Source organism: Mobula hypostoma, chromosome 1, assembly GCF_963921235.1.
Source record: "Mobula hypostoma chromosome 1, sMobHyp1.1, whole genome shotgun sequence".
Taxonomy (NCBI): Eukaryota; Metazoa; Chordata; class Chondrichthyes; order Myliobatiformes; family Myliobatidae; genus Mobula; species Mobula hypostoma.
In genome coordinates this window covers 170,480,038-171,056,753 of record NC_086097.1, presented here as the reverse complement: position 1 = coordinate 171,056,753, position 576,716 = coordinate 170,480,038, and the positions used below count along the sequence as shown (strand labels likewise).

Sequence of the window (576,716 nt, the reverse complement as noted above, 5' to 3'; positions counted from 1 at the left end):
TCTGTACACAAATGGTATACAAGCTTTTTGGAGACACAGATTTCAGTTACCTACCACTAACACTGTAAAACTAACTTCTCTGAGAACATAAACCTTCCAACTATAAATACATGAGTTATTTGATATGCTAAATGATATTATCCATCTGGTCTGCAAGCTTCCTTGAGCTAAACAACTTAGTCAACTTTTTCGTTTTGAAACAAGACAAATTAAATAGCCCATTATCTTATACCGCACCTCTCAAGCAATAATAAACTAGATGCAGTTACTTACTACAGAGTGTCTGGCTATATAAAAAGCTAGTTTGCAAAACTGCCCTATAGCACTTTGTTTTAACTTCAAACTGATCATTGCTTGCCATTTACATTTTAAGAACTGAAGACTGGCTCTCATTTATGACCAGAAGCTACACAGAGCAATATTGGCTGGAAGTTTACTTGCATCTGTTTAATCTTACAAGTGGCATCTGCTGTGTTCAGAAAACGAGTTTGGCAAAACATGAGAAGCCCCCCAGCCCAGGAAGTTAATATCCATCTCAGTGGCCAGCACTGCCAATCAGTAATATCCACTAGTTAATCAAAGAGTTTCATTAAAGCACCATTTTGTTTCTGGATCAGATTAGTGTTGGCTGCTATGGATATGCTTGTTGTCAATAGTCATACCTGCGGATCAATCTTATGGTGTAGATAATTTCCAGTGGATCTGATTACACTAATAAGGAAGTTTTATTGACAATCCAGCCACTGTCACACATTTGCTGATTCAGATCCGTGAAGAAAAGATTCACAAGGATGTTGTTGGGACTGGAAGGCTTGAGTTATAAGGAGAAACTGGATAGGCTGCTTTCCTTGAAGCTGGAAGGTGACCTTATAGAAGTTTACAAAATCATGTGGCATAGATGAGGTGGATGGTTGCAGTCCCTTTCCAAGGACAAGGAAGTCTGAAAGTAGAGGACATGGGTTTAAAGTAAAAGGAGAAAGATTTACCAGGTCCCCGAGCAGCACATTTTTTCACACTGGGGGTGGCGGGGGGAATGTCGAGGGTGGTGGGTATATGGAACAAGCTGGCAGAGCAACTGGTAGTAATGAACACAATTACAAAGTTCTAAAGACTTTTGAACATTTATGTTTAGAGCAGAGATACCTAATCTTTTTTTATGCCACAGACCCCAACCCCAACAGAGGTGTCCATGGACCGCAGGCTGAGAACTCCCCATTTAGAGGGATTAGTGTAAATGGGCTGAGCTCAGGGAGGAACGTTTTCCAGCATGGATGAGATGAGCCAAAGGGCCTGTTTCTGTGCTGTATAACTCTATGACTCTATGTTTCCATTGTAATCATATAGCTGATACTATACCTGGAATACTGTGTACACTTTCAGTCTCCCTCCCAACATAATCTGCTTGCCATAGAGTGAAGTTCATCAGACTAATCCTGGGATGGGAGTTGCAGTATGAGGAGAGTTTGAGTAGACTGGAATTGTGCCATCAAGAGTTTAGAAGAGCTATGATTGAAACATAAAATTACTCAGTGCAGGGAAGATATTTCCTCAACCAGACCGCTGTTCACAGTTTGAGAGCAAAGGCCAGGCAGTTTAGAACTGAGATAAAGAGAAATTCCTTCACTCGGAGGCTGGAGAAACTTTGGAATTCTTTACCTCAGATGGTTATGGAAGCACCATTCATCTTCATAAAAGACAGAGATGATTAGATTTCAAGGTGTTAAGGGAATTGAAGGATGTGGGGATAGAGCTGAGGTTGAATATCTGCCCTGAACCCAATGAATGGCAGAGAGCAGGTTCAAAGGTCTATATAGCTGACTCCTGCTTCTATTCCTCACGTACCTATAATAGCACTCAGAAGTTACAGTGAGCTCTGAAGTGTAACGTGACTATTATCGCAGGGTATATAACAACTAACATTTACCCAACACATATGATGAGGTTGAACATAAGAGGCTCACATGACCCACTGTACGAAAAATATTCTAAGATTTATTCTTGTTCTTTTCTGATTAATCATCAAGTAATATCCATAAACTGAGGAGACACTGTGCACATGTTAAAGGTTATAAGAGATTACATCATAAGAGTCAAATAAAGAATAAAATACAAAAGGAAAGAAAAATGATGAATAAGGTAATAAAAGAGAAAAAGTGATACTTACCAACCGATCACTAAGCCACTCCACACAATATACAGCCTGAGGGAGCTGCAAATGCCCAATAGCTTACTCTCCCTTTTTTTTCTTTCTCTCTCTCTCTCTCTCTCTCTCTCTCTTTTCATGATCTATCTCCAACCCTTAGCACTAGTCACGACCCTGCCTAAGAGAAGATTCACCACTTGCACAAAGAAATTGCCTTCAAAAATCTAACGTAACTTTTACCCCATTATTTTTCCACAAAAGCATGTTTTTCAACATTATCTACTCTTGAGGCTATAGACGGTACTCACACCAAGTTCTCAAAACAAATGCTGTGCAATGGTTTTCTTCTACTTCCTTAAAATATTGTCATTTTCCAGACAAACATTATTTTGTCTTACAAACTTCCGTATTGTGTTACACATTTTAACATATACCAAGGAGGAATCAAATTTAACTCTTTCTTTATGCCCACTTACATACAGTACATACATGTACTCCCAACACCACACTACAGGAAAGATTTAGATTGGTTACATGTACATCAAAACATACAGTGAAATGTGTTGTTTATGTTAACAACCAACACAGTCCAGTAATGTGCTGTGGACAACCCACAAGTGTCACCACAGTTCCAGTGCCGACATAGCATGTCCGCAATGTTCAGCAGAACAATGTGCAGCCAACATACAGCAAGGCAGACACAACAAAATAAACTTCTTCTTACCTACCACCCTGATCGGGGATCACCAGCCCTCGTCCTCTGGGTCGGTTGATCATGATTCTAGACTTCAAAGATCACAGGTCTTCATCCTCAGCACGTACTGACCTGACCTTCATTTTTGGGGATTGTTGGAAAATGACATCAGGTCTGACATATGATAGCATAGAATAGTCATAGTCATACTTTATTGATCCCGGGGGAAATTGGTTTTCGTTACAGTTGCGCCATAAATAATAAATAGTAATAAAACCATAAATAGTTAAATAGTAATATGTAAATTATGCCAGTAAATTATGAAATAAGTCCAGGACCAGCCTATTGGCTCAGGGTGTCTGACCTTCCAAGGGAGGAATTGTAAAGTTTGATGGCCACAGACAGGAATGACTTCCTATGACGCTCTGTGTTGCATCTCGATGGAATGAGTCTCTGGCTGAATGTACTCCTGTGCCCACCCAGTACATTATGTAGTGGATGGGAGACATTGTCCAAGGTGGCATGCAACTTAGACAGCATCCTCTTTTCAGACACCACCATGAGAGAGTCCAGTTCCATCCCCACAACATCACTGGCCTTCCGAATGAGTTTGTTGATTCTGTTGGTGTCTGCTACCCTCAGCCTGCTGCCCCAGCACACAACAGCAAACATGATCGCACTGGCCACCACAGACTCGTAGAACATCCTCAGCATCGTCCTCTCCCCTCTGGTTGTACAGCTCACATACTGCGTGAAGTTGGGCAGTGTTCTAGCCATGGTAACATGGTTGAAGTCACCCGAGATGGTAATGAGGGCACTCGAGTGCTGGGTTTGTAATATGGCTATGACGGTGTAAATGATGTTACACACCGACGTCGGGTTAGCAGAGGGAGGGATGTACACTACAACCACAATTGCAGGCGAGATTTCCCTTGGCAAATAATATGGCCAGAGTCCAACAGCAAAAAGTTCAATATCCAGGCTAGAAACGCGTTCCTTGACCGTAATATGCCCAGGATTGCACCATCTGTTGTTTACCAGAACCGCAAGCCCCCCTCCTTTACGCTTACCGCTCTCAGTGCAATTCCGGTCAGCTCGAACGGTCTGGAAGCCCTCTATGGGAACACTTTGATCGGGTATGTCCTCGTGCAGCCATGTTTCAGTAAAACACATGACACTGCTCTCCCGAAATGTTCTCTGACTCCTGACAAGCACCGTCAGTTCGACCATTTTATTCCCCAGCGATCTCACATTTCCCATGATGAGAGAGGGGATTGCTATGATTGGAAAGTTAGTTAAAAGAAGCATTTTCTTTAGAAAAATAAGAAAGCAGGGCAGAATTTAAACTGAAGTAAATACATTTATGAGGCTGAGAAAACCAGAAGGACCGATGTGAAAGCTATGATTAATAGAGTGCTAGGAAGCATTAAAGTGCTGCTACTTTCTGACTTTGCAAACGACTAGGCTCTCAGTGTACCTGTCACATTCATAAGCCACTCGTTAGGATTCTGGAGGGTATTGAAATTTGGTCTTCTCCAGAGTGGAATTTGATTATGTCAATTAGGCAATTGGTAGTTAGTTTCTTATTGTCACGTGTACCAAACTACAATGAAAAACATTGTTTGTGTATCTCCAGACAGATCAGAATCAGAATCAGCTTTATTATTCATTGACATACAGTATGTCACGAAATATGTTGTTTTGCAGTAGTCACATACATAATAAATATACCTGCATTGTATATTTTATTGTAATTTATAGTATCTTTTATGTATTGCACTGTATTAGTGTTCATGCATTCACTGACCATTCAGAAATCCGATGGCAGAGGAGAAAAAGCTGTCCCTGGCATATTGAGTATTTACCTCCTCCTTGATGGTAGTAACAAGAAGTGGGCGTATCCTGGCTGGTAAGGTTTCCTTAATGATGGATGCCACCTTTTTGAGGCATCACATTTTGAAGATATCCTCCATGGTGGGGAGGTTATTGCTCATGATGGAGCTGACTGAGTTTACAGCCCTCTGCAGCTTTTTCCAATCATGTGCCGTGGCCCCTCCACACCAGACAGTGATGCAACCAGTTCAAATGCTCTCCACAGTACATCTGCAGAAATTTGCAAGTCTTTGGTGACATACCTAATCTCCCCAAACCATTCATTCCATAAGTACATCGAGTTAGTACAATGGGAAAAATAATAGCAGAAAGCAGAATATGGTGTTACAGTCACAGAGAACGTGCAGCGCAGGCAGACAATAAGGTGCAAGGTAGAATGACAGCTCAAGAGTTCTTCTTTATCATATTATAAGAGATCTATTCAAGTCTTTAACAGCTGGATTGATAAAAGCTATTTTAGAGTTTGGTGGTACAGGTCCTCAACTTTTATATCCTTTATCCGATAGGAAGGGCAGAAGAGAGAATGGCGAGGATGGGAGAAATCCTTGATGACATTGACTGCTTTTCCAAATAAGTGGAAAGTGTAGACAGAGTTGATAAAGTCTGTCTATCGTGATGGACTGGGTCGTGTTCACAACTCTGCAGTTCCTTGCTGTCATGGACAGAGCAGTTGCCGTACAAAGCTGTTATGCATCTGGATAGGAAGCTTTCTGTGGTGCATCTGTAAACAAGCCTTTCCTCCATTAACTCCATCTACACCTCCCACTGCCTTGGCAGGACAGCTAGCATAATCCGTTCCCACACCGTTTATCAAATGTGACACCTCAGGAATCCCAATGGTCAATCCAGTTGTTCAGAAGACACACTTATCCATGAGGAATGCCATTGGCATTTGTTCAAATCTCATTAAGTGTGAAAATTAGTGCATTACAATAATTTCCCACTAAGTGTATCTTCATTTCCAACCGTCCTGCTTTCCGCAGGGATCACTCCCTCCACAATTCCCTGTCCATTCATCCCTCCCCTCTGATCTCCCTCCAGGCACTTATTCCTGCAAGCAGTCCCTGCCATACACATCCTCCCTCACATCCATTCAGGACCCCAAACAGTCTTGCCAAGTGGGGCAACAGTTCATCTGTGAATCTGCTGGGTTCGTCTATTGTGTCTGGTGCTCCCAATGCAGCTTCCTTTACAAGGGTGAGACTTGTTGTAAACTGGGCCACTGCTTCATCTAGTACCTCCGTTCCATCCACCAAAAGCGGAGCTTCCCAGTGGCCAAATATTTTAATTCTGATTCCCATTCCCATTTCGACATGTCGGTCCATAGCCACTTCTTGTGTCACAGTGAGGTCACCCTCAGGGCAGAGGAAAAACTCCTGTATTCCTTCTGAGTAGACTCCAACCTGATGGCATAAATACCGATTTCCCTTTCCAGTAAAAAAATCTCCCCTCCCATTCCCCAATTTGACCTTTTACCTCTTCTCACCTGCCTATCAACCCCCCCGCCCCCTACTTCCTTTACTCACACAGTCCATACCCCTCTCCTATCAAATTCCTTCTTAGCCCTTGACCTTTCCCACCCACCTAGTCTCACCTATCACCAACCAGCTAACCCCCTCCCCCCCCCACCTTTTTATTCTGGCGTCTTCTCCTTTCTCCTCAGTTCTAAAGAAGGATCTCAGCTATTTATTTATTTCTGAAGATGCTACCTAATCTGCTGAGTTCCTCCAGTATTTTGTGTGTGTTGCTTTGGATTTCCAGCATTTGTAGACTTTCTCTTGTTTATGACAATGCAAGCAGTTGCTGCTATGAATTAACAACACTGAGAAAGCTGGAATTTATTCTGTTGTAATCAGACTCTGCAATGGACCTCTCAGATGCTAAACTCTACTTCTTCATGATCTTCATTAGCACAGGTGCACCACAAGGCTGTGGGCTTAGCCCTCTGCTCTACTTGCTTATGCTTATGACTGTATGGCTAAGTATAGCTCCAATGCCATATTCAAGTTTGCTGACAACACCACTGACCCAGGCCAAATCAAAGGTGCTGATGAATCAGCGTATGGGAGGGAGATTGAAAATCTGGCTGACTGGTGCCATAACAACAACCTGTTACTCAATGTCAGCAAGACCAAAAAGCTGATTATTGACTTCAGGAGGAGAAACAATGAACCAATTCTCATCTGAGGATCAGAGGTGGAGAGGGTCAGCAAATTTAAATTCTTTGGTGTTATCTTTTCAGAAGACTTGATCTGGGCCCACCACGTAAATGAAATTGCAAAGAAACCACAACAGCATCTCTACTTTCTTAGGGATTTGTTACGATTCGACATAATATCTAAAATATTGACAAACTTCTATAGATATGTTGTGGGGTGTTCATTGACTGGCTGCTTCACAGCCTGGTATGGAAGCACCAAAGCCCTTGAGTGGAAAATCTTACCAAAACATGTGGATATGGCCAAGTCTATCACAGGTAAAGCCATCCCTACAATTGAGCACGTCAACACGAAGTGTTAGCGCAGGAAAGCAACATCCATCGTCAGGAATTCCCACCACCCAGTTGTGTTTTTGCTGTTGCCTTCAGAAAGAATGTACAAGACCCCCAGGACTCACGCCACCAGGTTCAGGAATAGTTATTACCCCTCAAACATCAGGCTCTTGAACCAAAGGAGACAACTTCACTCAAGCTTTACTTGCTCCATCATTGAAATGTTCCCACAGCCTGTGGACTCACTTTCGAGGACTCTCCATTTCATGTTCTTGACATTTGTTGCTTATTTATTTATTATTATTATTTAATTCTCCTTGCATTGGCACATTTTGTTGTCTTTCACACACTGGTTAAATGCCCCTGTTGATGTGGTGTTTCATTATTTCTGTTATGGTTGTTATTCTATTACGGATGTGAATCTCAGAGTTGTATATGGTGACATACAAGTATTTTGATAATAAATTTACTTTGAACTTTGCTTTCCTAATCTATCTTGTGGTGCCCTTGCACTTTCTCTGGAACTACAAAAGTATATTCTGCATTCTGTGTTTCTTTTGATATACTTCTGTATGGAATGATCTGTTCGGCTAGCAAACAAACAAGGCTTTTCACTGTACCTTCATACATGTGACAATAATAATTCAACTTCCAATTTATTGACCATCCAAACTGCCTCAAGAACTGAGTCGTTTGCTCTTCCATTTCAGAAGGCAGTTCAGTCAACCACAATGAAGTAGATTTATATAGAAGTTAAGGTTGGCAGATTTCCTTCCCTGAAGGATGTCATTGACCCCGATGGGTTTTTATTAAAATCTAGTCATTTCTCAGATACATTACCGATATGAATTATTTATTCCAAGTTTATAAAATTATAGAATTTAGATTCTACTCTTGTTACTGTGGGGTTTGAATTGATGACTCTGGATTCTTAATCTTACCATCTGGATTACTAGTTGAGAGGGCAAGATTTTCAAGGGAGCTGAGTGGCAACTTCTTCGTACTGAGAGTGACAAGCAAATGCCGTGAGCTGCCAGAGGAATTGGTTGAGGCAGGTATAATAATATCATTTAAGACGTACTTAGATAGGTGCATGCAGGGGTGGGATTTAGAGGGATATGGAAGTTGTGACTGAAGGGGTGAGAAATATGGTCAGCAAGGACTCACTGGACCATGCCCATGCTCCATTGCTCTGTTTATTTAGCACGTGTTACAGTGACCAGATATACCTGCCATGACCAACAAACCTCCCCTCTGACATTCGCTGCCTCCTCCCAGCACTCTGCACTTGTGAATTACTAAATTTAGTTTAATTTGGGGATGACCAACTCATAAAGTAAGGGACTCTGGATTCAATGCTATTTTCAGTAAGAGTTCAAGGAAAAGAGTCATCCAGGACAGAAACAGACTATTCAACCCATCATGTCTATGCCACCTATCAAGTCCCCATCTATACTAATCATGTGTATCAGCATTAGGTCTGTAGCACTCCAGCATTTATCTCACCAGCCAGCACCCACTCTAGTAGTACATTCCAGAGAATAGTCACTCTCAGAATGAAAAATCTCTTACATAAGCCTTACGCCCTCCGGTTTTAGAAGCCAAGTACGTTAATGTACTTCTTTCAGTCGCTGTTGTGTTTGGGAAGGATGAACAGAAAAAGTGCACTCATTATGGGGGCAACCTTGCTGCAATGGAGACATGCGGGACTGCAGATGCTGGAAGTATGGAGCAAAACCAAGTGAGCTGCTTGAGGAAATAAGTAAGTCAGTCAGCATCCGGCTCTCCCCATCTCCACTTTCCAGTTCTGATGAAAGGCCTTGACCAGAAGCATTGTCCAATTCCTTCTACATTTGCAGCAAGACCCAATGAGTTCCTCCAGCAGCTCGTTTTATTGCTACAACCTTCTCAGAAAAGTAGAAGAGGGAGAAGTTGTCACAGCACTAATAGACAGCACGGTAGTGGAGCAGTTAGCGTCACACTATTACAGCTCAGGCATCAGGGTTCAGAGTTCAATCCCAGCATTTACCGTAAGGAGTCTGTAGTCCTCCCCTTTAAATATGCAGGTTTTCTCTGGGTGCTCAGGATTTCTTCCCAGAGTCCAAAAATGTACCAGTTAGTTGATTTATTTGTCATTGTAAATTGTTCCATGATTAGGCTATGGTTAAATTGGGGGTTGCTGGCAGCGCAGGTTGAAGGCTTTAAGGACCAGTTCTGTACTGCATCTAAAAATAAAGAAAATAAATAACTAAGATCGCAAGTAGAAAACCTCACCCCCCCCCCTTGGAAGGGGAAATCTTCAATCATTGCCATGACAGAGCAGGTCATCACCTTTCAACAAAGGCTGTCAATCACTTCAATGCCCTGAAGTGAGCACCAGAGATGTCAGGGTTGCAGAGTAAATCTGTTGGAATCCAATCTCTTCAAAAATAAAACAAGATCACTTTCATTAGGCTGTCTTCTATTTGTAATACCTGCCAAAACTGGTCTAATGATATCTTCCAATGAAATATCCTCCTCTATCAATAACCTGGGTGTCACCATTGGCCTGAAATTCAACTACTCCAGCCACATGTTCTGTGCATTACAGAAAGGATGTGGAGGCTTTAATCAGGGTGCAAAAGTGTTTCACCAGGACACTGTCTGGATTAGAAAGGATTAACTGTACTCACAACACTTACAAAGTATCTGAACAAGCACCAGAATTGCTAAGGCATAGAAGATTGTGAACCAAGTGGTGGTAAATGGGATTAGTATACTGTAGATGGGTACTTAATGGTAGCATTATTATTTGTTGGCTGGAGCCCAAGTCTGCAAATCTCTGAGTCTACTGGGGAATTTAAAGCCCAGTGTCTGCAGGCCTGAGGGTGAAGCTGGAGGCATGTCCTGGTATTAAAGGACTGTGTATGTCCATAGGTGGGAGCAAAGAATGGGGCTTGTTTTTGCTATTGTTGTTTGCTTTTTTTTTTATGTTCTGTGTTGTTCTGCCGAATATTGTGGGTATGCTATTTTGGCGCTGGAATGCACCGGTTGCTTACGCAAATGATGCATTTCACTGTAGGTTTGAGGTACATGTGACAGATAGACTTGAATCTTGCATCCTGAATCTCGAGACAGGATGGGGCAGAGCTGTGTCCACAACTCCCTGCAGTGCCTTGCGGTCCTGGACGGGGCAGTTACCAAACTAAACCGTGGTGCATCTGGATAGGATGATTCATCCAGATAAATACTCCACTTTCCCTGCTGATTATGCCATGAACTCACATTGCTTACACAATGATATGAAAATAGACTATGAAATTTTGATCACATATTCTAAGGAGCTTAAGGTGGCAAAATATTACAGCCTGTTTTTCCAAGCTCTTTAGAATAACTTTGTTGAGAAGGATTACAAGGTTAAGCAGCCTGATTCAGGTCAGCATTTGCATTCACTTATATCAACAACACATTGATCTGATGATGAAGTCTCCAACTCCCACCAAGACATCTCCCACCCACCAACATCCTCCCCATATTTATTGCTGCATCTTAAGTAATGCCATCATAAACAGTTTGAAGGAGGAAACCATCATAATGTAAAGCAAGAAAATAATACCCTTCAAACCCTCTGCATAATTCCAAGCAGCTCTTACCAGCAAAGTATTTATTTCCTTCCTGAAAAACATCCTTCTTAACCAATAAAGAAATAAGGGTACAGAAGTCTTATTGTCACAACACAACTCATTGATGAGAGCTCAACGTGCTGCTTCATTTCACACAGGAATATGAAATAAAAACCAGGAAATGCTGGAAACTCAACAGTATCTGTGGAAAGGGACACAGAGTTAATATTTCACTAATAGACACCATCAAATGTTTCTGTTTTTATTGTTTAAGTTACTCTGTTTTTATGCAGCATCTTCAATTCTTTTGATTACGCTAGGCAAGAATATACTTGCTTTGAAGATTCTGTTGAAGACAGAGGCACAGGTTTAAATCTCGTTGTCTCACAGCTCTAGTCACATGGGTTCATTCCTAAACTCTGGTGCTGCAGATTTGTAGAGAATCCAGGTTTTTTTCTGTCACTGTGCAAGTCTCCCCTGATGCTCCAGTTTCCACCAGTAATTGGTGTGTCCTGAGGTCGAAATCCAGTGGTTAGGGGGTCCAGGGTTCGGAGGCCCGTGATCAGCAAGTCCTGTGGTCAATACTCAAAGACTGGTGAGTCCACTGGTTGCAGGCCTGATGTCTATGAGTCTGCGAGTCCAGCGTCAGAGCCAAGGACTGAAAGTTGGAGATCCAGAGTTGGTCTGTCATGGGGCTTATTTATTAAATTAAGTAAAAACTTACAGGACAGCATCCACTATTGAGGACCCTCACCATCCGGGATTTAACTTCTTCTCATTACTACCATCAGGAGCTTAAAGACCCACACTGAACAATTTAGGAGTACAAAGTACAAAGTACATTTATTATCAAAGTATGTATACTAGATTCACCTCCTTATAGGCAGCCACAAAACAAAGAAACTCAATGGAACCCATAAAAAAAGACCATCAAACTCCCAACTTGCAGAAGTACAAAGAAAGTAAGCAACTAACATTCAGAGCTGAAGTTCATGAAAGTGAGTCCACAGCCAGGAAGCCAGTCATCACTGCAGCCAGTCCAGAAGCCCATTAGTTGCAGGCCACAGGTTCAGTTCAGTGCAGAGATGAGTAAACTTTGCGGGGCAGGGAGCTGAACTGACCTATCCCTTGCTTATGACCCTGACTCCCTGAACATTTCAATCTGGCCTGGCGCTTAAACCATTCAAGTCTCTGGTTGTTCCTTGCTCTCAGACTCGGGCCTGGGCCTCAACACCTTAATTTGGCCCATATCCAATCATTCCAATTCAGCCTGGTACTTAAATCGGTCAAACCTCGGGTGTTTCCTCACTCTCAGGCCTGGGTCTGGGCCCCACCACCTTGACTCTGCTTCCCTCAGTTCTGTCATATTGAATTGCCTTCGTCCGCTCCAACGACAAACAAACATTGGCTTGTTCCCCACTCTCAGGCCCAGATCCCACCATTTCAATTCGTCCCGTCCTGCACCTTCAAGACTTCAGCAAAAATGCCGGGCCACACAGAGAGTTCAAAAGCTCAACTCCGAAAGGGAAGTTACAGGCTATTGATTGCAGTGACTGTTTACCAGAAAAAGTGTGATTAATGAAGTAGCTCATATAAAAGTTGCCGGTGAACGCAGCAGGCCAGGCAGCATCGCTAGGAAGAGGTACAGTCGACGTTTCAGGCCGAGACTCTTCGTCAGGACTAACTGAAGGAAAAGTTAGTAAGAGATTTGAAAGTGGGAGTTGGAGGGGGAGATCCAAAAAGATAGGAGAAGATAGGAGAAGACAGGAGGGGGAGGGATGGAGCGAAGAGCTGGACAGTTGATTGGCAAAAGGGATACGAGAGGATCATGGGACGGGAGGCCTAGGGAGAAAGGAAAGGGGGGGGGAACCAGAGGATGGGCAAGGCGTATAGTCAGAGGGAGAAAAAGGAGAGAGAGAAAAAGAATGTGTGTATATAAGTAAATAACGGATGGGGTATGAGGGGGAGGTGGGGCATTAGCAGAAGTTAGAGAAGTCAATGTTCATGCCATCAGTTTGGAGGCTACCCAGATGGAATATAAGGTGTTGTTCCTCCAACCTGAGTATGGCTTCATCTTTACAGTAGAGGAGGCCGTGGATAGACATATCAGAATGGGAATGGGACATGGAATTAAAATGTGTGGCCACTGGGAGATCCTGCTTTCTCTGGCGGACAGAGCGTAGGTGTTCAGCGAAACAATCTCCCAGTCTGTGTTGTGTCTCGCCAATATATAGAAGGCCACATCGGGAGCACTGGACGCGGTATATCACCCCAGCTGACTCACAGGTGAAGTGTCGCCTCTCCTGGAAGGACTGTCTGGGGCCCTGAATGGTGGTGAGGGAGGAACTGTAAGGGCATGTGTAGCACTTGTTCAGCTTACACGGATAAGTGCCAGGAGGGAGGTCGGTGGGGAGGGATGGGGGGGAACGAATGGACAAGGGAGTTATGTAGGGAGTGATCCCTGCAGAAAGCACCTCCCCCTTGTACCCCATCTGTTTATTTATATACACACATTCTTTTTCTCTTTCTCCTTCTTCTCCCTCTGTCCCTCTGACTATACCCCTTGCCCATCCTCTGGGCTCCCCCCCCCCCTTTTCCTTCTCCCTCGGCCTCCCGTCCCATGATCCTCTCATACCCCTTTTGCCAATCACCTGTCCAGCTCTTGGCTCCATCCCTCCCCCTCCTGTCTTCTCCTATCATTTCAGATCTCCCCCTCCCCCTCCCACTTTCAAATCTCTTACTACCTCTTCTTTCAGTTAGTCCTGACGAAGAGTCTTGGCCCAAAACGTCGACTGTACCTCTTCCTAGAGATGCTGCCTGGCCTGCTGCGTTCACCAGCAACTTTGATGTGTGTTGCTTGAAATTCCAGCATCTGCAGATTTCCTTATGTTTGCGTTAATGTAGTAGCTAGTAGTTTTGTTTATTTTGTTTGCTACCAGCAGAGTAGTCACTATGCTTCACCAGTGCCATCTTAAACCGAAAGCTTCTTCCCTTCCGCCATCAGATTTCTGAACAGTCCATGGACCGTGGACACTATTTCACTATTACATACTCTTTTGCGCTATTTATCTATCTCCCTGTCTGTTTGCTGATGTTGGAACTTATGTGAATTTTGATGTCTTGCGCTGTACTGCTGCCTCAAAACAAATCATTTCACAAAAAATGTCCATGATAATAAACTTGATTCTGATTACGTGGCTTTCATTCAAAGAGGTTCCTCAGAAACTTTCCACACTACAACATCGTTGCGATGATGGAGAAGCTAGTCAGATGATGCAACCTTGCTTTGTTCCAGATTCTTTAATAATAGTTTCCAGATCTTTTTCTCACAAGTGATTACCGTCTCTCTCTCTCTCTTATACTTCTGGCCAAACTGCTCTCTGCAAATCTACTCATTATTTCTGTAAATATTGTCCGCTAACTTTTAAATCTTAATTCTATGACCGTAATGCACTGATGTAATGAAATGTTCTGTATTGATGCCATGCAAAACAAAGCCTTTCATTGTTCCTCAGTACACGTGATAATAATAAACCAATTTACGAATTTATCAGTTTACATCCCCCTCTCTCTCTACCTACTTCTCTCTGTCTCCTTCCACTTCTCTTTCCCTCTTCATCTCAACCTACCTTTCCCTTTTTCTCTCTCCTTTCATCTCTCCCTACCTCCCTCTCTTTTTCCCTCTGTTTCCTCACTTCTCTATTTTGATATCCCTATCACAGTAAAAAGATTTGGACTTCACTCTTATCATTTGATATACCCCATCAGGTCGTCCCTCATCATCCTTCACTTCAAATTTAGCCTATCCAGTCTCTCTCCCTTCCCACTCCTTCTCCCATCCCCACCCCACTTGCTGCTCTCTGTTCTCCCCACTGCCACTCCCTTCACCCACTTTGCCACTCCATCTTCCCCCTTTCCGCTCCCTCTCCCTTTCCCATTTCCAGTGGGCAGCCCCCAGCAAATCCTTCGATGCTGTGCTTGTTAATGTAAGTGACCCATTTCACTGTACAGTATGTTTCAATCTGCATGTTATAAATAAATCTAAATCTAAAAATCTCTTCTACAGCCTACCTAGCCTACCATTTGCCTTCGTCAGCTCCCCCTCTACTTTGCTCCCACTTTCAGGTAACTGTTAGCTTGAATCCCACTGTCCCATTGTTCATCAATCCTCAGTGAAGATCCAGTTACTGGGAATGCCCTGAGCCTTTTTGACTTCCTCACCCTGCACTTAGGTCTTTTGTAGGACTATGTACATGTTGTCCCAAAAAACTTTCCTGAAATCACCTAACAAATTCAGCTCCATTGAAACCCCTTGGACTAAAGCAGCCCCTTTCAATACTAGGAAAGCTGCAATCTCACGCTACCTGTCTCTCGCTCTCTCAGTTGATCACACAGGTACCTTTGCTAATTTCATTTATTTAACAAAGAACAGACCATTTAACAAGTACCAGATGGCCATTAGCATCCAGTGAAACACGTAAAGCAAAAGGAAACTGCTCGAAAGTTAATGACCAAATTACAGAGTCCAGTCACAGCAGAAGCCATTTTCACTAATGGGTGCAAAGAAGAATTATGACCCACAGTGTTTACAGCTGTCTCAAAACCCTGCTCCAGATGTTTGAAGTTGTGCGACCAATTCTCGCTTGCTTGTTTAACAATTTAAGTTTTTCATTACACGTGTAATGCTTGAAATAAACATTCTTCTAAATAGAATGTAGTACTTTGATTACAAACTGTTAAGGAAATGGTCCGTGTATCTTTTCCAACACGAATATATTCATCTTTGGAAAATTCTCGATCATAATGTTGATCACTGCAGAGAAAAGCAAAGTGTGTCCTTCAACAGGCTGCAAAGGTTGGAGGGGGCAAATTATCCCAACGAGGAAATGTCATGCTAATTTTGTTTCTGAACTCATACCTAAGGCCGAGACACCTGAACAGATAATCCACTGCTTCAAAAACAAAGCAGGCAACATAATCAAAGGGATCACTTCTTCTTCAGCCATTTACTTCTTCTACCTATCAGTTCCCAGATTCTCACTTCATTCTCCCTCTCCCACCCACCTATCTGCACCCCCCCTCCAAGTTTCACCTATCAACTGTCAGCTTGTACTCCTTATTCTTGCCCTCCCCCACCTTCTTATTCTGGTTTCTTCCTCCTTTCATTTCAGTCCTGATGAAGGCTTTCAGCCCAAATCAACTATTTATGCCTTTCCATAGATGCTACCTGACCTGCTGAGTTCCTCCAGCACTTTATGTTTGTTGCTCTGTATTTCCAACATCTGCAGAATCTCTTGTGTTTATGAACATAATCAAGGACCTATCGCACTCTAGATACTCTCCCTTTTCCTCTCTTCTGTCAGGCAGCTTGGGAGTAAGTGTAGCCAGACTCAAGAACAGCTTCTATTGCGCTGTTCTAAGTCTCTTGAATGGAACTGCTCTATGATAAAGACGGACTCTTAATCCCTTTACCTACCTCACCATTGTGTCTTATTGTCTACCTGCAGTGCACTTCCTCTGTAACCGTTACACTATATTCTGCATTCTGTTACTGTTTTCCCTTTTGTCCTACCTCAATAACCTTATGTATGAAATCATCTGTATAGAAGGCATGCAAAACAAAATTTTTCATACAACAGTAATAAATCAATTATCAACTATGTGCAGGCAGTGTACTGTGTGTCTGTCTGTGTGCCCGTGTGTTTGTGTCTGTCTGTGTGCCCGCATGTGTGTGTGTCTGTGTGTTAGTTCAGCAAAACTGAACTAACAAAGCATTTATGGGAGCAATTTAAAGTCGCAATAAATGCTGGTCCAACTGATGAATAAACGACTAAATAAATATATGCAAAGCGAGTGTGGTTGGAATCTGGAACACACTGCCTTGGACTGGTAGTGGAAATGGGGACTCTCACATCCTTAAAGTGTTTAACCAAGTAGGGAAACAAATGAATGGAATCAGTGTGGATGGGTACTTGATGGTCAGCATCATCATGGAGGGCTGAAGGGTCTGATTGGGCACTGTATAATATAAAAATGTGTGATGTGAAATGTCTGTTTTGCTCTCTTTGGAAATGCCTGACATATATACAATATATAGAGCAATGATTCTTCCCTTGCAGTCTGCAGTGGAGATTATCAAGGCGGAAATGAGGACAAGGGCAAAATGCAAAATCCGTAAATGGACTGGACATATTTCCACAGGCAAGGATAGTGAGAAGCAGCACGTATGGCTGTGCGGCATATAGCAGTAATAATGGTATAATTCTTTTTAGTATCAGGCAACAATATTCAATCCTGGCATAAATTCTTCTGCTATAAAACTTTATTATGCTATAATTATGTGTTGATGGAAGACATGAACCCCCTTATACAGGCAGGAAATTTTCCAATCATTCCCATGCAGTCCTTGAGTTAATCTGTCAGGCCAAAAAGAATTAGTGAAAATTCAAGCAGGCTTAAATCTTCATCAACAGTAACCCAAGACAGCCTGTCATTTCTTTCTCCTTAGCAGTAGGGACTTCCTGAAGAAATAAATCATAAACCACACAGTATGTAAAGGTTTGTAGCTATCAGTCAGTCTGCTGTGTGTCGCCTGTGGCTGAGAGTTAAATGTCAAGGGTTAAATATCATTATCCCACACAGAGTTAATGCATTCGTTGGAATACAGAGGGAGTGCCGGGTTCCTTGAGGTCAGATTCAGAGTAGTTTGTTTTCACATACACCAGGATGCAATGAAATTCATTGCTGGTGTGGAGCTCATAGATTAAGCAGTAGACATGGGAATAATAAATACAACAATAAATACAGTGATGAGCACAAAACAGCAATATGGTGCAAAGATTGGGGTGCAGTCTGCCATAGTGTAAAAAGTGCTAAACTGACAATAATGGAATAAGAGAGAGAGATGGAATTAAGAGTCTGAGAATGTGATAGTACAAGTGAGAAGGGGGATAAGAAAGAAATATTAGGTTCAGGAATCTAATATCAGTGGGGAAGAAGCTGTTCTTAAGTGTGTTCATCCAGGCTTTCAAGCTGCTGCATCTTCTCCCAGAAGGTAGAAGAGAGAAAAGGAATGGCCAGGGTGACAGGCATCCTTGATATGTTGGAAGCTTTTTGTGTATTGGGGAGGAGGTGGGGAGAAAGGAGCTTGTTTTGCAGTTACTGTCTTGTTTTGTTTTGCTGCTGTTGATGCTTCTGTTGTGTCGCATTGTGGGCATGTTGCATTGGCAACTGAATAAGTGGCGACATTTGCAGGCTGCCCCCAGCACATCCTTGGGTGTGGTGGTTGTGAACACAAATGACACATTTCATTGTACGTTTCAATGTAAATGTGATGAGTAAATCTAAAGCCAGCTCTGTTAGTGAGCAGTGTTCGCCACTCGCTAGGTTCCATTGGTCTAGAGCAGAGTAGTTGTGTACCAGGTGTGATGCGACCCATCAGGATTTGTTCTATAGCACATCTGCAGAAGTTCAAGAGAATCCTAGTGGACAAGTCGAATCTTTTCAGACAATTACCTCATCCATACAGAGGGATTGGATCAGGTTGTTGGAGATATGAATGACTTGGAACTTGAAGGTATCAAAACTTAGAGCCTCATTTGCTTTCTCAGTTAGATAAAGTCAACCCTTGCAACAGACAATGTTCCCTAATGTTGTATCACCATTAATACCCCTAAACTAAAGCTTTTTCCTTGATCATCATAACGTTGCTTGCCAAGTTGAGTGCAGCTCCAACAACACTCATTAAGACTGACACAAACCCAGATAGAGAATCTGCATTCACCACCTTAAGCGTCCACTCCCCACAATGTGGCTGCAGTATACAGCACCTTCAATATATCATGTAGTTCCTCAGCCAGTCTCCTCCAGCACCATCTCCAAAACTGGTGACTTGTACCACCCAGAATGACAAAGACAGCCAGGGGAATTCAACACCATTAACTGAGGGGTCTAAATAACCTAACCCTTTTTTTTCCCCACTTAGTGGCCTCCTTATTAGGTACACCTTTACATCTGCTCAATAATACAAATATCTAATCAGCTAATATTGTGGCAGCAATTCAATGCATAAGAACACATAATACGAGGCAAGAGGTTCATTTGTTGCTCAGATCAAACATCAGAATGAGGAAGAAAAGAGATCTAAGTTACTTTGACTGCTGAATGATTGTTGGTGCCAGATGGGGTGTTTTGAGTATCTCAGAAGCTGCTGATCTCTTGGGATTGTCACACACAAACGAATCTAGAGCTTACAGAGAATGGTGCAAAAACAAAGGACATCCAGTGAATACCAGTTCTGTGGGTGAAAACACCTTGCTAATGAGAGAGATCAGAGCAAAATGTCCAGACTGGTTCAAGCTGAGAGGAAAGTGAGAGTAACCATATAACCACGCATTACAACAGTGGTGTGCAGAAGAGCATCGCTGAATACATAGCATGTTGAACCTTGAAGTGGATGGGCTGCAGCAGCAGAAAATTATGTACATTTTAAACACAAAATACTCTGCAGATGCTGGGGTCAAAACAACACTCACAACATGCTGGAGGAATTCAGCAGGTCGGGCAGCAGCCGTGGAAATGATCAGTCAACATTTTGGGCCGGAACCCTTCATCAGGACTGAAGAGGGAAGGGGCAGAGGCCCTATAAAGAAGGTGGGGGGAGGGTGGGAAGGAGAAGACTGGTAGGTGCCAGGTGAAAAACCAGTAAGGGGAAAGATAAAGGGGTGGGGGAGGGGATAGGCGGGAAAGATGAAGAAGGAATAGGGGAAAACACAATGGGTAGTAGGAGGAGGCTGAACCATGAGGGAGGTGATAGGCAGCTGGGGGATGGGGCAGAGTGAAACTGAGATGGGGAGGGAATTCAATGTTCATACTAAGGGGCTGGAGACTACCCAGATGGTATCTGAGGTGTTGCTCCTCCAACCATATATGTAACTTCATTGGACATGTGATTAGGAAAGAGGAGTTAGAATGCACGGTAATTATGGGAAAGATTGAAGAGAAGAAAGCAAGAGGAAGACAAATGATGATGGAGACAGCAGCCAGAGAACTGGAAATGAATACCAACGAATTGATCCACTTGACCCAAAACAGGAGTGTGGACCATAGCAGTCAAAGCTCAAACTGGGCATGTCACCCGATGATGATGACAACTCCAAAGCCGTATACAAATCTGCTGATAACACCTCTGCTGGCTGTTTCACAGGTGGTAATAAGTCAGTTTTTTGGAGTGATGTAGATCACCTGGCTGAGAGGTACCATAATAACAACCTTTCACTCAACATCAGTAGAACTGATGAGCTGATTGTTAACTTTAAGGGGAAGGATGCTGAACATATGTCTGTCAACATTGGGGTATCGGCAGTGGAGTGTCAGCAGTTTTAAATTCCTGGGCATTAACATATTGATGAGCCAACATGCTTCATAGCATTGACCATGGACTTCTGCAAACAGCTGTGGAGAAACATGTTTATTCTTTATTGCTGGACTGCTGAGTGTGTCAAGGTTTAAATCAATGAAACTGAAATTATAAAAACTCCATCTGCTTTGACACAAATTAAATATTAGAGCTCTTACATTGCAGGGAAATTAAACTTCTGAGCTTTGCACAAAGTCTGTGTACAATAGCAACGGAAGAGTCTGAGGGGCTTAGGAGAAGTCTTATAAGTTGTTCAGCTAATGCCCAGCACCTCTACTTTTGCAATTAGAGTTGGTTTATTATTGTCACACAAACTGAGATAGAGTGAAAAGCTTACTTGCATAGGGTTTCATATTGGACAATTCATTGTACGGTGCATGAGGTAGTCACATGTACTGAGGTACACTGAAAAACTTGTCTTGCGTACTGTTCATACGGGTCAATTAATTACATGCTGCATCGAGGCAGTACGAGCCAAAACAATACCAGGATGAAGAATAAAGTAGTGCAGAACAGCTACAGAGAAAATGAGGCACAGATAGAAAATAAAGTGCAAGATCATATGAGGTAAATTGTGAAGTCATGAGTCTATCCTATCATATGAGGGAATCATTCAACGGTGGAGTAGAAGTGGTCCTCGAGCCTGGTGGTATGTACTTTCAGGCTTTTGCATTGTCTGTCTGATGGGAAAGGGAAGAAAAGAGAATAACTATGAGTATTCATAGGTTCATGGACCCTTTAGAAATCTTATGGCCTGGGGGGAGAAAAGCTGTTCCTAAATCACTGAGCATGGTTAATTAGGCTCCTGTACCTCCACCCCGATTGTAGTAATGAGAAGAGGGCATGTACTAGATGGTGAAGGTCCTTAGTGATGGATAATGCCTTCCTGAGGCATTTTCATGCCTTCTGGAAAAGTTTGACACTGTAGGCAAAGGTTGGTTATTTGCTGAGGTAATTCTATTGCACCTGAGGCCCATGTCTTCAGATTCAAGTGGCTCAGGATTGCCTGTTTAAGAAATTCAAAGGGCCTTGAGTGGGAAATAGTGAGGTGGAGTTTAAAATTCATCATTAAGTGTAATGTGAAAGAGGCAAGAATGCATTGTAGATTAAATTCACACACAACCTGTGCATGCCAAACTTGCTGCAACCCCCACAATAGAATGGTACATTGGGGAACTATAAAAGAGGTGACTGATCTGATAGCTGAGGTAATCAGTTTAATCTCCTTGATCTCTGTCCCAAGAAAAGACATTGGCTTCCTTTTTTCCATGATGCTTCTGGCACATTTCTACTTATTTCACAGCTCTGTCACCCCACAATGAGCAGCAGTGTAATTTGAATGTGTTTTAATGAGGAAAATTTAGCTATTGCCTCTCCACTTCTGACAGCCACTTATCTATTTTGAGAATTTGATTTGTTTTTACATAATATTATACCAGGGCTGTCAATGGTCCAACACACATTTATGTGACAGTCATTGAAATTAAGATTGCAGGTAACAATTCCGCAATGGATAAGACTATTTGGATCTTATGCACTCAAGTGAAAGGGTGCTCGAAGATCCCTAGGAATTGTGAAAGGATACAAGTGCTGGTGAGTGGAGGACTAATTAACAAGGCTATGGGGCTGTGGAACTAAATTAGGTTCTAAGGGAGCTGGCACAATGCAATGGGTCAAGTGGGCTCAGTGTCAGAATCAGAATCAGGTTTATCCTGATGGTGCGTGTCCTTAATGATGACTGCCACCTACTTGAAGAATCTCTTCTTGAAGATGTCCTCAATGATAGGGAGGGGTGTACTTGTGATGGAGCCGAAATCTCTTTCATCCTTGTACATTAGAGTGTCTATACCAGGCTTTGATGCAACCTGGCAAGATACTCCCCACTGTACATATATAGAAATTTGTAAAAGTCTTTGGTGACATACTGAATCTCCTCTAACGCTGAACAAAATAGAGCCCCTGGCATACATTCCTTGTGATTGCGACAACATCTTCATAAGGTTCTATGTTCTGGACACAAGATTAGAAGATGTGGAAAATCCAACCCAAAGAACACCTGGAGAATAAAAACACATACATAAGGCTCCTTTTCACTGACTACAGTTCTGCTTTTAATACCATCATTCCAAATAAACTGATTCCTAAGCTCCGGAACCTGGGCCTTAGCACTCAGATCTGCAGCTGGATCTTCAACTTCCTCACAGACAGGACCCAGGCTGTAAAAATAGGGGACGAGCTCTCCTCTACAATCACTCTGAGCACCGGTGCCCCACAAGGCTGTGTACTTAGCCCTCTGCTGTACTCACTGTACACCCATGATTGTGTAGCCAAGTTTCCATCAAACTCAATATATAAGTTTGCTGATGACACAACAATTGTAGGCCGTATCTTGGGTAATGATGAGTTTGAGTACAGAGAGGAAATTAAGAACCTGGTGGCATAGTGCAAAGACAATAACCTATCCCTCAACGTCAGCAAGATGAAAGAACTGGTTGTTGATTTCAGAAGGAGTAGCGGACTGCACGACTCAATTTACATCAGTGGTGCGCAAGTGGAACAGGTCAAAAGCTTTAAGTTCCTCGGAGTCAATACCACAAATGACCTGACTTGGTCCAACCAAGCAGAGTCCACTACCAAGAAGACCCACCAGCGCCTTTACTTCCTGAGAAAGCTAAAGAAATTTGGCCTGTTCCCTAAAACCCTCACTTACTTTTATAGATGCACCGTAGAAAGCATTCTTCTAGGGTGCATCACAACCTGGTATGGAAGTTGTCCTGTCCAAGACTGGAAGAAGCTGCAGAAGATCATGAACACGGCGCAGCACATCACACAAACCAATCTTCCGTCCTTGGACTCACTTTAACACCGCACGCTGTCGGAGCAGTGCTGCCAGGATAATTAAGGACACGACCCACCCAGCCAACACACTTTTCGTTCCTCTTCCTTCGGGGAGAAGGCTCAGGAGCTTGAAGACTCGTACGGCCAGATTTTGGAACAGCTTCTTTCCAACTGTGCTAAGACAGATCCTGAACGGATCCTGACCTGGATCTGGGCCGTACCCTCCAAATATCCGGACCTGCCACTCGTTTTTTTTTTGCACTACCTTACTTTCCATTTTTATATTTTCTATTTATGATTTTTAATTTAAATTTTTAATATTCACTATTGATTTGTAATCCAGGGAGCGGGAAGCGCAGAATCAAATATCGCTGTGATGATTGTACGTTCTAGTATCAATTGTTTGGCGACAATAAAGTATGAAGTATAAGTATTCCTTGAAGTATCATAAAAGTTGTTATTTTGCTACTTAAAGAGATTTTAGGCCAGATGAGCAAAAAGCTTCTTAAGGAAATGTAAGTAATGGAAAGGTTTGGGGGGATTCCAAAGCTTAGAGTTCTGGTAGTTGAAATCATGACTGCCATTGATGATTAAGTTCATGATCAGAACTGGAGGTAAGAAAGACCTTAGTAGGTTGGTGTTGAAGAAAATTGCAGAAATAAAGGAGGAGCATCTTACCACAACTCCATCATGCCCCAATATGTCCACTCTGGCACCAGATGACTCTCCACTGGATCTCCAAGTTGCAGTGGGTTCTGTGGAGTGGAAACTCACTGAGCTTCTTTATTGGGCTCGAGCCCTTTATCGCCAGTTACCAAGCTCTCCCTTTTCTTCCAAGCTTGCTGAACTCTTTCTGCTTTTCAATTAAAGACCACACCCACTCTCATAGTTCTCTCCTCTCTCCCCTTCCGTCAGAAAAAAGCTTGAAAACTCACTGCCAGACTCAAAGACAGCTTCAATCCCACTGTTATAAAACTCTTGAATGGATTTCTTGCAAGATAAAGATGAACACTTGATCAGAGTCCATCTCATCACAGCCATTGCACCCATTGCCTGTCTGCATCGCACTTTATTTGCAATTGTAACACTATATTCTGCATTGCATTTTCCTTTTTACTGCCTTGAAGTATTTATGTACAGATCTTTGTCTGTAACTGTAACCCTATATTCTTCATTCTGTTATTGTTTTTTCATTTTGTACTACCTCAATGTACTGATGCTTGGAATGATCTGTCTGGATGGCATGCAAAATTTTCCCTGTATCTTGGTACATGTGACAATAATAAACTCATATCCAATTAAAAGTAGATTTGATGAAGGAGTGAAAGGGATTGATGGTGATTGTATCTCTATAGCTTAAGAAATCAAAGAATGCTAAGATTGCATTGAATGCAGTGTGTATATCATATACAGTAAATACTTTGATAATAAATGTACCTTGAATTTTGAACTGTCTGCATGAAAATACTTCCCTCATAAACCTCCTTTAAACTTTCTTCCTTTCATCTTCAAACTGAGGGATGAGGGAATTAAAAGTAACATTAGCAGATTTGCCGATGACACAAAGCTGGGTGGCAGTGTGAAATGTGAGGAGGATGTTATGAGAATGCAGGGTGACTTGGACAGGCTGGGTGAGTGGGCAGATGCATGGCAGATGCAGTTTAATGTGGATAAATGTGAGATTATCCACTTTGGTGGTAAGAACAGGAAGGCAGATTATTATCTAAATGGAGTCAAGCTAGGAAAAGGGAAAGTACAACGAGATCCAGGTGTTCTTGTACATCAGTCACTGAAAGCAAGCATGCAAGTACAGCAGGCAGTGAAGAAAGCTAATGGCATGCTGGCCTTCATAACAAGGGGAATTGAGTATAAGAGCAAAGAGGTCCTTCTGCAGCTGTACAGGGCCCTGGTGAGACCACACCTGGAGTACTGTGTGCAGTTTTGGTCTCCAAATTTGAGGAAGGACATTCTTGTTATTGAGGGAGTGCAGCGTAGGTTCACAGGGTTAATTCTCGGGATGGCAGGACTGACATATGTCGAAAGATTGGAGCGACTGGGCTTGTATACTCTGGAATTTAGAAGGCTGAGAGGGGATCTTATTGAAACATATAAGATTATTAAGGGATTGGACACGCTAGAGGCAGGAAGCATGTTCCCGCCGATGGGTGAGTCCAGAACCAGAGGCCACAGTTTAAGAATGAGGGGTGGGCCATTTAGAACGGAGTTGAGGAAAAACTTTTTCACCCAGAGAGTGGTGGATATATGGAATGCTCTGCCCCAGAAGGCTGTGGAGGCCAAGTCTCTGGATGCTTTCAAGAAAGAGATGGATAAAGCTCTTAAAGATAGCGGAATCAAAGGTTATGGGGATAAGGCAGGAACTGGATACTGATTGTGAATGATCAGCCATTATCACAGTGAATGGCGGTGCTGGCTCAAAGGGCCGAATGGCCTACTCCTGCACCTATTGTCTATTGTCTAAGCTATGCCTTCTAGTGACTGTGCCTCTCCTAACTCTACATACATCTATCAGGTTGCCCCCTCAGCCTCTAATGCTCCAGAGATAACATTTCAGACTCATCCAACCTCTCCTGATAGTTCTTAATCTTCTAATACAGGTCACATCCTGGTGCACCTCTTCTACATTCTTCAAAAGCCTTCCTGTAATCTGATGAGCAGAACTGGACACAATATTTCAACCAACGTTTTATACAGCTCCCTCTATGATGGATATTTGCTTCCTCGGCTGAGAATCTCTTGTTTTTATGACAAGATTAGCTTTCTAAACACAGCAGCTGCCATTAGTAAAGATCAACCAGTTGTAAGGTAAAATGTCAACTAATATTCATTGTTTAGTTTCTGGCCGTAAACGGGAGCCAGTTTACAGTTCTTAATGTAAATGGAAAACATTAATTAGCTTGAAGCTGTGAAAAAACACACCTTTGGTTTGCAAACAGATATATTGTCTATAGAAAACAGGATGATGGGTCACTGCACTGTCTTATTGCTGAAGAGGTGTAGTATAAGATAATGGAGTATTTAGTTGGGCTGGTTTCTAACGAGACAATGCTGGCAAATTTATTTAATTCAAGGCAGCTTACAGACCTGATGGAGACAATCAAGTAGCATATGAATAACTGATCTAGTAATACACTGGAAGGTTTATATACTCAGCGGATTTAGCTTCACAGCATTAATTGTGATACTTGGGATCTTTGCCTCCAAGAAGCTTTTAGACTGTTTCTGTAAAAAGGCATCTGGAAGCATATCACACATGTGAGGAGTCACCCAAGTGGCAAAGAAACTGCATAAATGAACAGAGCAATTCAGAGTTATTAGAAATGCTTAAAGAGCATCATGAAGCATGAAAGAAACATAGGGTGAACCAAAATCCATTCCTCTGTTTCATCTACAACTCAGAGGTATGTCTTTACATTTTATAGGAATTGTATCTGTGTTTTGGAAACTCTTTATTGTAGAAGTGGATTGTAATTTGGAAATGTTTAAGATAGAAATCCTCTGGGTTTTAAATGTGTTTTAAGAATGTTGTTTGGACTTGAACTTGTAAAACTGAAAATAAATAAAGTGCATTTTAAACTACTTTGATAGCTGGAAGTATCTTCTCCTTGGTAAAGAGGGAGGACCCACCACTCAGAGAGTAGGTACTGCTAGCTAATCTCACTGCGGAGAATAAACAGGAATGTAAATTTGCTTGTAAGATAACAAACTTGCTTGTAAGGTTACAGTATAACCTAACTTTTGTGAGGGTACTTGTCACTATTTAAATCAGATAGGACTTAAGGTCTTCATTTGAGGTTAGAACTTCACACATGACTATATTCTACACTGTCACAGTGCTGAAAGAACTCAACAAGTCAGGCAGCATCTATGGAGGGAAAACAGTTTTCAGGCCTGAAAAGTCGACTATTTGTTCATTTCCATAGATGCTGCCTGACTTGCTGAGATCCTCCAGCACATTGTGTGTGTTGCTCAAACTTCATAGCATCTGCAGAATTTTTTGTGTTTATATTCTACACTCGTTATTATCTTGATATACTTGCGTATGGCAAAGGTTTTTCACTATATCTTGGTGCATATGACAATAATAAACCAATTTATTAATTTAATGTACTCAGGAGATGTCAGGAGATTGCAGTCTCCTGGCACAATTTCCCATTCAATGGTAGGTGGATTCATCGTCCCCATTAGACTGTAATTACATCTGTAGAGTCCCACCACGATAACAACTTGTACTTTTGCATTTGATCATGTGGTCAAAATCTGGAATTAAATTTAAATTTATAGTGTTTTAACACCACAGTGAGGAATTGACCAGTTCACCACAACTAACTCTGAAGGACCAATTTTCTGATTAATTTTTACCTTTGTATGTGTCAGGAGCTATACTTGAGCATTGATTTCCCAAGAGGCGTTATCTGCTAAAGAATGACTTTTCTGCTAAAGAAAAGCTACTGTGCTTTTGGAGAATTTGTATTTCCACAGTCATGTTCTTATTTCGAGTAAAGCAGATTCTCCAGAATTCTCTGTAGGATTTATTCCAAGTATTGAATCTATCACACATGGAAACATCTTCCCTCTATCCATTGGTTCAACATGTTCTGTAATCTGAAGGATATCCAACAGATCAGCTCTCTGCCCTTGAACTGCAGGAGAGAGGAATTCTTTCTGATGATGATGTTTGATCATTTCTGCTCTCAGTTCCATTCCTCCCCTTTGAGGTTTTGCTGACAAAGAGTTCATCCAGAAATTGTTAGCATGCTTCAAGAGATTTTTACCTGTCCAATTTGGAGAATGAAATGTAGTAAGGAACATTCCATTAATGTGTGGAAAATAGATGGCAACAAAATCCACATCCAATGCATAAATAAAAAATTAAAATGTCAAATATAATATGACATCTCACATTAGGGGCATAAATTTAGAGTTATGAATGTCTGGGGAATACTTTATTTGGGACTAAAACATAAATTATGTAATTCCTTTCCAAATCATGGAATCTCCCTATATGCTAATATCTCCCTTTCTTTCCTTAAGACAAATGCAAACATTTTCAGTGAAGTTCAGATAAGCTTCTTCATGTTGCTGACATTATGAAGATAGATGGGGGGGGGCCGGTAGTGCTGAGGAAATGGAGAGGCTGCAAAGAGACTAGGAAGGATTGGAAGAATGGGCAGAGAAGTGGCAAATGAAGTACAATGTTGGAAAGTGTATGGTTATGCACTTTGGCAGAAAAAATAAACGGGCAGACTATTATTTAGATGGGAAAAGAATTCAAAGTTCTGAGATGCAGCGGGCCTTGGGAGTCCTCGTACAGGATACCCTTAAAGTTAACCTCCAGGTTGAGTCAGTAGTGAAGAAGGTGAATGCAATGTTGGCATTTATTTCTAGAGGAATAGAGTATAGGAGCAGGGATGTGATGTTGAGGCTCTATAAGGCGCTGGTGAGACCTCACTTGGAGTACCGTGGGCAGTTTTGGTCTCCTTATTTAGGAAAGGATGTGCTGACGTTGGAGAGGGTACAGAGAAGATTCACTAGAATGATTCCGGGAATGAGAGGGTTAACATATGAAGAACGTTTGTCTGCTCTTGGACTGTATTCCTTGGAGTTTAGAAGAATGAGGGGAGAACTCATAGAAACATTTCGAACGTTGAAAGGCATGGACAGAGTGGATGTGGCAAAGTTGTTTCCCATGATGGGGGAGTCTAGCATGAGAGGGCATGACTTAAGGATTGAAGGGCGCCCATTCAGAACAGAAATGCAAAGAAATTTTTTTAGTCAGAGGGTGGTGAATCTATGGAATTTGTTGCCACGGGCAGCAGTGGAGGCCCCAAGTCAATGGGCGTATTTAAGGCCGAGATTGATAGGTATCTGAGTAGCCAGGGCATCAAAGGTCATGGTGAGAAGGTTGGGGGAATGGGACTAAATAGGAGAATGGATCAGCTCATGATAAAATGGCAGAGCAGACTCAATGGGCCGAATGGCCTACTTCTGCTCCTTTGTCTTATGGTCTTACGTTTTTATTTTTCACCCCTCCTGCCTTTAACCTTTCTCAGTCCTCCTTTTCCACTCCTTTGTCCCCTATTTTCTCTGTCTGAAACAATGATCTCTAACCATTATGAAGTCTGATGAAGGGACGTCAACCTGTAGAACATTGGAAAGAGGAGGAGGAGTAAGACTTTGTCCATCATGCCTGTTCAATCACTTAGTGAGATCATGGTTGATCTTTTACTTCAGAACCAATTCCTTTGCACTGATTCTGATTTCTTTGATATCTCAGTGACTCCTCAACAGCATACTAAGCCACCAACCTTCCAAAGTTCTTTGTTATAAATAATTACAAAACTTCACAATTGTAATTATAACTGCATTTGGTTTATTATTGTCACATCTACCAAGATATAGTGAAAAGTTTTTTTTTCCAGCATGATTTCCTTAAGGGGAAAGCTTGCCTGACAAATCTGTTGGAATTTTTTTTTGAGGACGTAACAGGCAGGATAGACAAAGGAAAATCAGTGGCCATTCTTTACTTGGATTTTTAGAAGACCTTTGACAGAATACCACACGAGGCTGCTTAACAAGGTAAGTGTCCTCTCCATTCCCGCACTTCTTGGATCCGCACTTCCTTGCTATCTGCCCAAATCAATTGTTAATCCTGTCATCAGACACACTCTGAGAATATGGGCTCAGTTCAGAAAATATAATGGTCTTCTCTCTCTAGTCCTATTCTACATAATCATCTTTTTCAGCCTTCTATGCAGGATTTCACATTTCAAGACTGGCATAGAAAGGGCATTAGATGCTTTGAAGATCGCTTCGCAACATTTGAACAACTGTCTGTAAAGTTCAACCTACCCAACACTCATTTCTTCAGATACCTCTAAATTAGACATTTTATCAACCCTTTAATACCAAACTTTCCTGATGTACCCGATAAAAATGTTGTGGACTTGTTTCTTCATATGAATCCTTTGGGTAAAGGTTTAATATCCACTTTTCGAGATATGTTAGCGATTTTGAGGCAAGCCCCCTTTGACAAAATTAAAACTGCCTGGGAGCATGATTTAATTTTTTCTCTGTCCAATGAGATTTGGGATTCAATTCTCAAGTCAATTAATTCAACTTCTTTATGTGCTCGCCATCGCCCTTTACAGTTCAGGCTTCCCTTATTTATATGTACTGGGCTTGTCCTAGCTTGGAGAAATTCTGGAGAGATGTCTTTTTAACTTTATCCCATATACTTAATTGCTATTTGGAACCTAACCCTCTGATTGCTCTTTATGGCACCTGGGGAGAAGTTGGCTTGCATCTGAGTCTGACTGAACATCATACATTGCCTTTTGCGTCTCTTTTGGCCAGACATGCAGGCCTTCTTAGGTGGAGAGATGTTGCCCCAACTATTCATGCTCAATGGCTCAGAGACATTATGTCCTGCCTAGACCTTGAGAAGATTCTTTATTCACTTAATTTGGACATAAAGTTCCAAAAGGTGTGGGGACCTTTTCTTGAATATTTTCATAATTCCCATTTAGATTAAGGGTTTATCCCTCCTCTTTTTTTCTTTTACATTTAAATCCCTTACTTCCAGCTTCTTTCAGTTAAGACTTACTGTTTTTTTTATTGATGTGTAAACATATTATAGCTCAGGTAGTAGGCAACATACCGTTGTTTTATAAATACAGCCCTGTGGTGATAAAATTTCTGATCAACTTTTCTATATATGGTAAGGTTGGCTTGGAGTTGGGTAGTGGGAGTGTGGGGTGGTAACTAACTTTATACGATTCTGCTATGGGTGCTTTTCCTTAACTGTTATGAACTGTACAATTGATATGTTTGTTTTGCACTGTATAAACCTTTTTTTTTACTGTTTTTTTGTTGTATTATAGAAACTTATAAAAAAAATCAATAAAGTAAAACAAGTGTCATGGTCATACTTTATTGATCCCAGGGGAAGTTGTTTTTTGTTACAGTTGCACCATAAATAATTAAATATTAATAGAACCATAAGTAGTTAAATAGTAAATTATGCCAGGAAATAAGACCAGGACCAGTCTATTGGCTCAGGGTGTCTGACCCTCCAAAGGAGGAGTTATAAAGTTTGATGACCACAGGCAGGAATGGCTTTCTATGACGCTCTGTGTTACATCTCGGTGGAATGAGTCTCTAGCTGAATGTACTCCTGTGCCCACCCAGTACATTATGTAGTGGATGGGAGACATTGACCAAGATGGCATGCAACTTAGACAGCATCCTCTTTTCAGACACCACTATGAGAGAGTCCAGTTCCATCCCCACAACATCACTGGCCTTACGGATGAGTTTGTTGATCCTGTTGGTGTCTGCTACCCTCAGCCTGCTGCCCCAGCACACAACAGCAAACATGATAGCACTGGCCACCACAGACTCGTAGAACATCCTCAGCATCGTCCGGCAGATGTTAAAGGACCTCAGTCTCCTCAGAAAATAGAGATGGCTCTGACCCTTCTTGTAGACAGCCTCAGTGTTCTTTGACCAGTCCAGTTTATTGTCAATTCGTATCCCCAGGTATTTGTAATCCTCCACCATCTCCACACGGACCCCCTGGATGGAAACAGGGGTCACCGGTACCCTAGCTCTCCTCAGGTCTACTACCAGCTCCTTAGTCTTTTTCACATTAAGCTGCAGATAATTCTGCTCACACCATGTGATAGTTTCCCACTGTAGTCCTGTACTCAGCCTCATCTCTCTTGCTGATGCATCCAACTATGGCAGAGTCATCAGAAAACTTCTGAAAATGACAAGACTCTGTGCAGTAGTTGAACTCCGAGGTGTAAATGGTGAAGAGAAAGGGAGACAAGACAGTCCCCTGTGGAGCCCCAGTGTTGCTGATCACTCTGTCGGACAAACAGTGTTGCAAGCACACGTACTGTGGTCTGCTAATCAGGTAATCAAGAATCCATCACACCAGGAAAGCATCCACCTGCATCGCTGTCAGCTTCTCCCCCAGCAGAGCAGGGCAGATGGTGTTGAACGTACTGGAGAAGACAAAAAACATGACCCTCACAGTGCTCACTGGCTTGTCCAAGTGGGCGTAGACACGGTTCAGCAGGTAGACAATGGCATCCTCAACTCCTAGTTGGGGCTGGTAGGCGAACTGGAGAGGATCTAAGTGTGGCCTGACCATAGGCCGAAGCAGCTCCAGAACAAGTCTCTCCAGGGTCTTCATGATGTGGGAGGTCAATGCCACCGGTCTGTAGTCATTGAGGCCGCTGGGGCGCGGCGTCTTCGGCACAGGGACGAGGCAGGACGTTTTCCACAGTACAGGAACCCTCCGGAGCCTCAGGCTCAGGTTGAAGACATGGCGAAGTACTCCATATAGCTGAGGGGCACAGGGTTTGAGCACCCTGGTACTGACACCATCCAGACCTGCAGCCTTGCTTGGGTTGAGACGTTTCAGCTGTTTTCTCACCTGTTCAGCCGTGAAGCCCACCGTGGTGGTTTCGTGTGGGGAAAGGGTATAGTCATGAGAGTAGGGTGGGGGACTGTGAGGAGGGGTAGGAGGGGAGAGTGGAATATATGTTGATTGGGGGCCGACAACAGATGACTCATGTGGGGGATGGGCAGGGGTCACAATGTCAAATCTGTTAAAGAACAGGTTAAGTTCGTTGGCCCTGTCCACACTGCCTTCAGCTCCTCTGTTGCTAGTCTGCCGGAACTCAGTGATGGTCCTCATCCCCCTCCAGACCTCTCTCATGTTGTTCTGCTGGAGTTTCCACTCAAACTTCCTCCTGTACCTGTCTTTAGCCTCCCTGATCCTGGCTTTCAGGTCCCTCTGTATTGCCCTCAGCTCCTCCCTATTTCCATTTCTAAATGCCCTCTTTTTAGCATTCAGAATGTCCTTAATGTCCTTTGTTACCCATGGCTTGTTATTTGAATAACAAAGGACAGTTCTTGTTGGAACATTGCAGTCCACACAGAAGTTGATGTAATCAGTGATGCATTCTGTGAGCCCATCAATATCCTCTCCATGTGGCTCACAGAGTGCCTGCCAGTCTGTCACCTCAAACAACCCTGGAGCACCTCATAAGCCTCCTCCGACCATTTTCTCACTGTCCTCGAGGTTGCAGGTTTACTCTTCACCAGAAGCACGTAGCGTGCTGTATGCACCCTTAACGTTAGCGTACATCGAATCCAGAGTCCTCTCCCCTCTGGTTGTACAGCTCACATACTGCATGAAGTTGGGCAGTGTTCTAGCCATGGTAACCTGGTTGAAATCACCCGAGATGGTAATGAGGTCACTTAGGTGCTGAGTTTGTAATCTGGCTATGACAGTGTAAATGATGTTACACGCCGACGTCGGGTTGGCAGAGGGAGGGATGTACACAACAACCACAATTGCATGCAAGATTTCCCTTGGCAAATTATATGGCCGTAGTCCAACAGCAAAAAGTTCAATATCCGGGCTACAAACACATTCCTTGATCGTAATATGCCCAGGATTGCACCATCTGTTGTTTACCAGAACCGCAAGACCCCTCCTTTACTCTTACTGCTCTCAGCGCAATTCCGGTCAGCTTGAACGGTCGGAAGCCCTCTATAGAAACACTTTGATCGGGTATGTCCTCATGCAGCCACATTTCAGTAAAACACATGACACTGCTTTCCCGAAATGTTCTCTGACTCCTGACGAGTGCCGTCAATTCATCTATTTTATTACCCAGCAATCTCACATTGCCCACAATGAGAGGTGGCAGACAAGGCTTATAACTTCTCTTCTCCATTAGCCTCTGTTGTCTCAACCCAGAATAAAGGAAGCCTTTTCTGCTTGGATGTTGGTAACTAGTGGTGTTCCACAGGGGTCAGTGTTAGGACCTCTTCTTTTCCTGTTTCTATCACGATTTGGATGATGAAATTGATAACTCTGTGGCCAAGTTTGCAGACAATATGAAGATAGATGGAGAGTTAGGTAGTGTTGAGGAAGCAGATAGTCTGCAGTAGGACTTAGAGAGAATGGGCAAAGAAGTAACAGACAGAATGTAGTTTAGATAAGTGTATGCCCTGTACATTGGTATAAGGGTTAAAGGCATATACCATTTTCTAAATGGAGAGTAATTAAAAAAAAAATCAGAGGTGCAACAGGACTTAGGAATTCTTGGGCAAGACTCCCTAAATGTTAACTTGCAGGTTATCAGTTTTAAGGAAGGCAAATGCAATATTAGCATTCATTAGATGTTCAAATGTTTAGGCATTTCTAGAAATCCAGAATATAAAAACAAAGATATAATGTTATAAGGTAATGGTCGAGCTGCACTAGGAGTAATTGAGCAGTTCTAAGCCCCTTATCTAAGAGAAGATGTGCTGACATGGAAAGGGTCCAGAGGTGGTTCACAAAAACACAAGAATGATTCCAGGAATTAAAGGGTTAACATATGAGGAGCATTTGATGCCTCTGGACCTGTACTTGCTGGAGTTCAGAAGAATCAGGTGATGGACATCTCATTGAAACCTATTGAATACTGAAAAGTCTAGATAGAGTGGATGTGGAGAGGATGTATCTTATGGTGGGGGATTCTAGAACCAGAGGGCACAGCCTCCAAATAGGGAGGGATGTCCCTTTAGATGAGAAGGAATTTCTTTAGTTAGAGTGTGGTGAATCTGTGGAATTGATTCCTACGGACAGCTGTGGAGGCCAACTCACTGGGTGCACTATATTTAAAGTGGGGGTTGAAACGCTCTTGATCAGTCATGCAACAGAAGTTAAGGGGAGAAGGTGGGAGAATAAATCAACCGCAGTAGAATGGTGGAACTAACCCAATTGGTCAAATGGCCCAATTCTGCTCCTACGTCATATGGTCATTTGGATTTATGGTATTTATGTGCCAAACAGATAGATTATTCCAAACACAAGTACATCAAGGTAGTAAAAAGAAAAACAAAGCCACTCTCAGAGTGAAAAAAATTTGATCTCATCATTGTCCTGAATAGCCAACTCCTTATCTTGAGGCTGTGACTAGGGCTTCAATGCCTAACCAGAATCAGGGAAAATATGAGCTCTAAATCTAATCTATGAATTTACTAGAACTCTCTGCATTTCAGGGAGTTAACCTCCTCTAAACCAAAAGGCTGTAGGCCCATATGTCTCAATCTCACCTCATAGAAAGAAACTCACAATCACACCTCAAAGTCAAGTTCATTGACATCTTCAGGTACAATGGAAAACTTGCTTGCAGCATCACGGGCACATAGTAGCAGATAAACAGCATTCACAAGAAAAAAAGTCAATCATAAATTATACATGACTTTTACAGAGAGATAAGTAAAACACAAAAATGTCCATTTTAGTACACAATGATCAAAGGGTTGCTAAAGTACAGTGATTAGGCTTGTGCTGGTTGCTTCATGAACTGAATCGTTGAAGGAAAGTAGCTGATGGTGTGAACTTCAGGCATCTGTAGACTTGATGTTTTGACCTGCTCAGATCTCATATTTCAAACATTTGCAATTTTTGTGCAATAAATATGCAGTATATGAAGTATTATTCTTTGCTTAAATACAGTATTTTATTCTTTGTCGTATTTTAAACCAATCTATTGATCAGCTCTTTCTGTAGCTCCTGACCTAGGTCTGAATCAGGTGGTGTGATGCTTTGGGCTTATGCTGTTTGGAACCCTGCTGTGAAGATTTATTATACAATATGTTGAAAGTAATTTATCACTGCTAATGACCTTGGTAGTGATCCAAAGTTCTGGACAGGGAAACTTTTTTCCTCTAGTCAGTGCTGTTAAGATGCCGACAGGAACATCAGACATAATTGATCTTTTATACACTAGTCCAGCTGCAATCAGTGGAACCTGTCTGAGTGGACAGAGTCAGAGTGGTGTTCTGGAGGCTTTAGCTCTTCGAGGCTTCGGAGAAGAGAGGATTCAGTCAGAGAAATCAAGTTTTATTTTTCTTTCCCTTCTTTATATCTGCTCAGCTAGGATAGTAGAGATGCCAAACAAGAGAAAATCTACAGATGCTGGAAAACCTAGACAGACACACACAAAAAAAAAATGCTGGAGGAATTCAGCAGGTCAAGCAGAATCTATGGAACAGAGTATAGTCAATGTTGGGGGCCTGCTGAAGTGTCTTGGCCCGAAATGTCAACTGTATTCTTTTCCACAGACGTTGCGGGGCCTGCTGAGTTCCTTCAGCATTTTGTATGTGTTGCTAGTAGAGTTTTCAGGCAGAATAGATGAATACTCCTCTTGTGGGATGTGAGAAGAGAGGGAGACCTCCAGTGTCTCTGACAGCTACAACTGCAAAGTAGCTGCAACTTCTAATAATCCGCATTAGGGAGTTGGAGCTGGGACTGGAACTGGATGATCTTACGGGAGGATGATGGGGTGACAAACAGGGCATATAGGGAGATAGTTACACCCAAGGTGCAGGACAGAGGAAACTGGGTGATAGGAAGGGGAAAGGTGCTAACAAGCCTGTGCAAAGTACCCCTGCGGCCATCCCCCTCAACAACACTTTGGATGCTGTTGGGGTGGTGGGGGGGCGGGGGGCGGTGGGAGAAGCCCTAACAGAGGAAAGTCACAATGATCAGATCTCTGGCACTGACTCTGCCTCGGTGATTCAGAAGGGAAGGGCGGAGAAGTGGCATACTGTAGTGACAGGGGATTCGTTAGGTAGGGAAATGGGCAGGAGGTTCTGTGGGCGAGAACAAGATTCCCGGATGGCATGTTGGCTCCCAGAGCCAGCGTCCAGGATTTCTCAGATCAAGTCTTCAGTATTCTAAAGTGGGTGAGTGAACAGCCAGAAGCCATGGTCCATATAGGAACCAAGGAAATGGGTAGGACAAGTGACGAGGTTCTGCATAGGGAGGTCAGGGAGTTAGGTGTCAAGTTAAAGGGCAGGACCTCCAAGGTTGTGATCTCAGGATTGCTCCCTGTGAGGCCAGACTAGGAATATTATACAGTTTAATATGTGGCTAAGGAGTTGGTGTAGGAAGAAGAGCTTAAGAGTTTTGGATCATTGGGCTCTCTTCCAAGGAAGGTGGAACCTGCACAGAAGGGGCAGTTTTCACTTGAACTGGCAGAGGACAAATATTCTAGCAGGAAGGTTTGTTAATGCTGCATGTTGGGGTTTAAACTAGAGTTGCAGGGGGATGGGAAGCAGAGTGCCAGAACTGTTAGTGTAGAGGTTGTGAAGGTAGATGTTGGTAAGATTTCAGACAAAGTTAGGAGTCAAAAAGGCTGAGCATGGTGCGACTAGTGTCCTGAGCTGCATGTATTTCAATGAAAGAGGTATTGTAGGAAAGGCAGATAATAGTGCTGAAGATGAGGTGGCTGGTTGACAAACAGAGGCAACGTGTAGCAAGGAGAGGCTGTTGATAGAGCAAAATTGCAGTCAACAGGATGAGTTGCAACATAAAAGGCAGACAAAAATCAAAAAAGGAATACAGGACTGAAGGCATTGTATCTGAATGTGTGTAGTATACGGAATATGGAACTTCCAGCACAGTTACAAATTGGCAGGTATGATGCTATAGGCATCAGTGAATCATGGCTGAAAGCAGTTTGTAGCTGGGAACTTAATGTCCAAAGATACACTTTGTATTGAAAGGATAGGCAGGAAGGCAAAGGAGGTGGTGTTGCTCTGTTGGTAAAAAATGAAATCAGATCATTAGAAAGAGGTGACATAGGGTCGGACAATGTTCAAAGGTCAAATTTAATGTCAGAGAAATAGATACAATATACATCCTGACTTGCTTTTTCTTCGCAAACATCCACGAAAACAGAAGTGCCCCAAAGAATGAACGACAGTTAAACGTGAGAACCCCAAAGTCCACCCCCTGGGTCCCCCCTCCCGCACATAAACTGCAGCAAGCAACCATCCCCCTCTCCCTCCACCAGCAAAAAACAATCATTGTGGATAGAGCTAAGGAACTGCAAGGGTAAAAAGACCCTGAGGGGAGTTATATACAGACCACCCCCCTGGAAAAAAAAGTAAGTTTGTGGCCTACAAATTATAATGGAAGATAGAAAATGCGTGCCAAAAGGGCAATGTTACAATCCTCATAGTGAACTCCCTATGCAGAACCTCGGAACTCTGGCTGTTCACCCACCCACTTGAGAATGCTGAACACTCAATTCGAGATATCAGGACTCTGGCACCCGGGAGGCAACATACCAAATGGGAATCTCGTTCTTGCCCACAAAACCTCCTGTCCGTTCCCCTAACTAACAAACCCCCTATCACCGCAGCATACCTCTTCTCCTCCCCCCCCCGGCTTTTGAATTACAGAGCCTGACTCAATGCTAAACACACTACCAATGTAACTTTCCTCTGTTAGGACACCCTCCCCTCAAGAGTATCCAAAGTGATATACCCGTTATTGAGGTGGTTACAGAGGTACTCTGCACTGGCTCCTTAACCCCTTTTTCGTTCCTGACTGTCACCCAGTTTCCTTTTTCCTGCACCTTGGATGTAACTATCTCTCTACTTGTCCTATCTATCACCCCACCACCCTCCCGAATGATGTGAAGTTCATCCAGTTCTAGCTCCAACTCCCTAATGTGATTGGTTAGAAGCTGCAGCTGGATGCACTTCTCACAGTTGTAGTTTTCAGGGACACTGGAGGTCGCTTTCTGCCTTCCCACATCCCATAAGAGGAGTATTTAACTCTCTTGCCTTTCATTCCTATTGTCCTAACTGCATAGATATAATGAAGAGAACAAGAAAACTTGAGCCTTTCTTTCCTTTGCTTTCTCTGAGTGAAGCCTGTCTTCACTGAAGCCTCAAAGAGCTAAATCCTTAAGAATACCACTCTATGTCCACTCAGACGACAGCTTACCCCTGCCTTCCTTTAATTTGATTTTACTTATCAATCTCAAGTGGTGATCGGTCGCTTCTCAAAGCTCTATTATGCTGCCGCAACCCGTTCCTGCATTTTATCATTGGACAGTGAACCTGATTGAAGTCCCCTCCTCTCCAAACTCCCAATGTCCAGATTGGCCACTAGTTAAAGCTCTATTACAGCAAAAATTCTTGCATGAATACCCCAGTGGCTGATTGGCAGGAGGCAAAAAGTGGAAATAAAGGGAGCCTTTTGTGGTTGGCTGCTGGTGACAAGTGATTTTCCACAGATTCTCTGTTAGGACCAATTTATTTTTACATTTCATGTCAATGGTTTGGATGATAGAATTGATGGCTTTGTTACAAAGTTTGCAGACAATATGAAGATAGGTGGAGGCCAGGTACCTTTGAGGAAGTAGAGAGGGTACAGAATAATAGTCAGATTAGGAGAACTGGCAAAGAAATGGCAGGTGGAATACAGTGTCAGGAAGTGTATGGTCATGCACTTTGGTAGAAGAAATAAAAGGGTTGACTATTTTCTAAATTGAGAGAAAATACAAAAAACTGTGGTGCAAAGTTATTTGGGAATCCTCATGCAGGAAGGCAAATGCAATGTTAGCATTCATTTCAAGAGGACTAGAATATAAAAGGAAGGATGTAATGTTGGTGACAAGTGATACAAAGTGCTGGTGAGGCCTCATTGGAGTATTGAGAGCAGTTTTTGGCCCCTTATCTTACAAAAGATGTGCTGAAACTGGAGGGTGTTCAAAGGAGGTTCACGAAAATGATTCCAAGTTTGAATGGCCTGGCAAATGAAGAGTGTTTGATGGCTCTGGGCCTGTATTCACTTGAATTCAGAAGAATGAGGGGTGATCTCACTGAAACCACTTGAATGGTGAAAGGTATTGATAGAGTGGATGTGGACAGGATGTTTCCTCTGGTGGGAGAGTTAAGAGCAGAGGACACAGCCTTAGAATAGAGGGAAACTATATCTGACACACACACACCCGAATCTAATTCTACATGTAATGAATGAACAACTGAACGTTTACTCTAAAGCAGTTTAATCTTGTTTCCTGCTTTGAAATGATAAAAGAATTACAGAATGAAACAGGAGGCCATTCAACCCATCAAGTGTATTCTAGCTCAGGTTAAAGTCAATTCAGCTTGACTGACTCCCCACCACCTTCCTTAGCCCTGCATGCTCTTGCCTTTTGTATACTTATCCAGAACCTCTCTAAGCATCACAACAACACACGTCTCCAATGCACCCCAGGACAGCAACTATCCCATACCCAGTTATAATGGTGTACCAACAGTATGCGTTCCCTCATTTCAAAGGTGGACTTTTAGCCCAGCAACTTTATTCTATACCCTTTAGTTCTTTTACACTTACACCAAAGGGAAATGTTGCTGTGTACCCACTCGGTCTTCAAGCCCAAGATCAGGGATGTTTCTCATCCTGTCTTATCACACTCAACAAATGATACTAATTAATAACACAAGGAAACAGCCACTCAGCCCTTTGATCCTGCCCAGCTAACATTACTGAGCTGCTCCAGCCTTCTTCTCCCCTTCTCTGCCAGTTTCACATTCCCTTGATTTTTATAGAGTCATGGAGTTATACAGAGAAACAGACCCTGGGTAGAATGTTGACCAACTTGCCGAACTGAACCAGCCCTGTTGCTTGAGCTGAGCCCATAGCCCTGCAAGGTATAGTTTAACACAACATTGTGTATTGAGGATTCTGTTGCTACAGATTATTCTTCCATGCTTTATTATTTTATGTTCCAACAAAAAATCTGTTGGAGGAAATCAGGTCAAGCAACATTTGAGGGAGAAAAGGAACTGTCAAAGTTTTGGTCCAGACCTGTGAATCGGTCAGGGTAATTTATTGTATCTAGTGTCCCTGTGCAGCCACCTCTACATTTGTGACACCCAACGCAGATTGCAAGATTGCTTTGTCAGGCACCTTTGTTCTGTTTGTCTCCTGGTCGCTACCCATTCCCATTCTGACATGCCTGTCCATGACCTCCTCTACTGCCACAATGAGGCCGAACTCGGGTTGAAGGAGAAACATTTCATATTCCGTCTGAGTAGCCACCAACCCGATGTCATGAACATTGATTTTTTAACTTCAGAAGACTCCTTTTCTTCCCGCCATATTCCTTGCCCTCCACCTACTTTCTTATTCTGGCTTCTGCTCCCTTTCTTTCCAGTCTCAGCCAGAAATGTTGATGGTTTGATTCCCTCCATGGATGCTGACTGACTTGCCGAGTTCCTCAACCATTTAGTATGTGTTGCTCCGTTAAACTCTGCAGTCTCATGACTCTCGCTCTAAACTGTTCCTATCTATGTCCCTATCTCAGTGTCTTTTAAATGCTGTACTTAAACCATAACTTCCTCGGCAGCTCAGCTCCCATTCTCACCATCCTCTATGTGTAAATGTTGTTCCTCACATCCGCATTTGCCACTCAGGCCTTCCTTAAGTAAGAAAGGAAAGACTTAACTGCTTCCTCTGTAAAATAGCCCAATGATTTAGTTAAGATCTATCTGATCTTGTACCTTTTCAGTTTGTATTGCTCGACCTGGCAGCAGGATTTTGAATCAAAACAAATCAATGATTCCTTCTCCCTCACAGATGCTGCCTGATCTGTTGAGTTCCTCCAGCAGATTGTTTGTGGCTGCAGATTCCACCATCGGCAATTGCTTGTGCCTCCAATTTATACTGCCTCTCTTCATCCGAAGCATGTAGCAATTTTTCTTCAATATACTTCATCTGCCACATATCTACCTATTCCTCTGATCTGCCTATATCCTCATGAAATCCATAATTATGCTCCTCATAGAGACACACAAACACAGAAAATGGCAAAAATGAGCTTTTTGCAGCATAGTGCATAACTAGACAGTCAGACATATTGTACATTACCATAAACTTAAATTAACATAAATTAACTCAAGGTGTGCACACTAAGCAACAAAATAAACATAATAACAAGACTGAGAGAAGGAGAGAAAAATAATATAGTCTGAGGTAGTGTTAGGGTTTTTCCCAGTCGGTTTCAGAACCTGATAACAGTGGGAAGAAACTGCTGTTGTACCGTGAGGTATGGGTCTCCAGGTTCCTGTACCTCCTCCCTGATGGCAGCAAGGAGAAGACTGCATGGCCTGGATAGTGTGGGTCACTGATTATGAATAGCACAGAATGAAAAATTTGGAAGCTGGGTGAACAGGGTAGTGACTAAGTACTTGTTTGGGACTTCTGCTTTCAAGAATGAATAGCAATCATTTAAATCATCTTCACGGCCAAAGTACTTATGACAGAGTGGATTACCCTGTGTAGAACCAGACTGAATTTCATCCCACTGAAATTATTCAATTGAAATTAGTTCCTGTGCCTGAGGTTTGCAAGTGCAAATTAAGTTTGAAAGAAAAGTTGAAATATTGCTAATTGGAAGTAAATGTACTGTGAAATGATGCCTCTTGCAGTTTTAGATTTTGACAGCACCTCTGCCTACAAGTATGCAAAATGTTTGATGGATCAGTTTTCCTTTAATGATGTTGACTGTGCACCCTGTACAGGAACGCTACAGTCCTTTAGGAAGTGCAGCTGTGCTTGTTGTTCAATCAATACAGAAGCTTTGACTCTCTCTGTCAATAGACCATTCTGTTCCTTGCCCTCACATATGACAACAGTCATTGACAAGGCTAGCATTTATCACTCACCTCTTATAATCCCTTGACTTCGGAGGCTGCTTCAGAGGCAACCACTTTGGACTCACTTATACTGCTGACCAGGTAGGGGAGGCTGATTCCCTTCCATGACTTTGAGCCATTCTTGGGCTTCATTGATAACCCAGCTGTTTCTTTGTCAACATACTGACAAAAGTTTGCAAATGACGAAGTTAAAACACCCCCAGCTGGTGTGCTGAGATGGGAAGTACTGGGTGTTGAAGTTGATGACTGATTTTTAGTTTGGGTAGGATGAGAAGTTCTCCTGATAGTATCAGGAGTGAACAGACAGAGCTCAGGATAAAGAAGGGTTAGAACAGTACAGCAGTACAGCAGTGTGGGTCTTTTGATCCCCAAAGTTGTGCCGATCTTTCAACATACTCCACAATCGATTTAACCCTTCCCTCCTACACAGCCTATAACTCACCATTTCTTTCATCTATATGTCTAAAGTCCCTTTAATATCCTTACTGTATCTGCATCCACCACCATGCCCTGGAAGTGCATTCCAGACACTTACCACTCTCTGTATAAAAAACTTACCTCTGACATCTCCCCTAAAATGTCCTGCACTCAATAAAAGGCTGTCCTCTAGTATTAGCCTTTGCCACACTGTGTCTATGGGTATGAGGAAGAAAGAGAAAAGCAACAAATGATGAGGTCGAAATGGAGGCCATCAGTACTATTGATGGCAAACAAGAGAAAGTGAACTTGAAGGGATAGCAGGAAGTAGGAAAAGAATGGACTGTGGATTTCTCTGCAAACTGAATGAACTGACCAACTCCCTATTGTGCAGCCAGTAGATGCTTAGCCTTGTAGAACCAGTGAACCAGGATTACTTTGTTACTAGTCTCGTAATAAACCACAATGCCACCATATATCCCATTCACTCTTGTAACACAAGTTCTCACCTGTCACTGACTTTTCTCCCGAATTCCTCTTTGGAGATGGAAACATACAAAACATACAGCACAATACGGGCCCTTCGGCCCACGATGCTGTGCCGAACATGTCCTAACTTTAGAAATTACCTTGGGTTACCCATAGCCCTCTATTTTTCTAAGCTCTACGTACCTATCCAGGAGTCTCTTAAAAGACCCTATCATATCCGCCTCCACCACAGTCGCCGGCAGCCCATTCCACACACTCATCACTCTCTGCACAAAAAATTTACCACTGACATCTCCTCTGTACCTATTTCCAAGCAGCTTAAAACTGTGCCCCCTCATGTTAGCCATTTCAGCCCTGGGAAAAAGCCTCTGACTATCCACACGATCAATGCCTCTCATCATCTTGTACACCTCTATCAGGTCACCTCTCATCCTTCACTGCTCCAAGGAGAAAAGGCAGAGTTCACTCGACCTGTTCTCGTAAGGCATGCTCCCCAATCCAGGCAACATCCTTTTAAATCTCCTCTGCACCCTTTCTATGGTTTCCACATCCTTCCTGTAGTGAGATGACCAGAACTGAGCACAGTACTCCAAGTGGGGTCTGACCAGGGTCCTATATAGCTGTAACATTACCTCTCGGTTCTTAAACTGAATCCCACAGTTGATGAAGGCCAAGACACAGTATGCCTTCTTAACCAGTGTCAACCTGCACAACAGCTTTGAGTGTCCTATGGACACGGACCCAAAGATCCCACTGATCCTCCACACTGCCAAGAGACTTACCATTAATACCATACGCTGCCATCATATTTGACCTACCAAGATGAACCACCTCACACTTATCTGGGTTGAACTCCATCTGCCACTTCTTAGCCCAGTTTTGCATCCTATCAATGTTCCACTGTAACCTCTGACAGCCCTCCACACTATCCACAACACCTCCAACCTCTGTGTCATCAGCAAATTTACTAACCCATCCCTCCACTTCTTCATCTAGGTCATTTATAAAAATCACAAAGTGAAGGGGTCCCAGAACAGATCTCTGAGGTACACCACTGGTCACTGACCTCCATGCAGAATATGACCTGCCTACAACCACTTTTTGCCTTCTGTGGGCAAACCAAGTCTGGATCCACAAAGCAAGGTTCCTTGGATCCCATGCCTCCTTACTTTCTCAATAAGCCTTGCATGGGGTACCTTATCAAATACCTTGCTAAAATTCATATATACTACATCTACGGTTCTACCTTCATCAATATTTTTAGTCATATCCTTAAAAAATTCAATCAGGCTCGTAAGGCACAACATACCTTTGATAAAACCATGCTGACTATTGCTAATCATATTATACCTCTCCAAACATTCATAAATCCTTCCTCACAGGATCTTTTCCATCAACTTACCAACCACTGAAGTAAGACTCACTGGCCTATAATTTCCTGGGCTAACTCTACTCCCTTACTTGAATAAGGGAACAACATCTGCAACCCTCCAATCCTCCGGAACCGCTTTTGTCCCCATTGATGATGCAAAGATCATTACCAGAGGCTCAGCAATCTCCTCCCTTGCCTCCCATAGAAGCCTGGGTACATTTCGTCTGGTCCCAAATAGTTATCCAACTTGATGCTTTCCAAAAGCTCCAGCACATCCTCTTTCTTAATATCTATATGCTCAAGCTTTTCAATCTGCTGTAAGTCATCCCTACAATCGCCAGGATCCTTTTCCATAGTGAATAATGAAGCAAAGTATTCATTAAGTACCTCAGTCATCTCCTCTGGTTCCATACACACTTTTCCGCCATCACACTTGATTGGTCCTATTCTCTCATGTCTTATCCTCTTGCTCTTCACATACTTGTAGAATGCCTTGGGGTTTTCCTTAATCCTACTTGCCAAGGCCTTCTCATGGCCCCTTCTGGCTCTCCTAATTTCGTTCTTAAGCTTCTTCTTTATAATCTTATAGATCTCTATCATTACCTAGTTTTTTTGATCCTTTCGTAAACTTTTCTCTTCTTCTTGACTAGATTTTCAACAGCCTTTGTACACCATGGTTCTTGCACCCTACCATCCTTTCCTTGTCGCAGTGGAGTGTACCTATGCAGAATGCCACACTAATATCCCCTGAACACTTGACACATTTCTGCCATGTATTTCCCTGAGAATATCTTTTCCCAATTTATACTTCAAAGTTCCTACCTGGTAGCTTCACATTTCCCCTTATCCAATTAAACGCTTTCCCAACTTGTCTGTTCCTATCACTCTCCATTACTATGGTAAAAGAGATAGAATTGTGATCACTGTCTCCAAAATGCTCTCCCACTGAGAGACCTGACACCTCACCAGATTCATTTCCCAATACCAGATCAAGTTCAGCCTCTCCTCTTGTAGGCTTATCTACATATTGTGTCAGGAAACCTTCCTGAACACACCTAACAAACTCCACCCCATCTAAACCCCTTGCTCTAGGGAGATGCTAAACAATATTTGGGAAATTAAAATCTCCCACCATGACAACCCTATTATTATTACACCTTTCCAGAATCTGTCTCCCTCTCTGCTCCTTGATGCCCCTGTTACTATTGGATGGTCTATTAAAAAAAAAACACCCAGTAGAGTTATTGACCCCTTCCTGTTTCTAACTTCCACCCACAGAGACTCATTCAACAAACCCTCCATGACTTCCTCCTTTTCTACAGCCATGACACTATCTCTGATCAACAATGCCACACCCCACCTCTTTTGCATCCCTCCTTGACCTTTTTGAAATATCTAAAGCCTGGCACTCTATGTAACCATTCCTGCCCCTGAGCCATTCAAGTTTCTGTAATGGCCACAACATCATAGCTCCAAGTACTGATCCATGCTCTAAACTCATCCACTTTGCTCCTTGCATTAAAATACACACTTCAAACCATCAGTCTGAGCGCATCCCTTCTCTATCAGCTGCCTATCCTTCCTCTTGCACTGTCTCCAAGTTTTCTCTATTTGTGAGCCAACCGCCCCTTCCTCCATCCCACCCCCCAGCAATTCTAGTTTAAACTCTCCCCAATAGCCTCAGCAAACCTCCCTGCCAGGATATTGGTCCCCCTCAGATTCAAGTGCAACTCGTCCTTTTTGCACAGGTCACGCCTGCCCCAAAAGAGGTCCCAATGATCCAGAAATCTGAATCTCTGTCCCCTGCTCCAATCCCTCAGCCACATATTTACCCTCCACCTCACTCTATTCCTATACTCACTGTTGCGTGGCGCAGGCAGTAATCCCGAGATTACTACCTTTGAGGTCCTGCTTCTCAACTTCCTTCCTAACTCCCTGTAGTCTGTTTTCAGGACCTCTTCCCTTTTCCTACCTATGTCTTTGGTACCAATATGTACCACTTCAGGATATCATGGACGCGATCAGAATCATCCCAGACCCTCGCAACTGGGAGGCAATCTACCATCCATGTTTCTTTCCTGCATCCACAGAATCGCCTGTCTGACCCCCTAGCTATAGGGCACCCTATTAATGCTGCCTTCTTTCTTTCCCTACTCTTCTGAGCCACAAGGCCAGCCTCTGTTGCTTCCCCCAAGTAGACCATCTTCCCCAGCAGTACTCAAACAAGACTACTTATTGTTAAGGGGGACAGCCACAGGGCTGTCCCCTGGTATCTGTCTCCCGAGACACAGTTGTGACTACTTGCCTATAGCTCCTCTCTATCACCTCCTCACTTTCCCTGACCAGACGAAGGTCATCAAGCTGCATCTCCAGTTCCCCAACCCGGTCCCTAAGGAGCTGCAGCTCGACACACTTAGTGCAGATGTAGCCATCTGGGAGGCTGGGAGTCTCCTGGACATCCCACATCTGACACCCAGTACAGAACACCAGCCTCCCAGACATGCATCCTGTTTCTATTCTACACAAATAATGTATCTTGCCTCAACCCGTTCTCGATCCTACTCTGATTCCCTCTACTCTGTCACCCGCTCCTCTGATGCTTGCTCTATAAAGCTGTCCTCCTTTTAAACTCTTCCCACTGGTCTAACTCGCTGACATCCACGTGCTTGCGCAGTCGTGCCTCGATCATCTTAGACATTAGTGATCATCTTAGAGCTACCAAGATGAACAACACAGAAATGCCAACCTAGCTGCCTACCTGAGCTAAACTTCTTCGCCTACTCTAAACTTCCCTGTGAATATCTTTTAACATTGCAATTTTCCTACATTTATGACTTTGTTTTGAATATTCCTTTCCATTAAGCTATTCCACAATGGTTGAGGGCTCTATCACATTACCCAATAGTCTCTTTTCTTGAGGAATGAGCTTTAACTAGTTTCGCACTTTCCTATAACTTTCAGATCTCATTTCTAACAATATCCCATGAAACCTTGTTGAACTTTTCCCATAGTGCTCCAATTGTGAACTAGTTAGAATTTCACAATGCAGGAGAATATATAATCTTTTCTGTCCTAGCTCTGAGAACAATTCCTTCCCAATCTGCTTTCTATTCTCCTCACATTCCCATGAAATGTTACTTCGGGTGACCAATCATAGAATTAAAGATACTTTGGGTGGGTGACGAATAACATAAGTCCCACAGCTATCATTCAGTTATCCACATACAGTGGTCAATCAATCCTCATCAGATGAGCCAGTCCTCATCAGCAGATCAGAGGTACTGAGAGTCAGTAACTTTGAATTCCTCGGCATTATCATTTCAGAGGATCTACCCTGGGTCCAGCATACAAGTGCCATTATGAAGAACATACAGCAGCACCTCTGCTTCCTTAGACGCTTGTGAAGATTTGGCATGTCATCTAAAACTTTGGCAATCTTCTATAGATGCACAGTGGAAAGTTTACTGAATGGAGGCATCACAGCCTAGTATGGAAGTACCAGTGCCCTTGAGAAGTTTACTAAAAGTAAATGATACAGTCCAGTCCATCACAGGTAAAGCCCTCGTCACCGCTGAGCACATCTATAAGAAACACTGTCACAGGAAAGTAGCATTTATCATCAAGAACCCCAACCATTCAGGCCATGCACTCTTCTTGTTGCTGCCATCAGGAAGGAGCTACAGGGGCTTGAGGTCCCATATGACCAGATTCAGGAAGTTATTAGCCCTCAACCATAAGACTCCTAAATCAAAGTGAATAATTTTTACTCATCACAATACTGAACTGATTTCACAACCAATGGATTCACTTTGAAGGACTCAACAACTCACGTTCTCAATGCCTATCTGTCCATCTATCATTTTTTTGCTTATTCTTTTTGTACTTGTACAATCTGTTGCCTTTTGTACATTGGTTATTTGCCCATCTTTGTTGTGTGCAGTTTCTTATTGATTGGATGGTGTTTCTTTGTATTTACTGAGAAGGCCTGCACAAAAATTAATCTCAGAGTAGTCAATGGTGGCCAATGAAGTACATACTTTGATAATAAATTTACTTTAAACTTTGATCTTTGAATTTTGAATTAGCATGTCTTTGGGATGTAGGAGGAAACCAGAGGCACCCAAAAGAAGCACACACATTCATAGCGACAATAGGCAATCTCTACACAGAAAGCACCAGAAGTCAAGATTGAATATAGGTCACATGAGCAGTGAAGCAATGGCTCCACAGAGTCTACACAAGTTTAACATAACTTTGCCGATTTTTAGTTCTTTAGTTACATTCCACAATTAGGATAAACAAAACAGAAGCGTGTTTATAAAATCATGCATTGATAAGATGGGTTGTCATTGTTTTACGCAGGGTAAAGAGTCTAAAAGTATTGGACACACATTTAAAGTGAGAAGGGAAAGATTTAAGAGGGATCAAAGAGTTAAGACTTTCATACAGAGAGTGTTGGGATTATCAAATGAGCTACAAGATGCAGTGATAGAGACAGATACAATTACAATGTTTAAAAGAAGTTGGACAGTTACACGGATAGGAAGATTTTAGAGGGATATTCATCAAATATGGCCAAATAAGGCTCAGGTAGACATCTTGGCAGGCATTGACGAGTTGGGCTGAAGGGCCTGTTGTACCAAGCTATGAATCTTGGAGCATCTGAAAAACACTTACCCTCCTTCCACGAGAAGGATAAGAAGATCCGAGAGGATATTGCTGGACATGGAGTGTGTCTAGGTTGGTGTTGATTCCTGTGAGAAAAAGGTAGGCTGAAGTGAGAATTATTTGGGGTGACTAATAAGAAAATCTTAGCACAGCAAATGGAAATGAGCAGATTCCCTTAGCTGAGAGGACAACAGTTGGGAAAGTAGATATAAGTTAATTTGGTAGAAAGAGAGAGCAACGCTGAAGAACTTTGGTAGCGTCTGAAACTCTAGATTTTCACAAGAGACTACAGATGCTGGAATCTGGAGAAACAACCAGGAACTCAGCAGGTTGAACAGAATCTGTGAATTGTGACATTTCAGGTCAAAACTCTTCACGAGCAGGATTTTGATCTGGGAGAATCCACGATTCCTTTTTCCTCCGTAGATGCTGCACAACCTGCTGAATTCCTTCAGCAGATACTGAAGTTTGTTGCATGAAACTCACTGCCAGAAAATGGTGGGGGAAGAGAAAATCTCGTCACCATCAAAGAGCACCTGATCAATCACCTGGTGAGCCATCATCTCCACAAGTGCACACTAGGATCAGGAGTAACACCTCAAACCTGCCCTACTACGCTATATACACAAAATGTTGGAAGAATTCTGCAGGGCAGGCAACATCTATGGAAAAGAGTAAACAGTCAACATTTTGGGCCAAGGCTCTTCTTCAGGGCTGGATTAAAAAAAGAAAAGTCAGAGCAAGAGGCTGGGGAAAAGGGAGGAAAAGTAAAGTAAAGGTGGTAGGTGATAGGTGAAACTGGGAAAGGGGGAGGAGGTATGGCCCATGTCCTGCTTGCAAGGATAAGTACCAGGAGGGAAGTCAATGGGGAGGGACAAATGGACAAGGGAGTCATGTAGAGAGTGATCCCTGTGGAAAGTAGAAAGTGGGGGAGGGAAAGATGTGTTTTGTTGTGGGATCGCATTGGAGCTTGTATAAGCTGCAGAGGATTATGTGCTGGATGCAGAGGCTAGTAGGCTGGTAGGTGAGGTCAGGAGGAATCCTATCTTACGTGGGGTGGCGGGAGGATGGGGTGAGGGTGGATGTGCATGAAATGGAAGAGATGGGGGTGAGGGCAGTGTTGATATTGGAGGGAGGATAGCTCTTCTTTGAGTGAGGACACCTCATTAGTTCTGGAATAAAAAGCCTCATCCTGAAAGCAGATGCGGCAGAGACAGAAGAATTGAGAGACGGGGGTAGCGTTTTTTTAAAGTAACAGGGTGGGAAGATGTATTGTCCAGGTAGCTGTTAGAGTCAGTGGGTTTATCAAAAATAATAGTAGATACACTGTCTCGAGAGATAGAGACTGAGATTGAGTAAGGGGAGGGAGGTCAGAAATGGACCAAGTAGATTTGAGTGCAGGGTGGAAGTCAGAGGCAAAGTTGATGAAGCCAATGAGCTCGGCATTGGTGCAGGAAGCAGTGCCAAATCAGTCAGTGCCGTAGCATAGGAAAAGCTAGGAAGAGATACCGATGTAGGCTTGGAATATAGACTGTTCCATGTAGCTGACAAAGAGGAAGGCATCGCTGGGACCCATGTGAGTGCCCATGGCTACACCTTTGGTTTGAAGGAAATGGGAGGAACCAAAAGAAAAATTATTGAGAGTGCAAACCAGTTCCATCAGACAGAGGATAGTGGTGGCTGAACAAAACGGACTGGGTCTGTTGCCTACAACGAAGCAACGAGGCCCTCCTTTGAAGGATGAAGATTAACAGGGATTGGATGTCCATAGTGAAAATGAGACAATCGGGGCGTGGGACCTTGAAGTCATTGAAAAGATCTGAAGTGTGTGAAGTGTTACAGATGTAGGTAGGAAAGGACTGAACCAGGGGGATAAAACAGGGCCGAGGTAGGAAGATGTAAATTCAGTGGGGCAGAAACAAGCAGAAACAATGGGTCTGCCTGGACAGGTAAATTTGTATGTTATATGTTCATGGCTGGTTTACCTCAAGCCTCGGCTTGTCTTCTAAGCCAGTTTGCACAACTCTCGGTTCCACAATTTTTTGAAAAATTATCAAACCTTTTTTTAGATACTCCATTAATCTAGCTTTCGCCATCTTCCAATGCAGAGATTTCCGAAGATTTACCACTCACTTTGAAAAGATGCAGAATAATATGCTGAGAAGCATCCTTTTTTTTAAGCCAACACAGATACAATCACCTCAAAATCTTCAATAAATTCCTGTGATTCTACGACTCTGGACAGTGCTATCACTCTTTTCCAAAATATTCCAGTTGAAGAGGAAGAGGTGGTGAGAAATGCAGTACAGTAAAGGCTAAATTATACTTGTGCGTCAACTTGATGCCGTAACCTACGCACGTTGTGAGCATTTATACTTGTGCTTTGGTGTGTCTGCGTTGCTCTGCATACGCACACACCTGCCCATGCAAGGCTTCATGGTCTTGGTAGTCTTTCTTGGGCTAAACAAGTTTAAAGCGAGCGTCTTTTGTCATAAAAGCGAAATGTGTCCTCCATAATTTCAGAGGTCTGTAAAGCTTTATGGAAAGCATTGCAGCCAGAGTTCCTTCCCTGCCCTTCAGTCGCCCAATGGGAAGCTATTGCAGCGTAGGAGGAAATGCGATGCTACCAGGCAGACCAATCACAGTTGTTGCGGTCTGCGTTGCTGCGATGCGTAGTTACATTTTGGGAAAGGTGCGCGTCAGGCTACGGCGTAGGGATCCACGTAGGCTCTGCGTAGGGTTCGCGGCAATGCCGTACCTACGGCATTGAGTTGACACACAAGTATAAATCAGCCTTAAGAGTTATAAACAGGACTGATGGGATTTAGCCCAGATGTTTGAGCTATGAACCACTTTTGGGTTATATTCATTGCACCTGACTGGCTGACTCTGTTGTCCTTGTCTCTCCACCTTGTCTTTGTAAAAAAATTCCTCTCCACCTACTCTATTAGTCCCTTTCAAAATCCTAGAAGCAATTATACCTCTCAACCTAATATATTCTGTGGAATAGCAGCCGAGTGTATGTAATCTCTCCACATAATCTAATCCAATATTCTCCTTCAACCTTGGCTGATAAATGTTCACTGCTCAATCTAATATCTTGCCTCATCTTTTTAAGCCAATCCTTTACAAACAATTGCAAAACAATGTTTGGCAATGACTAGGTACTCGCAGACATCATTATCATTTTTTAGTGCCTGCAGTTTAAGATATTTCGATTTAAGGTTCATTTTATCACAGGTGGCAGCAAAAGGTTAAAATTTATGCTTGTATAAAACAAAGCTTAGCCATGTTAAGCTTATAGATTTACTCATTAATCAAAGAAACCACAAGTTTCCTGCTGCAGCCTTGGTTACGTCTTTCCCGAACTGCCTGCTCTTCATTATCCATGCAAGAGAGTTAGTAGTGTTCCTGGTGCAGTCAAGAGAACAGAAGGGTCACAGACTCAGTACTGGAACAACCATTCGACATTGAAACAAGGAGAAATTTCACAGGGTGAATCTTTGAACTGTCTACCCAAGATGGCTCTGGATGTGCAGTCTCTGAGTGCAGTCATCACAGGGATGGGGGTGGGGGGGAATGAGAAGACAGTAAAAGATTCAGGGATATAGAGTTAGTGACAAAAATCGTGCTGAGTTAAAAGATCAATCATGATCTAATTGAAAGGCAGATCTGCAAGTGGATTTGAATGGCCAACTCATTTCTTATATTCAACACTAATTATTTCTTGTCTTATTTCATTGTAGGATTTACAGAGGCATTTTGATCAGCTGTGAAAGTCAAAGATGGGCAAATGGAGTTTAATTTAGACAAGTAGAAAGTGATGCATTTTGGGGAGACAAATCAGGGTTGGTCATTCACAGTGAACAGTAGTGCTCTAGAATGGGGGGGACCTAGGACTTCGAGTACCTGCTTTCCTGAAAGTGGCGTCATTGGTGGTTTAAGGTAGTGAAGGCTTTTGGCATGCTGGTCTTTGTCAGACAATTGGGCTGTTATATCGCAGTTGTACAAGATGTTGGTGAGGCCATGTTATCAATATTGTATTCAGTTTTGGTCACTGTGCTGTAGGAAAGATGCCATTAAGCTGGAAAGAGCTTATCACATGCTGATTGTCACATGTACATGGAAACACACGGTAAATGTGCCATTTCATCAAATCAAATCAGCACGAGTTACCACATCTCCAGCACGCACAACTTACTAACCCTAAATGCAGGTCTTTAGAATGTAGGGGGAAACTGGAACAGCCATAGGAAATGAACATGGTCATGGAGAAAATGTACAAACTCCTCTCAGACAACGGCAGGACTTGAACCTCGATCTTATTCTTGGTGCTGGAGGGGAACATAGATAAATTCAATGCATAAGGTTGGCAAAATCAGGAACTGGAGGGCATAGGTTTAGGGTAAGAGGAGAGGTATTTAATCAAAACTTGAGAGACAGCTTTTTAACCCAGAGGCTGGTCTGTCTATGGAATGAGCTGTCAGAGGAGGTCATTGAGATGGGTATGAAAACAACATTCAAAAGGAACTTGGAGAGGTACACACTGTTGACAGGATAAAATTCTGGCAAATGGATTAGCTTAGTCTTGGTCATCATGAACCATTTGTATTGAAGGGCCTGTTCCCATGTTACATAACTCTATAAATCCAAAACAGGGGAGAAATCAAAGTCAAATATCCTACAGGGATGCAGATAATAGAAACCTGAAATAAACAGTTTCAGGCCAAGACCATTCATCAGGAACCATCATTTCCCCTCATAGATGCCGCTTGACCTGCTAAGCTTCTCCAGTATTTTGTGTGTGTTGCTCAAGATTTCCAGCATCTGGAGAAACATTTTGATCTCCTTTGATGACTGAGTTAATTATTAACCATCATTATTAATCCTGTTTGCCCAATGAAATCTTTTGTGTTTCTCCATTCAATAACTTCCTTCTAGAGCGACACATGAGACTGCAATGTTGTAATCTGGAGCAACAAACAATCTACATTTGTAAGAGGTTTTGTGTTGAAGCCCTGTCTAAGGTCCGATTGCTGTGTGACCTGCTGAATTGTTTCTATAAATTGTTTGACACCTTCTTCCCACTACTTCACAACATATGATTATTACCACACTGAAGGAGAGAATTCAATCCATCAACTCTCTATCAGCTTCTGATAGACCAAGCACATCAAACCCACTGTCCTGCTCCTTCTTCATAGATCTACATATTAGTACAGCAAAGTATGGACCTTTTGGCCCATGATGTTGTGCTGAACTTCTACCCTACTCGATTATTATAACACCTCCCTCCTCTATAGCCCATAACCCACCATTTTTCATTCATCCATGTGCAAATCTAATTGCCCCTTAACTGCCTCCAATGTACCAGCCTCTCATCACCAACAGCAGTGCATTCCAGGCACTTAGCACTGAGGTTAAAAAAAACTACCCCTGAAATTTCCTCTATTCTCTTTTAAAGGATACCCTCAGCTATTAAATATAACAGTGTTGGGAAAAAGGAGCTGGCTGCCCACTCTAATTATGCATCTTCTCATCTTATGCAGCTCTATCAAGTCACCTTTCCTTCAGTCCAAAGTGAAATATACTAGCTTAATCAACCTTTCCTCATAAACCATATTTTCTCTCAATTCTGGTTAAGCTGGCACTACCAAGCATGTGCAACAGCTTCCTGGTAGTCAAAAAGCTTAGAAATCTGACTAAAAACATCACTAAAAATCCCTTTCTAAGGTAAATTGTGTTAAATTATTGCCATAAACAATGAAGGGGCAAGCAATGGTGAGGAGAGTTCAGGGGATGAATCCAAAAGACCATAAGACATGGGAGCAGAATTAGGCCATTCAGCCAATTAAGTCCACTCTGCTATTTCATCATGGCTGATCCCAGATGCCATTCAACCCCATACACCTGCCCTATCACTATATCCCTTGATGCCCTGAGCAATCAGGAATCTATCAACTTCTGCTTTAAATATACTCACGGACTTAGCCTCCACCACAGTCTGTGGCAGAGCATTCCACAGATTCACCACTCTTTGGCTACAAAAATCCCTCCTTACTTTTTTCTAAAAGGTTGCCCCTCAATTTTGAGGCTGTGCCCTCTAGTTCTGGATACACCCACTGGAAGAACCATCTTCTCCACATCTACCTTATCTAGTCCTTTCAACATTTGATATGTATCAATGAGATCCTCACACATTCTTCTTAATTCCAGTGAGCCCAAAGCTGCCAGATGCCCCTAATATGTTAACCCCTTCATTCCCAGAATTGTCCCCTTGACCTCCTCTGGACTCTCTTCAATGACAATACATCCTTTCTGAGATACGGGGTCCAAACCTGTTGACAATACTCCACGTGCAGCCTGACTAGTGTCTTACAAAGCTTCAAGATTATCTCCTTATTTTTATATTATTCCCCTTGAAATAAATTCCAATATTGCATTTGCCTTCTTTACCACAGACTCAACCTGTGAATTAACCTTCTGGGAGTCTTGCACATAGATATCCAAGTTCCTCTGCACCTCTGATGTTTGAATTTTCTCCCCGTTTAGATAATAATCCACACTATTGTTCGTTGCAGTTGGATTTCCAATGTCCATGCAGTTGGCCCAGGAGCAAGGCTGAATCGCTCTGGAGAAGACACGAGGAGAAGTCAGCTCAGGCAGAGGAGATTCAATTTCGATGCTCATACAACTTCCTGGGTGCAAGGAGAAATCAGACCAGGCAGTGGCGATTCGATTTCAATCCTCGTTCTACTGGCCTGGGTGCAAGGTTGGACCGCTCTGGATGCTGAGCCAATTTGAAGAGCTTGAGAGCAGCTTCAGACTGCGAGACAAAATCTGGGTCCAGAGTGAGTTGCTGGGCAGCGTGGTCTAGGTCAGGGGCCCTTCACAGCAGTGGTTCCTGGGTCCTAGTGCAAGGTATCTTACGCTGTTTTGACAATTTAAATGCCAGTCCAGATCAGAGGTTGCTCTCTGCAACCTTCAGTCCTCTTTCCAGGGCACTGAGCCTTTCTCTGTTCCATGGTTGGGTCAGTTTAAACACTGGCCCAGACGGACTGAAAAGGCAGGGCATTGGTCAGGACAACAACCTATTATGCTCATTCTCTGTGATGGTTATCTCCACGATGCTGAGGCTATGAAGACAGCTCCAGCTGCTGTGCTCCATGCCAGCTAATGTGATGAACTGAACAATGAGGCTTTGGGCCTACTCTGGGCTGCTCTGGGTTTCAGATCTGAGGACTCAATTATTGTTCAGAATGCTTGAATTGTTCAATTCACTTCATCGCTTCAATTGTTTGCATGACTTTTTTAAAATTTTCTTGTGCATCAAGAGTTAGACTTATTTTTTTTCTTTAATTGGGTTCTTTCAGGTTTCATGCTTTGTGGCTACCTGTGAGCAAGCAAATCTCAGGGTTCTATGATTTATACATTCTTTGATAATAAATGTACTTGAATCTTCAAATACTTATCCACTTCTCTCTGAAGTACACACCATTGTTTCCACCCCTCCTAGAAGCAGTGAGTTCCACATCATAGCCACATGATGTAAAAATGTTTTCCTCATATCTGCTTGTATTTTTGGTCCAAAACTTTGAATTAAAACACCATGGTCCTTAAACCATAGGACATTCAGAACATCTTACCACTATGGACTCTCTTTAATCCTGACAATCTTATACACATCAGACTTCTTCCCAACCTCTCCTGTCTATCCATGAATCCCTCATTTCTGGAAGAACGTTAAAAAAAAAAACCATAAGACCAAAAGACACAAGAGCAGAATTAGGCCATTTATCCAATTGTACCTGCTCCGTCATTGCATCATAGCTGAAATTATTATCCTTCCCAACCTCATTCTCCTGCCTTCTCCCCATCATCTGATTAATCAAGGAACTATCCAAAAATCCTTAAAAATACCCATTGACTTTACCTGCACATCCATCTGTTGTAATGAATTCTATAGATTCATCTCCCTCTAATAAAGAAATTCCTCGTAACCCGCTCTAAATTGACGTCTCTCTGTTCTGAGGCTGTGCCCTCTGGTCCACATCCATTTTACCCAGATCTTTCAGTACTTGATAGGTTACAATGAGATATCCCTCCACCACTACCTCATTCTTCTAAACTCCTGAATACAGGCCCAGAACTATCAAATGCTCCTCATAGATCAACGCTTTCATTCCTGGAATTATTATATTGGACCTCCTTTGGAACCTCTCCAATGCCAGTATATCTTTTCTTAGATAAGGGGCCCAAAAGTATGGTCTGACCATTGTCTTATAAAGGCTCAGCATCACATCCTTGCTCTTGTATTCTCGACCTCTTGAAATGAATACCAACATTGCATTTGCCTTCCTCACCATCTGCAAGTTAATCTTTAGGGTATCCTGCACAAAGACTCCCAAACAACAGGAATTCTGCAGATGCTGGAAATTCATGCAACACACATCAAAGTTGCTGGTGAACGCAGCAGGCCAGGCAGCATCTGTAGGAAGAGGTGCCTGGTGCAGTCGACGTTTCAGGCCGAGACCCTTCGTCAGGACGTCGACTGCACCTCTTCCTACAGATGCTGCCTGACCTGCTGCGTTCACCAGCAACTTTGATGTGTGTTGCAAAGACTCCCAAGTTCCTTTTGTTTTGTATTTAATATTTCAGTAGTATTTGAGTAACATTGTAAATATATTGCTTAAATAAACATTCTTCTTCATTTAAATAAATCATTACGGGTTATATATAAAGATAAGTAAATTGGTCATGACCCTACCACATCATGCATATATACATACCTTACTTAAAGTAAAAATGAAACTAAAACAAGTTCTGGGCTCCAGTCTTTTTTCCTTTTAGAGTTACAAAACATAAGTGTCAATGAGAAATTTTTAAACTAAGTAGAGACAACTATCTTTCTGTTGAAGTGCATCAAGATGTTAAAGTTTTATAAAAGCACAGAACTTTCTTTTTCTTTGGAGTAGCATATTTTCTTCACGAAAGGGAAGATAAACAAGTTTAAAAGGCGTCAGAAAATTAAAAAATTCTCTGGTTCATAAACAATAAACACCAGGTGATAATAATGATTTTTAAAAAAGAGCAGAAATGGCTGGCTACATTGGACAAATTGACACGTTTGATTACACGACAAATAACTGGGATATGCTGACTGAGTTAATTAAGCAGCCTTATAAAGCAAATACAACAGCCAATGAGAAACAAGTACCAGTTTTGTTGAGGGCATTAGGGTTTAAAGGCATAAAGTTTGTTTCGATGTTTAACAGCTCCAACCAAATCAGCCGAAATGAGCTTTGTTGATATTATGGATATAATACAGGAACATTTAGAATTGAACCCATTTTGATTGTAGAATACTTTAGGTTTCATAAGTAGAAGCCAAAAGGAGAGTCCATTTCAGTACACGTGGCAAAATTGAAGAGATTGTCCGATTATTGCCAGTTAAGTGATGGGCTTAATGATGTACTGAGAGATCATTTAGTTTGTGGAGTCCTACAAGAAAGCATTCACAAATGACTCCTAACTGAAGCGCAACTTACATTTAAAAGAGCATTAGAAATTGATGTTTCAATGGAAACCACATGAAGAGATACAACTGAGTTATAGTTAGGAGTGAAAGTGAATGTGAACAAAATTGCAGAATCGGCTCTAGGCAGAAACCTGCCTGGCTGATAAACTTATGTTACTGTTGCGGCAGGGTCTAACATACACCAGTTTAATACAGATTTAAAGGAAAAACTTGCAGAAAATGCAACAAAGTAGGACACATACAAAGAGTACATCGGGCATACAAAAATAAATGAATTGCACAGAAAAGAGAAAAAGTTAAAAAGTGAAAATGCAGTTTCAGAAAGACTACTGATCTTTTTTGTTGATGAAAAATCTGATAATGATGAGAGTAACACAGGACTGGCTAGCCTTAAGATTTAAATATGAAAACTAACAATAGGCAAGCAATAGAGCTTATTCCAGAAGTAAATATCAAATTAATTAAAGTGGAATTGAACACTTGCTCAGCTGTTTCATTCCTTCCACAAAATGAATTTGAATGGCCTTCCAAATATTCTAAACTGAAGTCTGTAGACACCCAGCTAAGACCTTATACTGGCGAAAAGGTAAAGCCTATTGGAAAAATTGCCCCTGGGCAATACCAGTGGTCCCAGTAGCCAAGAAGAATGGATTTGTCAGGATTTGTTTTAAGGTTACCATCAACCCAGTACGAAAGGTAGATTGATACCCTCTGCCTGTCTTTTTCCTTTCAATTAGCTTTATGGTTTCGAGTTACAAAAAATAATACAATTGCACCTCTGATTTTTGACTTTTCTCCCAGTTTAGAAAATGGCCTTCACCTTTATTCCTTCTACCAAACTGTATGACCGTACATTTCTGCACACCTTACTCCATCTGCCACTTCTTTGCCCATTCTCACAATCTGTCCAAGTCTTTCTGCAGACCCGGCTTCCTCAATATTACTTGCCCGTCCATCTATTTTGTATCATCGACAAACGTAGCCACAAAGCCATCAATTCCATCACCAAATCATTGACATATAACATGAAAAGGAACAATCCCAATATCAAGGCCTACAGAACACCACTTGTCACCATCAGCCAACCAGAATAGGCCTCCTATATTCCAACTCTTTGCCTCCTGCCAATCAGCCAGTCTTCTATTCATACTAGTATCTCTCCTGTAATACCATGGGCTCTTAGCTTGTTAAGTAGCCTTATTAAAATTCAAAAAAAAAATCCACCAACTCTCCTTTGTCTTTCCTGCCTGTTAATTCCTCAAAGAATTCCAAGAAGTTTGTCAAGCAGACTTTGACATAAGAAACTTTGGCCTATTTTATCATTACTTTCAAGAACCCTGAAACCTCATCCTTAGTAATAGACTCCAACATGTTTCCAACCACTGGTCAGGTTAACTGGCCTATAATTTCCTTTCTTCTGCTTTCCTCCTTTCTTAAAGAGTGGGGTGAAATTTTCAATTTCCCAGTCCTCTGGAACCATTTCAGAGTCTAATGATTCTTAAAAGAGCATTTTACAGACACTGGGGTGTAGTCAATCTGATACAGGTAGCTTATCTACCTTCAGACCCTTCAGTTTCTTTAGCACCCTCTCCTTAGTGATAGCAACTACACTCACTTCTACCCCCTAACACTCTTGAATTGTTAGCAGACTGCTAGTGCCTTCCACAGAATCATATTCAGAATCAGGTTTAATATCATCGTCATATGCCATGATATTTGTTGTTTCGCAGCAGCAGAACATCACAACAGATAGTAATAAAAACTATAAATTACAACAAGTATATATAAAAATAACTTAAATATGTAATGCAAAATGAAAGGGGAAACATACTGGGGAAGTGCTCATGGGTTCATTGTCCATTCAAAAATCTGATGGCGGAGGGAATGAAGCTGTATCTAAACATTGAATGTCTTCTTGCTCCTCTACCTCTTCCTTGATGAGGTAGGATTTTGGTATTCTCTTCTCAATGAGGAGAGAATGGAGGTTCTTAATGATGGATGCCACCTTCTTGAGACATTGCCTTTTAATGGATTCCTGGATGCTGAAGAGGCTGGTGCCTATAATACAGCTGGCTGAATTTAGAAATCTGTTGCTTTCTTCTGATTCTGTGCGGTGGTCCCTCCATACCAGATGGTGGTGCATCCAATTAGAATGCTCCCCATGGTACCTCTGTCGAAATTTGCGAGTTTTTGGTGACACACCAATTCTCCTCAAGCTCCTAATGAAATATAGACACTGTTGTGCCTTTATTGGAATTGCATCAATATATTGGGATCAGGATAGATCCTCAGTGATGTCGACATCCAGGAACTTGAAGCTGCTCACCCTTCTTATCTCTTGAAGGAGGACTGTGAAGACTGACATAAAATACTTTTCAAGTTTGTCCACCATAACTACCTCCTCAGCGTCCTTTTCCAGCAGTCCAATATCCAGTCTTGCCTTTTTTTTTTTAAAAAAACTCATATCTGAAAAACTTTTGGTGTTCTCTTTGACATTTTTGGCTAGCTTACTTTCATATTTCATCTCTTTGCTCCTTATTGCTTTCTTATTTCTGGTGGTTTTTAAAAGCGTCCCAATCCTATAGACTCCCACTTACTTTACTATATTATATGCCCTCTTTTTACCTTTATGTTGTCTTTTGCTTTATGTTGTTTTCCACTTCTCTTATCACCCATGGTTGCCCTATCCTGCCTTTAGAATACTTATTCATCTTTTGAAATCATTTTTCCTGCGCCTTCCATATTTCCCCTAGAAACTCCACTCATTGCTGATTTGCCATCATCCCTGCTGGTTTTCCCTTCCAATCAACCTTGGCCGGCTCCTCTCTCATACCTCTCTAATTCCCTTTACTCTACTGTAATACTGATGCATTTGACTTTAGCTTCTCAAACTGCAGGGTGAATTCTATCATATTATGATCACTGCCTCCTAAGGGTTCATTTACCTTAAACTCTCTAATCCAAAATCAATTCAATCTGGAATTGCCATTTTCCTAGTGGATGCCACCACAAGCTGCTCTAAACAGCCACCTCGTAGGCATTCCACAAATTCCCTCTCTTTGGATCCAGCACCAACCTGATTTTCCCAATCTAATTGCATACTGAAATCCCCCTTGACTATTGTGGCATTGTCCTTATTACATCACTTTTTTTTATTTCCCATTGAAATTTGTATTCCACTTCCTGGCTGCTGGCTGGGGGTTTGCATACAACTCCGATCAGAGTCTTTTTATCCTTACTGTTTCTTAACTCTACCCATAAAGATTCTACATCTTTCAATCCTATGTCACCTTTTTCGAAGGATTTGATTTCCTTTTTTAAACTAGTGGAGCCTCCCCAACCCCTCTGTCTGTTCTTTCGATACAAGCTGTGCCCTTGATTATTCTTTGAAGCATTCAGGAATCTTTCTCATTCAATATCTGGGATCCATCCATCCTTCCTAGTCATATCAGTAATAGATCAAGGGAGATTGGGAGGAATTCAGAAGAAACATAAGCAAGGATATCATTGCCAAGCAGTTCCTCCTGTACCTTATCAATAACATGCTCTAGGATCTTACATTATCCATGAGTGCTTGGGAGAATTTAAGTACATCCTCTGAGAAATGAGAACAATGTGTGCTGGATTCAAGCTTTTAATTGGTCCCTCACATGCACTTTTTAAACCAGGGGCAAACCAGCCTTAGAAATGTTAGTGATAGTTTTCTCATTAAATTGGTTTGGCAACTGGGTGAAAGCTCAACAACAGGGGAAAACTATGTAATTACTGTTAATGCTGGAGCTCAACGTGAGTCATCAAGCCATAGAGAATGGAATTCACACTTTAGCATCAATTTCATGAGATTGGCCTGGATCCTGAATTCAATCTCTCAGTAAATAGTTGGCCAAACAAAACCCAGTGCTTTAAACATGACTAATAAGGGACCTTGATTTGAGTGAGTTTTAATAGCTTTCCCATGCTGAGTACAGAAAAATTGACAAGGGTGTGTAGGATGTGATTAAATGTTGCAGTTATGAGGAGAGACAGGATCAGCCGGCTTAGTTTTATTTAGAGTGGTGGAGAGTGTGTGTGTGTGTGTGTGTGTGTGTGTGTGTGTGTGTGTGTGTGTGTGTGTGTGTGGCGCGTGCGTTTGTGCGTGCAATCAAGATCACACACACAAAAAAGTTATAATAGTACCAATAGTGAAAAGCTCTTTTTCGAAACAGAGTGGTCTAGAACTTTGGGGTTTTGATGAGACGTGCAGAACATTTTTCGGAATCTGAAATACTTTATCTGAGTGGGTGTTGGAGGGAGGCAACTGTCACAACAGTATCAAAGTGCCAGGTGAATCACCAAAGCATAGAAGGCTATGGACCAAGTGCTGGTAAATTAGATCAGTATAATATGCAAAAACTCGACAACTCAATCTAAAAGCTACCCTGGAGCAGACTGTGGAAACGACCACGTACCAGTCATTTGCAAAATGAAAATAAAGATGAGAAAATTAAAGAAACCAAAAAGATCAGAATCACTGGATTATCAACAACTACAAAACAACCCTCATCTGAAAACAGAATACACAATCAAGGTGAAAAACTTTTCAATTGATGCAGGATAAAGGAGGCAAATCTTCCTGGGACATACTGAAGGAATCCATGGTTGTAGCTGCAAAAGAAACCATCCCACGAAAAGAACGGAAAAGTAAGAAGAAATGGATAACTGAAGATATAATACAATTGATGCAACAAAAACAGACAATCAAACTAAGAGACAGCGAAGAATACAAACATCTTGATAAGACAATAAAAAGAAAATGCAGAGAAGCTAAAGACAGATGGCTAAGTGAGAAATGCTCCAAGATAGAAATGCTACAAACCCATAACTCTGGAACAAAGTTGATGCACAATAAGATTAAAGAACTAACAGGGAAATTACCTTGCTCAGCAAGTGGATGCATCAAGGCAAAAGAACATTATGAACAAAGAGGAAATCCTAAACAGATAGACAGAATATATAAAAGAACTTTTTGAAGACCAAAGAGGAGAAAAACCGAACATGAAGAAGAATCTTGAAGGACCTAGCATTCTAAAATCAGAAATTCGAGCGGCCGTAAATAAAACAAAACATAACAGAACAACTGGTCCAGACAACATCGCTGTTGAAATGATACTGGCCTTAGAAGATTTTGGAATAGAGAAAATAACAGAAATAGCAAATGAAATCTATGATCATGGGGAGATACCTGATGATTTAAGTAAATCAGTGTTCGTCACACTTCCAAAGAAAGAGGGAGCAACAGAATGCGAGTTACATCGTACAATAAGCCTGATGAGCCACGTGACAAAAATTATTCTCAGAGTAATCGCGATGAGAACAAGACACTGTATAAAACCAGACATCAGTAAAGAACAATGCGGCTTTGTGGAAAACACTGGAACCAGAAATGCAATTTTCATGCTATGGATGATCTGTGAACGAGCCATCCAGGTACAAAAAGACATCTACCTATGTTTCATTGACTATACAAAAGCTTTTGACACTGTCAGACAGCAAGATCTTCTGGAAATGCTTCAAGATCTTGACATAGATGGGAAAGATATACGTTTCTTGAGAAACTTATACTGGAACCAGACAGCATCCATCAGAATAGAAGAAGTGGGTGAGTATGTGAATATCATGAGAGGAGTCAGGCAAGGTTGTGTCTTTTTGCCAGACTTATTCAACCTGTATAGTGAAAATATCTTAAGAAGTTTCAAAGACATCAAAGGATTCCCAATTGGAGGCCATAATATAAATAACATCAGATATGCTGATAACATCGTACTAATAGCTGACTCAGAAACAAAACTTCAAGAACTACTCACTATAGTGGCAGCAGAAAGTAATCGCAGAGGCCTCTTAATCAACACCAAGACGACAGAAAGCATGGTCATCTCCAGAAAGACAAACATCCCACAATGTTTGATCAAGATCAGAAATACAAACATCAAACAAGTCAACAAATTCAAATACCTTGGCAGCCTAACAAGTAATGGCAGGTGCGACACAGATATCAAATACAGAATAGCAATGGCGAAAGAAGTTTTCCAAAAAATGAAGACCATATTAACAGACAGAAAGATGAGCACATACACTAAAAACAGAATACTGCAGTGGTACATTTATTCTATCCTGACTTATGGAAGTGAATGCTGGATCATTTCTCCAGCAATGGAAAAGCGACTAGAAGCAACTGCATTATGGTTCTACAGGAGAATGTTAAAAATATCATGGACACACACACACACATCAAATGAAGAAGTTCTCAGAAGAGCCCAAGCAGTTCGATCACTCATAAAAGAAAGACAACTCAGATTCCTAGGACACGTCATGCGGAAAGATGAACTAGAAAAACTCATACTCTCTGGAAAGATTGAGGGGAGCAAACCTAGAGGAAGACTTTGGCTTATGTACATCAAAAGCATAGCCAGGTGGCTACACATCGAGGAAATGGAAGTCATCCAAAAAACGAAGGATAGGTCTATATGGAAATCCATTGTCACCAAAGTCCACATCGGATATGGTACTTGGTTAGCACTTGGTTAGCATATATGTGATGGGCTGAAGGACCTGTTTCTTCTACGTGACTCTGTGACTCTATAAAGAGCAATGATTTTTCATATTGTCTACCAAAATACATCAAGACACATTATTGATATACTCAGAAATATCTTCAACAAAGTGATTATTTGCAAGACAATACACATTCTATGTACATCTTGAGACCTGAAGATTGATTATTGCAGAATGTCAGTGACAGTCTCACACAACTGCAAAATAAGCACAACACATGACTGTCCAATCTGGGTCATATCTGGAATACACAGAAGTCATTGGATGAACACTGCTGTACCTCACTGTACTTGAGCACACAGCAATATGCTTCACTTGACTTACAAATTATTTCTTCCAATATGGTCATCCATTGAACTTCACCTAAAAGCTGGTGGTGGGGAGTCTGCTACTATCTTATATCAGGTGAGGTTGAACTCGTGCAATATCCCTGATCTATTTAACTGGAGGGTGACAAGATTCTGGGGAAGGATGTGGGAACTTATGTGTTTATTTATTTGCATTTTATCAAATGGCTTTAATCATTTCAATTACTGGAGTTAGAGATTTCTAGAGAGATACAATTTGGAAACAGGCCCCTCCCTTGCCCTCATAACCTGCCTATCACCTCTCTCTGGTTCTCCACCTACTTCCCTTTATTCCATGGTCCACTGTCATCTACTATCAGGTTCCTTCTTCTCAGCCCTTTAGCTCTTCTACATATCACCTCCCTCCTTCCACCGCCTTCTTATTCTGGCTTTCTTTTATCCCTTCCTTTCTAGCCCTGAAAGGTCTCAGCCTGAAACATCGACACTTCATTAGCCTCCATAGAAGCTACCTGACTTGTTGAGTTCCGCTGGCACTGAGTCCACATCACCATTAACCATCCATTTCTATTCATCATACATTATACACACACACACGCACACTTCCATGTTCGTAGAAGTGACAGTAACATTGGAAGTGCCTTGGGTTGGGAGCTTTATTATCTATGACTAGAAGTGCTAAACTGCCCTAGTTGAGTAAGGAATTCAGTTAAAACTGAACGCTGGAGGTGTCATCCCACCTATGTCAAGCAAAAGAAAATCTGCAGATGCTGGGAATCCAAAAAACCCACACAAAATGCTGGAAGAACTCAGCAAACCCACCTACATTGTGCGTTACCAAAGTGACCCATTTCAGACTTCATTCAGAAAGCAGAACATAGAAAAGGCCCTTCAGCCTGCAATGTAGTGCCAAACTAACTATACCAGTATCTAAGTATTTATCTAAACTAATCCCTTCTGCCTACACAATGTCCACCATCCCTCCATTCTCCACACAGTCATGTGTCTATCTTTAAAATACCCATTGTTGTATTTGCCTCCACTACCACACCAGGCACCCATCAGTCTGAGTGAAAAATTGCCCTGCACATCTGCTTTCAACTTTATCCCCGCTCACCTTAAATGAATCCCTCTAGAATTAATATAATATACAGGGGACATGGTAGCTTTGTGGTTAGCACAGGGTTTTACAGTGCCAGTGATTCAGGGCTTAATTACTGGCACTGCCTGTAAGGAGTTTGTGACCGTGTGGGTCTCCTCCATGTACTCCACTTTCCAGCCACATTCGAAAAGATGTACAGTTTAGGGTAGTAATTTCTGGATGTGCTCTGTTGGCTACACTTGCAGGCTGCCCCCAGCATATTCTTGGACTGTGTTGTTTATTGACCAAACAATATATTTCGTGGTTATGTTTCAATGTACATATGACAAATATACTTAATCTTCATCTTTATATTTGACATACTGGCTCTAGGAAAAAGATACCAGTTATCTACTCTTAGAAGTTTATAAGTCTCAAGGTGACATCTCTTTGAAACGGAGACATCGCTTTTTCCCTCAGTAGGGAGAGAGAGAACCTGTGGTATGTCAAATACTGGGTGAAAGCAGAGTCTTTGGAGCTCTGCAAGTCTGTGTCTTTGCTATTGCTTTCGCTGCATGCTTGAGAGCTTGGTGGTGGGTGCTGATGCTTTTTTTTTGCAGGTTGGGGGAGGGGATTCATTGATTGCTGCCGCTTATGCTCAGGAGGGAGGGGAGCTGGGGGGGTACTTTGGGGTTCTAACATTTAGCTGTTGTTCATTCGTTGGGGCACTCCTTTGTTTCTGTGGATGGTTGCGAAGAAAAAACATTTCAGGATGTATATTGTATGCATTTCTGACATTAAATGTGCCTTTGAAACCTTTGAAGTTGTATAATTTATACATTCTTTGATTATAAATTCAAAAATCAGATCTTCTCTCAGCCTCCACCACTTCAGAGAAAACAAGCCAAGTTTGTCCAACCCCTGTGTTTATAGTATATGCCCTCTAATCCAGGCAGCATCCTGGTAAACCTTTTCTGCACCATCTCCAAAGCCTTGACAGCTTTGCTATGATGAGATGATCGGAACTGAATGCAGTACTCCAGATGGGGACTAACTAGAGTTCTATTATAAGGCAACATTACATTCTTTACCCTTGAGCCCAGTGCTTCGTCTAATAAAAGCATGCAATGTTCATTCCGTAATATCTTATTAATATGTGCAGCCACTTTCACAGAGCCATGGACTTGCTCCTAAAGCACCATCAGCACATCAACACTATTAAGGCTTCTGCCTATAACCATCTTCTCTCACTTTATATTTGATCTCTCAAATCGCAACACCTCAAAGCTGGCTTTTCTTTAATTTGTTCACGGATTTATTTGCAACACATTGATCACATCACAGGCCTATCGATGTATTGTTCACCAGCATGGGTTTATTCTGCATCCTGGGCACATGGACAGGAGTTGGGTGCTGCCACTAGATGGGGAGTCACACTTTTCTCCTTCTTGTGCTACAACACAATTGAAACAGCAGTGGTTTCCTGAAAGGAAAATCCTGCCTGACTAAACTTCTGCAATTTTTTGAGGAAATTATTAGCAGGGTAGACAAAGGAGATGCAGTAGATGTGGTGTACTTGGATTTTCAGAAGTCCTTTGACAAGTGCTGCACATGAGGCTGCTTAGCGATGTAGGAGCCTATAGAATTACAGGGAAGTTACTAGCATGGTTGAAGCATTGGCTGATCGACAGAGATCCTATTCTGGCTGGCTGACAGTTACCAGTGGAGTTCCATAGGAGTCAGTGTTGGGACCGCTGCTTTTTACGATGTATGTCAATGATTTGGACTATGGGATTAATGGATTTGTGGCTAAATTTGCCAATGATACAAAGATAGGTGGAGGAGCGGGTGCTGTTGAGGAAACAGAGAGCCTGCAGAGAGACTTAGATAGTTTAGGAGAATGGGCAAAGAAGTGGCAAATGAAATACAATGTTGGAAAGTGTATGGTCATGCACTTTGGTGGAAGAAATAAACAGGCAGACTATTATTTAGATGGGGAGAGAATTCAAAATGTAGAGGTGCAAAAGGACTTGGTATTCCTTGTGCAGGATACCTTAAAGGTTAACCTCCAGTGGTGAAGAGGGTAAATACAATGTTGGCATTCATTTCTAAAGGTATAGAATACAAGAGCAGGGATGTGATGTTGAGGCTCTATAAACTGCTTGTGAGACCACACTTGGAGTATTGTGTACAGTTTGTGTGCAGAGAAATGTATACAATATACAACCAGAAATGATTTTTCTTCGCAACCATCCACGAAAACAGAGGAGTGCCCCAAAGAATGAACGACAGTTAAATGTTAGAATGCCAAAGTCCGCCCCCCCAGTTCTTCTTCCTCCTGTGCATAAGCGGCAGCAAGTGACAATCTCCCCTCCCCCAACTGGCAGAAAAAAAGCATTGGCACCCGCCACTGAGCACTCAAGCGTGAGCAAAGAAATAGCAAAGACACAGACTTACAGTTACCCTAAAGATTTCGCGTTTCACCCAGTATACGACATACCTCAGGCTCCCTCTCTCTCCCTAATAAGGGAGAAGGAAGTGTCTCCGTTTCACAGCGAGCAGGGAGACATAACAAACAACTCGCTGGTTTATGATGTTAAAAGTCTGTTATGTCGCTTTTTTCAAGCTCTGTGCCAGAAGATCTCAAAGATTTCGAGTTTCCAGGTACACAGCAGATATCCTCCCCCTCCCCACCAACTCCTCCGACGACACACCGGTCTCCTGCCATGACACCGACCCTCGATCCGCCCATCTGCCGAGGCCCAAGATCCTTGGCTTCCAAATCCAAGCCAGACTCTTAGGCCGAGCCCTTGATGTGCCAAACAACAACGGTCGGTTATAAAACCCTGAGAGTGGGTCCCATTCCTGCAAAGAACTGAAGTCATCATGTAACTCCAGGTCAGAGTCTTCCAAACAACCCTTAAAAGGAAAAAATAAAGATATTAAAGATGGAAATAGAGCTGTTACCAAAGATGTGAGCAAAGGAGTCGTCATTTAGCACCATCATTACTCCACTCCACCTCTTGCTTTATCTCTATCATCTGTAAATATGGCCGTAAAAACATTAATTCCGTCCTCCAAATCATCATCATATAACATAACAAGAAGCAGCCCTCATATTGGTTGTCACCAGCACCCAATCAGAATAAGCTCCCTTTACTCCCACTCTTTGCCTCCTGACAATCCGCCAATCTTCCATCCGTGCTAGTATCTTTGCTGTAATACCTGTGGGGAGAAGGTTTCCCCTGACTAGAAGGTCAACTTCAAAGGATCACTGGATTAAGTTTCAAGGTAGGAGATTTAGGCATGAGATGAAAGAATTTTTTCTTGATGAATGCGTGAAGTTTTTTTATGACAGGGTCTCCCATGGCCAAATTACTGAATACACGTATGGAGGACAAAGACACGGAAGGCATAACAGGGTTTACGTAGAGATTGGGAATATGGTACTGAGATAGGGAATACCATTAAATGTTCAACCAAATTCCAAATTCTGAATGGCATATTCCTAATTGTCTGTTTCTTTTCTCATTCATATTCCTAACGTTCTTATAACCAGAAAAAGCTCTGCAGAATTAGAGACATTATTTGAAAGTCTACTCACTGTTGAAAATGAACGCAAATGAGGTGATCAGAATTGAGAAATTTGCCCCCTGTTGTGTGTGCTAAAAGCAGAATACAGTGACGTACTTGCATTGAAGCTTACAGAGCCCGGAAATGAGGTTGACTAAGCAGAATTTATAATGTCGCATGCTTAGCATGTACAACACGGGATGAGTTTGAACCCCATCATTTTCTCTCTGCAGCCAGGGATTGAAGCCAAAATACACAGCTGATAAACAGTGGAGTTCCCGTAAACACCCATTCAACATCATCGCTGAGTCTAAACAGCTGAGAACAGTGAGGAAGGCAGCGTAAGCGCTGGGCTGTTTGATGAGACGCACAGGCAATAAACTTTAACTAAGTGCTAGACCAAACTCAATGTTTACAAGGCAGCTTCTGTGTCAACATTTCTCAATGGGAGACCTGAACAGCATGCAGATGCATATTAAAGGCCTTGTGATCATCTGCTGCCTCCATGCCAATGCCACCAGATGGCAAGGCACAATTGAGGCACAGTCGTTTTTGCTTCAGGATGGAATTGGTAAAAAATAAGTTGGATGTTTAACGTCAGGTTACCTGAGAACGTTGGTTCATGCTGCTTGGGTGAGCACTCTTCTGGAGAGAGACTGGGGTATTGCAATGAAAAGATTTAAGAGGCAGGAATCCTGAGTATCATAAAGGTTAGCTGAAAGCCAGAAGCAGACCCATTGTACCTAAAATGCTATCATCTCCTATGAGGCAAAACCAAGCGACATGTGTGATAACAAGGTTTCACTCCCAGATGAGCTCAATGCCTTTTATGCTCACTTTGACCAACAGATCATCTGTTATAAATGTGTATAAGATAATGAGAGGCATTGATTGTGTGGATAGTCAGAGGCTTTTTCCCCAGGGCTGAAATGTTTGCCATAAGAGGACACAGGTTTAAGATGCTGGGGAGTAGGTACGGAGGAGATGTCAGGGGTAAGGTTTGTTTTTTTTATTAAAAAAACACAGAGTGCTGAGTGCGTGGAATGGGCTGCCAGCAACAGTGGTAGAGGCAGATATGATAGGGTCTTTTAAGAGACTTTTGGATAGGTACATGGAGCTTAGAAAAATAGAGGGCTATGGTAAGCCTAGTAATTTCTAAAGATGCACAGTGCAAAATCTGACTGGTTGCATCATGGCATGGGTATGGAAGTAGTGCACATGAATGAAAAAGCCTACAAAAAGTAAGGGACACAGCATAGTCCATCACAGGGAAAACCCTCCCCGCTGTTGAACATATCCACTGTTAAACATAGGCTTCCACAAGAAAACAGGATCAAGGACCTCCACTATCCATCACCATCATTTTAAATTTTCTCAGCTCAAACTGCTAAAACCTGAAATGTGGGCATAGCCAAGCACATTCAGTTCTCAATTGCTAGGAGCTTTCAGACTATTCTAGTGGTGTTTGGTATTGTGGCTTTCTGGAGATTTACATAAATATTGTTGTGTAGGCCTAATTGTTTAATGCTATAGTGTAGTGACTTTAGGATGATACCAGTCATAGATATTACCATTGGGACAGTGTATACCCTGACCAAGTTACATAGTCTTTCAATTTCCTCTTTTAATTCAGCATATTTCTGATGTTTTTCACTTATTGATTTCTGTATGTAACGTCTGTTTGGAATTGCTATATCTTGCTTGTTTATCCTGTAATATTACATCCTGATGGTTATTATAGATTGTCCTATCCATAATAATTGATCTGTTCCAATATAATTTGTAAGGTTCTGACTCCAAAACTTAATCAGTCTTGATTTTACAGTAAGGAATGCTGTCTTTTATGAGTTGTAGTTTAAAGTTTTTGATGAATGATTTTTGCCACTTGATTATGCCTGTGTAGGTAATCAGATTCAGTTATATTGCTGCAAGATAGAAACACAAACAAAAAACCCACAATGCTGTGGCAAACATGTACTTACTTTAGAAATTACCTAGGGTACCCATAGCCCTCTATTTTTCTAAGCTCTATGTACCTATCCAAAAGTCTCTTAAAAGGCCGTATCATATCCGCCTCCACCACTGTTGCCGGCAGCCCTTTCCATGCACTCACCACTCTCTGTGTAAAAAAAAAACTTACCCCTGACATCTCCTCTGTACCTTCTTCCAAGCACCTTAAAATTATGCCCTCTCATGTTAGCCATTTCAGTCCTGGGAAAATGCCTCGGACTATCCACACGATCAATGCCTCTCATCATCTTCTACACCTCTATCAGTGCACCTCTCATCCTTTGCCACTCCAAGGAGAAAAGGCCGAGTTCACTTGACCTATTCTCATAAGGCATGCTCCCCAATCCAGGAGACAACCTTGTAAATCTCCTCTGCACCTTTTCTATGGCTTCCACATCCTTCCTGTAGTGAGGTGACCAGAACTGAGCACAGCACTCCAAGTGAGGTCTGACCAGGGCCCTATATATCTGTAACATTACTTCTCAGCTCATTAGCTCAATCCCACGATTGAAGGTCATGCACCATATGCTTTCTTAACCCAGAGTCAACCTGCGCAGCAGATTTGAGTGTCCTATGGACTCGGACCCCAAGATCACTCTGATCCTCCACACTGCCATGAGTCTTACCATTAATACTATATTCTGCCATCATATTTGACCTACCAAAATGAACCACTTCACACTTATCTGGGTTGAACTCCATCTGCCACTTCTCAGCTCAGTTTTGCATCATATCAATGTCCCAAGGTAACCTCTGACAACCCTCCCAATTATCCACAGCATCCCCAACCTTTGTGTCATCAGCAAATTTACTAACCCATCCCTCCACTTCTTCATCTAGGTCATTTATAAAAATCACCAAGTGAAGGGGTCCCAGAACAGATCCCTGAGGCACACCACTGGTCACTGACCTCCATGCAGAATATGACCTGTCTACAAGCAATTTTTGCCTTCTGTGGACAAGCCAACTCTGGATCAAAAAAGCAATGTCACCTTGGATTCCATGCCTCTTTACTTTCTCAATAAGCCTTGCATGGGGCACCTTATCAAATACCTTGCTGAAATCCATATGCACTACATCTACTGCTCTACCTTCATTAATGTGTTTAGTCCCATCCTCAAAAAATTCCATCAGGCTTGTAAAGCATGACCTGCCTTTGACAAAGCCATGTTGACTGTTTCTGATCATATTATGCCTCTACAAATATTCATAAATCCTGCCTCACAGGATCTTTTCCAACAATTTACCAACTACTGAAGGAAGACTCACTGGTCTATAATTTCCTGGGCTATCTCTACTCCCTTTCTTGAATAAGGGAACAACATCTGCAATCCTCCAATCCTCTGGAAACTCTCCCATCCCCATTGATGATGCAAGGATCATTGCCAGAGGCTCAGCAATCTTCTCCCTCACCTCCCACAGTAGCCTGAGGTACATACTGTTCGGTCCCTGAGACTTATCTCATTTATCCAAAAGCTCCAGCACATCCTCTTTCTTAATATCTACATGTTCAAGCTTTTCAATCTGCAGCAAATCGTCCCTACAATCGTCAAGATACTTTTCCATAGTGAATACTGAAGCAAAGTATTCATTAAGTACCTCTGCTATCTCCTCTGGTTCCATACACACTTTTCCACTGTCACACTTGATTGGTCCTATTCTCTCACGTCTTATCCTCTTGCTCTTCACATACTTGTAGAATACCTTGGGTTTTCTTTAATCCTACTCACCAAGGCCTTCTTTTGGCCCCTTCCGGCACTCCTAATTTCATTCTCAAGCTGTTTCCTGCTAGCCTTATAATCTTCTAAATCTCTATCATTACATAGTTTTTTGAACCTTTTGTAAGCTTTTCTTCTCTTCTTGACTAGATTTTCAACAGCCTTTGTACACCATGGTTCCTGTACTCTGCCATCCTTTCCCTGTTTCATTGGAATGTACCTATGCAGAACATCATGCAAATATCCCCTGAACATTTGCCACTTTTCTGCCATACATTTCCCTGAAAACATATATTCCCAATTTATGCTTCCAAGTTCCTGCCTAATAGCTTCATATTTCCCCTTACTCCAATTATGCGCTTTCCTAACTTATCTGTTCCTATCCCTCTCCAATGCTATGGAAGAGGAGATAGAATTGTGATCACTATCTCCAAAATGCTCTCCCACTGAGAGATCTGACAGTTGACCAGGTTCAAGATCCTGTTATGTGTTGGATTGTTTCTGGTTTCTCTTGGCATTTTCTGTTTTATCATCCTGAATTTGTTGGCTTTTCATTTTGTATTTTTGATCATTTGTTGTGTTAACCACCTGGTTCTGCATTGTCACAAGGAACCCCTCTGCTTCTGGGAAGAGGTACACATCACTAAACTTAAATGAAAGCACAACCCAGAAAGTGAAGAAATTATCACTATAGAAGGAAACGTTGGGCCAAGCAAACTAATTTCTCAATTTTTTAATTGTCCAACACTGAGCCAGGCATTCAACACTTCCTTGTCAACACCTAGTCTGTCCAGATCATGAAGATGTCTTCCACAGAAGATCATGCTCTTCCATTGTTTCACTTTTCCTTCTGTAGTGATAGTTTCTTCTTTATCAGAGTTGTGCTTTTATTTAAGTTTAAAGGAATTGCTCATGTCACGTGGAGTGTTGAATCCTGTCTTCATTGTTGAAAATGTATCCTTAGACGTTTTGTATGACTGTTGTGTAAATTTTTTAATGTCCGTTATTCCTCTTCCATCCCAAGTATTGTTAATCTAAGTGTGTTCGAGAGCACATAGTGTTGTCTAAAATTAATCATTTCAGTTCTTATTTTTCTTAAATTTTTCGGATTGGTTTCAGGTATTATGCCAAAAAATACTTTAAAAAAGGTATAGTGAGAGGGTTTATTGCCTTTGTTATATTTTTACCATTGGGATCTGTTTGGCAGATTTTCTTAAGCCGTGAAGTAAATTCTGTTGAAAGCTTTCCCTTTGTCACAGTATGATCTATTTTCTTTCTTTGTCAATATCCCAAATACTTGTGTTTCATATTCATCCATCGGTTGCATTGTATTCTGCCACTGTTTTATATTCTACTAGCTCTATTGCACCTCTCTTTATGTTTAATGTGCTGCACTTATTTAGTCCAAAGTTCATGTTTACAGCTTTAGAAAATAGTTCTAATATTTGAACTAATTGCTTTAGCTTCACTGATGAAAGAGCATATAATTTCAAATCATCCATGTATAGAAGGTGTGTCAAGGTATAATTCATTTGGTTGTTTCTGATTTGATACCCAATTTTCACCCAATTCAGTAAATTGGAGAACAGGTTTTTTGGTAGTCAATAAAACATGAAAGATTTCTGCTTTTCTGCCAGGCTTGGTTTAGAATTACAGAATCTATTACCAGTTGTTCTTTACATCCTTTCATACCCTTACAGCACCTTTTCTGCTCTTCTGTAAGTATATTATGGTTATCTAAGTGGTGATTAGTTGCAAGATGCATGATGTCACAATTTTATATATAATTCGTAAACAATAATAGGACGATACTTTGAAAGGCTATTTGTGGTTTCTCCTTTAGGTAAGATACAAGTTTTACATTCTCTTACCTACAGGAGAACTTTTTCAGGATTTTTAAGAAAATTATTGATATATTAATAGGTACAAATGAAAGTTAACAATTTTTAATACCAATAACTATTATTATCACTGCTGGTACTTTTCCAGTTGAGAGTACTTTTTTTATAACTGCTTTGATCATATCCATTGTAACTTCAGTGTTTGCATGTCTTCAGTTATGTAAGTGTATTCCTAATCCTCCATCTTGCTTCGTGATTGTGTGTCACCCTGTATAACCAGATATTAGACACAAAGGTAATTATCTGTGTTTGGTGTTATGTTCCTGTGTGTAGTTCTTCAAATGTTTCAAGTTTTCCTAAATATTGTGGTAATATAATATTGTTGGGAGTATTAACAAATTTTGCATATTTGATGATTATTTGTTTTTTTATTTGCACAGTTCATCTACTTTTGCACATTGGTTGATTGTCCACTTTTGTGTTTAGTTTTTCACTGATTCTATTCTGTTTCTTTGTAGCCACTCTCAATATCTGCAAGAGATGAAATACCAGACTAGTAATTTGGGATGTTTCTATGAGATCCCCCTTCATTCTCCTGAACTCCAGGGAATACAGCCCAAGAGTTGCCAGACATTCTTCATACCATAACCCTTTCATTCCTGCACACAATACTCCAAGTGTGGTTGTGTTTTTTGTGGATGGTTGCGGAAAAAAAGCATTTCAGGATGTATGTTGTATACATTTCTATGACATTAAATTGGACCTTTGAACCTCTGAAAGTGTGTGAAGGGGCAGGGATTGCTGAGGAAGCAGGGAGTCTGCAGAAAGACTTGGGAAAACGGGCAAAGAATGGGCAGATGGACTACGGTGTTGGGATGCGCATGGTCATGCACTTTGGTAGAAGGAACAAAGTCATAGACTATTTTTAAAATGGGAAGAAAATTCAAAAAATAGAGGTGCAGCATTACGTGAGTCCTCGTGCAGAATTCTCTGAAGGTTAACTTGCAGGTTGAGCTGGTGGCAAGGAATGTTAATATTGCATTTGCCTTTTTTTCCCAAGAGGACAAAAATACAAGAACAAAGATGTGATGCTAAGGCTTTACAAGGCATTGGCCAGAATGAACTTAGAGTATTATGAGCAATTTTAGGCATTTTACCTAAGTGAAGATGTGCCGGCTTTGGAGAGGGCCCAGAGGAATTTCGCGAGAAAGATTCCAGAATGAAACGGTTAATGTTTGAGGAGTATTTGATTGTCCTTGACCTGTACTCACTGGAGTTTGAGGAACGAGGAGGGAATCTTATTAAAACATAAGAAATATTGAAAGGCCTAGATAGAGTGGATGTGGAAAGGATGTTTCCCATTGTGGGTTTGACGGACCAGATCTGCACAAGTAATTTCTCCCTCCCGCCCCACTGACCCAGTAGCCCTGTAATTCTCATTATCCTTGTGTGGCAGTGCTGATATTAAGCTTATCGGGTGCACACACTTGGCTAACATGTAGCGTAAACACTTTTGTTGGTACTTGCACACTCCAGGACAGTGACATTCTGTAAAGCATCTGTCTTGTTGTTGCTTCCTGTTTCAGCGAGACTACCCGACTGATGGGTGGGGTGTCTTTAAAAAAAGATGCCCATTTGCGGTGGGACATGCTCTATGCTGGCTCAGTGAAGAGTTCATTTTGGGGGATGGGGAAGAGTGCTGGCTCCTGGAAAATGATTAGTTGTCGACTGATTTTGTTGCGCAATGTCATCGTAATCTCATTGTGATGAACGTATTTGTGGGCAGTTGTGATTGTGAAGAGGGATGTGAAATATTTTGTTTTGGTTTTTGTGTAATTTTCCAGGCTCATGGTAACAACTCCCCCCCGCATTCCAAAGAATGGACTACGCTTTTTCTCCAAGTAAGGAGGTCTTGACTTAAAGGCTCATTTTGGTGTAAATGAAGAGGGAGAAGGGGTATGGAAAGGTGAGGTGTTACTATTTCAGACTGATGTTTTGGAGCTGCAGTCCCAATGGTCTGATGATATATATCCTTTTTGTAATTTTTGTTATTCTGCCTTTTTTTTTTGCACTGTTTCTGAACATTTTCCACCTCAGTCACACAATAACTATCCTTGCATTGTGTGTGCTATTGCAGCCTGTTGTCTGATCTTTAAAGTCCGCACCTTCCTAAGTGCATGCGATCCACACCAAAACCCAATGGTGTGAAAGTGGGCGAGTCTAGAACCAGACAGCACAGCTTCAGAATAGAAGATCAGAGATGAGGAATTTCTTTAGCCAGAGGGTAGCGAATTTATGGAATTTATTGCCAAAGGTGGCTGCCAGAGGAAGTGACTTTTTGTGCAGTTACAAGAGTCACACCTTGGAATAATGATCAGTGAGACACAGAGAGCTCTGTATTTACTGATAAGTACCTTTATTGCCTAAACTAATATGTGAATTCATACACCAAATACCTTGTGTGCTCACCAGCCAAGTTTTCCTGACCTTCCACAAACAGTCAGAGATCAGAAAAGATATTACCAGTTAAGAAGGAGATTCAGCTGCAGGCCACATGCCCCTTGTGGTCCTATTTCAGTTCCTCATGTGTCTGTGGGGCACCTCAAACCTGCCATAGTTGGACTCCTACAGAGTTACCACCATTACGCATTTGGAGCTCCTGACTCCTAGGGCATTGCAGGAAAGATACTGGCATGGATAGAGGAATGGTTGACAGGCAGGAGGCAGTGAAGGGGAATACAGGGAGCTGTTTCAGGTTGCTGCCAGTGACTAGTGGTGTTCCTCAGGTCAGTATTGGGATGCTACTTTTCACATTGTTTGACAGTGATTTAGATAATGGAATTGATGGCTTTGTGGCAAAGATGATACGAAGATAGGTGGAGGGGTAGGTGGTCCTGAGGAAGCAATGCGATTGCAGGAAGAATTAGACAAATGGGAAGAATAGGTAAAAGAAAAGTGGCAGATGGAATATAGCGTTGGGAAATGTACGATCGTTCATTTTGGTAAAAGGAACAATGGAGCGGACTATTATCTAAATGAGGTGAAAGTTCAAACATCAGAGGTACAGAGGGACTTGGGAATCCTTGTGCAAGACTCCCAGAAGGTTAGAAGGCAAATGCAATGTTGGCATCATTTTGAGAGATTTTAACCAGTCTGAAAAAGAATCACTAGGCAATTACTATCGATAGATCACTTGCAATACTAGGCAGAGACTGAAGACTACAGCAGCAGTAGTGAGGACCAAAAAAGGTATGGACAAGAGAGGCACAGAAGAGCCTACAGGACTGGTGGACTAAACTGTATTCAGGGATTCATCTTCGAACCTGGATGAATATTCTGCAGTTGTTACCGACTTCATTAAAACCTATGTGGATGAGTGTGTGCCCACAAAGACTTACTGTACATTCCCAAACCAAAAGCCGTGGATGTACCAGGAGGTACATCGTCTGCTGAAGGATAGATCTTTGGCATTCAAGTCTGACGACTCAGGCCTTTTTCAGAAAACCAGGTATGATTTGCGAAGGGCTATTTCAAGGGTGAAGAGACAATTTCAAATGAGGTTGGAGGTGACATTGGATGTACAACAACTCTGGCAGGGTTTGCAAGACAGACATTACTTCCTACAAAATGAAACCCAATAGAATGAATGGCAGTGATGCTTCACTACCAGATGAACTCAATTCCTTCCATGCACACTTTGAAAGGGAAAATATAACTGCAGCTGTGAAGATTCCTGCTGCACCTGATGACCCTGTGATCTCTGACTCAGAAGCCTAGGCTGTTTTTAAAGAGAGTGAACCCTCGAAAGGTGGAAGGTCCCGATGGAGTACCTGGTAAGGCTCTGAAAACCTGTGCTGACCAACTGACAGGAATATTCAAGGACATTTTCAATCTCTCACTGCTACAGGTGGAAGTTCCCAACTGCTTCAAAAAAGGCAACAGTTATGCCAGTGCTAAAGAAGAATAACGTGAGCTGCCTTAATAACTATCACCCGGTAGCACTCCCATCTGCAGTGGTGGAATGCTTTGAGGCTGGTCATGACTAGACTGAATTCCTGCCTCAGCAAGGACCTGGACCCATTGCAAATTTCATATCACCACAATAGGTCAACAGCAGATGAAACCTCAATGGCTCCTCACATGGCTTTAGACCACCTTGACAACACAAACATCTATGCCAGGATGTTCACTGATTATAGCTCAGCATTTAATACCATCATTCCCACAATCCTAATTGAGAAGTTGCAGAATCTGAGCCTCTGTACCTCCCTCTACAATTGGATCAATGACTTCCTAACCAGAAGACCACAATCTGTGTGGATTGGTGATAACATATCCTCCTCACTGACGATCAACACTGGCGCACCTCAGGGGTGTGTGCTTAGCCCACTGCCCTACTCTCTATATACACATGACTGTGTGGCTAGGCATAGCTCAAATACCATCTATAAATTTGCTGACGATACAACAGTTGTTGGTAGAATCTCAGATGGTGATGAGGGGGCATATAGGAGCGAGATATGCCAACTAGTGGAGCGGTGTCACAGCAACAACATGGCACTCAACGTCAGTAAGACAAAAGAGCTGATTGTGGACTTACAGAAGGGTAAGATGAAGGAACACATACCAATCCTCAGAGGGATCAGAAGTGAACAGAGTGAGCATTTTCAAATTCCTGGCTGTCAAGATCTCTGAGTAGCTAACCTGGTCCCAACATATCGATGCAGTTATAAAGAAAGAGTGTGGCACATGGCCAAGTGGTTAAGGCATTGGACTAGTGCTCTGAAGGTCGTGAGTTCAAGCCCGAGCCGAGGCAGCATGTTGTGTACTTGAGCAAGGCACTTAACCACACACTACTTCAGTCCACCCAGCTGAAAATGGGTACCAGCAAAATGTTGGGGGTAACCTTGCGATAGACTGACGTCCTATCCAGTGGGGTGGAGAGTCTAGTACTCTCAGTCGCTTCACTCCACGGAAACCGGCATAAACACTGGCCTGATGAGCCTACAAGGCTTGGGACAGACTTCAACTTAACTAACTTTATAAAGAAGGTTAGACAGCGACTATAGTTCATTAGGAGTTTGAAGAGATTTGGTATGTCAACAAATACACTCAAAAACTTCTATATATGGATCCTGGAGAGAATTCTGACAGGCTGCATCACTGTCTGGCATGAGGGGGTGGGGAGGCTACTACACAGGACTGAAAGAAACTGCAGAGGGTTGTAAATTTAGTCAGCTCCATCTTGGGTACTAGTCTACAAAGTACCCAGGACATCTTTAAGGAGTAGTGTCTCAGAAAGGCAGTGTCCATTATTAAGGACCTCCAGTACCCAGGGCATGCCCTTTTCTCACTGTTACCATCAGGTAGGAGGTACAGAAGCTGAAGGCACACACTCAGTGATTCAGGAATAGTTTCTTCCCCTCTGCCAGCCAATTCCTAAATCAACATTGAACCCTTGGACACTACCTCACTTTTTTAATATATATTATTTCTGTTTTTGTACAATTTTTAATCTATTCAATATATGTGTACTGTAATTCATTTATTTTCTTCTATATTATGTATTACATTGAATTGCTGCTGCTAAGTTAACAAATTTCACGACACATTCAGATGATAATAAACCCGATTCTGATATCACAAGGGGAAGAGAATATAAAAACAAGGAGATAATGCTGAGAATTTATAAGACACTAGTCAGACCATACTTGGAGTATTATCAACAGTTTCGGGCCTCATATCTCAGAAGTGATGTATCATCATTGGAGAGTGTCCAGGAGGATGATTCTGGGAATGAAGGGGTTAACATATGTGGAGCATTTGATAGTTTTGGGCCTGTACTCACTGGAAATCAGAAGAATGCGGGGGGCGGGGGGGATCTCACTGAAACCTACCGAATGTTAAAAGGACTAGAAAGGGTGCATGTGGAGAGGATGTTTTCTATGGTGGGGGTATCCAGAACTAGAGGGCACAGCCTCAGAACTGGGGGGCAGCCTTTTAAAACAGAGGTAAAAAGGAATTTTTTTTAGCCAGAGTTATGAATCCATGGAATGCTCTGCCACAGACCACGTGTACAATTAAGGCAGAAGTTCATTATTTCCTGCTTGGTCAGGGCATCAAAGGATATAGCGAGAAGGCGATATGGGGTTGAATGGGATCTGGGATCAACCATGATGGAGCAGACTCAATGGGCTGAATAGCCCAATTCTGCTTGTATGTCTTATGGACTTTTATCAGTTGAACTAGTGAATCCCCAACCTTCTGGTCAAGATGGAGCCTGCATACAATGCTCCTTTGATTGACATCTTCTGGGTAGATCATAAAACCATTTTTCCCCACTTCTTTTATGTCTTTTACAATTGTTTCTCATCTTGAATGTGATTCTGGAAGTGCTGGAGCCTGTGTTTTGTTATTTGGAGATGGTTTGGGTGCTTTAGTGCTCTGCAGTCTGAGAGGAGGCAGATGCAGTGTGAACGCACCTCATGGTAGACAGGCTGCAGGACAAGGCGCAAGCTGATGTTTGGCTCTATTTCACCATCTAAAGTTCCCATTGTTCACCGATTAAAGTGATGAGGGAAATTGAAGCATCAAAGTGAGTGTGGAGGGCAAGTGCCGGTTGCCCATCTTTACCAGAGAGGGAAGAGCCTGCTGCTGTCCCAGGTTTTTCTGAGCTTTGGATGCAGTCTTTGGACTATAGACTCTATTTTTCAGGCTTGTAGGGAGGAGGTCAAACACCTAGAGAGCTGGTGCAGTGATATCAACTTGATGCTTAATGTCACCAAAACCAAGGAGATGATCGTCGATTTCAGACAGCCTCAGCCAGAGCACACACCTCTCAGTATCAGCGACTCCACAGTGGAGAGAGTGGAAATCATCAAGTTCCTTGGGGTGCAGACCTCAGACAATCTCACCTGGTCCAGGAACACCACTGGGATTGTGAAACGGGACCAGAGATTGCAGTTTCTAAGGAAGCTTAAACAAGCATCACTCCCCACTAACATCTTAACTACATTCTACAGAGGCGTGGTTGAGAGTGTGCTGACTTTTGCATCACAACCTGGTACTCCAGCTGCAGTGCTGTCGACAAAAAAGCCTTGCAGAGGGTGGTTAGGGGAGCAGAGAAGGTCATTGGGGTCTCCCTACCTTCTGTCCAAGACCTCTTTCAGAGTCGATGCCTCCAGAAGACACGGTACATCATTAAAGACCCCTCACACCCTCTCCATGAACTGTTTGTTCTTCTGCCATCAGGCAAACGTTACAGGAGCATCAAAACTAAAACCACAAGGCTACTAAACAGCTTCCTGCCACAGGCAGTCAGACTGCTAAATAGCTGCTCGACCTGACTCTGCTTTGGACACTTTTAACTTGCACTGGACACTTATAACTTGATTTTAACTGACATGTGGCTGTTGTGTTTTACTACTTATTGTTATGTTTATTATTTAGTGTTGCGTTAGTTATGTTATGATTGCACTGCTCCTGAGAAACGCTGTCTCATTCTGCCCTGCAGAGCTGATGTACGGTTAGAATGACAATAAAGTTTTTTGAATCTTTGAATCTTGAATCTTTATATATTCTGTGTTATTTCAGCCAACTTCTGTTTTTTTAATGCAGGGAGGAGAGAATTGGGGGTTGATATGCCTGATCTGTTTTGTTTGTTTTTCTTGTGTGCAGGAAGAAGGATTTGAGGGTCGATGTGCCTGATCTGTTTTATTCACTTTTATTTTGTGTGGGAGGAGGGAGGAGGGAGTTGATCTGCCCGATCCATTTTGCTCGTTTTTTTGTGCGGGAGGAGGGATTTGGGGGTTGATGTGGTTGATCTATTTTGCACAGTTCTTGTGTGGGAGGGGATATTTTGGGGTTGATGCACTTGTTTCATTCTTGTTCATGTTTTTTTTGCAGGGAGGTGGGATTTTTGGGGTTGATGATCGAGCTCCCTTTCTTTTTGTTCTTAGTTTCATTGCTACCCAGAGAACTGAGTTGTATACTTTGATAATAATCATTTGAACCATTAGCTCAAGTCACCTGTCCTACCTGGGTTACCTTCTTTTTGGTCCTAGTCCAAGGTTACAACTAACATTGTTTCATGGTTCTACTGTCCCCCCCACCCCCCACCCCAACCCAGCCTTGTCTACTTGTGTTGTTTCAACTTTGATTTATCCAAATCAATTAAACTAGGCAATCCAGACAGAGTCTAACAGGATTACAGGCAACACACATCAAAGTTGCTAGTGAACGCAGCAGGCCAGGCAGCATCTCTAGGAAGAGGTACAGTCGATGTTTCAGGCTGAGACCCTTCGTCAGGACTAGCAGGACTAAACCTGAGAATGGTCTCACATTTAGAATCTGTTCTCAAAACGGGTGGGGGGGGGTGGGAGAAACAAAGTCCATAAAAGAAAGTTCAGAATTCACAAAATGGGGGTGGTGGTGAAACAAAGACAACTGGTTTGAGTGCTTCCCTGACGTTGATTCATTCAAATCCACTAATTTATAGACTGTCATCCCTTCTGGCCAACAGCATTACTTTGACATACTAATGTATGGCATGATCCGCCTAAATGCCATGCAAACAAAAGCTTTCCACTAAATCTTTGTCCAAGAGACAATAATAAACTAATCAATTAGATATGTGTAATAGAATCCTCTTTCACAATTTCATGCCGACTCTGCCACATATCATGATTTTCTTTATTCGCTCTTACAATGAGACTAATAATAAATTCTGTTCTCTCTACTAACGTCAAGCTCTTCTTCTTTTCAACAACTACAGGGTTGCATATGTTACCTTCTAGTCTGTGGGGATCATTCTCAGTCCCAGGGAATTCAATAGATTAGAATCAATGCATCAACCATCTCAGTGACTGCCTCCTTTAAAACTCTAAGATGTAGGCCATCAGGTCCAGGGGAGCTGTCATCTTTTTGTCCCATTAATCTCTCCAGTGCTACATCCTTACTATTAATATCTTAAATTCCACCTTTTCATTGGACCCCTAATTCCCTATATAACACAAATGGAAATTTAAAAATAAAGGATCCTTTTCTTTTTTCTCCCTGGGTATAACGGCAGGGCCGATATTTAGTATCCATCCCTTGAATTGAGACATTTGCTGGTCTATTTCAGAGGGCAGTTGCAAGTCACCAGATATTCTTTGAGGCTTGCTGACTCTCCATCAAACTCCTATACAAGCCACATACCTTCACATATCTAAAGAGACATTTACAATCAATTGTTTTGTCCCTTGTTGGATCCCATATTCCCTCTATCAATTTCTTACTCCTTCATACAATTTTAAATTCCTCAAACTTAATGTTCACTTTGGCATTTGTAAGGCCAGTGATGTTGTGGGGATGGAACTTCATTTGTAAGGCCAGTGATGTTGTGGGGATGGAACTGGACTCTCTCACGGTGTTGTCTGAAAAAAGGATGCTTTCTAAGTTGCATGCCATCTTGGTCAATATCTCCCATCCACTACATAATGTACTGGGTGGACACAGGAGTACATTCAGCCAGAGACTCATTCCACTGAGATGCAGCACTGAGCGTCATAGGAAGTCATTCCTGCCTGTGGCCATCAAACTTTACAACTCCACCCTTGGAGGGTCAGACATCCAGAGCCAATAGGCTGGTCCTGGACTTATTTCCTGGCATAATTTACGAATTACTATTTAACTATTTATGGTTCTATTACTATTTATTACTTATGGAACAACTGTAACAAAAACCAGTTTCCCCAGGAATTAATAAAGTATGACTATGACTACATTACAAGCCTTTTCATTAATCCAATACAAACTTTAACTCATTTTAGCACAATTAAATTTATTTACCTGTGTGGTTTCTGTTCCTAAAGGGAATCTATACAAGATGCAAGATCTAAACTGTCTGTCTGTCTGTCTGTATCTTGTTTTACGGCGGTTGGCATCCAGCTTAATGGTGCATTACCGCCACCCTCTGCTCCAGAATGTGCACTAAACATACATTCTAAATCCCTTCACCCAATCGCGCGCACGCGCACACATATACATACATATACATTTTATATATACATATACATATATACATACACACGTATACATACATATACACGTATACACACATATACACACACATACATATACACACATATACATACACACACATACATACACATATACATATATACACATACATACACACACATATACACACACATATATACACACACACATACATATACACACACACACATACATATACACACACACACATACATACACATACATACATATACATACACATACATATACACATACATACACATATATACACACACATACACATACATATACACACATACACATATATACACACATATACATATATACACACACATACATACATATACACACACATATATACACACACACATACACGCACACACACATACACGCACACACGCACGCACACACACACATACGCACGCACACACATATACATATACACACACACATACATACATATACATACACATACATACACATACATACACATACATACACATACATACACATACACACACATACATACACATATATACACATACACACACATATATACACATACACACACATATATACACACACACACATACATATACACACACACACATACATATACACACACACACATACATATACATACACATACATATACATACACATACATATACATACACACACATATACACACACATACATATACATATATACACACACATACATATATACACACACATACACATATACACATATACATATATACACATATACATACACATATACATATATACACATATACATACACATACATATACATATATACACACACATACATATATACACACACATACACATATACACATATACATATATACACATATACATACACATATACATATATACACATATACATACACATATACATACACATATACATACACATACATATACATACACATACATATATATACATACACATACATATATACACATATACATATATATACACACACATACATATATACACATCTACATATATATACACATACATATATACACACGCACGCACACACGCACGCACACACGCACGCACACACGCACGCACACACATACACACACACATACACATATATACATACACATACATATATATACATACACATACACACACATATATACGCACGCACACACATATATACGCACGCACACACACACGCACGCACACACATACGCACGCACACACATACGCACGCACACACACGCACATATACATATATACACACACACACATATATATATACAAACCTACACCACCCTCCCATCTTTGACCATCCATCCTATTCCTGTTTATTCGTCATATTCTATAAAAAACCCCTGTACTCCTTAAAAACGCTAAAAATACCAGGACTTGTGCTCTCTCACCCATGCCCAGCAACCCTTTTAATGTGAATTCCTGCATCCCCAACTCCCTTAATTTATTTCTCATCATCTCTCTCTGTATCCCATATTTCCTGCAACTCAGAACTACATGTTCTACTGACTCCTCTTCCTGACATTCCTCACACAATCCTGTCTGGTGTTTCCCTATCATTTTCAATGTTTTGTTTAATGCACAATGCCCCAGCCTTAACCTAGTCCACACAATTTCCTCTCTTCTGTTTCCATTACCTACCCTAGTAACTGCAACACTCTTTTGTATTTGATATAAATGCCTCCCTTTCCCCTCCCTGTCCTATCTTTCTTGCCACATTCGGTTGACTTTTTCCTAGATTACACACTTAACCTCTGCTTTACTGATACTAATGTGCATTTCCACATTTTCTTTCTTTAACGCCCTCCTTGCCAACTCATCCACCCTCTCATACCCCTTCACCCCTACATGTGCTGGAACCCATAGAAATTTTACCTGACCTCCCTGATTTGCAATTATTGTAACTAACTGAAGGACTTCATAAAGTACATCTTGCTGACTGTTTGTGTGAAAAGACCTTAAACTTGCTAGAACTGAGGATGAATCTGAACATATCAATGCTTTGGCTTGTCTGGCTTTCTGCACCCATTGCAACGCAACCAACACTGCCAGCATCTCCACTGTAAACACCCCTAACTTATTAGATGTTCTTCTGCTGATTCCAATTTCTTTTGCTGGTATTACCACCCCAAACCCTGTCACTCCTGTTTCAGGTTCCTTTGCACCATCCGTATAAATGTGAGTATAATCACTATACTTTTCCATCACATGACGATCTGAACTGTCTCTTCAAGTCATTGATTTTCAATCATCATCAACATCACAGCTCATCCATGCCAAACAAGATGCCTGTCTCAGCTGGTCTACGCTGCCTGTGATTGGTACACATCCTTCCAACTCTTTCCTATCAGAATCAAGTTTATTATCATTAGCATGTCTCGTGGCATTTATTAACTTAGTGGCAGCAGTTTGATGCAATACATGGTAATATAGAAAAGAAAAATAAATAAATAAATAACCATAGGTACAGTGCCTAGAAAAAGTATTTACCCCCTTGGAAGTTTGTGTTTTACAACATTGAATCTCAGTGGATTTAATTTGGCTTTTATGACACTGATCAAGAGAAAACAACTTCTTCGTGTCAAAGTGAAAACAGATCTCAACAACGTGATCTAAATTAATTATAAATATAAAACACAAAATAATTGATTCCAAAATTACTCACCCCCTTCAAGTCAGTATTTAGTAGATACAACTTTGGCAGCAATTACAGCCTTGAGTCTGTGTGGATAGGTCTCTATCAGCTTTGCATATCTGGACACTGCATTATTCTCCATTCTTCTTCACAAAACTGCTCAGGATCTGTCAAATTCCACGACGATCGTGAGCGAACAGCCCTTTTCAAGTCCAACCACAAATTCTCCCTTGGATTGAGGTCTGGACTCTGACTTGGTCACTCCAGGACATTACCTTTGTTGTTTTTAAGCCATTCCTGTGTAGCTTTGTCTTGATGCTTGGGGTCAAATCTTCTCCCAAGTTGCAGTTTTCTTGCAAACTGCATCAGGTTTTTGTCCAGGCTTTCCCTGTATTTTACTGCATTTATTTTACCCTTTATCTTCACAAGCCTTCCAGGGCCTGCTGCAGTGAAGCATTCCCACACCACCTTGCTTCACGGTAGGGATAGTGAGTTTTTGATGATGTGCTGTGTTTGGCTTCTGCCAAACATAGCATTTAGTCTGATGGCCAAAAAGCTCAATTTTGGTTTAATCAGAACATAAAACCTTCTTCCAGCTGACTTCACAATCTCCCACATGCCTTCTAGCAAACTATAGCTGCGATTTCATGTGAGTGTTTTTTTTTCCAACAGTGGCTTTCTTTTTGCTGGTCACCCATAAAGTTGAAACTGGTGAAGCACCCGGGCAACAGTTCTTAGATGCACAGTCTCTCCCATCTCAGCCACTGAAGCTTGTAACTCTTCCAGAGTTGTCATAGGTCTTTTGGTGGCCTCCCTCACTAATCCCTTTCCTACACAGTCACTCAGTTTCTGAGGACGGCCTGCTCCAGGCAGACAACAGCTGTGCCATATTCTTTCTATTTCTTGATAATTGACCTAACTGCACTCCAAGGGACATTCTGTAACTAGAAAATTTTGTTGTATCCATCTCCTGCCTTGTGCTTTTCAAAAACTTTTTCATGGAGTTGCTTGGAGTGTTTGTTTGCTTGTCTTCATGGTGTAGTTTTTGCCAGGATACCAACTCACCAACAGTTAGCCCTTCCAGATCCAGGCTTATTTTTACCACAATCAATTAAATCACCTTGACTGCACACAGGTGATCTCCATTTAACCAATTATCTACTTCTAAAACCAATTGTCTGCTCCAGTGATGATTTGGCATGTCATATTAAAGCCGATGAATACTTATGCCATCAATTATTTTGTGTTTTATATTCGAAATTAATTTAGATCACTTTGTTGAGATTGTTATCACTTTGACACAAAAGAATCATTTTCTGTTGATCAGTGTAAAAAAAATGCCAAATTAAATCCACTGTGATTCAATGCTGCAACAATAAAACATAAAAACTTTCGGGGGGCGAGTACTTTTTATAGGAACTGTGTGTGCATATATATTGAATAGATTAAAAATATTTCTGTTTTTTGCACTAATATATATTAAAAAAGTGAGGTAGTGTTCATGGGTTCAATGTCCATTTAGGAACCGTATGGCAGAGGGGAAGAAGCTGTTCCTGAATCACTGAGTGTGCCTTCAGGCTTCTGTACCTCCTTCCTGACAGTAACAATGAGAAGAGGTCATGCCTTGGGTGATGAGAGTCCTTAATAAAGGATGCCACCTTCCTGAGGTACCACTCCTTGAAGATGTCTTGGGTACTGCGGAGGTTAGTACCCAAGATGGAACTGACTAATTTGATGACTTATCCACGTAGTTGTCCAAATGTCATTTAGATTTTGTTACTGTATCTCTCTCAACTACATCCTCTGGAAGCTTGTTTCATATATGCACCACCTTCTGTGTGTAAAATTTGCCCCTCAGGTTCCTGGTAAATTCCTCCTCTTTCACCTTAAACCTAATCGCTCTAGTTTTTGATCTCACAACTGTGGGGAAAAGATTCTGTTCATTCACGCATTCTCTGCTCCTCATGATCTTGAACAGCTCGATCAGATTATCTTTCTATCTCACACACTCCAAGGAGTAAAGTCCTAGCCTGCCCAACCTCTCCCTATAATTAGGTCCCTTCATATTTTTATTGACTGAAAGTTAAGTAGTTGTTTAAAGCTCCTTTCAAATACTTCCATTCCATCTGCTCAAACCAGAGCAATTTTTTTCATAATACTGAGTTGAACTTGCTGACATTGAAGAAAGAATCTGGCACTCTGAGGTTAACCATTTTTTTTCCCAGACTGGTAAATCACTTTGCTAATTTTTGTCAGGGAGAACATACCTTGGCCAGGAACTAATATATTTCCTGTTAATGTAACTTGCAAAAAAAAAGATTGATCTCCAAGTTGGATTATGTTTGCTCTCTGGAAGAATGTGGGCATTGAAATTGGATTCCTCCCAACAGAGTGTGATTAATTCCATGATCTGCCAACTACTATTGCACCAGTTTTCAGCAAGAGCAGTCACCTCTAGGTCTGAACATCTGAGAATAAGTTGTACTATTTAATTGTAATCAAAGCAGCTGTACCCTCCACTGTGGGTGCAATGTGTCTCATCTGCAATTGTTCACCTGCTTACATTTACTCACAGCTACCCACCCCATACCCACAACAGCCATAACCTACTGGATGAGGAGCAACAGATTTGTGAGAATCCCACCACTTGCATGTTCCCCATCAAGACTTATATCATCCAGACTTGGAAATATATCTCATAGCAAAAACCTGGCACTTGGCATCAGCAAGACCAAGGAGCTGATGTGGAATTCAGGAAGGGGGAGTCGAGAGAGCACATAACAACCCTTATTGAAGGGTCAGCTGTGGAAAGGGTGAGCAGTTTCAACTTCCTGGAGGTTGTCATCGCAGAGGATCTATCCTGGGCATAACATATTGATACAATCATGACAAAGGTATGCCTGTTGCTATACTTCATCAGGAGTTTGATGAGACTTGGTATCCCTGTAGCTCCTATATATCCCCTCTTCATTTTCCTATATGGGCCAAAGGACATTGAGCAGCAGATCCAGTTCCTTAACATAGTCTCTAAAGAGTCGCAGCTCTGTGCACTTTGTGCAGATGCAGTTATCAGGGAGACTGGAGGTCTCTCAAGTTTCCCACATGTCACACGAGGAACATACCACTAACTCTGGACCCATTCTCAGCTCACTAGCTATGTACTAAAAGATCCTCTGCCTGTGCTTGTCCAAGTCTATTCTTGCCCGAGTCTATTGATCCAAAATCAGACCACTGTAACAATGGTGAATCTAAGACCAGAGCACACAGCCTCAGATCAGAGGGATGTCCATTTAGAACATTGATTTCTTTAGCCACGTGGTAGTAAATCCGTGGAATTCATTGCCACAGGCGGCTCTGGAGGTCAAGTCATGGGGTATAATTAAAGTGGAGGTTGATAGGTTCTTGATTAGTGTGTGTGTCAAAGGTTAGGGGGAGAAGGTATGAGAATGAGGTTGAGAAGGATAATAAATCATGCATGATGGAATGGCGGAGCAGGGTTAATGGGCCAAGTGGCCTAATTCTGCTACTATGTCTTATGGTCTTATGGTCTAACCTGCTTGATTTTGTTGCAAACTAACAAAACGGATTGGGAAATTTCCAGAAAACTTGCGTTCAGTTTATATTGGATTTCCATGAGCATTTGAAGCTGACCCAGCCCACAAAACTGACCACTCTATTTCCTCAGGAGTGTAAAGAAATTCAGCATGTTTCCAATAAACCACTACAATTTTTAGAGACGCTCCATATTTGACTTAGTATGACAATTGTTCTACCTGAGACTGCAAGAAAGTGTAAAGAGTTGTGTACACCGCCCAGCACATCACAGGAAACTGCCTCCCCTCCTTGGTCTCTGTCTACGCTTCTTGCTGCCTCAGTAAAGTACCCAGCATTACCAGTGACCTGTTCCCACCCCAATCATTCTGACTTCTCCCTCTACCCATCAAGCAGAAGGTACAAAATCTTTGAAGCACTTATAACCAGGCTCAAGAACAGCTTCTACCAGATTGTTGTAAGAATACTGGGACCTGTTCTACAATAAGATGGACTACTGACATCATAATCTTACTCAAAATAGTCTTGCACCTTGTTATTTGTTCGCATCATACTTTCTCTGTAACTGCAACCCTATATTCTACCCTCTTACGTTGCTTAAACCACCTCAGTGTACTGATGTGATGAAATGACCTGCATGGACGATATGCAAAATAAAGTTTTACATTATATGTCAGAACATGTGACAGTAATAAACCAATTTATCAATTTACCATTTTTAACTTGAATACAGGAGTAAGAATGTTTTATCAAAGTTGTATAAGACTTTGGTGAGGCCAAATTAAGTTATCGTGCGCAGATCTGGTCATCTACCTCAGTAATAATATCAGTAAGTTTGAAAGAATGCAGAGAAAATTTACATTGATGTTGCAAGGACTTGAGGACCTGATTTATACCTGAGTTTTTTTTTCTTTGTTAAATGTCTTGTAAGTTTGTAAGACAATGCTGGACTCCAAGAACTTCGGATACTGCAGGTGTACCCCATCAGTGAGCTCCTCATTGATGGAGGTGCTGGACTGGGTGCAGACCATGATATTGCCTCTGTAGCAAGGCATTGAAGGCATCAAAGTTGGTGTGCAAAGGTAGTGTGCAGTGTATTTATCTTGGATATTTCTCATGCGATTGCAAGACCCTGTTGGACATTGATGATGTAATATGCTGCAGACCTGTTTCCCTTGTTTCATGGTGCGACAAACTGACTGGGAGCTGTGTGTCCTCTGCTGTTCTGAGGACTAGGCCACAAGCTGAGGGCTTGCCTGCTGCTGCAGACCAGGAGAGGAGATGCCAGATGCAGTGTAGCGTGGCATCCGTACTCAGTTGGTGGCTGGCCTCTCCAATCAGTGCTGCCCTCCAGTGTTCGATTGGTGGAATGACAGGCTGGATTGCATGCATATGTTTGTGCACTGCTGAGAAGTTGCAGGACATGTCGCTCAGGGACTTGAGCTATATATATATATATATATATATATGTTCTTTTTGCGTGACTTTTTTTTGCTCACTGTTTTGAATGTGCTGCGTTCGTTTCCAACCTCGGTTCCAGAGGAAGGCTCTTTTGTTCGGCTGTATTCATGTATGGTTGAAAGATAATTGAATTGAATTGAATTGACTTTATTACTTACATCCTTCATATAAATAAGGAGTAAAAATCTTTACGTTACATCTCCGTCTAAATATGCAATGTGCAATTTATAGTAATTTGTAATAAATAGTACGTACAATAGGACAGTCAATATAACATAGAAATACAATTGTACCAGCATGAATTATTCATTCTGATGGCCTGGTGGAAGAAACTGTCCCGGACCTTGTTGGCCCTGGCTCTTACGTTGCGGTACCGTTTCCCGGATGGTAGCAGCTGGAACAGTTTGTGGTTGGGGTGCCTCGGGTCCCCAATGATCCTTCCTTTTTACACACCCGTCTTTGTAAATGTCCTGAATAGTGGGAAGTTCACATCTACAGATGCACTGGGCTGCCTGCACCACTCTCTGCAGGGTCCTGCGATTGAGGGAAGTGCAGTTCCCATACCAGACAGTGATGCAGCCAGTCAGGCTGATCTCAGTTGATCTCCTGTAGAAAGTTCTTAGAATTTGGGGGTCCATACTAAACTTCTTCAACTATCTGAGGTGAAAGAGGTGCTCTTGTGCCTTTTTCTCCACACAGCCGGTGATTTTCATGCCAGGAAATTTCAAGCTGTTCACCCCAGATCCATTGATGTCAATAGGGGTTAGTCTGTCTCCATTCCTCTTGTAGTCCACAACCAGCTGCTTTGTTTCTGCGACGTTGAAGGAGAGGTAGTTTTCTTAACAATTTGAATTTGTATTTATAACAAAAAGATGAATAAGTTGGGACTATTTTCTATGGAACACAGGAGAACTGGGGAGGTCTTATAGGGATATGCAAAATATGGGGGAGGGTAACTGAATAATCAAGAACCACTCAAACAAAAAATTTAAATACATTCAATGACCCTTCATAGCTGTCCATGGCAATGAAAGCCATAGATTCATTTACCATCTTGCTAAAGAAATTTCTTCTTATCTCAGGATGTCCCTGTATTCTGAGGCTGTGCTCTCTAGCCCAAGACTCACCCACTATAGGAAACATCCATTCTGTCTAGGCCTTTCAATAATCAATAGGTTTCAATGAGAAACCCCTCATTCTTCTAAATTCTGGTGAATACTGGCCCATAGATGTCAAATGCTCCTAACAGGTTAACCCTTTTTTCTTGGAATCATTCTCATGAACTTCCTCTGGACCCTCTCCAATACCAGCACATCTTTTCTTAGATAAGAGGCCCAAAACTGCTCATAATACTCCAAGTGCAGTCTGACCAATGCCTTATTAAGCCTCAGCATCACAACCTTGCTCTTATACTCTAGTTCTCTTGAGACAAATGCTAATATTGCACTTGCTTTCCTTACCACTGACTCAAACTTCAAGTTAACATTTAAGGAATCCTGCACAAGGAGTCCTTACATAACTGCTTCAGCTCTGGGATGTTGGTGGGCTTCCTGGCATGAACAGCTTGCTTCAGGGCCTTCTACAACAATTCCATTGGATTAAGGTCAGGAGCTTGACTCAGCCATTCCAAAACACAAATTTTCTTTTTTTAAAAATCACTCTGTTGTTGATTCACTCTTGTCTTTTGGATCATTGTCTTGTTGCATCATCCAACTTCTATTAAGCTTCAGGTGATGGACTGCTACCCTGAGATTATCCTGTAAAAAGTCTTGATCAATCTTGAATTCATTGTTCCCTTAGTGATTGCAAGCTGCCCAGGCCCCGAGCCAGCAAACCCCATTCCATTTAAGGACCACCCTTTGGGTGACAAAGTAGCCCCTCAGGTTCTGACTAAATCTTTTCTCTTTCTCCTTAAATCTATGCCCTCTAGTTCTTGATTACACAACCCTGGGAAAAAGACTGTGCATATTCACCCTGTCTATGCACTGCCTCCATACAATCACTTCTCAGTCTCCTACGCTCCAACAAGCAAAATCCTAACCTGCTCAGCATTAGTCCATAATTCAGTCCCTCGAGTGCGGCCATCATTCTTGCAACTCTCCTTACACTCTTTCCAGTTTAATGGCATCTATCTTATAGCAGGGTAATCAAAACTGTACACTATATTCTAATAGTGACCTCCCCAATGTCTTGTACAAGGAGAACATTCAAACTCCACATGGACAGTAGCAGGAGTCAGGATTGAACATGAATCCCTGGAGTTGCAAAGCAGAAGCGGTGACTGTTGCACCATTTTGCTGCCCTGGTTGCTAGGCTAAGAGGGAAATAATTCCATTTAAAATGGAAAAGTTATGATAAAATTGGATTATTCATGGGCAGTGGGTTGTTCCTTTGGTGTTGAATGCTTATATCTTATTAATACATTTGTGCCTTAATCAAACTTTGCCTTTCTTCAACACATTAAGAAATATTTTAAATTAAAGCAATATTATTTTGCCTGTTAAGTGAGGTTCTGCTTTGAAACACTGCAGTCTCATCGATCTTGCCCTGCTGCAGAAGGTGCTTGCACAGGTCATAGCTAATGTTGTAATAATATAATATTATAATATCTTTCTGCTAGAATTGGCATGAGGGAGAAAGACTAGGAGTAAGAGTAGGCCCTTCAGCCTCTCAAGTCTGTTCCATTCTTCAGTAAGGACTGGGTTCATCCTATATCAAGTCCATAGATTGGGTGAAGCCATGCAAAACCAAGAACCAGAGGGGAAAGGTTTAAAAAAAATAGACCTAAGGGAAACTTTTGGATACTGAGGGTGGTCGTATAAAGTGAGCCCAACATATTGTTGCAATCATGAGAAAAACCCATCAGCGGCTATACTTTAACAAGAGATTGAGCAGGTTCAGTAGGTCACCCAAGACTCTAGCAAATTTCTATAGATGCATGATAGACAGCATTCTGACCAATTGCATCATCACCTGGTAGGGAGGCTGCAATGTACAGGAGCAAACTCTCTGGAGATAGATTATCAACTGACGTCTTTAATAAACCTACCAATTCCCATGGCTGTCTTGACTATACCCCTTCCCACCCTGCCTCCTGTAAAAATACTATTCTCTTTTCTCATTTCCTTTTTCTCTGCCTCATCTGTTCCCAGGATGATGCTTTCCTTTCCAGGACATCAGAGATGTTCTCTTTCTTCAAAGAATGTGGTTTCTATTCCTTCACCGTTGATGTTGCCCTCACCCACATCTCCTCCATTTCCTGAACATTCATGCGCACCTCAGCTTCCCGCTGCCTTAACAGTGATGGAGTTCCTCTTGTCCTTAGCCACCACTACAAAAGCCTCCACATCCAATACATTGTCCTCTGCAATTTCCGCGGCCTCCAAAGTGATCCTGTTACCAAACACATCTTTACTCCCCCCCTCTACTCCCCTGCCCCCGCTATCAGCAGGGATTGATCCCTCTGCGATTCCCTCGTCCACTCGTCCCTCCACAAACTTACCGCCTGGCACTTATCCCTGCAAGTGGCCAAAGCGCTGCATCTGCTTGTTTACCTCCTCCCTCCCCTCTATTCAGAGCCCCAAACAATCCTTCCAGATGAGGCAACACTTCACCTGCAAATCTGCCGGGGTTATCTATTGTATCTGGTGCTCTCAATGTGACTTCCTCTTCATTGGTAAGACCCGTTATAAATTGGGGGTCCGCTTTGTTTAGCACCTCTGTTCCATTCACCAAAAGCTGAGTTTTCCTCTGGCAAAACTCTTCAATTCTGATTTCCATTCCTGTTCCGACATGTCGGTACATGACCTCCTCATGTGCCACAGTGAAGCCATGCTCAGGGTGGAGGATCATCAGCTTATATTCCATCTGGGTAGCCTCCAATCTCTAGACATGAATACTGATTTCCCCTTCTGGTAAAATAGTCCCACCCCTCCCCTATTCTTCTATTCCCATTCTGGCCTCTTACCTCTTCTCATCTGCCTATCACTTCCCCTTCTCTTTCTCCTATAGTCCACTTTCCGCTCTTTTCAAATTCCTTTCCCTCCTGCCTGGCTTCACCTAACACTTTCTAGCTAACCTCCTTCTCCTCCCCCCCCCACCTTTTTTATTCTGGCATCTACCCACTTCCTTTCCAGTCCTGAAGTCGGGCCTCAGCTCGAAACATTGACTGCTTGTTCATTTCCTTTGATTCTGCCAGATCTGCTGAGATCCTCCAGCATTTTGGTATGCTTTGTTTTGCATTCCCAGCATGTGAAGAATTTCTTGTGTTTATTATTCTTAGCTTCTGGAACACATTCATTAACTATAGGGAGAAAGCTGGAAAAGGATATTGAATTTTGATGGTCATTAAAGAGCAGAGCATATTCAAGAGCCAAATGACCTAGGCCTACTCCTATTTCCTACTCCGAAGACCCTCACTGTCCAGGACATATACTCTTCTCATTACATTAGGAAGGGGGTTCGCCTGAAGATGCACACTCATTGTTTAAGGACAGCTTCTTCCCCTCTGCCATCAAATTTCTGAACCCATGAATACTACCTCATTTTTTATCTTTTGCATTATCTTTTTTTTTGTAACTTATAGCTTTTTTTTTGCAATTTTCTGTTGCCACAAGTTTTGTGATATGTCAATGATAATAAACCTGTTTCTGATTCAGTGTTTTCAATGTATCAAAATGAAGCCTTAATCTGCCTTTCTCCCTTCATGGTTGCTGGCTGACCAGTTTCCAAGCCTGATCAGCTCCATGACAGGAATCAATTCACAGGCATATCTTGCTCTACTTGGCCATCTCCACACCCTGTTTTGGATGATCACTTTAAACAGTTGGTTGTGGCTTCTGAAAGGTTGTGATGGAGAGGCTTGTCTCCTCTGGAGTGTTGTGGACATACTGTCAGTATCCTGTATTATTTAAAACTTTCTTTCTCTCCTCTTCTTAGTTTCTTCCCATTCCCTCAAGCAAAGGAATTTTTGTTTAAAATTGTGAAATGCAGTAACCTGACAGACCTGCTTTATTGGTCTTGTCTTCGACCTTGAACTTGTTTCTCGAGCTTGGCTGCTTGAACAGCTGGATGCATGATCCTGCCGAGCCAGAGTTGCTTCAGTCTGGTGTCTCAGCTTTCCTAATGTGACTATTCTACCCTTCGAGTTCATGCCAGCTCTCAGATCAATCCCCTTCCCTCTAACTTCTCTCTTACATCTTGACTGGTTGCATCATGATATAGGAAAATGAAAGCACAAGAAAGTAAGAATTTAGAGAGTAGTGCCCTCAGTAAAATATATTATGAGTGCTTCCCTCCCCACCATTGGTATTATCTGAGGGTGCAAGGCCTCAAGAAGACAGCATTCATCATCAAAGATTCCCACCATCTGGACCATGCCATCTGCCAATGGGCAGCAGGTAGAGGAGCCTGACTACCTCACACTATCCCAGGTTTAAGAACAGCTGCTTCCCTTCAACTACTCAGATATAGACAACCTAGACAACCCTGATTGCTATCTTCGTCTAGCAACATTATAACCACCTTGACCACTATGACACTGCAATGGACTTTTTTTTTGTTTGAATTGTGTTTTTTCCTGTATAATTTTGTATAATTTATATTTAACTTATATTTTTAATGTGCATGTTGTGTGTCTGCTTCTAAAATCAATCAGAGCAGAAGTCCTGTTCTGTGACCTGGTACTGATGTGATTTCACACTGATGTAGAAAGCTGGTGTAATTGCATTTGTCTTTGTGTGATAACCATAGGTTACAACTGTGATTTTGTGTTCACTAATGAAGCATTAGTTCCTTTGTAGATGGTGAAAGGAGACTGCTGGGATAATTTACAAACTATCCCAGTTTAACAATTTAGTAAAATTGGAAAACAAAACTTACATTTTATATCGAGCATTTGTTCTCCATTTAATAGGTAAAGAAGGATTTAATAAAGAGTTATTGCCGGAGGAACTCATTATGGCATCAATGCAAATATATTTTTCTCATAATTTAGTCCACCTCTGGTACTCCATTCCTGGTTCTTGTCTCTTCTCCCACTCGGTGAAACTTTCTAATCAGACTGAAGATGGAAACAATTTATACATCAAAAGGCACATATAGTATACTTGGAAGAATGGACAATGCTATTTGACATTGTGATGTGGCATGCTATCAATAACCACAAAAATCATGGATAGGTGTCTTTATCTTTTAAATATCTTTTTAGGTGTAATGGTGATTTTGCAGATGGAATTAAATTCGAACCATATTTTTTTTATTTTGCTTGTTCTTTTAACTCTGATCATAGTTCTATTGTTTCATTCTCTGAAATCTGCCTCTTGGTTTGTCTCCCTCTAACCTGCACTGCAGTGTGAAGCCTTCTGCAGTGAAGTGTCATATAAGGAAAAGATCAGACGCAACTTCACATTGATGTGCAAGGGTAGCTCTTCATCTGTTAGTAACAATTGGAAGCTCGAAGCTCCCTTAGCCAGTCGTGATATTCGCTTTCAGCTCATGTAACCGTCATAGAGATTCATTTATAGAATCAAAATGCCATAGAGATACAGCATGAAAACATTCCCTGCAGCCCAACTCATCATTGCTGACTAAGCTTGTCTCATTTATATACAGTTAGCCCACATCCCTGTAAACCTTTCCTATCCATGCACCTGTCTAACTGTCCATTAAGTGTTGAGCAACAAACAGACTGCTGGAGGATCTCAGTAGCTGGAGCAGCATCATGACGTGGAGGGAAACGGGTGGTCAGAGTTTCAGGTTGAAACCAGACTGATGATAGGTCCTGACGAAGGGTCTCGGCCTGAAACATCGACTGCACCTCTTCCTAGAGATGCTGCCTGGCCTGCTGCGTTCACCAACAACTTTGATGTGTGTTGCTTGAATTTCCAGTATCTGCAGAATTCCTGTTGTTTGATGATAGGTTCTCGTGTTCTTGTGTCTAGAAGAGTAGGGCATGGGTCCTAGTTACTCACAATGTTTATGAGTAATTTGACTGAAAGGTCCAAATATCAAATTTCTAAAGTTGCCAATAATACAAAGTTAAATGGGTCTGAGAGTAGGGAGGAATATGTAAAAAGGCTTCTAAGGAAATATGAAAACATTTTTTCTGTGAAAACTCGAATACAATGTGGAAAAATGTGTGGCCATACACTTTGGTGCATAAGCTAAAGAAGCAGAGTGTTTCTTTTTAAATTGGTGATATATCAGGAGATGTTGATGTTTTAAAGAGACCTCAGTGTCCTTGTATACAAGTGGTAATTAGTGGTGACGTCTATTTGGCTTCACCAGATCAGGCTATTGGTATAATGCACTCTGAGGAACTTAAAACTTTCAGCCGTCTCGATCTCAGCACCATTGATGTAAGTGGAAAATGCACCAACCCTTCCTGAAATCAATGACCAACTCTTGTTTTGCTAACAGTGAGGTTGTTGTTCAGGGTGGGCAGGTAGTGTTGAGGATGCAGGGAGTCTGCAGAAGGATAATGAGTAAAGAAATTGCAGTTAGAATATAGTGTGCAATTGTGTGGACATTTACTTTGGTAGGACGAATAAAGGCGTTAACTATTTTCTAAATGGGGAACAAATTCAGAAACCAGAGATGCAAAGGGACTTGGGAATCTTCGTGCAGGATTCCCTAAAGGTTAATTTGCTGATTTAGTCAGTGGTAAGGAAGGCAAATGCAAAGTTAAAAATATGAAAGCAGAGATGTAATGCTGAGGATTTATAAAACATTGGTCAGATCACACTTGGAAATTGTGAGCAGTTTTAAGAAAAGACGTGTTGGTATTGGAGAAGGTCCTGAGGAAGTTCATGAGAATGATCCCTGAAATGAAAGGGTTAACATATAAGGAGCATTTGACGGCTCCAGGCCTGTACTGACTGGAGATTAGAAGAATGAGGGTGGATCTCATTGAAACCTATCGATATCATAATGGCCTAAGAAGAATGGACATGGACAGGATGCTTCCTATAGTGGAGGAGTCTATGACTAGTGGGCACTGCCTCAAAATACAAGGACATCCCTTTAGAATGGAGATGAGGAGGAATTTCTTTAGCCAGAAGGGGTGAATCTGTGGAATTACTGGAGGCTGTGGAAGCCAAGTCATTGAGTTTATTTAAAGTAGAGGTTTATAGTTTCTTGATTAGTATGGGCATCCAAGTTTACGGGGAGAAGACAGGAGAATAGGGTTGAGATGGATAATAAACGAACCATGATGGAATTATGGAGTAGACTTGATGGGCTGAATGGCTTAATTCTGTCCTTACATCTTATGGTCTTATGGGTACCATGTTACTATCTCTCTCCTGTACTCAATTTCATTATTATTTGTGATTAGCCCACATATGGTGGTGTCACCCGTAAGCTTGTAGAAGGAGTTAAGCAGAATCTGGCCTCACAGTTGTGAATGTAGAAAGAGTAGAGTTGGGGCCTGTGAACACAGACTTATGGAGCATCAGTGCTGAGGATGATCATGATGCCTATCCTTACTAATTGCTTTCTATTGGTCAGGGGGTCCAGGACCCCATTGCAACGGGTGGTATTGAGGCTTAGGATTAGGAATTTGGAGATGAGTTTGCTTGGAATTATGGTACAGAAGGTAGAGCTGTAATCAAACAACATTAGTCTAATGTAAATGTCGTGACTTAATTTTATTTCAGACTCCTGGCACCTGCAGTGTTCCTTTTATTCAATCTATTTCCCCACATTTTGGTAGTGGATTCAAGATAGTAACAAACACTTATATTAAAAATCTTTCTCCATCTACCTTTACCAGGCTTTTCATTACCTTGGACAATGCTCTCATATTTCATTTTAACCCCATTCCTTCACAAAGAACAACCCCATCTGTATGATTTGTTGCCTAGCTCCTATTCGGGCAGCACAACACTTGCAGGTTTATTCAAGTGTCAAGAGTATGTAACCTGGTGACCATAGGATCTTATTCAGTATCGTTAAAAGTGTACTTAGGCATCCATCCGGGTAATGCTAGAATAGTTGTCTGTGCCTTTAAGGGAGACAGTGATGTCACGACAGACAGAGCGTAGGTGTTCAGCAAAACGGTCTCCCAGTCTGCGTCAGGTCTCGCCAATATAAAGAAGGCCACATCGGGAGCGCCAATATCCGCTCAGGGGATCTCCCATCCACTGCTACCAACATTATAGTTCCCACACCTCGCACTTCCCGTTTCTACCTCCTACCCAAGATCCACAAACCTGCCTGTCCTGGCAGACCTATTGTCTCAGCTTGCTCCTGCCTCACCAAACTCATTTCTGCAATAAACCAGGATCTCCCAGTGGCCACACATTTTAAGTCCACATCCCATTCCCATTCTGACATGTCTATCCACGGCCTCCTCTACTGTAAAGATGAAGCCACACTCAGGTTGGAGGAACAACACCTTATATTCCGTCTGGGTAGCCTCCAACCTGATGGCATGAACATTGACTTCTCTAACTTCCACTAATGCCCCATCTCCCCCTCATACCCCATCCGCTATTTGTTTTTATACATACATTCTTTCTCTTACTCTCCTTTTTCTCCCTCTGTCCCTCTGACTATACCCATTGCCCATCCTCTGGTTCCCCCCCTCCTTTTCCTTCTCCCTGGTCCTCCTGTCCCATGATCCTCTCATATCCCCTTTGCCAATCACCTGTCCAGCTCTTGGCTCCATCCCTCCCCCTCCTGTCTTCTCCTATCATTTTGGATCTCTCCCTCCCCCTCCCACTTTCAAATCTCTTACTAACTCTTCCTTCTGTTAGTCCTGACGAAGGTTCTCGGCCCGAAACATCAACTGTACCTCTTCCTAGAGATGCTGCCTGGCCTGCTGCGTTTACCAGCAACTTTTTGTGTTGCTTGAATTTCCAGTATCTGCAAAATTCCTCTTGTCTGGTTCTAAGTTTGATCGTTTTCTTTCGCGACCCTCTTCTGGCACTTAAACATCTAAAACAGAAAAGGAATTAAAACCTAAAAAAGTATTTGTTGTCCTGAGTGTGTACTTTTCCCCAGGCTACAAGTACATCTCTTAATTCTCTCATGTAACCTTTGCATCACTAAGTAAAATTCCCCTTCCCAGTTCTGATACATTGACCTGAAACATAACTGTATTGTTTCCCAAAGATGCTAACCGGCCTGCTGAGTGTTTCCAATATTTTCTGCTGTCATACTAAAGGAAACAGCCTTAACTTCCCTTCCCAGCCTTCTTCACCTTCCTCCCCCTCCACCTCCTTCTATCTGTTTCTCTTTTCTTTTCTGCCACCACCTTCCATCTATCCTTCCCTCTCCTATATCAGGCTCTATCTGCCCACCACTGTTCACCTTGTCCCAGTCCACAATCAGCCCTCCCACCCTCCTTTTTATACTGGACATCTCACATCTCCACTGCAGGATTTCAACCTGAAACATTAGTAATTCCATTTCCCCAACAGATGCTGCTTGACCTACTGCACACCTCCAACAGATTGTTGCAGGCTTGTCTTCCCATATATTCCTCCTCTTCTCACTCCTTTCATTTTTGAATCAGTAAATGACAGGATCAAAGGTCCTTTCATCCCAACTCATTCAGGCAGACCGTGATGCCCATTTGCACGAAGACTCTGGGGCAACAGCTAACAGTGAAAACTGACATCATGGAGGTGGCCTCCCCACAAACTACAGAGTGAGGTATTGTTTACAGCCAGCTTTCAATGGTAATGCTTATATCAGATGTTGCTTTGCTTGCAATGCTCTCTTCTTTGCCTGAGGCTTGAGCCTAAGGAGAAAGAGGGGACGAGTAATGTGGATAAGCTCCAACAGGTTCAATTTCAACAGTTAAGAGGTTTGGATAAATATATGGATGGGAGGGGTATGGAGAACTATGGTCCACATGCCGGTCGATGGGAATGGGCAGAATTATAGTTCATCATGGGCTGAAGGGCCTGTATCATAGTGTTTTATGACTCTATGATATTTTTATTGTTGTGGCTAGTGAGGATACAAAGATCACCACAAGTGTGCAGCCATCTCCTCTCTCGCTTCTGTAGCAACCTGGGGTATATCTTTATGCTTCTTTATCCTAATGTTTTTCAGGTTTCCAGAATTTGATAATGTCGACATGTTTCTGCATATTAGCTTGTTCTACACTGTGCTCACATTCATCAATGTCCCTCTCACTGGTGAATACTGAATTCTCCTACCTCCTCCAGCTGCAGGCATATGTTTCCTCTCTGATCGCTGTTCGATCCTATACTTACTCTGGTCATATTCCTATTCTTCATGATTATGGAGAATGCTTAGGGGTTTTCCTTAATCCTATTTGCCAAGGCCATCTCATGCCCCCTTCTAGCTCTCCAAAGTCCCTTAAGCAGGGATCAAATGGCCTACTTCTGCTCCTATATCTTATGATCTTATGGTCTTACAAACTCCTTCCTGGCTACCTTATAACTCTCGAAATCCCTGTCTGATCCTTGCTTCCAGAACTATAGCTGTGCTTCTTTCTTACATTTCACTAGATGTTCACGTTTCTTGTCAACCACGATCCTTCACTCCACCATCCTTTCCCTGTCTCAAAGGGACAAACCTATTCAGAACCCCATACAAGCTCCCTAAATAAACTTCACATTTCCGTTGTGCATTCCATTGAGTACATCTGTTCCCAATTTGTGCTCCCAAGTTCCTTCCTTATAGCATTGCCATTCACCCTTCATCAGTTAAGTACTTTGGCATGCAATCTGCTCCTGTCCCTGTGAAAGTCTATGGGAATAATCACGGAGTTGTGGTCACTGTCTCCAAAATGCTCACTCACCGAGATATCTGTCACCTGACCAGGTTCATTGTTAGTACTATATGCCGAATGGCCTCTCCTCTAGTCAGCCTATCCTCATGTTGTATCAGGAAGCCTTCCTGGACACACATAACAAATTCTGCCCCATCTAAACCTTTTGCACTAAGGAAGTGTAATAAGGAAGTTGAAGTCACCCATAACAACAACCCGGTTATTTTCACATCTCTCTAAAACCTGCCGCTTGATCTGCTCCTCAGTATCTTTGTTGCTGGGGACCTATAGAATACTCTGTTAGAGTGACTGCTCCATTCCTTTTTCTGACTTCTAGCCCCACTACTGACTCAGGAATTCACTACTGACCTTCACTCTCTGCAGCTGTTACATTATACAGTGCCACTCCCCAACCTCTTTTGCCTTTTAAAACATCTAAACCCTGGAACGTCCCACAGCCACTCCTGCATTAATACTGCCCTTGCCCTTACTTTTGCAGAACTTATTAACTGGGAGAAATCTCAGAGGAGTAGCAACACAGAGACAGGGAAAAATCCTCGTCTTATTGTGATCTGCCTTAATGACTATCACCAGTAGCACCCACATCTAAAAGTGATGAAATGCTTTGAGAGGTTGGTCATGGTTACACTAATTCCTGCTTCAGCAAGGAACTGGACCCACTGCAATTTGCCTATCACCACAATAGGTCAATGGCAGACACAATCTCAATGGCTCTTCACACGGCCTTAGACCACCTGGACAATACAAACATCTATGTCAGGATGCTGTTCATTTACTATAGCTCAGCATTTAACACCATCATTACCACAGTCCTGATTGGGAAGTTACAGAACCTAGGCCTTGGTATCTCCCTCTGCAATTGGATCCTCAACTTCCTAAATGGAAGACTGCAATCTGTGCGGATTTGTGATAATATCTCCACCTCGCTGATGATCAACACTGGTTCACCTCAGGGGTGTGTGCTTAGCCTACTGCTCTACTGTCTCTATACCCATGTGCGGCTAAGCATAGCTCAAATACCATCTATAAATTTGCTGATGATACAACCATTGTTGGTAGAATCTCAGATGAAGATGAGAGGGCATACAGGAGTGAGATAGACCAACTAGTGGAGTGGTGCTGCAGCAACATCCTTGCACTCAATGTCAGTAAGACAAAAGTGCTGATTGTGGACTTCAGGAAGGGTAAGATGAAGGAACACATACCAATCCTCATAGAGGGATCAGAAGTGGAGAGAGTGAGCAGTTTCAAGTTCCTGGGTGTCAAGATCTCTGAGGATCTAACCTGGTCCCAAAATATCGATGCATCTATAAAGAAGGCAAGACAGCAACTATACTTCATTAGGAGTTTGAAGAGATCTGGTATGTCAACAAAAACACTCAAAAACTTCTATAGATGAACCGTGGAGAGCATTCTGACAGGCTGCGTCACTGTCTGGTATGGGGGGACTACTGCACAGGATTGAAAGAAGCTGCAGAGGGTCGTAAATTTAGTCGGCTCCATCTTGGGTACTAGCCTACAAAGCACCCAGAACATCTTCACGGAGCGGTGTCTCAGAAAGGCAGTGTCCATTATTATGGACCCCTAGCACTCAGGGCATGCCCTTTTCTCACCGTTACCATCAGTTAGGAGGTACCAAAACCTGAAGGCACACACTCAGTGATTCAGGAACAACTTCTTCCCTTCTGCCATCGGATTCCAAAATGGATATTGATCCCGTAAAATTATTTCACTTTTTAAATATACATTATTTCTGCTTTTGCATGACTTCTAATCTATTCAATATACATATACTGTAATTGATTTACTTATTTATTTATTTTTACTTTTGTTTCCTTCTATATTCTGTATTGCATTGAACTGCTGCTGCTAAATTAACAAACTTCACAATACATGCCAATGATAATAAACCAGATTCTGACTCTGAATTATATATCTCTCTATGATTACATGAGTAGCAGTCCAGATACTTCTTAACTGACCTGCCTCAGCTCTGTCCTCTGGCAGCTCGTTCCCAATACCAGCTCTATTTTTTTTATGAAAGACTTACCGCTCAAGTTTCCAAATAAATCTTTTCCCTGTGCCCTTTAGTTTAGGCGCCCCTATTATCATTGGAACCATGCACTGGTTATCAACCCTGTCTGTGCACCACACAATTTTAATAGATCTCTATCTTACCACCTCTCAGCATCCTTTGCACCAGGGAAAATTGATCCATAGACTTAGTTTCAAAAACCTTTGCAACTCATATTCTCATTGATATGTTTATTGGCACAATATGCCTTCTTTTGCACAGTGTGGTTTGTCAGTCTTTGTTTATATATAGCTCTCTGAAAAATTTTGTTGCTGTAAATGCCTGCAAGAAAATGAGTCTCAAAGTAGTATATGGTAACATACTGTATACATACCTTGATAATAAATTCACTTTGAACTTTGAAATAGACCTGTACTATCCACCCTCTCCTGGTCACTCAAGACCTTAGGGGCTTCGTAATGATATTACAGTACCAGCAATCCAGGTTTGATTCCCACCGCTGCCTGTAAGCAGTTTGTACACTCTCCCTGTGACTGTGTGGGTTTTCTTCCTGTGCTCCAGTTTCCTCCCACATTCCAAAGACATACGGATTGGCCACATGGGTGTTATTGAGTGGCATGCGGTCTTGATGGGCCGGAGGGACCTGTATCTCCAAATAAAAAGACTTCCAATCTGGGTAACAACCTTGTGAACCTTTTCTGCACCTACTGTAGCTTAATCATGTCTTCCTCTTGTGTGGTGACCAGATCTGCACACAATGCTCCAAGTGCAGCCTACCAAATGTTTTGTAACATGGTTCCCAAATCTTATGCTCAGTGCCTCTGCCAATGAGGAAAATTATGCCATTTACCATTCACAATACTTTGTCTACCCGAGCTCCTATTTTCACGACACTAGATACTTCTTCCCCAAGTTCCCTCTGTTCAGTAACACTCATTATAAAGAGAGGTTGAGCAGGCTAGACTTTATTCATTGGAGCCGAAGAGAATAAGGGATGATCCGGCAAAGACATATGAAATCACGAGTGGCATGGCTAGGATGAACGTCCACAATCTTTTTACCAGGATTGGCATATCAAGAACTAAAAGGCATAGATTTAAGATGAGAGGTGAGAGATTTAAGAGGAACCTGAGGAGCAACCGTTTCACTTAGAGGGCGATTTGCACATGAAATGAACTTCCAGAGGAAGCAGTTGAAGCAGGTACACTAAAAATTTTAAGACACTTGGTCAAATACAGAAGGTTCAAAGGGATATGGGCCAAATGCAGGCAGATAAGACTAGTTCAGATGGGCATTTTGGTTGGCTTGGACCAGTTGAACTGAAGGCCCATTTCACTTAATTTCTGGAAATATCTGAATGGAAAGGCATGGAAATATTCTGCGGAAATTCATTTTGTTGATTTTTTTCCCTGTTCATAGCCTATGGACCTGACTAACAATTCTAGCACTGATCATACCTCCCTTACACTCTCTGAGGCAAGGTCCAGACTGCTCCATTGATCCTTAACTTTGTGCTTGACTTATGCCTCAATGCTACTTTCCTGAAAGATCCCAACAACCAATGTTGAAGTGCAAACCAGGCAAAAATCTTGTTTACCATTAGCTTTCTTGAAGAGGGCTTTAGAATTGTACCAGCAACTCACAAAGTTATGCACCAAATACTCAGGTGTTGAAGGTTCACCCTCAGGAATTGCTGAACATGTTCAGAAACCGTGGGACAAGAGGGTTGACCAAAAGGTGTTTTTTATTATGAGCTTTCTGATGGAAGCAGGTTTAATATTCAATCGGAAGCTCAACAGTTACTTAAAAATGAAGAGCTGGTATAGGCAAGATGGACCAAACAACCTCATTCCATGCTTTGAGAGTTCTATGGAGACACAAGAGACTTCAAAAAGCATCTGCAGAGGTGAAGGAACAGTCAATGTTTTGTGTCGAATCCCAGCATCAGGACAGAATTTAAGGTTGTATCCAGTTCTACCCATTCTTAAAGAGACATTCACAGGTAATCCAATTCCAGTTGTTGAACTTTTCCTCCCAGAGGGAAAAGCTGGGTGTGTGGAAATACTAAAGATAAAGACAAGGGAAAAACCTAATGGAATGGTATAAATTGAAATAAAGGCACACTGATGAACTAGGTACATAAACTATATTCATTTACATTATTTTATTGAAAACTATACAGGTATGACCAATTGTAATGACACTTTTTAATATCCTATTACAAAACCCATTTTTTTTATTATTCATATATCTACAAATGGAAGCAAATCTACTGAACCATGGAGTAATGATTGTCTACAAAACTGCACCAGAATTTTCTTCCCACAGATTATGACATACGATGAAGTTTCCAATTTTGACATTTAGAAACAATTTTTATTATTCTTCTTTTTGTTGGCCAAGCAGCTCACCAAGCATATCAGCCCAGTAAAAAACAATTCCTTGTAATTCTTAAGTGTCTAATGGAGATGAAAAATGTTCTGTTAATTTACTATAATTAAATTCCTTCATGCTTTATTTCATCCACACATTCCGGAGTTGAAGGGGGAAAAGAAACATTTATTCCCATAGAAATTTACTGCACAGAAGGAGGCTTTTCATCCCCTCATGCCTCTTCTAGCCAAGGAAAGAGTTATCCCACCAAACCCCATGCCTACAATGTCCCAGTGCCAAGGCTGGAATATGTAAGAGAAGGGTTTGAATCATTAATATAAATAGATCAATGCCTAACAAATCAAAAAGATAAACTCTCCTGTACAAATCAGAAGAGGTAATGTTTGCAACCCAGCACGGTGGCTATCCAACACATTCATATTGAGAAATTTCAAACACTGCGCTCATGAACTGGTTGCTTTGAATGGTTTCCATGGGAATTCAAATGATGCAGTTACCACCTAAAAAGAGGCAAAGCAAGACTCTTAAAAAATGGTTCCCTGTTACTTTTTCTTGTTTCTCCGACACTGTCCTGCAACTGACAAGAATACAAAATCAGTGCGATTGTTTAGCCAGTGTGATTAAGAGTTTGCACTGTCCTTCGGACTGCCGTACATGTCCGCCAGCTTTTTGAACCGGGGTCCCCAGTCAGTGAGGTAATCATAGTTCTGGTCTGATGCTGAACTAATGGACTCTAAGGAGCTCAGTGACTCTGCCACCGAGCCGTTCCCCTCAAAAGCGTAGGTCTGTAGCGAGTCATAAGGAGGGGCGCTGGGGTCAGTGTCTGCACTTTTCATCCTCTCCCAGATAAACTCCCCAAAGATGATGTTCTCAGGGGACATCTTGTGGGGCGGTTTTGAGAACAGCTGGATCTCTGGCGTCACGTCTCGTCGGGTTTTCACATCCTGAATGAAGTTGAGGTTCCTCAGAGCTGCCATGTCAAAGGCCTCTGTGTCCTCCTCACCCCCACCTTCATCATCGTAGCGGACGATATTCTCTCTGATGTCTTTCTCTTCATCGAATACCAATGATTCCTTCTTACGTCGGCGCAGAGTCACAATAAACAGAACGAGGACTGTGGGACAAAAGTGAAAATAAGTCACATTGTGCTGCATCAGGAGGCCGGTTCACCCTTTGAAACTATACCTTCTCTCCTCTATGGATTCTGTCTACATTTCTCGCTCAGAAAAGCAGACAGCATAATCAATTCTGTCTACCACCCACCACAGACATTCTTTCTTCTTCTCCTCCCATCGAGCAGAAGTTACAAAAGCCTGAAAGCATCTACCACCAGGCTCAAGGACAACTTCTACTGTACTGTTATAAGTCCATTGAATGGTTCCCTCGTGTAATAAGATGGATTTGACCTCACAATTTGCCTTATTATCATCTTGCACCTTATTGCCTAGCTGCACTGCATTCTCTCTGCCTGTGAAAGGGTTTTGGCCTGAAACATTGATATGCTTTTCTCCATAGATGCTGCCTGGCCTGCTGAGTTCCTCCAGCATTTTATGTGTGCTGCTCGGATTCCAGCATCTGCAGATTTTCTCTCGTGTGCACTTTCCCTGTGGCTGTTGCACTTTATTTTGTATTCTGTTATTATTTTTCCATGTACTACCTCAATGCACTGTGGACAGTATGGAAAACAAGATTTTCATTGTACTTCAGCAAATGTGATACTAATAAACCATTTACAATTCTAATTGAAGATGGGGTCTAATAGACTCATTGACATTATTCAGCACAGAAGCAGTGCCTTTGGCCCAATTTGTCCGTGATAAACAAGATGCCCAACTATGTTAATCCCATTTGACTGTGTTTGACACATATCCCACTAAACTTTCCTATCCCTGTCCAAATGTCTTTTAGACTTTACAATTGTACCTGCCTCTACCACTTTGTCTGAAAACATACTCCACATATCTACCACAACTTCTGTGAAAAACTTATTCATCAGATCCCCTTCCATTTTTTCCCCTCTCACCTTAAAACTGCAGCCTCTACTCTGGGATAAAGACTGTGATAGCTACCCTAACTATGCCTCTCATAATTTTATAGACCTCTACAGGTCACCTTTCGGCCTTCTTACTTTAGGGAAAATAATTCAGGTCTATCTAATCCCTTATTATAATTCAAGCTGTCCAATCCCGGGAACATCCACATGGACATCTTCTGCATCCCCTCTATAGAACAAAGAGCAGGTAACATTGAAAAGCAGAAAAGTTCAGCACAGGAACGACAAAGTAAAAATTATTATCAATGTACATATACAGTACATATGTATGTACACATGCATACAGTATGTACATACATACGTTGTCATAGACCGTGTTAAGTTTCATTTCCTTGCAGGCATTTACAGGAAAATAAAGAAATACAACAGAATCATGTAGAATCAGTTCAGAATTGTGGGGAGTGTAGTTATCCTCGCCCGTTCAGGAGCTTGATGGTTGTAGGGTAATTACTGTTCTTGAACCTGGTGGTGTGGGAGGAGGCTTCTGAACCTCTTGTCTGATGGCAGTAGCAAGAGAGCATGGTCTGGATGGTGGGGGTCCTTGATGAATGCAGTTTTCTTCTGGTAGCATTCCATGTAAACATGCTCAGTGGTGGGGAGGGCTTTATCCATGCTTTCTGCAGACTTCTCCATTCTTGGGCATTGGTATTCTCATACCAGGCCTTGGCATAACCAGTTTGGATACTCTCAACTGTGCATCTATAAAAGTTTGTTAGCGATTTTGATGACATATTCAATCTACATGAACTTCTAAGATAATAAAAGAGGTACTGTTGTGCCACCTTTCTGATAGCACTTGTATGCTGGTCCCAGGATATCCTAGTGCCATGGGATTTAAAGCTACTGATCCTCTCCACCTTTGATTTCCTGATGAGGACTGGCTCATGTACCTCTTTTCCTTCCCTCTGCAGCTCTTTGGTTTTGCTGACATTGGCTGAGAGGTAGCTGTTGTGGCATTCAAACAGATTTTCATTTCCCTCCTATATGCTGATTCATCACCACCTTTGTTTCAGCCAACAAAAATGGTGTTATCAGCAAACTTCAATATAGCAAAGGAGCTGTGCTTAGCCACAGGTATAAAGTGAGTAAATCAGGAGCAAAGCACACAGCCTTCTTGTGCCTCAGTGCTGATGGTGAACTTGGAAGAGATGTTGTTGCTAATCCATACTGACATGCCCTTTGACCCATGATGGTGTGTCAAACTAATTACGTCTCTAAATAAATACCTACCTAAACTAATCCCTTCTGCCTACACAATGCCTATATCCCACTATTCTTCGCACATTCATGTATCTATCTAAGAGCTAACCTCTGTCCTATTTACCTCTGCCACCATAATTCTAGGCTCCTAACACTCTCCATATAGAAAAAAATCATTTCCCGAGCATCGCATTTGAAATTATCCCTTCACCACAGATGTATTTCACCTTACCTTAATCATATCTTACTTATGGTGTGACAAACAGAACTACACATTGTACTCCAAGTCAAAGTTTTGTGCACCTGTAATGAGATGCCAGATTGCACCTTTGCTGAGAAATCAATTATAATGGATATGCCTTGAGTTAAAGTCACCAAATTTTGTTTTTTATCAGAATTTCAGCCATTTAACAACATCACAGCTTGTCTGATCCCTATAACCCTTGGTTCCTTCATAGAGTCATAGAAAAGTACAGCACAGGAACAAGTTCTGTGGCCCATCTAGTCCATGCTGAACCATTGAAACTGCCTATTTCTATTGATCTATACCAGGACTATATCCCTCCATACCTGTACCATCCATGTACCCATGCAAACTTCTCTTACAAGTTGAAATCAAGCTCATATACACCACTTGTGCTGGCACTTTGTTCCACATCCTACGACATCCTGAGTGAAGAAGTTTTCCCTCATGTTCCTCTTAAACTTGTCACCTTTCACCCTTAACCTATGACTTCTAGTTGTAGTCCCACCAAACCTCAGTGGAAAAAGCCCGCCTACATTTGCCCTATCTATACCCCTCATGATTTTATATATCTCTATCATATCTCTCCTCAGTCTTCTATGTTCCAAGAAATAATGTCCTAACCTAACCTTTCCTTATAACTCAGGTCCTCCAGTCCTGGCAACATCCTTGAAAATTTTCTCTGTATTCTTTCAACAATACTTATATCTTTCCTGTTGATAGGTGACCAAAACTGCACAAAATACTCCAAATTAGGCCCCATCAATGTCTTACACAACTTCACATAACATCCCATCTCCTGTACACAATACTTCGATTTATGAAGACCATGTACCAAAAGCTTTCCTTACAATCCTATTGACCTATGACACCACTTTAGATTAATTATTCCTGTGACCTGTATTCCCAGATCTCTTTGTTCTATAGCACTCTTCTGTGCCCTATTGTTCACGGTGTAAGACCTACCCGAGTCAGTTTTACGGAAGTGCATCTCATTGCACTTGTATGCATTAAATATCACCTGCCCTTTTTCAGCCCATTTTTTCAACTCGTCCAAAATCCCACTACAATCTCTAGTAGTCTTCCTCACTGTCCACTACACCTCCAATCTCGATGTCATCCGTAAATTTGCTGATCTAGTTAACCATATTATCATCCAGATCGTTGATATAGATGACGAACAGCAATAGACCCATCACCGATCCCTGTGACACTTCACTAGTCACAGGCCTCCAGACAATGAGGCAACAATTTACTACCACTCTCTGGCTTCTCCCACAAAGTCAATGTCTAATCCAATTTATTATCTCATTTAAATGCAGAGCGACTGAACCTTCTTGACCAGCCTTGCATGCAGGACCTTGTAAAATGCCTAATTAAATTCTACTGCCTTGCCTTTATCAATTTTCCTAGTAACTTCTTCAAAAAAGACATGACCTACCACACACATACAAAGCCAAGCTGACCATCCCTAATCAGTCACTGTCTATCCAAATACTTAGATATCTGATCCTTAGAATACCTTCCAATAACTTTCCCACTACTGATGTCAGACTTACCAGCCTATATTTCCTGAAATCTACCTCAACACACTCAGTGGCTCATCTTGAGGGTTTCAGATTGACACAATCTAGTTCCAAATCCCTTTCCTCAACAAAAATGAACCTTATCAAGTATGACTTCAGAAAGGGTGGGGGGCAGTGCACATGCTCCTTACTACGTCAATGGTGATGAGGTTGAGATGATTGAAAGCTTCAAGTTCCTAGGTGTAAGCATCACGAATAGCCTGTACTAGTCCAACCACATTGATATTATGGTCAAGAAAATCACCAATGTCTCTAATGACTGGAGGATAAAGAGATTCAGCAAGTCCCTGTCGGCCCTTACCAATTTTTATTGATGAACCATGGGAAGCATCCTATCTGGATGCATAACAGCTTAGTATGGCAGCTACTCCACACATGACTGAAAAAAACTGCAGAGTTGTGGATATAGCTGAGCACATCACAGAAACTAGCCTCTCCTCTCTGGTTTCTGTTGATGTTTCTCACTGCCTCAGTAAAGCAACCTGCATAATCAAAGGATTCACCCTCCCTGGACTTTCCCTCTTCTCCCCTCTCTTATCAGGCAGAAGATACAAAAGCCTGAGAGCACATACCACCAGGCTTAAGGTTACTTCCTATCCCACTGTTATCAGAATCTTGATTGGACATCTTATAAGGCAAGATGGAATCTCAGCCTCACAATCTACCTCATTATGATCTTGCATTTTTTCATTTTCCTGCACTACACTTTTCCAGTAGCTTTTGCACCTTATTCTGTACTGTTATTATTTTACCTTGTTCTATCTCAATACAGTGTGTAATGATTTGACCTCTATGAACAGACAAGCTTTTTACTGCATCTTGGTACATGTGACAATAATACACCAATACCAATACCAGTCTTAGTTCCAAAATGGTCAACTGGTTTGCCTCTCCGGCAGCAAGTTCATCACCTCTATCTCATCTCATCTCATTTGGAATCACAGTTCAGAGGTTCCAAATGGAAACTGGATATGTTTGGACATTGAGTGATTCTCTGTTAAAAGCACAACTGTAATTACCTTTCCACAACCAGTCTTTACTCCTTGCTGTGTGTAATGTGGAGGCACATAATTCACACACTTAGCATTCACAGGGCAGCACTAATGTAATCATATCGTGCCTCAGTAATTCAGAAATCTGCCTCACGGTGTAACAGAAATGGGAAAGGGATGTGAAGAACAGGAGCACCAATCTGTTTTAGTTGAACCCTGGCTGAGAAATTGATCATTATGAATGAGCTTTATGTAAAACTCATCTCAAGTTGTCCATACACAGCCTTCTTCACCATCCAATAAATCCATGGCTAGTCTGATCTTTATCATCAGTTCTGCTTTCCTGTCAGATGTCATAATCCTTGCTGCCCCTAATTTCCATCCATATACATATAATTCGATATGTTTCAACTTTTTTTTAATGGCTTTGTTTCCACAGTTCTCTGGGGTAAAGAATCCCAAACATTAATGATCTTCTGAGGGGAGATATTCTGAGGATATCCTTCCCCTTAACCCAGTTCTAAAATCCCTTATGTTTGGGACAGACCTGTGGAGGGAAATATTTGATGTTTCAGTTTGAGACTCTTCATCTGGACTGAAAGAGTTGAGGGAAGACTACCAGTATAGAGAGCTGAGAGGAAGTGTGAAGCAAGAGCTGATAGGTGTTATATGTCTCCAGGAGAGGAGGGGTGAAAGGCAGGAGTCATTATTTCCACTTTTCCCTCCCCACCTGACTGTACCCCACCAATCATCTCCTCCTCACCAACATCTACCAATCACTGGGCAGCTCTTGCTAACCCCTCTTTTCCTCACCTTTTTATACTAGCTATCCTCCCTCTATTCTTTCAGTCCAGATGAAGGGTCTCGATCCAAAATGTCACCTGTCCATTTCTCTCCACACTTGCTGCCCAACCTGCTGAGTTCCTCCATAATTTTTAATTTTGCTCCAGATTCCAGCATCTGCAGTCTCTTATGCCCCCTTATCTTTGTGTCAATATTTACCCTGTAATTCCTTTATTATGAAATATTTCACACTATTAATGAAAAAGCATGGAGAATAATAAATGGAATTAACATAGGATTAGAATAAACAGGTGGATGATATTTGGCACAGACTCACTGGACTAATGGAATTGTTCCTAAGCTGTAGCTCTCAATGACTTCTACCTACTCTGTGAAACCTTTCAAACTCAAGGGAATAAAGACCCAACTATTCCTCTTAAGGAAATGCTTCATTTCCAGAAATTAATCAAGCTAATCTTCTCCGCACTTTTCTAAAACTAGCTTGTCCTTCAAGGATGTTCCAAGCAATCTGATTTTCTAAACAGTGGAGCAGCAGAAATAACTGCACACACAGTGCCAGTTAAAAATTGCTGGCTGTGTCTTGCCCACTTCAAGTTGCTGGATCTCTACTAATAATGATAAATGCCATTAAAGTCAGCATTAATTATCCAGCAAGTGCTCCCAGTACTGACTGAGCTGGGACTTTATCTAACTTACAGTCTCCCCACAGACAAATGCTCTCACTCCAGATGTTTGCAACAACTTGCAGGACAATGACACATCAACTCAGCTATTTACCTACTTGTATAATTTATAGTTAATGTATGTTTTGATCCAAAATGTGTCACTAATGCTATGTGCCTGTGATGCTGCTGCAAGTACTTTCCCTATAGCTTCAACACTATTTTCTTCATCCACAAACACAAAATGCTAGAGGAACTCAGCAAATCCTGATGAAGGGACTTGGCCTGAAACGTCAACTGTTCATTCCCCTTCATAGATGCTGCCTTTCTTGCTGAGTTCCTCCGGTATTTGTGTGTGTTACTCAAGATTTCCAGATTCTGCAGAATCACTTATGTTTACTATATTCTGCATTCTGCTTTTCCTTGTAGTACCTCAATATATTTACGTATGGCATGATCTGATTGGATGGCATGCAGACGAAAAGGGTTTTCATTGTATCTGACAACACATGACAATAATAAAACCAGTTCCATTACCAATAGATCCACTTACCTAGCAGAGTTAGCACACAGGCCAGTATAGCAATGAAAGCTCCAGTGCTGAGGCCAGCAGGAAGGGCAAAGGCTTCAGCATTGCATGAGTGGGCCACGCCTTCATCGTCGCAACTGCAAACTCGCACGGTAAGAGTGTTGGTGCTGCTCAGTGCTGGAACACCGTTGTCCACAATCACAATAGGCAGGAAATAGACAGCCTGCTCATGTCGGCTGAAGCCAGCTCTCTTCGTCAAGATTACGGCAGTGTTATCTGCAGGTTATTGTCAATGGAGAACAATTGTTATTGACACAGAGTTGTGGACACAGCTCAACACAACATGGAAACCAGCCTCCCTTCTATGGACTCTGTCTATACTTCTCACTGCCTCTGTACAAAGCCAGCATACTCAAAGACCCCACACACCTCAATCATACTCCTTTCCCTCCTCTCCTATCTTACAGAAGATGCAAAAGCATGAAAGGATGTATCAACAAGTTCAAGGGCTGCTTCCACCACACTGTGTATAAGATTATTAATTAGTTCCCTAATACGATAAATTGAATGGTTGACCTTCACAATCTAGTTCGTTAAGAACTTGCTCTTTATTATTCACCTGCTTTCTCTACAGCTGTTCTACTTTATTCTGTTTTACCCTCTTCTACCTCGATGCAGTATGTAATGATTTGATCCATATGAACAGTATGCAAGACAAGATTTTCATTGTATCTTTGTTCATTTGACTATAATAAACCAATGCCAATTCCAATTTGGAATTCCAGTTCCAAATATAGTGGCATAGAATTTCACAGGGCAGAGATAAAAAGCACCCAAAACATTTGATCATATTCAGAGCTGGAGTGATCAGACAGGACACACTGAAACCTTTACAACCAATAAGGTGCTTCAGAAATGCAGTCAATCCCTAAGTAAAGATCCAAGAATTTCAGAACCTAAAAGCAAGAGTAGGTCACCAGATCTACCAGATCATCATTAGAACATAAAACCATAAGACATAGGAGCAGAATTAGCCAATACTGCCCATTGAGGCTGCTCCACCATTCCTTCATGGCTGATCCTGGATCCCACTCAAACTCTTACACCTGCCTTCTCACCACATCCTTTGATGCCCTGACCAATCAGGAAACAATCAACTTCCACCTTAGATATACCCACGGACTTGGCCTCCACTACAGTCTGTGGCAGAGCATTCCACAGACTCACCACTCTCTGGTTAAATAATCCTCCTTACCTCTGTTCTAGAAGGTCGCCCCTCAATTTTGAGCCTGTGCCCTCTAATTCTGGATACCCCCACCATAGGAAACATCCCCCCCATATCATCCCTATCTATTCCTGATGGACTAGGTTGACAGACCACAGCCTCAACTCATCTTCAATGCCAGTTCCCTATAACCTTCAATCCTCCTATCATTCAAAGATTTTTCTACCTTACCTTTAAATGCCTCTTATGAACTAGCTTCAATAACTCTCCTGGGTGATGATTCTAGAGGCTTTCCATTCTCTGCAAGAATAGATCTTTGAATGCTTCAGTTTTAATTGATCAGTGCCTTATCCTGAAACCTTGTCCCCTTGTCTGAAACTGTCTCACTAGTAAAAAAAATCTCATCTACTTTGCCATGGTCCTTTGGATCTTGTCTTTTTCATGAACAATATCTATCATATTTTTAAACTTCAAAGAATAAGAACCAACCTATTTAAGCTCTCTGAATATGTTGAATCTATGTTCTTCATTTAGAAGAGGGGTCATCTTATTGACATTAGTCATGCAGTACAAGCAGACTCTTGTCCCTGACTGTTCCGTGCCAATTAAGACGCCCCATCCAATGTAGTCTCATTTGCCAGTGTTTGGAAAACATCTCTCTTTTCCTGTCCATGTACTGTACCTGTCCACTGTTTATTATACATTGTTAGTGTATCAAACTCAACCACTTCCTCTGGTAGCTGATCCCACATAGATACCAGCCTTTGTGCCAAACAGCTGTCCCTTAAGTTCCTCTTAAATGTTTCCCCCCTTTACTTTCAACTTACACCCCAACTCTGGGAAAAAACATGTGAATTCACCTTATTTATGTCCTTCATGATTTTAGACATCTCTCTGTATGATTACTTCTCAGTCTCCAACTTTACAAGGAATAAAGTCCCAGTCTGCTTAACCTCTCCCTATAACTTAGTCCTTTGCATCCTGGCAACATCCTTGTAAATCTTTTCTGCACTCTTCCCAGTTTTACAACATTGTTTCTCTACTAGGATGATTGAAACTGAACGTTATACTCCAAGTGCAGCCTCACCAGCATCATGTATAACAAATAATATAAACTCTATTTATGTTCCACATGAAATTCCTCACGCTCAGCTGTACTGCATTTGGGGAGGCCGTTCAGCCCATCAATCTCTGGCCATTCAGCCTGTCAAGCCTCATCCTGTTGGCTTCTCATGAAGTGAGCTTCTTAAATGAATCTCTGTTCATCATCTCAATCTCTACCTATGGCATTGAATTTCACCTTCCACCCAGTCTCTGGAGAGGAATTGGTGACTGATTTTCCTGTTGGATGTTTCAGTGAATTCACTGATGGAGTTTTAGACAATAAGAAATATAAAAGTTTTTTTTTGTTCTGCACTTCAAAACTACTTTAATCGCTACAAGGGTATGATAACATATCTACTGCTAAACACTCATAAAGAACTCAGAGCTGTGTTTTCTGTTTTTACTTGTTCCAGATTCAAGCATCTGCAGTGTCTTCTGCAGGCAACAAATGTTTGGCTGAAGAGCCACCATTGCCACACTGGACCTTATGGGACTGAGTTGTGGAACATGGAACAAATAGGCCATCATGGAATTGCCGAATGGTCTAAAGAAAGAAGTGTGCCTGATCTTGTGATGTCACTGTTTCTGAATCCACTTTAAAAATAGTGAGCATTTTTCTTTTGGAGATTCAAGCTGAGTATGTAGCCAAAGACAAATCAATGAAGAGTCAGTTTGGGCTCAAATGGTGGAGTGATGTGTGTCCGTTTAATCATTCATACAAGCCTGATGTTCAGTTTGGTCAAGGAGCAACACTTTAATCTCCAGCCCCAAACAAGTATATTAAGGTGGATTTGAGACAATCTATTTAACCTGCCTGGATGTCACCAACTACTTACAAAACTTCAGCACCTAACTTTAAATCACAGTGTGTTCAAAAGTAAGATGTGAAAAGCATTACATAAATGCATCTCTTTCCTCATTTCTAATGGATACCTATTATGTGCCAGTCTCTGTCAGTAAGGTGTATTTTTGCTTAATCTCAGTGTCACAATACAATGAGCTGCTACATGTGATATATTCAACTGTTAACTACTTCTGTTTTCTTTCAACTGTATTCATTTTAAATGGACACCATAAAATTTGTCTTTGCATTCCCGTTCTCAATCCTGCCTTCCTCAGTAGCTCAGCACGCCCTTGAGTACAACACTGCTTAATTAGGAGGAGCACTCGTCATCATCCATCATTTCATGACACAAGGACGTGTTGTTCAGTGACACAGGTCTCCAGCATCTTCACTCTTTGATTGATCAGCTCCACAATGAAGAACATGTTTGCACTGAAAAGCCATTAACAAAGCAAAAAAACATTTTTGTCCTGCTGTCATATCAGAATGTAAAATGCATGACATTAGAAGGAGGTCACTCTCTTTTGGAGACTTTTCAACCTGATTTACAGAATCGTTTGCAGAGTTACCAGGAAATAAAATATCTTTTCATTCATTCAGTCGGTCTAATTTTTCGGTTTGGTTCAAAAGGGTCACCTTCAGTCAATCTCTTATCACACCATAACTTAGCAACTATATTGTTGAAGATGATAAGAACTGCAACAAAAAAAATCTGTACCTATGATATTGTATCTTCCACTGACTAAGGGAGATAAAGAAAGATCTGCATTTCTATGGCACCTCACACTTCCCTTTCTGGTCATTCCAGAGAGAAGTATTTTTGAAGTGCTTTTTCCCCTTTTATTGCAGTAAAGGGGAAATAACTTGACCAATTTGTTCACAACAAATTCCAACAAACCACAATATAATAATATGCGTCTTACTAATGGAGTCAGAAAGTCATATGGCATGGAAATGGCTTCTTTGGCTCAACTCATCCATGCCGATGGAAATGCCTACCTAAGCTAGTCCCACTTTGCCGTGTTTGGCCCATATCACTCTAAACTTTTCCTACCATGTACCTGGCAAGTTCATATTGATTGGCTGGGTCCATTTTCTTTGAAAGGAAGGCTGCAAAGAGATCTGACGGAATTATGCACAAAGAGCTCAGGACACAGTGGGGATAGTGGGAGACTTCTCCTATTGGTGGAGGGTCACAATTAGAAAATAATTGTATTACAACAGAACACTTCTTTTATGCAGTGTTGGGTTGGAATCTAGAATGCACTACCTGCAGATGTGATGGAGAGAAGTTCCACTGTGGTCTTAAAGAGGTAATTGGACATATACACTCAGTGACCTTTTTATTAGGTACAGGAGTGTAACTAGTAAAGTGGCCAGAGGAGTCGAACCAGGTCTGGTCTTCTACTGCTGTAGCCCATACACTCCAAAGTTTAACATTCTGTGCATTCAGAGAGGCTTTTCTGCACACCACTGTTGTATCGCATGATTACTTGAGTTGCTGTCACTTTTCTGTCATCTTGAACCAGTCTGGCCACTTCTGACTCTCGTTAATAAGGTGTATTTGCCCACAGAACTGCCACTCACTGGATGTCTTTGTTTAATTTTTCACACAATTCTCTGTAAATTCTAGTGACTGCTGTGCATGAAAATTCCAGGAGATCAGCAGTTTCTGAGATACTCAAACCACCCCGTTTGGCAGCAACAATCAAAGTCACTTAGAATCTATTTCTTCCCTATTCTGATGTTTGGTCTGAACAGCAACTGGAACACTTGACTATGTCTGCATTGAGTTCCTGCCACATGGATGGCTGATTAGATATTTGACAAACAGGTGTACAGGTGTACCTATTGAAGTGGCCACTCAGTGTATGTGCTGCTTAAACCTACCTCAGCAATGGAACACCATGGACCACCTCTTGCTCTATTATAGACCTGTCCCTGATTGTGGTTTTTTTCACTTATGGCTTGTTTCTTCACTGTCTAGTATAATTCACATATAATTTATATTCCGTGTGTTTTCTGAATCAACATGCCTGTAATGCTGCTGCTGGAAATTATTTTAATTATACATGCACCTCACTCTACTTGTGCTTTGATAATAAACTTGCTTTGACTTGATTTGACTCCTGTACCTAATCACTGCATTGTTATAATAGCTGCTGACGTCCCCTCCACAAACTCTCTCTACAACCTCTCATTATGGCACACCTTAAAGCCTACCCCTTTGGACCAACATTTTGCCAACTGTCTTGATATTTCCTTGCAAGATAAAAGAGCACAGTGAAATGGGGAAAAGGCTGGGAGCTGGATGCAACAAGTGATTCGCTCTACAAAAGAGCCAGCGTGGACACAATGGGCTGAATGGCATTCTTCTGGGCTATAATCATTCTGTGATTTTATGCCTGAGGAATAAATACTAAGATGGTTCCTTGCTCCGGATAATTGAGCCAAAGGATCATTGTCACTCATGCAGGATGATTCTTTGAATAAATGCCAGTGCCACTGACAATATGACATTCCCTCAGAATTCAGCTTGAACTTACTGCTCAGGTCCTGGGCTTCTGGTTCAGTGACAGGAGTTCTACCAAATTCAACTCAGGGAGCAGAAACTGCAGAAAGAGACCACCTTTTTTTGGGATTTGCAATAATTAAGACAGCAACATTTTTGGCCTGACAGCTAATCAATATATAAATTACAATGGAGACCAATTACTCTGTCATTAATATACAGCAGACAGGGTAGTCGTTAATCAAGAATCAGCGGTAAACATGTTAGAGAAAGGTCATAAACCATGAAATACACAGGCATTAATCTAGCAGTATATAAATAAATACCTCTGTTATCTTGCACCGTGAAGTTAAGGTTATTACCAGCCCCAGGAGCAAGGGAGAAATAAAAGTGGTGACCGCTGAGTGGTTTATCCCTGTCCACAGCACTGATCTTCTGTATTATCTGTAATTACAGTAAAAGATCAGAATTGATTTTGGACTTGAAACAATTCGACATACCAGGTCAAATTCAGAAGGTCAATATATCTTCGTTAGGCAAATGTACACTTCCAAAAACTTGTGAAGAGCCACGAATAATGTAAGATAAAGATGCTGGCTATCATAGAATGAGGAAACAGTCATTCAGCCTTTCCTCACACAATACGTACTGAGTCTTACAATTTACTAAGTACATCTCAATGGTTGAGAAATACAATTCCGACCATCTTCCATCCAGTCCTCACTCCTGCTATTCACTACTTCCTTTGTTGCAGTGACATCAATTATAATCATACAGTGGCTCATTACTGACAATATACTACCTTAATACTATACAGAATATGGAATTGATGGCATGGTGCCATTAATAGAAGACCCAAGGAAAGCTCTATCCCACTGTTATAAGCCTAGTGACCAATCACCTAATACAGATGATTCTTGACTTCACAATCTACTTCATCACGGCCTTGGCACCTTATTGCCTGCCTGCACTGCATTTTCTCAGTATTTCTAACATTTTATACAGCATTCTGTTATTGCTTACCTTGTATGACCTCAGTATGCTGTTGTAATGAAACAATCTGTACGGACTGACGAAGGGTCTCGGGCCAAAACGTCGACTGTACCTCTTCCTAGAGATGCTGCCTGGCCTCTGCATTCACCAGCAACTTTGATGTGTGTTGCTTGAATTTCCAGCATCTGCAGAATTCCTCATGTTTACTCATTATGTGAAGTGATTGCCCCTCAGAGTCTGATTAAGTCTTTCTCCTCTCACCTAAGTTCCCTCTAGTTTTTGATTCTGGAAAAAGTCACTGTTCATTCACCTTATTTATGCCCCTTATGATTTTATACATTCCTATAAGGTCACCTCACAGTCTCCTATGCTCCAAGGAATTAACTCCTAACCTGCCCAAACTCTCTCTGTACCTCAGCCCCTCACGACCTGCAGACATTATTGTAAATCTCCTTTGTACTTTTCACAGCGTAACAGCACTTTTCCTACAGCAAGATGACCAAACCTGCTCACAATACTCCTGGTGCAACCTCTCCTACATCTTGTACAATTCCAACCTATTATCACAACTTCAAGATTCAATGCCATGACTGTTGAAGACCAGCATAAAAAGGGCCTTCAGGAAATCTTTGATATGGCTTCGTCCTGTTCTTCAGCACTTTTTGCACACCCCTTGTTGTCCCCTCAGATTGGATAGCTTACCTAGCATTTCAAAGAGCATTGAGGAGCAGGTCATTTGGGTGGGTATGGAGGGGGGTCACATATTGGCCTACTAGGTTAAGTTGACTTATTCATTTCATTCCCTTAAGAACATGTTTTCCCAGCGGGTGGTTGGAATCTGGAACACATTGTCCGGGTGAGTGGTGGAGACAGGTAGTGTCACAACATACAAGAAGTATCTAGACAAGCACAAGTCACATAACAAGCACATGAAGGCACCAGACCAAATATGGATAGGCTTTGAGAGTCAGAATGGTGGGCTGAAAGGCTTGTTTCTATGAGGACATTAAGCCTGAAAACACATTCCACCAGGCTCAAGGACAGATTCTACCCTCTATAATGAGGCTATTAAGTGTTTCCTTAGTACAATAAGATGGGCACTTGATCTCACACCTTATTGCTTACCTGCACTGCACTCTCTCTGTAGCTGTTACACTTCATCCTATTATTGTTTTGCCTTGTTCTGCCTCAATGCATTGTGTAATGATTTAATCTGTATGAACAGTATGCAAGACAAGCTTTTCACTATATCTTGGAACGTATAATCAATAATAAACCAATACCAATTAGTGAGTCAGGTTTGTTTTAAGGGAATTTAACAGTCAATATAGTCATGAAGTTAAACACCATGGAAACAGGCCCTTTGGTTCAACTTGTCCATATTAACCACTCAGCTTGCTACTAGCACACACCCCTCTAAACTATTTGCTATCCATGTACCTGTCCAAGTACCTTTTAAATGTTTTTATTGTACCTGCCTCAACCATTTTCCTTATTCCATTTACTGATCACTTCCTGCACGGAAAAGTTGCACCCACGGGCAACTTTTAAATCTCCTTTTAAATTTAACTTTTAAATTTCCTATTAAATCTCTCTCTCTCCTCTCACCTGAAAACATCATCTCACAGTGGACTGATTATTCCTGTCCTGTGTCCTGGTCAGGAGATTCTATGAACTCCCGCTGGAAAGTTCATCACTGAAACCCCTGCACTGCGGTGGCAGTCTTAGTCTCTGTTTTGGTCTCAACTCCAGCGTTGATTCTAAACCTGACCTTCCTTTCAGTAGATTAGTTGGAAGTAGTTTGGAACTAATTAAAATTTATTCACAGAGATGGAGTGGGTATGAGTGACCCATAGATGAGTGATTTTATGAATGTACTGTTTCAACGGACAACCAATTTGATTGATGTGACAGCCCTATGCATAGGTTTATTTATTTATTCAGAAACTCCCACAGATTTACATTTGTTAGCCAGAACTATTATTTGGCATAATCAAAAAATCTGAGCTCTCGTCAATGAGATCAATTAGATTGTTACCATTTGGCAGACAGCTTCTATTTTGAGGTGCTGTGTTCTATTTGCATGTTGGAAATCAGACCCATTAATTATGAGTGTGTAATTCTTGAATAAAACTAAATCACTTTCAAACTTTGTGAGCATGACTTCTACAAAAATGAAAAAGGAAATCTTTGTTCCAAACAGAATCCCACTAAACCCATAATTAGGAGTAGTTTATCATATGGATTTTCAGGAGTAACTTGGGATGCAGAAACTGGGGATGCACTCCTCGGAATTAAGAAAGTGAAAAGGGAGATTCCATTCACATTTTTTATAGATCAGTGCGGCAGAGAGAGAGAGAACTATATTTCATTGCTGGTTTAAAAAATAGAGCCAAGTTGTTGAGGAAGTGAGAAAGCTGTCAGAGAATGGTGAGAAAATAGAATTCTCTTCCCCAAGCACCCATTGGTTCTCTCCTGGATGTTAATGTTAAATTGGTAAATCGGTAAACTGAAAAACTTTGTTATATATGCTATCTATACAGAGCATTTCATTATAACCGTGTGTGGAGGTAATGCAAGGGAAAACAACAGAACTACAAAGTAACAGAGTTCACCTGTGGACAACATCAATTCGCGGGACATGTCAATCAGGGACCTGGATGATAAATTCTTTTTGCTTGACTGTATGTTTGCTCGCTATCTGGAATGTGCTGTGTGTGCATTGTATATTTTGTAACTTGGCCCTAGAGGAAATAATCCAGCTGTATTCATGTGTGGTTGAATAGTAATTAAACTTGAACTTGAACTTAAAGTGTTACAGTTACAAAGAAAGTACAATGCAGGTAAACAATAAGGTGAGAAGGCCACAACATTGAGATCAAGAGTCCATCTTACTGAACTGTTCAATAGACTGCTCAGTAGAGAGAGAAGCGGTCCTTGAGCATGGTGATGTGTGCTTTTGGGCTTTTGCATCTTCTGCCCGTTTGTATTGACAGAAGAGAGAATGTCCAGGGTCGGGTAGGACCTTTGATTATATTGGCTGATTTATCGAAGTAGTGACAAGTATAATAACCCTTAGATTCAGAGATTTTAAGAAATCAAAGCTTTTAAGGAAGTGGGGAAAGGGTTACTTTAAGGAGTTTAGTCACAGGTCAGCCATGGAATGATGGAACAGGAATGATAGGTTAGGTAGCCTATCTCTTGTTATCCTTCTATGGGTTGCTGTACCAGGCTTTTGATCTACTTTCACAGTTCACATGATTTGCATTGGAACTTTCGGACGTTCTTTCATTTTACGACTGCTATGGTAAAAGTTCATCAAATCCAGGATCAGATCTACTGTTGGCGAGTACCTCACTGCACTTCAGGAAGCCTGTTGAGATTTCAGGTCGTGTTCAGAAGGGATGCACAGGAATGATCGCTGGAATGAAGGGATTTGAGGTGTTGGAAAAAGCTGAGCTTTTGTTTAGAACATAGAACAGAACAGCACAATACAGCCCCTTCAACCCACAATGTTGTGCCCACCTTTTAAGCTACTTCAAGATCAATCTAACATAGAAACATAGAAAATAGGTGCAGGAGTAGGCCATTCGGCCCTTCGAGCCTGCACCGCCATTCAGTATGATCATGGCTGATCATCCAACTCAGAACCCTATACCTGCCTTCTCCCCATACCCCCGATCCCTTTAGCCACAAGGGCCATATCTAACTCCCTCTTAAATATAGCCAATGAACTGGCCTCAGCTGTTTCCTGTGGCAGACAATTCCGCAGATTCACTGCTCTCTGTGTGAAGAAGTTTTTCCTCATCTCAGTCCTAAAAGGCTTCCCCTATATCCTCAAACTGTGATCCCTCGTTCTGGACTTCCCCAACATCGGGAACAGTCTTCCTACATCTAGCCTGTCCAATCCCTTTAGGATTTTATACGTTTCAATAAGATCCCCCCTCAATCTTCTAAATTCCAGAGAGTATAAGCCTAGTTGATCCAGTCTTTCATGGTATGAAAGTCCTGCCATCCCAGGAATCAATCTGGTGAAACTTCTTTGTACTCCCTCTATGGCAAGAATGTCTTTCCTCAGATTAGGGGACCAAAACTGCACACAATACTCCAGGTGTGGTCTCACCAAGGCCTTGTACAACTGCAGTAGTACCTCCCTGCTCCTGTACTCGAATCCTCTTGCAATGAATGCCAGCATACCATTCATCTTTTTCACTGCCTGCTGTACCTGCATGCCCACTTTCAATGACTGGTGTATAATGACACCCAGGTCTCGTTGCACCTTCCCTTTTCCTAATCGGCCACCATTCAGATAATAATCTGTTTTTGCTGTTCTTGCCACCAAAGTGGATAACCTCACATTTATCCACATTAAATTGCATCTGCCATGAATTTGCCTACTCACCTAACCTATCCAAGTCACCCTGCATTCTCTTAGCATCCTCCTCACAGCTAACACTGCCGCCTAGTTTCGTGTCATCCGCAAGCTTGGAGATGCTGCATTTAATTCCCTCATCTAAGTCATTAATATATATTGTAAACAACTGGGGTCCCAGCACTGAGCCTTGCGGTACCCCACTAGTCACTGCCTGCCATTCTGAAAAGGTCCCGTTTATTCCCACTCTTTGCTTCCTGTCTGCCAACCAATTCTCTATCCACATCAATACCATACCCCCAATACCGTGTGCTTTAAGTTTGCACACTAATCTCCTGTGTGGGACCTTGTCAAAAGCCTTTTGAAAATCCAAATATACCACATCCACTGGTTCTCCCCTATCCACTCTACTAGTTACATCCTCAAAAAATTCTGTGAGATTCGTCAGACATGATTTTCCTTTCACAAATCCATGCTGACTTTGTCCGATGATTTCACTGCTTTCCAAATGTGCTGTTATCACATCTTTGATCACTGACTTTAGCATTTTCCCCACCACTGATGTCAGGCTTACCAGTCTATAATTCCCTGGTTTCTCTCTCCCTCCTTTTTTAAAAAGTGGGGTTACATTAGCCACCCTCCAATCCTCAGGAACTAATCCAGAATCTAAAGAGTTTTGAAAAATTATCACTGATGCATCCACTATTTCTTGGGCTACTTCCTTAAGCACTCTGGGTTGCAGACCATCTGGCCCTGGGGATTTATCTGCTTTTAATCCCTTCAATTTACCTAACACCACTTCCCTACTAACATGTACTTCTCTCAGTTCCTCCATCTCACTAGACCCTCAGTCCCCTACTATTTCCGAAAGATTATTTATGTCCTCCTTAGTGAAGACAGAACCAAAGTAGTTATTCAATTGGTCTGCCATGTCCTTGTTCCCCATGATCAATTCACTTGTTTCTGACCGTAAGGGACCTACATTTGTCTTAACCAATCTTTTTCTTTTCACATATCTATAAAAGCTTCTAACCCTTCTATCCTACACTGCCCTCCATTTTTCTTTCATTCAAGGGCCTATCTAGGAGTTTTTTTAAATGTCTCTAACGTATCTTACTCTGTCAACATGCCTGACAATGTGTTCCATGCACTCTGTGTAAAATACCTACCTCTGACATCCCCCTATACTTTTCTCCAATCACCTTAAAATTATGCCCTCTCATATTAGTCATTTCTACTTCAGGAAAAAGTATCTGGCTATCCACTCTATTTATGCCTCTTATCATCTCATACACCTGTATGAAGTCACCTCTCATCCTCCTTTGCTCTGAAGAGAAAAGCCCTTAGCTCACTCAACCTATTCTCATAAAACATGTTCTCTAATCCAGGCTGCATTCTGGGAAATCTCCCCTGCACCCTCTCTAAAGATTCCACATTCTTCAGAACAGAACACCACTAGAGTTTTGTAGACGTGCAACATTACCTTGTAGCCCTTGAACTCAATTGCCCAACTAACGAAGGCCAACACATCATACATTTTCTGAACAACTCTATTAATTTATGCTGTAACTTTGAGGGATTTATGGACATGAACCCCAAGATCGCTCTATTCCTCCACATTGCTAAGAAACCTTGCTTTAAATTATTTATTTTTATTTATTACATACAAACAAAAATACAGCACATCCACAAAAACCACAATCATAACAAAATCAAATTAAATATTGAGCGGCAAAAGGGAGAAAAATATAAAGGCACAAGTAAACATACGTAGCAGAGGTGCACCGCACCACAAAACCTCAGTCCTCACCCCATGAGAAAGTCCAGTACAGGGCCCCATATCCTTTCAAAGATGACCCTTCTGTCCTCATTATATAGTCTCAGTCTCTCCAAATGTGAAGTATTTGCCAGTTCTCTCAGCCACAGATCGTACATAGGCACAGAGTCCATTTTCCACATTTGCAGGATTAACTTCTTAGCAATCACCATTCCAAATAATACAGCCATTTTTCATACATATTGGCTGAAGATAGGGAGCTTGTTACTCCCAGGATGGCTATGAGCGGGTCTGGTTCCCAGCGCTTCCCAAAAGCCTCAGAGAAACAGTGAAAAATATTTTCCCAGTATGCATAAAGCTTACAACATGACCAGAATGAACGTGACAAATTACTGTTCACAGATTTACATCTATTACAAACTGGTGAAACATCAGGGTAGAAACTGTGCAACTTTTTTTTGGAATAATGGAGTCTATGTATTGTTTCAAACTGTACAACTGTATTAGAATTACTAAAAAACACTTGTCAAAGCCCAAGGAAGCGGGTGATTTTGCCCTACCGAACGTTAAAATGTATTACTGGGCTGCCCACCTATCCATTCTCGCATGGTGGAAAAAAGGCCCACCCTCTACCTAAGACTCGTGCCCAGCGTGGTTACTCATAGAGTGAATGCTTTGTAAGAAGACTTCCTTACCAGCTCTCCTTAATAGCCCCACTGCAGTTTAATAAGTCACATTTTAGTGACAGCTTCGTGGTTGGCAACAATATAAGAATTTGGAAGCAGATACAACTACACATTAAAGCTCCAAAAACTTATATTGACACTCCGATTTGTGACAGTCATTCCTTTTTGCCTGGCCTGAATGATACTGTTTCTTTCTACCTCGAAACAGAGAGGCATCTGTAGTGTAGGTGACCTATATATTAATGGAAATTTGCCTCATTTGCGCAGTTACAAGCATTTTACAATATCCCTGCATCTAGTTTTTTTTAGATATTTACAAATTTGAGATTATGTTAGGAAATATATACCTAATTTAGTTTTAGACAAACATGAGCCCCAAACATGAGGCAATAAATAAATTTGATCCTGTTACTCGTAGTGCCGTATCCTATTTTTATCAGATCCTACATAATGGAGCTCAGGTGAATACTGCAGGTTTTAAACAGGCATGGGTGGATGAATTGGGTATAGAACTGACAGAGGAGGTCTGGGATGAGTGTTTAAAGAGTATACATGATTGTTCGGTCAATGTCACACACAGAAACCTTCCTTTAACTGTGTACTCTGTCTTCAGGTTCAACCTTCCAAAATGTTTCATTTCAGAGTTTTCCAAACTCAACTCCATCATCCCCTTCTCTGCCTAGCTCGGCATCATGTCAATGTCCTGTTGTATCCTGCAACAGCCTTCTACCTACCACAACACCACCTACCTGCGTGTCAACTGCAAATTTCCTAGCTCACTCTTCAACTTCTTCATTCAAGTAATTTATAAAAATCACAAAGAACAGGGGTCCCGGGACAGATCCCTGCACAACATCACTGGTCACCAACCCCTCGGCCGAATCTATATGCACCATCTCCCACTGCCCTCTGCTTTCTGTCAGCAAGCTATTTCTGGATCCTCACAGCGAAGTTACCCTGGACCCTGCCTCTTGATTTTCTGAATGAGCCTAATGGGGTACCTAATTAAATGCCTTAGTAAAATCCATATACACCACAGTCATTGCTCCACTTTCATCAATGTGCATTGTCACATCCTCAATGAATTCAATCAGCCTTGTAAGGCACCAACTGCCCTTCTCAAAGCCACACTGACTATTCCTAATTAGACTGTGCTTCTCCAAATACTTGCACATCTTGTTTCTCAGAATCCTCTCCAATATTTTTCCAACCACTACCAGAAGATTCAGTTCTATAATTCCCAGGATTATCCCTACTTCCTTTCATGAACAAAGACATAACATTTGCCTCCTTCAAATCTATTGGTACTACATCCAGTGAAGATGCAAAAATCATCACCAAAGATGCAGCAACCTCCTCCCTCACCTCCCGTAATATCACGAGGTATATCCAGCCCTGGGGACTTATCTATCCTGAAGTTTTTGAACATTAATACAGTTTCTTAACATCAACATCTTCCAGCAGATCAGCTTGTTTTATATAGTCCTTGCGTTCATTAAGGTCCATCTCAATGGTGAAAATCAAAGCAAAGTATTCATCAGGGACTTCCCCTATCACCTCTGACTACAAGTGCATGTTCCTTCTTTTTTCCTTGATCGCTCTGCCTTTACTCTGGTCATCCTCTTGTTCCTCATGTACATGTAGAATGCCTTGTTGTTTTCCTTAATCCTACTCACCAATATCTTCTTATGACCCCTTCTGGCTCTCCCACGTCCATTCTTAATCTCCTTCCTGGCTACCTTTTAACTCTCTAGAGCCCTGTCTGGTCCTTGCTTTCTAAATCCTAAGTATGCTTCTATTTCTTTTTGACTACCTATTTCCTCACCCTTCTACCCTTTCCTTGCCTCAAAGGGACATATTATCCAAAACCCCATGCAAGTGCTCCCTAAACAACCTGCACATTTCCTTTGTCCATTTCCCCTGAGTACATGCATTTCTAATTTTTGCTCCCAAATTCTGCTTATTATGTCAGGAATCCATCCTGGACACACCTAATAAGTTCCGCCCCATCTATGCATTTTGTACTAAGGAGGTGCCAAACAACATCAGGGAAATTGGTCACTCATGATAACAGCACATTTATTTTTGTACCTTTCCAATATCTACAGCTACAGCTCAAACTATGGTTCTCTGCAAGCGGTGGGTATTTGCAATGGCTATGTGGCCTGGCATTTTGGTATCTCTAGGAGTGGACTGGAAGACGTGCAGCTTCAGAGTGCGGCCCCCTAGACAGCTGGTTCCTTGCCGATGTCAATGACTGAAGTGTCGTGGGAGAGTGAAACATCGGGACAACAGTCAGTGTGTGCTGCTGTTGGAAGAAGACGCAGTTGTTTTTCTTCTTTTCTCTTTCTTTTCCCCCCCTCCCTCTCTCTCACGAAAGCCTGTCAGTCCTCTAGTCAAGGGGCTCAAAGAAGTAACGTTAAAGATTGAAACATTGGAACAGCGAGTTGCTGGTCTCTTGTTTTTGTTGTTGCTGGTGTGATCTCTCTCTCTCCCTTATTGGTGAGAGAGAGCCTGAGATACCAAAATGCTGGGTTATGGACTATAGTTTTTGATCGACTCTAGATCAAGGTCTCTTTCAGGGCTTTTGCTATTCCTTGCATGGGGGGGGCAGTGCTTTTGCTGTTGCATTGGGGGGAGGGGGGAGTCAATACTTTGGCAGCTGCTTGTGGGTGGGTAGGGAGGGGTTTTGGCATCTTAATGTCTGCAAAAGAGTAAGAATTTCAGGCTGTATATTGTATACGTTCTCTGATATTAAATTGAACCATTTGCTCTGCCTCCCGATCAGCACCTCAGAGACCCTGTTGCCACTGGGGGGGAATTTATAGAATACTCCTAATAGAGTGATTGCTTGCTTCCTATTTGTAACATCCATCCACAGTGATTCAATGAATGATGTCCCCCCTTCCTGCAGCTGTGAGACTGTCCTTGATTAGCAATGCTACTCTTCCACCTCCTTTACCTCCGTCCCTGACTCTTTTGAAACATACAAACCCCAGAACATCCAACAGCCATTCATGCCCTTGTGACGGTAAGGTCTCTACAATGCCCACAACACCGTAGTTCCATGTACTGATCAATGCTTTAATTTTATCACCCTTGTTCCTGATATTCCTTGTACTAAAAGTGACACATTTCAACCCATCCAACTGACTGCAATTATGCCTTATCTACACACTGCATCGAGGTGCATGGGGTGCATGAGAGGGGTAGCACCTCTAGATGGGGGGCTTGTCGCACTCCTTGGAGTGGCTCGTCATCTATTGGTCCCCACCAACGCCCAGCTCTCACCTGTGGCTCCTTGAAGCTGTTTGTATGCAACAGCAGCCACACCCCGGGCAATGGCTTCGACAGCCCGGCTAAAGCAGGTGAGGGTAGCCAACAGGTCTGAAACCCTTGGTGAGATAGGAATTTGCTCATCCCAGCATGCGAAGACTGCTTCGGTGGATCAGGCGGAGGAAACCCCGGGGATTCAACGGCTGAGAAGGCGTTGCAGCAGCGCACTGTGGAGTGCGTAGGGTGCGGCAGAGCACTTAAGAAGACGCGGCCATCCAATGCAGCCAAGGAAGTTGCCAGACATAACGATTCTTCATGCCACTGGATCCTGACTTCTGAGGCCAAGAGAGTGGGATCGTCTCTGTGCAAGGCTTTTCCACTTTAATATCTTTCACACACTGGTTACATTGTAAAAGGTCAGCTGGTGGTGCAGTGAGGTCAGCGCCAGGCTCGAGAACGGAGATTCCCAATTTCGATCCAGTGACTGACCGCCCCTGAGCGCGCTCTCCATCCGCGCCGGGTTGATGTCGAGCTCGGAACTCGGCCTCATTAAAAAAAGACACACCACCCTGCACAATGTAGTCTTCCTTGGACACACACTACATCTACCTTTACATCAACTACCCCATCTTCTAAACTATCACTCTGGTTCCCATACCCTTGCCAAATTAGCTTAAACCCTCCCCTATAGCTCTAGCAAACATGCCCACAAGGATTTTAGTCCCCCTTCAGTTCAGGTGTATCTTGTCCTTTTGTACTGGTCATACTGCCCTAGAAGAGGTCCCAATGATCCACAAATCTAAAACCTTGACCCTGGCACAACAGAGGAACTGAAGATCATGAAAAAATGATGAAGAATTTCGGTAAAATAAATTAAAAAAAAGCTGTTCCCATAGTGGAAGGGTCCATAACCAGAGGACAAAGATTTGAGTAAAAGATCTTACTTGTTTTCTACATTACAACAATGTCTGCACACCCAATATACTTAATTTGACCGTGAAATGCTTTGGAAGGTCTAAAGGTCACAAAAGACCTGATATTAAATCAGGTCTTACTTTCATTGCATAGGGAATATTAAATTAAGCTTATAATATTTATCTTCATTCCACATGTAGAGAATTGCTGTATAATGGATTTTCTGGGCATATAATGGAACTGTCATGATAACTAATTTTGAATGGTCTTTCATGGTCTATTTTCTAGATTTCTTTTATTCTAATTGCGATCACAGCAAATAAAAGCTTCCTGATTTCTTTTAAAGCTGCAAGTTCATCTTTCACTTGGCAAGTTAATTTTTAATTTGCTTCAAACGAATATTCCTTAATTTAAATTACTATCATATCCACAGAGCCCTATGATTTAATCTAATTATACCTCCTTGTGATCTTGCGAAGCAGTAAAGGATCCAGCAATCATTGAATGACAAGGATTGAAAGCTGCAGTGTTTTTCCACTGCCCCACATATTGACTGCAGACAAAAGCACAGATCATGGAAACCTTTCTGCCTTATTTTTTGGGGAACTGTGTGAGTTTTGCACACACACTTCTGATTCAGCCAATGCTGGTGCCATCACTGAGACACTCTTCCTGATAATGAGTCAATGAAGACAAGATTTCAAAGGATATTTCTGGGACTGGAGGAGTTGAAATATATAAGGAAAGTCTGGAAAGGCTAGCATTGTTTTCCCTGGAGTGAAGGTGGCTGAGGGGTGACCCCATACAAGTTTATGAAATCATAAGGGGCATAGACAAAATTTATTTTTACAGTCTTTTTCTCAATGGCGTAAAATTAAAGTGAGAAAGGAAAGATTTAAAGGGGATCTGAGGAGCAAGTTTCTCAGACAGAGGGAGGATGGTTGTTATATTGAACAGGCTGCCAGAGAAAGTTGTAGGGGTGGGTACATTACAAGATTTAGAAGACATTTAAACAGGTACATGAATAGGAAAGGTTGAGAGGGATTTGGGCAGAATGCAGGCAAATGGGATTTGCTCAGGTAGGAACTTGGTTGGCATGGACTAGTTGGGTTGAAGGTCCTATCTTCTGTGCTGTATAGCTTTCTGCCCCTCCTTACCATGAAATAAATTGAGTAGATATGTTTCAACTGGAAAGTATTTAATTATAAAACCAATTGGGAAGGAGGTTGATTTGTCCAGTAGACTAACTGCAGAAGTTTGAAAATATTATAGTGTAAAACTATGAGGACAGCTTGCTTCCAAGAAGCCAGTGATTAAAAGGTGATATAGTGGAGGTGTGCAAGATGATAGGTTATCAGCAATGCCCTTGTCTTGTAAAATGAATAGAAAATAAGGGATTCAAGGGCTGTGGTGCTCCGTACATTTTTGGACACTGACACAATTGGAAGCTTAAAGGGCCAATTGTTCTATTCTTTCCCCTTGTTCCTACAGTTGTGTCAAGTTGATCCACAGAAATTATTTCTTCTGGTGGGAGGAGACTGTAACAGAAAGGATAGAATCTAAAATTCTAAGGCACTCTGAGAATGGGTGTTGCAGGAGGCAGGATAATGGGAATCTAGAGGCTCTTCCCAGAGAACTTTGTGTTTAGGGACTAGCAGAGGACGTGAACTAACGGAGGAGTGACTCAGAGATGAGACTTCAGCAGAGAGGGTTAAGACGGCACCGATTTCAATGGATCAAACCACAGCCTGTGTAAACTGTAATCACATTCCATAAATACCTTGAAGCAGATTGGGCAGGTGATAGTCTCATGGGCAATGAAGCACAGCCCTGCTGCAGCTCCACAGCACTGCTCAGAGAGATCACCTCTCGGATCCCACTACAGCCATAAAGCCGTACGGCAGAGAAAAAGGCCTTTTGGCCAAAATGGTCCATGCTGACCAAGGTTCCTGTTCAATCTATTTCCATTTGCATGCATTTGGCTCATATGCCTTTAACTATTCCTATTCAAGTGCCTTTTAAATGTTGTTAATGTACCTGCCTCAACCACTTGCTCCGGCAGTTCATTCCATACACTAACCTCCCTCCAGTCCTCAGCTTCCTATTACTTCTCACCTCTTAACTTACAGTAAGCCTATGCCCTCCAGATCTCGATTCACCAATCCCAGGGAAGAGATTATATGCATTTACACTATTTATGCCCCTTATGATTTCAGACACTCTCTCAGATCACTCCATATTCTCTAATAAACGAATAAAGTCCCAGCCTGCTCAACGACTCTTCATAACTTCCTAGAGTCCTCACAACAACCTTGTAAATCTCTTCCACACTCTTTCCAGCTTAATGGCATCTATCTGATAGCAGGGTAAACAAAACTGAGCACAACACTTCAAATATTCAGCAAGTATTGTAGACCATTCGATGAGCATGGAAAGAGAAAAAACAGGTACTTTATTATTTATTATTTTATTCTATGTTATTATTTGTGTTTTAAGCTATTGTTAGTCTTTATTTTTTATGGATTTATTACTTAGTTATTTACTCTATGGTAATAGCTTTTAAAGAATTGTCTCTAAATGTTCTTGTATAATATGTTTAAGAACCGCTACATAGGAAAACTATTATAGCTTTTACCGCTGCATTGTTGAGGATGAGATTTAATCAGCAAGGCTGGTCCTCTACATCAGCTGATTATAGGGAGGAGAGATCAGAAATGGGGAAAGCCAGATCAGCTTCTTCTGCCAAAGAATATTATATGATTGGGAATGAATTTCCTTACCTTGCCATGGTTGGTATTTTCACAAACAAATGTTTCGTACTCCATTGGAAATTCAGGGACGTTGTCATTGACATCCACCAAGCTAATGTGAACCGATCCCCTTCCAACTTGTGCAGGATTCTCTGTTCAAAGGACAAGGAAAGATTAGTGTCTGGGAGTGTCACTGCTTGGTATGGCAACTAGTCTGCCCAAGACCACAGGGAAGTGCAGAAAATTGTGAATGCAGCCCAGTCTATTAAGAAAATCAGCTACCCCTCCATGGACTCTGTCTACACTTCCTATTGCCTCAAAAGAGCAGCTAACGTCATCGGAAACCCCACCCAGCTCAGACATGTTCTCTTCACCCTACTTCCATCAGGGAAGATACTGAATCTTGAAAACTCATTACACTAGGCTCAAAGACAGCTGCTCACCTGCTGTTATAAGACTCTTGCATGATGAAGATAAATTCGTGATCTTACAACTTACTTTGTTGTGGCTGTGGCACCTTCTGGTCTATTTACACGACATTTTCTCTATAACTGCCACACCATATCCTGCATCCTCATACTGCTTTTCCCTTGTACTACCTTGATGTACTGATGTTTTGAAATGATCTGTATGGATTGTGTGTCAAACAAAGCTTATTTTACTGTGTCTTGGTACGTGTGACAATCATAAACCAATACCATTACGTTGTTTTTAAATCAACACAGTTTTTATATCAGCTTGGAGGATGTCTTCATGTACAGGCCAGTCTGTTGTGTTGTAAGAAATATGCCAGGCAGATTACGCTCAATAAACTCCCACAAAACCTATTTGATAATACCAGGATAATTTGTGAGGGATAAATGTTGGCGGGGATATTGAGGAGAACTTCCTCAAACAAGTGCTATGCGACCCTTTGCATACAACTGAGAGATAAAATAGAGCATAGGCTTAACATCTCATCCAAAAGACTTCTGACAGTGCTTGACTCCCTCACTTCTGCATGTTATCCTGATTCTATCTGAGCAAGTGCCTGGAATAAGAATTGAACTCAGGACTACCTGCCTCAGAGATGAAAGCACTAATATCATTTACAGCTGAGAACACCAAGTGTTCAATAAGCTTTCATCTCTGTTACAGCTGTAAAGGCCAAATGTTCAAAAAGAAGCAGAACTCTAAAATATTACAATAAATTATAGAAAATCATTAAAAAAGTAAGAACATATGCGCAGAGCTGTGGACAACTCTGATTTTAAAGAATGTCAGCATAACAATAATTCAACACAACATACAATATCACAGATTTTCTGTTGTTTCTTGAATTGATTCAAGGCTGTTCTCCGGGCATTTCACTAGGCAATGACAAGGAGCTTGTAGATCTCTTGCGCCCGGATAGTGAAAAGCTTACAAAAAGCATTCTCACTAGTTCAATCCTGAACTCCAGTGCTCTCAATGTGCAGCTTGCACATTCTCCGGGGCGCCTAGGCACGACTCGAGTAGCAGCAGTACTCTCAATCGATACAATTAAATATTCCCATTTCAGCCTGAGACAGCTAAAAAGCACAACTGCTTCCAAGGTCAGTACAGTTAACAAAGATGTCTTAATGCGTTTAAATGAATTATCGCTGCTTAAAGCCAATGGGAAAAAACACTAATTGTGGTGGGAAGTGCCCCCAGAGGACACTTTGGAGGAGGCGCGTGTAGATCGGGATTACAAGTGTGTTTAAGGAAATGGGGTTTTAAACTCCCTATACCAATGATCTTACTGGCGAATGTGCAGTATTTGGTGGATAAAATCGATGATCTTAAAGCTAGGGTGCTGAATTAGAGGGACATTAGGACCGCGTGTGTCCTGTGTTTAATGGAATCCTGGTTAACCCCTTCCATACCGGATGCAACGATTCAGATCGACAGGTTTACTATACACCGTCAGGATAGATCTATAGAGTCTCTCAAAAGCAGAGGTGGAGGAATATGCCTCATGATCAACTCTTCTTGGTGCACAAATATATCAGTGCTGTCCCAATTCTGCTCACCAGACCTGGAATATCTAGCAGTAAAGTGCCGTCCTCTTTACCTACCACGGTAGTTCTCTGGGGTCATTTTGGTAGCAGTTTACATTCCACCTCAGGCCAATGTCAAACAGGCTTTAAGTGACTTGAGCAATGGGGTCAACATGCACGAAACAGCGCACCCTAACACCTTCACCATCGTTTTGGGAGATTTTAACCAGGCCAGTCAGAAAAAAAATCACTAAGCAATTACCATCAACAGATCACTTGCAATACCAGAGGAAATAACACACTGGACCATTGCTACACCACCATCAAGAATGCCTATCGTGCTTTTCCATGCCTTCACTACGGGAAGTCCAATCACCTGGCTGTACTTTTACTCCCTGAGTACAGGCAAAGACTGAAGACTGCGGCACCAGCAGTGAGGACCAAGAAGGTATGGACAAGGGAAGTACAGGAGTGCCTACAGGACTGCTTTGAATCTGTGGACTGAACTGTATTCAGGGATTCATCTTCAAACCTGGATGAGTATGCTGCATACTGACTTCTTTAAAACCTGTGTGGATGTGTGTCTGCCACAAAGACTTACTGTACATTCCCAAACCAAAAGCCATGGATGAACCAGGAGGTATGTCGTCTTCTGAAGGCTAGATCTGTGACATTCAAATCTGGCAACCCAGGCCTGTACCAGAAAACCAGATATGATTTTCAGAGGGTTATTTCAAGGGTGAGGAGACAATTTCAAACAGGGTTGTAGGTGACATCAGATGCATGGCAACTCTGGTAGGGTCTGCATGACTATCGCCCGGTAGCACTCACATCGACAGTGATTAAATGCTTTGAGAGTTTGTTCATGACTAGACCGAACACCTGCTTCAGCAAGGACCTGGACCTATTGCAATTTGCCTATTGCCACAATAGGTCAATGGCAGAGACAATCTCAATGGCTCTCCACACAGCTTTAGACCACTTGGACAACACGTCAGGACTGTTCAACAACTATAGCTCAGCATTTAATACCATCATTCCCACAATCCTGATTGAGAAGTTGCAGAATCTAGGCCTCTGTACCTCCTTGTGTAATTGGATCCTTGACTTCCAAACCGGAAGACCACAATCTGTGCGGATTGGTGATAACATATCCTCTTCGCTGACAAATTCAACACTGGCGCACCTCAGGGGTGTTTGCTTAGCCCACTGCTCTACTCTCTATATGCACATGACTGTGTGGCTAGGCATAGCTCAAATACCATCTACAAATTTGCTGATGAGACAACCATTGTTGGTAGAATCTCAGGTGGTGACGATAGGGCGTACAGGAGTGAGATATGCCAACTAGTGGAGTGGTGTTGCAGCAACAACCTGGCACTCAACGTCAGTAACACAAAAGAGCTGATTGTGGACTTCAGGAAGGGTAAGACGAAGGAGCACATGCCAATCCTCATAGAGGGATCAGAATTGAAGAGAGTGAGCAGTTTCAAGTTCCTGGGAGTCAAGATCTCTGAGGATCTAACCTGGTCCCAACATATCGATGTAGTTATAAAGAAGGCAAGACAGCAGCTATACTTTATTTGGAGTTTGAAGAGATTCGGCATGTCAATAAATACACTCAAAAACTTCTATAGTTGTACCATGGAGAGCATTCTGACAGAATGCATCACTGTCTGGTATGGAGGGGCTAATTGCACAAGACCGAAAGAAGCTGCAGAAGGTTGTAAATCTAGTCAGCTCCATCTTGGGCACTAACTTACAAAGTACCCAGGACATCTTCAGGGAGCGGTGTCTCAGAAAGGCAGCGTCCATTATTAAGGACATCCAGCACCCAGGGCATGCCCTTTTCTCACTGTTACCATCAGGTAGGAGGTACAGAAACCTGAAGACACACACTCAGCGATTCAGGTACAGCTTCTTCCCCTCTGCCATCCTATTCCTAAATGGACATTGAATCTTTGGACACTACCTCAATTTTTTTTAAATATACAGTATTTCTGTTTTTGCATGTTTTTTTAAAAATCTATTCAATATATGTAATTGATTTACATGTTTATTTATTATTATTTTTATTTAATTTATTATTTTTTTCTCTCTCTGCTAGATTATGCATTGAACTGCTGCTGCTAAGTTAACAAATGTCGGCGATAATAAACCTGATTCTGATTCTAACCATGAAGATTTTCTCTCTGTGCTGGCTTTCTCTCCCACATCCCAAGGGCATGCAGCTAAGTGGTAGAATCTGAGGGAGCTGAAGAGAATGTGGGGGGAATAAAAAATAGGATTAATGCTGGATTAGAATAAATGGGTAGTTATTAGTCATCCAGGTCTCACTGTTATCTTTTTTTCTTCTAATTTGCATGGCACTTTCTCTGTAACACCATATCCCATATTCCGTTATTGTTTTTCCCTTGTGCTACATCGAAGCACACAAGTTGCAAGATGATCTGCATGGATGATCTGTAAAACAAAGCTTTCACTGCACATATGACAACAATAGACCTACCAATAACCTGACTTGGCAGCACAAGAAGTATAAGTCTAGCCTGTAACCCTTTTAAACAAGGGTTCCTGAAATCTTTACTTATTTGTTATGCATTTGAGCCTCTGGACTTTGCTGCTAAGGGCCGCATTTATTGCCTGTTCGTAATCGCCCTCGAGAAAATGGTGAGCTGCCTTTTGTGCTGCTTCAGTCCTTCTGATGACGATACTGCTAAAGCCATGTTGGGGAGCAGAGATGGGCGAATAAGATGGGCTCTTGACCTTGCAATCTACCTTGTTATGATCTAGCACCTTATTGTCTACCTGCCCCACACTTTCACTAGCTGAATTCTGTTATTTTCGTTCCTTGTACTACCTAAATACACTGTGCAATGATCTGATCTGTATAAACAGTACGCAGGACAAGATTTTCACTGTATTTCAGAGCATGTTGCAATGATAAACCATTTCCAATTCTCAATGAAACACCGGTGCTATCTTTCCATGCATGATTCTGAGGAGAACATTCAGGTGGTGGTGCTCTCATGCACCCTCTGCCTTATCGACCTTCGTGGCACACGTTTTAGGTTAGGGAGGTGTTCTCAGGGTAGCCTGGGCCAGTAACTGGAGCACTTTTGCACTGACATTAATGCCGGCCTTCTCAGAGTAACCCCTGCCCACAAGCTGGGTCACTCATCTAGTTTCACCCAGAGTCATAGTTATACAGCAATCATAAGCACACTAACCTGCCTTCAATATCTGCAGCCACATCGACCACTGCCAGCTGAAGCTCATTCATCATTCCTCTAACGTGGCTGCAATTAGTTGAAATTACTTTAAATTCCACTTAAATGACTTCAAATTCAGTTTGTTGTGCTATCCTTGGTAGATACACCCTGGGGCCACACTCAAATGAAATTACAGGCCAGACTGCTCTTCCAACAAGAGCAATTACTTGAGCATACAGTATTTTTAGCTCAAAGTTGGTTTAACTCAGTTATTCCAGGAACCCATTACTGTGCTTCTGTCAATAATTGATTATGATCAGTGATCCCTTCCACTTTGCTGGTTCAGGGGACATTTTACACCCAGGGGTACAGTAAGGAGTTTGGGTGTAACATCAGCTCTTTATGACTTCCAGTGTTTCCAATACATTTGGTGTATCTCAGTTGTGACTCTTCCCAATAGCCTGTCCTGGTCTAACCACATTGATTCCACTCCCAAAAAAATCTGCCAATGCCTTTAATTCCTCAGGAGGCTAAAGAGATTTGTTCTGTCCTCATCAGTTCTCACTAATTTTTGTTCATTCACCATCTTAACAGATCCATTATGGCTGGTTATGACAACTGCTCTGCACATGTCCACAAGAAACTACAGAGTTGTGGACACAGCTCAGCACATCATGGGAACCAATATCCCTTACATGGACTGTCTAGACATTTTGATGTCTTGGTGAAGCAGTCAGCATAATCAAAGACCTCAACCGCCATCAGGCAGAAGACTGAAATACTGAAAGTATATACCACCAGGCTCAATGGCAGTTCTTCCTCACTGTTTTAAGGCTTTATGGTTCATTAGTGTAATAAAATGAACTCTTAACTTAATAATCTACCTCATTATCACCTTGCACTTTAATGTTTACCTGCACTGTACTTTCTCTGTAGTTGTTACACTTCATTCTGGACTCTGTTATTCCATTATCTTGTGCTACCTTAATGAACTGTATAATGATCTGATGTGCATGAACTGTATGCAAGACAAGCTTAGTGCCTATGACAATAGTAAAGCAATTCCAGTTCCCCACTGGATGTACCAAATCTCTGTTCCCCTTTCTGCAACAGGGACTCAAGGGATATATTGTAGGATCTGTGGTGCTGAGATCAAAGATTAGTCATGGTCTTATGAATGGCAGAGTAGGTTTGAGGGGCTGAATAGCCAATTCCTATTCTTTATACCCTGGCCTACATGTTCTTGTAACTTCTCTCTGCTTTAGTCCAGATAATATTCCAATCTTAGACTGGTCCACTACTGGTTAATTTTGACATCCACCAAAGCATAAAACATAGAACACTAGAGCATAGGAACAAGCCATTCTACCCACAATGTCTGTGCTGAACACGATGCCAAATTAAATTAATCCCTGACACAAGAAATTCTGCAGACACTGGAAATCTCAATCAACATGCACGAAATGCTGGAGGAACTCAGCAGGTCAGGCAGCATCTATAGGGGGTCTCGCCCCAAAATGCCTACCGTTTACTTCCCTCCATTGATGCTGCCTAAACTGCTGAGTTCCCCCAACATATTGTATGTGTAAATTAATTCTTCATATCCCTAAGTTCCCTGCATGTTTACGTTCCTCTATAATAGTCTCTTCTTAAAAGTTGCTATTGCATCCCTTGCCACAACTACAGAACCTACCATTCTCAGTTAACAAAAATGCCTCGTACATCTCCCTGATATTGTTTTTTTTTGCAGAAAGCGTATCAGCTTCCCTCTCACTCAACTGTGTTAATGACCTCTTCCAAATACTTCATCAGTGAAGTATTACTGTCTTTACATATCTTCTTTCTCCATGGTCAGTATACATAATTACCCACTCTGCACACTCATTTCTGGATCCCTCGCCACATTGCTGCTAGGAATAGTTTAAATGATGGCTACCTGTCCTAACGTTTAACCTTATGGTGAAAGTTAATTACCAAGTAGTGTTGATTGAAGATGGCAATGAAGAGGCAAATGGGAGCAAGGTAGACTGGCTGGCTGAGGAGTGTGCAACAACATCGTTGCACTCAGATCAGCAAGACCAGGGAATAGCTGGTGATCTTCAGGAGGGGGGGGTCAGGAGAACACACACATGACCTCACTGAGGGATCCTAAGTGGAATTAGTGAGCAGCTTCAGGTTCCTGGGCAACAACTCACAGGATCTATCCTGGGCCCACCACACAAATGAGATCATGAAGAAAGCACAGCACAGTTATACGTCATTAGGAGCTAGGAGATTTGGTATGTCACCAAAGACTCCAGCAAATTTCTGCAGATATTCTGTGCACAACATTGTGATTGGTTGCATCACCATCTGTATGGAGGCTTCAATACAGAGGTTTGAAAGAGGCTGCAGAGATTGTTGACACCGCCAGGCCCATCATAGGTGTGGCCCTCCCCACCACTGAGAATCTCTTCTAAAGGTGGTGCCTCAGGAAGATGGCACTCATCACTACTCGGGACATGCTCTATTCTCATTACTGCCCAGGAGGAGGTACAGACTAGGAACAGCTTCTTCCTCTCTACCATCAGATTTTTGACCAGTCCATGAATCTATGCATGTTACCTCAGTATTCCCCTTTCACATTATTTATTTACTAATTATTGTAACTTACAGCAATTGTTTTTGTTGAGCATGGTACTGCTGTCAGACAGTAATACATTTCATGACGTGCACTATGTTAAACCTGATTCTGATTGTGATTCTCACTGTCCTTTGACAATGTGCTGAGTTCAAGTGGGGGACAGAGGTCAACTGAAGATTATTACTACAAATAAACCTTGAGACCATAGTTGATTTGAGTTCATGATTGTACAAGGGGGGAATATTGAAGTGGTTTCCAGTTGCCTTCTTCAGTTGCAGCATCCATACTGGACGGGTAAACCTGGCCATTGATCAGCAGATTCCTCTGCCCAGCGTTTTTAGTTTTACAACCATAAATTCCAATTGTAGCATCTGCTTGTAAAACCATCCATCACCTGCAAATCATGGCTTCACGTGACCCTGATTGGGAGGCTAAACAGGTACTACACCTTGCCCAAGGGTGACCTGTAGGCTATCGGACAGAAGGAGCGCCTGACTCCTCCTTTTGCTGAGCAATTGCACAGCACCGACTCCTTAAACAAAAAGAAAACTGAGGTAATGGTACTATCAACTAAACCTGATATCCCAAACTGTAGGATTGTATTGGGAAATGAAATCCTGAAGCAAGTTCACAACTTCAAGTACCTTGGATCATGGGTAACATCTGATGGCAAATGCGAAACAGACATAAAAGCAAGAATAGCAATGGCAAGAACAGCATTTACAGAAATGAGAAACATCCTAACGAACAAGAAAATAGCAATTGACATCCGCCTTAGAACTCTCAGCTGCTACATTCTTCCTATATTGATGTATGGCTGCGAGTCATGGACCATCACAAATGCAATGGAAAAAAGAATCAACGCATCAGAGATGTGGCTCCTCAGAAGAATACTATGCATATCATATACGGACAGGATAACCACGAAGAAGTTCTACAGAGAAGGAAAACAAAACGTACATTACTTAAAAAAATCAGAAAACAGCAATGAAAATTCCTTGGACACATCATGCGAAGAGAGACATTAGAACATTTAGTTACAACTGGGAAGCTGGAAGGAAAAAGAAGCAGAGGCAGACAGAGAATGAAAATGATAGATGGAATAACATCATGGTTAGAAACAGGGGAGGCAACAACTACAATTCGGAGGGTCAGGGACCGTGATGGATGGAGAGACATGATCGCCCACGCTGAACGGCAAGGCACCTGAATGATTGAATGAAACCTTGAGATCAGAGCAGGGTGCAAAATTCATCATCTACTGCTCTGTTAAAAGAGAATTTTATAACATAGAGGGACTTATAAATGCAAGTAGTTGGTTCCCTAAAGGTGGCATCACAGGTAGAAAAGGTGGAAAAGAAGGATTTTAGCATACTGATCTTCATCAGTACGGCATGAAGTATCAAAGTTAGAATGGTACGTTGCAGTTATCCAAGACATTGGTCACATCACAGTTGGAATATGTAACTTTATGTAATATTGCCATAGGAAAAATGACATAAGACTGAAAAGAGTGCAGAGGAGATTTAAGAGAATGTCACCAGGACTCGAGGGACTGTGTTACAGAGAGAGCTTGAGCCGTTTGGCACTTTATTCATTGGAGTGTTGGAGACTGAGGGGTAAACTAGAGAACTAGAGGACATAGGTTCAGGGTGAGAGGGGAGAGATCTAATAGAAATCCTTGAGCCACCACAGGGAGTGTTCAGTGTATGGAACAAGCTGCCACAGAAAGTGGTTGAGGCAAGTACAAGATTCAAGATTCAAGATTTTTTAATGTCATTTCCAGTACACAATTTAAAGAAGAATGAAATAATTGTTACTCTGGCTCTGATGCAGCCCAAAAATAACACAATAAGATAAAGAATTCAATAATAATATAAAAAACACAATAAATACTTAGAAATGCGTAAGGTAACTTATATACATAGATTGATGGTATGTTTATAAAGTGACACCAGGCACTGGAGTATCCGTACTTAAGGTGACTGACAGGAAGTGATAAAGCAGTGATAGAGGAAGAGGTGTGGAGGGGTAGGTTACTGGGTGGAGGTGTTCATCAGCCTTAATCCTCGGGAAAAATAACTGTTTTTAAGTCTGCTGGTCCTGGTGTGGATATTATGTGGCCTCCTTCCTGATAGAAGTGGGTCAAGCGGTCCATATGTAGGGTGAGTGGGATCCTTCATGATGTTACAGGCCCTTTTCTAGCATCTTTCTGTTTATCTGTCCTTGGTGGTAGATAGGCTAGTGCCAGTGGTGCACTGGGCAGTTTTGACAACCATATGTAGAGCCCTCCTGCTCGCCGCGGTGCAGTTTCCACACTATGCACAGATGCCGCTTGTTAGGATGCTCTCTACTGCACATCTGTAGAGTGATGTGAGTATAGATGTGCAAAGGCCAGCTCTCTACTGCCTCCTCGTAAAGTAAAGGCATTGGTGAGCTTTCCTGGTTGTGCAGAAAGTGTTCTGGGACCATGAGAGGCTATTAACAACATTGAAAACACACTTGTTCAGGTATACAGATTTAGAGGGCTATGGGCCAAACACAGTCAGCTGGGACTAACTCAGATGGAAACTTGGTCAGTATGCACCAGTTAGGCTGAAGTACCTGACTCCATGCTCTCTGACTCTATATCTGTACAACCAAGCAATCTTATTAAATTAGATACCACTTCTGCAGGAATTACTCTATCACCCAGTGCTGCTTTCACCAATACATCATACTGGCTCTGCCTGAGGTTTACACAGGGTAACCTTATATGGTTGTAAGCTTCAGTACCTTGATGCTGTTGTAAGAATCCTTAAACATCTATTCATATTTTATCAGAAGCTAACTGAAACAGTCGTTAAGTATTGTCACTGAATTTATATTTCCAATCCACACTCGACTCCTTTGACTAGCTTCTTCCCAGCAGAACTAGCCTGTTCACACATTCAGCAATACACACAAAATGCTACAGGAACCCAGCAGGTCAGGCAGCTTTCGTTGAGGAAAATGAACAGTAGATCATTTGAGCTGAGCTAATTTGTCAGAGTTCAGGTCAATTAAATTCAGTCAGGACTCTGATCCTCATGATGGGTCTCAGCCTGACTGACCTGCTGAATTCATAGAAACATAGAATAACTACAGCACAATACAGGACCTTCAGCCCACAATGCTGTGCCGAACATGTACTTACTTTGGAAATTACCTAGGGTTACCTATAGCCCTCTATTTTTCTAAGCTCCATGTACCTATCCGGGAGTCTCTTAAAAGACCCTATTGTGTCTGCCTCCACCACAGCCCATTCCACGCACTCACCACTCTACGTAATAAATTTACCCCTGACATCTCCCCTGTACTTACTTCCAAGCATCTTAAAACAGGATTCCTTCAGCATTTTGTGTGTGCTGCTCAGGATTTACAGCATCTGCAGAATTTCTTGTGTCTCTGTTCACAGCCACTGCAATTGGCAGTGTTGCATTTGCCCATTACAGGGAAAGCAACACTGTAGTTATCCTAATCTTCTCACCTCTCACTATGGTACATCCTTGATTTGAATTTGCTTCATGTTAATGGCACCTAGCTTTCCCATGATAAAATTATGTGTGGTTGTGTCAATATACAAAGTGATATCTTAGGGATCATTAATCTTTAATTATGAAATTGTTGTGTATATTTATCACCAGTGGTGTATACAATGCATCAAATAGGTTCAGTGTTATGCATGAACCAAGAAGCTGTCTCTCACTTGCAAGAGCATGTGCTGATATAATAAATTTTCCAGCAAATAAAGTAATGGGTGCCTGTATGCAGCAGTTCATAGATAGCAATCGGACATGGACCAATATGTGGCAAATGGCATTCACACCACAGAAGTGCCAAGCAGGAAACATCTCCATAAAAAGAAAGAGACAAACCATTGATCATTGCCTTTCCATGTCACTACCACTGCTGAGTCCCCACAGTCACTGTTCACTAGTGCAATAAGATATACTATAGTACGACAAGATCATCTACCTTGTGATGATCTTGTACTTTACTGTTTACTTGCACTGCACTTTCTCAGTAGGTGTTATACTTTATTCTGAATTCTGCTATTGTTTCGCCTTTTTCTACCCCAATGCACTGTGTAATAATATGATCTGAATGCACAATATGCAAAACAAACTTTCCTCTGTATCTTTCTACCTGTGACAATAATAAACCAATACTAATACCAATACCATTGACCAGAAATGCAACTGAATGAGCCCCGTACATTGCACTGTTAAAAGAGCACATAAGAAGCAGGCTTTCTCACCTCCTACCATCTGACATTCCACAATCTATAAGGCAAAAAGTCAGGAGTGTGACGGAATACTCTCCATCACCTTAGATGAGTGCAGCTTCAACAATTCTCAAGAAACTCGACTCTCTCCCAGGCAAAGCCACCCACTTAACGAACACCTCATACACCAACCTAAACACGCAATCCCTCCACATAGTGTGAACCATCTACAAAACACACTGCGGTTACTCAGCACCTCCCAAGACCAAAGCATCTACTACCAAGAAGAGCAAGGGCAGCAGACACACAACAGGCAGGTTCCTTTCCAAGTGGTACACCATCCTGACTTGGTCATTCCTTCATCATCACTGAATCCAACTCCTGGAACACCCTACCCAACATTACTGTCAGAACATCTTCAGCAGAAGGAATGCAGCAATTCATTAAGATGGCTTATTGTGCTTTCAATAAACTGAAATAGATGAAAGAAAGATGGAGGGCTATCTTGAAGGGGAAGGTTAGGTTGATCATAGTCATAGTCATACTTTATTGATTCCAGGGGAAATTGGTTTTCATTACAGTTGCACCATAAATAATTAAACAGTAATAAAAACCATAAATAGTGAAATAGTAATATGTAAATTATGCCAGTAAATTATGAAATAAGTCCAGGACCAGCCTATTGGCTCAGGGTGTCTGACCCTCCAAGGGAAGAGTTGTAAAGTTTGATGGCCACAGGCAGGAATGTCTTCCTATGATGCTCTGTGTTGCATCTCGGTGGAATGAGTCTCTGGCTGAATGTACTCCTGTGCCCACCCAGTACATTATGTAGTGGATGGGAGACATTGTTCAAGATAGCACGCAACTTGGACAGCACCCTCTTTTCAGACACCACCGTCAGAGAGTCCAGTTCCATCCCCACAACATCACTAGCCTTACGAATGAGTTTGTTGATTCTGTTGGTGTCTGCTACCATCAGCCTGCTGCCCCAGCACACAACAGCAAACATGATAGCAATGGCCACCACAGACTCGTAGAACATCCTCAGCATCGTCCAGTAGGTGTTAAAGGACCTCAGTCTCCTCAGGAAATAGAGACGGCTCTGATCCTTCTTGTAGACAGCCGCAGTGTTCTTTGACCAGTCCAGTTTATTGTCAATTCATATCCCCAGGTACTTGTAATCCTCCACCATGTCCACACTGACCCCCTGGATGGAAACAGGGGTCACCGGTACCTTAGCTGTCCTCAGGTCTACCACCAGCTCCTTAGTCTTTCTCACACTAAGCTGTAGATAATTCTGCTGACACCATGTGACAAAGTTTCCTACCGTAGCCCTGTACTCAGCCTCATCTCCCTTGCTGATGCATCCGACTATGGCAGAGTCATCCGAAAACTTCTGAAGATGACAAGACTCTGTGTAGTAGTTGAAGTCCGAGGTGTAAATGGTGAAGAGAAAGGGAGACAAGACAGTCATAGTGTAGATTGAAAGGTGGGCACAGCTTTATAGGATGAAGGGCCTGTACTGTACTGTATTGTTCAATGTTCTATGTTCTGTGAAACAGTTATATGGTCTGGAACTAGCATTTCTTCCTCAAACTTTTTCATCGAGGTATTCCTGTGCATATTTGTGTCCGATGCACCATAGTGCACATCTCACTCTTGCCGCTGTGTAAATGTTTAAAGGGCTTCACAGTAGATCAAATGGAGATAATCAGCTTGGACAAATTGTAATCAGATATGACTTTCCATTAATTCTTAGCTCAGAAGCTGAGGCAGATTACATCATCCGATTATTTTCTTTATTGACAGGTTTATAACATATTCCTGATATTTCAATTTGCATTATTGGGGGTATGGTATTGATGTGGATATAGAATTGGTTGGCAGACAGGAAGCAAAGAGTGGAAATAAATGGGACCTTTTCAGAATGGCAGGCAGTGACTAGTGGGGTACCGCAAGGCTCAGTGCTGGGACCCCAGTTGTATACAATATATATTAATGACTTAGACGAGGGAATTAAATGCAGCATCTCCAAGTTTGCGGATGACACGAAGCTGGGTGGCAGTGTTAGCTAGGAGGAGGATGCTAAGAGGACGCAGGGTGACTTGGATAGGGTAGGTGGGTGGGCAAATTCATGGCAGATACAATTTAATGTGGATAAATGTGAGGTTATCCACTTTGGTGGCAAGAACAGGAAAACAGATTATCATCTGAATGGTGGCCGATTAGGAAAAGGGGAGGTGCAACGAGACCTGGGTGTCATTGTACACCAGTCATTGAAAGTGGGCATGCAGGTACAGCAGGCAGTGAAAAAGGCGAATGGTATGCTGGCATTTATAGCAAGAGGATTCAAGTACAGGAGCAGGGAGGTACTACTGCACTTGTACAAGGCCTTGGTGAGACCACACCTGGAGTACTGTGTGCAGTTTTGGTCCCCTAATCTGAGGAAAGACATTCTTGCCATAGAGGGAGTACAAAGAAGGTTCACCAGATTGATTCCTGGGATGGCAGGACTTTCATATGATGAAAGACTGGATCGACTAGGCTTATACTCTCTGGAATTTAGAAGATTGAGGGGGGATCTTATTGAAACGTATAAAATTCTAAAGGGATTGGACAGGCTAGATGTAGGAAGATTGTTCCCGATGTTGGGGAAGTCCAGAATGAGGGATCACAGTCTGAGGATAAAGGAGAAGCATTTTAGGACCGAGATGAGGAAAAACTTCTTCACACAAAGAGTTGTGAATCTGTGGAATTCTCTGCCACAGCAAACAGTTGAGGTCAGTTCATTGGCTATATTTAAGAGGGAGTTAGATATGGCTCTTGTGGCTAAAGAGATCAGGGGGTATGGAGAGAAGGCAGGTACAGGGTTCTGAGTTGGATGATCAGCCATGATCATACTGAATGGCGGTGCAGGCTCGAAAGGCCGAATGGCCTACTCCCGCACCTATTTTCTATGTTTCTATGTTTCTATTATAGCCATATTGAGCATCACGCTAAATGAGGCTGCTCCCTATAAGCCCTAACTCCTGACTGATGGTCATCCCACTATGAACGGCAAGATCTAGCCCCAAAGATCCTTAGACAGCAAGTTAAGCCACAGCCCCAGAGGCAATGACAAACAGAATAGTCAAAATAATTGGTAAAAACCTGTAACATTCACAAATAATCAAAAATAAAATAAAGCTGGTAATAATTAAACCCACTATTAAAAATTTAAACATGGTTAAAAATTTAAAAAATACATATTTGAAAATAATTAAAACATTTTTTAAAAAAACTAAGTTAATGATTTAATCCAAATCAATTAATTTTAAAAAGGTGTAAATTTGTGGGAAATTTGCATAATCCTCTTGATTAGAATGAATAGAATTACTGAATCTGTAACTGGTCCAGCCTGCCATGGGCTCAGTCAGAATATTTCCCACATCAGCCGCAGACTCCTTCACCCGTCACCCTCATCTAGTTCCATGCTCCATATTCCCTTCCAATCAGGTCCCACCACTTGCAGCCCTTCATCAGCATCACCTATCTCCTACCAGCCTATTTTGCTATTTCTACTCTCTCCTTCTCCCCTCCTCACCTGGATCCACTAATGCCTGCCAGCTCTTGCTCCACCACTTCCCCTCACCTCTTTATACAGGCTATTTTGCCTCCATCTTTCAGTCTAGATGAAGGATGTCAACCTAAAATATTGATTGTTCATTCCCCTCCATGGAGGCTACTCGACCCACTGATTTACAGAGTTGTATGGCACAGAAACAGGCCCTTCAGTATAACTGCTCCACCTTAACCATGATGCCCTATCCAAATTAATCCCAGTTGCCAGCATTTGGCCCATTACGTTTCACATTTGAAGGCAGGGTACAAGGTTAATGGTAGGATTCTTAGCAGTGGAGGAACAGAGGGATCTTGAGATCAAAGTTGCTGTGCAAGTTGATAGGATAGTTAAGAAGATGTATATGATGTGTTGGCCTTCATTACTGAGGGGATTAAGTCCAAGAGCACAAGGTAATCTTGCAGATCTATAAAACTGCACTTGGAGTATTGCGTTCAGTTCTGGTCGCCTTATCAAAGGAAGGAGTGGAAGAATTAGAGAGTGTGATGAGGAGATTTACCAGGATGCTGCCTGAATTAGAGAACATGTCTTATAAGGAAAGATTGAGTGAGCTTGAGCCTTTCTCTTTGGAGTGAGGGTGGATGAGAGGTGACTTGACAGAGATGTATAAGGTTATAAGAAACGCAAGTAGAGTGGCCAGTGAACACTTCATTTCCCAGGAGGCAATGGCATTCATTTAAGTGGAGGAGAGTTCAGAGGAGATATCAGAAGTAGTTTTTTTTTTACACAGAGAGATTTATGTGGCTGGAATGTACTTCTGGGAGTAGTGATAGAGCTGATGCACTAGGGACTTTTAAGAGACTCTTAGATAGGCACATGGATGAAAAAAAGGGAGGGTTATGGGCTATATAGGAGGGAAGAGTTGGATTGATTCTGGAAATGGCATCCAAAATATTGTGGGTCGAAGGGTCCATTCTGTGTTGTACTGTTCGATCTTCTATGTAAACCTTCCCAAATCATGTACCTGTCGAACCGGCTTCTAAAACTTATTACTGCAGCTGCCTCAACCACTTCCTCCGGCCACTGATTTTACAGAGATACAATCCTTTGTGTAAAAAACAATAACCCTCAATTACATATTCAGTCTTTCCACTCTCACCTTAAAACTATGCCTTCTAGTTCCTGATTCCCCAACCCTGGGAAAAAGATTAAGTGCATTCACCCTGTCTATGCTCTGTTGTTCATTCACCATCGTATATGTTGCCCCAGATTCCAGCATCTGTGGTCTCTTGTTTCTCCAGAATATCTCCTGTTGGAAAACTATAGGAAGTTCGGTCATAGGTGCCGGATTTTGTGAGGAGTGAAAAGTGGCAATGCAGTCACAGTGTCAGCAGCAGGCACATTCACACAAGTAATCCTCAGATTGTCCAGCTCCAACCCTGGGAATAAGAGGGTGAGTTATTGCAACAAACCTTAAAAACAAGAGAATGTAGGTGCTGGAATCTGGAGAAATAAACTATCTCCTGCCGGAACTCAGTGGGTCAGGCAACATCAACGGAGTGGAATTAACAGATGATGTTTCAGGCCAAGACCTTAATCAGGATTGAAAATGATGGTGAAGAAACCAGGAAAAGAAGGTGGGGGTAGGGTACAAGCTGGCAGGAGGTAGGTGAGACCATGTGAGGGGGAAGGTGGAGGGGTGGTTGAGGCAGGATGAAATAAGAAGTATGGAGGTTATGGAGGGAAGAGGTAAAGGGCCGAAGAAGAAGAAATCTAATATGAGAGGACAGTGGACCATAGAATTATGCCAATGAGGAGGGGAACCATAGGGAGTTGAGGAGAAGTGCAAGGGTGAGAGGGTAACCAGAATGGAGAACTGATAAAGAGAGAAGAGGGGAGGGGGGAGTAATTCCTGGAAGTTAGAGAGATTGAAGTTCATGCCTTGAAGTTGGAGGATATGTGAGGTGTTGCTCCCCCAACCTGAGTTTGGAATCATTGTGGTAGTGGAGGAGGCCATGGACTGACATGACAGTATATGACTAGGAAGTCGAATTGAATCTGGAGGGGTGAGGAAGTGGTTGACATGTTGGATAAAAATGCTGCATTGGGAACTTAAATTTGTCTTCATTGTTCATTAACCAAAGTACTTTCCATTCATAAAGCGGAAAATTGTCTGAGACTGTGGGCTGTAGGGAGGCTCATTGACCCAGCCAGTGAAGCTGCTGGCCCCTAAGCTCAGAGACCCAGGTTCAATCCCAACCTGTGGTGCCATCTGCATGTTCTCCCTTTGACCATGTGGGGTGCTCAATTTTCCTTCCACATCCCATAGAACAACCACTTTAAGTTGCATCTAATGTGTAGGTGAGTGGTAGTATCTGGGGGTGGTGGGTGGAGGGCGAGAGGAGAAGTTGATGGGAACTTGAGGAGAATTAAAAAGGAATAGTGTAGGGTTAGTGTAAGTGGGCTGTTGATAATAGGACATAGCCAGTGAGCTAAAGAAACAGTCTGTGCTCTATAACTCCACAACTTGGACAGGTAAAAAAGGTTCAAAGTCAGTGTTAAGTTTAGTGTCATAAGCACAAGTAAGTTCATGCATAGGTGCAATGAAAAGCTCACTTGCAGTAGCATTGCAGGCACATAGCATCAGATAAACAGTATTCATGAGGTTTCGAAAGACAAGGGACAAATGGTTCTTGCTCTGCAGACATCTTGGTTGGCACGCACAGAATGGGCTGAAGAGCCAGTTTCTGTGCTGTATGACTCTATTACTCTCTCAATGACTCTACCTCCATGGATTTGAGTACACACTTACTGAGGTATCACTGTGCTGTCACTAGTATGAAGCAACGAATCACTCCACATTTCTCCCTTCTCAGGGAGACAGGAAATATCCCACGGCATCGTTCCATGGATAAGCAGTCGTGTTCTCCCTAAGGACTTGAAGCATGAGGCTATTCTGCACCACAGCACCACCTTCCCGCCCCGATTCACTCAATATCTAAAATGCTTTCAAACTCTGCCCTAAGTGTACACAGCAACTGAGCCTCATACTTTAGGAAGAAAAATTCCAAAGATTAACTAGGTGAAAGAACAACTTTTCTCATCTCTGCCTTAAACATCCCATTCCTTTATTTTGAGACAGTGACCCCTGATTCAATATATCCTGGAAAAGGGAAACATCAACTTTGTACTTCCCTGTCATGCCCTATAACAATGTTGAATGTTTCAATGAGATCATGTCTTGCTCTTCTAAATTCAGGAGTGTAAAAGCCTCGTCTATTAAAACATAATCTCTCCTCAAATGACAAGCTTGCCATCTGAGAAATCAAAAACAACATACACAAAGTGCTGGATGGACTCAGCAGCGCCTATGGGGAGAAATTGTCAATGTTTTGGGCCAAGACCTTTCTTGAAGACTGGAAAGCAAGGGAGAAGAAGCCAGAGTAAGAAGGTGGGGTTGTAGGAAGAGGAAGCGATGGTGAGACCAGGTGAGGAGGAAGGTGGGCAAGTGGAAGGGGGGGAATAATGTGAGAAGCTGGGAGAGGATAGGTGAAAGAGGTAAAAGGGCTGAAGAGCGAGGAATCTGATAGCGGAAGATGATAGACCATGGAATAAAGGGAAGGAGGTGCAGACCAGAGGGAGGTGATGGGAAGGTCATGAGGGAAGGAGGGTAAGAGAAGGGATAAGAGGGCCACCAGAATGAAAATGGAATTCCAGTGGTATAATTAATCCTTAAATCCTAAATCCCCCAGTCTTGCTTTCTCCCTCACACACTTAGTATACAATTTTAAATTGTCCCTTAAAATCTATATGGTTAGCTGCAAAGCTCTTTGAGACATCCTATCACTATTAAAGCTGGGATCACAAGACTTCCTCTTCTTAAAGAATTTCTTGAAAACACTTACGACTCTCCATCGCCAACACTGTGATATTGTGTTCCTCATTGGTCTCCCTGTCCAGTGGTTTAGCAATGGTAATAACTCCTGTGTTAGCATCAATGTTAAAGTATCTTTCCAAGTCTGTGTTGCGATCTATGGAGTACCTAGATGAAAAAAAATTCAAGAAAGGACTATTAGTCTTGGATCATATACGTGTTTCAGTTTATTCAAATCCCTTTGGCTTACTAAACAGCATGCAGTCATTCCATCCATACAGAGGTATCTACGATCGGGTTTTGGGTGTAGACTGGATTGCCAACTTTTGTTGGAGGTGCCATCAAATGACCTTTATGTAGAGTGAATCGGCCACATATAATTACTCCTTGGGTCCTTAGTCCAAGCAATAAGCCTTGTTGGTTCAGCTTAAAAGGGAGCAGTAGAGGGGAATATTTGGATTATAATCTGAAGAGTGGTGATATTATAATATCCCACTGAAATCATTTTTGGAGTGGAGGGCGAAGGAGTAACTATGCGAATGAATTTGAAGTGAAAGGGATAATGCAGCTGATCATGACTATACATCGACTGATTGTAGCATAAACTCATAGAGCATAGAACAGCACTTGATGGGCTGAATGGGCTAATTCTGCTCCTATATCATATGGTCTTAGAGCACAGGAACAGACCCTTCTGTACATGATGTTGTGATAAATATGACGCCAAATTAGACTCATCCCTTCTACTTGCACATAATCCCATAACCAACCCCCATCCCCTTAGAGTCCTGTATCTACCTAAAAGCCCCTTTAATGTCACTATCATATCTGCTTAAACTAACACCCCTAGTAGAGCACGCCACCACTCTCTGCATAAAAAAACTTACCCAGCACAGCTCGTCTTAACTTTCCCTTTTTCACCTTAAAGCTATGCCCCTCTAGTTTTCAACATTTTGATCCTGGAGAAAAGGTCCAGATCAGCTACCCTGTAGGTACAGTACCATTCATAATTTTGTGAACCTCTGTCAGGTCTCCCTTCAACCCCCGATACTCCAGGGAAAACAACTCAGGATTGACCAACCTCTTCTTGTACTTGCACCCTCTAATACAGGCAGCATCTTGGTAAACCTCTCCTGTATCTCTGTATCCTTTCCAAAGCATCTCATAATTTTATAAACTTCTATCATATGCAAATACTCTTCAGAAAAATAATGGTTTTGTCACCCCATAATAAGTCATTTCCTTTTTATGAACATTGTATCTATTTCCTCTTGAGTCCTGAGTATGGCTATTCTCTTGGCTGTGGTAATAAGTAAAGCAGCTATTTGTTCTACATGGTGAATCCGTGACTTTGTGTAATTAATCACACAATCACACACAAGCTGGGCATGCTGTTATTATGAACATTTTGTTTCGGTGTCTGCCACATAAAATAAGTTTTTCTTGTCAGTTTTGTAGTGGTTTGCAGTTAGCTCCACTCTGAAATGGCCCAGTAAGCCATCCAGTTCAGGGGCCTGATTAGGAATGGGCAGTAAATTTCGATCCAGACAATGATGTCCAAATTTAATAAAAATAAAACTCTTGGTTACACAATTAGATTAGTATTGGCCACTGCTCAATTTCTCTTTTTTTCTCTGCCCCATCAGTTTTATAACTTATGGCCATAGTGGTTAATTTTCTTTATGTTTCCCCATTGATTTCTCTCTTGAAGTGGTACACTGGAGGTAGAATTATTGAATCTTAGAGCAGGGAAAGAGACCCTTCAGCCCATCAAGTATATGCCAACTTTCAAACATCCTTTCTCATTAATGCCACTTGGATCAGCTTTCCCCAGGTTCTACCACCTGCCTGCGCAAATGCCAATTTACAGTGGCCAATGAAGCTACCAAGCCACATGTCTTTGGGATGTGGGAGGAAATTAGAGCACCTGAAGGAAATCTACATAATCATGAGAGGACACATTGGTAAGGAAAATAAAGGGCACTTCTGGCCATTATGCTACAGGAAGGATATAACTGCACTGGAAAGGGTGCACATGAGATACCCCAGAAAGTTGACTGCATTGGAGGAATGGAATGGATGGACTTGTTTTCTCTGGAGAAGAGGAAGTGGAAGGAGGAAGTCATTTAGATTTAGATTTACATCTACATTTATTTATTAATCACATGTTCATTGAAACATACAACAAAATGCAGTGTTTCCATTAACAGCCAACAAAATCTGAGGTTGTGTTAGGGGCAGAATGCAGGTGTTGCCACGTATTCCAGCACCAATCAACATTGAGAGAGGGATAGATACCGTAGTAAGAATCTTTATTCCTTGGAAGGTGGTCCACATTTGGAATAAACTGCCAGAGGAAGTGGTTAAGGCAGCTACATTAACAACACTTAACATACTTGAACAGGTACACAGATAGGAAGAGTTTAGATGGATACAGGTCAAACATGGCAAGTGGGATTGGCTTAGTTGGGCATCTTGGTTGGCATGGAAAAGCTTATGTTTTGATACTACATGACCTTATAACTCATGGTTGAGGTGTCTGACACAAGAGGGTGTTGGCATGAGAACGAGGACGTTTAGAGGGGGTGTGATGGTTTTTATTCATATAGACAGTGGATTGGATCTGCAAGGCATTGTCTGAAGGGGAGGAGGAGATAGATACTCCCATAGTATTTAATAAGTATCTGGACAAGTACCCAAATTGCCAAGACTTAGAAGACTACAGACATAATGTAAATAAATGACAGCACTGGAGAGACTGTAAATACAGAAAATTTAGAAAAAACACACACACAAAATGCTGGAAGAACTCAGCAGGTAAGGCAGCATCTACGGAGGGGAATAAACAGTCAACTTTTCGGGCTGAGACTCTTCATCAGGACTGGAAAAGAAGGGGACAGAAGTTAGAGTAAGGAGGTGTGGGGAGGGGAAGGAGAGCAAGCAGGCGGGCGATAGGTGAGACCAAGTGAGGAGGAAGGTGGGTGAGTGGGGGAGGGGGTATGATGGAGGAGGATGTTTGAACGAGAGGGTGAGAGGAGGAAGCAAGAAGCTCGGAGGGGATAGATGAAAGAGGTAAAGGGCTGAAGATGAAGGAATCTATTAGGAGAGGACCATGGACCATGGAGTATACAACTGGATGACTCTAAGGAAATCTCTGCACAAATAGCAAACCGTGTCAGAATAAAACACAGGTCCCTGGAGCTGTGATGCTGTAGCACTAATCACCGTGGATCAGATAGTGAACAAGATCCGACTTGTACAATTAGTGAAAGCTGAACCGACACAGCTTTGTGGGCTGAAGGGCCTGTATTAGGCTGTAGGTTTTCTATGTTTCTATGTTTCTGTGTTTCTATGAACCTGATACAGGTGTTCAGGCAGTCATTGGTAGATCAGTTAGTCTAATGTTTCACATGAGCAATGGCTGGTGATGACTCATGGAACTGCCGTAGACGTGGATTAACTGCATTGCCAGTGGAGATATCATTTAGCTTTGACCTCAATGGACCTGTCTCTGAGATGCGGTGTACCAAACACTGATATTGCTAAAAGTAGAAGTACAGAAACGTGGAGCAGGAGGAGACTGCTTGTCCCTTCAAGCCTGCCCTGCAATTTATTTAATTAGATTTTTTTAATGACCACATGTACAGTGAAATGTGTCATTTATGGTAACATCCAACACAATCTGAGGATGTGCTGGGGGCACCATAGCATGCCCATAATGTTTAGCAGAACAACACACATACAACAAGCTACAACAGCGAAACAAACCCCCTTCCCAGCCTCCCACGCAAACAGACACAGGCCACCTCTGGGCCTCCAGCTTCCAGACTGTGGCCGCAGATCCGCAAACATCGGGCCTCTTATCTCAATTCTGCAATGTGATCATGACTGATCTATGCTGGCCTCAATCCTCTTCTGCACCAGTTTCCCAGAGCATTGAAATCTCTAAAGAGCTGAGGGTGCTTCTGTTTGTTAACATGTTGTCCCCTTTCTCCACGCCGATGAGTGTGAATGAGTCCATGTCCTCTAAGGATGTGTAGGGGTGTTCTTCCTCAGCATTTGGGCCATGTGTCCCTCAGTCAACCTCACTAAAGCAGTGGGCAATCACTGGTGCTTTCTGGCAGCTTGTTGTGCATTAACTGACTGGGATACTCCAGTAGGCAAAATAATTGGAGTATTCTGGGAACTTCCTGTGTGTGAATTGGATGGGGATTGTTCCCATGGCAACCACAAGGTTGTCCTGAGAGCTCGTTGTGCATACATCAGAGGAGATGGCCTAGTGATAAATCCACTGGAGTATTCTGGGAACTTCCTGTGTGTGAATTGGATGGGGAGTGTTCCCTTGGCAACCATAGGGGTGTCCCGAGAGCTTGTGCATACATCGAAGGGGATGATCCAGTGAGCAACACATTGGATTATTCCAGGATCTTGCTATGCATTAATTGGAGTGATACAGCTGTGGACAACCACCGGTGTGTTCTGACTATTGCAGTGCATGGACTGGGAGGAATGCTCCATTGTCTGTGGAGAGCTTTGGGCTTACCTTTGCACCTTTGCAAATTTTTCAGGGAGGAATGAAAGCAAAGGGCCGGTCCCTCCCTCCCAGGAACTGTGCGCACGTACCTTACAGGATTGTTGGCCTTGTCTGGGTCATGGGCAGAGACAGTGCCAATGGCCGTGCCCACCCTCGCTGCTTCGGACACCGACATTTTGTACAGCAGTGAGCTGAACTCAGGAGGCTCATCCACATCTTCAACCACGAGCTTCACTGTAGCTGTGTCGGCGAAGGGTCCCATTGCCTCAAACTGCGAGTCGACATGTGTATTGGTGACCTCAATCTTCAGGCTGTAACTTGACTTTTTTTCAAAATCCAGTTCCTGCGAATGATTGGAAATTATACATATGTTTATTTATTAACTCAGCATAATGTGGGCTTATTAAGAGAATGGCAACTACCCAGGGAACAAGGCACATCAGTGCTGATGTGTAAATCCCATCACATAATTAAATGGCAGAAACATTCACAAGGTGTTTGCAGTGTGCTTCTCTCCACATCCATCTGCGTTACACTTGCTCTTTGTGCTGATCTAACAACTCACCAAATGGATAAAATTCCAAATGAATTATTTATTTGTGATTTTAGACCATGCCAATAGTTATTTAATTATTTTCATGTTTCCTAAAAGGAGGACTATTTGCTTCATTAAATCTATCCCAGCTCTCAGAGAAATTCTATTAATCCCATTCCCCCTATTTATTTCCCAGTCATATGTTTTCTCCCTCCTCACACTGAGCCTCTCCATTCCCAAAGACTCTTTCCCCTCCCATCCTCTGTCTTTCCCCCTCTCTCCCCTTCTCTTTCCCACTTGCCATTTTGTCCACTCCCTCCCCCTCCCCTCCCTCCTTTTACCTTTCTCACCATTCCTCCCTTTCTCTCTCCTCCCCTTTTTTCTTTCCTCCTCCCTCTCATTCTCTCCTTCTCTCCATTTCTTTCTCCTTCTTCTCTCACCCTTTCCCCACTCTCTCTTCTCCTTCCTCTGCCCATAACTTCTACCCCTCTCACTCCCTCCTCTCTCCTCCCTCCCCCACCCAATGTCTCTTTCTCTAACTTCACCTTAACTTCCCTCCTACTCACCTACACTAAAGGATACTCAACATAGCAGCTAACTTTCTGACTCACGTGTATTTGGGAGGAAACCAGAGCACCTGGAAGCTGGCAGTGTCAAAGGTAGGATAAGCAAATTCCTCTCAGACAACATTAGAGGTCAGGATCAATTCCTGGTGTCTGGAACTGCAAGGCAGCAGCTCTACAGTACCTCAGACACACTGTGCTGCCCTAATTTGTTACTTCTGCTTTAGCTGTTACTAGGAGGCTGATCCCTTCTGAGGTTTTGTATCAGGTTCAGAGGGCTTTTGACAGGTTGGGTGTGGGAAAGGTGTTTCCTCTTGTGGGAGAATCTGGAAGCAAAGCTCTATTTAAAAATAAGAGCTGCAATTTGTCCTGTTCAAAGCTTGTGAGGCTTTGGTACTGTCTTCCTTAAAGGGTCTTGGAAGCAGTATTGAAATATTTTTTTAAAGATAGATTCATGCAGGCTTTTTCCCTGCAGGTTGGGTGACACTAGAACTAAATGTCACAGGTTTAGGGTGAAAGCTGAAATATTAAAGAGGATTTTGATGGAGACTTCTTCACTCAGAAGATGGAGTGAATGTACAACAGCTGCCTGGAAAGTGGTAGATGTGAGTTCAATTGTAACTTTAAGGAGAACTTTGAATAGGTGCATGGATGAAAGAGATATGGAGGGCTATGGTCCAGGTGGAGATGGGTGGGACTAGGCAGAAAACCAGGCCAGCACAGACTCTCCCTCTCCTGCTCCCACTCCCCAGCATGGACTAGATTGGCTGAAGGGAAGATTTCTGTGCTGTTCTGCTCTGTGACTCAATGCCTCTAGACAAATACCTGAAAAATAAGGGGATGAAAGATTATTGGGAACAGAGGGAACATGGAGTTGAAGATACAATCGTATTATCCCCATTCATACTGTGTACAGTATTGGAACAGGTCTCTGGGGCCCAGTGACCATTCTTTGAATCTTTGAAATCATATGTATGTTCAGACTTATGGCCACTTCTCAAAGAGTCATACAGCACAGAAACAGGCTCTTCGACCCAATTCACTGATGCCAATCTTTTTCTGCATCTCAACTAATCTCATGAAACCCCCTAGTTTCCTTGGCTGTGTAAGCCTAGGGAAGACGTCCACCAACCCCGCCAAACTCGTGAAATTGAGGCCCTCTCCCACCCCAAGCCTCGGTTTGTGTGGATGCTGAGTAATTTGTTACCCTGTTACAAATTAGTGCCACAAAACAACAGACAGTACACCATATATGATTAAAAGATTATTTTATGAATCTTAATTTGACTAAAGGGTTCATAAAGAAAAGAACAAAAAAAAGAAAAGGGCCCATTTTAATGAAACAGTCAAATATGCACAAGTGGGAGCTCAAAGTTTCTCCATAGTTATCGATCGTCAATCGATCTCACCCCTGGCTTCATCGAATCATGGTCCCGCTTCAGGTCGAATCCTACGACCTTTTCTCTCCTGCATCTTCCCTCTTTATATCCTCTCGAACCAAAACTCCAAGCCCAACCTTAGTGTACCTCACAAGAGAAACCTCCCTTTAATTCGACTATCCTAATTGGAAGGCACACAATTCTCCTCATCTCCTGTCTTCATCAATAACCTAAACAAGCTGAAAACAGAACAAATAGCTCTTACAGATCACTGAATGAAATACGTACAGCATAACAGTAAAAATATGAACCAGGACATTACATCATTGATCTGCATTCGGATTAGGATCAGAAAATTCCATACATTGCCTGTTTGTCTGAATGCATCTGTCATGACTGAGTATCACTGTGGACATTGTGCCACTGATATTGATATCAGGATTCAGTTATTAAGACCTCAATCTTTGCATGAATATGAAGGGAGGAGTGGCAATTGGACCATGGTCTTAGGAGGATGTTTGCCCCATTGTTGATACTGACACCAAGAAGCATATTTTCAGAATAAAGGGCTTCCCATGAAAGTTGGAAATGAGGAATTTCTTCTTAGAGAGAGTTTGTTCAGTCATTCAGGGAAAAGTCAGACAGAATTTTGGTCAAGAGTTTGGGGAATGAAGAAGGACAATGAAATTGAGGCCAAGATCAGGGCAGTTGTGATCTTACTGAAGGGTACCATGGGTTTGTTGGGCTGAATAGCCTCTTCCTACTCCTTTTATTTCTTACATTCAGATCTGGGATCCCTCAGTCCCACCTGCGACAAGAGATTTAGAGATTAGCTATATTTGTTATATATGCATTGCAACATTGAGTGAAATGTGTTGCTTGCTACATTGACCAACGCAGTCCAAAGATATGCTGGGGGCAACCCGCAGACCTTGCCATGCTTCCAGTGCCAACATAGCATGCCACAACTTACTATCCCGTACACCTTTGGAATTTGGGAGGAAACTGGAGCACCTGGCAAATACCTATGCGGTCATGGGGAGAACATATAAACTCCTTACAGACAGCACTGAAATTGAACCTGGGTCACTGGCACTGTAAATAGGCTTACACAGCCGTTATATGACGGTGCCACTCTTTCCTATCTGTTCAAGTCCAGGGCAAAGAGGTAGAGAGGCAAAGATATTGAGGGCAACATGGACAGAGAAAGAAAGAAATGTAGATAAATGAACAGTGTGCAGGGGACAGAGAGCGCAAGATAGTTCAGGGAAATGCACGGAGATAGAAAGTGAGAGATGAAGGAAATGGACAAATGGACAATTAACTTGTGTCATAAATGCACCTTATTATTTATTAATTTACTAGTGCTGATATTACTTTATGTGTTATATGTGTAAGTTTTATGTACGTACTCTGTTGTGTACCTTGATGCTTCCTTGTACATACAAGGGTGAGGCAGGGGTGTGTGCTAGCGCCAGTGCTCTTTAACATCTTCCTCTTGTGCATTACCAAGTTTCTCCACAACGGGATTGAAGACAGCAGCGGTGTGGCACTGGATGTCAGATTAGATAGCAACCTCTTTGACATCAGGAGGCTCCACGCAACCAAAAAACTCCGTAGAGAGCGGGTCCTGAAGCTGCAGTATGCGGACGGCTGTGCTCTTGTGGCCCATACTCCGGAGGATCTTCAGACTGTCCTTGCTGTGGTGGTGAGAGCGTACAGCAGGATGGAGCTGACTGTCAATACCACTAAGACAGAAGTAGTTTGCCAATTGAGTACCAGTGTCCCACCACTCTACCTGCCTTCACCGTTGGTGATGAAAAGCTGACGGTAGTGCCATCTTTCAAATATCTGGGAGCATTCTCTCTGAGGATAACGGCATTAACAATGACATAAAGAGCCGCATTAAACAGGCATCAGTTACCTTTGAGAGACTTCGGCATAGAGTCTTTCAGAACAGGAGCCTTCGTCCCTCCACAAAGGTCACCGTATACCAAGCGGTCTGTGTCACCACCCTCCTTTACAGCTGTGAAGCTTGGGTAACCTACAGCCATCACATCAAGTCCTTGGAGAGCTTCCACATAAGCTGCCTCCAGCGCATCCTGGGAATTACCTGGCGTGAGCGGGTGCCTCACACTGAAATACTTGTAAAGACCAACTGCAGGAGTATTGAGGCCATGATCACCCAGCGCCAGACGCAGTGGCTGGCGCACGTGATAAAGATGCCCCACGTCGGCTACCCCACAGAGTGTTATACGGCCAGCTGCATCATGGTCGACACTCAGCTGGAAGGCCAAAGAAGCGCTATAAGGATCAGATGAAGAATGCTTTAAGGAAGTGCAAGATCAGACCCGAGGACCCAGAGGATGTTGCTGCTGACCGTACCACTTGGCGACAGCTGTGTAGGGACGGTGTTGGTATTCTGGAGATGGAAAGAACAACCAGAAGACAGCAGAAGAGAGCCAGGAGAAATGCAGCCATGGTTGCCACCACGACCATCAGTACCACCACCACTACTACATATACATGTCCCACCTGCAATAGAGCTTGTGGGTCCAGGATAGGACTGTATAGTCATCAAAGATCTCACCGTTAAAGGAGTGGATGTTGTCATTGGATTTCGATGGACAACCGAAGAAGAAGAAGGTCTAGGGGAACATTGTTTTGTTGGTAGTATAAGTGTATGGTTGAATTGTAATAAACTGAACTTGAACTTGAGAATGATAAACAAAGAGAGATCAGGAAGTAATTCACTTATGGCACAAATAAATTGTCATCATAAGACACAAAACATTGGTCCAGACAAAAAGTCTTCAACCTGAAACAATAACTGTTTCTTTCTCCATGGATGCTGGCTCACATACTGAGTGTTTCCATCATCTCCAGCATCTGTTCTTTTTATTTCAGATTTCCAGAATCTACAGCTTCTTTTTCATTTATTGCAGAATAAACTAACTGTTCCAATCCCATTCATTCTCCATAAGATATTCTTCATAATCATCCCTAGTAACATAATCCTAGAGGTTTAATTTTGCAGACATGATATACATTTCCATCTGCTGGAACTAATAATAATGTTATTATTTGTAATTTTCCCTCCACTCTTCTACTTAGGTATCAATCAAAGTTGCCCAGGTGACAATTCCCCAATGCCTTTAGCCTCATCTTAACCAAGTTTCTAAGCTTATTGTACATCATCATTGGACACACATTTGTCTATTTCATTACACATATTCCATAAAGCCATGCAAGTAAGAAGGTAGCCCCAGAATTGCAGAAGCTTTTCTCTTTCATGGGGATTCATAGAGTCATAATATATTCACCCTGCCCTCAAGTTTACCTGGTCCATTTCCGACACCTCCCTCCCCTTTCTAGATCTTTCTGTCTCTGTCTCTGGAGACAGCTTATCCACTGATGTCTACTATAAGCTTACTGACTCTCACAGCTATCTGGACTATTCCTCTTCTCACCCTGTCTCTTGCAAAAACGCCATCCCCTTCTCGCAATTCCTCCGTCTCCACCGCATCTGCTCTCAGGATGAGGCTTTTCATTCTAGGACAAGGGAGATGTCTTCCTTTTTTAAAGAAAGGGGCTTCCCTTCCTCCACTATCAACTCTGCTCTTAAATGCATCTCCCCCATTTCACGTACATCTGCTCTCACTCCATCCTCCCACCACCCCACTAGGAATAGGGTTCCCCTGGTCCTCACCTACCACCCCACCAGCCTCCGGGTCCAACATATTATTCTCCGTAACTTCCGCCACCTCCAACGGGATCCCACCACTAAGCACATCTTTCCCTCCCCCATCTCTCTGCATTCCACAGGGATCGCTCCCTATACAACTCCCTTGTCCATTCGTCCCCCCCATCCCTCCCCACTGATCTCCCTCCTGGCACTTATCCATGTAAGTGGAACAAGTGCTACACATACCCTTACACTTCCTCCCTTACCACCATTCAGGGCCCCAAACAGTCCTTCCAGGTGAGGCATCACTTCACCTGTGAGTCGACTGGGGTGATATACTGCGTCCGGTGCTCTCGATGTGGCCTTTTATATATTGGCGAGACCCGACGCAGACTGGGAGACCACTTTGCTGAACATCTATGCTCTGTCCGCCAGAGAAAATAGGATCTCCCAGTGGCCACACATTTTAATTCCACATCCCATTCCCATTCTGACATGTCTATCCACGGCCTCCTCTACTGTAAAGATGAAGCCACACTCAGGTTGGAGGAACAACACCTTATATTCCGTCTGGGTAGCCTCCAACCTGATGGCATGAACATCGACTTCTCTAACTTCCGCTAAGGCCCCACCTCCCCCTCGTACCCCATCTGTTACTCATTTTTATGCACACATTCTTTCTCTCACTCTCCTTTTTCTCCCTCTGTCCCTCTGAATATACCCCTTGCCCATCCTCTGGGTCACCCCCCCCCCCTTGTCTTTCTTCCCGGACCTCCTGTCCCATGATCCTCTCGTATCCCCTTTTGCCTATCACCTGTCCAGCTCTCAGCTCTATCCCTCCCCCTCCTGTCTTCTCCTATCATATTGGATCTCCCCCTCCCCCTCCAACTTTCAAATCCCTTACTCACTCTTCCTTCAGTTAGTCCTGACGAAGGGTCTCGGCCTGAAACGTCGACTGCACCTCTTCCTACAGATGCTGCTTGGCCTTAGTGGTGGGATCCCGTTGGAGGTGGCGGAAGTTACGGAGAATAATATGTTGGGGGCTTTTCATTCCAGGACGAGGGAGATGTCCTTTTTAAAGAAAGGGGCTTCCCTTCCTCCACCATCAACTCTGCTCTCAAACGCATCTCCCCCATTTCACGCACATCTGCTCTCACTCCATCCTCCCGCCACCCCACTGGGAATAGGGTTCCCCTGGTCCTCACCTACCACCCCACCAGCCTCCGGGTCCACATATTGTTCTCCGTAACTTCCGCCGCCTCCAACGGGATCCCACCACTAAGCACATCTTTCCCTCCCCCCCTCTGCTTTCCGCAGGGATTGCTCCCTACACGACTCCCTTGTCCATTCGTCACCCCATCCCTCCCCATTAATCTCCCTCCTGGCACTTATCCTTGTAAGCGGAACAAGTGCTACACATGCCCTTACACTTCCTCCCTTAACACCATTCAGGGCCCCAGACAGTCCTTCCAGGTGAGGCAACACTTCACCTGTGAGTCGGCTGGGGTGATATACTGTGTCCGGTGCTCCCGATGTGGCCTTTTATATATTGGTGAGACCCAACGCAGACTGGGAGATCGTTTTGCTGAACATCTACGCTCTGTCCGCCAGAGAAAATAGGATCTCCCAGTGGCCACACATTTTAATTTCACATCCCATTCCTATTCTGACATGTCTATCCACGGCCTCCTCTACTGTAAAGATGAGGCCACACTCAGGTTGGAGGAACAACACCTTATATTCCATCTGGGTAGCCTCCAACCTGATGGCATGAACATTGCCTTCTCTAACTTCCACTAATGCCCCACATCCCCCTCGTATCCCATCCGTTATTTATATACACACATTCTTTCTCTCACTCTCCTTTTTCTCCCTCTGTCCCTCTGACTATACCCCTTGCCCATCCTTTGTGTTTCCCCCCGCCCTTTTCCTTCTCCCTGAGCCTCCTGTCCCATGATCCTCTCATATCCCCTTTGCCAATCACCTGTCCAGCTCTTGGCTCCATTCCTCCCCTTCCTGTCTTCTATCATTTTGGATCTCCCCCTCCCCCTCTCAAATGTCTTACTAGCTCTTCCTTCAGTTAGTCCTGACAAAGGGTCTCGGCCCGAAACGTCGACTGCACCTCTTCCTACAAATGCTGCTTGGCCTGCTGCGTTCACCAGCAACTTTGATGTATGTTGCTGGAATTTCCAGCATCTGCAGAACTCCTGTTGTTTACGTATAGAAACAGACCGTTTTGGCTTGACTGCTCAAATGCTGACAAAGATGCTAAAATGGTAAGTTGGTATATTGGTTTATGATTGCCATATATACTGAAGTGGAGTGAAAAACTATGTTTAACATGCTATCCATATAGATTAAGCTAGCCACATTTGACAATGTTTAAAATCATAGAGACACAGAACAATCATTCGGTCCATATCTCTCCAAACTCTGCCCTGCCATATACCTATCTAAGTGCACCTTAAGTGATACTATTGTATCTGCCTCAACCACTTCCTCCAGCAGTTCTTTCCATATAGTCAACACCTCTACATGAAAACGTTGCCTCTCAGGATCCCTTTCAATCTCTTCCCCCTCACCCTACATCAGTGCTCCTCAGTTTCTGATTCCCCTTCTTCAAGAAACAGACGTACCATCCACCTTAATTATGCCTCTCGTAATTTTAAACATTTCTATTAAGTCACCTCTCATTCTCTCATATTCCAAGGAAAAAGACCTCGCCTGACTAATCTCTCCCTATAACTGAAGCCCTTTAGTCCTGGCAACATCCTCATCAATCTCTGCCTTTTCTCCAGTTTAACCACATTTTTCCTACAGCTGGATGACTAAAGCTGTACACAGTAGTCCAAGTGCGGCCTCATCAACAACTTACACAGCTGCAACGTTGCATCCGAGCTTCAACACTCAATGCCCTGACTGATGAACGCCGGTGCACCAAACACAACAGATTCTGCAGATGCAGGAACTCCAGAGCAACACATACAAAATGCTGGCGGAACTCAGCAGTTCCGCAGCGTCTACGTAAATGAATAAACAATGAACGTTTTGGGTCGAGACCCAAGAAGCAATCTAATAGGAGAGGAGAATGGATCATGGGAGAAAGGGAAGAAGGACAGGACACCTTGGAGAGGTGATAGACAGGTGAGGAGAATAAGTAAGAGGCCAGAGTGGGTAATAGAAGAGCAAAGGGGAGGGAGAAAATTATCGGAAGGAGAAATCAATTTTCATACCATTAGGTTAGAGTCTACTTTGATGGAATATGAGGTGTTGAGATTGGGACATAGCCAACAAAAGACAGGCATGGCTGGAGCCCTTGTGGGTGCTCATGGCAACCCCTTGAGTTTGGATAAAGTGGGAGGAACCAAAGGAGAAATTGCTGAGGGTGAGGACCAGTTCTGCCAGTTAGAGAAGGCTCATGGTGGATGAGAACTGGTTGGGTCATTTGTTGAGAAATAAGCAGAGAGCCTTAAGGCCTTCTTGATGGGGAATAGAAGAGTATTGAGACAGGACATCCAGAGTGAAAATGAGGCAAACAGGGCCAGGGAATTAAAAGTTATTGAGGAGATCAAGAGCACGTGAAGTGTAATGGATCTAGATGGGAAGGGTCTGAAACAAAAAGGATAAAATGGAGACAAGTTCAGTGGGGCAGGAGCAGGCAAAATCAATGAGCCTACACATATTGTCAGATTTGTGGATCTTGGGTAGGAGGTAGAAACGAGCAGTGTACAAAACATCTCTTTTCACTATCCTATTTATTTCTGATGCCACTTCCAATGAATTACACATTTCTACTCCTAAGTCCTCAGTTCCATTGCACTCCATTCATAGTATAAACCCTACACTGGTTTAACTTTCCAAAATGCATCACCTCACACTTATCTGCATTGAAATCCATTTGTCACTCCAGTTGTAAGCTCCACTGCTTCGCTGGGCAGAGAATTCAACAGATTCATTACCCTGCGAAAGCAGTTTCTCCTCATCTCGATCCTAAATCTATTCCACTAAATTTTGAGGGTATGTCTCCAACTTCTAGTCTGAATTGCCAGTGGAAACAATTTTCCTGCCTCTATCTTATCTATCCCTTTTATGATTTTATATGTTTCCATAAAATCCTCACTTATTCTTCCAATAGATGAATTGAATAGATCCCTGAAATCTTTACCTACCAGAAAGTGATATTCTCTGTCAGGAGTGAGTGCTGAACTGTATTTTTTGTCTTATTACCACAGTAAATTGGTCTTGGGAAAATTGACAAAAGCAGAACAATTATACAGTTCTGAAGTATGCACCATGGAACCCAAATTTTGATCTCATTAAAAACCTCAACTTGGTTCCACCTTTACTTCGTCAGTTTGTGCTATCTAATCCCAGGTATAAAATGTACAGGTTTACTTCTCTATAGTGCCTCTGATGTCCCTTTCAATTTCTCCTAAAGATCAGATAGCCAATGAAGTATAGTTACTCTCTGAAATAAGAAGAGGAGTCGACATTCTGTGAAAATGTTGGGCATCACGATTTTCCATAACAGGAAGCCACATCATTCATGCAAGTGTCAAGAAATTCGAATTGAAAAGAAACAGTTTATTTAATTATCATTTTCACTTAAACTCCAGCAGAGCAGATTTATTCTGTATCTCAAATTTGTGAATTGTGTAAAGGCAAATTCACAAATGGACATAGCACGTAGTTTGCTATACTTTGCAAATAGCTAACTACTGTGTCAGAGAAACCTACACAGCCATTTTGTGCAGAGCAAGCTTCCACAGTCAATTGTCTGATAATCAGCTGATGCATTGGTGACAACTGACTTGAGGAATAAATGTTGGTCTGGAGATCAAGAATAACCGTTGTCTCTGCTTTTTACATCATCTTCCAGTTCATCCACTAAATTGGCAGCACATTTAGACACAGCATTCTGGGTGCTTTTCTTCTTCTCCTCTGTTCTTTTATGATTGTAAGCCACGACTGGATACTAAGAACATCAAGCACTGCAGGGCTATCCTGTCAGCAATTTGCTTAATAGTGATGGAGCTGGACTTTTTGCATACTATTGTTGTGTGGTTGATTGGACTTGTTGTGTATCATTGGGCTGAGACGGTGCAAGGTGTGAGTGGTTGATCTGGATGTTTTGATTGTAATCACAAGATGCTGTTGGACATTGGTAATATAGAACATTACAAGCCCGATTCAATGGTTTGTTGGCGATTTTGGTGGTGGGAGAGCTGCGTTGCCTCAGTTGTGGTGAGGACTAGACCTAGCCTGAAGCATCACGGTCACCTATGACAGTGCCCTGGGGTGGAGATGCTGAGACGGTGCTACCCACTGGTGTTCACTCATTGCTGCCCTGAGGTGTTTGGTCAGGGCTGCTCTCCAGTATTCACACAGTGCTGCCCTCCATTGTTCATTCGCTGCTGCCCAGTGTTGAGACTGTGGAAAAAAAAACATGCTGGACCAGGACAATTTATCACCTATCCAGTTATTCCACACAGGGATTTAGTGATACTGGTATTTTTTTCTTCATTGTGACTGTTTGTTTTCTGAAATTGTAACCATATGTGCTGTTTGTGCTATGCACTATCTGTAGTGTGCCGTGTGCTGTTGGTAATGTGTTTTGCACCTTGGCCCTAAAGGAACACTATTTTGTCTGGCTATATATATGTATGGTTCAATGATAATTAAACTGGAATGATAATTTGCCCAAGGCCTCTGGCATCATATATAATACAAAAAAAAATGACAGCACCAACACTGCAGAACACTATTGATCACAGATATCCGATCAGAGAAACACCCCTCCACTTCCATCTGTACATCCTACCACCAGGACTACTTTGTAACCATGGGTTGCTCATCCTCAGTCCCGTGTGTTAGTTCTTGCAATACATCCCATCTCTCATGCTCCCTCTCAATAAATATCCCAACACTGATATAATGCTTGTTCCCTGGCAATTTCTGCTGTGTGTCCTAAATAAGGGTACGACATTAACTACGGTGAATAAGTAAATGCTCTGGCTAATCTTCCAGTCAATAAAACTTGGATTATCCTCAGACAGAATGAGTTTCCTCTCAATCCTTTTGATCCAAAATTGGTATAAAAAATGCAAATTTATAGGAACATTAAATTAATTGCTCAAAGCTGATTTAATATTTATTTTCCCTCACAGTTGTCTAAAGTAATATGATGATTACAGATGATGTTTCCTCAAACTTTTAAAGTTGTATGTTCCACCTTCTATAGCCAGCAATGTGGTGATGATGCTGTTAGTGTGTTTTGTCTTTAGTGGCTTGGGGAATACTCCCAATGTTTGCATGGCTTTAAAATAACCTCGCACAGTTGGACTGACAATTAGCTCGCCTCGCTCCATCAACATCCTGCTGCAGCCCTTGTATTCACTTCAGCTACAAGTATTGCTCGCTGCATGTCAGTCAACACAAGGTCTAGATTCACACAGTCTGGCCATCTGGGCAACATCTTTTCCCTAGCAAAGAGTCCATCTGCTTCCCACAGTACTCTATGCTGTCGGATGATTAAAAAACACAGCTTCCTTTCTCCTAGCAGTCTGGATGTACCACAACACTGAGCAATCTTCACCAACTTCTGTACACCAGCTGCTCTCAAAGTCAAACCTGTTTTTGAAACACAAGTGTCGAGTGGATTTTAGTAATCTTCCCCTTTCTCCATCCCTGCCCCTTTCCAAACAATGTTCTTCTCCTAAAGTGTAGGATTTGGGCCAAGGATTAAGAGCCCTGTGGTAGAAATTTTCCAGGAAGTCATCAGTTGGCCAATGTCCATCTGCGACCTTTACCACGGATGGGAATTCAGCAAAGGGAAAGCGTGGCTATATCTGACCCTGCCTTCAGAATGGAAAATCATCCTCAGCTCCTTCTAATCTGTCACACAAAAATGTCGCCGCTTAAAAAGGAAACAATATAGGGAGGACAAAGGTTCAGGAAGGGAATTATAGATCCTATTATTCTCCAATGTCTCTATACTATTGACAGCCTCCATAGGAAGAATACAGCATCTATCATCAAGGATCCCCACCATCAGGGTCATGTCCTCTTCTTACTGCTACCATCAGGCAGGGGGCATACAAGTTGAAGACCCACGCCACCTGATTCAGAACAGCTTGTATCCTACAACCATCTGGTTCTTGAATCAACCTGAACAACCCTAGCCCTACCTCAGAAATTGAACCTTTTGGACCATTTATTGGACTGGCATAGACTATGGTAGATTGTAATTTGATTGTGTATACTTTGCAAAAAGGTCTTGTTTTTGTACAGACCTTTTATCTCTTTCCTTTAACTGTCCTGTATAATTTACATATAATTTATATTCTGAGTGTTGTCTGTGCCCGCATCCTTCTATATTGCTGCAAGCATGCTTTCATTGTATCTTTACCTCACCATTCATGTGCACGTGACAATAAACTCAATTTGATTTGACCTGACACTTGAACATAATTGTTCCACTGTTTATTGTGGCCTGGACCTCAAGCTCTGCAATTCCCTCCACAAACTCTCCTCCTTCTCTCATTAAGATGCATCTAAAAGACTACCAGTTTGGCCCAACTTTTGGCCAAATGCTCTGTTATCTCCTTAAATGGCTTGACAGCCACAATTATTGGGTAACACTACTGTGAAGCCAAGGATAGGGTGAAAGTTGCTGACATCATTTCTGCATGAAAGATCTTCAGAGCAGAAGAACGGCTTCACTCAAGGTGACGTTGAACAGTGCAACTAAAGTGCATGAGCAAACTATGACTCAACTGCAAAGCATCTTGCTGCAAAGGACAACAAATCAAACACAATAGAAGCCTTACTTGCCAAAAGCTTTCAGTATCTAATCCAAATATATGTGCTTCTTAATGTAGTCTGTGCTTTCATTAGGAAACGTTAGACATTAATCCTGTGTTCTGGAGGCCTTTAAAAGCTGCTTTGGCGACTAACGGTTTCAGAATTCATCTTTTATTTTCTTACTTGGCAGCACTTAAAGTTTGGCAAAATAAAAACCAATCAAGGGGATCAGCTTCAATTCTTCTGTCATCCAGCTTGACGCAAATAATACTTAATTTGACAGGACGTCCTTGTAAGGCAATTCTATTTGCCATTAATCTGTGAGCCCACTGCCTTCAGATGGATGTACCCATCCAACCCGCAACAACTCATTATTCCTGTGCACAAACCCTGACTGGGTGGCAAACCCAAATGAAAGTTGTTGCTGCAAAATGCAGTTCCCCGCTGGTACCTCACAACAGTGGGTTTTTATATATTAACGCATCTTGTTTTATTACTTATTCACAGGACATCACAGGGAAGACTAGCAGTTTGCTCACCCGCAAGTCCCTTCTGAACTGATATGAGAACAGATTATGCTCCAAAGCTTAGCGGGTTAAGCGGAATCTGTGCAAAGAGAAACAGTTAATGTTTCAGACCTGTAACCCTTTATCAGAATTAGGAGTACAAGGGCATGGTCCTTTGAAAGTAGTCTTTTAGCATGAGTAAAGAAACTGGGATGTCCTGCAGGCGTACAAGACATTGGTGAATTTGGAATATTGTATTCAGTTTTAGCTATCCTGACAAGAGAGAAGCAAGCTGCGGTCTCTGTCGAGATCGTGGCTCAGACTTCCTTATTTTTTCAGCTCATAGGAATGGTTTTGGAGACAGAAAGTGGAGATGGGGGTTAGGTTAGGGTTTAGGGACAGGGATGTGGAAGAAATAGTGGTCAGGCCTCCACTCGCACTCTTCATGGTAGCGTTCGTTGTCCATTCAGAAATCTGATGGCAGAAGGGAAAAAGCAGTAGAGTGTTTCTCTTCAGACTCGTTCACCTCCTCCTTGATGATAGCAATGAGAAGAGAGCATTTTCTGGGTGATAGGGGCCCTTGGTAGATGCTGCCTTCTTGAGGTATTGTTGTTTGAAGATGCCTCAAAAGGCCTTTTGTCCTAGTATGTCTACACTAAAGCTCAAGCACCTGTCTACACTGATCCCATTTACCAGTCCTTGGTCCTGCGACAAAAATATTTTGTTTTTAGATGCTCCTTAAAAGTTGTGAGGATATCTGCCTCCACCTACCTCCTCCAACCGCCCTCCCCGCAAGACAAGCAGTAATGTCAAGCATTAAAGTCCTCTGCGGAGTAAGTCTTCCTATTAAATAAACATCAAAATATAATAACTACTTCTGTATGAATTATAATTCATGCAGAAGTTTCAGAGAATAAAGGGTTTTATTTCTTTAAGAAGTGCTGTGTTTAAGTTGATGACCTTTGACTTTCATAAAGTAAAATATTACAGATGCTGGAAATCTGATATAAAAACAAAAAAATAGAATGGTACAGCACAGGAACAGGCCCCCTTCCTGAAATGAAAAAGCCCAAAATCTTTGAATTTTCTGGAAAATTCATCAGCCTGAAACCTTTACCCTGTTCCTCTCTTTACAAATGCTTCCTGGCTTGCCATTTCCAGCATTCTCTATTTTAATTAAAAATTGCATCATTATTTTCCCTCCTGGTCTGATGCCTTTGAGAATTTTTCGAAGTGACAGCTATTCAGATAGATGACATCACAGCTGTTTATTGGGTTAATTTATTGGGTTATTATTATTGTCACATGAACCAAGATACAGTGAAAAGATTGTCTTGCATACTTTTCACACAGATCAAATCACTACACAATGCATTGAAGTAGTACAAAGTAAAACAACAACGTAGGAAAATGTGCAACAGCTAGAGAGAAAGACAGTGTAGGTAAACTGTAAGATGCAAGATCATATTAAAGTAGACCGTGAAGTCTAGAGTTCACTTGATCGTACGAGAGAACCATTCAATAATCCTATAACAGTGGGGTAGAAACTCTCCGAGAGCTTAGTCGTATGCACTTTTAGGTATTTGTATCTTCTGCTGGATGGGAGGCAGGAGAAGAGTCTGGGGCAGGTGGAGACTTTGATTATGCTGGCTGCTTTACTGAGGCAGTGAGAAGTGTAGACATAAAGGGGATTCTATGGTTTCTTTGAAATGATTCATGATAGCAACATTTATAAGCATAGGGGAAATTCTTGCTATGTGATTGCTAGATCTAAATGCACAGCCTTCATTAAAATCAGTCCAAGATCCATTGACTTGCTGCTGACTGTAAATTCTGTATAATGTCAACATAGATGCGTGTCAAAGTCCTAGACTAGTTTCCAGGATACCTCAGCCTTTGAGGTGCTTAAGATTTCATGATAAACATTTCAAGTTATAATTGGATGATTTGATACAGTGTTTGGATGTGGGTTTATTGACGGAAAGGCAGGGTCAGACTGCCATCGACAATATGAGTTATTTATAGATTTATAGACAAACTGGAAATCAGCCAGTGTGCTGTGCTATAACTGATAAACCAGTGAGCAACAAAAGAGATAGTAACTATATGCGACAGTGCTGAAAATTAACGTGTAATCTGTCATCTAAAAACTTGTTAACTTGTTATAGACTTCATCGCTGCAGTGAGAAAAAAAATCTGATATTCCAAAAGCAAAACAGATGGTAAAGCACAAACATCTGTGTCTTTGAGCATGACAATGTCAAGCTTCAATTCCTCTGGACATGCCCAACTTAAAACTTCCCAAACAAACTTAGTCCTAGCCACAGATCACTTGACAGACAAAGGGAAAGGTGGTGGACTTGGCCAAATATAACACCAACACATCCCTCCCCACATCAACAGTATCTACAGGAGGCAATGCATCAAGAAGGCAACATCCATCTTCAAAGATAATCACCCATCTGGGCTATGCCATTTTCTCACAGCTACCATTGGGCAGGAGGTACAGAAGCCTGAAGTCCTACACCAGCAAGTTCAGGAGGCAACAGGCACAACCTTGATCACTACAGTTTAGCAAAACAATCACTACTTTGATCAGTTTGCACTAAAATGGTCTTTTATGTTCTATTGTGATCTTTCTTGTAATTTTGTGCATAATTTATGTTTTAATTATGAATGATTCCTGTGAATCACAAACAAGAGAAAATCTGCAGATGCTGGAAATCCAAGCAACACACATAAAATGCTGGAGGAACTCAGCAGGCCAGGCAGCATCTATGGAAAAACATACAGTTGATGTTTCGGCCTGAAACATCAACTGTACTTTTTTCCATAGTTGCTGCTGGCCTGCTGAGTTCCTCCAGCATTCTGTGTGTGATTCTTGTGATTGCTGCTTATCTGATGCTAAGTGCCTGTGATGTTTTTATTGTACTTGTGCATAGAGTACTCGTGCATATGAACATAAACTCAACTTTGAACTTGATCAAGACACATTGAAAGCATGCCTCAAGAAAATAGATTTAGTTAAGAACTAAGGTGAACAAGCCACCAACCAGTCTCAATAGTGTTGTGACTTCTGTTCACAACACCTCCTTCAAAGAGATCCATTTTGCCCTCAAAGAGGAATGGCATGAGTGAGAAGAGTAGGGAAAGAATCCACAGCTCCCACAGGACAGCGTCTGCAATTCCTCCCTTTAAATCGGGTCTCAATGATTAGATTACTGAGTCACACTGGACTCACTGGTGGACAAAGATGGGGAATATTTGCATCTCAAGGGCTTGCTGCCAAATTCAGGAACTACATTACCCTCAGGGAGGAGGTACAGGACCCTGAAGACCTACACAATGATTCAGAAACAGCTTCTTCCCCTCTGTCATCATACTTCTGAATGATACATAGACCCATGAACATTACATTGTAAACATAGAACATAGAACAATACAGCCCAGTCCAAGCCCTTTGGCCCACGCTGTTGAGCCAATCTTTAAACCTTTTCAATCAAAACCTTCCCTCCATAACCCTCCAGTTTCCTTTCATCCCAGTGTCTATGTAAGAGTCTCTTAAATGTCCCTAATGTGTCAGCTGTACCACCACCCCTAGCAGTGCATTCCACACATCCACCACTCTGTGTAAAAAAACCTGCATCTGACATCTCCCCTAAACATTCCTCCATTCACTTTAAAATATGCCTTCAAACATGTTCTAATATTAACCATTGCCGGCTTGGGGAAAAGGCACTGGCTGTCCACTTTGTCCACATCCTTTACAATCTAACACATGTTGATTAACTTGCTTCTCGTTATCCTTTGCTCCAAAGAGAAAAGCCCTAGCTTTCTCTTTTTATTTCATTTTTGCACTATTTACATTTTTGTAACTTATAGCAATTTTATGTCTTTGCCCTGCACCACTGCCATTCAACAACAAATTTCATATCATAAGACAGTGAAAATAAAATCGTAGACCATTTGGCCCATCAGTCAGATACCATAATATCATGGTGGATTTATTATCCCTCTCAACCCCATTCCCCTGTCTTCTCCCATAACCTTTGATGTCCTGACTAATCAAGAACCTATCAACCTCCACTTTAAATATCCCTCAATAGTTGGCCTGCGCAGCTGTCTGTGCAGTGAATTCCACAGATTCACCAACTTCAGGCCAAAGAAATTCCTCCTCATCTCTGTTCTAAATGGATATCCCTTTGTTCTGAGGCTGTTCCTATACTCCCCCACTGTAGGAAGCATCCACTCTGTCTAGGCCTTTCAATATTCAATCCATTTCAATGAGATCCCCACCTCATTCTTCTAAGATCCAGCAAATACAGGCCCAGAGCCAGCAAACACTCCTCATACAAAAACTCCTTTATTCCCAATCATTCCCGTGAACCTCCTCTGAATCCTCTCCAATATCAGCACATCCTTTCTTAGATAAGGGACTCAAAACTGCTCATAATACACCAAGTGCGATCTGACAATTGCCTTATAAAACCTCAGCATTATATCCTTGCTTTTGCATTCTAGTCCACCTGAAAGGATTGCTAACATCGCATTTGCCTTACTTACCACCAAATGAACCTGCAAATTAACCTTTAAGGAATCCTGCACGAGGACTCTTAAGTCCCTTTTTGCACCTCTGATTTTTGAATTTTCTCCCCTTTTAAAAAATAGTCCTTTAATCCTTACCAAAATGCACGATCATGCACTTGCCTACACTATATTCCATCTGCCACTTTGTTGCCCATTATCCTAATCTGTCTAAGTCCTTCTGCATATACCCTGCTTCCTCAAGACTACCCGCCCCCCCCCCACACCTATCATCATATCATCTGCACTCATGGTCACAAAGCCATCAATTCCTTCATTCAAATCATTGACATATAATGTGAAAAGAAGTGGTCCCAACACCAACCCCTGCAGAACACCACAAGTCACGGGCAGCCAACCAGAAAAGGCCCCTCTATTCCCACTCTTTGTCTTCTGCCAGTCAGCCCACCTTCTATCCATCTTTCCTGTAATACCGTAGGGTCTTATCTTGTTAAGCACCCTCATGTGCAACACCTTGTCAAAGGCCTTTTGAAAATCCAAGTAAACAACTTTCACTGACTTGCCTTTGTTTAACATGTCTGATATTTCCTCAATGAATTCCAACGGGTTTGTCAGGCAAAAATCCTCTTTAAATAAACCATGCCTATTTTGTCATGTGCCTTCAAGTACCCTGAAAGCCCATCCATAATAATGGACTCCAACATCTTCCCAACTACTGAAGTCAGGCTAATAGGCCTATAATTTCCTTTCTTCTGCCTCCCTCCCTTCTTAAAAAGTGGAGTGACATTTGCAATCTTCCAATCCTCTGAAACCATTCCTGAATCTAGTAATTCTTGAAAGATCATTACTAATGCCTCCATAATCTCTTCAGCTACCTCGTTCAGAACCCTGGGATGCAGTCCAAATGGTCCATGTGACTTATCAACCTTCAGACGTTTCAGCTCCCCAAGCACCTTTTCCTTAGTAATAGCAACAACACTCACTTCTGTCCCCTGACACTCTCGCATTCCTGGCATTCTGCCAGTGTCTTCCACGGTGAAGGCTGATGCAAAATACTTATTAAGTTCACCCACCATTTCCTTTGTTACCCATTGCAAATTCAATATCATTTTCCAGCTGCTCAATATCCACTCGCATCTCTCTTTTATTCTTTATATATATGAAAAAACCTTTTGTATCCTCTTTTATATTATTGGCTAGATTACTTTCATATTTCATCCTTAATAAATCTGGTTCTGCTTTTCAATCTCAGTTCACTCTCTAAAGGCATTCATTTTAATCAAAAAAACTTTTGTACTTGCATTTCAGTGAAGTATGGCCTGTTTGAACAGACTTACCTTCTGAAGAGTTATGATCCCTTCCTGAGTCTCCTTGTCAGTGGCAATCTGAAGGACGGAGTATCCATCACCATCAATGATTTTATATTCCATCTCAGCATTTGGGCCAATGTCATCATCGAGAGCTTTTATTTTGGCCACAGTGGAAGTCACAGGTAAAGACTCAGGCACGTTGTATTGATAAAACCCTGTGGGAAGACAGTTAGAACCATCATTCTCTTAAACACACTCTGCAGTACACCCTTGTGCTACTTGATCAACTTTTCGAAGACCTTTAAAGGGCTCTTTTGTCTTTCTTGTGATTAGGCTTCATCTGTGGCCAAATTCACTATTTCTCTCATAAAGTTTTGTTAAAAAGAAACATCCAGTCTTTGACTTAAAATTAGCAGATGATACAGTACTGGCCACTGCCTGTGGAATGGAGGAATGTTCCCTCGATTCACTCCTGAAACTCGGGCTCTACTATTACTCCCAACAACATTGATCTCTGCCCTTTGGGATCCCTTAATAATTCTGTAAACTTCTGAGAAGGCCTGCAAAGAGAAGGGGGAAGAGCTCAAAGCTTGGTGCCAGGTAAATAACCTCTTCCTCAATGTCAACAAGATAAGGAAGATGGTTATCAAATTTAGGTGAACTCACACCACTCACAATCCTCTTTTCATCCTTAACACAGCAGTGAAAACTGTGAGCAGTTTCAAACTCCTCGGAGTGTACATCTCAGATAAACTCTCATGGTCCTAGAATACATCCTAGACAATCAAGAAAGCTCACCAAAGTCCCTACTTTCTGAGTAGGCTGAAGAGAACAGGACAATGCAATCAATACTCACAATCTTCTACAGATGTGCAGAAGAGGGCATCCTAACATGCTGCATCACTGCATGGTACGAAAAATGCACTGCTTGTGTCTCTCATTTACTCTTTATATTGTATATCTGAAAAATTTTTTATATCCGTTTTAATATTATTGGCTAGCTTACCTTCATATTTCATCTTTTTCCTCCTTATGACTTTGTTAGCTGCTTCTGGCAGTTTTTAAAAGCTTCCCACCCTCAAACTTTCCACTAATTTTTGCTCTATTATATGCTTTTCTTTTATGTTGGTTTTGACTTCCCTTTTCAGCCACAGTCATGTTATCCTACTTTAGAGTACTTCTTTTTTGGGATGTATCTGTCCTGGATTTTCTGAGTTGCTCTGCCATCATCCCAACTCCTCTCTCATGCCTGTGTAATTCCCTTTATTCCACTGTAATACTGATACGTCTGACTTTAGCCTCACCCTCTCCATTTGCAGGGTGAATTATATCTTGCTATGATCACTGTCTCCTAAGGGTTCCTTCACCTTAAGCTTCTTAACCAAATCCAGTTCATTTCACAACACCCAATCCAGAATAGCTGATCCCCTAATGGGCTCAACCAAAGCTGCTCTGAAAAGCCATCTCATAGGCATTCTACAAATTCTCTCTCGGGGGATCCAAAATCAGCACCAACCTTGTTTTCTTGATCTACCTGCATATTGAAATTCCCCATGACATACATAACAGTGCCTGTTTGACATACACTTTCTATCTCCCCCACTCACCCCCTCACCTCCTTACACTTCCAACTTCATCCCTGCGCCATCAACCCTTCCCTTCACACACACTCTCCCCATACCTCCTATTAATCCCGACTCCCCCCTATCCTGAATACGTTCCCCCACCCTCCCACGCTATTCCCATACCCTCATACAGACTTTCTAGCCACGCACAACTTCCCCACTCCTCACACTCCCTACTCCCACTCTGTACCATTAACCCCCATTCTACACTCTCTATACCCTCCCACAAACCCTCCCTCACCCTCCCCACCCAAAATTCAAAGTTAAAAGTGAATTTATTATCAAAGTACAAATATATCATCATGTACTACCCTGAGATCCATTTGCAGGCATGCACAGTAAATACAAAGGAACACAATATAATCATTGAAAAACTGCACATGACAAAGATGGACAAATAACCAACGTGCAAAAAGCAGCAAATACTCCAAGTAAAAATAGAAACACAAAACACAAAATAATAACAATAAATAACTAAGTAATAAATATTGAGAACATTAGTTATAGAGTCCTTGAAAGTGCGTCCATTATGTGTGGAATCATTTCGGTATTGTGGTGAGTGAAGTTATACCCGTTTGTTCAAGAGCCTGATGGTTGAGGGGTAATAACTGTTCCTGAATCTGGTGATGTGGATCCTGAGGCTCCTCTACCTCCTTTCTGATGGCAGCAGTGAGAAGAGAGCATGGCCTGGGTGGTGGGGGTCTTTGTTTTCCTGTGTCGGTGCTCCAGGGTAGATGTACTCAATGGTGAGGAGAGTTTTACCCATGTCAGACTTGGCTGCATCCAGTACTTTCTGTAGGCTTTTCTTTTCAAGAGCTTTGGTGTTTCCATACCAGGCCATCAATGCAACCAGTCAACATAATTTCCACTGCTATAGAAGTTTTAAATGACATGCCAAGTCTTCACAAGCTTTTAAGAAAGTAGAGGCACTGTGGTGCTTTCTTTGTAATGGCACCGATGCTCACCCCACCCCACCCTTTGAACACCTTCCCCTTACCATTCACTGCCTTCCTACAACCTCCACCTGCTCTCGCAACTCTTCTCCACACCCTTCTCCCCCTCCCACCAACGACTGCCTCCCCACAACCTCCACATACACTTGTACCCCACTCCACACCCATTAAACACTCTCTCACTCACCCTGAACCCCCACCCACACCACTGACTGCCTTCCCACAACCCCTCTCAAACAGCCTCCCATGAGATGTGAAGACCATGAAACTGAGTCCAGACTGTGAATCCTCATTCACTGACTCACCCTCACCCCTCCACTCATCCACTCACCCTCTTGCCACTCCCTCCACACCACTCCCCAAGCTCTCCACGCCACTTCCCCACACCCACCCGACACACCCACATCCCCTCCTTACTCCCACCCCTACCCCATACCCATACTGTGCTCATCATGTCCCCACTCGCTCTCTTCAACAGCCCCTCACCATCTCCACAGCCTTCCCACAGTGACAGCGCATAGCTCTGTTCCATCCACCATGATTTTGACACCACGAGTCAAGAATGGTTACAGCAGAGGTCAAGGTCATTGATTTGTTCAGAGATTCATAGGCGGCATGTTTAGGAGAGCTAGCTGTGTCTGCTCCCATCACCTTTCCTTTGTACTGCTGAAGCTCAACGGATTTAGCCTTTATCTGTAGTCTATAATCTACGTTTGTAGGAGTCAATTATGTAATGCGGTGACCAGATCTGTACACTACTCAAGTTGTAACCTGATTAGAGTTGTCTTCACTTTTCCCACAACTCTAACAAGTTTACTTCTGAAATTTAATCCAATTCATTTTGCAAAGTTACTTTAGAATCTATCTCAACTTGTTTTTTTTAGGCAAGACTTCTGGAATAGCAACCCACAGTGTGAAAAAAATTCATCACCTTCAGTTGCTTTTGTGTCAATTACTTTAAATCTATCTATGTGGTTACATTACATTCTTGACAGTAAAAATTGTATCTCCTTATTTATTCTATTAAACCTCTTCCAATTTTTAAACTTTCTCTGCTCATAACTCTCTACAAGTCCTTGATGTCCTTCCAAAAGTAATCAGAAATGGATGTAATTTTCCTATTGTGGTCTAATGAGTTATTTTTTAATGCAATTTGAAGATAACTTCCCTGCTTTTGTATTTGTGCTTCTATTTATAAACCCAAAGATCCCATATGGTTTACTCTTTCAACAAATGCTGCCATTTTAAAGATTCGTGCAGAAGTGCACTAAAATCCCTCCAATCCTACGCACCTTTCAGATGGTGTCATTAACTATCACATTGTGCTCTACCTCCTGCCAAAGTGCATCAGCTAATATTTCTCTCTCTTCTAAACTTTATCAGCTATTTGTATGCACTTTGGAAAAGACGTTTCCACTGTACACACAGATTTCATATTTGCCATGATTAACAGATGTGCTTTAGCTTATGACTAGTGACTCTTTTTCCATTCTTTCAGCACCCCCATCCTTTTGGTTTAATATCCATCCATTGGGGTAAACCACATTGCAGGTACTGACAATGCATCATCAAATGCTCTACTCACCCCAACAGGAAAGGAATCTTTATTTCTGGATGCCTCCTAAATGTTGTTACTATCCCTAGCTTCAACATCTCTTCTGTCATTGCACCCTCGTGTATAAGACAAGAAACTAATATGTGTATGGAAGATTATTCCTGATACCAAATGGTCTTTGAAAAATTTTATCCCTCAGATCCCTTTTAAATCTCCCTTCTCTCACTCTAATGCTATATATTCTAGTTTTGGACACTCCTAACAAGGGAAACAGACACTCATGATATACCCTATCTATGTCTTTCATAATTTTACATGTCTCCACCAGATCACCTCTCAGCCTCCTTCACTCCAGGTGACTGAGACTGGTGACTGGAGATGAGGAGGAAGTAGATTTCCGATACAATGGAGGCACACTCGGATGCAGTGGATACTCCAGGTCCAATCAAAAGAACATTTATTCACCTTGTATGCCTTCCTTACAATTGCAAGTCACTGCTGGATACTAAGAACATTAAGTACCGCAAGACTATCCCATCAGGGAGTTGCTCGATAGCAATAGCGCTGGACTTACTTGTACCGTTGCTGAGTTGTCACTTAGACTTGTTGCACACCATTGTGCTGAGACGATGTGTGATCCAACAGATGGAGCAAGTGATTGTTTTGGGTGTTTTTATTGTGACTGCAAGACCCCATTGGATACTGGTAATGTAGAATACAGCACGTCTGGCTTACTGGTTCATTGGCAAGATCTATAGTGTGGGAGCTGCAGTGCTTCAATTGTAGCGAGGATTACGCCTAGGCTGTGGGGTCGCCTTGAATGCAGAACTTTGTTGCGGTCACCCAGAGGAGGAGAGCCGAGGCAGTGTGGGGAAGTGCATGGACCTCTGCTGGGTGTGCTGGAATCCGTACTGGGTTGGATGCTGGCCCTCCTGTCAGGTCTGTCCTTTAGTATTCCTATGGTGCTGTCTTCCAATATTCATTCAGTGCTGATCTCAATGGAAGAACAAACTGGTCCAGGATAATCTACAGTCATGCCTCTCAGGGGCTTGGGCAGTGTTATTTTTTTCTTTGTAGCTGAATGTTTTTCTGAAATTGTAACCATATGTTCTATTTGTGCTATGTGCTATGTGCTGTGTGCTGTTGGTAATATGTTTTGAACCTTGGCCCTGGAGAAAAGCTGTTTCGTTTAGCTAAATTCATGTATGGTTGCATGATAGTTAAAGTTGAACTTGAACTTGAACTAGAGAGTTATCCACCTCAACTAACTCTTTACTCATCCAAAAGAAAACAATCCTAGCTGGATAGTCTCACTCCATAACTATAATTCCCTTGAGCTTGTGAATGTCCTCTGCACCCCTTCAAAGCAATCATGTCCTTTCTGTACACAGTATGTTCTAACCCATGATAAAGGTAAAAGTTTACTGTGTGAGCAAATTTGGAAGAGAAATTTGCTTTGCAGAATCACTGTATGAGAAAGTCGTCTGTATAATTCACTTTTATTCCTTTAACTCAAATTGCCTTTTACCAATAAAGCTCAACATGTTATACAGTTTCACCTTTGTAAATCAAAGTGACTTCATTTTGATTTTGAGTCTGTTTATTTTCCTTTTCTTTCTTTTACACCTTTATCTTTTCAATCAATATTCCCAACAGCGTCTAAAATACACCAACATGCCAATCAGAGAGGGAATGTTTTGTCAGCTCTGCTCCCACGTATTGGAATCAGGCCGGGGCAGAACATGTGTTTTCATCCTGCTGTGAATCCAGGCCAAACTTCAGAGATTGCTGGGGTTATTTTAAATAATGAAATGGGGTAGGGGAGAAGAAATTTAGGGACCCATAGAGGGCAACTATCCCACCCACTGAGAGCCAATGGCATGTGAGGGCATCAGCCTCCAGTTCCATAAGGTCATAAGGACTTGCAAACCTTGGTAGGTGGATGACACTGCTCTGACTGCAGCAGCAGCTGCTGCCTTTGAGACTTGCTGCTGTTTATTCTGCTCTCCTCAGAGGCTCTCAGTTGGCCAAGAACTCAGGAAATTTGCTTGGCTGCTTTTGCACATGTTCTTATGCAGCTTCTGGTGGGAGAGGAGAAACAGAGGAAGTGTAAATGGGAGAGAGACTCCATGCATTCACATTCCTCCATCATATAGGCCCTGTCCAACTCTCTGTAAATTGTCCTTGTGCTGAGAACAGTGCAGTTGCTCCTCTCTCCATACCACCACGTAACTTTCCTCAACTTTCAATTAAACAGCACCAAGAATCAGAATCAGATTTAATATCACTGCCATATGTCGTGAAATGTGTTAACCTATTGTCAACAGTACAATGCAATACAGAGAAAAAAATAAAAAAAGATAAATCAATCAATTACTGTATATACATGTGTGTGTATATTAGCTAGTTGATTTAAAAATAGGGCGAAAAACAGAAAAAATGTGAGATAGTGTTCATGGGTATAATGTTCATTTGGAAATCAGATGGCTGAGGGGAAGAAGCTGCCCCTGAATTGTTGAGTGTGTGCCTTCGGCTTTTATACCTCCTTCCTGATGGTAACAATGAGAAAAGGGCATGTCCTGCACTCTTCTACCCACATCCTTGCCAGCCCATTAAAATTTCTCGAACATGCTCTTTCCCTAACGTCATTAGCTATTGGTCTAAACCCGTTTTGAGAATTTCCAAACACATTGAATTACAAAGAATATACAGCACAAAAATCAAGCACTTGGTCTAGCCAGTCTACACTGGGAAAGTAGAAATCAATGTAAAACTGCAGATGCTGGACCTCTGAAATAAATAGCAGTAAATGCTTGAAACATTCAACAGTCAGGCAGCATTGGTTAAAAAAGAAAAGAGATTTAAAATAGTTTCATTCAAGTTTCTTCATGAGAACTGGGAACTTATTTTCTTTTCTTCTCTCCCTGATCTGCTGGGTGTTTTCAGAAATTTCTGTTTTTATTTCAGTACACAATGCAATAATGATTTACTTATGCCTTCCATATCTAACTCCATCTATACTGCTGAGCTGGGAACATGATAGCATCCTTGAAAAACAGATCCTATATCCAGGATGACAATGATAAAAATTCCTCTTTGTCATTTTCTTGAATGACCAGTCCATAAAAATAAGTGATGCAGGAGCAAATTATACAGCTCCTCCAACCTGCTCCATCATTCAATGTTCATGACTGATACCTTGCCTCAGGTCAACATAATCAAAGACACCTCTCAACTCAGAAATCCTCTCTTCTCCTTACTCCCATAGGACAGAAGATACTAAAGTGTGAGGACACATACCACATGGTTTGTGTTCCCAAGCTTCTACCCTGCTGTTTTAAGGAGCTTGAATGAACCCTTTATACAATAAAGATGATCTCTTGATCTACCAGTCAAACTAGCCATGGCCTCTGCAACCTATTTATCTGCCTGCAATGCACTTTCTCTGTAACTATAACACTACATTCTGTTCAGAGGTCCTTCGGTGGCAAGTTTTGGAAAGCTCATTGTGTCTGTTCCCATCATCTTTATTATTGCTTTCCCCTTTGTACTGCCTTAATGCACTTATATATGCAGAGCCATGAATGGACGATGAACCCATGTCCATTACCTCACTATTTTTCCCTATATTTCTTATTGTAATTTATAGTGTTTATTTATTATGTATCACATTGTACTGCTGCTGCAAAACAACACATTTCACTATTTTCTAAATTTGGCGATCAGAGGTGTGAAGGGACTAAGGAGTCCTTGTGCAGGATTCCCTAAAAATTGACTTGTAGGTTGAGTTGGTGGTGGGGAAGGCTGATGCCATATTGCAAGGATGTGATGTTGAAGCATTGGTCAGACCACACACGGAGTATTGTGAGCAGCTTTGGGCCCCTAATCTGGGAAGAGATGTGCTGGCAATAGAGAGGATCCAGAGGAAGTTCATGGGAATGGTTCCGGGAATGAACGGGTTAACATGTGGGGAGTGCTTAATAGCTCTGGGTATGTGCTCACTGGTGTTTGGAGGAATGAAGCAGGATCTCATTGAAGCCTATCAAATATTGAAAGGCCTGGACAGAGCAGATGAGGAGAGGATGTTTTCTATAGTGGTTGAGTCTAGAACCAGAGGGCACAGTCTCATTACTATCATTAAGGAGGAAGTACAGGAGCCTGAAGATGCACACTGAACATTTTTGTAATAGCTTCCTCCCCCTTTCCATCAAACTTCTGAAAAGTCCATAATCCCATAAACACCAACTCACTATTCCTCTTTGCACTATTTAATTATTATATTTCTTATTGTAACTTATACTTTGTTATATCTTGCGCAGCACTGCTGCCACAAAACAACAAATTTTACAACATAAACAAAAGAAGTTCTGCAGATGCTGGAAATCCACAGCAACACACACAAAATGCTGGAGGAACTCAGCAAGTCAGGCAACATCAATGGAAATGAGCAAGTAATCGATGTTTCAGACAAAGACCCTTCTTTAGGATTGGAAATGAAGAAGGAATATGCCAGAATAAAAAAAGCTGGGGAGAGGGGAAGGAGGGTAGCTAGAGGGTAATCGGTCCAGCCAGGTGGGTGGGAAAGGGAAGGAATCTGATAGGAGAATGGACCATAGGAGAAAAGGAAAGAGGAGGGGCATCAGATGGAGATTATAGGCAGATGAGAAAAGATAAGAGGCTAGAGAGGGGAATAGAAGAAGAGGGGAGGGGAAGGGAAACATTTTTTTACTGGAAGGAGAAATCGATATTTATGCCATCAGGTTGGAGACTACCCAGATGCTCCTCCACCCTAAGCGTAGCTTCATCATGGTACAAGAGGAGGCCATGGACCAACAGAATTTGAATTAAAACGTTTGGCTTTTGGGAAGTTCCATTTTTGGAAGATGGAGCAGAGGTGCTTGACAAAGCAATCCCCCAATTTACGACGGGTCTCACCACTGTAGAGGAGGCCACAATGGGATCACCAAATACAATAGATGATCCCAGCAGATATGCAGGTGAAGTGTTGCCTTGCCTTGAATCGAGGCGAGGGAGAAGGTGCCTGGGGAGGTGTAGCACTTTGGTTGCTTGTAGGGATAGCTGCCGGGAGGGAGTTTAGTAGGGAGAGATGAAGGGACAAAGGAATCAGGAATGGAGCAATTCTTGTGGAAAGTGGAGAGAGGGAGGAAGGTAAAGAAATGTTTGGTGGTAGGATCTCCTTGGAGATGGCAGAGGATGCAAGTCTCATGGGTGGTAGGAAGGACAAGAGGAACTGTAAAGGCAGCAGGAAGGTAGGGTGAGCACAGATAGGGAAGTGGAGGAGATGCGGGTGAGGGCAGCAGCAGTGGTGAAGGATATGTTTCACAACATAATGTAAGTGATAATAAACTTGATGCTGATTCTGATTCTATGTGAGGAAACCTTTGACGTTTTGGGTCAAATACCTTGAAGTTGAGTCCCGCTGCAGGGTTTTAACCCAAAACGTCAACAATTCATTTCCTTTCACAGTTGCTGCTCGACCCGCTGTTCCTCAGCAAATTGCCTCTGGTCTCAGATTTCAGCATTTTCAGGTTCTTGTGTCACCATCCATGTCAGAGCCTCCTGATTGATGGTCACTCCATCCTCGACTCTCAATAAGCATCCCCTCCACAATCGAGATACAGAGACTGATGTGTGTACCATCTGTAAACTGCTCCAATAGCTCCTTCCAAAGTCCTGACCTTCACCAGGAAGAAGACAGAAGTATTAAGGATATGGGAAAACCTGCCCCTCTAAGTTCCTACCCCCATGAATGAGTCTTATGCCATCCTGATGGAAATATAATGCTGTTTCTTCATCCTCACTTGTTAAGTATACCCGCAAAAAAAGAATCTCAGGATTGTTTGTGGTGACGTGTATGTACTCTGATAATAAATTTGACTTTGAACTTTGAATCTGGTCTAAATCATGCTTGGCACAGACGATGAGGGCCATATGGTCTGATTCTGTGCTGGATAGTTCTAAATCCTGGAGCATTTTTTGGAAATGCCTTCACCGGAAGGACCACAGTGGCCCAAGAAGGCACCTCAACATCATCTTCCCAAGGGCAATTGTGGATGGATAATAAATGCTTGTCTTGTCAATGACATCCAGCTCATCAAAATAAACATAGAGAAAAGATGCGGAAATTAAACATCTGGATTACTTTATACCTTCTAATAGGTTGAGCTATGTGAAGCTGTTTCACTTAGTGTCAGCAAAACCTTTCATGTGAAATAACAAGTTTGCAACAATACCATATTGATGGCAGCTCATAATTAACATCCTAACAAAGACAGCAGGAGGTCATCTGACTTGTTGAGAATCAAAGCTACTGCTTTGTCTCTTTGGAGGATTCTGTACCACTTATTTCTCAGGGATTGAATCAATAGCACTCTTGAAGTTGGTTATTAGCAAGGAACTCAAATTTGTAGCATCATAGAGCAATATAACAGAAATACAGGCCCTTCAGTCCAATGAGTCTATGCCTACCACGGCGCCACCCTAACAGGTTACAATTCCCTGCATTCGGTCCATATCTCTCCAAGCTCTGCCCCTCCACGTACCTATCCATGCATCTTAAGTTAGATTGTTATACCTGCCTCAATCATTACCTCTAGCAGCTCATTCATATATTCACCACCCTCTGCTTGAGAAAGTTATCCCTCAGGCCCCTTTTAAATCTTTACCCTCTCATTCTAAACCTATGCACTCTAATTTTGGGCTATGCTACACTGGGGAGACGTTACGATCCACCTCATCTGTGCCTCTCATAATTTATAATACTTCTATTATGACACCTCTCCTCTCCTACGTTCCACGGAATGAAGACCTGGCCTAGCCAACCTTTCCCTGTAATTCAGATGTTCTAGCCCTGGCAACATCCACTTACATTGACTCAGTATTATTTTTAGTTCCTTTCTCGAACAGATCAACCAAAACTGTACACCAAAACTGTACACACCACTTCAAGGTTATGAAAGGTTTCTATGGTAGCATTGTGGTTAATTTATCTTACAGCAATTCAGAATCTTTCCATTGAAAAGAAGCTTAAATGCCTCTAACAGCCATGGCACCATCAGGATATTATAAAAGCCCACTAAAGCTACTGAAAGGAAATATGGTGTCGTTATCTGCCCAGATGAAAATGTGACAGCATATTCAGAACAAGGTAATTGGAATAACTCTGCTCCACAGTAGTTTTTAAACCCACATTTTGAGAAAAATTGAGTAAGGATAACAAAAAATGCAGGATTTACCAGAAAGGAATGAAATTCAAAAAAATGGCTGCTTGCAATCACTGAGAGGAATTGCCTGAACAAGCTCTGAGATTATGCCATAAACCATTAACTTTTTCTACACTTTTGCTAATTTTGGTTTGTATCAGCAGAGCTTGATAATGATCAGAAGCCAGAACTCATTTTAGTTCCAACCTATGTCATATATTATATCCATATTTGATGGAATGCAAGCCAAGTTTCTACTACCATTAGCCTTCCATTCTGCAGATGCTTGTATATGTATGTGTAGAGACGTGCTGTACATATAAATCAGGATAATAATACATTCATTTGTGTTACTTCACAGGGAGGAGACCTTTTGATTAATGTAACCACTACCAATCCATCCAAATGAAGATAGGGTTCTGGGTCTCAGAATGACATGAACATTAAATTATCCAGAAAGCATGTGCCCCCATGGATCTACGTGTTTGATGCTCGGTTGCTAAAACAGTCTTGCAAACTCCATACTAATTTTATTGAGTAGTTCATAAACTGTAAGAGGTTTATGGATTGTCATAGAGACTTAAAGAATTATAGAGCATGGGGAAACAGCCTTCAGCTCATTCCTTCATGCTGATCAAGATGTCCTTTTGATCAGGGCAAGGTTTTTGCAGAGGTGCCTGCAACAGGGTAATGGTGGAATAGATATGATTTTGACATGTAAAGTCTATTCTCCCCTCCCCCAATTGCCAATCACCCCTTCTCACCTGGATCTACCTATTGCCTGGTAGCTCATGCTACACACCTTCCTCTCAGCTTTCCATACCGATATCTTTTCCCCAAGGTTGTAATATCTACTACTAGAAGGAATGCAATTAAAGTGAGAGAGGGGAATGTCAAAGGAGAGTTGTTGGCATTTTTGTTTCGCAGAGTGGTGGGTGCCTGGAATATTCTGCCGGGGAGGTGGAGGAAGTAACGATGACAGAGGTGTTAAAGAAGCTCCTAGATGGGTATGTGAATATGCAGGAATGCAGGAATATGGACATTGTGTAGGCAGATGGGATTAGTTTAATTAGGCAGTTAATTACCCATTTAATTAGGTCAGCACAATATTGTGGTCTGAAGGGCCAGTTTCTGTGCTATACTGTTCTAAATTCTATGTTGTTCAGAAGAGCATTGGCACATTTTATCTTAATAAAGGTCATAAACAAATGCAGGTTAGGGATTGTCTTTTTTCAATCGTCTGTTGAAAGGTGATAAATCCCAAAAAATGTCTTTTCATTTCAATATTCATGACACAGGCTTTTGTTGAGAGCAAGTACATTCATTGTGACTTTTATAAGGTTCCTCTTTAAGGAGCTAAATCAACATAAATTTCGGGACAGCCTGTTTTCAAAGTGACAAACGATTCCACTTTTTAAACAAGCCCTCATCCCAACAAACCTCGACCCAGTTACTAAACCAGACTGCTCGTGGATTTGGAGTGGTCTACAGCTCTCAGCCAAGCTATTAATTCCATAATCTGTGCATTGCAGGCATGGCTGATTCAATGTGCACACCTCCACATACACTGTTTGCTGTTGTGTGCTGGGGCAGCAGGCTGAGGGTAGCAGACACCAACAGAATCAACAAACTCATTTGTAAGGCCAGTGACGTTGTAGGGATGGAACTGGACTCTCTCATGGTGGTGTCTGAAAAGAGGATGCTGTCTAAGTTGCATGCCATCTTGGTCAATGTCTCCCATCCACTACATAATGTACTGGGTGGGCACAGGAGTACATTCAGCCAGAGACTCATTCCACCGAGATGCAGCACTGAGCGTCATAGGAAGTCATTCCTGCCTGCGGCCATCAAACTTTACAACTCCTCCCTTGGAGGGTCAGACACCCTGAGCCAATTGGCTGGTCCTGGATTTATTTCATAATTTACTGGCATAATTTACATATTATTATTTAACTATTTATGGTTCTATTACTATTTATTATTTATGGTGCAACTGTAACGAAAACCAATTTCCCCCGGAATTAATAAAGTATGACTATGACCATGACTATGACTCACGCTCAGCCGACTTGACCAACTTGCTTTCTCCAAACAGTAGTCTGCTGGAGGAATGCAGGGGATCAATCAGCATCTGTGGGAGAGGGAGAAGACCTTTCAATGTCTGAGATCAAAAATGGCTGATCCTCCCCCTCAACATTTTCATGCTACCCATCCTCTGTATCCCCTCCCTCAGTTGCTTCCACTTGCACTTCGTCTGCCCAACACACTAATGCAGGGATCAAGAATGAAAATCATGGACACCTGGGATCTTTGGGCTTGTCCTGGGAGACTCTCTTGAACTTCTACAGATGGGTTGCATTTCAGACTGGTATGGCAACAGCTTTGCTCTGGACTGACAGAATTTGCTAAGAGTAGTGAACATCTCCCAGTCCATCACAAGCTCATCACTTCCTTCCATCCAGTCCATCTACACAGTGCATTGCTTCAGGAAAGCTAACTGTATCATCAAGGATACCTGCCTCCCCGACCATTCCCTTTTCTCTCTTCTACCTTTTGGGAGAAGATACAGGAGATGATCAGACTCAAAACAGCTTCTTCCCCACTGCTATCAATCATCTCTTTGATAAACCTTTCCAGAGGTGATGCAATATTTCTAGACTCTTAAATTTACCTCACTCTCTTGTTCCATTACTGTCACTTCATAATTTCTTTTTGATCCACTTCAGATAGCACCACGCTCACTCTATAATTCTATGTTGTGCTCATTGCTGTTTTTATTACTATCCTGTATTCAAGTTGGTGAGTTTTATGTGAGCAAGGAATTTCATTGCACCCTGGTGTATATGACAGCAATCTGAAATCTCTAATAGTTCTATTATCATCTACTTTACTAACATGACAAATTCTGCAGATGCTAGAAATCCAAGGCAAAACACACACAATACTGAAGGAATTCAACAGGTCAGGCAGCATCTATGGAAATGAATGGACAGTTGACATCTCGGCCTGAAATGTCGACTGTATTCATTTCCATAGATGCTGCATGACCTGCTGAAAACCTCCAGCATTTTGTGTGTTTCACCTTCCTTCCTTATCACATTTCAACACTTGTAGACTTTGTGTCCCTGCTTATTACCTTCCAGTCACCGCTACCACATTCACTCTTCCCTCCCCTCCGCATATGAGTTACCTCTAGTGTCGATGGGCATGTGACTGACAATAGGTTACAGGGATTTATGTGAAGGAACGGGAAAGTGGAGAATACTTTGAGAGCCAGCATGGACTAGATGGTTTAAATAGCATCCTTTTACTTCATACTGAAGAGAGAGCTAAGAGATGTATAAGCTATAAGGAGTTTAAGATCTATAAGAGAAGGTTGGAATAACGTGGGAAAGGCTAAGGGGAAGACCTGACAGAAGTTCATAAAGTGATGAGAGGCAGAGATAGGGTAGACAGTCAGAATCTTTTTCCCAGGGTGGAAAAGTCAAATATTAAGGGAGATGCATTTCAGGTGAGGGGGGAAAACAATTATATTAGAAGTGGTAGGTGCCTTTAATCAGGCTGCAGGGGTGGTGATGGAGTCAGGTATGATAGCGGTGTTTAAAAGGTTTTTAGACAGCAGAGAAGAAAGGGATCTGGGTCATGTATCAGAAGATTTAGATTAATTTAGCATCCTGCGTGGCACAGACATCTTGTGTCAAAGTATCCACTATGTTGAGTTGAATTAATTTAACCAGTAATTAAACCTAAAAACTAATATAATCTGTTATGCCTATACAATGTCTATATCTGTCCATCCTCTGATATTCATGTGCCTTTCCAGGAACCCCTATGGTCAGGCCACACTTGAAGTATTGTCAACAGTTGTGGGTCCTATATTTCAGAAAGGATGTGTTGTCATTGGAGAGGGTCTAGAAGAGGTTCACAAGGATGATTCCAGGAATGAAGGGGTTAATATATGAGAAGCATTAAGCAGCTTTGGGCCTGCACTGACTGAGAAGAATGCGGCGGGGAGGGGGTCTCATTGAAACCTACCGAATGTTGGAAAGGACTAGATAAAGTGGATGTGGAGAGGATGTTTCCTATGGTGGGGGTATCCAGAGTAGAGGGCACAGCCTCAGAAGAAAGGGGTGACCTTTTGGAACAGAGGTAAGGAAGAATTGTTTTAGCCAGAGAGTTGTGAATCTGTGGAATACTCTGCCACAGACTGTGGTGGAGGCCAAGTCTGTGGTTATATTCAAAGTGAAAGTTGATAGTTTCCTGATTAATCAGGGCATCAAAGGATATGGCGAGAAGGCAGATCTATGGGGTTCAGTGGGATCTATCATCAGCCATGATGAAGTGGTGCAACAGACTTGCTGGGCTGAATGACCTAATTCTGCTCCCATGTCCTTTGGTCTCATGGTCTTACGTCTCTAGCATATTTGTCACCACTAACACTAACACCCTTGTAGTACATTCTGTGCAGTATTGTTCCTGTGCTGTACTCCTCTATGTTCCGCTTCTCTTCATCTCAGACCTAAATATCCGCTCCTTACTCTAAAAAATTAACTCTCACGTTCTGGCCTAGACGACCCAGCTGATTAATCCCTCTTGGAATTCAAAATGCTTCAATGGCAATACCTCTCTTTCTTTTAAACTCCAGTAAGGTGAAGGCCAGACTAGTCAATTGCTTTTCTGAGGGTAATCCCAAAGGAACAGTAAGTGTACTTGCCTGAAGGCAAATCAAAGCTTCAAGGTATATAATCAGTTGTTTGAAATCCACCTTGTCCATTATTACCAATGTGAAAATGCTTGGTGCAGACGTCCCACTGGATGAATCTTTTTAGTTGAAACATTGCGTTTGAAGATGGTTAATGAATCTTCAGTTTGCGAGTTGGGGAGCAGTTAACGTTCAAACTCCTTGAGGCATATGGAACAGGAGAAATCTCTTTGGGTTGAATGGTTAATGCCGATGGGTGGTTTATGGCCAGCTTAGACATGGTAGGATGAAGGGCCTGTTGCTGTAATATATGACTTTATGATTGCGCCTGCTGCTGTTTTGCTTATTGTTTTACAGGATTAGGATGTCACTGGAAATGGTAGAATTACTGTCCATCCCCAGTGACCCCTGACTGAGGTGATGGCGTCAAATCATTTGGTGAATCCGGAGTCAAAGTCAGGCATAGAGGGCAAATTCCCTTCCCTGCAGAACATTAAGCAGTTGGGGTTGGACAACAACCTGGTGGTTTAGTAGCTTCTCTTGCTAGTTTTCGATTTTACAAATTCCAAATTCAGTCACAGTTATACAGCATAGAAGCAGACTCCTCAACCCCACCTATCCAAACAGACTCTGAGCTAATCCTATTCCCCTGCACTTGGCCCATGCCCCTCAAAGCATTTGTTATCCATTAACCTATTTAAGTTATTTTTCATTGTAATTGTTCCCATCTCTAGAATTTCTTGTTCCATATGCCAACACTCTAGTGTGAAAAATTTGCCTCTCAGGCCCCCTTTAAATTTTTCTGCTTGCTCCTTAAGCCTATGGTCTCCAGATTTAGGCTCCCCAACACTGGAAGAATCTGTTACAGTTTACCTTTTCAATGCCCATCATGAATTTATATGCTCCTCAGTAATATCTTTGTGAATAAACATGCATAATTCTGCAGATGCTGGAAATCCAAAGCAACACACACAAAATGCTGGAGGAGCTCAACAAGTCAGGCAGCATCGACGGAAATAAACAAACAGTCAATGCTTCGGGCCTAGAACCTTCTTTAGGACTGAAAAGAAAGGGGATAACAGCCAGAATTAAAAGCTGGAGGGAAGGTAAAGAGGATAACTAGAAGGTGATAGATGAAGCCAGGTGGGAGGGAAAGGGCAAGGACTGGAGAGAAAGGAATCTAATAGGAGAGGAGAGTGGACCATAGGAGAAAGGGAAGGAGGAGTGGCACAAGGGGGGAGGTGATAGGGAGGTGAGAAGAGGCAAGAGTGGGGAATATAAGAAGGGGGATTTTTTTTAACTGGAAGCAGAAATTGATATTCATGGCATCATTTGAAGTCTCCCCAGAAGGAATATGAGGAGTTGTTCCTCTGCCCTGAGGGCAGCCTCATCGTGGCACAAGCAGTGGCCATGGACCGACATGTTGAAAAGGGGATGGTAACCAGAATTAAAATATTTGGTTACTGGGAAGTTCCATTTTTGGCGGATGGAACAGAGGTGCTCAATGAAGCAGTCACCCAGCTTACAAAAAGTCTCAACAGTATAGAGGTGGCCAGCCGTATCTGGAGCACTGGACACAATAGACAGTCCCAGCAGATTCACCTGGAAGGACTGTTTGGGGTCCTGAATGGAGGTGAGGGAGGAGGGGAATGGGCTGGAGTAGCATATTGGCCGCTTGCAGAGATAAGTGCCAGGAGGGAGATTAGAGGGGAGGAGGGATGAATGGACAAGAGATCACAGAGGCAGCAATCCCTGTAGAAAGCAGGTGTGCTGGGTTGGAAGTAATATCCTTGAGAATATGTTCTGCTCAGTAATAATCTTCCTACAGATGGGCAAGTAGAAAGGCAAGTGATCTCCCTTCTTTTGATCACTGAAGATTATTATCTTCAGCAAAGACTCATCAGCAATTCCAAAATTGACCATCTCAGGAGAGGTCTATGGGTGGCTGGAAGACCTGCACATGAAATCAGTACAAGTATGGACAACAGAATCTCAAAGAAATACGTGTGTACTAGTAGCAGCAGTTTATATTATATAGTGGTTATATTTCATGAGTTTGAGGAGATTTAGTTTGTCATCTAAAACACTCCAAAACTTCTATAGATGTACCGTGGAGAGCATTCTGACAGGCTGCATCACTGTCTGGTATTGGGGGGGTATGGGCGGTGCGGTGCTACTGCACAGGATTGAAAGAAGCCACAGAATGATGGAAAATTGGTCAGCTCCATCATGGGTAATAGTCTGCATAGTATCCAAGACAGCTTCAAGGTGTGGTGCCTCAGAAAGGCAACGTCTATTATTAAGGACCCGCATCACCCAGGACATGCCCTTTTCTCACTGTTACCATCAGGAAGGAGGTACCAAAGCCAGAAGGCACACACTCAGTGACTCAGGAACAGCTTCGTCCCCTCTGCCTTTCCGATTACTAAATGGACATTGAACCCATGAACACTACCTCACTTTTTTATTATTTCTGTTTTGAGTTATTTTTAACTTACCTATTTAATAGACATATATCCTTACTGTAACTGATTGACATTTATATTTTTATATATTATTATGTATTACATCATACTACTGCCACAAAGTCAACAAATTTCATGTCATATGTCAGTGATATTAAACCTGATTCTAAATCTTCAGTACACCAAATCCGAATAACTCTCCCTGTAAAAAGTTGATTTCAATCATTTCCAATTATTATTTATTTATTCATGAATGTTCAGGATTTCTGTTGAAAGTGTTTACACATGCACCAAAGTAGCATTACATTGTGTAACTAGTAACTCTTTCTCCAGACTTGCAGAGCAGTATGAGACTGTATATATATGAAACAAACTAGAGAGTATAGGTTTAAGGTGAGTGGGGAAAGATTGAGGAACAACATTTTTAACACAAAGGGTGGCGTCTACGCTCAGTGACCACTTTATAGGGTATACCTTTACACCTGCTCACTAATGCAAATATCTAATTAGCCAATCGTGCAGCAGCAACTCAATGCATAAAACCATGCAGACATGGGTCAAGAGTTGGTTGTTCAGACCAAACATCAAAATGGGGAAGAAATTTGATCTAAGTGACCTTGATCGTGGAATAATTATTGGTGCCAGATGAGGTGGTTTGATTATCTCAGAAACTCCTGATCTCCGGGGATTTTCACACTCAACGGTCTCTAGAATTTACAGAGAATGGTGCAAAAAACAAAAAAAAAAATCCACTGAGTGGCAGTTCTGAAGGCAAAAATGCCTTGTTAATGAAAGATGTCAGAGAAGAATGGCAGACAGATTCAAGCTGACAGGAAAGTGACAGTAACTCAAATAACCATTCATTACAATAGTGGGCAGAATAGCAATTCTGAACGCACAATAAATCAAAACTTGAAGTGGATAGGCTACAGCAGCAGAATATATTGAGCATACACTCAGAAGCCATTTTATTTGGTACCTCCTGTACTTCCATGTGGAATCAGCTGCCACAGGAAGTAATTGAGGAACGTACAATAACAACTTCCAAAAGACAGTTGGACAGGTACATAGATAAGAAATATTTTTGAGGGATATGGACCAAGCGCTGGCAAACAGACTAGCCTGTATTGTGCATGCAACACACATAAAAGTTGCTGGTGAATGCAGCAGGCCAGGCAGCATCTCTAGGAAGAGGTGCAGTCGACGTTTCAGGCCGAGACCCTTCGTCAGGACTAACTGAAGGAAGGGTGAGTAAGGGATTTGAAAGTGGGAGGGGGAGGGGGAGATGCAAAATGATAGGAGAAGACAGGAGGGGGAGGGATGGAGCCAAGAGTTGGACAGGTGATAGGCAAAAGGGGATACAAGAGGATCATGGGAGAGGAGGTCCGGGAAGAAAGACAAGGAGGTGGGGGGGGGACCCAGAGGATGGGCAAGGGGTATATTCAGAGGGACAGAGGGAGAAAAAGGAGAGTGAGAGAAAGAATGTGTGTATAAAAATAAGTAACAGATGGGGTACGAGGGGGAGGTGGGGCATTAGCGGAAGTTAGAGAAGTCGATGTTCATACCATCAGGTTGGAGGCTACCCAGACGGAATATAATGTGTTGTTCCTCCAACCTGAGTGTGGCTTCATCTTTACAGTAGAGGAAGCCGTGGATAGACATATCAGAATGAGAATGGGATGTGGAATTAAAATGTGTGGCCACTGGGAGATCCTGCTTTCTCTGGCGGACAGAGCGTAGATGTTCAGCAAAGCGGTCTCCCAGTCTGCATCGGGTCTCGCCAATATATAAAAGGCCACATCGGGAGCACCGGACGCAGTATATCACCCCAGCCGACTCACAGGTGAAGTGTTGCCTCACTTGGAAGGACTGTTTGGGGCACTGAATGGTGGTAAGGGAGGAAGTGTAAGGGCATGTGTAGCACTTGTTCCGCTTACACGGATAAGTGCCAGGAGGGAGATCAGTGGGGAGGGATGGGGGGCACGAATGGACAAGGGAGTTGCGTAGGAAGCCATCCCTGCGGAATGCAGAGAGGGGGGGAGGGAAAGATGTGCTTAGTGGTGGGATCCCGTTGGAGGTGGCGGAAGTTACGGAGAATAATATGTTGGACCCGGAGGCTGGTGGGGTGGTAGGTGAGGACCAGGGGAACCCTATTCCTAGTGGGGTGGCGGGAGGATGGAGTGAGAGCAGATGTACGTGAAATGGGGGAGAAACGTGTAAGCGGAACAAGTGCTACACATGCCCTTACACTTACTCCCTTACCACCATTCAGGGCCCCAAACAGTCCTTCCAGGTGAGGCGACACTTCACCTGCGAGTCGGCTGGGGTGATATACTGCGTCCGGTGTTCCCGATGTGGCCTTTTATATATTGGCGAGACCCGACGCAGACTGGGAGACCGCTTTGCTAAACATCTACGCTCTGTCCGCCAGAGAAAGCAGGATATCCCAGTGGCCACACATTTTAATTCCACATCCCATTCCCATTCTGACATGTCTATCCACGGCCTCCTCTACTGTAAAGATGAAGCCACACTCAGGTTGGAGGAACAACACCTTATATTCCGTCTGGGTAGCCTCCAACCTGAGGGCATGAACATCGACTTCTCTAACTTCCGCTAATGCCCCACCTCCCCCTCGTACCCCATCTGTTACTTATTTTTATACACACATTCATTCTCTCATTCTCCTTTTTCTCCCTCTGTCCCTCTGAATATACCTCTTGCCCATCCTTTGGGTCCCCCCCCACCACCTCCTTGTCTTTCTTCCCGGACCTCCTGTCCCATGATTCTCTCGTATCCCTTTTGCCTATCACCTGTCCAGCTCTTGGCTCCATCCCTCCCCCTCCTGTCTTCTCCTATCATTTTGGATCTCCCCCTTCCCCTCCTACTTTCAAATCCCTTACTCACTCTTCCTTCAGTTAGTCCTGACGAAGGGTCTCGGCCTGAAACATCGACTGCACCTCTTGCTAGAGATGTTGCCTGGCCTGCTGCATTCACCAGCAACTTTTATGTGTGTTGCTTGAATTTCCAGCATCTGCAGAATTCCTGTTGTTTGCTGTATTGTGCACGGACCAGTTGGGCTGAAGGGCCTGCTTTCCATAATGTATAACTCTATGACACCAACCTTAGCCTGCCCATCACTGGCTTACTGATCTTAGGCTCCTCTTTTCTAACTGTTTCCCCATAAACCCTTCATTCCCATATATTTTAAAAATGTGTCAGAGCCTCAAAGGCATTCAAAGTTCTCAATAAATCCATAGAATGAATGAAAAGGCACCCATTGCAACAGACAAATAACAAAAGGCAACAAATGGTGCAAATACAAAACGAACAAACAAATAAATATATATATGTGTGTGTATGTGTGTGTGTGTGTATATATATATATATATGCAGTAAATATTGAGAACATGAGATGAAGAGCTCTTGAAAGTGAATCCATCCATCCAAAGTGAACTGTTCAGTGATGGTTGAGTGAAGTTACACCCTCTGGTTCTAAAGACTGATGATTGGGGGGTAATAACTGTTCCTGAGCCTAATAGTGTGGATCCTGAGGGTTCTGTACCTACTTCCAGATGGCAGCAGCAAGAAGAGAGCATGGGCTATATGGTGGGAGTCCACTAGCTCACTTTTTTTAGTACACAGTATTTCTGTTTTTGCACATTTTTAAAAATCTATTCAATATACATAATAGATTTACTTGTTTATTTATTATTATGTTTTATTTTATTTATTATTTTTTTTCTCTCTCTCTGCAATATTATGAATTACATTGAACTGCTGCTGCTATGTTAACAAACGTCACCTTACATGCCGGTGATAATAAACCTGATTCTGATTCTGATGATGCAACCAGTCAGAATACTCTCCACTACACATCTATACAAGTTTGCCAAACATTTAGATGTCATGTCGAATCTTTGCAAACTTCTTAAGAAGTAGAGGTGTGGCCATGATTTCTTCAAAGGTGCACTTACGTGCTGGGCTCAGGACAGATCCTCTGAAATGATAACATCAAGAAACTTAGAGTTGCTGACCCTCTCCTCCTCGCATCCTGAAATGATTTGATTTGGCCTATGCCAGTAGTGTCATCAGCAAACTGAAGTGTGGCATTGTGGCTGTGCTTAGCCTCATAGTCATAAGAGTAAAGTGGATAAAGCAAAAGAGCAGGGTGATTCACTCTCCACAATTCTCCTTTCTGAAAACTCGCAACCCACTTTGGAAAGTTCAAGTTCAAGCTTATTGTCATTTCAACCATATATGTACTCCACAAAATGAAACAACATTCCTCCAGACTAAGGTGCACAACACAGTATATACTGTATAGCTCCGACACAACACATTAAGTAATATTATCACTAATAAATTAACAAATAATAAGGTTCATTTATGACACAAATTAAAAAAGAAATAGTATAACACTAATTTAAAAACGAAACATGAGAAATTCTACAGATGCTGGAAATTCAAGCAACAAACATTAAAGTTGCTGGTGAACGCAGCAGGCCAGACAGCATCTCTAGGAAGAGGTACAGTCCACGTTTCGGGCCGAGACCCTTCGTCAGGACTAACTGAAGAAAGAGCTAGTAAGAGATTTGAAAGTGGGAGGGGCGGAGATCCAAAATGATAGGAGAAGATGGGGGGGGGAAGGGATGGAGCCAAGAGCTGGACAGGTGATTGGCAAAAGGAATATGAGAGGATCATGGGACAGGAGGCCCAGGGAGAAGGAAAGGGGGAAGGAGGGGAAACCCGCCAATAAGTAGGGTGCTGTTGTAGTCTGGCGTACTGACCTCTACCTTGCCTAGGCACAGCGACAACTCGCAGGTACCTCCTTTTATTTACCCCTCGATCGTGACCCCACTAAGGAACACCAGGCCATTATCTCCCACACCATCACCGACTTTATCCGCTCAGGGGATCTCCCATCCACTGCTACCAACCTTATAGTTCCCACACCTCGCACTTCCCGTTTCTACCCCCTACCCAAGATCCACAAACCTGCCTGTCCTGGCAGACCGATTGTCTCAGCTTGCTCCTGCCCCACCGAACTCGTTTCTGTATACATCGACACGGATTTATCCCCCCTTGTTCAATCTCTTCCTACCTATGTTCGTGACACTTCTCACGCTCTTAAACTTTTCGATGATTTTAAGTTCCCTGGCCCCCACCGCTTTATTTTCACCATGGATGTCCAGTCCTTATATACTTCCATCCCCCATCAGGAAGGTCTCAAAGCTCTCCACTTCTTTTTGGATTCCAGACCTAATCAGTTCCCCTCTACCACCACTCTGCTCCGTCTAGCGGAATTAGTCCTTACTCTTAATAATTTCTCCTTTGGCTCCTCCCACTTACTCCAAACTAAAGGTGTAGCTATGGGCACCCGTGTGGGTCCTAGCTATGCCTGTCTTTTTGTTGGCTTTGTGGAACAATCTATGTTCCAAACCTATCCTGGTATCTGTCCCCCACTTTTCCTTCGCTACATCGACGACTGCATTAGTGCTGCTTCCTGCACGCATGCTGAGCTCGTTGACTTCAACAACTTTGCCTCCAACTTTCACCCTGCCCTCAAGTTTACCTGGTCCATTTCCGACACCTTCCTCCCCTTTCTAGATCTTTCTGTCTCTGTCTCTGGAGACAGCTTATCTACTTTTGTCTACTATAAGCCTACTGACTCTCACAGCTATCTGGACTATTCCTCTTCTCACCCTGTCTCTTACAAAAATGCCATCCCCTTCTCCAATTCCTCCGTCTCTGCCGCATCTGCTCTCAGGATGAGGCTTTTCATTCCAGGACGAGGGAGATGTCCTCCTTTTTTAAAGAAAGGGGCTTCCCTTCCTCCACCATCAACTCTGCTCTCAAACGCATCTCCCCTATTTCACGCACATCTTGCTCTCACTCCATCCTCCCATCACCCCACCAGGAATAGGGTTCTTCTGGTCCTCACCTACCACCCCACCAGCCTCCGGGTCCAACATATTATTCTCCGTAACTTGCGCCACCTCCAACGGGATCCCACCGCTAAGCACATCCTTCCCTCCCCCCCCCCGCTTTCCGCAGGGATCGCTCCCTACGCGACTCTCTTGTCCATTCGTCCCCCCCATCCCTCCTCACTGATCTCCCTCCCGGCACTTACCCTTGTAAGCGGAACAAGTGCTACACATGCCCTTACACTTCCTCCCTTACCACCATTCAGGCCCCAGACAGTCCTTCCAGGTGAGGCGACACTTCACCTGTGAGTCGGCTGGGGTGATATACTGCGTCCAGTGCTCCCAATGTGGCCTTCTATATATTGGCAAGATCCGACGCAGGCTGGGAGACCGCTTTGTTGAACACCAACGCTCTGTCCGCCAGAGAAAGCAGGATCTCCCAGTGGCCACACATTTTAATTCCACATCCCATTCCCATTCTGATAGGTCTATCAGAATGGCCTCCTCTACTGTAAAGATGAAGCCACACTCAGGTTGGAGGAACAACACCTTATGTTCCGTCTGGGTAGCCTCCAACCTGATGGCATGAACATTGACTTCACTAACAACCGCTAATGCCCCACCTCCCCCTCGTACCCCATCCGTTATTTATTTATATACACACATTCTTTCTCTCACTCTCCTTTTTCTCCCTCTGTCCCTCTGAATATACCCCTTTCCTTCTCCCTGGGCCTCCTCTCCCATGATCCTCTTGTATCCCCTTTTGCCTATCACCTGTCCAGCTCTTGGCTCCATCCCTCCCCCTCCTGTCTTCTCCTATCATTTTGGATCTCCCCCTCCCCCTCCCACTTTCAAATCTCTTACAGCTCTTCCTTCAGTTAGTCCTGATGAAGGGTCTCAGCCCGAAACATCGACTGCACCTCTTCCTAGAGATGCTGCCTGGCCTGTTGCGTTCACCAGCAACTTTGATGTAGTATACTACTAATGGTGCTTTGTATCTGGTGAGACCTGGGTGGTGACAGGGAGTCCTGTAGTCTCATATCCTGGGGGATGAAGCTGTTTTCCGTCCTAACAGTCTTTGTCCTAATGCTATTGTACCTCCTTCTAAAGGTAGGCGGTCAGAAAGATTGTTGTACTGATGGGAGGACTATTGAAAATGTTAAGGACCCTGGATACACAGTGCTCCTGGTAAATATCTTGGATAATCATCCAGCGGTCCAGCAATGGTCAAGTGCCTTACAATTCCTGTACCAGTGATGCATCTAGTCAGAACTCTTTCAATGATGCTCCTGGAAAAATCAGTTAGAATGGGGGTGAGGGAGCTTTGCTCACTCCAATTTTCTGAAGGGCTAAAGATGAGCTGTGCTTTCCTGACCATATAGGTGGTGTTGAGGGACCAGGTGAGATTGTCCACTATGTACACTCTCAGAAACTTAGTGTTCCTAGCTCTCTCCATGTACGAGCTGCGTGAGTGCAGTGAGGAGGGGTCAGCCGACACCTTTCTGAAGTCCACAATCACCTCTTTCCTCTTGTCCATGTTGAGACTTAAGTTGTGTTCGCATCATTCTAACAACCACTCTATCTCCTCTCTGTATGCTGTCTCATTGTCGTTGTTGATTAGGCCAACCATTGTGTGTCATCATTGAATTTGAACTGAATCTAGCTGTCCAGTGATGTGTCAACAATGCGAACAGCAGCACAGCAGGCAGAGCATGCAGCCCTTGGGGCACATGCTCAGAGTGATGGAGCTAGAGATGTCGTTGCCAGCACGGACTGACTGTGGTCTTTCTGTCAAGTAGCCTGAGATCCAGTTACAGAGAAAGGTGCTGAGACAATGAGAACAGTTTGCCCACCAGCTCCTAGGAGATGATCAAATTAAATGCCAAGCAGAAGCTAATAAACAACATCCTAGCAGATGAGGCACCATTGTTTATGCGGGGACAGAAAAGAGTGAGAGTAGACGCTATAGCATCAATAGTGGGCCAATCTGAGCGACAAATGAAATGGAAAGACTACAATGTAGCAGGAAGATGTCACTTGTAATTTGTCTTAAATTGTTAATCCTGTATTCTGAACTGGTGATTCTGAATTCCTCCACTTTTACCTCTGTGTCTGCATTAAAGCTTTAGCTTCTTATAATTTTTGATCTGAACGACTTACTACGTTTTTCTCTCTCCACTGATGCCACCTGGCCAGTTGAGTGTTTCCAATGTTTTCTTCTTTGGCTGGGTTAGAACATAAAATATGGAAACTAGAACTGTACAGCATAGAAATGGCTCACCATGTCTGTGCTGACGGTGAAACCAAATGAAATGAAACCTATCTGCCTGCACAGGGTCCATATCCCTGCATTCACTGCATTTTCATGTATCTGTCTAAAAGCCTCTTAAACACCACTATCATGTCTGCTTTCACCAGTATCCCTGACAGTGCATTCCAGGTACTCACCACTCTCTATATCAAAAAAAACCTTACCCCACACATCTTTAAATTTTCCACCTCAAGGCAAGGTCATCTAGTATCTAACATTTCTACCCCAGAGAAAAGTCTCTGCCTTTCTATCTTTCTCATTATATCTCTGATAAACTTATAATCGTCTATGAGATTTATCTACCCTTCGCCTCCAATGCTCCAAAGAAAGCAAGCTAAGTTTATCCAACCTCCCATCAAAGCTAAGGATAGTATTCCACAACTTCCCTCCTCCATCTTTTCTTCTAACACCGTCTTTAATCATCTTCAGTTGTTAAGGACCGATTTGCTTCATCTGTGCAATATTGTTCTCAAATCACATTCTACGTATTTTGATTAGATGTTTGGAGCAGCTCATCATCATCTGTTAAATTAAAAAGTAACATTCTTACAGCCATAAAGTTGGCACAAGGCATATCAAGGAGATATGCAATCCAATTATTAATATAGAAAATCTTAGTGTTATCTTATGTTGTGCAAATCTGCAGCATTTGCAGAACTATTTCTTATCTTACTCGTGGTCAATGTCTGTGAGGAATTCCTGCTACCAGTGTCAATTGGTAACATTCATCAGTTTGCATGTTGGTTTAAAATCCCACTCTGAAGATTTAAACACAAAAACCCAGGCTGACACTCTAGCCCAGGAGTATAGGAGTGCTGCATTGTAATGAAATAATATAAATAATATTCACCACTGAATGAGCTGGCTCCTGACCTACTAGCTTCAGTGAAGCCCGGATATGCAGTAGGTTAGAATGTGGAAAAGGTGATTGTCTTTCAACAGCTATGGGGCAATGTAATCTCATGCACACTGTAAGATGCTATTTGTTAAACCTGGCTGAGCAGTAAATCTGATTAACTCATAAAAACTGAACACAATTATTTCTATTGGTTACTTAGCAGTTTACAAACAGAGGATCTATTGAACACATTCACCAAAACGTCATCACCTTCCACAATCACAATCTCTACATAAAAGAATGAGGAGAAGGAGTTGACTGTATAGCCCCTCCAGCCATAAAATGGAGCAACATCTGCTGAAAGAGTTCAGTGAGACATGCAGCAACTGTGGGAGGAAAGGAATGTTGACATTTCCTATTGAATCCCTACTTCGGGGCTGAGAGTGGAGAGAGGAGGTGGCCAGAATAAAGAGGGGATAGTAAGTGGTGAGACCGGAGACAGGCAAAGTCCTCCCCACCATTGAACACATTTACTTGGAGCGCCTCCACAAGAAAGAAGCATCCATTATCAAAGACTTCCAACATCCAGGCCATGCTCTCTTCTCTCCACTACCATCAGGTGGGTGATCCAGAAGCTTTAGCTCCCACACCACCAGGTTCAGGAACAGTTAATACCCTACAAACACCAGGCTCCTGAACTGGCTGTCCATTTCCCTCCACAGATGCTGCCTAATGCTCTGACTTCCATCATTCCTTTGTGTGTTGGTACAGAAGTAGATCTCTTCCCATTGTGGCCAGCACTCTCACACAGGTTTAATGCGTAGACCTTATCCCATCATTGGTGCAACAGCTCAATACAAACTTTGCTTAAAATTTTTAAGCTACTATTTGCAAATTTCAGATGAATTACACATTAGAAAAGTTAATCTGAGCATAACCTCCACTGCAACATATTAATGGTTAATAATTAAAATATGAAAGAAATTTTCCCTTCACTGACCAACCAAGTAAAATATCATGATGCGGTTCTGGGTGAGTAATCATCTGTAAAGGGCTAGATGTTTGCTTACTACGAGAGAAGCGTGGTGGGTTGTCATTGACATCACTGAGAGTAACAGTGATTGATGTTGTTCCGGACAAGCCTCCCATCTGTCCAACCATATCTTTCGCCTGGATAACCAGCAGGTAGCGATCCTTGGCCTCTCTGTCCATGTTGGGGAGAGCTGTTCTGATGATTCCTGAAAGACAGAGCCAGAAAGATCAATGATAGTTCTCCATATGTCTCAAACAAACTGAAATTAATTTCAGTGTGTGTTGGTTCTCTCTGGGGGTAAACTATACACAATCACGATCAAAAAAAAACCCAAATTTTACTGCAAACAACAGGAATTCTGCAGATGCTGGAAATTCAAGCAACACACATAAAAGTTGCTGGTGAACGCAGCAGGCCAGGCAGCATCTCTAGCAAGAGGTGCAGTCGACGTTTCAGGCCGAGACCCTTCGTCAGGACTAACTGAAGGAAGAGTGAGTAAGGGATTTGAAAGTTGGAGGGGGAGGGGGAGATCCAAAATGATAGGAGAAGACAGGAGGGGGAGGGATAGAGCTGAGAGCTGGACAGGTGATAGGCAAAAGGGGATACGAGAGGATCATGGGACAGGAGGTCCGGGAAGAAAGACAAGGGGGGGGGGGACCCAGAGGATGGGCAAGAGGTATATTCAGAGGGACAGAGGGAGAAAAAGGAGAGTGAGAGAAAGAATGTGTGCATAAAAATAAGTAACAGATGGGGTACGAGGGGGAGGTGGAGCCTTAGCGGAAGTTAGAGAAGTCGATGTTCATGCCATCAGGTTGGAGGCTACCCAGACGGAATATAAGGTGTTGTTCCTCCAACCTGAGTGTGGCTTCATCTTTACAGTAGAGGAAGCCGTGGATAGACATATCAGAATGAGAATGGGATGTGGAATTAAAATGTGTGGCCACTGGGAGATCCTGCTTTCTCTGGCGGACAGAGCGTAGATGTTCAGCAAAGCGGTCTCCCAGTCTGCGTCGGGTCTCACCAATATATAAAAGGCCACATCGGGAGCACCGGATGCAGTATATCACCCCAGTCGACTCACAGGTGAAGTGTTGCCTCACCTGGAAGGACTGTTTGGGGCCCTGAATGGTGGTAAGGGAGGAAGTGTAAGGGCATGTGTAGCACTTGTTCCGCTTACACGGATAAGTGCCAGGAGGGAGATCAGTGGGGAGGGATGGGGGGGGGACGAATGGACAAGGGAGTTGTGTAGGGAGCGATCCCTGCGGAATGCAGAGAGAGGGGGGGAGGGAAAGATGTGCTTAGTGGTGGGATCCCGTTGGAGGTGGTGGAAGTTACAGAGAATAATATGTTGGACCCGGAGGCTGGTGGGGTGGTAGGTGAGGACCAGGGGAACCCTATTCCTAGTGGGGTGGTGGGAGGATGGAGTGAGAGCAGATGTACGTGAAATGGGGGAGACGCGTTTAAGAGCAGAGTTGATAGTGGAGGAAGGGAAGCCCCTTTCTTTAAAAAAGGAAGACATCTCCCTCATCCTAGAAAGAAAAGCCTCATCCTGAGAGTAGATGCGGCGGAGACGGAGGAATTGCGAGAAGGGGATGGCGTTTTTGCAAGAGACAGGGTGAGAAGAGGAATAGTCCAGATAGCTGTGAGAGTCAGTAGGCTGATAGTAGACATCAGTGGATAAGTTGTCTCCAGAGACAGAGACAGAAAGATCTAGAAAGGGGAGGGAGGTGTCGGAAATGGACCAGGTAAACTTGAGGGCAGGGTGAAAGTTGGAGGCAAAGTTATTGAAGTCAACGAGCTCAGCATGCATGCAGGAAGCAGCACCAATGCAGTCGTCGATGTAGCGAAGGAAAAGTGGGGGACAGATACCAGAATAGGCATGGAACATAGATTGTTCCACAAACCCAACAAAAAGGCAGGCATAGCTAGGACCCATACGGGTGCCCATAGCTACACCTTTAGTTTGGAGGAAGTGGGAGGAGCAAAAGGAGAAATTATTAAGAGTAAGGACTAATTCCGCTAGACGGAGCAGAGTGGTGGTAGAGGGGAACTGATTAGGTCTGGAATCCAAAAAGAAGCGTAGAGCTTTGAGACCTTCCTGATGGGGGATGGAAGTATATAAGGACTGGACGTTCATGGTGAAAATAAAGCGGCAGGGGCCAGGGAACTTAAAATCATCGAAAAGTTTAAGAGCGTGAGAAGTGTCGCGAACATAGGTCGGAAGGGATTGAACAAGGGGTGATAAAACCATGTCTAGGTATGCAGAAATGAGTTCGGTGGGGCAGGAGCAAGCTGAGACAATCGGTCTGCCAGGACAGGCAGGTTTGTGGATCTTGGGTAGGAGGTAGAAACGGGACGTGCGGGGTGTGGGAACTATAAGGTTGGTAGCAGTGGATGGGAGATCCCCTGAGTGGATAAAGTCGGTGATGGTGTGGGAGACAATGGCCTGGTGCTCCTTAGTGGGGTCACAATCGAGGGGTAAATAAGAGGAGGTATCCGCGAGTTGTCGCTGTGCCTCGGCAAGGTAGAGGTCAGTACACCAGACTACAACAGCACCTCCCTTATCGGCGGGTTTAATAATAAGGTTAGGATTAGTGTGGAGGGAATGGAGAGCAGAGCATTCCGAAGGAGTGAGGTTGGAATGGGGACAAGGTGCGGTGAAGTTGAGACGGTTGATGTCCCGTCGGCAGTTAGCAATAAAAAGATCCAGAGCAGGCAGAAGACCAGAGCGGGGTGTCCATGAAGAAGAGGAGGGTTGAAGACGGGAGAAGGGGTCATCGGTGGGGGTGGAAGAGTCCTTGCCGAAGAAGTAGGCTCGGAGACGGAGACGGCGGAAGAAAAGTTCCGCATCATGGCGAACACGGAACTCGCTGAGGTGTGGGCAAAGGGGGGACAAAGGTGAGGCCCTTACTGAGAACAGAGTGTTCTGCCTTTGACAGTTGAAGGTCGGAGGGGATGGTAAAGACCTGGCACGGATGAGAGCTGGGATCAGAGGGGGGAGGGGTGTGGCTGGGTGGGCTTCCCTTCCTCCACTATCAACTCTGCTCTTAAATGCATCTCCCCCATTTCACGTACATCTGCTCTCACTCCATCCTCCCGCCACCCCACTAGGAATAGGGTTCCCCTGGTCCTCACCTACCACCCCACCAGCCTCTGGGTCCAACATATTATTCTCCATAACTTCCGCCACCTCCAACGGGATCCCACCACTAAGCACATCTTTCCCTCCCCCCATCTCTCTGCATTCTGCAGGGATCGCTCCCTACACAACTCCCTTGTCCATTCGTCCCCCCCATCCCTCCCCACTGATCTCCCTCCTGGCACTTATCCGTGTAAGCGGAACAAGTGCTACACATGCCCTTACACTTCCTCCCTAACCACCATTCTGGGCCCCAAACAGTCCTTCCAGGTGAGGCAACACTTCACCTGTGAGTCGACTGGGGTGACATACTGCGTCCGGTGCTCCCGATGTGGCCTTTTATATATTGGCGAGACCCGACGCAGACTGGGAGACCGCTTTGCTGAACATCTACGCTCTGTCCGCCAGAGAAAGCAGGATCTCCCAGTGGCCACACATTTTAATTCCACATCCCATTCCCATTCTGACATGTCTATCCACGGCTTCCTCTACTGTAAAGATGAAGCCACACTCAGGTTGGAGGAACAACACCTTATATTCCGTCTGGGTAGCCTGCAACCTGATGGCATGAACATCGACTTCTCTAACTTCCGCTAAGGCTATACCTCCCCCTCGTACCCCATCTGTTACTTGTTTTTATGCACACATTCTTTCTCTCACGCCCCTTTTTCTCCCTCTGTCCCTCTGAATATACCTCTTGCCCATCCTCTGGGTCCCCCGCCCCCCCCTTGTCTTTCTTCCCAGACCTCCTGTCCCATGATCCTCTCGTATCCCCTTTTGCCTATCACCTGTCCAGCTCTTGGCTCTATCCCTCCCCCTCCTGTCTTCTCCTATCATTTTGCATCTCCCCCTCCCCCTCCAGCTTTCAAATCCCTTACTCACTCTTCCTTCAGTTAGTCCTGACGAAGGGTCTCGGCCTGAAACGTCGACTGCACCTCTTCCTACAGATGCTGCCTGGCCTGCTGCGTTCACCAGCAACTTTGATGTGTGTTACCCAAATTTTACTGATTGTTTGAAGTTGTCAATCATGTTTATGTAATATTTTATGGAATCATAAATTCAAGAAATCTACTCAGCCTATATGCTTCTACTAGATAAAAAGCAATTCAAATAGTTCCCTGTTCTTTCTCCACGACTCTGTGCTGTGTAAAAGTCTTAAGGAACCTTAGATATTTTATATGGTATGGCCTCCATAGAGCCCCGATCTCAACATCATTAAGGCTGTCTGGGAATACCTGGTGAGACAAACACAAACAAGACAGCTAAAGTCTGCAGAAGAACTTTGGCAAGTTCTCAAAGATGCTTCAAACCACCTACCAGCCGATTTTCTAATAAAACTGGACGACAGTATACCTAAGAGAACTGATGGTTTTGAAGGCAAAGGGTGATCACTCCAAATATTGATTTGATTTAGTTCTTTACAATTTACTGCTCTTTACAGTATTTTTTTCATATTTAGAAACTTTACAATTTATTATTTTTGAAAGCATCTTCCCTTTGCAGATTGTTTTACATATGCCTAAGACTTTTGCACAGTACTGTAGTTATCCAATTTCCTTTCGAATATTTCTATGAAATTTTCTTTTCAGATCACAACAATATACCATGTTAAAAGGGATTTCATTTTGTCTGCTTCTAACTGTCTTAATCCTCTAATAAAATAGAAAATGTTGGAAACACACCGTACAATCTAAGGACAGAGACAGGGAGTAAGGCTCAATGACTACTTAGTGCTTTCTGAGCTTATTCTATGTGTACATCATTTGCAGTACTGTGGATTATCAATACAGACTGTCACAAGGTAACAGGCAGGTTCTACTCTTACAGAATAAACAAAACTCGATTTACTCAAACTGTTAATGATTCTCCTTTTGCCTCTTCCCCCAGCACCAATACCTTTTCCCTGCAGCTGCAGGTAGAATATGGCTGCTCCTGGGTAATTCCGACTTGACCAGTTTTAATAATAAGGATCAAGAGAATTCTGTTCTGTTCTGTTCTGTTTTTACCAACATCCATGAGTCAGTTTTGCCCATATGTCAGAAAATACACTGGACGTGGCAACCGCACCTTAATGATGGTGCAACTAATGTCATCAAAAGCACATAAGACCGATAAGAAAGAACGATTACTTAAAGTGGAGAGAAAGAGAAAACTAGTTCCACTGTTTATAGGAACAAATTTCTGTATGTACGTCAGATTTTTGAATATCATATCATGGAAGCTTATTCCTATGAATGTGTGGCCATAAATTGGGTGTTTATAACCCTGGAGCAGGCTGTATCTCAAATCAACTGTACGTTGCCTCGCCAAACTTTTTACTTCACTTGTGCATCTCCATTAAATGACCTTTTGTTTAGTTTTAAGAACACCACCTTCTCTGGTCACACCAGAAAGTCTCCTGTGCAATGACCCAAAGTCAACCATCCTAAAATGTGAAGCTCACAGTTAGCCAATAAACCCAGCTTATTTATAAAGCACGACCTCCTCAACTTTGTTATTAATGCCTCCACTTACAGAGTCAAGGTTTCCATGTGTTTTATTTAACTTAATCTTAGTGTAATTTAAAAAAAACTGAATATGTAATCTCAGCAGCAATACCAATCTTGGAACAAATGACTCCTGAAATTACTCTATCTGATATTACCATATAGAGACCCACTTCATTCTGATTCACTCAGCCCTCGATTTAAAGAGATTTAACCTGTGTAAAATGCACCTCTGTGTAAATTGGCAGTGGGAAGTGTTAGAAACAAACACAAATTAAGAAGCTGTACCATTATATCACTCAGCTGAACTTCTAGGCTATAAATAAGAATGTTAACAGCCAAAGTCAAATTGAAGTCTGTATAAAATATTGTTGTGAGAGTGACAGACTTCGTTTTATTGAGATGAATAATCTAAGTCAATTTAATGATGTGCTGAGCTTGACAATTCTGTGGTCAAAATAATTAGAAAGAGAATTAGTTATTCTAGAGTTTTGTTCGTAGACAAACTTAGTTAACACCACACATTTAATGATGATCACGGAGTGCTATGACTTTTGAAAGATTAAATGATAAAAAGAAATAACGTAGAGGACACAAATTCATTTTTCCTTTACTCCGTCACATTGTAATGTTCTGAATCTTATACAATTTAGCTGCAAAATCTTTAATAATCTCCAGTAATAAAAAAAAAATTTTCTCATGTTTCCTGGTGCAGATGGAGGGTAAAGAGATCAGAAAGATTGGAGCTGGCAATAGTTTACTATATTGCATTTTGGTTTTTGGTTCATTTCTAATGTGAGTTGGTAACCGAGGGAAGAGCTTACTCATTAGCAGCAGTAGGGGTGACCTACAATGTGATCTGCTCTACACTGTGAGATCAAACAAAATGCACAATGTGCAAGAATGACCTTGAATTTTGGGTCATGAGCCACTTTATTTCTCTCACCTATTCCTTCTCTATCTCTCGCTAATAAAGCCCACTGTTAGTTGAGGAATGGTATCTCATCTTCTGAAGAGCACTCCCAACTTAACTATGTCAGATATTGACTTGGAGACACAAGAGAGTGAAGGTACTGGAACACGGAATCTAAACAAACTGCTCGAGGAGCTCAGCAGATCAGGAGAGGGAAATAAACAATCAGCTTTTGAGATTGAGATCCCTCATCAGGACTGAAAGAACGAGGAGCGATTGTATAAAGCGGTGACAGGCAAAGGTTAAGCATGAGCTGGCAAGTGATGGATCCATCTGAGAGATGGTGACAGACAGTTGGAGGAGGGGAGAGTGGAAATAGCAACAGAGGCTGGGAGATGACAGTGGGAGGCTGCAGATAATGGAATCTGAAAGTAAAGTAACATGGAGCATGGAATTGAAAAAGGGAGGTGGGGATGACAGATGGGAACAGGAGGAGAAGGGGGCCCAGTGGAAGGAGTATGTGAATGATGGGCAGATGGAGTGGATGGAAGAGGAAGCTCACATGATAGGGGTTGGAGGGAGTGTGGTTGCACGTGTGCAGGAGGAATTGGGTAGATCAGGAGGAGAAGGAAAGACTCTAACAAACTTCTAAAGATGTTCTGTGGAGAGCATTCTGACTGGCTGCATCACTATGGAGGCACCAATGCTCAGGTTCAAAAGAGGCTGCAAAGTGTTGTAGATTCAGCCAGTCCCATCAAAGGCACAACCCTCCCCCCACCCCCACCCACAGCACCACCATCAATATCTCCAAAAGGCGGTGTTTCAAGAAGGCAGCATCCATCAATAATGACTTTGGTCACCTGGGATGTATTCTCTTCCCATTGCTACTCTCAGGGAGGAGATACTGGAGCCTGGAGATTCACATTGAACTTTTCAGGAATAGCTTCCTCCCCTCCACCATCAGATTTCTGAGTGGTGCATGAACCCATGAACACTACCTAGCTATTTGTCCTTCACTTCATTTATGTACCTATCTATCTACTCATGTATTTATTGACTGATTGCAACTTACAGTAATATTTTACAATATGTCTTGCACTGTACTGCTGCCACAGAACAACACATTTCAAAACATATGTCAATGATAATAAACTTAATTCTAATCTTGATTCTGAGAGAGAAAGGGACAAGGGGGAGGCAGGTTTACTGCTTTGATTACAATTCTTCCTGGTCTATCTTTTGTTTGAATGCCCTTTTTTCACTATGCACCATTTAATCCCCCCTGCCTTCCATACAATTACAGATGTTTGTGTTCCCCCTGTTCTGCTTGGGAATGTCAAAGGAGAAAACTAATTGAAAGAAAAACACAGAGCAGGAAGTAACGTGTATGCACCATTTTTACTTTAAGTGAGGCGTATACATATGATATACAGCTGTCCCCTGCTTTTCGAACGTTTGCTTTACGAAACCTCACTGTTATGAAAGACCTACATTAGTTACCTGTTTTCGCTAACAGAAGGTGTTTTCACTGTTACGAAAAAAGGCAGCGTGCGCCCCGAGCAGTCAAGCTCCTCCTCCGGAACTGCACTTTAGCCAGCATTGTTTAAACACATGCATGTGACCATCTGTGCTTTATGTCCATTTATTTTGAGCATCCGTTAGCAAGATGAGTTCTAAGGTATCGGAAAAGCCTAAAAGAGCTCGTAAGGGTGTTACACTTAGCCTAAAACTAGACATAATCGTGGTGAACGAAGTAAGGACAAAGTAAGTTTGGCTTGTGGAAGCTGACGAAGATGATGTTGAAGAGGTTTTGGCATCCCATGACCAAGAACTGATAGATGAAGAGCTGATGCAATTGGAAGAGGAAAGGATAACAATCAAAACCGAATGCAGTAGCGAACAGACTGAAAGTGAAGTCGTCCAGGAACGAACGTGAAGCAACTGCGTGAAATTTTCACTGCAATTGACAGCAATGATTGCAAAAAAATACGACTTTAATTTTGAAAGGATACGTAGGTTTAGGGCATATTTGCAGGATGGTTTGAGTGCTTACAAAGAACTGTATGATAGAAAAATGCACAAGGCTAAGCAGTCAAGCATACTATCGTTTTTCAAGCCTTCTACATCAGCCACAGCAGACAATGAACCTCGACTTTCGACATCGAGGCAGGCGAACATAGAAGAAGATGACCTGCGTGCCCTAATGGAAACATACGATGATAAGATGACTCCCCAGTGTCCCACCACCCCAACCTCCAGGCCGCGGAGCGATTCTTTGCCACGAAGAATGCAGCGGTACAGCGGTAGCCAGGATGCACCCAGCACATCTTTAAGAAAAAAAGCCAAAAAAAACAAGCTAGTTAATTACGTGTCGGGCGGCACCTAATTAATTAGCTTGTTTATTTCAGCTTTTTCCTTAAAGGTGTGCTGGGTGCGTCCTGGGTCCCGCTGCACCACTGGATTTTTCGCAGATCGGTCCACGGCCCAGAGGTTGGGGACCACTGCACCATCCCAACCTCCGACGACTCAGCCTAACACACCATCATCAGTGTGCTCGGTGCTGTCTTCCCGATTCCAGTAAGTGATTCTACACTGTACATACATTATTTCTACTTTATATAGGCTGTGTATTTGTGTTACTTGGTATAATTTGGCAGCTTCATAGCTTAAAGGTTACTGGAGAGAGTGTTACTGCCGAGAGCGCTTGCGTGAGATTTTCGCTACAGTGGACAGTGCGGCAATGATTGTAAAAAAGTATTTCTACTTTATATAGGCTATGTATTTATCATATCATTCCTGCTTTTACTACACATTACAGTTATTTTAGGTTTTATGTGTTATTTGGCATGATTTGGTAGGTTATTTTTTGGGTCTGCGAACGCTCACAAATCTTTCCCATATAAATAAATGGTAATTGCTTTTTCACTTTATGACATTCTGGCTTACAAACCATTTCAGGGGAACGTTCTACCTTCGGATGGCGGGGGAAACCTGTAGTGGCATTCTGACATATACCATTCACGTGTTTTAACATATAATCTGTAATGAATTATGTGAACACCAAGGAATGCTAATCAAACAATATATTTATAATATTACTAAAATATTACTGAAATATGAAATACACAACACTCCTCCTGTCTTCTTTCCTTTCTCTGTGAACCAAAAGTCATAGCAGTTTCCAGTCTTTATGTAAAATATTGATCTGAATCTCTGTACTCTTTACCTGTTTTGATATCCCAAAACAGTTTATGGTCATAGATCTATCTTCAATCAATGCACACAGGACATGTTTACTATAGGACGCCTATCCCTCCCTTAAAAAATATCCCATAGTAGATTTTCCGATAGATGTTTCATCCACAAGAGATGTTCCATTATTTACTAATGAGAGATGGAAGCCAAACTTTACGAAGAATTGTGGTTAGAGACAAGTTTCAGATCAGTAATTTTCTTCAATTTAAACATCAGATGACAACTCTTTTTCTGAGGTCTTCTAATTATAAACACTTTCCCAATTTTGATGTGTTATCTTCCATTCATTGTCAAGCTATACTCAGGCACCAATGGGCTCCTAATGATTCTGCTGAAGGGATAATGAACACTTGCAGTCAGTGGTAAAAAGTTTCCCTTTAAAAACTAGACATTGTGTTGATAAGATGATTAAAAATTAATTAGTGTGTTGGGCTCCAACAGTGTGTAGTCAGCAGGAGCAGTTAGCAAGTTCTACTTCACCTTCAACATAGACTAAACGCAAATTGTAATTTCTCAGCACCAATTGATAACCCGATTCCTGGGTCTCCATGACTCATTGGAGAGCTTTAACTTTTGTTTTACCCTGTCTTGTTGAGGGTTCCCACTAGAACTATGAGGTTTCATTATTATAAGTTTCACTTAAAAAGCAAGGAATGAGCATTTAACTCATTCGATCTCTCTTCTCGGTGCTGCTGCCTCATTCCAGTACTCTTAATTCCACTTTTACGTTATTTCAGTACTGCAACTCCACATTTCCGTTTGCATAACTTTAGTTTGAACTACAATCTTTATACCATTCTGTTGTTTTGCATTCACTTCTGTATTCATTGCTGTATACAACAGTGTAATTTATTGTTTTTTTTCTTTTGTGTTTGCGCATTGTTGTCTTTTGCACATTGGTTGTTTGTCAGCCCTGTTGGGTGCAGTCTTTCATTGATTCTATTTTGGTCCTTGGAATTACTGATTATGCCCACAAAATACCAAATCTCAGGATTGTATAAGTTGACATATATGTACTTTGATAATAAATTTACTTTGAATTTTGAACTATGTACCTGTCAAAGTAGCAGGATAGACAGATACTTTATTGATCCCAAAGGAAATTAGTGTCACAATAGCATTACAAGCGCACAATTATAAATATTAGAAGATAAGTAGGAAGAATAAAAAATAAGTTACCCCAAACAGTCTAACAGGAGGGATTTATTACTTCCCCGGCTATAGGTTGACTCATTATAGAGCCAAATTAGCCTAATAGCCTAAATGGCTTTTAAACACCATGATTGTATCCACATCTACCACTTACTCTCTAACTCTTTTTCCTACTTCCCATCTTTTGACTCCTTAAAATCCATGTCTTTGAATTCAAAGTTCAAAGTAAATTAATTATCAAAGTACATATATGTCACCATATACAACTCTGAGATTCATTTTCTTATGGGCATACTCAATAAATCAATAATAGAATAATAACCATAATGGAATCAATGAAAGACCGCACTAACTAGGACATTCAGCAAGTGTGCAAAAGATAATAGAATGTGCAAATACAAAGAGAAAGAATTAATAAATAAATAAGCTATAAATATTGAGAACATGAGATGAAAAGTCCTTGAAAGTGAATCCATAAGTTGTGATGGGGCAAGTGAAGCTGAGTGAAGTTAGCCCCTTTGGTTTAAGAAGCTGATGGTTGAGGGGTAATAACTGTTCCTGAACCCAGTGCTGAGAGTCCTGAGGCTCCTGTACTTCTTTCCAATTGCAGCAGCAAGAAGAAAGCATGTCCTAGGTAGTGGAGATCCCTGAAGATAGATGCTGCTTTCCTGACATGCTCAATGGTTGAGATGGATTTATCTGTGAAAGACTTGGCTGTATCCACTACTTTTTGTAGGATTTTCCATTCAAGGGCATTGGTGTTTCCATACCAGGCTCTGATGCAGCCAGTCAATATTCTCTCCACTACACATCTATAGAAGTTTGTCAAAGTCTTTGTTGTCATGCCGAATCTTTACAAATTTCTGAGGAAGTAGAAGCACCGCTGTACATTCTCGTAATTGCACCCACGTGCTGAGTCCAGGACAGGTTCTCTGAAATACTAACACCAAGGAATTTAAGGTTGCTGACTCTTCCACCTCTGTTCCCCCCGATGAGGACTGGCCCATGGACCTCTGGTTTCCTCCTCCTGAAGTCAATAATCAGCTTCTTGGTCTTGCTGACATTGAGAGAGAGGAAAGGTTAAAGGGGATATGAGCCAAACACAGGCAAATAGGACTCGGTCAGGGAACACTTTGTAATATTGTTCTCAATATTATTTCAATTATTTAATTATATATTATTGCATTTGCATGCTATGTCTTCTTTTGCACATTGGTTCTTTGTCCATTTTTATTCGTGTACAGTTTTTTCATTGATTCCACTATATTTCTTTGGCTCTACTGTGAGTGCCCACAAGAAAATGAATGTTCTATTCAAAGGGTTCAAAGGAAAATCTAAACAAGCCTGATGCATTTTGGAAACAAGTCCTGTGGACTGATGAAGTTAAAATGGAACTTTTTGGCCACAATGAGCAAAGGTATGTTTGGAGAAAAAAGGGTGCAGAATTTCATGAAAAGAACCCCTCTCCAACTGTTAAGCACACGGGGGTGGATCGATCATACTTTGGGCTTGAGTTGCAGCCAGTGGCACAGGGAACATTTCACTGGTAGAGGGAAGAATGAATTCAGTTAAATACCAGCAAATTCTGTAAGCAAACATCACACTGTCTGCAAAAAAGCCGAAGATGAAAAGAGGACGGCTTCTACAACAGGATAATGATCCTAAACACACCTCAAAATCCACAATGGACTACTTCAAGAGGCGCAAGCTGAAGGTTTTGCCATGGCCCTCACAGTCCCCCGACCTAAACATCATCGAAAATCTATGGATAGACCTCAAAAGAGCAGTGCATGCAAGACGGCCCAAGAATCTCACAGAACTAGAAGCCTTTTGCCAGGAAGAATGGGCGAAAACCCCCAAACAAGAATTGAAAGACTCATAGCTGGCTACAGAAAGCATTTACAAGCTGTGATACTTGCCAAAGGGGGTGTTACTAATTACTGACCATGCAGGGTGCCCAAACTTTTGCTTCGGGCCCGTTTCCATTTTCGTTATTTTGAAACTGTGAAAGATGGAAATAAAAAAGTTTTTTTGCTTAAAATATTAAAGAAATGTGTCATCTTTAACTTTATGCCTTTTGGAAATCAGTTCATCTTTTACTCGCTTAGCTATTCACAGTAACGGAAATTTTGACCAGGGGTGCCCAAACTTTTGCATGCCACTGCATGTACTCTGATAGTAAATTTGAACTTTAATCCTTGAATTTTTGTTGGGTCAAAGGACCATTTCTGTGCAAAACTCTAAGGTTTTTTCATTTTAATTTTAGGGACAGAATTCCAAACCTCAAGACTGCTTTACCTTGCCTGGATATTTTGATGTAATAGGCCAGCATTTCAGGACATAGGATTGGCCATTTAACCAGCAGAAGATATTTATTCACTCTAAGAGTGTTGAAATTCCCTTCTCCAGTTAAGTTTTGAATCACTTTCTCAGATTTTTTAATGTTAAGGGGAAAGAAAAGACTTTTACAGTATATCATGTTTTTCATAATGTCCCCATATGCTTTACAGTCAATAGGTGCATTACAGACTAATGGATGTGAAAATAATCAGATATCTGACTTAGCATTGTTTATTCTAGGGTTAATGTAGTCCTGAACAACTCATTGCAAAGCAGATCCATGGGTTCAGCCTGAGAGAACAGATGGGCTTCAGCAGAATGACAATACAGCGGTCCCTTGATGAAACATCAGCCTAAGGTGATGTTTCATAGAATTGCCTAGTGCAGTGACAGTACATCATGTACATCCTGATTCTGATGTCCATCTTCATTGCAAAATATCGTGACACAAAGAAAGCCGTGCAACCCACTGCAAGAGAACACGGCCCATTCAAAGCAACAGACATGAGATAAATCAAAGAATTTGGTTGTAAGTGGTGTGCCTTTCAAATGGGCTACTATGTCCTGGATGGTGTTAAGCTTCTTTAGTGCTGCTGAAGCTGCATTCAGCTGTGTTGTGTTAGATGCTTACTCAGCAGAGACAAGGAACCACTTGAGATGGGTGGCTGGTTCTCAGCTGTCAATTCAAATTTGATTATGGGTAAGCGGTACAGAGTGGATGGAAATGTCATCTGGGCTTGGAAATGCTTCTCACACAGAGAGATTGAGCAGTGGACCTTCTGGCCATCCAGTCCATACCAACCATCAACCACCCATTTACATTAATCCAATTTATGGCAATGTCTGGAATGGCATCTTCCTGTGCTTTCAGAGTTTAGGAATGTTTGACACTGTAGTCCAGGCTGACAAAGATATTCTTGTGTAAAAGCATGAGAACTGTACTGTAATATTACTTGATCAACATGCCTATATTCTACCACAAACCTACAATGCAGACAAATTACAGCTGCTAATTATAGAAGTTTAACCCAGCGCCATGATTTGACAGTGATATCTGCGTGTTAGGGATGGACTATTATGCCAAAATAATTAAACAAATGACAACCAATACAGTAAGTGACATAATTTTAAGGTGATTAGGAAATCATTGTGACACAAAGTCAACGAATCTCGGATGGCAGTCTCTGATCGCAAGTGCGGTTCCCCTTTAAAACAGCAGAACGGAGGATGCCATGTTGGTTTAAAAGTTTTTTTTTAAGGAGACAAGAGTTCTACGTTACCACTACTGACTACACTGTTGGTAAATGTAGTCTCTGTAAATAAAATTGATTATCTAAGTGCAAGATTGCTCTACCTGAGGGATATTAGGACCTGTTGTGTTTTTTTTTGCTTCACTGAGTTCAGGATACCCTCCGCCATTCTGGACGCAGTGATACAGCTCTCTGGATTCACAATTCACCGTCAAGACAGGACTGCTCCATCTTTCAAAGGCAGAAGATGTGGAGTATGCTTTATGATCAACTCTTCGTGGTGTACAAATATGGCAGTGCTGTCCCATTTCTGCTCACATGACCTGGAACACCTAGCAATCAAGTGTCCTCCATTTTATCTGCCACCTCAGGCCTGTGTAAAACAGACTCTAGATGAGCTAAGTGACATAATCAACAGGCATGAAACAGCACATCCTAATGCCTTCCCCGTCATTTTGGGGGATTTTAACCAGGCCATTTTGAAAAAGTCTCTAAATAATTATTTCCAAAATATCACTTGTGGATCCAAAGGAGCTAACACACGAGACCACTTTTAAACTACCATCAAAATTGCTTACCGTGCTATCCCACACCCACACTTTGGAAAGTCTGATCACCTATCTGTGTATAGGCAGAGACTGAAGACCACAGCACCAGTAGTAAGGACCAAGAAGGTACGGACAAGGGAGGTGCAGGAGTGCTTACAGGACTGCTATGAGTCAGTAGACTGACTGTACTCAGGGATTTATCTTTGAGTCTGAATGAGTACGCCACCGTTGTCACTGACGTCATTAAAATTTTGTGTGGATGAGTGTGTGTCTATGAGAACATGCATTACATACCCAAGTCAAAAGCCATGGATGAACAAGGAGTTTCGTACCCTGCTGAGGGCTAGCTATGTGGCATTCGAGTCTGGTGATCCAGGACTATACAAGAAGGCCAGGTACGACTTACAGAGGGCTATATCAAGAGCAAAAGAACAATTCCAAACAAGGTTAGAGGTGGAATCAGGCGCACATGAACTCTGGCAGGGTTTGGAGGCCATTACTTCCTACAAAGCAAAACCTATCATCAGGAGTGGCAGAGATGCTTCACTCCCAGGTGAACTTAATGCCTTTTATGCATGCTTTGAAAGGGAGAATAAAACTACAGCTATGAAGATCTCTGTCTCAGAGGCTGATGTCATTGTGTTTCAAGAGTATCAATGCTTACATGGCGACAGCCCACAATGAGCTAGGTGGGAGGGCTCTGAAAACCTGTGCCTAACAACTGGCAGGTGTATTCAAATTCATTTTCAATCTCTCATTGCTACAGCTGGAAGTTCCCATCTGCTTTAAAAGGGCAACAATTATATGAATGCACTCATATCTACGGTGAAGAAAAGCTTTGAGAGGCTGGTTATGGCTAGAATTAACTCAGCAAGGACCTGGACCCACTGCAATTTGCCTTTCACTACAGCAGATACAATCTCATTGTCTCTTCATGTGGCCTTGGATCACCTGGACAATACAAATAACAATGTCAGGATGTTATTTATTGACTCCAGCCCAGCGTTTAACATCATCATTTCTACAGGTCTGATCAAAAAAATTCCAAAACCTGGGCCTTTCTATCTCCCTCTGTAAATGGATCCTCGACTTCGTCACCAGGAGACCACAGTCTGTGTGCATCAGAAATAACATCTCCACCTCGTTGATAATCAACGTGTGCTTAGCCACTGCTCTGCTCTCTCTACACCCATGACTGTGTGGCTAGGCCCAGCTCAAGTGCCATCTATAAATTTGTTGACAGAAAGTCAGATGGTGATGAGAAGGCATACGGGAACGAGAAAGATCAGCCAGTTGACTGGAGTTTCCGCAATGACCTTGCACTCAACTTTAGCAAGACAAAAAATTGATTAAAAAAAGATGAAGGAACGCACCAGTCCTGATATACCTGTAGGGATCTGAAGTGGAAAGAGCGAGCAATTTCAAGTACCTGGGTGTCAGCATCACTGGGATCCATCATGGGCCCAACATATCGATGCAGTTACAAAGAAGGCATGGACAGCAGCTATATTTCACTTGGCGTTCAAGACTTGGTATATCACAAGATTCTACAGATGTACATGGACAGCATTCTAACTGGCTGCATTACCATCTGATATGGGTGGGTAGGGGGCACAGCATGGCTTCGAAATAAGCTGCAGAAAGTTGTAAATTCAGTCAGCTCCATCACAGGCAATAGCCTCCCCAGCTTCCAGGACATCTTCAAGGATCGATGCCTCAAAAAAGTGGCATCCATCATTAAGGGCCCCCATCACCCAGGGCATGCCTTGCTCTCATTGTTACCACCAGGGAGGAGGTACAGGAGCCTGAAAGCACACACTCAGGAACAACTTCTGCCATTAGATTTATGAATGGACATTGAACCCATCAGCACTACCTCATTACCTTTTTTTGCGCTACTTATTTTTTAAAAAACTGTAATTCAGGTTTTAATATTATGTATTGCAATGTACTACTGCCACATAACAACAAATTTCATGACATATGTGGTGATACTAAACCTGATTCTGATTCTGTCCGAATCCCTTCTGCCTGTACAAATTTATTTCCCTCCATTTTCTGCACGTTCATGTGCCAATCTAAGAGACTCAAGTCCTCTAGCTATCTTTCTTCACTACCATATCTGGCAGGGCAACTGAGGCACCCTCCACTCTCTGTGGAAAAAAAAACTTGCCCTGCATATCTCCTTTGAATTTACCCTCCCTCATGTTAAATGCGCGCTCCCTGCTATCAACGTTTTAATCCTGGGGAAAAGATATTTTCTGTCTACTATACCACAAGACCATAAGATAATAGGAGCAGAATTAGGCCATTTGGCCCAATGAGTCTGCTCCACCATTTCATTATAGCTGATTCAATTTTCCTCTCAGCCCCAATCTCCTGCCTTCTCCCCGTATTCCTTCATGCCCTGACTAGTCAAGAATCTATCAGCCGCTGCCTTAAATATACATAAGTACTTGGCTTCCACAGCTGCTTGTGGCAAAGAAATCCACAAATTCACCACCCTCTGGCTAAAGAAATTCCTCCTCATCTCCATTCAAAATGGATGCCCCTCTTTTCTGAGGTTGTGTCCTCTGGTCTTAGACTCTCCTACCACAGGAAACATCTTCTCCACATCCACTCTATCAAGGCCCTTCACCATTCAATAGGTTTCAATGAGGACACCCCTCATTCTTCTGAGTTCGAGTGAATTTAGGCCCAGAGCCATCAAACTATTCATTCCTGGAATCATTTTTGTGAACCTCCTTTGAACCATCTCTAGTTTCAGTACATCCTTTCTAAGATAAAGGACCCAAACCTACTCACAATACTCCAAGTGAAGCCCCACCAGTGCTTTATAAAGTCTCAATATTACACCCTTGTTTTTATATTGTGGCGAGCATTTGGTACATATTGACAGATGAGGAAGCTTGTTAAACTCAACAACTGTCTTTTTGTGGCAAACACAAAATAGACTGGGCACCAGGACCTGGAGAGTGAACCCACTATTTCCATACAGATGGGGTAGGCGACCATCACCCATCCCGGTTACAGTTAGGGCGACCCACAAGTGAATAACTGCATAACCCGAGCTAAAACGTAACAATAAATGAACTGGAACTTCCCACCACAATCCCACAAAAGCATTTTAACACAATAGCAATAAACAGTGTTGGTCATTAGAAATACAGGGGCAGGCTGTTGACCAGACCTCCCCACCTCCTGGAGCGTCATACTGCCCCCAACTGAGGGGTCAGCCATCCTTGGGAACCCCAGAGCCCATAACAAAGTCCAGAAGTCCTAGTGGGGGTCGACGCTGCTGCCTGGGGCACTGGGGTGTTCTGAAGCCCCTCCACGGGAGGCCTTGTTTGTGTGAGGCAAGGGACAGGGTGCCCCGAGTGTCATTTCCTCCCTTCAGCCTCGCTGGGTCAGTGCTGGCCAAGGGCTGACATGGTGCCAGCTGGTCCCAGTGCAACACAACGGCCTTCCGCTACCCAGGTAACTGCACCCGATATACCACACTGGAGATGCGGTCAAGCACCTCTCCTGGTCCCTGGGGGATAGTCCCTTCCTCCAGGAGGGGAAGCAGACCCATACTGGGGCCCCCACCATGCACTGCTGCATTGGTGCACTGGACTGGTAGCCCGGCCCCTTCTGGGATTTGCAAGTGTCGTGGAGGTGCATGGACAGCTCCACGTCCTGCCTGTACCCAGACCAGTAGAAGCATTCTCGCAGATTGCCCAACGTCTCTGCAACTCCGAAATGATCAGCTCTGTGGCACGGAGTCCCGGGGGGACCACCAGCTGCAGGAGATGTCTATCACTGTCGGACAACAGCAGCCCATTGCGCATCTCCAGTGTCCCCCCACTGCGAGTGTAGAGCTTTAGTCTCTGGATCCAGGACGGAAACCTCTGCCCACACGGCCATCGCCCCATGCTCAGCCATCCCCTCACCCACGCCAGCATGGATCACTCTCCTGCTCGCTGAACAGCTGCTGGTCCGTGGAGGGGAGGTCTACCTTGTCCCTGGCTGTCACTGTCACTTGCTCTTGGTTCCTCCGTATTGCGCTGGGCCCCTGAGGGGTGTGCTGCACTGCTGTGGCCGCTGTGAGACCGGTAGTGGTGGTTGCTGCCTCTGCTAGGTCCAGTTCCTGGAGCTGCCCTGCCAGAGAGGCATGGCTTCAGCGCCAAGGTAGAGTGTTGCCCCTGACACATCCGCACAGGGCTCCCCAGCAGGACCGCAGGACCAGGCCAATGATGCAGGACTCCCGGATGCCGGCGAGCCATAGCTCATGTTCCACTGTGATTTTCCTCACTGCCATGTGCAGCCACCTCTTCCCTCTCATTGCCACACAGTTGCCAGAGACCGTAGACAGCTGAGCCACTGTCGTTGTCCACCCAGACGGGGCTGCTCCTGGTCCGTGTTGGGGAGGGCACCCAGATGGATGGCAGTGGTGGTTGACCCCGTGTCCACCAACGCATGGCATCTGATGCCCTCCAGCATGCAGTCCATGTATAAGCCTTGCCGCCCCGGCAGCAGAGATTGTTTCGTGGCCTGCGGCGAGGTCGGCGCTGCGCTGGTCGGACCCGTCTCCTCTGCCTCGGTGATACAGGCCCGGGCTTGCGGCATGGGGGGGCGACGCTGGAACACCCTGGGAGCTAAAATTGCTTCTGCCCTCTCCACCTCAGCCAGCAGCTCATCCAGCGATGATGGTGATGTCAGGCAAACATGTTGCCAAAGGTGCTCCGCGTCAGCACCTTTACATGCGCCGGGGGTCCGAGGAGTTGAAATGCTCCTCGATTCTCTGTTTGTATATGTGTTTAGCCTGAAAGATTCCCCTCCTCAGGTTGGCCCCGGCTGAGCTGTAAGCCTCCTGGTCTCCAGACCTGAAAGCTGAATCTCAGGCTTTGAGCAGCAGGTGAACTTCTCTGTTCATCCATGGTTTCTGATTGAAGAAACCTTTTATTTGTTTTTGTGATGTCACTCTATCTACACACTTGTTGGTGTGCTCAAGGACAGAGTTGGTATATAAATCAACGTTAATCTGAGAGTCTGAGGTGGCGTGGGCAGCAAACGCGCTCCAGTCTGTGTGCTGGAATTGGTGCTGAAGAGCAGAGTCAGCACCCTCCAGCCAGATCTTAGTAGTCTTCATTGTGGGTTTCACACGCTTAATGACCGGGCTATACTTAGGAAGCAGAAACAATGAAAGATTGAAGTCCCCCATGACTATTTTGGCATGTATTTTCTATCTCCCATTGTAATTTGTAGGCAACGTCCTTACTACTGTTTGGGGGTCTGTATACAACTCCCATCAGTCTCGTTTTACCCTTGTAGTTCCTTAGTTCTATTGAGGATGATTCAACACCTTCCAACCCTATGTCACCTTTTTCTAATGATTGATTTCATTTTTTACAAATAGAGCAATGACGCCCCCTCATCATTCCTGCCTGTCCTTTCAATACAATGCATATCCTTGGACATTAAGCTCCTAGCTATAACCTTTCAGCCATGATTCAGTGATGCCTACAACATCATACTTGCCAATCTGCAACTGTACTGCAAGTTCATCTCCCTCATTCCGTGTACTGCACGTATTCAGATACAACACCTTCAGGCCTGTAATCGCCCTTTTCACTTTTGTGGCATCATGATCACCCTCTTGTTCCCTGACTTTGTCTGAGGTCTCAGCAACATCTGCCTCCACAACCTCTCCACTATCTGTTCTGGAACTCTGGTTACCATCCCCCTGCAACTCTAGTTTAAACCCCACCATACAGCATTAACAATCCTTCTCACTAGGATATTAGACCCCCTCCAGTTCAAGTGTAAATCATCCATTCTGTACAGGTCCCTGGAAGAGAGACCGACAATCCAACAATTTTATGCCTTCTACACCAACTCCTTAGCCACATGTTAAACTAGAATCTTCCTAGTTCTAGCCTCACTGCCACATGGCACAGGTATCAATCCTGAGATCACAACCCTGGAGGTCCTGCACTTTAACTTAGCACCAACTCCCTGAACCGCCTATGCAGAACCTCATCACGTCCTACCCATGTCATTGGTACCTACATGGACCTTGACTTCTGGCTGTACACCCTCCCACTTAAGAATGCTGATAACTCAATCCAAGTTATCCCAGATCCCGGCACCCAGGAGGCAACATACCATACCATCCAGGAATCTTGTTCTCACCCACAGAACCTCCTGTCCATTCCCCTAACTCACGAATCCCCTATCACCACAGCATGCCTCTTCTTCCCATATGAGTCACAGAAGCAGATTCAGTGCCAGAGACCCGACCACTGTGACTTTCTTCTGTGAGGTTATCCCACCTGAGTATCCAAAGTGATGTGCCTGTTGTTAAGGGATGTGGTCACTGGGGTACTCTGCACTGGCTCTTTAACCCCTTTCCCCTTCCTGACTGTCACCCTGTTTCCTGTGTCCTGCACCTTGTGTGTAACTACCCCTCTGTACTCTATGTCCTATCTATCACTCTTTCAGCCTCCCGAATGATCCTATTCAATCTATACCTCTCATAATTTTTAAAATCTCTATCAGGTCTCCTGTCAGCTTTAGCTGCTCCAGCGAAAATTCCCCAAGTTTGTCTGAACTCTTCTGGATTACAGCACGTGTTTTCCAATCCAGGCAGTATCCTGATAAACGTCTTCTGTCTGTTCAAGATGTGTATCTCATGCTTGGCTCAGTGTTGACTTTGGGCATACTGTTCTTCAATTTCCTCCAGGCCCAGTCTGATGTGGAAGGAATCATAAATCCTGGGGCTCAGGTTGAGTTGGAACTAGCCAGGTTTAGATTGGGTATTAATGTGGGAAACTCTCAAGAGGCCATTATGCCAACTGCTGCTCTCACCTGTGCCCCATTTCTGAATGAACACAGCCTCCGACCTGAATTATTGATTATCAGAGAAAGAGGGTGGAGACTGGGGAACCATTGTAAGTTTCAGCTGGTGTCTATAACTGAGCTTGAAGTGTGACAGGTGGAGAACAGCTCCAGATGAAATGTAATTCTTGTCACACAGCCAAGCTTATGTAGTAAAAGGATACATCAGATTACAGTCATAGGCTTTTACACTAGATATTCTTTGTCAACCTTCTGCAGAATCTGAAACTGTTATAAGACAGAAGGAGGCAATTCTGTCCAATGTGCCTGTGCTGGCTCTTCTAGTGAACATTCCAATGATGTGCATCCTACCTTTTCCTTCCTCAGACCTAGAAAAACACCCACTCCCACTGACACTCAAAATCCTCACAGGGGTCAACAGGGTGGATGCTGCCTATAAGGAGGCATTGTACAAGTTTGTTTTGTTTTCCTCTGGAGAAGCAAAAGCTGAGCAGAGACCAGATAAAGGTTCATAAAATTATGAGAGGCATGGATAGGGTAGACAGTTAAAATCTTTCCAAGGTCGAAATGTCAAATAGTCGAGTGTATGTCTTAAAGCAAAAGGAACAAAATTCAAGGGAAAAGTATGTTTTTTTTTAACAAATTGAGTAGTAGGTGCCTGGAACAGATACAATACAATGGTTATTGCTAGACTTGTGAAGTACAAGAAATGAAGGGATGTGGATCATGTACAGAACAAGGGATTAGTTTAATTTGGCATTATGTTTGGCACAGACATTGTGGATGAAGAGCCTGTTCCTATGCTGCACAATTCGATGTTCTGCACTTTTATCCCGGGTTGAAAGCTCAGAACCTGTGGTCACAACCTCAGATATAGGGATAGGTTGTTTCGGACAGAGATATTTCTTCACCCAGAGGATGGTGAATTTCTCTTCCCCAGAGGATTGTGGAGCCTCAGTCACCAAGTCCATTTGAAACAGATGGCAATAGCAATACAAGGGACTGGACATACTGCAATCTAGAGCAAAAAAAAATAAACTGGTGGAGGAAATCAGCAGGTCAGATATGAGGGGTGATTGATAAGTTTGTGGCCTAAGGTAGAAGGAGTCAATTTTAGAAAACCTAGCACATTTATTTTTCCTACATTTACACACTTTGTCCAGCAGTCCTGGATCCCTTCTTTGTAGAAGTCAACACCTTGGACCGCCAGAAGTGGTCCACAGCAGGGGTGATTGATAAGTTTGTGGCCTAAGGTAGAAGGAGATGAGTTATTAACTTCAAACTTTCTGCATTTTCACTCAAAGAGTTGAGCTGCATGTGCATGTAACAAGAGCTGTATAACTCATCTCCTTCTAGCTTAGCCCACGAACTTATCAATCACCCCTGCTGTGGACCACCTGGAGGTCCAAGACGCTCTCGTTACATGCACGTGCAGTTCAATTCTTTGAGTGATAATGCAGAAAGTTTGAAGTTAATAACTCATCTCCTTTTACTTTAGGCCACAAACTTATCAATCACCCCGGCTGTGGACCACTTCTACAAAGAAGGGATCCGTATGCTCCATGACCGCTGGACTAAGTGTGTACATGTAGGAGGGGACTATGTTGAAAAATAAATGAGCAAGGTTTTCTAAAATTGACTCTTTCTACCTTAGGCCACGAACTTATCAATCACCCCTCGTAGCTTTTGTGAAGGGAAATGGACAGTCAGTATTACAGGTCGAGACAGCATAATGCCATTAAGGGACAGGAGGGAAGATGTGCTGAATTTTATAAGACAATTGCCTTGCCTCTAACAGGTTCTTATGTTCAGTTCTATTTGCTAAACTGCAGAAAGGACATAAAGGCTTTAAAGAGAGTCCACATTGCAGGAAGGACATAAAGGCTTTAGAGAGAGCCCAGAAGAAAAATATGAGAAAGGTTCTCACACAAGGGACTAGGATAGATCAAACAAGCTGGACAGTATTCTTAGCAAATATAGAAGAATAGGGGAAATTTCATGGTAGCATATAATACATTGAGGGGCCTGGACAGAGATGGTGGTGGGGGTCTACTGAAAGGGTAAAGGACTACAGGAAAGAGATTCACTCTATCTAATGTAGAGAGAATGATACAGAGTTTTAGAATCACACAGCATGATAAAGGTCATCAATGAACTGGTCTATACTGACATAGATCCACATCTAAGCCAGCCCTATTTGCCCGTATTTAGCCCATTTCCCTCGAAACCTTCCCTATTGACGTATCTGTCCAGGTGCCTTTGAAATATTGGTAATAAACCTCCCCTACTCACTCACTCCATAATAAGTTCATTCCATTTACTGATCACTCTCTGGGTGAAAAATTTGCCCCTCAGGTTCCAATTAGGTCCTTCCCCTCTTACCTTAATCCATTAGTTCTTGATTCCCCAATCCTGGTAAAAAAAAACTGTGTACACTCACCCTCTTTACGATCCCCATAATTTTATACACCTCTTATAAGATTACCTCTGTTTCCTACAGCAGAGTGCTCAAATCTAAGTCACCAATGACTTGTACAAGTAACATGATATCCCTGTTCTTATATCCTGTGCCACCCTATTGAATTGTGTTACCACTTTCAGGAATCTATGGACTTGTAGCTCAGGAGTGGAACAGTATCATGGGTTGAGGGGCCTGTTCCTGTGCTCTATATTCAGAGCTCCTCCAGTCTCCTTGTGTTTTATTCCAGATTTCCAACATCTGCAGTCATTCATGAATAACTTTCCAGCAGAGAGTTCCACTTACTCCCACCTCCCCGAGTAAAGAAGATTTATTTTAATTCCTGACTGGATTTACCACTGGATGCTAGCAATGAATAACCAATCATCAAGTCCATGGTAAAATATCTGCAACTAGTACTGAGCACAGTGAAAAACAAGGCAGGACAAAGCAGGATACTTTGGCTGAGACAATATATCACAATTGAAGTTGCAATGTTTGTAAATTCCACTGATGGATAGCGAATGAGGTCACCTGTCTTTGGCTCCACCGAGAAGTATGGCTGTCCCTGCAGGATACTGTAGACCACCCTGGCACTGCTTCCATAGGTGGGGTCATCGGCATCAGTGGCTGTCACCTGTATCACTGAGGTTCCTGTTCAGGAATGGAGTGGATCACACATTAGTGAATTCAATACATAATCTTCATCAACTTTATTCCTCATGCACATTTACAGGTATTAGAAACTGTGATCAGTGGGCGTGACATGCAGGAAAAACAGCATTCAAACATTATAAAAGATAAAGAATTACATAAAAGTAACATTAGAGGTTAAAGTGCAGATATGGAATAAAATGTGCATAAATATTGCATAGATATCAGCACATACTGTACTTACAATGTAAACAGCATTATAACGGGTGCATTGAAATGTTAACAATGCAGTGCACTTAATGAAGTAATAGATAGAGAGGGAGGCGTAACTACAAACAAGACAAAATCTGCAGATGCTGGAAATCCGAGCAACACACACAAAATGCTGGAGGAACCCAGCAGGCTAGGCAGCGCCTATGGAAAAAAGTATAGTCCACATTTCGGGCCGAAACTTAGGGTTTCGGCCTGAAATGTCAACTGTACTTTTTTCCATAGATGCTGCCTGGCCTGCTGAGTTACTCCAGCAGCTTGTGTGTATGTTGGAGGGGATAACTACAATGGTTGATCAGATTAACTGCCTGAGGGAGGAAAGTTTTGAGATGGCATGAAGTTTTTGTTTTAAAGTTCCATTGTCAAAGATTTCCTTGTAACAGTAACATGCTAGCTATGGTTTGCAGGACGATTTGTAAAGCTAAGTTAGGCAGACACCTCACAGGTGAGATTCAATTTCCCCTAGAGTAAGAACATAGAACATAAAAGAGTACTGCAGAACAACAAGCTCTTCAACCCATGATGTTGTGCTGAGCATGATCTATGCTGCCTGCTAATGATCCTCTGCATGGTCATGTGCCTATTGAAAAGCCTCTTAAATATCACAACACTCATCAGTATAGCAATACTATAAGCACTTTGACTACTTTGCATTAAACTGGATTTTGATTTTTTTAATTATGTTCTTTCTTGTAGCAATTGTGCATAATTTATTTTTTCTCCTTGTGAATGCTGTTTTTCTGATGCTATGAGCCTGTGATGCTGCAGCAAATTTTTGTTGCATCTGTGCGTATGTGTACTTGTGCAATCAGCAATAAACTCAAGTTTGACTTTCATTTTGCTACACTACCACCCTGGGCAGTCTTTCCATGCTCTGTTTACAAAGAACTTGTGATGTATATTTCCTTTAAATTTTCCCCCTCACCCCTTAATGCTAAGCTCTGGGACATTTCAACCCTGGGAAAAAAGATACAGGCTAACTACCCTATCTATACTTTATAATACTATAAACTTATACATGGTCTCCCTTCAGAATCCAACACTCCAAACAAAACATTCCAAGTTTGCTCAATCTCTCCTTACAGTTAATATCCTTTAATTCAAGTAGCATCCTCCGTGATTAATCTCTCTGAACCCTCTCCAAAGTCTCCACATCATTCCTGTAGAACTGCACACAATACTACAAGTGCGGCTTAACCAAAGTTTTATACAAATGCAATATGATTTCCTGACGCTTGTACCTTAAGCCCCGACCACTCTCTACTTATGTTGCCACTTTCAGGGAGTGATAGATCCCTCTGTACATCAAGGATTTTAAGGGTCCTGTCATTAATTGTAGACTTTCCCCTTACATTTGGCCTCCTAAGGTGCAGCACCTCACAATTGCCCAGATTAAATTCAATCTGCCACTTCTTTGTAATTGATCTATGTCTTACCACATGCCTTGATAATGTTCTTTACTGTCTGCAACTTCAACTTCTGTATAGTCAGCAAACTTACCAACCAACCAATCTACTATTTCATCCAAATCACTTATAAGCAGATAGAGCTGCTGCCTCACAGCTGCAACGATCCAAGCTCAATTCTGACCTCCAGCGCTGTCTGTGTGGAGTTTCCATGTTTATCCCAGGGGCCACATGGATTTCCTCTGGGTGTTCTGGCTCTCTCCCATATTCCAAAGACATGAAGATTGATAGGTTAAGTTGCCACTGCAAATAGTCCCTAATAAATGGTGGGGAAGGGTACTCGATGGGGTATTGCTGGAGATTAATATATAGGACCGGGTACAATGGTCAGCACAGATTTGATGGGCTGATGGGACTGCTTCCATGTTGTGACAGCAGTCTAACGGAACAGTTTGTGAGGGACCTGTCACATAGCTTGGAAAAGTGCTACACATGTTCAAAGAGTGCTTAGTAAAGCATGTGGGACACTAGTCTCCATAACATTGTACTACAGTTGTGACTGGTAAATCGGTAAGCTTGTACTGAAGTAGAGTGAAAAACCTTGTTTTGCATGCTGTCCATATACATCATTTCATCACATCAGAACACTGAGGTAATAACAGAGTGCAGAATAAAATCTTACAGTTAGCAAGAAAGTGCCTTTGGGACAGACAGCAATGAGGTAGATGAACCTTTATAAAACGCAGGTTAGATAACAGCTAGAGTCCTGCTCCAAGTATGAGCCCATCACTTTAGGAAGGATTTATTGCAATCGTTCCAGGGAATTATGAGGAGTATACACAACCCTCTCATAAACAGTTGTTTTCCACTGAGGTTGGGTGGTACTAGGTCACAGGTTAAGGATGAAAGGTGGAATATTCAAGGGGAATCTAAAGGGGAACGTTTTTACTCAGGGGGTGATGTGAGTGCAAAACGAGCTGCCGGAGGAAGTCAGGGATACAGGTTCAATTTCAACAATTAAGGGAAATTTAGATAAGTACATTGCCAGGAGAGATATGGAGGAATATTGTCCAGGTTAGGGACAATGGGACTAGGCAGAATAACAGTTTGGCATGGACTAGATGGGCTGAAGGTCTTGTTTCTTTACTGTAGTGTTCTATGATTCTATGACCCTATGATGGGTAGATTTCATCTCCAAGGTTAGAGAAGCTGGGGGCATACAATGGGATAGTGGTAAACAAGATTATGCTGGAATTAGACAAATTAAACAGGGAGAAATCATATAAAACGTTGATTAGGCTACATATGGACCATTGTGGGCAGTCCTTGGCCTAACATTGCAGGAAGGATGTGGAGGCTTTGGAAACGGTGCAGAAGTTGTTTGCCAGGATACTTCTTGGGTTACAGGGTATGAGCTATAAGGAGAGGCTGAACTACCTTAAATTGCTTTCTCTCAAGCATTGGAGGCTGAGAGAAGACTTTATGGAAATTTATAAAATTATGAGAGGCATTGATTAGGTAGAGAGTCAGAACCTGTTTCCCAGGGTAGAATTGTAAACTACTAGACAGCATATATTTAGGACGAGAAAGGGAATGCTTAAAGGAGAGGTGGAGTGGCATGTCTTTTTTACACAGAGGGTGGTGGGTGCTTGGAATGGCTGTCAGGGGAGTGGTGCATACAGATACAATAGTGGAGTTTAAGAGGCAGTTGCATCCTGTATATTTGTGAATATGCAGGAAATGGATGAATATAGAACATGTGCAGGCAGAATTGATTCAGTTTAATTTAGCATCACAGTCGATGTAGAAACGGTGAGCCAAAGAACCTGGTCCTGTGTTGTATTGTTCTATGAATATATGGGAGTGCCACACCTATCACCTACAGTGCACTATTCCCCCAGAGCTGCAGTGTTCAGGTGCCTGCAGTGATACTGAGAGGTGAGCTGAGCCACGGGCACCACCTCAGGATATGTCCGATGTCAGGCAAACAGAAAATAAAAGATAAGCCATTGAACAAGTTACAAGTTAATAAATTAATAATTAATCTCAGCAGTTTAGCATCATTGTATTAACCTATCAATTATTTATACCAAAGATATTACAGCATGATTCAGTGATCATCAATCCTGCTCCATCGTGATGGAAACAAGGTTTAATATTCATGTTTCATAGAAGAAATATAAGTGGATATTTTATCAATTTTAATTTCAAATGAATAATTGCAATACCAAAAATGCTTTTAATCAATGTTACTGTTGGAATGGGTGCCTTTGCTTCTTACTCTTCTGGATTTTTCATGATGTTGAATGACTTTACTGCAAAGCTTTGAACTTTCTGAATAAGCAGCAGCACAAGTTAAAACAGACTGAAGATTTAATGCGAATCCTGCAAACTTTGAATATTTCATTGTGTCACAAGAAGAGTGCCTGGCTGGATAGACAGATGAAGGGCACTCAAGTGTATGCAGTAGATTATGAAGCTGCAGCTAATTGTCACCTGTATATGCCATTAATCCCATCCTGTCAATTAAAACCAAGGAAGAAAAGTTCTTAACCTCTTGGCTGTAAATTAGCTCTTAGAGTACTCTGTGCAGTTACTTAGAGTATAGTGTGATGCTACTTGGGCTCTGCACGTCGTTTCTTGGAGTATTATGTGCATTTACTTGGTGTTTTGTGTGGCATTACTTAGAGTGCTGTGAGAATTGTATCAGGAGGATGTCATTCAGCTGGAAAGGGTGCAGAAAAGATTCACAGGAGTAGTGGTAAAAATGACCAGGAGCTTTAATTATAAGCAGAGGTTGGATAGGCTGGGGCTGTTTTCCCTGGAGAGAAGCAGGCTGAGTACAGCCTTACAGAGGTTTATGAAATCCTGAGGAATATAGATAAGATGAATGTCCTCAGCCTTTGTCCTAGGAGCATAAACTGGGGGCATTAGTTTTAGGGTGAGAGAGGAAAGATTTAAAGGGGATCTGAGAGGCAGGTTTTCACACAGAGGGTGGTGGGAATATGGAACAAGGTGCCAGTGGAAGTGGTACAGATGGGCATAATTACAAAAACACAGATACGTGGATAAGAAAGGTTTAAAGAGAGATAGGTCACGACAGGCAAATGGGAGAAAATCTGCAGATGCTGAAAATCCAAAGCAACACGCAGAAAATGCTGGAGGAACTCAGCAGGTCTGGCAGCATCTTTGGAAAGTAATAAACAGTTGACATTTCGAGCTGAGACACTTCTTCAAGGCTAGCTCTGGAAGACACCTTGACTGGCATGGATGAGTGGGCCAAAGGGCCTGTTTCGCTGCTATAAACTCCATTACTCTAGAATGGATAAATGACATATAAACAATAATAAACTCCTAGTCAGAACACAGTGGCATCACTGGGAGTATTTTTTGAGAACTTGAGAGGACGTAACACTGGATGGAGTGAGATTATGCAAGCTGAAAATTTTAGAAATGGAAAGGTGGTTTAATCAGTTTCAAGTTCTTAACATAGCTGATAAATTAAGGTGGATAAAGAGAATTTTTTTTGGGTCAGTGATGTAGCCTATCATGAAGGAACCAGGTCTCTCTGGAGTGAGGTGCAGAAGTACTTTTGCATTTGGAAGCTGCTAGAAATTTGGAATGCTTTTCACAGCCAGCAATTGATGCCACATCAACTGGGAATTTTGAATTTGATGCAAGCACATTTGTGTTGACCAAATCTATTAGGGGAATGGGAATCAGAATCAGGTTTATTACCACTGACATATATTATGAAATTTGTTGTTCTGTGGCATCAGTATAGTGCAAGATATAAAAGTTAAATAAGTTACAATTTAAAAATAAATAGCACAGAAGAGGAATAGTGAAATTGTTCATGGACTGTTCAGAAATGTAGATTGATGGCAGGCATATGATTTTGGGTTATGTATTTCATTGACTGATGGAATAAACTTGCTGGACTGAATGAGCACACCTTAATCCCAATGATTTCCTACTGTTAGGTGATGCTGTTCATAAGGTTTGATAGGGAGTCTGTGTCCTGTTTGTTTAGGTCTGTGTCACTGTTGGAAGGACATGAGAAATGAGTAGAAGGTAAAAAGGCTGCATAGTGATATCTTCTCCCTGAACTTACCGACAGGAGACATTTCAGGGATGCTGGTTAAATATGGTCCATCCAGAAACCGTGGCTCATTGTCATTGATGTCTTGAATCTTGACGATAAACTCTGACAAGGGTTCAACGGGTTTGTTAGTCAACCGGTCAACAGCCTGTGCCCGTAGTGCGTAATAGGCCTGTTCTTCACGATCCAGTCGTTTGGTGGCATGGATATCTCCTGTGCTCTCGTCGATGATAAAGATGGAACCTGCTCCTTCTCCTGAAAGCACGTACTTGATGGAGCCATCTCCCCGATCAACATCAGAGTGAAGCTGGTGGGAAACAAATACAACATTTTTCAGGACACAGCAACATCACACCATTATGCAGACATGTTCTTCTGTCAGTAGACAATGTGGCCAAAAGTCTTGGATATTAGAACATGGATGCAATTACAAGGAAGGCATGCCAATATCTTTACTTTCTTAAGTGGTTAAGTAGTTAAGGAGGTTCAGTTGTCATCAAACACGCTAAAAGAATCCTACAGCTGTACTGTTGAAAGCATCTGTCTGGTTGCATCACGATTTGGTATGGCAATTTGAATACACAGAAATGTAAGAAGATGCAGAGTACTGGATAATTCACAGATACATTTCTCTTCACCATTAGTGACAACTGCAAGAAGCACTTCCTCAATAAGGCAATGTCCATCGACAAAGATCTCCACCATCCAGGCCATGCCATCTTCTTGCAGTTATTATCGAGCAGGACGTAAAGAAGCCTGAGGTTCCACACCACGAGGTTCAAGAACTGCTACTTCCCTTCAACCATTCAATTTTCTAAACAACCTGCACAACCCTAATCGCTACATAAGTATAGCAACACCATGATCACTTTGCCCTAAAAAGGGACTTCAATTTTTTTTTGTTCCAGTTGTGTTCTTTCTTATAAAATTTATGCATACTTTGTGTTTTTCTTGTGAATACTGTAGATCTCATATCCTGTGCCCATGATGTTACTATAAGTAAGTTTTACATTGCAACTGTGCATACATGTACTCATGCATATGACAATAAACTCAACCTTGACTTTGACAATACCATGTAAGATTTCTTAGATTTGGACGTATTCAAGGATTTCAATGAAAGTAACAGATTACGTACTGGTTCAAATTAAAACTTGGAAGTTTAATCCATTAATCCAGCAATCTTGGGGCTTGGTGGCTCCTGACTGACAGATTTTCTGGATTATTGGATGTTCCATCTTATTTTTGGAAGTTACACAGTAATTTCCCTGTGATCCCAGAAAGTTTAAACAGAGTGTGGGAAGCGGAGACCTGGTGACCTTAAAGGGTATGTGGGAAACAGGACCAAGTGAATTCAAAGGGAACATGGGAAATGGGACCACACTCCAGCTAAAGGGTAGCCATGAGACATAATATGGTGAGTTCAAAGGGAATGTGGAAAACAGGATCCTAGTGAAGTTAATAGGTATGTGTAAAACAAAATGCGATGAGCCAAATCGGGAACCATCATAATTTCTGTATAATCGGATAATGGGATATCAGAGTCTCATTATATGTCGTTTTTATGTGCTCAGAAGATCCCGCAGCATCTCACAGGCAGTTAAATACTATTGAGATGCAATGTACAAAATGTAGCAACCAACCCATGAACATCAAATCCTATGGAGAGCAATGTGCTAACTTTTCCTGTAATATTTGCTGAAGGCTTCCACGCTGGTCAGGACACAAAGAGAGCTCACTGCTCCTCTCTGAAGTGTCATTGAAAGGATCTATTGCTACCTCCCGTGAGAGCAGGAAGTATCTTGTCTCAGACTCACCACCCACTGATACAGCATCAATCCCTCATTATTGCTTTGGGAATTCACAACATCGAGTCGCGGGTATAAGACCTAACTATCCCCGTAAAGCTGACAAGGTTAAGTGTAAACTGCTCTTCACAAATGGGACTTCACAATGGGGCCAGATTTGAGAGTGACTTGCAAAGCTCTCAATTAGATTACTGTGAGGCAAGATTTACGAAACAGTTGATTTTGCCCTGTATTTTGATTTTATGCCTTCACATAACGATCAGTAACTTCAAAGATTACCCAGAGGGTTGATATTGTCTGGAACATCAAGTATCTCTTTCACTGATGTTCTTTTACTCAAAGGCATTGCAGTCAAAATTTTTAAACATATATTGAATAATATATAACTTTAATTCACCAACTATTCTCTTACCCTTCTATTATTGTTGACCTACACTGTACTTCAGAATCCAAATTAGAATCAGGTTTATTGTCACTGATATTTATCATGAAATGTGTTTTTCTGTGGCAGCAGTAAAGTGTGATACATTAAACAAATTGAAGAGGTTTTCAGATTTACTCAGAGAATGGTAGCTGTGTGGAACGAGCTTCCAGTAGAAATGGTAGAGGCAGGTTCAATCTTGTCATTTAAAAAACAATTGGACAGGTATATGGACAGGAAAGGAATAGAGGGTTATGGGCTGAGTGCAGGTAGATGGGACTAGGTGAGAGTAAGAGTTCGGCACGGACGAGTAGGGCCAAGATGGTCTGATTCCATGCTGTAATTGTTATATGTTATATGGTTATAGATAGCTTTCATGGCCTGGTTCATTGTCCGTTCAGAGATCTGACGATGGAAGGGAAGAAACTGTTCCAAAAATGTCCTAAAACATTCCTAAAATAATTAATTAATTAATTAATATTTCATAAGAGTAATAGTGAGCTATTGTTCACATGTTCATGACCATGCACTTCCCTACACTTCTTTGCCCTGTCTCCTAATCTATCCAAGTCAGTCCACAGTCTCACTGCTTCCTCAACACTACCTGTCTTTTCACTAGCTTCATATTGTCAGCATACTTGGTCACAAAGCCATCAATTTCATCATCCACATCATTCACATATAACGTGAAAAGAAGCGGTCCCAACACTGACCCTTGCAAAACACCACTAATCACCAGCAGCTAACCAGAAAAGGTCCCTTTTATTCCCACTCGCTGCCTCCTGCCAGTCAGCTGATCTTCTATCCATGCTAGTATCTTTCCTGTAATACCATCTGCTCATATTTTGTTTAGCAGCCTTAAAGTGTGGCATCCTGTTAAAGGCCTTCTGAAAATCCAATGAACAATATTCACTGATTCTCCTTTGTCTATCCTGCCTGTTATTTCTTCAAAGAATTTCAACAAATTTGGCTGTCAAGAATTTGCCTTAAGGAAACAATGCTGATTTCAGCCTATTTTGTCATATGCCTCAAAATACCCCGAAACATCATCCTTAATAATAGATTCCAGCATCTTACTAACCACTGTAGTCTGGCTGACTGGCCTATAATTCCCTGTCTTTTCCTCACTCCCTTATGGAGTGGAGTGACATTTGCAATTTTCCAGTCCTCTGGAACCATTCCAGAATCTAGTGATTCTTGAAAGCTCAATATTAATGCCTCTACAATTTTTTCAGCTACCTCTTTCAGAATCCTGCCGTGTAGACCATCTGGTCCAGGTGACTTATTTACCCTCAGACTTTTCAGCTTCCCAAGTACCTTCTTTTTAGTAATAGCAACTACACTTATTTCTGCGACTTGACACTCTTGATTTTCCAGCATTCTGCTGATGTCTTTCACAGTCAAGACTGACTTAAAATACTTATTGAGTCATCCACCATTTCTTTGTCCCCTATTACTGCCTCTCCAGCACCATTTCTAAAGGTCCAATGTCCATTCTCACCTCTCTTTTACTCTTTATATATCTAAAAAACTTTTGATATTTTTTTAAATTATTGGCTAATTTATCTTCATATTTCATCTTTTCTCTCCTTATTGTTTTTTTTAGTTGCCTTCAGTTGGTTTTTAAAAGCCTCGCAGTCCTCTAGCTACCAATTAATTTTTACTCTATTATATGCCCTTTCTTTTGCTTTTACGCTGACTTTAACTTCCCTTGTCAGCCATGGTTGTCTCATGCTGCATTTAGAATACTTCTTCTTTGGGATGTGTCCATCCTGAGCCTGAATTGATCCCAGAAACTCCAGCCATTACTGTCAGCCATCATCCAATCAACTTTGGCCAGCTCCTCCCTCATGCCTCCGATCTCTTTACTTTACTGTAATACTGATTCATCTTATTTTTTCTCATACTGCAGTGTGAATTCTATCATATTATGATCACCATTTCCTAAGGCTTTCTTTACCATAAACTCTAATCAAATTGAGTTCATTAAGTAAAACCCAGTCTAGAATTGCCTTTTCCTAAATGGACTGAAAACTACGCTGTCTCTAAAAAGACATCCAGGAGGCATTCTACAAATATCTTCTCTTGGGATCCAGCACGTAGCTGATTTTCCCGATCTACCTGGGTATTGAAGTCCCCATAATTACCATAGCATTGCCTTTTATACATCCTTTTTGTATACCCTGTTGTAATTTGTAGCCTACATCCAGGCTACTGTTGAGAATTCTTTATGTGACTTGTTTTACACTTGGAATTTCTTAATTCTACTCACAAAGATTCAACATATTCTGATCCTATGTCATCTCTTTCTAAGAATTTTAATTTTTACCAACAGAGCCACCCCACCCACTCTACCTACCTGCCTCTCCTTTCAATAGAAGGTGTATCCTTTGATATTAAGCTCCCAAGTATAATCTCCTTTCAGCCATGTCTCAGTGCTGCCCACAACGTCATAACTGTATATCTCTAACTGTGCTACAAGATCATCTATCTTATTCCATAAACTGCATGAATTTAACTATAAAATCTTTAGACCTGTATTCATCACCCTTTTCAATTTTACATCTATGTTATCAGAAATCAAATTTTCATACCTTTAAAAACTTTTTGGCTTTTTATTTATTCCGGAGACTTTTATATTCTCTCCTGCAGTCTCCTTCACTTCCCTTTATCCTCACTTTTCCAAACTGCTGAACTTTTGAACCTATTATTTAGTTTAAAGACACTCTTCATCCCATCCCACTAACTACATTTGCCCTGTCATCTGCCTGTCCTTTCTCATGGTCTCGCTACAAACTGCATCTACTTGTATACTAACTGCCCCATCCTCTATTGTATCAATCCATTTCCCATTACCCTGCCAAATTAGTTTATACTTTTCCCAACAATCTTAGCAAATCTGCCCATAAGGATATTGTCCCCCTCAGGTTCAGGTGTAACTCATCCTTTTTGCACAGGTCATACCTTCCCCAGAGGAGATTTCAATGATCCAGAAATCTGAAATCCTCCTCCCTGCATCAATTCCTCAGCCATGCATTCATCTGCCAAATTATCCTATCTTACCCTCACCGGTGCATGGCACAGGCAACAATCAAGAGATTACTACCCTTGAAGTCCTGTTTTTCGGCTTCCTACATGACTATTTATATTCTCTCTTCAAGGCCTCAACATGTACCACTCTATACGGCATATATATTCCTCACATCTAATCCCTCTCTTGTGAGTCCTGTGAGGTCTGAGGAGAAATACCTCCTAATCCATCTGGGTATCCTCCAACCTGATAGCATGGACATTGATTTCTCTGACCTCCGGGAACCAATCCCCTCTGTTTCCCCCTTCCCTGTACCCCCCATTCTGGCGGCCCTCTCACCTCTTTTCTTCTCCTCTCTATGCTCATGACCTCTGGGTCTTCACTTGCTTCCCTTGATTCTACTGTGCTATATCATTAGATGCCTCTTTCTTCAGCCATTTACCTCTTCCACCTATCAACTCGCAGCTTCTCACATCAGTCCACCCCCTCCCAAGCCACTCATCTTTCCCCTCACCTGGTCTCACCTATCATCTATGCCTTGTCCTCCTTTCCTTCCCTCTACCTTCTTATTTTGGCTTCTGTCTCCTTCCTTTCCATCCTGATGAAGGATCTCAACCTAAAATATTGTTTGTTTATGTCCTTCCATAAATGCTGCCTGACTTGCTGAGCTCCTCCAGCATTTTATGTGTATTACTCAAGTTTCCAGCATCTGCAAAATCTCGTGTCCTGTGACACACCTGCCCTTAAATTCACTTAGCTTTGGTTCATTAATGACACCTCGCTTCCCTTTCATGATCTGTCTACTGACATCTTTTATATACCTACTGATTCCCATGGCTATTTTGACTATACCTCTTCCCGCCCTGCCTCCTGTAAAAATGCTATTCCCTTTTCTCAGTTTCTTCACCTCCACTGTATCTAATCCCAGCATGAGGCTTTCATTTCCAGAACATTAGAAATACCCTCCTTCTTCAAAAAAAAAGGGGCTTCCGTTCCTCCACTATTAAAACTGTCCTCAACAACATCTCCTCCATTTCCCAGATATCCATGCTCACCCCATCCGCTGCCTTAACGGGGATAGGGTTCCACTTGTCCTCACCTACCACATGAGCCTTTGCATCCAACATATCATTCTCCACAACTTCTGCCATCTTCAGCGGGACCCTAGCACCAAACACATCTTTACCTGCCCCCATCCCACTCTCTGCTCTCCACTGTATCACTGCCTCCATGACTCCCTTGTCCATTCATCCCTCTCTACTAATCTCCCTCTTGGCATATATCCCTGCAAATGACAGAAGTGCTACACTTGCCCATTCACCTCCTCCCTCACCTCCATTCAGGGCTCCAAACAGTCTTTCCAGGTGAGGCAACACTTCACCTGTGAGTCTATTGACATCATCTACTATATTCGGTACTGCAGATACGGCCTCCTCTACATTAGTGAGATCTGATGTAAGTTGAGGGACAGGTTTGTCAAGTACCTCCACTCCATCCAAAAAAAGCAGAATATCCTGATGGCCAAACATTTTAATTTCTATCCCCATTCCATTTTCGACATGTCAGTCTCTGATGTCACTCCTCTTCAATCACGATGAGGCCACTCTTAGATTGGAGGAGTGACGGCTTATATTCCATCTAGGTAGGCTCCATCCTGATGCCACGAACTTTGATATCTCTTTCCAGTTAATTTTTTCCCCTCTCCCTTCCTTCTTCCACTCTGCCTCTTACCTCCTCACCTATTAATCCTCTCCCCTAGTGCCTCCCCTTTCTCCCATGGTCCACTCTCCTCTCCTATGAGAGTCCTTCTTTGTTTTTCACCTATCACCTCCCAGCTTCTTAGTTCATTGCCCCTCCCCCAACCAGACTTGACCTATCACCTTCTACAAACGTAGATTGTCTTCCTTCCTGTCCCCCTCACGTTCTTAAATCTGGCATTATCCCCCTTCCTTTCCAGTCCTGATGAAGGGTCTCAGCCTGAAATGTTGACAATCGATTCATTTCCATAGATGTTTCCTTGCCTGCCGAGTTCCTCCAGCATTTTGTGTGTGTGACACCTATTTATCACTCCAAACCTCATTCCAGTAACAAACCTGCCCCTCACACCTGAACTCACTCTGGTGACACATTCTGGTCCAAACTCACTACTTTGGGTGTGCATTCCACTCTTCTTGTCTTTGGAACAAGAGTGAAGTGTTGCCTAAGGCTAACCATGAATACACAGGACTGTACAGAATGAGTCAGAAGACAATCAGAACATAATGTGCTGGCTTAGAAATTGAATTTCACCATCTTTAAGTACACTCTTAGTAGTGTGATACTAAGACCTCCTGAGAACTTAAGAGTAAAGTACATTCAAAGCTGTGGCATTTGAGGCACAGAAATTATGCTAAGATGGGTGGCTCCCAAAAGCCACTGAACATGGAAGTTACAGCTGCCATGTCATTGTTATGCTGCTCACTCTAGCTGCAGCAAACAATTAGAAATTAATACAGTACTAAAAGCCTTGAATCTGAAGAGTGAAGACTCTTGCTATAATTACATAAACCCTAGAGTGACCACACCTGGATCTGACCTCCAAGGAGGGATATACTGGTACTGTCATGGAGTTACAGTGTAATGAAGCATCGAAACAGGCCCAGTTTGTCCACGTCAACCAAGATGCTTATTCTTGTTCTTGTTCTTATATGCAGCCGCAGAAAAGATCACCATGGAGGTAAGGGAAAACCTAGGTAGGGGTAAGCAGCAATCTCCAGCGTGTCATGACTGTCTCTGATTGAGGCCTATGCTGTGATTGCTCCACACCATTATAAAAACAAACTTGTCAAGCTGGTGAATATATTTATTTATTTATGTGTTTGTTTGTTTGTTTATTTATTCATTCATTCATTTATTAACATACAGAATGAATAGGTCCTTCTGGCCCTTTCAGCTGCACGGCCTACAACTCCTGATTTAATCCTAGCCTAATCATGGGAGAATTTAGAATGACCAATTAAGCTACTAACTGGTATGTCTTTGGACTGTGGGAGAAAACTGAGAACTCAGAGAAAACCCAAGCATTCCACGGGTAGGATGTACAGACTCCTTACAGATAATGTCAGAGATGAACTCGAACTCCAACGCCCCGAGCTGTAATAGTGTCACGCTAACTGCTACATTACCATGGATCTGGAACACAGGATATTTCTGCATATTCTATACATGGTACCGAGCAATAAGAGGCTGGGGTGAAAGATTGGTGTCATCTACGGGGCCCTGTAATTCATGTCTCTTCGCTGTGGGATCTGTTCTCTGTTAGGGTCAATAAACGATAGTCATAAGTTGCACCTACATCAGCCAATTTATATCTATGATCACAGATCTGGTTGTAGCACAGACGATGATCTAACATGGGAAAAAGAAACATATTTACCTGCAATCTGAGCATGGAAAAGCTCTAATTTCTAAACTACCATTCCTTGGGTATCAATATAAACTGTGGGCAGCAAACTCCTTCAGTGTTCCTTCTTGTAAATAATGTAATATTGACTAAAATGCCCACTCTACAGCAAAATCTCAAAGTCTCAACTTGCAAGCAGGTTAAACATTCCACCTCACAAATAGTAATGCACACAGAATGCCAAAGGAAAAATAAACAGTCTAAGTTTTAGACTGAGATCTTTCATCAGGACTATTGCAGGTCCTGATGAAGAGTCTCAGCTTGAAACACCGACTGGATAACTCCTCTCCATAGATACCACCTGATCTGCTGAGTTACTCTAGCACTTGGTGTATATTGCTCAATATTTCCAGCAACTGCAGAACTTCTTCCATCTCATAAATAAATCACTGCTTTCTTGATGTAAGTATCATGGGTCTTAATGCACTGATGAGTACAACCACAATCCTCCTCTCCAATCCCTACCACAATTTCTGTGTCCTGGCCACTCTTGACCTGACCAGCCTAGCCTTTTGGCAAAGTTGGTTTTACCTTTGACCTTGAAGTGAGCTTCAAGCTGCACCATCACTAAGACCACCTATTTCTACTGCCATAACTTCACCAAAACACTGTATCAAGGCATGATGAAAAACATTGTTTTGCATGCGATCATCTTATTTCATCTCATCTGTACAATGAGGTAATAACTGAGTGCAGGATAAAGTGTAACAGTTACAGAGAAAGTGCAGTGCAGGCAGACACTAAGGCACTAAGGCCATGATGGGATAGACTGTGTGATTAAGGATCAATTTTATCATACTAGGTGACCATTCAATAATGTCATAGCAAGATAAAAATTATCGTTGAGTCAGGTAGTTTGAGTTTTCAAGCTTTCTTATTTTCTGCCCAATGGGAGAGGAGGGGATGTGAGAATGTCCAGAGTAGGTGGAATCTCTAAATATGTTGGCTGCTTTGCAGTAATTTCACTATCTATAAGTTCCTGCATAATGGTGTGCTATTTGTTACACTACAGGTTAGCCATTTCCCACAGCCATACCAGGGACTAGGAACTTAAAAAATCACAAAAATGCAGATAGTGGAATCTGCAATTAAGCCAGCTAGAAACACAAAATAAGTCAAGCAGCATCTGTGATGAGAGAAACTTTCCTTTTTAGGTCTGCAACTCATTGCAAGACCTGGGAAAGTTAGATACTGGAAACCCATGTAAATCTCTCTCTTTCACATTTCTGACTTAAGGTCACAGACCTGAAAAATATCACAGATCCGTTTCTCCCTCCACAAATGCTGTCTGACCTGTTGAGTGTTTCCAGCATTTTCTGTTTTTGTCCTATGAAACTCAACACTGCTTCAGTCTTTCGCCAACATGCAGGAATAACATCTCAGAAACAGACAAATGTGAACCCTAATGACTGGAGGAATTAGCCTCAGAGAGAACTCAGTGGGTCAGGCATTATGTGTGAAGATAGTATGATAGTTAATGTTTTGGGTTGATGAGGAGAAATAGCCAGTAAAGAGAAATGAGGGGTACTGCACTGGCATACTATAGATCTGGGGTTCCCAACCCCAGATCCACAGACCCTTTGTTCTTTGTTTAATAGTATTGGCCCATGCCATAAAAAATGTTTTAAACACCTGCTATAGATGGATCCATAGACCTAATGGCTCTTCCTGTCAACATCAGTCTCATTTCTATGTCCAAGTGAATGACCCCTTCCTTAAGATTATGACCAACTGGTTCTACATACCGTTGCCAGGAAAAAAATTTAACTCCACCTCCAGCCAGTCAAGCCCTGTATGGAATTTATGTAAGATCAGCATTTTTTGACAAAACTCTGGAGCATTTGGGCTCAGTCTACTTTGTCCCTCCTCATATGACAACACCCCAATCTGCCAACCCTCTCTGAAACATCATCAAAAAAGCTTTACCGTTTGTTGAACATGATATGTTGATGCACCATAGAAAGAATTCTAAAAAGATGCATAACAGCTTGGTATAGCAACTACTCTACGCATGACCACAAGAAACTACAGAGAGCTGTGAACACAACTCAGCACATCACAGGAACCAGACTTCCCTCTATGGACTCTGTCTACATTTCTCACTGCCTCAGTAAAGCAGCCAGCATAATCAAAGACCCCATGCATCCCAAACATTCTCTCTTCTCCCCTTTCCTATCCTGCCAAAGGTACAAAAGCCTGAAGGCATGTATCACCAGGCTGAAAGGCAGCTTCCATTCCACTGTTACTGACTCTTGAATGGACCTCTTGTAGGATAAGATGGACTCTTAGCCTCACAGTCTAGCTCATTATGATCTTTCACTTTATCATTTAGCTGTCCTGCACTTTTTCAATAGCTCTTACACTTTATTCTGCATTGTCATTGTTGTAACTTGTTCTACTTCAATGTACAGTGTAATGATTTGATCTGCATAAATACTGTGCAAGACAAAGTTATCACTGTATCTTGGTATGTGACAATAAGAAACTAAAATCAATACCAAGTCCTGGCTGCCTTTCTCTAATTGATCCACACTTCATAGTCATAGTCACACTTTATTGATCCCGGGGGAAAAAGTGACTGCCAGTTCTAACTCTTTTTATCGTGTCTAGAATTTTCCCCAGTACAGTGTTTAAACTACTGGTCTGTAATGCATCATTGTTTGAACAAACATATATTCTTTGAACTTTCTTGCACTCGGATGCCACTCTTGAGACTAGATTTAAAGATAGCAGCCAGGCCCTCTGAATCTTCCTCCCTCCCTCCCTCCATGACTCAGGATGCAACTAATCTGGACCTGATAGTTTATCCATATGAAGCGCAGCATCTCTGTTACACCCTCCTTTATATCAATTCTCATCCCTTTACAGAATCTCAATTACACTCCCTTTGCTATGACTCCAGCCGCTTATTTTTCCCTGGTGAAGACTGATGTGAAGGACTGTCCTCCTCCTCTGTCTGTAGATTTCTTTGCTAGTCTCGGATTGGCCTCACCTTTCCCTTACAAGTCCTTCCCCATTCATATGCCTAAGAAGTAATTTCTGATTCCTTTTAATGCTTGATGCCAGCCTCCTCTTATATTCTCACTTTGTTCCCTTATTTATTTTTTTTCCCATCTTAACCTCTATAACCAGTCTGGCTCTCACTTTATTTTTCCTTTTTCAAAGGAGCTTTATTCAATGATTGCAGTATCCTATTAAGACAATACTACATTACCGACACAAGATACTGATGCAATCATGTGAAAGATACACCAACAGCTCTATTTCATTAGAAGTTTGAGGAAATTTGGTATGTCACCAGAGATTCTTGAAATTCCTGCGGGAAATTTTTACTATATGTTTTTTCTATTTTGTACAAGAGAAATACTACAAAATATTTTTAAAAAGCAGACGGTAAAGGATTTTGTAATTAGATCTGTTTTTATAATTATTCAGCTTTATGGAATTATATAATGCAGGTAAAAAATAGCTTGTCCAGTCCATTGAGCCCTCAAAGTTGTGCTTTCATTGGGTGATTAAGACGACGTGAGGTGTGTTGGCCTTCATTGGTCAGGGGATGGAGTTCAAGTGCTGCAAGATAATGTTGCAGCTCCATAAAACTCTGGTCAAGCCACATTTGGATTATTGTGTTTAGTTCTGTTTGCCTCATTATAGGATGTGAAAGCTTTAGAGAGGGTGCACTTGAGATTTACCAGGATGCTGACTGAATTAGAGAACATTTCTTATGAAGAAAGGTTGAACTAGGGCTTTTCTTTTTGGCGTGTAGGAGGATGTGGAGCAACTTGATAGGAGTGCGAAAGATTATAAGAGACATAGATAGAATGAACAGCCCACACCTTTTTCCCTGGGCAACAATGACTAATACCAGAGGTGAGTGGAGGAAAGTTTAAGGGAGATGTCAGCAGTAAATTTTCTATACAGAGAGTGGTAGTGCATGGAATGCACTGCCAGGGGAGGTGGTAGAGGCTGATACATTAGAGACATTTAGATAGGCACATAGAGAAAAATGGAAGGTTATGGGTTATGGGTTCTGTGGGAGGGGGGAGAGTGTTGGATTGATCTTGGAGTAGGTTAAAAGGTTGGTAAAACACTGTAGGCTGAAGAGCCTGTACTGTACTGTTCTATGTGAAGTCAACGGAGGTCTCTTTGAAGATGAGAAGGAAGAATTACTAACCCAAGAAAATCTAAAGCAAAGGGCACAAAATGCTGGAGGACCTCAGCAGGCCAGGCAGCATGTATGGAAAAGAGTATTGTTGACGTTTCGGACCAAGATCCTTCATGATGAAACTTCTCCAGCATTTTGTTTGTGTTGCTAGGGAGAATTACCGTTGGGCAATGCAGAAATGGCCAAGGCTTTGAATGACTATGTTGTGTCAGATTTCAGACTAGAGAACATATCTAACATGCCAAAGAGATATGTTATGGATATAATGAGATGTGATGACCTTGATATAATCACTATTGAGAAAGATGTAGTCCTGAGCAAAGTAGTTGGCCTAAAGATAAACAAGTCCTGATGAAATGCATCCCAGAGTAGTCAAAGAAATGACGGAAGTTACAGTGGAGGCATTTGTGAAAATATAACAAAATTCTCTAGAACCTGGCCAGGTCCTGGCAGAATGGAACACAGTGAATGTCACAATAAAAAATAATGTAGGCAGAAGGCAGCTAACTATAGGCCAGTTAGTTTAACATCTGTAGTCAGGAAAATGCTTGAAGCTATCATTAAGGAAGAAATAGCAAGACATCTGTATGGAGATGCTTACATCAGGCAGACCCAGCATGGATTCTGGAAAGCAGCTGTTGTCTGACAAACTTACCAGAGTTCTTTGAGGATATAATGAGTGCAGTGGATCAAGGAGAAAAGGTGAATGTTGCAAACTTGGTTTTACAGAAGGAATTTGACAAAGTGTCAAGCAAAAGATTTATCCATAAAAGATTAATGGAGTTAGGGGTAATGTATTAGCATGGATGGAGGATTGGTTAACCAATAGAAGACAGAGAGTTCAGACAAATTGATGTTTCTCTGGTTGGTAGTCAGTGGAGAGCAGAGTGTCGCATGTGTCAGAGCTGACCCTCAGCTGTTCGTAATATACATAAATGATTTGAAGAGGGACCAAGTGTGGCTTATCTGAGTTTGCTGATGACACAATTGAATAGAAAATCAAATTGAAAGGAGAAAAATAGACAATCAGTTTATTATCTAAATGGTGAAAGACTGCAGCATGCTTTTATGCGGAGGGACTTTGGAGTGTTTGTGCTTGATTCGTAGTACAATGGGTTATAAAGAAGGCAAATAAAATGTTGGGCTTCATTGTCAGAGTGACTGAATTTAAGAGTGAGGGTTTTACAGGATAAGGCTAGGGCCACATCTGCAATATTCATACAGTTCTGATCTCCTTACATAAGAAAAGATATACTAGCTTTGGAGGGAGTGGCAAGAAGGTTCACCAGGTTGTTTCAAAGATGAGGTGGTTAGCCCACAAGGAGAAAGTGAGTTGCTTGAGACTATACTTGCTGGAAGGGTCCTGACAAAGGGTTCTCGCCCGAAACGTCGACTGATCGTTTCCACGGATGCTGCCCAACCTGCTGAGTTCCTCCAGCGTGTTGTGAGTATACTTGCTGGAATTTGTTAGAAGGAGAGGGCATCTTATAAAAAACAACATTATGAAAGGAATAGTGAGTAAGGGATTTGAAAGTTGGAGGGGGAGGGGGAGATCCAAAATGATAGGAGAAGACAGGAGGGGGAGGGGTAGAGCCGAGAGCTGGACAGGTGATAGGCAAAAGGGGATACGAGAGGATCATGGGACAGGAGGTCTGGGAAGAAAGACAAGGGGGGGTGACCCAGAGGATGGGCAAGAGGTATATTCAGAGGGACAGAGGGAGAAAAAGGAGAGTGAGAGAAAGAAGAATGTGTGCATAAAAATGAGTAACAGATGGGGTACGAGGGGGAGGTGGGACCTTAGCGGAAGTTAGAGAAGTCAATGTTCATGCCATCAGGGTGGAGGCTACCCAGACGAAATATAAGGGTCTCGGCCTGAAAGGTCGACTGCACCTCTTCCTATAGATGCTGCTTGGCCTGCTGCATTCACCAGCAACTTTGATGTATGTTGCTTGAATTTCCAGCATCTGCATATTTCCTGTTGTTTATGAAAGGAATAGATAAGATAGAGGCAGGAAAGTTGTTTCTACTGGTAGGTTATTCTAGAGCTGGGGATATAACCTCAAGACCCTGATATGGAGGCTCCGATGTGCAAAATGGAAAGACATTTCATAGGGTATAGACTTAAACAGCTCCATGACAGGCACAAGCCTCCCACTACTGAGGATTACTTCAAGTGACAATGACTCAAAAAGGCAGCATCCATCATTAAGGACATTCACAACACCAGACTATCCTCTTCTCATTACTACCATCATAGACAAGGTACAAGAGACCAAAAACCCACACTCAACATTATAGGAACAGCATCTTCCCCTCTGTCATCAGATTTCTAAACAGTCCATGAACACATGAACACCACCTCACTGTTTCTCATTTGCTCTATATACTTATTTTTATAACTTATAGAAATATTTATAGCTTGCGCTGTATTAGTGCCATAAGGTAACAAATTTTATCTCAGGCCTCAATCCTTGGCATTAATTCCAGGTCATGCTGATCACCAAACACTAGGCCTCAAACTCCGGTCTCATCGATTTGCAAACCCAGAGTGTCATCAGAACTTGTTCCTCCTGCCCACATAGAAATCTGACTCAGGAAACTGCTGACATCTCGCTAACCCAAGTGGGCCCTTGCCCTCTCTGCCTGACCTACGTCTGACATCCAACAATGGATATCTCATGCCCACGTCACTGATCTTTGAACATGGTGTGGAGACATAGACTCCAGCCTTATCTCTAATTCTCCACTTCAATGTTCCTAAAAGTTAACCTGACCCGTAGCTTCCCTCTCTGTTCCCAAAACCATCCTTACGAACCTAAATAACACTGAAGTATAAAAAAATTAAACAATTAAAAAAAAACAATTTAATCCGAGCTGCAAATCAATGGAAGACGTACCTCGACACTATCTTAGACAGAGAGATATATATTTGTATATATATAAAAATGTTTATTCAAATGAACACCCCACCAGATCTGAAAGGCATCCAGTGAGCCCATGAATATGGACACTGTGTATTCTGTCCCCAGCAACATACAGGAATGGCCATAACCCTAGTAGAGGAGCAGGCACTTAGCCTGGGCAGAATCTTCAACTGCCCACCACCAGTCTGGCTGTCAGTGGTTTTAACTATCATATGTCCTTTTCTCTTATGCTAATTTACTCTCTACCTTCTGATCACAGAGTCATACAGAACAATAAAAGGACCTTAGGCCCATCGAGTCCAACCAACTAGCAGCCACTTACACTGATCCTACACTAATCCCAGTTCACTCTCTCCACATTCTGAGCTGTTACCCCGGATTCTCCTACTACAGGCAATTAACAGTAGGCAATTAACCTACTAATGTGCATATTTTTAGCACGTGGGAGAAAGCAGAAGGCACAAGGAAAACATGCAAACTCCACACTGTGTCAACACCCAAGGTTAGGATTGAACGTGGCTCTCTAGAGCTTTGAGATGGTGGCACTACAGCTGTGTTACCCAATGGTCATCTGTTTTATATTTCCCTATTCTTCTAAATCATGTACCTAGACTGTGTCTGAAACCTGCTCACTTTAAAAGCCTCCCACTGTTCAATTATTGTTTTATCTGCCAAGTTCTGGTTGAAAGTTTGTTTTTATCTCATTGAATTGGCTGCTCATTGTTTTTCACCTTGGGAGTCAATGCATCTAAATGCAAGAAGCTTATTAAAAAGGGTGCATCATAGAGTGAGTCATAACTGCATTATGAAGAATTATAGTGCTAAAGTATCTTGAACTATGAGTTTCACAGTTTGAGCAATGCTGACGTCACCAAAGTTCATGTGTGTTGAGACTTTCATGGTTAACATGTATTGGGGGAGTTCACCCCACAGCCCATTTAGAACAGAGATGAGGATGAATTCCTTTATCCAGTGGGTGGAGAAACCATGTAATTCATTGTCCTAGATTGCTGTCAAGGCCAACTAATTGGATATATTTAAAGCGAGTTTGATAGATTGCTTGATTCATAAAGGATTCGAAGGTAAAGGCAGGATGATAAGGTTGGAAGGGTAAGTAAATCTAACATGATTGAATGGTGGAGCACTCGTTGGGCTGATTGACCTATTTCTGCCCCTATGTCTCATGGTCTTGTACTCCCCTGTGATGAGTAGCAAAGACTGGAGCCACAGAACCAATGGGTGGCTCAACTTTACAGGGAGAAGGGAAGGGGATAAATGGTGCAGTAGGTAGAGGAGAAGCAGACATATATTCATATGGCTGCAGATGTGACTGCAGGATGTTATATTGCAAGAGTCAATGAAGGGTTGCAAGGCAGCTTAAAGAACAGGGCTGAAGAACCAAAAGCTATGGTGCATATTGAAGCCAAAGACAGAGTAGAGGAAGGGATGAAGGCCTGTGAGCAATGTTAGGAGGGAGACTAAAAAACAAAATCTCACAGGAACCAATCTCAGGATATGTCACACGTGATGAGTTCAAGAATAGGAGGACAGAGCAAATGGATGTGTGACTAGAGAGATCAGAGCACTTTCTGTGGCAGATTAGATCAGGCAGGTTCACCGATCAGACAGGTTCCTCCTTGGGTGGGACTAGGATCAATATCCATGCAGGGAGGGTTGGCTAGTGCTATCGAAGAGGGTTAAATGGAGACAAAAGAGAGTGCAGATGCTGGGTTTGAGCAACACACCAAAAGTTGGAGAAACCCAGCTGGTCAGGCAGTATCTGTGGAGGAAAGTAGACATTGCACGTTTTGAGTGGAGATTCTTCAAATGATGAGCCCTTACTCTGAGATCTGGTCCTCAGCTGCTGTGCTGTGAATTGGCTAAAGAATCAAAAAAGCACAAGAGTATAAAAAAAAAGGTGGATGATCTTGTTGCACTACTAGAGATAGTCAGATATGATGTTGTGGCCATCACTGAACCATGCCTGAAGGATGGTTGTAGTTGGGAGCCGAATGTCCACAGTTACACATTGTATTGGAGGGATAGGAAGGTAGGCAGAGGGGGTGGTGTAGCTCTGCTGGTAAAGAATGGCGTCAAATCAGTAGAAAGATGTGACATAGGATTGGGAGATTTTGAATCCTTGTGGGTTGAGGTGAAAAACTGCAAAGGTAAACGGACACCGATGGCAGTCGTATACAGGCCTTGAAACAGTAGTTGGGATGTGGACCACAGATTACAACAGGAAATAGAAAAGGTGTGCCAAAAGGACAATGTTATGACAGTCATGGGAGATTTTAACATGTGGTCGATTGGAATAATTAGGCTGGTAAACGATCTCAAGAGAATGAGTTTGATGAATGGCTATCAGATGGCTTTTTAGCGCAATTTGTCATTGAGCCTACTGGGGGATCAGCTATACTGGATTGGGTGTTATGTAATGAACTGGAGATGATTAGTAAGCTTAAGTTAAGAGAACCCTTAGGGGACAGTGATCACAATATGACTGAGTTCAACTTGAAATCTGATAGGGAGAAAGTAAAGTCTGATGTAGCAATATTTCAGTAGAGTAAAGGAAATTGCAGTGGTATGAGAGAGGAGTTGGCCAAAGTGAATTGGAAGGAGATGATGGCAGGGATGACAGCAGAGCAGCTAATGGCATTTGATTCTAGGAAAAATTATAAAGGTGTAGGATAGATGTATTCCAAAAACAAAGAAATGTTGAAGTCAATTTTTAAGGATGAGGTTATGGAGTACTTGGTGACACAGGACAAAGTCAGCATGGATTCCTTAAGGGAAAATCATGCCTGGTGAACCTGTTGGAATTCTTTGAGGAGATCACAAGTAGGAGGGATAAAGGGGATGTAGTGGATGTTGTATATTTGGACTTTCAGAAGGCCTTTGAAAAGGTGCCACACACGAGGCTGCTTACCAAGTTAAGAGCCCATGGTATTACAGGAAAGTTACTGCAAGGTTAGAGCATTGACTGATTGGTGGGGGGCAGTGGGTGGGAATAAAAGGATCTTTTTCTGGTTGGCCATCAGTGACTAGTAGTGTTCCACAGGGGATGGTGTTGGGACCACTTCTTTTCATGTTGTATATCAATAATTTAGATGATGGAATAGATGGCTTTGTTGCCAAGTTTGCAGATGATACAAAGATTGGTGGAGGAGCAGGTAATGTTGAGGAAACAGGTAGGCTGCAGAAGGGCTTAGACAGATTAGGAGAATGGGCAAGATAGTAGCAAATGAAACACAATATTGGAAAATGCATGTTCATGTACTTCGGTAGTAGAAATAAATGTGCAGACTATTTTCTAAATGGGGAGAAAATCCAAAAAACCTGAGATGCAAAGGGACTTGGGAGTTCTGTGCAGAACACCCTAAAAGTTAACTTGCAGGTAGGGATGGTGGCGAGGAAGGCAAATGCAATGTTAGCATTCATTTCAAGAGGACTAGAATACAAGAGCAGGGATGTATTGCTGAGGCTTCATAAGGTACTGGCGAGGCCTCACCTTGAGTATTGTGAACAGTTTTGGGCTTCTCATCTGAAAGAATGATGTACTCGCATTGGAGAAGGCTCAGAGGTGGTTCATAAGTATGATTCTGGGAAAAAAGAATTATCACGGGAGGAACGTTTGATAGATCTGGGTCTGTATTCGCTGGAATTTAAAAGGATAAAAGGGGATCTCATTGAAATCTTTCAAATGTTGAAAGATTAAGACAGACTAGATGCGGAAAGGATGTTTCTCATGGTGGAGGAGTCTAGGATACAGCCTAAGGATAGAGGGGCGTCCATTCAAAACAGCGATGTGGAGAAATTTCTTTAGCCAGAGGCTGGTGAATTTGTGGAATTTGTTACCACAGGTAGCTGTGGAGGCCAGATCGTTGGGTTAATATAAGGCAGAGTTTGATAGGTTCTTGATTGGACACAGCATCATATTACATCAAAGTCAAAGACAAGTTTACTGTCATCTGCACATATATATGTATGCAAAGGCACACTGGAAGACTTCTTGCAGCATAAACAGAATTCAAAATCTGAATCTGAATCAAGTTTGTTGTTAGTGATATTAGGTATGAAATTTGTTATTTTGTTACAGCGGTACAGTGTGGGCAAAACAGATTATTATAAGTTACAATAAAATAAATACATAAATACTCTGCAAAAGAGGAATAGTGTGGAAGTTTTCATGAAATCTGATGGCAGAAGGGAAGAAGCTGTTCCTTAAACATTGAATATGGGTCTTCAGGTTCCTGTACCTCATCCCTGATGGCAATAATGAGAAGAGGACTTCTTTGAGGAAATAACAGGTATGATCGACAAAGGAGATTCAGTTTAATTTACTTACTTGAATTTTCAGGCCTTTGACAAGATGCCACATATGAGTCTGTTAAACAAAAAAGAGTCCATGGTATTACAGGAAAGATACCAACATGGATAAAAGATCGGCTGAACAGCAAGAGGCAAAGATTGAGAAAAATGGCGCCTTTTCTGGTTGACTTCCAGTGACTCGTGGTGTTCCACAGGGGTCAGTTTTGGGGTCATTTCTCTTCACGTTACTCGTTAATTATTTGGATGATGGAACTGATGGTTTTGTGCCTGTGTTTGAGAATGATATAAAGTAGGTTGAGGGACAGGTAGTTTTAAGGAAGCAGGGAGTATGGAGAAGGACTCGGACAGATTAGGAGAATAGGAAAAGAGGGAGATGGAAAATGCAGTGTAGGGAAGTGTACGGTCATGCACTTCAGCAAAAGGAAAAAAAGTGAAGACTATTTTCTAAATGGGGAGAGCTTTCAGAACTCAGAGGTGCAAAGGGAGTTGGAAGTCCTCAGGCAGGATTCCGTAAAGATTAAGTTGCTGTTCACAACTTGCAGTGTTAGAGGGGCCAAGCTTTAGCTCAACGAGCTCAGGCGAGGACAGGTGCAGGGAAGAAATTAAGTTTGAGAAGGTAGAGGTATAACAAGTGTAAGCAAGATAATAGTTAAGTCAGTGGAATGCTCCTCCTGTGAGATGTGGGATTTCAGGGTACCTAACAGTCTCTCTGATGACTACATCAGCAGAAAGTACATTAACTTTAGCTCCTAACTGACAAGGTCAAGAAACTGAGCTGGACCTGAATGTATTCAGGATCTTCGGGAGGCTGAAAGCCTCATAACTGAGACTTTTACTGGGGTGGTCACTCCCTGAGTGCAGGCTTCAGGTAATAGATGGATGACTACCAGGAGAAATAAGGGGAACAAGCATTCAAAACGGGGCTCTCCTGTGGCTATTTCCCCCTCAGCAATACTGCTGGGGGAATGACCTGTCAGGACACAGCAGCAGCAGCCAGTCCAATGGCACTGCAGCTGTCTCTGAGGCTCAGCAGGGAAGGGAAAAGTCAGGCAGAGCGATCGTGATCAAAGACTCAATTGTTAGGAAGACAGGCAGCAGATTCTGTGGCCGCCAAAGTGAAGCCAGGATGGTGTGCTTTCTCCCAGGTACTAGGGTCCAAGATGTCTCAGAGAGGGTGCAGAAGATTCTCAAGAGAGAGGGTGAGTAGGCAGAGGTTGTGCTGCATATCGGCACCAATGTCTTAAGTAGAAAGCAGGAAATGGTCCAGCACAGAGAGTGTCGGGTGTTAGGGAAGAGGCTAAAGGACAGGACCTCAAAGGTAGTAATCTCTGGATTACTCCAAGTGCTATATGCTAATCAGGGCAGGAATAGGATGACAGTGTAGATGAATGAGGATCTAGTGCAGGAGGTAGGGTCTCACATTTCTGGATCATTGGGATCTCTTCTGGGGAAGGTATGACATGTACAAAAATGGCAGATTATACATGAACCCAAAGGGTCCAATATCATTGCTGGCGGAGGGATGGGAACTGGATGGATAGGGTTGAGGATGGGGCAGTTGGTATACAGTTGATGCATTGTGTAGTGAGTCTGCGAGGGAGGACAGGATTGCAGTCAGTGGGGTGATTTGAAGTGTATCATGCTGGCTAAATTGAAAAGGGTGATAAATACAAGACTGAAGGTGTTATATTTGAATGCACACAGAATACGGAATAAGGTAGATGATCTTACACTGCAGCTAGAGATTATCAAGTACGATGTCATGGGCATCACTGAGTTATGGCTGAATGAAGATCATAGTTAGGAGCTTAACATCCAAGAATATACATTGCATCGAAAGGACAGGCAGGTAGGCAGAGGGGGTGGGGTGGCTCTGTTGGTAAAAAATCAAATCAAATCCTTAGAAAGAGTAGAAAGAGTATCCGAAGGTGTAGATTTCTTGTCAGCAGAGTTAAGAAACTGCTAGGATAAAAAGCCCCAGATGGGAGTTTTATACAGGTCTCCGAACAGTATCCAGGATATAGGATATAAATTACAATGGGAAAAGGCATGTAATAAAGGCAATGTTACAGCAGTCAAGGGGGATTTCAATATGCAGGTTGATTAGAGAGATCAGGTTGGTACTGGATCCCAAGTGAGGGAATTTGTAGAATGTTTACGTGTTCGAGCAGCTTGTGGTTGAGCCCATGAGGGGAAAGTCAATACCGGATTGGGTGTTGTGTATTGAATCAAATTTGATTAGGGAGCTTAAGGTTTCTTTTAGGTAGATTATAGAATGATATGATAGAATTCACCCTGCAGTTTGAGAAGGAGAAGATAAATTCAGTTGTATCAGTATTACAGTGGAGTAACAGGAATGACAGAAGCATCAGAAAGTAGATGGTCAAAGTTGATCGGAAGGGGACTCCAGCAGGGATGACAGCAGAACAGCAAATGGCTGGAGTTTCTGGGGACTATTTGGAAGGCGCAGGATAGATACATCCAAAAGATGAAGTATTCCAAGGGGAAAAAGAGGTAACCATGGCTGACAAGAGAAGTGAAAGACAACATAAAAGCAAAAGAGGGGGCTATAATATTGCAAAAATTAGTGAGAACTTAGAGGATTGGGATGCTTTTGAAAACCATCAGAAGGCAATGAAAAATCATAAGGAGAGAAAAGATAAAATATGAAGGTAAACTAGCCAGTAATATAAAAATAACAAAATTTTTTCAGATATGTAAAGAGTAAAAGAGAGGTAAGAGTTGAATATCACACTGCTTGAAAATGATGCTGGAGAGGTAATAATGGAGGACTTTTCCTGTAAGATAGCAGTGTGTTTGGTCAAAGTGGCTTCACAGCATCAACAAAAGCTGCTCGTGTCCTGTTCAAATGTATTTCTAATGATCGCAGGATCTTGCTCTACATAAAGAACAAAGTACTGCAGGTCTACCCCATCAGCAAATTGCTCAATGGCGGAAAAATGAAGGAGCTGCGCATTGTGCTGCTGCCCGAGTTGAAGGAGGTTTACAGTCTAATAGCAAGTGACCATCTTGGTCACTCTTCTTGTGATGGCAAGACCCTTTTTGCACCTTGGCCCCAGAGTAATTCTGCCTTGATTGGCTGTATTCACGAAAATTCATGTATGGTTCAACATTTAGCATCAGTCTTCACTACAGAAGACACAAGCAGTATGCCAGAAATTTGAGAGTGTCAGAACGCAGAGGTGAGTGTCATTGTTATTACTAAGGAGAAGGTGTTTGGGAAGCTGAAAGGTCTGAAGGTAAGTAAGTCACCAAGACCTGATAGACTACATCCCAGGGTTCTAAATGAGGTACCTAAAGAGATTCTGAAGGCATGGGTAATGAACTTTCAAGAATCACTAGAATCTGGAATGGTTCAGGAGGACTGAGAAATAATGCCACTCTTTAAAAAGGGACGAAGGGTGAAAAAAATGAAATTATGTACCCTTTGACCTGATTTCAGTGGTTGGAAAGATGTTGGAGTCTATTATTAAGGATGAGGGTTTGGAGTACTTGAGGCACCTGATATATTAGTTCAAAGACAGCATGGTTTTCTGAGGGAGAGATCTTGCCAGACAAATCCATTGGAATTACTTGAGGAAATAACAGACAAGTTAGACAAAGAAGAATCAGTGGATGTCGTTTATTTGTTGCTATTACTAACGAGAAGGTGCTTGGGAAGCTGAAAGGTCTGAAGGTAGATGCTATAAGTCACCTGCCCAGATGGTCTACACCCCAGGGTTCTGAAAGAGGTAGTTGAAGAGATTGTGGATGCATTAGTAATGATCTTTCATGAATCTCTAGATTCTGGAATGGTTCTGGGGGACTAGAACATTGCAAAAGTCACTCCACTCTTCAAAAAGGGAGGGAGGCAGAATAAAGGAAATTATAGGCCAGTTAGCATGATTTCAATGGCTGGGAAGATGGACCCAATTGTTAAGGATGTGGTTTTGGGGTACTTGGAGGCACATGATAAAGTAGGCCAAAGTCAGCATGGTTTCTTTAAAGGGAAATCTTACCTAACAAATCTGTTGGAACTCTTTGAGGAAATAACAGTCAGGATAGATATAGGGGAGACAGTGGATGTTGTTTATTGGTTTTCACAAGGTTCTTGACAAGGTACTACGCACAAAGAAGCTTAACAGATAAGAGCCCATGGTATTACAGGAAAGACACTAGTATGGATAGACGATCAGCTGACTGGCAGGAAGCAAAGAGTGGGAATAAAGAGGGCCTATTCTGGTTACTTGTTGGTGACTAGTGGTTGGTATTAGGACTACTTCGTTTCATGTTAAATGTCAATGATTTTGATGACAGATTTGATGGCTTTGTCACCATGTTTGCAAACTATACAAAGATAGGTGGAGATGCAGGTAGTGCTGAGGAAGCAGGGAATCTGCAGAAGGATTTAGACAAATTGGGAGAATGGGCGAACATGTGGCAGACAGAATATAGAATAAGAAAGTCTATGTTCATGCACTTTGGTAGAAGGAATAAAGGCATGGACTATTTTCTAAATGGGGAGAAAAATCAAAAATCAGAGGTGCAAAGAGACTTGGGAGTCCTTCTGCAAGATCCCCTGAAGATTATCTTTCAAGTTGAGTCAGTAGTAAGGAGGCAAATGCAGTATGAGCATTTATTCATTCATTTCAGAGGACTAGAATATATAAACAAGGATGTTATGCTGAGGCTTAATAAAGCATTGATCAAACTCCACTTGGAGTATTGAGGGAAGTTTTGGGAACTTTAACGAAGAAAGTATGTGCTGGCATTGGTAGTATCTACATGTAGCACCAGCTCAGGAAGTCATGATCGATCATCATAAATCCCCACCGTGCTCTGTTTGCCATCTCCTTGTAATTACCATTGAGTAGGATACAGAATCACTTGGTTCTTAGCACTATACTAAGTTAGTGATTAGGATTATGCTGGTTGGTTCAATCACCTTGCACTAAATTGACATGTTTTTAATTCTAATCAGTTGTGTAAAATCTGTCATGGTTTTGCAACTACATATCAATTAAAATAAAAGCATGCACATGGTAGATGGCTTTAACTGGTGTATTCAAATTGGAGAGAGAGAGAGAGAGAGACAGAGACAGAGACAGAGAGAGAGAGAGAGAGAGAGAGAGAGAGAGACAGAGAGAGAGAGAGAGAGAGAGAGAAATGTGCAGACAACATTTCAATATGCATCTCCAGACAACAGATCATACATAGTGCTAAGGGGAATCATTACTCTAAAAGAAATAAATGCATGCATTACAAAATCACAAATAATTATGTGGAATTTATGTTTATTTTGTACTTTTTGTGTGTGAATGCTGCTTATCTGATGCTACGTGCCTGGGATGGTCTTGCAAGTAAGTTTTTCATTGCACCTGCCCATAAACTTGACTTTGTCTTTGGTCTCACAGCAGTTGCATTGATATAATAAAAAATAATCACATCCATTTATGACTATCATCCAAGACGTGGCAAATGTATTGTATATTTTGATAAAAATGCATTTAAATTTGGTGTTTTAACATACTCCTTTTGATACTGGCCTATGAATATACCGGCTGGCTAAATAAAACTTCTCTATACTTCCCTGTTCATCATTTAATCAAAATCTTGTTTCTGTGTCCTTTTGTCTTTGAACTGTCTGCTAGGAGGAACAACTTATCTCCATCTATTTTCCCTAAACCTATTAGAATTCCTTCCAATCTCTTCCCAACCTTTTTTGCTTTAAGGAGGACCACTGTAATATTTCCAGTCCAACGTTTAGCTTCAATTCCTTATCACTGGAACCATTCCAGAAAGTCCTTCCTGCACCTTCCTAGGGAGTTCCTCAAGATATTTGTAGAGTGGCAATAATTAGCTTCCTCTCCTTCCCAACCGTTTCTGAGCTGCAACTACTCCTTGTGGCCTCAGCAACACATATGGAACTTAAGAAGCCTGCAGCTCACCATCTATTGCTGTCACCATTTAGTTTCTGAGTGTCTCACATCGCCAGGCAGAGTCTATTTGACTATAAAAAGCCTCCTGAATAATCATTAATGTTCCACTACAATTTCCACACGGTGGAATATTTTCACTTTTAATTGTCAGGTTCAGCATGTTGAGCAATGCCCTTTATCTCACAAAATAATTGCAATGAGTTGAAGGGTCTGACAGCCACAATAAAGGAAAATTCACACAGATCAGGCGCTTTAACATCTTGAAGAATAGTTGTTGTGTTCTAATAGTTCGCAAGCCTCGAAAAAGAAAAGAATGCAGGGCTTCAAATGAGCGGAGGGCTGGGTTCTAAGCATTCCATCTGCACAGCAACACTTCCACTCATTTTTTTTTAACCCAGCATCAACCATGAGACTTTATGTACTGACAAGACTGCCTGCTGACTGTCATGGGTCTGGCTGAGGCCCTACTTTCAAATGTGAATCCATATTGAATTCCAGAGTGCAGTGATTTCAGAATGGAGTCAATTTAGCCTGATGGGAGAGGAATGCTGGAACCCATAGGCAGTGAGCTTCACTCCAGACCAGCATCCAAACCCATTCACAGTGCAGACAACTGGTGGGATCTCTGAGTGACCACCCTCTCTAAATGAAGATTCTCAAACTGAAACGTCTGTCATCTATTTCCCTCCACAGATGCTGCCTGATCTGCTGAGTTCCACATATTCGAGTACCTGGGGTCCCTTGTACCTACACAACATTCTGCCTGAGTTATTAGTGAGTGGTAACACAGTGGTTAGGTTGTTGGACAAACATTCTGAATTCTGAACAACTGTAACAGGCACACCAGGGCACTGGGGAAATTATTTAAGTTATGAAGTTTTACAGCACATATTCCAGGTAGAGTCTGACCAACATTTTGTAAAGTTGCAACATAACATCTCATTTTTTATATTCTGTTCCCAAACTATGTAGGCAAACATGCCATTTGCCTTAAACACCGCTCTGATGCCACTTTCAGGGAATCCTAACAACCCTCTATTCAGTAATATTCCTTAGTGCCCTATCATTTACTATGTACTGCGTATCTTGATCTTATTTGACTTTGGAAAGTGTACTGGACTTGTGAAAATTCAGTTCTATCAACAATATTCCACCCAATTTTCCACCTGATCAATATCCAGCTGTAGTCATAGCCAAGCTACCTCACTATGCACAAAATCACCAACTTACATGTTATCTACAAACTTACCAATCATCCCTCCTACATTCACATCTAAGTTGGGAATTTACATTGTAAATAATTAAGAGTGTCAACACTGATTCCTACCTTAAACCACTAATCACAGACTTCCAGTCAGAAAAGTAATTTTTCACCACTACCCTCTGCCACTTCTCACCAAGTCAGCTTTAGATCCAATTAGTCAGCTTACCTTGAAACTAATGTACCTTAACCTCCTGGACAAGTCTCCCACGTGGGACTTTGGCATAAGTCATACAATAATCCAGTTAGACAACATCTATTATTCTGCCTTTATCCAGCATCCTAGTTACCTCCATGGAAGACAGGATCTCCCCTGCAAAACCATGCCAACTATCTTTGTTGGCTTCTGCCTTTAAGAACGTACTGGGGAGGCATGGTAGTGTCGTGGTTTGCACAATGCTTTACAGTACCAGCAACCTAGGTTCAATTCTCACTGTTGCCTGTAAGGAGTCTGTAAATTCTTCTGTGACTGTGTGAGTTTTCCTTCAGGTGATCCAGTTTCCTCCCACATTCCAAAGATATTCTGGTTGGGAGGTTACTTGGTTATTATAAATTCCCATAATTAGGCTAGGGTTAAAATGGGGGTTGCTGGACAGGACGGTTCAAAGAGTTAAAACGGGGGTTGCTGGACAGCACAGCTCAAAGGGTTAAAACGGGGGTGGTTGGACAGCATGGTTCAAGGGGTTAAAACGGGGGTTGCTGGACAGCACGGCTCAAGGAGTTAAAATGGGGGTTGTTGGACAGCATGGTTCAAGGGGTTAAAATGGGGGTTGCTGGACAGCACGGCTCAAGGGGTTAAAACGGGGGTTGCTGGACAGCATGGTTCAAGGGGTTAAAATGGGGGTTGCTGGACAGCACGGCTCAAGGGGTTAAAATGGGGGTTGCTGGACAGCACGGCTCAAGGGGTTAAAACGGGGGTTGCTGGACAGCATGGTTTAAAGGGCCGGAAGGACCTGTTCAATGCTGTATCTCAAAATAAAAATTTTAAAAAATAAATTTTTCTTTGTATTTTCTCCAGTAATTTCCCTACCACTGATCATAAGACCATAAGCCAACAGAAAAGAATTGGGCTATTCAGCCCATCAAGTCTGCTCTGCCATTTCAACGTGGCTGATCTATTTCCTTCTCAACCCCATTCTCTTGCTTTCGCCCCCATAACGTTTCACACCCTGACTAATCAACAACCTATCAACCTGCTCCTTAAATACACCTGGCCTCCACAGCTGCCTGTGGCATCAGATTCTACAGGCTCACTACCCTGTGGCTGAAGAAATTCCTTCTCAGCTCTGTTCTAAATGGACGTCCCTCTTTTCTGAGGCTGCTCTCTCTGGTCCTAGACAACCCCACCATGGGAAGCATCCTCTCTTATGGCTCACCAGTCTAACTTGCCTGGCTTATCCCTGCTGCTCTACTTAAACAGGTGAACAACATTAGCTAACTTTCAGTCTTGTGGTACCTCACTTATACCTAATGAAGGTGGGGAGAAAGGACTCAGCTAGAATACGCTGCGTAAAGTCGATAGGCTTAATTACAAACCAATTGTTAGTTAGAAATATCTAATCACAGGGAACAAAGCCAAGATAAATTAGATTTAATCACAGAAGTTCCCTTTAATTAAAGTTCATTTTGAGTTGTCTATCGAATTTAGTCAAGACATCAACACTGGTAAGGCTCGACATGATTGTCAGCCATTGTTACTGTACAAATGATTAACATGCTTACCTGAAATTTCTCTCTCTTCTGGTTTCCTGGATGCCATAATCCATTTGAAATATGCTGGTTAACTTCTACATTAACATAATGAGTTGAGCCAATGTGATAAGATTCATACAATGACACTGCCAGGTATAATTTCCTGGTATTTGTTACTGCTTTTGTCCTTTATTTATTCTTGTTCACTAGTCCTCCAGATACAAAGACTCACTTTCTATTAGCCTTTTGATTATTTCCTGCACCTGTCCATGACACTTCAATAATTTATGTACTTGAATTTGTTTCCTTGGACTTCTACATTTTCATCACTTGGAAGCAATCTGTTCCAACACAGAATTACACAAGTATCGTTGCAAAGGGGCCATTTGGCCCACTGAGTCTGTGGGGGTTCCATGTTGAGTAATCCCAACAGTTGCATTCACATGCCATTTTCCAATTAACCCTGCATGCAACATTCCTGCCAAATTCTTCTTACAGCTGCGCAGACCAACCATTGCTCTGAGCTGGAAATTCTAACATGGTCTGAAAACTCCATGGCACTTTAAGTATGTTCTTCGTTATATGTATTTTGCGACATCAGGCGGTCTATTAGCTGTCGGCTTCCATACTGTTGTTTACTCTTACAACTTGTAACAGTGCTGTAACTTGAAACATTGACAATGTAAATATGGTGAAGCTCTAAATCAGGGTTCCCAACCATTTTTGTCATGGAGCCTTACCATTAAACCGAGGGGTCCGTGGACTCCAGGTTGGGAAGCCCTGTCCTAAAATGTTCCAAAGTGAAAGTTGTGGTATGTTTCTTATTCAGAAAATGTATGGATTATACTCATTAACATGATTAATTACAGGGTATTTCAAAATTGTATTAACACAGATTTTAAAATTTTATTAACATTATATAAAAGAAAATGCAAACGGCACAGAAACAAAGGCTATGTGTTCAGTTACTGCATAGCCGTGCACCCACACAACTTTGAGGAAACAGTGCCTGCATGCTACTTTCCCTTGTGCCTATCTAATTCCACTTAGAAAGTCCTGATCTACTTCTCTTTCCTGAAACTCAAAGGCAGCAAATTCTTGATCAAGACTACTCTCTCAGTAAAATAATATTTCTTCTCATCTCTCCCGAACCCTTTGTCCAACTCTTTAAGCCTGTCCCCTCCAGCTTAACCAAGTCTTGAAGGATTGATTGATAAGGAAAGCATCCCTCTTCTTACTCCCATCTAAACATGTCATGACATTGTAAATCAAATTTCTTCCCAAACCTTTTCTCGCACTAGGAAAAACTTGCCTTCACGAGTCTAATGTAACTGAAAACCTTAGTCCCTCGAACCATTCTGATAAGTCTTTTCTGCACCCACCCTGGGATCCACCCATTCTCCCAAGGCAGTGACCAGAAGTGGATGCAATGATCCTACTTTAGCCTAACTAATTGAAGGCTAAAGCAGATCACCCCACATTTATCCACATTGAAGTCCACCTAACACAGTTTTGCCCAATTGTATAATCCAAAAGTACCTATTTGGGATTAATGTTGTCTCTTTATCTGCTTACTTTTGTGTTATCAGCATGTTTGACTGTAGACTGTCTTCCCATGATCTAAGGTATACAATTGGTCACACTCCTTCAATTCAACTACCTCCTTTTATCCCTATTCCCTTCCTCCTGCTGATCAGGCTATTTCCTCAACAGATCAATAATTGGTTCTGAATTACAAACTTCAGCTACCAGTCCTTTGTCAATGTTGAATACCTTGTGAGAATCAATATCAATGGCTGTGCAATATGCTCTAGCTATCGATCCATGCCCATCTATCAAGTAGATTTAGCAATGATCTCCAATGTCAGTTTAGACAAGTAGATAAACAGCTGAAGGCAGTCAGCAGGGCAGGCAGCATCTGTGGAGGCAAAGAGGCAGCTAACGTAATGGGTGGGGATTCTGCATCAGGACTTTTTCCCTTTGCCTCCACAGATGATGTCGGACCTGCTGAATTCTTTTAGCAGCTTGGTCTTTGCTCTAGATCCTACTATCTGCAGTTTCTTGTGTCGCCAGATTGGAGAAGGACTATTGTCCCAGTGGAGCCATTTTAGTGTGTTCTTAGCTAAAGTGCAACTCCTGAGCGAGGTTCTACACCAGGGGCACTCGTATTCCTTTGACCTAGGAGTGGCAGGACTTTGAATGTTGCTAACAGCTGCTCTGAAGGTCACACTGGGCAGAGCTAGGATCTGGGACAAAGCATTTGAATGCAGAGAACGTCATGGAGGAGGAAAAATATAATAGTAAAGGACAGGACTACAGCCAGGAACAGACAGGGAAAGTTGTGCTAGAATATCAATTACCTCCGAGAAGTAAGAGGCTAGAATTTCCTAATGCTATGATTTTAGCACCAATAATATATCCTATCTAAAGCGCATCAATCCGGAAATACGGGTGAGAGTTGCTGCCTTTATCTTCACATGAGATTGGTGATCATTGAAATAGGATGGCACAACAGCCTGTTTAATGCATAGAGTTAGTGAGATATACAGCAAGGAGACAGGCCATTCAGCCTCCTGAGTCTATACTGACCATTATTTGCCCATTTACACTAATGCTACTTTAATCCCTATTTTCTTTTATTCTCTGTATATTCCTTAAGACCATTAGATATAGGAGCAGAGTAAGGCTATTCAAATCTACTCCACCAATCATGCCTGATTTTATTTTCTCAACTCAGTCCTCAGATTTTATCCCCATAACCCTTAACTCCCTTACCAATCATAAATCTATCAATCTCTGACTTAAATACACCCACTGACTTGTATTCTACAGCTCTCAGTGGCGGCAAATCCCACAGATGCACCAGTCTCTGACTGAAGAAATTCCTCCTTACCTCAGTTTAAAGGGGAGAACCTTTATTCGGAAACTGTGTCTCATATTCCCATTAACTCCCTCAGATTCTGTCTCTCCCTACCACACTAGGGACAATTTACGGAGGCCAATTAACCTAACAGCATTTTTGGAATGTGGAGGAAACCAGAGAACCTGAGAGAAACCACATGGATGCAGCAAGAATGTGCAAATCCCACATAGACACTACCCGAGGTCAGGATTGAACATGGGTGTCGTGAGGCAGCATGTCTCACGCAGTGTGGTCACTTTCATTATTTTTCTTCCAGTACATTTCTGTTAGATATAGTGTAGGATGTTTGACACATCAGTATTGAATATTATACAACTTCCAGAATGTATACTGACATCAGTGACCATTTTTAACTCATCATTCGGTTTAAATCCCGTAACAAAGAGAAGATGATGCTTGCACAGCATCTAGATCAGTCCTCGGCATTCCAAGGGTTTCACACCCAATGAATTACTTTTGAAAGGGAGACCAATCACAAGATTGGAATGTCAACTTTAAACAGCATTTGAACCAATGACACTTCCCAATTTTTTTAACTAGAAGGGTCAAGATGTAATACGACCAGTAACAGGCTATTCAGTTGAACAGGTCCAGACATTGCTTATGATTCACACTATCTTCATTAAACCTCAACAGTCTGTCTTCTTAACTTCTTCTTCCTTGATGTTCTTTCGCAACTCGCACTTGGTATGCCAACTGCTCTGCCTGTGAGTTGTGGACAGAGCTCAGCACATCATGGAAACTAGCTTCTGCTCCATGGACTTTGACTATACTTCTCACTGCCTTGGTAAAGTAGACAGCATGATCAAAGACCCCACCCACCCCAGACATTCTCTTTCCTCTCCTCTCCTGTGGAGTAGAAGATCATAAGCCTGAAAGCACTGACCGCCAGGCTCAAGGGCAGCTTAATATCTGCTCTTATAAGGCTATTGGGCAGTTGATTAATCCAACAAAATAGACTCTTGACATTATAACCTACCTCATGGCCTTTGCACCTTAATGTCTGCCTGCGCTGCCCTTTCTCTGCAAATTTATTCTGCATTCTGTCATTGGTTTCCCTTGTACTACTTCAATGTACTGATGTGATGAAATGGATGGCATGCAAAACAACATTTTTCACTGTACCTCAGGACATCGGAAAACAGTAAAACAATTTGCCAATTACCACTTAATTACGGCAATAATTAGAATCCCATCACTGGCTGGATATTTAATAAATAAATCTGGAATAACAGTTTGCTTTCAGTGATGGTGACTATGGAAGTATCAGTTCAGCTTCACTACAGCCCTGCAGGGAGAGAAATCTACTGTCCTTACAAAGCATGGCCAGTGCAGGACTCCAAAACCAATTCAACCCTGAACCGTCCAGCATGCCACACAGTTTAGTCGCTGGTTGGATAGGAATGGACAATAAATGATATCCTTACAGTGACATCCAATTCCTGTGAAATATTGAAAAAAGAACCTCTACCATTTATTCTGATGATTTTCTTCTGGCAATAGGTTTCACATTAAATAGGCCATTTCATTAACTGTTGGCACATAAATGCTAGTACGATTTAAAAAGCAAAGACATTCCTAACCTTTTGCCAAAGCTTTCTTCATCCTCAGTGCTGTCTATCACTACAAAAGCCAACTGATGCAGAGATGCCCACTCCAGTAGGTTCAATTCCAAAGCTGCCTGCCTCGTTGCTCACTTGTACGTGTACAATTGGCCATTCTGTCTTCTCTACTATAGCAAATACTTCAGTCATCTCAGAGAATTCAAAGAATCAAAACATGTATCCATATACAACTCTGAAATTTATATTTCTCCAGATAGTCACAAAACAAAGAAAGATCATGAAAGTCGTTCAGAGAGAAACATCAATGCCCACCCCCATCCCTGTACAAAAGAGAATGGCATCCCGATCCCCCAAAACCTCCCTTCACCTGCACAATATGGAGCAGGATCTCCAACCCCCTAAAAAAAACAACCCCTCCCCTGCACGAAGAAACTAACAGAACTTCAACTGTCAAACATCCTCCCCTTGACACCATATCCATTCAAATTCTCTCCTTCGCAACTCTACCTTTCTAATTACAGCTTCTCCCAGAAAGCTGACCCATTTGTTGATGTTCCCCAGCCTGAGTCATACAGCACAAAAACCGGCCCTTTGGCCCAACTGGTCCACGCTGATAAAGATTCCCATCTAACCCATCTCCATTTGGTTGTATTTGGTCCAGATAAACATCCTATCCATGTACCAGATGCATTAGGGACATTTAAGAGACTCTTAGATAGGTACATGGTTAAATGAAAAATAGAGGGATATGTGTGAGCAAAGGGTTATATAGATCTTGGAGTAAGTTAAAGGGTTGGTAGAACAACATGGGCTGAACAGCCTACACTTTGCAGAACTGTTCTATGCTTTATGTTCTATGTTGTTAATGAACCTGCCTCAACCACTCACCAGTCTCTGGTGAAAAAGCTGCCTCTCAGCTTTGTAATAATTCTCTCACCTCTCATCTTGAACATATACCCTCCTGTTCTTAATTCTGAAATCTGGAAAAAAAAAGTCTGTGTGCATTCATCCTTATCTATGCCCTGCATGACTTAATACACCTCTATAAAACCACCCCTTATTCTCCTATGCTACAACAAAAAGTCCCAACCTGCCTTCCGTAACTCAGTCCTTCAAGTCCCAGCAATATCCTTGTAATTCTCCTTTGCACTCTTTCCAGCTTAATGGTATCTCTCTTCTAGCAGGGGTGACCAAAACTGAACAGAGTGTTCCAAATGCACCCTCACCAACGCCTTGTACGACTGCAACATTACATCCTAAATTCTATAGTCAGTGCCCTGACTGGTAGCATGCCAAAAAGCTTCTTCACCACTCTGTCTACCAGTATCCAGTCCAAGGTTGAGAGAGAATGTCTGTGTCAAAAATCATCTTTGGTCACTCCCAGTTTGGCCTGGCAGTTTGGTATCACTCCCACCCACTGACATCCCATTTCATTAAATGAAATATTGCATACAACAGGCAACTGACTCAGGTGCGTGGCCATTTACTGCAGCAACTTATGTTGCTGACAACCACTCCTTTGTCAGCTCAAGAGTAACAGAGTGAAACATGCCCACCTCGAACAGCATTTTTACATATCCCAATCCATTAGCCTTCTAAGTATTTTGCAATGAAAGAGATACGACATTTTTTATCTGACAAGAACATAGAAGATAGAACACAACAGCACAGGAACAGGACCTTTGGCCCTCAAAAAGATTGTATCCCCTTCACCCTGGACGCACCCTCTTCTCATTGTTACCACGAGAAAGATGTATGGGAACCTAAAGACACACTCTCAACTGTTTAGGACAGCTTCTTCCACTCCAACATCAGATTTCTGAATGGATAATGAACCCATATATACCACCTCAATATTTCTTTCTTTTTATTTGCTCTCTTTTTGCACTATGTTGTATGGCTGTTGGATAGTTCAACATGCTTAAAGCGGACAGTTTTAAATAGCGTCACCTGCATCTGGTTGTGTTCAAAAAGCAATCATTTTTGTCAATGATATTTGGCAAGTTATAAGCAGTAAGACAATTCAGACCTACTTAGCTCATTATATTTTCAAGCATTCAGTCTTTAAGATGCCAGAAATGGCCTGGAGTGAAAAGGAAATGATTTCACTATCTCAACGAGTTAGAATCGAAGAAAAATTTGAAGGTATTGACAATCATCCTGAATGTTAAAATGAAAATGAAGATTTGAAGGATGCAGTCGTCAAAAACATTGTTTGAAGGCAGTTTATTACCTGCACTGGGCTGCAGATAATAGACGTATCTGCACACAGCTGCACTGATTTTGTTCATTTACAGTCAATCAAAAGAACACAGCAGCGTACACTGGATCAATTCTTCTGTCGATAACTGTTGGAACTAATACACAGTTTTATAGTTCCATAGTAGTTTTGGCAGTGTTCTAATTTGTTCTGTATTTCATTTAAATACATAATTTGTTACTCAATTAAATGGTAGTTTGTCTTTTTATATCTTTTTAACTACTTCCATGAAATCAGCTAATTGAGGCAGCCTCGGAATTGGGCCAAAATGTACTGGTCCCGATGTATCCCAATTAACCAGAATCCACTGTACATATTTCTTATTGCCATTTATAATTTTTTATTATTATGTATTGTAATGTACTGCTGCTGCAAAACAAATGTTGCGACATGCCGGTGATATTATACCTGATTCTGATAAACACATTCCAGACCATCGGTCTCACCATGTTCACTTGCTTGCTGCTGTCGGCCCTTCCTATCAGACCCACATCTCCTGTCCCATATCTTTCCATCAACACTTTCACTTGCTGGCCTGTTTCTCTGGTTCCCACTCCCTGCCTCACTAGTTTAAACTCTCCCAAATGGCACTAGCAGATTTCCCCATAAGGATATTGGTTCCCCTCCAAATTAGGCACTAACCATCCTTCTTGTACAGGTCCCAACTGCCCTGGGAGAGAGGATAATAATTCATGTAACTGAATACTGTATCTACCCTTTACATCAGCCATTACCTGTACTCATGGACTTGATGTTTAGAACATAGAATATAGAATAGTACAACACCAAATTGGCCCTTTGCGCTGTGCCAACATTTTAACCTACTCCTCAATCAGTCTAACCTTTCCTTCTAACAGAGCTATAAATTGGTGGTGGCATCCGTTAGTCTCGCGAGATCATGGATCTGCGCCTGGAAAGTCTCTGTGCCGACGCGGTGAGGTGACGCTGGAGTGTCCTCTCCAGGGTGCAGGCCTGGGCAAGGTTGTATGGAAGACAGGCAGTTGGCCATGCAGCAAGTCTCCCCTCTCCACGACACCGATGTTGTCCAAGGGAAGGACAAGGGCCAATACAGCTTGCACTAGTGTCATCGCAGGAGTTGCTAGAACGAGGTTGAAGGCAACGTCGGACTGCCTTAGGGTCTCCAGCTCCAGATTTGTCCTCAGGTTTACTCCTAAAGCCTTTCCCATGAGTGGGTATGGCCACAAGGCAGCAGAGGTTTGAAATCAGATTTTTCCCTCTCTTAGATGGACTGCCTTCCCAGGCTGACGAGCTCCATCTACCCGAAGCACTGGTTTTAAGGCGCCAGGACCCGCCTTCGCCCCTTCCCCTGTCAGTAGAAACAGTTCCACTGGGCTTAGAGGCTAAGTCACACGAGAAGGCCAAGAGTTGGACTTCGTTGTCAGAGGCTACTTGAAGCGCATGCCGTGAGGAGCACTTTTAAGTAGTGGGAACTTGTCCCCACTACCACTCCTCGGCTTGACAACCTTGAATAATCCTCTGTTTATCTTTCATCCACGTGCCTATCAGCTTCTACCACCATCCCCAGCAGTGCATTCCAAGCACTTAGCCACTCTCTATTTCGAAATGATGGCATGCAAAACAAAGTTTTTCACTGTAGCTTAGTACATTTGACAAAAATAAAACAATTGTGATTCCAATAACGAAGTGTATTTTTATAAACCATACATATCTGCAAATTAAACAAGATTGACACTTGTGCAGGTTGAACAGAATATAAAGGCAGCCCCTAAGTTATGTAAGGTTTCAGCTCTTGAAAACTCTCCATAAGCTGATTTCACTCTAAGTCAGAAACATCCATTATCTGCAACTACCCATATCACATCACTTGGCATACACTTGCTCATTGAATATTTACCTAATAATACCCATAATTAAGCTAATGGAATACATACTGCATCCAGACATTAATTAGTACAGTGAAACATGGCAAACGTCTATAGATGTGGAGTGAAGAGCATATTGACTGGCTGCACCTCAGCCTGGCATGGAAACACCAATCACCTTGAATGGAAAATCCTACAAAAAGTGCACACAGCCCAATTCATCACAGGTAGAGCCCTCCCCACCACTAAGTACATCTACATGGAGCGCTGTCACAGGAAAACAGCATCCATCATCACGGACCCCATCACCTAGGCCATGCTCTCTTCTCACTGCTGCCATCAGAAAAAGGTACAGGAGTCTCAGCCCCCACATCACTAGGTTCAGGAACATTTATTACTCCTCAACCGGCTTGCTCTTGAACCATTAGGGATAACTTGACTCAACTTCACTCACCCCATCACTGAACTGTTCCTACAACCTATAGACTCACCTTCAAGGATTCATCATCTCATGTTCTTGATATTTATTGCTTATTTATCTATTATTATTATTATTATTATTTGTGTGTTTTATTTTTGTATTTACACAGTTTGTTGTCTTTTGCACATTGGTTGTTTGTCCATCCTGTGGGGTGAGGTCTTTCATTGCTTCCATTATGTTTCTTGGATTTACTGAGAAAGAAAACAAATCTCAGGGTTGCATATGGTGACAAATATGTACTTTGATAATATATTTGCTTTGAACTTGGCACTTTGTGCTATTATAATTAATTTTATTTTTTCTCAGAATTAAGCTGGTAGAACCTGAAGCACAGTCATAGCAAAGCACACTCATTTCTCAACGGCTAGGAACTTTCAGACTATTTTAGTGGTGTTTAGTGGAGTTTTGTGGCTTTCTGAAGACTTACATGAATGTCACATGAATAATGCTCATGTGTAGTGACTTTGGGATGATATGAGTTATGGATATTACTATTGGAACATTGTATACCCTGTTCATGTTCCATAGTCTTTCAATTTCTTCTTTTAATTCAGCACATTTCTCGTGTTTTTCACGTATTGATTTCTGTGTGTTATGTGTGTTTGCAATGGTTTTATCTATTAAGAAAGTTGTTCTTGCTTGTTTATCCTGCAATATTCTATCCAGATGATTATTATGGATGGTCCAATTTGTAATAATGGATCAGTTGTAATATAATTTGTAGGGCTCTGACTCTAAAACTGGATCAGGCTTGTATTTATAGTAAGGAATGGTGTCTTTTATGAGTTTGTATTTTAAAGCAAGGTTTTGGTGAATGATGTTTGCCACTTGATTGTGCCTGTGTAAGTAATCAGATTGAGTTAAACTGCTGCAGGATCCCATAATGTGTTGGATTGTTTCTTGTTTCTCATGGAATTTCTGCATTTATCATCTTGAATTTGTTGGTCTTTTGTTGTGTATTTTCCATATTTTTTGTGTTAACCACCTGCTCTTGCATTGCTACAAGGAACCTTTCAATTTCTGTGAAGAGGTCTCCAACTCTGAGCCAGGTAGTTTGATGTTTCCTTGTTCACATCTAGTCTGCTCAGATCATGGGGATGTCATCCATGGAGGGTCATGCTCTTCCATTTGTTATCTTTTTCTTCTGTAGCGATAATCTCTTCATTTTTCTCGGTTGTGCTTTCATTTAAGTTTTGTAGCGTATACTTCTTATCAGAATTGTATATGCTGGCATGGAGTGCTGAAACCTGTTTTCATTGCTGGAAGTATGTCCTTCGAAGTTTTCTCTGACTGTGGTGTAAATTTTTAATGCCTGTTATTTCTCTTCATCCTCTGTCCCAGGTAGTATTAATCTAAGTGTGTTCAAGTGTGCATAGTGTTTTCTAAAATTTGACATTTCCATTCTTATTGTTGTAAATTTTCCAGATCTGTTTTGGGCCAAGATATTATGCCGAAAGAATATATTAATATTGGTATAGCGAGAGGGTTTATTGTTTTTGTTATATTTTTACTATTGAGGTCTGTTTGGCAGATTTTCTTAAACCTTGAAGTAAATTCTGTCATAAGTTTTCCCTTTATTGCGCTATGATCTATTTTCTTTGCTTGTTAATTTCCCAGGTACTTACATGTTTCATGTTCATCCTTTAATTGTATTGTATCCTGCTGCTCTGGTTTATATTCTACTAGCTCTATTGCACTTTTCTTTATGTTTAATGTTCTTCACTTATCCAGTCCAAAGTTTCAAAAAATAGTTCCATACCAGGCCATGATGCAATCAGGCAATATACTCTCTAGCACACATTTATAGAAATTTGTAATGTTTCACTGTCCTAATTAATGATTAGGATGCAGTATATATTCCTCTTCATTTCCTGCATCTGCACAATTAGTTTGATTGTGAACACTATTATTACATGAACATTGATTTCTTCAACTACCTGTAATTTTTTTTACTGTAAGGTTAGTAAAAGGGACTTCACTCACCTGGCATTACCTATCGTCTTCTAGCTAGTCCCCTTTTCCCTCCCTCCCCCCCCCACCTTTTTACTCTGGTATCTTCCCCCTTCCTTTCCAGTCCTGAAGAAGGGTCTCAGCCCAAAAAGTCAACTGTCTTATTTCCCTCCATAGATGCTGCCTGAACTGCTAAGCTGCTCCCAGCATTTTGTGTGCATTGCTCTTCATTTCCAGCATCTGCACAATCTCTTGTGGTTATCAGGAAGTAGGCCAGCAGTAGGCTAATTCAGACCCTCAAGCCTGCCCGACCATTCAATACAATCATTGCTGATCTGTCCCAGGCCTCAATTCCTCCTCTGTCAGAGATTCACTATCCACTGCCAGAGGAGTTCCTGCACACTTTTATTTTAAATGGCATGAATAGGAAAGGTTTAGAGGGACACAGACCAAACATAGGTAAATGAGACTAATTCAAATGGGCATCTTGGTCGGCATGAATGAATGGCCCAAAGGGCCTGTTTCCGTGCTGTTTTACTCTATGACTCTGTGTCCACCTCTTTCATCTTGTTAGTTTGCCTGCTCAGTCAAAAGGTCATTCACCAGTACAAACATCACAAAATCTACCACAATGTCCCTGTAGAATCTTATGTGCCTGAATAAAGTCACCCACCAGTCATTCTCCATAACTGTAAAGAAATGAGATCGGATTTGGGGAGCAGAGGCTGGGGTTATCCTCCTGAGTGAAAGAAAGCTGAAGGAAAAATTCAAGAGAAGTGTTCAAAACCTTCAAGGGTGCCAGTGGAGGAAATGAGAAGAATCTGACTGCAGCAGCTGGAGGTTGGAAACCAGAAGAGAGCTTAAAATAATGTTGGATTGGTTTCTCCAGAGTGTCAGAGGCAGAGGCCTGACAGAAGTGTACTAGATTATAAAAGGCAAAGATAGGATAGATAATCAGAGTGTCTTTCCCTAGGTGGAAATGCCAAAGACTGAAGGGCACAGCTTTAATGTGAGAGGGAGGATTACAGGAAATTTGCAAAGCAAGTTTTTACACAGAGAGTAGAACACATTTCCAGGGTAAGTGGTAGAAGTAGATAGAACAGCAAAATTTTAGAGACTCTTACACAGGCACACAAATAGGTGGAAAATGGAGAGATACATGCATTGCAGAGGCAGAATGGATTAGTTGAACTTGGCATGGTTAGCACAGACAAAGTGGGCCAAAGGATCTGTTGCAGTACAATGCTCTATGTAAGACAGGGAGTTAAGGTGACTGGTTAAAGGATCATAGAACACATATTTTTGTGCTATATATTCTTATAGCACAAAGGAGACCCTTTGACCTATCGGATCTGTGCTTTTCCTTCCATACAGCAGACCCAGCCTGTTCAATTATCTTTGGAAGATGCTGATTGCAGAAATTCAACATGTTCTCCATTGACTGTCACAGGCTTTTACAGAAGTACCATAGAAAGCATCCTACCAGGACACATCAGCCTTGGCATGGTAACTGCTCTGCAAGAGACCACAAGGAACTACAGCGAGCAGCACAGCAAATCACAAAAAGCAGCCTTCCCTCCATTGATTCTGTCTACACTTTTTGCTGCCTCAGGAAAAGGCCAGCATAATCAAAGGCTCTATCCACCCTGGAGATTCTATGTTCTTCACCCTTATATCAAGCAGAATATACAAAAACCTGAAAGCACACACCACCAGCCTTAAGGACAGCTTCTGTCCCTTATTATAACACTATTGAATGGTGCACTTGTACAATAAGATGGGCTCTTGATCTCACAATCTACCTTATCACGGCGTTGTACCTTTTTATCTGCCTGCACTGCACTTTCTCTGAACTGCAACACTTCATTCTGCATTCTGTTATTGTTTTCCAGATGCACAGATGTGATGAAATGTTCTGTATAGATGGCATACAAAACAAAATTCATTTCTGTTCACATGGCATAAGTAGGAAAAGGGAGAGGTCCTGAAGAGAGAATATAGGTGCTCATGCTACGTGCCAGTGAGGGTAAGATTAGGATGATTTGGCAGATGAATGTGTGGCAGAAGAATGGATGCAGGGGACAGGGTTTCAGATTTCTGGATCATTGTGATCTCTTCTGAGAGAAAAGGACAGGTTACCCCTGAACCTGAGAGAGACCAATATCCTTGCAGGCAAGTTTGCTAGAGCTGTTGGGGAGGGTTAAACTAACTCATCTAGAGGATGGGTAGTGGAGTGATAGGGCCATAGATGGGGCAGTTGATATACAAGTAGATGCAGTGTTTAGGAAGGTCAGGCAGACAGAAAGAAAGAAAGGCAAAATTGCAGTCAGTGGAATGTTAAAGTGCAACAGGGGGGCAGAAGCAAAAGAAGTTGGTGAATAAAGAACTGAGAGTATTACATGTGAAGCCACAGAGTATATGGAATAAGGTAGATGGTCTTGCAGCACAGGTAGAGATTAGTAGGTATGATGATCTGGAAGTTGCTCAGCTTTAGCTGAAAGAAGATCATAGTTGTGAGCTTAACATTCAAGGATACACATTGTATTGAAAGGACAGGATGTTAGGCAGGGGGGAGTGGCTCTGTTGATAAAAAAAAAGAAATCAAATCTTTAGAAAGAGGTAGGTAGAGTTAAAAAACTGCAAAGGTAAGAAAAAAAATCTGTGATGAGAATTATATAGAGGCTTCTGAACAGTAGCCAGGATTTGGGCAACAAATTACAATCGGACATAGAAGAGGCATGTAAAAAGGGCAATGTTGCGATAATCATGGGAGATTTCAATATGCTGGTAGATTGGTGCTGAATCCCAAGAGGAACTTTGTAGATTACCAACGAGATGTTTTTTGGAACAGCTTGTTGTTGACCCTACAAAGGGATAGGCAAATCTGGACTGGATGTTATGTATGACAAAGATATGATTAGAAAGTTTAAGGTAAAGGAACCTTTAGGAGCCAGTGATCAGAATATGATAGAATTCACCCTACAGTTTGAGAAGAAGAAGCTAAAATCAGATGTATCAGTATTGCAGCAAGTAAAAGGAATTAGAGATGAGAGAGGAGCTGGTCAAAGTTGATTGGAAGGGGACACAAACAGGGATGATTGTAGTACAGCAGTGGCTGGTGTTTCTAGGGGAAATTCAGAAGGTGCAGGAAAAATACATTCCGAAGATGAAGAGGTATTCTAAAGGGAGAATGAGACAACTGCGTTGACAAGAGAAGTCAAGGACAGCATCAAAGCAAAAGAGAGGGTATATAATATAGCAAAAAATTGTAAGAACGTAGAGAATGGCAAAGCTTTTAAAAACAAACAGAAGTCAACTAAAAAAGCCATTGAGAGAGAAAAGATGAAATTTGAAGGTAAGCTAACCAATAACATAAAAGAGGATGAAAAAAGATTTTTCAGATATATAGGAGAAAAAGTGATGTGAGTGGATTTCGAACCACTGGAAAAAAACTTTGGAGAGGTTGTAATGCTGGACAAAGTAAAGGTGGAGGAACTTAAGAAGTATTTTGTGTCAGTATTCACGGTGGATGACACTAGCAGAATGCTAGAGATGCGAGAGTCTCAGGGAGCAGAAGTGAGTATAGTACAAAGGAGAAGGTGCTTTGGGAAACTGAAAAGTTTGAAGGTAAGTAAGTCACCTGGACCAGATGAAAGAGGTAGCTGAAGAGATTGTGGAGACATTAGTAATGATCTTTCAAGAATCAAAAGATTCTGGAATAGTTCCATAAGATATAGGAGCAGAATTAAGCCATTCCAAAGTTCCTGAGGACTGGAAAATTGCAAATGTCATTACACTCTTTAAGAAGGGAGGGAGGCAGAGAAAATGAAATATGGCCAGTTAGCCTAACTTCAGTGGTTTGAAAATTGTTGCAGTCTATTATTAAGGATAAGGTGTTGGGGTACTTGGAAGCACATGATAAAACAGTCCAAAGTCAGCACAGTTTTCCAAACAGGAAATCTGGCTTTACTAATCTGTTGGAATTCATTGAGTAATTAACAAGCAGAATAGGCAAAAGAGAGTCAGTGGATGATGTTTATTTGGATTTTCAGAGGGCCTTTGACAAGGTGCTACACATGAGGCTGCTTAACAAAATAAAAGCCCATGGTATTACTAGAATGGATAGAAGATTGGCTGACTGGCAGGAGGCAAAGACTAGTAATAAAGGGGGCCTTTTCTGGTTAGCTGTGGGTGACTAGTGGTGTGTTGCAGGGGTTGGTGTTGAGAATGCTTCTTTTCGCCTTTTATAACAATGATTTGGATGAAGGAATCAATGATTTTGAGGCCAAGTTTAAGGACAATATGACGATAGGTGGAAGGGCAGAGAGTGTTGAGGAAGCAGGGTTTCAGCAAAAGTACTTAGACAGATTGGGGGAATGAGAAAAGAAGTGACAGATGGAATATAATATCAGGAAGTGTGTGGTCATGTACGTTGGCAAAAGGGATCAAGGTGGGGACTATTTCATAAATGGGGAGAAAGTTTAATAATCAGAGGTGCAGAGTGACTTAGGAGTTCTCGTGCAGGATTTCATGACTGTTAGTTTGCGGGTTGAGTTGTTGGTAAGGAAGGCAAATGCAATGATAGCATTCATTTCAAGAGGGCTAGAATACAAAAACAAGGATGTAATGCTGAGGTTTTATATGGCATTGGTCAGACTGCACTTGGAGAATTGTGAGCAGTTTTGGGCCCCTTATCTAAGAAAGGATGTGCTGGCATTGAGTTCAGAGGAGGTTTACAAGAATGATCCCAGGAATGATAGGGTTAACCTATGAGGAGATTTGATGGCTCTGGGCCTGGACCCATTGTAGTTTAGAAATATGTGGGCTGGATTTCATTGAAACCTATCAAATGTTGAAAGGTCTGAATGGAGTGGATGTAGAGAGGATGTTTCCTATAGTGGGGGAGTCTAGGTCCTAAGGGCACAGCCTCAGAATAGAGGGACATCAATTTATAACAGCGATAAGGGTAAATTTCTCCAGCCAGCAGGTGGTGAATCTATGGAATTCTTTGCAACATGCAGTAATGGAGGCCAAGTCATTGCGTATATTCAAGGAGGAAGTTGATAGGTTCTTAATTAATCAGGGCATCAAAGGTTATGAGGAGAAGGCAAAAGAATGGGGTTGAAAGGGATAATAAATCAGCCATGATGGAATGGTGGGGCAGGCTCAATGTGCCAAATGGCCCAATTCTGCTCCTAGTTCTTATAATAAACAAATTTACTTATTTCCTTGCAGGGCAGTGAGTTCCACATCATACCGAACCTCAAAAAAGCTTTTCCTCACTGGTCCTTTTTATTTATTTTCAAAAATGTTAAATGTGCTTATGTCAGTGCCTGAACCATCAGCTTGCCCTCTCTAATCACAGCTCTTTGCAATTCTTATCGCCACAGAGATCCCAGTATTCAATGGGGAAATAATGAAACACTGTAAACAACGAGATGTGATAACCTAGAATTAACAGCCTGAATGGTGGTGGACCCAGCTCAGCAATAGGCTTCAAAAACTAGCTGGTTAAACACATGCAGGAAGTACCTGCAGCACTTTGGAGAAGAAGCAAGGAAATGAAGCTAGTTGGGTGGATCTTTCAAAAGAGGCAGCAGAAACTCAGTGGGCTGAAAGGCCCCTTTGTGTGTTGTATCATCTTCCTGTGAAGTCAGCAGTGAAGAGTCAAAAGCAACACATACAAAATGCTGGCAGAACTCAACAAGATAAACAGCATCTATGGAGAGGAATAAGCAGTTCACATTTCAGGCTAAGACCCTTCATCAAGAAACTGTTGATGATTCATGTACCTTGATGAAGAGCCTCAGCCCAAAATGTTGACTGTTTATAGATGTTGCCTGACATATTGTGTTTCTCCAGCATTTTGTGTGTGTTGCTCAAATGTCCAGCAGCTGCAGAATCTCTGGTGTGTAAGGGTCGAGGACAAGCTGTGTTACTGGAAGGATACCTCAAATAATTCAACTAGGTAACTCGTAAATTGAAACAATTCCTACTGAGGTTCAAATGCAATTTTCAAATGGAAATTGGGTAAATGTGATCCAACTGTGAGGAAGGAAAATGGGGAGTGAAGCTAATTGGACAAATCATACATACAGCCAGCACAAGCATGATAGACCAAGTGGCCTCCCTCTGTGCTGGAATGAACTGAAGCAAAATGTATCTCTGCCCCAAGACATTGCATCAAATGAGAAGGTTACAGGATCTGAAATGTTTCACCTTCCAGGGCACTGTGTCAGAAATTCCTCTCCAATTAGCTTAGAGGAACTCATTTATTTCAGAAGTGATACTTCTTTTGAAAAACAGTAAATGAAATCTTAAACAAGTTCATGAGTGATTTTTAGACCCATATCCCCTAAGCATCCATTCAAAGCCAAATGTTCCAATTAGGAGATCGATTGAGAACACATTTAGAAGGTGAAGAGCAGTTGACCTTGTTTACCTTCCCCACATATAATGGGTCTGTGCCTGTGTACTCCTCCAGCACAAAGAACTGATTCCATACCCAGCCCCTCTTCACCCGCCTGTGAGCCTCCTGCACCTTTGTCAGGTGGGGTCTGGGCAACGAAGGCGAAGGATCTGATTGACTTGTCATACCAAGTCCCAGGAAGAGTGACACAATCGCGAGGACATAGCAGTACTGTCTGTCTCTTAGCTTCATTCTTTCACTTCAGTGGGGAGGTGGGGTTGCTTCGTCGGGAACACAAGCCACAGTTCCAATTGTTTCGGTAGTAATAGCCTCGGGCAGTGTTGTCAGTCTGCAGTCCAGAGATAATAAATAGTTGCTGGCTGCGCCAGGGAAGCTTGTTCTTGCAGAATAAACTTCACTGAAGAAGTAGTGTAATGGACACCTGGTACAGATAAAGACAAGAGCACCTGTCAGTTAACTTACTTTACCATCCAGTGTCACTTTGTGCAACATCTTGAGAGGCAAGATCCAAATAAGTAAGACAAAACAATAAGACTAACTTTTCAGTCAAAGCCAAGACTCATGATACAACAATATTGCCTGAGAGACGTTGAAATAGATACACATTATGTAATGAGGTTGCTAGGCTGAATAAAAAACAATTGGTTTTACCCTGCTGGATACCAAGTTTATCTTTGTTCTCTATTAAATCATCAGATTGTTCCAAAATAATTTTCAATAGCAAATTAGACTAATTCTGATCTACTTATGCTTTGCTTTCAAATAAATTGAGTCCAATTACAAATGGGATTTGCTTGAATTAGAGTCAATGATTTCAGATTTAGATCATTTTTAGCTGGGTCCAACCTTTTATAGTTTTATATATCTTCTTCCTTATTATTATTTACACTATACATTTTTTATGTCCATATTACCCAAATGTTGACTCAGTGCACTACAGAATTGTAACTTTTTCTTTATATAACCATATAACAATTACAGCACGGAAACAGGCCATTTCGGCCCTTCTAGTCCGTGCCAAACGCTTAATCTCACCTAGTCCCACCGACCTTCCATCAGCCCATAACTTTCCGTTCCTTTCCTGTCCGTAAATCTATCCAATTTAACTTTAAACGACAACATCGAACCTGCCTCAACCACTTCTGCTGGAAGCCCATTCCACACAGCTACCACTCTCTGAGTAAAGAAGTTCCCCCTCATTGTTACCCCTAAACTTTTGCCCTTTAACTCTCAAATCATGTCCTCTTGTTTGAATCTCCCCCACTTTCAATGGAAAAAGCCTATCCACGTCAACTCTATCTATCCCCCTTATAATTTTAAATACCTCTACCAAGTCCCCCTCAACCTTCTACGCTCCAAAGGATAAAGACCCAACTTGTTCAACCTTTCTCTGTTTGTGATGAAACCCAGGTAACATTCCAGTAAGTCTTCTCTATACTCTATTTTGTTGACATCTATTTTGAGATTGAGTTAGTATAAAGAATCAGAACCTTGGATTGTCAGGAGAGAGAAACATTCTTCATATGAAAATCAGAAGATATGCCACCACCGAGAAAACCTCTGAACACACTCAACATTTTAGGGACAGTTTAATAACCTCTGCCACAGATTACTGAATAGTCTGTAACCCCATGAACACTACCTCACTTCACCGCACTGTTCCTCTTTTGCACTCTTTATCTTTAATTGTAACTTAAATTCCCGAGTTAGAATCCAAGTCGGGCCACCCCCCCGAGCACACTTTCCATCTGTGCCGGGTTGAGTGTTGAGCTAGCCACTTGGCCTCGTAAAAAAAAAGTGTCGAGTCAGGAATGTTCATATCGTGACCCGGTTAATCCGAAAGGAGACCAATCCTGACACCAGGCGCCAGACAAGAATAGCTGAGTGACTGGTGTGACACGATAAAAAAAACGTAACTTATAATAATTTTTTTAATGCTCGCACCGTACTGCTGCCACAAAACAACAAATTTCACAACGTATGTCAGTGATAATAAAACAGAAAAATGAACCGCAGTTACTAGAGATCTAAGTTTAAAGTTGAAACTAAATTTATTATCAAAATACGTATATGTTACCATATACTACCTTGAAATTCATTTTCTTGCCAGCATTTAAGGCAAAATGAAAAAATCCTTTCTTGAAATAAAATCAGAAAATGCTGGAAACACACAGCAGGTCAGACAGCATCTGCTGAAAGAGAAAGAGATTAACAATTCAGGTTGGAGTTCTTCACCAGACATTAACTGCATTTCATAAACACAAGAGATTCTGCAGTTGATGGAAATCCAGAGTAGCACACACAAAATGCGGGAGGAATTCAGCAGGTCAGGCAGCATCTATAGAAAGGAATAAAGACCTGATGAAGGATCTCAGCCCAAAGCATCAACTCTTTATTCCTCTCCATAGATGCTGCCTAACCTGCTGAGTTTCTTTAGCATCTTGTGTGCATTAACTCCATTCCTCTTTTCATTGCTGTTGTCTGATGAGCAGACCCATTTTAATATTCTCGGAACATACATCAAAGTTGCTGGTGAACGCAGCAGGCCAAGCAGCATCTATAGGAAGAGGCGCAGTCGACGTTTCAGGCCGAGACCCTTCATCTCGGCCTGAAACGTCAACTGCGCCTCTTCCTATAGATGCTGCTTGGCCTGCTGCGTTCACCAGCAACTTTGATGTATGTTGCTTGAATTTCCAGCATCTGCAGAATTCCTGTTGTTTGCGTTAATATTCTCGGATTCTCTTCTTTGTATGGATCTGCATCGACTGGTATTCTGAACACTTGTGTATCTGTGTTATACTTATCATATCACTGGTAGGATGTGGACATTCAAGGCAGTTAAGATATGTCCTTAAAATCTTACAAGTTGTAACATACCAGAGGGGGATCCAAGCTATGCGTGGATATAACACGATTGCCAAGGAAGTGACAGAAACCACAGTATCTTAATAATGAGTTAAGTCTTTATCATCTTCAGAAAGAATTCTCCTAATTGCACTTTCACTCAAACTAAAAGAAAATTACACCAGTCCCTGAGAAGTCAGCTATGTGCACTGCATTAGTATGATGCAATTGGTTTAGATTTCAGTGATGCAGTTTGGCTCACAATGTCAATCAGTTGATTAATTAGATTGGAAACACTGATTTGAGGAAGGAAAGTCAATGGAGTTCAGAAGGATGAGGAGGGAATCTCATTGAAACCTACCGGACACTAAATAACCTGGATCAGGTGGACATGCAGAGAAAGTTTCCATTAGTAGGAGAGATTGGGATCCCAGGGCACAGCCTTAGAATAAATGGCTTTCTCTTTAAAACGGTAATGAGAAGAACTTCCTTCAGTACAAAAGTGGTGCATCTGTGGGGATAAGGTACTGCAGGTATTTAACGCAGAGACTGATAACCTTTTCATTGCTAAGGGGGTCAATGGTTATAAGGGTTAAGAAAAAAAACAGACGTGATTGAATGGTGGAGCAGATTTGATGGGCCAAACTGTCTAATTCTGCTGAGTTACCTTATTGGTTATGAAAATTAGACATGTGGCATGGGGAGGAAACGGCCAAGGGCATCAGACAATGAGTGACCTATCAGTCAGTATGTTTCCCAGGGATGATAAATTCAGGGATCTTGTGATTTGTGTGACCTAATGAGAGTGAGCACGTTGTCGCCCTGCGGCCTGACAAATCCCTTGGTCTTAATGAACTTCATAGGGAATATGTCACAGGGAAATATAGAAACTCTTATTAAAAAGAGCCATCAGATTTCTGAATAGACAATCGACTCATGAAGACTCCCTCAGTATTTTTCACAAACAAGAGAAAATCTGCAGATGCTGGAAATCCAAGCAACACACACAAAATGCTGGAGAAACTCAGCAGGCCAGGCAGCATCTATGGAAAGGAGTAAACAGTCAACATTTTGGCCCGAAAAGTCAGTTGGATTCTTTTCCATAGATGCTGCCTGGCCTGCTAGGTCCCTCCTGCATTTTGTGCGTGTTGGTCAATATTCTTCCCTGTCTTTTTACACTCTGTGTGTGTGTGTGTATTTTTACTTTATAGTTTTTATTACTATGCATTGCAATGTACTGCTGCAGTAAAACAACAAATTTCAGGACATATACCAGTGATGTTAAAGCTGATTTGATTCTGATTGAAGGCACCATAGCAGGGACCCTCAGAAAAATTCTAAGTTTCAGGAATCAGGAAAGAACCAACATTATTTTCTGAAAGGAAAATCACATCTGACCATTTAATAGGACTTTGAAGAATGAACTGTTTTGGATGAAGAGGAATTGCTAGAAGTTCATGAGGGATTTGACAAGGTGTCACATCAAAGGTTATTGTAGGAAATAAAAGCACATGATTCCTGTAATCACTCATAGATTGACTGACACACGTGCATATATGTCAGCATCAGTTCCAGATAGCTTCATTAATCCTCTGAGCACAGTAGGAGGCCATTTGGTCCATTGTGCCTATGGAAACCCTTTCAAGGAACAACAGGATAATTCCTGTTCCCCTTTCACTACAGTTTGTTTTTACTCTTTATCGATACTTAATCAATTTCCTTTTAAAATTTATGACTGATCCTGTTTCTACACTTTCCAGCAATACAGTCCAGATCACAATTCTTCAACCTAAAGCAAGTTCTCCTTATTCTGCAGGTGATCCTTTTGCTAATTATTTTAAATCCGAAGAGGATTCAGATAAATGTGAGAAATGATTTGCAATGGCAAAAAGCATTTGGTGAATGGAGGACATTCACCAAATGCTTTTTGCCATTGCAAATCATTTCTCACATTTATCAAAATTATTCGTGATTTTTAACACATCTATCAAACCTCCTGTAGCTCTTTCTGCTCTGAAGAGACATGCTCCCTCTCTTGTCGTGGTGCATGATAATAAGAGGAATAGATAGAGTGGATAGCCAGCGCCTCTTCCCCAGGGCACCACTGCTCAATACTAGAGGACATGGCTTTAAGGTAAGGGATGGGAAGTTCAAGGGGGATATTAGAGGAAGGTTTTTTACTCAGAGAGTGGTTGGTGCATGGAATGCACTGCCTGAGTCAGTGGTGGAGGCAGATACACTAGTGAAGTTTAAGAGACTACTAGACAGGTATATGGAGGAATCTAAGGTGGGGGCTTATATGGGAGGCAGGGTTTGAGGGTCGGCACAACATTGTGGGCTGAAGGGCCTGGACTGTGCTGTACTATTCTATGTTCTATGTTCTATGATAAAGAATGTCAGTGATGGACAGGGCACACCCATGCAAGAGAGGCCCAATCAGCCCTTCGTTTTTCTACCGGTTTTTTAAAAGATCCATCCAATTAGTCCCATTCCTTTGCAACTTTCACATACCTTTCTGATATGTCTCCCCCCCTTCAGGCATCAGGCAGCTTCAATTCCACTGTTATCAGATTCTTGAATGGAAGGACCTCTCGTAAAATTAAAATAAGATGGACACTTTACCTCACTATCTACCCTGTTATGACCTTGTTTGCCTGTACTGATCTTTTTCAATAGCTTTTACACTTTATTCCACATTATTACTGTTTTACCTTATTCTAGCTCAATGCACTTTGTAATGATTTGATCCGTTTGAACAGTAGGTAAAAACAAGCTGTATGTGTACATGTGAGTATAATAAACCAATACCAATTTTATACGTTATTCTCTGTTCAAGTCTGGCCAATTAATTAAGCTATTAACATGTCTCTGAACATTAGTACATTCAAGGAACTTTGGAATTTCGCATTCTTCTCAGTTATGCATCAGGAATGTTTCCCAAATTCCCAGGTATTCTCTGAAACAGAAATAAAGAACTGAACATTCATAGTGATGTTGAAAACTGTAAGCACAACTCAGTTCATTGAAAATATCTTTCTATTATTGCAAAGTATGCATCTATTTCTTTTAGAGCAATGACCCCACCCCCCTTAGCACTACCTACTGATCTGTTGTCTGCTCAAGCACTGTTGTCTACACATGCGCCTTGCTCACTCTCCCTCTCTCTCTCTACAATGTGAATACACCCAGTAAAGCCATCTCCCACATGCATGCTAATATTTTAGTCGATATGTAGTTGTGCACAGACACAACAAATGAGGGATGAGTATGAACCTGAACATCAGAAAATACCACAAGCTGCACTGGCAGTTATGGGACAAAATAGTGAGAGAAAGCCAAAGGACCCATGAACAACATTGAAAGATGCACTGAGGTTAAAGTGAAAATAATGTGGTGATGGCTTCAGTCACGAAAGTTGACAAATTTGATAGCGCTAATGAAGGCTGAGAGTTGTATATCGAGAGGGTTGAACTGAAAGGACATAAGAAATAGGAGCAGGAGTAGACCATTTAGCCCATAATGCCTGCTCCACCATTGAATAAGATCGCGGCTGATCTGACCATGGACTCATCTCCACCTACCTGCCTTTTCCTCATAACCTTTAATTCCTCTACCATGCAAAATTCTATCCAACCTTGTCTTAAATATAGTTACTGAGGTACCCACCACTGTTTCATTGGGCAGAGAATTCCACAGATTCACCACTCTCTGGGAAAAGCAGTTCCTCCTCATCTCCATCCTAAATCTATTCCCCCGAATCCTGAGGCTATGTCCGGAGTTCAAGTCTCAACTACCAGTGGAAACAACTTTCCTGCCTCTATCTTATCTATCCCTTTCATAATTTCTTATGTTTTTATAAGATCTCCTCTCATTCATCTGAATTCCAGTGAGTACAGTCCCAGGCAACTCATAGTCTAACCCCCTCATCCCTGGAATCAACCTGGTGAACCTCTTCTGCCCTGCTTCCAAAACCAGTACATCCTTCCTCAAGTAAGACCAGAACTGTACAGAGGTGTGGCCTCACCAGTACCCCGTACAGTTGCGGCATAACCTCCTTATTCTTAAATTCAATCCCTCGAACAAAGAAGGCTAACATTCCATTTGCCTTCTTGATAGCCAGCTGCACATGCAAACCAACCTTTTGTTATTCATGCACAAGCACTCCCAAGTCCCTCTGCACAGCAGCATACTGCAATTTTCCACTTTTCCTTCCAAAGCGGATGACCTCGCATTTGCCATTGTATTGTACTGTGAATGTGGAAAAGCAAAAGACAGCCCCTGCCCTTCTTAACTTGCAAACACGAGGAATTCTAAAGATGCTGGAAATTCAAGCAACACACATCAAAGTTGCTGGTGAACGCAGCAGGCCAGGCAGCATCTCTAGGAAGAGGCACAGTCGACATTTCGGGCTGAGACCCTTCGTCAGGACTAACTGAAAGAAGAGCTAGTAAGAGATTTGAAAGTGGGAGGGGGAGGGGGAGATCCAAAATGATAGGAAAAGACAGGAGGGGGAGGGATGGAGCCAAGAGCTGGACAGGTGATTTTCAAAAGGGATATGAGAGGATCGTGGGACAGGAGGCCCAGGGAGAAGGGGAGGGGGGGAAAACCCAGAGGATGGGCAAGGGGTATAGTCAGAGGAACAGAGGGAGAAAAAGGAGAGAGAGAAAAAAAAAAGAATGTGTGTATATAAATAAATAACAAATGGGGTACAATGGGGAGGTGGGGCATTCACAGAAGTTAGAGAAGTCAATGTTCATGCCATCAGGTTGGAGGCTACCCAGACGGAATATAAGGTGTTGTTCCTCCAACCTGACTGTGGCTTCATCTTTACAGTAAAGGAGGCCTTCTTAACTTAATGGGTGCGAAAATGTACAGTCTCTTACACAATCTAATAACTCCTGAAAAGACAGCAAGCATGACGTTTGATGAAATTCTTACAATTTCACACAATCACTTGAGCCCTAAACCACTCATAATAGCTGAGAGATTTAGATTTTACAAAAGGAACCAGTCAAAAGATGAAAGCATTTCTGAATACATTGCAGAACTACGCAAACTTTTCCAGTACTATGACTTTATAGATGGACTTCCTGATGCATTAAGGGACAGGCTTGTATGTGGCATGCATAATCTAAGCACTCAAAGGAGGCTAATGTCTGAAAGAGACCTAACCGTAGAACAGGTATTGACCATTGCAATATTGTGAAAGACTGCAGCAAAGGATGCAGCAGATCTACAGAAAAGGAGGTTAGAATGTGAAATGCACAAATTGTCCCTGCATGATGCAAAAAGCCAAAGATATTACTGATGTGGTAAATCCTCCCATGATGCAAATGACTGTTGGTTCAAGAAAAAGTATGCAGAAAATGTCACAGACAAGGTCACATAGAAAGAATGTGCAAGGCAGACAAAAAGCACAACCGAGTGAAAAGTCTCAAATACAAAACTAACCAACTACATAAAGTTACCGAATGTAAAACAGAATCAAACAACAGAGTCTGGCAAAAGTGAACTGTCATACCTAAAACTGCATAGTATAACCAAAACAGATCACAAAATCATTTGGATCACAATACTGCACAGAGTCTTGTCATCTTCAGAAGTTTTCGGATGACTCTGCCATAGTTGGATGCATCAGCAAGGGAGACGAGGCTGAGTACAGGGCTACGGTAGGAAACTTTGTCACATGGTGTGAGCAGAATTATCTGCAGTGCAGCTTAATGTGAAAAAGACTAAGGAGCTGGTGGTAGACCTGAGGAGAGCTAAGGTACTGGTGACCCCTGTTTCCATCCAGGGGGTCAGGGTGGACATGGTGGAGGATTACAAATACCTGGGGATACGAATTGACGATAAACTGGACTGGTCAAAGAACACTGAGGCTGTCTACAAGAAGGGTCAGAGCCATCTGTATTTCCTGAGGAGACTGAGGTACTTTAACATCTGCCGGACGATGCTGAGGATGTTCTACAAGTCTGTGGTGGCCAGTGCTATCATGTTTACTGTTGTGTGCTGGGGCAGCAGGCTGAGGGTAGCAGACACCAACAGAATCAACAAACTCATTCGTAAGGCCAGTGATGTTGTGGGGATGGAACTGGACTCTCTGACGGTGGTGTCTGAAAAGAGGATGCTATCCAAGTTGTATGCCATCTTGGTCAATGTCTCCCATCCACTACATAATGTACTGGGTGGGCACAGGAGTACATTCAGCCAGAGACCCATTCCACCGAGATGCAGCACTGAGCGACATAGGAGGTCATTCCTGCCTGTGGCCATCAAACTTTGCAACTCCTCCCTTGGAGGGTCAGACACCCTGAGCCAATAGGCTGGTCCTGGACTTATTTCATAATTTACTGGCATAATTTACATATTACTATTTAACTATTTATGGTTCTATTACTAGTTATTATTTATGGAGCAACTGTAACGAAAACCAATTTCCCCCGGGATTAATAAAGTATGACTATGATTGCTATGACCATAGAAACACGAGGAATTCTGCAGATGCTGGAAATTCAAGCAACACACATCAAAGTTGCTGGTGAACGCAGCAGGCCAGGCAGCATCTCTAGGAAGAGGTACAGTCGCTGTTACGGGCCGACACCCTTCGTCAGGACTGTACCTCTTCCTAGAGATGCTGCCTGGCCTGCTGCGTTCACCAGCAACTTTGATGTGGATCACAAAAGATGTGTCTGGTGTAAAACTGAAAATGAAGCTGGATACAGGTTCAGCTTTGTCTATAATTCCAGAGGCTGACTCCAGCAGACTGTTTTCTAAGATACTATACAATGCTAAAGTCTTACACAGGCAAAAAGTGAAAGCAAACTGAAAGTAAGTGTGATGTATGGAGGCCAAACACAACCGTTGGAGCTTTATGTATTGAAAAGTGGAGGGCCAGCATTTTTCTGACATGAATGTTTGAGAAAAATCCAACTGGACTGGCACTCAGTCAAAGCTCTCAGTGTGACATCAACAGGCAACGATAGCCCAAATGGTAGCACTAACCAGAGACTGGCACAGCTGCTTAATGCTGATGAGAAGGTATTTGAGAAAGGGATTGGTAAAGTCAAAGGCATTAAGGCCAGACTTGAACTGGATGAAGCAGCAACACCAAGATTCCACAAAGCACATCCAGTGCCTTACATACTACGTCCTAAAGCGGATGCTGAACTACAGAGCTTGGAGGCATCTGGCATTCTCTCCAAGGTTGAGTGGAGTGATTGGGCCATGCCCATTGTCCCGGTGATCAAGAAAGGGAAGGCCACAGCCATTCGCATATGAGGATTTCAAGGTGAGCATCAACACAGTGCTGTGTACTGTGCAGTATCCACTGCCACAAATAGAAGACATTTTTGCATCTTTGGCAGGTGGGGAGAGGTTTTCATAGTTTGACTTGTTACAAGCCTATCTGCAAATGGAGGTTGAGGAGTTAAGCAGGAAGTTCCTTAACAATCAACACTCACAAGGGACTGTTCCAGCATAAACATCTTGTCTTTGGTGTCACATCAGCTCCAGCAATTTGGCAAAGAGCAATGGTTCAAGTGCTCTAAGGTATCCCAGGAACACAATGTTACCTTGATGACATCAGTGTGACTGGCAAAAATGATGAAGAGCACCTCCAGAACCCTGGTAAAGTGCTTACCGGGCTGAGTGAGTATGGTTTGCGTGCAAAGAGAGAGAAATGTGCGTTTTTCAAGAAGGAAATCTCATATTGTGGACATTTCATTGACAAATATGTCTTACGTAAGTCACAAGGGAAGACTGAAGCAGTGCTACAGGCACCCAGACCAGAAAATGTGTCACAACTCAGGTCATGCTTAGGCCTTGTAAACTACTACCACCGGTTTCTCCTAAACGTTGCTTTAGTGCTGCACCCATTGAATGCACCATCACAGACAGGAGCAAAGTGGGAATGGTCAGAAAGATGTGAAAGAGCATTCAAGGAAACAAAGAGACTAATTACATCTGATGAATTGCTCACCCATTATGACCCATCCCTCCCCATCAGATTGACACGCTATCGTCCCCTTATGGAATTGGAACCATTTTGTCACACATTACGAAAGATGGATCTGAACGGCTGATTGCATTTGCTTCAAGATTATTGACAAGCGCAGAATGCAACTACATACAGATTGACTGAGTGGCCCTTAGTCTAGTCTGTGGAATAAAGAAGTTCCACCACAACCTCTATCGACAAAAGTCTACCCTAGTGACAGATCACCAGTCCCCTGTGTCCATTTTCAATCCCAGGAGGGGAATTCCAGTGATGACTGCTACCCGGTTACAATGCTGGACACTGTTCCTAGGAGCCCACTCTTATGACATAGAGTTCAAGGGTACCAAACAACACAGCAACACTGATGGCTTGTCATGTCTTCCACTATCGGCAACTGAAGAAGAAAAGTCTTCATACTGTGACCCAGCAGAAGTGTTTCACACAGCATTGGTGGAACAGTTGCCAGTAACAAATGCAGAAATACAAAGAGAAACGAAGGATGACCTGACATTATCAAAGGTTTATGAAATCACTGCACAAGGATGACAAGCTCATGGTAACCCTATGTTTCCAGAGTTCTCAGCGAGGTGAGACCTGCTATCGATATGTCAAAGAATGCTGATGTGTGGATCTCACGTTGTCGTTCCCTATAAACTTCACACCAGAGTGTCAGAAAATCTGCATGAAAGACTCCTGGGTACAGTCAAGATGAAGGGTCTCATCCGAAGCTACGTGTGATGGCCGGGAATAGATACACAGATTTAAGACTTGGGTAAATGCTCTTCAGGATGCCAAAAAGTTCAAAAAGCACCCCCACAGGCATGTAATGCCCATGGGAATGGCTGTCATCACAATGGCAAAGAGTACATATTGACTTTGCTGGGACATTCACGGACTCCATGTTTCTGATTGCTGTGGATGCTCATTCAAAGTGGACAGAGGTCATAGCAATGAAGTCAACTACCTTAGCAAGGTCTATCTCCGCTCTGAGGACTATCTTTGTTAGACATGGCTTACCAGAACAAATTGTGAGTGACAACAGACCACAATACATGTCAGAAAGATTCCGACTGTTTACGAAGAAAAATGGCATCAGACATTTAAGTCAACTCCTCACCACCCAACAACAAACAGGTTAGCTGAAAGGCTAAGCCTAACCTTCACGATATCCATTAAAGTGATGGACAAGGAGGACATTTCTCTACAGCACAAGATGGACAGCTTCCTTTTTGTGTATCAGAACTCTGTTCATGCGATGACAAATCAAACACTTGCAATGCTCTTCATAAGCAGGAATCTGAGACCTTCCACAGACCTCCTGAAACTAGACCTCAAAGCGAAGTGCAAAATAAACAGTTCAACCAGTTGCCAAGTGAAGCAGCAAGGAGCTTCGAGATTGGATAGGAAGTCCTCACACATGATTACTGAGAAGACAAGTGGACACCTGGTAGGATAGCTACAGGAGCTGGACCATTGATATTCACAGTGGATGTTGGAGATCAGACGTGAAGACACCACATGGACCAGATACTGGATGCTCAACCAAAGAACACAGCTGAGTCGATTACATCCAACAACATGGACACATCACAATTACCAGACTTACCTCTTAGTGATAATGTCACTGACAGCAACGTGACACTGGAAACAGAGAATGTTGTTTTAGAAAAGACGCCTACCAAACCTGTTGCCACTCAACAGGCCCAGAGACCCAACAAGAACGTTATCGTTGACAAGACACCTGATAAGCCTGATGCCATTCCACAGGTCCAGAGGTGCTATCCTAAAAGAAAAAGAGGGCCACCCAAAAGACTGAACCTTTAGAATTGTGAAGTTAGTTACGGACTGATACTGTGAAAGCATGTTTGTTTGGAACATGGGTTTATGAAAGGACAAATGAATGTTTTGTACATATACAGTTTTATGTTGCATTAATCTAAAGGAGAAGGAAGTGTAATGTATGGATCTATTTCTCTAAGAGTGATGTCTCCCCGCTTGGCACTACATATTGATCTGTTGTGTGCATGCACTGTTGTCTGTGCATGCTCATCGTTCTCTCTCTCTCTCTGCAATGTGAATACACCAGATATAGACATCTCCATGTGTGTACTTTTATTTTAATTGTGCACAGACACAACAATTATCATGAAATCTGCCTAGAGCCCTAAGAATACATAAGGATCACACTGTATTGAATGGCATCCTCCCTTGTATCAAAATATTTGTCAAGGAATTAGTGTATAGTGGCATACACTGCCAACAGCTAGCTAGCCACTCCAAGTCAAGGCTTAGTACTTTTCTTTCGGAAAAAAAATTGTCTTAAATTATGATATGCTTGACAGAAACATGGACAAACATATCACAGTCATTAAAGTGACTTATTCCAAGACTCAGCCCTTTAACAGTTACCACTGTATGGGCAGAAAAATCTACAGATATGCTCATTAAAAATAACTTGAAAGATATCAGTGGATGAGGAAGATTCAAACTATTAAAGTATGCACCACAAAATCACAGAAGACTACAGCACAGAAGGGGCCAATGATGTATGTGAGAACTATTTGAAGAAACAATAATTGTTTTTCCCATACCCTGGAATGTTATCAGAACCAGAATCAGAATTGTCACTGACATGTGATGTGAAATTTGTTGTTCTGTGGCAGCACATAAAAATTACTGTAAAATCTTAAGATTCAAAAGAAGTTGCAAAAATTGGAAGGGTAGGGTTAAGTTCATGCACTATTAAGAAATCTCGTAGTGGAAGGCAAGAAGCTGTTTCTGAATTGTTGACTGTGGATCTCCAAGCTCCTGTACCTCCTCCCTAATAATAGTAAAGAGAAGAGGGCATATCCTGGGTGGTGAGGGCCCTTAGTGATGGATGCCAGCTACTTGAGGCATTGCTTCATGAAGATGTCCTCAATGATGATTAGAAATTTGCAGAAGTTCTTGGTGACATACTAAATCTCCTGTATTTCCTAATGAAGTAGAGCTGCATTCATCATGATTGCATCAATATGTTGGACCCAGGAAGCATCCACTGAGATGTTGATGCCAGAGACTTGAAGCTGCTCACCAACAGACTTATGTAGTATCATTCCATAATTACTCACAAGGATGTCATTTGGTCCATCTGGTAACTCTCAGTCGCTATTTCTTAGTCCTATCTTTCTACTCATTTCTCTGCACCCTATTCTCTCCTGCATGTGCATTAACTGGACCTCTAGCCTAATTCTCGAGATACCCAGCTACATCTTAGGTCAATCACTGCTGACAATTAACAAATTGATAGGATATCAAGCATTTGCCGTCACAGGTAGAATATGCTATCTCCACACAGACAGCATTGAACATTATGATCAAACCTAGATCGCTGGATCTGGGAAGATGCAGCATTAACTTCTGTGCTCTTCCACCTCCTTTTCAATATTACTCTTGAAAGCATTTCCCAACATCCAGTGTGCCCCCCAAACCCAAGGACTCATAGTCATACAGCACAAAAATCGTCCATGTCAACTAGGATGCACATCAGAAGTGGATTCATTTGATCGTGTTTGATCCATATCACTCTCAACCTTTTCAATCAATATACCTACAAAAGTACATTTTAAATATTATTAATGTATCTTCCTCAACTACTTCCTCTGGTAGCTGGTTCCATATACAGACCATTGTCAGGGTGAAAAAGTCACCCTTCATGTTTCATTTAAGTCTCCCCCTCCGACCCTAAACTTATGCCCTCTAGATCTTGATTTCCCAATCTTGGGAAAGAGACTGCACATTCACTCTATGCCCTTTAAGATTTTATACTCCGCTATAAGATCACCCCTCATTTATCTACACTCCAATAAATGCTCAGACTCTCTCCATAACTCAGTCCCTCAAGTCTCAGCTACATTCTTGTATATCTCTGCACCCTTTCCTGCTTAGTGCTAATTTTTCTCGAGCAAGGTATCAAAAACTCTAAATATGGCCTCACCAACATCTTGTAAATTAAGTCATAATATCCCAAACTCAGCGCCTTGAATGTTGTGACAATTCTTCCTCACCAACCTGTTTACCTGTGAATCCACTTTCAGGGAAACTTATTTTTACTTTCTAACTATTTTAAATGGAAAGTAACACACTCAAAATCCTGGAGGAACTCAGCAGTTCAAGCAGCATCTATGGAAATGAATGAACAGTCGATGTTTTGGGCTGAGACCTTTCATCAGGACTGGAATGGAAGGAGAAAGAGCAGAATAAAAAAGTGGGAGGAAGGGAATGAAGTCTCATCTCCTGCAAACGTCTACTGTATAACCATTGTTTTGCTTATAGATCTGTACAAATTTAAGTTATTTATCAAAATATCCCCTTCGTCTTTGAATTTAAATTAGAATTAAAAAGGTTGTGAAAGCCAAGTTATTGGAACTAATTAAGGCAGAGCTTGATAGGCTCTTGATTGGTAAGGATGATAAGGGTTACAGGAGAAGGCAAGAGAATGGGACTTCTGTAAAAAAGATCAGTCATTTGAATGGCGGAGTAGCCTTAATGAGCTGAATGGCCTAATATCTCATGGTCTTTTGGTCTTGCAGCAATTATCTTCGGTAGCGTCAGTTCTGGAACATGTTCAAATCAAACAGTGATTCAATACTTTCACCCCTGTTAAATGATTAGATAGTCCTGGGATGGTAAACAATTTTCCACTTTATAGACTATTGTATTATTTTGAAATTAAATCAGACATTCACAGGATACCGCCTTCCAACTCTACATTTGGTACCTTCTATTCAATCCTTTACTTATGATCAATTAAAAATATAAAATGAGTGCTGTTCAGTCAGATGCCCATTGCCAAAAAAAAAGAGCATTGACTGTTGCAATTCCTTTTACGAGGTGCTTCATACTCAGTGAAGTACAATTGTGTTAGATATGCAGCATTTACTTCAAGCATAACCACACCCCCCCCACCCACTCCACACAAGTTTCATTGAAACTGTGTTGTCTGCCTTGGTGGCTATCACACAGGGAGTAAGGCTTTTCTGAACGGCTGCCAGTGACTAGTTTTGTTCTCAGGTGTTGTTATCAGGTCTGCTACTTTTTACATTTTACATTAATGAACTAAATAATGGAGTCGATGGCTTTTTGGCCATGTCTGTGGATGATACAAAGATAGATGGAGGGATAACAAATGTTGAGGAAGCTAGGATTCTGCAGAAGGACTCGGCCAGATTAGGAGGATGGACAAAGAAATAGCAGGTGGAATGCAGGGCAGGGAAATGTATGGTCATGCAATTTGGTAGAAGGAAAAATGGCATAGATTATTTTCTAAATGGGGAGAGAACTCAGAAATTGGAAGTTTGAGAGTCCTAGTGCAGGATTCTCTTAAGATAGACTTGCTAGTTGAGTCAGTATTAAAGAAGACAAATGCAATGTTAGCATTTATTTTGAGAGGACTAGAATATAAAAGGGTTGATGTGCTGCTGAGGCTTTATAAGGCATTGGCCAGACCACATTTGGAGTGTGGAGCAGTTTTGTGCCCCTATCTAAGAAAAACTGTGCTGGCTTTGGAGAGGGTTCAGAGGAGGTTTACGAGAATGATTCTGGGAATAAAAGAGTTAACATATCAGGAGCATTTATTGATGGCTCTGGACCTGTACTCACTGGAGTTTAGAAGAATGGAGGAGGGGAATCCTATGGAAACCTACTGAATCATGAAATGCCTAACTAGAGTGGATGTGGAGACAATGTTTCCTATGGTGGAAGAGTCTAGGACCAGAGAGCATAGCCTCAGAATTTTAGGATGTCACTTTAGAACAGTGATGAGGAGGAATTTCTTTAGCCAGAGGGTGATAAATCTGTGGAATTCATTGCCACAGATGGCTATGGAGGCCAAGCCATTGGGTAAATTTAAAGCAAAGGTTGATAGGTTCTTTATTAGTAACAGCATTAAAGTTACAGGGAGAAGGCAGGAAGAAGGGTTAAGAGGGAATATAAATCAGCCATGACTGAGTAGCAGAGCAGACTCAATAGGGTGAATAGCCTAATTCTGCTCCTTTGTCATTTGGTTTATGTGCTAGCCAGGAGACTGGGGGAGCTCCTTCATTCTTTCTCACATAGTCTATGGTATCTGTTACATTCGCCTAAGAGGGCAGACAGGACCATGGATTAATATATCACAGAAACATACAAGCATATAAATTCATATTACTAAGGTTATCAAACCATTAAATAAGTTTGTGACCGATTTGATTGTAAACTTAGTTCCAAAGACATGCAACCAACTTAAGAGGAAAAAAAATTGCCTGGAATTTATTTTTAGCCAACAACCCCTTATTTTTAGTTAAAGAAAAAAGATTAATGATTAGCATTATTTGTCAAATGTACATCGAAACATCAAATTAATCGAAATGTTTCATTAATGACCAGCACAGCCTGAAGATGTGCTGGGGCAGCTCACAAGTGTCGCCATTCTTCTGGCACCAACATAGCATGCAACTTACTAAACCAGAACATCGTCTGGCACCAACATAGCATGTAACTTACTAAACCTAACCAGAACATCTTCTGACACCAACATAGTATGTAACTTACTAAACCTAACCAGAACATCTTTTTGGAATGTGGTAGGAAACTTGAGCACTTGGAGGAAATGCACTCAGTCACAGGGTAAATGTATAACTCCTCCCTGATCTTCTGATCACTGGTGCTAGAAAGCATTATTCTAACTGCTATGCTACTGCACCACCCTAGGTTCCAGGTTCTACAATGATAGGAATTACCCTCACCCTATAAATATCGTTCAAGACTTTGCCTACCTTCTCATTCCTTCTCACACCTCAACTCTTGCAATTAAAAACCTGGAGTAACACACACAAAACAATGTACCTCCTACCTGATGGTAACAGTGAGTAAAGGGTATACCCCGGGTGCTGGAGGTCCATAATAATGGACGCTGCCTTTCTGAGAAACCACTCCCTGGAGATGTCCTGGGTACTTTGTAGGATAGTATCCAAGATGGAGCCGACTAAATTTACAACCTTCTGCAGCTTCTTTCGGTTCTGTGTAGTAGCCCCTCCATTCCAGACAGTGATGCAGCCTGTCAGAATGCTCTCCACAGTACAACTATAGAAATTTTTGAGTGTATTTGTTGACATGCCAGATCTCTTCAAACTTCTAATAAAGTATAGCCGCTGTATATAGAGAGTAGAGCAGTGGGCTAAGCACACACCCCTGAGGAGCGCCAGTGTTGATCGTCAGCAAGGAGCAGATGTTATCACCGATCCACACAAAATGTGGTCTTTCAGTTAGGAAGCCATGGATCCAATTGCGGAGTGAGGTTCTGCAAAATCTCAATCAGGATTGTGGGAATGATGGTATTAAATGCTGAGCTGTAGTCGATGAACAGGTGTTTGTGTTGTCTCGGTGGTCTAAAGCCATGTGGAGAGCCATTGAGATTGCATCTGTCATTCACCTATTGTGGCGATAGGCAAATTGCACTGGGTCCAGATCCTTGCTGAGGCAGGAGTTCAGTCTAGTCATGACTAAACTCTCAAAGCATTTCATCGCTGTCAACATGAGTACTACCGGGTGATAGTCATTAAGGCAGCTCACATTATTCTTTATACTTTATACTTCATTGTCGCCAAACAATTTATACTAGAGCATACAATCATCACAGCGATATTTGATTCTGCGCTTCGTGCTCCCTGGAGTACAAATCGATAGTAAATATTAAAAATTTAAATTATAAATCATAAATAGAAAATAGAAATGGGTAAGTAGGGTAGTGCAAAAAAATTGAGACAGGTCTGGATATTTGGAAGTTACGGCCCAGATCCGGGTCAGGATCCATTCAGCAGTCTTATCACAGTTGGAAAGAAGCAGTTCCCAAAACTGGCTGTACAAATCTTCAAGTTCCTGAGCCTTCTCCCGGAGGGAAGAGGGATGAAAAGTGTGTTGGCTGGGTGGGTCGTGTCCTTGATTATCCTGGCAACACTGCTCCGACAGCGTGCGGTGTAAAGTGAGTCCAAGGATGGAAGATTGGTTTGTGTGATGTGCTGGGCTGTGTTCATGATCTTCTGCAGCTTCTTCCAGTCTTGGATAGGACAACTTCTTAGGCACTGCTATAATTGTTGCCTTTTCGAAGCAAGTGGGAACTCCTGCCCGTGGAGGTAAAAGGTTGAAAATGTCCTTGAGTATTTGAATACTCCCGCTAGTTGGCTGGCACAGGTTTTCAGAGCTTTACTAGGTACTCCATCGGGACCTTCCACCTTGCGAGGGTTCACTCTCTTTAAAGACAGCCTAACATCGGCCTCTGAGATGGAGATCACAGGGTCATCAGGTGCAGCAGGGATCTTCACAGCTGTAGTTGTGTTCTCCCTTTCAAAGCGAGCATAGAAGACGTTGAGTTCATCTTGTAGTGAAGCATTGCTGTCATTCATGCTATTTATTGGATTTTGCTTTGCAGAAAGTAATGTCTTGCAGACCCTGCCAGAGTTGCCATGCATCCAATGTCACCTCCAACCTCGTTCGAAATTGTCTTTTCACCTTTTCTCACTGTTACCATCAGGTAGGAGGTACAGAAACCTGAAGGCACTCAGCGATTCAGCAACAGCTTCTTGCCCTCTGCCATCGGATTCCAAAATGGACATTGAATCTTTGGACACTACCTCACTTTTTTTAAATATGTAGTATCTTGCACATTTTTTAAAGCTATTCAATATACATATACTGTAATAGATTTCCTTTTTATTTATTATTTTTCTTCTCTGCTAGATGATATATTGCATTGAACTGCTGCTGCTAAGTTAACAAATTTCACGTCGCATGCCACTGATAATAAACCGGATTCTGATTCTGAGAAATTCAGCAGGTCAGGCAGTATCTATGGAGGGAAAAGAACAGTCAACGTTTTTGGCTTAGTTGCTTCATCAGGACAGAAAATGAAGAGGGCAGAAGCCATATTAGAAAGGTAGAGGGAAGGGGAGGAGCACATGCTGGCAGGAGATAAGTGATTCTAGGTGAGAAGGGGAAGATAGGTAGGTAGGGAAAGGGGAACAAATGGAATGATGTGAGAAGCTGGGAGGTGAAAAGTGGATAAGAAAAGGGCTGAAGAAGATGGAATCTGATAGGAGAGGACAGTGGACCATGGAATAAATGAGGATGGTGAATGTGATGGGCAGGTCATGAAGGTGAGGGAGGGAAAAGAGAAGGTTTAACAAGCCCACATGGATAAGTAAAATGGGAGGGGGGTTGTGGGGGAAACAGCATAGAGTGGTTACTACAAGTTTGGGAAATTAATGTTAATGCCATCAGAATGGAGATTACCAGACAGAATATGAGGTGCTGCTCCTTCAGTCAGTTTCTGGCCTCAACACGGCAACAGAGAAGGCCATGGACAGACATGTCATGCGGAAATGGGAAGTGGAACTGAAATAGCTGGCCACCAGGTGATCTTGGCTGTTGCAATGGATGGAACAATGGTGCTCGACAAAGCTTTCCCCCAATATATGTCAGATCTCACCAAATGACTTGGCCTGCACAGTCATCTCTGGCAATGAATTCCACAGATTCACTGTCATCTAGCTAAAGAAATTTTTCATCATCTCTGTTCTAAATAAAGGGCCCTCTACTGTGAGACTGTACCCCCTGCTCTGAGATTAACCTACTATAGGAAACATCCTCCCCACATCCACTCTACCCAAACTTCTAAATATTCGATAGGTTTCAAGGAGATCCTCCTCTTTCTTCTAAACTCCAGTGAATACAGGCCGAGAGCCATCAAACGCGCCTCATATGTTAACCCTTTCATTTCCGAGATCATTCTTGTGAATGTCCTCTGGACCCACTCCAATGCTAGCATATCTTTTCTTAGATAAGGGTCCCAAAACTGTTCACAAAACTCAGTGAGGATTGACTAATGGCTTATAAAGCCTCGGCTTTATATCCTTGCTTTTACATTCTAGTCCTCTCAAAATGAATGCTAACATTGCATTTGCCTTCCTTACTACTAACTCAACCTGTAAGGTTTACTTGCACTAGGACTCTCAATTTCCTTTGCACCTCCAATTTCTGAATTTGCTCCCCATTTAGAAAATAGTCTATGCCATTTTTTTTGTTCTACCAAAGTACATGACCATACATTTCCCTACGCTGCCTTCCACCTGCCACTTCTTTGAAAATTTGCTCCCCATTTAGAAAATAGTCTATGCTATTTTTTTTGTTCGACCGAAGTACATGACCATACATTTCCCTATGCTGCCTTCCACCTGCCACTTCTTTGCTCATGCTCCCAATCTGCCTCAGGCACTCTGTTTCCTCAACACTACCTGTCCCTCCACCTATCTTCATATTGGCCGTAAACTTGGCCACAAATCCATCAATTCCTTCCAACCATCCAAATCATTGGCACATGACGTGAAAAGAAGCAGTCCCACATCGAACCCTATGGAACACCACTAGTCACTGGCAACCAACCAGAAAAGGCTCCCTTTATTCCCACTCTTTGCCTCCTGCCAGTCAGCCAATCTTCTATCCATACTCGTGTCTTTCTTGTAATACCATGGGCTCTTATCTTGTTAATCAGCCTCACATGTGGCACCTTATGAAGGGCCTTCTGAAAATCCAAATGAACAACGTCCACTGACTCTTCTTTGTCTATCCTACCTGTTATTTCCTCAAAGAATTTAAACAGATTTTCCCTGAAGGAAACCATGTTGATTTTGGCCTCCATGTACCCAAAACCTAATCTTTAATAACATACTCCAAAATCTTTCCAACTACTTAAGTCGGACTAGTTGGCCTATAATTTCCTTTTTTCTGCCTCCTCTTCTTAAAGAGTGTAGTGACATTTTCAATTTTCCTGTACTCAGAAACTATTCCAGAACCTAATGATTCTTGAAAGATCATTACCAATGCCTACTCAATCTCTTCAAGCTACCGCTTTCAGAACCCTGAAGTGTAGTCCATCTGGTCCAGGTGACATACCTACCCTCAGACTTTTCAACTTCCCAAGCACCACTCTTTACTAATAGAACAACACTCACTTCTGGCACAAACAAGAGAAAATCTGCAGATGCTGGAAATCCTAGCAACACACACAACATGCTGGAGGAACTCAACAGGCCAGACAGCATCTATGGGGGAAAAAAGTACAGTCGACGTTTTGAGCTGAAACCCTTCGACAGGACTCATTTCTGGCACCTGACACTCTCACATTTCTGGCATACAGCTAGTGCCTTCCACAGTGGAGTTTGATACAAAATACTTTTAAATCTGCCGCCATTTCTTTGTCCCCCATTACTACCTCCAGTTTTATTTTCCATCGGTCTGATATCCACTTTAGTCTCTCTTTTACTCTTTATATATCCAAAAAAAAAACTTCTTGTATCCTGTTTTATATTATTGGCTACCTTACTTTCATACTTCAACTTTTTTTTTACCGTGCTCATGGTCTGCTCTTTATCAAATTACGATATTGCTTTGCACTGTTGTAACTATATTTTATAATTATGTGGTTTTGTCAGTTTTAGGTTTGTCTTGTGTTTTCTTGTGATATCATTCTGGAGGAACATTGCATCTTTTTTAATGCATGCATTTCTAAATGACAATAAATGAGGACTGAGTGTCCTCATAATCTAATCTAATCTAATCTAATCTTTTTTCTCCTTTTGGTTTTTTAATTGCATTCTGTTGGTTTTTAAAAGCTTCCCAATACTCTACATCCCCACTGATTTTTGTTATGTATATGCCTTCTCTTTTGCTCTTATGCTGTCGTTGACGTCCCTTGTCACCCACAGTTGCCTCATTCTCCTTTTAGAATCCTTGTGACGTATTTTTCCTGCGCCTTCCTTACACAGTCTCACTATACACTGCATCTAGTTGCATCCTCAGTCCCATCACTCTGGTTCCCATCCCCCTGCCAAATTAGTTTAAATGCTCTCCACACCTCTATCAAACCTGCCCACAATGATAAAGTACATCAATGGATTGGCAGGTGAAGTGCCTAGTCCAGGTAAGTGCCTGTGTTTTCCACATAAGACAACCTATCCTTCCCAGGTAGTCGCTCAGAACTTCTGAACTGCATAGTTTGGGTGAAAGCACACAGTATTTTTCCCAAGGAAAAAGTGGGAAATGACCTTCCGAAGGAAACATGAAATCAGGCGTTCAAAGGCAACCCCCACTTTCAATTCTACATTTGTCAAGTTCTTTCACGCAGAGAGTGCTGAGTGCTTGCAATGGGCTGTCAGGGGTGGTGGTGGAAGCAGATGCAATAGTGAAGTTGGAAATGCTTTTAGATTGGTACATAAACATGCAGGCAGGGAGGGATGTGGATGAAAGAAAACTAGTTTAATTTGGTATTATGCTTTCTACAGACATTGTAGGCTGCATGGCCATTCCAGTGCTGTACTAGAACATGGGAGATAGTATAGTACAGCACAATATGGGCCATGGCGTTGTGCTGCACTTTTACCTTACTCCTTGATCAACCCAACACTTCCCTCCTACACCATATATAACCCTTCATTTTTCATTCATCCATATGCCTATCTAAAGCTGTCTTAAATGTCCCTAAAGAGTCAGCCTCTCCCACCATGCCCAGCAGTACACGCCAGGCACTTACCGCTTTCTATGTAAAAAACCGACCTCACACATCTTCCCTAAACTTTCCTCCACTAGCTAAATGGGATGTCCTCTGCAGAAAACAAATGCTGGTTGTCCACTCTATCTATGCCACTTATCATCTTCTAGACCTTTATCAAGTCATCTCTTGTCATCCTTTATTCCAAAGAGAGAAGTTTGAGCTCAATTGATCTTTCCTCATAAGGCATTAGACATGTTCTCTAATGCTGGTAAATCTTATCTGCACCCTCTCCAATGTTTCCACATCCTTCCTATAATGAGGCAACTAGAACTGAACACTGTATTCCAAGTTTCCTGTTCTATGTACTACGTTCCCTGATGCATCTGACCCCAATCAAAAGCAAGCAAGCAGTCTGGGCAACACACATCAAAGTTGCTGGTGAACGCAGCAGGCCAGGCAGCATCTCTAGGAAGAGGTACAGTCGACGTTTCAGGCTGAGACCCTTCGTCAGGACTAACTGAAGGAAGAGCTAGTAAGAGATTTGAAAGGCTGATCTAGTAGAATCTGGTCTGCTACAGTATATAGAATCTGTATCCCTCATGTCTAATCTTCTCTGTTGTCAAATTCCTTGTCTTCTCCTCTGTCTCATTACAGTTCCAAGAATGCTTAGCACCCTCGCTACTTCTAAGCACATTCCAGCAGATGTTTGGGGGAAATCCCATTGAATTGGTTATGGTGTACAATTTTACAGTCTTCCACTACAGGGGAATCTTCAAAGAATTACAGGAATATTTTTTTAAATGAATGGTGACCAGCACCCAGCACTGTGGTTGTTAATCATGCGTTTATTGAGTGAATGAGAGATTAGATGACGAGAGATACCTGACTTTAGGAAAAATAGCTGACAAGCTTCTTCAGAATCTGCTTGCAATCATAGCTCTACTGGGGATGAATTTTCAATGAATTTATCATTCTTGTTGCACCTTCTTGACTCTCCGGCTTAATTTCAATTGAATTTGGTACGTTAAACATTTCTAATTAAGTCTTCAAAGGATTTTTAGAATAAATGAAATACATTATTAGAAACTTGGCACAGCATTGAATCTTTTGGAGAAATGGGGGTGTGTTAATGATGCTGGCCATTATTAATGCTCAAATCAGACAGCCAAGCTCAAGGGGTTAAGAGAACACCATGAGATGTAAATCTTCACAACTTGCTGCTTGATTTACATCATTCTGGTCAATACTTTTGCTTTTACTCTTACCCAATCTTCCCAAAAGCCTGCACCTACAACCCTATGAAATTTGAAATAGCTTGCTAAATTTGTACATCAATTGGCTGTGAAATTCACCTGGAATCTAATGCTAACCAATCTGACAATTGTTAATTCAGATCGGTCATGCTCTCCTATTAACACCTTCAGGGAGGAGGTACAGGAGCTGATCAGATTTCTGAACAGCCCACGAACACAACTTCATTATTACTCTTTTGCACTATTTATTTATATATTTAATTATTGCAACTTACAGTAATTTTTAAGTCTTACGCTGTACTGCTGCTGCAAAACAACAAATTTCACATCAGCAAGTAACTACAAAGCCTGATTCTGATTCAGTATCATCAAAATTTTGGGGCTAAGAAAAGGAACAATTTACAGTAAACAGCTTATTATCCTTGCTTGCCGTAACTTGTTATTTCTGATATATTTTTAAATAGCACATTTTAATTAACATTTTTTTTCTACTTTCCCTTTGAGCCCTCAATTCCTTCTCTCTTTGTATTTATACACAATTTGTTTTCAACATTCCCAAATAATTTCCCACTCTGCTAGTCCTCCATTCTCAATGGTTAAGGAATTAGCTGTCTTGTCCTGTCATTCACTGGGTGGCCCCTTGCTATCATCATCACCTCTCACTTCCTGAGACAAGGATACATTTGAACAGAAAAGATGCAGAAATAGAAGTTTAATTAACAGGGCATGCTGTAAAATGCCACATTCTAGCAAGATCTGGCCAGTTAACTTTATTTTGATGTGTTTTCTTCTCCAGGCATAAAACCATCTGGTCTTTGATGTTGCTGTGTAAAGTGCCAGTGGAAGAATTTTTTGATTCAGTTAGCTACTCCTATCTTGTTTCAGAATATTCATTTACTCCTTCACAATGCTACACTGAATGTTCTCCATCCTTTCAAAGGTTGTACTCTTTATCTTCAGTACTGTTGTTTTCTTTCAATTGTGTTGATCGATCGGTTTAGAGCATAGAACATACAGCAGCACAGCACAGTACAAGCCCTCTAGCCATGATGTTGTGGGTGACCTTTTAACCTGCTCTAAGGCCACTCTAACCATTCCCTTCCACATAGCCCTCCATTTTTCTTTTCATCCATGTGACTATCCAAAGAGTCTCTTAAATGTCCTCAATAGCTGTCTCTACCAGCATTCTCCACACACCCACCACTCTCTGTGTAAAAATAAACCTCTAATATCCCTCCCTTAGCCTCCCTTTAAACACCTTAGAATTATGTCCTCTTGTATTGGCCATAGCTGACCCAGGAAAAAGATGCTGGATGTCCTTTCTATCTATCCCCTCTTATCCTCATGTACACCTCTATCAAGTTGTCTCTCATCTCCTCTTTCAAAGAGAAAAGCCCTAGCTTGCTCAACCTTTCCTCATGAGACATAGTCTTTAATCCACAAAAGAAACTAATAAATCTCCTGTGCACCTTCTCTAAATATTTCTACATCGTTCCTATAATGAGGTGACCAGAACTGAAGAAAATGCTCGAACTGTAGTCTAACCACAATTTTATAGAGCTACAACATTACCTCGTAGCGTCTGAGCTCAATCCCCCAACTAATGAAGGCCAACACACCATACTCTTTTTAACCAGCCTATCAACTTACTGTTTCTTCTTAACACCATTTAGGAGTATTTTTACACACACACAATCATAAGTGGTTGCAGGACCTCATCACCTTACTTCCTACTCTCCTTCTGTCCCCTCAGTAGAAGTCTCTGTGATTTCACACATTAACCTCCTCAGTCTCCTCAGAACCCACAACACTAAAGCAAGTCATCACCAGTTCCAACGGAATACCTGTTGTGCATTTAATATTTGAGTAATATTTCATACATATTGTTTGATTAAGCATTCTTTGTTTAACTAATTCATTACGGGATATATGTAATAGTACATGAATGGCATAAATCATTATGTTACCATGTCACATGTACACGCCCCTCTTAAGGTAAAAACTAGAGTATACACATTATTCCTGACATCACATTTCTCTTTCAATTAGTTTTATGTTGTGTACTAAATGGAAAAACATACAGTTTGCTTAGAACTTTGACTGCTCCAACCAAACCAACCGAAATGAGCTTTGCTGATATCATGATAGTAATATGGGAACATTCAGAACATACACTATTGTTGATTGCAGAACACTTTAGGATTCATAAATAGAATCAAAAAGATGGGAAGTCCATTTCAGCTTACATGGTTGAATAGAAGAGGTTGTCTCATCATTGCCAGTTCAGTAGTGGGCTTAATGGTGCACTGAGAAATCATTTAGTTTGTGGAATCTAAGAAGAAAGCATTCAAAAAATGGTTCCTAACTGAAGCACAGCTAACATTTAAATGAGCAGTTGAAATTGCTGTATCAATAGAAAAAGCAGGCAGAGACACAACGTTGCAGTCAGAATGGAAGTGTGTCTGACCAAAATTGCAACGTCTAAACAGAAACCTGCCTGGCCAAAGAAATAGTGTTACCATTGTGACATGGGCTCATGTATACCAGACTGATGCAGATTTAAGGATGAAACTTGCAAAAAAAACTGCAACGAAGGAGGACACATACAAAAGAGCATGTCTGGCCGACAAAAATTAATGGACTGCACAGAATAAAGAAAATATAAAAAGGCAAGTTGGATTTTCAAAAAGAGCATTAATCTGCATGCTGTTGATGAAAAATATGATAATGACATGAGTGTTATCTGGCTGGAGTGTTCACTGAAATCTTTAAACTCTCACTTTGGCAGTCTGAGGTACCCACCTGCTCCAAGCAAGCTTCAGTTATGCCGGTGCCTTAGAAGAATGTGGTGACATGCCTCAGTGAGTCATTTAGCAGCACTTACATCCACAGTGATGAGGAGTTTGGGAGGCTGGTGATGAAACACATCAACTCCTGTCTGAAAAGCAACCTATATCTGCTCCAATCTGCCTACTGGAGCAACAGGTCCACAGCAGATTCCATCTCAGTGGCTCTTCACTTAACCCTGCAACATGATGGATACATCAGGAGAATCTTTATTAACAACAGCTCAGCAGTCAATACCATCACCCCCTCAAAACTAATCAATAAGCTCCAAGACCTTGACCTCAATACCTCCTTGTGCAACTGAGTCCTTGATTTCCTCACTTGCAGACCCCTCTCAGTTCAGGTTGGCCATAACATCTCCTCCATGATCTCCATAAGCACAGGTGCACCAAAACACTGTATGTTTAGCCCTCTGCTCAATTTGCTGTACACTTTCAACTGTGTGGCTAAGCACAGTTCCAATGCCACATTCAAGTTTGCTGATGATACCACTGACATAGACCGAATCAAATGCAGTGATGAATCAGCAGGTACAAGAGAAATTGAAAATGTGGTTAAGTGGTGCCATAACAACAACCTCTTGTGGAGGTGGCATCTGTTAGTCTCGCGAGACCATGGATCTGCACCTGGAAAGTCTTGCTTCAGTCTGTGTTAGAGCAGTGTCTGTTGTGGCTGTAGAGGCCCACACGGGAGTGACAGTCTCGACTGCAGTGACTGCACTTGAAGGCACTGTCCTCCAGTGTTGTCTTGGTGCTGTTTTTCCAACAAGTGCGATTTTCTTCAGCAGCAAGCCTCAGCTTCTCTTCTTCTCTTATTAGACCTCTGCGTAGTTCCAGCCTCCAGTGAGAGCAATCGCTTGTGATGTCCCCGCGATATCCTCCCACCTCTCGACATTCATTTTCAGTGACTTCATGTCTCTCTTGCAAACGTCTTTGTAACAAAGATGGGGCCACCCTTGTGCTCTCTTGCCGGAGACCAGTTCCCTGTACAGCAGGTCTTTTGGGATCCTCCCGTCTGACATGCGGTGTACGTGGCCCTGCCAGCAGAGACAGCATTGTTGGAGCGGGGTGAAGAGGCTGGGTATCTGGGCGCAGGCCAGGACCTCATTGTTGGTGACTTGGTCAGTCCACGTGAAATTGAAAATGTGGTTGAGTGGTGCCATAACAACAACCTTTTACTCAATGTCAACAGGACCAAGGAGTTGATTATTGACTTCAGGAGAAGGAAATCAGAGGTCCATGAGCCAGTCCTCATCATAGGATCGGAGGTGGAGAGTGTCAGTAACCATTATTTCAGAGGACCTGTCCTGTCCACAGCACTTAAGTGCAATTACAAAGAAAGCACAGTAATGTCTCTACTTCCTTAGGAGTTCACGAAGATTTGGCATGACATCTTAAATTTGGACAAACTTCTATAGGTGTGTAGTGGAGAGATATTGACTGGCTGTATCACCAATGCCTTTGAACCGAAAATCCTACAAAAAGTAGAGGACACGGCCGGCCCAGTTCATTACACGTAAAGTCCTCCCCACCACTGAGTATATCTGCATGAAATGCTATGGCAACAAAGCAGCATCCATCATCAGGGAACCCCAGCAGCAAGAACATGCTCTCTTCTCACTGCTGCCATCAGGAAGAAGGTGCAGGAGTCTCAGGACTCACACCACCCAGTTCAGGAACAGTTACTACCCCTCAACCATCAGGCTCTTGAAACAAAGAGACTAATTTCACTTGCCCCATCATTGAAATGTTCTCACAACCTATGGACTCACTTTAAAGGGTTTTTCATCTCATGTTCTCGATATTTATTGCTTCTTTATTTATTATTATCATTATTATTATTATTTCTTTCTTTTTTATTTGCACAGTTTGTTGTCTTTTGCACACCAGTTAAATGCCCAAGTTGGTGTGGTCTTTCATTGATTCTGTAATGGCTATAGTTCAATGGAGTTGTAGAGTATGTCAAAAGAAAATTAATCTAAGGGTTATATGTGGTGACGTATGCAGTATGTACTTCGATAATAAATTTATTTTTGAATTATTTTTTGAGTTGCACAGGACTAGGTAACCTTGAGATTTACATGTGAAAACTAACAATAGGCAAGCAATATGACTTATGCCAGAAGTGAGCGGCAAATTAATTAAAATAGAATTGGACACTGGCTCAGCTGTTTCAGTCATTCCACAAAATGAGTTTGAACAGTATTTCATAGATACTGCAGTGAAGCCTGCAGGTATCCAACCAACAACTTACACTGGAGAAAAAAATAACTCCTATGGGAATGACATCTGTAACAGTGAAATACAACAATGTACAGGCCACATTAGGCTTGTATGTGGTAAAAGCAGCGAGGGCCAGCATTGTGGGGCTGTGATAGGCTGAAACAGCTACAACTTGATTGCAGATGCATCTACCATTTTCATTCCATATCTCCTGCAATAGAGTCAATTAAGAAGGGCACTGGATGATGCCACAGCAGTGTTCAAGGATGGCATTGTTAAGCTCAAACATATCAAGGGTAAAATAGTGTTAAATGAAACTGGCAAGCACAAGTTTTACTAAGTCCATCCGGTAGCTTATAATAAAGTACCCATTGCATGGAGGCTGAAAGACTTCTTTAAGTTGAGTGGAGCCCATGGGAAAAGCCAGTGGTCCCAGTAGCCAAGAAGAAAGGATCTGTGGTGATTTTAAGGTCACCATCAACCCAGTACTGAAAGTAGATCAATACCCGCTGCCCAGGATTGTGGATATCCTGTGAACCTTTCTGGAAGGAAACATTTCTGCAAAGTGGATTCAGCTGAGGCCTACCTCCAGATGGAGATGAAAGAAGAGTCCAGCTTATTGTTGGAGAAGCTTCCACACCTGCAGTCTGGCAGAAAGCTATGAAACAGGAGCTACAAGACTGTCCAGGCACCCAGTGTTATCTGGATCACTGTTACACACAAGGCTGGCAAGGAACATGTTCAAAAACTCCAGACTGTGTTAAAAAGATTAGAAGATTATGGGCTCAGTGCACGTTGCAACAAGTGGGGTTTTTTAAGCTTACATCACCTACTGTGGTCACACTATTGACACCCAAGGATTACACAAGTGTGCTGAGAAAATTCAAACAGTGATGGATGCCCCAAGGCAAAAGGATGTGTCACAGTGACGCTCCTTTTTAGGACATGTCAATTACTGTAACAGGTTGCTGACAAACCTGGCTGCTGCGCTCCAGCCTTTTAACAGATTGGGAAGAAATGGCAATAGACGAAACGGCGTGAGGTGACTTTCCAAAAGGTAAAGGACCTCTGACACTGTACTCAGACATTATGATCCACTGAAGCTTGCCTGTGATGCCTCACCTTATGGTATAGGTGTAGTCATGTCACAATACAGGGACAAGATTGAGTCAAGATTCACAACGAATAGCACATGTGACTTGTGGTGAGGGCTGCATACCATCACTGACTTCAAAGCCAAACATTGTGGTGCCGCCAACAGCGCAGCCTCTCTCCCAGATGAGCTCGATCTCTTTTATGCTCAGTTCAATGTTGCTAACTCTGAGCCTCCAAAGAAAGCCACCTCTTCAACTTGCAACCTGGTCATCTCCAAGGCTGAGGTACGGCAGATGTTTCCAACGAGTGAACAGTCGCAAGGCTGCGGGACCAGACAACACTTAGAGTGGGTACCCAGGATGTGCACAGCACAACTGGCAGGTGCATTTACTGACATTTTTAATCTCTCCCTCTCTCAGTGTAGAGTGCCCTCCTGCTTCAAACTATCCACCATTGTCCCTGCCCCAAAAAAGACCAAGGTAACATACCTGAATGACTGGCGTCCTGTCGCACTCACCTCAATAATAACCAAATGCTTTGAGGATCTTCAAGGATTTTATCTGCAGTTTGCTACCACCCAAACTGGACCCCCTACAGTTCGCCTACCAACACAATCGATCAACAGACAACACAGTAGCCACTGCTCTACATACTGTCCTTACACATCTGGAGAAGAAGGATGCTTATGTGAGAATGCTGTTCTTGGACTACAGTTCAGCATTCAACACCATAATTCCATCCAGGCTCGACAGGAAGCTCAGAGACCTCGGCCTTGACCCTGCCCTGTGCAGCTAGATCCTGGACTTCCTGTCAGATCACCAGCAGGTGGTAAGAGTGGGCTCCCTCAACTCTGCCCCTCTGACCCTCAACACAGGAGTCCCTCAGGGTTGTGTACTCAGTCCCTTCCTTTACTCCCTGTATATCCATGACTGCGTCACCACCCACAGCTCTAATCTGCTAATTAAATTTGCCAACAACACTACATTGGTTGGCCTAATCTCAAACAATAATGAGGTGGCCAACAGGGAAGAAGTCATCTCTCTGACACAGTGGTGTCAAGAAAACAATCTCTCCCTCAGTGCTGCAAAAACAAAGAAGCTGCTTGTGGACTACAGGAGGAATGGAGACGGTCTAACCCCCATTGACATCAATGGATCTGGGATTGTAAGGCAAACAGCTTTAAGTTCCTCAGCATCCACATCACTGAGGACCTTACGTGATCTGTACACACCAGATGCATGGTGAAAAAGGCACAACAGCACCTCTTTCACCTCAGACGGTTGAGGAAGTTTGGTATAAAAGCCAGTACCAACAGGCTTTGGGACAGCTTCTTCCACCAGGCCATCAAACTGATTAATTCACGCTGATTTGAGTGTATTTCTATGTTACATTGACTGTTCTATCTATTATAAATTATTACAAATTACTATGATAGCACATTGCACATTTAGATGGAGACGTAACATAAAGATTTTTACTCCTCATGTATGTGAAGGATGTAAGAAATAAAGTCAATTCATTCAATTCATTCATATTATGAGTGATGGAAGTGAACATCCCGTGGCTTTAGTATCACATTCCCCTAGCGCTGCAGAGAAAAATTATGCACAGATTGACAGAGAGACCTTGAGTTCGGTTCAGGGTGCAAAATATTTCAACCATTCTTAAATGGGAGAGAGTTTATTGATCATCAACCACTAGTGTCCATTTTCAAACTGCAGAAGGATGTTCCATTCACAGTAGCAGGATGAATGCAGAGATGGACTCTGTTTCTTAGAGGACACAATTACAGATCAACTTCAAGAGAAATTCTGATGGATTGTCCCATTTACCCCTTGGAAAAGGAAATATCTTGAAAAATTTTCAAAAGAGGACACACCCTTTGACGTATTCTCCCTAATGCAAATTGAAAGTCTCCCTGTTATGGCAGAGATGAACCAAAGGGAAACCACAAAAGACCCCACTCTGTTTCAGCTCTTCATGGCAACTCTAGAAGGCTAGAATATGCAGCAGACATTCCAGTTCCTCCATTTTTACCAGCTCTTTGGAACTTGCCCTTTGCAAAGGTTGCCTTGTGTAGAGATTAAGAGTCATTGTACCATCCAGGCTGAGAGCTAAAGCATTGGACGGGCTACATGCCGGTCATCTCAAAGTGGTCAAAATGCTTGACACTCTGTTTAGTGACCTAGGACAGATCAGCAAATTGAGGAGCTCACCATGCACTGTTCGAGATCCTAGCACATTCAGAAGATGCCAAGAGCAGTACTTCTCCATATCAGGGAATACCCTGCATTGCCCTGGCAAAGGATTCTTGTGGACTTTGACATGCCACTTATGGGCACAAATTTCTTGGTAGGAGTGGATGCAGCTAAAAGTAGCCAGAAGTGTTGCCAATAGCCTCCACTACAGGTTGGCACACTGCTGATGTGTTGAGAAGCCTCTCCTCGAGGACTGGTATTCCAGAACGCTTAGTGACAATAGACCACAGTTTGTTATGGAACAGTTTCAGTCATTCCTGAAAATGAAAGTATTAAGACATATTACATCTGCACCATACCCGTCAACTACGAATTGCTTGGCAGAAAGATTTGTGCAGAGTCTAAAGAACGTACTGCAAGCAATGTCAGCAGAATACACTTCACTGACACTGAATCAGAAGCTCATCAATTTCCTCCTTGCATATCACAATGCAGCACAGTCCACAACCAACAACTCACCAACTATACTGCTTCTGGTTTGCTCCTTGTGCTTATGCTTGGATCACCTCCAACCCAATCTATGCAGGGCAAACAACTGAGTCAAACTGAGGGCTCCTCAAACAAGGAGGTTTCCCATTTCACTCCTGGACAAGCAATCCTTGAGAGGGACTACAGAGATGATCAAAAGTGGGAACTTGGAAAGATTAAGATAGAGCAGGACCACGCTCCTACACAGGAGAGATAGCATCTGATGTCACCTGGAGACAACACATTGATCAGTCAATTGCTGGATAAGAAAGTCAATTGCTGGATAAGAAAGGTGGCCAGAGCTGTCAGAACCACTTCCTGCAGTCCCCAAGTCAACTCCTACAACCATTATGTAGAAAGCCTGAGATTGTTTCACAGTCACAAGTCTCACTTGCTAAGCAGAGTGATCCCCCACGTCAGAAAAATGTTATCCCAAACAGTAAGAAATCCCCCACAGCAATTAACTCTTTAGACTTGAATGGACAATTAAAAATTTACTCTGTTGTGGATGTGGATATCGTTGTTGTATTATATAGTAAACTGAGTATATAGTAGAGATACATTCTATATTGAATTGGAGTTTATAGTTAAGCAGGGAGAAGTGTGCATTTAATATTTAAGTAATATTTGAGTAATACTGTAAATATATTGTTTGATTAAGCATTGTTTTTGTTTAAATAATTCATTACACGTTATATGCAAAAGTACGTGAATGGCATATGTCATAGTGACACCACGTCATATGTGCATGACTCACTTGAAGTGAAAATGAAACTAGAGTACACATGTTATTCCTGGCTCTATGTTTTCTTTCAATTAGTTTTATCTATTGGAGTTACAAAATATAACACTACATAAGAAGAACTACATGTTATAGTTTTGTTTTAGATGACTGTCCAACCCCTTATCCCTGCACACATCCTTGAAGGATATACAGAAAGTATACGGTGCCTATAAAAAGTATTCACCCCCCCCCACCCCGAAGCTTTTTTTCATTATTTTACAATGTTGACTAACTGTGGATTTAATTTGGCTTTTTTGACACTAATCAGCAGAAAAAGATTCTTTCATGTTAAAGTTAAAAAAGATCTCTACAAAGTGACCTAAATTGATTACAAATATAAAACACAAAATAATTGTATAATTACTCACCCCCTTCAAGTCAGTTAGTAGATACACCTTTGGAAGCAATTACAGCCTTGAGTCTGTGTGTATAGATCTCTATCAGCTTTGCACATCTGACACTGCAATTTTCCCCATTCTTCTTTCGAAAACTGCTCAAGCTCAGTCAAATTGCATGGGAATCATGAGTGAACAGCCCTTTTCAAATCCAGCCACAAATTCTCAATTGGATTGCGGTCTGGACTTTGACTTGGTCACTCCAGGACATTAACTTTGTTGTTTCTAAGCCATTCCTGTGTAGCTTTGGCTTTATGCTTGGGGTTATTGTCTTGCTGGAAAACAAATCTTCTCCCAAGACCCAGTTCTCTTGCAGACTGCATCAGATTTTCCTCTAGGATTTCCCTGTATCTTTCTGCATTCATTTTACCTTCTACCTTCACAAGCCTTCCAGAGCCTGCTGCAGTGAAGTATCTCCACAGCATGATGCAGTCACCACGATGCTTCCCAGTAGGGATGGTGTGATTTTGATAATGTGCGGTGTTTGTCTTACACGAAACGTAACATTTAGTCTAATGGTCAAAAAGCTCAATTTTGGTTCCATCAGACCATAGAACCTTCTTCCAGCTGACTTCAGAGTCCCACATGCCTTATGACAAACTCTAGCCAAGATCTCATATGAGTTTTTTTCAACAGTGGCTTTCTCTTTGCCACTCTCCCATAAAGCTGCGACTGGTGAAGCACCCGGGCAATAGTTGTTGTATGTGCAGTCTTTCCCATCATGGCCACTGAAGCTTGTATTCCTCCAGAGTTGTCATAGGTCTCTTAGTGGCTTCCGTCTCTAGTCCCTTTCTTGCACGGTCACTCAGGTTTTGAGGACGACCTACTCTAGGCAGAACTATAGCAGTACCATATTCCTTCCATTTCTTGATGACTGACTTAACTGTACTCTAAGGGATATTCAGTGACTTGGAGATTCTCTTGTCTCCATCTCCTGACTTGTGCTTTTCAATAACTTTTTCATGGAATTGTTTGGAGTGCTCTTTTGACTTTATAGTGTAGATTTTGCCAAGATACTGACTTAGCAGCAATTGGACCTTCCAGATACAGGTGTATTTTTACTACAATCAATTGAAACACCTTGACTGCAAACAGGTCTCCAAAAACAGACCTCCACTTAACTAATTATGTGACTTTTAAAACCAACTGCCTGCACCAATGATGATTTGGAGTGTCATAGTAAAGAGGGGTGAATACTTCTGCAGCGATTATTTAGCGTTGTATCTTTGTAATTAATTTAGATCACCTTGTAGAGAGATGTTTTTATTTTGACATGAAAGAGTCTTTTTCTGTTGATCAGTGTCAAAAAACCAAATGAAATCCACTGCAATGCAACATTGTAAAGCAATAAAATATGAAAACTTCCAAGGGGTGTGAGTACGTTTTATAGACACTGGATAAACCTACCGAATATTAAAATGCTTAGACAGAGGATGTTTTCAACAGTGGTAGAGTTTAGCACCTGAGGGCACAGCCTCAGAACAGATGGATGTCCCTTTAGAACAGGGATGAGGAGGAATTTCTTCAGCCAGAGTGTGGAGAATCTGTGGAATTCATTGCTACAGACGGCTGTGTTGGCTAAATCATTGGGTATACCTAAAGCAGAGGTTGTTAGGTTCTTGATTAGTAAAGGCATCAATGGTTACGGTGGGGATGGGGGGAAAGGAGAATGGGATTGAGAGGGAAAATAAATCAGCCATGATTGAAAGACAGAGAAGACTCAACGGGACGAATGGTCTAATTCTGCTCCCTTGTCTTAGGGTATCACAGTCTTATAAATTACTCCAAATAGCAACAAAATGAATAAGGCTTTAAAAATGCAACAAAGGGTTTGAATTCATTTCTTAAAGCAATGAAACTAGAAAGCAAAGAAGTTATGTTCAACTAATATAATACAGGCCACACTTGGAATGGCATGGAGAGTTGGGGGGCTACTGCACAGGACCAAAAGAAGCTGCAGAGGGTCGTAAATTTAGTCGGCTCCATCTTGGGTACTAGCCTACAAAGTAGCCAGGACATCTTCAAGGAGCGGTGTCTCAGAAAGGCAGCGTCCATTATTAAGGACATCCAATTCCCAGGGCATGCCCTTTTCTCACTGTTACCATCAGGTAGGAGATACAGAAGCCTGAAGGCACACACTCAGCGATTCAGGAACAGCTTCTTCCCCTCTGCCATCTGATTCCTAAATGGACATTGAACCTTTGGACACTACCTCACTTTTTTAATATATATTAGTTCTGTTTATTGCACAATTTTTAATCTATTCAATATACATATACTGCAATTGATTTACTTATTTATTTTTTATTATTATTATTTTTTCTTCTTCTTCTATATTATGTATTGCATTGAACTGCTGCTGCTAAGTTAACAAATGTCACGACACATGGCAGTGACAATAAACCTGACTCTGATTCTGAATTTCCGGTCACCCTGTAATTCGGCGGATATGGGGACACTTTCAAAGATGACAAGGGCTTAATAAATTGGTAAATTGGTTTATTATTGTCACATGTATTGTGGTATAGCAAAAAACTTTTCTTTGCATGCCATCCATGTAAATCATCTTATTCCAATAGTGCACTGAGATAGCACATGGGAAAAACTATGATAGAATGCAGAATATACTGCTTCAGATGACATCAAAACTGTGGCTCCTTCCACTAGAGAAAGGAAGAAGATAAATTGACAGCAATCTTTCCTGCATCATCAACAAAGAAAAGAGTTCATCGTTGACTTCAAAAAGGGGAGGGGATGGTTCACTTGTTCCTGTCTATTCAACAGACTGAGAGCATGGAGAGCTTCAGGTTTCAAAGTGTGAACATCACCACTAGTCTGCCCTGGTTCAGTCACATTGATGTCATGGCCAAGAAATCTCACCAATACCTTTACTTCCTTAGGAGGCTAAAGAAATTTGCCTTGTCCCCATCAATCCTTACGAATTTTTATCAATGCATAAAAGGCATTGTGCCTGGATGCAGAACAGTTTTTTTTATGGCAACTGTTCTGCACATGACTGCAAGAAACTGCAGACAGTTGTGGATACAGTTCTGCACATCATAGAAAGGAAATCTCCTTTCCATGGACTCTGCCCATACTTCTTACTGCCTCCATAAAACAGACAGCATAATCTAAGAACCTACCCAACCTAGACAATTCCTCTTTCCCCTCCTTCCATCAGGCAGTAGATACAAAAGCCTGAAGGCACCAAACTCAAGGTCAGCTTCTATCCCAATGTTATCAGACACTGGAACAGACCTCATATGATAAAATGGACTTCTGGCCTCACGATGTACCTTGTTTTAACGTTTCACTTTATCGTTTAATTCCACTTCACTTTTTCTGTAGCTTTTACTCTTTATTCTGCATTGTTACTGTTTCACTTTATGCACTATGCAATGATTTGATCTGTATGAGTAGTGTGCAAAACAAGCTTTTCACTGTATCTTTGCTCTGTACATGAGACAGTAATAAACTAATATCAGTACCAAAATATGGAACTTACAACCACAAGATGTAGTTGAAGTAAAAATGTATATGAACTTGAGAAAAATCTGGACAGAGCCCAAGGCAGAAATGATGAGATCAAAGGGTGGGGAGGAAGCCCATGTGGGTGCACAATTGATCCTCAATAAGATGACCCAAGTAGCCTATGTTTTCTACATAAACCATTGAGATTATATGCTAGCTCCACTTTCTCTGATGGTGCAGTAAAAATGTCACCAGGTCCATCACGAATCATAAAAATCGTCATCAGAGTTCTTCCGTGAATATGATAGATGACGGAATGGAAAATCCTTTTAACTCTCAGACACAATAGAAATACTTGTTTTTAATGTACCATCAGAATGTGATCAGTAACACCAATAGAAAGTATATCCTTTCAGATCCCCCCAAAGCAGAGTATGACTTAGACATTTTATCTTTAAATCAAAAATTAATGTTGATGTGTGCAATAGCTTAAGTATAAAGCCTTAATTATCTTTTATTTAAAATGTCATCCTTCTCCTTGGAAATTATTCACAAAACTATAAAGGTTAATTGTGTAGATTTTCAAAAAGTGAAATAAAAATCCCAAGGTCACTGAATGCAAATCTGATAAGGAAGGTGACTAGATAATATTCATCTGTTTCTGTTATGATAAGCAGACATTACTTTACTGCAGTCTCATTAGAGGTTAGCCTGTGACAGTGCCTCAGGAAATAACACTCATGGACCACCTATTGTGACAAGGCACCACTGTGTTTGAAGGAAGGTGGATTGAAGATTCTTCTTGCATTAGAGCTTTTTTCCCTCAGTGCAGTTTTCTCTTTGTACCTTCAAACCTTAGTAGATGTTAACTCATTAAACACTAGCATTTCTCTACCAAACCACTCAAGGTTTGTTGAACAGGAATCAGAACCAAAACTACAAATGTCAGGAATCTGTAAATTAGGATAGTTCGGGAAACACACAGCCTGCATCTAAAAAGAATATGCCCCGATCATTTCAAATTCTGTGTTTTTACAGCACATTTTCTGTTCCTTTTGATGGGGGCTTGACGAAGAGCTAACAAGGCCTTGATGAGTCGAATGGCCTCCTTCCTTGCTGTACAATGTTGTCCCAGCTCTGAAACACAGGATTTCAGATTGAGATTCCAGTCTGGCACCAGAGAACAAAGTCTTCAAGCTGGTCCTAGGGATGACAGGTCTGTCTCTTCAGGACATATTGACTAGGGTTGGCTTCTAGAATTGAATTAAATTGCTTTTTTATTATCACTGGCACCAAGGTGCAGTGAAAAACTTGTGTTGCATGCCAACCATACAGATTGCTTCATTAGAACAGTGTGTTGAGGGAAAATCAATACAGAGCACAATATAGAGTTACAGAGGAAGTGCAGTCCATGCAGACAATAAGATGGAAGGCATAACAAGGTAGATTGAGAGGTCAAGGGACCATCTGATCACACAGTAATCCTATAAGAGCAGAATAGAAGCGGTTCTGAGCCCGGTGGTACATACTTTCAGGCTTTTCTAACTTCTGTCCCATAGGACGGAGATCAAGTGAGAATGCTTAGGATGGGTGGAATTTTTTGGTTATGTTATCTGCCGAGGAAGCAAGTACTGTAGACAGAGTTCATTGAAAGGAGGTTGTTTCTCATGCTGTGTCGAGCTGCATCCACAACTCTCTGTGGGTTCTTGTGGGTCTCTGGCACAGCAGTTGCCATACCAAGTCTGACCAATGCCATAACCACAATTGTCTAGTGGATTCTACCCCAGGCACACAACGTTACGGTCTGTTAAGACAGGGCTCATACATTTCAGATGAAAGAGTATTGAGCCAAACCCAACTTAACTACTTGAAATACTTCTTTCACCCAACCCAGCCAACACAAACAGGACAGTGTTGGTCGGGTGCCACTGAGCTCAAGTAAATTGATTCTGATCATGGGTGCTATTTCATGGATGAGACTTTGAGTCTCTTCTGCTCTCTGGAGTAAGTGTTTGGAGAGGCCGAGTCTACTGAACCTGGATTGGGAATGGTTAAGAAGGGATGGGGTACAGTATGTAACTTTTTCAGGGGTATAAACTTTTCCCAGTATCAGATAAAACCAGAGGGTAAGAGGTAAGAGGTAAAAGATTTGGAGATCAAAACATGCCCTCTTCTCCCAGAGAGCAGTAAGTGCTTAGCCAGAGAGAGCAGTAGAAGCAAGGTCTATGACAGCATTTATGAATATCTACACCGGCACTTTGAATCAACCAGACATAGAAAAGTACAGGCTAAGCACTGGAAAAATTATTAATACGGATGGTTGTCCTCTGGTCTGTGGGAACATAGTGGGCCAAGTGGGCTGGCTTCCAGCCGTATGACACTAAAACTGCATTTCAGCTGGGAAATATTCCTGGTGAGTCAACCAGTATTTAAAATGAAGCCAAATTCCTGGGATAAAGTGATTGCTCCAGACTCCGTTTTGGTTAATTAGAGAAGACAAAAAGTGTTTCCAAGAAGTACAAAATATCTGCTGCAGAAAGTATCATCCTTATTTATATTCAGATTGTTTTTGAAACCCTTTTATTTTTGTCTGTTCTGCATTGTCCCTTGCTGTTTCTGGGAGGTGGTTATGTCAACATTGGCTAATATATTTCCGACTTTTCTACGCCCAACACCTTCTTAATGCACTTCCACAATGGAAGGCCATCTGGAATGCACTGAAAGGTGGTTTGGGTATTTAAGTCTTTTCCTTTCAGTCAGAAAACCATACGATTAACAGATTTGCTGTTCTTTTATACAAAGATTATGACAAGATATGAATGGATTTCAGAATACAAAATGCCAGCAAATATCACTGTTTGATGAATTACAAAGCTGAGCAGTTGAACCTGCAGGGTGAAAGGATGCTTCACTTCCTCTGCAGAGTATGACACAGAAGTCAGAATTTAAATCCAGGTACATCTGGATTTAAAATACTAACTTACAAAACATGTGTAAATTGAATTTGTGTTCTATGAACAAAGAATTCTATGAGAAATAGAGTGAAGGAAATATTCATCATTGAGGGATTATGAAAAATTGTAGAACTGACTCCAAGTAGTATAACATTTCTAAGTGGCTTTTAAACCCAGAATTCATAGAAACATAGAAACAAAGAAAACCTACAGACCCTTTGGCCCACAATGCTGTGCCAAACATGTACTTTAGAAATTACCTCAGGTTACCCATAGCCCTCTATTTTTATGATCTCCATGTACCAATTCAGGAGTCTCTTAAAAGAGCCTATCATATCCGCCTCCACCACGGTCGTCGGCATCCCATTCCACATACTCACCACTCTCTGCGTAAAAAAACTTACCCCTCACATCTCCTCTGTAACTACTTCCAAGCACTTTAAAACTATGCCATCTCATGTTAGCCATTTCAGCCCTGGGAAAAAGCCTCTGACTAGCCACATGATCAATGCCTCTTATCATTTTATACACCTCTTTCAGGTCACCTCTCATCCTGCGTTGCTCCAAGGAGAAAAGGTCGAGTTCACTCAAAGTACTCCAGCGTGTGGTGAAAACTGCCCAGCGGATTATTGGCACCCAATTGCCCACCATTGAGAACATCTACCATAATTATCAAGGATGCATCTCACCCTAACCATGGACTTTTTACCCTCCTCCCATCTGGTAGGCACTACAGGAGCCTCCGCTCCCACACCAGCAGGCACAGGAGGAGCTTCTTCCCTGAGGCTGTGACCCTGCTGAACCTCACAACACAGCACTAAGCAGTATTGCACCCATATTATACTGTTTCAGTACTTTTATATTTGTGTGCTGTAGCACTTTTTATTTGCTGTTATTTTACAAAATAACACTATTCTTTGCATTTCTGGTCAGATGCTAACTGAATTTCATTGGCTTTGTATCTGTACTCGGCACAATGACAATAAAGTTGAATCTAATCTACTCTATTCTCATTAGGCATGCTCCCCAATCCAGGCAACATCCTTGTAAATCTCCCCTGCACCCTTTCTATAATTTCCACATCCTTCCTGTAGTGAGGTGATCAGAACTGAGCACAGTTTTCCAAGTGGTGTTTGATCAGGGTCCTATATAGCTGTAAAATTACCTCTCGGCTCTTAAACTCAATCTCACAGTTGGTGAAGGCCAATGCACCGTATACCTTCCTAAACATAGAGTCAACCTGTGTAGCTGCTTTGAGTGTCCTGTGGACTGGGACCCCAAGATCCCTCTGATCCTCCTCACTGCCAAGAGTTTTACCATTAATACTGTACTATATTCTGCCATCATATTTGACCTACCAAAATGAACCACCTCACACTTATCTGGGTTGAACTCCATCTGCCACTTCTCAGCCGAGTTTTGCATCCTATCAATGTCCCGCTGTATCCTCTGATATCCCTCCACACTATACACAACACCCCTAACCTTTTTATCATCAGCAAATTTACTAACCCATCCCTCCACTTCCTCATCCAGATCATTTATAAAAATCACGAAGAGAAGGGGTCCCAGAACAGATCCCTGAGGCACACCGCTGGTCACCAACCTCCTTGCAGAATATGACATGTGTACAACCATACTTTGTTTTCTGTGAGCAAGCCAGTTCTGGATCCACCAAGCAAGGTCCCCTTAGATTCCATGCCTCCTTACTTTCTCAATAAGCGTTGCATGGGGTACCTTATCAAATGCCTTGCTGAAATCCATATACACTACATCTACATCATTCATCAATGAGTTTAGTCACATCCTCAAAAAATTCAATCAGGCTTGTAAGGCATGACCTGCCTTTGACAAAGCCATGCTGACCATTCCTAATCATATTATGCCTCTCCAAATGTTCATAAATCCTGCCTCTCAGGATCTTTTCCATCAATTTACCAACCACTGAAGTAAGACTCACTGGTCTATAATTTCCTGGGCTATCACTACTCCCTTTCTTGAATAAGGGAATAACATCTGCAACCCTCCAGTCCTCTGGAACCTCTCCCATTCCCATTGATGATGCAAAGATCATTGCCAGAAGCTCAGTAATCTCTTCCCTCACCTCCCACAGTAGCCTGGGGTATACCTCATCCAGTCCCAGTGACTTATCTAACTTGATGCTTTCCAAAAGCTCCAGCACATCCTCTTTCTTACTGTCTATATGCTCAAGCTTTTCAGTCCACTGTAAGTCATCCCTACCATTGCCAAGATCCATTTCCGTAGTGAATAATGAAGCAAAGTATTCATCAAGTACCTCTGCTATCTCCTCCAGTTCCATACACACTTTTCCACTGCCACACTTGATTGGTCCTATTCGCTCACGTCTTATCCTTTTGCTCTTCACATACTTGTAGAATGCCTTGGGGTTTTCCTTAATCCTGTCTGCCAAGGCCTTCTCATGGCCCCTTCTGGCTCTCCTAATTTCATTTTTAAGCTCCTTTCTGCTAGCCTTATAAACTTCTAGATCTTTTGTTTTTTGAACCTTTCGTAAGCTTTTCTTCCTGACTAGATTTTCAGCAGTCTTTGTACACCACGATTCCTGTACCCTACCATCCATTCCCTGTCTCATTGCAGCATACCCATGCAGAACACCATGCAAATATCCCCTGAACATTTGCCACGTATCCCCTGAAAACATCTGTTCCCAGTTTATGTTTCCAAGTTCCTGCCTGATAGCTTCATATTTCCCCTTATTCCAATTAAACGCTTTCTTAACTTGTCTGTTCCTATCCCTCTCCAATGCTATGGTAAAGGAGATAGAATTCCATCAAAAAATAATGATCAGAAAGCAATATTTTCATTCATTTACACAGGTGATTGCTTAGTATTTTACAGCAATATTTTCAAATTATTCTACTGACTATACCATGGTGGGGAGGGGAGAGGGGAGAGGGGAGAGGGGAGAGGGGAGAAGGGAGAGGGGAGAAGGGAGAGGGGAGAAGGGAGAAGGGAGAGGGGAGAGGGGAGAGGGGAGGGGGAGGGGGAGGGGGAGGGGGAGGGGGAGGGGGAGAGGGAGAGGGGGAGAGGGGGAGAGGGGGAGAGGGGGAGAGGGGGAGAGGGGGAGAGGGGGAGAGGGGGAGAGGGGGAGTGGGGGGAGAGAGCGGGGGGAGAGAGAGAGAGAGAGAGAGAGAGAGAGAGAGAGAGAGAGAAATATTGTTACAGCATTGTTACTGTAACAAATTAAGTTGCCTTCACTTGTGTGAAAGCGAGTGTTTATTTGCCTGACTTAGTGATGAGTCAGGACAGAAGATATCAGCAGCGTACAACTATACTAGCTTGAGTCAGTGGGATCAAACACTATTAACTCCCCCTGCCATATGGCACAGCAACAACTCGGGCTGCAGACTCCAAGTGATAACTGTCCTGAGTATTTGCTTGAGATCCTTTTAAATGGACAAAACATCCTGGAGTCAGCTTCTGCAATTCATGGTCAGACAGACACACACACGCAAACACACACGAAGTCACACAAACACACACACACACACACACACACACGCAAACATGTAAACATGACATACACATACATGTACACACTCAGAAGATGTAAAAGAGGAAGACAGTTCTAGACATAAGGTAATGCAGTAGGAACAGGGCTACATTAGCCTCTGATCTCTCCAGAAAAAAAACAATCATGAAGACAAATTAATATCACATTAAGACCAGGTGCAAATTAATACTCACACACTCATACTAACTGCTGCATCACTGTGAGATATGGTGTAATATTGTTATTTAATTTTATAATTTTCTAGTTGTGTTTGTCATTAACTGAGATATCTATGGAGGGGAGGCTTTTGTTCTGTTCTATAAAATTATACAAAGGCATCTTATTGGTTAATTAGGGAAGACAAAATGCTTTCAAGAAGTGCACAATATCTGGTCTCAGAAAATATCATCCATATTTATATCCAGATTGTTTTTGCAACCTTTTTATTATTTCCTTGCTCTGAATTAGCAAGTGTTCAGTTCCAGTCACCACATTACAGGAAGGAAGTGATTGCACTGGAGGCGGTACAGAGGAAACTCATGAAGATATTGCCTGGAACAGAAAATGTCAGCTGTCAGGAAAGACCAGGCAGGCTAAAGTCATGTCCTTTGGAGCAAAGGGAGCCTGAAGAGGGACTTAATTGACTTGTGTAAAATGACGATGGGCCTGGACAAAAGCTACTTCCCTTAGCTTAGTGAGAGAGCAGAGGATACAAGTTCAAAAGGATTTAGAAGATGGAAAAATTTGCGTACGGAACCTATTGCCTAGGACATTGGTAAAGGCAGAAACCCTCATCAGATTTAAGCTGTGTCTGGATGTGTACATAAAGAACTATGACCTGCAGAGCAATGGATTCAGTGCTGGAAGATGCAATTAGGCTCAGTTGCGACTTTCCAGCCATGACAATGAGCTGAATGGCCTCCTTCTGTATTGTAGCTTTCAGAGCTAAGAATCTCTGTCATTGCTGTTGTGAAAAGTCATTCAGTGGCAGCAGCAAAATGTTGACAAATCCACCGATCCCCTCTCCTAGCCCCCGTTATTCACTGTCCTGTCAGCACACCAGCTTCAAACATACGAAACCATCCACGTCTTCCAGAGCATAGTCATCTCCACTTCCAAGAATGAATGAGCCCTGAGCAACACTGGTGAAGAAGGCATTTGACACATTGGACTTCATCAGCGAGTGTAGGAGTTGGTACATTATTTTGCAAGATTTTGTGAGGCTGCACTTGGAGTATTGTGTACAGTTTTGGTTACCCAGTTATGGGAATGATATCATTAAGTTGAAAAGAGTCATTAAGTTGATGAGAATGTTTCCAGAACTGAAGGGTCTGAGATACTCGGAGAGTTTGGGCAGCCTAGGACTTTATTCCATGGAGTGCAGGAGACTGGGGCTTGTTCTTATGGAGGTGTATAAAATCATGAGGGGCATAGAGAGACTGAATGCATTCAAACATTTATTCCCATGAAATAAAAAACTAAAAGGCAAAGAATTTAAGATGAGAGACAAAAGACTTAAAGGGGATCTGAGGGACAACTTTTTCTCACTGTATATGGGATGAACTGCCAGAGGAAGTGGTTGAAACAAGTACGGAATAGCATTTAAAAGACATTTGTGTGGAACACGGAGAGGAATGATTCAAGTGGATACGGGCCAAGTGCAGGTAATAGGACCAGTTTAAATGGATATTTTGGTTGCCATGAACTAATTGAGCCCAAGGGCCTGTTATTACTCCATGACCCGCGCACTCACAGTGGAACAGCCTGGGCTAGCTTTGAAACTCAGCTCTGGGGATCTGATAGCATTGCAGGTCACAGAGTAAGTTTCCGTGATAACATATGGGAACACCTTTCATCCTCAGCTACTGACCTTTATTGAATAGTAAAGCAACAAAGTACTTCAAGAGATCAATTGGCCCATCAGCACTTTCAGCACTTTGAAAGTCAAACTAATCAGTTCCATTTACTCTCACTTTCCTCCACCCGGCATCCCAATTCTTTTCTAAGCTTTGAAAGTTATTATTACTTCCACTTTCTCTCCCTGTCAAGCAGTTACACATTCAAACAGCATCACAGCTGAGAGCTGACCAAGTCAAACAATTGCCTGTCATTGTGGCACTTTGAAATTTTTACATAATTTCATTAAAGGGTGATTAAGTGGAGACAGTAGACAGGGCAACTCTCACACAGTCCCTGTGACCGGGCTTGATACTGGCCTCGCCATCCAGGACATGCCCTTTTCTCATTACTACCATCAGGGAGGAGGTACAGGAGCCTGAAGATACACACTCAACATTTTAGGAACAGTTTCCTCCTCTCCATCATCAGATTTCTGAATGGTCCATAAACCCATGATCACTACCTCACTATTTTGTCCTCTTTTTGCACTATATATTTTTTATTTTTTTATTGCAACTTATAGTAAACATTTTGTATTACAGTGCACTGCTGTTGCAAAAATAAAAAAATTTCACATCATAACGTCAGTGATAATAAACCTGATTCTGATTTTGGTACTGTCTGTATGGTGTCTATGACCATTTTGGTTCTTGGAAAGTGCGTCACTTTCTTCACACATGTTAAAGGTATGAAGGTACACTGGCTGCTATAACCCACGCCAAGGTTGAGGGGGTGGGGTCTTGGAATACAAGATACTTAGAAGGAAGATAAGAAGGAATAGGTTATAGGAAAATAAGTGGACACTGGAATTATTAGAAATCTCTCAGAGTCGATGGATGGAATCTCCCAAATTAATTGCATAAGCAACAATGTGAAGAATCTATTTCTACCAGAAATGTTTAATGATTTTGAACACCCAATCCAGATTCCATCAACTTTCCCTCCTACAAGGATAACAATCCCATTTATTCATAATAAAGATTAAACTATAGCGCTAACACCAACTGTAACATTTTATTTTGCATTCTATTACTGCTTGTGCCTTATACTATCCCGTAGCACTTTTGTGATGGGACGGTCTGTAGGAAGGCATGCAAAACAAAGATTTTCTCTGTGCCAATTTATTGCACCTGTCTCAACCACATCCTCGAGCAGCTCATTCCATAAATGTAAATCAATTACTAATTACCAACTATTAAGATTACCAGCACTTTTACTTCACCTTCCAGCTACTTCTTTAGCTTTCAGCCATTGACCAGATCTAGATCAGGATTTTTCCAACTATTTATTCCACTAAGTTTTTGGAACATAGTACCTGGAATTTTCACTTCCTAATCCTGTGATAGTTTTACCTGACCAAGGCTCTATATATGGGGAATGGTGAACTGGATGCATCCACCTTTTTTCTCTATGCAGAAGGAGTTAAAAGTTCCATCTCCTCTTGATTCTCTTCCAAGCTGCTTGTTCTTAACAAGACACTGTAGGATTCAGCCTGAGGTGCCACCTTTACCACACTGAACACAAACTGCACAGTACAAAATATAATATTCCTCTTATAACCATATAAAACCATATAACAATTACAGCACGGAAACAGGCCATCTCGGATCTTCTAGTCCATGCCGAACTCTTAGTCTCACCTGGTCCCACCGACCCTCACTCAGCCCATAACCCTCCATTCTTTTCCTGTCCATATAGCTGTCCAATTTAACTTGAAACGACAACATCGAACCTGCCTCAACCACTTCTGCTGGAAGCTCGTTCCACACAGCCACCACTCTCTAGTAAAGAAGTTCCCCCTCATGTTACCGCTAAACTTTTGCCCTTTAACTCTCAACTCATGTCCTCTTGTTTGAGTCTCCCCCACTCTCAATGGAAAAAGCCTACCCACGTCAACTCTGTCTATCCCCCTCATAATTTTAAACACCTCTATCAAGTCCCCCCTCAACCTTCTATGCTCCAAAGAATAAAGACCCAACTTGTTCAACCTTTCTCTGTAACTCAGGTGATGAAACCCAGGTAACATTCTCGTAAGTCCTCTCTGTACTCTCTCTATATTGTTGACATCTTTCCTATAATTCGGTGACCAAAACTGTACACAATACTCCAAATTTGGCCTCATCAATGCCTTGTACAATTTCAACATTACATCCCAACTCCTAAACTCAATGCTCTGATTTATAAAGGCCAGCATACCAAAAACTTTCTTCACCACCCTATCCACATGAGATTCCACCTTCAGGGAACTATGCACCATTATTCCTAGATCCCTCTGTTCTACTGCTTTCTTCAATGCCCTACCATTTGCCATCTATGTCCTATTTTGATTAATACTACCAAAATGTAGCACCTCACATTTATCAGCATTAAACTCCACCTACCATCTTTCAGCCCACTCTTCTAACTGGCCTAAATCTCTCTGCAAGCTTTGAAAACTTGCTTCATTATCCACAACTCCACCTATCTTAGTATCATCTGCATACATACTCATCCAATTTACCACTCCATCATCCAGATCATTAATGTTTATGACAAACACTGGACCCAGTACAGATCCCTGAGGCTCACCACTAGTCACCGGCCTCCAATCTGACAAACAGTTATCCACCACTACTCTCTGGCATCTCCCATCCAGCCACTGCTGAATCCATTTTACTACTTCAATATTAATACTTAACGATTGAACCTTCTTATGATTAGATTGCCAGAACTGCAGATGAGGTCTGTCCAACAAAAGTAAGATTGGTACTCTCTTACTCAACTATCACTTGTTTTCGTCACTGCAGCCACACCGTGTCTTATTTTCATAGTGATAATGGATTGACCCTCTTCAGTCCAAGCACTCCAGCCCGATCATTGTACTGTGATTTATTTCGATGCACATCTTCTCCTTTTAACTGTTGTACTAATTGTTGAACCCTTGTCTATCAAATTGTATTTATAACTTATTGGTTCTGGTTATCTAAACAGCAATTTTCCTCATTTTCTACCAGCTCTAGGTAGAATATGCAAAGTTAATTTTATCTCCTACACGATCACTAGGATGTGTGGATATTCTGAATAAACTCTTCTCGGCTTCCAGCTGGGTACAAGTATCGATTTTGCCTGACATTTTAATGACAAACTCTACCATCTTCATGAGGGATGAAGATGATTCGGGCCGAGATGTTAACCGTTTACTTTTTTCCATGGATGCTACCTGGCGTGCTGAGTTCCTCCAGCATTTTGTGTGTGTTGTTCGAACTCCCATGTATAGCAATGTTGAATTCCTTTGTTCTGCTTTTCACTGATATTGATTGAGGGATAAATGCTGGCTGGAGATAAAGTTCCTGCCCTTCTTTGTGACATTGATAGGAGTGGATGGCATACAAAACACAGGTAGCGCAATAGCACAATGGTTAGCACAACCCTGTAACAGCACCAGGGACCTGGGTTTAATTTCCACTGATGTATGTAAGGAGTTTGTATGTTCTCCTTGTGATCACATGGGTTTCCTCTGTGTGTTCTGGTTTCCTCCCACATTTCAAAGGCATAGGGGTTAGTAGGTTAATTGGTCACATAGGTATCATTCGGGTGGCGCAGGCTCATTGAGTCTGAAGGACCTGTTATCATGCTGTATTTCTAAAACATAAACTAAAATAAAAACTTAAAAAAAAATAAAAATGTTGTTCACCGTACCTCAGGATACACTCAGTGTCCACTTTATTAGGTACACCTGTACACCTGCTCGCTAATGCATCCCAATGTAAAAAAGCATGTAGACATGGTCAAGAGGTTCAGGTCAAACACCAGAATGGGAAAGAAATGTGATCTAAGTGACTTTGACTTTGGAATGATTATCGGTGCCAGCTGGGGTGACTTGATTATCTCAGAAACTGTAGATCTCCTGGAACTTACACACACAACACTCTAGAGTTTACTGAGAATGGTGCAAAAACAAAATAAAAACATCCTGTGGATAGCAGTTCTGTGGACGAAAATGCCTTGTTACTGAAAGGGGTCAGAGGAGTATGACCAGACTGGTTCAATGTGACAAAAAGGGAACAGTGTGCAAAGGCAGTGTGCAGTTTAACGGGGAGTGATTGTCTTGTACATTTTTCTTTTGATCACAAGACATTGGTAATGTAGAATACTTCAAGTCTGGTTCACTGGTTTATTGGCAGGACCAATGGTGGGGATGCTGCATGGCTTCAGTTATAGCACAGACTAGGCCTCATGCGACAGTGTCACCTGTTGCAGCCATCCAGGAGAGGTGATGCCAGAGGCGGTGCAGCGTAGCATCCATTGGGTGCTGCATTCTACTGTTCACATAGTGGAAAACAAGTTCGGATTGCATTCTGCTGCAGGGCTAGCTCTTGCCATAACATTCATAGACTCAGGGAGCTGGGCTATGTTATATATATATTTTGTGTGACTGGATGTTTTCTGCTGTCTTATATGTGCTATATGTCCCTTGCGCTGTGTATGACTGTTGGTACTGTGTTTTACACCTTGGCCCTGGAAGAATCATGCTTCGCTTGGCTGTATTCATGGGTTTTCATATTTGGTTCAATGACAATTAAACGTGAACATCGAACCTTGAAGTGGACACAGCAGAAGACCATGAACAAGCACTCAGTGGCTACTATACCTAATAAAGTGGCCACTGAGTGAATATGACAATAATAAACCAATTTATTAATTTACCAGCTGGGGTACTGTACTTTGTTCAGTTCTGGATGAAATTAAAGAGAAGGCAAAGAAGTGACTTGCAGAAATGCATAAGGAGCCTTAAGCAGGAAGGGTAGTGAGTGGTGAAGCTTGGATTCTTGGATTGTTCTCTTGATGACAGAGAACGTTATGAGGAAACTTAATTGTGGTATTTGATGTTATTAAGGGCTCTGATGAAAGATATTATTTTCACTAGTTGGGGGGGGGGGGATGGTAACCTGGGGATAAAGGTCAATCAGCCAAAGAATAGAGTGGGAAGCATAGGCATAGATGATCACACAGCCCTCTTCTATATGTATCTCCCTCTTATAAAATAGCACAGCACTTATATTATTACATTGCACTGTATAGAATATACAACACAGAAACAGGCCATTCAGCCCAAGCAGTTCATGCTGGAATTTATGCTCCATATGAAGCACTATTTGTCAGTTCATTCTGTCAGTCCAGCTCTCTGTTCCCTTCTCCCTTTTACACATATCCACCTCCCTCTTAAAGCATTCTGCACTACCTCCCCCCTTTGAATGGGCTGGGACTTTTGAAGTCCCTGTGGATTTCTCAATAACCACCCTGTATGGACAGCCTCTGGTTGTATTCTTCTCCACAAGTGAAAACATTCTCTGCATCCATGCAGTAAAACGCATCAACACTTTCAAGACCCATATTAGGCCACCCCCTCAGCCTTCCTTCTGAACAGAGAGATCCTTTTTTCCTGTATGACCAATCCCACACTTGGCTGATCGCTGCACCAGCGCACCCCAGGTAGAAACTAACACTTCTCATAAATGCAGCTTTCTGGACATACCAACTGCCTGGTACATCAGTCAACACATTACCACTTGTAAAACTGATATTAGTTTATACCCCATGGAGGCTGATTTTCACCAACCACACTCCCACACCATGTAGTGCCTAAGCAACATGAGGTCCAAAATAAATCTTGGGTGGAAACTTCTCCAGAAATAACTATCTCATGTGCATACTGTGCAGAGCAACCTACATGTCCAGATGACCAGTTTGATAGCTATGCAGCAGGCAAACACTACACTGATAACCCTCCCCACACAACACAAACAAAGCAATCAGGTCAATACAGAACATTACACGTAGCTATCCTGTGAACCAGTGGAACAGCACCTGGCTAACACAAGCCATATGAATAGCCACTTCTCCAGTGAAATAGTTTGTATACATTTTGTGCCTGTACAGTACAGTGATGAGTTATGACCTGAAACCTACTGCCTCTCTGAACCAGAATGAATCTGGGATCACGAAGAGGAATTGGAAAGGTAGTGGAAAGATTGTGGGGAATGGAACGGGTGAGATTGCTGACCGTCCTGGAGGCTATTCAGTGCCAGAAATACCTGAGAGGACTTTTCTCCAGATATTACAAGCAGGGACAGTAAACAGATAAAGTGATCTGTACAGTTGCAGTTTGGAAAATATCCATTTGTAGCCAGATGTGTACCTAAAGCCAGTCCAAAGGCTTTCTTTCAAATTCCCCAACATTATTAGACTCTGCAAAGCACAGACGGGCTCCAAACTCGATGGGAGTAATAATGAATCGAATAATGTTGTTAAAAATTCAGAAAATGATCGCAGCATGAAGCTGCATATGGTTACTGAGTTATTTCTCGCAGGCTGCGGCGTGGATGAACCCTTTCTAACGCATGATCTAAAGCAGACACACACACACGCACGAAGAGCAACATCAAATACGAGTTCCTTTACCCATCTTTAGCCAAGTCGGACAACCAGAGACACAACTACATTCGGTTTATTGCAACACATCGGAACATTCAGTCTCGGATGGTGATGTTAAAGGACACCTGCCCCCCGAGTCCAAGAGTTAGCAAGTGTGCATGCTTGAGAAGGGGATACTCTCAATAATATTTAGCTCCTGTTTAACGGGGGTTCTCGCCCGGTGACTGACAGCCCGGTAGTGGGGAACTAATTGATGTTTGCAGTTAAAATGATCAGCAGAATGGCCGGGCTGACTTAACTTCCTGAGCGAAGCCCACACGCACTCACCTGTATTGGGTCAATAAGCCGATGGCCGCGTATCCGAGCCGGGTAAGAGGCGTACGTACTGCTGTTCAGCCGGGTGCCCGAGAAAGGCAGAGGATTCAGAGGAATTCTAAATCAACGGAGGGTCTTTCAGTCAATGTGTAGGGCGCACACACAAACACACACGCACACACACACACACACACACACACTGCAGAAAGCAGAATACTAATGCAAGGAACTGAGAGATTTATGCATGCAAGCCATCAGTCAAATGGATGGAGAAAGTGGTTTAAAATCAGCTTCGTCTTACCCCCTTCTATCCGCCTCTCTCTAAGTATCAACAGCGTCGGCGGAGGCGTTTGGCTTGGACGCCCGGCTTCCTCTCAGCCTCGTCCGTCCGCTAAAGTGTGGACGAGGGACTGCGCTTTGGTACCTGCAACTTGGCGCCGGGTGGACTGAGCCCCGTGTTAAGCCGCACTACGCGGCAGGCTGGACCGCTGTGTGTATGTGTGTGTGTGTGGGAGCGGGCGACGGTTTTAACCAGCTCAGCCAGGCAAACAGGATTTCATGAAGGAGGGAGGGACGGGTGGGGGGGTGGAGATTCTGAGATGGATCCCGAGAAGCAGACGGGCCCCCTTCCCCTTACTCTGCTACCCTGACCCAATAAAAGAAGGAGGTATTAGGAGAAAGTCCATCAGCTCGAAGACAGATGGATTCGAAGATCAGCAATGGTTAAGAAAGGGATTGAAAGAGAGAAAGAGAGAGAGAGAGAGAGAGAGAGAGAGAGAGAGAGAAAGGGGGAGGTTATTTGCATTTGAATGCAGCTAACCACCGTGAAGACCATAAGTTTTATTTTTTTAAATAACAACTTGTCAAAGAACAAGTGATGAATTGAACTCCTGAGGGATGCAAGTCAAAGTCACATAACTAATCGGGATTTACAGGTTGTCCGCTCCCAGAACTTCATTCCCGTTCATTCCCATTCTTCCAGAGGCATTGGTGACGGGGGGTGGGGGGTGGTCTCCCGGGTTGTAAAGACCGTTTGCCCTCCCTAGGTGCACTGGTTTAACAAACTTGATTGTCTACAACATGACCCTGATCCTTTCCCCTGATGTTACCTCCCCACAGCCAGGAGCTAAACAGAAATGTAAGTCTGCCACATCAAAGGGAAGATGCGTTTACCTGCAGAGCTGACTGACACCGATTTCCCTCCCACCTTCATCTAGATCAGCTCCTCCTTGCATTGGTGGAGCTGACTCCTGGAGCAGTATGTTCGGCAAATATAATTCAGGGAAATAGTCCAAGGGGCTTTGCGGGAAAGGAATCCAAAACAGTTCAGACTGGGGCAGCGGTTGAAGAGAAATTTCACAAGTAACAGAGTTAAACAGCAGGGAAAAAGGCCCTTCAGCCCAACTTGTACATGTCGACTAGGATCTGCATTTAAGCTAGTCCCATTTGCCTGCAATTGGCCCATATCCCCTTTCCTATCCACGACTCTTAAATATTATTGTATCCCCTTCAACTATTTTCTCTGGTGCCTTGTTCCAAACTGTACACGTTATTGAAACATCGAAGGGTGCGCCGGTGGAACAGCTGGGGGGGCCACAGCCTCACAGCACTAGACACCTGTGTGCAAATCTTGACCTCAGGTAACATCGTTCTTGTAAAAAGTATTGCATACAATTTACGTTTGTGTTCTTCTGAATGCTGCTTAACAGATGCTATGTGCCTGTGATGCCGCGGCAGGTAAGTTTTCACTGCTGTGCGTACCTTCCCACGCATGTATCTGTGCACTGACAATAAATTCAACTTTGAATTTTGTCTGTGTGGAGCTTGCACGCTCTCGCTGTGACTGTGTCCCTTTTCTCGGGGTGTCCTGGTGCCTCCCATTTCCTAAAGATGTGCAACGTGGTCACATAACTGCCCGGTCTCAATTGCCCCCAGTGTGTAAGTGCCCAGGTGAGCAGCAGAATCTGATGAGAAGGTGAGAGACTAAATTGGAATAATGTAGTATTGGTGTGAAAGGGTTGTTGACAGTCAGCGTAGACTGAATATAAAGGCCTGTTTCTGTGCTCTATCTCTTCAGGGGAGAATTTGGAAGACTTCAGTTCAATTCAAGTTCAAGTGTCATTCAACCATACATGATTACTCATGAATACAGCCAAACAACACAGAATGGAGGAGGAAGCCATTTGGCCCCTCAAATCTGGTCCATCATTCAGTATAATCAAGGCTGATCTGCCTTACAACTCACCTCCTCCTCTGTGCCAGTTTCCTGTAGCACTCCATCTCTGTCAAATTATCTACTCCTCGTTAAATACTCCCAGAGATGTAGCCTCCACAACTGCAAGGTAGATAATTCTGAAGATTCACTGCCCTCTATGAAAAGAAATTCTTACACTCTTCTGAGGGGAAACTTCCTTACTCAGAGGGTGGTGCAAGTGTGGAATGAGTCAGCAGCAGAAGCGGTAGATGTGGCTTCAGTCCTAACATTTAAGAGAAATTTATATGTACATAGATGGGAGGAGTTAGGAGGGGTATGGTCCGAGTGCAAGTCAATGGGACGCGACAGTTGATCTGATTGGCATAGGCTAGATGGGCAGAATGGCCTGTTTCTATGCTGTAATGCTTTATAACTGACTTCAGTGTTAAATGAGGCTGGAATGAGGAAGGGCCTTGTCAGGGAAGATCTTGAGGGGCTGTTTCCCTTTGTAGGGAAATCTAAAGTGAGAAGACCCAATTGAAATAGAGGCAGGGCAGAATTTCTTCTCTCAAAGGAATTATCAACCCTGAAGAGCAGTGGAACTGAGTCAAAAATATATTCAAAGTAGATTTGTGGACAGTCAAAGAGTCAAGGGTCATGGGCAACAAACAGGGAGTTGAAGACAAGATAAGATCAGCAGTGTGCATTGAGCTGGTGAAAACCTCAAGGGTTCTTCTCTCATTTCTCCTATTTTTAAAGGAGGAACATAGAACAGAGAACATAAAACAGTACTGCACAGGAACAGATTCTTCGACACATGATGTTTGTGCCAAACATAATGCCATATTAAACTTCCTTCCATTTCCTGTACACACGTCTATCTAAAAGCCTCTTAAATTCCATTATTACATCTGCTTCCAGCGTTCCCCTGACTGTTTGTTCCGGTCACCCACCACACTGTATAAAAATATTACCCTGCACATATCTTATAGGTTTTCCCCCTCTTACCTTAAATAATTGTTCTCTAGTACTTCACATTTAAAAATGAAACTGACTGTCTATCTCTGCCTCTCATAATTCTATAAAGTTTGTTGAACTTTTCCTTATAGCTCATACCCTCTAATCCAGGAGGCATTCTGCTGAATTTCTTCAGTACTCATTCCAAAGTTTCTGCATTCTTCTTGTAGAGGGCTGACCAGAATTGCACAAAATAAAGAGCGCAGTAAAAAGAGGTGCAATTGAATGAGGAAATCCTAAAGTTTGATTATTCAGAGATGGAGGGGATACAGGAAAACTTGGGATAGCATTGGTGTTTTCAGTGTCCATGTAAATCTGATATTATGCTTTCAGATGGTATTGCTGAGGGACAGGAGGGAAATAAAAGGATCAAGTACATTGTGGGGAGGATAAGTTATTACAGGATCGGCCACAACTGAATGGAGAGCAATGGAAACTGACCAGTCCTTTCTCAACCATATGAGTGAGGGTGTTAGAGTGGTGGAGGGGAATGACATGGTCAGCCATCTCAAAGGCTGAGGAGTGTACAAATAGTTAGGTTAGTTTAGTCACATACCTTTTTTATCAGTATACAAATGAATGGCAGGGTTTGTAGAACTGCTAGAATGTTCAAGGAGATGCAAAAGTATGAGAGGATGTAAATGGTGCAATAGCTTGCAAGGAAAGAAACAGGGGTCGTAAACATAAAATACTCTGCAGATGCTGGGGTCAAAGCAACACTCACAACATGCTGGAGGAACTCAGCAGGTCGGGCAGCATCCGTGGAAAAGATCGGTTGATGTTTCGGGCCGGAACCCTTCGTCAGGACTGTAGAGGGAAGGGGCAGGAACCCTATAAAGAAGGTGGGGGGAGGGTGGGAAGGAGGCTGGTAGATTCCAGGTGAAAAACCAGTAAGGGGAAAGATAAAGGGGTGGGGAAAGGGAGGCAGGGAGGTGATAGGCAGGAAAGGTGAAGAAAGAATAGGGGAAAACACAATGGGTAGTAGAAGGATTCTATTTTGGGAGTGGTAGAAATTATGGCAAATTTCATATACCGGTTTCCTACATTCCTGTCCATGCAGTAAATTATATATCCTGTCTCACTGCCCTCACAAAGATGCTTCTAAAACCTTCCTTTCATCAAGCTCTTGGTCAACTGATGTGTTTTCTGAAACTTTAACTTGCATGTAGTCTAATTATATCCCATGGAAACCTCTTAGAACACTTCCACTACAACCAAGGCAATTACTAATTATAGTTGCCTGCCTACCTCAAGTTACCATTCTTTATCTCTGCAATCTCCTCCAGCCAATAATCCCCCAAGATCTCTGCATCCTCCTGTTCTGGCATCTTGCTCATCCACCATCTTCATGTTTTTAAAATTTTTCTCTTGCACTGCCCTCATTTTTCTTCTGTTTACCTCCTGGGAGCAGATTACCTCTGAACAATGAGACAGCACTGGCAGCATTGTGTCACTTGAACAATCTTGCTCTCCAGATGATCACAGACAGATCTCTACTACTGCCCCTCTCTGCAACATATAATGTCTTTGGTTTCTTACTTTCCTCATTCTGATCAAAGACCACTGACCTGAATTTTGAACTCTGATTCCTCCTTCACAGATGCTGATGGGGCACACTGATTCCCTGAGGAGATTGAGTCAACTGTGGCTCGTCCTACCTCCATTTCAACCAATTCTTACAGAAGCACCTTTGAGAGTGTCCTGACCAACTGCATCACCGTCTGGAATGCAAATTGCATCTGACCACAAGGACCCTACAAAGAATTGCGAGAACTACTAAGAGGATCACCCTGGTCACTCTTCCACGCTTCCAAGATATCTATCAGGAGCACTGCATATACAGGTCCTTAACAATGTCAGTGACCTCTCCCATCCATCCAACAATCTCTTTGACCTCTGACCATGAAGCAGGAGGTACCATAGCATCAGGATAAGCACTTTTAAGTTGGGAAACAACTTTGTCAGTTTCAAGACTACTGAACTCCCTGCCTCCAGCTGGGTCTCATCACATCCAGTAGTGTTATAGTATTTACTTTTTAACTTGTGTCATAAATGCATCTTATTATTTGTTAATTTATTTGTGATAATATTTCTTTATGTGTTGTGTGTAAGTTACATGTACTGTGTTGTCTGGGGTCATGTTGTATCCTTTGGCAATACATACTGCATGTATACTGTTGAATGACAATAAACTTGAACTTGAATTTGAATGTAATCATATCCAACATTTTCAGTATTCTTTTATTTCTAATTTCTGTTAGCTGTAGGTTTCTTTGGTTTACACTTTTTGGAATGGTTCATAGTTTTTGGAATAAGATTAGAATTGGTTTATTATTATTATGGCTGTTATGTGTATCACGATGCATTGAAAAGTTTTTTGTATACCATCCGGGCAAATCATGAGGAAAAGGAAAACAGAAAACAGAATAAAGTGTACCAACCACAGAGAAAGTGAAGTGCGGGTAAACAAACAGAATGCATGAGCAATGATAAGGTAGATTGGGGATCAGGAACTTAAATTTTGTGGATGAAGAACATATTCTAGAGCAGGACAGAATCTGTCCTTAAGTCTGCTTTCCAATTCTTTTGCTTGAGAGCCTTGGCCTATAAAACAATTTCTTTTCCTGATCCTCTTTTTATGGTCTACCTCATTGATATGGTTTTGACCATCTCCTAATGTAGCTTGGTGTCAATTTTTTGTCTGGTATCACTTCAGTCAAGTCCTCTGTGGCATTTCGTTTCCTTAAAGACTCCATCTAAATGTAAATGTATGCTGTTACAATAAAATTATTGCTCAATTAACAGTGAAAAACTTAATGAAGAATGAGCAGTAAAGAATCTGGCAATAGTTTCACTGTGTCTAGCATGTCATATTCCCAGCAGTGAATTTAGAGTGATTTCTTTTGGTCATTACTTTCAGAGAAATCCAAAGCACATTTTGTATCATCATGCATTAGAAAGCCTCTTCAAATTTACTCACAATGCTACTACACATGGTACAGTGCTGCCTCTTCCAGCTACAAGAGGAAACCATCAGTGATTGAACCTCTGACACAAAGCATCAAATTGTTTACATGTAATCTTGCCAAGTGCTTAAAATACAAAGCTTTCTAGGAGATTTCATTCCATTTCAGTTGTGGCAAAGAATCTCAAATTGACCAATCTTTACAGAAATGGTCACAGTGTATTTCAGTGTGATTCCTTTGGCTGGTAGAATCAAGGATACAAAGCATTGTGTGTAATAAAAAGACTTCAAAACAATTTCAAGAATGTATCAATTTAGACCCTACTAACTTCACAATAACTGTGCTTGATCCAACCACTTCCTCCATTCCACCATTCCACCAGACTGCCAACATGCAAGTTATGAATTTCCATTTACCTCATACCACTTAACATTCAAAAATTTAATGTTGAATTTAATGTTGCTTGGTGGTATTAAGGCTTCAATGCATAGGATAACCAGAGGCTGCAGAGAGTTGTAGGTGCAGCCAAATCCAGCATGGGTGTAACCCTCCCCATTATCAAGGACATCTTCAGCAGGAAGTAACTCAAAAAGGTAGCACCCATCATTAAGGATCTTCATCACCCAAATCATTCCCTCTTGTTGTTACTACCATTGGTGAGGGGGTACAGGAGGCTGAAGACCCATGCACAATGTAATAGGAACAGTTTTTTCCCCTATATCATCACATTTCTGAATAGGCCATGAACCTTATTATTTGTAATTGATTGCACTATTTATTTTGTAATTTATAGTAATTTTACTGCGTGCCTTTGCACCGTATTGCTGCCACAAAACAGAAAATTTCACTTCGTCTGAGTCAGTGATAATGAAACTGATTCTGATCCTGATCCTGATCCATATTTACCACCGAGCATCAGCTTCTCTTCACTTGGGTGGCATGCACCAGATTCTAGCTTAGTGACAGAAGATGGGTTCCTGTCGCAATAAATCTTAGTCTTAGTGCACCTCAGGGTGTTAATGGTAGTCTGTAATAAGATCATGTTGCTGTGGGAGAATGTATCATCAGCATTCAGAATTCCTAGACAATTGATCAACCTGTGAATCTTTCAGCAAAGCTCAAGATACAGAAATCATTAGCGTCTATTTGAAAATAGCTCTGAAGCCCATTCTTAGCCAAGCTCTGCACCCTTTCGAAACTGCCTAAAATAGGTCACCTTCAAATCTCCATTCAAATAGTCAAAGTTGAGTTTTTTTTCTTGTGTTGATTGGCAAATCCATGTCATTTCTGCCTCCTCCATCGAAGGCTGGCATTTGAGAGGTCAAATGTAAGAGGAAAGTACACCATAAATCAAAGCCAGTCAAAGTTCGTTGTCAAATGCATAAGTACATGGATGCACAGGTGCAATGAAAAATGTTCTTGTAGCAGCATCACAGCAACATAGCATCAGATAAGCATCATAATGGCAGATCCCTTACAGAGGGATCTTGGGATCCCAGTCTATAGTCCTCTGAAAGTGGCACTACAAGTAGACAAAATGAAAAAGAATATATATGGCATGTGTGCCTGTATCGATTAGGCCATTGAGTATATGAGAGTCAAGATGTCTGTCATGTTACAAATGTATAAAACTTTGGTGAGGCTACGTTAAGAGGGTTGTCTGCAGTTCTGATTGCCCTCATTACAATAAGCATTTGAAGACTTTGGAAAGGGTGCAGCAGAGGTTCACCAGAGGTTCACCTGGATTGGAGACTATGAGCTATAATGAGAGGCTGGATAAAATTAGCATGCTTCCATTGAAGTGTCGGAGGGTGTGAGGCAACTCAAAAGAGATTTAGAAAATTATGAGAAAAATTGATCAATTAGAATGACAGTGTCTTTTTGCCAGGGTGGAAATGTCAGTACTAGAGGGCATAGGTTTCAGGCAAGAGGCGGGATCGCTAAAGGGGTTGTGTGGGAATAAGTTTTTACACAGAGAGTTGTAGGCATCTGGAATGACCTGCAAGGGAGGTGGAAGCAGACATAGTAGTTGGAATTGGAATTGTTTTATTATTGTCACATGTACTGAGATACAGTGAAACACTTGTTTCCATACCATTCACACAGAACAAATCATTACGCAGTGCAGTGAGGTAGAACAAGGTAAGGCAATATTCAGAATGTAGAATAAATTATGACAGCTACAGAGAAAGTGCAGTGCAAGTAAACAATAATGTGCAAGGTCTTAACAAGGTAGATTTTGAGGCTGAGTCCATTTATCGTACAAGAGGTCCAAATTGAACATACTGTACAAAGAATGGTGGGAAATTGATCAAATGTAAGCAATGAGGTTTAGTCTAGTTTGGCATCGTGGTCAGCACAGGTATCATGGGACACTCATTTGACACTAAGTGCTAAATTTAGGTTGATACTGTAGAGATGTTCTCTCTTATAAATGATAATAACAAGAGCCTTCTGTCTGGATGGAAAATATTCCAACCAGCAAGATTTCTTTTGACAAGTAGAAATCCCCTAACCAACCCCTTGGACATATTACTTTCCCTTTGTACATCGTCCGTGTGCATAATTGCTGTTATTTTATAATAGTGACTGCTCCTCCCATTGGCTGTAAGGAGTTTTGGGATAACAAACTATCTGCTGAGGAGCTCAGTCAGTCAAATGGCATCTGCAGGATGAAAGGAGTTGTCGACATTTCAAGGTCAAAATCCTGCATCAGGAGGTGAATTCATTTTTACTCCAGATTCCAACAGATGTTACATATAGTAAATGCAAACCATTCTCTCTGTATCCAGCCTCCAGGAATCAGAATCAGGTTTATTATCACTAACTTATCTGGCATGGAAATTGTTGTCTGCAAAGGGATAGAAAAGTACTATGAATTACAAAAATAAATAGTGTATACAAAAAGGAACAATAAAATGGTATGCACGTGTCCATGGATCATTCAAAAATCTGATGGCGTGGGGAGGAACCAGTTTCCGAATCATTGACTGTGGGTCTTCAGGCTCTCGATTAACTCAACGAACCATTTCAATGATTTCTGGAAACCACTGTGACTATTAGAATATCGGTCAGTTTACTAGCATTTCCATTGATCATAATGACTTTCAAATTATAGGCTACCGCAGAATTCAGTGGAGAAACCGATGTGTTCAGCCATTTATGGAAGGATTATGAACAACTTCCATTCAAAAGGCACCTTTTATTACATGAAAATGACCCAAGGTGTTTTAAGGGGTGCTGGCAAACAAAGCTACCACTGAGCTGCATTGACAATCTATAGAAGCTGGCAAGCAGTTTGATATTAGGTTTATGTTTCAAGGAGCATCAGACGGGAAGTAAACAACAAGGAGAGTGACGAGAGGAGACTGAGTTCCATGCTATGGAATAAGACATTTGGAACGAATCTGAGAAATATCATCACCCAGAGTGTGGTGAGCCTCTGCCCATGTAGAAATGGAAGGAAGGCCATTGAATTTATCTACCAATCATTCCAATATGGAACAAGATCTGCATTTAATGAGAATCTCTCAGAACATTCTGAACAGGAACTGGTGGAGACAGGTTCTTTGGCAATATTTTATAAAACAATATTCAGATATTTACCCACCCTAAACATTTTCTCTTCTCTCCTCTCCCATCGAGCAGGATACAAAAGCCTGAAAACACATGCACTAGGCTCAAGGACAGCTTCTATCCTGCTATTATCACTGATTGGATGTTTTGTATGATAAGGCAGACATTTGACTTTCTAATATAACTCATTATGATCTTGCACCTTATTGTCTGTCCGCACTGCACTTTCTCTGTAGTTTTTTACACTATATTCTGCACTTTCATTGATTCACTTTGTTCTTCCTCAATGCACTGTGCAGTGAGTTGATCTGTATGAGCCATATGCAAGGCATGTTTTTCAGTATATCTTTGTATATGTGACAATAATAAACCAATTCCAATACCAAGCAAGGAGAGGTATGTGGAGAGGAAAGGTTTAGAGGGATAGGGATCAAGCATGGGTAAACGTGACTAGTTGAGATGGGCATCTTGGTCAGCATGGACCATTTATTTTGTAGAACCTTTTTCATGCTGTATTGCTTTATGGCTCTAGGTGCAAGAAGGAGAAAACTTTCAGTGGGTAGACCAGTTTGGGGGGAGAGGGTGGGTGCTTTCCACATTTCTTCCCAAATGATGTAATCAAAGACCATATACTGTATTTTAATTGGTGCTGTTCCCTGCCATTGCCTTGGAGTTGTTGCACCCCAAAGATCATGTTCACTCTGCCTCTGGACAGATAGAATTCTCAAGAGTAGCTCATTGGTCACTGACAGCTGAGGATGTCCTTACCTCTGAGAAGTAGTCAGGAAACCTCTCTCCAATTACCATAGATGGGCATCCTCATTGTTGAAAATGATTTTGATCGCAGCAGGTGAAACTGAGATTGGTAGACTTGTGGAGAATGTGGATTCTTTGACTTTGAAGGAGGAAAATGGATTTCTCAACACAAAAGGCATTAGGAGGAATGGGGAGAGTCCAAGGACACAGTAATCAGATCAGTGATCATCTGTGAGTACAAGAGTCATGTTGCGGTTGTCCAAAACATTGGTTGGGTTGCACTTGGAGCATTGCCTATTGTTCTGGTCATCCTACTATGGGAAGGGTGTGGATCAGCCAAAGAGAGTGCGAAAAGATTCATAAGGATGTTACCTAGATTGTAGGGCTGGTATTATCAGGAGAGCTCTGCTAAGTTAGGTCTGCCTTCCCTGGAGCAAAGGTGGCTGAGGGATCGCATGATAGAGGTATTTCAAATTATGAAAAGCATAAATAGGGTAAATAATGTCTGTTTAAGATGAGGAAGAGGAGATTTAATGAAGATCCAAGGGATACATTTTCACACAGTCTAGTTGGTATCTGGAAAGAGCTGCCAGTGGAGATGGTAGAGGCAGGAACAGCAATAACATTTAATAGGTATCCAGACAGGTACTTTAAAAAAAGGGAATATTTATTTATTTTAGAAACACCATAGTAACAGGCCTTTCTGGCTCAGCGAGCCTGCGCCACACAGTTACAACCATGTGACCAATTAGCCTACAAACGTGTACACTTCTGGAATGTTGAGAGGAAACTGGAGCACCCAGAAAATAACCACATGGTTACAGTGAAAACATACAAACTCCTTACAGAGTGTGGCAAAATAGAACCATGCAGGCAAGTGGGATTAGTCTAAGTGGTTACGATGGTCAGCACAGATACAGTGGGCCGATAGGCCTGCATCTATCCTGTACAACTCTATGACTCTATGATTGTATTGAATAGTGGAGCAGGCTTGAAAGGTTGGATAGCCTGCTCCTGCTCTGTGCTCTTACATTCCCTGGATTGGGAATTACAGGACTGAAGGCAAAGGTGAATTGTTTAGGAGGCAGAGACAGACAAAATTGTTTGTAGGGTTGGAAGGAAGGCCAGACTACAGAAGAAACTAAAAGCTTGAGAAGTCTATGATTGTTGCTGAAGCGTTGTTGGGAGAGCACAGGGGTGATAGGTGAATGACACCTGACATGAGTTTAACATGGGAAATAGAGAATAATGTCAGGTTTATGAGGAGTAGGACATGGAAAACCACCCTCTAGGGGTGTTGATGAGGGAGTTAATGCCAAGGCCATGAATTCATTGGTCTGACACCTACAGGAACACGTACGCGGACACAAGTTGCATGTTCTCTCACAGTTCACAATGCCACTTGCAAAGCTCATACAAGAAGGATTTCATTTATTAAATGTTTCTGCTTTGGTTTTCTGCCACCTGTAGAAAGCTGGTAGTAGCTCAGGAAACCACCTGAGTCTGTTGGTTCTGGATTCAAATCCCATTTGGGATCCAGGAAGACTCAACAGATGTACTCAGGATGGACGAATCACAGAAAGGCAGGTATACAGTTACAGAAAATAATTACAAAAGCTTATGTTATTATGTATTGTTAGGGGAAAGGAACACAAAGGAGAAATTTATGGTTTAGTTATAGAGCACCTTTGTAAGGTTTCACTGACCATGTACAGTTTTGTTCTCCTTGTTTAAGGAAGGACGGCTGTTAGAACATAGAACAGTACAGCACAGGAACAGTTTCTTCAGCCCACAATGTCAGTGCCAGCCATGATGCCAATCCAAGCTAATATCACTCACCTACACACTAGGAACAATTTATGGTGGCCAATTAACCTACATGTCTTTACGATGCAGGAGAAAACAAGCAACATGTCTTTGGGATATGGGTGGAGCCTGGAGCACCCGGAAGAAGCCAACATGGTCACAGGAAGAAAGGGGAAACTTCATGCAGACGGCAGTTGAAGTGAAGATTGAAGCTGGTCACTGGCACTGTGAGGTTGTGCCCCTACCAGGTGCACCACTATGCAGGGGAAGTCACTCAGCCAGTTTACCACCCGGGTATAGAGACCTACTATTCTCCACAGTCTTAGCAAGTTTAACTTAGACAAACGTGACCAAAGACATCACTTGTGCTGACACTTAATGATCAAACTATCAACGGTGAATCACTCCTCTAGGCTGACTCATTCGTATGATGACAGAGACCTTAATATAAAGCAAATGGTAATAAATCCAATGGGGAATACAGCAGGACCTGTTTAATCCAGACAGCGCTTAACATGCAGAGCTCACCAGTACAGGAGTGACTCTGTATATGAGCCAGCACGTGGAGAAGGGACAGTACTGGACCAAATCTTAGGGAATGTAGTTAGCAAAGTGACTGAAGTGTCAGTGGGTGAGCATTTTGGAGAGAGTGACCGTGACCCTGGAAGTTGAGGTAGTTACAGAAAACATCAACGATCAACCAGAATTGTGGGACAGCCAATTTCAGTACCATACTGTCCACCAAGATTAAACTGACAGAAACTGCTAGCTTGTTAGTCTGCATCTGACAAGAAGGAATTAATCAAAAGTAGAGAGAGTTCATAGTCCCCATGATCTTGTAATGGATAACAGAAAGGCCACCTAGGAACCTTTAATGTCGTGATATTTGGGGTTAGATAAAGAAAAATAGTGTTAAATGTTCAAGTCTCAACAGGAATGTAGATATTATCAGTAGCTATTTATATATATATATAAAAATGAGGATCCCAAAGAGTTAATAAATATATTAAGGGCAAAAGGATAACCAGCAATAGAGGAACCCATTACAGACCAATGTCTGGGCATGGACACAGAGGATGTAAGTGATGTCTCAAATGAAAACATCTTCTGTTCTAACCATTGAGAAGGATATTGTAGTTGGAGAACTGGGGGGAAGGGAGGGTGCTATTCTTAAGAAGTGGTATTAGCTGTCTTAGTGGGCCTAAGGGTAGATAACCTTAGTGGACTTGAGGGCCTGATCCTGTGCTGCACTGATAAGTCCCCAGCACTAATGAAATGCATTCCAGACTGTCATGGGAGGCAAAGGAGGATTCTGAACGAGATTCTTAAATCTTTTCTGGCTGTAGATAAAGTGCCGGATAACAGGTGAGTCTCTTTCTACACTCTACAACTCTACGGCTTTATGATTTTAGTTGGCTAATTAGTTTACATTATTGTCATTAACACTACAGTGTTCACATGAAGTTCCCAGAGTAAACAATATACATGGTAATAAGAAACACAATAATAAATATGATGAAGAGTGCATAAACAATGGAATGGTGCAAAGTACAGTAGTGCAAATGGTAGTGGTGCAAAAATAAATTCTACCCTCATGGAAAAGGTAGAGATAGTATTCTGAGAATGTAGCAGCAACACCAGGTAGAGGATGCGAAAGAGGTGACTGGTTCAGGAGTTGACAGCAGTGGGGAAGAAGCTGTTCTTGAATCTAATTGTTTGCTGTTTCAAGCTTACGTTTCTTCTTCCAGAAGGCAGAAAAGAAAAAGGAATGGCCAGGGTGGCAGGAACCCTTGATGTTACTGTTGGATGTCCTGAAGCAGCACATTGTCAAGATGAACTGGATGGAAGAAAGTATTGAGTCTGTGATGGACTGGGCAGTGTTGCTCATTCCCTGCAAATTCTGTCGGTCCAGAGCTGAGCAGATGCCATACCAAGCTGAGATGCAACCCACCAGGACAGTTTCTACAGTGCGTCTGTTGAAGTTCATAAGAATAGTTGTGGACTTGTAGAATTTTCTCAGATGCCTAAGAAGGATGGGTGTTTTAAGATAGCAGCTCACCACCATCTCCTCAAGGGTAATTAGGGATAGCTGATCAATTCTAGTCTTGTCAGAAATAAACAGATCGCAAAAATATAGTAAATAAATAAATAATATGGGATGTTGGAATTTATGTGATATCTATGGTGAATCCCTACTTACCTAAGAGCAGGATGTTAAGACCAAACTCCATTAGCTGGTCTGGAGACACACACAGGCCACACTGGGTAAGGACAAGAGACTTCCTTCCCTGTAGGACATTAGTGAACCAAATGATTTTTTTATTTTACAATGTAGTTCTTTCATTGTCACAGTAATTCAAAGATTATTACTTTTAGGCAAGATTTATTTAATTACTTTAATTTAAATTCTCTTTGTTCCACAGCAGAATTCAAACACATATCTCTGAATCATCAGTTCCAATTTCTTGCTGTTAGTCCATTAACTTAACCACAACCCCACCATTCTCAAGGAAAGCTCCAGCTAACTTATGTGCCACAACAACGACCCCTCACTCAGTGTCAGCAAAACCAAAGAGCTGATTATTGACCACAGGAAGAGGGGATTGGAGGTGGAGAGGATCAGTAACTTTAAATTCCTTGCCATTATCATTTCCGAGGATCTGTCCAGGTATCAGCATACTAGTGGCATTACAAATAAGATGCAGCAATGCCTCTGCTTGCTTAGGAGCTTGTACAGATTTGGCATAACAAACTGCTATAGATGTACGTTGGAGGGTATCCTGCCTGGTATGGAAACACCATTGCCCATGAAGAGAAAAGCCCACAAAATGTAGTGAATACAGCCCAGTCCATCACAAGAAAAGCCCTCCCCCCCCCCACCACCACCAATGAGTATACCTACAAGGAGTACTGCCACAAAAAAGTAGTATCCATCATCAAGGCCATCTCACTGCTGTCATTGGGAAGGAGGTACAGGAGCTTTATGTTCAATACCACCACGTTAAGGAACAAATATTTCTCCGCAACCATCAGGCTTCTGAACTGGCATGGATAACTTAATTCACCTCAACACTGAACTAATTCCACAACCTATAGACTCATTTTCAAGGACTCTACAACTTATATCCTCAATGCTATTTATTTATTTATTAGTATTGTTATTGTTATTTGTTTTTTTTAATTGCAGTTTGTCTACTAATGCACATTGGTTGGTTGTTTGAATTTGTGTGTAGTTTCTTATTGATTCTAATGTGTTTCTTTGTATCTGCTGTGAAAGCCCACAAGAAAATGAATCTCGGGTTGTAAATGCTGACTTATACGGTACATATTTTGATAGTGAATTTACTTTGAACTTTGAAATGAGAACACATTGAATGGATTGAGTTAAAAGCTTACACCCAGTGATAAGAATCCAACGCCTGAAATGAAGTTATTGGTCAGTAATGATAGCCCAACAGATCTGCTGAGAATTTCATACTTTGAATAACCCTCTTTCAGAAAATTAGAGCAGCAGCAGGTGACTCTGTCCTTCAGCCTGCCCCACCATTCAATGTGATCATAGCCAATCTATTCTGGGCTGTCTTGTTCTGATAATGAGGTGACTCTCAAGGGTGGGAGCTAACATTCACCTCCAACAGCCTGAACCCAAAAATCTGCATAGATGTTCCATTGCAGTACTGAGAGAGAACCTCACTGCCTAAGGTGCAAAATTTTGGAAGAAAGGTTAAATTAAAGTGTCATCTGTTTTTCAAGTCCAACATAAAAAATGCAAGAGCTGATTTTTCAAAGGTATTTTTTCTGTAAAACATTTTATGTAAAACATATTATCTGGCTAATTTAGTTTTTTTATTTATTTCTTCACTGGATATTTATGGCACTATCTGCCTGCATTTATAGCATAAACTCATTGTCAATGCCAACATTTGCAGCCCATTCCCAATTGCAGCTGATTTAAATGCTTTGCTGGGACATTTCACCCAGCACCACCATTTAATTTTCCAAAGCCATAGAATAATGCACCATGGAAGTAGACCTTTTGGCCCAATTTCTCCAGGCCAAACCAAGTTCCCACCTAAGCTGATTACATTTGTCCACATTTGGCCCATAGCCCCCTAAACCTTTTCTATCCATGTAGTTATCCAAATGACTTTATATGTTATTTTGCCCAAACTGCTTTCTCTGATAGCTCATTACACACCCATCACCTACTATATGAAGAATTTGCCCCTCAGGTTCCTTTTAAATCTTTCTCCTTCATCCTAAATTGATGCCCTTTAGTTTTTAGCTTAATTTCTATGAGGAAAAAGAAGGCTGCGTGTGTTCATCCTAGCCATGTCTGTCATTATTTTATACACCTCTATAAAATCACCCCTCAGCCTCTTATGCTCCAAAGTGCCCAACCTCTTCCTTAACTAAAGCACTTGAGTCCTGGCAGCATTGGCATAAGTCTTCTCTGCACTCTTTCCAGCTTAATGACATACTTCCTACAATAGTGTGACAAAACTGTACACAATACTCTGGATGTCTTTCCAGCCTTTTCTCCCCCCCCCCCCACCCCACCCCCATCATCTCATTCAGAGTATAACATAAAAAGTCTAACTTTTCCATTTGCTGAGCTAAAACAGTAACTCTACCCATATGTCCACAGATGCTGCCTGAAATGTTGATCACCTTCAGTATTTTCCTTTTTTTTCCCCAATTTCCATAAATTACTTTGAGGAAATCCATATCCTCCAGCTGAGTGTCAGTCATACTGAGTAAGGATGATAGATTTTTTTCCCTAAAGCACATAAGTGAGCCAGACAGTTTTTTAACAACCATCTAGTAGCTTGATGATCTCTATTACTGTTTCAAGCTTTTTAAATTCCAGATTTACTTAATGGCTTGAATTTAATTTCCCCAGCTGCCGTGGCGGGTTTTGAACTTCTGTCTCTCGATCAATAGTGTAAGCCTTAGGGTACTAGCTAATCAATTTAGCCATTACATTACTGTTACCCCATTGCTCATATTGTTCTTAGAATACAGGAGTCTATTCATCCCATCGCTTCTGTGCGGACTCATCAGTCCCAATCCCCTGTTTATTTCCCTGTGACTAATTCTCTCTCATCAATCCATCACATCTCCCCAGATCCTTATGGTTACCCAACGACACCAGGAGCAATTTACAGGGGCAATTAATCACAGTGCAGTAATGAAAGGCAGATTTGATTTGGCATAAGTCCAAGAATCCATGAAGATGTTAACACACATAGATAATATGATGAAGAAAGCTTAAGACATACTTGTATTCATTAACTTTCATTAGCCTGGGCTGGAATGCAAGACCAGGGAGGTTATGATATGATTTTTAATGGTTATGATACAACAAGGTAAACTCTACTTGCTGTTGATCTACCTAGCTTACCAATTCCCTATCCTCTCCATATTTTCTTCTTGCCTCTTCCTACAGGCAGAAGACACAAAAGTCTGAAAGCATGTATCACCAGGCTTAAAAACAGGTTCTATCCCACTGTTAAATGACTTTTTAAAGGGATCCCTAGTATGATAAGATGGACTCTTAACCTCACAATCTACCTCATTAAGATTTTGCACCTTATTGTCTACCTGCACTGCACTTTCTCTGCAGCTGTTACACTTTATCCTGTATGTTATTATTCTATCAGCATAGACTCGATGGGCCAAATGACCTGTTTCTGTGCTGTATTATTCTATTAACTAGTTCTACCTCAATGCACAGTAATAGTCTGATCTGTGTGAACAGTACACAAGACAAGCTTTTCACTGTATCTCAGTATAAGTGACAATAATAAAACAATAAACTCATCAATAACAGTTGCCTCAGACTACCTTCTGCAGTATAAATACCACTGCTGGTTTTCATATCATATGCAAACTTCCTCACCATATCTCATACATTCGTATCAAAATCTTCAATGAATGTAACAAACAGTATCACTCTCTGCCTCCTATTGCCAAGGCAATTTTGGATCCTGTTTTCCAACGTCCTGGATTCCATGTGCTCTAAACTTATGGACCAATCTCCCATGTGGGACCTTAGCAAAGGCTTTACTGCAGTCCATGTAGCCTCCATGAACAACACGCGGTCCTCATTGATTTGCATTATTACATCTTCAAAAAATTTAAACAAATTAGTCAGACAATATCATCCTCTGCAAAGTCATATTGATTGCCTTTGATTAATCATTGTTTATTACAAGTGTAGATTATCAGTAATTTTAAATTCCTTGGTGTTATATCAGAGGATCTACACTGAAACCAGCCTGTAAGTGCCATTACAAAGAAGACACAACAGCACCTCTACTTTCTTAGAAGTTTGTACAGATTCAGCATATCATCTGAAACTTCACAAACTTCTGCAGAAGTACAGTGAAGAGTATCCTGACTGGTTGCATCATGACCTGGTATGGAAATGCCAATGCCCAAGAATGGAAAAGCCTACAAAAAGTGATGGATACAGCCATCCATCACAAGCAAAGATCAGACCCTGAGCATATCTACCAGTGTCCTGCAACTAGAAAGCAGCATCCACCATCCTGGCCATGATCTTCTCTTGCTGCTTCCATCGGGAAGCAGGTACAGAAGCCTAGGTCACTCACCAGGTTTCAAGAACAGTTATTACCCTTCAACACTCAGGATGCTGAACCAGTGTAGATATCTGGATATCTTCACTCACCTTGACTCTGAACTGATTCCACACGCTCTAGTCTCACTTTCAAGGACTGTACAATCCATGTTCTCAGTATTATTTATTTATTTACTTATTTACTTAATTATCATAATTATTTTTGTATTTGTACTGTTAGTCTCCTTTTGCACATTTGTTGTTTGTCAGTCTTTGTGTGTAATATTTAAATGATTCACTTCAGGATCTTGGGGATCTCTTCTGGGGAAGGTACGACCTGTACAAAAAGGGCAAGTTACACCTGAACCCGAGGGAGACAAATATCCTTGCAGATAGGCTTGTTAGAGCTGATGGGGAGGGTTTAAACTAATTTGGTAGGGGGATGGGAACTGGATTGATAGCACTGAGGATAGGACAGTTGGTATCCAAGCAAAGGCAGTGTGTAGTGAGACTGTGAGGAAGGAAAGGCAGATGATAAGATGAAATTAAAGTAAATAGGATAAGTTAAGTAGCAGGGAAACAAAATTGAGAAGGGTGATAAATAGAAGGCTGAGGGTTTTATATCCAAATGCATGCAGTTTACCGAATAAAGCAGATGATCATGTTGTTCAGTTAGAGATTGGTAGGTATGATGGCATGGGCATCACTGAGTCATGGCTAAAAGATCATAGCTAGGTGCTTAACATCCAAGGATACATATTGTATGGAAAGGACAGGCCAATAGGCAGAGTGGATGGGGTCGCTCTGTTGGTAAAAACAAAATGAAATCCCTAGAAAGAGATGACATAGGATGAGAAGATATAAAATCCTTGTGGGTAGAGTTAAGAAACTGTAAGGGTAAAATGACCCTGGTGGGAGTTATATACAGGCCCCCAAACAGTAGCCAGGTTGTGGCTAATTACAACTACAGATAGAAAAGGCATGTAAAAAGGGCAATGTTGTGATAGAAAACATAGAAAATAGGTGCAGGAGTAGGCCATTCGGCCTTTCAAGCCTACACTGCCATTTAGTACGATCATGGCTGAGCATAAACGGTGATGGGGGATGGCCATGGGAGATTTCAATATGCCGGTAAATTGTGAAAATCAGGTTGGTGCTGGAATCCAAGAGAAGGAGTATGTTGAATGCCTACAAGATGGCTTTTTAGAGCAGCTTGTGGTTGAGCCCACTAGGGGAACAGCAATTCTGGATTGTGTGTTGTGTAATGAACCAGATTTGATTAAGGAGCTTAAGGTACAGGAATCTTTAGGAAACAGAGATCATAATACAATAGAATTCACCTGTAGTTTGAGAAGGAGAAATAAAACCAGATGTATCAGTATTACAGTGAAATAAAGAGAATTACAGAGGCATGAGAGAGGAGCAGGTCAAAGTTAATTGGAAGGGGACACTAGCAGGAATGACAGCAGAACAGCAATGGCTGAGGTTTTAGGAGAAATTCGGAAGGCACAGGAAAGATCCATTTAAAAGATAAAGAAGTATTCCAAAGGAAGGATGAGGCAACTGTGGCTGATAGGGGAGTCAAAGACAACGTAAAAGCAAGAGAAAGAGCATATAAAATAGCAAAAGTTAGTGGGAAGACAGAGGATCGGGAAGCTTTTTTAAAACCAACAGAATGCAACGAATAAAGCCATAAAGAAAAAATGAAATATGAAGATAAACTATTCAAAAATGTAAAAGAGGATACAAAAGATTTTTTTTCAGATATACCGCAGTGGATATCAGACCGTTGGAAAATTAGGCTGGAGAGATAGTAATGGTGGACAAATAAATGGCAGAGGAACTTAATTAAGTATTTTGCATCAGTCTTCATTGTAGAAGTCTCTAGCGCTTATCAGAAATGCGTGAGCCTCAGGGGGCAGAACTGTGTGTGACTTTATTATTACTAAGTAGAAGGTGCTTTTGAAGCTGGAAGTTTGAGAGTAACTGTACCCCATGATTCTGAAAGAGGCAGCTGAAGAGATTGTGGAGGCATTAGTAATGACCTTTCAAGAGTCACTAGATTCCGGAATGGTTCGGAGGACTAGAAAATTGCAAAATGTCACTCCACTCTTTAAAAAGGGAGGGAGTCAGAAGAAAATAAAGTTTAGGCCAGTTAGTCTGCCCTCAGTGATTGGAAAGGTGTTGAAGTCCATTACTATTAAGATGGAGCTTTTGGGCTACTTGGAGGCATGTGACAAAGGAGGCTAAAATCATAAAGAAAAACAAAATCTGCAGATGCTGGAAATCCAAGCAACACACACAAAATGCTGGAGAAATTCAGCAGGCCAGGCAGCATCTATGGAAAAGAGTACTGTTGACGTTTCTTTTCCAAAGATGCTGCCTGGCCTGCTGAAATCCTTCAGCATTTTGAGAGTGTTACTCGGCTAAAATCAGCATGGTTTCCTTGAGGGGAAATCTTGTTTGGCAAATCAGTGGAATTCTTTGAGAAACTAACAGGCAGGATAGACAGTGTATGTTGTTTATTTCAATTTTCATGAGGCCGCTAACAGGATAAGAGGTAAAGATACACGCATGGATAGATTGGCTAACAGGCAGAAGGCAAAGAGGGGGAATAAAGGGGCAGGATTCTGTTTGGCAGCCAATGACTAGTGCTGTTCCGCAGGGGTCATTGTGGAGACTACTTCGTTTCATGTTGGACAAAGGAATTAATAGCTTTATGGCAAGGTGTACAGACAATACAATGATAGGCGGGGGGGGGCAGTAGCAAGGCAATAGCAATGTTAGCATACATTTCAAGAGGACAAGAATATAAAAGCAATTATGTAATGCTGAGTCTTTATATGGCATTGGTCACACTGCACTTGGAGCATTGTGAGCAGTTTTGGGCATCTTATCTACGAACAGATGTGCTCAAATTGAAGAGTTCCCAGAGGAGGTTCATGAGAATAATCCCAGAAATGAAAGGGTTAACATATCATACTGAGGAGTGTTTGATAGCACTGGGCCTGTACTCGATAAAGCTTAAAAGAATGAGTGGGGGATCTCATTGAAACTTATTGAATATTGAAAGGCCAAGATAGAGTGGATGTAGTGTGTATGTTTCCTGTAGTGGTGGTGTCTAAAAGTAGAGGGAATAGCTTCAGAATAGAGGACCATCCATTTAGAACAGAGATGTGGAAAAATTCCTTTAGCCAGAGATGACTGTGCAAGCCAAAACATTGGGTATACTTAAGGCAGAAGTTGGTAGGTTTTTGATTCATCAGGGTGTCAAAGGTAATGGGAGAAGGCAGGAGAATGGGCTTCAGAGGGATAATAAATCAAACATGACAGAATGGCAAGCAAAGTCATTGGGCCAAATAACCTTATTCTGTTCCTATGTTTTATAGTCTTACTGTTTTCTGAATAAAAGTACCATATTTGTTGTCCTTCAGTCATCTGGCATTACACCTGTGGCTACAGTCTTGCTTACATGTTACCCATGATATTAAGAGTCTCTTGAATATAATGTCCTTATGCTAACACCTAGAAGGATACCTTGTGGCTCCACTCACAAAAGAACATAACGTATGGTCATATAATATTACTGTCTGTGAGAGCTTGCCAGCAGGAAACTTCCTATCGCAATTCTCATAGCACAGGAGTGATTTCACTCTACAATTACTTCAACAATACGTGCTTTGGGTCCTCACATTGCCAGGACTGGCACTATATAAATGCAGGTCCCTTTTACGTCTTTAACTATAAGATCTTATATATGAGTTAAACTCTCTTTTAAAGCTTCCAGAACTCACGTCCTCAATATTATTTTTATTTGCCCAGCTCATTTTCTACTACACATTGGTTGCTTGTTAGTCTTTGGCTGTTTATGTATAGTTTTTCAAAAAATTCTATTGTATTTCTTCTTTTCTGTAAATGCCTGCAAGAAAATGAACCTTAATGTAGTACATGGTAAGATATACATACTTTGATATTAAATTTATTTTGAATGTTTAGCTTTGAACAATAAAGCTGTATTCCGGCGTAACAAATAATCCACTGGAGGGGCTCAGCGAGTCGAGCAACATCTGTAGGGTGAAAGGAACTGTCAACATTTCGGTTCAAAACCCTACACTAGTGTTGATAAAGGGTTTTGAGCCGAAACTTTGGGAATTCCTTACCCCCTTGCAGATATTGCTCAAAAGGTTGAGCTCTCCCAAAGATTGTATGTTACCAATAAAAGTTTTACCTCGATCTATCTCAATTACATCCCCAGCAATGCATTCCTCCCAGCTGGATAAGTTTACATTTCCTGCCTCATCTCTCCTTAGGGCTGTGATCCTATTTCCATGATATTTGTATATTTCTTCACAGGCATGGGTCCACAGAACTGAACCACTGACACATGTGTTAAATTGGTAGATGGAGGAATTTCCCCATCAAGACCAACCTCACATCTGCCGCATTTTTATGATGATGAAATCCACAATGTGTTTTCATGTTGTGCTGGCTAACAACTGGTCACATTGGTCTTGAGAATATAAGCTTTTCGCTGCATGACTCAGTCAGCTGCTTCTAACCCATGCTGGAACAGAAGAGAGAACATAGAACAGTACAGCACAGAAACAGACCCTTCGGCCCACAGTGTCTGGGCTGAGCACAGTGTCAAATTATGCCCAATCTCTTTTTGCCTTTACATGATCCCTATCCATCCATTCCCTGCATAGCCATGTGTCTATCTGAAGGCTTCTTAAACACTACTATCATATCTGCTTTAACTACTACTCTTGGCAGCCTGCTCCAGCACCCTACTACTCTGTGTGTAAAGAACTTGCTCCACATATTTCCTTTAAACTTTCCTCTCACACCTTAAGTGCATGTCCTCTACTACAGCGGTCCCCAAATACCGGGCCGTGGACCGGTACCGCAAAGCATGTGCTAAGGGGCCGTGAAGAAACAATATGATTTGGCAATATGAAACGATATCAGTCAGCTGCACCTTTCCTCATTCCCCACCACGCGCTGTTGAACTTGAACATAGGGTTGCCAACTGTCCCAAATTAGCCGGGACATCCCGTATATTGAGCTAAATTGGTTTGTCCCATACAGGACCGCCCTTGTCCCGTATTTCCCCTGCTGAGGTAGAGCGTTCCTCTGAAACCGTTCCTAAGCCGAAATGGCATGAAGCGCAGAAGCAATTACCATTAACTTATATGGGAAAATTTTTTGAGCGTTCCCAGACCCAAAAAATAACCTACCAAATCATACCAATAACACATAAAACCTAAAATAACACTAACATATAGTAAAAGCAGGAATGATATGATAAATACATAGCCTATATAAAGTAGAAATAAGGTATGTACAGTGTAGTTTCAATTAACAGAATCGGGAAGATTAAGCCAAAACCAATTTGTAGAAAAAAAATCGGCACGTACACATGTCACACATGCACACACAGGTGCCTGCGCAAGGCTTCATGGTCATGGTAGTCTTTCTCGGGGTAAACACAAGTGTCCCGGAATTTGACTGCTACTTCTGTCCCTTATTTGGGATTGAGAAAGTTGCAACCCGACTTGAACACCCCACTCCCCCGGTCAGCCAGTCCGCAAGAATATTGTCAATATTAAACCGGTCCGTGGTGCAAAAAAGGTTGGGGATCCCTGATCTAGTACTTAACATTACTACCCTGGGAAGAAGTTTCTGACTGTATATCTGTGCCTGTCATTATGTTATAAACTTCTATCACATCTTGCCTCAGCCATATACACTCCATATAAAACAACCCAAGTTTGCCCAACCATTCCTTAAAGTTGATACCCTCTAATCCAAGCAGTATAGAGGATGTTTAAACAGAAACTTCTGCACTCTCTCCAACCCTCCTCATCCCTCCTGTAATAAGGAACCAGAATTACACATAATACTCTAAGTGTGGCTTAACCATTGAGCTCCTGACTCTTCTACTTTGTGCCCAACCAATGAAGGCAAGCATACCATATGCCTTCTTTACCATCCTATCCATTTACATGGAATTCAAAAATAAATATAGAGAATACTGGGAGCACTCAGATGGTCAGGCAGTACCTGTAGAAAGAGAAAGAAAATTCATGTTTCATGGTGGATAATCTTCATCAGAAGTCTTTGAACTGAAATGCTAAATCCATATTTCTGTCCATGGATGCTACCTGACCTGCTGAGTGTTTCCAGCACTTTCTATACTTGAACCATGTCCTGCCTGTAGCATGGAGGGTGGATATTGTAGTTAAAATGACAGTGGGAGACTCGGTACCATCTTCATGTTTTGCTGCAGCTTTCTGCCGACAGAAATCTGTGGTAAAGTAAGAGATGTTAAACTCCCTTGAATGAACATTGCAGCATAATACCCTGCATAGAATTCCTGCAGTGACTTCACCGGTACTATTTCAATCCTGTTTGCTTGGTAAATCCTATCAAGGTTTTGATCCATTGGCACAAGAACAGATTTTAAGCTGCTCACTGAGGAGGTAAGTATGCCTTTGCCTCTGTGTGTTTCAGAGTGGGTCTATACATGCTTGCAATATGTGCAAGTCTGTGTTCACGTGTGTATCCGTATACCTGGCTGTGTGTGTTCTTGTGTCTACATGGCCATCGAACTTGGTGTATTTTTGTCACTATTTCAGTATGTGTGTTTCTGGATGGTTGTGCGTGTGTCTGTGTTTGTATTTGTGGGTGTGTGGGTAGGCTTTTGTGTAGGTGAGTAAGTGTGTGGGGTTTGTGTCTGTGTTTGCATTTCTAGGTGTGTGTGTGTGTGTGTGTGTGTGTGTGTGTGTGCATGCACTTTAAAACAAGGTTGCAACATTCAGTTTGAAAGAATTCATTCTCTGCCACTGAATTACTGCCAGTTCTTTAAAAAGATATAACCCTCAGTTGCTTGAGAGGTGGCAGATGCTGGCAGAGCTGCTCTCAGGCCAAACAAAAAACAACTGAATAACATAAAAAAAAGGAGAGGGACATAAAAAAGAGAATTTTGCTTTAAATCACTGAACTAGTGGATGCCTCTGCCCCGCCTCCCCACAGTAAATGTGTTCACACACATGCCTGATTGGCACAGCTGAAAGGATGAACCTTCTGCATTCAGACCAGGGTCAGGCTTCCTGCTCAGCCTAATGACCCGAGTTCCTTCTGCATTCTGTGGTTGGCAGGAGAGGGCCGGAACAAATTGGGGGCAATTCCAGCCACCAGCCTGGGAACAGAAGGGAGGCCCCCCCACCTCACACTAAACAACAGCAGAGAAAACAAAGCGTGGAATGGAACCCCTTTCTCGGGAATGATAGCAAACAAAATTACAGCACCAACTGGGGCTATGTCACAATGGCAGCATAAGATTAGATTGGATACACTCAATATTAAGACATGCTTCCGTTCAAAAAAGTACTATTAACGACATTGGAGTTTCATAGTCATATCTCCACAGGGAACAGAAGGAAACGATGTTGTATAATTTATTGAGTTACACCAAATTTCACACCTAGAGCAGGGTGGTAAAGAAAGTGCAGCACAGAGAGAAAGGGACAGGACAAAAGAGTAAAGAACTGAGCGAAGCACAGTAACAGGCAGAAGCAAATGTACCAACTGACACAGGGAAGCACAATGCCATCTGTTCCAGGGCCATCTGAATATCTAGGGATATACTGGTAAGGATTTTGTGGCAGTAATAATGGCAAAATTATTTGCGTTCACCACCTTGGCTGCATGGATATTGCAGCAAGGTTGTGGTTTCCACAGATGTAAAGTTTGATGCAGAAAATCTTGTCGTCGCTGTCAGTGATGCAACACTTCTTGACAGACTGTACTGTTGGCACCTCTCTCAGGTAAACATGTTAACATGTGGATTCAAGTGGCTGACAAACTAATTTCAAGATGAAATACCTGACTATTTTCTACTTGGGTTACAAGGCATCCGGGTGCATTTTTTAAATGATGGGCTAAGCTATAATTACTAGTTAATCCTTAAAAACTACATAATACTTCTCAGTGACAGGAATTCCCTATGAACTGATGCTTGGTGGCAGCTGGCATCAGAGCAGGGGAGGGTCACACCGCAGAGAGGGAGGTGATGGCACTGTGGTGTTAGCACTGGATTAATATTCAGGATACGTTGGTTTGAACCCCACCACAGCAGAATGTGATCAATTTGAATTCAGGTGATACAACCTTTAATGATGACTGGGGCTGATTGTTGTACACATCCACATGACTTCAGCACCATGGCATTCTTAGCCGTCCTCTGAAGTGACATAGCAAGCTATTCAGTTATGATAAACCACTGCAAAGCCACAAACAAAAGCAGAAAGATAACTCCCTCCCTAAAAGGGTATAGTCGACTGTTTCAAGGCTTCCACTGAATATCAGAGAATGCACAAAATATACAATCTGAAATTCTTCCTCTCTACAGACAGCCTTGAAGCAGAAAAAAACCCCAAAGAATGAATGACGGAAATAAAGAAAGAACCCCAAAAGCTTGCCGCCCCCCCTCCCATGCACAAGCAGCATCAGCCCTCCTTCTTCCCTCACCCACTACTTATTCCAGCAGAAATCATCAGCACTCCCACCACACACCATGCAAACAACAGCAAAGCCCTGAAGAGAGACCATGGCCTACAGTCCATCAAAAGCTACTGCTCATTCCAACAGTTCAACATCCTTCAGTCTCTCACTCTCAGCAATGAGGGAGAGAGATATATCACTCGAGAGGAGAGACAAACAGTTGCTATTTCAATGTTACAGTCTCTCTGTAGCGCCGCTTTTATTTCAAGTTCTCCCAACTCACTCACCATTGAAAGAGAGGACAATTACCCGAGTGCAGAGGTCTCGGACAGCTGCACTCACTGTCTTTGTTCCAGCTCCCTGCAATGTTTCAGTTTGCAAAGTCGATGAGAAATCGAGTCCACAGGGCTGCATTAGGCCACAACCTGAAGGCACCCATCTTCAGGCCACTCCTGGAGCTATCGAAAACAGGATCGATTGGTGAGCTCCAAGAACAGGAACACACCACTGCACAGAACTGCAGTTTAGCCCCCTCCACAGAAGCTGCCTGAGTTGATGAATTCTTCCAGACTTTCTGCCTTTTGCTCAAGATTTCTATCATCTACAGAATCTTTTCTGATTATAGGACCATAAAATCATTAGACTTAGGAGCAGAATTAGGTCATTCAGCCCATTAAGTCTGCTCTGCTATTCAATCATGGCTGATTAATTTTTCCACTCATCTCAATTTTCCTGCTTCTACCCATAATTTTTGACACCCTTACTAATCAAGAACCTATCAACCTCCACTTTAGATATCTTACTCAATGTCAACAAGACCAAGGAGCTCATTATTGACTTCAGGGGAAGGAACTCAGATGTGCATTAGCCAGTCCTTATTGGAGGATCAGAGATGGAGAGTGTCAACAACTTTAATTTCCTCTGTGCTATTTTTTCAGAGGACCTGCCCTGGGCCCAGCATGTAAATACAATTATGAAGAAAGCACTACAGCACCTCTAATTCCTTAGCAATTTGCAGAAATTCGACCTGACAACTAAAACCCTGATAAGCCTCCATAGATGTGTAGTGGAGAGTATATTGACTGGCCGCATCATAGCCTGGTAAGGAAATACCAATGTCCTCGTACGGCAAATCCTACAAAAAATAGTGGATACAGCCCAGTTCACCACGAATAAAGACCTCCCGACTATTCAGCACATCCACATGAAATGATGTTGCAGAAAAGAAGTGTCCATCATCAGGGAACCCCACCACCCAAAACATGCTCTCTTCTCACTGCTGCCATGAGGAAGAAGGTACAGGAGCCTCAGGACTCATACCACCAGGTTTAGGAGCAGTTACTACCTCTCAACCATCAAGCTCTTGAACCAGAGGGGATAACTTCACTTGCCCAATCACTGAAATATTCCCACAACCAATGAACTCAACTTCAAGGACTCTTCATCTCATGTTCTCAATATTTATAGCTTATTTTTTTATTATTATTATTTATTTTTGTATTTGCACAGTTTTTTGTCTTCTGCACTCTGGAGGAATGCCCAAGTTGGAGGGTCTTTCATTGATTCTGTTACGTTTATTATTATATGGATTAATTGAGGATGCCTACATTAAAATGAATCTCAGGTTAACAGGTATCTTACAAATTTGTGGAAGCAGAGAGAATGTTTCCATTGTGGGAAGGATTTGCCGTAGGTATAAGACAATCAAGGCCCTTCAGCCCATACAGTCTGTGCTGAACTATTATTCTGCCTAGTCCCATCAATCTGCACCCGGACTATATCCTTCCATACCCCTCCCATTGATGTACTCATCCAAACTTCTCTTGTGCTGCAATCAAACCTACATCCACCACTTCTGCTGGCAGTTTCTTTCCACAGTCACACCACCTTCTGAGTGAAGAATCTCCCCCTCAGGTCACCCTTAAATATTTTACATTTCATCCTTAACCTCGGACCTGTAGTTGAAGTCTCCTCCAACCTCAGTGAAAAAAGCCTGCATCTATATACCTCATAATTTTGTATATCTCTATCAAATCTCCCCTGAATCGTAACTTATTCAACTTTTCATAATAACTTAGGTCCTCAAGTCCCGGCACCACTCTTGTAAAATTTCTCGGTACTCTTTAAATCTTATTGATATCTTAAGGCCAATGTCATAAGCTCTCTTTATGACTCTTATCTACTTGAGACACAATTTTCAAGGAATTATATATCTGCTTTATCACATCCCTTCTTTTACTGCACTCCTCAGTGCCCTACAGTTCACTGTGTAGGTCCTACTCTGGTTTGACTTCCCAAAGCAGAACACTTCATACTTGTCTGCATTAATTTTCATGTGCCATTTTGCAGCCAATTTTTCCATCTAGTCCTGATCCCACTGCAAGCTTTGACAGACTTCTTCACTATCCTCTACACTCCCAATATTGGAGTCATCTGCAAATTTACTGATACGGTTTATCACATTATTTTTCAAGTCATGAATATAGATGATCAACAATCACGAACCCAGTACCAACCACAGTGTACACCACTAGTCACAGGTCTCCAATCAGAGGGGCAACCATCTGCTGTCATTCCCTAGCAATTGCTAAGCCGATGTTGAATTTATTTTACAACTTAATTGAGAATGCCAAGTGACTGAATCTTCTGGATCAGCCTCCAATGCAGGACTTTGTCAAAGGCCTTGCTAAACAAAATTCCCTAAAAGTGTCATCACAGGTAGATAGGGTCGTAAAGAGAGCTTTTGGTACATTGGCCTTTATTAATCGAAGTATTGAGTATACGAGCTGGAATGTTATGATGAGGTTGTATAAGGCATTGGTGAGGCCGAATCTGGAGTATTGTGTTCAGTTTTGGTCACCAAATTACAGGAAGGATATAAATAAGGTTGAAAGAGTGCAGAGAAGGTTTACAAGGATGTTGCCGGGACTTGAGAAACTCAGTTACAGAGAAAGGTTGAATAGGTTAGGACTTTATTCCCTGGAGCGTAGAAGAATGAGGGGAGATTTGATAGAGGTATATAAAATTATGATGGGTATAGATAGAGTGAATGCAAGCAGGCTTTTTCCACTGAGGCAAGGGGAGAAAAAAACCAGAGGACATGGGTTAAGGGTGAAGGGGGAAAAGTTTAAAGGGAACATTAGGGGGGGCTTCTTCACACAGAGAGTGGTGGGAGTATGGAATGAGCTGCCAGATGAGGTGGTAAATGCGGGTTCTTTTTTAACATTTAAGAATAAATTGGACAGATACATGGATGGGAGGTGTATGGAGGGATATGGTCCGTGTGCAGGTAAGTGGGATAAGGCAGAAAATGGTTCGGCACAGCCAAGAAGGGCCAAAGGGCCTGTTTCTGTGCTGTAGTATCTATGGTTCTATGGTTCTATGGTTTATGTAGATAAAGTCCACTGCCTTTCCTTCAACACTTCTCCTGCTGGTGGTGGTGGTGGTGGTGGTGGTGGTGATACTACCACCACCACCACCGATGCTCACCACTAAAATCGAGTGAGAAGACTACAACTAGCGGGGCACTGTCTACGCCATCCCGAGCTACCTGCCAGCCTAGTCATCATATGGGAGCCCAAGCATGGGAGGATGAACCCTGGGCACCCTCCCAAGACTATGGTCAACACGCTCCTAGAAGACAGCGGCGTGGCTAATGTGGATGAACTGAACACACTGATGAGGGAGAGGGAGAAGTGGAGAGTCCGTCATCATGCCCAACGTCGGCCCCCTAGGCCTGAGTCGACGTAGTAGTAGTAATAGTAGTAGTTTCCTGGTAACCTCCTCAAAAAACTCTACTAGATTGGTTAGACACAGCCTACCACACAGAAAACTATGTTGATTATCCCTAATCAGGCCCTGTATATCCTAATACTTAAATATCTTGTTCCTTAGAAAACCTTCCAATAAATCACCAAGAAACCTGGCAAGGAAAGTTTTCTTTACTCAGAGGATAGAGAGAATGAGGAACTGACTGCCATAGAGAGTGACTGGGGTAAATGGCATTGATTATCCCTGAGATCATAGACAGGCTGAGGAGGGAGAGGGGAAAGAAGGGTTACATTAATATGATTATTATTATAATAATTTGTTTATTGTTGTCACGTGAACTGATACAGTGAAAAGCTTCTGTTTTGCATGCCATCCAGACAGATCACCTCATGCACGTTTAGACCAATGTTATACAGTTATAGAGACTTACAGCACAGAAACAAACCCTTTGGCCCAACTCCTCTGTTGATTGTGTTACCCAGCAATTAGTTCCATCTACCTACATTTGCTCTATAGCCCTCTAACTCTCTCCTATCTATGTACTTAGATAGTAAGAAGGAATCAGAATGCAGAATTTGGTGTTACAGCTATAGAGAAAGTGTAATGCAGGTAGACAGATAAAATGCAATGGCCAAGATGAGGTAGATTGGGAGATCAGGAGTTTAAGAGTTCATCCTTTATCAGGAAAGACAAGAGGATGCTTGAGTAGAGTATAAATACTATGGCCTATTGAGCCAATTGGCCTATATCTGAGTAATGCAAACTGTGCAGTATTTTACTGGCAATATATCTTATATTCAGTCTGAAGAAACAGATTTGATCAGTGAGTTTAAGGTCAAGGAACCCTTAGGTGAAAGTGATCATAATATGATAGAACTCACCCTGCAGTTTGAGAGGGTAAAGCTAAAATCAGATGTATCAGTATTACAGTGGAGCAAAGGGAACTACAGAGCTGGCGAAAGTTGGTTAGAAAAGGGCACCTGGTGGGATGACAGCAGAATGACAATGGTTGGAATTTCTGGTAGCAATTCAGAAGGTGTAGAATAGATTCATCCCAATGAAGAACAAGTACTTTAAAGGGAGGATGAGGCAAATGTGACTGATAGGAAAGTCAAAGACAACGTAACAACAAAAGCAAAGGCATACAAAGTAGCAAAAATTAGTGAGAAGCTAAAGGATTGTGCAACTGTCAAAAACCAACAAAAGGCAAATAAAAAATAACTAATGAGAGAAAAAAATGGAAATAATAAGGTAAGCTGGCCAATTACATAAAGGGGGATACCAAAGGTTTTTCTTCAAATATATAAAAAGACAGGCAAGAATGGATTTTGGACTGCTGGAAAATGGCACTGGAGATGTAATAATGAGAGTAATGAGGGTGGATGTACTCAATAATTATTTTGTGTCATTCTTCATTGTGAAATACATTAGCAATATGCCAGAAATTCAAGAGGGTCAGAGGCCAGAAGTGAGTTACTAAGGAGAAGGTATTTGGTATACTTAAAGTGGAGTTTGATAGGTTCTTGATTAGTAAGGACATTAAAGGTTACGGGAAGCAAGCAGGAGAATGGGGTTGAGAGGAATAATTAATTAGCCATAATAGAACAGTGAAGCATATTTGGTGGACTGAATTGCTCCAATGGTCTTATGGTCCCATTAAACAATTGCTTACATTTATATGGCTGCACATTACACTGCAGCTACTGGGATCTGAGGTGAAAAACAAATTGCTGGAGGAACTCAGGGGATTGAACTCTGTCTGTAAGCAGAAAGGAACCTCTCCCATCTCCATTCTCAGTCCTGATACAGGGTCTCAACTGGAAACATCAGCAATTCCTTCCCACCCCCCCCCTACCCCTCATCACAGATGCTGCTCTACCTGCCATGTTCCTCCAGCAGACTTGTTTCATTGCATTTATATGTTTCGTTTATACAGTGAAAATCTCCCATGACCCCATCACTAATAGGCACTGAAGATTATGAATTAATTGTACAGTCAGCTAACACTGCAGGATAGTAATTCATTTCAAGTGCTGGATGCATAAAGAGTGTGCATCTCATGAGAGGAGAAGAAATTTGAAACAAGCTAGTGAAATTGGTAAAAGTCTGAAGAATTTTGTAGGATCATTAAAAGTGCTCTTCGGAGCCTATGAAGGAGAAGATTCCACGTCAAGCTAGTTAGGTCAAATGGTTCAGTTGCCAACAGTGACAATACCATTTAGATGTAGCAAATAGCTTCAAAGGGTTACCTTGGAGATGAACAGAATGACATGCTAGGTAATGACGTTGTCATGACAGCTTGCATGTTGACATGGGTTTTCCATTTGGCAAGCCACATTCAGGTTGGCATAAGGTCCTTTAAGACAAATTAAATAAGATGTAATTCTGTCTTTAGTTTTACAGTATAATACGGAATAGCAATCCATAATAAACTGCTTGGACAATTAATTGTGCAGTTTGCTCTAGACATAAACCAGTACAAATAAACCAATTCACTTCAAAGTAGCATTATTAAATAAAATTTGACCAATGCCACACAAATTATTAAAAAATTAATAAACATGTAGTTTAAGAAATAGGTTTGAGGAGCATCTTGAAGATGCAGAGTGGGGTTTAGGTAAGGAATTCCACAACTTAGAATACTGACATGTGAAAGTATGTCTGCTTATGGTTGAATGATTAATTTGGGGATCATTTTGATCGGTTCAGAAGATTACTTAACCTAAGGGCATTTTTGTCTTTGATCACAACATGCTTCATTGGTAGCTGAAAGTTGAATTGTGTAACACACAGACACAGAATTGTACTGACCATCTGTATCCCCTCATTGAACAACTGTCCTTATTCAAAGAAGACCATAAAGGAGCAAGTGCCGTGCTTTCAATTGATGGTTATCATCAAAGATCTCCATCATTTGTACCATGCTATCTTCTTGCAGCTACCAGCAGGCAGGCGGTACAGGAAACTGAAATCCCACACTATCAGGTTCAGGAACAAATACTTCACTTCAACCATTCAGTTCTTGAAACAAACAGCAGAACTCCAATCATTACAGATTAGCAACACTATGACCTCTTTGATCAATTTGTACTAAAATGGACCATTTTTTTTGCTCTAATTGTTTTCTTTATTTTAAAAATTGTATATAAATAATGATTTCTAGTGATGCTGCAGCAAGTAAATTTTTCACTTACTTGCCACTGTAGCACAGCAGTTAGCATGACGCTATTACAGCACAGGGCATTCCAGAGTTTGGGATTCAATTTTGGTGTTGTCTGTAAAGAGTTTGTATATTTTCCTGGGTTTCCTCTGGGTGCCCCAGTCTCCTATCACAGCCAAAGGCATACTGGTTAGTAGGTTAATGAACATTGTAAATTGCCCTGTTTTGTAAATTAGGCTAGTGTTACGTAGCTGGGTTGGTGAACGGTGCGACTCGTTAGGAAAGAAGAGTCAGTTCCATGCAATATTCGAAGTAAATAAATATTTTTTTATTGCACCAATATGCGCATACACATATTTGACAATAAACTTTGACTTTTTAAATTTATGCTATTTCAGTTATTTCTCAAGTGATCAGCATGAAATGACTGACTGACATAGAATGAGACCTTTCAGTGCACCATGTCTAGTCCAGATCGCACTCATCTCCTTCTGCAATGGACCCTTAACTTCCTGACCAACATGCTGCAGTCGATAAGGATAGGCGGTAACACTTCCGCCACAATGAGTCGGAGCACAAAAAGAAGATAGAGAGTTCATTGACACAGTATCATGTTAAAAACCTTTACCTCGATGTTAAGAAAGCACAAGAGCTGGTCATTGATTTCAGAATGGAGTTTGGTGCACATGCTTCTGTCTACATCGATGGTGTTGAGGTTCAGAGGGTTGAGAGCTTCAGGCTTCTAGTTGTGAACATGATTATTAGCCTGTCCTCATCCAATCACATTGATAATAGCTTGTCCTCATCCAATCACATTGATAATAGCCTGTCCTCATCCAATCACATTGATATCAAGGCCAAAAAGTTCACCAATGCCTCTACTTCCTCAGGAGGCTAAATAAGTTTGGCATTCCCCCGTCAACTCTTACCAATTTTTATCCATGCATCATTGAAAACATTCTGCCTTGATGTGTAAAGACTTAGTACAACAACTGTTCTGAACATGAATGCAGGAGACTGCAGAGGGTTGTGGACAGAGCTCAACACATCACAGGAACGAGCCTCCACTCTATGGACTCTGTCTATTCTTCAGGCTGCCTCAGTAAAGCAGCCAGCATAATCAAATACCCCACCTACTGTTTCAGTAAATTTTACACTTTATTTCTTATTGTTAGTGTTTTACCTTATTCAAATATTTAATGATATGATCTGTATGAACATCATGGTACATGTGATAATTTTAAACCAATACCAATATCATATCCTTGTAATGATTTATTCTGTCTTTAGTGAGGTCAATATAGTGGATCTCTCTTTTCTCCAATGTTTTGCCAGTTTTGTATCCTCCCAGGGGGGAAAGTAGGTCTTCTTTCGCCTACCTTTTGGGCAGTGCAATACAGACTGTAACGGCTTGCGTTTCTCCAAATTTAGCCTGTTGCTCCTTCTCTACATTCCTGCAAGTGTTTCGTTTTCAAGTTTATACCCAATTCCCCTCCAGTGCTGAAACATTAATTTGAGCCTAACTCAGCCTGTGCCCTTGCCATCAGCATTTCTGCGGCAGGTCACTCTCTGCTAATCCGATCAGTTTAGTTGGAACGCCGGGAAGGATAAAACAAGAAGTACTGAAGGCTTTGTTTGTTTCTATTGCAGGGCTGAGAGATTTCTGTACTTTCACCCCACCCAGTGGTCACATTCTTTTTACAAAGCTGTCTTCTGCTGTTTAACAGTAAAAGCTAGGGGAAATACTCAGCAATGAGAGTGGTGGGTCCTGCCCGACACAAAACAGTAGCTGGTTCATACAGTAGTTATTGAGGGTGCAGTTGTCCATCATCGCCATAGTGACAGCTCCATCTGGAACACATGCCAGGACAAGGTTTTATTGAGATGCAATAACTGCACTGCTGATTCCTACAGGAAGCTTAGTAACCTGCCCGTGGATGGGTCCCAACCTATTTCACTTGTCCCTTTCCACCCTTCTTCACACCCCCTCCTCCGAGCTCCTCAAGAGAGACTGCTGAAGTTGGAACTTTGCAGCACACATGAAATGCTGGAGGAACTCAGCAAGTCAAGCAATATCTATGGACAGTAGATGTTTCATCAGGACTGGAAAGAAAGAGGGGAGCTAGCTAGTATAAAAAGGAGAGGAGAGGGTTGGAGAAGAGCTGGCGAATGATATCCCAGGATTTCTCTGAGACCATCCCTCATTGGTGCCCCTCTGTGATATCCACTGGTCCACCTATCACCTGCCAATCCTTGCTCCACCTCACTCACCCATCCCAACTTCTCATACTGGCTATCTCTCCTCTTTCCTTCCAGTCCTAGTGAATGATCTCAGCCCAAACTACGAGCTGTTCAGCGCCCTCCATCGATGCTGCCCGACTCGCTAAGGTCCTAAAGTGCTTTATGTGCCGCTAATTCTTTGCATTCAATCTTCCCCTCCATCTTTCTTCTCCTTTTTCATTCTTCTGCCTCTACTTCTTTCCTTCCCCATAGACCTCCTTGCTCCCATTTTTCCCTCCTACCCCCTCCCTTCTGAAGTTTCCTCTGCTACTTTATGTCCTTTCTTCTCTCTCCTCACTTCCCCTCCTCCCCATTCTCACTTTGTCCGCACTCTCTCCAGTTCCTACCCTCCTTATTCACCTGCCTCACAGCTTTCCCTCCTCCTTATCTCATTCTCCTCAACTCCCTTCCTCCTAATACTCTGACTCTCCACTAATCCCTATCAAGGTGACCTGCTTCCCCTCACCTCTGCCGTCCCTTCTCTCTCTTCTTGGCTAACCCAGTTCCTCCTGCACCCACCCAACACTCACCTCATCCTCCCATCATCCTGTTTCATTCCCCGCCTGCACCAATTCCATCTAGTCATCACCCACACACTGGGTCCCTTCCCCCACTGTCCCCATCATCCCTCACTTCTCCATGCTCCACCTTCCTCTCCTATCAGATTCCACCTTTGGCAGTTCTTTGTCACCTCCACCCCTCACCTTCAGCTTCTCTCTCTTTCCTCCTCCCTCTATTACCCCTCCTCACCTGGATCGACCCTTCACTCGCCAGATTTCTCCCCACCACTTGTCCTCAATTCTTTATACTGCCTACCCCTTCAGTAAAAATGAAGGAACTCACTGATTAATCTGTTCCAGTGCAATATTTAATATGAATGCACTTTAGTTTGTTATTATGTGTGTTTCATCTGTAGATTTTATCCTCACCTTCATAAGTTATATTGTGTGATGTGTTATGTGTATACTGTGTTTTGCACCCTGCTTCAGAGAACCTTTGCCTCATTTCTATATATATTATATTGTTATATACATTATATACACATGTATTTAGTTAAATGACAATAAACTTGACTTTACTTGACTAGATTTGAAATGCTGACTGCTCATTTCCCTCCACAAATGCTACCCAACCTGCTGAGTTCCTCCAGCAGTTTGTTTCTTGCTCCATATTCCAGCATCTGCAGTCTTTTGTGACTCCATCTGCACTTTTTTCCAACCCTTTCCTTCTTCTTATTCTTTCTCCCTCCTTTTGTTCCTCCCCCTCTTTCTCCATCTTTGTATCCTCCTGTCCCCATCCTCCTACCCTCATTCACCCCTCCCTCCTCTTCTTCCCTTTCCTCCTTTACACCTCCTCCCGTTTTGCCACTTCTGCTCCCCTCACCTCTCTCCTCCCTAATGAAGAGCCAATAGTGCATAAAGCAGTTACTGGCTTTAATGAATCTGGTCAGGGACACACTGTCACCAATGACAGAGAGCACAATTATATCTCCAAGGTACCCGAAGCACTGCCATCTAAAGTCGTCAAAAGCATAATGTTACCACAGAAAATAGTTAAAAATGCACATTCAACTAAATACAACAAAAGACTCTTCAGTTACCTTGGTCAGATCGAAAAGAAATGAAAATTGACTTTACCACGAATGATATGTGAAGCAAAACAAAACAAAAATCAATTTTCTTAGATTCTATAATGGTTGATAAATGTATTCATATTTCATGGGACATACTTCAACGTATATTGTATAAATATCCAGTTTAGGGTATTTTAATCTCAAATTTCCCAGATATTGCTTGTTTTCTGTTTTCCAAATTTGGGAAGAGGATTAAGGTACATTACTATTGGAATTGGAATTGTTTTATTATTGTCACATGTAACGAGATACATTGAAAAGCTTGTCTTGCATACTGTTCATCATTACACAGTGCATTGTGATAAAACAAGATAAAACAATCGCAATGCAGAATAAAGTGTAAGAGCTGCAGAGAAAGTGCAGTGCATGGAAACAATAAGGTGAAAGTGTTCCAGATGCCGCAAAACCTTTTACAAGATAGTGCCCTTCTTCACCTTCCTTTCAAGCACATATTTTACTACTTGTTTATTAGTAAGCAGTCACTTTTCTGTTGATATAGTGCCTATCGTATCTAATGAACAATTTGAGATGCAGATTCTATGCTAAAAGCGGCTGCAGATGCAACAGTCAACCTGCTAAGGGAATTCAGTGGGTCAAATAGCATCTGTGGGGGGGAGGATAGCTTGATGTTTTGGGTGAAAACCCAACATCAGGACTAAGTATTCATGGGTATTCATGTATGGTTGAATAGCAATTAAACTTGAATTTGAACTTGAGGAGGGGAGTGCTGACAGCCAGTACAGTGAGGAGATGGAGAGGTGAGATATAGGTGGCTGGTGGACAGAGAGAGGTGGAGCCAGGTAGGGGAGGGAGAGGTGGAATGAGGTGATGGATGGATGCAGAGAAAAGAAATGGCAGGTGGAGTGAGGTGAGGGTTGGGACAGGTGAGTGTGTAGACAGATGCAGGATGGTGATGATTAGGAACACAACAGAAATAGGATTCTGTGCCAAAGTAAGACAGATAAAATAATAGACTGCACCTTGTGTTCCACCTGGTACTCTATACCAGGCATGGCATGTACACTGAGTTTTGCAGTTTCAGGTAACCTGTTTCCCGTCAGTCCTTTTCTCTCTCCTCCTGATCCGCCTGTCTCTTTCCCTTCTTCTGCCCTCTCCAGCTGCCCAAAATGCACAACACTCCTCCACTGGATCCCCTTCCCATTTGCCTTCTCCACTTTTCTTATTTGGTTCTATGCTCCACGTTCCTCTCCTATCAGACTCCACCATCTTCAGCTCTTTGTTGCCTGCTATCACCTCCAGCCTCTGTCATTATTTTCACTCTTCCCACCTTCATCTGCTTATCCCCTCCCACTTGATCCTCCTATTGTTTGCCAGCTCGTGCTCCGTCCCTCCCACTCTATCTTTCATATGAAACGGGTCTCAGCCCTGTACATCAAATGCCTATTCTACACGGATGCTGTCTGATCCAGTAAGTTCCTCTAGCAGTTTACTCCTTGCTCTCTAGTCCAGCATCTGCAGTCTCTTGTGTCTCCAGTGTGACTGTTACCATATGCAATGATGTCAATAGAGGGACAAAAATTAACAGCATACCAGAGAAAGCTACTTCACTCTTCGTCAGTGTAGTCTTAGGGCCATAGACCCATATAGCATAGAAAAAGGCCCTTCGATCTATCAAGTCTCTGTAAATCTGCAGGTACTGACATACTATCCCACTCTATGGCCCTTATATTCCCATTATCTCCCCCACATGCTGCCATTCAGCTTCACACCAGGGGAAATTTATGCTGGACCATTAGTCTACCAAGCCACAAGTTATTGGGATATGAGAGAAAGCTGGAACTCCCAGGGAACCCCACATGGTTATCTGGAGAGCATGCAGACTGCACAGAGAGAGCTGAGGTACTACACTGCAGTGAGAAAGACTGAGCAAAGTGTCAAGGCAATGATACTGCCTAATTTGGTGCTGGTCTTCAATGAGACTAATTCTGTCCTAGATCCTGTATCACTGCTCCCCCACTCCTCTTTCTACTGGCCATCTCTCCTCCACTTTCAGTCGTGACACAATCCAAAACATTGACAACTCACAGATGTTGCTCAACCCAGTGAGTTCCCAAAGCATTTAGTTGGCTTTGCTGATGACCCTTCAGTGGGGATCATAGTTTGTGTGCTGTCATGACGCAAGTGAAACATTAATGTGCATTTCTTTGAGTAGCCACATCTTTGGGGAGTGTCCTACAGTCCACCCCAAATGATGGAGACAAAGATTTTAGTGAGGTTATAAAGGCCATCTCCAGTGGCTGAAGTTATTCCTGCATTTTTCTTGTATTGCTGGAAAGCTCAGGTTCATTAGTATCTATAGACACAGTAGACATTCATTATCTTTTTCCAGTCAGACATTAGATTGAAATGTCTAATAACAGAGGGCATCAGTTAAGGTGAGAAGAGGAAGGTTCAAAGGAGTTTGTACAGGGCAAGATTTTCACACAGAGTGGTGTGTGCTACCAGAGGCAGGGTGGACATAGAATTGACAGAGGCATCTGAGAGGCTATCAGATAGTCACATAGACGTCCTTTCTTAGGGATAGGATTTATGAACATTTGGAGAACCATGGCCTGATTAGACCATAAGATATAGGAGCAGAAGTAGGCCATTCGGCCCATCGAGTCTGCCATTCAATCATGGGCTGATCCAATTCTTCCAGTCATCCCCACTCCACTGCTTTCACCCCATACCCTTTGATGTCCTGGCTAATCAGGAACCCATCAATCTATGCCTTAAATATACCCAGTGACTTGGCAACGAGAACCAGCATGGCTTTGTATGGGGGTATTCATGTCTTACTAAAATGCTTAAGTTTTTTTGAGGATGATTGATGAAGGTAGAGCTGTGGATAGTATTTATATGGATTTTAGTAAGGCACTTGACAAGCTCCCTTTTGGGAGGCTCATCCAAAAGATTAAGATGCATGTGATTCATGGTGAATTGGCCATTTGGATTCAGAACTGGCTTGCCCATAGAAGACAGAGAAAAGTGGTCAAAGGGAAGTATTTTAGGTAAAGGTCTGTGATTAGTGGTGTTCTGCAAAGATCTGTACTGGGACCTCTGCTGCTTGTGGTGTATATAAGTGACCTGGATGGTAATGTAGATGGGTGAATTTGTAAGTTTGCAGATGATACAAAGATTATTGGTGTTATGGGTCGCACAGAAGACCGGCAAAGAATACGGTAGATATATATTAGTTACAGATAAGGGTGTAGAATTGGCAGATGGGGCTTAACCAGGCCAAATGTGAAGTGTTGCATTTTGGTTCTTCAAGTGGAAAGAGACAGAAGGATCTTAGGGTCCAAGTTCATAGCACCCTGAAAGTGGCTACATAGATTGATAGGGTAGTTAAAAAAGCATATGGCGTGCTTGTCTTTATTAGTCGAGGCACTGAGTTCAAAAGTCAGAAAGTTATGTTGCAGCTTTATAAAACTCTAGTTAGGCCGCATCTGGAGTATTGCATACAGTTCTGGTCACCCCATCACAGGAAGGATGTTAAGGCTTCGGAGAGGGTGCAGAATAGTTTTAGCAGGATACTGCCTGGATTAGAGAGTATGTGCTATAATGTGAGTATGGAAAAACTTGCATTGTTTTCTCTGGAGTCACAGAGGCTGAGGGGAGGTTTGTAAGATTACAAGAGGCATAGATAGAATAGACAGGCAGTATCTTTTTCCCAGGGTTGAAATGTCTAATACCAGAGGGCCTGATTTGAAATGAGAGGGGGTAAGTTCAAAGGAGATATAAGCGGCAAGTTTTTTATACAGAGAGTGGTGGTACCTGGAATGCATTACTTAGGGCAGTGATAGAGGTAGCTACATTAAGGATTTTTAAGAGACATTTAGTTAGGCACATGATCATGAGGGAAATAGAAGGATTTATTGTGCAGGCAGAAGGGATTTGATTCTTTAGTTATTTATTTAGATCATTCGGCACTTTGTGGCTCGAAGGGCTTGTTCCTGTGCTGCACTATTCTATGTTCTATGAATGTGCAGAGAATGGAGGGATATGGACATTTTATAAGCAGGAGAGATTAGTTAAGCATTTAATTGATTCTGTAGGACATTGTGAGTTGAAGGCAATGTTCTCTCTAAGATGTGCACATGCATGCGTGCGTGCACACATCTTTTGCTACTTGTGCACAAAGGAATTTAAACTGTGCACAGAAGGTTGTCACCCTCTACCTTGTTGGCATGTGAAATATATTTTACAATCATACACTTCCTTTTCTGGTTTTGATGCGGACGGTGTTGACACTGTGGCATTTGCGATGACGTGTCTGTAGATTTTAGAACTGGCTTATTTATACTGTTTTTACTGAAGAAATTATTGATTCACTATGTCGAATTCCAAAGAAGCAAAGGGCGTGAAGTGCAAAAGAACTGCTAGTTTATTTAAAGCAGAATGGCTTACTGAAACAGTAGTAAATGCTATACTGAAAGCTCATGAGGTCAGAAATGTGCAACAATGAGAAATATTTATGTACAATACAGAAACTGGTGTTACCTGTGTGTATTGTCATGATGCAAAAGTTGTTGGAGAATTTACAAGTGGGAAGAAGTGCAGTGATATTTGGAAACTTGACTTTTTGATGTGTCATTTAGCAAGCAAATCACAAATAGACGGTGTGCAAAAGCTCCAGTGAGAAAATCCTTCATTACCCACTATAGGCCCGCTACTTATGTTTTATGAGAGTGCAGATGAACGAGAGTGAAAGCAATCAAAGCCAGAGGAGATCAAAGTTCTTATTGACAGTGTTTTGCTCGCTGTTAAAATGAATACCTCTATATATAAAATTCAGCGCACACATTGTTGTCATTGGGCAAAAAATTGTACAGCACAAGATTTTTGCACACACTGGTCATTACAAATTCGAGGGAACATTGGCTGAAGGGTTTACAGTATGTCTGTGCAGTACTGCTCTATGTTTTAAACGGACAGCATCATACTTCCAGAAAGAGCTCTCAGATGCCGGGATTCTGGCTGCTGAGGTATGGAAGCTCATTGGTGAAAGGCTTCCTTCATGAATCCTGTAATGTTCTTAACTTGTTCACTGGAGAAGACAGTTTAATACTTCTCCGAAAATCTGCAACTCAGACAGAGCAGCACTCATTGAGTCAGCCTGGATTACATGCACAGTGGGTGATCAAGCTGAAACCTCCCAACAAAGGAATTGCAATGGTGGGCAAAAAGACATAGCCAGCACCTTGCACTTTGCTCATTTTCACAGGAAAGAAGAATATTGCTAGTCTAACAGACTGAATGCAACTGAAGGAAACACAGAGTGCAAATTTCCAGGGACTAAGATATCAGTTTTTCAGCAAATCATATAGGTTTGCAACTATATTAGCTTTGAAGAGAACATCAGCCACTTGTGATTAAAAGAGCTCTAAAATCTGTGAATTTCAACACAACCTGCAAATGGAGTTGTTAAGATTAGACACACTGCAAATTGCATTATGTATTACCCTTAACCCAGTGAAATATCCCATGGTACTTCACAGGAGCATAATGAAACAAACTTTGACATTGAACCAATGAGGTGGTACATTAGGACAGATGAACAGAAGCCCAATCAAAGAGGTAGGTTTGAGGAACATTGTACAAGAATGGTGAACAGTGGAAGGATTTCAGCTTCAGGATTAGACTGAAGATGAAATTGTCCTCCTTTGAGAAAACAAGCTCATAACCTCAACACTAAATTCAACAATTTCATACAATCACTTCTCACATTGTTAAGATGTGAGGTCATTAATTCTGTTTTTTCTTTCCAAGGATGTTACCTGGCCTGTTAACTCATAGAGTCATGGAGTTACACAGCATGTAAACAACCCATTCAGCCCATCTCAACTGTGCCAACCAACTTACCTATCTTAGCTAATGCAATTTGCCTGCATTTGGCTCATATTCCGAAACATTTCCTATCAATGTAGTGGTCAAAATGTATTTTAAATTTTGTAATTCTACCTGTTTCTACCAGCTCCTCTGGCAGCTAATTCTATAAATTCACCACCCTCGGTGTGATAAACTTACCCCTCAGACATAATCTGTCCGATAGCACGCAAACAACAGCTTTTCAATGCATCTCAGTACTTGTGACAATTATGTGTACCAATTACTATTACAATCTTTCTTTTATAACATTTAAATATTCAACCTTTAAATATTTCCTCTCTGATCTTAAACACATACTCTTTAGTCTTAGATTTTCCCACCCTGTGCTGTCTACCTTATCAATACCTTCATGATTTTAAAACCACTCTAATGTCACCCCTCTTCCTGTAATTTAGGCCTTCCAGTCCAAGCAACGCCCTTGTGAATCTTTTCTGCTCCTTTTCCAACTTAATGAAATTCTTCCTATTTCTGGTCAACCAGATGTGATAGAGGTGCACAGGTTCTTGAATTTTTCAGACCCAACAGACTGAGGAAACCTGTGGCTAATCTTAAAAATAATATTTTAATTTTAATAGATTAATATTATGATTTAACTTGAAGATGAAAAGGTAAAAGGGCGATGTGAAAAAAGAAGTCTTCCACATAGAGAGCAGGAATTCACTCCCTATAGAATGGTGGATATAGTGGTCATCCGGGCTTTCGAAAGAGAATGGGATGGATAATGAGAGAGAAAATCAGTATAGATGAGGAGAACAAGGAAAAGAATAGAATTTATAGGAGACACAGGGGTTGGAATTTGGAGCAACAAACAATTGGCATAGTCATAATGCAACATTTCAATCCAAACCTTCGACAGTCCTTTTCCCCTATAGAAAGCCATTGAGTTTCTCCAGAGGACTGATTGTTGAACCATAGAATAGATAGGGCAAGATACCAGAGCAAGCATAGACATGATGGACCAAAGTGCCTCCGCTGTGCCGGTAAGGCTATCGTGATTTTTGACGGGAGGGTGGGATGTTCAAGGAATGCTGAGGGTATTCGTAGTGGGGAGGGAGTGTGGAGATGAAGAATAACAGTGGAAAAATATGAAGGTCCTCTAGGTAAAGCCCTTTGGAGCCTTCGGGCTTTAGCAGAAGCAGATTGTCACTCTTTGGCTGGGCAAAATGAAAGACGTTGAAGGAATTCCGAGGGTCAGGCAGCATCTGCAGAAGGAAATTGACAGTCAAAATCTCTGGATTTGAACTTTCATGTGGTTTTCAAGACTAATGGAAAGATATCCAGAATAAAGAGGTGACGGGGGTGATAGGCAAATAGAGATGGGAGAGCGGCTACCTCCCCACTCTTCTTTCAGCCTTGACGATAGGTCTCAAACCAAAGCATGGACTGTCCATTTGCCCCCACAGGAACTGCCTCACTGCTGAGTTCCTCCAGCAGCTTATTTTTCACTTCAGATTCTAGGAACTACTGTCCTTTGTATCTACTCTCTGGATGCAACCTGTTTTGACGTGTTCCTGGCCCGTGTATGCTCAGTAGAACCTTGATTTCAAATAAGTGTTGAAAATGTCACTCTGCAAACAAAGCTGCCTCTATGGTCAATAAGTAAACATGACTCTTAAGTTATCACAGCTTAGCTGTAACAACAAAAGGTCATGCCTCAAGAAGGTGGCATCCATCTTTAAGGGCTCGCAGCACCCAGGAGATGTTCTCTTCTCATTACTACCATGAGGGAGAAAGTTCAGGAGCTTGAAGAACCACACTCAACATTTTACGAACAGCTTTTTTCCATCTGCTGTGATATTTCTGAATGCAATTTGCTATTCCTCTTTAGTACTGTTTAAAAAAGTTTCTTGGAACTTAAAGCAATTACTTTATGTCTTGCACTGTATTGCTACCACAAAATGACAAACTTCACAACAAAAGGCCGAGACAATAAACCTGAAACTCATTTTAAATGAAAAAAAAATGAACATCTTACCAGCACACATTGAGAATCTGACCAGGTGACCAACATATACAGCATGTGTATTTGTATAGCACCTTTCAGAACATCAGGAGACTGTAGGACTTTACAAAAGGACGATGGTTGTGGTATGGAAACCGTCAGCAGGTCAGGCACGTCTGTGGAAAGAGAAACAGAGTTAGTGCTTCACATCATTGTCAGAACAAGGAAGGAGACAAAAGCTCATTCAGCTGCAGGAAGGTGTTGGGAGGGGTGGACAAGGGGAGTCTCTGATAGGGTGTAGCCAGAGTGACCAATGGAATAAACTGAAACTGAAAATGAGGTTGTCTGTTCAATGAGCGGATGAGAATGGATAGAGCGAGAGAACATAGGCAAATGAATGTGGAAGCTGCAAAATGCAGAGCAGGAGGATCGGCCCAGCAGGTCAGGGTGTGCATGTCCTCCACTTCCAGAGGGAAATGAGAAAGAAAAACAAAATAAAATTAAACACATTGAGCTAATATCGCAGATGGGTGACTGATACAGACAAAAAAAATGAAAGAGTTGGAGAATTGGATATTGAGTGCCAAAGGTTTCACCATGCTCAGCCAGAAGATGCGATGTTGTTCCACAAGCCTGCATTGGGCCCATTGTAACAGTGAAGAAAGTCACAGACCAATAAGTCACAATGGGAATGGGATGAAGAATTCAAGAGGCAAGAAACAGGAATCTCGGGGACACTCCTACAAACTGAGCATGTACTCTGCAAGCCCAGTCTATGCTTGTATCCTCCAACTTAGGGGAGACCACTTTCTGAACACCAAATGCAGTTTGCTGGTTTGGAAGAAGTGCAAGGGGGTTGCTGCTTCACCTGCAAAGACTCTGGGCCCCCACAGACAGTGGGAGAAGAGAAGACAAAGGGATAAGTCTTGAAGTACCTAAGGTAGGAAAGGTCATAAGAAATGGAGATGGAAGATTGAATCAAGGAATCACAAAGGGAAGAGTCCCAGTAGAACTTGATTCCTTGGATTATGGGAGTCTGAGGGGTGACCTTACTGAGGTGTATAAAATCAAGGGGGGCATAGGTAGGTTGAATGCACTCAGTCTGATTCCCAGGGAATGGGAGTCAAGAACTAGAGGGCATGGATGTAAGGTGAGATGAGAAATATTTAAAAAGGACCTAAGAGATAACTTTTTCACACTGAAGGTGGTGGATATAAGATCGTAAGATATAGGAGCAGAAATGGGCAAGTTGGCCCATCGAGTCTGTTTCACCATTGCATAATGACTGATCCATTTTTCTGCACAGCCTCAATCTCCTACTTTCTCCCCATATTCCTTCATACCCTCACCAATCAAGAATCTATCAACCTCTGCCTTAAGTATAAAGACTTGGCTTCCTCAGCTGACCGTGACAAAAAATTCCACAGATTCACCACTCTCTAACTGAAGAAATTCCTCCTCATCTCCATTCTGAAATGAAGCCTTCTGAGGTGTGTCCTCTGATCTGACTTTCCCAACATAGAAAACATCCTCTCCACATCCACTCGATCAGGGCCTTTCACCATTTGATAGGTATCAATTAGGTCACCTTTTATTCTTCTGAATTTTAGTGAATACAGGCCCAGAGCCATCAAATGCTCTTCATAATTCAAGCCGTTCAATCTTGGAATCATTGTCATGAACCTCTTTTGAACTCTCTTCAGTTTCATCATTTCTCAGATAAGGGACCCATAACTGCTCACAATACTCCAAGTAAGGCCTCACCAGTGCCTTATAAAGTTTCAACATTACATCCTTGCTTTTATATTCTAGTCCTGTCGAAATGAATGTTAACACCGCATTTGCCTTCCTCACCACAGACTCAATCTGCAAATTAACCTTTAGGGAATCCTGCACAAGGACTCTCAACTCTTTGTGCCCAGTTTTTTGTGTTTTCTCTCCAATTAAAAAATAGTCAGCCCTTTCATTTCTTCTACCAAAGTGCATGACCATACACTTCCCGACATTGTATTCCATCTGCCATTTCTTTGTCCATTCTCCTAATCTAAGTCTTTCTTTACCCTCTCTCCTTCTTCATCCCTCCATCTAGCTTCATATCATCTGCAAACTTTGCAACCAAGCCATCAGTTCCATCATCCAAATCATTGACATGTAACATAAAAAGAATTGGTCCCAGCACAGACCCTGTGGAACACCACTAGTCACTGTCAGCCAACCATAAATGGCTCCCTTTATCCCCAGTTTTTGCCTCCTGCCAATCAGCTACTGCTTTATCCATGTTAGAATCTTTCCCGTAATACCATGGGCTTGTAACTTGATAGGCATCCTCATGTTTGGCACCTTGTCAAAGACCTTCTGAAAATCCAAGCACACAACATCAACTGACTCTCCTTTGTCTATCCTGCTTGCTATTTCTTCAAAGAATTCCAACAATTTTGTCAGACAAAATTTTCCCTTGAGGAAACCATGCTGATTATGGCCCATTTTATCATGTGCCTCCAAGTACCCCGAAACCAATCCTGAACACTCGGCTCCAACATCTTCAACCACTGAGATCAGACTAACTACTCTATAATTTCCTTTCCTCTGCCTCGCTCCCTTTTTAGAGAGGAGTGACATTTGCAATTTTCCAGTCTTCCAGAACTATTCCAGAGCCTAGTGATTCTTGAAAGATCATTATTAATGCCTTCACTGTCTCTTCAGCCTTCTCTTTCAGAACCCTGGGATGGACAGGATTTATAGCTTGATATATGGATCAAGCTGCTAGAAGTATTTAAGGCAGTTACAATGACATTTAAAAGACATTTGGACAAGTATGCGGATAGGAACGATTCAGAGGAATTGTACTCAAATTGGACTAGCCTTAGATGGATATCACAGCATAGACCAGTTGGGCTGAAGAGCCTGCTTTCGTGCTGTATGACTCAGTGAAATTCTGGAAGGAGAGTAGAGAGAAAGACATGACTGATGCTGGAACCTCTTTGAAGATGTTGAAACTGCGGGGCATGAACGGCTGAATGCAGAGTCTAGTCAGGCGGTAGATGGGAACTATGGGGAGCTCTGTTCTTGTTCTGTTCTGGAGCAGAGAGGGAGGCATGAGAAATGGATGAGCTACAGGCAAGGCCTTTGTTGCCACTGATAAAGGAGAAGCCACCACTCAGAAAGAAGGTAGACATATCAGAAACATTTCAGAGTGCATTCGTAGTGCACTAATTGCTGTGAGTGCTAGAATCTCAACAACCAATCAGCACAGAGTGAAATGATGACCAGCAAGTAACATCGGAGAAGTACTATTTTGAAGCCAGGACACTGAGAAAAGTTCTCCTTGTCTGATAATACCAGAGCATGGATTTTTACTTCCACACCCCTGGACTGCAAGGGAGTTAAACATTGATGCTGAGAGTCTCAGTTAAAGCCTTAGCTCAAGGATTAGAGGAACTATTGATGGTACATAACAGGAGACAAGAAGCTCCACTCCTTCAGGACATACAAAAATTTATCCTGGAACAGAATCACTGAAGCAGTCTAATCAGCCCAACTGATCACTGTTAGCTCTGCATGAAATTTCCTTCCTCCATTAACTCATCAGTGTTTCTTTCTACAGGTATATTCTTTATGTGTTTTTCTTTAAGCTTTATTAATGCTATTCACCCCAACACTCCCCGCAGTCATGACTTTGAGTCAACCCTACAAACAGGCCACATGTTGTTCTTCATTTTAATTATAGTGAGGGCATTTCACAGACAGATTTTAAATTAAATCCTCTGTAATGGAGAGGCCCTGACCTGCCATGGTGCTGGGTCTCTATTATTTATGTATGTACATTGGCAAGTAGCAGCACAGCAGATACTCTACATGAGAATATGATCAAGTGCCTGGTAATCAGAGCAATTTCCTCAAACTTCAGTTTCAGAGTCATAGAGTCTGAGAGTCATACAGTACAGAAACAGGCCCTTCAGCCCATCATATCCTTGCCGGACATTTTGTCATCTTCATTAATCCCATTCACCCTGGATATTCTCTTTTCTCTCCTCTGCCATCAGGAAGACACAAAAGCTTGAAAGCACTTGCCACCAGGTGCAAGGGCAGCCACTACTCAGAAGCAGAAAAAGATTTAATATCACTGGTATACTTTATGAAATTAATTGTTTTGCAGCAGCAGTAATTTGCAACATATAATTACAAAACTATAAATTACATAAGAAATATATATAAGCATTAATTTAAGGTAGTGCAAAAAGAGTGCAAAAAAGTAAAAAAAAAACAATGAGGTAGTGTACATGGGTTCATTGTGAATTCAGAAATCTGATAGCGGAGGAGAAGGAGCTGTTCCTGAAACATTGAGTATGTGTCTCCAGGCCCCTGTACCTCCTCCCTGGTGGTAACAATGAGAAGAGGGCATGGCCAAGGTGATGGTGGACATTAACGATGGGCGCCACCTTTCTGAGGCATCGCCTTTTGAAGGTTTCCTGGACGGAGGGAAGGTTAGTGCCCATAATGGAGCTGTCTGAGTTTAAAACTTTCTGTAGCTTTTTTGATCATGTACAGTGATACAGCTATGATACAAGCAGTTTGAATGCTCTCCACTGCACAACTTCAGAAATTTGCGAGGGTCTTTAGTAATAAGCCACGTCTCCTCAAACTCCAACTGAAGTACAATTGCTGTCGTGCCTTCTTTGTAAATGCATCAATATGTTGTCAGACATCCCACCTCTCCCGGAAGTTCCGGGAGTCTCCCGCGTATTAATAGCAGTTCCCTGATGCCCGCAAATTATATACAATATCCCGGAAATGAAAGGGAGAGGGGGAGCTGGAGCGAGAGCGAGCATCCTGATTAGTCTCCTTTTGTGCTAAGTAGACCTATCAGTTTTCTCTGTGGGCGGGCTCTACAGTCGACCTCTGTCTCTCCATCATTTCAGTTTCGTGTCCTGCACCACCAAGGCAAAGTGTTTCAAAAAAAGAAAATGTAAAACATACGTCACCCCAGACTACACTAAAGCGTACCCCTGCCTAACAGGGGTCAAAAATAATGACAGTGTTGCTCGCTGCACTGTTTGCAACAGTGACTTTTCTATTGCCCATGGTGGGTTAAAATGTAAAAGACATGTTGAGGTGAGTTTAACATGTGTCATTCATTCATTAGCATAGCTAATGTTATTTAAACCAGCTGGCTAGCTGCTAAGGAGCTACTGTATTGATGTCCTACGTGATGAGGCCAAGACGTGCTTAAAGTTGTAATAGAATTTTAAAATGACTCCATGATAATATACAAGTACATATTTTAATGTCACATTTTCTGCATATACCCAGTTTACAGATTACAGATTGGACAAAAACAAAGTATTACATAAGACAATATAATAAGGATACACCTTATGCTTTTATTTCCTTTAGGGACCTCAACACATTAGGGAGGCTAATCGCAGGGAAGGCTGCTCAAGTATTTCACAGTTCTTTTCAGCAGAGCCACATCACAGTACAAGGAAAGTTTGCAAAAGAAATAGAAAAGCTATTTGCATTAGCATTGAGATTGTCAACAAAATACTCAACAAGGAATATATATATGTGTGTGTGTGTGTGTGTCTGTGTAAATAGTTTCAATATGTGTCAAATAAATTGTAGTGTTCTTTCCTAATCAAATGTCCTGTATACATGCACCCTTGGAGGTCGACAGCGGTTGGGGGGGTGGGGTGGTGATATGGGGTTGGAGGGTGCGTGGGTGCTACCTCCCTGCAATGGTGGTGCTATCTCCCTGAAATGAGTTTTTGCAGGGTGGGATGTCTGTGTTGTGTCCAGGATAGATTATAATAAACCAATTCCAATCTGTCCACATTATATCCCTATTTTTCTATTCCTTGTCTATTTTGGTATTCATGTTGGTTTATTATTGTCACCTGTTCCAGGGTACGGTGAAGAGCTTGTCTTACATATTATACATAAAGATCAAATCATTACACAATACATTGAGGCAGAACAAAGTAAAACAATAACAATGCAGAATAAAGTGTAAAAGCTACCAAGAAAGTGTAGTGCAGGTAAACAATAAGGTGCAAGATCATAACGTAAACTGTAAAGCAAAGATTCAATCTTATTGTACAAGAGGTCTGTTCAAGACTCCAATCACAGTGGGATAGAAGCCGATCTTAAGATTGGCAGTACATGCTTTCAGGCTTCTGTATCTTCTACCCGATTAGAGAAGGGAGAAGAGAAAATGTCCAGGGTGGGGGTATGATGGCTTCTTTACTGAAGCAATGAGAATTAAAGACAGGGTCCATAGAGTGGAGGGTGGTTCCCAAGATGTACTGAGCTGTGTCCACAATTATCTGCAGTTCCTTGTGGTCATATGCAGAGCAGCTGCCATGCTAAGTCATTATGCATCCAAATTGGATGCTTTCTATGGTGTATCAATAAAAGTTGGTAAGCATTGACAGGGACATGTCAAATTTCTTTAGTCTCCTGAGGAAGTAGAGATGTTCAAATAAATTTATTATCAAAGTACATATATGTCACAATATACAACCCTGAGATAGAATAAATGAAAGTCTGTACCAATTTGGGCATTCAATTAGTGTGCAAAAGACAATTAACTATGCAAATACAAAAGGAAAGAAACAATAATAATAAATAACTAACCAATAAATATCAAGAACGTGAGATGAAAAGCTCTTGAAGGTGAATCCATAGGTTGTGGAAACACTTCAATGATGGGGCAAGAGAAGTTGAGTGAAATTATCCCCTTTCAATCAAGAGCCTGATGGTTATGGGTAATAACTATTCCTGAACCTGGTTGTGTGAGTCCTGAGGCTCCTGTACCTTCTCCCCAATGGCAGCAGCAAGAAGAGAGCATGCCCTGGGTGGTAGAGATCCCTGATGTTGGATGCTGCTTTTCTGCAACAATGTTCTGTGTAGAAAGGCTCAATGGTGGGGAGGGCTTTATTCGTGATGGACTGGCCATTACGTTTTGTAGGATTTTCCTTGGTGTTAGAGATCTCTCTGTACTGTGACATCAGTGTCAATTTAACATTTGTCTAAAAGTCTTTTTAACAAAGAGACTGCATCTAACTCCATCATCTCCTCATACAGTGAGCTCCAGATATCAAATTCTCCCTGTGTTAAAATGTTTCCCCTCATATCCCTTTTAAAGCTCCTTCCTCTCACCTTAAATGCATCTATTTCTGCAGGTCTTCCGTGGGTTCCAGGAGTGTTCTGTTTCTGATAACTGTTCACAATCCAAGTTTCCACAGGATAGGAGAAGCCTGTAGCCCCACAGTAGCCAGGGAAGCTAAGGAAGCCTCAGTGAAAGCAGACATGAATGTGGGAATTCACCATTAACTTCAGTGCACCAGTACAGCTTTAGGAAATCAGAGGAGATGTACTTGGGGATCAAGATGTCAAAGGTGGCAGAAAGTTCCCAGCCCAGTAGGCAATAATTAATTCTGCCTTACTGTATGCCTCTTAAAGTTGGACTGCTTACAGCAAACCTCTCGAAGCACTGGAACAATACCAAATACACTCTCTGCACAAAATTGCCCAAATCCATTGGTAGATTTCTGAGGCCGCACTTGGTTTCCAGTTGACTCTGGATGCCTGACACCAAGCTCTGGAATGAGAAACTCTGTTCTGAATTCAGCAAGATATTTCCATGTGGACAAAGGAATTGTTTTACAGAAGTTCTCGGAGTCATCTTGATAGAGCACCACTTCCTTATTGACTTCTAGGAACCCATTGTGTATGGCATCTCACAATGCAGAGAAGTGTCCAAGTTGGCATTGACAAATTTAAGCTCCACAGTCATAACAAGTAGAAGGAACGTATCACCTCAAAAACTACCCACCTGTCCAACAATTTCTCGTCCACAGTAATGAATTCTGCAAGTCATAAACTGGCTGCATCAGTTACCTTATGGTCCACAAGTTCCTGAGGGATCTTGTAAAGAAACATTTGCATTTCTACTGTACTTTATAGTATCCTTATTTAAAATTACTTTAATGTTAGTGACACAAGCAATTCTGCATATGCTTGAAACCTTGAGAAACACAGACAAAATGCTGGAGGAATTCAACAAGTCAGGCAGCATCTATGGAGAGGAATAAACAGTTGACGCTTCGGGCCAAGACGTTGAGGAGTTCTGGAATGCAATCATGCTTACAATGTTGGAAAAACACTGTGGCAATGACAGATTAAGCTGCTTTGAAACGTTAATTGAGGGATAGACATTGGCCAGAACTCACTCCACATCATGAGATTTCTTTAGTCACTTAAGGAGGCAGAAGGAAGTTGAGTTTCTGAAGCTTCGTCTAAAAAGCAGACATTTCAGAGAGTTGTAAATGCAACCCAATCCATCATGCAAACCAGCCTCCCCTCCATATTCTGTCTACGCTTCCTGCGGCAGGGAACATAAACAAGGATCCTTTCCACCCCTGCCATTCTCTCTTCTCTTTCCTTCCATTGGGCAGAAGATACAAAAGCCTGACAGCACATACTATCAGGCTCAAGGACAGCTTCTATCGCCCTGGCTTAAGCCTCTTGAATAAATCTCTTGTCGTTAAAGGTGAGCTCAATCTCACAATTCATCTCACCTTGATTCTTGTACTTCATTTGTTTATTTGTACTGCACATTCTCTGTAACTGTAACGTTATTTTGCTCTCTGTTTCCTTTTTACTAACACTATGTAATTATGTATGGCATAATTACATAGCAGTACTAAAACGAAAACATCTGAAGAACCCACAGAATAAAACCTTTTTGATCTATCTCAGTACGTGCAACAATAATAAATCAATTTCCAGCCTCCACTCCCTGCTTTGCAAAGCAACTGAAGGGGAACCGTGATTTCTTGGGGATTGGATCTCAGAAGATAAGGAGAAAGGGAGGCAGTGGAACAAATCAGAAAACACCTACAAAGAGCCAGAACAGTCTGATGGGCAGAGTAATCTCCTACAGTGCACTGTGATTCCAACTTCTGAAAAAGGCAAGCTACCATTCCTTTCTATTTTAGAATTGAAGCTTGTTCTGAGAAGTCTGTTGGTATGATTGATAAAAGGCTGTTTGATGTTATTGCAAACTGCTTTTATTCTGTTGTCACAACCAGGTCTGTGGTATTTCTAGTGACTCAGAAGACATAGTTATTCTCACAATAGAACTGGTTGACAGAGCTCAGATTCAGCCTGACTTTACTCACTTTATGAAACTTAAAATCTACTGCTTTGATCCTAGATATTAAAAGAATCAAGAGATACAGACTTAATGCAGGAACGTGGTGCTGAGATAAATAAAAAATCAGCAATGATCTCATTGAATAGTGCAGCAGGTACAAAAGGCTGAAGAAAAGATGAGTGAGGGAGTGTAAAAGGAGGAGGGAGTGATCTAAGAGCAAAAAGGGAGGTCAGAAACATGGAATATGTGAGTGGGAGCAAGAATAACAACATTGGAATGAGAAGGAAAAGAGAGTGAGGAGAAAAGGAAAGAGTGAAAGACTGAGAACGAGAATGAAAGTGAGAAAAGAGCAAGGCAGAGGGAACAAAGTGAGAGAGAAAGAAAGGAGAAAGTGTGATGAAAGAAAGATTGAGAAAGTGGGAAGTCAGATTAAGAGAGAATAGTTTTTAGTTGTTGTAAGGTGTCCCACCTGGGAGAGAACGATAAGGAGGGAATATGCACAATGAACTGAGTTTTCATAATGTGAAGGGGAATTTAACATATTAAACAGTATTTGATTAGGCAGTCCAGATTTAACACGATTAAAAGGTATATTTGTTTTGCTGGAACTTGATCAAGAGAAAGGATTTAATTACCAGTTCACAACTAGGTTAATAATCAATATCAGACTTCAGATTGCTTCCCACAGTAGCACTATCAATGCTCTTAAATCTTAAAAGCATAGTAAAGAACATCAATTAAATGAAGTATTGATATAGCCAGCTGCAGATGTTAAACTGTCAACAATTTTAATAGCCTTACCAACATGGCACCTCCAAGCTAATTCATAGCTATTGAATTCTAAAGACATTAAGCCTGCCAAACCTTTCCTAAAAACTTCTACAGGATCCAAGCAATAGTTGATAAAGTTCACATTCAAAGACAAAAAAATACATTATATGTAAATATTAAATGAGCATTATAAATCTGACTGAGTTTTTTGGAGAAATCAGTTTATTTAAAAAAATTATTGACACATGTACCAAGATACAGTGAAATCGTTTGTTTTGCATTTCATTGCATCAGTGCATTGAGGTGGTACAAAGGTAAACAATAACAGAATACAGAATAAAATCTTGCAGTTAAGGAGAGAATGCAGTGCAGACGGACAATAAAGTACAAGGCCATGATGAGGTAGACCGTGAGGTGAAGACTCTATTTTATCAAACAAGGTGGAACCATTGATTTATTTGATAACAGTGGAGCTGAATCTGTCCTTGAGCCTGGCGGTACATGTATTCAGGCTTTTGTATCTTATGACCATATAACAATTACAGCACAGAAACAGGCCATCTCGGCCCTTCTGGTCCGTGCCGAACTCTTACTCTCACCTAGTCCCACCAACCTGCGCTCAGCTCATAACCCTCCATTCCTTTCCTGTCCATATAGCTGTCCAATTTAACTTTAAACAACAACATCGAACCTGCCTCAACCACTTCTGCTGGAAGCTCGTTCCACACAGCTACCACTCTCTGAGTAAAGAAGTTCCCCCTCATGTTACCCCTAAACTTTTGCCCTTTAACTCTCAACTCATGTCCTCTTGTTTGAATCTCCCCCACTCTCAATGGAAAAAGCCTATCTACATCAACTCTATCTATCCCCCTCATAATTTTAAATACCTCTATCAAGTCCCCCCTCAACCTTCTACGTTCCAAAGAATAAAGAACCAACTTGTTCAACCTTTCTCTGTAACTTAGGTGATGAAACTCGGGTAACATTCTCATAAATCTTCTCTGTACTCTCTCTGTTTTGTTGAGATCTTTCCTATAATTCGGTGACCAAAACTGTACACAATACTCCTAATTTGGCCTCACCGATGCCTTGTACAATTTCAACATTACATCTCATCTCTTATACTCAATGCTCTGATTTATAAAGGCCAGCATACCGAAAGCTTTCTTCACTACCCTATCCACATGAGATTCCACCTTCAGGAAACTATGCACCACTATTCCTAGATCCTTCCATTCATACTGCATTCTTCAATGCCCTACCATTTACCATGTATGTCTTATTTTGATTAGTCCTACCAAAATGTAGCACCTCACATCTATCAGCATTAAACTCCATCTGCCATCTTTCAGCACACTCTTCTAACTGGCCTAAATCTCTCTGCAAGCTTTGAAAACCTACTTCATTATCCACAACTCCACATATCTTAGTGTCATCTGCATACTTACTCATCCAATTTACCACCCCATCATCCAGTTCATTAATATATATGACAAAAACATTGGACCCAGTACAGATCCCTGAGGCACACCACTAGACGCCAGCCTCCAATCTGGCACACAGTTATCCACCACTACTCTCTGGTGCCTCCCATCCAGCCACTGCCGAATCCATTTTACTACTTCAATATTAATACCTAACGATTGAACCTTCCTAACTAACCTTCCGTGTGAAACCTTGTCAAAGGCCTTACTGAAGTCCATATAGACAACATCCACCATTTTATCCTCATCAACCTTCCAAGTAACGTCCTCAAAAAATTCAGTTAGATTTGTCAAACATGACCTTCCATGCACAAATCCATGTTGACTGTTCCTAATCAGACCCTGTCTATCCAGATAATTATATATACCATCTCTAAGAATACTTTCCGTCATTTTACCCACCACTGACGTCAAACTCACAGGCCAATAATTGCTAGGTTTAGTCTTAGAACCCTTTTTTAAACAATGGATCCACATGAGCAATACGCCAATCCTCTGGCACCATCCCCGTTTCTAATGACATTTGAAATATTTCTGTCAGAGTCCCTGCTATTTCTACACGTACTTCCCTCAAGGTCCTAGGGAATATCCTGTCAGGACCCGGAGATTTATCCACTTTTATATTCTTTAAAAGTGCCAGTACTTCCTCTTCTTTAATTGTCATAGTTTCCATAATTACCCTACTTGTTTCCCTTACCTTACACAATTCAATATCCTTCTCATTAGTGAATACCGAAGAAAAGAAATTGTTCAAAATCTCCCCCATCTCTTTTGGCTCCGCAAATAGCGATCCACTCTAATTCTCTAAGGAACCAATTTTATCCCTCACTATCCTTTTGCTATTAATATAACTGTAGGAGCCCTTTGGATTTATTTTCACCTTACTTGCCAAAGCAACCTCATATCTTCTTTTAGCTTTTCTAATTTCTTTCTTAAGATTCTTTTTACATTCTTTATATTCCTCGAGCACCTCACTTACTCCAAGCTGCCTATATTTATTGTAGATTTCTCTCTTTTTCCGAACCAGGTTTCCAATATCCCTTGAAAACCATGGCTCTCTCAAACTTCTAACCTTTCCTTTCAACCCAACAGGAACATAAAGATTCTGTACCCTCAATTTTTCACCTTTAAATGACCTCTATTTCTCTATTACATCCTTCCCATAAAACAAATTGTCCCAATCCACTCCTTCTAAATCCTTTCGCACCTCCTCAAAGTTAGCCTTTCTCCAATCAAAAATCTCAGCCCTGGGTCCAGTCCTATCCTTCTCCATAATTATATTGAAACTATATGCCCAGTGGAAGGGAGGTCCATGGCGGGTAGGGACTTTGATTATGCTAGTTACTTTTCCAAGGCAGCAAGGGGTGTAGACAGATAAATTGATGAAGGCAAAGTAAGAAACATGGTATACTTGGATCAGATCCTGCACAGTAGGCTGGTCCAGAAAGTTAGGACTCATAAAGTTTAAGATGTTCAGTTTTAGAGGGATAGGTGTCAGAGGAAAGGTATTATGTAATTGGCTTGGTGATAGGAGACAGAGGGTAGTGGTTAGAGTCATAAAGCACAGAAACAAGCTCTTCAGCTCATCTAGTCTATGCCAGCCTAATTTTCTACTTACTCCCGTCTACCTGCACCTGGATAACAGCTCTAAATAGTTCTCCTATTCATGTATCTATCCAAACTTCTCTTAAATGCTACAATGGAGCTTGCATCTACCACTCCTGCTGGCAGCTTGTTCCACATTTGTACCACCATCTGAGTGAAGAAACTCCCTTTCGGATTCCCCTTAAATACTGCACCTTTCACCTTAATCCTCTAGTTCCCATCTCACCTAACTTTGAAGGAAAAAAACCTTCAAATATTCAACTTGCCTATACCCCTCACAATTTTTTATACCTCTATAAGATCTTCCTCTTTCCCCTGCATTCCATGGAATAAAGTCCTAACCTAAGCTATTCAATTTTTCCCTATAACTCAGGTCCTCAAGTCTTGGCAACATCCTCATAAATTTTCTGTGCACTATATCAAGCTTGTTCATATTATGATTATTTTTTTCTGTAACCAGTGGTGTACCATAGTGACTAGTGCTGGGTAGGAACCTTTGTTATATGCCATATGTTGCATAAATGATTTGGATGAGAAGTCTGAGGAAGCTTTTGCTGGTCACACAAAGATTGGTGGAGTTGTAGATAGTGAGGACAGTTACTTTAGGATAAAGATAGAGAATGACATAGATCAGCCGGAAAGTTGCACGGTGCAGTGGCAAATGGAATGTAATCAAGACAATTGAAAGATAATGCATTCTATCTTGTATAACACTGGCTGGATATGTATAGCAAAAGACAAAGTGCACAGAAGCATTAATGTGATGCAAGTTCATTGCTCCATGAAAATAGAGCTGAAGGTGGATTGGGTAATGAAAAAGTGTTGGCTTGCACACCATCAGAGGCAGTGGTATTGAGTATAAGAGTTGGGACATTGTGGGGCTGTCATACAAGAGATTGGCTAAGGCACACTTCGAATATCGCATACATTTCAAGTCACCAACACTATAGAAAGGACGTAGCAGCACAGGACATGGTACAGAGGTGATTCACAGGGATGTAGCCTGGAATAGAGGATTGTAATTATAAGGAAAGATTGGATAGACTAGAATTATTCCCACTGGAGAATAGGATGCTATAATAAAATTCTGGGGGGCATATATAAAATGGTGATAGTCTAATACTGAAGGGCATGAGATAAAAATGAGTGGGAAAAGATTTTTAAAAAACTGAGGGGCAGGCTTTTGGCGAAGAATGTGGTGGCATGTGAGATGAGCTGCCAAGGGAATTGGTAGAGGTGGGTACAATTACAATGCTTAAAGATATTTGGACAACTACATGGACAGTAAAGGTTTATAGGCCAAATGCGGGCAACTGGGACTAGCTCAGGTGGACAACTTGGTCAGCATGGATAGGTTAGGTTAAAAGGCCTGTCTCTGAGCTGTGTAACTCTCTGTGACCACGTAAAATGAGGGGCCAAGGGGAGATCAATGGTTGGCAGTGGAGTGGAATCTATACTCAGGCAGGAAAATGTGGTTAGGTTTGGGGACATGGTCATCCTTCCCCTTTGAAGAAGAGCTATAACAATGTGATTAGTCTGTGCTTTGACTATTGGATGAAGTTCTGAATGCTCCTTTACAGGAACGTGTGGAGGATTTGGAAAAGGTACAGATGAAACTTACTAGGATGCTGCCTGGATTAGAGGGAATGACCTATCAAGGGAGGATAGAAAAACTTCAGTTATTTTCTCTGGAGCAATACAGGCTGAGGGGAGACCTGATAGCAGCTTATAAAATTATGCAGTGAAAAGGCATGTATATGGGACTAGTTCAAATATATAAATTCATCACATGGATGAGCTGAGCCATTCGACGCATTTCCGTGACGTACAACTCAATAACTCTAAGTCAGCATTAAGGAGGTATTAAAGGAAAATGCAGAGAGTCAGAGGCGGAAACAAATTTATAGAATTTAAATGGATTAAAAAAGCTGGTAAGTGAGGTCAACATGAGCCAAAGGGAAACCATTGCAGTTTCTTAGGGGGATGGGGTGGTGGAGAGAATGGGGTTTGATCGAATCGGTGAGAGTGTACCCATTGCTGCCTGCTTTGAGAAATCAATCTCCTCTGCACTCTGTGGGAATTCCAGTCTCTCACACTGAATTTAAATTAGCTCCTCAGATCAGAGCAGAAAAGCAGAGCTATTTTGGATTTGTGCATGGTGGTGTCTAGACTAATCAAAGCTGACCTCACTGGGGTCAAGACTGAAAATACTTGGTATTGCTGTGTCAGCGTAACATGAACAATCCCTATTCCAAAGGGAAAGTGTTCTTTAGATTTGTACATGCAGCTTTCTCTGAATATACCTCTCTGATTTGATTTGAAATACCAATCCAAATGCCTTCACAGATGTTTCTCACCTTGTAACCTTGTACATTCTTATTTTACTGCAATGTTGAATTGTTTACTCAACAGATAGAGTGCTTGCTGCATTTTTGTTTCACGCAAGATTTCCCTCACAGATTTTTTTTCTCTCTTCACATCTCTCCACAACATGCTGGTATCTTGCTGCGGGAGATATGATTGGGCTGGAGCTGCTACTTTGATTTTTCAACCCTATGTCCCATAATTCAAGTGTGGGAGCTCACGTTGAGACCACTTGCTTTAAAAACATTTTGGCAAAAACAAAGACAAATAGAATGCATGCCATCTGAAGGCGCAAATGAAGCTTCAGCTTAGCACATGTCAGAAAAAAAATCACCTCTTGCACTGGGGGTGGTGGCCGAATTTTATTTTTGAGTTTGAAGTTCTCGTGTAGGATTTGAACCTAGATACCTGAATGTAATTCAAATAAAATTTGAACCATCTGGCTGAAGGAAACATGAATAGATGGTGTATAGAGAATTACATAGAAATTTATTCCTAGTGAGTAATGTTAAACTGGCTTTATAAGAGAGGCTCTGTAACGTACTTTGCTTTCAAAATTAGGTTCCAAACATAGGGCATAGATTAGAGAAGAATACAGCACAGGAACAATATTTGTGCCAAGCACAGACATTGTTAAATTAGACATGATTAAATCATATCCCTCTTCATGATCTATATCTATCCATTCCCTGTGTATTCACCTAACAGCGTTGTAAGGGCCACTCTTAGAACTTCTTCCACCACCACCCCTGCTAGCCCATTCCAGGCACCCATAACTCTGCTTAAAAAAATACCTCACACATCTCCTTAAAACTTTTCACCTTTCTTTTGAAATACATACCCTTTAGTATTTGACAATTATACTCTGGGATAAAGATTCTGACTATCAACTATGGGTATGCCTTTCATAATTTTATAAATTTCTATCAGTTGTCTCCCAACCAGTCACCATTCCAGAGGTAACAACTAAAATCTTTGATTCTTGATTCCCGGAACTGAGTTTTCACATGTAGACTGGATGCCCCACTATTATATAAAAGCATAAGGCATAGGAGCAGAATTAGGCCATTTGGCCCATCAAGTTTGCTCCACCATTTGATTATGACTGGTCCATTTCCCTCTCAATCCCATTCTCCTGCCTTATCCTAACCTTTTACACCCCAATTTATCAAGAATCTATTAACCTCTGCCTTAATAATACCCAATGACCTGGCTCTCACGGCTGACTATGACAATGAATTCCACAGTTTCATCACCCTCTGACTAAAGAAATTCCTCCTCATCTCCATTTTAAATGGAAGTCCCTCTATTCTAAAGTTGTGCCCCCTAGTCCTAGACACCCCCACTATATGAAACATCCATTCTATCTAGGCCTTTCAATATTCGATAGGTTTCAATGAGATCCTCCTTCAATTGCCTGAAATTCCAGCGAGTACAGCTCCAGAGCCATCAAATGCTCCTCATATGATAAGCCTTTCATTCCCAGAATCATTCTTGTGAACTTCCTTTGAACGCTCTCCAATGTCAGCATGTCCTTTCTTAGATAAGGGGTCCAAAATTGCTCACAATACACCAAAGTGAGGCCTCACCAGTTCCTTGTAAAGCCTCAGTATTACATCCTGGATTTTATATTCTAGTCCTCTTGAAATAAGTGCCAGCATTGCATTTGCCTTCCTCACCACTGACTCAACCTGCAATTTAATCCTTAGGGAATCCTACACAAGGACTCCCAAGTCCCTTTGCACCTCAGATTTTGAAACTTTTCTTTCTGTTTTGAGAACAGTCTACACTTTTATCCCTTCCACCAAAGTTCAGGACCATACACTTCCTGACACTGTATTCCATCTGCCACTTTTTTGCCCATTCTCCTAATCTATCTCAGTCCTTCTGTAGCATTCCTGCTTCCTCAACACTACCTGTTCTTCCTCCTATCTTTGTATCATCTACAAAATTGGCCACAAAGCCATCAATACTGTCATCCAAATCATTGACAGACACCGTAAGAAAAAGTGGTCCCAACCACTGAAGAGTGGAGTGATATTTGTAATTTTCCGAACCTTGAGAACCAGACCAGAATCTAATGATTCTTGCAAAATCATTACTAATGCCTCCACAATCTCCTCAGCTACCTCTTTCAGAATATTAGGTGCATTTAGTTCTTCTAATGAGGAACACTCAAGTTATAGTTTTGTATGGTAGATGATATGTTTGATAATTAGATCTCCTTGCTATTTCATTCACTTATATATGGGAAGAGTCTTTTTAAACACAGTTTTTAAAATTCAAAATATTCAAAATATTTGAAATATTTTTAAATTCAAATATTGCTTTCCAGTGTCATTGGCTATAGGTCACTGGCTTTTCATTGGGTCTGCTCCAGGCCAGCATCCATTTATTGCCCTCTTCCCAGCAAGTGACGATTAGTAGTTCTCTTCAGTAACCAGCTCAAATCACTCCACATAAAGACAATTGATCTGTCTGCTTCCACAGTCCTTGGCCCATTCTAGTTCTACATTTTCTTCCATATTTTAAACCACCATGTTCAATATCAACAATGTCTATATGAAGAAGGAAGATCATGCCTGATCTTCTACCTCAACACCATTTCCCAAATTCTCTGAACAATGGGAAATTGGTGAAACCCTACTGGTTTCCTTGGCTGCATAAGTCTAGGGAAGACACATTTCAGTACCGCCAAACCCATGAGATTGAGACGGCTCTCCCACTCCAAACCCCGGTTATAAATCTTAAATAAAGGGTTAGTAAAGAAAAGAAAGGAAAAATGAAAAAAGCCCATTATAATTAAACAGTCAAATGTACACCAGCTGGAGCTCAATTCACCGATCCTCAGTCGATCTCGCCACCTGGCTCCATCGAATCACGATCTCCCCATCGAGTCATATCCTATGACTGGTTCTCTCCAGGGTCTTCCCTCTTCATCTCCCGCTGAACAAAAGACCCAGCTCACATTCCAAAGCACCCGTTAACTCTGACCATAACCCAAACACCGCTTCTACAGAAAGACCATTACGTTAGCAGTGAAACGTTTCCCAGGGCGTTAAATTGGTTTATAATTGTCACGGCATTCTTCAAGAAGTTAGAGAGGCAGAAGGAAGGAAATTATAGGCCAGTTAGTCTGACCTCAATGGTTGTGAAGATGTTGGAGTTCATTGTTAAGGATGTGGCTTTGGGGTACTTGGAGGCTTATGATAAAATAGGCAGAAGTCAGCACGGCTTCCTTAAGGGAAAATCTTGCCTGACAAATCTGTTGGAATTCTTTAAAGAAGTAGCAAGTAGGATAGACAAAGAAGTATTGGTGGTTGTTGTTTACTTGGATTTTCAGAAGGTCTTTGACAAGGGCTGCTTAACAAGTTAAAAGTCCTTTGTATATTACAGAAATAATACTAGCTTGGGTAGAGCATTGGCTGATTGGCAGGAGGGTAAGACTGGGAATAAAGGATGCCTTCTCTGATTAGCTACCAGTGACTACTGATGTTCCTCAGGGGTCTGTGTGGAACTGCTCCTTTTTATGTTATATGTCTGACAGAATTAATGGCTTTATGGCCAAGTTTGCAGACAATCTTAAAATAGGTGAAGGGGCAGGTAGTGTTGAGGAAGCAGGGAGGCTGCAGAAGGACTTAGACGATCAGGAGAATAGGCAAAGAAGTGGCAGAGTTGGGATGAGTATGGCCATGCACTTTGGTAGCAGAAATAAAAGCATTTTCTAAATGGAGAGAAATAGTAGAGCAGGCTTGATGGGCTAATTGGCCTAATTCTGCTCCTATATCGTATGGCTTCATGGTCATTTTCCGAAGTACAGTGACAAACTTTATTTTGTATGCCATCCATGCAGATTAATTCATCACAAACATACATTGAGGTCAATGACAGAATGCAGAATAATAAGGTAGGGACAACAATTAGGTACAAGGCCATGACGAGATAGATTATGAGGCCAAGACTCCGTCTTATAGTACTATATATATAGGCATCTGTAAGTATCGTAAGACCATGGATTTGCGCCTTGGAAGGTTTCTAGGGTGCAGGCCTGGGCAAGGTTGTATGGAAGATCAGCAGTTGCCCATGCTGCAAGTCTCCCCTCTCCATGCCACCGATGTTGTCTAAGGGAAGGACATGAGGGCCGATACAGCTCGGCACCGGTGTCATCTCAGAGCAATGTGTGGTTAAGTGCCTTGCTCAAGGACACAATACGCTGCCTCAGCTGAGGCTCGAACTAGCGATCTTCAGATCACTAGACCGACGCCTTAACCACTTGGCCACGCACCAACACTATAGTACTATGAGACAGTTGTAACAATGAGACAGAAGCTGTCCTTAAGGCTGATGGTGATGTGTTTTTAGGCTTTTGTATCATCTGCCTGATAGGAGGGGGAAGAAGAGATAATTTTGATTTTCTTAGCTGCTTTAGAAAGGCAGCTATGAATCTATGGCATATTTCCTGAGTATACACAGTGAGTCAGTCACTGCTGGTCTCCTAGGTAGAGAATTCCAATAGTTCTTCTCTGACCTAAATGTTTGACTCTTTACATTGTGATCTCCCTAACATCATCACTTCACCTACTTACAAAGTTGCCTAAACTCCTTCCCACTGAGGGAATATTGAGAATCTACACCCAATGTACATCTGAAATGACTCAGGCTATGATATTCTTCAAGATTAAATAATTTTCTTAATTAATTACATTAATTCTTCCATGATCCTGCACACCAGAGCAGGACAATTGAAAATACTTCTGTATTTTTCACATTCCTATATGAAGTGTTCCTTGACATGTTCAAGAGTAGGAATAACGGTGGAGTTTGATGAACCCATTGGAATCTCAGGTTAGAACCTGAAACAGCAATTGTTAATAAGACTGTTCATTCATTATCCCTTTAATGACTTGATTTAAAGTTACTGCAAATGTCTACATGAACAAAAATACTCAGATCAGACAGTATTAGAGACAAAGTTAGCTGCCTGCTAAGTATTTTTTAAATTTTCCAGTTCTGTTGCAGAATTCACAGCAGCTGCACCATTTTGATTTTAAACCTTAATACAGTGCCCATAAAAAGTATTCACCCCACCCCTTTGGAACTTTTCATTTTTATTGGTTTACAACATTGAATCACAGTGGATTTGATTGGCTTTTTTTGACACTGATCAGCAGAAAAAAACTTCCATATGAAAGTGAAAACAGATCTCAACAAAGTGATCTAAATTAATTTCAAATATAAAACACAGAATAATTGATTGCCTAAATATTCTCTCCCTTCAATAAGACACACCAAATCATCACTGGTGCCCCCAACTGTTTTTAGAAGTCACATAATTAGTCAAATGGAGATCACCATGTGCAGTCGAGGTGTTTCAATTGATTATAGTAAAATTACATCCGTGTCTGGAAGGTCCAACTGCTGGTGCGTCAGTATCCTGGCAAAGCTACACCACAAAGCCAATGGACAAGTCAGAGTCCAGACTTCAATCCAATTGAGAATTTCTGGCTGGACTTGAAAGATCTGTTCACTCTCAATTCCCGTGCAATTTGACAGAGCTTGAGCAGTTTTGTAAACAAGAATGGGGAAAAATTGCAGCGTCCAGACGTGCAAAACTGATAGCAAGCTATCCACACAGACTCAAGGCTGTAATTGCTTCCAAAGGTGCATCTACTAAGTACTGACTTGAAGGGGTGAGTAAATATGCAAACAATTATTTTGTGCTTAATAATTGTAATAAATTTAGACCAATTTTTAGAAGTTTGTTTTCACTTTGACATGAAAGAGTCTTTTCTGTTGATCAGTGTCAAAAAAGCGAAATTGAATCCACTGTGATCCAATGTTGTAAAACAATAAAACATGAAAACTGCCAAAGGGGGTAAATACCTTTTATAGGCACTGTAGTTATATTTTCCAAGCAAGAGGAAGAGCTACAGGGAAAAAAAGCTACAGTATAAGAAGCAGCACTGGATAGTGTGGGACTGCTTTTCCTGGAGCGGACGAGGCTGGGTGTTGACTTTATAGAAGTTTATAGAATCACAAGGGGCACAGATAAGGTGAACGGTCATGATCTTTTTCACAGGGCAGGGAATGTGGAGAAGACAAAGGACTGCAGATGTTAGAATCTGATTTGAAAGGAATGGTACGAAATGAAGGAGCTGGTGGTATGGACAAATTGAAACACTGGGGAAGGGACTGAGAGAGGGGAATGTGTGGGACATGGTGGGTGGAAAAAGGGAAAGAAACAGGGTGGTGGCGGCTAGGTGGGTATAAAAGGATTAAAAAGAAGAGAGAAAAGGGATTGAGGAGAAGCAGTTCACCTGCATTTGGGGAATTCAATGCTTGAGCTGTCAGGTTGTCGACTACCCAGACAGAATTTGAGGTGTGTTACGTACCCCGTAACTGGGTTGCCAAACCAGCAGAAATGGATCACTCAGTTGGAGTCTGGAGTACTAGAACTAAGAAAGTTTTATTAAAGAAACAAGCAACACAGTAATCGAAAGGATAATAAATGCAACAATTCAACAATGATAACCACACATGTGCACAGAATTAAGATAACAGCATCAATCAAGCTCTATCGTTGTCTAGGGGTTAAATGACCAATTTCAAAATGACTCAAAGTTCAGTCCAGTTTGTAGTTCAGTTCGCAGTAATCGTTGCCATGGCGATGGACAAGGTGGGGGAAGAGAGACATAGAATAGGAACAACTGATCATTCAGAACGGCTTCACTCACAGACCAGCGAGATGGCTCACAAACAGCATTTGGGCGGGTCCTTAGTGATGTCACCTGAGGTCACCGACTGTGACCCCTCCTCCAGATGCGGTCGATCCTCTGCAGTGAACCCGGCACCCAGGCAAGGGCGGACACACACCGGGTTCCCGCTGATCGTACCTTTCCACCCTGGTCGTTGTCTGGCACTTCTCACCCACTCGTGAGAAGCGTACCGCTTCCAGGGTCTCGTTACCTCGGGTGGCGTGTGTGTCTGTCTTAGCGAACCTGTCCCTTTTTATCCCCCTGCTGGGGTATCGCCTGTCCATCACTTCAAACAGTTCAGGGTTCAAAGGGGGGAGCCGCTCCAGACAGCTCTTCCTCCCACATCCCTTCATTACACATCTCCAGACGCTGCTCCATTGTTCCTTATCTCTCCTTCCCCTGAGGGCAGGTGGCAGACCAACTGCTGATGCCACTGATGCTAGCCCAGGCCAGCAAACATCTTAATTTTATGTGTATTCTCGTAACAGGTGCTATACCATAAGTTTGCTTTTAGCCTTATCCTGGCTAGCAACTAGGTGCTTCAGAAGGCCATGGAGCAATACAGTATGGGAACAGGCCCTTCAGCCCACAGTGTTGTGCACACTTAACTAAACTAATTCCTTCTGCCTATATAATATCCATATCCTTCCAGTTCCTGCAAGTTCATGTGCTTATCCATTGTATCTGCCTCCACCACCACAATCTGTGCAAAAAATCAATATCCCCATACATCTGCCTTGCCGGACACCCTACCCCACCTTAGAAGCAGGCCCTCTGGGATCATAAACGACAGATGCTCGGCAAAAGGATCGTCTAGTCTCCATCTCATCTCACCAGTGTAGAGGAAGCCATGTCAGGAGGTTCAGATTCAACTAGCCACATCAGAGAAGTTGCAGGTAAATATCCTCCTCTCCTGGAAGGGCTGTTCACGTTCCTGGAGGGGAGTGAGAGAGGAGGTGCAGGGACAGGTGTTGCACTTCCAACGGTGCCTGGGAAAGAGGAAGGCAAGAGTGGGAATGCATGAGTCAGAGAGCATGGTCCCTGTGAAAAGCAGAAAGAGATGAGGGTAGGGAAGATGTGGCTGGTTGTAGCTGGTGAAAGTACACAGCCTCAATTATAAACCCTAGCATAGGCTCTTTTGGTGTGAATAGCCTTGTTTGGAGATAAGTATTAGGTATAATTCAGTGCAAGTCCTGTGTAGAATCCACATCACAAATTATCTATTCATCATAGTGTGTTCTCTGATCATCCCATCTGAAGAAGAAGCATGTGGGGGAGCTGAACCTTTGATGAATTCTCTTTGCACTGAGATTACGGTTTTGACTGCTGTACTAGCTGCAAATTACCTTCTGATGATAAAGAGCTTTGGTATGCTTTGAAAATGATATACATTTTGCATGACTCCCAAAAAATGAAAGGACATTAAAGGACTGTGTTATAATAGGCACCCTGCTCAATATATTTGTGTATGCTGTGAAAGATAGCATGCCACAGAGAGTCTGCTAATCCTGAAATAAATTGAATTCCTGCACAATTGCGAAGAGTTTATCGGGTGCAGTTGTTCTTTATGTAGCAAACGAAACTCACAGCTCAAGTCCTGTCAACTAAAATATGTCAACCAACGAGGGGAATGAAGCATTAATGTTAGCCTTTAAAGAGATAACTGGTGGTGAAGCTAACAGTATCATCGTTACCAGAGGTGGCACTGGAGTCAGGTAGTGTAAGGGGTCAAGAAATATTGCGAGTTTTGCTCCACATACAGATTGCAAGAAGCTGCAGAGGGCTGCAGGTTCAGCCATCCCCATCATGGCTACAACCCTCAACACCACTGAAGACATCTTCAAAAGCCGGTGCCTCAAGATGGCAGCATCCGTCATTAAGGGCCCTCACCACACGGGACTTGCCCTCTTCTCATTAATACCATTGGGGAAGAGGTACAAGAGCCTGAAGGTTCACATTCAACATTTCAGGAACAGCTTCTTGTCTTCTGCCATCAGATTTCTGAATGGTCCATGAACACTATTCCTCTTTTCTACTTCTCCACTCTACTTGACTTTTGCACGATATGTTTTTTTATTGTAACGTGTATTTTTGATGTCTTGCACTGTGTTGTTGGCACAAAAACAACAAATTTTGCATCAAGTACTCACTGATAATAAACCAGCTTCTGATTCTGATTTGTCGGGGCACAAGTTTGAACTGGGTGGCAGAGTGGTACAGCTGGTGGAGCTGTTCCCTCACGACTCCTGTAACTCAGGTTCAATCCCACCCTCTGTCTGCACTTCTGGTTTCCTTCCACATCACAAAGGTGTTAATTAGCCATTGAACACTGTCTTTAGTTTAGTCTTATATATATAAAAAAAAATCACCCATGATTGAATGGCGGAGCGGACTCGATGGGCCAAATGGCTAATTCTGCTACTATGTCTTGTGGCCTTATGGTCTTTAGTATGAGGGTAATTGGAGGATTCCAGGGAAGTTGATGGAAATGTTTGCAGAATAAAATGTGTTTAGTGTCGGGTTGGTGTACATGGATGCTAGAATTGATAATTTGGTTTATTATTGTCACAAAATAGAGGTCAAGAGTCTATTTTATAGCAATATGGACCATTCCATGGTCTTCTAACAACAGTATAGAATCTGTCCTTGAATCTATTGGTACATGCTTCAGCTTTTTTCATATTCTTCTCGATGGGAGGGCAGGAGAGGAGAGGATGTCTGGGGTGTGAAGGGTCTTTGATTATGCTGCCTGATTTACTGAAGCAGTGAGAAATGTAGACAGAATCCATGCAGGAGAGGCTGGGAGGCTTAATGGTGATAAACCATTACTCAAAAATCCGGGATATGGAATAAAATTTTCCTATTGCAAAGCCTATGCAGATAAAAAAGAGTAAATGAATAAACCTTTTTTTTACTCGTATTTCAAAACGCATTCATAAGTGGAAGGGTCGACCAATTTCTAAATGGAGAGAAAATATAAAAATCTGAGGCCTAAAGGGATTTGGGAGTCCCTGTGCAGGTTGAGTTGGTGGTGAGGAAGGTAAATGCAATGTTAAAATTCATTTCAAGAGGATTAAAATATAAAAGGAAGGATATAATGTTGATACTTTATAAGGCACTAATGAGGCCTCACTTGGATACTGTGACCGATTTTGGGCCCCTTATCTTAGGAAAAATTTTCTGAAATTGGAGAGGGTTCAAAGGTGGTTCACGAAAATGATTCCAGGATTAAACAGCTTGTCATATGAAAACTGTTTGATGGCTCTGGGCATGTATTTACTGGAATTCAGAAGAATGAAGGGTGACCTAATTGAAACCTATTGTATGGTGAAAGGCCTGATAGAGTGGATGTGGAAAGGATGTTTCCTATGGTGGAAGAGTCTAAGACCAGAGGACACAGCCTCAGAATAGAGTGGCATCCTTTTAAATCGGAGATGAGGAGGAACTTCTTTAGCCAGAGAGTGGTGAATTTGTGGAATTTGTTGTCACGGGCAGCTGTGGAGGCCAAGTCTTTATGTATATGTAAGGCAAAGGATGAAAGATTCTTGCAGAGGTTGATAGAGCATGAAATGATACAAAGAAAAGGCAGGGGACTGGGACTGAGAGGAACATTGGATCAGCCATGATGAAATGGCGGAGAAGACAATGGGCCAAGTGGCCTAATTTTGTTCCTATATCTTATGGTCTTATGAAGCAAGTTTGCATTATGGAAAATTGTGATGCAGACTTTAATCTATTAACCCTGTAACACAAGGCCGCCTCTAGTGGTTACTGCAAAACAATTAAACTGTTGTATCAACTCATCAGGTAGTCAGCTCTAATGGCCTGCAGACACTGTCCTTGCCATGTATGACCAACTCTCTGTGGCTTCTGTCCCAATGTGGCTTCCTTTACCTTTCTCCTTCATTTACTGAAGCATGGAATCACACAGGGAAGGAAGAGGCACTTCAAACAATCAAGTCCACACTGACAAAAGCGCCCACTTGCACCAATCTTACACAGACCCCATTTTATTTATTTAGGGGTAATAATGAATGGGCAAAAAATGTCAGCAGTGCCAGTGATTTCTAAGTTGGTAAATGGTAAATTAGTAGATTGGTTTATTATTATGTCACATGCGTCGAGGTACAGTCAAAATTTTGTTTTGAATGGCATCCTGACAGATCATTTCATCACATCAGTAAATCGAGGTAGTACATGGGAAAACCAGTAAGAGAATTTCAAAGATGTTACAGGGATGTGCAGTGCAGGCAAATAATAAGATGCAACGTGCATGACAAGACAGATTGTGAGATGATGACCCCGTTGAGGTCGGTTCAATAGTGTTACAACTGTGGGATAGCTGTCCTTGCGCCCGGTGGCTGTACGTGCTTTCGGGCTTTTGTATCTTCTGCCCTACGGGAGAGGGTAGAAAAGGGTATGCCCGGGGTGGGTGGGGCCTTTGATTATGTTGGCTGCTTTATCAAGGCATTGAGATGTGTAGACACAGTCAACAGAAGGGAGGCTAGTTTCAAAGAAGTGCTGAGCTGTGTCCACAACTTTCTTCCTGTCTCAGGCAGAGCTGTTGCCATGCCAAGCCGCAATGTATAAATGAAACCTATCACACTGTTCCACTTACCTGTGATTCTTTGCTCACAGACCTCAACTGGCTTAAGGATAAGTGGCACCCCATCTCTAAAACACTCAGAATTACTTTAACTATTGGCTTTATTAGCCACATGTATATTGAAACACTGAAATGGGGGGAATGCATATAGTGAAATGCATTATCAATACAGTCCGAGGATATGGCGGAGCAGACTGCAAGTGTTTTACCCTGCTTCCAGTGCAACATAGCATGCCCACAACTTACTCACCTTTACCTGTTTAAAAAGTGGAAGAAATCTAGACCACCCAGAGGAAACAAGTGGAGAACATTCAGATTCCTTTCGGACAGCAGCAGGAACTGAACCCCCGATTGCTGGTGCTATAAAACATTACACTAACTGCTATGCTACCATATCGTCCTTACACTGGCATAATAGTAACAGCAGCTCCTACTCCAACCATTTTGCCTTTGGTTCCCTACACTGTACCAACAATGTCCTGCTTATACTCAAGACATAATAACTTTCCTTCCAACTGCATGTAACAGTCATCAAGATTCACCAGAAATTCAATCATTTCAGTAAACCAGCTAGTCTGTTCTTAGAATCATGGAAAGTTAGAGCACAGAAGCAGGCTCTTCAACCCAACAAATCAGTACTGACAAACAACCACTCATTTACACTAATCCTAAATTAACCCCATTTTAAATCTTTCCCACATTTTCATCAGCTGTCCCTAGACTGCATCTCTCACTGTCAAATTAGGGACAATTTACAGTGACCAACTAACCTCCCAACCTGCACATCTTTGGGATGCTTGAGGAAACTGCAGCAACAGGAGGAAACACACAAGGTCACTAAGAGAGCTTGCAAACTCCACACAGATAGCACCCAAGGCCAGGATTGAACCCAGGTCTCTGGCTGTGTGAGGCAAAGGCTCTACCAGCTACACAATCCCAGCTTTATTTTTTCCCTCCCCCTCCTCAGATAATTCAGAATTAATTTTTCCCTTCCTATTCACACTGGCTCCACATACTTCCCTCTCTCTAAAAGCCCCATTACCAAGAACACAAGAAGTAGGAGCAGCAGCAGAGCTTCAGCCCTTTCAAGCCTGCTTCACCATTTAATATGATTGCAGCTGATCTGCGATGGCCTCAGTTCTTCTCCGGTATCATTTCTTTGTACTGTTCCATTCCTTGATCAATCAAATAGTTACTAAGCTCCAATTTGCCTTCTGATGATCCAATTTCCACCACACACTGGGTCAAAGACTTCCAAAGCTTCACCAGCCTTTGTGAGAAGGCATTTCTATAATCACTACTGCCATTCAGACTATCTCCCTTTATTCCCTGACCTGAAGCAGGTTTAGGATCTAAAATATTGACCATCCTTTTGCCTCGACAGTTGATGCTGACCTGCTGAGTTCTTCCAGCAGTGTTTTGCTCCAGATTTCTATAGTCTCTTCTGCCTCCTTTTCCTTTATTCTCTCCAGGTTTCTTTGTTTCAACTCAAAACTCATTCAATTTTGAACATTTCTTTGTAATGATGCAGTGACTACAACCTGAAATATTAACTCCATTTCTCTTCCCGCAAATGCTACCTGACCTGCTGAAGCAACACTTACCACACACTGGAGGAACTCAGCAGGTCAGGCAGCATCCGTGGAAAAGATCGGTCGACGTTTTGGGTCGGAACCCTTTGTCAGGACTGTAGGGGGAAGGGGCAGAGGCCCTATAAAGAAGGTGGGGGGAGGGTGGGAAGGAGAAGGCTGATAGGTTCCAGGTGAGGGGAAAGATAAAGGGGTGGGGGAAGGGAGGCAGAGAGGTGATAGGCAGGAAAGGTGAAGAAAGAATAGGGGAAAACACAATGGGTAGTAGAAGGAGGCGGAACTATGAGGGCGGTGATAGGCAGCTGGGGGGGAGGGGGCAGAGTGAAATAGGGATAGAGGGAGGGAGGGAATTACCAGAAGTTGGAGAATTCTATGTTCATATCAAGGGGCTGGAGACTATCTAGACGGTATATGAGGTGTTGCTCCTCCAACCTGAGTTTAGCCTCATTATGGCTGTAGAGGAGGCCATGTATGGACATATCTGAATGGGAGTGGGAAGCAGAGTGGAAGTGGGCGGCTACTGGGAGATCTTGTCTGTTTTGGCGGACGGAGCAAAGGTGCTCGGCGAAGCAGTCCACCAATCTGCGTCGGGTTTCACCGATGTAGAGGAGGCCGCACTGGGAGCACTGGATGCAATAGATGTTGTGGCGGACGGAGCGGAGGTGCTCGACAAAGCTCTGCCTATCACCTCTCTGCCTTCCTTCCCCCACCCCTTTATCTTTCCCCTTACTGGTTTTTCACCTGGAACCTACCAGCCTTCTCCTTCCCACCCTCCCCCCACCTTCTTTATAGGGCCTCTGCCCCTTCCCTCTACAGTCCTGACGAAGAGTTCTGGCCTAAAACATCGACTGAACTTTTCCACGGATGCTGCCCAACCTGCTGAATTCCTCCAGCGTGTTGTGAGTGTTGCTTTGACCCTAGCATCTGCAGATTTTGTGTTAACTGCCCTGCTGAATATTTGTGGCACTTTCTGCCTGTGTCTGTGGATCAGATTCCCTCTTTTCCAGTCCTTTCCCTTTTTCACCCACCTAGCTTCATCTATCACTCCTAGCTTACACTCCACCCACCTTTTTACTCTGGCATCTTCCTCCTTCCTTTCCAGTCTTGTTAAAAGGTCGTAGCCCGAAACATTGACTGTTTATTCATTTCCATGGATGCTGCCTGACCTGTTGATTTCCTCCAGCATTTTGTTTGTGTTGCTCTGCAGAATCCCTTGTGTTCAGTTTTTGAAGTATTTAGTTTCAAGGTACTGTACAACATTGTCAACACTATGCCAATTTGAGTCTAACTCAAGGACAGTTGCCAACCATCCATTCCTACTCCATAGTCAATGTTTCTAGGTTTGATAATCTGCGCTTGCGCTTCATGACAGCTGACTGTTGGAAGAGCATCTGTGAAGACATGTAACTGGTGAGAATCAATTCCCTTTGATTGCTTCAGCTCTTGTTTTAGATTTATGGCTGGCTGCTCTGTCATTGATCACCTGCGCAGAGTTCCATAAGTCTCACAGTTATTTGCAGTTGAACATGACAGAGCCACCAACTTCTGCGCTGCATGGGAATAATTGATGAGCAGGATCAGAGTGGTGGAAGAGGAGTGTTTCTCAGCTGGGTGCTGGGATGTGTAGGGATTGAATGGACACTTGCAACTTCGAGAAAGCCTCCCTTGATATTGAAAATTGATGTTGAATTGTGGAGAGGCAGAAGTTTGAATTCAAAACTCCCTACTGGATTCTGCAGCACCTTTGCAGAAGATGATAACAATTCCATGCCTACAGAAAGATTATTTTGAGGCACTTCAACATCACAGAATGAAGAACACTCGGTTGCTTTTCACAATGTAACTGGCAAGGTTAGATTTGCAGAATGATCGGGTTAGAATCAAGTTTATGGTCATGGTTTTTCTGCAATTTATTTCCCCTTTGTATATTTACATCTAGGTCACAGACGGCACAGTGGTTCAATTGGTAGAGGCACTGCATCACAGATCCAAAGGCCTGGGTTCAATGCTGACGTTGGGTGTTGTCTGTGTGGAATCTGCCCATCCTTTCTGTGAATGAGTAGGTTTCACCTGAGTGCTCTGGTTTCCCCCTACATCCCAAAGGAGTACAGTTTGTTAGCTCAGTTGTCCCTAGAGTGTAGGTGAGTGGGAGAACATTGAAGGTTGGGTGAAGTCAGTGATAGAGTTATAGACTCATTGAGCACAAAAACATACCCTTTGGCCCAACTACCCAAGATCCCCATATGGTCAAATCTGGCCCATTTCCCTTAAAACCTTTCCCGTCCATGCACCAATCAAAGTATCTTTTAAAAGTTGTTACTGTAGCGCCTTTTAAAAGATTACTTCAATGACTTCACTTCCTCTGGCAGCGCATTCCATATACGCAACACATTTGTGTAAAATATTGCCGTCCTACCCAAGGTTCCTACTAAGCATCTCCCATTCACCTTAAACCTATGCTCTCTAGTTCTTGATTCCCCAACCATCAAATGGTCAGTGTGGACTCCATGATTAAAGGACCTGTTCTGTGCTGTATCTCTGTGATTTTATGTCTTTAAAACATTGCTGTCTAAACCCTCAACTGTGAAGAAGTCCTGTCCACTGTGTCAGTAGACCAACAATGATTCAGGGTCTTCCAGTCACTCCCCACTTCCTCATTGTTAATTCCTTACTCTCCAGGATTTGTCCATCACTCTCTCTATAACCTCCACAATGAACCACAAACTCATTAACCGTCAGATTTGTGTTAAATACCATCAACTGAAGTTTTTGGCACTGAAAATATATCATGAAGTGATGAAACACACTAGGATGGCCACACCATGGCCCATCATACAAGCCCATCACTGGAAGACAGAGTATGGTGGAAGCATTTGTGAGAGGGAGAGATGGGGTAGACAGCCAGTGGCTATTTCCCTGGGGAGGGGTGTCTGAAGGTAAATTGAACTGGAATTGGTTAATTATCATCACATGTACTAAGATACAATGAAAAACTTGCCATGCATTCTGTTCATAGAGATCAATTTGTTCCACAGTGGATTGATGCAGAACAAGAACACTGCACTACAGAATAATGTGTAACAGTGAGCGACAGGGAAAGTGCAGTGCAGGTACACAATAATGTGTCAATTCATAACTTTTGTTTTGTAGCTCCAGAATCTAATTGAAATTAAAAACATGGGGTGGGATATTTGCCTACTTAGTTTTTCTTCTCTTCTTTTTTTCAGTTTGACTCTCCATATGACATATACCATTCACATACTTCTTAAATAGAATAAATTATGTAAAAAACAAAACAATATATTTACAATATTATTCAAATATTACTGAAATATTAAAAACACTGCACTCCTTCCTGCTTAGCAATAAACTCCAACTCAATATAGAATGCAACATAACTCAAATATGTAACACGTTATTCTCTAGTCTACCTATATGTACAGAATACTATGTAATACAACTACTATTTAGACCTCCACATCATAGTAAATTTTGAACTGTCTCATTCAGGCATAATGATTTAATTGGTGTGGAAGAGTTCGTATTCTTGTGGGATAACATCTTTTCTGTCTAGAGGGGATCACTCTACTTGGCAGGTCAGAAATGTGGTTGTGAAACCTCCTCCACGGTGGTGCAGAGGTTCACTCTGGGATGACAGGAAGTGGACGTGACAGCTCTCCTCAACTGATCATACCATCCAAACTGGGAGCTAAAGTGTTGGAGGAGCTACATGCCGATGACCTATGTATAGCCAAAATGAAAGTGTTGGCGCGAAGCTATGTCTGGTGACCTGAAATAGATCAGCAGATTCAGGAGCTCACCATGCACTGTTCAGGATGCCAAAACACGTTCAGAAGATACCAATAACAGGGCCTCTCCATCCCTGGGAATGGTCCTGTATAGCCCTGGCAAAGGATAATGTGGATTTTGCCAGATCATTTATGGGCACAAATTTTTGGTAGTAGCAGATACAGCTACAAAGTAATCAAAAGTGTTCCCAATAGCCTCCACCACAGCCTCACATACTGTTGATGTGTCAAGAAGCCTCTTCCCAAGGACTGTGTTTCAAAACGGAGTCAGTGACAATGGACCACATCTTTTTGCTAAAAATGAATGGAATATGACATATTACATCTGTACTGTACCACCCAGCTATAAAAGTCTTGGTACAAAGGTTTGTTCTGACTCATGCCCTGACCAATCAAGAACCTATCAACCTCTGTCTTAAATATACATAAACATATGATCTCCACAGCTGCCTGTGGTGAAGAATTCCATAGATTCACCACTCTCTAGCCAAAGAAATTCCTCCACAGCTCCGATCTAAAAGGACGCCCTCTACTTTGAGGCTGTGTCCTCTGGTCTTAAACTCTCCTTCCATAGGAAACATCCACTCTACGTCTACCCTATCAAAGACTTGCACCATTCAATAGGTTTAAATGAGGTCACCACTCATTGTGCTGATTCTAGTGAATACAGGTACCTTTATTTTTGTCTGCCTGAGGTGCTCTTTGTATGTTTCTTGCTTTGTTGCACTTGCTGCAAGTTTCACCATTAAAGCTACATTGGTCTGATGTACGTAAAGCCTTGCCACAACAGCAACATAACTTGTCCAGCCAAGAAGGTTTCTGTTTAGATATTGCAATTTTGTTCACGTTCACTTTCATCTCTGACTGCAACTCAATTGTGTCTCATGCTGCTGTTTCCATTGATACAGCAATTGTAACTGCTCTTTTAAATATGATTTGTGCTTCAGATAGGAGCTGTTTTTGAATGCTTTCTTATGTAATTCCTCAAACTAAAAAATCTCTCAGTGCATCTTTAAACCCATGCTGAACTAACAATGCTCTAAAAATTACTTCAATTCAGCCACTAAGCTGAAATGGACTCTCCTTCCTTTTGATTCTGCTTATGAAACCTAAAACATTCTGCAATCAACAATGGTTTTGGTTCTAAATGTTCCTACATTATGTTCACGACATCAAGCTCATTTCAGCTCTTTGCTGAAGCAGTTAAACTTCTACACAAACTGTATGTTTTTCTACCCATTGCACTCAGCAACACTGGCACTCATTTTTCATGGGCTATTTCATTTGCTTCAAACTACTGTTCAATTCATTCAATATAAATCATCCAGTTATCCATTATGCAGTCAAACACATCTATCTTTCTGCTGTAGCCAGGCACTTCTGCTTTTGTAAAATTATTTATTATTACTTTCACCTGGTATTCACTGGTTATGAACTCATGTTCGTACCCACTGCTTAATCAAACAACATATTTAAAATATTACTGAAATATTAAATGCACTACAATAATGAGGTAGATTGTGAGGTCAAGAGTCGATCTTGTTATACTAGAGAGAGATTCAATACTCTTATAACAGCAGGATAGAAGCTGTCCTTGAGCTTTATGGTGTATGCTTTTAAGCTTTCGTTATCTTCTACCCAATGGAAAAAGGGAGGAGAAAGAATACCCAGGGTGGATAGGGTCTTTGATTAAGCTGGCTGCTTTACTGAGACAGTGAGAAGTGTGGACAGAGCACATGGAGGGGAGGCTGGTTTCCATTATGTGCTGATCTAAGTCCACAACTTTCTGCAGTTTATAGCAGTCACGTGCAGAGCTGTTGTCATACCAAGCTATTATGCATCCATAAACGATGTTTTCTATGGAGTATCGATAAACATTTCTAAGTGTTGACAGGAACATGCCAAATTCCTTTAGCCTCCTGATGAAGTAGCCACATTGGTGAACTTTCCAGCCATGCCAAGGAAGTCCATTGATGATATTCACTCCTCGGAAATTGAGGTTATCAACTCCCTCAAATCAACACTCCCCCAGCCTTCCAGAAGCTCTGTTGTTCTGCTGTTCTGAAGGGTATGTTGCTGTGATGATACCATGGCACTAAGCTCTCTCTGTCCTTCCTGTGTTTCAACTCATCATTACTTGAGATACATCTCACTACGGTAGTGTCACCTGCAAACCTCAAGACAGAACTAGAGCAGAATGTGGCCACACAATCATGAGTGTACAGGAAGGTGCCAGGGGGCTATGGAGGCATAGATTTAAGTTGAGAGGGATGAGGTTTTCAGACAAAGAGCACTTGGTGTCTGGGATGAGCTGTCAGAGGAAATGGTGGAGGCAGGAACACTAACAGCATTTAAGAGGTATTGGACTGGTACTTGAATAAGCAGAGCACAGAAGGATATGAATTAATGCAGGCAAGTGCAATAATGATAGATATTCAGCATAGATGCAGTGGACTGAATGATTGTTTCTATGCTGTACAATGACTCCCCAACTCTGCAGTTCCACTTAGTACTCGGGCAGGAAAGAGGAAAAGAAGTGATTGCCAACAGCCTGACCTGTTAATTATCTACAGCTTTTTATTTCAGATTTCCAGCATCTGCAATATTTTGGCTTTTTGTTATCTGAGTAAGAGCTTTCAAGCATGTTGCTCTCACCTGTCCATCCCGAAAATCCTTGTAAATGATTGGCTTTCAAATATGTACTTCATATTAATAACCTATCAGATAAAGAACAGCAGGAACAGAAGGTATATGCAGTTTTTGTAAGAATTCAAGAAAATTCCTAACACAAAGTTTTCTTAAAACCTTGCCTTGGATCTGAAACTTTTCCCTCAGGTGCTACTTGACCTGTTGAGTGTTTTCAGTGTTTTCTCTTTAGTTTCAGGTTTCCAGCATATGCAGTTTTAAAACTTTTTCAATCATTTAATATCTTCTGTGTCTGGCCATTATTGTAACATTTCCCGCAGAGGAGACCACAATTTTACCTCGTTTATTCTGCAGATAAGAGTTTCTATTGGATTGCCATATGCAACAAAGACCCTGTCACTTTTGGCATCTCTTCACAAATGTATGAATGTTTCACTCTGGTCTATAATTACAGATATTATAGTTGCAAAAGACAATCTCCCCTCCATCAACTCTGTCTACACTTCCCACTGTCTCAGGTTGGCAGCCAACATAATCAAAGACCCTACCCAACCCAATTATTCTCTCTTCTACCCCACCCCCCACCATTGGCCAGAAGATACAAATGCTTGAGAGTATTTATCATCAGGCTCAAGGACAGCTTCATTTTTGCAGAATAACCTCTTGTATGAATAAAACATGAACTCTCAATCTCCCAAATGACCTCATCATAGCCATTGTACATTATCTGCCTGCCTGCACTGCCCTTTCTCTGTAACTGAAACACTATATTCTGCATTCTGTTTTTCCCCCCTCTTATACTGCCTTGATAAACTTATATGGAATGATCTGACCAGAAGGCATGCAGACTAAAAGCTTTACATTACATGATGGTCCGTGCCACACTAATGATCTAATTACCCCCAAAAATAGTTATCAATCTATCTTCAACCCATTGAAACAAATACAAAATTCTACTTCTAAAAGAAGGTCTTTCCTTAACCACAATAGAAACTTCAAGAGACAGAATGTAGACCAATACATACATCTGATACATACACAATTACCAAATAACATCTAACCAAGTGTAAGATAAATCAGATCTGATGATAAATTTACATGCAACACATAAAAGCACTGGAGGAGCTCATTTGGTCAGGCAGCATCTATGTAGAGAAATGTGCAGTCAATATTTTGGGTCATGACCCATCATCTGGACTGAAAGAAAGAGGGGAGATATCCAGTATATAGTGGTGGGGGCAAGGAGTGGAACAAGAGTCAGCAGGTATTAGGTGAAACCAGGTGAGGGTTGATGGGCAGATAAGGGAGGGAGGGTGGGTGGGAATGGCATCAGATATTGGGAGACGATAGGTGGAGGTGACAAAGGGCTGAAGGTGGTAGAATCGGATTGGAGAGTAAAGTGGATCATCGAATAAAGGGAGGGAGGAGGAGAGGTGATCCAGTGGGAGGAGTGTGTGGATTATGTGGAGATGCAGAGAGTGGGGACCAGGAAAGAGATGGTGGTTCAGCGGTTCAGTGAAAAGGGACATAGAGACAGCCGTTGCAAGAATTTGGAGAATTCAGTGTTCATGCCATTAGGTTGGAAACTACTCAATGCTGTGCTGAGGGCAATTTTTTTCTTTCCAAAATTTTCATTAATTTATATATATAAGAATACAGATTACACGGAAAAATATATGTCAATACATTAAACTAAATCGCATATAAAAACTCCTTACCTTACATTCGTACAAGTCAATTAGTTGGTGACATTGAAAAATTATTTTATTAATATAAAAAAAATCTAACCAACTACCAAGACCGAAGCTGATTAGTAAAAAAAAGAAAAAAAGATAGTTAGTCATCATCTGTGCTTTAACAGCAAATCAAAGGTTTAGAAAATAATTCAGAAAAGGTCCCCACAATGTTTGAAAGTCTTGATTAATCAAGGCAATTTTTTTTCACTTACTCTTTTCACTTTTCTTCTAATATTGTATATGTGAACTGGTAATGCTACAGTGACACTGTAATTTCCTTTGCATTCAATAAAGTATCCGACGAAGGGTCTCAGCCTGAAACGTCGACTGCGCCTCTTCCTAGAGATGCTGCCTGGCCTGCTGCATTCACCAGCAACTTTGATGTGTGTTGTATCTATCTACGAGGTTCTGTTCCTCTAATTTCCAAACAGTCTCAACATGAGAGTAGAGGAGGCCATGGGCAGATATATTGGTGAGGGAATGGGAAGTGGAATTGAAATAGCTGGCCACTGGGAGACCCTGGCTGCTGCGGTGGACGGAGCAAAGGTGCTCAACAAAGCGGTCCCCTAATCTGCATTGCTTCTCACCAATACAGAGGAGGCCACAATGGAAGCACGAAATACAATAAATAACAGTGCAGGATTTGCATATGTAAAACCATCCCACCTGGAATGGAAGGGCTGTTTAGGGCTTGCGCTGGCTGTTATGGAGAAGGTGCAGGGGCAGGTGTTGAACTGAATTTAAAATTACGTGAATAGTTCAGGATCCAAGCGTGTGAAAATTAACCAACTATTTTCAAAACAAAGTATTAGAATTGAATGATTATCACATTGTTAGAACTTTAAAATCATACAATGCACCAGCTATCAATTCTGTCTAAGGGGAATAACTGCCACATATTGTTCCCTTTGCTCTGTTTGTCAATTCAGAATTGCTTTCAGGTGCTGGAATATTTACATATAAAAGGATTGCATTGTTCCCCATAGATGTCTTCTACATCTGTGTGTTCAAGACCTCATAAGCACCAACGAGATTCACTTACAGCCTGCCAGTAATTCTGCCTGTAACCCATTGTCTGCAGCAGCAGACAAAATATCTTTACCTTCTAACAACGAGCATGCTTGGATTCACACAAAATGCTGAAGGAACTCAGCAGGTCAGGCAGCATCTATGGAAAAGAGAGTACAGTCAGTGTTTTGGGTCAAGACCCTTCACCAGGACTGGAGAAAAAAAGATGAAGTCAGAACTAGAAGGTGGGGGAGGGGAGGAAGAAACACAAGGTTACAGGTAAAACTGGGAGCAGGAGAGAGATGAAATAAAGAGCTGGAAAGTTGATTGGTGAAAGAGATATGGGGCTGGAGAAGGGGGAATCTTATAGGAGAGGAAGAAGGACATGGAAGAAGGAAAAGCAGGAGGAACACCAAAGAGAGGTGATGGGCAGGTCAGGAGATAAAGTGAAAGGGGGAAATGGGAATGGGGAATGGTAAAGGAGGTGGAGGGGGCATTACCAGAAGTTTGAGAAATCGATGCTCATGCCATCAGGTTGGAATACAAGGTGCTGTTCCTCCAACCTGAGTATGGCCTCATCGCAATAGTAAAGGACGCCATAGACTGGCATGTCAGAATGGGAAAGCCACACTCATATTGGAGGAGCAACACCTTGTATTCCATCTGAGTAACCTCCAACCTGATGGCATGAACATTGATTTCTCAAACTTTTAGTAATGACACCTGCCCCCCGCCCCATCGCCATTCCCCATTCCCTTTTCCCTCTCTAACCTTATCTCCTTACCCACCCATTACCTCCCTCTGGTGCTCCTCCCCTTACCTTCCTTTTTTTCTCCAGTCCTGGTGAAGGGTCTCAGCCTGCAAGGTCAACTGTATTCCTTTCCATAGATGCTGCCTGGGCTGCTGAGTTCCTCCAGCATCTTGTGTGCATTGCCCGGTTTTCCAGCATCTGCAGATTTTCTCTTGTCCGTGCTTGGATTCATAGTTCTTAAGTACGGAAGCATTCTTCTTTAACAAGAGGGGAAGGAGGTGGTACAATTGGTAGAGCCATAGCCTCACATCATTACAGATTTGTGTTCAATCCTGACCTCGGGTGCTGTCTATATGTTCTGCCTGTGACTGGTTGGAAGGATAACCATTGTAAAGCTACTGTACTAGAAGTTGACAGGAACCTGAGAAGAATAAAATAAATGAGGTTAATGTCAGATTTATTGTCATTTGCTCAAATCATATTGCTTGTATGCAGAAGTACAATGAAAAACTTGCAACCACATCACAGGCAGATGGCAACAGATTCACAACGTTCACAAGAAAAACCTCACTGCACTTTGAAGTGTGTTAATGTAACACACTTCAACCTACACCAGTTCCTCCAGTATTTTGTGTATGTTGCTTCAGACTTCCAGCATCTACAGACTCTCATGTTTATAACCTGCACTCCTGCTGTTTTCCTTTGCACTACCTCAGTGCACTGTTGTAACAAAATTATCAGTTTGAACGGTATACAAGATAAAAATTTCACTGTACCTCAGTTCATGTAACAATAATAAACTAATTTACAATTTACTAAAAATTATATCAGAAAGGACACAACTAGAAAAAAAAATAAAGGCTATTGCCATTCAAACTAATCAAAGTGGTCATGGATTTGCATTGTGTAAGTTGTTTCGAGAACTGAGTGATGAAAGGGAAATAAGAATATAAATATAAATATGCGACTGATAGCTGAGGAGGACTTAATGGGCCAAAGAGTCTGTTTCTGTGCTATACAATCCCTGTGGGTCTGGGATTGGATTACTGAGTTTTCTCATTTTCCACCTCTGAACCATGTCAGGGACTATTCTCACTGGAAGTGTCATGGACCCGGCCCACAACACCTCTCAGCATTGCTGGTGTTTACATTAGGTGTTATCTCCAGAAGATAACATCTATCACTATCAAAGATCCCCACCACCTTCTTGCCGCTACCATCAGCAGGAGGTTGAGAAGCCTGAAGTCCCATAGGTCCAAGTTCAAGAACAACTTTTCCCTTCAACCATTTGCTTCTTGAACCAGCTGGCACAATACTAATCACTATCTCAGTAGAGCAAAAACCTGACCACTTTGACCTCTTTGCACTTCAATGGGCTTTGTTATTGCAACACACACACAAAATGCTGGTGGAACGCAGCAGGCCAGGCAGCATCTATAAGAAGTACAGTTGACGTTTCGGGCTGAAACCCTTCATCAGGACTAACTGAAAGAAGAGATAGTAAGAGATTTGAAAGTGGGAGGGGAAGGGGGAGATCCGAAATGATAGGAGAAAACAGGAGGGGGAGGGATGGAGCTAAGAGCTGGAAAGTTGATTGGCAAAAGGGATACAAGGCTCCCTTACTCTTAATCTTAATAGTTTCTCCTTTGGCTCCTCCCATTTCATCCAAACTAGTGTAGCCATGGGCCCCCATATGGGTCCCAGCTATGCCTGCCTTTTTGTTGGCTTTGTGGAACAATCCATGTTCCATGCCTATACTGGTATCTGTCCCCCACTTTTCCTTCGCTACATCAATGACTGCATTGGCGCTGCTTCCTGCACGCATGCTGAGCTCACTGACTTCATTAACTTTGCCTTCAACTTTCACCCTGCCCTTAAGTTTACCTGGTACATTTCTGACATCTCCCTCCCCTTTATTGATCTTTCTGTCCCTATCTCTGGAGACAGCTTATCTACTGATGTCTACTATAAGCCAATGAACTCTCACAGCTACTTAGACTAATACTCTTCCCACCCTGTCTCTTGCAAAAATGCCATCCCCTTCTCGCAATTCCTCTGTCTCTGCCACATCTGCTCTCAGGATGAGGCTTTTCATTCCAGGACGAAGGAGATGTCCTCCTTTTTTAAAGAAAGGGGCTTCCCTTCCTCCACCATCAATTCTGCTCTCAAACACATCTCTCCCATTTCACACATGTCTGCTCTCACCCCATACTCCTGCCATCCCACTAGGAATAGGGTTCCCCTTGTCCTCACCTATGCCTCCGGGTCCAACATATAATTCTCCGTAACTTCTGCCACCTCCAAAGGGATCCCACCACTAAGCACATCTTTCCCTTCCCCCCTTTCTGTTTTCCGCAGGGATCGCTCCCTACGCGACTCCCATGTCCATTCGTCCCCCCATCCCTTCCCACCGATCTCCCTCCCAGCACTTATCCCTGTAAGCGGAACAAGTGCTACACATGCCCTTACACTTCCTCCCTCACCACCGTTCAGAGCCCCAGACAGTCCTTCCAGGTGAGGCGACACTTCACCTGTGAGTTGGCTGGGGTGATATACTGTGTCCGGTGCTCCCGATGCGGCCTTCTATATATTGGCGAGACCCGACGCAGGTTGGGAGACCATTTCGCTGAACACCTACGCTTTGTCCACCAGAGAAAGCAGAACCTCCCAGTGGCCACACATTTTAATTCCACATCCCATTCCCATTCTGATATGTCTATCCACGGCCTCCTCTACTGTAAAGATGAAGCCACACTCAGGCTGGAGGAACAATACCTTCTATTCCGTCTGGGTAGCCTCCAACCTGATGGCATGAACATTGACTTCTCTAACTTCTGTTAATGCCCCACCTCCCCTTTATACCCCATCCCTTATGTATTTACTTACTTTTTTCTTTCCCCTTTTTCCTCTCTTTCTCCCTCTGTCCCTCTCACTATAACTCCTTGCCCATCCTCTGGGTTCACCCCCCCTTTCTTTCTCCCTAGGCCTCCCATCCCATGATCCTCACCCTTCTCCAGCCTCATATCCCTTTTGCCAATCAACTTTCCAGCTCTTAGCTCCGTCCCTCCCCCTCCTGTCTTCTCCTATCATTTCAGATCTCCCCCTCCCCCTCCCACTTTCAAATCTCTTACTATCTCTTCTTTCAGTTAGTCCTGACAAAGGGTCTCGGCCCGAAACATCGACTATACCTGTTCCTATAGATGCTGCCTGGCCTGTTGCATTCACCAGCAATTTTTGTGCGTGTTGCTTGAATTTCCAGCAGATTTCCTCATGTTTGGGCTTTGTTATTGTTTTGTTTTAAATATGTTCTTTCTTTTACAATTTTGTACAATTTAAGTTGTTAAATTGTGATTTCGATTTTTTAAATTTGAGCATCTGATACTATGTGCCAGTGATGCTCTTGCATGTAAGATTTTCTTTGCACCTATGCAAATGTGTACTTGTGTGTATGACAGTAAATGTGATTTTTGACTTTGATTTTGATTGGGTGACAATGTCAGGTTTTGATTATTGCTGGAATCAGAAGATCGACAAAAGTTAGCGTCCCCTGATGGCATTCACCTTGATTTAGCTAACTTGCGATTCTCTGTAAACAAGGCAGAGAGCTCAGTTCACCACCTTGCAGCCAATTGTCTCGATCCAGATTATCACACAACAGGGGAACCATCCCTTTGGTTTATTGAGTCCATTCTGACCATCAATCACCCCTGTTATGCTAGTTCTACACAAATCCCATTTTTGTTTTCCCCTCATTCACAACTCCTTCCAGGCTGCCAAGAATGAAAGGCTTAACGTATGAAGGGTGTTTGATGGTGCAGAGCCTTTACCTGATGGAGTTCAGAAGAACGAGGGGTATCTCATTCAAGCCGACTGGATTCTGAAAGATCTCGATAGAGGATATTTCCATTAGCAGGAGAGTCCAGGATCTGAGGGCACCACCTCAGAATAAAGGGGCATTCCTTTTAAACTGAGACAAGCAGGAATGCCTTCAACCAGAGGCTGGGGAATCTGTGAAATCTGTTGCCACACAGGGCTATGGAAGCTGTCAATTGGTGTATTTATGGCTGAGATTGACAGGTTATTGATGGGTCAGGGGGATTAGAGGTTAGGGGGCGAAGGCAGGAGAATAGGGTTGAGAAAAGAAATCAGCCACAATTGAATAGTGGAGCAGACTTGATGAGATGAAGGACCTAATTCTGCTCTTATCTTGTGTCTACTCCTTCAATTGTCATCATAAACAAGGAACAATTTACAGTGGCTAATTAACAGACCGACCCACAAGTTTTTAACTGTTCAGGATATACTCCCTTCTCCCTTCTTCCATTGGGCAGAGATTAGATTAGACATATTTGTTAATCACATGTACTGCGAAACATAAAGCGAAATGCATTGTTTGCACTGACAACCAATACAGTCTGAGGATGTGCTGTGGCCAGTCCACAAGCAGTGCCACACATCTCAGAGCCAACATAGCATGCCTACAATGATCAGCAAAACAGTTTAAGCAACAAGAAGAAAACCACAATAGCAACAAAGAATATCAACAACAAAACGAATCCCTTTTGCACCCTACAACTACCAGCACACTCTGACAGGTCACTCACCCCAGGGCAGGGCACCTTTGAGACTATGGCCATGAACTCACAGGCATTGAGCTGCTGACCTCTGGACTTACCATCTTGGAGCTTCAATCTTTGGGCTTTGACATGTGGACTTGCCTACCTTAGTGCTTCAATTTCTAAACTTCGAGCTCCAGACTCACCGACGTCTGGGCTTTGACTCCAGGACTTAAACATCACAGCCCTCTGACCTCAAAACCTGCTGACCGACCTTGGGTTCAAATCTAGAGACTTCTAACCTCAAACATCTGACCCCAGTACTCACTGTGCTCTCAGAGCCCACAGACCTTGGACCTCAGACCTCTGCCTTTGGGGACTGCTGACCTCAGAACTGAATTCCTTCTTTTAACTCTTCATTATTACCCCAGTTCTCTCATCCTTGTCGCTATCCTTAACCTGACACCCAAGACGTACTACTTACTCAAGATCAAATTCTACACTGCCGTTATAAGGTTATTGAAAGGTTGCCTAGTACAAGATGAACTCTTGACCACACTATCTACCTTGTTATAATTTTGCACCTTATTGTCTACCTGCACTGCACAATCTCTGTATATTACACATAGTTTGTGCTGTTACTGTTTCACCTTATTCTACCTCAATGATCCGCACGAACAGTATGTAAGACCAGCTTTTTGTTGTATTTCAGCACACTTGACAATAAAAAAAAAGGCAATTTGAATTCCAATTACAATTAAAGGTGTTCCTTTAAGAATGCAGTCTACCATGTGCTATGATTTTGAGCATGGTTGCACCATACACTGTGTTTATGTTGTAAAACAAAAAAGTACTTCAGATACTGAAAATCTGAAATAAAAGTAGAATGCAAGAAGTAATCAAGTTAGGCAGCACACGTAGAGAGAAACAAACAGAAATGCCATTTCAAGTTGATAGTCTATAACCTGTATTTTTATTTGCCTAGCCTAAAAACATCTCGTTTTGATCATTGTAGCTTGGTTCATATTATAGTCAGTCCTCAGAAAACATGTTCTTTTTTAGATCAACATCTGTTCATTTCTTCAACACACATCAGAAAGTGTATCTTTGTATATTGGTATCAGAAATTGTGTGCAGATGTTGTCAGTGGTTTTGTTCAAATTATATAGAATGTTGGTGAAGCCTAATTTGTATTGTTTTGATTACCTACCTACAAGAAAGATGTAAATAAGATAGAAAGGGTGCAGAAAAATCTACAAGGATGTTTCCTGGTCTGGAGGACCTCAGTTACAGCATAGGGAAAGGTTGAATAGGTTCGGATCTTTGTTCCCTGGAAAGAGAAGATTGAGAGGAGATTAGATGGAGGTATACAAAAATTATAAGGGGTATAGATAGGGTAAATGTAAGCAGGCTTTTTCCACTGAGTTTGGGTGAGATTACAACTAGAGGTCATGGGTAAGGGTGAAAGGTCAACTGCTTAAAGGGAGCATGAGGGGGAACATTCATTCAGAGGGTGGTGAGAGCGTGAAATGTGTGCAAATAGTGGATGGGTGGTTGAGTTCAACATTTTAGAGAAATTTGGATAGGATCATGGATGGAGGGCTATGGTCTGAGTGCAGATCGATGGGACTAGTCAGATTAATGGTTTGGCATGGACTAGAGGGGCTGAAGAGCCTGTGTCTGTGCTGTGCTATCCTCTGACTATATTGTAACACAAAGGGGCAGCACAGCAGTTAGCAGAATGCTATTACAACACCAGTGACCTCTGTTCAATTCCTGCCGCTGTCTATAAAGAGTTTGTTCATTTTCCCCAGGGCCGTGGGGGTTTCCTCCCACATTCCAGAGGCAGACAGTTAGTAGGTTAAGTGATGACATGGGTGTAAGTGGGTGCTGTGGGCTTGCTGGACCAGAAGGACCTGCTACTGTGATGCATCTCTAAATAAAAGTAAAAAAATTAAAATAAAGGAACTTGCAGCCACTGTATATACAAGAGGACATAGATGTATTAATTAATGGTTTCATATTCTGACTGAACAACCCATTGACCACCCACCGCCGCATGCTGAAGCTACACACATACATCACAGAGGCAACTGCTCTGTGAACCTTCCCCTTGGCAAGATGGAAGGTGCCAGAGGCAAAATGAATATTAAAGTTGTTGTATTCCTCATGCTGCTGTCTGGGTTCTTCAGACTCTGTAGTTTCTCAGGTTAGCATTAGACCAAAAGACATAGGAGCAGAATTAGGCCACTTGGACCACTGAAACTGCTCTGCCACTCAATCAGGGCTGATTTATTATCCCACTCCCCATAACCTCTGATGCCCTGACTAATCAAGAACCTTTCAACCTCTGCTTTAAATATACTCAATAACAGCCACCCATGGCAATGAATTCCACAGATTCACCATCCTCTGACTAAAGAAATCCCTCCTCATCTCTGTTCTAAATGGACATCCCTCTATTCTGAGGCCACGCCCTCTGGTACTTGCCTCACCTACTACAGGAAATATTCTCCCCATATCCATTCTATCTAGGCCTTTCAATATTCGATAGGTTCCAATGAGATCTCCCTTCATTCTTCTAAACTCCAGTGAGTACAGGCTTGGAGCCATCAAATATTTACATACATTTACCCTTTCATTCCCACAATCTTTCTCGTGAACTTTCTCTGTACCTTCTCCAATGCCAGCACATCTTTTCTTAGATAAGGGGCCCAAAAGTGCTCACAATACCCCAATTGTGGTCTGGCCAATACGTTAAAGTCTCAGCATCATGTCTTTGCTCTTATATTCAAGTCTTCTGGAAATGAATGCTAACATTGCATTTGCCTTCCTTGCATATTTAATATTTCAGTGGGTGGCAGGGCGGAGATATGTCTCTACCAAAGGACGCTCCTTTCCTCCACTAGCCTGCAAGGTGTAGCACCTGTTTAGCCTCCTTGATCAGGGTCACACGAAACCCTGGGAGCAGGTGTGGATGGTCATATGAGCAGCTGGAGCATATCACAAATCATGGTTATGCGACCAATAACGCCAGCCAGCTTCTAAAAATTTCTGGTTTCACCCATCTTGTAAAGGCATTGCCCAAAAGAAGGTAATGGCAAACCACTTCGGCAGAAAAGTTTGCCAAGAACAATATGGTCATGTAACACGATACAAAATGAACAAATAAACAAGTATTTGAGTAATTTTGTAAATATGTTGTTTGATTAAGCATTCCTATTCATTTAAGTAATTCATTATGGGTTATATGTAAAAGTTAAGTGAATTGCACATGTCATGACGCTACCACGTGATGTGCGCGTCTCGCCTAAAGTAAAAATAATGTGCACGGCTTATCTCCCGACTCTCTTGTCTTCCTTTGAATTTGATTTACATTTTGGAGTTACAATACATAACATCACTGAGTGTGGAATTAAGGCGTTGTCCTCAGTTTGGGGGAACATACTGTATATATCTGGCCTATCAATATACTTCATGGGAGCCATAGGATTATGGAGTCATACAACGTGGAAAAAAACATTCATCCCAAATCTCAACACTGACAAATAAGCTCCCATCTATATTAATCCCATCTTCATGTTTGGCTTTTAACCTTCTATATCTATAGGATTCAAGTGTTTGTCCAGACATTTCTTAAGCACTGTCAGTGGCTCTGACACCACTCTCTCAGGCAGTGTATTCTTGGTACTCACTGTTCTCTAGGTGAAAGTCCCCTCTAAATCTCTTCTCCTTTATCCCAAGTCTCCGTGCTCCAGATTTGTCTATCTCTTATATGGTGATGCGTTCTCTGCCATCTACTTTCTATCTCCAACAGCCCTTTGACTAGAGACTCCAAAGCAAATGACTTCATTGTAACCTATTGTGATGGCCTTCTTATAATAACTGCACCAGCTCATAAAGGCATTCAAAATCATAAGCAGCTGCATAACTACATAAAACATAGAGAGGTACAGCACAAAAACAGGTCCTTCAGCCCACAATGTCTGTGACAGCCATGATTTCAATTTAAACTAATCCTATCTGCTGCAAAAGATCTATATTCGCTTTCTGTTTGTTTGTCTTCTAAATGCCTCTGACAAGTAGCTGTTGTATCGTCTGCTGACAGCACATTCCAGGGCCCTGCCACTGTCTGATCTTCACACGTCTCCTTTAGTGGTGCCACAGTAGCGTAACATACAGCTCAGGGCTTTCCAGGGTTCAGTGATCAATGTTGGTGCTGTTCTGTAAGGATTCTCTATACGTCCTCCTCATGGAAAGTGTGGAATTTCTCCAGACCCTCTGGTTTCCTCCCACAGTCCAAAGACATACTGGGTAGGTTAATTTGACATTGTAAATTGTCCCATGATTAGGTTAGGATTAATCAGGTTTATGGGGGTTGCTGGGGCAGTGTGGCTCAAAGGGCCGGAAGGGCCAACTCCTCACTGTATCACGAAATAACTAACTAAACAAACATTCTTCTCTCTCTCACTTTAAAGTTATGCCTTCTGATATTTCAGGTTTCCATCCTGGAGATATGAGTCTGACTGTCTACCCTGTATGTGCTTCTCTTATGATTTTATAAACCTCTATCATATCTCCCCTCAACCTCCAACATTTCTGGTAAAACAAGAGGTTTATCCAAACTCTCCTTCTAGCTAATAAATTCTAATCCAGGCTTGTGAACCTTTTCTGCACCCTCTCCAAAACTTCATGTACTCCCTGTAATGGGGTGGATGGAGTTCCACATCATGTTCTAAGTGTAGCCTCACCTTAGTTTAATACAGCTGCAACATGACTTCCCGACTTTTATACTCAATGCCCCAGCCAATAAGCATTAAATGTATGTTAACCTGGACAGCGATGACTGCATCCACTAAGGAAAATGGGAATACAAAGTCTTTTGACATCACCCGGCACCAATTCATTGAATTGTGCTCCTGCAGAATGTGTTACCATTCTAATGACCTCATATAAATACAAGTCTCGGTTGTCATAAATGGTCTCTATACAAATTGCAAGTTGCTGCTTTTATACAGCATTGATTTGAAAGCTACAAGCAGTGTACAAAGAGTAATGATCTATATCCCAAAGGCAGACAAACAAACCCTTTGCTCAGTAAAGAAATCCACTGGAATAAGAATTGCCAAGAATATCATTAGACTCCAAACAGCATTCTTTCACCTGCTCAAAGATGTTTGGCCTGAAATCACAGATAAAACAAAAATATTCACCTGGATTAGATACTTTCTTCAGTTGCTTGGTATTTATTTTTCAGTGTATTTTTCCCACATTAAAAGCACAATTATTATTCCCACCTATTTCTAAAACATGCCAATACATGAAGTTAGTCTGATTTTTTTCTACTTTTGATTATTGTGCATTTGAAACTTTTAGCTGTTAACAATATGCTTTATTGATATTCAGTGCTGCGTTCGTTTAAAGTAATGTGATAGAAGCATGTATTCAACATAAGTCCTCACAACAATATACCAGTCCCTATCCTATTGCCATAATCAGACACTGCATTCAATTCTGGTCACCACATTTAAAAAGGACAGGAACATAAAACAGTAGAGTATAGGCCCTTTGACTCATGATGATACGCCGACCTTTTAACCTACTCCAAGAACAATCTAACGCTTCCTTCCCGCATAGTCCTCTGTTTTCTCATTCATGTGCCAATCTAAGAGTCTCTTAAATGTCCCTAATGCATCAGCCTCTACTAGCACCCCTGTTTACACTATCTATGCATTTCATAATCATATAATCCCAGAGGTCTGTAAGATTATGAAAGGCACAGATATCATAAACAGCCTTTATCTTTATTTTCAGGGTTGAAATGTCTAATACTAGAGAGCATGCATTTAAAGTGAGAAGGGGTTACGTTCAAAGGAGATGTGTGGGGCAGCTTTTATATACAGGCTATATATACACCTATATATACATATAGGTGGATGGAATAAACTGCCTGGGGTGTTCATGGCGGCAGATATTGAACATTTAAGAGATTTGTAGATAGGCATGTGGACATGCCAGAAATGGAGGAATATGTATATGGTGCAGGGAGACGAAGTTAGTTTAGTTAATCAGTTAATTACTAGTTTAAGTCGCTCAGCACAACATTGTGGGCAAAAGGGCCTGTTTCCTGTGTGCTATTCTACGTCCTATGTAGCTGGAATAATAGAACAGTTAAATTCACAGCATCCTATCTCATTGTGCTTTTCTCTTATCTTCTCAGTATTTTATTTCTCTAAGAGAGCATCATTATATGCAGTTTAAGGTATTACAATAACTACAATTTTGAAGAGAACTTCCTTCCATGCACAATCCCCAAATTAATCACTTGTCAGACAAAATTAAGCCACTTGCTGTTCCTTCATTGTTTCAGGGCAGGCAAAATTATTAGCATGTTTGATGAATTTGGCACCTCAGCACATTAGAATAAATCTGTCCACTTCCATGTCTTTCCTGCCACAGATGATGAATAATCCTTTAATTCATTCCTTAGACAGTACCTTCCAAACCCATGCCCTTTAATCAGCTGGAAGGACAAGGACAGGAGACGCCTATCATCTGGAAGTTGCCCTCCAAGCCATACACCAGCCTGGGGACCCAATCTCTGATATCATGTCTATACCAACAGCTCAAGGCCTGAATCATTTCAAGAACAAAATCTGGTCCTCTGTAAGTTCAAAATTAGCCCTCTGGAATTTCGGAATGTGTGGATCCAAAAGAGATGGCAGAGACCTTAACAGAATTTTTTGCATCTGTGTTTCCTCAGGAGGCGGACACAGAGTCTGTAGAATTGAAGCAAAGCAGCAATGAGGTCCTGGACCCTGTACATATTACAGGGGCAGAGGTGTGTGCTGTCTTGAGGTAAACGAGGGTGGATAAATCCACAAGGCCTGACAAGGTGTTTCCTCAGACTCTGTAGGAGGCAAGTGCAGAAATTTCAGGGCCCTAGCAGCGATATTTAAATCAGCCTTAACTACAGGAGAGGTGCCAGAGGATTGGAGAATAGCTAATGTCCTGAGGGATGTGGGAATTCTTGGAACCTGATAGTCGCCTTGATGACTACAGCTGCAGGAAGTGCAGCCAACTCCAGCTCCTGAAAGACCACATTAAGGAGCTGGAGCTGCAGTTGGATGAACTTAGGATCATCCGGGAGGCAGTGCATTTGTCACAGATATGACTTTTGAACAGGTGGATACACCCAGAGTGCAGATTCAGGGAGTAGATGGGTGAACACCAAGAGAGGTAAAGGGAGAAAGGAGTCAGTGCAGGGCCCCCCTGTGGTCATTCCCCTCAGCAACAGGTCTACACCTTTGGATAATGCTGAGGGGGATGACCTATCTGGGCAAGGCAGTAACAGCCAGACCAATAGCCCTGTGGTTGTCTCTAAAGGACAGAATGAAGTCTGGCAGAGCAATAGTCATAGGGGAATCAATAGTTAGGGGTACAGATAGGAGATTCTGTGGCAGCAAAAGGGACGCCAGGATAGTGTGTTGCCTCCTGGGTGCTAGGCTTCAGGATGTCTCTAAGTGGAAACAAGATATTCTTGAAGGGGAGGGTGAGCAGCCAGAGGTTATGGTACATTTTGGTACCAATGACATAAGCAAGAGAGAGGTGGAGGTCCTGCACAGTAAATTTAGGGAGTTATGAAGGAGGCTGAAGAGCTGGACCTCCAAGGTGGTCATCCCCGAATAACTCCCAGTGACATGAGCTAGAGAATGTCAGAACACGAAGATAGCGCAGATGAATGAATGACTGAGGAGATGGTGCAGGGGGCAGGGTTTCAAGCTCATCGATCATTGGAAACTTTTCTGGGGAAGGCATAATCTGTACAAGTGGGAAGGGTTGCACCTGAACTGGAGGGGAACCAATATTTTGGGAGGGCAGTTTGCTAATGCTATTGGGAAGGGTTTAAACTAGATTTGAAGGGGATGGAAACCAAAGTGAAGAGGCAGAGGATGGGGCAGCTGGCACACAAATAGAGACAGCTTGTAGAGAGTTTGGAAGGAGGGATGATAGAGCACAGGTGCACTCAGCCAAATAGTTTGAGATGTGGCTAGTTTAATGCAAGGAATATCATAAACAAGGCAGATAAACTTAGAGCATGGATCAATACGTGGAGCTATGACACTGTGGCCATTACAGACACTTGGATGTCTCAGGGGCAGGAATGGCTGGTGAATGTGCTGAGCCTTATATTTTTCAAAAAGGACAGGGAGGGAGGCAAAAGAGGTGAGGGAGTAGAATTGCTAATCAAGGATAGTATCACAGCTGCAGAAAAGGAGGAAGTCATAGAGGGATTGTCTACTGAGTCATTGTGAGTAGAAGTCAGAAACAGGAAGGGGGCAATAACTCTACTAGGTGTTTTTTATAGACCCCCCCAATAGTACCAGAGACATCGAGGAGCAGACAGGGAGGCAGATTCTGGAATGGTACAATAATAATAGGGTTGTTGTGATGGGTGATTTTAACTTTCTTAATATTGACTGGCATCTCCTCAGAGCAAGGGGTTTAGATGGGCTGGAGTTTGTTAGGTGTGTTCAGGAAGCTTTCCGGATGCAATATGCAGATAAGCCAACTAGAGGAGAGGCTGTACTTGATCTGGTATTGGGAAATGAACTTGGTCAGGTGCCAGATCTCTCGGTGGTAGAGCATTTTGGAGGTACTGATCACAACTCTATCTTCTTTACCATAGCACTGGAGACGGATAGGAGAAGACAATTTGGGAAAAATGATGCTATTAGGCAGGAACTTGGGAACATAAATTGGGAACAGATGTTCTCATGGAAATGCCTGGCAGAAATGTGGCAAATGTTCAGAGAATATTTGCATGGTGTTCTGCATTGGTATGTTCCATTGAGGCAGGGAAAGGATGGTAGGGTAAAAGAACCATGGTGTACAAAGGATGTAGATTATCTAGTTTTGGCATTTTTGCATGTGGCAGGGTGGGAAGAGGTATAGTTGAGGTAGTTATGAGAGTCAGTGGGCTTGTAGAAGATGTCAGTGGACAGTCTGTCTCCAGAGATGGAGACCGAGAGATCGAGAAAGGAGAGAGAAGTGTCCGAGGTAGACCAAGTGAATTTGAGGGCTGGGTGGAAGTTAGAAGTAAAGTCGATGAAATTGACAAGCTCAGCATGGTTGCAGGAAGCAGCACCAATGTAGTCGTCAATGTACCGAAGGAAAAGTTGGGGAGCAGTACCAGAATAGGTTTGGAGCACAGACTGTTCCACATAACCAACGAAGAGGCAGGCATAGCTAGGACCCATGTGAGTTCCAATAGCTACACCCTTGGTCTGAAGAAAGTGGGAAGAGCCAAAAGAGAAGTTATTGAGTGTGAGAACCAGTTCCACCAACCGGAGGAGGGTAGTGGTGGTGGGGAACTGGTGAGATCTATTATCCAGAAAGTAGCGGAGGGCTTTGAGGCCTTCTTCATGGGGAATGGAGGTGTATAGGGATTGGACATCCATAGTGAAATGAAGCAGTTGGGACCGGAGAACTGGAAGTTATTGAAGAGGTGGAGGGCATGGGATGTATCTCGGATGTAGGTGGGGAGATACTGAACTATGGGTGAAAAAGTGGAGTCCAGGTAGGCAGATACAACTTCGGTGGGACAGGAGCAGGCAGAAACTATGGGTCTACTGGGACAGTCAGGCTTGTGGATCTTGGGGAGGAGGTAAAACCGAGCAGTGCGGGGTGTGGGAATTATGAGTTCTGTGGCTGAGGATGGAAGGTCTCCAGAGTTGATAAGGGCGGTGATGGTACGGGAGACAATGGTTTGATGTTTTTTGGTGGGGTCCTGTTCCAGGGGTAAGTAAGAGGAGGTGTCAGAGAGCTGCCGTCTGGCCTCAGTGAGGTAGAGGTCCGTCCGCCAGACTACTAAAGCACCACCTTTGTCAGCAGGTTTGATGGTGAGGTTGGGATTAGTGCGGAGAGAGTGGAGGGCAGTGCGTTCAGAGGGAGTGAGGTTGGAACAGGAGAGAGGAGTGGTGAAGTTGAGATGGTTGATGTCTCGGCGACAGTTGGAGATAAAAAGATCAAGTGCAGTCTAGGTAGTCTCCAGCCCCTTGGTATGAACATAGAATTCTCCAATTTCCGGTAATTCACTCCCCCTCCCTGTCTCTATCCCTATGTCACTCTGCCCCCTCCCCCAGCTGCCTACACCTCCCTCTTGGTTCCGCCTCCTTCTACTACCCATTGTGTTTTCCCCTATTCTTTCTTCACCTTTCCTGCCTATCCCCTCCCTGCCTCCCTTCCCCCACCCCTTTATCTTTCCCCTTACTGGCTTTTCTCCTGGAACCTACCAGCCTTCTCCTTCCCACACTCCCCCCACCTTCTTTATGGGGCCTCTGCTCCTTCCCCCTACAGTCCTGACGAAGCGTTCCGGCCTGAAACGTCGACCGATCTTTCCCACGGATGCTGCCCGACCTGCTGAGTTCCTCCAGCATGTTGTGAGTGTTGCTTTGACCCCAGCATCTGCAGATTATTTTGTGTTTACGAAGTGGAAGAGGTAAAGGGCTGATGAAAAAGGAATCTAATAAGAGAGCACAGTGGATCAAGGAATAAAAGGAAGGAGGAGGGAAACCAGAGGAAAGTGATGGCCAGGTCATGAAGGCAGAGAAGAAGAGAAGGATTAAGAGAGTAACCAAGAGGGGGAGGGAATGGAAAAAGAGAGAATGAGAGAAATAAAAATATGGTGGGGGGGGGGGGAATTATTAGAAGTTAAAGAAATCAATGTTCATGCCATCAGGTTGGAAGCTACCCAGATGGAATATGAGAACCCTACTTGTAGCAGCATCACATGCACAAAAAATGCACTGAAAGACTTTCCCAGACTACACTCCCCAAAGCCACAATATCTACAACCATTTTCTGTTTCCTTCATTTATATGCCATCTGGATTCTGAATTGTATCACCACTCCTTCAATCTCATTGAGTCTATATCTTGGAAGTCTCCCTACTGTACTGTGAGGGCATCATCACCAGAAGGACTGAAGCACACCAAGGCTATGGCTCACCACCACCTCCTTAAGGGTAGTTAGGAATGGACATAATTGCTGGCTTTGCTAATAGCATCTGAACTCATAAAATTAATGAAAGAAAACCAATGTGATTGATTCTTAACTGCCCTCTGCATAGTCCCTGCAAGCATTTACAGTTGGAACAGGCAAATAATGGCCTTGGTAAAAATGTCCGCATCAGATTAAAATCAAAAAGAACTTTCTCCTTCTGGGTCTGGAGTATGTTAACGTGGTCTAATACCCAATATTATATGAGCTATCAGGACGAGGAAATATCATAGCCTTTAGCCTAATTCTTACAAATGGTGTAACTAAATTAGCAGCTCACCCAAAACTCCCAAGCTCTCAACACCACAAACTCCTAGCTTCTCAGGGGTGCTCTCTGCATCCAGGACCCCATCCACCTTCGGTTATATTTGATCATATTTCCTTACAACATAGAAAGGCCATCCAGCCCATTGAGTACACGTCAGTCTCAGAGCATTCCCATCAGCTCTTCTCCCCGTAAACATTCGCTCTTACATGCCTGTCATCTCCCTCCCTCCCCCAATTCCAATACCACCCACATGCACCTGAGGTACAGTACAGTGTTCAGTCGCCTGTTACCCAACCATGCGACTCATCGTTGGGATGTGGAATGGAACTGGAGCACCCTGAGATCTACAGTGTCATAGGGAGCGCATGGACAGTCCACAGGAACTGTACTGGAGAACAGGATTGAACTCAGGCTTCTGGAATTGTGGAGCACCAGCACTACATGCTGCAACATTGTCTTCCATCTGCTCTTCTCAAAGATTCATTCCAGATGTCAGCTAGCCAAAAACTTGATGATTGAATTTATCACCTGAGGTGGATCTAGTGATCAATTCTAGGTGAGCTAAAGGAGAGGCTTCCCAGTAGCACACCTGTCTCGATAATTTGAGGAGCCATATTAAGCCAGCACCACTAGCTTATCTATCTTTCACTTAATTGGAAAGATGGGGTTTCCTATATTCAATATTATCTTGTATCTACTCAAACTAAGCCAACAGCCACAAGTAAATACTGGAGCAAACAGATCTTTGAAAATTCTATGACAGGTCTGCACTTTATGACCAGATACCCTCCAATTCAAAGCAACTTGGAGCTGTTTTACTCTACAAACAGAAAAGCAGCCTCTTGTTGAATCTATAACTCTCTAACTTATTTTGCATTTCCTTGTGATAATACAGGATGGAGCCACTTTGATATGATTTATTTATTTCTAATAAGATAGGGATGGGAGCATACTACATGGAAGGTGAATGCCTCAAGGCCATGCAGTAATGTTGTACGCTGCTGGATACCTACATGATTTGAATCCAAACTGAGCTCCTGTGAATATGAAGATTAATTCTCAGAGCTATCCTTTATAGATATGAAATAGCAACCCATTTGCTAAGTAGTATTCAATACAACCATAACAGTCCAACCTGGACAGTCCTAACATACCACATCAGCACAGGTTATTTATAAATTAGTCTAAATTCTCTTCCTTTCTTGTGCATTTCTTTTTAGATGCTTTTCGTTTGGTATTTTACCCAATGAAAAAGTTATTTATGATTTCAAATCTGCTTAAAAACTGAAGCTTAGTACCTTTCTCAGTGAATTGGAAAGGGAAATGGGGAAATTAGATCTTCTTACAGGCTGCTCAGACACACACAGTGCTGCAGAGGCACAGGCCCTTCGACTCACGATGTCTGCTCTGACCTGATGTCAATTTATACTGTTGTCCGCCTGCGCAAAGGGGGACTCTCACCTGACTGCAGCACGGGAAGACGTAAACTCGCATTTTGTGAAATTCGGTGACACATTTCTAATGTGGTGTTTACTGCTTGGGAAATTAATACAGGGCCATTTGACCGGTTCCACAACAGGGTATAAAAGACAGAATCCTCACCCTCACACCCAAGTTCACCTGCCCAATCTGGATTTTAAAGTCTGTCCTATGCCTTTGAACCAATAGATTAGATTCCTGCTACTCAAGTGCCCATCTTCAGGTAACTCTTTATTTCTTTCCGTCCTGCCAGTAATTGTGTTGGCTCTATTTGTCTCATTTCTGTATATGTGTTCATTCTAATGTGCATATATGTCTCACATCATTACTACTAGCGTTACACTGAAGCATAATGTGCTTGTAACTGCCCCATTTCATCTCATCCTATTAGAGATATTCCCCTCATTCCTCCCAAATCTCCTCTGCTCCTGCAAACAAACTTGTTTTTTGCCTTTCTTTCTCTCTCTCTCTCCGCCACACACAGAGTGCTAGAGGAACTCAGCAGTTTAGGCAGCATATTGCTGGGCGATGTTACCGATTGAAATCCTTTATCTGAACATCAACTGTCCATTTCCCTCCACAGATGCTGCCTGACCTGTTAATTTGCTCCAGACTCCAGCAACTGCAACAGCAACTCTTGTATCCCTTGTTTTCTCCTCTTCTCAGCTCTGCTTAAAGCATTAACTGTTTCTGTTTCCACAGGTGCTTCTTGACCTTCTGAGGATAATACAAATCTCTTAATGGTGTTCTTAATTCAGATGCCCAGCATCTGAATATTTGTTTTTCCCTCCTACTCTGGGGGAGGAGTGTCTCACTCCATTCGTGGGTCAGTGTGTGGCGGCTGGGATTCAAACTGGTACCTCGAGCTGTAATCAGGAGCCATGAATTTAATGTAATTGGAAAATGAAGAGATGAAGCATTTATTTTCTGCAGCATGTTTTTATTTAGAACGCACAGCTTGAAAGGAAGCAGAATCAACAGGACTTTCAAAGGGGAAATGGGATAAACCCTTGAAGTTACAGCAGGAGACCAGGACAGACTGGATAACTCACTCAGTGGTTCCTTCAGTACTGCATGATTGAGCTAAACATTGCAGAGAAATTGGAGCATCATTGAGCTAATGAAATGTGCCCAATTATCAAGGTGTTGGGGAGTGTTTGAAGATTGTTTACTGTAATAAATATCCCATTTTCTTTATTCAAAAGTGTTGATTTTTCAATTTCGTTTTAATGATCTGCCTCCATATATTGTGTGCATGGGCTGAAGTATGCATTGTGTTGTGTCTCTGGCTTTGTCTGCCACTGGAATATTCCATAATCTCATAATATTCCCTCGTGCACCTTCTTTCATTATCTGGTTAATGTAAAAATGTGGTTTGGGGCTTGCTCAAGGGAAGGAACACATATTCTCTCAACTAATGTTGCCTTTGAATACGCCCCCCAAGCAAGTATTCAGAACAATGCAAATACCTACTGTAATGCAAATAGGTGTGCTGACTGCAAATTGGCCAGATTTGTTGGACTATACAATAGCATTCAACATACTTTAACACCATAAGCACCGGGAGCTGAAAGTGGCCCATGGTCCTTGGGGCTTGCTCCACCATTCTTCACGATGATGACTGCTTTTCTACTACTGATCCATTTTCCAATCCCCACATGGTCCTGGTGCAGGGTTTTGAACCAAAACTTCGACAGTTCCTTTCTTCCCACAGATGCTGCTCACACTGTTGAGTTCTTCCAGCAGATTGCTTGTTGCTCCAGATTCTAGTACCTTCAGTATCTTGTGTCTCTATCCCTATACTCCTTGATCCCCAAATCCAGTAAATTCTCATTCTCTGTTTTGAACGAACATGATGAATGAACCTCCACAACCCACTAGAGCAGAGAATTCCAAAGGCTTACCCTATACAATGGCAGAAAAAAATACTCCTATATTCAAATAGCTTTGTATTGTCTTATGATGTGGTAGTGGATTAATGTCACCATTTTCCCCAGGATTTCTGGTTGGAATGCAAAAAGCACCATTTAATATAGTGACTGCATTAAAACACTGGTAGCACGTGATATCTAAGGATAGCTTCTCTCCCACTTTTTTCAGAATCTTGAATGGACTTTTCATATGCTAAAAAAATGAGCTCGGATTTGTCTGCCTGCGCTGCACTTTCTCTGCAGCTCTAACACTGTATTCTGTGTTCTCTTTTCCTTTCACTGCCTATATGTATGGAATGACCTGGCTGGCTAGCAAGTAAACAAAACATTTTCACTGAGACAGTAGAGATTCTGCAAATGCTGGAAATCTTGAGCAAAACACACAAAACGCTGGAGGAACTCAGCAGGTCGGGCAGTCCTGATGAAGGCTTTTGGGCTGGAATGTTGACTGTTCATTTTCCTCCTACTGAGTTCCTCCGGCATTTTGTGCGGATTGCTCAAAAGCTTTTCACTGTCTCTCAGAGCATGTGACAACAATAAACCAATACTAATACCAATATCAAAATCTGATTGCTTGGAAATCCTGATGGGCTGGCACTTAACTCTTGTCCCAAATCCTTGTTTTTCATGGACAAGTTATCCACTGCTTTCCCTTCTCACAGGTGTATTACTGGGAATCTGGGCAGGGTGCAAGACCAGAACTGAGATCAGAGTTGAGAACAACAGGAGGTCTGGGGCACGCTGAAACATACCAGCTGAAATTCACAACCTGAAGCTTCCCAAGGTTAAATTTCTTGTTCTCATTAAATATGCAGGGTTTACGAGGAAATGCATTACACTACTCTGTAGCATGCAAGTACAAATGTAAGTGTGATAAGAGGAGCAATATCCAATATCCAGAAAATCTACTCATCGGAAATGACCATGAGATATAGGATGAAGAGTAGGCCATTTGACCCATCAAGTCTGCTCCGCCCATTTCATCATGGTTAATCCATTTTCTCTTCAGCCCAGTCTCCTGCCTTCTCCCCATTTCCCTTCATGCCCTGACTCATCAAGAGTCTATCAACATCTGCCTTAAATATACCCAATGACTTGGACTCCACAGCTACCCGTAGCAGTGAATTCCACAGATTCACCACTCTCTGGCTAAAGAAGTTCTTCCTCATCTCTGTTCTAAATAGCTGTCTCTCTATTCTGAGGCAGTGTCCTCTGGTCTTAGACTTCCCCACCATAGGAAACATTCTCTCCACATCCACTCTACTGAGGTCTTTCACATTTGATAGGTTTCAATGAGGTAACCCGTCATTCTTCTGAATAACAGTGAGTAGAGGCCCAGAGCCATCAAACATTCCTTTCAATCCCAGAATCTGTTTTGTGACCCCTTTTTGAACCCTCTCCAATGTCTGCAAATCCACATTTCTATAAGGTGCCCAAACATCTTTTATCAGATAAGGGACCCATAACTGTTCACAACAAGTGGGGCTTCACCAGTGCTTTATAAATATAAAATCCTTGATTTTATATTCCAGTCCTCTTGAAATGAATGCTAACATCACAATTGCCTTCCTCACCACTAACTCAACCTGCAAATTAACCTTTAGAGAATCTTGCTCAAGGACTTCCAAGTCCCTTTGCATCTCATATTTTTGAATTTTCTCTCCATTTAGAAAATTGTCTACCATAAAAATAAAATCCCCAAGCCTGCTACACTATGGAATCCTTACTGTTTTCATTACTTGCCATTGCCCCTGCCACAGCTGAAACCCCAATCAGTGCTGATCATACCCCATGATCCTCAGGTTCCTGTGCAACAATGCCTTGGAGGATCTATCCTGGGTCCAGCACATGGATGCAATCAAAGCCGGTGGCTATACTTTGTTAGAAATTGGTATTTCACAAATGGCTGTTAGAGTTTTTTTTATATAGATGTATGTTGGACAGCATTCTGACTGATGGTATTATAGCATGGTATAGAGATTGCAATGTGCAGGATCACAAGCGTCTGCAGAGGATTGTTAACTCAGCTAGTTCCAACACAAGCACAATTCTCCCCACCGTCGAGGACATCTTGAGATACTGATGTCCAGATACTGAGAGGCAGGACTTATGAACATTTGGAGAGGGATAATATGATTAGGAATAATCAGCATGACTTTGTCAAAGGCCTTACGAGCCTGATTGAATTTTTTGAGGATGTGACGAAACATTTTGATGAAGGTAGAGCAATAGATGTAGTGTATATGCATTTCAGCAAGGCATTTGATAAGGTACTCCATGCAAGGCTTATTGAGAATGTAAGGAGGCATGGAATCCAAAAGGGACATTGCTTTGTGGATCCAGAACTGGCTTGCTCACAGAAGGCAAAGAATGGTTGTAGACGGGTCATATTCTGCATGGAGGTCAGTGATCAGTAGTGGGACCCCTACTCATGATTTTCATAACTGACCTGGATGAGGAAATGGGGGGATGGGTTAGTAAATTTTCGGATGACACAAAGGTTGGGGGTGTTGTGGATAGTGTGGAGGGATGTCAGAGGTCACAGCGGGACATCGATAGAATGCAAAACTGGGCTAAGAAGTGGCAGATGGAGTTCAACGCAGATAAGTGTGAGGTGGTTCATTTTGGTAGGTCAAATATGATGGCAGAATATAGTATTAATGGTAAGATTCTGGGCAGTGTGGAGGATCAGAGGGATCTTGGGGTCCAAGTCCATAGGACACTCAAAGCTGCTGCGCAGGTTGACTCTGTGGCTAAGAAGGCGTACGGTGCATTGGCCTTCATCAATCATGGGATTGAGTTTAGGAGCCAAGAGGTAATGTTGCAGCTATATAGGAGCCTGGTCAGACCCCACTTGGAGTACTGTGCTCAGTTCTGGTCACTTCATTACGGGAAGGATGTGGAAACCATAGAAAGGGTGCAGAGGATATTTACAAGGATGTTGCCAGGATTGAGGAGTATGCCTTATGAGAATAGGTTGAGCGAACTCGCCCTTTTTTCCCTGGAGCGACGGAGGATGAAAAGTGACCTGATAGAGGTGTATAAGATGATGATCATGTGGATAATCAGAGGCTTTTTCCCAGGGCTGAAATGGCTGTCACGAGAGGAGACAGTTTTAAAGTGCTTGGAAGTAGGTACAGAGTAGATGTCAGGGGTAGGTTTTTTTTTTAGTGGTGAGTGCATGGAATGGGCTGCCGGCGACTGTGGTGGAGGCAGTTACAATAGGGTCTTTTAAGAGACTCCTGGACAGGTACATGCAGCTTAGAAAAATAGAGGGCTACAGGTAACCCTAGGTAATTTCTAAGGCAAGGACATGTTTGGCAAAACTTTGTGGGTTGAAGGGCCTATATTGTGCTGTGGGTTTTCTATGTTTCTCTGTTTCTTTCTATCTTCAAGAGTCTATATCTCAGGAAAATCATGAAGGACTCTCACTGTCCAGAACATGCCTTCTTCTCGTAACTACTATCAGGGAGGAGGCACAGGAGCTTGAAGGCTGATACTGAATGATTCAGTAACAGCCTCCTCCCCGCGCCAACAGTCTACGAATCCATGAACACTATCTTGTTATTCCTTCAGTATTGCACAATTTATTTATTTTTGTTATTTATAGTAATTTTAAGTTTTTACAAGGTACTGCTACCACAAAACAGCCAATTTCACATCACATATGTCAGTGCTAATAAAGCCGTTTTTGATTCTGACCTGAGTGCTCCAACCTTCTCCCCTTATCAGCCCCCTGAACTCAGCCAGCACTCTTCTGTCTGTATCATCAATTGAACCCTGCCCCATTTGCTTATTGCCTCTTTTCTTGGTGACCTGCAGGAAATAATCTCAAATAGTCAACTCTCATCCTGGTATTCAAATCTCTTCATATCCTTCTCTGTCTCTGTAGCTTCCTCCTGTGGATAGTTCCTAAAAAAAAAATCCCAGAATTTCCACTCTTGACATTTGTGGCTTCAGGCACCAGTATCCTAAACACCGGAATTCATTCATTTCATATTCCGACCTATTATTATAGCCCCCTCCAGCCTTACAGACCCTTGGGATCTCAATGTCGTCCACTCTCCTAGCATTTAGGCAGTCAGTGAGTTTCAGGCTCCAGTTCCCTCCCTAAGCTTTGCCATCCTCTAACTGATAATTTCCTAATCTCTTATCCCCTCCCCTCCTCATTTCCCCAACGCTGCCTCAGCAAAACGACTATTTCAATAAGGTTATTTCAGACATAAAGTAGTCTATTCTGAGTATAGGAAGACCTGTCAGATTAAACTTCCCATTGAAAAAAGCACAAAGGAATTATTAAACTATTGAGAAGAATCAGCAGTGATATGAATATTGGCTCCAGCTCACAGAGCCCAGAGCACAGGCTGGCAATAGTTGCCTTTTTTGCCAAAAATACATTTTATTCAAACAAGTTACAAATATACTAAATGGGACTTCCTTTGTCTTCAGTCACTGTACGAGGTCTTGCATTCCATTCATCCACAATACATATGTGATGTCAACATGGCGACAAAGGAAGCATTCTTCAGTTCATTTGAATATCAATCCTATTTTGGGAAGAAAGATGAACCGAATGGCCTAATTCTGCTCTTATGTTTTATGGCCTTATGGCATTACGATAAAGGTGAGTCTGTATGTGGAAGTGAGCTGGGCTTGTGGGGAGGGAAGCAAGGGAAAAAATGTTCCAGTCGAACACCCTGTGAACTGGATCTTCTGAATCCCCAAGTCTTATGCCCCTATAAATTAGAGCAAAGCTATTTATGGTCCTTCTCATCAAAACTTGGAGGTAATCTAGAATCAAGAGGAGGTGTAATAAGGTGGATGGAACACCGGGGGCCATTAGAATAAGACAATTATTCATGAATCTGATAGGAAAATCAAGAGAAGCATGTTTACCCAGAGAACGGGAAAAAGAGACCTCCAAAGTTGATGTGAATGTAAATTTATTTTCAAAGTACTTAGTATATGTTACCACATTCTGCCTTGAGGTTCATTTTCTTGCTGGCATTTACAAGAAAATAATGAAACACAACAGAATTTATGAAAAATGATTCATAAACAAAGGCAAACAAAAAGAGCCAATGTGCAAAAGAAGACAATTTGTGCAAATAAAAAATAAAGAATACTGAGAACATGAGTTGCAAAGTCCTGGGAAGTCAGTCTTTATGTCCCGTGGTTCCTGTACCTTTTGCCCAGTGGTGGTAGTGAAAGGAGAGCAAGGCCTGGATGCTGGGGGACTTGATGATGGATGCTGCTTTCTTGTGGCAGTGTTCTGTGTAAATATGCTCTGTCCTTCAGAAACTGTTAAGGAATGTAGTGAAGAAACACACTGGGGAAACCACATTACATAGTACAGCTCTGAACAGTCATTTGGCCCATGATAGTTTACCAATCTTGATGCCAATTTATACTAAATATCCTCTTCCCATGCATCATCCATATCCCTTCATTCTCTCCATATTTATGTGTCAATCAAAAGGCCTCCTAAAGTCCAGCAAACTGCATGATTCCACCACTACCCCTTAGTAATCCATTCCAGGCTCCTACCACTCTCTGTGTTAAAAAAAACTTACCCCTCATGTCAACCCTGGAGAAAATATTCTGGATGTCTACTCTATCTGTGCTTCTCCTAATTTTAAGAACTCTATTAAGTCTCCCCTCAACTCCTGATGCTCTAGGGAGAAAAAACCCTGTTTGTCCAAACTTTCCTTAGAGCTTACAGTCTAATCCAGGCAGCACCCTTCTAAACCTCATTTACTCCCTCTCCACAGTCTCCCATCCTTCCTATAACAGGGTGAGCAGGACTGCACATAATGGTCCGAGTGCAGTCTGACTGAAGTTTTACATAGCAGCATCGTGACTTGCTTACTTGTACATGCAACAAACCTCCCAGTGAAGGCAAGATGCCTTCCTTACCACTTTATCCACTTGCATGGCCACTTTTAGTGAAGTATGCATTTGAATCTCAAGATCCCTCTGTACATTAATACTGTTAAGGTGACTATCATTTACTGTATACTTTCTCCTTTCTTCCCCCCTCCCCCCACAAAACTGCAAAACCTCCACACTTGCCTAGATTTAACTCCATCTGCCACTTTGCCGATTAAATTGTGAATTTGAACATGACGAAGGTAAGGTCGAATTTAGAGAATTGAGTGCAGTTCTAGTCACCTTCCTACAGGAAAGATATCAATATGCTTGAAAGAGTGCAGGGAAAATTTACAAATGTTTCCCCAGGCTTTGAGGACCTGAGTTAAAAGGAAAAGTGAAATAGGTTATTACTTTATTCCCTGGAACACATGAGAATGAGGGGAGGACTTATGGAGGTATTCAAAATCAGGAAAGGTATTACTAGAGTCATAGAGAAGTACAGAACAGAAACAGGCCCTTCAGCTCATCTAGTCCATGCCAAAATCATTTAAACTGCCAACTTCCATCGACCTGCACCGGGACCATAACCCTCCTTACCCCTACCATCCATGTACCTATCCAAACTTCCTTAATATGTTCAGATCCAGCTTGCATAGAGCTCATTCCACACTCTCACAACCCTCTGAGTAAAGAAGTTTCCCCTCATTTTCACCTTAAATGTTTCACCTTTCACCCTTAACCAATGACCTCGGGTTGTAGTCCCATCCAACCTCAGTGGAAAAAGACTGCTTGCATTAATCCTATCTGTACCCTTCATCATTTTATATAGTACCTCTCTTAAATCTTTTCTCCATTTTTTACATTCTAAGGAATATAGTCCTAACCAATTCAATCTTTCTTTGAAATTCAGGTCCTCCAGACCTGGCAAAAACTTTGTAAATTTTCTCTGTACTCTTTCAATATTGTTTACATCTTTCCTGTAAGTAGGTGACCAAAACTGCACACAACACTCCAAATTAGGCTTCACCAACATCTTGTACAATTTCAACATAACATCCCTTCTTCTGTACTCAATACATTGGTTTACGAAGATCAATGTGCCAAAAGCTTTCTTTACAACTCTATCTACCTTGATGCTACTTTCAACGAATTACAGACCTGTATTCCTAAATACCTTTGTTCCACCACACCCCTCAGTGCCCTACCGTTCTCGGTGTAAGACCTACCTGGGTTGATCCTACCAAAGTGAAAAACCTCACACTTGCCTGTGTTAAATTCCATCTGCCATTTTTCCAGCTGATGCAAATCCCTCTAGAAGCCATGAAAGGCTTCCTCGCTGTCTACTATACCCCAATCTTGGTGTCATCTGCAAATTTTCTGATCTAGATAACCACAATATCATTCAGATCATTAACATAGCTGACAAACAACAAAGGGCCCCACACCAGTCCCTGCGGCGCACCACTAGTCACAGACCTTCAGTCAGAGAGGCAACCATCTGCTACTACGCTTCTCCCACAAAGACAATATCTAATCTAATTTATTATCTCATCTTAAATACAGAGCAACTGAATCCTTTTGACCAATCTCCCATGTGGGACCTTGTCAAGTGCCTTGCTAAAGTCCATGTATACAATGTTCACTGTCTTGCCTTCATCAACTTTCCTAGTAACTTCCTCGAAAAGCTCTATAAGATTGGTTAGACACCACCTACCATGTACAAAGCCGTGCTGACTATCCTTAATCAGTCCATGTCTATTCAAGCACTTATATATCCAGTTCCTTAGAATACCTTTCAGTAGCTTTCCCACTGCTAATGTCAGACTCACCGGCCCAGAATTTCCTGGTTTATGTTTAGAGCCTTTTTTAAACAGCAGGACAACCCTGGCAATTTGTGCATTTGCCTCCTGTAGAGTCTGAACGAACACCTTCTCAGGCCATGCGGATTTATCCACCCCGATTTGCTTCAGATAACAAACAATTACTCCTCTGTAATCTGTACAGGGTCCATTAAGTTGGTGCCACTTTGTCTCACTTCTACAGACTCTGTGTCCATCTCCTGAGTAAATACAGATGCAAAAACATTATTTAACATCCATATTTACTTTGAAACTAATAGCATTGTGGTCACTAGATGCAAAGTGTTCCCCTACACAGACTCCTGTCACCTGCCCTGCCTCATTCCCCAATAGCAGATCCTGTATCACATGCTTTCTCATTGGGACTTTAAGCACTGATGAAGGAAATTTTCCTGAAAACATTTGACAAACTCGATCCCATCTAGTCCTGTTACAGTATGGGATTCACAGTCAATATGTGGAAAGTTAAAATCACCTACTGTAACAACATTATGTTTCTTACAACAGTCTGCCATTTTTCTTTACAAATTTTTTCCTCTAAATCCCTAGGACTGTTGGGTGGTCTGTAATATAGCCCCATTAATGTGGTCATACCATTCTTATTTCTCAGCTCCACGCATAACACCTCACTAGACCAGTTCTCCAATCTGTTTTGACTGAGCACTGCCGTGACATTTTCCCCTGACTAGTAACGCCACCCCTCCTCCTTTAATCCCTCCCACTCTGTCATGTCTGAAACTTCGGAACTCTGGAATATTGAGCTGCTAAGTCCTACCCCTCCTACAACCAAGACTCACTAATGGCTATAACATCATAATTCCAGGTGTTGATCCATGCCCTGAGTTTATCCACCTTTCCTACGATACATTTGCACTGAAATATACACAGCTCAGGACAGCAGGTCGCACTATGCTCAACAACCTCTGCTCTGGCACTCTGGTTCCCATCCCCCTGCAACTCTAATTTAAACCCCACCGTGCAGCATTAAGAAACCTTCCCACTAGATATTAGTCCCCCTCCAGTTCAGGTGCAAACCATCCCTTCTATACCTTCTATGTTAGTCCTGACAAAGGGTCTCAGCCCAAAACGTTAACTGTACCTCTTCCTATAGATGCTGCCTGGCCTGCTGCGTTCACCAGTATTTTTCTTTTATGTGTGTTCCTTCCATACTGGCCCCACATTCCCTGGAAGAGAGCACAATGATCCAAAATTCTTTAAGCCCTCTTTCCTACACCAACTCCTTAGCCACGTATTAAACTGTAGCATCTTCCTAGCTCTGGCCTCACTAGCATGTAGCATAGGTAGCAGTCCTGGGATCACAACTCTCGAGGTTCTGCCCTTTAACTTTGCACCTAACTCCCTGAACTCCCTATGGAGAACCTCGTCACTCGTCCTACCCATGTCAATGGTGCTTACATGGACCATGTCCTCCTGCTGTTTGTGATGAAATGTTTGCAAGTAAATTGTCAAGATCGGAAGAATAGCTCAACCAAACTATATACTAATTTAATTGGTTTGGCACAACATTGTAGACTGAGGGTCCAGCTCCCGTGCTAAACTGTTCTGTTCTCTATATACTTTGTGCTGCTAAGAACAAGAGGCTTTAACATAGAAACATAGAAAACCGACAGCACAATACAGGCCCTTCAGCCCACAAAGTTGTGCCGAACATGTCCCTCCCTTAGAAATTACTAGGGTTACCCATAGCCCTCTATTTTTCTAAGCTCCATGTACCTATCCAAAAGTCTCTTAAAAGACCCTATCATATCCACAGCAGTGGGACAGCAATTGAAGAATGTGCGAGACAATTGAATAATACTTTCCAATCTTTAAGATATCTTCGATGATTCACAGTGGTGCTCAAGGTCCATACATTTAGAAAACGTGTCCGCATCCAGGTCAAGGCAGACCACTCAGCCAGTACCCTGTCCACTGCCATATACACCATCACCCTCTATCACTGGCTCACCATAAGTGCAGAGACAAGAGACTGCAGATGATGTATTCTGAAGCAACAACAAAAACACTGCTGTCAAAACTCAGGAGGAGAGGCAGCATCTGTGAAGGGCAATGGACAGTTGACATTTTAAGTTGAGGTCCAGATGAAGGATCTTGACCCAAAGCGTCAAGTATCCATTTCTCTTTGTGGATGTTGCCTGACCCTTTGAATTCCTCCAGCAGTCTCTATTTTACAATAGAACTGTGATGTGCACCATCCACAAAATATACAGCAAAAACTCATTTTGGCTATTCTAATGGCATCATCCAAACTTACAGCCTCAAAGTTAATCAGGGAGATAGGACACCATCAAACGACCATTTCTCCTCCACATCACACGCCATCATGACTTGGAAATATATTGCCAGTTCTTCACTCTCACTGGATCTAAATCATAAAACTCTCTGCACACTAACACAGAAGGAGCACCTTCACAGGAAGGGCTGCAAAGGTTCAAGAAATCAGCTCACCACCACCTCGCCAACTTAGTAATGGGTGACCTTGCCAGCAATGCCTACAATTGAAAACACAGACATGCATTGCCAACACATTCATTACACCAAGCAGTTTTATGCACTAGATTTCAAATATTAGTAATCCAATTTCCAGGTTATTCATTATGAAGTTAAGATCTAAAACAAATATTTGGGAAGTTGTATTTGAAGTAACTCTGGCAGCTAAATAATTAAATGATTTTGTACTCCATGTGGACCTGCCATTTGGATTCCCTGCAGGTTAAGGTGTAGCTAATATGGTGTTAGATATAGAATTGCAATGAGTGGATTCCCTTTGGAAATGGCACCAATCAGCACATCTGTCTTCCAAATACTGACAAGGAGACACCCGAGTTATTCATTATCCACAGTATTGGAGGGATATAGCAGATGTTCCCATACAGCCTTTTCTGCAATTCATCCTGGGTAATGTAACAGCTGACCCTCTTAACAACATGAATATAAAGGCATCAAAATCAACTAACCACTATTAACCTAGACAGTGTGATTGAATATGTTGAAACAATTACAGGTGAGGTCAGGTGAAAATGGTCTCTGTTCATGCATCAGGATCCAAATGATATTGCCCAGTGAGTTAATCGCCGTGAATCTATCTTGTAATATTTGAACAATCATATCTCTTATTACTTGCTTATTTTATCTCCCAACAGCACATCAGTGTTCTTAATTTCATTTGATTTCATTCTAATTCCAACCTTATTTCATTCCATAGGCATGCTTCATATGAGATTTAAAATGCACATCTCACTCAGCAGTCCCTCCACTGAAGATCAAAACAGTTACAGCATTTGCTTATTAATTTAACACCCTCCTCTTTGCTTTTATGTACTTGCTGAAAATCCAGGTCTTTCTAATATTAGTACCTGCATTTTTTCCATCTCACGGAAACTATAATTTTGTACATCCATGTGATGAGTGTATTGCAGTTAAGGTCAGCTTTTAATTGCCCAAGTTAATTGGCCATGAGAAGGCACACTTCCTGAACCAGTGAACTTTCATTTTTCTGGTGCAGGTACCTTGTCATTGGGTAAGGAATTCCAGAATGTTGATCCATCTATGAAGATACAGGGACATACTTCCAGGTCCAGGATGCTGTGTAACTTGCATAGGAACCTGAGGGTAGGTGGTGGTGTTCCCATGTATCTGCTTCCCACATCCTTCTTGGTAAATTGGAAAATTGTTTTTTTTTAAAACTGACAGATGTACCAATGTACAGTGAAAACCTTCTTGTATACCATTGCTACAGATCATTTCATTACAACAGCACATTGAGGAAACATGAGGGAAAACAATAACAGAATGCAGAATAAAGTGTTACAGTTACAGAGAACGTAGAGTGCAGGCAGACAATAAGATGCAAGGCCATGGTGAGGTAAACTGTGAGGTCAAGATTTCATCTTATCATACCAGGGGACCATTCAATAGTTTTTAACAGAGTGATAGATACTGTCCTTGAGCCTGGTGGTACATGTCTTCAGGCTTTTTATCTTCTGCCGATAGGAGGGGGAGAAGAGAAAATGTCTGGGGTATGTGTGTTCTCTGATTATGCTTGCTGCTTTACGGAGGACACTGAGAAGTGTACAGTAGACACGGTCCACAGAGGGAAGGATGATTTCTGTGATTTGCTGAGTGTGTCCACAACTCTCCAGTTTCTTCTGGTCTCAGGCAAGGCACTGAAATGGCACGGTGGTAGAGGTCGTGGTTTGACAGCAGATGAGGTAGGTAACTACATTGTTATTTATAGCGGTGTACACTGTGTACACAGGTGTACCCTGAGTGGTCAAAGTTTGTAAGTACAGTGAAGGAAAGGAATGTGTCTATGGTCATCTTGAATGGCCATCTAATATGTTTAAAATAAACTCTTGATCGCCCACTCCATCTTGTTGTAGCCCTTGTACTTTATCAGTCTATCTGCACAGCATTGTCTTGTACCTATAATACTACAGTATATCTGCATTCTCCTTTTTCATCCTTTAACACTACGTCAATGTATTTATGGTACGCAAACACTATTATCTTGGTGCACATGTCAATAATAAACCAATAACCCATTATCTATACACTTACTTATTGTTATTGAGGTACAGTGCGGAATAGGGCCTTCAAGCCCTTCGAGATGCGCTGCCCAGCAGTCCCCCGATTTAACCCTAGACTAATCATGGGACAATTTACAATGACCAATTAATGTACCAACTGGTACATCATTGGACTATGGTAGGAAACCCACGCGGTCACCGGGAGAACGTACAAACTCCTTACAGACAGCAGTGGGAATTGAACCCAGGTTGCTGATACTGTAAAGCATTGTGCTAAACACTACGCTATCATGCTGCCCATTTTATTCTATGTGTAGGACACTGGGCAGAACAGAAATAAAATGAAACAGAATGAAGGATATAGTGTGACAGTTGCCGAGAAAGTAGGCAAAAATGTGCAAGGGCCATGAGAGACAGGCAAAGATCAAGAGCTCATCTTTATCATACAAGTGGTCCATTCAACATTCTATAACAGCAGGAGAGAAGCTAGCCTTACGTCTGGTTATACATGTTCTCAAGTTTTAGTATCTTTTCTGCAATGACAGGGGTAAAAGACAGAATGACCGTGGAAGAAGGGTCCTTGATCATGTTGGCTGCTTTCCCGACACAGTAGAAAGTAAATGGCCAGGTGAAATGCCAGGTTATCTAGTTACAGATTGAGAAGGTGTATGTTTCTGCTTTAATGATCCACTATTCTTTATTGATGCTATGTTTTGACTGGCTAGATCTTTGAGCAGTCAATCCTATTTGGGTCAATAGTTATGTTACATGGTAGTGGGAGTCCCAGGTGTAAAGGTGGGACTTTATCTCAGCAAGGATTGTGCAATGAACTTTTCTTCACCAAAACATTCATGAACCTGTCCCAAGTAGATTGGTGACAACCAAGTCAAATTGGCTAATTTTTCAAGTTACTTCAAGCACCATCAGTCACATCAGTATTTTCATTTGACACAATGATGCATTTCACTATATGTTTCGATGCATCTGTGATAAATAAAGCTAATCTTTTAACCCACCAGCTTCCAACTGAGTTCCATCAATCATGTTGCTGCAAAGATATCCTTGGTGATGTTCTTGCCAGGGGATTGACTAGTCCCTGCCCAGTAATGTCCAAAGTTCATGCCAGGTCTTGGTGGTATGTTTTGACAGGCTGTATGCAGAGAGAATGCTACCCCTGGCAGGTCACTGTCTGAAGATATGTCCTATGGGATTTAGGACAAAATTAGAACATGAAACAGGAATAGGCCCTTCAGCCCACCATGTGTGTGCTGACCATTATGGCAATCTAACTGATGCCATTTGCCTGCACATGGTCCATATTCCTGTATTTTCCATCTTTTCCTGTGCCTGTCTAAAGATTCTTAAACATTACTCTGATGCCTGCTTCTACCACCTTCCCCACTGCATGTCCTAAGCACAGAACGCTGTGTGTATAAATGAAATCTTAGTCTGTACAGCTCCTTTAAACTTGCTCTCTCACTTTCAGTCAGGGCAGTAAACATGAGAGTCAAGAGGTCATATTACAGCTGTATAAAACTTTGGTTAGGCCTTACTATGACTATTGTGTTGATTTCTGGTTGCCCCATTGCAGGAAGGATGTTGAGAGTTTGGAGAGGGTGTTGAGAGTTTGCAGGAGAGTTTTACCAAGATGCTGCCTGGATTGGAGGGTATTAATTGTAATTTTGCCCGACGCCGGCCCCCTAGGCCTGAGTCGACGTAGTAGTAGTAGTTGTAGTAGTGGTAGTAGTAGTAGTAATGAGTGGTTGGACAAACTTCAATTGTTTTTCTCTGGAACACCAGAGGCTGAGAGGAGACCTGATAGAAGTTTATACAATTATGAGAGGCAAAGAGCGGGTAGACAGACTAGTTTTCCCAATGTCAAGCACTAGAGGGCATGTTTTATCGTGAGAATGGGAAAATTTAAAGGAGATACTCAGGTTTCTTACACAGAGTGTAGCGGGCTGCCACAAGAGGTGGTGGATGCATATCGAATAATGATGTTTAAGAGGCTGTTGGTAAGTCACGTGAATAGAGGGATATGGATCACGAGCTGGAGCAAGGGATTATTTTAATTTGGCATCATGCTCGATAGAGACAGCATGGGCTGGGGAACCTGTTCCTGTGCTAAACACAAGAGATTCTGCACATGCTGGAAATCTTGAGCAACACACGCAAAATACTGGAGAAACTCAGCAAGTCAGGCAGCATCTGTGGAAGGGAATAAACAGGCAATGTTTCAGGTTAAAACCATCCACTGGTTATACCCCTCCATAGATACTCCCTGTCTTGCTTTCCTCCAGCATTTTGAGTCCGGTTTTCTGCTGTATAGTTTTATGTTGAATATTATATTTATATTACTGTATAAAAATATTATAGGAACAGCTTCCTACCCTTCCCCATCAAATTTCTGGATGGACAATGAACCCATGAACTCCACCTCATTATTTTTGCTCTCTTTCTGCACTACCTAAGATTTATATTTCTTATTGCCATTTGTTATATTTTATGTATTACACTGAACTGATGCCCCAAAACAAACAATTTCGTGACACATGTCATTGATAATCACCTGATTCTGATTCTATATATTCCTGCAGCTTTCTGTCATGTTGTTGATTCATCTGACTTTCCCCTGAGTAATCCCAGAGGCCAGGACAACAGCAGTGTCCCAGGCCAGTTTCTTCAGCGCCCACTGGAGAAATCAAAATCAACGTGAAGATGACTGATGTGTTAGGATTGGCCTGAGGCAACTGCTCACGGCACTATTGCCACATAGTGTCCAGCCAGTTCCTCGCTTACATGGAGGATGAATGCAATCAAAATAAAAGCCCAGCAGAGACTCAAAATGGGAATTAATTTTAAAATGTGGAGGCTTTTTAATCAGTGATAATAGCAACCCAGGGAATATACCAAGAATATGATGTGTGAAGGAAGTCCATCACCTGAAGGTAACTAACCAGGGTTTGCATACTCCATGCATCATCTACTTGGAAAAAGGCAAACAACACATTAGTTTGGTCTCCCACTGGTGTAGTCAGTCTACTTCCAGTGTTGAGTTATGAAATGGCATTTTCTTTCCTTTACAATTTACACCCGCTACTTTCCTGCTGGCTTTTACTTACAACCAGGCAATTAATGTGATATTTTTGCCATCTGTGACAGATGTGCGGAAAATGATGCCTTACGTAATGAATTACTGATCAATTATCTGAGTTCTCTCGCTGCACAGGATCCATGTCAGATTACTGAAGGGAAGTAATTCAACATGTTCATTTTCCACATGCTTACGCATTCCTGCACATTATCTGTGAGAAGGATATCACAATGATAATCAAAATGTATGAAAATATATGCCTGATGGGTTACATGAGCAGAAATGAATTTATATTTGCATAAAGTGACAAGCTCCCTGGCAGAAATATCATCCACAAACATCAACTAATCTGAAATGAACCAACTCATTTAGTAATACCAAGCCATTTAGTAATTTTTTTGGGAACTCAGAAGTCAAATGACAGAACAATATAAACTTACAGCACAAATGACGGACTTTAAGACTGGGTCCACTATGACTAATCCCAATTTCCAGTTCTTATTGTTGGGTACAGCACATTAATTGTAGATCCAGGTACTTTGTAACATGATGAAGCTCTCTGCTTCTATTCCCCTTAGGCTGCTATTCCCCAGAGGCTACACTTCATTTGGAGTTTGAGGAGATTTGGTATGCCACCAAAGACTCTAGCAAATTTCAACAGATGTATCTTGGAGAACATTACAAGTGGTTGCATAACTACCTGGTATGGAGCTCCAATGCATTGCATCACTAGGCGCTGCAGAGAGTGATAGACTCCGTCAGCTCTATCACAGGAACAACCCTCCCCATCATTAACGACATCTTCAAAAGGCAGTGCCTCAGGAAGGCAGCATCCCTTGTTAAGGACCCTCATCATCTGGTGCATGCCTTCTTCTCCTTAGTACCATTGGGGAGAAGGTACAAGAGCCTGAAGATACACATACAATATTTTCAGAACAGAACCCCGCCTTGAGATTTCAAAAAGGTCGCTGAACCTGTAAACACTACCTCGTTCTTCTCCTTTACACTATTTATTTTGCTTTATTTTTGCACTATAATTCATGGTAGTTTTTCATGTCTTATACTGCACTGCTGCAACAAAAGTTATCTGCATTTATCTTTTATCCGTATACCTGTCTAAGTGACTTTTAATTATTGTTACTGTACCTGCTTCAACCAATTCCAGCAACTCATTCCACAATGATACTGCCATCTGTGTGAAATTATGCCTCTAAAAATCCCTTCTAAAACTTTCCCCTCTCACCTTAATACTAAGCCCTCTGATTTTTGATTCCATTCCTTTTCACATGTAGAATGAGCTGCCAGCAGAATTGGTAGATGCAGGCTCAATTAAGAAAAGCTGGGATAAGGACATGGATGGGAAATGTTTGTGGGGATATAATCCGGGTGCAGGTAGATGGGAATAGGAAGATCAGGTTGGCATGGACTAGATGGGCCAAAGGACCTGTTTCTATGCTGTAGTACTCTATGACTCTGTCATTCTTTTCCTTAACCTTAACCTCCATCAGGAAAGTTCATTTATTCATTCATGGCCTCGGAAAAGCTTATCCGGGAACTGGATTGCCTTTGAAACTCTAACACTATATCCATTCTCTACTTGTTGCCATAGGATATTCTTCCCATTGGAAAACTGGGATATTGAAATTGTTCCGTCGCTCTAACCAGCCTCCTCACCAGCCTCCTCACCAGTGTCTACACTTTCTGCTGCATCTGGAAAGCAGCCAACAAATCAAAGAATCTCTCTCCTCTTACCCTTCCATCAGGCAGAAGCCCAAGAGCACAACAACCAGACTCAAGGACAACTTCTATCTTGTTGTTATAAGGCTCTCGAACGGACATCTTGTACATTAAAGATGAGCTCCTGATCTCAAAACCCGCCTTGTCATGACCCCTGCACCTTATCCATCTGCTTTCCCTTTAGCTCTAACAATATATTGCATTTTGTTTTCATTTTCACAACCTCAATATATTTATATATGGAATTATTTGTGTGGATAGCACAAAAACATAAGCTTTTCACTGCATCTCAGTAAATATCACAGCAATGAATCGACTCATTTGGCAATTATGCGGAGGTATCACCTGGTGTTAGGCACATGTATAGAGATGTGAGAGGCTGCAGGGAATACAATCTGCAGCAACATAGAATCTGCTTACAACATACATACAAGTGGATCAGGCAGCATCTGTTGGTGGAAAGGAATTGTTAGCATTTCAGGTTTAAACCCTTTATCTGGCCAAGGGAAGATGCCCAGAATAAAGAGGAGAGGGTGGATGGTGAGACAAGAGCCAGTGTGTAACTAGTGGACAGAGGAGGGGTGAAGGATGACAAGCAGATAGACCAGGTGGAGAGGAAGGGAGGCAGAAGAGTGGTGCTAGGAGACACAAGGTGGATAGATGACAGATGGACGTTTGATTAAAAAAGGGCAGATATACTGTACGAGGAGGGGAGATGGCTAGGAGGGTGATAAACAGAAACAAAGGCTATCAGTGCTGGAATTTAATAAATAAAGGGATAATGGAAGCTATATGGGGGAAGTGAAATGTAGATGAATTTGGTAGTATTTGATTTCTGAACAGTCCATGAACACTATTTCATAATCCTTTCTTTTCTGAACGATCTACTTTTGCAATTTAATAGTAATTTTATGTCTTTGCACAGTACTGTTGCCACAAAACAACAACTTTCACGTCATATAAGTCAGTGATAATAAATCTGTTTGAGCTTCTGAATAGGGGAGGGGGGGAGGAGGGGGGCAATGGGAGAGAGACAAAAATAATTGGAGATATAAATTGAGAGCGGTCTCAGAGTCTTCAGCTGGAGAGAGGAAATATTTGGTTGTCTTGTCTGAGGGAAATATATCATCTTCTTGCTTTACCTGTTGACTGTGGAATCTCTCTTGACATAATGGAGACACTAAACTCCATTTTGTCTTATCTGCAGGAATGTATGGATGTCATTGCACCATAGAATGGGTGCAGAGAATAGCGCTGCTCCTTCACAGACCAAACAATCCAGATTCAAATCAATCCTTGGCCCGTGTGTGTGGGAAGTTTGCATCTTCTTCCTCTGACTACCTGGGGGTTCCACTTTCCTCCCACATCCCAAAGATGTGTGGGTTGGTAGGTGAATTGGTACCTGTAAATTGCCCGAGTCTGCAAGCGAGTGGCAAAATCTGGACAGGCTTGATGAGCTTGAAAGGCATTTGGAGGTAAGTGGGGGAATGGGATTGATAGAATTGCCAGCTTTGATTCAGTGGGCTGAATGGCCCCCTTCTCTGATAAAATCTGAAGCATGAAAATTGAATATACTGTTACACTCAAAACACTGGAGGAACTCAAGAGGTCAGGCAATATCCATCGAGGGAAATGTTTTAGATCGAGACCCTTCATTAGGACAATTCGTTTCCTTCCGCTTAATGCTACCTGTCTTGCTAAGTTCCTCCAGCATTGTGTGTTGCTCCATATTTCCAGCATCTCCAGGTCACGTGTCTCCATTTTGCTGCTCTACAATTAAAACATAGTGCTGGATCTTGCGTAAAGGAGCTAGGTAATGAGACAATGCAGGAAGGACCCACAAACAAGAAAAAAATCTGCAGATGTTGGAAATCTGAGCAACACACACAAAATGCTGGAAGAACTCAGCAAGCTAGGCAGCACCTATAGAAAAAAGTACTGTCAACGTTTTGGGCTGAAATCCTTCAGCAGGACTGGGAAAAAAAAGGATGAGGAGTGGATTTAAAAAGTGGGGGAGGGGAGAGAGAAATACAAGGTGGTAGGTGAAACTGGGAGGGGGAGGGGTGAGTGAAGAGCTGGGAAGTTGATTGGTGAAAGAGATACAGGGCTGGAGAAGGGGAAGTCCAATAGGAGATAACAGAAGACCATGGAAGAAAGAAAAGGAGCACCGGAGGGAGGCAACAGGGAGGCAAGAAGATAAGGTGAGGGAGGGAAAAGGAGAATGGTGAGGTGGGGGGGTGGGGGGGAGGAACATTACCAGAAGTATGAGATATCAAAGCTCATGCATCTGGTTGGAGGCTACCCAGACAGAATATAAGGTGCTGTTCCTTCAACCTGAGTGTGGCCTTATCACAAAAGTAGAGGAAGTCATGGATTGATGTATCAGAATGGGAATGGGAAAGGGAATTAATTTAGATGGCCACTGGGAGATCTCGCTTCTTCTGGCAGACGGAGCGTAGGTGCTCGGCAAAATAGTCTCCCAATCTACATCATGTCTCACTGATATACAGGAGGCCAGACTGGGAGCACTGGACTCAGTAGATAACCCCAACAGACTCACTGGTGAAGTGTAACCTCTCCCGGAAGGACTGTTTGGGGCCCTGAATGTCAGTGAGGGAGGAGTTGCAGGGGCAAGTGTAGCATTTGTTCCACTTGCAAAGATAAGTTTCAGGAGGGAGATCAGTGGGGAGGGTCAAATGGACAAAAGAGCCTTGTAGGAAACAATCCCTGCAGAAAATAGAAAGTTGGAGGGTGGGGCGGGGAGGGAACGATGTCCTTGGTGGTGGGATCCTGCGGAAGTTCCGGAGAATTATGTTCTGGATGCAAAGGCTGGTGGGGAGGTGATGCAAGAGGAATCCTATCTCTGGTAGAGTGACTGGAGGATGGGATAAGAGCAGACATGCATGAAATGGAAGAGATGCGGTTGAGGGCAGTATTGATGGTGGAGGAAGGGAAGCCCCTTTCTTTGAAAAAGGACATCTCCTTCTTTCTAGAATGAAAAGCCTCATCCTGAGAACAGATATGGCGGAGACAGAGGAATTGAGAGAAGGGGATGGAGTTTTCATAAGTAACAGGGTGGGAAGAAGTAGTCCAGGAAGCTATGAGAATCTGTGGGTTTGTAATAGACATCAGTAGGTAGGCTGTCTCCGGAGACAGAAGCAGGGAGATTGAGAAAGGGGAGGGAGGTGTCAGAAATGGTCTAGGTAAATTTGAGGGCAGGGAGGAAGTTGCAGGCAAAGTTGGAGGAAGGACTCACATTGGCTGCATTGTGATGCTGTCAGAAGATATATTGTAATCTCTGCAATTGTTCTGAAATCAAATGTTGGTGCTGACTCCCAGCATTTGTTAAGAACTTGATAAATAGGGCTTTGAACCAAGCTACCTTTCCAACAGGAAGAAGTAAATTGAAGAATTGCGCTCATCTTTGCCTCTTAATGGTCTTTCTGAGGCAGATACTATACTCCAAAGCTTCTTAATGAATGCATTCAGTCCGCATTCAACAGACTGAAAAGAACTTTCTAGTTCAAGTACAGATGCTCAACAAGTCATTGCCGAATTTAACATTCTTCTTCTATAAGGAATGCACTACACAAGGTACAGGCTACAGATAAATTTGTGATCCATTTAAATGCAATCACTGGCAACCTGTACACCACACCATGAGATTATCATATTATAGTCTAGTTCTCCACGGACAACCCTTCTGGGAGTGTTAGATCTTCAGTACAAGGGAATAAAGTCCTCAGCAAAAGTTTGTGTTTTCTCAATGAGCGCAGTCTAATGATCGATTTGTCTCTGCAAACCCAGGTGATAATTTTGCTCCATATACATGCAAGTGACAAGGCAAGTCCTCACTCAGATTCATTGCACATTAAGGAGAGTAGCACTTTGTTAGTATCCATGTTTTAACAGATTTAGATTAAAAGTGCTTTGCTCACTTATAAGAGTCATGCAAAATTGTTGTTATTGATAAAACCATGACTTGCAATCACACACACACACACCATTAATCAGGATCATTTCACTCTGTGGAGCTGTTTTAATCACAGGTTATGATCAAGTCCAAGCAGAAAGTCAGATAGAGCCTTAAATAGACCCAGAGCACTGAAAGTTAAAGTGAACCAATTGCTCAAGTGTTAGTAAATAGACCACTTGATTTTGTGCTGAATTACAACTGAATAGCTTGAACAGACCAGAGGGTTGTTTACTTAATAGGAAGTTAAACAGCATTGTACACTGGGAATTTAACCCAAAAATTCGCCAATAGCAGAAAAGTAGGGCGTGTTAAGGCTTTTGGGATCTGCTCTTGTTCAGCATCTAAGATCTTCCACTCCTTTGGCATACCTGGAGGTTCACTCTACAGAGAGCTTCTCTCTAGCAACACTCAGTGAATCAGAAGGAAAGACACTACTACACTTGGGCAGAAATACTAAGTTTCCACGTGGGAAGGTGGTGAATGCCAGCTGTTACAGGTATAGCTGCCAAAACAAAACACAGTACAGGCCCTTCAGGTCATGATGCTATGTTGACCTCTTAACCTGCTCCAAGATGAACCAAACCCTCCCCTTCCACATAGCCCTCCATTTATCATTCATCCATTTACCTATCTAAGAGTCTCTTAAATGTCCCTGATGTATCTGCCTCTACCCCCGCCCATGGTAGCGTGTTCTACGCATCCAAAACTCTGTGTAAAAGAACCTTCCCCTGACATCCTCCCTATACATTCCTCCAATCACCATAAAAATATGCCCCTTCATATTAGCCATTAAAACCCAAAGAAAAAAGTCTCTTGCTATCCACTCTATGTCTCTTATCATTTTGTACACCTCTATCAAGTCAACTCTTATCCTCCTTCACTCCAAAGGCAAAAAGCCCTAGCTTACTCAACATATCTTCCAGACAGCTTTGGAAAATTTGCATGCGTAACCCATGAGTGTCAGGCCAGGGAGACGGTATTTGACAGTAGGCAAATAGCAGTGGGCTGAGATTATCTAAAACATTGGAGCTGATGTGTGCCATGACCTGCTTCTTAGAAAACTTCATGATTTTAAATGTCAAGGCCACCGGGTGGTAATTGTTAAGGTGCATTTTCTTGATTTTCTTTTTGGTTACTTGATCTTCTTAAAGCAGAAGGGAACCACAGTCTAAAACAGGGAGAGGTTAAAAATGTAAGCAAATGTCTTTGCTAGTTGATCTGCACAAGATCTAAGGCACAATCTTCCCAATGCTTTCCTTGGGTTCACCCTCATGAAGACTGAACTTGTGTCTATGATGGTGACTGGAAATCCAGGCGCATTGGAGACTGTCAGGGTGGGAGGTGACATACCTATTCCCTTCTTTTCAAAATATGCACAGAATACGTTAAGCTCATCAGGAATGAATGTGCTGCTTTTAGTGATGCTGGCAGACTTCATTTTGTAGCCCAGTATATTATATTGCCACTGCTAGCAACTGGACTGGAACTCTATTTTAGACTTCTGTTGAGGTTTATGGAGGTCATATGTTGATTTCTCGTAAATGTCAGTATCACCCAATTTGAATTCTGCAAACTCCACAAAGTGAGTGCATGTTTATCTCCCCGTTCATCCATGGCTTCTGGCTTGAAATACCCGATTGTTCTCTTTGGTACACAGACCTCAATACACTTGTGGATAAAGTCTACAGTGGTGGTGATATGCACATAGAAAATATGCACATAGAGAATGTGGAGACTTTGGAAAGGATGCAGGAGCTTACCAGGATACTGCCTGGATTAAAGAGTATCAGCTATGAGGAGAGGTTGGAGAAGCTTAAGATTGTTGTCTCTGGAGCATCAGAGCCTGTAGGGAACTATAGTAGAAGTTTATAAAATTATGCGAGTTATCGACGAGGTAGACAGTCAGAACCTAGATGTCCTGCAGTAGCCTCTCTACTTCCTCAAAACTACCTGCCCCTCCAGCTATCTTCACATTCTCTGCAACCTTTGCAACAAGGCCATCAAGTTCCATCACCCAAATCCCTGACATACAATGGAAAAAGAATCAGTTCCAACACAGACCCCTACAGAGCACTACTCGTCACTGGTAGCCAGCTAGAACAGGCTCCCTTCATTCCCACTCTTTGCCTCCTTGAGCAGCACTTACTTTTATTCTGGCTTCTGTCCCCTTCCTTTCCAGTCCTTCCTATCTGAAACATTGACTGTTTATTTCCCTTCACAGATGCTGCCTGACCTTCTGAATTCCTTCAGATTTTTGTGTTTGTTGCAAAGGTTTAAATGGGATGTGTGGGGCAATTTTCTGTACAGAGATTGGAGGGTGCCTGGAATGTGCTGCCAGAAGTGGAGGCAAATACAGTGAGACACTTAAAAGGCTTTTAGATAGACACATGAAAGTACAGGGAATAGAGGGATATGGACATTATGCAGGCAGTTAGTTTTGATAGATGTTTAATTACTAGCTTAATTAGTTCAGCAGAACAATGTGGGTCAAAGGCCTATTCCCATGCCATTCTATATCTATAAGTTTTGCACACACAGAGTGATGGGTGCCTGGAACAGGCTGGTGGAAACAGATGAGAGTGGAGTTTAAAAGGCTTTTAGATAGACACATAAATATGCATGTGCAGACAGAAAGGATTAGTTCAACTGAGCATCATGCTCAGTACAGATATCATGGGCAGAAGGGCTTCTTCGTGTGCTGTACTCCATTAAGACATGGGTAATGCCCCTGATATCGGGCCTAGTGATTCATTGTAATGCCAATCCCATCCCTGAAGGTTTCCTGTGCAAAAAAAGGATCAACGTCATTGCAATAATATTATGAGTGGACTGCAGGGACATAGCCAGCCCAATAGGGGTACCACACAGGCCATCTTTGGGTCTTCTGATCTGCCCAGCTCTGGTTAATGGGCCAATAACAGCAGCAGAGCTCATATGGGGCCTGGTCACCTCGAACTACCTGGTACTGATGTCAGGACAGAAAACACGTGCCATTTTATCCCTAGCACACAACCACAACGCATCCAATTTTCACTCTCTTTCCATCAAAAATGGTGCCAGTCTGCAAGTTTGGCCCTCAGATTTTGACTGTCTCTTTAAAATAGCTTGCTTCTTCAGAGAAGGGTTGCTGGAGTAATATCATCCATCACCCACCCACTCCTCGCACTGGTTCCCCTCCTCTGTTACAACCCTCTGGCCTCCTTAACTCGTACCCTTCATTCTGTGCTCCACCTTCTTTTCTATCAGATCAGAATCTGAATCAGGTTTAATAACATTGGCATATGTTGTGAAATTTGTTGCTCTGTGGTAGCAGAATATTGCAATACATAATAATAAAAACTATTAAAACAATACATTACAATAAGATATATAAGATAGAAAAAGGAATTAAATAAGTAGTGCAAAAAGAGAGGGAAAAATACTGAGGTTATGTTCATGGGTTCGTGGTCTGTTCAGAAATCCGATAACAGAGGGGAAGAAGCTATTCCTGAAACTTTGGGTGTGTGTCTTCAGGCTCCTGTATCTGCTCCTTAATGGTAGCAATGTGAAGAGAGCAAGTCCTTGGGGATGGGGATCCCTGATGGTTGCTGCTTTTTTGAGGCATCACGTTTTGAAGGTGGCCTAGATGCTGGGGAGGCTAGTGCCCATGATGGAGCTGGCTGGGTTTGCAAATTTCTGCAGCTTTTTCCAATCCTGTGTAATGGCCCTCCATACCAAACAGTATATCTATGGAAATTTGCTAGTGTCTTTAGTGACATACCAATGAAATACAGCCTAATGAAATATACTTCTAATGAAATATAGCCACTGTTGTGCCTTTTGTGCAATTGATTCAATATGTTGGGACCAGGATAGATCCTCAGAGATGTTGGCACTCAGGAACTTGAAACTGCTCACCCTTTCCACTGCTGATCCCTCGACTTTCCCTTCCTGAAGTCCACAATCAATTCCTTGGCCTTACTGATGTTGAGTGTACGGTCATTTCTGTGACACCACTCAACCAGCTGATCTATCTTGAACCTGTACACCTCTTTGTCACCACCTGAAATTCTGCCAACAGTAATTGTGTCATCTGCAAAGTTATAGATGGCATTTGAGCTGTGCCTAGACACATAGCCATTAAAGCAGTGAAATAACAATGCATCTTTGAAATGCACCAGTGTTGATTGTCAGCAAGGAGGAGATGTTATTTCCCATCCACATAGACTGAGGTCTCCTGATGAGGAAGTCAAGGATCTAGTTCCAGGTTTTGGAGTGGGATGATAAGAACTGAGGGAATGATTGTTTTGAGTGCTGTAGTCAATAAACAGCAACCTGACGTAGGTATCACTGTTGTCCTGGTGGTCCTAGCCTGAGTGGAGAGCCAGTGAGATTGCATCTGCTGTTGGTTACATCATCTTCAGTCCTTTGTCTTCTCCAACCTATCAGCTTCCACCTTCTGATGCCATTCCCACCTCCTCTCATCCCTCCTCACCTGGATCTACCCATCACCTGCCAACACTTGCTCCACCCCTCTATTCACCTTTTCAATTGCTGATCTTCCCTCTATCCTTCAGTAAAATGAAGGGCCTTGATTGACATGTCAACTATTTATTCCCCTCCACAGAAGCTACCTGACCCGCTGAGTTTCTCCAGCATCTTGTGTGTTGGTCCAGATTCCAACAACTGCAGTCTTCTGTGTCTCTCATATCTAGAATGGCAGTTGTCTACCGAGTAAGTGTTGGACTAGCTAGCCTTGTATCTGGGGTAGTTTATGTTTTTTTAAGAATGAGAATGGATGATTGGAAAAATACAAGATCCCGAGGGAGCTTCAAAGGGGACACTGCAGGTTCTGAAATCTGGAATTAAAATAAAACTGCTGGAGAAATGGGTCAAATAGCATCGGAGTGCGACGGGAAGAACTGGCGACGCTTTGGGTTGAAACCCCACATCCGAGAGTGGAGAGGGGAGATGGCCAGTATAAAGAAGTGGGGAGATAGGAGCTTGGGGTGATGGGGACTGAGGAGGTTGAAGGATGACAGATTGGGCCATAAAGGAGAGGGGAGAGGAGTAGCTGGAGACAAAGGCATGTGGATGACAGATGGAGGCAGTTCCTGGCAGGTGGAGAGAGTATTTGGTAAATAAGGAGCTGACAAGGTACCAGGGTTTTGAGGAATCCAAAGCTGAGATGATAATCAAATCAGCTACGGTCGTGTTGAATGCTAGAGCAGATTCAAAGAGAAAGCTGATTCCAATATGGTTATACGTATGTATGTAACTAAAGTGTGCAAGATGTCTATCATCTTTTAAAAGAATGTTTGACTCAGGTTTCCAGCAGATTTGGAAGTTTTTTTTTTAAAAATTCGCCATTCACAATATGGTCTAGTCTAGGGCTGGAAACCCTTTCTGAGAGTATGTGCACAATTTGATGATAATCTTCTAAAGATGTCTCATGCGTGCTATGGTAATTTTAAGTAGTGATTATAATTGATTAATGAATTAGTAACAATCATTAAGAAAAAATAATGAGTTCTGTTACTTATGTCTATTCATATTTTTACTATTAATAAAAGTATAAAAAAAAAACAAATTGAAATAAATGAAGCGCTTAAGGAAACCTGTTAAAATTATTAATATTAATCTTCTAAATGGTATTGAGATTGTAACTGTTTACTTTGAAATACTGATGTTTACACCAGGTCTGCGAGGATTTCAAAAGTTATCATCCAATATCATGTGTTCGTGCCACCATCTAGCTGGTAGCACGATGATGTGAGACATTTCCTGTGAAAACATCTCACTGCTCTCAAGATGTAAAAAACCATTCACTGCTTTATTTGGCAATAAAGATAATTATTGTGTATCTGGTGTTATGGTTGGGATTTAAAGAGTCGAGAGGTGGCACTGCTTGCCACGTGTCAACAAAATCTTTGTGCATGAATTCTTGGGCATACATGCCGTAGGTTCTCCACACCTGGTCTACCATCTGTTTATCGACATAGAACATAGAAGATAAAACATAGAGCATAGAGCAGTATTCACAGGAACAGGCCCTTTGGCCCACTATGTTGTGCTGAACTGATAAAATTAGCAATCAAATGGCTAACTAAACTAATCCCTTCTGCCTACACAATGTCCATATCCTTTCATTTTCCTCACATTCATATAACCATCTAAGTAGCTCTTAAAATTCTCTAATGTTTCTTTCTCTACTACCAGGCAGATCATTTGAGACACCTACCACTCTGTGCAAAAAATGTGTCCCTCACACCTTCTTTGAAATTACTCGCACTCAGCTTAAATGGATGCCTTCTGGTATTAGACATTTCAAACCTTGGAAAAAGATGTTGCTTGTCTACTCTATCTATTCCTCTCATAATCCTATAAACCTCTAAATCTCCCCTCAGCCTCCACCACTCCAGAAAAAACAACCCAAGTTTGTCCAACCTCTCATTATAGCACATGTCCTCTAATCCAGGCAACATCCTGGTAAACATCTGCATTCTCTCCAAAGACTCAACATCCTTCCTATAATGGGGTGACCAGAACGGTATGCAAGATGGTTTTGTTCGGCTTAGATCAGTTTTGTTTTGGGAGCTTGCTGTGTACAAAAGTAACTTGCTGCTGAGTTCCCTACATAATGACACTAGCCATGTCTCGGGGGCACTTCACTGAGTTCGAAGCCGTTCTGTTGCAGCTTGACCTATGGTCATACTGTAAATCTAGAGCTCTTTTTCCAACAAAAGCTTCAAAGTATGTACAACTGGTCTCAAGGACAGCTTCTATCCATTTGTAATCAGGTCCTTAAACGGGCTTATCATTCACTAAAGATGTATTATTGGTCTCCCAATCTACCTCATCATGATCCTCGCACTAATCCCTGCCCTGCATTTTCTCTGTAACTGCAAAACTCTATTCCACATTCAGTTTCTTTTCACTACCAGTGTACTTAATCATGGCATGATCTCTCAGTACATGTGACAGTAAACCAGTACCAGTACCACTACCAGTCACAGTGTCAATGGGATAACTACAGGAAGATCCAATCATGGTTTTAGTGAACTGTGTGAAAGAGAAAATAACAGCTGAGTCTCATTAGCTGTCTGTTTTAGGTACTGAGGCAGTTAATTAATTTCCCCATGAATGTAAACTGTTGAACTGCACGGCACAAGAAGCATCTTCAAAGTTAAAATCTTACTGTCATAAGCTCTGTTTAGCATACCAATTTTTATCAATTGATGCATCATATTAAGCATCCTATCTGGCTACATCACAGATTGGTACGGCAACTGCTCTGCCCATGACTGCAAGAAACTGCAGAGAGTTGCAGATAGAGCTCAGCTCTTCACAGAAACCAGTCTCTGCTCTGAGGGCTCCACTTACACCTCTGTCTGTATCAGACTGAACAATCAAAGACCCCTCACACTCCTGACATCTCCTCTTCTCCACTCTTCCATTGGACTGAAGATACAACCTGAAAGTACGTACCATGTCTCAAGGACAGTTTCTACCCTGCTGTTATAATGCTATTGAAAGGTTCCCTCGTATGAATTAATGGACTCTTATCCCCATAACCTACTTTGTTTTGACATACTTCTTCCCATTGATGCTGCCTGGCCTGCTGCGTTCCACCAGCATTTTGTGTCTGTTGTTTGTTTTGTGCAGTGCAGATAGACAATTTCTCTGAAGCTGTTATACCTTATTACACTTTATTCTGCATTCTGTAATTCTTTTACTTTATACTACCTCAATGCACTGTATAATAAATTGATCTATATGACAATATGTAGGACAAGCTTTTCACTGTATCTATAAGACCATAAGGTATAGGAGCAGAAGCAGGCCATTCAGCACATCAAGTCTGCTCCACCAATCATTGGCTTCAATTCCTCCAGTCATCCCCAATTCCTCCAGTCATCCCCACTCCCCTGCCTTCTCCCCATACCTTTCATGCTCTGTCTAATCAAGAACCTATCTATCTCTGCCTTAAATGCACCCAATAACTTGGACTCCACAGCTGCTCATGGCAACAAATTCCACAGATTTACCACCCTCTTCACATCTCTGTTCTAAATGGACATCCTTCAATCCTGAAGTCGTGCCCGCTTGTCCTAGACTCCCCTACCATGGGAAATAACTTTGCCATATCTATTCTGTCCAGGCCTTTTAACGTTTGGAATGTTTCTGTGAGATCCCCCCTCATTCTCCTGAACTCCAGGGAATGCAGCCCAAAAGCTGCCAGATGTTCCTCATACATTAACCCTTTCATTCCTGGACTCATTCATGTGTATCTTCTCTGAACCCTCTCCAATGTCAGTATATCCCTTCTAAAATAAGGAGCTCAAAACTGCACGCAATACTCCAAGTGTGGTCTCACGAGTGCCTTATAGAGCCTCAACATCATATCCTTGCTCTTATACTCTATACCTCCAGAAATGAATGCCAACATTGCATTCACCTTCTTCACCGCCAGCTCAACCTGGAGGTTAACCTTTAGGGTATCCTACACAAGGACTCCCAAGTCCCTTTGTGTCTCTGCATTTTGAATTCTCTCCCTATCTAAATAGTAGTCTTCCATTAATTTCTTCCACCAAAGTGCATGACCATACACTTTCCAACTTTGTGTTTAATGTGCCACTTCTTTGCCCGTTCCCCTAAACTATCTAAGTCCCTCTGCAGGCTCTCTGTTTCCTCAACACTACACACACCTCCACCTTTCTTTGTATCATTGACAAATTTATAGACAATAGACAATAGGTGCAGGAGTAGGCCATTCAGGCCTTCGAGCCAGCACCACCATTCACTGTGATCATGGCTGATCATCTACAAGCAGGATCCAGTTCCTGCCTTATCCCCATAACCTTTGATTCTGTTATCAGTAAGAGCTCTATCCATCTCTTTTTTGAAAGCATCCAGAGACTTGGCCTCCACAGCCTTCTGGGGCAGAGCATTCCATATATCCACCACTCTCTGGGTGAAAAAGTTTTTCCTCAACTCCATTCTAAATAGCCTACCGCTAATTCTTAAACTGTGGCCTCTGGTTCTGGACTCACCCATCAGCGGGAACATGCTTTCTGCCTCCAGCGAGTCCAATTCCTTAATAATCTTATATGTTTCAATAAGATCCCCTCTCAGCCTTCTAAATTCCAGCGTATACAAGCCTAGTCGCTCCAATCTTTCGACATATGTCAGTCCCGCCATCCCGAGAATTAACCTTGTGAACCTACGCTGTACTCCCTCAATAGCAAGAATGTCCTTCCTCAAATTTGGAGACCAAAACTGCACACAGTACTCCAGGTGTGGTCTCACAAGGGCCCTGTACAGCTGCAGAAGAACCTCTTTGCCCTTATACTCAATTCCCCTTGTTATGAAGGCCAGCATGCCATTAGCTTTCTTCACTGCCTGCTGTACTTGCATGCTTGCTTTCAGTGACTGATGTACCAGAACACCTAGATCTCGTTGTGCTTCCCCTTTTCCTAACTTGACTCCATTTAGATAATAATCTGCCTTCCCGTTCTTACCACCAAAGTGGATAACCTCATATTTATCCACATTAAACTGCATCTGCTATGCATCTGCCCACTCACCCAGCCTGTCCAAGTCACCCTGCACTCTCATAACATCCTCCTCACATTTCACACTGCCACCCAACTTTGTGTCATCTGCAAATTTGCTAATGTTACTTTTAGTTCCCTCATCTAAATCATTAATATATATTGTAAACAGCTGCGGTCCCAGCACTGAACCCTGCGGTACCCCACTGGTCACCGCCTGCCATTCCAAAAGGGACCCGTTAATCACTACTCTTTGTTTTCTGTCAGCCAGCCAATTTTCAATCCATGTCAGTACTCTGCCCCCAATACCATGTGCCCTAAATTTGCCCACTAATCTCCTATGTGGGACTTTATTAAAGGCTTTCTGAAAGTCCAGGTACACTACATCCACCAGCTCTCCCTTGTCCATTTTCATAGTTACATCCTCAAAAAATTCCAGAAGATCAGTCAAGCACAATTTCCCCTTCGTAAATCCATGCTGACTCGGACCGATCCTGTTACTACTATCCAGATGTGTAGTAACTTCATCTTTTATAATTGACTCCAGCATCTTTCCCACCACCGACATCAGGCTAACTGGTCTATAATTCCCTGTTTTCTCTCTTCCTCCCTTCTTGAAGGGAGGGACAACATTAGCCACCCTCCAATCCACAGGAACTGATCCTGAATCTATAGAACATTGGAAAATGATTACCAATGTGTCCACGATTTCTAAAGCCATCTCCTTAAGTACCCTGGGATGCAGACCATCAGGTCCTGGGGACTTATCAGCCTTCAGGCCCAACAGCCTATCCAACACCATTTCCTGCCTAATATAAATTTCCTTCAATTCATCCATTGCCCTAGGTCCTTTGGCCACTATTACATCTGGGAGATTGTTTGTGTCTTCCCTAGTGAAGACAGATCCAAAGTACCTGTTCAACTCGTCTGCCATTTCCTCGTTCCCCATAATAACTTCACCCGCTTCTGTCTTCAAGGGCCCAATTTTGGTCCTAACAATTTTTTTTCCTTTTCACATACTTAAAGAAGCTTTTACTATCTTCCTTTATATTCTTGGCTAATTTACCTTCGTACCTCATTTTCTCTCCACGTATTGCCTTCTTAGTTACCTTCTGTTGCTCCCAATCCGCCGGCTTCCCACTCGTCTTTGCTATGTTATACTTCTTCTCTTTTATTTTTATACTGTCCATAACTTCCCTTGTCAGCCACGGCCTCCCCTTAGGATCTTTCTTCCTCTTTGTAATGAACTGATCCTGCAGCTTCCGCGTTATTCCCTGAAACACTTGCCATTGCTGTTCCACTGTCATCCCTGCTAGAGTATTGTTCCATTGAACTTTGGCCAGCTCCTCCCTCATAGCACCATAGTTCCCTTTGTTCAATTGTAATACTGACACTTCCGAGTTTCCCTTCTCCCTCTCCAATTGTAGATTAAAACTTATCATATTATGGTCACTACCTCCTAATGGCTCCTTTACCTTGAGGTCCCTGATCAAATCCGGTTCATTGCATAACACTAAATCTAGAATTGCGTTCTCTCTGGTAGGCTCCAGTACAAGCTGTTCTAAGAATCCATCTCGGAGGGACTCCACAAACTCCCTTTCTTGGGGTCCAGTACCAACCTGATTCCTTCAGTCTACCTGCATGTTGAAGTCCCCCATAACAACTGTAGCATTACCTTTGCAACATGCCAATTTTAACTCTTGATTCAACTTACACCCTACATCCAGACGACTGTTTTAGCCACAAATTTAGCTACAAATCCATTAATCCCACAGTCCAAATCATTGACGTACATCATAAAAAGCAGCAGTGCCAACACCGAGCCCTGTAGAACTCCACTGGTAACCGGCAGCCAGCCAGAATAGGATCCCTTTATTCCCACTCTCTGTTTTCTGCTAATCAGCCAATGCTCCACCCCTGCTAGTACCTTTCCTGTAATTCCAGGGGCCCTTATCTTGCTAAGCAGCCTGATGTGTGGCACCTTGTCAAAGGCCTTCTGAAATTCCAAGTACACTACATCTACTACATCTCCCTTGTCTACCTTGCTTGTAATTTCCTCAAAAAATTGCAGTAGGTTAGTCAGGCAGGATTTTCTTTCATGGTGGCTTTGGCCTATCTTGTCATGTGCCTCCAGGTACTCCATAATCTCATCCGTAACAATTGATTCCAACAACTTCCCAACCACTGATGTCAGGCTCATAGGTCTATAGTTTCCTTTCTGCTGCCTCCCACCCTTCTTAAATAGCAGAGTAACAGTTGGAATTTTCCAATCATCCGGTACAATCCCAGAATCTATCAATTCTTGAAAATCATTGTTAATGCCTCCGCAATCTCTCCAGCTACTTTCTTCAGAACCCGAAGGTACATTCCATTAAGTCCAAGAGATTTATCCACCCTCAAATCATTAAGGTTCCCGAGCACCTTCTCAATCGTAATTTTCACTGCACATACTTCACTTCCCTGACACTGTTGAACGTCCGGTATACTGCAGATGTCTTCCACTGTGGAGACTGATGCAAAATACACATTCAGTTCCTCTGCCATCTCTGCATCTCTCATTACAATATCTCCAGCGTCATTTTCTATTGGTCCTATATCTACCCTTAACTCTCTTTTACCCTTTATATACTTAAAAAAGCTATATGTAGAGTCCTTTTACCCTTGTTATTTCTTAACTCAACCCATAGAGGCTCTACATCTTCCGATCCTGTGTCATCCCTTTCTAATGATTTAATGTTATTTCTTATACACAGGGCCACAGCATCCCCTCTGCCTACCGACCTATCTTTCCGATACACTGTATATCGTTGGACGTTCAGCTCCCAATGGCAGTTACCCTTTAGCCAAGTTTCAGAGATGGCCACAGCATCATACTTACCAATCTGTAGCTGAATTTCAAGGTCATCCATTTTATTTTTTACGCTGCGTGCATTCAAATATAACACTTTCAGTCCAGTATTTGTTGCTTTCTGTTTTAACTACACCACACCTCTATTGCCCTGTAACTCATCCCACCGGCTGTGATTATGCCTCATCCTGCCTATCCTTTCTATTATCTCTGTTGCACGCTCTCTTTGATGTATTTCTGTTTTCCCTTTCCTCAGCCCTATCACTCCAGTTCCCATCCCCCTGCCAAATTAACTTAAACCCTCCCTAACAATTCTATTAAACCTGCCTGCTAGGATATTGGACCCCTCTGGGGTTCAGGTGTAAGCCATCCTTTATGTACAGGTCGTACCTCCCCCAGAAGAGGTCCCAATGATCCAGGAATCCGAAGCCCTGCCCCTACACCGGTCTCTCAGCCATGCACTAAATTGTCTGATCACACTATTCTTGTGCTCGTTAGCATGTGGCACAGGCAGAAATTCTGAGATTACTACCCTGGAGGTCCTGCTTTTCAGCTTCCCATCCAACTCCCTGAATTCTCTCTTCAGGACTTCCTCCCTTCTTCTACCTATGTCATTGGTACCAACGTGTACCAAGACTTCTGGCTGTTCACCCTCTCCCTTCAGAATTCTCTGCACCCGATCAGAGACATCCCATACCCTGGCACCAGGGTGGCAACACACCATGCAAGTATCTCTATCAGGCTGACAGAACCTCCTGTTTGTTCCCCTCACTATGGAATCCCCTATGACTACTGCATTCCTTATCTTCTTCTCTCCCTTCTGCACCACGGAACCAGGCTCAGTGCCAAAGTCCCGATCACCATGGTCGTCCTCTGTCTGGTTACCCACCCACCCCGCCCCCCCCAACAGCATCCAAAACAAGATAATGATTACTGAGGTGCATGGCCCCAGGGGCACTCTGTACTGTCAGAGCTCTTCCCATCCCTTCCCTGACAGTCACCCACTTATCTAACTTCTGTAGCTTTGAGGTGACTAACTCCCTGTAGCTCCTAACTATCTCCTGATCACTTCCCCTAATAAGCTGTAGGTCATCGAGCCACAGCTCCAGATCCCTAACACGGTCTCTCAGGAGCTGCATCTCGGTGCATCTGGCGCAGTTGTGGCCATCTGGGAGATCGGAACATTCCCAGGATTCCCACATCCAACACCCAGAGTGAAGTACTAACTCAGCATATGTAACAATAATAAACCAATACCAAAATAGAAACAGTATAACATACAAGACCTTTCAGCCAATTGAGACGCTACCTTCTAAAGGAATCTGCCCATCAGTCCCATTCTCTTCCATCTCTACATATTATTCTCCCTGATCCCAATTTCCTTTTGAAAATCCTACTTAAACTCTTTTCCACCACCAATACAAGAAATGAAATCATCACTCCAATCTGCATTGAAAACTTTGTCTCACATTTATGTCAGATAACAAATCTATATCCCCTGGGCTTTGAACCATTCATATTGTTGGAAATGCTGAAAATAATGACTCTTCTCTTGACTCCCCAAAGTCTTTCCATCATCTGTGAGGCAGATATCAGGAGCACAAGTAATATTGTCACTGGACTGGAAAGTACATAATGGCAAAATGGCCCCTTTCACAATATCTTTAGCCTGCATTCCACCTACCACCCCATCAGCCTTCATGTCCAGCACATAATTCTCTGGAATTCCCGCATCTCCAACAGGATCCCACCACCAAGCACATCTTTCCCTCCCCCCCCCCCACCCACTTTCTGCTTTCCACAGGGATCGCTCTCTACACGACTCCCCTGTTCATTCGTCCCTCCCCATTGATCTCCCTCCTGGCACATATCCTTGCAAGCAGAACAAGTGCCGCAGCTGCTCCTACACCTCCTCCCTCACTACCATTCAGGACCAAAAATAGTCTTTCCAGGTGAGATGACACTTCACCTGTGAGTCTGTTGCGGTCATATACTGTGTCCAGTGCTCCCCCTGTGGCCTCTTGTATATTGAGGAATGAACTGCCAAAGGAATGGTTGAGGTGGGTACATGAACAACATTTTAAAAGGTGCATGGATAGGAAGGTATTGGGGGGAAAGGGCCAAAAGCATGCCAATGGGACAGCTCAGATATAAACATTGGTCGGCATAGACCAGTTGGGCCGAAGGGCCTGTTTCCGAATTATATGACTATCACTCAAGTGGATTGGGGCACTACCATTGCAGCTTCCCCTGCAGATTGCACACCATCCTGTCTTTGCAACGTATCTCAAGTACTTCATTGTTACCGGGTCCTCCCTCCTTACTGTGTGAATACTTTCACCAAACCTTCAACAATTCAAAGAAGGCAGCTCACCACCAACTTCACAATAGCTGGCAGGGACGGACAACAAAGACTGACTTTGTCAGCATAGCTCTGATGTCATCAGTGAACTTCATTGCCCGCCCACACCATTGCTCACACCAGACATTTGCCCAGAGTTTGAGTATTTTCCTGTGATTCTAAATATTTACCCAAGTCCTTCAGTATCTGGCTGAAGTCAGTAAAGAGAGATGGAGTTAAGGGTGAGTGGCAGTTAGATTATCACCCAGATGCATCACAGCATCGTCTCAGACAGTTATCATGCTTAAATCAGCAGCCTGAGGCTGCTGGGTAATGATTCATGCTGTGGGAAATCTGTATGCAAGACCCCCTCATTGCCCTTGGCAGAACACTTACAGATTGATTAAATTGATTGATTGAAGTTAGGAAACACTTCTACTCGAAAAGACCAAAAGAAAACAACGACTGATGCCAGGTTATTTGTTCATTTTAAATGTGAATTCAATAGATTTTTGTTCACAAAAAGCATTGAGATAATAAGAGATAAAGTGGGTCAGGTCACAAATTAACCGTGACTACTTTGAATGGCTGAACATGCTGGCAAGAATAAACTGAAAGTAGAAACTGGCTATTTGGCCCAATCTTGCCATACTTTACCTACCTAGATCTGTCAATGTAGTCCTCTGCTCCCTTCTCTCCTAAGTTTGTCCTATCTATCCTTAAATGTATCCGTACAACTTGCCTGAAGAACCAGTTCACCAGGCTGATTTCATTGATGAGGGAGTACAGCATCACCAGAGCGCGAGAATTCAGAAGAATGAGAAGTGATCTTATAGAAACATAGAATTATGAAAGGGATCGGGAAGATAGAGGCAAGGAAGTTGTTTTTACTGGTAAATTAGAATAAATCTAAGGGACATGGTCTCAAGATTTAAGGGAATAGATATGAAAAGCAGCTAAGGAGAAACTGTTTTTCCCAGAATAGTGAATTGTGGAAATCTCTGCTTTGAGAAGCAGTGGAGGCTAGCTCATCAATTATATTTAAGACACAGTTGGATAGATTTTGGCATAGCAGTGAAATTAAGTTTTATGGGGGAGAGGTAAATAGCCAAGTTTGTGCCCAGATCAGCCATGATCTAATTGAATGGCAAAGCAGGCTCAATGGGCCAAATTGCCTACTCCTGCTCCTGTTTCTTATGTGCTTACATTCATATATTCAACCACTCCGGTGGGAGTGACTTCCACATGAGAGAGAGAGAGCACAGAAGAGATTCACCATGATGCTGCTGCTAGGAATGGAGAGCAGTAGTTACCAGGGGTGATTGGATAGGCTGGGTTTGTTCTCACTAGAGTACAGGAGGCTGATTGATTATGCTGAATTATGAGGAACAGCGATAGGGGAGATGGTCTTTTTCTCAGGGCAGGGGATTCTAAAACTAGAGGTCATAGGTTTAAGGTGAAGGGGAGAAAGTAAAGGAAACCTATGGAGTAACTTTTTCCACACAGAGGGCGCTGTGAACAAGCTGTCATAGTAGGTGGCAGAGGAAGATACAGCAGATAGCAGGCTTTTAGGCAGGTACTTGTATAGCAAGGGAGTAGAGGGATATGGTCATTATGTAGGGAAATGGAGTTAGTCCAAATAGGCATTGCCGGTCAGCATGGACATACTGGGCCAAAGGGTCTGTTCCCATCTTGGTCAAACTCTTAGCTTCTCCATCTGCCAATTACTCCTCCTCACCTGAATCCACCTGCCAGATCTTGCTCCACCCCATCCGCTCACCTCATTATACTGGCTATGTCCCCTCCATCTTTTGTCCATATGAGGGGACTCAACATGAAATGTCAACTGTCCATTTCCCTCCACAGATGCTGCTTGATCTACTGATTTCCTCCACCATCTTGTCTGTACCTACCAGTCCCATTCCTTCCTTAATCACCAGCACCTGTACAACTTATTCTCTTCCACGTTGATTCCTTTTGGCATGAATCAACACTAAAAGGTAACTTAGAGTGCAAAATGAGCCTACAAGCACGTCTTGGATAAAACCTTGGACTACTCAGAGGAAACCCACACAACCATGAAAAGAACATTCAAGCTGCGGTTGATGTCAGAATAGATTCAGGTCCCTGGATCTGCAAGGTAGCGGCACTGACTACTGCTCCGTCATACCACTCTATAAATTAGACTCACAGGCAAATTTCCTTTCGCTGATTAAAAATAAAATTGGACATCCCCTTCTTCAACAGAGAACACTTCCCCAGTGAAAGTTTCTTAAGATTCTTATCAGTATTTGACAGAAGGCTCTCCAACACGAGAAACCTTGATCATAAACTGGTAGTTAATGATTGATTTGTTGCTCATGTTTCCCACATTTGAGTACAAATCGATCATCAGAAATAGTGTGTGGAAAGCCTACCTTCATGATGTATCACTGGCATTGTAATAATATCAATCTGTATTATATATGGTACCTATTATTCCACAGTGAATCAAGCCTTATTGTGCACAAAGGAAAAAATATATACAGTATATCTTAGCAAAAATCAGAAGAGGTAAATTATGTCCTTTTACTATATCAAAAGTGCTGCATGGTTTTTCTGAGATGCTCACTCTTTATCATAACTAAAGTAATTTTGCCTCTCAAAAGATGTCTCAGCTTTAGCATTTCCCCACTTTATCTCCATCCCACAATCACCATCCAAGACTTGTTCCACTGTGTTTTTCACTGGGATATGGAACAATCAACAAGTCCGCCCAATACATTCATCCCATTGCCTTTCTAACACTTTGAATCAATCAGATATTCCTAAATCTTTCAGAGATAGTCATAGGGGTTGGAAACAGGCCTTTCAGCCCATTGAGTTCATGCTGAACATTATCTAATTTCAGAATCACAATCAGGTTTATTAAATTTGCTTTAAATGATGTTGACATTTTGCAGCAACAGTACAGCGTAAAGACATAAGTTTACACAAATCCTACATTAATCCCATTTTCCTTTCAACCCATTTTCTCATCAATTTCAACCCTCCCTCACTGCCTCCTACCCGCAGATTCTACCATTCACTTGCACACTAGGGCAACTTACAATGGCCAATTAATCTGTATATCTTTATGAACTGTTGGAATTCAAGGTGTCACAGAGAGAATATGCCCACATCCTCACATTTCTTCAAAAGGTCTCACTCAAGGGCATAGTTCCATCAGTCAAATTTCATCTCCTTATTCCTTTGTATCGCTGCAGCATATTCTGCCCATCATTCCCTTCCATTCCATCTAAAGACATAATAAGGTTGAAGGAGTACAGGGAAAACTTGCAAGGATGTTGCCAGGACTGGAGGAGCTGAGTTATATGGAAGGATTGAATAGGTTAGGACTTTATTCCTTGGACATACATTTATAACTTTGCCTCCAACTTTCACCCTGCCCTCAAGTTTACCTGGTCCATTTCCAACACCTCCCTCCCCTTTCTAGATCTTTCTGTCTCTGTCTCTGGAGACAGCTTATCCACTGATGTCTACTATAAGCCTACTGACTCTCACAGCTATCTGGACTATTCCTCTTCTCACCCTGTCTCTTGCAAAAACGCCATCCCCTTCTCGCAATTCCTCCGTCTCCGCCACATCTGCTCTCAGGATGAGGCTTTTCATTCTAGGACGAGGGAGATGTCTTTCTTTTTTAAAGAAAGGGGCTTCCCTTCCTCCACTATCAACTCTGCTCTTAAACGCATCCCCCCCATTTCACGTACATCTGCTCTCACTCCATCCTCCCACCATCCCACTAGGAATAGGGTTCCCCTGGTCCTCACCTACCACCCCACCAAGCCTCCGGGTCCAACATATTATTCTCCGTAACTTCCGCCACCTCCGACGGGATCCCACCACTAAGCACATCTTTCCCTCCCCCCCTCTCTCTGCATTCCGCAGGGATCGCTCCCTACACAACTCCCTTGTCCATTCGTCCCCCCCATCCCTCCCCACTGATCTCCCTCCTGGCACTTATCCGTGTAAGCGGAACAACTGCTACACATGCCCTTACACTTCCTCCCTTACCACCATTCAGGGCCCCAAACAGTCCTTCCAGGTGAGGCATCACTTCACCTGTGAGTCGACTGGGGTGATATACTGCGTCCGGTGCTCCCGATGTGGCCTTTTATATATTGGTGAGACCCGACGCAGACTGGGAGACCGCTTTGCTGAACATCTACGCTCTGTCCGCCAGAGAAAGCAGGATCTCCCAGTGGCCACACATTTTAATTCCATGTCCCATTCCCATTCTGACATGTCTATCCACGGCCTCCTCTACTGTAAAGATGAAGCCACACTCAGGTTGGAGGAACAACACCTTATATTCCGTCTGGGTAGCCTCCAACCTGATGGCATGAACATCGACTTCTCTAACTTCCGCTAAGGCCCCACCTCCCCCTCGTACCCCATCTGTTACTCATTTTTATGCACACATTCTTTCTCTCACTCTCCTTTTTCTCCCTCTGTCCCTCTGAATATACCTCTTGCCCATCCTCTGGGTCACCCCCCCCCTTGTCTTTCTTCCCGGACCTCCTGTCCCATGATCCTCTCGTATCCCCTTTTGCCTATCACCTGTCCAGCTCTCGGCTCTATCCCTCCCCCTCCTGTCTTCTCCTATCATTTTGCATCTCCCCCTCCCCCTCCAGCTTTCAAATCCCTTACTCACTCTTCCTTCAGTTAGTCCTGACAAAGGGTCTCGGCCTGAAACGTCGACTGCACCTCTTCCTATAGATGCTGCTTGGCCTGCTGCGTTCACCAGCAACTTTGATGTATGTTGCTTAATATCATTGGCATGTGTTGTGAAATTTGTTGTTTTGCAGCAGCAGTACATTGCAATACAGAAAAATAAAAACTATAATTACAGTAAGTATATATATTAAAAGAAAATTAAATTAAATAAGTAGTTCCAACAGAGAGGGAAAAGATAGTGAGGTATTGTTTATGAGTTATTTATCCATTCAGAAATCTGATGGCAGAGGGGAAGAAGCTGTTCCTGAAACATTGAGTGTGTTTCTTCAGGCTCCTGCACCTCTTCCATGATGGTAGCAATGAGTAGATTGCAAGCCCTGGGTCATGGAGGTCTTTAATAATAAAGGATGCTAACTTTTTGAGGTATCGCCTTTTGAAGGTGCACTGGATGTTGGGGAGACTAGTGGTCATGATGGATCTAGCTGATTTAAGCTCTCTGCAGTTTTTACCAATCCTGGGTAGATGCTCCTCCACACCAGATGGTGATGCAACTAGTCAGAATGCTTTGTAGAATCTGCAGAAATTTGCAAGTGTCTTTGGTGACATACCAATTCTTAACAAGCTCCTAAAGAAATATAGCTCCTGTCATGTCTTCTTTGTAACTGCATCAAAATGTTGGCCCAGAGTAGATCTTCAGAGATGTTGATACTCGGGAACTTGGAATTTCTCACCCTTTCCACTGTGGATTCCTTGTGGAGCACTCTTACGAGTTCCCTTGACTTCCCCTTCCTGAAGTTCACAAGAAATTCCTTGGTCTTACTGTTGTTGAGTGCAAGGTTGTTGTTGTGACATCTCTCAAACAGCTGAACTATCTCACTCCTGTATGCCTCCTTGTCACCATCTAAAATTTCTGCAAAAGAATAGTTGCGTCATTGGGAAATTTATCGGTGGCACTTGTGCTGTGCTTAGCCACACAGTCGAAAGTGTAGAGAGAGTAGAACAATGGGATAAGCACACACCCTTGAGCTGCGCCTGTGTTGATCATCAGCGAGGACATGATGTCACTTCCACTCCATACAGACTGTGGTCTCCTGCTGAGAAAGTCAAAGATCCAGTTGCAGAGGGAGGTAGATTGGCCCAGGTTTTGGAGCTTGTTGATTAGAACTGAGGAATGATTGTGTTGAATGCTGAGCTGTAATCAATAAACAGCAGCCTGACATAGGTTTTACTGTTGTCCAGTTGATCCAAGGCAGATTGGAGAGCTTATGAGATTGCACCTACTGTAGACCTTCTATGGTGATAGACAAATTACAGTGGGTCCAGGTTTTTGCATAGGCAGGAGTTGACTTTGGCCATGACCAATCTCTCAAAGCACTTCATCACCGTAGATGTAGTGCCACTGAGCGATAGTCATTGAGGCAGCTCACCCTGCTCTTGATGGGCATGGTATGATTTTCGCCCTTTTCAAGCAGGTGGGAACTTCGACTGCAACAGTGAGAAATACAAGATGTCCTTGAACACTCTTGCCAGTTGGTTGGCACAGGTTTTCAGAGCCCTAGCAGTACACCATCAGGGCCTGATGCCTTGCAAGGGTACATTTTAAATTAGAAAGTACGAATTTAATATCTCACGAAGGCAATGGGATTTTAGTGTAAGAATATAAGCCATCTGTAGATAAAATTAACATTAATAATGCTGAGCATGAAACTATCAGATTGGAGTTACTTTAAAAACTAAAGGACATTGTTTTAAGGTTACAGGTGAAATAACATTTGCCACTCAGAGGGAGGTTGGTATCTGGAATCAGGCAGAGCAGGAAGAGGTTAATGCAAGTATGTTAAATACATTTAACAAGTATGTGGACAGATATATGGATGACAAGAGTTTAGAAGGATATGGGCTAAGCACTGGGAAATAGGATTAGGTTAAACATACATCTTGGTCAATATGGACAATTATGTGCCAATAGGCCATTTTTTTAAAATCTGTGAAAAGAAGAAAATCAGTTTTCCTATATATCTGATCTGCCTGTGACTCCAGATCTACAAAAAAGTAATTAACTCTCAACCAACCTCTGAAATATCCCATAAAGGCTCAAATAAGGATTGGCAATAAATGCTACACTTGGCAATGGACTCCATATTCAATGAGTAAATTAAACATCATCTTCATTCCCACAGGCTCTTTGCTCCCTTGAGTTTTCAGGAGCTGCGTGCTGTTCTGGAGACTACTCTCGCCTGCCTGCATACTGAATTGGCTCACATCTGGTTAATTAGAAAAATAATTCAGCATTCAGAAGCTGAAGATAAACAGACGGTGGAATTCTTAAACTGAATTCCACTGCATCAGATGGCAGATTGCTCAGTTAGCTGCTTTTTACTCACCTTAGAAAAGAGGGATCAGTTAGACTCATGTTGAAAATTAAGATTTTTTTTTAATATATGAAAGGCATACGATGGTTGCTAATTGACATGCTTTTTTTAAGTAGTAAATAAACAAGCCTTTTTCTTTTGAGGAGCTGAGAAAATACAGAGTTCAAACTGCTCGCTGGATGTCCAGAGTGGTACTGCATCACATTGGTATATCTGCGATTGGATTATTCTATGTTCTTCCATTCTGAGTGATCAGAGCCATTCAGAGAAAGATTAACACACTCAATATAAGCATCAGTTATCTATGATTCCCAAGAATTTTGTAGATATGGGGGTTTAGAATTGCCACAACTATACGTTGAAGTCAAGCTGTGAAGTTGAAGTGAGGAAGTGATGTTAAGCAAAAGAGATAATAAAAAAAGATCAAAAAAAAAGGAGACTCTGTGAACTCTCAGATGCTGGAGCCTGAAACAACTCAAATTGCTGAAGGAACTTAGCACGTCAGGCAACATTCGTGTTTCAGGTCAATCATTGACTTTAAGTCCTTTATCTATTAGTCCTTCACCTGGACTAAAGGATAATGGAGAGATAGCTAGTATAAAAGAAGAGAATAGAAGGGATGGATCAATAACTGCAGGTGATAAGCAGTTCCAGGAGAGGACAGGGTGACGGGCAGAAGGGGAGGGGAAATTGGGAATAGCATCAGCTGGGAGGTGAGAGGTGGACATGACAAAGGCAGTTGATGGTGGAATATGATAGGAGAGGAAGATGAAGTATAGAATAAAGGGAAGATAAGGAAGGCAAATTGGAGTAGTGAGGGAAAGAAACCAGTAGAGGGCATATGTGGGTAATGTTGTGGGAGGGAGAGGTTCATGGTGGTGGGTCCAGGTTGATCAGGAGGAGAGAGAAAATAGAAAAGGGACAGAGAGGAGCCGTTACTGGAGCCTGGAGAATTCAGTATTTATGCCACTAGGTTGTAATTGTCTGGCATTATATGAAGTGCTGCTTCTCCAGTTTGCATTTAGCCTCTACTTGGCAGTGGCAGAAGTCGGTGTGGGAATGGAGAGGAAGATTAAAATGTTTGGCAACAGGGAGATCATTTTTAAGGGCAGCCAAGATATAATTGGCTAAATGGCCTCCACCTTGGGCCATACATTTCCACTATTCATTGGTTCTATCAAAGGTTAATGTGCTGAGTTTGCCCCAAGGTGGATGGAGTCTGAGAAATCTGTTTGGTTTCCCAAACTTTATCAGATTTAGGGTCATGTTGATGAAAGTTAGGCATGAGACTCCAGAAACAAGAGGATCCTGCAAAATAAACATTTTACTCTGAGCTCAGTCATGGTAAGGCATGTTCAGAAGGACAAGAAAAAGACTTGAAGGTCATTCTCATAACACTAGAGAGATACGTAGTGTGGTAACATAGCAGTTAATTTAACACCATTACAGCACCTATGATGAGGGGTCAATTGCATCACTATCTGTGAGGAGTTTGTACATTACACCATGACTGTCTGGGTTTCCTCCTAGTGCTCCGGTTTCCTCCCACACTCCAAAGACTTGCACGTTAGTAGGATAATTTGTCAAATGGGTGTGGTAAAACATATATGTTGTAACTGGGTTACCTGTCTGGACACACCCCTCTGCTGACTGCTCCTGTGGCTCCTCCCACAGACCCCTGAATAAAGGCGATTGTGCCACTGCTCCTCCTCTCAGTCCAGGGGCAGACACTCAGCATGGTGGAGGTCACATTTTACTGTTAATAAAAGCTTTTCAGTATTTACTCTACTTCCAGTCTTTTGGAGTAATTGATAGTGCATCAATTTTATTAGCAGTAATTTTAAAGCATGGGATACGTCCTGAGACCCGACAGTTAGACCTCGACCCACAAACACCTGAAGCCGGAAACACTTTCGAACTCTGGCTGGCCTGCTTCGAATCATACCTGGAGGAGATTGAAGTGACCAAGTCCACCACGAAGTGCAGAGTTCTCCTCTCCAGGGTCAGTCCACGGGTCTACTCGATGATTAGAAACCAGGTGAGCTATGACGGCGCGATGAGTGCCCTCAGAAGACAATACCTGTGGCTGGTAAACACCATCTATGCGCGACATCGCTTAGCGTCGTGGCAGCAGCGGCCCGGAGAGTCGAGCGCTGAGTTCGTCCAGGCCCTACAGATACTCGTGCGGACCTGCGATTGCCGGGGGCTGACGGCTGAACAGCACGCGGAGCTCCTAGTAAGAGACGCCTTCGTCACGGGGACCAGGTCAGTGTATGTGCGCCAGCGGCTGCTGGAACACGCCGATCTTACCTTACGTTCGGCGATTGAGCTGGCTGATATGCTGAAGACCAGTCTGCACAACTCTGACGCTGTCCAGGCACGGGATCTCCTGACAGCCTCATGGACGCCGCAGACCCTGCAACCCCCCGGCGAATCGACCACAGCTGCTGCCAGTCGCGAGTCTGCAAAGTGCTTCTTCTGTGGACTCGAGAAGCACTCCCGGAAATGCTGCCCGGCCCAAGAAGCTACCTGCTCCAGCTGCGGAAAGAAGGGCCACTTCGCCAAGGTCTGTAAGTCAAAGCGGGATCGAGTAGCGCCATGTGTGAGGCATGGGGGTCGCCATCTTGCCTGCATGCTGCCACCATGTGCGAGACATGGGGGCTACCATCTTGGTCAACGCCACCTTGCACCACCTACAACCCATGGGTGCTCACAAGGCACCCCACCTCGCCGGACCAAGACAGCAACTCAACTCTGGCCTCCGTGACCCTCGACCAAAGCGCCCCCCACCAGCTCGCAAGGTCAATGATGGACATCCTGGTGGAGGGGCGCAGGACAAGCTGCCTGTTTGACACAGGCAGCACGGAGAGTTTTATCCACCCGGACACGGTGCAGCATTGCGGACTCATGATATGGCCAGTAAGTCAGAGGGTCACCATGGCTTCCCGGTCGCATACAACAGACATCCGGGGGGGCTGTGTAGCGACGCTAGTGGTGCAGGGCACAGAATATCCAGACTTTACATTACTGGTCATGCCTCAACTGTGTACCCCTGTGCTGTTGGAGCTCAACTTCCAGAGCCACCTGAGAAGCATGACAATGGAGCATGATGGGCCACTCCCACCAATTACTGTCGTAAATCCCCAGTTTTGTAGGGATACATCACATACCCCGCTACTGACCACACACACACACCGACCCGCACTTCCCACCCAACATCATGCCAACTGCCGCACTACCAACGCCACTTGCGGCCTCTCCACCCTCAGGATCCCTCCCCCACCGCTGTTCGCCAATCTGACCCCCGACTGTAAACCTGTGGCAACTAAAAGCAGGAGGTACAGCGGGGGGGACAGAGCTTTCATTAAGTCGGAAGTGCAGCGGCTGCTCAGGGAGGGGGTCATTGAGGCAAGCACAAGTCCTTGGAGGGCGCAGGTGGTCATCGTTCGGAACGGGGAGAAAAATAGGATGGTCGTGGACTATAGCCAGACCATCAAGAGGTTCACGCAGCTCGACACGTACCCTCTACCCCGCATCATGGATATGGTTAATCAGATAGCACAGTACAAGGTTAACTCAACCATGGACCTAAAATCCGCTTACCATCAGCTCCCCATCCGTCGGGAGGACCGCCCTTACACCGCCTTCGAGGCAGACAGCAGGTTTTATCATTTCCTGCGTGTCCCCTTCGGTGTCACAAATGGTGTATCTGTCTTCCAGAGGGAAATGGACCGGATGGTGGACCAGTGCCAATTGAAGGCCACGTTCCCATATCTGGATAACATCACCATCTGCGGTCACGACCGGCAGGATCACGACAACAACTTGCAAAAATTTTTCCAAGCGGCCAAAGCTTTCAAGCTCACCTATAACAAGGACAAGTGTGTGTTCAGAACCATCCAACTTGCTATCCTTGGGTGTGTTGTGGAGAATGGAGTCATTGGCCCTGACCCCGACTGTATGCATCCCCTGTTGGAACTCCCTCTTCCCAACAACCTCAGAGCCCTCAAAAGGTGCCTGGGCTTCTTTTCATATTACGCCCAATGGGTCTCTAACTACGCAGACAAGGCCCGCCCCTGGTCAAGTCCACCACATTTCCCCTCTCAGCCGAGGCCCACACGGCCTTCAGCCACATAAAAGGGGACATTGCCAAAGCAGCAATGCATGCAGTGGATGAGTCCATTCCCTTCCAAGTAGAGAGTGACGCCTCCGACTTTGCGCTGGCTGCTACCCTCAACCAGGCGGGAAGACCGGTGATGTTCTTCTCCCGTACTCTTCAAGGCCCTGAAATTCGGCACTCCGCGGTGGAGAAAGAGGCCCAGGCCATAGTGGAAGCTATTAGGCACTGGAGGCACTATCTCGCCAGCAAAAGGTTCATCCTGCTAACTGACCAGCGCTCAGTCGCATTCATGTTTAATAACCAACAGCGGGGCAAAATCAAAAATGATAAAATTCTGAGGTGGAGAATCGAACTCTCCACCTTCAACTATGATATCATGTACAGGCCTGGGAAGCTCAATGAGCCCTCCGATGCCCTATCCCGGGGAACGTGCGCCAGCGCGCAGATCAACTGGCTTTACGCCCTACATGTAGATCTTTGCCACCCGGGGGTCACCCGGCTTTTCCACTTCATAAAAGCCTGGAACCTGCCTTACTTCCTTGAGGAGATCAGGATGATGACCAGGGACTGCCAAGTCTGCACAGAGTGCAAACCGCATTTCTACCGACCCGAAAAGGCACAACTAATCAAGGCCACCCGCACCTTTGAGCGACTGAATGTCGACTTCAAGGGCCCCCTTCCCTCCACCGACCACAATGTGTACTTTCTTAATGTTATCGATGAATACTCGCGGTTCCCCTTCGCCATCCCCTGCCCCAACACCACTACCACGTCAGTTATAAAAGCCTTGTGCAAGCTCTTCACTCTGTTCGGACACCCATACTATATCCACAGTGACAGAGGGTCCTCGTTTATGAGTGACGAGCTGCACCCATACCTGCTGGCTAGGGGTATTGCAACTAGTAGGACCACGAGCTATACTCCCTGGGGGAATGGACAGGTGGAGAAGGAGAATGCCACAGTGTGGAAAGCCACACTCTTAGCCTTCAGGTCAAAGGGACTGCCAGTCTCCCGCTGGCAGGAGGTCCTTCCCAAGGCACTCCACTCCATCTGCTCCCTGTTATGCACGTCCACCAATGCCACCCCTCATGAGCGACTCTTTTCTTTTCCCAGAAAGTCGACCACTGGGACCACCCTACCAACTTGGCTGACGTCCCCGGGGCCAGTGCTGCTCCGGAAACATGCAAGGAGCAATAAATACTCCCCGATGGTCCAGAGGGTTCACTTACTTCATGTGAACCCCCAGTGTGCCTACGTGGTTTTATCTGATGGGCGGGAGGATACGGTCTCCATCCGCGACCTGGCGCCCGCAGGAGCACCGGGCCCCTACCCTGAACACTCCGTGGTGACTATTAACCCCATACCCCCTGATATATATACCCATGAGACACCGCACACTCCAAACCCTACACAGACACCACACGACACTCCCATACCGGGCGCGACGCACATGCACGAGGGATTACCGACGCCTAATGTGCTGACACCTCAAGTCAGGCCTGAGCCAGCACAACCACTGTCGCTGGTGCAATCACCACCGGTGCTACGTAGATCACAGCGACGGACTCGACCGCCTGATAGACTTGACCTGTAAATATACTTGTTGTAAATATTGTCAGTCACTTCACCCCGCGGAACTCTTTTTAAAAAAAAGGAGGGATGAATGTGGTAAACCATATATATGTTGTAACTGGGTTACCTGTCTGGACACGACCCTCTGCTGACTGCCCCTGTGGCTCCTCCCACAGACCCCTGAATAAGGGCGATTTTTCCACTGCTCCTCCTCTCAGTCCAGGGAGAGACACTCAGCATGGTGGAGGTCACATTTTACTGCTAATAAAAGCCTTTCAGTATTTACTCTACTTCCAGTCTTTTGGAGTAATTGATAGTGCATCAATGGGTGTAATTGGGCAACACAGGGTTGTTGGTCTGGAAGGATCTGTTACCATGCTGAATCTCTGAATAAATAAATGCAGCAAGTCAGACAGCATCTGTGGAGGGAAAGATAAACATTTAATATGTCAGGCCGAGACCCTTCATCAGGTTCTGAGGAAGGGTCTCGGCACAAAACATCGACTGTTCATTTCCCTCCACAGATGTTGCCTGACTTGCTGCGTTTCTCTAGCATTTTGTGTGTGTTGCTCAAGATTTCCAGCATCTGTAAAATCTCTTCTGTCAAGGACATTCTGAAAGATATCTTGAGAAAATGTAACATCTTCTGACTCATGGGAATTCTTCGCCCAAGAGCACTTAAAATGCGAAATGTTCCAAAGCTGTTCATCATAATCTGATACTCAGACACAAGGAGTGTTATTGGGAATGCCATGGGAAAGCAGCCAACATAATCAAGGACACCTCCTACCCTGTTCATTCTCTCTCCTCCCCCCCTCTTACCAAGTAAAAGTTTAAAATCTTGTGAACACATACTGTACAACCAGGCACAAAGATAGCTTTTCTCCCACTATTATCAGACACTCTGATATGATAGAAGATGATCTGTTAGTCTCCCAATAGCCCTTGCACTTTATTTGTCAACCTGGACAGCATTTTCTCTGTAACAGTAACGTTATATTAAACGTTAAAAAGGACGGGTTACACTTGAATCCTAGGGGGACCAATATCCTGGCAGGGAGATTTGCAAGGGCTACTGAGGTGACTTTAAACTAGAATGTTTGGGGGGTGGGAATCAAATTAAAGAGACTAGGAGAGAGGAGGTTAATTCACAAATAGAGAAAGCTAGTAGACAGTGTGTGAGGGAGGATAGGCAGGGGACAGAGATCAGGAGCACTCAGACCAAAGATGTAGGGGACAAGGAAGAAAACGATAACAAAGTTGTTTGCTCCATTAAGGATAAGAAGCGAGTAAGAGGTGGAGAGTTTCTTAAATGCATCTATTTTAATGCTAGGAGCATTGTAGGAAAGTTGGATGAGCTTGGAGCATGGATTGATACCTGGAAATATGATGTTGTAGCTATTAGTGAAATGTGGTTGCAGGAGGGGTGTGATTGGCAACTAAATATTCCAGGATTTCATTGCTTCAGGTGTGATAAAATAGGAGGGGCAAGAGTGGGAGGTGTAGCATTGCTTGTCAGAGAAAATATAACAGCGGTCTACTGGCAGGTTAGATTAGTGGACTCGTCCAGGGAGGCTATTCGGGTGGAATTGAAGAATGGGAAAGGTGTAGTGATGCTTATAGGGGTGTATTATAGACCACCTAATAGGGACTGAGAACTGGAGGAACAAATTTGTAAGGAGATAGCAGATATTTGTAGCAAGCACAAGGTTGTGATTGTGGGAGATTTTAATTTTCCACACATAGACTGGGAAGCCCATTCTGTAAAAGGGCTGGATGGTTTGGAGTTTGTCAAATGTGTGCAAGATGGTTTTTTTGGAGCAATACATAGAGGTACCAACAGAGAAGGGGCAGTGTTGGATCTCCTGTTGGGGAATGAGATAGGGCAGGTGACGGAGGTATGTGTTGGGGAGCACTTCGCGTCCAGTGATCACAATACAATTAGTTTCAGTGTAATTATGGAGAAGGATAGGTCTGGACCTAGGATTGAGATTTTTGATTGGAGAAAGGCCAACTTTGAGGAGATGCGAAGGGATTTAGGAGGAGTGGATTGGGACAATTTGTTGTATGGGAAGGATGTAATAGAGAAATGGAGGTCATTTAAAGGTGAAATTTCGAGGGTACAGGATCTTTATGTTCCTGTTAGGTTGAAAGGAAAGGTTAAAAGTTTGAGAGAGCCATGGTTTTCAAGGGATATAGGAAACTTGGTTCGGAAAAAGAGAGGGATTTACAATAAATATAGGCAGCTTGGGGTTAATGAGGTGCTCGAGGAATATAAAGAAGGTAAAAAGAATCTTAAGAAAGAAATTAGAAAAGCTAAAAGAAGATACAAGGCAGCTTTAGCAAGTAAGGTGAAAATAAATCCAAAGAGTTTCTATAGTTACGTTAATAGCAAAAGGATAGTGAGGGATAAACTTGGTCCCTTAGAGAATCAGAGTGGACGACTATGTGCGGAGACAAAAGAGATGGGGGAGATTTTGAACGATTTCTTCTCTTCGGTATTCACTAAGGAGAAGGATATTGAATTGTGTAAGGTAAGGGAAACAAGGGTAGTTATGGAAAGTATGATGATTAAAGAAGAGAAAGTACTGGTGCTTTTAAGGAATATAAAAGTGGATAAGTCTCCAGGTCCGGACAAAATATTCCCTAGGACCTTGAGGGAAGTTAGTGTGGAAATAGCAGGAGCTCTGACAGAAATATTTCAAATGTCATTAGAAACAAGGATGGTGCCGGAGGGTTGGCGTATTGCTCATGTGATTCCATTATTTAAAAAGGGTTCTAAGAGTAAACCTAGCAATTATCGGCCTGTGAGTTTGATGTCAGTGGTGGGTAAATTGATGGAAAGTATTCTTGGAGATGGTATATATAATTATCTGCATAGACAGGGTCTGATTAGGAACAGTTAACATGAATTTGTGCGTGGAAGGTCATGTTTGACAAATCTTATTGAATTTTTTGATGAGGTTACTAGGAAAGTTGACGGGGGTAAAGCGGTGGATGTTGCCTATATGGACTTCAGTAAGACCTTTGACAAGTTCCATACGGAAGGTTAGTTAGGAAGGTTCAATCATTAGGCATGAATATCAAAGTAGTAAAATGGATTCAGCAGTGGCTGGATGGGAGACGCCAGAGAGTAGTGGTGGATAACTGTGTCAGATTAGAGGACGGTGTGTAGCAGTGTGCCTCAGGGATCTGTACTGGGTCCAATGTTGTTTGTCATATATATTAATGATCTGGATGATGGGGTGGTAAATTGGATTAGTAAGTATGCAGATGATACTAAGATAGGTGGCGTTGTGGATAATGAAGTACATTTTCAAAGCTTGCAGAGATATTTAAGCCAGTTAGAAGAGTGGACTGAAAGATGGCAGATGGAGTTTAATGCTGAAAAATGTGAGGTGCTACATTTTGGTAGGACTAATCAAAATAGGACATACATGGTAAATGGTAGGGCCTTAAGAATGCTATAGAACAGAGGGATCTAGGAATAATGGTGCAAGTTCCCTGAAGGTGGAATCTCATGTGGATAGGGTGGTGAAGAAAGCTTTTGGTATGCTGGCCTTTATTAATCAGAGCATTGAGTATAGGAGTTGGGATGTAATGTTGAAATTGTATAAGGCATTGGTAAGGCCAAATTTGGAGTATTGTGCACATTTCTGGTCACCGAATTATAGGAAAGATGTCAATAAAATTGAGAGAGTACAGAGGAGGTTTACTAAAATGTTGCCTGGGTTTCATCTTCTAAGATACAGGGAAACATTGAACAAGTTAGGTCTTTATTCTTTGGAGCGTAGAAGGTTGAGGGAGACTTGATAGAGGTGTTTAAAATTATGAGGGGGATAGATAGAGTTGACGTGGATAGGCTTTTTCCATTGAGAGTGGGGGAGATTCAAACAAGAGGACATGAGTTGAGAGTTAAAGGGCAAAAGTTTAGGGGTAACATGAGGGGGAACTTCTTTACTCAGAGAGTGGTGGCTGTGTGGAACGAGCTTCCAGCAGAAGTGGTTGAGGCAGGTTTGATATTGACATTTAAAGTTAAATTGGATAGATATATGGACAGGAAGGGAATGGAGGGTTATGGACCGAGTGCAGGTCGGTGGGACTAGGTGAGAGTAGGAGTTCGGCACGGACTAGAAGGGCTGAGATGGCCTGTTTCTGTGCTGTAATTGTTATATGGTTATATTCTGCATTCTATTTTCCTTTTTACAATCCCATGCACTTCTGCACGCAATAATCTGCCTGGGTGGCACACAAGAGCTACTTACCATATCTTAGTACACATGATATTAATAAACCAAATCTAATTGCAATTCCTGGTGCTGTGCAACTGAACCTCTACAATAGGAACATACCAAGACCAAACACTAATGACACAACATTCAAACTATCCATCCACCCACCTTATCTAGCTCTACTCCCCACCTGTGGCATAATGTGCAGATCATCAGCCAGCTCAGAACTCATGTAGTAGGAGGTCATTCCCAATCTTGAGGGACTGCCTCAGACAAAGAGGATCAGGTATGGCTGAAAGCTAGTGGACAGCATTATTGTGAGCTTCTGGTGGACTGGGAGATGTTTATTTACTTGCCGAACTTCCTGGAATGTTGCTTCTTTATAGTGCATGGCTGGAGGAGCATTTCTCAAGAAAGCGTGCAACATAAAAGACCCCCTCCCACCCTAGTTGCTCTCTCTTCTCCCTTCCATCTGGCAGAAGGCACAGTGGTTTGAAAACTCATACCATTTGCCTGAGGGACATCGTCTCCACTGTTATAAGACTTTAAATGGAAATCTTGAGCAACAAAGACAAACTCATAACCTCTCATGGCCTTGCACCTTATTTGCATCTCTTTTCTGCACTTTCTCTATAACTGTGACATTATATTCTGTTTTCTGTTACTGTTTTTCCTTTCATACTGCCTTGATGTATCAATGTTTCTAAATGATCTGTCCGGATGCATGCAAATTTTTTTTTTTACTTTATCTCCATACATGTGATAATAATAAATCAATTACCTAACACACAGGCAGAGCTGAAGATTCTGATGATGCAGCCTTCTATTGGATGTAAACAAGCTCACCAAACAATTTCTGGGCTGTGTAACACACGACCATAAAGCACGCAACGACCAGCATTGACTCCTTTCTACTTTAAAAATAAACTTCATTCATGATTTACATCATTGAACAAATAGATGGGTAGGAAAACTTTAGAGGAATATGGACCAATTATAGGCAAAGGAGCTAAATTAGATGGGAATCTTGATCAGCAGGAACATGTTGGGCCAACGGGCCTGTTTACACGTTATATATCCATGTCTCTACAATAAAAAAAATACGAGAGAACACAGTGCAAAAGCTCCTTATAATTTTACAACTATTCAGTGCAGCTGGTTCTGTACACAATCGTGATAGGACTTGTGTTTTTGTGCACAGCACCATTGTCACTCATGTGGCTCCCTGGTGTAATACACACTTACACTGTGTGAGGGGCTTCTCTGCCAGACTCAGACCCTCAATATTTAGTAGCATAAAGACACTAGACACTATGAATAGGGTTTCATAGGGTCATAAGCTCCTTCCTCAAAGAGTATTTGCATTGGCTGCAGAGCCTTCAGTGCATCTCTCGGCACGTTCTACTGCTGCCTGGAACATACCACTCAGCACTGGTCCCTTACTGATGTCTCACTTTGCTGGAAGACCAAAGTTATGGATAGACCAAAAACATCTTTATCCATGTTAATGATCTTCCAGCAGAATGCGACACCTCCCCCCTACAGGACTGAAGGTGTTATATTTGAATGCATGCAATAAACAGAATAAAGTAGGTGATTTTGTAGTGCAGTTAGAGATTGGCTGCTATGATGTTGTGAGAATCACTGAGTCATGGCTGAGAGAACATGACAGTTGCAAGTTTAATGCTCAACAATACGGATTGTACCAAAAGGACAGGCAGGTAGGCAGAGGGAGTGGCATGGCTCTGCTGGTAAAAACTGAAATCAAATCCTGAGAAAGTGGTGACATAGAATCAGAAGATGTAGAATCATTGTGTGTAGAGTAAGATACTGCAAGAGTAAAAAAGACCCTAATGGGAGTTATATACAGACGTCTGAACAGTAGCCAGGAAGTGGGGTACAAATTACAATGGGAAATAGAAAATGCATGTCAAAAGGGCAATATTATGATAGTCATGATTTCAATATACAGGTAGATGGGGAAAACCAGGTTAGTGCTAGTTTTGGATCCAAAGAGAGAGTATTTGTAGAATGGCTACAAGATGATGTTCAGAGCAGCTTGTGGTTGAGTCTATTGGAGGAAAGGCAATTCTGGATTTGTTGTTTAATGAACAGGATTTGATTAGGGAGCTTAAGGTAAAGGAACCCTTGGGGACATGTGATGATAATATGATGGAATTCACCCCACAATTTAGGAAGAAGAGGCTAAAGTCAGATTTATCATTATTACAGTGAATTAAAGGGAATTACAGAGGCATGAGAGGGGAGTTAGTCAAAGGTGATCGGAAGGGGACACTAGCAGGGATGACAGCAGAGCAGCAATGGCAATAGTTCCGGAGAGCAATGTAGAAAGCATCAGACAGATAAATCCCAAAGATGAAGTATTCTAAAGGCAGGATGATGCAACCTTGGCTGACAAGGGAAGTTAAAGCCAGCATAAAATCAAAAGAGAGGGCCACAAAAGAACACAAATTAATGGGAAGTTAGAGGATTGGGAAGCTTTACAAGCAAAAAGTTTTTAAAAAGTTCTTTCAGATATATATTAAAAAAAGAGGTGAGAGTAGATATCAGACCACTGGAAATTGTTGCTGGAGACAAGGAAATGGCAGATGGATTGAATAAGTATTTTGCATCAGTCATCACTGTGGAAGACATTAGCAGTATGCCGTAAGTTTGAGAGTATCGGGGCAGAAGCAAATGCAGTTGCTATTACTAGGGAAAAGTGCTTGGGAAGCTGAAAGGTCTGAATGTTGATAAGTCACATGGACCAGACGGGATACACCCTAGAGTTCTGAAAGAGGTAGCTGAAGAAATTGTGGAGGCATTAGGAAATATCTTTCAAGAATCACTAGATTCTTGCGTGGTTCCGAAGAACCGGAGATTTGCAAATGTCACTCTTCTCTTTAAAAAGGGAGGGAGACAAACAAAAGGAAATTATAAGCCAGTTAGCCTGACGTTAGTGGTTGGGAAGATGCTGAAGTCCATCATTAAGGATGAGGTTTGGGATACTTACAAGCACATGACAAAATAGGCCAAAGGCAGCGTGGTTTCGTTAAGGGGAAATATTGCCCGACAGATCTGTAGGAATTCTTTCAGAAAATAACAAGCAGGATAGACAAAGAAGAATCAGTGGATGTTGTGTACTTGGACTTTAAGAAGTCCTTTACAAAGTGCGGCACATGAAGCAGCTTAGCAAGATAAGAGCCCATGATATTACAGGAAAGGTACTAGCATGGACAAAGCATTGGCTGATTGGCAGGAGGCAAAGAGTGGGAATAAAGAGAGCCTTTTCTGGTTGGCTGCCGGTGACTAGTGGTGTTCCACAGGGGCCTGCGTTGGGTCTGTTTCTTTTTATGTTGTATGTCTGACTTGGGATGACAGATTAATGGCTTTGTGGCCAAGTTTGTGGATGTTATGAAGATAGGTAGAGAGGCAGGTCATGTTGAGGAAGCAGGGAGGCTGTAGAAGGATTTAGATGGATTAGGAGAATGGGCAAATAAGATGGAATACAGTGTCAGGTAATGTATGGTCATGCACTTTGGAGAAGGAATAAAAGTGTAGACCATTTTCTAAGTGGAGAAAATTCAAAAATCTGATGTGCAATGGATCTTGGGAGTCCTCATGCAGGATTTCCTAAAAGTTAATTTGCAGGTTGACTCAGTGGTGTGGAATGCAAATGCAGTGTTAGCAATCATTTCGAAAGGACTGGAATATAAAAACAGGGATGCAATGCTGAGGCTTTATAAAGGCAGTGGTGAGGACTCACTTGGAGTGCTCTGAGCAGTTTGGGGCCCTTATCTAAAAAAAAGGATGTGCTGCCATTGGAGAGGGCCCAGAGGAAGTTCACAAAAATAATTCTGGGATTGAATGGTTTGCTATAGGAGGAGTGTTTGATGACTCTGGGCCTGTACACACTGTAATTAAGAAAAATGAAGGGGGATCTCAATGAAACATATCAAAAGTTGAAAGGCCTAGATTGAATGGATGTGGAGAGGATGTTTCCTATAATGGGGGTCTAGGACCAGAAAGCACAACTTCAAAATAAAGTGACGTCCATTTAGAATGGAGATGAAGAGGGATTTCTTCAGCTAGAAGGTGTGAATCTGTGGAACTGTGAAGGCCAAGCATTGGGTGTATTTAAGGCAGAAGTGGACAGGTTCTTGATTAGTCAAGGTGTGCCCCTAGGAGCAGTCTGAAAATTAGAAAGTCCTCTGCAATGCAACTGCTCATGATGAACCGTGACAAGGACATGGCTAGTGCTGGTGTCTGAATCACTAGCAATGGCAATCTCAACTGGTGCTTGCTATTGGATTTCACTGATTTGTGCCTTTTCCTGTCAACTATCTCCTTAAGGTCACTGCAGAAGATAAATATGTGGTCCAGAGTCACTACAAGTAGTTTGGAATTGCATCACGTGACAGGTGCAGCAGAAAGTTACCTGCAAGGTATGGAGTACCTGGCATTCCCATTACTCAAGTGGAATGTGTTTAGCATTGGGGACAGTGGGGAGTGTGAAGCTATAGGTTCATTTGAGTCCTCTTTTCTGGAAATATTCCTCAATGTTACTTGGAATCCATATTGGCTGGGTAATCAAGGTAGTTGCTTGGATTGCCTGGGTAAAGATTTCTGTAGAGCAATACTTTCATCACTTCAACAGAAGGAAAAAACTTTGTGTTATTTTGCATTATTCATGGAAGATATGAATAATGCACAATAATTCACATGAAGTTTTTTTGCCTCTAATGACAAATGCCTTGGTAAATACACTCAGTGGACACTTTATTAGATACACATGTATACCTGCTCGTTAATACAAATATCTCATCAGCCAATCATGTGGCATCAGCACAATGGATAATAGCATGCAGACATGATCAAGGTGTTCACTTGTTCAGACCAAATATCAGAATGGGGAAAAATGGGATGGAAGTGACTTTGACAGTTGGTGCCAAGCCAGGGTGGTTTGAGTATCTCAGAAACTGCTCGTCTCCTCGGATTTTCATACACAACAGTCTCTAGAGTTCAGAGAGAATAGTGTGAAAAAAATTTTTTAAAAACATCCATTGAATGACAGTTCTGTGAACAAAAGTGCCTTGTTGATGAGAGAGGTAAAAGGAGAATGGCCAGATTGGTTCGGGCTGACAGGAAAGTGACAATAACTCATATATACATGCAGTAAAGCAGTGATATGCAGAAGAGCATCTCTGAACACACAACACATTGAACCTTGAGGTGGATGGGCTACAGTATCAGAAGACCACAGACCAGTAACCATTTAATTAGGTAAGGTGGTACTTAATAAAGTGACTACTGAATATACATTCAAATATCTTCATAGAAGATAGAACAGCAGAAGCCCTTTGACTCTCTGGTCCATAATGTCTACAAAGAAGCTGAGTTAAAATAAATCCCTTTTGTTTTGGTGCAGTCCATATTCCTCCATTTCATGCATACTTATATGACTATATAACAGGCTTCTAAATACAATTAGCAAGATGGAGATATCAATATTTATGAGCGTTAGTTACTGAGCTTCCGCAGCAACTGAAGTCACATGACTCATGAGTATTATTGTTACCAATTTACAATGTACAATCATAAGATGATATTTTGATTCTGAATGACATCCATTCAGTCTGCCTAATTTGATAAACTCTGAACTATAGACCAAGAAGATTAAAAATCTAATTACATCAGTGAGTTCGTGATTTTCCTAGCTCATTTCACATTGAAATACAAGATAGACTAGATGCAGCTATCAAAAAGAAAACAAAGTTATCCCGTCTGTTGAAGTTATATTAATTTCAGAAATGCTTGAAATTGCTGCAATTTATCTTAATTTTACGAACTCAATAACAGGAGACATTTGGGCGTCAAAAGAATGTTTATTTTCTTTATCCCTGGTGTTATAATTTAGGTACCAAATGGTGAAAGATTCATCTAGCCCAATGGACACTGCCCAACACTCCAACGAAAAGCAGAAAATTGGATCTTTTCACTCAGCCTGTTGTCAGTCAGAACACACAGGGACAAGCAAGTTAACAGAATTACATGGGGGATCTGCCCTATTCAAGATTGCATTCCTAAAATGATGGGTGGAATACACATAACTGTTGGGACAATCTGAAATAGTCAGGAAATTCATGAGCAATGCTCTGTAAGAATCTGCAAATCCTGAAAAGATTCACAGAGTAATTCAATATGAAAACAGGCCCTTCAGTCCAAATTATGCATGTTAAATTAAGATAAATAAGGAGGTAAATTGGTCATATATACCAAGGAACAGTAAAAACTTTGTTTTCAATGCTATTCAGACAGATCAATTCATCAAACAAGTACAGTGAAGCAGTGCAAGGAAAATAATAACAGAATTCAGAATGAAGTTTTACCATTACAGAGGAAGTGCAGTGTAGGTAAACAATAAGTAGCAAAGCCATGATGAGATAGATTAAGAGGTTAAGTGTCTGTCTTACTGTAAGACCATAAGACATAGGAGCAGAATTAGGCAATTTGGTCCATTGCGTCAAAGTAGTAAGGTGAAAAGTAAAAGTGGCAGGCCGACAAATCCAGGGCAAAAATCAAAAAGGGCCACTTTTCAACATAATTGTATAAGGGCTAAGAGTGTTGTAAAAGCAAGCCTGAAGGCTTTGTGTGTCAATGCAAGGAGCATTCGTAACAAGGTGGTTGAATTAAAAGTGGAGATTATTATTAATGAATATGATATAGTTGGGATCACAGAGACATGACTCCAGAGTGACAAAAGGATGGGAGCTTAACATTCAGGGATAGTCAATATTCGGGAGGGATAGACATGAAAGAAAAGGAGGTGGGATAGCATTGCTGGTTAGAGAGGAGATTAACACAATAGAAAGGAAGGACTTTAGCCGGGAGGATGTGGAATCGATATGGGTAGAGCTGCATAACACTAAGGGGCAGAAAATGCTGGTGGGAGTAGTGTACAGGCCACCTAACAGTAGTAGTGAGGTTGGGGATGGCACTAAACAGGAAATTAGAAATGTGGGCAATAAAGAAACAGCAGTTATAATGGCTGACTTCAATCTACATATAGATTGGGTGAACCAAATTGGTAAGGGAGCTGAGGAAGAGGATTTTTTGGAATGTATGCGGGATGGTTTTCTGAACCAACATGTCAAGGAATCAACTAGAGAGCAGGCCATTCTAGACTAGCAATGAGGAAGGGTTAATTAGCAATCTTGTCGTGAGGGGCCCCTTGGGTAAGAGTGACCATAATATGGTGGAATTCTTCATTAAGATGGAGAGTGACATAATTAATTCAGAAACAAAGGTTCTGAACTTAAAGAAGGGTAACTTTGAAGGTATGAGACGTGAATTAGCCAAGACAGACTGGTAAATGATACTTAAAGGGTTGACGGTGGATATGCAATGGCAAGCACTTAAAGATTGCATGGATGAACTACAACAATTGTTCATCCCAGTTTGGCAAAAGAATAAACCAGGGAAGGTAGTGCACCTGTGGCTGACAAGGGAAATTAGGGATAGTATCAATTCCAAAAAAGAAACATACAAATTAGCCAGAAAAACTGGCTCACCTGAGAACTGGGAGAAATTCAGAGTCCAGCAGAGGAGGACAAAGGGCTTGGTTAGAAAAGGGAAAAAAGATTATGAGAGAAAACTGGCAGGGAACATAAAAACTGACTGTAAAAGCTTTTATAGATATGTGAAAAGAAAAGGATTGGTTAAGACAAATGTAGGTCCCTTACAGTCAGAAACAGGTGGATTGATCATGGGGAGCAAGGACATGGCAGACCAATTGAATAACTACTTTGGTTCTGTCTTCACTAAGGAGGACATAAATAATCTTCCGGAAATAGTAGGGGACAGAGGTTCCAGTGAGATGGAGGAACTGAGGGAAATACATTTTAGTAGGGAAGTGGTGTTAGGTAAATTGAAGGGATTAAAGGCAGATAAATCCCCAGGGCCAGATGGTCTGCATTCCAGAGTGCTTAAGGAAGTAGCCCAAGAAATAGTGGATGCATTAGTGATAATTTTTCAAAACGCTTTAGATTCTGGACTAGTTCCTGAGGATTGGAGGGTGGCTAATGTAACCCCACTTTTTAAAAAAGGGAGAGAAACTGGGGAATTATAGACCAATTAGCCTAACATCGGTGGTGGGGAAAATGCTAGAGTCAGTTATCAAAGATGTGATAACAGCACATTTGGAAAGCGGTGAAATCATCAGACAAAGTCAGCATGGATTTGTGAAAGGAAAATCATGTTTGACGAATCTCACAGAATTTTTTGCGGATGTAACTAGTAGAGTGGATAGGGGAGAACCAGTGGATGTGGTATATTTGGATTTTCAAAAGGCTTTTGACAAGGTCCCACACAGGAGATTAGTGTGCAAACTTAAAGCACACAGTATTGGGGGTAAAGTACTGATGTGGATAGAGAATTGGTTGGCAGACAGGAAGCAAAGAGTGGGAATAAACGGGACCTTTTCAGAATGGCAGGCGGTGACTAGTGGGGTACCGCAAGGCTCAGTGTTGGGACCCCAGTTGCTTACAATATATATAAATGACTTAGATGAGGGAACTAAATGCAGCATCTCCAAGTTTGTGGATGACACGAAGCTGAGTGGTAGTGTTAGCTGTGAGGAGGATGCTCAGAGGATGCAGGGTGACTTGGATAGGTTGGGTGAGTGGGCAAGTTCATGGCAGATGCAATTTAATGTGGATAAATGTGAGGTTATCCACTTTGGTGGCAAGAACAGGAGAACAGGTTATTATCTGAATGGTGGCCGATTAGGAAAAGGACAGGTGCAATGAGACCTGGGTGTCATTATACATCAGTCATTGAAAGTGGGCATGCAGGTACAGCAGGCAGTGAAAAAGGCGAATGGTATGCTGGCATTCATAGCAAGAGGATTCGAGTACAGGAGCAGGGAGGTACTACTGCAGTTGTACAAGGCCTTGGTGAGACCACACCTGGTGTGGTTTTGGTCCCCTAATCTGAGGAAAGGCATTCTTGCCGTAGAGGGAGTACAAAGAAGGTTCACCAGATTAATTCCTGGGATGGCAGGACTTTCATATGATGAAAGACTGGATCGACTAGGCTTATACTCATTGGAATTTAGAAGATTGAGGGGGGATCTTATTGAAATGTATAAAATCCTAAAGGGATTGGACAGACTAGATGCAGGAAGGTTGTTCCCGATGTTGGAGAAGTCCAGAACGAGGGGTCACAGTTTAAGGATAAGGGGGAAACCTTTTAGGACCGAGATGAGGAAAAACTTCTTCACACAGAGAGTGGTGAATCTGTGGAATTCTCTGCCACAGGAAACAGTTGAGACCAGTTCATTGGCTATATTTAAGAGGGAGTTAGGTATGGCTCTTGTGGCTAAAGGGATCAGGGGTATGGAGAGAAGGCAGGTACATGGTTCTGAGTTGGATAATCAGCCATGATCATACAGAATGGCGGTGCAGGCTCGAAGGGCCAAATGGCCTACTCCTGCACCTATTTTCTGTGTTTCTATGTGTCTGCTCTGCCATTCCATCATGGCTAATTTATGATCTGTCTCAACCCCCTCCCTCCCTCCCCCACCCCCATAACCTTTGACACCCATGCTAATCAAGAACCTATCAACCTCAGCTTTAAATTTATTCCATGACTTGGCCTCCACAGTCATCTGTGGCAATGAATTCTACAGATTCAGCACCCTCTGGCTAAGGAAATTCCTCCTCATTGCTGTTCCAAAGCGATGTTCATCTATTCTGAGACTGTCCTCTGGTCCTAGACTCCACTTGTGAACCATTCAGTGGCTCTATAACAGCAGGATAGAAGCTATCCTTGAGCTTGATGGTATGTGTTGTTTTCAGGCTTTTACAACTTCTGCTTGATGACGGGGAGGAGAAGAGCAAATGTTCGGGGTCAGTGAGGTTGTTGGTTGGTTTACTGAATCAGCAAAAAGCCTCGCTAAACTGTTTTGCCCATGTTTGGCCCATAGCCCTCTAAACCCTTCCTGTCTATCCAAATGTTAGTTTACATATCGTAATTGCCCCAGATCCTTTGGTAGCCCATTCCATATACCCACTGCCCTGTGTGTGACAAACTTGCCTCTCAGATCGCCTTCAAATCTTTCCCCTTTCACCGTAAACCCATATTTTCTAATTTTAGTTTCCCCTATCCTGGGGAAAAAATTCGTTTCTGATTCTTCTCCAACTTAATCACAGCCAAGAGAGTAGGAGGTCACGTAATAGTTAAGTCATGAGTGACAGAGATCTGAGACATGAATCCAAAGATATACCATGATGAAAGCTGAGGAATTTCAGCCAAAATAATTAGAATCTCTGGATTTCAGTGAGTGGAGGATTGAGTTCAAGAGCCACAAGGCAATGTTGCAACTCTATAAAACTCTGGTTAGACCAAACGGAGTGCACTTCTCGTCGACTCATTATAGGAAGGATGAGGAAGCTTCGGAGATGGTGCAGAGATTTACCAGGATGCTGCCTGAGTTAAAGAACTTGTCTTATGAGGAAAAGTTGAGTGAGCTAGGGCTTTTCTTGCTGAAGTGGTGTAGAGTGAAAAACCACCTGATCGAGGTGCACAGGATTACGAGAGGCATAGGTACAGTGGACAACCGGCACATTTTCCCAATATGACAAATGGCCAATAGCAGAGGACATCTATTTAAAGCAGAGGTTCCGAACCTGGAGTCCATGGACCCCTCAGTTAATGGTAGGGGTCCATGGCATTAAAAAGGTTGGGAACCCCTGATTTAAGGTGAGTAGATGAAAATTTAGGGAAGATGGCTGAGATGGTTGTTGTTTCACACACACACACACACACACACACACACACACACACAGTGGTATGTGTCTGGAACACACTGGTGGGGGTGGTTCTTAGAGGCCGATACATTAGGGACATTTAAAAAAACTCTTAGATTGGCACGTGGAAGTAAGAAAAATGGAGCTTTATAGTTCGTGTGAAAGAGGGTTAAATTATGGAGTAGATTTTTATAGTTCTACACAAAATTGTGGGCAAAACTGTTTTATGTTTTAAAGTAACTATGAAGCCAGTGGATGCTTGTAAACTCAACAGCCCCTCCCCACCTCCCAGATTCACAAATGTCCTTGGAGTTGGAACTCTGGTATTCTTACCCTCACTCTGGTCTATCTGTGATTCCAAAATCACAAACACAAATGACTCTTTATAGCTTTTCTAGGGTAAAGTGTGCATGGACAATAAGTCACCAGTAACATCCAGGTCCTGTAGCTGAATGAATAAAAATTATGGATGCAAACCCCGTGGACCGTTTTGATTCTTTTGAATTTACATATTCATCCAAATGAAACTAAGCTCTATTAAGAAGTTTTGAGGCAACGGAGCTACAAGATATAAATTTACTGCACATCTATTGTTATCTCTAATGTTTTCCCATTAAATCAGTGTTGATGTCTCCTAATATATTCTAAGGTGCTTCATGTGAATGCTATCAAATAGAAATAAGACACATAATTGGATGTAATGTGATCCAAGGCTTCGTCAATCTGGTCAGTATAAAAATTTTTTTGAAGGAAGAAAAGGAGGTGGAGGGACAAAGAAATTTGAGGAAGGAATTCCAGAGCTTATGTCCAAGGGTGAGGCTTTCAGTGGAAGAGCAATCAAAACAGGGGCAAACAAGAGACCAGAATTGGAGATAATGGTGAAAATGTTTCAGAGCAGGTGAAGATTATGGAATTAGGAAGAGCTGAGTCCATGAAAGGATTTATTTCATATTTTTGCTCAGCATAGAAGGAGGGCATTTAGCCATTCTAGTCCATCTCAGGGCAATCCCATCAATCTCACCCACCACCTGTAAACCAATCTCTCACATTCCCATCCAATTCTCCTGTAGCTGCCTATATTTGAACTAGAACATTCATCTACCAACTGGTACATTCTTGGGATTGGGCAGGCAACCAGAGTATTCTGGAGAAAACCCACACAGAATGTACAAACTCTGCACACAGACAGCGGCAAAGGTCGAGATCTAACACAAACTGTTGGAGGAATGAGACAGCAATGCTGAGTCCTCTATCACCATACCCCTGAGACAAGACCATAAGACATAGGAGCAGAATTAGGCCATTCAGCCCATCAAGTTTGCTCTGCCATTGCATCATGGCTGATCCCAGATCCTACTCAACCCCATACACCTGTCTTCTCACCATATCCTTTGATGCCCTGACCGATCAGGAAACTCTCAACTTCTGCTTTAAACATACCAACAGACTTGGCCTCCACTGCAGCCTGTGGCACTCTCTGGCTAAAACAATTCCACTTACCTCTAAGGGGTCGCCCCTCAGTCTTGAGGCTGTGCCCTCTAGTTCTGGATACTCCCACCATAGGAAACATCCAACCTACCTAGTCTTTTCAATATATGAGAGCTTTTATGGGCTGGTGAACACAGAGTTAGTGGGAGGATGAGACTTAGGAGTTGGCACATGTCACAGATAGCTTCCAGTCCATTGACAATAAAGTATGGAGTTCAAGAGCAACTTGAAACAATTAGGATAAGTAGTAATATATTCATGGATAAGCTTTACTGGAGCATTCAGGCAAGATGGGCGAGAGATGGAGCTTTTTAAGGAGGAAGAAATAAAAAGGTGTGGAGACTCTGTTCATACCCCACCCCCCACCCCCATTTATGATGTCTACAGGGAGTGTTGCGGACAAAGGGCCCGGCCCAAAACATTGTTGAAGATCCCTACCAGCCGTCCCACCATCTCCTTGACCCACTAGCATCCAGAAGAGGGTATAGAAACATCAGGACCAGGACAGCCTGGCCTGACTGGGTAACAGCTCCTTCCTTCAGGCTGTGTGACTAATGATACCCAGCTATCACGGAGGTCTCATCACTAAGACATCTAGCTGTTTACAGTTTCCTGTTCACCTGTGCTGCACACTACATGCATTTTGAGTTATACTCCATCAACTTATTTTGGTGTATGTGCTGTGTGAGATATATGTTTTGTGGGTGCACCATGGCCCAGAAGAATGCTGTTTCATTTTGTTGTATAACTGTACAATCCAATGACAATAAACTTGAACAACTCCAATGTTAACAATGTTGTCCTAATGGTCAGAGAGAAAAACAAAACTGAGACACCAGTATCCTTTCCATTCCAAACTCCGGGGAATTTTCACAATTTTTCATTTCCTCGATAGAATCCCGCAGAAACTAAAGTTTCCACACTTGCTTCTTCTAAATCAGATGAGGTTTTTCTAATCCAATTCCTAGTATGTGCAGCTCTGTGGTACAAAATTACCAACAAACCACATACATAACAATTATTAGGGAATCTCCATCAGAATACTTTTGCCCGATGAGAACAACATAGAACATAGATTTTAAAAAAAGAGGAAAAGGCCCTTCAGTCCTCAATGTTGTGGCAAACTAATTAAGCTAATTACATCTAATCCCTTCTGTCTGCACATAGTCCATATTCTTCCATGACCCTATCAAAGAGCGTTTTAAAATATCTCTTTTCTATCTGCCTCCACCATCATCCTTGGCAGGGCATTCCAGACAGCCTCCACATTCTATGTCAAAAAAAACTTACGCTGCTCATCTCCTTTAAACTTTTCCCCTTTCACCTTAAGTGCATGACCTCCAGTATTAGCTATTTTGACCCTGCGAAAAAGATACTAGCTGTTCATTGATTCCTTTCATAATTTTATAAACTTCTACCAACTCTCCCCTCAGTCTCCATGGCTCCAGAAAAAAAAACTCATTTGTCCAATTTTCCCTTATTGTGCATGTCCTCTAATCCAGGCAGCACCCTACTAAACCTCTTACAACTCTTGGCAATGTTAAATCCAGTGGACAATCATTAAGCTCCATACACCTGATCTCAGTTCAAATTTTCATGCACCTTGTTTGGAAAATCTAACTGTGGGTGTATTTGAAATGAAAAATGTTTTAAAACTCTTGTGTGGCACGGAGGGCAAATAGCTTAGTTAGAACTGCCACTTGTCTTCCATCACTTTCCCTTTGTACAATATAGCCCTTACTATTGTCTTTCTCCTTCACAAAAATATTGCCTATTTTCAATGTAATTATCAGCAAAAGACATTTTTATTCCAATATGTCTAAAATTAGCAAAGTATAATGAGCACCAGGAATTGATTGTATCCTTCGGGAACATTTTGCATGATTCATTTTGTCTCGCTAAATTACAAATTATTAATGACGTTGTCACTTGGGTGACAAAATATATTGTTTTATGCATTAGCTGGAGCCACACAATTAGTGCAAAGTTAATAAATATTTCTAAATGAATGTTAGTTAATTCTTATGCCAGGGTTAGAATGTGAGGATACTTAATTCTCTTCTATTTTGTTACATTAGTATCCCTTACCTTTTCATTCATTCACATGTGAGCACAGCTGGTAGGACCAGATGTTTATTAACCATTTCTAATTGGCAATGAGGTTCAAAGTTCAAAGTAAAGTTATTAACAATGTGTATTTGTGTCACTAGTTTCAACCCTGATATTCATTTTCTTGTGGGCATACTCAATAAATCCAATAACCATAACAAGAATCAACGAAAGACTGCACCAACAGTATGGACAACAAACTGTGCAAATACAAAAAGAAGGAGCAATCATAATAATAATAATTAAGCAATAAAAATCAGAAACATGAGATTAAAAGTTCTTGAAAGTGAGTCCACAGGTTGTGGGAACAGTTCAAGGGAATTGAGTGAAGTTTTCACTCTGGTTCAAGAACCTGTTGACTGAGGGGTAATAACTGTTCCTTACCTGGTGGCGTGAATACTGTGGCTCCTGTACCTTTTTCCTGATGACAGCAGTGAGAAGAGAGCATGATCTGGGTGTGGAGATCCCCAGTGATGGATGCTGCTTTACTGTAACGATACTCCATGTAGATGTGCTCAGTGGCAGGGAGGGATTTCCCAAAAATGGAATGGACTATATCCACTAATTTTGTAAGATTTTATGTTCGAGGGCATTGGGGCTTCCATACCAGCCTGTGATACAGCCAGTCAATATACAATGTACACATCTATAGAAGTTTATCAAAGTTTTAGATGTCATACCAAATCTTCGTAAACTCCTACGGAAGTAGAGACATTGCTGTGCTTTCTTCGTAAATGCATTTATGTGCCAGGCCCAGAACAGGTGCTCTGAAATGATGATACTGAGGAATTGAAGTTGTTGGTCCTCTCCACCTCCAATTGCCAATGAAGACTGACTCATGGACCTCCGGTTCCTTCCTCCTGAAGTCAATAATCAGCTCCTTGGTCTTGCTGACATTGAGTAGGTGGTTGTTACTGTGGCATCACTCAGCCAATGGAAAAATCAAGCAATAGATGCAGATATTGGAAATATGAAATAAAATCAGAAAATATTGGAGGTCAAACAGCATGAATGGAAACAGTAACAGAGACTGACACCCTCCACTGGGTAGGTCTGGAAGGGAGTTGCCTTCTTGAGCTACTCTCTTCCAAACCTGTCCAAAGGAGGGCTTACGGTCATCTCTTGTAGTTGTGAGGGAGAGCCTTGTAGGATTTTCTTTCAGGATTGATGAATCAAAAGTAAAGTTATTCCAGTGATATATGAAGTGGATCTCTGAGATGCTGGTTTCTCCATGTACAGTATTTTTACAATGCACCATGGAAAGCATCCTATCCCAATATACATATCACAACTTGGCATGGCAACTCCTCTGCCCAAGATCACAAAAAATTGAAGAGAGCTGAGGACACAGCCCAGTCCATCATGAAAACCAGCCTCCCCTCCACTGACTCCCTCTCACACACCCATTAATACCCACACCCCAGCCCTAGACTGGGAGCAACTTACAGTACCAACGATTTACCAATAGGAGATTTCTGGGAGGAAATAGATTACCTAAGAAACCCACATGGACACAAGGAAATCACAAGCACAGTTCCTCTCCATAGATGCCTCCAACTTGTTGAGTTCCTTCAGTATTTTGTGTTTGTCATTGTGGACACAGGAAGGTGGTACAGGTGCCACTCATACAGCACCTGAGTTCAGTATCGAACCTGGTGTGTTGCATTCTGATTCTAATTCACTTATCGCAGGTACATCAAAACTTACAGTAAAATGCACCCATTGTGTATATCAACAGCAGACCCAGGATGTGCTGAGGGCAGTCTTCAAGTGTTGCCACACATTCTGGAGCCAACGTAGCAAGCCCACAATATTGGGCAGGACAACGCAAGCAAGCAACAGCAGCACAACAAGAGAACAAAAGGAAAACAGGCGCCTTTCCCATCCCTACTATCCACCACCCACTCACTACCTAGACAGGCTTCCAAACGCAGGAAACGCCACCTCTAGGCCTTCAGTCCTTGTCTCTGGATTCTCAGACTTTAGACCTCCAACTTTGGACTTCACTCCAGGAAACTGACCATAGGTTTGATCTTCAGGCCCAGACAGGCCTCTAAACGCAGGAACTGCCACTCTAGGCCTCCAGTCCTTGTCCCTGGATTCTCAAGCTCGCAGACTTTGGACCTCTGACTTCGGACTTCACTCCAGGAAACTGATCATAGGTTTGATCTTCAGGCCTTGGCTTCCAAACTTACACAGATGACCTGGTGACTTGATCTTTGCTCCCCAAATTTTGTCACGTTTTATCTCTGGGTCTCAACTTCCAGACCTGGTGAACTAGGGTGTCACAAGCCCTGGTGACTCCCACCTATACCCAGGACTCAGTGCTCATTCGGACTTCTAACCTGGAACCAATCTCTGAATTGGAGACTGTTGGTATTCTCAGTACCTGCAATGTGACTTCTGGGATCACTGATTTTAGACCATGGAGTGCTCCTCCCTGAACTTGAAGCCCAGTGCAGACACTTCATTTACTACCCCTGCACTCTAACTCCTCCTCATCCTTGTCCCTAAACCCCAACCAGACTCCCATCTCCCCTGCTGTCCTCAAAATCTATGAACCCACTGAGTCTGGGTTTACTGTCTGCCTCATCAGTACTTCTGTCACCTTCGGTGGCTGTTCTCACATGTACCTGGCCTCTAAGCTCTACTATCTCACCTTCCTTATAACCTAGAAATGGCAAATGGTGGAACCTGGAGCAACAAACAATCTGCTAAAGGACCTCAGCTGGTTATGCAGAATCTGTGTGAGAAAGGAACCATCGAGGTTGTGAGTTGAAACACTGACAGCTCCTGCCTCTCCAGAAATCAACTTACGGAATTCCTCCAGCATACTATTTGTTCCTCCTCACAAGTTATTTCTTTAAGCCAACTTTCAATTGCAACACCTAACACTTCTTTAGAATTATAACATTGTTACAGAAGATAGCCATTCAGCCCTTCAAGTTTCCTTCCCCCAGTCCTGCAAATTATTCTCCCAGAGGAGCCCAAACAATTCCTTCTTGAAGGCCCTGATTCATTCTGTTTCTTTCACCCATATAGACAGAGTGTTTCTGAATCTCCTTACGCAGCTCAGCAGCAGATTTTGTTTGATAACACTTTGGAATGTTTCACTATCAATCCAAGTTATTGCTGGTGTCATCCCTCTTGCTGTTTCCATTTAGGAGCGAGAACAATTCCTACTAATCTGCCATCATTCACCATGCTAAATGTGTGTGAATCTTGCAAGTCAACTTTCATTGATCGAAGCTTCCTCCGTTCTTGCTGAATCACGGTTTGTTTTGTATGGTGATCCCTCTGATCCCCTGAGCACCCCGAATTGACAACAGTGTGGCATTGCTGCCACTAGCAATCTGCTGCTTAAAAGGCATTTGTGTCTCACCACACACTCAGGGTTTAATTTGCAAAGGGAAACCCCTCACTGCCTACGTTATCACTAACTTCAAACCAATTAAGTCATCCTGTCAAGTTGAGTATATTGTCATGAGCACAAACATGGTGAGGTACAGGTACACAGAAAAATGCCTCCAGCAGCATCACATGTACATAAGACAATACACCAAACATAACATTATAGAAGAGTGCAGTAAAAAACTGTGATAACAAGATACAGTATCGGTGCAAACAAAATACATCACAGCCAAGTCCACGGTAGGGTTAGGGCTGTGCAGGTCAATTCAAGAACCTAATGGTCGTAGGAAAGTAACTGCTCCTCACCTGGTGATGTGGGTCTTCTGTGCATCTGGCCTGAAGACAGCAGAAAGATGACATGGGGACACGATGATAAATGCAGACTACATGAGGCAGTACCTCAGGTAGGTGCTGTCAGTGGTTGGGAGGGAGGTGGCTTGTTGGATCAGGCCGTGTTGATTACTTTTTGCAGCCTCTTGCCTTCTTAGAACTGATATAACATGTTGTGATGCAACTACTCAAGATACCTTCAACACTCCATCTGTGGAAGTTTGTTGGAGTACTTGGTGACATACCTAATCTCTTTAAGCTGCTAAGAAAGATAGTAGTGAACTGGCAGTTCTAGACATCGGAATTAATCAATACTCCTTTTGAAATCATTTTGGCTAGAGTAACGATGAGCAACAAAGTAACAGGGAAACATATCCTCCTTCAGCATTAGATAACTAGTCATTCTTTGAGATTATTTTAATGCCTCTCATTTCAGGTTTATTATCACTCACATATAGCATCACAGAGTCACAGGGTAGTACAACATAGAAACAGCCCTCCAGACCATCTAGTCATACTGCACTGTTACTCTCCCTAGTCCCATTGGCACACATTTGGACCATAGCCCTCCATATCTGTCCCATCCATATATTTATGCAAACTTTACAATCAAATCCATCTCCACTCCTTTCACAATCCCATCACTCCCTGAATAAAGAAATTCCTCTAATGTTCTCCTTAAACATTTCATTTTTAATCCTTAGTTTATGACCTCTAGCTCTAGCTTCATCCAACCTCAGCGGAAAAAGCCTGCTTGCATTGACCCTATTTATACCCTTCATAATTTTACTTACTTATATCAAATCTCCTCTCATTTCCCTACACTTCAAGGAATAAAGTCCTAATCTATTCAAACTATTCAACTCGGGTCCTCAAGTCCTAGCAACATCCTTGTAGGTTTTCTCTGTACCCTGTCAATTTTGTTTACACCTTTCCTGTAGATAGGAGACCAGAACTGCACACAATACTCTAAATTTTAGCTTCACCAACATCTCATACAGCTTCAACGTACATACCAACTCCAGTACTCAGTACTCTGATTTATGAAGGCCAACATGACAAATGCTCTCTTTACAGTCCTACCTGCCTGTAATGCCACTTTCAGGGAATTATAAGACCGTAAGACAAAGGAGCAGAAGTCAGCCATTTGGCCCGTCGAGTCTGCTCCGCCATTTTATCATGAGCTGATCCATTCTCCCATTTAATCCCACTCCCCCGCCTTCTCACCATAACCTTTGATGCCCTGGCTACAGATACCTGCCTTAAATACACCCAATGACTTGGCCTCCACTGCCACCCGTGGCAACAAATTCCATAAATTCACCACCCTCTGACTAAAAAAATTTCTTTGCATTTCTGTTCTGAATGGGCGCCCTTCAATCTTTAAGTCATGCCCTCTTGTACTAGACTCCTCCATCATGGGAAACAACTTTGCCACATCCACTCTGTCCAATTATGGATCAGGGTTCCCAGATCCCTCTATTCTACAGCACACCTCAGTGCCCTACCACTGCCTGTGTAAGCCCTACCCAGTTTTATTATCCCAAAGTGCAACACCTCACACATGTCTGCATTAAATTCCATCTGCCATTTTACAGCTCATTTTTCCATCTGGTCCAGATCCCACTGCAGGGTTTGATCACTACATCCTGAGTCTTAGTGTCATCCGCTAATATGCTGATCCACTTAACCACATTATCATCCAGGTCATTAATACAAATGACAAGCAGCTGCAGATCCAGCACTGATCCCTATGGCACACCACCAGCCACAGTCCTCCATTCAGAGAGCAACCAGCTACTTCCACTCTCTGACTTCTCCCACTTAGATTAGACAATGTTGAATCCAATTTAATACTTCATCCTGAGTGCCAAGTGACTGAATGTTGTGAACTTTGTCAAAGGCCTTACTAAAGTCCATGTAGAAAACATCCACTGCGTTTCCTGGCAATCTCCTCAAAAGAATTCAATAAGGTTGAATAGACTCAATCTAGCATGCGTAAAGCCATGTTCACTATCCCTAATCAGGCCCAGTTTATCTAAGTATTTATATCCTGTCCCTTAGAATATCTTCCAATTATATACCCACTACTGACATCAGGCTAACTGACCTATAATTTCTTGGTTTATTCTTGAACAACAAAAAAAAACATTAGCTAACCTCCGTCCTCTGGTGCCTCACTCTTGGCTAAAGATGTTTTAAATATCTCTGCCTGTGTCTCTGAAGTTTCTGCACTAGCCTCCCACAAGGTCCAAGGGGACACCTTGTCAGGCCTTGGGGGCTTATCCATTCTAATTTGCCTCAAGACCTCAAATACTTCCCCTTCTGTACTCTGGATCCAGTCCTTTCCTTCTCTATTGCTTAGCCTCACTTCTGTAGGCTCGGTGTCAGTCTCCTAAGCAAGTGCCGATGCAAAAACTCAGTTTAAGATCTTGAGAGAAATCTTAAATTGACTTTTGGCTTCATACATAGATAATGATGTTGATCTTCAAGTGACCAGTTTTGTCCCTTGCGATCCTTTAGCTCTTCAATAACTGTGAAGCCCTTGAGATTCTTTTAACCTTGTCTGCCAGATCTCGTGCCTTCTTTTAGCCTTCCTGATTTCTCACTTAAATATTCTCTTGCATTTCATATACTCCTTAAGTATCTCATTTGTTCTCTGCTGCCTAAATCAGCTATGCACTTCCTTCTTCTTCTTAACCAGTGCCTCAATATCCCTTGAAAACCAAGGTACCTGTAATTTGTTAGCCTCACCTTTTATTTTAACAGGACTATACAAACACTGTACTCTCAATATTTCATTTTTGACAGCCTCCCACATACCAAGCATTCCTTTGCCATGAACACTACCTGGCTATTCATCCTTTACACTATGTATTTATTTATAGTTACTGCAATTTACATTAACTTTTTTAATATCTTGCACTGTCACAAAAGAACAAATTTTACAACATAGCCTCCCCACTGTGACTCAAGAAAGCGATATCCTTCACAAAGTACCTTGCCTTCTGGGATATGTCCTCTTCTCATTGCTGCCATCAGGGAGATGTGGCACAGGAACCCAAAGATCCAGACCAACTGTTTTAGAAACAGCTTCATCCCCGCTGCCATCAAAATTCTGAACAGTTCATTAACCCATGAACACTTTTATTTTATTGTTACAAGGAAAGGTTGAGTGAGCTAGTGTTTTTCTCCTTGGAGCAAAGTAAGATGAGATGTGACTTGATAGAGGCATATAAGATGAAAAGAGGCATAGAGAGAGTGGGCAGCAAGCACCTTTTCCCCAGGGTGGAAACAGCCAATACCACAGGACATCCATTTAAGGTGAGTGCAAGGCAGTTAAGGCGTGAGTGCAGAGGTAGGTTTTTACAGAGGGAGTGTTAAGTGCCTGAATGTCCTGCTAGGGGTGGTGGTAGGGAACATTTAAGACTCTTAGATAGGTACATAGATGAAGAAAACTGGAAGCTTATGCTTTGCGTAAGAGGGAAGGATTAGATTTATCATGGAATAGATTAGGTCAGCACCACATCCTGGCCAGAAGATCCTATATGTTCTATTCCTTTTTTGCACTACTTATACATTTTTTAACTTACAGCATTTTTAAAATCTTTTGCACTGTACTGCTACCACAAAACTACAGATTTCATGGCATATGTCATCCGTGATATGCAAACTGACATTCATCCCATTGAATGTCAGTTTGAATGTCAATCCAAATGAATGCAAACTCTGTGTGGGAACTGCCCATGGGGAAAATGTTTATTTTCTACAACCCAACAAAGCCATAGCCAGTAAAGCTGCTGCCTCACCTTTCCAGAGACCCAGGTTCCACGTGTGCAGTTTGCATGTTTTTCCTGTGACTGCATGCATTTCCTCTGGGAGCTCCAGTTTCCTCCTACATGCTGTACAAGGGCATGCCGGTGGGTGAGTTGGCCACTGTAAGTTGTCCATAGCATGTGGAGTGGTAGAAATTGGAGGGAGTTGATGAGAACGTGGGGACAATAGGTTACAACAATTTGTGGCAGGAATAAAGACCCACACTCAATGATTCAGAAATAGCTTCTTCCCTCTATCATAAGATTTCAGAACCTTGCTATTGGTTCTGAATGGACACTACCTTGCTATTCCATTTTCTGCACTATTTTTGCAATTTATAGATTTGCTTTGTACCGATGATGCAAAACAACAAATTTCACGTCATATGATTCAGTGACAATAAAGTTGATTCAGAATCTAGGAATGGGATTACTCCGAGTTCACTGGGACTGGGTGGATGAAATCACCTCCTTTTATATCATATGGAAACACAGTGAGTCCTAAATATTTCACTAGTGGCCTGGTGCTTTGAATTATGGAAAGCTAGGTGGAAATCCAATACTTGCTGCTGTACAAAATAGGCTCTTCGGTTTCACAACTGGAATAGCAATCCAGCCCAGGAGCAAGTTGCACGCCTAGAATCTCTTCCTGTGTCACATCGTAAATTTCCACACTGATGGCTTGGAACAAGTGTACCGTGGGCAAGGCTTTTCATTCACAATGTCACAGCACAGAATATAATGTGGTTACATAAAGCAGAGCATATCCCTGGACACCCTCGCTCTCAGGCTGACTGCAGGCAACATTTGAGAAGTTGAGTTGAGACAGAAAGGCTGATAAGTGTGTGCTATCTGTCTTGCTAATAACATGGCATTAAAGAACAGCTCATTGATAGTATACCTTCTACTTCACTAACCAGAGATCTGAGTATTAGAAAGGAACAGTAAAACCTTCAGGCGATCTAATAAAACTGACATCATGGGAGATAAAAACTAATGTGTAGAAATTACTGTTTGCATTATTTTATGAACACTTGCATCAATTCTCTCTCTCATCCCTTCTAATGGTGCCACCAAACCAGGCAAAGCAGAGCAGTTAATAGCAGTAAAACAAGAATTTAATCAGAGTGCATTTGTACAATGGTGTTGTTGACAGTAATTGATACCATGTTTAATGATTTATGCACCCAAAGGCACAATAGTCTGATTAGAATATTGCTGATTATTTTAATAGGTAAGTGTTATCTGAAATAAAATTAGGTCACACGCTGACCATAAGATCATAAGACATAGGATCAGAATTAGGCCATTTGACCCATTGAGTTCACTCAGACATTCTATCATGACTGATTAGTTATCCCTCTCAACCCTATTCTCCTGCCTTCTCCCAGTAAACTTTGATGTCCTTACTAATCAAGAAACTATCAACTTCTACTTTCAATATGACTTTCTCAGACATCTGCAGCAAATAATTCCATAGAATTACTCACCTTTGGGTTAATGAAATTCCTTCTCATCTCTGTTCTTTTGGGTCATCCCTCTATTCTGACTCTGTGCTTTCTGGTTCTAGACTCTACCACTATGAGATACATCCTCTCCACATTGACTCTATCTAGGCCTTTCAATTCTTGATAGGTTTCAATGAAATTCCCCCTCATTATTCTAAACTCCAGTGAGTACAGGCCCAGAGCCATCAAATGACTCTCATACATTAATCTTCTCATTCACAGAATCTTTCTCATGTACCTTCTCTGGACCTTCTCCAAAACTAGCACGTCCTTTCTAATGGACCCAGAACTTCTCACAATACTCTGGGCTGACAAATGCCTTATAAAGCCGCAGCATTACAACCTTGCTTCTATATTCTAATCATCTCAAAATGAATGCTAACATTACATTTGATTTCCTTATCACTGGCTCAACCTGCAGGTTAACTTTTGAGGAATATCTGCATGAGGACTCCCAAGTCCCTTTGCATTTCTGATTTTTCTCCCTAATCAGAAAGTATTCTATGTGTTTATTCCTTCTACCAAAGTGTATAACCATACACTTCCTTTCACTATATTCCAGCTGCCTCTTCTTCGCCCATTCTCCTAATCTGTTTAAGCCCTTCTGCATACTGCTTGCTTCTTCAATACTACCTGCCCCTTTATCTATCTTCATATTGTCTGCAAACTTGGCCAAAAAGTAAAAGCATTCCTTCCATCAGCCTAATTATTCACATATAATGTGAAAGGAAGAGTTGGCAACACTGACCCCTGCGGAGCACCACTAGTCACCAGCAGTCAACCAGGAAATGGCCTCTTTTATTCTCACTCTTTTCCTCCCACCAGTCAGCCAACCTTCTATCCATGCTAGTATCTTTTTTGTAACACCATGGCCTCTTATCTAGTTTAGCAACCTCATATATGACACTTTGTCAAAGGACTTCTGAAAATCCAAGTAAACAACATCCACTGACTTTCCTTTGTCTATCCTGCCTGTTACTTCCTCCAAGAATTCAACTCATTTGTCAGGCAAGATTTCCCCTTAGGGAAAACATCTTGACTTTAGCCTTTGAGCACCCCTAAACCTCATCCTTAATAATTGTTGGAGTCCATCTTCACAACCACTGAAGTCAAGCTAAATGGCCTATAATTTTCTTTTTCTGCTTCCCTCCCTTCTTAAAGCATAATATGAAATTTGCAATTTTCCAGTCCTCCAGAATCTAGTGATTCATGAAAGATCACTACCCATGTCTCCACAATCTTTTCAGCTATCTCTTTAAGAACCCTAGGGTACAGTCCATCTGGTCCAGGTGACTTTCCTACCTTCAGACCTTTTAGCTTCTCAAGCACCTTCTTCTTAGTAAGAGCAACTACACTTGCTTCTGCCCCTAACATTCTTGAATTTCTGGCATCTTCCACAGTGAAGACTGATGCAAAATATACTTATTTAGTTTGTCTGCCTTTTCTTTGTCCCCCATTACTACCCCTGCAGCATCATTTTCCAACAGTACAATATCCACTCTCTTCTCTCTTTTACTTTTCATATATCTGGAAAGTATTTTGGTATCCTCCTGCATATTGTTGGCAAGCTTACTTTCATTTTTTTCTCCTTATTGCTTTTTAAGTTATCTTCCGTTGGTTTTTAAAAGCATCCCAATCCTATAACTTCCCACTCATTTTTTCTATATTGTACTGTATGTCCTCTCTCTTCCTTTTCTGTTGCTTGGGAAACATCCTTTTTCAAATCTATTGTCAGAAGTACGATGATGTGAAGGAGATGTAGATTTATATGTAGTTCAGCCATCTTTCAAGCCAGCGAGGTTAGTGAGTGTAGGCATTGTTGTCCCTTGGCACAATACAAGTGCATAGCAAGGGCCCAGAACTGTAAATGAACTTAATAACCCAACTTCTGCTCTCAGCCTATGTTTTCCCAGACAGAACAGAGGTCCCTCAGTTCTCACCTTTCACCCCTCCAGCTTCCAGATGGAGTCAGAGTCATACAACACAATAAAGGCCGTCAGGCCATGCAACCAAGATACCATCTAACACCATCCCATTGTCTGTGTTTGGCTCATATCCCTCTCAACCTTTCTTATCCATGTACCTATCAACATGTGTTTTAAATGTTATTAATGTACCAGCCTCAACCACTTCCTCTGACAGCTTACTCCATACACTGGCCACCCCTTGAATGAAGAAGGTGACTCTTAGGTCCCTTTTAAATCTTCCCCTCTCACCTTAAACTACAATCTCTATCTGATATCCTCTGTCATTTCCACCAGCTACAATGAGATCCCATCATCTGCGACATCTTCCCCTCCCCTCCCTTTCTGCTTTCTGGAGGGACCACATTCTCTGTGACTCCCAGGTCTGCTCAGCCATCCTCAGCCACCCCTTCCTGACCTAGGGCACTATCCTCCTGTAACCAAAGGAGGTGCAACCTTCTCCTTCACCAATATCTAGGGACCTAAACAGGTGACACAAAGATTCACATGCACCTCTTCCAACCCCATTTACTCTTCTCGTCTACCCTTCTACTCTCAGTAACCTTGGTTAATCCTTACCTATTTTTATTGATGTAGAAAGCATGCTGTCTTTATGCAAAACAGCTTAGAATAACAACTGCTCTGTCCATAACTGCAAGAAACTGTGGAGAGTTGTGGACACAGCTCAGCATATCATGGGAAATAGCCTCCTCTCTGTGGATTCTGTTTATACTTCTCCATAGTAAAGCAATAAAGCAGCCAGCATAATCAAAAATCCCACCCACCCTGGACATTCTTTCTTCTCCCCCCTGCCACTGGACAGAACATACAAAAAAACCTGAAAGCATGTATCACAGGTTCAAGGACACCTTCTATCCTGCTTTTATCAGGCTCTCTTGAATGGACCTCTTATATGATAAAATGGACTCTTCAGATCACAGTCCACCATATTATAATCTTGAGTCTTTTGTGATTAGTAAGGGCTTCCAAAGTTACGGGGAGGAGATAGGAGAATGGGGTTGAGAGGGAAAATAAATCATCCATGATTGAATGGTAGAACTGAGTCACTGGGCTGAATAGTCTAACTTTGCACCTTGCATTATGGTCTTATTGCTGACGTGCACTGAACATTTGGTTCTGTGTTGTTATTGTTTTACCTTGCTCTATATCATAGCTCCACAAGCTGTGCTCCCCAGTACTCTCCCAATTTAATCAAAGACTAATCACAGGACAATTTACAATGCCCAGTGAAATTACCAGCTGGTATGTCTTTGGAGCATGGAATCCTCACTCAGAGGAAACCATCACTGTCAAGGGGAGAATGCACATACTCCTTACAGACAGCAGTGGAAATTGAACCTGGGTCACCGTGCTAACCACTGCACTACTGTATAGTAATACCACAGAATTGGGCTGCTTCCATCAAAAACACTAGGATCTCACTGCATGGCTTCGAGGCTGTCAATACGCCTCTAGGCAGTCACGAAATTCGGGGATTTTCAAGAGGCGGTAAGGATTTCTGCTGCCTCACAGTGGCCCTTTCAGCATACCCTTGAATTGCTTTCTCTATTCACCTGACAACCTTTTCCCTCGATGGAGGGTCTTTTTCTAGGGTCTCAAGTCAGTGGCCCTTTCAGCATACCCTTGAATTGCTTTCTCTATTCACCTGACAACCTTTTCCCTCGATGGAGGGTCTTTTTCAAGGGTCTTGAGTTGACCGTGCAGATGGTGAAATATATCCATCAAGCTGCCTATAAGCATCCGGGTTTACAAATCTGAAGGTGTTGATCTGCAAGCAGGCACTGAGTCTGGATCAGCTGAGCTTCCAGCAGATTTGAGGGATTTTACAGAGACAGCAAAAATACTTTCCACAACCTTTTCACCTCACCATTTAAGGAATCAATTTGGTTTTATGGCAGAGAGAATTGTGAAAAACAAGCAGAATTACAATGTCAATATGACTTTTACTAAAGTCAAATGCTCTTCCACTACCACATAATAATATTTCACCACTTTATTTCAATTTACCATGCTTGCTGATTTTAACTACGGTAGGTATGACAAAGAGACATTACTGCAGCACTGAGGGATTGCTGCAGTGTTAGGAGTCCACCGGATTTCAGATTGAGATTTAGAGTTTAAAGTCGTAAATTTATAGATTTAGGTGAGAAAGGAAAGATTTAAAAGGGAGCAGAGGATCCATTTTGTTCACACAGGGTGGTGGGTATATGGAATGAGGTGCCAAGAAGTGTCAGAGGAAGGTACAATTATTTAAAAGGCATTTGCATTGGTACATGGAAAGAGGAAAAGTGCATTCATTGTTCATAATGTGGAGGTCTGTAGACTCAGTTAGCTCCATCATACCTACAACCCTCCCCTTCATTGAGGACATCTTGCAAAGGCAATGCCTCAAGAAGGCAGCAGTAAGGATCTTCACCATTTGTGACATGCCCCCTTCACATTACTATCATTGGGGATGAGGTATAGGAGCCCGAAGACCCACTCAAAATTTTAGGATTGGCTACTTCCTCTCCACCATCACTTCCTCGCTATTCCTCTTTTGTATTATTTATTTATTGTGACATATAGTAATTTTTTACTGCTTGCACTGTATGGTTGTCACAAAACAAATTTCACAACATATGTCAATGGTTCCAAACCCCAATCTGATTTTGATTCTGATTTTTATTCTCTACTATAAAGAAACCAAACACAATATGTATGAATAGGTAGCAGACAATGTCCTCCAGTGAAGTCCAGAGCAAGGAACAATTACCTCAACATCAAAACCAGGCTATGAACCCATGAGGTCAGGAATTGGCTCTTCACAGGAAGGGAAATGGAAGCCTAGACTCCACATTTCATTTTAAAGCAGACCCATCCTTCTAGAAGGGAGTACTGATGAAAGGTCTTCAATTTAATACATTAACTCTGCTTTTCTCTCCACAGATACTGTCTGACCTGCTGAATGTTTCCAGCGTTATATGTTCTTAATTGAGATTTTCCAGCATGTGCTTTCTTTAATTTATATATTTGAAGTTCCTCTTTTCACAGCTATCATCAAAATGGAGGTACAGAAGCCTTAGGTCCTGCTCCATCAGATTCAAAAACAACTTGTTTCCTTTGACCATTTAGTTCTTGAACCAACTGACAATAACCCTAATCGTCACAGAACATGATAGCTTTTGCAAAACTACGACCACTTTGCACCAAAATAGACATTTTTCGTCTAATTTGTGTACTTTCTTATAAAATTAGTGTTTAATTTACATTTTTCGTGAATCCTACTTACATAATGCTCTGTGCCTGTAATGCTGCTGCAAGTATGTTTTTCATTGCAGCTGTGCATTTGACAATAAACTTGACTTTGACATTGACTTTGACATTGACTTTGACTATCAGAGTGCGAGAAAAATTTTTTTGAAATGGCATCTTTGTTGTATTTTAGCTGTTGATTTGTGCACAGCAAGCCTCCTGGTGTAAAAATGGGACAATATTCTTTGTAAGTTATTTAGTGAGATCTATTGATGAATAATTGTTAGCCCATACTGTTCCCCTACACTTCTTGATAAAACAGCATCCACAGGAGACTTGGTTTAACATTTCACCCAATGGAGTTGAACACTACAGCACTCCCTCAGGGCTGACAACCAATATATGCTTATCACCAGAATGGGATTTGAACCCACAGCTCTCTAATCAACAGCTAACACAGCATCCATCAACTGAGAAAGACCTTCCAAACCCAAGATTCTTTCAGTTTTTGATCATATTTAGTTCCTGATCTTATTAATATAATTACTCTGTTTCAAACTTCGATGATAAATAACAATTCTCTTGGAGTGCAAAGTTGAAACTATTGATCATGCGGGGAGCTTACTGCTGCCAACATTGAACAAAGATTTAAAACATTTAATTATAATAATCCACAAAAAAATGTGCTCCATAGTGATGTTAAACTGAAAATTCTTCTTAATTAATTGTACTAATTATAACAGAAGAGAAATTAATTAATGGAAATCAACTAATGTACACTCCAGGGGAGATGTTTGTTGATAATGTTCAGTGGTTCTAAGTTAAGAATTTAATGGATTTACCTGTTGACTCAGTTGTGAGAGTATGAGACAGACACATCAAGAATCCTCAGTGCTGTCTTCAGCAGGGAATAGGCATCACTTCATCGTAGACTCTTTAAATTACATGAAGGATATCTAAACTTTTTTCAAAAGTCTACATACTGTCAAAAAATGCTGCATTGTCCCAAAGAACACAGATGCCCTTGGATACAAAACCATTCACACATATACATAATAAATACACATAAAACACACATACATGGAAATTAACCAGGAAAAAAACAATATGATTGAGCAGGGTCCCTGTGCACTTATGAAAACCAATCTATGTTTGACTAATCTACTAGAGTCCTTTGAGAATGTATCTGGCAGGGTGGATGAAAGGTGGGAGGTAGGGTAGAGGGGACCCAGAATATGTGGTGCATTTGGTTTTTCAACATGTTATAAATGAAGTCCCATACAGAGATGAATGAACAAAGTTGAAGAAGCTGGAATAATGGGTAACGTTCTAGAGTAGATTAGAGGTCGTTAACGCATAGGAAGCATACATTCAGTGACCACTTTATTAGGGACACCTACTCACTAATGTAAATATCTAATCAGTCAATCATATGGCAGCATCTCAATGTATAAAAGCATGCAGACATGGTCAAAAGATTTAGTTGTTATTCTGATCAAATACAGGAATGAGGAAGAAAAGTGATGTCAGTGACTTTGACCGTGGAATGATTGCTGGTGTCAGACAGGGTGGTTTAGGTATCTCAGAAACTGCTGATCTGAAATTTTCACACACAACAGTCTCTGGAGTTTATTCTTCTGCGAGAAACAAAAAAAAATCCAGTAGGTGGCCGTTCTGTGAGCAAAGATACTTTGCTAATGAGAGAAGTTAGAGGAGAATGGCCAGGTGGGTTCAAGCTGACAGGATGGTGACAATATCTTAAATATAACCATGTGTTAATGTGTTACAACAGTGGTGTGAAGAAGAGCATCTCTGAATAAACAGCATGTTGAACCGTGAAATGGTTGGGCTACAGCAGCAGAAGACCATGAATATCTACTCAGTGGCCAATTTATTAGCTACAGGAGGTACCTAATAAAGTGATCACTGAGTATAGTGTAGGTGTAAGCAGGTATGTCACTGTTGGCAGACTATGACCAGGGTAATAGAGTCATAGAATGATACAGAAAGGAAAAGGGCCACCCTGCCCAACTCATCTATCCCAACCAAGATGCCCAACTAAGCTAGTCCCATTTACCAGTTTTGGGCCATGCATGTCTAACTCATTCCTATCCCATGTACCTGCTACATGTCCTTAATATATCTGCCTCAACCACTTCCTCTCTCAGCTCGTTCCATGTACTGCCCACCCTCTACATGAAGACTTTGCCTCACGTGTCCCTTTTAGATTTTTGCCCTCTCACCTCAAACCTATGTCCTCTAGTTTTTGGTTCCCTTTTCCAAGGGAAAAAGACTGAGTGCATTCACATGTATATCCCCTCCTGAATTTATACACAGCTAGAAGATCATCCCTCAGTCTCCTAAGCTCAAAGAATAACGACCTAGCCTACCTAACCTAACCCTCTAACTTCATCCCTGGAGGGGACCAGTTGTAGTGTTTCTGAGTTTTCTAAATGTCTTGAAACTAATTGAGAATGCGAGTAGTAATGAGGAAGGTGGCTTCACAGGGTTATAGCCAGCTGAGTGATTGGATGCCATCATAGCCGAGGAAGAATATGATATTATTGAAAAGTGCAAAGGGATTTGGGAGCCCCCAGGCAAGACTCCTAGAAGGTTAATTCACAGGTTGAGTCTTTGGTAAAGAAGGCAAATGCAATGTTGGAATTTATTTCAAGGGGAATAGAATATAAAACAAGGAGATAATGCTAAAGCTTTATTAGACAGTGGCCAGGCTGCACTTGGAGTATTGTCAACAGTTTTGGGCCCCTTATCTCAGAAAGGTTGTGTTGTCATTGGAGATAGTCCAGAGGAGGTTTGCGAGGTTGAAGGGGTTAACATACGAGAAGCATTTGGTAGCTTTGGGTGTGTACTCATTGAAATTTAGAAGAATGCATGAGGATCTCATTGAAACCTACCAAATCTTGAAAGGACTCGATAAGGTGGATGCAGAGAGGAAGTTTCCTCTGGAGGGGGTGTCCAGGACTAGAAGGCACAGCCTCAAAATCCGAACAGAAGTAAGGAGGATTTTTTTTTTTTTTTTTTTTTTTTTTTTTTTTTTTAAGTCAAAGAGTGATGAATCTGTGGAATGTTCTGCCACAGACTGTGATGGAGGTCAAGTCCATGGGTATGTTCAAAGTGGAAGTTGATATTTTTCTGATTGGTCTGGGCATCAAGGGATATGGTGAGGGGGCAGGAGTATGGGATCAAATGGGATCCGGGATCAGCCATGATGAAATGGTGGAGGAGACTAGAAGGGCTGAATGGCCTAGTTCTGCTCCCATGTCTTATGGTCTTATTATCCATTTTGGAAGAAAATATAGAAATACAGAATTCTTTCTAATGTTAAGTGTTTGGGAAATGTTGATATTTAAAAAGACCTTAGTACCCTTCAATATGTTATGCAGACATACTCCACGATCAATCCAACAATTCCCTCCTACACAGCTCAGAACCCTCCATCTTTCTTATATCCTTGTGCCTATTTAAGAATCTCTTAAATATTTCTATTGTATTAGAATCTTTCAGCACCCCCTGCAGTGTGTTCCAGGCATGCACCACTCTCAGAATAAAAAAACTACCTCTGTCACCTCCACCACTCACATCAAATGGATGTCCTCTGGTATTGGCTATTGCCGCACTGGAAAAATGGTGCTGGCTGTCCAATCTATCTATGGGCCTCACAATCTTTATCACACCTCTTTGAGTCACCGCTCATCCTTCACAGCTTCAAAGAGGAAAGCCCACAGTATATCCATAGTAAGAACATTAAAGCATTGAGGATAGAACTATCTCCACAAAGTGTTCCAGATTGATTGAAATCTTCACCCTTCTCTCCCAAACCTTACAACTCCAGCATTAGGAGGCCAATTACATTCAACTAGATGTGATGGGCAGGCACATACTTTGCAAGCCTGATACCAGCCTTCCACAACTCTATCCTAAGTGAAACACCCCAGTTTCCTTGGCAGCGCAGGTCTCGGGAAGACAACCTCCAGCCCCACCAATCTTGTCAGACTGAGGCACGCTCAATCCCACCCTAAACCCCGGTTTGTGTGGATGCTGTGTCGTTTGCTACCCTGTTACAAATTAGTGCCATGAAATAACAGACAGAACACTGCATACGATTAAAGGAATTATATTTATGAATCTTAACTGAAGGGTTAGGAATGAATAACAAAAAGAAAAAGGCCCATTCTAATTTAAACACTGAAATGCGCACAAGTCGGAGCTCACTTTGAACTTCACTGTCACTCACGCGACGGGCCCTTGGTCAACGTGAAAGCACACACCACCTTCGGAATGTCGCTCGCAATCCATCTCAAACACCAGATCATATGCTACGACCGGTTCTCCCCAGCATCTTCTTGCTTCATCTGCTCTTGAACAAAATCCCCAAACCTAACCTTAGTTTCCCTCATCAGAGAAACCTCCCCTTAATCCAACCATCCTTACTGGATAGCACACATTTCTCCTCTCTCTCATCTTCAACAGTAACCCAAACAAGCAAGAAAACAGAACAGACTGCTCTTACAGAACTGCCAAAAGGAAATACATACAGCCTAGTAGTAAAAATATGAACCAGGGCATTACACGTTTGATCAAGAGCTTGGTAGGTAGAAGGAAGAGGAGATGCAAGAATGTTCTGCAAGATTCTTAAGGAAGAGTAACATCCCCATGGATTCATGAGAATCACCAAGGAGTGACTCCTTAAAGTGGAGAAGGAGCATTTGATTTAACATAGAGATCCTCAAGTCCTGTAGTTGGAAGCATGTAGGAGTTCAATGTACCTAAATGATAGAAGGCGAAAACCACCTCCAAAACTATTTACATCTGCACCTGGTGCCCTTCCCGTGGAGGAGTCTGTGCATTCTACACTGGTTTCATTGAGCACCTCAGAATCTCAAGAACCGGAATGGAAACAAGTCATCATCAATCCCAAAGGACTCCATGAATAAAAAGAATAATTACTTTGTTGAAGGCAGCAGTGACCCACAGTCAATTGAGGCCAATTAAATACTAGGAAAACATCATTAAATCAGTCAATTGATTGGTTTTTCTTTGCCATAGATCAATAGGTTTAAATGTTGAAGTGTGGCTTATTTCCTAGCAATTCCCGTTCCTTTGGCTGACCCATTCTGTCACTGACTGAAGTGTATTGATCATCGTGTTCAAGTTATTCCAAGCTTTTTACACTTCTCTCTGGATTTAACTGAGCCTGTAATTATGGCTTCCTCCAACACCACAGGTCTCTTTTCAGTTCTTATTCTGATTTTGTGATTTTCCTCATGTTTAATCCCTCTACTTTGCAATTGTGCCAAGGTCAGAGAAAGAGTTGACACAGAAGCAGACTCTTCGGCCCTTCAAGTCCATGCTGACCATCAACCATCCAGTTACACTAGTCCTACATTAATCTTGTATCACCTTGTGTCTTTGCGTCAGAAAAAAACCCTTAATGTGAGCAAGACTAAAGGGCTAGTTTTTGACCAAAGAAAGTATGCAGAGAAAATCCACTCAGTCACAGGGAGAATATACAAACTCTACTGCACAACCAAATAGTAACACCATGAACACTTTGAACATTCTGTGTTACAATGGTCTTCATATTTTTTGTTCTTTTGTGTTCTTTTTCTTAGTTTTTTTCCATAATATTTTTGTTTTTTTTTTTAAATGTTATGAGCCTGTGATGCTGCTTCAAGTAAGTTTTTCACCGCACTTGTGCTTATGATAATAAACTCAATCTGAATTCCACATACACAGCCCCCGAAATCCGGATGGATTCCTGCCACTGAGATGGCAGCTCTATTAACTGTACCAAACTAAATTTCAAATCTCTGGACATAATTAGCAGGAAGTGACAGGGAAGAAAACAACACAGTTGGAGGTGAATTGGAAAAGCCAATCAGGCTGAACGGACGGAGTGCTTTTCCTCTGGGCTGCACTGTTCCAGTTGGTAGACTGAGGGAGCAAAGGATACCAGAGTGGACTGAAGGGTTGGGATGTAGGGTAAGAAGAGGTTTTTGTGGAATCCCAAGTCCAAAACGAAAACCTTCTTCGCACAGTTGACAAGATTAACTGGAAAGAACGGTAGACAGGGAAGAATGGTGGAACAAGCAGACCGCTGGAGGAACTCAGTGGATCAAGTAGAACCAGTGGGAGGAAATGGTTTGTCAGCAATCAGATTCAGACCCTTCATCAGGACTCAGGGTAGAGAGAGGAGGAGGAGAGGGTGAATGCTGAGACGGAAATCTGAGGTGGTTCGTGGATTGAGAAAGAGTGATAGGTGGTGATCAAGTTGCAGCAGGTAGAAAAGGGGAGACAGAGGCAGGTGGATTTGTTACTTTAGAGATACACCCCAGTTACAGCCCCTTACATCCCAATGATAAGCCTGCACTGCCCAGTTACACCTATGTGACCAATTAACCCACACATCTTTGGAAAGTGGGAGAAAACGAGAACACCCAGAGGAAACCCATGCCGTCACCGAAAGAATGTGCAAACTCCTCACGGACAGCGACAGAGTTGAACCTGGGTTGCCGCACTGTAATCGCGTTACACTAATCTCTGTGTGACCGTGCTGCCCCAGTGATAGACGGACGCAGACAAAGAAAGAAAGTAGTGAGGGGCAGATAGGAAGGAGGTGTGAGACGAGGTTGGAGACAGTTGCTGGATGTTCTAGATTCTAGCACCTGCAGTCTCTAATGGCTCCAGAGAACTAATTGTGGCTTTCCGATGGAATTGGATGGATAATTGAGGAAGATGCTGGGGAAGTGAAATGACTAGACAGCTCTTTAAGAGAACCAGTACAATTTCTTCTTCCACACTCCAACAGTTCACTGATTCTAACACCATCTCATTGAAATACCTGTTCTTGTGCTATTAATTCTGCATCATTCTTCATAACTGCTGTTTCTAACTCGGTAATAAACCTTCTGTGGAGTTTCAGGGATCAAGAGACATGGATGGTAGATTTGCCAAGGGATGTCATCATTTCCATTGTGGCATTTCTCTTCTGAGTCTGTGAGCTCCTCAGAACTGCCAGCTGCCTATCCAACAGTGTGATAATTATTCCTGAGTTGTTAATTCGCAAAAGGACTTGACCTACTTAGTTATTTATTTTTAAACCTTTGTCAAATGTCTGGTGTGTGTGTGTGTGTGTGTGTGTGTGTGTGTGTGTAATTCGAGCATGAGAGACTCATGTTATTGTGACATTAAAGAAAGAAGAGAGCCACTGGACAAAGAATAGCTCTTAAAGGCAGTGAAGATTAAGAGCAAATTCAGTGTAGGCCTTTACAGTCATAAGACTATGAAATCATGAGACATATGTGCAAAATTAGGCTATTCAGCCCATCAAGTCTGCTCTGCCATTCCATCATGGCTGATCCCAAATCCCACTCAACCCTATACACCGGCCTTCTCGCCAGAACCTTTGATGCCCTGACCAATCAGGAAACTATCAATTTCTACTTTAAATATACCCATGGTCTTGACCTCCATCACAGCCTGCGGCAGAACATTCCACAGATTCACCACTCTCTGGCTAAAAAAAAAATCCTCCTTACCTCTGTTCCAAAGGGTCACCCTCAATTTTGAGGCTGTGCTCTCTAGTTCTGGACACCCCCACCAGAGGAAACATTCTCTCAATGTCCACCCTTATCTAGTGTTTTCAACATTCAGATTTCCGTGAGATCTCACACATCCTTCAAAATACTAATGAGTACAGGCCCAAAGCTGCTAAATGCTCCTCACATGTTAACCGCTTCATTCCTGGAATCATCCTTGTGAACATCCTCTAGACTCTCTCCAATGACAACACAACATTTCTAAGATATGGGTTTCAAAACTGTTGGCAATACTCCAAGTGCGACCTAACCAGTGTCAAATAAAGCCTCAGCATTATCTCCTTGTTTTTATAATTCTCCTTTTTTTGTGATCCCCTTGAAATGAATGCTAACATTCTATTTGTCCTCTTTACCACAGACTCAATCTATAAGTTAACATTCTAGTACAGGAACTCCCAAGTCTCTCTGATGTTTGAATTTTCTCACCATTTAGCTAACAGTCTGCACTATCATTCCTTTTACCAAAATGCATTATCATATATTTCCCAACATTGTATTCCATCTGCTACTTTTTTGCCCATTCTTCTAATTTGTCTTTCTTTTTCAATATTTTTATTAATTTCTACATAGAAGAGTACAAGATACATGTCAAAAAAGATAATACCAAATACATTATATTTGAATCACACTTGCAATCTCATTCATGTAAGTTAAATTAAATCTTAATATTGAAATATGAGCATTTATTATACAAAAAAAAGAATCTAAGCCCACTACCAAGATCGAAGCTGTTTGGTAAAGAAAGAAAAGGGAAAAAAACATCGTATCATATAGTGAAATATGTTATTAGCCAACATCTGTATTTTAACAGCAAACCAAAGGTTTTGAAAATAGTTCAGAAATGGTTCCCACAATGTTTAAAAGTCTTGGCTAGATTCAGAAATTGAACAACAAATCTTCTCTAAATTTAAGCATGACATGACATCCTAGCTATAAGAGAAATAAAACCCAAAATGTGCAAATCAGATGTCTCCAAAATAATATCTTTTCCTCCAACAACACTGAATAAGGCAGTCAAAGGGTTAGGCTTAAAATTTGCTTTGAAAAGTTTAGAGAAAGTTTGGAATACTTCCTTCCAGTATTTTTCAAGACTCAGACATGTTGAAAACATATGAATTAGTGAAGCTTCTCCATTGTTACATCTACCACAATAGGGAGATATAGCCGAATAAAAACGAGATAGCTTATCCTTAGTCATGTGGGCCCTATGGACCACTTTACATTGTAGGAGTGAGTGGCAGGCATATAACGATGAAGTGTTAACCAATTAAAAAATCTCATTCCAAGTTTCCTCATAAATCGATGTCTGTAAATCTTGTTCCCAGAGATTCTTAATTTCATCTAAAGGAGCATTTCTCATTCCCAGCAATATGCCATAAATATTGGATATTGAACCATAATGAAAAGGTTTCAATTTAGAAATTACATCTAATAAGTTCTTATTGGGACTTTTAGGAAATGTATATAATAGATCCTGGAAGCATTTAATACCCAATCTATCCCATTCTTTAAAAACTAAATCGGTCATAGAAGGTTTAAAAAAAATAATTAGAAAAAAATGGGACTTGAAAGAGAAAATCTCAATAAACCAAAGTATTTTCTAAATTGTATCCAAATCCTCAAAGTATGTTTAACTACCGAATTGTCAGTTAGTTTACTTAAAGATAAAGGAATTGAGGATCCAAGAAGAGAAATGATAGAAAATTTATTAACTCTAATTTGTCTAAGTCCTTCAGCACTTCCTCAGCACTACCTACCCCTCCACCTACTTTCATATCATTCTCAAACTTCGCTACAATGCTATCAACTGCATCATCCAAATCATTGACAATGTGAAAAGTAGCGGTCTCAATACTGACCTCCGAGGAACATCACTAGTCACTGGCAGCCAACCAGAAAAGGCCCCCTTTATTCCCACTTGCTGCCTTCTGCCTGTCGGCCATTCCTCTATCCATGCCAGTATCTTTCCTGTAATTCCATGGGCTTTATTCTTGTTAAGCAGCCACACAAGTGGCACCATATCAAATGCTTTCTGATGATCCAAGTAAATGACATCCATTGCCTTTCCTTTGTTCATCTTGATTGTTACTTCCTAACTATAGGATCATAACCAATGCATCTGCAACCTCTTCAGCAACCTCTTTCAGAACTCTGGGATGTAGTTCATCTGGTCCAGGTGACCTATCCACCTTAAAACCTTTGAGTTTGCCTAGCACTTTATCCTTCGTAATAGCAATGGCACTCTCTCTTGCTCCCCGACACTCACGGACCTCTGGCACACTGATGGTGTCTTCCACAGTGAAGACTGATGCAAAGTACTTATTATGTTTATCTGCTGTTTCTTTGCTCCCTATTCCTACCTCACCAGCATCAGTTTTCAATGATTCAATATCAGCTCTCACCTCCCTTTTACTCTTTATATAACTGAAAAAACTTTTAGTATCCTGCTTTATATTATTAGCTAGTTTGTTATCATGTTTCATCTTTCCCCCCTTTATGGCTTTTTTTTTTAAATTGCCTTTTGTTGGATTTTAAAAACTTCCCAATCATCCAACTTCCCACTCACTTTTACACCTTATATGCCCCTTCCTTGGCTTTTATGCAGTCCTTAACTTCCCTTGTCAGCCATGGTTGCCTACCCCTCCACTTGAGAGATTATTTTTCTGTGGGACATATCCTTGTGAACTATTCCCAGAAACTTCAGCATCTCTGCTCTGCCATCATCCCCACCAGTATCTCCCTCCAATCCACCTGGGCAAGATCCTCTCTCATGCCTCTGTAATTCCCTTTATTCCATTGCGATACTGATACATGTTACTTATGCTTCTCCCTCTCAAATTACAGTATGAATTCAATCATATTATGATCACTGCCTCCCAGGGTGTCCTTCACCTTAAGCTCCCTCTCCTGATCTGACACCAACCTGATTTTCCCAATCCTCTTGTATATTGAAGTCTCCTAATACAAATGTGACATAACCCTAATTACACGTCTTTCCAGCTCCCTTTGCAAACTATACCCCACATCTTGGCTACTATTTGGAGGCCGATATATGGTTCCATAATGCTTTTTTACCGTTGCATTTTCTTAACTCCACTCACAAAGATTCAACATTCTCTGACCCGATGTCACTCTTTTCTAAAGATGTAATCCATCTCTCACCAATAGAGCCACACCACCACCTATGCCTTCCTGCCTGTCCTTTCAGTACAAAGTTTATCCTTTGATATTAAGCTCCCAACTATGATCTTTTAGCCGCAACTTAGTGATGCCCACAACGTCATACCAAACAATCACTAATAGTGCCACAAGTTCGCCCACCATATTCCGAATACTACATGCACTTAAATACTGTACCTTCAGTTCTGCATTCTTCACCTTTTTGAGTTTCGTCTCTGTGGTACAATTTAACTGTCTGAATCCCTGCTCCAATTCTTCAGACACACATTTATCTACCACCTCATCCTATTCCAGTCTTCACTGTCGCACGGCACAGGCAGCAATCCCAAGATTACTACCATTGAGGTCCTGCTTCTCAACTTTCTTCCTAACTGTCTGTATTCCGTGGTGATATAGTGGTGTTCCAGACTTTTTTTTTAAAAACATATATACAGTGGAGTGCATTCCGACAGTTTACATCACCATCTGGTATGGAGGCTCCAATGCACACCATTGAAAAAAAGCTGCAGAGTTTTATTGACTCAGCCAGTTTCATCTTGGGCATCAGCCTCCCCACAATGGTTCAAGAAGGTGGTGTCCCTCATTAAGGACCCTCACCATCCAGCACATGCCCTCTTCTCATTACTACTATCAGGGAGGAGGCACAGGAGCCTGAAGACTCACACTCAGTGTTTTAGGAACAGCTTCATCCCCTCTGCCATCAGATTTCTGAACGGTCCACGGACCCATGAACACCACCTCACTGCTTTGGTCTCTTTTCAAACTATTTATTCATGCATTTATTATCTATCTGTTTAGTGCTGTAAGCTGCAGTAACTTTTGTGTATTGCACTGCACTGCTGCAAAAAAAAAAGCAAATGCCATGTTATATAATCACTGGTAATAAACCTGATTTTGATTGAATTGTAAAAGTCGAACAGGCTGGATGGGTTGAGTGGTTTTCTTCTGTGCCACACTCTTCCAGCTGATAGTCTGAGAGATGAATGTCAGAGATTTTCCTGAACAGTCAGTCTACCCATTATCAGCATGTATAGTGGAGTGCCTTCCACTGAGAGTGATAGAAACCGTAGTGGAGTTGCAATATTCTCCACTACCTCAGAATGGAAATACTGTGACCGCTCTGCACTACAATGGACTTTGTTCTGTTTTGTTCTGTGTTCTTACATTACTTTGTGTAATTTATGTTTTTCCTTAGAGTGATGTGTCTCTAATGTGTGTCTTGTTGGGCTGCTGTAAGTTTGTCATTATACCTGTGCATATACGTACATCAAGAACCAACTAAGATGGAGCGGTCATGTCGTTCAGATGAAAGACAAGCATCTGCCGAAACAAATCTTCTACTCCCAGCTTAAAGAAGGCAAACATAAAAGAGGCAGACAACAGAAGAGATTCAAAGACGTCTTAAAAGCCAACATGAAGAAATGTAACATCGACATCAACGTCAACAATTGGGAAACCAATGCCAAGGACAGGAAACTCTGGCGAGCCATCATCCGAGAAGGAACAGCAACTTTCGAAGCCAACAGATGTGCAGAATTAGAAGAAAAGAGAAGAAAATAGAAAGAGAGGCAGCAACAACCAAAGCCCAATCTGCCATCTGGAACTACCTGTCCTGAATGCGGAAGAATTTTCAAAGCCAAGATTGGACTCATAAGCCACTTGAGAGCCCATAAGTAGATCAATAGAAGGAAGACCATCATCCTCGACCTCGGGGGATAGCCACGACGACTTGTGCAAGTTATAATAAACTCAACGTGGGATGAGTTGACTTGGAACAGGCCTTTGAAAATATTCCAGTTACCCCGAGGGCACTCAGCACATAGCAATCCCCTCCAGCCACACTGAGCTGACCCATGTTCTCCCTGGTGGGCCCAGTACAATAGTTCCTGCAGACCCGTCTCCAAGCCAGCCCCAGCCACACTGAGCATTGTCACACACAGGGTTGAAGAAGCGGAGAGAAAACACAAACATTCTTCTAGCTCCAATTAATGCCAAGATGAAAACCCTTGATCTCAGCCTGACAGCTTGCAGTGGGAAAGGGCAGTGTGCACCGATACAGTCTCATCAGATTTACTTGATGACTGCACTGAGACAGGACAGTAGCACTAACCCAAAAGGTTCCTTGTCCCCCTGATTGCAGACTGGTGCATTTGTACTAAATTCACCAGACACTTTTTAGTGTTTTCACACCATGAAGCCTTTCTTCATAGTTGAAATCTAACTTTCTGAATAAGGAATAGAAAATGCACAAAATGGTATATAAAGACTGACTTCAGGACATCACAGGAATTTAAAATTGACCACATTCAACTGAAGGTAAAACATATTCATTCTACACATAAATATGTTCATACATCTCCTTGAACGCAGCAGGCCAAGCTGGCCTGCTGCATTCACCAGCAACTTTGATGTGTGTTGCTTGAATTTCCAGCATCTGCAGAACTCCTTATGTTTGCATGCAGACATCTCCTTAGTGGGTTGCATATGTACAAGGAGGTGAGCTGTGCACACACCATACATGTTTCTGGTTGACTAAATTAAAGATATGATCTAGCGAGTTCCCAGCTGCTAACAAAGTTGCAGAACACACAGACTAACATTTGAGTGTTCCAGCAAGGAAAGTCCTCCTAGTTTATTCAAAAGTTCGCCTCAAATTATAGACACCTACATGCATCATAAAAGATGTGCGCATGGCTACGATACCACTGCCATCGTTCGTTTTAGAAAAAAAACCTACAGCACAATACAGGCCCTTTGGCCCACAATTCTGCTTCTCTTCCTCAGGATGCAGGGATCAAATGCAAATCCAGTTCTAGTATACAAGCACCTGACACTGTTTCACCTAGTGAGCCTAGAAACTAGAGGAGATAGAAACAAGAGCCAATCCAGGGACAAACTCGAGTAAATGTACTGCCTCCTGAACAGCAGATGACCACCCCCACCCTCCCCCTCCCCCTCCCCCTCCCCCTCCCCCACCCCCACCCCCACCCTCCCCCTCCCCCTCCCCCACCACTTTATCCATGCAACATTTAGCTCAACCTAAAAGCCCTTCTGCTGGATTTTGGAACCTACCTCAGTAAGTGGGTGAAAGGAGCCGCCACAATCTTCTTTATTCTTCCAGTCCCTCTACAGCAATGAGCTCAGCCACTGGTGTCAAACTTGCCACTGTTGCTCAGCAAACAGCAGCATTTCCATTCTTGTCAAGAACTGTAGCTGAGAGAATCTTCAGAAGCTCTGCTGTTCCAGCAACAACTTCTAGCTTCATCTTTGCAAATCAATCTATATTTGCTTCCTCAAAGGGTTGCCTCTGTTTATTGTCATTGATCCAAGTCCTTTCAAGTGGCTCAGCTATCTGTTAAAGGGGGGGGGGGGTGCAAACCAACCAATTAAGCAATGTGACTGGGTGTGCTGACAAACACCCAGCAGTGAATTATTAATGATTGCCAGATTGAAACGTTAGAACCCTGTGCTTGTATAACTATTCCCAGGATGAGTTAGAAGGGGACATTTTCTATTAGATCCATTTTTTTTCCTATGTAACTTGTATTTGCATAAGAAAATATCTATGTACTCCTGTGTCTCTAATTAATTCTGACAGCAACAAACTCCAAAAATTCATTTAATTTGCAAAAAGGGTGAGTTTCAAGCCCGGAGGCTTCATATTATATTTTCGAAGACAGATCAAATATGATCAAAATTAATTTCATTTACCTTGAACTCAGAATAAACAATTTGTCCTTTAGAGCAACCATAATATATAATTTATTTAAAATGTCTTCCAATTTTGTTGACTGTTATTTTCATAAACAGATTTCAATTATCAAAGTAAATTCAATTAAGATCAATTGGAATGAAAATATGATGTATATTCTGCTTTGCTGATTCCTATAATTCAATATTTTTGATCTAACACTCTGTGTTAAGAGGATATTATTTTTCAAGAAAGATAGGAAATTAAGGTTAGGGTAGTAGGAATGAAGGAGGCACATCTCTCATTAAGGAAAGCTGCTTGTTCATCTTAATGACAATTGCCTAACAAGGGATGCCGGCTAAATGCCAAACAGGTGTATCAAAATCTGAGCAAAGAGAGGGCAGTTCAACAGTCACTTCACTGGTGCACAAAAACAGAAGAATTCAGAGCAGAAAATTCCATATTGCCCTCAGACTTGCTTTGCCATTCAGTAAGATCACTTCAATATCACCTACATTAACTCTCCTGCCCTACTGCCCGATCCTTTTCATTCCTTTATTACAGATTTAGAAAACAGCATTAAATAGAGTCATAGAGTAAAACAACATATGGTAGAAATAGGCTCTTTGTCCCAACGTGTCCATGCTGACAAAGATGCCCACCTACACTATTCCCATTTGCCCATATTTAGATTATATCCCTCTAAACTTTCTTATCTGTGTAGTTATCCAAATGTCTTTTAAAAGTTGTTATTGTACATGCCTCAATTGCTTCCTATAGCAGCTCAATCCATAAGCACACCATGCTCTGTGTGAAGAAGTTGCTCCTCAGGTCCCTGTTAAATCCCTCCTCCCCTTAAACCTCTGCCCTTACTTTTTGGTTCAAAGTGATTGTCCTATTTATAATTAAATCAGTGCACAGGACATACCTGTGCATAAGTCATCATCCTCTTTTGGGAACTTGATTTTAGGAAGATTTAAGGTGCCATGGCAGCATACAGTTAGCGCGACACTATTACAGCTCAGGAATCAGAGTTCAGAGTTCAATTCTGTAAGGAGTTTGGATGTTCTCCCGTGACTGTGTGGGTTTCCAACAGGTACCACAGTTCTTTCCTACAGTCTAAAGATGCACTGGTTAGCAGGTTAATTGGTCATTGTAAATTGTCCTATCAACAGTCTAGTGTTAAATAGGTAGGTGCGGCTCACTGGGGTAGAAGAGCCTGTTCTGCGCAGCATCTCTAAGTAGATAAAATCAACTCTTTGAGTTGAGATGAAAAAATTTTTAAAAAATGAAATTATGGACATTCGTCGTGGCTATCCCTCGAGGTTGAGGATGATAGTCTTCGTTCTGAAGAAGTGGCCCATAGAGTGAAGACACTTGTGCGTGTATTTGTTTAATGTGAGCTTGATTTTGCACTCCAAGAAGCACACAATACTTCACAAATCAACTGACTGATTCCAATGGCATGGAAACCACGATGATTGGAGCTGATGGATTTGTTGCAGCCTTCATCCGCCTTCACAGCTGTTGAGTTCGAAGTAACTTCATCCGCCTGTTCCACCATTGAGGTCTTGGTTGGATAGTTCTTTGTCAGGGACCTCACCCTCGACCTTACCGCCATGGGTGACCCTACCAGGAGCATAGCTCCAGACGGCATTGCTCTCGGGATCACAGGACCACACAAGCTTCTCCACCATGACAAGGTGACAATGCACAGAGAAGTATGGACATTATCACACAATAAAACTAAACATTATACTCTACCAATGCAGATAGGTTCTGACTGTCTACCATATCCATACCTCTGATAATTTTTAAAATATTTCCCCTCAGCCTCCAGTACTTCAGTGATAACAAAGCAAGTTTGTCCAATCTCTCATTATAGCTTAACTTGATTACATTTTTGTTTATACCTGTATTATTCCTAACTTCTTAATTTGTCTAGCAAGGCACAGTTTGTGCAGCTTCAAAGCTATGTGTCAGACATGGATATAAGCAGCACTGGCGCCCCACAGTAGATTGTGGTGGCTCCCTTCCTGTTTACCCTGTATACCTCGGATTTTAGATACAACACTGAGTCATGTCATCTGCAGAAATTCTCTGATGACTCAGCAATAGTTGGGTATATAAAAGGAGGACAGGAAAATGAATACAGGGCCCTGGAGGTGGACTTTGTCAAATGGTGCAAGCTGAATCATCTGCAGCTCAACATCAGTAAGCCAAAGGAGATGGTGACAGACTTTAGGAAGACTAAGCCTGCACTCCTCACTATTAATTGTGAGGACATGGATCTGGTGAGTGCCTACAAGTACCTAGAGTGCACCTGGATGACAGACTTGAGTGGAGCACCAACACGGAGGCTGTGCACAAGAAGAGCTAGAGTTGCCTCCACTTCCTGAGGAGACTGAGGTCATTTGGAGTATGCAGGTCTCTCCTTCACATGTTCTACCAGTCTGTTGTCACCAATACAATCTTCTGTCTGGTTGTGTGCTGGGACAATGGCATTTACACGGGTGATGTCAACACTGATTAGAAAGGCTGGCTCTGTTATAGGAGTCAAGCATGACACACTGGAGGCTGTGGTAAAACAAAGGACCCTATGGAAAATCCTGGCAATTCTGGACAATGTTTCTCACTCTCTGCATGCCACCTTGGCCGAACAGAGGAGCACTTTCAGTAATAGACTAAGACAACTGTGCTGCTCTGAAGAGCACTATGTAAGATCATTCTTACCCATGGTATTAGGCTCCCTAATGAGTCACCCTATAGCAGGGGAAGTGATGACCCCTCCTGTTAAACTGTTTGAGGAAACTTATTTTTTTATTCTTTCTTACTTCTCTTCTAATATTTGTATACCTGTGCACTTGTAATGCTACTGTGACTCTGTAATTTCCTTTGGGATCAATAAAATTTCTATCTATCTATGTAATTTTAAACTCACTAATCTTGAAGTCTTTGTAACAGTGAAGAGTTTTGCAATCCTTTTGAAATTCTGAATAGTGATATCAATGATGGATAATGAGCAGAGATTTCTGTATAGTAGTTAAATAGATATTAAATTAATCAAGGGATCTAAGTTAGTACTGGGAAATTGAGTAACCAACTATCTCTGCAGGAACTCTGTGGGTTGAGCAACGTCTGTGAGAAGAAAGGAACTGATGGCATTTCAACTCAAAACTTGATATCAGGGCCTGATTGTTTGTTCCTCTGGATTCTAATATCTGCAATTTCTTGTGTCTCTTGCCTCCAGAGTTGGTGCTCAGTTAAAAAATCAGCCTTGATGTAATGGAATGGTGAAGCAGGTATGAGGGGCTAAATGATCTACTCCGGCTTCAATTTCTTAGGTTCTAATTGAAAAGCTTTCACAGACTCTTTCGGTGCTGTTGAGATAATGGATCCATTGCTTGTCATTCTGACAAGACCAAACAGCTTGCGACTCGGATGCAGCAAAATCGGCATTCAGAAAGCACAGGAACAGAAGGAAATTGGAGCAGGAGTGGGCCAGCAGGTCTCTCAAGCCTGCCCCACCAATCTCACACAGTCTATACTGACCTCAGCTCTTCTGTACTGTTCCACATAGTTTCAGTTTCTCGATATCTCAAACATTTTCCCTCCACTTTAAATATATCTAGTGATATAATGTCCATCGAAGAGAATTCCAAGACCTCACTACCCTTTGAATGAAGACATTTCCACACATCTCAGTATTAACTGGCTGTTTCTATAGGTTATATCTATGTCCATTGTTTGTGACTCTGCCACGAGTGAAAACATCTTATTGTCCATCCTGTCAACCCCCTTTGGGATCCTTTAACCTGCCTTAATGACTATCGCCCGGTAGCACTCACATCTACAGTGATGAAATGCTTTGAGAGGTTGGTCATGACTAGACTGAACTCCTGCCTCTGCAAGGATCTGGACCCACTGCAGTTTGCCTATCACCACAATAGGTCAATGTCAGATTCAATCTCAATAGCTCTTCACAGGGCCTTTGACCACCTAGAAATACAAACGCCTATGTTAATATGCTGTTCCCAACTATAGTTCAGAACTTAACACCATCATTCCCACAATCTTGATTGATAAGTTACAGAACCTGGTCCTCTGTACCACTCTCTGCAATCAGATCCTCGGCTTTCTAACCAGAAGACCACAATCTGTGCAGATCAACTATGTAAAAAGGGCCTGAAGGATTATTGGGGACCCAAGTCATCCCAACCACAAACTGGTCCAGCTGCTACCATCTGGGAAATGGTACCGAAGCATTAAAGCCAGGACCAACAGGCTCCAGTACAGCTTCTTCCACCAGGCCATCAGACTGCTTAATTCACGCTGATACAATTGTATTTCTATGCTATATTGACCATCCTGTTGTACATACTATTTATTACAAATTACTATAAATTGCAGATTGCACATTTAAACGGAGATGTAAGGTAAAGATTTTTATTCCTCATGTATGTGAAGGATGTAAGTAATAAAGTCAATTCAATTCAATTCTTCTCCTCGCTGACAATCAACACTGGTGCACCTTAGGGGTGTGTGCTTAGCCCACTGTTCTACTCTCCCTATATCCATGACTGTGCGGCTAGGCATAGCTCAAATACCATCTATAAATTTGCTGATGATGCAACCATTGTTGGTAGAATCTCAGGTAGTGACAAGAGGGCGTACAGGAGCATGATATACCAGCTAGGTGAGTGGTGCTGCAGCAACAACCTGGCACTCAATGTCAGTAACACAAAAGAGCTGATTCTGAACTTCAGGAAGGGTAAGACGAAGGAAAACATACTAATCCTCGTAGAGGGATCAGAAGTGGAGAGAGTGAGCCGTTTCAAGTTCTTGGGTGTCAAGATCTCTGACAACCTATTCTGGTCCCAACATATCAATGTAGTTATAAAGAAGGCAAGACGGCGGCTATACTTCATTAGGAGTTTGAACAGATTTGGTATGTCAACAAAAACACTCAAAAACTTCTATAGATGTACCGTGGAGAGCATTCTGACAGGCTGCATCACTGTCTGGTATGGGAGGGGGGCTAATGCACAGGACCGAAAGAAGCTGCAGAGGGTCATAAATTTAGTTGGCTCCATCTTGGGTACTAGCCTACAAAGTACCCAGGACATTTGTCTCAGAAAGGCAGCGTCCATTATCAATGACCTCCAGCACCCAGCACATGCCCTTTTCTCACTGTTACCATCAGGTAGGAGGTACCGAAGCCTGAAGGCACACACTCAGCGATTCAGGAACAGCTTCTTCCCCTCTGCTGTCCTATTCCTAAATGGACATTGAACCCTTGAACACTACCTCACTTTTTTAATATATATTATTTCTGTTTTGCTGAATTTTTAATCTATGCAATATACGTATACTGTAATTGATTGATTTATTTGTTTGTTTTTCTCTTCTATATTATGCATTGCATTGAACTGCGGCTGCTAAGTTAACAAATGTTACGATACACGCCAGTGATAATTAACCTGATTCTGGTTCTGCTTCTGGTTTAAGATGGAACTAATGAATGTAGGCAACAGCTTACTCGTGGTTCCCAAAAAACTTTGACTAAATACTCAATTAATAACACTTTTTATGTGGAAAATTGTGGTAACTGATCAGCACAAACTTTGGGTCAAGGCTTGCGGGTGTGAGACAGTGTCAAGGCGAGGTCAAGGCATGTTCCAGATGGAGCCATAGCCGGAGGTCAGAATCAGAGACGTAGTTGGAGCGAGCTGAGCGGAGAAAAGCTGAAGCCAAGCTGTTTCAGAGCCTGTCCACCGGGAGCAAGATTTGATCCTTCTAGGTGCCACACTGATTTGGAAAGGTTGAGTACAGACTGGAAGCGGACCAGAGTGATTCGCTATGGCGGGACTCGGGCCCATGTTTGGAAGATGACCTCATGTTTAGACTATTTAAGCAACAGACCAGGTGGACAGAAAAATCAAGGTGTTGGGACCGGAGGCAAGGGCCGAGGCAGTTCTGCCTGCGATGTTTTACTCCACTCTCCTCGGCACTGAGACCGAGGCTGTGTCATGCCCCGGCTACTCCGGAGCTTAGTGTCTGTGAGCTTTGTGGCAATTTGCCTCTGTGTGATAGACTGAGACTGAGACTATGGGCCCACTCTGCTGCCCCCAGCTTCAGGTTTATGGATTCCATTTTGTTCTGAAAGCTGATCCTTGCTTTATTGTTTGCATGACTTGATTTGATTTTTTTTTCTCTCTCCACATTGGTATTTATTTTTAATTGGGTTCTTTCGGGTTTCTTGTTTTGTGGCTGCCTGTAAGCAGACAAATCTCAAGGTTGTATAACTTATACATTCTTTGATAATAAAATGTACTTTGAACTTTGAATTTATATAAGGTCACCCTTTAGTATTCTGAACTCCGAGGAATACAGACCCAAATTGTGGATGTTCTGTTGGGCGGGGTTGGGAGAAGAACTGTTGACATTTTGGGTGAATTCCTTACATCAGAGCAGTCTCTCCTTCCCCACTGCTTGACCTGCTGATTTCCTTTGTATTCCTCCATCTGCAGTCCCTTGTCGATAGAAATGGACCCACGTCCTTGTTTCATACACTCAGTGACCTGCCCTCTATGACAGCAAATGCCACAGGTTCACCATTCCCTAAGTGAAGAAGTTTATCTTTATCTTAGACCTAAATATTTTACCTACAGCCTGAAGTTGTGATGCCTTATTCTAGACACCTCAGCCAGAGGAAATATCCTCTCAGTATCCAAATTCTCTGACCCTGTCAGAATTAAATTCCTTGACATCATTGGTCTGTTGGCTTATTATTGACTGATATACTGAGGTACAGTGCAAAGCTCATCTTGTGTACAGATCAATTCATTGCAACAGTGTATTGAGGTAGTACAAGGGAAAATAGGACTGAGAGTGGGAAAGGGGAGGGAAAAAGGGAAGGGAATGGGGAGTGACATTCTGTAACGCTCAATAAACTGGTTGTTTGCAAATTTTATTACTTTGCCTTGCCTGGTGTCTCTGGACTGGGTGTGTCTGCACCCGCATAATTCCCCTGCCTCTGCCACCTCTCCGACACCCCTCCTGTGGCATTCCATTCTCACCATTCCCAATATCCTTTGCGCCCACCAGATTTACAAACTCGCTTTCCATTCCATGTTGACGAATACAGTACTGTGCAAAAGTCTTAGGTACCCTGGCTATTTACAGTATATGTGCCTAGGACTTTTGCACAGTACTGTAGGTTGTAAGGGAGTACAAAGAAGGTTCACCAGAGTGATTCCTGGGATGGCAGGACTTTCATATGAAGAAAGACTGGATGAACTGGGCTTGTACTCGTTGGAATTTAGAAGATTGAGGGGGGATCTGATTGAAACGTATAAAATCCTAAAGGGATTGGACAGGCTAGATGCAGGAAGATTGTTCCCGATGTTGGGGAAGTCCAGAATGAGGGGTCACAGTTTGAGGATAAAGGGGAAGCCTTTTAGGACCAAGATTAGGAAAAACTTCTTCACACAGAGAGTGGTGAATCTGTGGAATTCTCTGCCACAGGAAACAGTTGAGGTCAGTTCATTGGCTATATTTAAGAGGGAGTTAGATATGGCCCTTGTGGGTACGGGGATCAGGGCATATGGAGGGAAGGCTGGGGTGGGGTTCTGAGTTGGATGATCAGCCATGATCATAATAAATGGCGGTGCAGGCTCAAAGGGCCGAATGGCCTACTCCTGCACCTATTTTCTATGTTTCTATGTTTCTATGTCCATCTTATCATACTAAGGAACCATTCAATAATCTTGCAACTTTAAGAAGGCAGTGTTTCCTGCCCAGTGAGAAATAAATATTCTGATTTCCTCAATAATACAGAAAGATACTCTACTACTGATCTTTAATATGCTAATGATTAATTTTTGGTCTGTCAACCTACCTCATTGTGAGTCTTACACTATTTATTTAGCTGCTCTGCCTTTCTCTGTAGCTGAAACACTATATTCTGCATTCTGCTTTTCTTTTAACTACCTTAATATATTTATCTATGGCACCATCTGTCTGGATGGCTTTAAACTAAAGCTTTAAACACATAGCAATAATAAATCAATACCAGTACTGATACCGAGCTGAGGAATCTCATTGAGGGAAAATTAGTGTAAGAAAGGGTAATTCTTTCATTTACCATTTAGTGTGAAAGTGTTATTGCTTAAGTGAGTGTTTAATTTTAAAGATGTGAAACTGCTTGGTTACACTGACAGGAAGAGGAACGAGTGAATACTGCAAACAACAGGACTGTAGCCAGAACATCAATGAGAGTTAAACTAAATAAGGTGAAGGCACAATGATTGTGAAAACTGTTGCTGCAACAGAAGACAGTAATTGATGAAAGAGTGTTTAAATCAAACAAAATTAATTAATCAAAAATAACCCTCTCCTTGATACGTAGCACGTTGAAACCAACAATTTTGCTACTTCTATAATAAAACCTTGTCACAGTATCTAGTTGTGCAATAACAACGTTCAGTCATTACAGAGATTGCCAGAACTTGGCAAAGATTTCCACAGGGAATAAATGTTTTCGTTGGCACTGAAAATGCGGAGTCCACACTTTACTTCCCATTACTTTGTTAAGATCATCAACTGTTGATGACTGGATTCTAAATGTGACATTGCTTAAGTTCTCACCAAGAAGTATGACTGCGATTCAGCACAGCTGAATCTCGAGAGTAGCATTATTGTTCAGGAATATAACACGGTTTTCATTTTGCCTTTTCTGTTAGCTTGCAAGGTGCAGGTGTTGCTGCAAAAGCCAACGTCCTTCGTCAGCCTTTAGAAAAACAGAGCAGTTGTACTGATCCTCCTACTGGAGGATCATCTGCACATTGTAAGCAAGGATCAACTTTATTCGCCATATACGTTTGCATGTATTAGGGAATTGCTGTGCTATGTTTTGATGCTACGTGCAGCAAAAAATAGTAACTTGCAACAATTACGCAGAAGAAGGGTTAGAAGTACAGATATGGAATAAAATGTGCCGAAATACATAAAGACCAGCGTGTATTTAAAATGTAAACTGCATTATAAAAATGGTTGACAGTGGTAACAGTGCAGTGCAGTGAAGGGGATGGATATTTAGAAGAGGTTGGGGGTCTAAACTAGAATGGTTGATCAGATTAACCACTGAGAGAAGAAACTTTTAAAATGGCTTGAAGTTTTTGTTTTATTGCCCTATAGCAGTTTCCAGAAGGAAGCTTTTGGAAAAGACAGTTTTCTGGGGTTTTCTTGTCCACTTCTTTATCCTTGATGCATCCAAGTCCAGCTGTGGTAGGGCTAACATAGATATTGTACCAGTGCACCATTTATACATTGAGAATGTGGATAGTCAGTGGCTCATTGTTGATTCTCTAGGTTAATAACAAAAACAAATAGGTGAACATCAATTGCTGTATGTTTTTTTTAAATATGGTCAGTGGGAAAATATTCCTAATTGTCATTTGCTATTGCTATGCACTTTCATTTAAAATAGCCCAAAAGCTTTTCTTAATTTTTCATAACTTTCAATTGCTTTTGGGACCACCTGCTAAAAGAAGCCACTGAAATAAAACTAGAGGAAAAGAATATTGACAAAGACGAAGGTCTTGCTCTAAGTAAGAACTGGAATTCTATTGTAAGCAAGGTGGGAGAGCAGAAACCTGATTGGATGAGGACTAACAAATCACAAGGGATGTAATACAGGCGTTTAAATACCACCAGACTAGACTTGCCCAGGCATCATCCCTGAAAAAGATGGCAGAGTTTGCCATTGAAACATTGGTTTTAATTCATACCTTTACCCAGCTGGAAGCCCAAGAAGAGTTTACTTTCTTTATGCAATGCGTGGATCTATGCCTTTTAGAGCAACCCTCAGCACTACGTATTGATCTGTTAGTTATGCATGCGCTGTTATCTACATGTGTTCATTGTTCTCTCTTCCTCTCTCTCTCTCAGTACAATGTAAATACGCCAATTAAAGCCATCTCCTATGACCGTGCTTTTATTTATTATACAGTGCCTATAAAAAGTATTCACCCCCCCCCCACCGGCCCCCCGGAAGTTTTCATGTTTTATTATTTTACAATATTGAATCACGGTGGATTTAATTTGGCTTTTTTAACACTGATCAACATGTCAAAGTAAAAACAAATCTCTACAAATTGATCTAAGTTATTTACAAATATAAAACAAAAAATAATTGATTGCACAATTATTCGCCCCTTCAAGTCAGTATTTAGTAGATGCACCTTTGGCAGCAATTACAGCCTTGAGTCCGTGTGGATAGGTCTCTATCAGCTTTGCACATCTGGACACTGCAATTTTTCCCCATTCTTCTTTACAGCACTGCTCAAGCTCTGTCAGATTACATAGGGATTGTGAGTGAACAGCCCTTTTCAAGTCTTCTCATAAATTCTCAATTGGATTGAGGTTTGGACTCTTACTTGGCCACTCCAGGACATTAACTTTATTGCTTTTAAAGCATTCCTGTGTAGCTTTGGCTTTATGCTTGGAGTCTTGCTGGAAATTAAATCTTCTCTCAAGTCCCAGTTCTCTTGCAGACTGCATCAGTTTTTCCTCCAGGATTTCCCTGTAGTATGCTGCATTCATTTTACCCTCTACTTTTACGAGCCTTCCAGGGCCTGCAGTGAAGTGTCCCCACAGCATGATGCAGCCACCACCATGCTTCATGGTAGGGATGATGTGTGGTGTTTGGCTTACGCCAAACATAGGGTTTAGTTTGATCATCGAAAAGATCAATTTTGGTTTCATCAGACCACAGAAACTTCTTCCAGCTGACTTCAGAGTCTTCCATATGCTTTCTGGCCAAGATTTCATGTGAGTTTCATGTGAATGGTGCAAAAAGCCAATGATGTTATCAATGTGGTAAATCCTCCCATGATGTAAGTAACTGTCAGTTCAGAGAAAGAGTCCGCAGGATGTGTCACAGACAAGGTCACTTAGAGAATGTGCAAGGCAGACAAAAAGCACAACCGAGTGAAATGTCTCAAACACAAAGCTAAGCAAATGCATAAATTTATTCAACGTAAAACAGAATCAGACAACGTAGAGTCTAACAAAGGTGAACTGTCATGCCTAAAACTGCATGGTATAGCTGTAGCAGATCACAAAATCATTTGGATCACAATGGTGTAAATGGATACAGGGTCAGCTTTGTCCATAATTCCAGAGGCTGACTACAGATTGTTTTTGAAGATACCATTAGAGAAGACCCCAGTGATGGTAATCACCTACAGAGGTGAAAAAGTGTCTCCCAAAGGCAAACTGAAGGTAAATGTGATGTATGGAAGCCAAACACAGCAGTTAGAGCTTTATGTATTAAAAAGAGGAGGGCCAGCACTTTTCAGACATAAATGTTTGAGAATAATCTAACTAGACTGGCACTCAAAGCTCTCAGTATGACATCAACAGGCAATGGCAGCCCAAATGGTAGCACAAACCAGAGACTGGCACAGCTGCTCAATACTGATCAGAAGGTGTTTGAGAAGGGAATAAATAAGCAGATCGAAGACTTGGCTAAAAGCTGTTCAGATTGCCAAAAAGTTCAAAATTTACCTACCCCCCCCCCTCCACACACAGGCACTGTTACACCCATGGGAGTGGCCATCTTCACCATGACAAAGAGTACATATGGACTTTGCTGGGCCATTCATGGACTCCATATTTCTGATTGCTGTGGATGTTCATTTGAAGTGGCCGGAGGTTATACCAATGAAACCAAGCACCTCAGCAAAGACTGTCTCCACCCTGAGGTCTATCTTTACCAGAAACAGCTTACCAGAACAAATTGTGAGTGGCAAAAGACTACAATACATGTCAGAAGAATTCCAACTGGTTCATGAAGAAAAATGGCATCAGACATTTCAAGTCGGCTCTTCACCACTCAGCACCGAATGGGTTGGCTGAAAGGTTTATCCAAACCTTCAAGAAGTCCATGAAAGCTATGGACAAGGAGGACATTTCTCTTCAGCGCAAGGTGGACAACTTTTTTGTATATTGGAACTCTGTTCATGCAACAATAAATCAAATACCTGCAATACGGTTCATGAGCAGGAATCTGAGATATCGTATGGACCTACTGAAACCAGACCTATGGAGGGAAGTGCAGAATAAACAGTTCAGTCAGTTGCCGAGTGAAACAGCAAGGAGCTTCGAGATTGGACAGGAAGTCCTAGCACATGATTACCAAGAAGACAACATTCACTACCCTCCAGACTACTGAGACCTCACCCGTTGCTAATGATGATGTCAATATCTCATCCAGTGCTCCCACAATTTCTTCTTTAGCCTCCCATAGTGTTTTTGGATAAACCTGGTCAGACTCTGGAAATTTGTCTACCTTCATACCGTTTAAGGCATCCAGAACTTCAACTATAATGCAGATTACCCCTAAGGTCTCCCTATTTATTTTTCCTAGTTTTAAAGTGATCATTTTTGTTTCTCTCAACAGTAAAAACAGAAAAGAAATACTTATTAAGGACCTTAACCATCTTCTACTGCTCCACACAAAGATGTCCCTATTTGCCTTTGAGGAGCCCTATTCCCTCTCTAGGTATTCCTTCTTCCTTAATATACTCAAAAATTCTCTTTGGATTTTCCTTTATCTTCTCTGCCAAGGTTATCTCATGTCCTCCTGATTTCCTTCTTGAGTACATTTCTGCATCTCTTATAATCCTTCAGGGATTCATTTGATCCCAGCTGCCTGTGGCTGATCCATGCCTCTTTTTTCCTGGCCAGGGCCTCAATATCTCTCTTCATCTAGGTTCACTATTCCTGCTTGCCTTGCCCTTCACTCTAACAGGATCACAAAAACACTGAGCTATCACCATCTCACTTTTAAAAGCCTCCCACTTGCCTGTGGTCTCTATTCCTATCTTAGCCATGTGTCCATAATGGCTATGATATTCCTTTTCCTCATAGCAACCCAAGCCCTAGGTTCATCTGCCTTTCATGCTAGTCCTCTTGCATTGCAATAACTACAATTTAATCCATTTGAATTTCCTCCCTCCTGGCCATTCTCCTGCCTGTTGTGCTCATTTAACTTTACTGTTACAAGCACAAGCATAAGAACACAACAAAATAGCAGGAGTAGGCCACTCGGCCCCTCAGGCTTCCCTGTCATTTAATACTATCATGGCTAATCTTCCTTCAGCCTCAACAATAAACAAGATGTTGGAGGAACTCAGTAAATCAAATATTATCTGTGGATGTAAAGTGGTGAATAACATGTTGAGTTGAGATTCTACATAAGGATCTGCCTTGGGTCAAGATCCGACATCTGTCCTGATGGAGGGTCTTTACCCAGAACATCAGCCAGCCCTTTGCCTCCACAGGTACTGCCTGATCCATCAAGTCCTTCCAGCAGTTCTTCCAAGTTCCTTAGCTGCTCTTGATAGGAGAATCTGTAATCCAAAAATTGAATTAGTAAATTGGACTTTCTTGCTGTCGATAAGAGATGAACCCCCTACCTTAGAAATTCAACTACTTCTTCTTCACAATATCCATGGCAATACAATGAGCAATCACTATCATTTGCTCATATTCTTTAGTAACTCCCCTTAATGGGGTTTGGAATCAATTGTTATCAAACTACACTCCTGTGAATGCCTTAAGATGTTGTTGCTGGGTTAAAAAGTCCTATTTTAATGAAGTTTATGGATGCAGCTGTTATATAAAAGCTCTTGGTCACACCATCAAAAGATCCAATGAGATGAAACCAGGAATTTTCCACTGGGGCATTCAGAGCAACATGAAGTGGTGCTGCTTTAAAAAGGAAATCCATTCCTTATCCTTCATCGATGGATTTTAACACCAAGAGACAACTTGTCTGAGAGCACAAGTCAGGTCTTCAATGATGACACATTCACAAGGGTTTCAATTTGCCAACAAATAACCCTTCAACAACATCAATAAACCTTAATGGCCTGCCTTTGTGAAGACAACCAAGCAAGCTTACCTCAGAGTGAGAGAAAGAATGTGTGTATATAAATAACGGATGGGGTACGAGGGGGAGGTGGGGCATTAGCGGAAGTTAGAGAAGTCAATGTTCATGCCATCAGGTTGGAGGCTACCCAGACAGAATATAAGGTGTTGTTCCTCCAACCAGATGAGTGTGGCTTCATCTTTACAGTAGAGGAGGCCGTGGATAGACATGTCAGAATGGGAATGGGATGTGGAATTAAAATGTGTGGCCACTGGGAGATCCCACTTTCTCTGGTGGACAGAGCGTAGGTGTTCAGCAAAACGATCTCCCAGTCTGTGTCGGGTCTCGCCAATATATAAAAGGCCACATCGGGAGCACCGGACGCAGTAATGACTGTGTTGCCACCCACAGCTCCGATCTGCTAATTAAACTTGCTGACAATACTACATTGATTGGCCTAATCTCAAATAATAATGAGGCAGCCTATAGAGAAGAAGTTATTACCCTAACACAACGGTGTTAAGAAAACAATTCCTCCCTCAATGTCGCAACAACAAAGGAACTAGTTGTGGACTACACTAGAAATGAAGACGGGCTAACCCCTATTGACATCAATGGATCAGGGGTTGAGAGGATGAACAGCTTTAAGTTCCTCAGCATCCACATCACTGAGGATCCCATGTGGTCTCTACATACCAGCTATGTGCTGAAAAAAGCACAATAACACCTCTTTCACATCAGACAGTCGAAGAAGTTTGGTATTGCCCCCTCCCCCCACCAAATCCTAAGAACTTTCTACAGGGGCACAGTATCTTGACTGGCTGCGTCACTGCCTGGTATGGGAACTGCACTTCCCTCAATCACAGGTCTCTGCAGAGAGTGGTGCGGGCAGACCAGCGCATCTGTAGATGTGAATTTCCCACTACTCAGGACATTTACAGAAACAGGTGCATAAAAAGGGCCCGAAGGATCATTGGGGACCTGAGTCTCCCCAACCACAATCTGTTCCAGCTGCTACCATCCGGGAAACGATACTGCATCATAAAAGCCAGGATCAACAGGCTCCGGGACAGCTTCTTCCACCAGGCCGTTAGACTGATTAATTCATGCTGATACCATTGTGTTTCTATGCTATATTGACTGTCTTGTTGTACATACTATTAATACAAATTACTATAAATTGCACGTTGCTCATTTAGACGGAGAGATAACGTAAAGATTTTTACTCCTCACGTATGTGACGGATGTAAATAATAAAGTCAATTCAATTCAGTATGATATGGAAAAACCGCATTTCACACATTGTGAGCTTGAACATACAGAAAGCCTCACAAGCTCATAAGGTACCTACCTGTCCACCCACCTCATCAGCCCCTGCTGCCTCGGTAAAATATTTTGTATTTGTCACATTGGCCTCAGTCACCTCATAACTTACAAAGCCATATTGGAAAGAAATCACCTTTACCCCAAGGTTCTGCCTAAGTGGAGATTGTAACAAAGTACAGCAGCTGGTGCAAGATAAAGAAGTAACCAAGTAACTCTAGAGAAGCCAGTCCAAAATTATTAATGGTGCACTTGAACAGGATAAGATTAATACAAAGACATAGGTTAATTGAGGTCATCTGTGTGGATTCCAAAGACGTAATTCATTCGTGATAAATGTAATAGAGTTCTTTGTGGACACTGGCTGCCGTATTGATAGCAGGAAAGTAGCAAATTCCGTGAAAATGGAGTTCCAAATATCACTGGGCAGGTGGGTCTTGACTTACCTTCCTCCCCATGGATTGAACCTCTTCCACCAGAGTCCAGAGGTGGATTTTGTGTATCTTCCTTTTATGACCCTCACACCTCCACCTCCAAGGCAATCAGAGCAATAATGTGAGGGCTCATGGCCACGGAACCTGGTTGCATGTCACTGCATTTAGTCCCCATTGGTGTGAAACACTGTTTAGTGGTAGAATGCAGTGTGGAGAATACTGGGTATGCAGCACACCAAGAGTTCCAGCATCATTCTGCTTCCCTGCATTCAAGAGATATCAGCTGATTAAGTAAGTGGGTAGAAGGGTGACAGATGGAGTAAAACGTGGGCCAGTGGGATATTATCCACTTGGGTGAAAAGAGCAAGGAAAGCACACAGGATACAGCTTGTTAAGTGCCTTCTAATTACTGAAAGGAACCTGTGGGTCCTCATACATAAATGAGAGAAGGTTAACGTGCAGATACCGCAATCACTCACGAAAGCAAATGATGTGCTGAGCTTTGTTCCAGAGGGTCTAGAGTGCAAGGTTGAAGGAGACAGTAAAACAGTGAAGGACTTTGTTAAAGGAAAGGAATTCTATTCTTGTCTTAGAGCAGGTGCAGTGAAGATATACTTGACTGATTCCTGCAAGGAAAGTGGTGTCCTAAGGGGAGAGGTGGAACAGAATCGGCCTTTCTTGATAATCAGTCCTCATATGGCAGCTGCCGAGAGACCTGCTTCTAAGTAGCAGAGCAAGAGTCCGGGAGGGGCTGAGTTCCTAAATAAAAGATCACCGTTTATGAAGGACATGAGAAGAATCTCTTCATGCCAAGCTGTAAACCTTAGGATTTTTTTCTCCCAGGGGAGCTATTAGAGTTCCACTGTTAATAATGTTCAAGGCTAAGATCAATGGGTTTGTGGGTATCGGAGGAATCAGGGACTCAGGAGGAAAGTGGGTTTAAAGTTTGTGATTGGCCATGGTCTGACTGAACAGTGGATTGAGTTGAAATGGGCTTTCCTGCTGCTTTGCTTGTGTTTTCCTTCAGGCAGCTTTAGCCCTCTCCTGTGGAATCTGATGCAAGTCTACAGGGATGTTCAAAGCCAGGTATGCACTGGGTGCCTGAAGAAAATGTTTTATCCAGAGGATTGTTGGAACCTCGAATGTACAAGTGTGTGGTGGAGGCAAAGATTGTCATACTTAAGAAGTATCCCATCCAGCACTTGAATCTGTAAGGCGTTCTATAGACCACGTACTGGTAAATGGGACTAATACAGATGGGTGATGGTCGGAATAGACCTGGTGGACCAGAGCACCTTGTTATTGTTCTGTACCATTGAATGATTGTATGGCTTGTGAGCGGGAGACCCAAGCGAGGGAACTACACTAGGTTTAAATGAAGGGTCAGAATCAGACATGGCTCCTGCTGCTCCTTACTCTCAGTGACAGAGAGAGACATCACAGACAAGTGTTTGGTGGGCTTTTCTTATTCGTCTGTTCCTGACTGGTCAGGCGATTTAGGTTAGTGTATTGGTAGTCTTGGCATGTGGCAGGTTAAAACACACAAACCTAATTGGTTTACATGGAAGCATAGAGGGTAGAGTAACAATACTGCAATGCTAGTGACTCGATTTCAATTCCACTGCTGTCTGTAAGCAGTTTGTACATTCTGTGACTGCGTGGGTTCCTCTGTGTGCTCCAGTTTCCTCCTACAATCCAAAAACGTATAGGTTGGTACGATAATTGGTCACAGGTGTGTAATTGAGCCGCACAGGCGTGTCTGGCCAAAAGGGCCTTTCACTGTGCTGTACGGTATCGCTAAAATAAATAAATAAATAAATCACCTTGATCTAATCAAACTAATTAGGTAGAATGCAAATACTGACCAGGGAATGTGTTGTAGTTGCAATGTAAAGCTAGTGAGGCCTATTCAGGTTGCTTAACAAACGGTCATTTCAGGATGAACTGGAGCCCGAGTTTCAGGCACTGGGACACATGACCCCTTCCCTGTGTACCAGGAAGCAGTCACATCCCCTAAGGTTAATTCCCCCCCAGGTTGACCAGTGGTCAGGGACAGGAGGGTGTAACTGCAAAAGAGGCCGTCCAAGGGATCAAGAGAATGGTTTCGAAGAGCCTCAGTTCATACCCTTGTCCACAGGTATGAGGTTATTGCTCCCTGCATGAATGAAGGTGGGGACTACAAGGAGGATGTGCTAACTCTCCACAGTATCGTAGCTCTACACTGGCCCGTCTCATCCATGCCAGCCCAGTCTTCTGCCTCGTCCCATCAACAGTTCCTGTACCTGGACCACAGTCCTCCATCTCTCCCTCATTCGTGTACCTATTCTTCCTTACTGCCCTTTACACTGCTGGCACTTAGGGCAGCAATGAAAGTCTCCATCTCCATCTGTCCATACAGTTGCACACAGATATTGAAGGATTCTTCCTTGCTGTTTCCATAACCGTTTGTTTTGACTAGTCATAATTGTTAGCCCTGAACTGAACCCTCGAACCTGGAGGACTGATGGACCACTCTTAGTCCGGCCTTTATCCTTTAACCTGTTTGACATGGGTGAACTTACCAAGAGCCAAAGAACAAGGCCCTGACTCTAGCCTACATAGCTCTCCAGGTCATTGAGTTACGCAAGCTTCAAAACCCTTGGACAAGGACTCAGACTTCTCTGAAATGTTACAATTGAACTCATATCTACCATTTCTGCTGGCAGCTCGTTCCACACTCACTGATATCACCTTCTGAGTGAAGACGTTCCCCCTCGGATTCCTCCTTCACTCCAAGTGTTTGACCTCTTTTTCTGGTCTCATCCAGCCTGCAAACATTCACCCTATCTTTAGTTGTCATGGGTGATAACATGGTTAGGGGAATAGACACTGTTTCCAATGTCTGTGTACCCTTTCTGGTGTGAGGGTTAAGGACCCCTCTTCTGATCTGGATAGGGACTTGGAGCGGGAGGAGAAAGGTTCAGTTGTTGTGATCCACATAGGCACTAATAGGTGACTTGAAGAGTTCTTTTGTAATTTATTTTTTATTGAATTTCATTATCAAACTAACATTTCCATAAGATGTATTTCAGATACCGTACATATATATCATATAATCATATTTGTCACAAAACGAATTGCAGAGTTCTAGTTGACCAGAGTGGTTAAGAAAATTAGGCTCAGGGCTGGGTTGATGGATGAGTAATGGCAACAGCTTCTGCAAAAAACTCATCTCAATTAGAAAGAAGGATTCCATGGGAAAGATAAACCATCCATTGTTAACAAAAGAGTTCAAGGAAACTATTAAGTCAAACACTAATGTATATGAAGTGGCAAGAGAGTCACGGTAGACCAGCAGACTGGGAATTTTACAGGAACTAGCAGCCAGAGACTAAAGCATTAACAATGGAGGGATGACTACCCAGTAAAATCAAAGAAAACTACATGGTTAAGTAAGAAGAGGGTAGTTAAGATAAGAGTGGTCTAGCCCAAGGATGATACTTGTGAATTAATAATGCAAAGGAAGCAATTGGCAGGCAGGACAAGTCAATTTTTGTATCAGACGTCTTGGCAAATATCCAAATGATATTATAAGACTATAAGACATAGGAACAGAATTATGCCCCTCTGCAGACCAAGTCCACTCCATCCTGACTCTTCTATCATCCCTCTCTACCCCATCCTCCGGCCTTCTCCCCATTACCTTTGACACCCTGACTAACCAAGAACCTATCACCCTCTGCTTCAAATATACTCAATGATTTGGCCTCCAAAGCCATCTGTGGTAATGAATTCCATAGATTCACCAGCCTCTGGCGAAAGAAATTCCTTCCCATCTCTGTTCTAAATGGAAGTCCCTCTATTCGGAAGCTGTGCCTTCTGGTTCTAGACTCATCCATTATTGGATGCATCCTCTTCATATCCACTCTGTCTAGTCCTTTCAATATTTGATAGGTTTAAATGAGAACCCCCATCCCCCTTCATTCTCCTAAACTCAAATGAGTACAGTCCCAGAGGCATCAAATGCTCCTCATATGTTAACCCTTTCATTCCCAGAATCATTCCTCTCCAATGCCAGCAACATTTTTTCTCAGATAAGGACTCAAAGCTGCTCATAATACCCCAAGTCTGGTCTGACTAATGTTATATAAAGCCTCAGCATCAAAAACTTGCTCTTAGATTGTAGTCCTCTTGAGAAGTATGCTCACATTGCATTCACCTTCCTTACCATGGACTCAACCTACAAGTTAACTTTTAGGGAATTCTGCACAAAGACTCCTACTTCCCTTTGCACCTTTGATTTTTGAATTTTTCTCCCCATCTAGAATATAGTCAAAGCCTTTATTGCTTCTACCAAAGTGTATGACTATACATTTCCCTACACTACACTCCATCTGCCACTTCTTTGCCCATTCTCTCAATCTGTCCAAGCCCTTCTGCAGATTCTCTACTTCCTCAACAATACGTGCCCCTCCACTTATCTTTGTATTGTCATTACTACCTCTCCAGTGTCATTTTCCAATGGTCCAATATGTACTTTCACCTCTCTTTCACTCTTTATATATTTGAAACAAAAGGTATCCTCTTTGATATTATTGGCTATTTTACCTTCATATTTCATCTTTTCTCTCATGTTTCATTTTAATTGTCTTCTGTTGGTTTTTAAAAGCTTCTCAATCCTCTAACTTCCCACTTATTTTTCCTGCATTATATGTCCTCTCCTTTGCTTTTATGCTGTATTTGGCTTTGCTTGTCACCCACAGTTGCCTCGTTCTTCCTTTAAGATACCTTGTCATTATTGGGATGTATCTATACTTTGTTTTTCGAATTGCCCCCAGAAACTCCAGCCATTGTGGTTCTGCCATCATCTCTGACAGGTCCTCTTCCACTCAGCTTTGGCCAGCTCCTCTGTCATGCTTCTGTGATTTTCTTTATTCCACTGTAATACTGATACATCTGACATTACCTTCTCCCTCTCAAACTGCAGGGTGAATTCAATCATATTAAATTCATTGTCTTCCAAAGGTTCTTTTACCTTAACTCCCTAATCAAATCTGGTTCACTACACAACACACAATCCAGAGTTGCCTTTCCCTAGTGGGCTCAACCACAAGCAGCTCTCAAAAGCCATCTTGTAGGCTTTCTACATATTCCATCTCTTGGGATCCAACAGCATCCTCATTTTCCCAATCTCATCCCCCATGACTATTATAGCATTATCCTTATTACATGCCAATACATTAGTCCATCATATCAGGTGGACTAATTTAAAAAAGTATTAAAGAATAACCTTTATCATGAGTAACAAGCCATTGGAATCTAAGGACAGACTATTAAGTAAATGAAGAAAGAAAGCAGATGAACAAAGTATAGAGAGATTTAGGCATTCTTGAGTGTAAAATGCAAAATGTTATCAGGCAGATGCATCAGATGGTGAAGAAGGAAAATGGCTTATTGTCCTTAGTTGAAAATGGTTTGGAGTCTAGAAATGGAGAACTGTTGTTACAGTACTACAGGGTATACCTGAGGCCACCCATCTGGACAGTTTTGGTACATTATTTAAAGAAAGCTATCACAATGTTGGAGGCAGTCCAGAAAAGAATCACTAGGCTAATTCCTGGGATGGGAGAGTTCTCAGATCATGTGTGCTGAAGAAATTTGAGCTGTATTCCTAAACAACAGGAATTCTGCAGATGCTGGAAATTCAAGCAACACACATAAAAGTTGCTGGTGAACGCAGCAGGCCAGGCAGCATCTCTAGGAAGAGGTACAGTCGACGTTTCAGGCCGAGTCCTGAAACGTCGACTGTACCTCTTCCTAGAGATGCTGCCTGGCCTGCTGCGTTCACCAGCAACTTTTATGTGTGTTGATCTGTATTCCTTGTAGTTTTGCGGAAGGGGCATGTGACATTGAGATGTATCCATTCATGGGAGAACTTTGAACCATAGCACGCATTCACAAGATAAGCGGATGATCACTTAAATCTGAGGCTCATAGGAATTTCTCACAGAGGGCAGTAAGTTTCAGAATTTTCCTAGCAGATTGTGGTGGCTAGATTATTGGGAGTAGTTAAGTAGGAGGTAGATATAGTTTTGAAAGACTGAGAGACTGGAGTCTTTGGGGAACTGGCATAGGGGGGAGATAATCAAAGTAAATGATATGACAGACTTGAGGGGCTAAATGGCTTAGTCAGTCTCATGATTTCTTGTGTTTTTGTTTTCTAATTGTGTTTCAGAAGTATGTATTGTCTCTTATAAAGAGAAAAAAAATGTTCTCCGTAGAGAAAGGACTAGTCTGAGTTTGAATTAGGTTTACATCAGCTGTGGATGTGCTAGGACTTGGCTCAGATTGAAATTTTATACCTAAAGAAATGAAGACTAACAAACCCCACCCACAAAAGAGACTTCTGACAGCTGCTAAAACCAGATCCCCAGCTGTCAACATTACAGGCTTTTCAATTATTCTAAATGTCACTGACATTCAGCATCATTTAAAAACCATTAAAAATGAAATAAAGAATTAAATTCAAAAGAAACTTAAAAGGAAAATTAGCTAAAGCCCTTCAAAGCAATTATAAGTGATTAAAAACATTTAACAAAACAAAGGACATTTAAAAATGCTACCTGCTGTTCTAACCCACAGCCATACAATCCACATTCACATGCGTTGACGAGCGAGCTCTGATGAAGAGGTAATAAAGCATAGGATCAGGAAGCAGTTTCATCAGCAGAAGGAATTGGAACTGGAATTGGTTCATTATAGTCACATGTACCAAGATACAGTTAAAAAAAACTTGTCTTGTATTCTGTTTATAAAGATAAAATCTTTACACAATGCATTGAGGCAGAACAAGGTAAAACAATAACAATGCAGAATAAAGTGTAAAAGCTGCGTTTCAGGTAAACAGTAAAGTGCAAGATCATAACGGGGTAGATCATGAGGCTAAAAGTCCATCTTATTGTACAGTGGGATAGAAGCTGTCCTTGAGCCCGGTGGTACCTGCTTTCTGGCTTTTGTATTTTCTGCCCAATGGGAAAGGGGAGAAGAGAAAATATCCGGGATGGGTGAGCTCATTGATTTTGGTGACAGCTATACTGAAGCAGCAAGAAGAAGTATATAAGGATGGGAAAATCTCAGCAACTCCGTCGTTCCTGTTAACTCGGTATGGGGCTTGCCAGTAAATTCAATATTGTTTTGTGCTCGTCGCTGTATTTATTGTATTTATTATTACTATCTATGCTGCTCACTCTGTGAGCTTCTTGCAAGCAAGGAATTTTATTGCACCTGAATCTGGATTTCTGCATTTTGGTTCTGTCTAAAAAGGGCTTATCTGATACAGTGCTCCAACATACAAGTCAATAATAATGGTGTATTTATATATCACCTTTATAGCAATATACCCCAAGAATTACATAAAGAACAAAGAATATAGAACAGCACAGTGCGCAACAGACCCTTCAGATAATGATGTTGTGCTGAACTAATTAAAGTAGTAATTAAATGTGTAACAAAATAATCCCTTCTCTCTAGTATGTCCTTATACATATACATACACTACATATACATGCGCATATCTAAGAACCTCTTAAATGCTTCCACCGCCTCCCCGGGTAGTGCATTCCAGACCCCCACCACTGTAAAAAACTTGTCCCCACGCTTCCTTTGAATTTACCACCTTCATTTTAAATATATATCCTCTGGTATTAGACATTTCAATCTGGGAAAAGGATAGCAGCCGTCTATCTATGCATTTCCTAATCTTATAAATATCGATCAGATATCCCATCAGCCCCATCGCTCCAGAGAATACAAGGCAAGTTTGTCCAACTTTATAGCCTATGTCTTCTACTTCAGGCAGCATCCTGGTAAATCTTTTCTGCACCCTCTCCAAAGCCTCCACATCATTCCTATAATGGAATGGCCAGAATTGAATGCAATATTCTAAATGTAGTCTAACAAGCTTTGTTTTCCCAACTCTTAAACATAATGCCTCGACAAATAAATGCAAGCATGCCATATGCCTTCTTTACAACCCTACAAACCAGTGCAACAGGTTTCAAGGAGCTATGGACTTGGACCTCAGTATCCCTCGACACATCAGCACTGTTAACTGTTGTCATTAACAGTGTACTGGACTGTCTCTCAAACTGCAACACCTCATATTTGGCTGGGTTAAACTCCATCTGCCATTTCACTGTCCATATCTGCAACTGATCTACATATATTCCACTGTATCCTTTGGAGAAAGAACACAGGATCTTTTATTATGAGATAGAACTCTGAGACTAAGGAGATGTTAGAAGAGGTTAGTGAGAATGGAGAGGCAGAGATGGAATTAAAAGTGGCAAAGTGCCCAGTGGAGGTGTAAATGATTTCAGAAATGCACTGCGCATGTGTAGAAACATCAGTGGAACATTCTTTACTGTAAAGCATGTTGAGGAAAGTAGATCCAGACATTTAGTTAAGGATCTACTGCCTAGAAGGTCAATGGGCTGTATGTTCCACTGTGTTCTTGAACAATTCCATAAGCCTATGCCCTCATTAAAATTTGCCCTCTCTACCTCATGCACTAGTTATCTAAGAGATTTTAAAGGAGTATGTATAAACACAATGATTACAGCTATGTAAATTATCCCCTGTGACCCCTTTAGTTTGGCCTTTTGACATGTGTCATTGAATTTACATTAGCTTGGATACCTTTTGTTCTATAACTGTATTAACATTAGACTGTGTGAATGCACAGTTGTTGGCTTCTATTCATATGTGTAAGACATTTACAATTACTTTGGCAAATATCCATCATATTCTTAAAGATCCTCCATGTTTATATTGTGAGCTGAATTTATATTTTCTATTCATTGCCTTAAACTGATGACAGTACAGCATTAGTTTACACATAATAAGAATTCTACATTCATAACTATAAATATTTCCATGTGCATGTCAAACCTGACTAAATTATAATCCAGTAGTTCTTGTAAGGAAGAAGGCGGCCATTCAATCTGTTGTACCTGAGCCAGCATTTTTTAAAACTATTTCTCTGATTCTACTGCCCTGCTCGAAACCAATATCACCAGAAATGTCCTCCACTGATGGAATTGATTGTAAACGTCAGAAAGGGTAGGATGAAAGAAGATACACCAGTCCTCATAGAGGGATCAGAAGGGTAAAGAGTGAGCAATTTTAGGTTCCTGGGTGTTAGCATCACTGAGGATCTATCCTGGGCCCAACATACAAGGAAGGCATGACAGCTGTTATATTTCATTAGGAGCTTGAGGAGATTTGGTATGTCACCAAAGACACTCGCAAATTTCTACAAATGTACCATGGAGAACATTCTAATTGGCTGCATCATCGTTTGATATGGAGGGGGTGGGGACATTGCATAGGATTTGAAAAAGCTGCTGGAAGTTGAAAGCTCAGCCATCTCCATCATGGGCACCAGCCTCACCAGTATTCAAGACACCTTCAAGGAGCAATGCCTCAAAAAGGCGGTATCCATTGTTAAGAACCCCCCATCACCCAGGGCATGCCCTCTTCTTATTGCCACCATCAGGGAGGATGCACAGGAGCCTGAAGGTACACACTCAACTATTCAGGAACAGCTTCTTCCCCTCTGCCATCAGATTTATGAATGGACATTGAACCCATGGACACTACCTCACTACTTCCATTGCACTATTTATTTAATTTAATGTTTGTATATATAAAACTGTATTTCACTGTCGTAAATTATTATGGATTGCAACATACTGCTGCCACATAACAACTAATTTCATGACATTGCCTATGATATTAAATGTTTCTGATTCCCTTCAAGAACTTGGAGGGAGGAGAAGATGGCAGCACGACGCAGCTCTCAGCGGCCACTCCAGTGGAGATATCTGTTATCTGTCAAGTAGGGTGCCGTGCACAATCCTAATCCTCCGAGCACGGAGGAACATCTCGTGAAATTTCTGAAATGCCTTTTTCGCTGCCGCTGCTACTATGTGATCCAGAATCTCCAGAGAGGAAGGCCCCGAGTCCTCGGCTTTGCTTGTTGCTCGGCGGCCGGAGCAAGGTCAAAAGTACTCGGTAGAGGATGGTGCTCGGTGCTCGGTGTCGGAGGGCTGGTCAGAGGCTTGAAGTTTTCGGATGGACTTAGTGTCGGCTGCAGTCGGGTGCTTCCAATGCATCAGCAAGTTTGCGGCGCTTTGAGGTTCACGGCAGGGAGAGTTTCTCCCTTCTGCCGTCTGCGTGAGATGATGGGGCTATCGGGACTTGAGACTTTTTTTTACAGTGCCCATGGTCTGCTCTTTATCAAATTACGGTATTGCTTTGCATGGTTGTAACAATGTGTTATAATTATGTGGTTTTGTCAGGTTTAGTCTTGGTTTGTCCTGTGTTTCTGTGATATCACTCTGGAGGAACATTGTATCATTTTTTAATGCATGCATTTCTAAATGACAATAAACAAAGACTGAGTGTCCTCATCATCTAATCTAACTTGTCCAGACCTCTTGTGAAAGTTACCATTGAGTCTGCTTCTATTGCCCTTTCAGACAGCATGTTCAAGTATACAATGATTCATTGCACAGAGAAATTTCCCCCTAACACATTTGTATGATCGCTCAGATAGGGTGTGGAGGAGATCTGACAGAATGTTGCCCAGAATGAGGTATTTTAGTTATGATTAGATTAGATTAGATTAGAGGCACAGTCATAGAAAAATAAAGCACAAAAAAAGGCCCTTCAGACCATCTGATCTATGTTGAACCATTTAAACTACCTACTCCCATCAATCTGCACCTGGACCATAGCCCTTTGTACCCCTACCATCCATGTACTATCCAAACTTCTCTTAAGTGTTGAGCTTGCATGCACCGCTTGCACTGGCAACTTCTTCCACTGTCTTACAACCCTCTGAGTGAAGAAGTTTCCACTCATGTTCTCCTTAAACATTTCACTTTTTACCCTTAATCCATGAACTCTAGTCCTAATCCCACCCAACGTCAGTGGATAAAAGCCTGCTTGCATTCATCGTATCTATAATAACTCCTCATAATTTTCCATTCTTCTATCAAATCTCTCCTCAATCTTCTATGTTCCAAGGAATAAAGATCTAACCTATTCAATCTTTCCATATATCTCAAGTCCTCCAGTTCCAGCAACATTCTTGTAACTTTTCTCTGCACAATTTCAAACTTATTTACATCTTTCCTGTAGGTACATGATCAATACTCCAAATTAGACCTACCAACGTGTTATAAAACATCAACCTAATCTTCCATTTCCTGTACTCAATACATTGATTTACGAAGGCCAAAGTGGAAAAAGCTTTCTTTACGACCCTGTCAACCTGAGCCGCCTCTTTCAATGAATTATGGACCTATATTCCCAGATCACTTTGTTCCACCACACTCCTCATTGCCCTACCGTTCACTACGTAAGACCTACCCTGGTTGGTCCTACTGAAATGCAACATCTCACATTTGTCTGCATTAAATTCCGTTTGGCATTTTTCTGCCCATTTTTCTGGCTGGTCTAGATTCCACTGCAAGCTCTGATAGTCTTCCTCCCTGTCCACTACACTCCCAATCTTGGTGTCATCTGCAAATTTGCTGATCCATAGCAACATAGAAAACCTACAGCACAATACAGGCCCTTTGGCCCACAATACCGTGCCAAACATGTATTTATTTTAGGGTTACCCATAGCCCTCTATTTTTCTAAGCTCCATGTACCCATCCAGGAGTCTTTTAAAAGAACCTATCACTTCCGCCTCCACCACAGTCACCGGCAGCCCATTCCACACACTCACCACTCTCTACATTAAAAACATACCCCTGACATCACCTCTGTACCTACTTCTAAGCACCTTAAAACTGTGTTAGCCATTTCAGCCCTGGGAAAAAGCCTCTGACTATCCACACGATCAATGCCTCTCATTATCTTATATACCTCTATCAGGTCACCTCTCATCTTCTGTTGCTCCAAGGAGAAAAGGCCAGTTAACCACATTGATATAGATGACAAACAACAATGGATCCAGCACCGATAATTGTGGCACTCCGCTAGTTACAGGCCTCCATTCAAAGGGGCAAGCATCTACTACTACTCTGTCTTCTCCCACAAAGCCATTGTCTAATCCAATTTACTACCACGTATTGAATGCTAGCAACTGAACCTGCCTGACCAAGCTCCCATGCATGACCTTGTCAAATGCCTTGCTAAAGTCCATGTAGACAACACCCACTATCTTGACTTAATCAACATTCTTGGTAACTTCCTTGAAAAATTCTCTAAGATTGGTTGGACACAAAGCCATGCTGACTATCTTTAATCAGTCCATGTCTATCCAAATATTCATATATCCGGTCCCTTAGAGTGCATTCCAATAACTTTCCCACTAGTGATGTCAGGCTCACTGACCTATAATTTCCTAGTTTATTCTTAAAGCCTTTACTAAACAGTGGAACAGAAGTAGCTCTCTCCAGTCCTCCAGTACCTCATTTGTTGCTAAGGATGTTTTAAATATCTCTGCTAGGGCCCCTACAATTTCTCCACTTGTCTCCAACTGGATCCAAGGAAACACCTTGTCAGGCCCTGGAGATTTATCCACCCTAATTTGCCTCAAGACAGCAAACACTTCCTCCTATATTATCTGTATAGGGTCCGTGACCTCACTGCTGTTTTGCTTCACTTCTATAGACTGTCTGTCTCCCGAGTAAATACAGATGCTGAAAAGATTAGATTAGATTAGACTTGATTACAGACACAAGAGACTGCAGATCTAGAAAGTGGGTCAACACACAATACAATGGAGGAATTTAGTGGGCCAGGCAGTATCTGTGGAGGGAAACAGATAGTTGATATTTTGGGTCAAGACCCTTTATCTGGACTGGAAAGAAAGAGAGGAGATATCTTGTTTAAAAAATATGGAGGGAAGAGGTGAAGCAAGAGATTAGATTAGATCAGATGAATATACACCAGGGTGCAATGAAGCCCCTTCTCCACATAAAGTTCACAGAGTATATGTTCAAGTTCAAGTGTCATTGTGATTCAACCATACATGAATACTCATGTATACAGTATAAACAGAAAGCACTGGGCTCATAAGCTTCTGATTGTTGCAAGGGGGAGCGTTGGGAGCGGACCCAAATGCAAGACACAGACACTGAAGCAGTATGAACAGGACTATGTTTATTAAGAATACTAGGGAAGCCAAGAAGCAAGGATAAAATCTCACCCTAGGAAGTGAACGTAGAATAATGAACCGGAAAACCTGGACTTGGACTTGGGACTAGGACTTGACTGAGGACTTGGGTCTTGGCAGGGATTAGGTACCTGGATTTAAAAATGCAAACACGAGGAAATGTGCAGATGCTGGAATTTCAAGCAACACACATAAAAATTGCTGGTGAACGTAGCAGGCCAGGCAACATCTATAGGAAGGGGTACAGTCGACCATACCTCTTCCTATAGATGCTGCCTGGCCTGCTGTGTTCACCAGCAATTTTTATGTGTGTTACTAGGTACCTGGGTCTTGACTTGGCGATTGACTTGGAGCTCAAACTTGACTGGACTTGGACCCTTCGTGGACACAGGACACAGGACACAGGACACAGGACACAGGACACAGGACACAGAGGCAACTTGGAGTCCACGATACTCAGTAGCTCCAATAATAGTCCAGACTTACCATGCTGGCTGAGGTCACGTGTTTCTGGTACAAGCTCCTTGGTGTGGGTTTCTGATGCCGAGCTTCCTGGAATGAGTTTCTGATGCCGAGCTTCTCGGTGTGGGTTTCAGATGGGGATTCTAACAGGGACGGTCCAGCAAAGGAGTAGCTGGACCCCTGAGCTACTTATGGACCGGACTGTGAACCAAAATGCGGACTTCAGGGACTGGACTGTGACACTAACCTTTTTAAATCTGTCTTAAACTTTTGAAGATGCTCCTTGTCATCCTTATGGGTATTCTAGACTTTTTATCTTTCACTCTCCTCTGTGCTGTCCAGGCATTCTCTTTGTATATGTCCTACATTTTTGCATTATCTGCAGGTTTTGCCCTTAAACTTGCATTGGTTTAATATATGTGAGACCAATTTTCCTGTTTCCTGTTTAGGGGTTGCAATTTTGTTCACACTCACTTTCATTACTGACTATAACTCAATTGCGTCTCTGCCTGCTGTTTCCACTGATAAAGCTGCTCTTTTAAATGTGAGTTGTGCTTCATTTCAAATGTTTTGATGTAAAAAGTCTCTCAGTGCATCATTAAGCCCATCACTGAACTGCAAATAAGACCACAAGACCATAAGACATGGGAACAAAGCTAGGCCATTTGGACCATCGAGTCTGCTCTGCCATTTCATTGTGACTGATCCATTTCCCTCTCAGGCCCAATCTCCTGCCTTCTCCCCATAACCCTTCATGCCTTGACTAATCAAGAACTTATCAACTTCTGTCTTAAATATACCCAATGACATGGCTTCTGCAGCCATGGTGGCAATGAATTCCACAGATTCGCCACTCTCTGGTTAAAGAAAGTCCTCCTTATCTCTGTTCTAAATGGACGTCCCTCTATTCTGAGAGGCTGTGCCTCTGGTTATAGACTCATTCACCATAGGAAACATCCCCTCTCCTCTATCAAGGTCTTTCAACATTCAATATGTTTCAATGAGCTTTCCCCTCATTCTTCTGGATTCCAGCAAGTACAGGCCCAGAGCCATCAATCAGTCCTTATATGCTAACCCTTTAATTCCCAGAATCATTCTCATGAACTTCCTCTGAACCCTCTCCAACGTCAACACACCCTTTCTTAGATAAGGGACCCAAAACTGCTCACAGTACTCCCTGTGAAACCTCACCAGTGCTTTATAAGACCTCAATATTACATTGTTGTTTTTATATTCTAGTTCTTTTGAAATGAATACTAATATTGCATTTACCTTCTTCACCAATGACTCAACCTGCAAATTAGCCTTTAGGGAATCCTGCACAAGGACTCCCAAGTCCCTTTGCACCTCAAATTTTTGAATTTTCTCTCCATTTAGAAAATAGTCTATGCTTTTATTTCATCTACCAAAATGCATGACCATGCTCTTCCCAACATTGTATTCCTCTGCCACTTCTTTGCCCATTCTCCTAATCTCTCCAAGCCCTTCTGCAGCCTCATTGCTTCCTCAACACTACCTGCCCCTCCACCTACCTTTGTATCATCCACAAACTTGGCCACAAAACCATCAATTCCATCATGCATATCATTGACTTGGAACATAAAAAGAAACGGTTCCGTGTGGAATGCCACTCATCACCGGCAGCCAGCCATAAAAGGATTCCCTTTATTCCCACTCTTTGCCTCCTGTAAATCAGCCAATACTCTGTTCATGTAGTATCTTTCCTCTAATACCACAGACTCTTAACTTGTTTAGCAGCCTCATAGTGGAGTTAAGACAGTGCTAAGTGACTGCCCTTTTGAGCTCATCTACGGAAGCAGCTTAAATTCTTCTCTTTAATGTCTCTTTCTATTTCCTTTTCAAGGTGCTTAGGGTTCTGTTGAGGTCCTGATCTGCAAATAACACTCAAAATGTGTTTTTTATGGTGGATGAGATAATGTTCTGGAAACACGCCAGACGACCATCTTTCTGACATTCTCCAGGCACGACTTGGAAAATGGTGCTCCCTGGGTGTGGCACTGTATAACCTATTCCAGGCCAGTGTTGCCAACTGAGGCATCGCAGGAGATGGAACATCAGGATCTTGCTGCAGGGGACGTATGGACAGAGCTCTCTGTAGTCAAGCAGTTGCACCCTCTCCCTCTTTCTCTTGAGGGTGGGGAGAATTTGCTGCCAATTCTCGAGTCGGAGAATCTTAGAATAAAAAGCGACGCAGCAGACAGTAATATCGTAACTGGGACTGTCAGTCTCCCCTTTTGCCGTGAAAATGGGTGATATCTCCCCGTTTCTTGTTAGGGAGAGAGCCTATGTTGAACTGTTGGGTAAACAGTAGTTTTTGTTGACTACAGACGATGGTCTCTCTTTGGGTGCTTTGCTGTTGCTTGGTGGGTAGTGGGCGCTGACACTTTTGCTGAAATGGGCGGAGGGGGGAAGAGTTTAATGTGTTGATGCTTACTGCTGCTTGCATAAGGGAGAGGTGGCTTTGGGGTTTTAATGTTTTTCTGTCATTCATTCTTTTGGGTTCTGTTTTTTGTGGATGTCTGTGAAGACAGGTATTTCAGGTTGCAACACACACAAAATGCTGGAGGAACTTAGCAGACGAGACTGCCTGTTGAGAAGCACCAGGCGACAGGTGTAACTTGGAGGGGGAGGGATGAAGCAAGTTTCTCTCTCCCCTGCCCCCACATTTTAAATCTACTCCTCAGCTTTTTTTCTCCAGTCCTTCTAAAGGGCTTCGGCCGGAAACGTCGACTGTGCTTTTTTCCATAGATGCTGCCTGGCCTGCTGAGTTCCTCCAGTATTTTGTGTGTGTTGCTCAGATTTCCAGCATCTGCAGATTTTCTCGTCTGCATTTAAGGTTGTATACTGTATACATCCTCTGATAATAATCAGAGCCCTTTGAACCAACTAAACCTTGTCAAAGGCCTTCTGAAAATCCAAGTACACAACATCCACTCTTTCTCATCAATGATGGTTGCATCATCCTGCCTTTAGAAAACAATGCTCAGACAATTTTTTCAATTCAGCCACATAATCTGAAATGGATTCCCCTTCATTTTGATTCCACTTATAAAACCTAAAGTTTTCTGCAATCGACAATGATTTTGGTTCTAAATGTTCCTGCGTTATGTTCATGCTATCAGCAAAGCTCATTTTGGCTGGTTTTGTTGGAGCAGTTAAACTTCTATGCAAACTGAACGATAATGCATCGAACCTTGAAGTGGATGGGCCACAGTCAAGTCAAGTCAAGTCACTTTTTATTGTCATTTCAACCATAAACAGCTGGTACACAGTAAAAACGAAACAACGTTCTTCCAGGACCATGGTGCTACATGAAACAACACAAAACTACACTAGACTAAGTGAGACAACACAAGGCTACACTAGACTACGTAAGACAACGCAAAAACTACACTAGACTACAGACCTACACGGGACTACATAAAGTGCACAAAACAGTGCAGGGCAGTACAATAAATAATAAACAAGACAATAGGCACAGTTGAGGACAAATTACAATATAATAATTAATGATGTAGATGACAGTCTAGTCTCTGGGTATTGAGGAGTCTGATAGCTTGGGGGAAGAAACTGTTGCACAGTCTGGTCGTGAAAGCTCGAATGCTTTGATACCTTTTGCCAGATGGCAGGAGCGAGAAAAGTTTGTGTGAGGGGTGTGTGGGGTCCTTCAAAATACTGTTAGCTTTGCAGGTGCAGTGTGTGGTGTAAATGTCTGTAATGGCGGGAAGAGAGACCCCGATGATCTTCTCAGCTGACCTCACTATCCACTGCAGGGTCTTGTGATCTGAGATGGTGCAATTCTTGAACCAGGCAGTGATGCAGCTGCTCAGGATGCTCTCAATACAACCTCTGTAGAATGTGGTGAGGATGGGGGTGGGAGATGGACTTTTCTCAGCCTTCGCAGAAAATAGAGATGCTGCTGGGCTTTCTTGGCTATGGAGCTGGTGTTGAGGGACCAGGTGAGATTCTCCACCAGGTGAATACCAAGAAATTTGGTGCTCTTAACGATCTCAATAGAGGAGATGTCAATGTTCAGCAGAGAGTGGTCGCTCCGTGCTCTCCTGAAGTCAACAATCATCTCTTTTGTTTTGTTCACATTCAGAGACAGGTTGTTGGCTCTGCACCAGTCCGTTAGCCGCTGCACCTCCTCTCTGTATACTGACTCATCATGCCTGCTGATGAGACCCACCACGGTCGTGTCATCGGCGAACTTGATGATGTGATTCGAGCTGTGTGTTGCAGCACAGTCATGGATCAGCAGAGTGAACAGCAGTGGACTGAGCACACAGCCCTGGGGGGGGGGGGGCGGGGCCCATGCTCAGGGTAATGGTGTTGGAGATGCTGCTCCCGATCCGGACTGACTGAGGTCTCCCAGTCAGGAAGTCTAGGATCCAGTTGCAGAGGGAGGTGTTCAGGCCCAGTAGGCTCAGCTTTCCAATCAGGTGCTGAGGAATGGTTGTGTTGAATGCTGAACTAAAATCTATAAACAGTATTCAAACGTACAGGTCTTTTTTGTCCAGGTGGGTGAGGGCTAAGTGTAGGGTGCTGGCGATGGCATCAACCGTTGAGCGGTCGGGTCGATACGCGAACTGAAGGGGGTCCAGTGAAGGGGGCAGTAGGGTCTTGATGTGCCTCATGACGACCCTCTAGAAATACTTCATGATGAAATATGTGAGTGCTACGGGACGGTAGTCGTTGAGGCAGGACACTGATGACTTCTTCGGCACCAGGACAATGGTGGCAGCCTTGAAGCAGGTTGGAACGACGGCGCTGCTCAGGGAGATGTTGAAGATGTCAGTGAGAACATCTGCCAGCTGGTCTGCACATCCTCTGAGCACTCTGCCAGGAATATTGTCTGGTCCAGCAGCCTTCCGTGGGTTGACCCTGCATAGAGTTTTCCTCACATTGGCCACGATAAGACACAGCACCTGGTCATTGGGAGGAGGGGTGGTCTTCCTCGCCACCACATCATTTCCGCCTCGAAGCAAGCGTAGAAGTTGTTCAACGCATCTGTGAAGGAGGCATACCAACACAGGCAAGTAGTAGAAGACCATGAACATACTCCCAGTGGCCATTTTATTAGGTACAGGAGGTACATAACAACTGGCCACTGAGTTTATTTTTAAACATAATGGAAGGCAGAGACCATGGGGTTCATGACACAGAATTCCATAAACTTTCATCTTTTTCTTCTGCTTTTACACCACACATTGGGATTAATTACGAGGGGTGATTGATAAGTTTGTGGCCTAAGGTAGAAGGAGTCAATTTTAGAAAACCTAGCACATTTATTTTTCAAAATAGTCCCCTCCTACATTTACACATTTAGTCCAGCGGTCGTGGAGCATACGGATCTTGGACCTCCAGAAAGCGTCCACAGCAGGGGTGATTGATAAGTTCGTGGCCTAAGGTAGAAGGAGATGAGT

At 42.2% G+C, this 576,716-nt stretch overlaps 1 protein-coding gene across 2 annotated transcripts; it reads right to left on the bottom strand.

Annotated features, from left to right (window-relative positions):
* Window positions 1–109,957: 109,957 nt before the first annotated feature.
* LOC134342600 (cadherin-7-like) lies at window positions 109,958–342,777 on the bottom strand. Of its 2 annotated transcripts, XM_063040931.1 has the most exons (13): window positions 342,580–342,777; window positions 291,057–291,161; window positions 288,982–289,390; window positions 242,514–242,808; window positions 236,604–236,723; window positions 211,726–211,893; window positions 183,084–183,271; window positions 162,820–163,073; window positions 158,228–158,364; window positions 138,713–138,834; window positions 124,240–124,357; window positions 118,253–118,504; window positions 109,958–111,272 (listed from the first exon to the last, which is right to left on the bottom strand). In XM_063040931.1, the coding sequence occupies exons 3-13, from the start codon at window positions 289,198–289,200 to the stop codon at window positions 110,779–110,781; spliced, it is 2,367 nt and encodes a 788-aa protein (XP_062897001.1). In that variant the 5' UTR covers window positions 289,201–289,390; window positions 291,057–291,161; window positions 342,580–342,777; the 3' UTR covers window positions 109,958–110,778. The 2 variants fall into 2 exon arrangements, with proteins under 2 accessions (XP_062897001.1, XP_062896993.1); XM_063040923.1 differs by lacking the exon at window positions 291,057–291,161.
* Between the last annotated feature and the right edge of the window lie 233,939 nt (window positions 342,778–576,716).

What these genes read in the sequence shown, in the direction of transcription:
- LOC134342600 (XM_063040931.1), bottom strand. Translation starts at nt 289,200, where the DNA reads ATGAAGCTAAGAGACAGACAGTACTGCTATGTCCTCGCGATTGTGTCA. An exon ending in CCCTGAAATGTCTCCTGTCG is followed by an intron (nt 236,724 to 242,513) that starts GTAAGTTCAGGG and finishes ATTCCTGAACAG; the next exon opens with GAACCTCAGTGATACAGGTG. An exon ending in AAGGCCAACAATCCTGTAAG is followed by an intron (nt 158,365 to 162,819) that starts GTACGTGCGCAC and finishes TTTTTCATCTAG; the next exon opens with GTACTCCATAGATCGCAACA.